General features: G+C 34.9%; 51 protein-coding genes, 2 long non-coding RNA genes and 2 other non-coding genes across 80 annotated transcripts; 25 read left to right on the top strand and 30 right to left on the bottom strand.

Moving 5' to 3' along the window:
* The first annotated feature begins 3,642 nt into the window (after nucleotides 1-3,642).
* On the top strand, nucleotides 3,643-12,646 carry LOC136419797 (uncharacterized). Of its 2 annotated transcripts, XM_066406341.1 has the most exons (8): nucleotides 3,643-3,785; nucleotides 9,043-9,262; nucleotides 9,374-11,075; nucleotides 11,134-11,384; nucleotides 11,443-11,722; nucleotides 11,781-12,065; nucleotides 12,120-12,268; nucleotides 12,326-12,646. In XM_066406341.1, the coding sequence occupies exons 1-8, from the start codon at nucleotides 3,765-3,767 to the stop codon at nucleotides 12,391-12,393; spliced, it is 2,976 nt and encodes a 991-aa protein (XP_066262438.1). In that variant the 5' UTR covers nucleotides 3,643-3,764; the 3' UTR covers nucleotides 12,394-12,646. The 2 variants fall into 2 exon arrangements, with proteins under 2 accessions (XP_066262438.1, XP_066262437.1); XM_066406340.1 differs by having other exon boundaries at nucleotides 9,043-11,075.
* A 1,129-nt stretch (nucleotides 12,647-13,775) lies between these two features.
* LOC136419808 (oxysterol-binding protein-related protein 9) lies at nucleotides 13,776-30,433 on the top strand. 3 transcript variants are annotated; one of them, XM_066406363.1, is made up of 15 exons: nucleotides 13,776-13,972; nucleotides 22,739-22,939; nucleotides 23,034-23,135; nucleotides 23,192-23,269; nucleotides 23,340-23,390; nucleotides 24,089-24,164; nucleotides 24,948-25,037; nucleotides 25,671-25,785; nucleotides 27,557-27,705; nucleotides 27,809-27,998; nucleotides 28,133-28,395; nucleotides 28,493-28,614; nucleotides 28,668-28,940; nucleotides 29,176-29,406; nucleotides 29,462-30,433. In XM_066406363.1, the coding sequence occupies exons 1-15, from the start codon at nucleotides 13,865-13,867 to the stop codon at nucleotides 29,546-29,548; spliced, it is 2,136 nt and encodes a 711-aa protein (XP_066262460.1). In that variant the 5' UTR covers nucleotides 13,776-13,864; the 3' UTR covers nucleotides 29,549-30,433. The 3 variants fall into 3 exon arrangements, with proteins under 3 accessions (XP_066262460.1, XP_066262459.1, XP_066262461.1); XM_066406362.1 differs by having other exon boundaries at nucleotides 27,554-27,705; XM_066406364.1 differs by lacking the exons at nucleotides 13,776-13,972; nucleotides 22,739-22,939; nucleotides 23,034-23,135; ... (3 more) ...; nucleotides 24,948-25,037; nucleotides 25,671-25,785 and adding an exon at nucleotides 26,868-27,175 and having other exon boundaries at nucleotides 27,554-27,705.
* LOC136419835 (very long chain fatty acid elongase AAEL008004-like) lies at nucleotides 18,174-19,257 on the bottom strand. Its single transcript, XM_066406403.1, has 4 exons — nucleotides 19,103-19,257; nucleotides 18,610-19,047; nucleotides 18,407-18,546; nucleotides 18,174-18,351 (listed from the first exon to the last, which is right to left on the bottom strand). The coding sequence occupies exons 1-4, from the start codon at nucleotides 19,149-19,151 to the stop codon at nucleotides 18,190-18,192; spliced, it is 789 nt and encodes a 262-aa protein (XP_066262500.1). The 5' UTR covers nucleotides 19,152-19,257; the 3' UTR covers nucleotides 18,174-18,189.
* A 748-nt stretch (nucleotides 30,434-31,181) lies between the features above and the next one.
* LOC136419834 (glutathione S-transferase 1-like) lies at nucleotides 31,182-32,604 on the top strand. Its single transcript, XM_066406402.1, has 4 exons — nucleotides 31,182-31,390; nucleotides 31,458-31,658; nucleotides 31,942-32,109; nucleotides 32,160-32,604. The coding sequence occupies exons 1-4, from the start codon at nucleotides 31,250-31,252 to the stop codon at nucleotides 32,313-32,315; spliced, it is 666 nt and encodes a 221-aa protein (XP_066262499.1). The 5' UTR covers nucleotides 31,182-31,249; the 3' UTR covers nucleotides 32,316-32,604.
* LOC136419810 (synaptic vesicle 2-related protein) lies at nucleotides 32,576-35,903 on the bottom strand. 4 transcript variants are annotated; one of them, XM_066406368.1, is made up of 11 exons: nucleotides 35,676-35,903; nucleotides 35,048-35,207; nucleotides 34,893-34,989; nucleotides 34,487-34,611; nucleotides 34,358-34,421; nucleotides 34,178-34,303; nucleotides 33,888-34,102; nucleotides 33,650-33,837; nucleotides 33,486-33,597; nucleotides 33,255-33,429; nucleotides 32,576-32,919 (listed from the first exon to the last, which is right to left on the bottom strand). In XM_066406368.1, exons 1-11 carry the CDS (start codon nucleotides 35,809-35,811, stop codon nucleotides 32,770-32,772), a joined length of 1,548 nt encoding a protein of 515 aa, XP_066262465.1. In that variant the 5' UTR covers nucleotides 35,812-35,903; the 3' UTR covers nucleotides 32,576-32,769. The 4 variants fall into 4 exon arrangements, with proteins under 4 accessions (XP_066262465.1, XP_066262464.1, XP_066262463.1 ...); XM_066406367.1 differs by having other exon boundaries at nucleotides 33,248-33,429; nucleotides 34,178-34,421; XM_066406366.1 differs by having other exon boundaries at nucleotides 34,178-34,421.
* Nucleotides 35,904-36,337: 434 nt separating this feature from the next.
* On the bottom strand, nucleotides 36,338-36,478 carry LOC136420226 (U4 spliceosomal RNA). The gene has a single exon (XR_010753164.1). It is a non-coding gene; the product is annotated as a U4 spliceosomal RNA (small nuclear RNA).
* Nucleotides 36,479-36,988: 510 nt separating this feature from the next.
* Nucleotides 36,989-38,992, bottom strand: Mocs2B (Molybdenum cofactor synthesis 2B). Its single transcript, XM_066406393.1, has 6 exons — nucleotides 38,745-38,992; nucleotides 38,497-38,672; nucleotides 37,695-37,890; nucleotides 37,460-37,539; nucleotides 37,184-37,404; nucleotides 36,989-37,128 (listed from the first exon to the last, which is right to left on the bottom strand). The coding sequence occupies exons 1-6, from the start codon at nucleotides 38,990-38,992 to the stop codon at nucleotides 37,018-37,020; spliced, it is 1,032 nt and encodes a 343-aa protein (XP_066262490.1). The 3' UTR covers nucleotides 36,989-37,017.
* A 13-nt stretch (nucleotides 38,993-39,005) lies between these two features.
* Mocs2A (Molybdenum cofactor synthesis 2A) lies at nucleotides 39,006-39,394 on the bottom strand. The gene has a single exon (XM_066406429.1). The coding sequence runs from the start codon at nucleotides 39,258-39,260 to the stop codon at nucleotides 39,006-39,008; it is 255 nt and encodes an 84-aa protein (XP_066262526.1). The 5' UTR covers nucleotides 39,261-39,394.
* A 546-nt stretch (nucleotides 39,395-39,940) lies between these two features.
* Wdr92 (WD repeat domain 92) lies at nucleotides 39,941-42,562 on the top strand. The gene is made up of 5 exons (XM_066406433.1): nucleotides 39,941-40,321; nucleotides 40,469-40,599; nucleotides 40,943-41,160; nucleotides 41,719-41,951; nucleotides 42,327-42,562. The coding sequence occupies exons 1-5, from the start codon at nucleotides 40,038-40,040 to the stop codon at nucleotides 42,532-42,534; spliced, it is 1,074 nt and encodes a 357-aa protein (XP_066262530.1). The 5' UTR covers nucleotides 39,941-40,037; the 3' UTR covers nucleotides 42,535-42,562.
* A 430-nt stretch (nucleotides 42,563-42,992) lies between these two features.
* Nucleotides 42,993-45,173, bottom strand: LOC136419831 (JNK1/MAPK8-associated membrane protein). Its single transcript, XM_066406397.1, has 5 exons — nucleotides 44,816-45,173; nucleotides 44,530-44,742; nucleotides 43,660-43,829; nucleotides 43,343-43,601; nucleotides 42,993-43,270 (listed from the first exon to the last, which is right to left on the bottom strand). Exons 1-5 carry the CDS (start codon nucleotides 45,037-45,039, stop codon nucleotides 43,240-43,242), a joined length of 897 nt encoding a protein of 298 aa, XP_066262494.1. The 5' UTR covers nucleotides 45,040-45,173; the 3' UTR covers nucleotides 42,993-43,239.
* Nucleotides 45,174-45,555: 382 nt separating this feature from the next.
* Nucleotides 45,556-66,098, top strand: wdb (widerborst). The gene is made up of 10 exons (XM_066406380.1): nucleotides 45,556-46,240; nucleotides 58,895-59,091; nucleotides 61,335-61,459; nucleotides 61,525-61,725; nucleotides 62,236-62,353; nucleotides 62,909-63,064; nucleotides 63,892-64,011; nucleotides 64,080-64,309; nucleotides 64,736-64,945; nucleotides 65,858-66,098. The coding sequence occupies exons 1-9, from the start codon at nucleotides 46,102-46,104 to the stop codon at nucleotides 64,905-64,907; spliced, it is 1,458 nt and encodes a 485-aa protein (XP_066262477.1). The 5' UTR covers nucleotides 45,556-46,101; the 3' UTR covers nucleotides 64,908-64,945; nucleotides 65,858-66,098.
* A 3,768-nt stretch (nucleotides 66,099-69,866) lies between these two features.
* Nucleotides 69,867-75,729, top strand: sav (salvador). The gene is made up of 9 exons (XM_066406382.1): nucleotides 69,867-70,068; nucleotides 70,428-70,653; nucleotides 71,277-71,430; nucleotides 72,448-72,578; nucleotides 72,633-72,778; nucleotides 72,841-73,021; nucleotides 74,263-74,456; nucleotides 74,835-74,967; nucleotides 75,415-75,729. Exons 1-9 carry the CDS (start codon nucleotides 69,978-69,980, stop codon nucleotides 75,473-75,475), a joined length of 1,317 nt encoding a protein of 438 aa, XP_066262479.1. The 5' UTR covers nucleotides 69,867-69,977; the 3' UTR covers nucleotides 75,476-75,729.
* Nucleotides 75,407-76,732, bottom strand: LOC136419858 (uncharacterized). The gene is made up of 3 exons (XR_010753133.1): nucleotides 76,514-76,732; nucleotides 76,222-76,459; nucleotides 75,407-76,140 (listed from the first exon to the last, which is right to left on the bottom strand). It is a non-coding gene; the product is annotated as an uncharacterized lncRNA (long non-coding RNA).
* A 320-nt stretch (nucleotides 76,733-77,052) lies between these two features.
* Nucleotides 77,053-91,153, top strand: TTLL5 (Tubulin tyrosine ligase-like 5). Of its 3 annotated transcripts, XM_066406351.1 has the most exons (15): nucleotides 77,053-77,173; nucleotides 77,350-77,499; nucleotides 84,258-84,426; nucleotides 84,748-84,865; nucleotides 86,014-86,256; nucleotides 86,450-86,614; nucleotides 86,940-87,051; nucleotides 87,274-87,473; nucleotides 87,530-87,762; nucleotides 87,816-88,032; nucleotides 88,230-88,436; nucleotides 88,545-88,701; nucleotides 88,900-89,050; nucleotides 89,256-89,422; nucleotides 89,555-91,153. In XM_066406351.1, the coding sequence occupies exons 2-15, from the start codon at nucleotides 77,378-77,380 to the stop codon at nucleotides 89,736-89,738; spliced, it is 2,445 nt and encodes an 814-aa protein (XP_066262448.1). In that variant the 5' UTR covers nucleotides 77,053-77,173; nucleotides 77,350-77,377; the 3' UTR covers nucleotides 89,739-91,153. The 3 variants fall into 3 exon arrangements, with proteins under 3 accessions (XP_066262448.1, XP_066262447.1, XP_066262449.1); XM_066406350.1 differs by lacking the exon at nucleotides 77,053-77,173 and having other exon boundaries at nucleotides 77,189-77,499; XM_066406352.1 differs by lacking the exons at nucleotides 77,053-77,173; nucleotides 77,350-77,499 and adding an exon at nucleotides 82,536-82,751.
* A 376-nt stretch (nucleotides 91,154-91,529) lies between these two features.
* On the bottom strand, nucleotides 91,530-97,905 carry LOC136419825 (L-asparaginase 1-like). The gene is made up of 10 exons (XM_066406391.1): nucleotides 97,750-97,905; nucleotides 97,565-97,647; nucleotides 94,752-94,860; nucleotides 93,776-93,887; nucleotides 93,588-93,713; nucleotides 93,320-93,530; nucleotides 93,081-93,190; nucleotides 92,793-92,981; nucleotides 92,323-92,433; nucleotides 91,530-92,191 (listed from the first exon to the last, which is right to left on the bottom strand). Coding segments are annotated over exons 1-10 (1,092 nt in total). The 5' UTR covers nucleotides 97,752-97,905; the 3' UTR covers nucleotides 91,530-92,152.
* Nucleotides 97,906-99,340: 1,435 nt separating this feature from the next.
* DCTN1-p150 (dynactin subunit 1) lies at nucleotides 99,341-105,654 on the top strand. Its single transcript, XM_066406339.1, has 11 exons — nucleotides 99,341-99,648; nucleotides 99,744-99,874; nucleotides 100,489-100,672; nucleotides 100,737-102,212; nucleotides 102,267-102,593; nucleotides 102,650-102,890; nucleotides 103,353-103,549; nucleotides 103,604-104,015; nucleotides 104,067-104,308; nucleotides 104,415-104,648; nucleotides 104,707-105,654. The coding sequence occupies exons 1-11, from the start codon at nucleotides 99,481-99,483 to the stop codon at nucleotides 104,842-104,844; spliced, it is 3,750 nt and encodes a 1,249-aa protein (XP_066262436.1). The 5' UTR covers nucleotides 99,341-99,480; the 3' UTR covers nucleotides 104,845-105,654.
* A 3,777-nt stretch (nucleotides 105,655-109,431) lies between these two features.
* LOC136419837 (uncharacterized) lies at nucleotides 109,432-112,565 on the bottom strand. Its single transcript, XM_066406408.1, has 4 exons — nucleotides 112,108-112,565; nucleotides 110,489-110,720; nucleotides 109,831-109,965; nucleotides 109,432-109,728 (listed from the first exon to the last, which is right to left on the bottom strand). The coding sequence occupies exons 1-4, from the start codon at nucleotides 112,282-112,284 to the stop codon at nucleotides 109,520-109,522; spliced, it is 753 nt and encodes a 250-aa protein (XP_066262505.1). The 5' UTR covers nucleotides 112,285-112,565; the 3' UTR covers nucleotides 109,432-109,519.
* Nucleotides 112,566-113,313: 748 nt separating this feature from the next.
* On the top strand, nucleotides 113,314-114,736 carry LOC136419836 (uncharacterized). 3 transcript variants are annotated; one of them, XM_066406406.1, is made up of 6 exons: nucleotides 113,452-113,545; nucleotides 113,609-113,781; nucleotides 113,850-114,014; nucleotides 114,067-114,215; nucleotides 114,272-114,458; nucleotides 114,515-114,735. In XM_066406406.1, exons 2-6 carry the CDS (start codon nucleotides 113,669-113,671, stop codon nucleotides 114,675-114,677), a joined length of 777 nt encoding a protein of 258 aa, XP_066262503.1. In that variant the 5' UTR covers nucleotides 113,452-113,545; nucleotides 113,609-113,668; the 3' UTR covers nucleotides 114,678-114,735. The 3 variants fall into 3 exon arrangements, with proteins under 3 accessions (XP_066262504.1, XP_066262502.1, XP_066262503.1); XM_066406407.1 differs by having other exon boundaries at nucleotides 113,314-113,781; nucleotides 113,859-114,014; nucleotides 114,515-114,736; XM_066406405.1 differs by having other exon boundaries at nucleotides 113,315-113,781.
* Nucleotides 114,737-115,090: 354 nt separating this feature from the next.
* Nucleotides 115,091-117,371, bottom strand: sro (SDR family oxidoreductase shroud). The gene is made up of 5 exons (XM_066406390.1): nucleotides 116,950-117,371; nucleotides 116,572-116,781; nucleotides 116,330-116,482; nucleotides 116,115-116,267; nucleotides 115,091-115,890 (listed from the first exon to the last, which is right to left on the bottom strand). Exons 1-5 carry the CDS (start codon nucleotides 117,194-117,196, stop codon nucleotides 115,505-115,507), a joined length of 1,149 nt encoding a protein of 382 aa, XP_066262487.1. The 5' UTR covers nucleotides 117,197-117,371; the 3' UTR covers nucleotides 115,091-115,504.
* Nucleotides 117,372-118,751: 1,380 nt separating this feature from the next.
* TRNAG-UCC (transfer RNA glycine (anticodon UCC)) lies at nucleotides 118,752-118,823 on the top strand. The gene has a single exon. It is a non-coding gene; the product is annotated as a tRNA-Gly (tRNA).
* A 112-nt stretch (nucleotides 118,824-118,935) lies between these two features.
* On the bottom strand, nucleotides 118,936-120,181 carry mRpL11 (mitochondrial ribosomal protein L11). Its single transcript, XM_066406422.1, has 4 exons — nucleotides 119,991-120,181; nucleotides 119,363-119,555; nucleotides 119,182-119,302; nucleotides 118,936-119,132 (listed from the first exon to the last, which is right to left on the bottom strand). Exons 1-4 carry the CDS (start codon nucleotides 120,123-120,125, stop codon nucleotides 118,994-118,996), a joined length of 588 nt encoding a protein of 195 aa, XP_066262519.1. The 5' UTR covers nucleotides 120,126-120,181; the 3' UTR covers nucleotides 118,936-118,993.
* Nucleotides 120,182-120,521: 340 nt separating this feature from the next.
* LOC136419799 (putative leucine-rich repeat-containing protein DDB_G0290503) lies at nucleotides 120,522-124,970 on the top strand. 3 transcript variants are annotated; one of them, XM_066406342.1, is made up of 14 exons: nucleotides 120,522-120,731; nucleotides 121,009-121,312; nucleotides 121,377-121,739; nucleotides 121,864-122,114; nucleotides 122,229-122,401; nucleotides 122,458-122,578; nucleotides 122,627-122,860; nucleotides 122,919-123,140; nucleotides 123,293-123,517; nucleotides 123,571-123,797; nucleotides 123,884-124,115; nucleotides 124,198-124,368; nucleotides 124,531-124,617; nucleotides 124,792-124,970. In XM_066406342.1, exons 1-14 carry the CDS (start codon nucleotides 120,618-120,620, stop codon nucleotides 124,870-124,872), a joined length of 2,805 nt encoding a protein of 934 aa, XP_066262439.1. In that variant the 5' UTR covers nucleotides 120,522-120,617; the 3' UTR covers nucleotides 124,873-124,970. The 3 variants fall into 3 exon arrangements, with proteins under 3 accessions (XP_066262439.1, XP_066262440.1, XP_066262441.1); XM_066406343.1 differs by having other exon boundaries at nucleotides 120,523-120,731; nucleotides 124,531-124,621; XM_066406344.1 differs by lacking the exon at nucleotides 120,522-120,731 and having other exon boundaries at nucleotides 121,028-121,316.
* A 106-nt stretch (nucleotides 124,971-125,076) lies between these two features.
* Nucleotides 125,077-129,782, bottom strand: LOC136419830 (uncharacterized). The gene is made up of 7 exons (XM_066406395.1): nucleotides 129,667-129,782; nucleotides 127,253-127,318; nucleotides 127,002-127,076; nucleotides 126,760-126,873; nucleotides 126,100-126,322; nucleotides 125,607-125,847; nucleotides 125,077-125,502 (listed from the first exon to the last, which is right to left on the bottom strand). The coding sequence occupies exons 1-7, from the start codon at nucleotides 129,765-129,767 to the stop codon at nucleotides 125,330-125,332; spliced, it is 993 nt and encodes a 330-aa protein (XP_066262492.1). The 5' UTR covers nucleotides 129,768-129,782; the 3' UTR covers nucleotides 125,077-125,329.
* An 873-nt stretch (nucleotides 129,783-130,655) lies between these two features.
* On the top strand, nucleotides 130,656-133,386 carry Mlc-c (Myosin light chain cytoplasmic). 2 transcript variants are annotated; one of them, XM_066406425.1, is made up of 5 exons: nucleotides 130,656-130,778; nucleotides 130,868-130,895; nucleotides 131,493-131,674; nucleotides 132,307-132,453; nucleotides 133,073-133,386. In XM_066406425.1, the coding sequence occupies exons 1-5, from the start codon at nucleotides 130,776-130,778 to the stop codon at nucleotides 133,154-133,156; spliced, it is 444 nt and encodes a 147-aa protein (XP_066262522.1). In that variant the 5' UTR covers nucleotides 130,656-130,775; the 3' UTR covers nucleotides 133,157-133,386. The 2 variants fall into 2 exon arrangements, with proteins under 2 accessions (XP_066262522.1, XP_066262521.1); XM_066406424.1 differs by lacking the exons at nucleotides 130,656-130,778; nucleotides 130,868-130,895 and adding an exon at nucleotides 131,214-131,359.
* A 1,251-nt stretch (nucleotides 133,387-134,637) lies between these two features.
* LOC136419840 (pupal cuticle protein-like) lies at nucleotides 134,638-136,652 on the bottom strand. 2 transcript variants are annotated; one of them, XM_066406412.1, is made up of 3 exons: nucleotides 136,502-136,652; nucleotides 135,471-135,786; nucleotides 134,638-134,917 (listed from the first exon to the last, which is right to left on the bottom strand). In XM_066406412.1, the coding sequence occupies exons 1-3, from the start codon at nucleotides 136,616-136,618 to the stop codon at nucleotides 134,799-134,801; spliced, it is 552 nt and encodes a 183-aa protein (XP_066262509.1). In that variant the 5' UTR covers nucleotides 136,619-136,652; the 3' UTR covers nucleotides 134,638-134,798. The 2 variants fall into 2 exon arrangements, with proteins under 2 accessions (XP_066262509.1, XP_066262508.1); XM_066406411.1 differs by having other exon boundaries at nucleotides 135,348-135,786; nucleotides 136,502-136,651.
* Nucleotides 136,653-137,903: 1,251 nt separating this feature from the next.
* Nucleotides 137,904-142,358, bottom strand: LOC136419829 (mediator of RNA polymerase II transcription subunit 15-like). Its single transcript, XM_066406394.1, has 4 exons — nucleotides 142,228-142,358; nucleotides 139,930-140,235; nucleotides 139,702-139,846; nucleotides 137,904-138,525 (listed from the first exon to the last, which is right to left on the bottom strand). The coding sequence occupies exons 1-4, from the start codon at nucleotides 142,240-142,242 to the stop codon at nucleotides 137,984-137,986; spliced, it is 1,008 nt and encodes a 335-aa protein (XP_066262491.1). The 5' UTR covers nucleotides 142,243-142,358; the 3' UTR covers nucleotides 137,904-137,983.
* Nucleotides 142,359-145,451: 3,093 nt separating this feature from the next.
* On the bottom strand, nucleotides 145,452-148,177 carry LOC136419844 (DAZ protein 1-like). 2 transcript variants are annotated; one of them, XM_066406419.1, is made up of 4 exons: nucleotides 147,879-148,174; nucleotides 146,064-146,312; nucleotides 145,814-146,006; nucleotides 145,452-145,751 (listed from the first exon to the last, which is right to left on the bottom strand). In XM_066406419.1, the coding sequence occupies exons 1-4, from the start codon at nucleotides 147,891-147,893 to the stop codon at nucleotides 145,594-145,596; spliced, it is 615 nt and encodes a 204-aa protein (XP_066262516.1). In that variant the 5' UTR covers nucleotides 147,894-148,174; the 3' UTR covers nucleotides 145,452-145,593. The 2 variants fall into 2 exon arrangements, with proteins under 2 accessions (XP_066262516.1, XP_066262513.1); XM_066406416.1 differs by having other exon boundaries at nucleotides 145,814-146,312; nucleotides 147,879-148,177.
* Nucleotides 148,178-151,284: 3,107 nt separating this feature from the next.
* On the top strand, nucleotides 151,285-152,251 carry LOC136419848 (odorant receptor 10-like). The gene is made up of 5 exons (XM_066406423.1): nucleotides 151,285-151,546; nucleotides 151,611-151,710; nucleotides 151,760-151,858; nucleotides 151,912-152,067; nucleotides 152,125-152,251. The coding sequence occupies exons 1-5, from the start codon at nucleotides 151,380-151,382 to the stop codon at nucleotides 152,167-152,169; spliced, it is 567 nt and encodes a 188-aa protein (XP_066262520.1). The 5' UTR covers nucleotides 151,285-151,379; the 3' UTR covers nucleotides 152,170-152,251.
* Nucleotides 152,252-157,068: 4,817 nt separating this feature from the next.
* Nucleotides 157,069-169,745, bottom strand: spab (space blanket). Its single transcript, XM_066406421.1, has 6 exons — nucleotides 169,569-169,745; nucleotides 161,230-161,371; nucleotides 160,954-161,080; nucleotides 159,637-159,760; nucleotides 159,404-159,521; nucleotides 157,069-158,445 (listed from the first exon to the last, which is right to left on the bottom strand). Exons 2-6 carry the CDS (start codon nucleotides 161,362-161,364, stop codon nucleotides 158,311-158,313), a joined length of 639 nt encoding a protein of 212 aa, XP_066262518.1. The 5' UTR covers nucleotides 161,365-161,371; nucleotides 169,569-169,745; the 3' UTR covers nucleotides 157,069-158,310.
* Nucleotides 169,746-171,641: 1,896 nt separating this feature from the next.
* On the bottom strand, nucleotides 171,642-193,196 carry flz (filzig). Of its 3 annotated transcripts, none has more exons than XM_066406493.1 (13): nucleotides 192,986-193,196; nucleotides 191,414-191,642; nucleotides 184,160-184,348; nucleotides 183,232-183,408; nucleotides 182,563-182,716; nucleotides 182,343-182,513; nucleotides 181,895-182,044; nucleotides 180,521-181,830; nucleotides 179,172-179,306; nucleotides 177,201-177,437; nucleotides 176,951-177,066; nucleotides 172,865-172,984; nucleotides 171,642-172,257 (listed from the first exon to the last, which is right to left on the bottom strand). In XM_066406493.1, the coding sequence occupies exons 2-13, from the start codon at nucleotides 191,520-191,522 to the stop codon at nucleotides 172,093-172,095; spliced, it is 3,033 nt and encodes a 1,010-aa protein (XP_066262590.1). In that variant the 5' UTR covers nucleotides 191,523-191,642; nucleotides 192,986-193,196; the 3' UTR covers nucleotides 171,642-172,092. The 3 variants fall into 3 exon arrangements, with proteins under 3 accessions (XP_066262590.1, XP_066262592.1, XP_066262591.1); XM_066406495.1 differs by having other exon boundaries at nucleotides 182,343-182,507; XM_066406494.1 differs by having other exon boundaries at nucleotides 193,024-193,196.
* Nucleotides 193,197-198,917: 5,721 nt separating this feature from the next.
* On the bottom strand, nucleotides 198,918-214,305 carry Np (Notopleural). Its single transcript, XM_066406432.1, has 10 exons — nucleotides 214,203-214,305; nucleotides 210,124-210,441; nucleotides 209,526-210,065; nucleotides 208,290-208,661; nucleotides 208,027-208,233; nucleotides 207,540-207,971; nucleotides 204,797-204,974; nucleotides 203,975-204,243; nucleotides 199,276-199,474; nucleotides 198,918-199,189 (listed from the first exon to the last, which is right to left on the bottom strand). Exons 1-10 carry the CDS (start codon nucleotides 214,303-214,305, stop codon nucleotides 199,072-199,074), a joined length of 2,736 nt encoding a protein of 911 aa, XP_066262529.1. The 3' UTR covers nucleotides 198,918-199,071.
* Nucleotides 214,306-220,590: 6,285 nt separating this feature from the next.
* LOC136419813 (serine proteinase stubble) lies at nucleotides 220,591-236,725 on the bottom strand. Of its 7 annotated transcripts, none has more exons than XM_066406374.1 (10): nucleotides 236,482-236,725; nucleotides 232,605-232,676; nucleotides 226,200-226,400; nucleotides 224,904-224,994; nucleotides 224,263-224,474; nucleotides 221,995-222,172; nucleotides 221,761-221,851; nucleotides 221,484-221,612; nucleotides 221,014-221,205; nucleotides 220,591-220,913 (listed from the first exon to the last, which is right to left on the bottom strand). In XM_066406374.1, the coding sequence occupies exons 1-10, from the start codon at nucleotides 236,501-236,503 to the stop codon at nucleotides 220,734-220,736; spliced, it is 1,368 nt and encodes a 455-aa protein (XP_066262471.1). In that variant the 5' UTR covers nucleotides 236,504-236,725; the 3' UTR covers nucleotides 220,591-220,733. The 7 variants fall into 7 exon arrangements, with proteins under 7 accessions (XP_066262471.1, XP_066262470.1, XP_066262468.1 ...); XM_066406373.1 differs by lacking the exon at nucleotides 236,482-236,725 and adding an exon at nucleotides 233,894-234,326; XM_066406371.1 differs by lacking the exons at nucleotides 232,605-232,676; nucleotides 236,482-236,725 and adding exons at nucleotides 228,558-228,772; nucleotides 228,846-229,031.
* A 707-nt stretch (nucleotides 236,726-237,432) lies between these two features.
* LOC136419795 (uncharacterized) lies at nucleotides 237,433-243,885 on the top strand. The gene is made up of 19 exons (XM_066406338.1): nucleotides 237,433-237,566; nucleotides 237,730-237,886; nucleotides 238,004-238,087; nucleotides 238,372-238,529; nucleotides 238,593-238,977; nucleotides 239,037-239,198; nucleotides 239,306-239,489; nucleotides 239,560-239,779; nucleotides 239,831-240,010; nucleotides 240,068-240,455; nucleotides 240,645-240,821; nucleotides 240,874-241,345; nucleotides 241,411-241,702; nucleotides 242,018-242,178; nucleotides 242,236-242,350; nucleotides 242,408-242,605; nucleotides 242,661-242,890; nucleotides 243,272-243,419; nucleotides 243,476-243,885. Exons 1-19 carry the CDS (start codon nucleotides 237,512-237,514, stop codon nucleotides 243,664-243,666), a joined length of 3,957 nt encoding a protein of 1,318 aa, XP_066262435.1. The 5' UTR covers nucleotides 237,433-237,511; the 3' UTR covers nucleotides 243,667-243,885.
* Nucleotides 243,886-244,432: 547 nt separating this feature from the next.
* Nucleotides 244,433-247,496, bottom strand: LOC136419819 (trypsin-7). The gene is made up of 8 exons (XM_066406383.1): nucleotides 247,091-247,496; nucleotides 246,588-246,797; nucleotides 246,297-246,531; nucleotides 245,408-245,601; nucleotides 245,208-245,344; nucleotides 244,910-245,156; nucleotides 244,707-244,850; nucleotides 244,433-244,638 (listed from the first exon to the last, which is right to left on the bottom strand). The coding sequence occupies exons 2-8, from the start codon at nucleotides 246,745-246,747 to the stop codon at nucleotides 244,511-244,513; spliced, it is 1,245 nt and encodes a 414-aa protein (XP_066262480.1). The 5' UTR covers nucleotides 246,748-246,797; nucleotides 247,091-247,496; the 3' UTR covers nucleotides 244,433-244,510.
* A 1,474-nt stretch (nucleotides 247,497-248,970) lies between these two features.
* Nucleotides 248,971-250,022, top strand: LOC136419842 (tetra-peptide repeat homeobox protein 1-like). Its single transcript, XM_066406413.1, has 2 exons — nucleotides 248,971-249,239; nucleotides 249,349-250,022. The coding sequence occupies exons 1-2, from the start codon at nucleotides 249,186-249,188 to the stop codon at nucleotides 249,985-249,987; spliced, it is 693 nt and encodes a 230-aa protein (XP_066262510.1). The 5' UTR covers nucleotides 248,971-249,185; the 3' UTR covers nucleotides 249,988-250,022.
* A 2,407-nt stretch (nucleotides 250,023-252,429) lies between these two features.
* On the top strand, nucleotides 252,430-276,234 carry LOC136419720 (uncharacterized). The gene is made up of 3 exons (XM_066406248.1): nucleotides 252,430-252,577; nucleotides 252,680-252,946; nucleotides 276,220-276,234. The coding sequence occupies exons 1-3, from the start codon at nucleotides 252,530-252,532 to the stop codon at nucleotides 276,232-276,234; spliced, it is 330 nt and encodes a 109-aa protein (XP_066262345.1). The 5' UTR covers nucleotides 252,430-252,529.
* Nucleotides 255,388-271,435, bottom strand: LOC136419801 (uncharacterized). Of its 2 annotated transcripts, XM_066406348.1 has the most exons (7): nucleotides 269,242-271,435; nucleotides 266,715-266,936; nucleotides 263,911-264,022; nucleotides 258,270-258,429; nucleotides 256,282-256,535; nucleotides 255,761-255,953; nucleotides 255,388-255,585 (listed from the first exon to the last, which is right to left on the bottom strand). In XM_066406348.1, the coding sequence occupies exons 1-7, from the start codon at nucleotides 271,037-271,039 to the stop codon at nucleotides 255,538-255,540; spliced, it is 2,787 nt and encodes a 928-aa protein (XP_066262445.1). In that variant the 5' UTR covers nucleotides 271,040-271,435; the 3' UTR covers nucleotides 255,388-255,537. The 2 variants fall into 2 exon arrangements, with proteins under 2 accessions (XP_066262445.1, XP_066262446.1); XM_066406349.1 differs by lacking the exon at nucleotides 266,715-266,936 and having other exon boundaries at nucleotides 269,242-271,434.
* A 3,591-nt stretch (nucleotides 276,235-279,825) lies between the features above and the next one.
* LOC136419804 (nephrin-like) lies at nucleotides 279,826-441,115 on the bottom strand. Its single transcript, XM_066406354.1, has 14 exons — nucleotides 440,770-441,115; nucleotides 404,028-404,538; nucleotides 336,945-337,072; nucleotides 334,635-334,735; nucleotides 333,927-334,134; nucleotides 304,572-304,714; nucleotides 303,357-303,495; nucleotides 291,495-291,587; nucleotides 291,164-291,337; nucleotides 289,222-289,525; nucleotides 286,748-286,894; nucleotides 286,304-286,506; nucleotides 283,304-283,442; nucleotides 279,826-280,185 (listed from the first exon to the last, which is right to left on the bottom strand). The coding sequence occupies exons 2-14, from the start codon at nucleotides 404,443-404,445 to the stop codon at nucleotides 280,010-280,012; spliced, it is 2,373 nt and encodes a 790-aa protein (XP_066262451.1). The 5' UTR covers nucleotides 404,446-404,538; nucleotides 440,770-441,115; the 3' UTR covers nucleotides 279,826-280,009.
* Nucleotides 307,556-310,352, top strand: LOC136419823 (venom acid phosphatase Acph-1-like). The gene is made up of 6 exons (XM_066406389.1): nucleotides 307,556-307,730; nucleotides 308,176-308,280; nucleotides 308,336-308,561; nucleotides 308,762-309,082; nucleotides 309,224-309,432; nucleotides 310,178-310,352. Exons 1-6 carry the CDS (start codon nucleotides 307,581-307,583, stop codon nucleotides 310,322-310,324), a joined length of 1,158 nt encoding a protein of 385 aa, XP_066262486.1. The 5' UTR covers nucleotides 307,556-307,580; the 3' UTR covers nucleotides 310,325-310,352.
* Nucleotides 311,362-312,929, top strand: LOC136419826 (shootin-1-like). The gene is made up of 3 exons (XM_066406392.1): nucleotides 311,362-312,038; nucleotides 312,116-312,299; nucleotides 312,352-312,929. Exons 1-3 carry the CDS (start codon nucleotides 311,659-311,661, stop codon nucleotides 312,820-312,822), a joined length of 1,035 nt encoding a protein of 344 aa, XP_066262489.1. The 5' UTR covers nucleotides 311,362-311,658; the 3' UTR covers nucleotides 312,823-312,929.
* On the top strand, nucleotides 324,502-328,310 carry LOC136419845 (mantle protein-like). The gene is made up of 3 exons (XM_066406420.1): nucleotides 324,502-324,610; nucleotides 327,341-327,476; nucleotides 327,534-328,310. Exons 1-3 carry the CDS (start codon nucleotides 324,596-324,598, stop codon nucleotides 328,025-328,027), a joined length of 645 nt encoding a protein of 214 aa, XP_066262517.1. The 5' UTR covers nucleotides 324,502-324,595; the 3' UTR covers nucleotides 328,028-328,310.
* On the top strand, nucleotides 343,126-357,576 carry LOC136419625 (uncharacterized). Its single transcript, XM_066406106.1, has 12 exons — nucleotides 343,126-343,340; nucleotides 344,078-344,315; nucleotides 350,363-350,655; nucleotides 350,808-351,157; nucleotides 351,212-351,472; nucleotides 351,804-351,965; nucleotides 354,087-354,273; nucleotides 354,409-354,646; nucleotides 355,544-355,839; nucleotides 355,997-356,346; nucleotides 356,568-356,834; nucleotides 357,410-357,576. The coding sequence occupies exons 1-12, from the start codon at nucleotides 343,159-343,161 to the stop codon at nucleotides 357,574-357,576; spliced, it is 2,991 nt and encodes a 996-aa protein (XP_066262203.1). The 5' UTR covers nucleotides 343,126-343,158.
* LOC136419832 (uncharacterized) lies at nucleotides 366,283-367,934 on the bottom strand. Its single transcript, XM_066406398.1, has 7 exons — nucleotides 367,834-367,934; nucleotides 367,671-367,777; nucleotides 367,490-367,616; nucleotides 367,241-367,432; nucleotides 366,944-367,049; nucleotides 366,662-366,799; nucleotides 366,283-366,430 (listed from the first exon to the last, which is right to left on the bottom strand). The coding sequence occupies exons 1-7, from the start codon at nucleotides 367,836-367,838 to the stop codon at nucleotides 366,299-366,301; spliced, it is 807 nt and encodes a 268-aa protein (XP_066262495.1). The 5' UTR covers nucleotides 367,839-367,934; the 3' UTR covers nucleotides 366,283-366,298.
* Nucleotides 441,116-442,865: 1,750 nt separating the features above from the next.
* LOC136419794 (dynein beta chain, ciliary-like) lies at nucleotides 442,866-460,653 on the bottom strand. The gene is made up of 20 exons (XM_066406337.1): nucleotides 460,513-460,653; nucleotides 458,722-460,060; nucleotides 458,372-458,671; nucleotides 457,959-458,321; nucleotides 457,264-457,631; nucleotides 456,953-457,141; nucleotides 456,648-456,857; nucleotides 455,992-456,564; nucleotides 455,551-455,583; nucleotides 454,372-455,353; nucleotides 453,617-454,004; nucleotides 453,267-453,444; nucleotides 452,715-452,879; nucleotides 446,607-452,655; nucleotides 445,817-446,169; nucleotides 445,585-445,732; nucleotides 444,003-444,217; nucleotides 443,621-443,940; nucleotides 443,317-443,556; nucleotides 442,866-443,114 (listed from the first exon to the last, which is right to left on the bottom strand). Exons 1-20 carry the CDS (start codon nucleotides 460,513-460,515, stop codon nucleotides 442,874-442,876), a joined length of 12,657 nt encoding a protein of 4,218 aa, XP_066262434.1. The 5' UTR covers nucleotides 460,516-460,653; the 3' UTR covers nucleotides 442,866-442,873.
* Nucleotides 460,654-460,741: 88 nt separating this feature from the next.
* On the bottom strand, nucleotides 460,742-461,857 carry LOC136419719 (dynein beta chain, ciliary-like). Its single transcript, XM_066406247.1, has 4 exons — nucleotides 461,717-461,857; nucleotides 461,280-461,621; nucleotides 460,886-461,188; nucleotides 460,742-460,822 (listed from the first exon to the last, which is right to left on the bottom strand). Exons 1-4 carry the CDS (start codon nucleotides 461,855-461,857, stop codon nucleotides 460,742-460,744), a joined length of 867 nt encoding a protein of 288 aa, XP_066262344.1.
* Nucleotides 461,858-462,490: 633 nt separating this feature from the next.
* LOC136419838 (uncharacterized) lies at nucleotides 462,491-464,915 on the bottom strand. Its single transcript, XM_066406409.1, has 4 exons — nucleotides 464,761-464,915; nucleotides 464,122-464,357; nucleotides 463,818-464,060; nucleotides 462,491-463,749 (listed from the first exon to the last, which is right to left on the bottom strand). The coding sequence occupies exons 1-4, from the start codon at nucleotides 464,795-464,797 to the stop codon at nucleotides 463,516-463,518; spliced, it is 750 nt and encodes a 249-aa protein (XP_066262506.1). The 5' UTR covers nucleotides 464,798-464,915; the 3' UTR covers nucleotides 462,491-463,515.
* An 11,351-nt stretch (nucleotides 464,916-476,266) lies between these two features.
* On the top strand, nucleotides 476,267-477,687 carry LOC136419857 (uncharacterized). The gene is made up of 2 exons (XR_010753132.1): nucleotides 476,267-476,364; nucleotides 477,307-477,687. It is a non-coding gene; the product is annotated as an uncharacterized lncRNA (long non-coding RNA).
* Nucleotides 477,688-478,668: 981 nt separating this feature from the next.
* Nucleotides 478,669-479,665, bottom strand: Srp14 (signal recognition particle 14). The gene is made up of 3 exons (XM_066406427.1): nucleotides 479,532-479,665; nucleotides 479,017-479,089; nucleotides 478,669-478,962 (listed from the first exon to the last, which is right to left on the bottom strand). The coding sequence occupies exons 1-3, from the start codon at nucleotides 479,553-479,555 to the stop codon at nucleotides 478,730-478,732; spliced, it is 330 nt and encodes a 109-aa protein (XP_066262524.1). The 5' UTR covers nucleotides 479,556-479,665; the 3' UTR covers nucleotides 478,669-478,729.
* A 52-nt stretch (nucleotides 479,666-479,717) lies between these two features.
* Nucleotides 479,718-480,926, top strand: LOC136419871 (death-associated protein 1). The gene is made up of 3 exons (XM_066406452.1): nucleotides 479,718-479,847; nucleotides 479,989-480,080; nucleotides 480,168-480,926. Exons 2-3 carry the CDS (start codon nucleotides 480,029-480,031, stop codon nucleotides 480,410-480,412), a joined length of 297 nt encoding a protein of 98 aa, XP_066262549.1. The 5' UTR covers nucleotides 479,718-479,847; nucleotides 479,989-480,028; the 3' UTR covers nucleotides 480,413-480,926.
* Nucleotides 480,927-481,593: 667 nt separating this feature from the next.
* PheRS-m (Phenylalanyl-tRNA synthetase, mitochondrial) lies at nucleotides 481,594-483,034 on the bottom strand. The gene has a single exon (XM_066406451.1). It carries the CDS (start codon nucleotides 482,931-482,933, stop codon nucleotides 481,653-481,655), a length of 1,281 nt encoding a protein of 426 aa, XP_066262548.1. The 5' UTR covers nucleotides 482,934-483,034; the 3' UTR covers nucleotides 481,594-481,652.
* Nucleotides 483,035-483,470: 436 nt separating this feature from the next.
* Nucleotides 483,471-484,770, bottom strand: Rrp46 (exosome complex component Rrp46). Its single transcript, XM_066406318.1, has 4 exons — nucleotides 484,602-484,770; nucleotides 484,292-484,402; nucleotides 484,096-484,217; nucleotides 483,471-483,798 (listed from the first exon to the last, which is right to left on the bottom strand). Exons 1-4 carry the CDS (start codon nucleotides 484,687-484,689, stop codon nucleotides 483,484-483,486), a joined length of 636 nt encoding a protein of 211 aa, XP_066262415.1. The 5' UTR covers nucleotides 484,690-484,770; the 3' UTR covers nucleotides 483,471-483,483.
* Nucleotides 484,771-484,991: 221 nt separating this feature from the next.
* Rpp21 (ribonuclease P protein subunit Rpp21) lies at nucleotides 484,992-486,210 on the top strand. Its single transcript, XM_066406518.1, has 3 exons — nucleotides 484,992-485,268; nucleotides 485,715-485,815; nucleotides 485,882-486,210. The coding sequence occupies exons 1-3, from the start codon at nucleotides 485,179-485,181 to the stop codon at nucleotides 486,147-486,149; spliced, it is 459 nt and encodes a 152-aa protein (XP_066262615.1). The 5' UTR covers nucleotides 484,992-485,178; the 3' UTR covers nucleotides 486,150-486,210.
* Psn (presenilin) lies at nucleotides 486,210-489,231 on the bottom strand. The gene is made up of 9 exons (XM_066406517.1): nucleotides 489,083-489,231; nucleotides 488,642-488,805; nucleotides 488,322-488,479; nucleotides 488,057-488,266; nucleotides 487,780-488,000; nucleotides 487,507-487,605; nucleotides 487,050-487,259; nucleotides 486,811-486,923; nucleotides 486,210-486,652 (listed from the first exon to the last, which is right to left on the bottom strand). The coding sequence occupies exons 2-9, from the start codon at nucleotides 488,774-488,776 to the stop codon at nucleotides 486,497-486,499; spliced, it is 1,302 nt and encodes a 433-aa protein (XP_066262614.1). The 5' UTR covers nucleotides 488,777-488,805; nucleotides 489,083-489,231; the 3' UTR covers nucleotides 486,210-486,496.
* An 801-nt stretch (nucleotides 489,232-490,032) lies between these two features.
* Nucleotides 490,033-492,917, top strand: LOC136419800 (uncharacterized). 2 transcript variants are annotated; one of them, XM_066406346.1, is made up of 2 exons: nucleotides 490,033-492,552; nucleotides 492,603-492,917. In XM_066406346.1, the coding sequence occupies exons 1-2, from the start codon at nucleotides 490,034-490,036 to the stop codon at nucleotides 492,886-492,888; spliced, it is 2,805 nt and encodes a 934-aa protein (XP_066262443.1). In that variant the 5' UTR covers nucleotide 490,033; the 3' UTR covers nucleotides 492,889-492,917. The 2 variants fall into 2 exon arrangements, with proteins under 2 accessions (XP_066262443.1, XP_066262444.1); XM_066406347.1 differs by having other exon boundaries at nucleotides 492,626-492,800.
* A 1,387-nt stretch (nucleotides 492,918-494,304) lies between these two features.
* On the top strand, nucleotides 494,305-499,344 carry KrT95D (phosphofurin acidic cluster sorting protein KrT95D). The gene is made up of 14 exons (XM_066406353.1): nucleotides 494,305-494,760; nucleotides 495,701-496,004; nucleotides 496,061-496,218; nucleotides 496,281-496,432; nucleotides 496,539-496,744; nucleotides 496,881-497,012; nucleotides 497,222-497,356; nucleotides 497,444-497,661; nucleotides 497,818-498,072; nucleotides 498,134-498,251; nucleotides 498,334-498,528; nucleotides 498,656-498,797; nucleotides 498,857-498,976; nucleotides 499,104-499,344. Exons 1-14 carry the CDS (start codon nucleotides 494,651-494,653, stop codon nucleotides 499,229-499,231), a joined length of 2,373 nt encoding a protein of 790 aa, XP_066262450.1. The 5' UTR covers nucleotides 494,305-494,650; the 3' UTR covers nucleotides 499,232-499,344.
* Nucleotides 499,345-499,568: the final 224 nt, after the last annotated feature.

Raw genomic sequence — 499,568 nt, 5'->3', positions numbered from 1 at the left:
TTATTGTTTTTGCTCTCCTTTCCAATCTTTCTAGTCTTCCTTGGTTAAAAATCCTTGGTCTCCCACTTTTTGAAACTTTTTTATTTTTTTATTTAGGCAAGTTATTCCATCTTCGCACTCAGCAATTGTAGGATTAATGCTTCTACGAGAGATATTTTGCGCCTCAAAAATTTTCACAATTTCGCTTTTAGGTAAACGTCCAACTAAATTATAAATGATTTTTCTTATTTCTAATTTATAAGACATTTTAATAGTAGTGACAAGATAAACTAACATGTCAAATTAAAGCCTAGATAACAATCTTTTGTTTCCAAGGCCTTCTTAATGTTTTGGCATTTTTTTGCATTTTAAACCCATTAAACTCTGTGCCAAAATCTTCGAAAAATACGTTATTTGCTACAAAGTTTTTTTCTTGTTTCAACTTGTTTAGATTACTTTTGCCTCTATAGTCCAGAAAAACTCGGAATATTATAGTTTCTTAAATATCAAGGTGAAATAAGCGTCTCAAGTAAACTAGCACTATTTCAAGCTCTTGTGCCATTTTCAGTTTCAACAAGTTTGCTTTTAGTGAAAATACAGTTTCCAGTTTCTCATTCTTGCGACAAAAAAATTGTGGCACCTAAACAAGTAGCACAAACTGGTGCCTTACAAGATGATGGACACAGTATTGGTTACATCGCAAATGTCTTAGGAATTCCTCGAAGTACCATATTAAATGCATTACATCGATTCCAGGAAACAGGAGATTTCACCAGAAGACCAAGATAAGGTAGGCCAAAACCTACAAGTTTAATTGAATATCAGAATGCATGTTACGTGATCGCACATTGTCAGCTCCAGCACTTGTCCAACGATTAATTAAGGTCCATGAAAACGCCGTTTCCGTTTATACAGTTCGTAAGCACTTAAATGAATCTGGAATAAATTCCAGAAGCCCCTCCACGGGACCTCTATTTACAGTAGGTCACCGGAAAAAAGTTTACAATTTGCTCACGAACATCTTCATTGGGGGGTTGAAGGATGGTCTGCAATACTTTTCGCTGATGAATCCAGATTCAACAGATACACATCTGACGCACGAAACAGAGCTTGGAGAAGAGCTGGCAAACGTTTTGCAGAATGTTGTTTTTCTCCTAGAATTCAATTCGTAATGATGTGGACAGGCATTTCCATAGAGGTACATAAAGAATTTGTCACAATTCGCGGTGATAATTTAAATGCTGAACGATATATTGAACAATGTTTGAAAGAACATATAGTGCCATTTGCGCTATTTGTCGGTGGAAATTTTTGTTTAATGTAAAATAATGCTGATCCACACACTGCAAGCACAACACAAGCGGATTTGGATGAAGTTGGTATTTCTTTATTACCGTGGCCCCTGAGGAATTCAAATTTGAATGCGATAGAACGTGCACTGGATGTTTTGGGCCGACGTAGTCCTCGTAATCATGCTGCCTTTCAATCCATAAATAACTTGGAACAAGCACTTCATAACGAATGGGAGCAAATTTCTCAAGAGGAATTTGCCGCGTTGATCCACAGCATGCCCAATTACATGGACGATGTAATTAGAGCTTGCGGGGGCAATACACATTACTAAACATATTTTTGTTCATTCAGAAAATGTTTACATGAAAAAAGGTTTTTTCTTTTATTAGCAGATATCTCGACTTCTTCCTTTTTTTGTAATGTTGTTTCTTTTTTTCACCTTTTCATGTTTTTCTTACTGTATGAAGAATTTTAACTTCCCAATATTTAATTTTATTAAATTTTCAACTAGCAACATTGTAAATATTTTTTAATGCTTGTTTTCTGGAAAAAACTTAAGCGTCCGGTTAATTTTGCACTCTAATATATAATATTTTTGTAAAATTACAAGACAAAACTAAAATTCTGATTCACGCAGAAGGTGTGATACCATATAGGTCAATTGGCGAAACTGAAAATTACGGAATGTCGAAAATGATGCAAACCACTTTTCTCTTGATGGTCGCCGGAGGGTCAAAAGAAGAAGAATGTTGTCGCGACAATGCTGCATGTACGAGAAAACAGATACTGTGTCTTTTGATCTGCCGATGACACACCTGTTCGGTTCATTTTAAGATTCAAATAAAACATCTTCCTTAAAATTCCATTTATTTCCTTCAAGCTTAATTGAAATTCCGACAAATTAAGAACCAACTTCAGTTTCCACGATTTCTTAACTCTTAATGATCTATGTAAGATATTACATACTTTTATTTCTGCCGATAAAACCTCTCAAGTACTCCCATATTATACTAAATATTGTACGTTCACAATACACTTGATGGTGATTGATTACATCAAAAAATTACAGAGAATTCATTTATGGTTGTATACTTAATTACACTCTTCTTCGCACCTTTATATGCACTCCGAATAAGGGAGTGCTATAAAATTATAAATTTTATTGAAATTCTAATAATAATTAGTGTTGTAACCTCCAGTGTAAAGCAATTCTACAATACGCTGATAACTAGGAGTATGTTACTGTGTTTGTACGACTTTTCAAGCAATTTCGACAAAAATATTAACTTTCTACTATAATGGATGCTAATGAGTTTTAAGTTCGGAGACACCTCATGTATGTTCAATAGAAAGAATTATGGAAGATGACGACTAGTAGGTCTAGTTAGTTTTATTTGAGTGTCTTAAAATATAGAAGTTCCTTTGTTGTTTCAAAGGTCATACTTCTGATTTCTCGAAAATTCCATATTTTCTTTGACATTCTGAAAATACTGAAAAACAAAATCTAGAAGGAAATACGAAATGATGCTATGAAGAAGAAGAATTAGTTTAAGCAAATTCTAACAGAAATTAAGTTGTATAGCAGGAAGGTCCAGCATTTTTGCGTATGAAAAACTGAGCTCAGAAGAAACATACTGAACCAAACTGAAACTTCACTTAAGATGAAGAAGCTCTTGATGTCGAAGGAGATTCCAACGCAGATAAGACCAAAAAGGAAATATTAATTAATGTTTGATGATGAATAAATCGTTACCAAGGAGAGGGTGCACAGTGACAACAGGATTGAAAAGAAGGTAAATAATCCTGATAATACTGTTACAAAATGCAGGAGAATCGAGGTTAACTATAGAAACATAATAACTTGCCAAAATGTAGAATTTAATCGCTTAGCAGGTGCCAATAATGGTATTTAAGACTGCATATAAATTTGAAATTACCTTCTGCTATCTTATATAAAATCCAGACGATTTTATTAAAGAGGAATTTCGCATAAATTCCTCTTTAATAAAATTACTTAATACTATTTATGCAATCAATTGCAACTTCAGAAATTCCAGACGTTTCTATCATCCATCACCGCCCATATGCGACAATAATCAATTGCCCATATTATACATATGAATAATGATAATACCTTCAAAAAAAAACAGCATTATACGTAATATGCATTTTAGATGGTAGATAAAGTAATTCCGCTTACCAACAAGCGCGAAACCGTCTTCGTTACTTGGCGAGGCCCCGGGCCAAAGCCACTTTCTACGAGGTCGCCCCTTTCTTCCCACATCGGACCCCCCTCGACCCACGAAGAACAAGAGATCGCCGGTCTCGGCCAGCTTCCTCAACAGTCGATAATCGCACTTCTTCAGCGATAATATTAATTTTTGAGGGTGTGCGCGATGGTACTACCTGGATTTTAGTGCAATATTTGTCGAACGGTTCTGTGCTTCTATTCCCCGAAGAAAAGAAAAATACGACAGTTTTAGTGCTTCAAAATGAGGATTATCGCATTTTGTGTAAGTTTACTGAATTTTATGTCCAAAATTAATTCATCTAAATTTAATTAAACTAGATCTTCAACAAAAACGGTCTTCACTCCATTTAGCGTGAAGACGCTAAAACCGCAAATCAAATATTTCGCATCGAGCAAAAATCAAATGTCACGGTTTTAAGCAAAATGAATAATTCGGTCATAATCTGTATTTTGTGGCTGAAAAGGAAAATCATGAGATGGAGCTGTTGGATATGCTAACGATGAACGTCATGACGTTTAAATAATGTATAATCAAACCAGCACTTTCTTTCAAGAGTGTCCTCGATATTGAGAGTCAATGGTACGGATAATATAATTTTAGGTGTATTTTGAGTTTTGAAAGACGCTAAAATTGTGTACTTTAGATTAGGACAATATTTTCCTTCTTAGTCAAGAAATGAAGGCTTTCAAAATGAGTGATTATCATTGAATTCATTGTCACAGATCTGATACGTTGTTTAGATTTAAAATTCTTTAGAAGATCCTCTTAAAATTAAAAAAAAAAAAATTTTGAAAAAACATTTTTATTTTTTCTTCGGTTTATTTGGCGAGGTGATTCAAATTAATTGACACTTCATCATTGCAATTTTTTTCCTTTCCTTCGTTCCTAAGGAACAAATAAGTAATATATTTCAAGGCAGTCTGTAACAACGGATTTTTTTAATATTTCTACCAAACTACAAGACTAAGTCTTAACATGGAATACATCATCGTAATCTGGAAAAAATATGAAAATCCAAGATAGCTCCCACAAGAAAAAAACACAATTTGTGGTGGTTGTCGAAAATCGAAACATCGGATTGAAAATGTAACATCGCTATGTTGTAGAAGAGGAAAAATTGTAACGATGAAATGTAAATTATTTTGACGTATCTCCCCAAATAATTTGAGAAAAAATAAAGACTTTTTTCAAAGTTTCATTTTTTTTAAATACTTTTCAAGATCACCAAAATTTTTCAAATTTGCAAACGGTCTTGAATTTGCTGTTAAACTGGTGATTTGTAGGACTAATGTGCAATTTCATATATGTATACATATGTATACTACATATGTAGCACGTGTAACTGAATTTTTAACAAACTTATTAAAATGATATGTATAAAATATCATACATAAAATTACATTATACATACCATTGACTCTCAATATTGAGGACACTCTTGAAAGAAAGTGCTCATTTGCTTATACATTATTTCAACATCACGATGACATCCGCTTGTAAGTGCTGAATAATGTCATCTTCTATTATTATCATCATCATAGGAAAAACATTATGGTTTTTCAAGCGTCAAACAACAATTATGGTTAAATAGATCATAATAATATACAGGATAAATTTAGTTTGTGGTGATGAGAAAATTCAGGTTCCTAATTTTGCTGCCAATGGATAAAATTAGTTTATTAAGACCTGTATACATAGGCATATGAGTCCCAAGTCAACGTACCAACATCGCCATTCGTCGTAAAAGCATTTCAGGTGATAATTTTACTTCAAAAAGCTCTCTTTTAGGGCTTTTATAAACGTATTCTCACTAATGTTAATTCTTTTAAGTCTGTGAATTTAGAATACTCTCATTCCCCTTTCAGAGGGGTTTTCTAATGAAGAAATAATAATAATTATTATTACTCAAATAATACACAAATACAGACATAACTCACGACAACATTGACGATTCTGTTTCTGCGTTGTCTCGAAAATGCATATAATATTGTTTTAAATCGTGAAGTATTTTAAGAGATATTTTTACCCTCTAAAAGGAACCCCAAAGAAAATAATGATTTTGATACTTATGATGAAGTAGCTCAATTCGATAAAATTGATCAATTTATAAACATTCCGTATTGATTTCATGGTTCAATTAAATAATATTATTTATTTATATATATATATATAAATTATTTTCCGTGTTTTAACTTATACAAAGCTCAGTTTGATAGATTTTCCCAAATTAGTTAGGCCGGACATTCTTTTCATGATTCTAAGTCAATTTACGACATCTAGTAGTTCTAGAACACTTAGACACAATTTTCGCTGTTTAGTTAATCGATTAATCTATATTTCTTCCGTAATACATCTTATCCCACTTTCAGAGATGGTTTGTAATGAAGAACTAAACTAACCAATTACACACCTTTAAAACGTACGAACTTGTGTTCAATAAGATGAGGAACAGCGATTAAAGCATCAATTCTTTTGTGGTCCATGACAAAGAAAAAGCCTGAATTTGAATTACAAACGTGTTGAAGCGCATATAGCATTCTAAAGGAACAAAATCACCTTATCTTATTTTATTTCTTCACTTGGAAGCCTGTATGAAAGTAAAGTTACATAACCGGCTGAAGAAGATTTAGAAGAAAAGCTTTTATTGCTTCAAGCTTTTGTACTCGTATATCGATGATACACAGGAATGATACATCTCTTCCGTATCATCGAGTTTTTAATTGTGTTTCAACATTCCCTTTCACTATATTGGTAAATATTACGCTCGTGTCTAATCTTAAAGTGACCAATTATTACACCGTTGTAACCTTGAAGTTTTGCAGAAATTTCCATTTTAATAAAATTCAATATCTAAAAACCCATGAGATTCAAATGTAACAATAAATTTGACCCCAAAATAAAGTGCAACTAGGTCAAGGATAGTATATGCTAATTCATTATCTAAGCTGATTCTATATAAGTGAAGTATGTGAAAGTTTCCTCATGAACAGGTATACAACGATCAATGGGTCATCATCAATTGATTCTTGTTTTATCGGTAATTATTTTATTGGCCAAAGCAACATCTGCTGCATTTAGGTTCGAATTTCAGACCACTTATCTAAATTGATGAGTATAGAGATACAAAAGGTTTGATTACGGCTTCATTAGCAGATCAAGTATATTTATATTCAAGGGAATGGTTGTAAATTAGGAGAACGGGAATTTGTTTGATTTAATTGAAATTTAAAATGTTCTCTCTCGATCTTCTTCAAGATACTCGACTGTTCTTGTAATTGCATGACTCCTCTCCATGTTTTTAATACATCCAAATTTCTAACAAAGCTTCAGTCTTCTCTTCAAGTCTCCATTCAGGTAAAAGCAACTGTGCATTTTTGTTCATAGTAGTAGACCACGTTACATTTTTCCAGGAGTTCTATTAGTATAATGAGGATTTTGCAATATCGGATTTCTATGGAAAAAGTTGCATTTATCCTGGAGTTGCTTTCTTCAAAACAAATGTCGTTTCAACAGATTCTAGAACGGTCTATATGCTCTGCCAACATCGCTGAAACTCTTGAGCAAGACCACCAGCAGCATGTCAGTTTCTCTGCTAATTGTCTCTTCCTTTTGACCATAAATAATTCAAGTGCTTACGTTAATATGGTTTTGGCTCCTTAGTTTACATAATATCCAGTTAACATACTTATTAGTTAACAGTCGATGGTGCGTGAAGATATAGTGCATAAATGTGACTAGACAAGGCGTGGGAACTTTTAAACCGAACGTCCTCTTGAGTGAATGTGAAATGCAACTTCCTTGCGGACGTGAAATTCTATTATAGGTCTAAGTACCCATTTCCCATTGTATTCGGTTACCATTAATAAACTTTTTAAATAGCAAGCTATTAAAAAAATCGATTACCTTGAGCTTCATCTCTTTCGATAATTGGATGATGAAAGAATGGGAAAATCCTATGATTTAATAGTAACAAATATTGATAATGAGAAAAGAATTGGCAGGAACAATCTGAAGGGACTGAAACAAAAAATTAAAGATTAAACATTTTGATCAAAAATATTCGATAGTAAAACTAAAAATAATTGAAAAAGCTCTAATTTTGCCTGTTTAAACTTACATTTACTACGTACCCTACATATGCTCATATCGAACTCAGACTCGAAAACAAACATTGACTGCTACGAAACACGTAACCATCCTTTTCTGATACACATTCTTAAAGAAAAACAAACACTCATATAATAAACAATTACAGCGGTGGGGGCAGGAGGCAGTGAGGACAAATATGACATTTTTAATGGTATAAACAGCAATTTTTCTTATCCAAATTCATACGTAAATATATTATATTTTAAGTATTATTCTTTCTACACATTCTTTATTTTCTTTTTTATTTCTAAGCAGAATCGAAACTGGTGCTACATTTTTCATTCTCTACTTTTAAAGATCGTTTTAGTGTACGACAACAATGACACATCAACCGGACTAACGTCTCTATAAACCCTGCGATATGACCACGATCTAGGCAACGAAGAAGAATCTTAATTGGCAGTTTTCAAAGCAATTAGATGCCATTAAAGCTGTAAAGAAAACATTCTAGTCTTGTGTTGGTACATGGAAATGGCTGGTATCAATTTAAGTGCAAAACACTTTGCTTTTTGTCTGTCTTTATTGCTAGAGAGCCAAAGAAACAGTTCCAACCCAATAGGAAAATAATTTCACATCGCCTTAATCGACCGGGTGTTATCTAGATCACCGTAGAAACTGCCGCTTTACACACGTCTACCCTATATTGTGAGTTAGTTGACAATTAATTGATTTCTTTGATTAGGAGCATCCGATACCTTTGCATCTTCATTAGAAAAAAATATGGGTCCGACGGAGAAATAATAATTCTTACCCATCTTTAAGAAGATGGTAGGTACAGGGTCATCCCGTATACAGGTCCGTGTCTAGAGCAAAACCATAGGGATATCGGTAACCATAAATAATATGAAGTTGATTAAATTGGAGCAAAGTTGCACAATTTGCAGTTCAAGAATACGCTGTTTTAAAATTTTTAAAATTTTGAAAAATAAAAATTTCACTTTTTCCAGGCTTTTCCATTTATAGGTCCTGAAATATAACCGATGAGTTGTCTTAACGAAACACCCTGTATATACAACCTAAAACGCCTAGAACTGTCTCATTTTGACTCATTGCGCGGATATAGAAAGAGGTTAACGGTGAAGCACATCGACGAAAAAGGTTCTTTGAAAATGAAAGTAACGAATTTCTTCTTCGTGACAAAACTGAGAAGCGACCGCAGTTGCTGAATGGCGTGCGAAGAATGTATTGGTAAATTCACTTGTTGAGGTCGCACATTTGCGGAACAACTTAGCGAAGACGAGTTATCTGGGCTTTTACTTTACTTACGTATGCAGCATCGACCCCATTTCGCTCATTATATTCACGTACAAGGAAATAGCCGGGGCGTGTCCGTCAACTGCGTAAAAACCGAATTCTTTAATCGTTTCAGACGACCTTTTGTTGCCTCGCAATTCTAGTCCAATCGGCCGAAGATCACCGGCCCAGCAAAAAGAAGAAAGAAAAGCGGCAACTAGATTATTCACTGGCCCAACCCTATCCCGCGGCTCTTAACTTCAGGTCGGAAAGGCGGCTACCCACTGGACCCCAGCACCTGCCCCACTACCCTCCACCACAGTACTATCCAGGCCCACCCCGCCCATATCGCAAAGGTAGACCGCATTATCTTCCTGCACCTCCTTATGCTGTTCAAATGGAGCCTCTAATCCACTATTCTCAGCGCGATCCTCTTTACGATACTAACACTTTGTCCCCTGATACAGATGCCAGCCAAGACTTAAGCAACAACCATGTGAGTGATCCCGTTGACCGAGGAGGAAGTGGAGACACCATCTACATACCCCATAAACCCTTAATCAAAGTGGTGGAGAAACCTGTTTATATTAAAGAACCTGAACCAATCATTGAGATAATCATTAAAGAGTCTAATATCACATTACCGGCGCCTCCACCTGAAGCTCCGATTCTTCAAAAGAAGAAGAAGGAGGAGGTGCAGGTGTTCTATGTTAAATACAAAAAAAATCCTCATGGGCATGGCAAAGATGCAGTTATCTATGACAAGCCAATTCCCGCTATTTCTCCAGTTGTTAAAGATGATCCTGAGCCGGAGGAACAATGGAATGAACCTCCACCATCAAACTATGGGTCTTACATCAGTGATGTTACAGAACCTCCAAAACCTAGCACCACTTTGAGGACTATTATTAAACCCGACTCTGAAGTCTACCACAGCCCTGGTAATAGCATTAAGGTGACTTTCGGGAAGGAGGGTTTTGATTATGGGAAGAGATCCAGTAAACCTGAAGATTATCCAGGACCTCCACGGCAAGAAGAACAAATTCCAAGAGCAAGACAATTATCTTCCTTCTCAGACGTTTACTTTAAAAGACCTGCAAATAACTACTTCCCATCCAGTAGTAATGAATATAGAACAGAAGTTAGAGCACCTCAGCCATATCGACCATTTAACAATTTTCCACCACAACCATCATCTAACCAATTTAACAGTCGACCCCCTAACAGAGATTATAACAGTAGGCCACCACCATCATTCTTCCCGCCTCCACAAAACCCAAAATACCCCTTCCAAAGTCCGCCATACACAAAGCCATCAAATTCACCACAACCCAGTCATTCTGGAAATTCTCAGTCATCGCGAACTTCTTTCCCAAGTTTCTCTCATTCAATCGCTCATCCGCCGCCACCACATTTTCAGTCACAATCTAAACCAAGCTTCGCCTCAGCACCTCCTCCACGATTCCAATCGCAACCTCAATTCCATGACATTTCTCCTCCTAATCAGCGCAAACCTGTACCCTATACACCATTTGAGAGCATCCGCCCTGCACCACCCAGCTTCTCGCAACCATTGCCACTTCATGAGCCGCAACAACCATTTAACCAACCTCGCCCCACTCAACCAACCACTCATCATCAAACCCCTGCACAATCACATCCAGGACAAATCCAATTTAGACCAGAGACTCGATTCAATATTCAACAATCTGGGCAACCACCAAGTTTCTCTGAGGTGAACAACCAGTTCAAGGCTGTTGATCAACATCAACATCAACTTGATCAACAAGTATTCCACGAGCCACCAAGTCAACCCATTCACCAACCCAATCAGTACCAGGAGCATCAAGACAATCTCAGAACAGCTCCGAAGGTGATTCCTGCAGGAGGTGAGCTGCTACAAAGCCTCCCCAGGTTTGAGCAACATTTGGTTGTGGATCCCACCACGGGGCAGAATTTACCTATTAATGAAGCTGGAAAGCAAAATTTCAACATTCCTGTGCAAATACCACAGCAACAGCAGAAGGAGTTCAGTAGGGCCAACAAACAAGTGAAGCAGGTGGCTCAGAATCCTCCCTCTCCTCCTCAGTATGTACAGGACTTCAATCAGTATACAAACTTGCTCAACAGACAGCAGTTGGATAGATTTACAAGGCCAAGTAGTGTTAGGTCAGTTTTTATAATATAAGGCACGCAGTGTTTCCATTAACTTATCATTATGTATTAGTACCTATTCCACGACGACTCAGCGTCCGATTACCACCACTGAGGAGCCTGAGAAGCCCTCAACCACAACTAAAGACCCAAAAATCCTGGAAGCTCAACTCCCAGATGAAGTTCCTGACGATTTACGCCAACAACTACTCTCTTCTGGAATATTAAATAACGCAGACATTTCGATCCTAGATTATGACAAAGTAGGGGACATCCCATTGTCAGCTTTGCCCCCAGAACAACTTGCCAACTTCTACGGAGCTGGTACATATATCCCCCTTTTTTTCAATTATACATTTACCCCAATGAAAAACGTTTTTAGGTGGGGCTCAACAAATTGCAGCGGCAGGCAGCGAGCCTCTTCCTCAAGTTGCAGCCTTAACTGCTAGAAGGGATGTGATTCCTAGTGCCCAGGACCAGGAAATGTCTGCAGAAGAGACGGAAATTAGTGAAGTTACTGTGAAGCCTAATGAAGGTGTAGAGATGAAGGTGGTGAAGTACAATCCTGAGACTGATAAGGGTCAGAAGGTGCAAGAAACATATATCAGCGATTCTGCGAAGCAGGTCGATCCTGTGGTGTTAAATGATAATTCCTACAATCGGTGGGTAGTAGTTTTCACATCTAAATAGTTTTTGCACTTATAGAACGTTTTTTTGCAGATATTTGCCTTTGAAGATCAATGGGACCCAATTCCCCATACCCGACGTCCCAGAGCTTAAAGGCAAACTCATCTCTAGCGTGGTGGTATTAGCCCCAATTACCTATGACTTCTCCTCCAACAGAAAAGCAAGAGAAGCAACTACTAGTGATGAAATCCAATTGATTCAGAATGAGCCTTTGAAAGAACTGCTGGCTAACCCCTCTGGAGAGAACTATAAGAAATTTCTGGAGAATGAGGGGAAGGCTAACGTTGCAAAGCAATCAGTAATTTTGCTTGTAGCTGGGTAGCAATTCCTTGATAAGATTTCGAGTTCGTTTATTTTATGTAGCCTTTTTAGAAGCAAGGAAAGCAGTGGACAAGACAAGGAAATTTACATGTATGACATAGCTTCAAAAACTGTGAGCAAACTTGATGGAGAACTGTCTTCTGCCTTTGTAGATGCAGCTGAGGCCAACTCATCGGATAGTGCAGCATCCCAAGAGAGTGGTAAGGAAAGTTCACTCGAAATTAAAAAATAATTATTAGGTATGAATTTTTTATAAGATAAAATTGAATCACAAAAGGAAGCCTCCAGCCAATCGTCAAGCCATCAAACTTCAAGGATTAGTTAGCTATTTTTCCCATAGATGGCGTTTGTATCTGTAAATTTCATTGAGGAAAATCATTATATTTGACTCAAGATTTATCTGAACTCTTGGTAAAACCATTTTAATGCCATTTTACCAGTAGATCTAGAGTAAAATATTATTAGCACCTATTTGGTTGTGTGGTGGGTATACGGGACGTATTTGCATTGTTTAGGCATGAAGAAATGGTGAAATTTTCTTCTCCTCTAGGGTGCTAAACTCCTCATTATCAAACTAGCTCATATACTCGTAAGTCTAAAGGTCATTTTTCGGGGGTAAATATTGTTCATTTATCCCTTAAGAACATAATTTATTACGGTGTCATATTCAAAAACATTTTGATACTGTAGGGTGACTGCTATTAATTCTTATGTAATATTTGTGTAAATATTGAAGTGTAATATTTTTATACAATAAACCGTAGACGAATATATGTATGTCATATATATGTCCATCTTTACCTTATAGCTTAAGCTGAAGCATTTAAACACACTCCCGAATTAGTACCTGTCTAGTCATTTTCAACCAACTCAACCTTTTTCTTCCCAAATCTCAAAAACTGACCATGTACAAAAGGTTCTGAGAGGAAACCTCATGCAATAGCCTGCAGACAGTACTTAATCATGGACTATATAATCATATCTGACTATAAGTATGTAATACATGGCCATTTATAATATATAGAGAATAGGTCAACAAAGTTTAGTTTCATTCATAACGTGCTAATGCAAAAATTATTATATGTAAAACACAACATGAAGACTCAGGGATAAAGTCACTTCAATTCAAAATTCAGTGACATTTTTATTATTATCTTGTAGGGTCTTATGGTCTGTAGTACTATAGCTCTCTTTTACTAGCCAAGTTATATCAACAAATGAAACAAGTATGGATTTTACCCAACTATGACTCACCTGACGGTGTCGCAAAAAACATACTGTATGTCTCATAAAGCGTTACTTAAGTGATTGCTGCTAGAAATTGTTGTTGCGACACCATCTAGAGTTTCATCTTTAATCGGTAATTCAAACGTTTGTTCGAGCTTCTTCACTTACCCGACTTTGTTAAAGAATTCATAAAAAACAATTTCGTTCGGATTACACCCGAGTAATTTATATATCAATGTTGAGCTTATTTAATCCTAGTCGCTTACTTTATTTCCATAAAACTATTATGAAATCGGCTTTAGCGCAGCTATTTAGTCCTAACCTCTTTATCTAGTCCTAAGCAACCAAACAATTCACATTCCTGGATTCTTTCTGTGATAATCTTTTTCCACAAGCGAAAAAGAGACAAAACGTGTTTCACGAAGTGAAAATTATAATGAAACTATTGACAAAGTCACATTGACGTTTTGGTTGTCGTTGTCATTCATTTTGCAAACAACAAAAACGAGAATTTGGATGTACCCAAAAAGTGTTTAATTTATTAGTTTTTAAATGGTTTCAATGGAAAAATGGCAGTGATGGAGGGTTCCCTGAGTAAATGGACGAATGTGATGAAAGGATGGCAGTACCGATGGTTCGTCCTGGATGATAACTCCGGACTTCTGTCATACTACACAGTAAGTAGTTGCCTCTGTTTGATATGTAATTAGCACTGCAAACAAGGGCGTTTAGTGTTGTATTTCTAATAAATTGGCCTATTTTTTCATCTCAGATTTAATGGTAAATAGTGAGAATTAATTTCAAGGCCCACAATGTTTGTTAGTTCTTACCTCTGTAAGGCTGCTTAAAACCAGACCAGACTCGATACTAATCATACACATTGCTAATTCTAAGCAGCTTTCTCCTTTTGATAAGTTCTTATCTCATTTAAAGGGCATACTATAAAAGAGGGATTTCCAGTTATTTTCCCAGACATATAAATATTCAATGCTTCTCTTGTCTCAAAAGTAATTGATTACTTGATGAAGTACCATAGTTTAGGTGACCATCTATGATTTAAATAAGCCTATAGATGAAGTGTGAGGGCTTCTGCTTGCTTTTTTTTATTTGTTTTAGTGTGACTTTCATATTCCTATAAATTCAAATATCAATTGTAGCTTTTATTTGGGTTGGTAATTTATTTTACAAATTTGTATCCAAAAGTCTCTTATTATGAAAGCAATAGAGATCACTATCTCTGAATGTTGATTTTCAGATTGATTCCCTTGTAAAATATAAATTTATAAGTAATTAAGGTTTTTTTAACTAATTAATTAATTGCTTTTTTTTAATATTTATGTATTGTATATTTACCTACTTAAGTAGGTAAGGTATCTTGGTAGGTGAAAACCTGATTATTTGTGGGAATATCTAGATTTGAATTTTTACTAAAACATTATTAGAGCACTTTTTTACATAAAATGCACTAACTGACAAAATATATCTATCATTGTGTCTTTATTTTAATCTATCTAAATAAATCTTTCTCATTAATATGTATATTTAGGTGTTGGTTTCATTATCATCTCAAAAACCAAAATCTTCCTCAAAATGTTTTAAATCTTTTCATTCACCTACATTGAGCCATTCTTTAACAAACATATGTCCAATTCTCTATATCCTACGTTTTGTATTATATAACTTGTACTATTTTTAATTAGCAGTCGGTAAAAAAATTTCAACTGATAGATCTGTCTCTCCCACTGTCACAGCCATAAACAACCGTTTTGTGTTTAAAGTTTAATTCAATGACCTTCATACTTGAATCTAATTTGTGAGAAACAAAACAATTAATTTCCTTATAAAATGTGTATTTTTGTACTAGTGTTTTTGTATAGATCTGTTTGGAACCTTGTGTAGTGTACCCTAAACTTAAATTACATGGTAATAATACATAGTGTGAACTTTTGTCAATACAAGAGAAGTGTTGAGTTTTACTTGAACTTTATTTTTTCTCAAATATTCGGGAAGGGATTGTTTTTATTAATACAGTACATGTGATAAATCCTTGGCCATTCCATGGCAAATTGGAGAGACACATTGCCGACGTATTTCCTGGTTACACCAAACCAAACCAACACTCATAACGTTTTTGAGAGATATTAAGCAAAGCAACACAAAAGATATTCTGCCAAAAAAATATTCATGAGCTCATCACAGTTGGGAAGTACCCATTCTTCCAATACTTCTGTTTTCTATTTAAAAAAAAAAACAGTTTACTATTAGTATGGTATATTTCTAATAAATATATAGTGGAAAAATTGATACTAACTAAATAAAATATTTATTTTCCACAAGAAATACGTCAAATTTGGAATTTTTATCTGTACAAGTGCTAAACATTTCCAGCAGTTGTACTTAAGTATCTACAAAAATGACTTTACAGTCGTTACGTTAAAAAATACGTAAATTTTTTAATTCATTTTTTGCTTAATTTTTTCCAGTTACTATGTAGTAATTATGATCATCTAGTTATTTTCTCCAGAAATAGGAGGACGCACACACGAATAATCGTAAAATTAACTTTTCATTCAAATAAAAATTTCGGCATCGGTTCAAAACTTTGCAAGTCATTCAATTAAGTTGACGCATGAAAATACAATTGCGCTTCTGACGTAAAGAACAAGAGACATAGAAATGTCGTTTTTATTTGTTTATACTCGGACTGTACACAAAATTGCGAATTTGTATGTATATAAAAAAACAACTAAGCGAAGGTACATGGCGTCTCATGTAAGCGAACCACTGGATTTTGTTACTTTGTGCTGTGATTTTATTAAATAGTATTTAACAACAGAATTTTATGTCCGAACTGGTATCACTTGCAACCTGAACTCTATAATAACCGAAATACGTCCCTGAAAATGTTTCATAAAACCTTGTATATTAAAACAAACTAAATTAGTGATGAAACAATCATGCCCTAAAATTTCACTTGGAATTCGCACCTAAGAATGTGCAATCAAATTTGATCTATCTATTACAGTTTTACCTCGGCCCCATAAATCCAACGAACCGCCTTGTATGTACAGTGTGTTCGGATTTGGAATGTTTTGATAAGAAAATCCCATTTCCCGGCTAGATAGGGAAAAACTAGCATACATGTCAAGAGTTCGATTTTTAAGAAAATATTAATGGCGGAAACCGCATTTCGATATCTTTAACCTACGTCGCTAGAGGATGTTTTTCAAATTTCGGCCATTTTCAAAATTCCTCATAACTTTTTTGTTTAGGACAATATTGCAGTAAAATAAACACATTCTTAAGGCACTTTTTCGATGTGACTCCAGTGACGCGCTTAGTTTTTTGCTACAGTGTACCGTTTTGTCAAAAACTGACGTAACTTTTTTATTTTAAATGAAAATCACACTATATACTAGAATTGTACTTTTTCTGTTTCGTTCAGACAGTCAAAACTAAGGTGGTCATAATAATAGGATCAGTGTATTAAAAGATCGCTATTTTTTTTATAAGTTTCATAATTCTCCGTTCAATAGGATAACAATTGAAACGTAGGCCTAATTAATATTTTCGAAGTATTTTGATGCATTTTAATAATTAATAAACAAACAGATGGGGCATGAAAATCACTGTTCTTTAGCTGAAAGAATTAAAATACGAACACTCAGAAGTGAAGGCAATTCCCTTCGTGAAATTTCTCGAAAAGTAGGAAAATTGAAAACCTTGGTAATAAATGCCCTAAAATGTGAAGAACGACAGAAAAATCGCAGTCGTAAAAGAAAAATAACGGTTCTAACTGATTGTTAAATAAAGCGATAATCCCAAAAAAATCCCTTTCTAACATCTAAATAATTTCAGATGAACCTTAAATTGAAAATAAGTTCTAGAATTATCCAAAGGCGGTTATAGAAAGTTCATTTACATAGTCAAGTAACTCCAAAGGTGCCGCTGCTATCAAAAACAAACAAATTAAAAAGAATATAATTTGCCAAGAATCATCTTCGCTTTGAAAACGAAGATGATAACATAAAAATGTGGAGAAATGTTTTTTGGACGAAACGAAAAAAAGGAATACCTTAAAATAATTAAAGATATTATGCTGCCACGCGCTTCGGAAGGAATGTCATTAATTTGGAAATAACAATAGGATAATGATTCGAAACATATGGCTAGGCGAATTAAACAATTTTTTTCACAATGAATTAATTCTGGTTACGCCATGGCCTCAAAATCGCCCGATCTGAACCCTATCGAAAATCTTTGGGTGCACCTTGTAGTTATCGTGAGGGGTCATCAAATAAAAAAAAAATTATGGTCCACACTTCAAAGAGAATGGGGATCAATTCCTATTGAGCTCAGCCAGCGCTTAATAAGATCAATGCCTAAAAGATTAAAAACAGTGATTGCCCAAAAAGGCGTTAAGCAATATTCGGTTGCTAGTTTCGTTACTTTTTTCTTTTTTTTTTTGATAATGTTTCAACGGTCCTATTTTTATGACCACATTTATTTTCTGTTCATTGTTTCTATTGAAGAGTTTTATTTATTGTTCAGTAAATTATCTTTTTGTAGATTGTTTTCTCTATTATTAAAGTGTTATAATTTTTTGTCTTTTTATTGATAGTAATAAAAAACTGAAATTTTTGGAGTGGTTTTATTTCTATGGCCACCACTGTACATCGCGTTGTACAGAAATATTATAGAAATTTAAGTTTTAATTTTATTTAACTTTCACATTTATTTGACTGCTTTAAATGGTCTGAAATATTTTAACCACAGTTCAGATCTTATTAGAAATAAAGATCTATAAATTTAACTAAAGAAAAAATCTAATTAATCACTCGATATTAAGTTAAAAAAGCTTTTTTCATACACTATCTTTCTCTTAATTATATTATTACGTTGCTTTTATTTTGCTATAACTAGCTTTATAAAAGTCATAAAACATTTTATATACTAATATAACATTTGGAATAAATCCAGCAATAAACCATCTTGGGCTCCGGCATCCTGGTTGTAGATTGAGTAAAGCATGGATTAGCATTATAGTGAATTGTATCTAAATTAAAATTTTCCTTACGCCTCAAAACTCCATTGAGTTCCATGTTTCTTACCATTTGCGCTATGGTTAACTTTGGCTTCCACGGAGTCAGCTTCTTTTGCCATTTTGGTCCCAAAGAGGATAAGAGGTAGTATGTGTACATTAAAATGTGAATAAAACAGTTTAGCATTAATGGGACTGAAGCGGTGGCACCTAAAACATCAGTATTTACCATTATATCGTTATTACTTGTCGTTTACATAATATGTTAATTACCTCCAACATATTTGCAAGCAATCCAAGACATCATGAATGTGGTTGAGTGGTGGTAAACATGTAGGGTAGTAATTTGGTTTGTCTTCTTGCGGAGATTGAAAAATATCGTCTCAATTAGCTCCGTCATTTTCAAAAAATAAACCCAGTGAAAGCATTTGAGTAGGGACAGAGATTCGGGTTTAGAAGAAAAGTTCATAGGCTCACAGCTGAAGCTATATAATCCCTGTATCCACCCAGTTTGTATCGCCCATTGCAGAATGTAGACACACATTATTATTTGATAAATATTATAAATCTTAATTATAGTGTTGAGTTTGTATGGTTTTCGGTTTTTCATGTAGACAGGCAGAATGCCATAGATTAGAGTGAAGTAAATGAGAACTATGTACACTGTAGGCCATGGGCTTGACATCAGCAACCAACCAGACACTCTCTTGTCTAGATTAAAGCATAAAAACTATATAATACAATAAAGAAATGTCACCATACGTACCTGCATTTTCCAACATTTGATCCATAGTAAGATTCGCTATTCCTAACATTTTGACGGTAAAACCGAAATACTTACAAAAACTGACTGAGTGAGCTGAAACCTAATTTGTTTTCATATCTAGGGCCAAAGGATTTAGAAAGTTGTCATAAGCAGTCACACACTACTAAATCAGTACAATATGTCGATTCTAATTTATTGAGGAGCAATATGTAAATATCTGTTGAACATTGGTATGCGTTGCATGAATTACACAAAAAATAGTATTAATATGCCGTATGATAATTCATAGTAAAGGGTTCAATTTGGGTTCACGTGTCTGTGGGTGAAACGTCATCAGAAGAGTAATGAATAAATAATGCTGTTTTGTTCAAGATTTTTGCATAAACGATAATCTTGAAAAATTGTCTTCATAGTTACAAATCGTCCTACTTAAAAAATCATAAGATAAAAAATAAAACGTTTTAAAGCCCGTTTTTTTTTTTCAAGACTTTAAGAGTTTAGTAATACTCAGAACACCGTTAAAGGGTCTTTTTATCTTCGTGTCTTTTAATGCATTCTTTAGTTCTTGTAAGTTCTGGCATATTTCTCTTGTGTCTTTTTCAATTTTCCAATAATTGTGCGGTATCTCTTTTCAATAGTTTTTTGTGTGTGAGATTCACCTCTTGCACAACTATATGTAGGCAACCAAGTGTTTTTCATGCTTATTGAATAAGAGATCGCACTTTAATTTTTATTATGTAAAATATATACTCTTTCTGTTATATTGTTTCTGTAATATTGTGCGTGACACGTTGTTCCTATAGAAAAATACATGAACCATCTACGTCAAACGTATAGAATTTAGATAATAATAATATATGAATTTCATTAAAAGTATTGGAAATAAACTTTTTTGTATCACAATTTGAATACAAATAATAGAAGTGTTTGAATGGAAAAATGCCTCATTCCATCACTAGAATTCTCACAAAGAAAGGTAATGCTTTTTTCCTAAACCTCACCTTGAAAAAACTTGTTCTACTTTGATCCATGTTTAGGTTCCTTTCATCGTATTGCCCTTTACCCACTATATTTTGAGCATAATTTCAAAACATGTTCGACAATAATTCAAGTATTATTATCTGTGTAAATAGGCATATGAGACCCAAATTGACATGGCAAAACTATAGAGCGTTATTTTTATTATGTTTTTGTTTAAAAATTAAAGCAATCACCCTTTTTTAGATACTTTAACTGACGTCATTCGAACGTGGCTCGTTCCTCGTTTTGTCTTTATTCATGTAAATTACTCGTTTTTTCCTTAATATTGTTTTATTATATATAGTAGGAATATAGTTCAATTCCAATAAATCTTAGCTGCAGTTAGAAAGACTATTGGTTATTTTTTGCACGAAAACAATGTGTCCAAGACTACCCATTCAGGGGGTCCGAATATATATATGTCGGAGATTTATTAGTTCTTAAGTTCTGCAAATCTAACATTAGAAGAGACAATAAGATAAAGGGCAGGCTGACAGCCTTCTTAAGAAAAAGCATTGTCGAGCGAGGTCACTAATACCACGATGCTCCTAAGTGGCCATGTGTACTAATTATTTGGGTGACACTAAACTATTGGTCCCTTTGTAATGGGGACTAGCAGGTATTTTCCCATGGTTCTGAAAGACTCACCAGAACTGGGAAAGTTAAGACAACAGGGAAAAACAAAGTTGATAGATTGAAAAGCAGAAGAACGGTCGTAGGGTAGTGAATTCGCTAGTCTGTCTTTTCATTCTTTGGCTATTAAAAAGATACCTTTCCTCAAACATGGAAAACGCATCAAACACTATTCCGACATACAGATGCGAGCAAAAAAATAGCGTCACTTACTTTTCGTTCATTTGTTTAATAATTAGGAAAAACTCAAGTAAGGTAAGGAAGTTTTGACGTTTGAATTAGCTCCAGGTAGGTTTCTAAGTATATCCATAGAAGTTTTCATCCTTATAAAAGCTTTGAGTAATTTATAAATTAAATATTTCGGTTGAACTGTTTTTTTTGCTGTAAAACACTCTTGAAGTTTGTAAAGTGAATTTTGTCGAAATTTTTGAAATTTTCTTAACATTTTTTTGGTAAGTACTCTACTATTCTTTGAACTAATATTCGGTACTTAATAGTGTAATTTTCTTAGTATCTATTATAAAAAATGGGTCGTGGCAAGCATTGTACGCCTTCATAAAGAAAGTTCATTCGAAAGTTGAAAAACGAAGGATATTCGTTAAAAGCAATTTCCAAAATTATTGGATGTTCTTTAAAAATGGTTCAAAATGCAATGAAGGACCTTCCGGAACAAGAAAATAGAGGAAGGCCGAGGAAAACCACCCCAAACGCAGATCGAATCATAATTAGTACATCGAAGCGGAATCCATTTATGAGTGCTCAAGGAATTCTTACAGAAATAAATTTGAATGTGAGCGTGTGGACAGTTCGCAAAAGGTTACGCGAACAAAATTTAGTTGCTAGAAGCCCGCGTTAAGTGCCCTTGTTAAAAAAAAATCATTTAAAAAACAGAATAAAATTTGCTCGAGATCACCTAAAATGGACTGGGAAAGAAGATCAGAAAAAATGGCGCAACATACTGTGGAGCCATGAAAGTAAAATTATGCTTTATTCTTCAGACCATTCTGGACTAGTTAGGAGGCCCCCAGGTACTGCCTACGACCCTAAGTACACGAAAAAGACAATTAAGCATGGAGGTGGAAACATTAAGATCTGGGGATGTTTTTCGTGGAATGGTGTTGGCCCCCTTGTGAAAATCGATGGGATTTTAACAAAAGAGTTATATTTGGGAATTATGGTGGACCACATGCTTCCGTATGCTGAGGACAATATGCCTATTCGATGGGTTTATCAACAGGACAACGATCCTAAGCATACAGCGAAGATTGTCAAAAACTGGTTCACCGAAAGTTCCATCAATGTTATGAGTTGACCCGCACAATCCCCAGATCTGAATCCAATCGAAAACCTTTGGCAATACCTTAAACAGCAGATTAAGGCCCGAAAACCGACAAATTTAAAAGATTTGTGGGCCATCACTCAAGAAGAATGGTATCGGATTCCTATAGAGTACTGTCAACGACTGATCGCCTCCATGCCTAATCGTTGTCAAGCAGTTTTAAATGCAAAAGGGCATACAATCAAATATTGAATGTACATTTTTATAAATACATTAAAAAAACGTAGAATTATTTATTGTAAATTTAATTATTTAAAGTATGAAGTAGAGAACCTTAATTTCCAAATAAAGCAGTTTTTGTGTTTTCTTCTAACTTTCCTTAATATTTTCTTTAATATACGACAGATCGACGTCAAATTACTTGTAGATAGTTCTTAAAAGTGTTCAAAGAACGTGTTGTATTTATAATTTCAATCATCTCAACTGGGAGAAAAATATTCTACTTGAAGCTGCAAGCGCATAGGTGACGCTATTTTTTTGCTCGCATCTGTATCTATACATATCTAGTCCATAGTTTGGCGAGTAATTTTATACATTATTGAATTGTTATTGAAATGTGCATGTAGAGAAAACTAAAAAATTTTCAAAAAATCCACTTTACTCTTCCGCCACGTTCTTTTTTTATACAGATGAATTTTTTCCAGTCAAAAGAGAAAATGATGCGCGGTGTCAGACGAGGCTGCGTCAGATTAAAAGGGGCGGTCATAGGCATTGACGACGAAGATGACAGTACCTTTACCATCACTGTAGACCACAAAACTTTCCACTTCCAAGCCAGGGATGCCGAGGAACGCCACAAATGGGTGCATGCTTTAGAGGACACCATTATTAGGCACGCTAGTAGGGTAAGTCAGTACCTACCTAATTTATATCACAGCCCAATAAATCAGTCTTCTTTTAGCCTCTGTTTTATCTAGACATATAACTTTCATATTTCAGACAAGATACGACACGTATCACGTGTCTCCGACCATAAAAGACTTTGATAATAAAGTTTCGGAGGCTGACGCGTATCTACAGCTTATGATTGAGGAAACTAAGGTAATGTCTTCGTTTCAGTGCCAAACTATATCCCCAATGGTAATTTTTTTTTACAGAAATTAGAAGATAGGATAGAAATTTTAACCGAGCCGGAAGAGAAGGTGAAGTGTCAGATTATTTTAGAGCATGCAAATGTGAGTGGTTTTCTTGCCAAAAAATTTAGTTAAAAGTAAATGAAGTATATTTTATATGTATATATTCTAGGTGATGCTGGATAACATAAAACATTCTATAGTGCTACTTCAAATAGCCAAGGTATGTACTTTTACTATTATATCTAAATTTCGATTTATTTGTGTTTTTCAGTATTTTAAAATTTGTCTCATAAATTGACAGGTTTTCCTCAAATTGTGTAAACAATTTTTTATGGGCGTTCACGTAGAAAAAACTATAAATACTATTTATTATGGTTAGTCACCATAACTATGGCTTTAGTATCGCCACAACAAATAAGTTTTATTATTTGCGGAAATGTGCTTTGTTTAAGTGAATTTTTATATATTCCTTGAAGAATAATGGTTTTATGGGGAATCTTCGAAATTTACTATAAATATTTTTACTTTTAGATATAGAGAGATGCCTATTAAAACTTGAAGAAATACTTTTTTGGGGTAATGTCAAAAGTTTTTTAATTTAATTTTGTTGAAATGATTCACTGGATAATAACTATTTTTCAAATCCAAAAAAGGGATCTATGTCACATAATACATGAAAATTATTAGACTGTAAAACTATATGAGGCTCAGTATTTATAGTAAATTCAGGCTTATAGGCACTTGCATCAATAAGCTTGACAAATGTTTATCCCATTTATTGATTTGTCATATAATTTTTGACAATAATTCGAAGTTGGAAATAAATTCAGCTGGAGTATAATTATTGAAACAATCTTAAAGTTACCCACCTGGCCCCTCTTTTCCAGTAAATATTATTATCGATGGATTTTTTTTCAGAACACAGCTCATCCGGTAAATGGAGTATACAATCCGAGACCTGGAACGTCCAGCAGCATAACATCCATTCATGATGGTAAGTTTGATTCAAAGGTATAGACTGAAGGGAGGTGGTAGACTACAATTCTGTTATATAAAATTTCGACAAGAAAAAGTTACTCTCACTGTTTGAAACATAAGAAATTTATAACGGATGATCATTAAAAAAACCTAAAATAGGCGTTAATATATTAGCGACATGTCTTCGATATATATTAATTGTTTAACTACAATATTATCGATATCAGATGTGTGATGGTAAGTAGTAAATGGCTTAATGAACACCCTGTGTGTACCGTCCCCCGTCTTTTTAAATAATCACCTTTTACAACATCCTAATTTATCTTATGCAGTATTAAAATCCCATTAAAAGAATATTCTATTTTTCCCCTTTAACTGCCAACATTTTCAGTTTATGTTGTTTTACCGCGTAATCCACACGAATTACATCAACGAAAACGTGCTTCTTTCTTTAAATTGCCTTTAATAAGGAGGTTAATTTTGTTATTGCTTTAATTAGCTTTTGTTTGGGTCCATACACACTATTCGCTGAGGGGCTACGTTAAAGCATATGTCAGCTTAAATAAAATTATTTATTAAAGTACATTTGTTGAACTCTTAAGGTCGCTCTGGCATGGTTTGTTATAGAAAATATTATTGGTTTTATCAGTATTTAGTGATTAAATCGAAGGAGTAATTTATTACAGTAATTGTTGGTAACTATAGGGTTATTGTCATTCAACAGGCTATGAGACATTAGCGTTGTTAAGAAGAGTAAGAGCTTTAAATTCCAGCTTCCTTTATAAAGTTTGATTTTTAGATGCGGTTCCAGTACAAGCAGTTATTCAACAGGGTATAGAACTTGGGTCGGAATGCATCGAAAATGGCCGAAGAGCTCTTAGAACATTGTGTGAGTTGATTTATGCTTTTTTTTTTCTATGTAAAACTATGTTCCGAAGTCTAATGTCGTAAATTAAATTAAATTCTAATATTAATATTCAAATAATTGTGGTCAACAATAAAGTAATCATAGTACAATAAAATGATCTTTAGTCTATTTAATCTGCCTCATTGAATGCAAATTTGAATGAAAGTGAAGTTTATCTCTTATTTAGTTCTAATAATTAATAGATAATATTACGTGAATAATGCAAATCCGACACAATTAAGTTGCTAAAAAATCAAAGGAAATAAAAGGAATTTTAAAAAACCTTGAAAAAGTAAGGTATTTTAATGTTTGAAATTCATATTCTGCTGTGGAAACTAGACTGGAGTTCCAGTTTAGCCTCAATCTATCCAAATAGGACTAGAATTGTCATAAATTGAAAAATGTTCTCCATTTTCTCTCTCACTGTTACTGTTATAACTATAAATGGTCAAAAATATTATGAAAATTCTGTACTTTTGTACTTAAATTAATGAATTCTCTATTAGAAATTACTCAAAATACATCATTTAACAATTTGCAAACGATATCATTTTAATCGTTATCGTGAGAAGTCTGTGATATCTTTCTAGAAAGGTTTCTCTCTTTCTTTTTTAGCTACGGCAACCGCCTTAGTAGTACCTGATATGTCATACTCAAGTTCGGAAGGAGAAGAAGACTTTTTCGACGCCAACGACGACCCATTTGCTGGGAGCCAAATACCTTCCCCCACGTAAGTCTTTCATTGTTTTAGTCACTTTCATTTAGAAAATTTTCTATTGTGAACTCCAGAAATGAATACGATTTCCAGTGGCCAAAATGCAAAGGAAAGAAAATCACCTTTCCAATTGTGTAAAATTATACAAAATGCTTTACAGGGCCCAAAGACGTCGAGAATTTAACCAAATAAACGGCTATTTCTAATCGATTGGTTTGGATCTTATATTAACTCTTGAAACCTTAGATGATTAAATTAAGAACCCCAGAAACGCAAATTAAAATAATAAAGAACCTTTGTATCTCGGAAACTTAACGAGTTATTAGAATTCTTTTTGCATCGACTTATAAATCGTTATGAGATGATAAATTTTATATATCTTTTGACCCATATTATTATATAGATCTAAGATGCATCGAAGATTAAAAATGGGTAAATGTCAAGAAGTAGGTAGCTCTAGCTGTATTTTACTCTTATGAAAAATCTCAAGCTCAATTTAAGCTATTTCTCACTGAAAATAGATCTTCTCTTTAATTAAGCCATTTTTTAGAAACTTTACTGTTACATACCAACTCAAGAAAGAGTAGAAAAAGCAAACATTCGCAAATTCCTTTGCATTCCAATATCCACATTGATCACGAATTAACAAATAGAATTAATTAGTCCGGACGGGAGATCCGCCCCTGACCTCTGACCGGGAGCAATGCGCCGTCACCCCCAGCTCTCCAGCAGGCGTCGCGACATAATGCGTCGCCCTAACCCCAAAAAAGCCAGGCATATGATTCGATAAATCGCTCAAGCACTAACGCACAGTGTCGATTGCAGAAGAAAACCCCGTAATTACTTTCAAGCATTGCGGGTAAAAGCGAAAACACTCACATCTAACTGTTATTTTAATCATATGCTATAATTGTTTTTTAGTGGTGGGGTTGAAAAGGACTTTTGTGGCACATTTGTGGGTGATATTAATATTTAACGTGAGATTTCATCTTATCAATATTCGTGAATTTAGCAGTTATTATCCACCATTTTGACCAGATTTTGACTACATTAACAGTGCTTTCGCAATTGTTCGTCGTAAAGTTATATTGAACTACGATAGTATCAGAATACTTAGAGTTATTACACCTCATGCATTATGTTACTAGACCACCACGATTATTGTTTCTAATTCCATCGCTAGAAAAATTAAATTTTAACAGAGATTCCAAAGCTTATATAACTTGTTTACTGCCCGGTAAACTCACACAAGCCTTCATCCGCCTATACAAACATTTGCAATAAAAAATTACTTTGGTCAATAATAGTGAGTTCAATCAATCTTCGTTAATGAAAGTGCTGTTATCCATGACGAAAGCAATATGATGCGCCTTTTGAATAGCAAGCTGACGTTTCGACGTCGAAGGTAATTGAGCTTTCAAATTTCCCTTCAGTTTGTTTATTTGAGATTGCCTGCAATTTTAATTTATTGATTTGCACTTACCTGACAATATTTCTACACTTAGACCTAAAATATTAATATACAGGTAAAATTGACAGGTGAATAATTTCATAATGTATGCATAACTTCATTTGCTTGGTAAATTCCTTGTAAATTTGTCTGTCTCAATAATTTGGGCTTTAACAACATTAGAAGTTCTCAAAATAATCCATTATTATTAGATGTATATTGATATATAGAATGTTGCCTTTCAAATAAAGTTTTGTTCCAAGAATTTTAACGTGAATAACCTATTGCATGATTCAGGTTGATTAATGCTTTCCCTGTCAATTTCTTTTACAGCAGTTTGCGCTCTTTCGATAATGAAGGTCAAACACAATTGTCCAAGCCTAATCCGCCCGCAATGGTCAATACAGCCCAAAGAACACCTTCCGTCCGGAAAGGCAGCGATAATTCGGCGAGGAGTGGAAATCAGGAAAATCTGGATTATGATGGTGAGAACTTTTCAGTTATGTTAAATCTTTGAATGTAATGCGGTTGGATTTTCAACTTTATATCTAAGGTTTGATTATTATATATTATTATCTTTTTCTAAAGCATTATATGAAGATGAGGACGAGCTTGATGTAGAAATGGAGAGCCATGGATCCGTCATTAGACACCTCCTTTCCCAAGTGAAAATTGGGATGGACCTAACTAAAGTAGTACTGCCGACGTTTATTTTAGAAAGGCGGTCTCTCTTGGAGATGTACGCAGATTATTTCGCACATCCGGATTTATTCACATGGTAAATAAGAGATATGATCATTTAGACCACATATTATTGAGGACCAGTAATAGACTGCTTTCTAAATGCTCCAAGCAAGTTGCACTTAGAATGCAAATTACATTTTCTGTCTTTCTATAAGTTTTTCGTTTTAGTGTCCCTGATTTGAAAGATCCAAGAGATCGAATGGTGCAGGTGGTGAAATGGTACTTATCATCCTATCATGCTGGCCGTAAAAGTTCCGTAGCCAAGAAACCGTACAACCCCATTTTGGGGGAAGTTTTTCGATGCCATTGGGACATTGCTGATGATAGTGTTGGTCTGAATGGAACCGAAACTGTTTCGGATGGTCCGGTACCCTGGTGCAAACGAAACCAACTGACCTTTGTTGCCGAACAAGTGTCGCATCACCCTCCTAGTAAGTGATCGTTGCTTACAGAAATATTTATTGTGAGCTCTACCTATTGTTTTGGCATATTTTCTATTGGTTTTTATTCTATCAATTTTTCTTTCAGTATCTGCATTTTATGCCGAATGCGTGAAAAAGCGGATAAGTTTCAATGCTCATGTATATACGAAGTCTAAGTTCCTCGGTCTTTCCGTTTGTGTCTACAATATAGGTCAAGGGATCGTTTCTGTATGTTAAATTTACTCCAACTTCCTTAATTTTTACCGCTAAAATCCCTTTAGGTGCTTGACTACAACGAAGAATACGTGGTAACATTTCCCAACGGGTACGGAAGGTCGATCCTGACGACGCCTTGGATCGAATTGGGCGGAACTGTGACTATACATTCCCCACAAACGGGTTATCATTGTGATATAGAGTTTCTTACGAAGCCTTTTTATGGAAACAAGAAACATAAGGTTACGGCTGATGTATATGGGCCTGACGAAAAAAAGCCGTTTCTGATTATAAGCGGTGAATGGAATGGTGTTATGGAAGCCAAATGGGTGGATAAGGTAAGGAAATAATTTTAATATTATCGAATGCAGAATTACCACAAACATGCATAATTACCGCATATTAGTATTAGGAATAATGGTGAGTTTCATACAAATCTGGTCCTAGGTTGACCTAAGATTCTTAATTAAAAAAAAAAGGAAAATATAAGAGTTCAAATTTGAATTTTCAATCATTCAAAGTTCGTTTTTCAACTTTTCAATTCAAAGCTTAGAAATTTCTCATCTATTTTAGGTTGAACCCGAACTATTTATTGACGTAAACGCGCTGAACATAGTGAAGAAACAAGTCAGACCTATCAGTCAACAAGATGACAACGAATCTAGAAAACTATGGAAGGAAGTAACTGCTGGATTAAGGTTTAACGAAATCGACAAAGCTACTAATGCCAAACAGACGTTGGAGCAAAAGCAGAGAGACGAGGCTAAGGAGAGGAAAGAGAGTGGAAAAGACTGGCAAACGAAAGTAAGTTCTCATAGCAAAAAATGCATGCTCATTCATTAAAAACAATTATTCGTAGCTGTTTAAAAAATGCGGAGAAGACCAATGGTTCTACATAAAGCCATTGAAACAGCGCATTACCGTGCATGCAACGAACGCCACGTGAAAACTTTAGTTTTAGAGATTTTCACACCTGACATCCCCCCAATTCGTCATGATTTAAATTTTCATGATCAATAAGTAAACTGTGATATAAGTCATGAAAATTTTATCTATTCCACTGAGGTAATAATCTAATTTAGAGGTTTTCTTTGCCGGAACACCACTGGACTTGGTGTTGTGAGAAAACTCTTCTCCAAGCATTCGTACTTCCCATATTTTTTATAATATTAAAGATACCTAATCGTGCTTTGGATAGATTACTAAGTGATCAATCTAATAATAATTATTAATGTAAGGTGTGTTAAAAGACACTGTAGAAGATTTATTGCCATATTATTAAATTATTTTAATATTGCAAATTAGACAGGTAAATATACAGGGTGCAATAGAATACCAGTTTACTTGCCTTGGCGTCACCAACCACTATTGAAAGATATGAGCCAGGTAATTTCAAGCAACAAAACTATTCTGTAGTAAGTAAACGAATATGTAGTTTTATTAAAAACATCATTTGTTTACTTACTACATCATTTTCCTTTACATGACATTCTAAGGCCTGTATTTATGGAACAAAGAATAATTTTGTCATCAATTAGACAAATAAATACTTATTAATCCTCCTGTATCTTACAGTTTATGCTAATAACTTGGGTTGTGGTTGAATTTCGGGAAGAGGACATTTGCAAACAAGAACTAATACTTATCCTACATTTTAAGCTGAACTTATAGTTTTTTTGTTATCTAACATTTTCTTTATTTGTATGTACTGTATATACACTTGATAGTATTAATAATGATTATTGTAATTACTGTTTTTTATGGGCATAAGCGCTGCCGGTCAGCATTTATACATATTTCCCTTGTTAATAAAACGTAAATTGTTTCATAATTTCCTCTATAGTTTCTTTTTAGTATTATCATTCGATTAAGAGAATTTAGTGTTTGCCGGATTTTAGTTATTGTAAAAACATGCCTGAAAGCTTCATCGTACAATCGGATATATTTAAATGTGACTTATTTCCCAGACAATGCCTTTAAATATATTATATTCACACATATCATTCATTGGTTTGTCTTATTTGTTAGATTTTTGACAAAATTATTTAGTTTTTGTACTTAAGATGAAGCTTAATAACTTGTTATAAACTGTTAAGAAATTGTGTAAATAAAATTGTCATGAATGTCAACGTTTTCAGAAACACCATGCACATACACTTATAATATACAAAATTGCTGTTACAATCGCAGTCGCAATATTAGAGCCGTATTAATGTTAACACTTAAACCATAACGCAGTGTTTTTTTTAAACCGTACATGTAATCAATGATAACATATTATTCAAAATTCAATCGCTGATTTTATCAGAAGTAAGCGAAGGTGGTTTCAAACTGTGATTAATAATATAATTGTAGTGGGCAAAATTCAATAGATTCTGCATGAGCATAAGCTGCATCTAAAATATCTTAAAAACCACCAGGCTGGAATTTTGATACCTTATACTACATATTTTTGAACTTAAATAAATAGTTTGGTGTATTTTTAGTTGCCTATATATCCTACATAATGTAGAGAAAGATGTATTGTCACTCCTTGTTTTTTCTTTCGTTTTTAACCTCAATTTGGAGATATTCGAATGCTTTGAACATAATTGCGGCTAATAGAAAACAGATTCTCGTCAGCAAAAGTCACAAAACAATAATAGGTATGGGGTTAACTCTATACCACTTCCCCCCTAGTGCTCCTTCCAGAGGAGCCTTGCTGGCGGCCAAAGCCCTGGGCCTTGACGTGGACGTGCAAATAGTGAATTTATTTAAAAAGGACCAACTCCAGGAGGACTTTCTTAAGGTACCCTAACTACAGTTCCCTTAATGAAACTCTAATACACATACTAATGCATAAATCATTGCTACAGATCAATCCACAACATACAGTACCTACACTCACTGATGGGGACTTTACGATTTGGGATAGTCACGCTATTGGGCCTTATTTGGCCACAGTCTATGGCAAAGACCAAAGTTTCTATCCCACTAATCCAAAGGAAAGAGCTGTTGTTGATCAGAGATTGTATTTTGATTGTGGAACTCTACATCCTCGAATTAGAGCAATTTTTGTAAGTATTTGACAGTTTCATTAGATATAGACAGCCTCTAACTGTTTCAAGGATAGCAATAGACACCCTGTATAACAAAGTCAACTCTCTCATAAAAGGTGGATTTGTGTTAGGACCCAAAAGAATCATTCTTGGCTCTAATTTTAAGAACCACTTATCTTCAAAATGCATTATAGTTCACTCAAATAAGTTGAAGCAACTTTGAAACATTGACATTATTTAAAAATGCTGAAAAACTTAAGACAAACCATCTTTTTTTGAGCAATTAATTCTTGTATTGTAGTACCCTATAATATATCTTGGGGAAGACCAAATCCTTGATGAGTTGAAACAGCCTTTAGAAGAAGCCTTAGGATTCTTAGATGTTTTCCTCGAAGGGAATAATTTTGTTGCAGGCGATAAATTAACAGTTGCAGATTGTTCCTTAGTGGCAACAGTGGCAAATCTTGTGGTAAGTTGTCGACTATAACATTGCTTTTATAGGCTAATGTTTTTTTCTAGGCTGTTGGTTGGAATATTAAGCCTTATGCCAACGTCAACAATTGGTTTGCCAGGTGTGCATTAACTATTCCTGGATATGTCGAAGTGAATCAGGCTGGTGCAGAAGAATATGGTAAAGTTGTCAAAAGTAAAATGGCGCCTGGCCAGCTGCATTAAAAAGAACAATATAAGTAAATTTTTAAAATGATTATAAAATATTTTCCATGTGGGAAGGCCAGAAGTAATAAGAAAATATGCATTTATTAAATAAATAAATAATTTTATTACCTACATTAGTCAATAAATTAATATAAATATAAAAAATGAGTGTTTCCCAGCACCAAATTATCACATTCCACATTTATTTTTCTTATACTAAATTATGTAAATGAATGGATATAAGCTACATTGATTAATGATCAAAACTATGTGCCTACTAAATAAAAAAATATAAATATTAAATAAATAGTGCTTTCTTAAAAGATAAAATTTAAAAATAGAAGACTTTGGCTTTGATCAACTTTCATTAATAACTAGTATGAATTTTGCAGATTTAAATTATTACACATTAAGTTATATCCGCAAAATTCTATGCGGAAGCATTACAACATTATCTCCCCTTACAAGTAGTTCACTTATTGGTCCTAGTTTGTTCCACAATATTTTCAGGTAACTCCTTCCCCGTGGTTTCGATAGGTAACAGTAAACAGGCAATGGCAGCCAAAAGAGCTGCTGCTGCGTATATTGAAGTAGCGAAAGATATCGACGTTTTTAATAGAACCTAGAAAGATGAAAATATGTCTTCAAAAATTAGCTATAAAACAAAAATATTCTCAAATCATAAAAATAGTCGTTATCAAATTTTCTAGTGAAAATGTACTAAAAACGACTAAAAAATATGTTTTATTTACAAGAACGAGCGGTAAAATGACTTTGTCACCTGCATATGCAAGCTAAAAGTAACACTTCACTGTACATATCTTACTGATAACTTAATTGATGGCAGTACATCAATTACTGACAAATCTCCGTTTAGCGTCGTTCGGTCAACTGCAATGAACGTGCAGTAAAACATTATGCACTTATTAGATGAGTTGTTTTTACTCAACTATTTACCTGCGCTACGTAGGGAGTAACCATAGCTCCCAATCTGGCCATGGCACTGCAAGATCCCACGCCCACTGATCTAAGTGATGTAGGATATACTTCAGGGGTATAAACATATGCAGCTTGAAATACTCCTGCTATAATGCCACGCGCCAAAAATAGCATTAGAGTTAATATTGCCCGCCTACAATGGAAACAACACATAAATACCAATTTTTAAATAAATGTTTGAATGCTTACTTTCCCGGGCAGATAACAAGAAAACTGCAACATATGGCGTAAGCAATAAATTGAACAGCCATCGTTTTCTTTCTCCCAAATCGCTCGATAATAGATATTGTTATAAAAATACCTTAAATTAAGGATCTTAAGAGAGTGACATCAACTATCAAAGAGTAATATACCAGGAAATTCAGCTAAAGTGGTCCATAATAAATCGATGTAATCTGTAGTTTGGAGCTGTCGGCAGTCAGCAGCGCAAGTATCCAAACTCTGTCCAGGTTTTACTCCTTCTCCGCACACAATTGACGAAGTTTCAAATAGCTCGGTGGTCATCAAAACCAGACCGTAATAACAAAAAGCGCACGAAGACCTAAAGTAATAAATTTAAAAAAATCTCAAAACTTAAAAAACGGTTCTAACCATATGAACCATAAAAGCAGAGACGTTAATCTCAGAGATGGTACCAATAAGTCTCTGAAACGGCCTCTGTGAGGAGAAGACAAGGTGACATCATCCACCACCAATCTCCCTAAAAGCATGGGTTTGCCATTATCTCTGGCAATTTTTTCCAGGGTTTCAAGGGCTTTGTCAGTCTGCCCGCTGGCAACATGATACCTAGCCGACTCTGGAAGCCACTAAATCAATTTTGTTTTTTACCAAAGTTGCACTTAAATCTGAGCATGATTCATGCAGGAACAATACAAACTTACTGGGCAAATTATGGCAAAAGCTAACAGCGGGCCCGTGGACAAAGCTAACAACCATTGCCAACCCAAAGTGGGCATTACGATTAACGCTAAGGCTACCTCAAAACAAGCCCCTAACGCCCAAAAACACTGCAAAATAACTATTCTATTTGACGTTGATTTGTTACATGAAAAACGACTTACGTCAAGGAGTACTACGCATTTTGCACGTTGCTTTGTGGGCAAAAATTCAGCGTACAGTGTAACACTAAAAACGACACTCTAGACATTCAGCAAAACAATCAAACTCTTGATTAAAAGTAAAATACTTACGATTGTGGTGTGCATCCAATGGCAAAGCCAACAAGACCTCTCAGTAGAAGCATCCACATGAAACTGGGAGCTATTGAACTTAGCAACCCATAATAAAATAATAATACTGCGCATAAGCTTAGTGCCTACAATAAAGAAATTTAATGGTAACAGAGGTTAATATCACTTCATATTTTAAAGTAGATACACTTTTTCTATTACTGCAAAAAAAAAACATTTACTTTAAAAACATGAAAATACTGTGTTATAAGTATTAGGTGAAAAGCATATTTTACATATGCATTTGAATGTGCAAAATACTATATGTTTTCATATGTGGCCTTTTCTCTAAAATCTGCTATTTTCAGACACTTTTGAGACAGTCATAGAAAATATTATTTTCATAGCAGTTTCAACAAAAACATACATGCTTTCTTCCATATCTATCGCTTAGATTACCCCAAAATGTTGAGGAAAGCATCATTCCAAGAAAGACTATAGTTGTTGTTAAAGCTTGTTGATACCTAAAAGAAATATGATTATTTGAAATAACATCATGATGGTTAAGTTATTCATTTTCACCTTGTAAGGTGCCAGCTGCAGTGTAATGCTGGTGAAAGTATGGATAAAATAGTCATTTCCATACTGTCTGCCATCCAACAAAGGCCAGTCCATAGTGAGAGTTTCACTTGAAACCAACCAAACCCCAAGGCATTGACTGCCTGAGTTACTGTGTATGTATCTACAAAAAATACAAAAGCAAATTATATAAAATTTGATAGGTGCTTTTAATTCCATCACTTATTGCAGATACAATGTGATTTCCAATCCAAGGGTGGGACCATATGGAGCCCTATTTTCTTAAAAAACATGTTTTAAACCAAAATTTTATCAAATTAAGAAACTCAATTCAGTCCTCTTTTCCAAGAATATTGAAGCATGTAGCAGATCGAAAACTATATTTAAGGTCATAAGAACAGGATTGAAAGCACATTAAGATTGAAATGACATATTAATCAGGCTGTTTTTATTAGGCCTATACTGGTCTTGTTTTAAATCACATGCTATCCTTCTCATTTTAAATCTTTGGAAAGTGAATTCTTTCATTAGTTTGAATAATCATACAGATTCTGTATGATTATTCAATCTGAGGGAATAATCCACTTTCCACTTCTATTTAATTCCAAATACTTTGTGTTTCCCTACTTACCATCAGGAACTACTGCAACTGAAGCCATTTCAATCTCCTGCGGGATTATGGCATCGGGATCTACAGGCTCATTTCTAGATTGAGTCGTAGTGTTCCCATCGATATCTTGATATCCTTTGGTCCGTTTCAATACCATTTTTCAATTTCGAAGTTAATAAACTTTAAAATTATTTGTTTACGTGGATTTGTGTGTAAACATAACCTAAATTGAACATTGAAGTTTGGTGACAGCTTGAGAGGATCTAAACAGCTATACTGGAATTTATAGATTGCACCAGGTATAGAGCTGATAAGAATATTAAAAGACAAGACTGTACAAATGTCTAAGAAAAACAAGCTATTCCTTATTAAAAGAAAAAAACATCAGGTTCAATCGAAAGGTTCGGTTTTGCGCGACCTTTGATGATCAACCGTTACTGACCATTGCCGAAACAATTTCAATTAGATAAGCAACTCAGCGTAAGATAGAATGGAAAAAACTTAGATTCTTGTTTCCCTTTCTATGAAAATCTTCAGGAAAAGGGACTTGTCCCCTTTGAAAAACCCAGAAGAAAAAGCAATTTAGAAATCAGAATTTACTGCATATGGCTATTGGGTCCGGTCTAGGTCGAAGGTTGGATGCGGTTGCCCAACCCAAAATTACAATTTAATTATATAAACAGCCTCAATGGAGGCTTACAAAAATTGCCTTAGCGCACGGTCTTTCACGTGCACATGGCGGGGTATTGGTTAAAGTTTTCAACTAGCAATAATCGCACCTCGGATTAACCTCATTGGTTACGATAATGCCACTGCGCAAAGCTAACGAGAAGGCCTGATAATATCCATAGTCAAGGCTTTTTATTTTAGAAGGGTAGTCAGAAGAAGTAAGTGGCGCCCTCTATGCCCGCTATTCTGAAATAATACACCTAACCGATTATGGATTAACGGTTTGTCATTTATTCTGAGAAACATTTATTTTAATACACTTTGTCCTTAATACACCTCCAAAAAAAAAATCTAAGAATTTCCAGTCTTCTGTAATCACAACTAAGTGCAATTAAATACATTACAATACACCTTTAATCTGCATACAGATTAAAAGCATTTTTTAAATTAGATTTCGTACTTGAACGTTCCAAAATTTATTAAATTTAGCTATAGGTAACACTACGTAAAATATTTCTAGAAGTGCATCCAGCATTCCATTAGAAAAAAAATCTGGGTGGCTCCATTTAAATCTTTAGAATTAACAGTTGAATTTCTTTAAACACAATGCAAGTGAACCGCAAAGCATACACAAATTAGAAATTTGTTTGTAAATTTTTATTAAATGCTATAAACTCCAAACTTATACCAAACTCTAGTTATTATTTAAACATTTCTTCTCCACTTCTGCAATAAGTTCGTCTAATTCTGATGGTAAAAATATTTTCTTTTTTAATGATTTATTGGACATCACAGATGATTTCTCCTACAAATCCAAGTTTGCACAATATTAAATATGTAGAACATTACTAATTACGCACCCAAAATTGTAAATATTCCGGTGACAAACTTTCCAGCAAGAGTAGACGATCTTCCAAGTGTTTAAGTCTTTGATAGATATTTTTTGGCACAGCGTTTCCTAAGCTTAACTGCGATTCCAATATGTGAACTCGCTCCTCAATGCCGTTAGGGGGTATATATTTTTTCATGTAGTTCCAGTCCTTTTGGTCTCGGTATTGATAACAATTTAACACCCTTTCAACTATAAAAAATTATAGCCACATCAAAACTTAACATTATCACCAATAATAATATACCTTGTAAATGACTTTTTGAGTCTTTCCTTTTCGGTACAGTGGCATCTATTCTTGCACAGCTATATTCAGGATCTTTTTGGCTAAAATATTAACTATGTTGGTCAAATTAAAAAAACACGTGTTTCAAAATCAAATCTCATATTGTACTTAATGTCTTCAAATATCATTTTTTATTTTGTGATTAATTATGCTCACAAAATAATATTAATAACAAAATAATGTATAATTGACTTACCATCTAAAGAATTCTCTATCATTATGAGCATTAATTTCAGCTCTTTTTCTTTCCATAAACTTCTCAATCCTGGTATCAAGTTCAGAATTTGAGGCTTTGATTTGTATTAAATGTGGAGGAATATAATCTGTTTGGACTTCTTGGACAATATCAAACTTGCATTTTTTCCTTCGTGGAGGATACACTTCATTATCAGCTAAAATAAAACTACCATTTAATGGAATAACCCCAGACAAAACTTTATTTTCTAAGAATGTAAAGGAATATATTGACAATCTCATAATATTTGTATAATATAAATCAACAATTACCCAAAATGGGTAGTGCTTTATGAACTATATCAGTTGATTATGGAAGAACTATAAATAAGAATAACCTGAAAATTTAGCAGAATATTAAAGTTGCTGGGGACAACAAGCTTAGAATATCTTTAAGACAGCAACACTATTATGCATGCAATAATATATGAGATGCCACTAGCATATTGTCTTCTTAAAAATATTTTACATATGTTGCCCCTGTAACTTTAATATTGGGCCAAATTTTCAGCTTTTATAGTTCTTTCATAATCAATTGATGCAGTTCCTAAAAGACCACTCTGTAGTGCATAACAAAATTATTTTATCACATTTCTGGTGCTAAACTTTATATAGATAAAGGAACATGTTTAGTATCATATAAGTTATATTCGATAGCTAGTCTTCAACTGATGCAAAAAAGGGGAGAAACTACCAACTTTCTACTTTGAGTATGATTAAGAAATGAGGTATTTAAAATTCTACATAATTATTTGACCACTGACATTCCTTATTTTCCTTCCAAGTTGCCTCATTATTGGAATACACCTCCTTCTTCCAAATAGGAACAGATTGTTTTAAGTGGTTTATGCAAAACTCAGTTGCTTTTAAGGCCTCCTCTCTATGAGGGGAAGAAACAGCAATCACAACACTGGCCTCTTTGGTAGGAACCTCACCCAATCTGAAAACAACAATAAAACAGAATTGATATTATAAGTGAATCATTTCTGTTGATTTTCAAGGTTTCTTTTACCTATGATATATAGCAATATTTTCTACTTCAGGCCACTCTTTTCTAATCTCAGTACAGATCCTTTCCATTGCTTTAATTCCCATTGATTCATATGCTTCATATTCGAGATTAACTACAGTTTTTCCTTCAAATTTGTCCCTAGTGGTTCCAATAAAAACTGATATAGCCCCACAAGAAGTTGAAGTGACTAAATCTGTAACATCCTGAATATTCAGTTTGTCAGTTTTAAAAGCTAAGAAGTTGCTCATGATGGCTGATGAATTATCCTCCACTGAGAGGGGGAATTATGGCAACCTCGTCACCTTCACTGAGGCTAAGATGGTCTTCAATATGGCACAGATCTTGATTCACTGAGATTAAAATGTTGCTTTTTATTTGCTGTAAAGAATATTGTTTTACGATGATCTCCAAAAGATTGTGACAGCTTAATGCATCCGGAAGAATTAAAGTATCTACACTTTTACCGGCCAATTCTCTAGCACGAGCAAATAGAAGTAGTTTTACTTTTACAACCATACTACTTCAAGGCTTGCAGTATGCAATAGTAATGCGAACTGTATCATACCTTTTGCTACTTATTTACTTATACATTGCGTAACTTATCAACTATTGAAAATTCAAAACAAATTGGGGTTTTTGTATTATTTTTTAATTTCAAAAACAAAAATAAATTCGAACTTAAAATAAATAAAGATAAAAGAAACCCAATGAAGGTAACTATAGTAACTTAAAAGATATGTTACGAACTTTGAAATGTGGCAATGCCGAGATTAGTGCATCAATGATATTGGCTTTTAAAGGCGTGCAATAAAATGATTTTACAGTATGGTAAAATGTAAAAAAGTACGAAGAACTAAAGGTAGGTGTTGGATTGTGCAATTTTCACCCTCGAACAATAAAATTAATATTCGTCTTGATTTCTCTGCTAATAATCTGAACCAATCTTCAAGAAAATGATCAAATAACATTAGTTCTCGAGCTCTTGCTGTTCCCCTTTCTGAATTCATTCCTATATAAATGGTTCAATCTATTAGCCGGTTGCATCTACCCGACAACTATGAATACTACTCTGGGCGCATTCATAATTGTGGGCGTCTAACTGCACCGAGAACGCAACGCTGGCAAGCTCCCAGTCTCCCCCATCTAACATAGAAATTATATTTGAAAGATCTCACGCTTTAACTTACTGCGTATAGATGTCCTCAGAAACAGCTTTCCGTTTCCGCTGTTTGGTCAATAGCGCACTTTTGCACTATAATAAGAAAAGATTTAAATTGCTCAGCTCTGAGGAAAATGGAGAATTTAGCGAAGCCCCAAATAATTTGTCACAATGAAAAATCATTAGATTATGCAATTCACGACGTGAAATGGATTCCTTGTTCGGCGAAATTTGTCTCCGTCGGTGGAAAATCCAATGGGGCTGGTATTGTGGAGATTTACTCTCTGTCTGCGGAAGGGGTGGACAAAATTGATGAATTCCACAAAAAGGACCACTTTAAATGCTGCACTTTCGAGGCATCTAGCTTGAGAACTAGGCACTTAGCCACAGGAGATTTCTTGGGACGATTGCAAGTTTGGCAAGTATTTATTTATAATTTTAAACCTTATGTTTAACAGAAGCACTAATATGCGGTTTCAATATAAATTCTTCCATTAAAACGCATGTTTAAAAATTAGCGATTTTTAGATATTACATATATAACTAATAGTTGTTGCTTTTACAGGGATTTAGAAGACACTTTAATGCCAGTTTATAAAACCACCGCGCATACAGCCGTTATAAATTCTATCGATGGGGTAGCCGGACAGAGTGTAAACTGTGGTGCCCCCGAATTGGTTACTGGATCTCGAGATGGTAGTACTTTATTTTGAGGCAAAATATATTAGTGCTCAGGCCAAGAAAAGCTGGAGAACGCGTGAAAGACCAATATTTTTTAAAGTCGCTCTTAGACGGGCCTGAGCTTGTTATTTTTCAATTCGGACCCTTCATTCCTTGGGGACCGTCATCAACTTACTTTTTTCTAATGGGTACCAGAATTTCAGATTACATTAATGGTTTAGTTTTGACTTTCCAAAATATTTATCCTCTATCAACATTATTAACCCAACTATTGAATATGTAGCTCTAATAATCATTCAAAAAAAAAGTGACTCATACTGCATGAAAGGTACTGACTATTGTATATAAATACTTTAAGGATGCGTGATGATTTGGGACGTTCGACAAAAAGACGTCCCCGTGGCAAAATTTACCCCCTTAGAAGGTCAAGCAGGCAGAGACTGTTGGTGCGTGGCATTCGGCGATTCTTATAATAACGCAGATAGAGTGGTCGCTGCCGGATATGATAATGGTGATGTCAAAATATTTGACTTGAAGACAATGAGCGTTAGATGGACAAAATGCTTAAAAAATGGGGTAAGACTTAAGATTCCCGATACATTACAAATACAAATCTATTTCAAAATATAATATATATGGTATTCCAAATTATTAAAAATCCTGGATCGCCATATAATGCATATTGGTTTTCTCTGTAAAAATAACGATAACAGGAATAAAATTTGACAAATGAAACGCTGGGTTCAGCAGAGCCAACAGTTGAGCAGCTATTATGATGTCTGCTGAATGACACCTCGCCTCACATAGGTTTAAATGGCCACTGACGTTAATTTTGCTTTGAATTCCAAATAGTTGCACTATTGTTACCACTGCTGAATGTAGTTAAATATCCAGCAAATTACAAATTTTATTTTCCCAAGAACTCTATTACATTACAGGATAAACTATGTATCAAGAACAGTTTTTAATTTTTTTGTACAATAAATAGTTTGCACGAAACATAACGTTCAAATAATTATCGATTTTCAAATATTTTACAGGCGTACCCATTCATTCTAACTCTTTTTTTATATTACATTAATATTTAAATTTTGAAATTCCGTATCAATTAATCTATTATAACATTCCGCCTAGGTCGTTAGTATACAATTTGACCGCAAAGACATTCCAATGAATAAGATGATGGTTACCACGTTGGAATCGAAACTATTTTGCTTTGATATGCGTACACAACATCCAAAAAAGGGATTTGCGCATCTTGTCGAAAATGCGCATGCATCAACAATTTGGCAGGTCAAACATTTGCCTCAAAACAGAGACATATTTATGACCACTGGCGGTAGCGGTTCGCTTTGTTTATGGAAATAGTAAGTGTCAAGTTAACAAAGATGTGGCAATGGTATTTTCCAGTAATGGAATTACGACGCATAAGCATGATCAAGTTATTAATTTAAAACTGATTCTACTATTTCCAATGCTTAAAATTAGTTACCAAATTAATAATTATTTAAATAAATAAATTTTGGAATGGCATATTGTTAATATGCATGTTTGACAAATCTATTACTGAAAATTGCTAATAAATTAACATTGGAAATTGGACAATGTATATATGTCTTCGTTTACGGAACTTTAACCAATGCTGCATCAATATTATGATATCATTAGTAATTTATCGCATTCATTTCTATCAAAATAAATGGAAAATTAATTTGCTTAACGTATCAATTATATGTCTGCAGCTCTTATCCATCTAAACGTGTTGAAAATGACTCAGACGACATTCCATATGGAGTTATGGGGGAATTACAGCAGTTGCAAAACAGTGTTCTTTCCGATCAACCTATATCTGCTTTTGATTGGTGCGGGAGTAAATTAGGCTTATCGGTGTGTTCCGCGTATGACCAAACTTTAAGGGTTTTAATTACTACTAAGTTAAATTTGTATTAACGTTAAATTAAACATTAAAAAGAGTAAAAAGATTTATTCGATTTCTTGTTTTCATCTTTGCATTTTTCTCCTTAACCACGTCGTAATTCACCTTTTGCCGTTTTGATGCAGTTTGGGTTCTCATATGTTCCTAGAAAGGTCAAACAATCTCTCTGGGGGAATCTAACTATTAACTCTGATGCTTTGAAAATTCAGGAATAATATACTTATTATGTGAAATTTTTAAATAAACGACGTTCTTAATAGTTGGTAATTCCTAACTGATATGATAGAAATCCATGATCAGTTTTCGCCACCCCTGACCTTAGGTGAAAAGTAATGATGATAAAAATAATAAAAATTTAATTGTAATATTTAGGTAAGTGAAAATGTCACTTACACAGATAAACACCAAACATATCTTAAACGATAAAATAATATACCTCATTAAATACTATACCGGAAATGCATTTTCATGCTAAATACATGTAGGAGATAAGTTTTCGGCGGTTATTTCAAAAGCAGCTGAAGGTGACTTATTTGCTTTTACTAGCGCGATCCGCTGCCTCTACTGTCAGTCCTATTTAAAAGTTCACACATCTTTAAAAGATCTCTAGCCCGTGACTGACATATTGGACTCCTGGGTTCCAGAGGCTGAGGATGTCGATAATAATCATAATAATTTACCAGGGTTGGATTCTCCCTACGTTTGAATCGGCTTTTGTGCTATAAATAAAACTTGTTGGGATCTGTAAACCTGAAAATTAAAAACCAACAAAATACACCAAAGAAATAATTAAAACTTAAATATTGTTAAACTAAAATTCACCTTGCGGTAAGGATGTAGAAAACAGCTGGAAGAGGAACCAAAATTAGCAATAAGCTGTGAACCAACGGATCGACCAGTTCCGTTAATGAAATGATTCCATATGCGTGAATGCACCAATGGCCTAACACAATCACTACATTTCTTGGCTGGGTTAAGGTTGAACGGATAAGTGCCGGTATTGTCTGTTCCATCCGTACTGCAAAATGAGCTGCACAAGATATAACTGAGACCACAACAATTAGATAGGGGAATGAGTAATCTGGAAAAATTAAAGGAAAATCAGATTTTACATATAGCACTGATGATGTAGTACTCACATATTAGTCCCCCTATAATGGCATGGATTAATACCAACACAGGGATAAAATACATGGCTGCATATATTGACATTTTGCCTTGCTTTGGTAGGAATTTCTTGCAAACCCATGGGCGAAGTAATAGCATAGTGCTCAAATTAAGAACATAAAATATGAAAACAAGAGTATACCTAAAAAAGAAAAGAAGGAACTTATATACATATATTCAAGGGACATTATTAAAGATTCACATTTAAAATATGACTATTTTTTGGATAACCAAGACTATCCAAAATATCCAATAAAAAAAACTGGCCACAAATATTTGCTTCCTCTAATTTCAGTGATTTTATATATTAAATCCCAATTCTAACCTGAACAGTCCAGCCGGTAGTTATACAATTGTTACCTGAATTAAGCCCAGTGAATAATTTTTGGAGAGAATAGCTTAGTGGAATAAGTCACTCAGAATGTGAACAATGAAATTTGATAGTGGTTTTAATGAAATGTAGACAAATAGAACCTGGGATTGGAGGCTCAAGATGGTGCACCAAGTTTCCTGTACTATATTTGGTAGATCAATTTCTAGAAGGAGCTCAATACTTTTGGTAAGACTAACACTCTTAGGAGCACTTCCTTAGTAATTAAAAATGACTATTAAATCAGTAGATGCAGGGCTGGAATGAAATGTTAGTTTAATTGCTATTTTACATCTGTGGGTCCTTCATAAAGCCCATTTATATAGACTTAAATTAAAAATTATTAATAAATATAATTTACAGAAATTTATACATTAGTATATAAAATGTATCAACAAATTTGCCTAATTCAAATTCTTATGTCTCATAATAGTGAAGCTGAAAACTTCTATTGAACTTCAAAAATACTTACAAGGGATATACTGCCTCCTGGGTACAATAGAGTTTGTCTTCATAATTTGGCCTAGGATTATGCAACAGTGTATACCAATCTGCCAATGACTGGCTATGACAGCTATGAACATTGAAAGTTCCAACTGGATTTACTGATAATAGAGCCAATAAACATGAAACAAAAACTTCAATTAAAGCTGTTATGTGCAATGTTAACACATTTTTGCTGAAACTAAAGTTAAGAATAATGGAAACAATTATTATTACTATTATCAAGTACATGCACGAAGGCAAACAACACGAACCTTTGTCTCATTGAAACCATATCAATGAAGAACCAATGTAAAACTAAAACAGTAAGGACAATAAAGCCTAGATATAGCCAGTCATATAATTTAGGGCTGTCTAAACAGGGTTCACATATAAAATTTGAGTCATTTCTTCTGAAACCTCTTGGACAGGATCCACAATCTGAAAAATTTCCATCTTCCAGAATGTTCCGTCCGCAATATAAACCAGGACAATACATTGCTAATGTGAGATTTTCGTTTTATTAGTGCTAAAATTTCTTAATTTTATTAGCTCCAAAAACAGTGTGAGAAAATATTAATAACGAAAATTTAAATTTTGTTTTCTTTCTCCTTATTAACTTCAAATATTAAATACTTAGATAAATTGGGTTATGTTGGTTGTCAATGTCAAATGTGTCAAATATTGACAATCGTTAGCTTTTTTCTGAAATATGATTGGTCTTAAGGAAAATACTGGTCTGTGATTGGTTGAGGAGCTGTCTGGGTTATCTGCCATTGGGCGTAATAAATACGTTTATTCAATTGATTTCTGGCGTCGTTATTATGTTTTAATATAGATTTGTTTCAATTTTTCCAAATACATAGAGCAAAAATTCCCGTAGATTTTACTAAAATATTCGCATACCAAATTTGAGCCAAGAAGAAGTAATTAAAAAAAAAAACAGAGAAGTTTCCGTACACTTTTGATTACCCACATCAATCCCCACCACTAAAATTCAGCCCAAGGCACTTCGGCTTACGGCATCGGTGTCACTCGGTGTGCAAAAATCAGTAAAAAATAGTTTTTGATATAGAATTTTACGTTTTTTAACATAATAAAGACGCGATTAATAACATTTAATGCGCGTACGATGCGTATCGATAAGAGGAAACTAGAAAACTTGAGCGGAAAAGTGCATTTTGCAAGGATTTAACCAGCTGATGGCGGGTGTACTTGCCAAGCGAGCTAGTGATCCGGATTGTGTTCGGCCTTCGATGAAGGTGTGATATTTTATTTTGAGGGAATAGCTGCCACAGAACCTGATTTGGACAAATTTCGCAATAGGACGTGTAAAAACTGAAAATAAACCGTGTCGAATAGGGCGTGCGACGGGAACACACCTCGTTTGTCATTGATATTCGCGACAATTCATTAACCCTCGGAGGACGGAAATTACAAATGGTCAGGCTGAAAAGTCCCGAAATTTGATGACCTGTTCGTTAGTGTTGAGATGCCGTTTACGACCCCGGTGTAATTTGTTTGTTAAGAGTTTTCCTGGTCTCGCCAGTCCCCAAATAGAATGTCTACCACGGCGTTTGTCGACCGGATCGATCCATTTGCCAAAAGGTCTTTAAAAAAGAAAAACAAGAAGTCGCAAGGCAGCTCTAGATATAGGAGCTCCCAGGATGTTGAATTGCAGCCTCTACCTTTCCTGAAAGGTAAGGATGGCCCCTAGCTTGCCCCTAGTTTATCTTTTAAGGCTCCACATGTCGTCATCTGTCAAAATCACGTCTAAGACACGTCCTGCTTAATCGTTATCAATATAATTTGAACCAGAGTTTACTTGCAATTTTCTTTAACCGTCAGTCCAATAATTTGACCTAGTTTATTTAAGTCAATTTAAGTCAGACAAACCCTTCAATGGAATTTTATATAAAAAGTATCCTAGTTTGATCAAAGTTGCCTAAAGCTATAGGAGATTTTGTCTCTCAAAGAGTGTAGGTAGATAGAAATGTAATACCGAGTGCAATAATACCCATGGCAATACCTTAGGCCAGTGACTAAAGAACAAATAACATAATTGAAGAGAAGATTTATTTTTTATGAGAAATAGTTTCTTGTACTCTCTGTAAATGTTTAAGCATAACATTTACAGACAGTAGAAGGAATATGAAGTATGTCTAAAATGAAAATTTTCAAGCACATCTGTTTTGCGGCCATTTGATCAATTTGATTATTATTTATATATTTTTTATTTTATTTTATTATATTGATTATTACAGATAAATAAAGAATAAAATTGAATATAGTGACAAAATAAAGCAGATAATTGAAGAAATTAGACAATGAAATTTGAATTTGAAATATAAGCTAAAGTTAACATATTAAATTTTTATATAAAACAATTGAATCAATATCCCATTTTAAATGTCTAAACTTTCATTGAAGTTTAGTATACTGACCCTGAGAATTTGGGATGATTTGCTTCCTTTAATAATAACACAATGTGATTAGTTTCTTTTACATTTAGTATCAACTTATGATCTCCCAGCTATGTTTTTTCTGTAATCAGTTCTTCCAAAGTTTTATCCTTTACTTCTTTCCAAATTTTATCTGTAATAATTATTGCCATGTCATCTGCATGGGAAACTATAGAGCCGCCATCAATTTAAACTTGTGTTAATTAATTTATATGTAAAATTTATAAAAAGTATTTTTCCCAACACATGTATGGTTCCCTAATAGCAAACCTCATTACAATTGTTGACGGCTCACACAATGTCAAATGCTTTTGCCAAATTCAAAAACTGCAATACATTTCTCATTAGTTTCTAATTTTTTTATGATATGATTTGCTAGTTGATAAAGTGCATTTGTGATACCACCAAGACAACCATACTGATTTTTAAAAAGTATGCCGTTTCTCTTAAGAAAGTCTAAAAGTGTATTTTTTATACATTTTTTAAATATTCCAACTAAATTGTGTATAATACTAATAGTGTTACAATAGAAGTATTAGAATAGTTGCAAAAATAGTGATATTTGACTTATCATCTCTGAAGGAGGATAAATATTGATATGCAGTATAGAGGGTGTTTAACTAACTAAAAAAAAGTTTCATTGTTCAGTCAGAATTCAAGTAATCTAACATTAATAAATTAAGTGAAACAATAATTCATAAAAAATGCTTTTGTCTCTGGAAATGGAAAGGTGACATGATGGAATAGGCCATAAATAAGTACAAGATTAGCTATCCAATGAGGACTGAGCAAAACGATAATTTTAGAGATTTCTCAATAATTTTTCATTAACCCCAGGAATTGGTATTAGATATGTGTGTTATTTGTCATATTGACAGAAAAGAAGAAAAGAAACAGCCTTTCTTTAATTGTGACAGTTTATCATTTTTGAAGAATAGCAAAAAGCTTAGCAATAAGTGAAAAAAGAAAATATTTGTTAAATATAATGAATTAAATTGTATGTTATTTTAAATAATGAAAGTAGTGTTATACAGAGCGTCCCAAAATATATGAACAATCTGAGCCAGAACTTAAATAAATCCCAAGCACCATTTCGCAGTTCTGTAAAGTTTGAGGAACAGTTAAAATAAGACGGTGTCCGTATGTTTATTTGTATTCTAGAAAATGTCTGATATTTACTATTTAGGTCACTAGTATGAAGCACAAACGTCAAGCACCACAATTATTAGTGGCGGGACTTAGTAAAAATTCATATCCAATGGTATTGCTAATAGGAAATTGGTTTTGCGTGTCAAATATTTCAAAAACGGCTGTAGGTATTTAAACATATTCTTTATTTTTAAAAAGAAGAAATGCGGGGATTTTTTTTACTTAAAAAAACTACCAGAGCCCAGGAACTCATTCAAAATAAACGGGGAGACCGGGAGCGACCCTAAACATACAGATATTAGAGCAGGTATTGGAAGTCTGTTTCTGAATAGGTTCAAAAAAGGATTTCGCCAATGGGAAATTGAAACGTAAACATGTAACCTCGGTGGCTACTTTTTGTAAATTTACGGAGCCGACATTTACTTCTATACTTGTGGGCAGTGGAGCTATGGGGAATGACAAAAATTCAGTCGCAGATACTAGGTGATGCTGAGAAGTTTTTACTCATATTTTCACTCTTCGGTTTGATGAGTTAAATGACAAGTGAAATTCTAAATACGATGTAACTGAAAAAAAAACGACCTAATTTTATCGTTAATTCGTATCGGATTCGCCCTTACACTTTTATTATGTCTGATATGAGAGAGTTTTATTAAATTTAGTAGCAGAAGCACATACCTACATGATTTCTGCAAACGGCATTACGCGAACGTGTCCATAATAATATGACGTAGAGCCTGAGGAGAAATGTTGATTGTGCCCTAGTTTTTACAAGGAGTATGAGTTCAAAGATCGAACCTATTCGTGAGATTTCGAGCATAGAGGAAAATGGGCGAAAACAGAATTTGAAAGTGAACACTCGAAAAAACGCTTCTTTTCAAAAGCCCATTGGACGGAGATGGTGACTTACGTCGATGCTCTCAATAACGATGAGAGTGATTGATGCGAGTCATTTGTACATTAATAATTCTATTCATATAGTTCAGTGAAACCGACGTCACTAGAATTGCTAGTATGTAAAAAGAACTGTAAATTTATTTGTTCCTTCCCTCATAAATTAGACGTACAAAATCCTGCTAAAAAGCTTTCGAAATATCTTCATCTTCGATTTTAAAATACTTAGGTATCAATGCAAATAGGAATATCTGAAAGAATAACATTTAAGATTAGAATTACTAAGGTATAATCTCTGATATAGTAATTAATACTGAGAAGTTTTAGCTAATAATTATGTGTTACATGTTACGCATCTATTTCTTTACGAGCACATTAATGCTGATTTTTAGTAAAAGACTGCAACAAGCTGTGGCGTCGATTAATCAAATTCAAAATCATTTAAGGAAAAGTTCAAAAAGCTTTCTCCAATTATACGTTCTCGTTTCCACACCCGTATTGAACTTCTATCCCGTCTGATGGGGGGATATTCCCACCGGGATTCGGGACGTCGGTAATTTAAGACTGGCCCAACAGATCACTGGAATTCTTTGGGGCCGAGGTTATTATTTTTTAAATTAAATATTTTGAACAATTTCACAATAAATTTCAAGTATTCGGAAAGAAATATTTTTGGAAAGTTATAAATAAAAAAATCCTTAAAACAGCTATTCCGATTGAAGAATAATTCTTGCAATTGGAAATATTCCCAAGTAGGTTGTTATACTTATTAGAATTGATTTGCTATTCCTTGTGTCTACGTAGTTTTATGGAAAGTTTACTAAGCCGCTATTGATTCATACGTGTCACATATACGAGATGAATGATGGAGCGATGAAACCCAACCCTTTAAACTTTTTCTCACCGATTAAACAAATACGGTGATATGAAGCTGAAGAGGTGACTTATGCAAAACCCTCGGATCGTTGCGAGGCAATCTCTGAGAGCTCATTCATTAGAAGCCAATTCGAAATTTAAAAAGGTCGAATGAAAAACAAGCAATATATGTGGATGACGCTTAGCTGCATTGATAGTAGGGCAAAAAAATCAATATTGTACCTACACGATACCTCGCAGGAAGCTACGACGTTTTCATAAGCTACCCTTGTATTCTATTGTCACAGGTCGCAGGCTCTGGTTTTGAATGAGAAATATGTATGGGCTGAATGATGATAGGCTTTGCCATTGAGTCTTTCATTATAATGCTGTGAAAGGTTAGTACACATTGGATATTTTCCAATAGAGTCATTAATATAAAAATACGAGGTTGGTGAATTAGGAAAGATGCGCATTTATTACCTAATAAGAATTGATTTTCAAATCAACAAGGTTGCAATACTTTCTTAAATATCGGTGAAAAATTGGAGATTTCCTTTCGTTTTTATGCTTACTTATACGTATGGTATTTCCTAACAGGTAAGCGCTCGCTGGAAACGTAAACTGCTATGCTGTCATTGATTTCCCTTCAAGTATATGATTCAGTCAGCAGGAATAAAAATATTTGTGTCTTTTAGCTTGCTACGGTTATAATATACGAGGTGTTCCAAAACCTCATGTACATAATTCAGGATGCGATTCCCCAGGTCATTATATAAAGAAAAGTTCGTTGAACTTTTTTTATTGTTCGTCATCGGCCGTTTTTCTCGGAAAATTTGAATTGCTTCTTCAATTTAAAAACTTATTAGGTCTTAGCATTTTCCTCTTATTTGCATTCCTTTGCAAACTGTCCGCCATAACATGATATTTATAGTACTTTTTTACCATCATTATAATATAAATGAAAAAGCCATTAATTGATTGGATGTCTCAAAAACTCTAGAAGCCAAGGGCAAAACATAAAAATTTCATTAACATCTTGTATCTTGGTGAGGAAGCGTTAGCAGGCAAGGCAGCGAGAAATAAACTTTTGAAACGATAGTTTTTCTTTCTTTTTTTTATTGTTTTTTGCTGTAAGTTTTAACACATTCATTTTTCTTTACTTATCGCCCTAAAATAGTAAGTAAAACTTCATAAGAGTATATAATTTCCTTACTCATTTATTTACCGTTCTAAAAGAATAAATAGATTATGTTGGCCTCACAACGCTCAAAACAAAGGGTACAAAATATTATTTAAGGGATTTTTTTTTAATCCAAATTTGGAGTTAACAGAACCGCGATGTTATACAAAAAAATTTTCAACGTTTTTGAAAAACTGCTAATCAATCTTACATTTGCGGACTCGAGGCACCTGTACGATTCTAATCCGATATTTTCTAGTTCAATCGGTTTGAATTTTATTAAAATAATTTCGAAGCTGATAATCTCCTGGATACTTTCCAACATTCCAGAGTCCAAGCGTTTTCAATTTACATAATATAAAATCCTGCAAGATTGCTTCGGTATTCTTTTCCAAGTCGTAATTGAAACAGTACAAGGGGTTACGTTCTTCAGCTCATAGAACTTTAATAGACTGGCAATATTACGTACATTCTTGTTTCGATTTTCTCGTGGCTTTCGTTTATATTTAGCTAGAATAAAAGTATGAACTTATAAATATAAGTCTCTGGAGATCCCGGGTCGAGCATTGCATAATTTACATCTCAATTAAATATGAATGAAGCCTTTTGAGGCCTGTGCCTCAAAATTTGATATATTATTAGAGTTCATGCAGCTTTGAGATGACCTTAATTATTTAATTATTGCCCAAGGCTGCAACCGAAAAGTCGGCGAACTCGGCGTTCATAACTTATCAATACTCGACCGCTTATTTATTGATCTACCTTCCTCTGTGGCGGCAGAAGCACTGGCTTAAATTCACTTTTGCTGGTAATTGAACAGTAACGAGGTTAGAAGAGTATGTGAAGCCCATCGACAAATAATAGTTGTTGTAACGAACGACTAAAAAAATCAACAAAAATGTCCCATTTTACTTGTGTTTTTTGAAGTTGCCATCAATGAAACGGCAGAAACCTCCAAAGAGTATGTTTCGCGACGTCAAATTTGTATACCTACTGCTGTCTATTTCTGCTTGTACTTAACAAACTTCGTAAAAATATTCGATCGACGTGGTCCCATGAGGTTGTGCCAAAGGTTTCACGCTTCCGTCTTCCCTCACAAAAACGCCAGTCTCAGCATATTTATCTAAAACTTATAAATGATATAATTGTTATTTTATGTTGAACGCCATAGCCCGAGCCGTGGGAACCGAGCATAAAATTATGAGAGTCATATAACTTGAATCTTGTCGTACCGACAATTTTGAGATTTCGAAGGTAATTTCTTTGGCTTCATTATTTTTTATTTCCGTCATTAATATCGACTCATTTGTATTTTTAACTTACGTTTAAGGGTAGTGGAAGGTATCGAATTACATACAAGTTCACTCGATCTTGGCATCCAAATTAGGTTAATAACCTGCATTATCATTAAATTAGTCTCTTCATTTAAACCGACGATTCGTACGTGCCTAACGTTAATTAGACGATAACAGTAGTTCCGAACTTAATATCTCGGTAATAATTCATAAAAGATCAGTCATTACTTGAATTCCGAAAAATGCTAATTTTCAACTTCTAAGCTACTATATAGAATTAATCAGTCATCTAACGGAACTGTACATAATTTTTCAACTGCTAATTGCTGTTATATGTGGGCTCCTTATGTGCGTTCTGTGAATTTTCAAGTCACTGTGGTTTATGTTAATTTGAATCACGATTAAAAATTATAGGTTAAGTAATGTACATAACTTGCCACCATGAGGTAATCATTAAGTATGGTTAGATAAGGTTACAATTATTATTACTACCACTAAATCCTTTTAAGTGTCATTTAAAATGCCGTAAAGTGTACAGTGCGATCATCAAAGTGTCCCTTCTTGATAAAAAATTATCTCATTTATAACTCTTTTACGCCTTTCAGGAATGGTTTTAGCGTCCCTTAATGTATCTGCATTGTGTATTAATTAAAATTTGAACACTAGAAAATCCAACTTTCCAACCAAGCTAGAGGCCATTCCCTGGCACGAAACCACTTAACATTAGCCCGGCAGCAGACCATTTCCTGGCGACTTTATTGGCCAATTAAATGACAGCTTGTCGAAATGCTCTTAACCGCTGAAAATCACTTTGTAATTAATAAGCCATCATTGTCTTTAGGGCGTGCAATCACATGCTAATGTGGAATATTGACCAATTTGGGACGGGCTCACGAAAACTTCTTTGCCTTATTTCGTTGTTTTAATAAAATCATTTCTTAAGCAGAAAATAAACATCGATATCGCAAAACCAGGAGGAGCACAGACTTTAAACAATAGACAAAGTTAATTTGAAACCCTTTCTCTGAGCCGCCAACTGATGACAAGTCCTTTAATAAAGCCTCGTTTAAAGCTCAAATTAATAGCCAGTGCCATATACACATTGTCCCAATTTCGTATTGGCTAATAAACAATTATGGGCAGCCAATTGATGGGTTACTCGGTATTAGCAACGATTTGTTAGGAGGGTTGAGATTTGTAAACAATCCCAATAATTAATTGGCTCTGGCTTAATTTACCGGATGGAGTACGACTTATTGCTCCGTACTGTGAACTTAATTATTATATCGTTTTGCAGTTACGTTTGTAAATGGATTTACCCCACGTGTTATCCTCATTTATAAGGTAAAGGATAAATTTTTAACATTGCAGGTAATTTCCCACCCAATATTTATTTTTGTCAGGTCTACACAATTGTCCTACCCATTGTTGCTTATTATAGGCGAATCCAAACCTGTGTTATTGTTATAGTTCAATAATTATTGAATCGTCCTTCATGATCAATATTAATCACTAATGATTTTGCGTGCGCGTTTATTGTAAAATCAATCAGTTAAGGACTCCCATCTGATCTGGATCTGAGCAACGTTCCCAGCAAATTGATAAACGAGCATTTTGGCATTGCATTATCGTAAATTAATAATTAAGTCTAACAGATTGAAATAATTAATTACACTCCCAGTGTACCGTTTTTTCTTTTTTTTCCAGAGAATTACTTAAGATTGATTTCCAGTGTTGGGGTTTTTTGTTGTAATTAACTAACTAAATTGATTATTGATTGTGAATTGAAATTTTATATGGAAATGATGTCTGTTTTGCTATTTAAGAGTAACTCTTGAAAATAGTCCGACTTGGAGGGAACTACTGCTTGCACGTTTTGATTTAGCAGAGCGCAGCAGCCCCAGTAGATGTTTACGGTCGGTTCTTTAGTGCGGGCGCTTAAGTGAGCTTAATTTACTACGAGCGATTTTAGTCCAGGCGTATTTCGTACGGAAATTTCATTAACATACTTAAAAATTACATATTCATGTTCGGTATATCATGCATAATATACAGAGCATGTATTTTAGAAAAATTAAGGATTATGTGTAAATATGTGAATTTATCTCTGATACATATATCTCTGATATATATATATATCTGTTGTATCAGTAAGAGGGGTGTGGATATGCCTTGGGAGCGAGGCTGGAGCATATGGCGCGTGACACTGGCACTGTAGTGTAGCACGCTTATGGAAGGGTTAATTTTTCTAAAATGTTTAACGGTTTGTTCTACATTTTTATTAAAAATGTTTTCCTAATAAACTAATCTAAAAACTTCAGTAACAAAATGCAAAAAAAAATGTGTCGTAGACATGTTATAAATAGTTGACAGCCCAAGTTTAAATTTTATATCTCTATCTCTGAGAGCTATGAAAAAAATTAAAAACTACTTCAACTTAATAGTAGTTATCTACTTATTGCCTCAAGTAGCCATTATTTAAATTCATATTTATGTTATTCTGGAATTTAATCAGGTGGTGTACATACACACTTACGATTAAAGCAATCAGCGCGTCTTGTAGAATAGGGTATTAGCAAACAATTTTTATTTTGATAGCGAAAGCAATTCAATATAATGCATTTCAAATTATCATTCACAAAAGTGAAATCCACCTTAAAAAACACACCCTATTGTAAACCAATTTCTATATTTATTTGCGAAATTATTTGTGAAACTAAGTTGCAGTAAAAAAAAACCTAAAAACTTGTGCAGGAAAAATTAGATTAAAAAAATTCCGTAGAAATCATACAAATCAAATGTAATGCAATGAAGTTTCAATAACAAATCTAAATCTTAAGAATTATGATCAGGACATATTATAAGAAGACTTATAAAGCGGAGTCGCACTAGGAGAAATCAATACGCTCAATAAAATATAAAGAACATCTCAAATTATTAAATGCTATAGGTACGTCTATCAATTCAGAATCAAACAGGTTATATAATCCAAATTAAAAAAATCCAGGACAGTATTTTAAGAAAATTATGTTAGCGGATAGAGGAAAATGATATGTTGGATTTTAAATCCAATAGTATATATCACAAACTTTGATATCACGTTGTAAACTGGCAAAAAATGGCGATGATAAAATGTCAATTATTTGGAAATAACTCTGTAGGTATCTGAATAAAGTCCCCAAAAATAAAAACATTTGACCAATATTTTTTATTTCTATTTTCTATTTAACTTCACATCTCTTTTAAATATAAATTACAGATATTTTTATACATATATTTAAAAAATGATCTGTGCTGGTGTAAAGAGATATATGTATGTATTAACACTTGAGTCATAAAACAAAATTACTGAATTTAAATATCCTAGTTGTAATACAAATGCAAAAAAAAAAGATGATCAAATCTATTAAAAATAGTAAAATGGCACACGGTGCGTCGCGACATTGCCACGGTTCAAATTTTGTGTAGAAATTAGGTTGGATCTGACTATTTGTGACAGATCATGTCAATGTGTCAATTAGCTAAGGCGATTTTCGCTAGCCGACAGTACGCGTTTGGTGTTCAAAATTGATGTATTTTACCCTTATTTAATATACAGGGTGTCCAGAAATAACGTTGAAATATTTTAGGAGATGATTTTAGAGGTTAAAATAATAAAAAAAATTCTTATAAACATACTCCAAAAATTGCTTCTTAAAGGGGTTAGAACCCTTTAAAGGAGGACCTCTGAATATTGTTTTTTCGCAATATTTTCTAAATGGTTTGTGCTAAAATTATGAAATTCAGTATACTTTAATAAGTTGAAATGGAAAAACTTTCTTTGCGTTAAAAATTACAGATTTTAGTCAGAGGCGTTACATACAGGGGATCTCTTACGTAAAACTTGCCTTAACTTTTTTGTTTGCAATAATTCTCTATTTTTGAAATCAAATTACTGATTCGCGAATATTTTTCAGTAAAAAAGGTCCTCTTATTTCATCTCGTTAGGATAGACCGTTTTCTAGAAAAATGGATTTTTATAAATCGATGCACGATTACAGGGACATCGAAATGCATCTTAATAAATATAGTAGGTGGAAGTCACTCTTAACTTTTGTCTTTGACGTTTGAATTGACATTTGTTATGAGTAATCATTACTAATATTTGTCTTGTAATTGTTGGTTAATAAAAAAATATTTCTATTACAAGGATGCCTACAACGTTTACTAAGATGCATTTCGATGTCTCTGTAATCGTGCATCGATTCATAAAAACCCATTTTTATGGAAAACGGTCTATCCTAACGAAATATAATAAGAGTGCCTTTTTTACTTAAAAATACTTGCGAATCAGTAATTTGATTTTAAAAATAAAGAATTATCACAAACAAAAACGTTAAGGCAAGTTTTACATAGGAAACCCTCTGTAGTGACGCCCCTGACTAAAATCTGCAATTATTAACGCAAAGAAAATTTTCCCATTTCCATTTATTGGATTTTCCATTATTTGGACATTATCCATATACCGAATTTTTCATAATTTTAGCACAAACCGTTTAGAAAATATTGCGAAAAAAACCATCTTCAGAGGTCCTCCTTTAAAGGGTTCTAGCCCCTTTAAGAAGCAATTTTTGGGGTATGTTTATAAGAAATTTTTATTATTTTAACCTGTAGAATCACCTCCTAAAATATTTCAACGTTATTTCCGGACATCCTGTATAATAACTCGTTAACGCAGAGTATTAGATAAATCTTTTAAATTTCGTTGATACTTTTGATATTGCACGTAACTAAGAAAATTACGTTACTCTAATTAACACCATGCTGAAAATTAGTCAAGCGTTACTTGCCGCCACTATGTCCCTTGTGTACTACGATTCAGATTGTGATAATTCAATTAGAAAAAAGAGAAAACAACGTATTTATTCTTTTTAAATAAACTAGGGAAAACATCTATCATCCATCGTAAGATAGATACCCAAATCACTACAATATAAACACAACAGGATTGATTTTTGTGATTAGATAGTACAAGTGTCAAGCATTAAGTTTGTATTTATGTCAGCCGCTAACGAGGCGCAACCGTTGTTTTCAATATGTCGCCATCAACTTTTTGTTTTGTGAAATTTTCACAGATGTCAATAGCTTTAATCCTTGAAAGTTCATGCCATTCAAATCAACGTTCAATGGTACGACTACCCCACTCGAAGTCCTGGTATCATTTGCACCCACGTGACGGTCCAGCAGCTTCATAAAAGTTCAAGACTATTTTTAGCATATCTATAGGTAGTAGATACGTCAGTTTTTGCACATACATTACATATTATGTAGATGCGTTGATTTGCGATTCGCACGTCATGATATTGTTTTCGTGTGGTCTTGACGTCAGATCCGTTCCTCAAAATTTTCATTAAAGGCCAGCAAAATAAGAGTTTTCCAAGTTGTTGTGATTACGACACTGTACTACATATACAAGGTGAGCGCTTCTGGAGCTCACCCATCTCACTTTTTTAGCTTGGCCCAACGACCTTCGATACGACGGACAAACGATTCGTACATGTTTATTTACTAGTCGTCATGACGTCTCAGAGCCACCTTCGGCAAAAATGTCGCAATGATCCAATATGTAGAGGCAATAAGCAAAACAAAAATGGATACCCTGTACATATTTTCTTAAGTGGCTTTTATTTCATTTACCATGTAACTGCTATCTGGGACTAAGAAAACAGAGATATTTGAGCCTCGAACGGGATCTCCAGCAGTGCAGTCTTTTAAACATCAAACATCTGTTAAATAGAAAAGTTAAAGATGTACCATACTTCTTTAGAATTTCTTTTTTGTCCAGCAGGGATATCGTCCTCGCATGCCACCTTGTGATGTAAGGAGGACAATCAAAAGCATTAACGGTTTGGACGAAATCGAATTAATGCGACCAGTTATCTGGAGTAATAATAATTACTGATAAGCTTCAATTTCAGTATATCAAACATAACCGTCGTTGGTCCCATTGTTTTATAGAATTATCTACCTATTGCTTTAATATTTTCTAATAGCTTATTAATCCTAGGAATATTCAATTTGTAAAGTGTGGACTGTATGGGTTATAAGTACAGATTCCCAAACTGCAACGTTCGTAAAGTTGCTTCCATCACCTATTTCAATGTAAGCTATGCAAACACCCAGCCGATCTAAAGCTGCGGGGTAGCTTTAGATAATTCAGATTAAGTAGGGCAGTAACCCCTTGGTAATCTTAGAATTTATAACATCCGTTCAGCACGGCTATTTATTTACCTTTGGAAATACTATAATTAATCCCATTATCGTACTTAGTTTGAATAGCGAGTAATACCATTTACAATTTTACGGTACTTATGAGAGACAGATTCTTTTCTGGCGTCCTCAAATCATTTATCCGACCACATACTCTATAATCTACAAGGATGAGGAGGTGTGCGTAAATGTTTCTCATAAAACGGCGAAGTTTTTTCAAATTAATTCGTTTTTAGCGTGGTTTTAGAAAGAAACTTTTATTTCCAGACGTTCCAGCGAGTGAACAAGAAGAACTGTTTATTCGCAAGCTGCGGCAATGTTGTGTGCCCTTCGATTTTATGGATCCGGTGGCCGACTTAAAGGGCAAAGAAGTGAAACGATGCTCCCTTAACGAGTTGGTCGATTACATAACGGCCGGACGAGGTGTCCTCACCGAACCGGTCTATCCCGAAATTATTAAAATGGTAAGAATTTCTTAATAAATTATTCAAGTAAGTAGGTTTAATCAGTTATATGAATCGTATCAAAATTGGTGCGGGCCATGGTGTTTAGGGACCTACATCAACTCTTTAATTTAATTTAAGTAAATAAAAATAGTGCCAAAAATCGCGAGAAAAGAACTGTCGACGCTGACAACATCTGAGAAACAATATTCTTCCATTTTTTTCGTCACGATTCCCGGCGTTGTTGCGTTGGATTTGGCAGGTGTTCCCGAATTCCCGGGCGATGATGCAGGTTCGGCGAGGATCTTAATTAGATTGTTCAATTAAATGCGAAAAAGCGCCGGCTTGCGTAAACGTCCAAAAATATGAATGAAAAGTTCAGTTTAATGATATTTTGTAAACAGCTCGGGCACAATGTCAGGCGATGACGACTTGCATGCTGTGCGAATCTTTACGTAGCAGTCAGGTCTTGGTTTAGTTTACAGACGAGGACAGTATTTATAAACACTTGGATACGTTTGTTAGAGATATTTAAGATCAAGATGCAAACTTTGTTTTTCTTTCTCGAATCTGTGTGTAAAATTTCGAAAAAAGCGTACAGATGGACGTTTCCCAAGATCTCCGTGGTTTTTCCCGGCGTTTCGTTTTTTCACAATAGCCATCAATTTTGGCATTTTCGCAACAAATCAACATATCGCATAATATGAAATGCATATAGCACAAATCACGTAACGTTTTATTCACGTCACAGGCTTCGTATCGGAACTGATGCCACATCTTTTCAAAATTAACATGTTGCAGGAATTAATTGAAATATGTTGTAGGAACATCAGTATTTAGTTTAAAACACCGAAAAGGACAAAAGTTTATGAAAATTAACACTTTCAGAATATCAGCTGACAAGTCAACCGGGAGACGTCAATAAATTAAAGGGCAATCGTGCAACAAAATAGTGTTGTGTTTAGACATTCAAACATTTCTTTATTCTTTTCTGTCATATTCAATTTATATGACTTTTCATTTTACGTAAGGCGACTTTCAATCGTTACATTTTGCGACGTGAATGAAAAGTCACTTGATTTGTACTATGGGTCCCTATGCTCTGCCGATTAGTAGGCCTCGTGAAGGCATAATGCTATATCTGTTTTACACAACAGCGACGTATTTAAGTTTCGAATTTGCAATTACCATTATTGTCTTGACGAGGCCTGCTACACCAGCCAAAGGTCCTGTGTATTTTTTTGTATAATTGCATTGAGTGCACATGATCACAGATTAGATTTTCTCATATACGCATGTAAATATTTCTAAATTAAGCGGTTAAGTGCGAAATCAATACAAATATATTCCCTATCACTATTTTTAGTACATTCAGTAGCCCGCAAGTTTATGACAAGTCTATTTTTATTTTCAGTAGAAAATATATGAATTTAAAAATAGAAACCGTCTTCGTCAGCTGGAATGTAGAAGTTTCTATATTAAAAATTAGCATTAAATCCATTAGCACGAATCTCGATTTGGACCATTTCCTTCCCATTTAGGTGCGTCGTTGACTAACTCTATAAGGATTTTCAAATTATTTAGTAGACACCAGGAATGTACAGGTGTTGTTTAATTCAGCTGAACGTATGAACCCATCTATTTTCCGTTGATTTATTTACAATGTAAACCGTGAATCACGATATTCGGCAAAATAGAAGCGCGGTTTTCTCCAATTCTATTTGTCAATCTGCCAACCCGAACTGACTTCACCATCGGCCGCCGTTTCCGTCTAGATAAATAGGCACTTTTGAGGTCTTAAGGGGTTTTCAGTCGCAGTTTGAGTGTTTTAAAGACGTACTATTTAAAAATGTTTTAAACAATGTGCGTTTCGTGCCAAATGTTAAAGACGGTAAAATTTTACCGTTAGAGGCAGGCACTTCTGATATAAGGGCCTTACGTAATTGCCGGGAGTGTTTTGATGCTAGATGCACTGTAGAGAGTTTTAATCGCATATCTGAGGTTCTAACAATTTCATTTTTCCCTACTGACCTTGCATTGATATGATGTATCTCATATGATATTTTGTTAGATATCTCATGTTTAGTTTGAGTGGCATTTGCACCACTGTTTTGGTGGGGACAAATTATTTATTATTTACATCTTGAGTTTTAGCTTAATTTTTCGGGGAATGGCCGTTAGCGTCTCTTTAGAGTTTAATATTTCTCAACAAATTTATTATTAGTAACATTGATAACTGGACTTATTTTTGGACTGATTTTCAGATATCGGCGAACCTATTTAGAACCCTGCCGCCCAGCGAAAACCCTGATTTCGATCCCGAAGAGGACGATCCAACATTAGAAGCCAGTTGGCCGCACCTTCAACTAGTATATGAATTTTTCTTAAGGTAACTGAACGAATGTCCCTTTTCCCCACATCACAAAACTAATTCAAACTTCTCCAACTGCACAGATTTCTGGAGAGCTCGGATTTCCAACCCACCATAGGCAAACGCGTTATCGATCAGAAGTTCGTCTTGCAGCTGTTGGAACTGTTTGATTCCGAAGACCCACGTGAACGCGACTTTCTCAAGACGGTCTTGCATCGTATTTACGGCAAATTTTTGGGATTGAGGGCGTTTATACGAAAACAAATTAACAACATATTTCTTAGGTGAGCTTTACTTGTTCATTTGATCTATCTTTTTGTAAAGTCGCGCCTTTTATCGCAATTTCAGTTAATTCATAGCATTTACTACGTGTATTTTTATTGTTCATTTGCATTGTCTGAAGTTTGATATGTACAGTTACTGGAGATGTACGAAATTAGAGTTTCAAAATAATGTCACGTTTTCCATTGAATAACTTTTGATTGGTAATTTTCCCTTGAGCTTAAAATTCGTATCATTTTCTTCGGTAGTAAATAAGTTTAGGTGCTTCATTAGCACTGAATTTTAATTCCGAAATTTATGTATTCACTACTATTAATGTTGCCCTGTCTGTGAATTAATTTAATGCAATGGGGTTATGGTTGTACTCCTATTACTACGCACTATGTTTACCAAACATGTAATAATTTGGGTATTTGGTTTTTCTTCGAAGTATCCTGTACTTGCAGTTCTTGCAATTATTATTCCGTCATCTTTTTCTTTCATCTTACACAGTGTATTCTTCTCTGTTGTAGGTTCGTGTATGAGACTGAACATTTTAATGGAGTGGGTGAACTTTTAGAAATTCTGGGATCTATTATAAACGGGTTCGCGTTACCGCTTAAGCAAGAACATAAACAGTTCCTGGTTAAGGTAGGTGTTACTTTAGTAATGTATCAAAGTAGGATTGGAATGTAAAGATTATCGCTTATGCTGTTGCTCAATTGCGTCGGATCTCCTTAGTATTAACCCCGTGTTTCTCAAAACGTACTTTGCCAAACGCTATCGACGAATTTGAACAAATGTTTAATCAATGAATCGTCCAAAATTATGCATTTATATCCTATCATCTCCAACCGTATATGTATGTGTGTAACGCCGTTTTCGTTACGCTTTTCTTAGGTGGAAAGTGTTGTTTGGAAAGATAAAAACGGTGAAACAATCTCATCCGTCTTTTATGCCCGCACTGGTCATAAAAAACGAATGTGCGTATTTTCATAGAAAAAAGTTAGGAAGGAGACGATAGAAATGAATATGAAGGAAGTAGAATAAATTGGAAAAAGAGAATTTTTAAAACGAGCTATCTGCAGAAGTATCAAATATGATGGGAGCGACAAATAAGCAATTGTTCAACAAGTTTTTTTATGCTATTTCGGAATAGTTAACTATTAAACATCGTTTTTATTTGATAATAAAAAACAATTTCAGGTGCTCATCCCCCTGCACAAGGTCAAGTGCCTGTCGTTGTACCACGCCCAGCTCGCCTACTGCGTTGTGCAGTTCCTCGAAAAAGACCCCACGTTAACGGAGCCCGTTGTACGGGGCCTGCTCAAGTACTGGCCCAAAACGTGCAGTCAGAAAGAGGTACCTAAATTGACTATTGCCTATTTAGAAAAAAAGTTGGTTGTTCTCAACCAGCTTGGAAAATCTCTAAAACCCACATATGATTTCTTTGTACCGGCATATTATTATTTGAAATGTTTACTTTCATGGCATTCTCATGTCATGAATGTGAGTAATAAAATGAATTAAACTTTAGTCTATATATAAAATGCAGTTCTTTGCAATTATAATAAGATAGTACATTCTGCACATAAAAGGTAAAAAGCCAACGCCAATAAAAGAGCGAAGTGACCGGGTCCTTATAGATTTTAATTTCATAGTTTACTCTCCGCAACAACAGTAAATAGAGGCAAAGCTCGGGAGACACCAAACAGCGGTGCTGACGCTTCCACAAGTATATATCCAAGAATAATAATGGTTCTGAATAAATTAGGAGTTTATACGGGAAAGGAACTTTTAAGAAATGAATTTTTGTTTGTTTTTTTCGCCTGATTAATATTGTCTTGCGTCTGTTCAGAGTTAATTTTTGTCTTCCTTGAGCAAAAAAAGGGTAAACGGAAAATTTTAAAGATAAATATATGCGATAGAAAGCCTTCAACAAAAATTCAAAGATCCTTCCACAACCATTTCGAAAATCGATGCGTTCCGTCTGAAACTATCCAAGAAAGTTTTTTACTATAAACATACTGTAAAGTGGCTTTGCCCAACGTAGTTGCGAGCGATCTCCGCTTTGCGTCACTCGGTCAGCAATTTCATAATCTAAGTATTTTTAAACTTGTGTTAGAAACCTTTCTATCCAATTTCTTTTATATGTAGTGAAATTTGTTTTTGACTATTGCAACTTTCAGGTGATGTTTTTGGGCGAAATTGAGGAAGTGTTAGATGTGATTGAACCGTCGCAGTTCACGCGCATTCAGGAACCTCTATTTAGGCAAATCGCTAAGTGCGTTTCGAGTCCACATTTCCAGGTAAGAATTATAACATTAAAAATTATCCTCAATACTGTAAAATTACTGCGTATTATTGTAATATTTAGGTAGCAGAGCGGGCTCTATATTTCTGGAACAATGAATACATCATGTCCTTAATGGAGGAGAATAATCACGTGATCATGCCGATCATGTTTCCGGCCCTATATCGGATTTCGAAGGAGCACTGGAACCAAACAATCGTCGCCTTGGTTTATAACGTGTTGAAAACTTTCATGGAAATGAATTCCAAATTGTTTGACGAACTCACTGTTAGCTATAAAGCAGAGCGACAAAAGTAAGTCACGACAATATACTCTTATCAATGGATCTTTTTTGTTGCACGCCATTAACAAGCCACCGTTAGTACTCATACGATGCAATTAATTGACATTTCGCTGTCACTGATCAATCATCTATTATTGCATTTTTATGTTGAATAAAATCACATTAGAAAATTTTAAAAACTCCAGGAAACGGATATTTACTTAAATTGATTTTGTGTTCTTCTGAACTGTTCTATGTTAATTGCAATGCAAATAACTTCATACACTCAGTACTGCCATGATAATTTTCATTTTCCATTTCATAATCATTCCAATTAGCCTATAGAAATGGCGCATCAATATTGGATACAGTAAAATTGACTGTACTTGATGAATATTAATCTGAAATGAATCGTACTTGCGTAAATGAATTAATGTTGAAAACGTTGTATCTGCAGAGAGAAAAAGCGGGAAAAAGACAGGGAAGAGCTGTGGAAGCGCTTGGCTGAACTTGAGCTAAACCACAACAAGAATTTACCGAATTCGACAGGTAGTTCGAACGCCACGCAGTCGATTCAGGGAGGGGGGGCGGCGCCCGCCATGCAGAATAACAATCCACTCAAGAAGTGATACGGTGCAAGGGTGACGACAGTGTAAGCTCCCATGGGGTAAGTCACCTAATTGATGACATGATCAGACTGGCAAGAGAATAAAGTAACTTATGTATCTTGACTATTTTAGACACGGCATACCTAACAACTAAAATCATGTCGAATGGTGAATTACAGGTATATCCAGGTGTCCGTTTTACGAGTCCTATCATTGGGATCTTGGTTACCTAAACCCCGCAGTGCGCAATTTTTCTTATTATGGTTTCAAAAAATTGTTTTTTTATTTATAAAAGTCGACATATGCGAAGGAATATATGAAAAAAAATCTTGTATCAGATGTGACACACGGCGAAATAATACTTCTCTCTGATACATCTTTGATAAAAATTCAATGTGTGACTGTCGCCTACTATCCCTTCCAATATTTACCTCAAAAATTTCATATTGGAAGATTTATTAAGCAGCGTCTTGCTTGAAAGGTCGTTTTATTGTTCCAGTCCGTTGTTTGTGGTTGATATGTTTTCTTCGCTTAACACTATGATTTTATTAATTTTTTATCTTGCCTAGTTTCATTATTTGAACAGCAGCAACAATGAGTGAATGACGGGAGTCCCAGAGTTTATAAGACCAGCTTTTGGTACACAATTCATAAGGTTCATTGTCGCGCGTCACAAAAATCTGTTGCAAAACGAAGAGCAAAGCAATGAGTGCTGCTACGCGTACTGATATGAGTTGCTTTATAAGAGTTATATTTTAATATACGCACAGCTTGAACTTGATGGACCAAATTTTTAATTTTAAGGTAATATTTAATTTTATACACAAAACTTTATACTTATTATATCTTGCCAGTCAGATCTGCATAGAAATTAGCTTTTTGATTAATAATATTATTTATTTGGAAAGGGACATATTTAAGGGATTTTGATTAAGAAAATGCACAGATCAATTTTTTTTTCTCTCCCATAGAAAATAAGACCTGTCAAGCCGCCATATTGGATAACATGTCATGTCAAATCCGCTCCTTGTAGACTCATCTCAAGTAACCATATAGTGTCAGTTAAAAAAAATTAAAAGACATTTAGTGTGCACCTAGAGATAAATAACCAATTTTGGACTGCGTACCGTGCCGTACCTAAACATAACCTAACTTCTATTTTACTTAATACGTTGTTGTAAAAAGATGAATATTAAATATTATTAAAACGTAGGACTAGTCTATTTTAGTGTCTACACACTTTTTTGTGTTGAAAAATCATGTTTAAAAAGTGTAATATATGGTTTTTTCAACAAATAGGCATTGGTTTTTTATTTGTTTTATTATTCATAGAGCTTTTGTTTGTAATGCATAACAGACAACATTGATGACATGATTTTTTAATAGCGGACGTGACGTAGTGGCGAATCGATAACAGAAATGGAACTTCTTAAAATCTGCTAGGTCGCCGAAATTAGAAAAACCTCGTGATGGCCAGCAATCACTGTACATTTTAAGGTTTTAGTGAGTGTACTATCTTCTACCTAAGAGTAGCTGTAAATGGACTAATGTGCTTTAGGAATCAATTACTCCTTTAAGTAAACTGTAAATAGTACATGGAAGATTTAAAGTTTATGTGTTGGATATTTGGATATGTTTAGGAACTCGCAATTTATTTTTGTTTGTCTGAACTACTCATCTGTTAAAGTCAACAGTAAAGACATTAATCAAAACCGTCCTTGATAGAACGACATGAAACAGAATTGGATCAGCAATCGAGTGAAGTAGACATTTTTGTATGTATTCAGTACAATATTTTTTTCTGTAAATACATGTGTTACCTTTGTTATCCTTCAAGTTCAATTATTAGCGATAGGTAAAACTTTTACATGCGCACTAAAAAGATTTACCGCTCGCATGTCAATAGTCATAATTTGTCATTATCCACGAAGGTTTCTGATCCTGACACTTTCCACTTTTATTCGCGTGAGGTGAAATTCCTACCGCGAACCTACAGTAAAGTCTTACTTTCAGCTCACAAAACGCTTTTACTACATATACACTGTCACACGCCACCTAAAATTTGTGTTGATGACGCAATATGAAGTGAGCTTTTTACTAAACAGAAAGACGGAGTCCTAAACATATCCTACTTATTCAGGTTGGTATGGACTTGTATTTCTTGGTGATAAGATTTTTTATTTGCGGGCCGGTTCCTCTCTCATATGCGATTAAGCGAAGTAGGGAACGAGAGTCCTGCCAAGCGGCTGTATAAAATGTAATCTTTCCACATGGTTTTATTTGGAAATAACTCCTTTCTGAATTGTGTTATATTTATTTACACACCCTGACCGTAAGGCAAGTTCTCTACATGCCCACATATTTATTTTTGTATTTTACGAAGCTTCATTATTAGTGGTAGCTAAGAAAGTAAAATTAAGTTTTAGTGCTATTTCAAGATTATTCATTCAAGCCAAAAATTTTAGATATTAGTTGTTGTCGGTAACGTTTTGTTTCAAACAAAAATCGAATTTTATTAATGATTTGTATAAGATATCGACTTTTCGACACTTTGAGAGAGATGCTGCGTTGCGTTAGATTTTGTGAAAGGATGACTTAATTCATTAAAAAATATCTTGGGCAATGCGATGTTGCCGGTTATATGGGAAAGTGGTAGAAACTCCGACAAATAAAATTGGACACATACCTACTTTTAGCGGTTTTGCGTGAAAACTACGTCTACCAGTACGCTTTTAAAACCGCGTTTATGTCTGATTATTTAGATTATTTGTTGAATTCCTAATAACCAACTCGGCCTATTATATATGTTTACGAAGAAATATGATGCGTAATGCAGCATCTGGGATCTCGAAGTACCTGACATTTTGGCGAATAAGTTTATTCGTACGATTTATTACGACTCATTATTTTGTATATTGAACAAACGAAAGTGTTTGTGTATTACTGTTTAAGTATAATTTGAGCCAGCATTTAGAATGGTAGTTGTTACAATAGTTGTAATTATTGTAAAAAAATTGTTTAAGTTTAAAATGTATAGGCAGTTTTGTTACATATAGAAGTCTTGAAAACCCGGTACTTTTCCTCATTAGCCCAGGTTGTAGAGTAAGCATTTCCGTCTTATTATTGTAAGTCTAATACATAAATTGTGTTGCGATAATTACCTTTAGATATGTCCAACTTGCGCATACTGTTTTATACGAAAAATAATGCAATTTATACGGCCATGTCCAAACCAGAGTGTGTATAGAATGCCACTTCACATCTGAATATTTAGGAGCACTGTCATGTTCACATTAGAAGCTTTGAGCTAAAGAAAAGAGTTACATATAATATATTATATCTCTTGTACTTTAGGTAGAGTAAGAAGAACCTAAATACATCCAAATATGAAGGGCGAGCTCAATCAGAATTAAACCGTTGTTTGTGAATATGTGTATTTATTTTTGAGCCAAAGACACAGCCAACAAAAACCATAATCTACTTTTTGGAATATTTATTTTGAGATTTAAATGATAAAATTAGATACATTTGCAAACGATTGAAAAATTTCCCCGCTAACATGTGAATAAGTTTAAGGCCATAATGACGTTTTATAAATGCGGAGAGGTATATTTGCCCTTATAATTATTATTACGGCATGTAACATAATACTAATATTAAATACCACTATGAAACTTGTAGATACACGTAAGTATATGATGAGAAAATATATTGTTAAAATTTCTATTGTTTTCTCGATAGTTAATATTGTCTTGTGTAGAGTGGAGAGTGGAGTATCGCAAAATGTTGCATTAGAGGCATGAAACTAATAAATTTTTTATCAATTAACTAATCAATACCTTTTTTACCTTCACTCCAATTGTTTCAATAATGTTTTCCAATATTTAGGAAATCGAGATTTTCATTTTAATTCATGAAAATACTCCGCTCTATTAGTAAAAACTGTGAACAAATTTTAATTACGTTAGAATTTATTTACATTATCGACTATTGCGGCTAAGTTAAGGCAAATCAATATGTTTATAAAATTTGATAATTTGTATAAGAGCTGATTACCTCGGTATTGGAGGGTTCATAGTATCTGCAGTTTGTCAATGGACGTACTGAAGTGCGTAAATAAATATTCTCATTTTGAATTGAAGGTTTTCATTTTTTCCCGCCCCTTATGATTTCCGCTTTCGCTCCCCGCTCAATTGCAATCACAAAACCATCTCACCCCAATTTTCAACTACCACTGTCTCAACCCATATGTGGGACCATCCTACCACTCGTCTCTTCATTCAGAGTAGCCCTCTTCCCGGCAAGATCCTAACCCTTACATTCAATCACAGTGGTTTCTTCCTCAGGCGAGTAAACTGTAGATTATGTGACAAAATGACTTACTTGGACGCACTTTTGTTTGTTAAACACATTTAATTTTAAACAATTTTTTCCGATATCGAAGATGAAATATGAATTGAAAATTTATTAATTATGTTAAAAACAAGTAACTGGTCCCGTCAATAAAAAGAAAAATACTGTAGAGACTCAAAATAAAAATGATTTTCGGAATAACAAATTATGAAAGAATCTGATCTGTGATCAATAGCAATCACTCTTGGTGATCTGTTTCTGATCGTACCCCAGAAATCGCAAGCGCAGCTGTTAAATGTCATTCTACACTGACAGATTGTCAATTGCCGTAAATGAACAATTTTCAAGGAATGTAAACAATTTATGTTTTGGAGAATTTAAGTTATAAAAACTGTAGTTTCTATGAATTGTGCGTACTCCGGCGATTTTTTACCATGTTGAATAGGAATGTATTATACTCACCTTCAACCCAACCGACTCTATCTATCTACCACAAATGCAGAAATAATTTTATGTGAATCATCCTAAGATTTGTGTAGATTGTTGGAGAAGCTTTGTTACAGTATCAGTTGCACCACTGAATAACTTTATTTTTGGTTCTTCTTTTCTGGAAACAAGATCTACAGTATTCCCTGGACACAAGACCTACTGATTTAAATTCTTGTTTTTCCAAGGCTTTTTCTTAGGAGAGCTTCCTTATGAGTTGAGCTTACTATTTAAGCCCTTTCAGGTCTTAGCATGCTCTCCAGGAAGAATAAAGACTTAAGGGCCATGAAGGAGGGTGTTATGGGAAGATATGTCAAAAAAGACACTCCACCTGAAATGCCAAGTAAGTCAAGTTCACTGTTAGCAAAATTCTTATTTAAGGCTGTTTGTTGTAATAATTAAAATATGTGCATTGTGTGTTTCCTCAGTATACCTTTCAGCGTCCCTAATAGTGCATAAATTTTAATAGCAAAAAGAAACTTTTTAGGGAATACAACTGTTTTTTTTTAATAAAAAAAAGATATCTAGTTTTGCTTACTGTATAAACCATTCTTTGACAAATGCTAATTTTATGCTTTTTAATTTTTCACAGTTTTATAGCAATAACTTTCATATCAAATATTGGCAGTCTGTTTCAAAATGAAGAAGACTGACTTCATTTATATTTCAATTGATTTTTCAACATTTCATGTATTTTTTTAGTTATAAACGTATGGTCATCTGAGCCAAAAAGACGCAGTTCTAATCAAAGCAGGTCTTCACTTCCCCCACAAGGCTCTTCAGCTTATAACACAAGTCAAAGTAATGCCAACACAGTTCAAACTGTCCAAAAATTTGGTAATCAAAAAGCCACCATTAGTGATGTGGGTTTGGGGGCCCATGAGGGTAAATATACTCCCAGTGCTTCAGTTCCTGATTTAGCTACACAGTAAGTTGTATCAAATTTAATTAATTACTTAATCTTTATTTGCCTGAAAAACGATAAAAGAAAAGGGCAGAGAAAGGTTTAGCTCTTTGTTTATGTAAAAGTGATTAAAAATATTTTTTTAGTACCTCATTTATATTTATGAATGTAATTTGATGGGAATAGGTAATTCCCAATTTCCAATAAAATTACTTATTTATCAAGATTACTGTCTAAATCAACAATAAAAGAAAATCTAGGAATATATATGTATAAATGTTTTTTTATCTGACAAGAGATCTTCAACAAAATGGCAAACAAATAGATATTACTATATTCCATGCATCTGCCTTACTCTATATATGTTTTCATTGAAGGCAGGTAAAATTTAAATTAAGCTGTTGATTAAACTTGGATATACAAGTACTTAAATGAGTTGTCCACTGGCCATATTGAATACTATCTCCATAACAAAAATGCCTGTATTATCTTAACTTATAATCAATCTATAGATGTAATACTCTGGGTAAATACCTAGTTATAATAATACCTGACTAAATATCTATAATATAATATCCCATGTTAAAATTGTTTGTAAACAAATTATTATTTTGATTATTTATAATTATTTAATTTATACATTTTAGCTTTGCCAATTTGTCCGTTGGTGTATCTCAGGAAGCAAGTGGAGGAATATTGCACCCAAATAATTTTAGCAATACAAATAACTTAAACTCTAGCCCAGCTCTTCATATTTACGCCAATCAGACGTTGCCCAATACATACCTTGATAATTCTGCTGTAAGTACATTTAGTTAAAATTGCTTTTTTATATATCTGGATATTAATTATTGTTCAAAAAAGATTGCCTCATTGATTTTTAACACAATATACTTCTATTAATTTAAATTTAAATAACTATATTACTTATTAAATATCTTTTAACGAATTTTGAGCAGTCCAGCAGCAAAATTGCTTTCAAATTACATTTTAATATGACTGGAAATTGATCAAATTTTCGCAGTCGTTTTCCAATATGTGCTAGCTTGTAATTATTACCACCTCCAACTAACATAGAACTTTCGAACACTTTCTGAATTTTGAGGAAAATATTTTCGATTTTTTCTACGGGTTGTTCTTCACAAGAATGTTGAATAATGTCGATAAGATCAGAAATATTTTTTGGAGACTTTTGATATTGAAAAGACTGAAAAGAATTAAAGTAACTGTAAATTGTACTAAGAGTATTTGCAGAATGGCTTTTCTTTCGTCGTCACTTAAGTTCTTCTTCATTGCTCGGGAACACTGAATTTCCATAGGCTAAGAGTATTTGAACCTCCAAAAACAAAAATCGCGGTTTATTTTTTCAAGTAGTCAAAAATTACGAATTTCAAATAGTAACACAAATACAATAAAATTACTGTAAACTGTTACTACTGTAATGTTTTATTAAAATTATGTTTTTGAGATTCTATTACACACAAATAAATGACATATTGTCAAGTTATACGCTTAATTTTGTAAAAAGTGTCAAATGGGACAATCATTTTAGAACAGAAAAAGTAATATATATTTTTCTTTTGTGTTTTTCCCATATGTTTAATAATTTACTTGATTTCTGTAAAACTTTGAACATGTTAATCTAAATATCTAATACTGCTTACTTTTAAGCCACAAAGTATTCAAAATCATTTTATTTCGATATTAAATAAATCGGACGGTAAATAACAGTTCCACAGGATTAGCCGTCCATACGCATTCATTGTATATGAATTCCTATCCACATACAAATTTGTGATGAAATGTTGTAATTTTTAGAATAACGCCAATTACGTTGAAATTGACCAGATTTACCCACTGACCTCAGAGCCAAATAATTTATACAAAGATTCTTACAATAGAGCGAGTTCTCCAATATATCAAAATACTCGGGACAGTAGCGTAGCAAGGTAAGTTTTAAATGACTTCATAAAATTTGTAACAAACTATAAATGCAATTTTAGAACTAGCCAGGATCATTCAATACCAATTTATAGCAATACTCAAGTAGATAGGTTTAATAGAAATCAATACTCCAGTACAATACCATTTGGAGAATCGCTAGCTCATCATTTGAGACCAAGTTCAGGGAGGACTGAGAATACTCAAGGTATTGACAGTATTTCTAATATTATATTCACAATAGACGTTAAAAATAGTCTTTTAATTTAGAACCATCAGAAGAACTGCCTTTACCTCCTGGTTGGTCAGTAGATTACACATTGAGAGGTAGGAAATACTATATTGATCATAATACAAAAACTACCCATTGGTCTCATCCTCTGGAGAGAGAAGGGCTTCCTACTGGATGGCAATGTATTCAAAGTCCAATATATGGAGCTTACTATGTCAAGTAAGTCATAATAGATATATAAATAGTGACTGAAAAGTGTCTCGCCTCATTTTGATTCATTTTCGCATTTATAGACTTATAGTGTAGTCAGTTAAATTGATGAACAATCATTAGTAAATTATATATCCGAAGATATACATACGCAGGGTGTCCAAGATAACGATGTCTAGCATGAGATCTAGTAAACGGTAATAGTTATGAACTTGGTTAAATGGGATAAAACTTGTGAATTCCAAGAGGTAGGTTCACGATGCCAAAAAATCTACAGAATTATTTTTGGTTCTTAAAAATTCGAGAAATCCTCAAATTTCCTTTTTACTTTTTTTCTAAGCGATGGCAAGATAAAAATTAAAACTAAGATCACTTTTACATGCCTGTTTTTATAAACTTTAACGTGATAGTTTTGATTTAATTCTATAACATTTCATTTGTTAAGAATGATTGTTAAAATTAATGTTTAGAACTCAAATATTTTATTTTATAAAATTTAATAAAAATGTAAATTTGGAAAGTTCTTGATATTATGGTGAAGATAATGTTACAGTGATAATAAACGGTAAGAAAAGGAATGTGGAGAAAAAGCCTTAGTCTCGCTTTGAGCAACAATGTTCAAAATTGAACTTTCACTCACTAAAGTCAACTACAATACTGATTTACCTCACGAATTTTTAAAACAAAAGAATACTCGATTATTCCAAGTACTGTTTTATTCCATATAACAACAATCTTGTTGATCATCGCGCTAACACTCGACTGAATCATCCAAGAAATGATATCGGTAAGATAACATCCAAAAGACTTTATAACCTGTCTTTTGTAAAGATACAGCTGACTGGTCTAAAAATCGATATAGGAAACGAAATTATATATATACAGTGTCTTCAATATAAAGATGTTCAATATAGAGATCTTGTAAATTGTAATAGATGATATTTGAATTTTAATATTTCTACATGTTGGAGATATGGAAAGTTAATTCGATAAATGAAATTAACCTTAGAAGGAAACAAAAAACAGAATCCCTCAACGCTTTCTTTAAACCTGAATATTTAATAATATAGTAAACCCCGGTCAAATTGAAACCAACTGGAATCAAGTCGAATAAGACGATACATACACAGCTCTATTTTTCTCAGCTAAAACTATAGTTTAAGTAGTTTCCAAAGTAGTCCAGTAAATAAGAATTGATACATAGTACCAATTTATTATAGTAAATATTAGACAATTATTTTCTTCCACAGCCATATTACGAGACAAGTGCAGTACGAACATCCATGTCTGGTTCCTTGTTATAACTATGGCGGCCTCGCTCCTCAAGCGTATCAGCGGTATCTACCAGTGAGGCCAACTCATTACCAACCTCATAGTGTTCTGGTACCAGCCAATCCGTATTTGATGGAAGAAATACCACACTGGTTAAATGTTTATTTCAAAAGTATGTACCTACTTAACACTTTTGTTAACAATTTACACAAAAAAATCGAACGACCAGGTTCATTTGCTCTGGAGATTAATGAGAATTGGAAATCGAGGTATTCTTTGTTATAATGGCAAGACTGAGTAAAATATTAATTTGTTGTTAAAATACCTTAATCCGATAAACTACTTTTTAAACTGCTATGTTTGTAATAAAATATATAATAAAATAAAAACCAAAAAATTTAAATCAGTTTGTGAGACCGGAAAGACGAAGGTGCTACTAGTTTTAATTATGCAAAATTTTCTGACAAACTATACATATTATTTTAAGTTATTGTAATGGGTAGTTTTAGTTTTTGTTTCTACGTTTCTGATTTAACTCTTTATTTTGCAGCTAGTACAGAAATAGACCATAAGCTCAGATGGGACATGTTTAGACTGTCAGAGCTGGAGTGCTACAATGCAATGTTAACAAGGCTGTACAAGCAAGAACTGCAGAACATAGTTATGAGATATGAAACCTACAGGTTAGTATATAACTAGGTATTTAATAAGTCCAGGTCAGAATTTTGTCAAAGTACAAAAACATAAATGACGACAATAAACCACGCAAACACAGAGATAAAAAGTAATTAAAAAGTAGTTTGGAATTTTAAGCATTTAGGCAGGGGAAGGTAATCACATTGTCCAAAAATTGGTAAGTTTTTTTATCCATTTATATCATAGGTTGCTTTCATTCATTCACATTTTAAAACAAATCTAATTTTTTGCCTAATTTCATCAAATATTTGCTATATTTTGTGGCGGTCTGTGTTTAATTTCATTGCTCATTTCATATTCATTGTACTTACTTCTGTGTAATTGTCAAAAATTCCAAACTCAAACTGTTTCTTGTCAAAAATATAACTTTGATTTACCATTCAAGTTTAACAAATTCAAGATAAATTAATTGAATAACATGTAAAATGTTTTAGAGCTGCTTTAATGGTGGAAATGGAAAAATTTAGAACAAACCAGACGAACCCTAGACTGTGATCTGAAGAAAAAACTTGTTCCTATAAATTCTATGAATTAAGTAGTGAGCTTACTAAGATTCTCTTAAGAGTCTTATGTATTAGACTACTACAATATATTTTGCCTATATCTATATGGACTATATAAAGTGCTATATTGTGATGATTGAGGAATATCATTTTATCATTTACTGTTTACAAGAAGAGAAGATCCAAATTTCCCAAAAAACAATGTTGTTTTTTTAGAATTTAACTTAGAACTTTTCATTAGTGTTTAATGTATATATATTAATGAACGAAATGGCATATTTATATGTGATAATATATTCTGAGTTTAATTGTCTTGTCTATGAAATAATGTGTATTAGTAGTATTTTAACATTTGTTCATTTAATATGTCTAATAATGGACTATTTTTATGATTCTATTGGAGTTGTGGTCTAAATAACGGCAATTGGGAGACTTTAATTTTTATCTCTTTAATTTGGAATCTACTTTGAATAGATGTGTTACAGGATATAGGCAAAAAGAGCTTACTTCTTGTTACCTTCAGGCATACCTATATTACAATATGTTTATCTATTTGTTATACTTCTGCTGGTGCAGAAACCTCTTCAATTGTAAAGCCTTTGTTCACACGTATTATTTTTGCATTAGTTAATCCTCTTTCTTGGATTACCTGTTCAGCTGTAATTGAAATATTTGCCATTAATAACGAATAGTAAAAACAACAGGATAGGAAAAAATCCTTATGTGTATATGCAGTACCTGGAGATAATTTAGCTCTTTCTTCGAGACTTAATTCCTTTTTTTTTGCACAACTCATTCCATATAAGCTAAATCCCACAGCATTCCAGGCTAAAAATGCATATACAATCGAAAATCTTGTATGCCATTTTTCTGCTACTCTTGCGGGCTTCGGTTTTGTTAAAATTCTTACGTTCCTATGCCACCATCTAAACAAAACCATTATGTAATTAATTTCTGAGAGGATTCCAACTAACACCTGCAAATATAGCTCTGAAGAGCAATGCGGATCTTATATCAATAGTAACTATACCTCACAGTTATTTATATCAATTAAAATATTTTATTATCCAACTTTTGAGAAATTGTTTGGGTTTTAAATTTTCTGCATATTCTATAAAGGTTGGAAGTTAGATTTATAGGTTAGATTAACAATATAGAGGAATTGGATGTAGTACTAGTATTTTTTTATAGATTGGTCCCGTTTTTTGCTACCATTAGCAACCCCATGGTCTATTTCAGTCAAAATCAAAATAAAATCTGATAAGGTTGAAGTCTCACATATGCAATGGTCAAAATATACCTTTTTTTTCAAAATGACGTCATAAGAGTACTGGTATATAACGGTCTTCTATTCATCAAAAAGTGAGATAAATTTTAATAAAATATCCGCGACTGTTTCACTTTTTTAAAGATACTAAGTAACGTACCGAGACTATTTGGCTAGGCCCTCGTTTTAAGGTAAATAAAATCATATTTTGATTATCGACATAATTTCATTTTGAACTAACTTAACTTGAATTAATCTTTGGTTACTTCACTTGTCGTTTGTCGAAATTTTTGATAGGTGGAGTTTGCAAATACAAATGTTTTGAATTCTTTATTAAAAAGCAAAAAATATTTTTTTCGCAAAAACCGGAACTTGCCAATAAAGTATGTTCAAATAAACTGTAAACTGCCTAACATTCAAAATGTGAGTACGTCTACAAATTCCTTATGATATTAAGATATCAGCATTAATTCAATAAGTTATCGTTCATGATTACACACAACTAAGTATAGTGAAATAACATACCATATTTGGATAAAACGAACAGTTTAAGGCAATCGTCTTTTTGAATGCGTTCAAGGGAAGGTTTATTCTTTTAGTTTTAGTGTAGAAATCGAGCAATTAACAATGGATAATTCAAGCTCAAGCATTGAAGAAATTGCAACTTTAAAATTCAATGGTTCAACAGAGTCTCTTAAATCAGAGGGAACTATCAACTCCAATGAAGATATTCAAGAAGAATTAGTTAGGTAAGTCCTCTTGAGTAGTAAGTGATGTATTTAGTATCCTGTCAAAAATTGGATGCTAAAGCCCAATCTTCGACTTAATAAATTTGTCTATGGAATATGTTGTCAAGTAAAATGTTAATATTGACCACCAATATCTAGGATTGGTAAGGAGATTTTGAAGTCAAAAAGGTTGCCTACCTAAACCTAGCTAATATTGGTTGTAGGGAGTACCTGAACAAGTACCTAACAAATATTGTGGGTGGGTTTATGGCTATGTATTTTGCTAAAAATACCCCCCTATTACAACTTATAGATTATTGTAATCCTTGAAACTTACTGAGTTTAGCCTTTTGTTTGAGTTTGATTCCTGTTCAGTTAACTTTATGAGATAAATTGTTTAGGTAAGGGAATAGTTAGAAATTTTTATTTATAATTTAATCATTGAGTACCAATGAATTTACAATGGAAATTTAAATTTGCAACTTGCACTCAGCAAATCGACAAAATACAGACAACTTGCCATCAATAAACATCCCATTATAGATTGTATCAGAAGAAATCATTATCTCAACTTCCTTGTTTCATCTTAATAATAATCGTTTGAACTGAAATCTACGTGTGAAAGTCAGTTGTTTTGGTTTTTATGTTCTTGATAAAGACGTTGAAGAAATATATTTAAAAAAATACAGGGGATGTCCTCCTACATGCATGAAATTAATTTGGTCCTATAGCTTTTTTCTGACTCTTCTGTTTACTTAAAGAAAGTCGAGCACGGGTCAAGTCTGGGGGGTCGGTTTAACTGCTCTCAAAATTAGTACCGAAGAAATTAATAAAGCTAAAGTATTTACTGTATTGAAGTTTTTATGGCTTTAGAGCTTACGCCATACACGCCGCCCTACATAACATCTGACTTATGCTCTAATTTGGTTTACTTAACTCAAGGTGTAAGAGTTTAAACAGATGTAAACGTATGTTTGAAACATAGCCAGATTTGTTTTAAATATGTTTTTCCACACTCTATTTAGTTTCCATATTGTATGAAATCGGCTCGCATAATATTCATCAATCACTCTCCTGACTCTGACAGTCCATTGGAAAGTTTACGCAACCAAAAGCAAATTAATCGCTTGTCATAATTTTTTCGCGGTAGGTAGCTCATTGCATTTTTAACACAGCCGTTATAACAAACTATACATAATTAGTTTTTACTGATGAAGATAATCCCGGTATAAGAATGTTGCCAGTCGTCTATGAAATATTATTAAGAACGCTTAATTAAAAAATTTTTACCAATAATGATTTTCTTATAGTGCAAACACGCAAAACTGTTGGTAAACACAGGATGTTGCTTGAAAATTGTTATGTGTGTATCATTTCACGGTGCTATAGAAACGTTAACACAAATTTATATTCAGAGGTGGTAGTGCTAAACCGATTTTGGACCATAACGATTAATCATTATTTGTAGTTTGTTGACCTTCCATTCAACTAGTATATAACAGTTAACTTTTCCTGCGTTATCTGCAAAATCCTATTGCTTCTATGTAATTTGATTTTTACTTAATATGTTATAGTCCAAGAGCATGTGATCAGTTATTGTAAACAGTAATACTGGAGAAAACAGCAGAAAACACATTAAACTTTCAATTCAGTAAAGCTTGTTGAGAAAAGTTAGGAACTAGTCAGCAAACTTTGGTAATTTTTTGCAAAATAGATGCTTATCTTTTTAATGATTGGCGCTTTTCCTAATTTCCAAACATTTATCTTGTTTAAACCCCAATTCACCTGAAGTCTCAAGAGCGTTAATATAATATAGTATTCGTGACTTTTCCCCATTATTGAATACATTTTGATCTTATAATTCAACGCAGGATGATGACATTGTGTGCTTTTTGTAATGATGTCTTTTTAGCTTTTAATAAATCGTGAGGTTTTGTTATTGACAATTCGTGACTGATACCCATACACATAAGTGCGTGATCGCTTGTTTATGCACTGGCAATCGAACAAATGGCATTTTTATGCAGAAATTCTGGTTTTCAGCAATCGACAAAACGACTTTCTAGTTTTTTATGCTTTCGTGCTTTCGTGCTCTGTGAAAACCAATGTTAAAGTTCTTTTCTGTATTTTGTCATTCAGTGAATTTTTTTCTACACTTTTGTTTCGATATTGACAAACGTTTTTTTCTACACTAAGTAGAACTTCGCTTTCTCAACGGTAGTAAAGTTTTTTTACCACAGAGAATGTCTGTTTTGCCAACAACCAATTTAGTTAGCTCATTATGAATATTAAATTTCCTGCAACAATTCCATATTTTTCAATAATTCTTTTTTCCATTTTTTCATGAATAAAATAAATTCGTTGTACATCGGTTACTCGTTGTCTCGTTTTAAAAGGTTTTAAAAATATAATGTTTACTGCGACTTTAGTGCCAATTAAATAAGAAGTTTAAAATTTCATTTCTTTTTTCCTCAACTTGTGCAAAAAGTAAAAATATTTTAATGGTACCTGCAAAATTTCTATTTCCTTTTTAGCATGTGCCACTTTTCCCACAAGCCTGCCAATTTTAATGATTCTTGTTAAACTTGTTCCAGTATATTTAATACTTAATCATATCTAACAATGCAGACTTGGCGTTACAAGTTAATTGGGTTTAACTGTATTGTTGTAAGGTTTTGTTAATATGAATTGGTCGCTATAGACTATGGGGGTTGTCTGTCCGACGTGAACAATTTACGGATTCATGCGAATTTCCTTATTTTAGTTGAAAATGAAATCAATGAAAATTCATGTAAAAATAAATTTCATTGATATACTTTAAATGTGGCGTTATCTATTTTATATTTAAGTGTTTGTGAACATGTGAATCTTGTTTGTCATATACATGATGACACGATATGATCATGATTACCCGCATACTAACGAATTCCCTAAAATATTCGGGGCACACATTCATAAAAAAGTTCTAAATTAGAAATTTACATAATTTTACGGTGAATGTTTATGTTTTAAATATATTCTTTAAATTTCGAAGTCATTGAGTTGTATCCGTAAGTTAACCATTTCACCCTACCACTCCTCAAATCCACTAGACACCCACATTACCCACACGCACTTGTGTGAAAAAAAATCAATCCATCATATGCGGTTTCATATCACTTTCAAAACGGGGACAGCCCGTATAGTATATCACATTTGGGCGCTCAACCGTGCGGTCTTGAGCCACTCCGCGAAATTTATTAAGTAATATACAGACAGGCTGCGTTAATATTCAGTATTCAGTCAAAGAGCATCACTTTTACTGAAAAGTCGCACAGGCGTTTGTCATAAGAAAGTAAAGTATTTTCCGGGTTTTCAGTGTTGTTTTGTTTGTTTGTTTTGTATACGGAGTGGTTGGTTTTGATTTTGTGTCATTTTGATGTGTAACTTAAAAAAAAAAGTATATTTTATGAAGAATTTATAAATTCTATTCTGTCATAATGTATTTTTTTAATTTGAGCCTTTAACGGCAGTTCAGAGATTTTTGGCTGATTTCGATGATCCCTTTCATTAAATTTGCTTCCCACTGATGAAGTAATAGTTTTTACCAAAAAATGTCTTTTCCTACGTTGTTCCCAACTTTTTAGGCTGTAGGATGCGCAAGAAAGTAGCTATTTTTTGTTATGGTGTAAAGATTATAAGAGAAAGGCAAATTGCTTTATAATTATATACATTTCATATCGGAGTAAATTATGGCCCAATTAGGCGATGTACTTTTAACTATACGTGTGATATTTTAATGAGACTCATCAGTATTGGTGGCGTGTCAATATTCAATCATATTCAATTTTATCAAGTCATAGTCAATATTAAAGATTGATAGGCATCATTTTAGAGTGTTTATTAATTGAACTGTAACAGATGAGAAAATTAATTACTAATGCATTGAGCACATAAAAAAACTTTAAAAAAATTGAATTATCTGTTTAAGCTGCTGAAAATCATGAAATAAAAAAAACCGCTCGAAAGCAAACATTTTAATGTGAATATCAGAAAGTCATATGAGATGCAAATGCGATTAATTGGGATAAAATTATGCATTAGTGACTAATATCAGTTTTGTTAAATGGGTATCGTTTTCATTAACAAATATATAAATACTTTTAAATTAGCATTGGAAGAAATCCACTCTAAGATGTTGGAAGTCGAACTTCAATACAAGAAATACCTCAATAATCTTTAAATCATATTACATATTCTAGTTTGGTCTCCCGTAGATTATCTCCCATTCCTTAAATTGATTACGAACATACTTACGAGCATGTTTGTAATTGTGTAATACTGCTAGTGAAATGAATATGTTCATTTTACTGATAAAAAAAGATACGGTTACGTTCTACTTTATCTGGTAGTAGCCTTTGGGACAATGTATTAAGATAAACGGAAATGTAATTGAATCAAAATTACACGTTACATAAGTCGAAGAGTTATGAGCTCACTTTCATTTTCATTGTGGCATTGTTTGGAATAATTATTTCAGTAATTAGTGGGAATACGACAGATTTTCTATTATTTGGGGCTATAAGCGCAGGATGATCAAAATTCGATGGAATTTACGGTCGTTTTTGAGAATCTGGAGGAGCCGAAAAACTAATAATACAACTAACTAGTACTAACTGATATACATGTGTATACTGTAGTTGCTTAAAAGTGATTGGTGCAAACGATCTTAAGTCCTTTAGCGCGAAAACGAAGCGTTCAACAATTCAATAAAATCGATCTGTTAATTTCCTCTAAGAAGGTTGTGGTGTTTTTTTGTCTCTATTTCTCTGGCTCGCCCGGTACTTAAAAAATTGTGCAATATCTTGTACAAAAAACTAAATAATCTAAAGCTGTCTTTATCACTGAAACAAACTACCCATCCGTATACATCCAAGCATTTATAGGTCAAGTAAAACCGTTAGATTAAAACGAGGCAAGTTTTGCCAGAGAACTTCGTTATCTAATTCAGCAGAAAAAAGAAGAGTGGACCGTCAGCAAGCTTTGTCAGTCCACCGTCAGTAAACTTTGTCAGTCGATTGCCGGCGTAGCTTCGTTTGGCTCGTAACGTTTCTCAGTGATTCACGGACTCAACATCGTTATGCAGCGGATGTTTTATGCTCAATTGCATTTAATTGGTGTTTTGGTGACGGTCTCTTAATAATTTTAACTCTCTAAAAATAAATTAATGAGGTTACGGAACTTGCAAATTTGAGAAACCATCAGCGGCTTGGATTTGATCATACAAAAATGAGGTGAGTTTGAGTTAGTTAAGCTCAAGTGCGTTTCGGACAAAATAGAAATAATAATGTTCTTGATAATTCATTTTGCATGGAAAATATTTTTCTCTATAAAAGAGGGCGTTTAAAATGTAAGTAATATATATATTTGGATTTTCCTATGAAACTAATAAATTATTACTGATGTTAACCAGATGGCATTTAACAGCCAGATGTGAACTTATTTATTGTTTAAAGATAGGAATTACAGTAAAATTATGAAAAATTTTCAAAGTGAAAAAAAGCTTAAATGAGCATATTTTTAGAATTTTACTTATACGAGTATGTATTCTTAGAGGATGATTGTAATCCGCATAGTTTTTCATGATTTGTTAAAAATTGGTCACTTTTTAAATCGTTTACTCTGACAAATTACGTGTAATTGTAGACGGATTATAGAAATTTAATGAATGGCTTATATTATGAGTTATATCATATTGTGATTACGGTTTATTCACATTAACGAAAATTAACCTGTGATACTTGAAAAAAACGGTTTAATTCCAGGTGATAACGCCGACTGCTTATCTCGATGGATGCCTATTCTCAATAACGTGATAATATGATATTTTAATGCGAAATTATTTTTTACTAACACGTTAAGCCTTTTTTTACAATTAGCAATGTAACCTAATTATTTGACGTTTGCACTAGTACATTGTTCTATTTCGAAAAGTAAAATGTCTGTATTCTACTAGTTTGGCCCGGACACCCTGTATATTAACATAGTTGCAAACCTCCGATTTACTTTTTATACTCTGTACAAATAGCAAAAAATGGCATTCACTTTACACTGAGTTCAACCCAAGTTTAACTGTTTGATATTTTTTGTGTTTTACTTTGACAATTGAGACACGGAAGTACTGTGACTAAAGGTAGCGAAAAAAAACTGGACCTGCTACTGCTACTAGCAAGTATGAGTCATATTATATTTTGCCAAAGAAATTGTTATCGGGAAACCAATTTGTTAATGGACATGGTGGTGAAAGTAAATATATTGTTTGTGACGTGTTTCGTTATACAGTGCGGCTCTAAATTTATTGTTTGGTGTTATGCGGTGTCTGATAGCGGCAAGATTTGACCTGGGTTTATTGCTTTCAATAAATTAAATCGAACTACATGATGCCATGGATATTGCTGATATACTCGTAAATAAATAGATTGGTTTCCAAGTTTTCAGTTTCATTCTCTCGTACGCTCATATAATAATTTTTCTACTCCCCTACATATTTACCCATAAGATGGAGGATTGTGGTGTATTGTACCATAATTTAAATTCGTTAATAAGATAAGGAAATCAGTTTTATTCTAGACGACCTATACTGCCGAATTACATGCAAGGTTTGGGTGTTAACGACGTTCTGCCCTGCAATCTGACTGGTAAAATGGGTTTTAAATTTAATGACATGCTTTCCATTTGGATTTCCATAATGGATTTGAAAGAAATCTTTAATTTTGTCTGAGATTAATATTTTTTTACAGTTCTCAAATACTGCCATACGAACCGAGCATACCATCCGACCAATGGCTACTCGGCGGGTCCCTGGGATCCAGAAATGCTATTTTAGTATTCAAGAGTTCGGCATTAGCTAATCCAACTACTGTATCCAAGCAAAATAAGCCTGGGCACAAGCTACATGTGACATATAAGGTATAATGCAGAGCGATCTTTGCCAGCAAAACTACAAAAGTCGACTAATTAATGAGTATTTTTTAAGTTGCTATTCTGAATTTCGTTAACTTAATGCATTTTTTCAAACAATAATATGGGCTTTGTTGTCACAAAATTGATATTACTTCTAGTAACAGTTGTTTGACCAGAACTTTTTATAGAATATGTTCAGGCAGTCACGCAAGCTCATCCAATACAATTTGGGGCCTTATTTTTGCAATCAATAATACCGTATCTGCATTCATAGGACACGGGTCAGTTTATTAGACCACAACTGAAGATATGTTCGATTTTTTACAGGTGCTACAAGCCGAAACGAAGTTGCTTTCTAAACTATTGGACTGCCACGGTATAGCGGAAGTGGCCTCGAATTCTACGGATTTCAATTTGTTATGGACAGGATCCCAGCCTAAACCGGGTGAGTAACAACGAGAGACACTATAGTATATAGATATCACAAAACACATGGTTTTATTCTTTTTCTATTGTATAGATAATAGACACTTGGTACCAAAGACTTGAAAGTGAAGGAGTATAATAGTTCCTAGAACTCTTTTTTCATTTCACCTTTTTCCATTGTCCTATTTATTCCAGAAAATAAACTTTGCTTTTTTGAACTCTACCCATCATTATTTTTCCATATACAAAGGCAATTAAAAAAGGATTCCATGATTCTTGCCAAAAAAACGGCTCCCAATTATGCCATGTCACTTTTGATGCGATAACAATTACATTAATAATAGCTGAAAATCCTCGTGAATTTTCTAAGCCGCGAATTTTCCGATCGACCGACCATGTCAATTTAATAAAGTTCCCCTTTAGAATTATGTACGCCAGCCAACTGTAAATAATAAATGGAGATTCAATTGATAAGGATGATGTCCTTGTTTTCATTTAGGAAAATCGATGTTTTGTTTATGAGTCAGTAAATATTCTAACAATAGAAATTAAGTTCTTATAATTAAATACACTCCCTGTTCATTACGCGTGATTTTCCATGGAAAATTTAGGAAATCATTTTCAAAAACAAATCCATAATAATTGCAAGTATTGATCACGGAGTACCATTTGACGTGGAATTACGTAACTTAAATAAGGATAATGATCTATTTTCCTGATTTTTCCCTTCTATATTGCTTGTTAAAAGAAATATGACACTCAGTTTGGTATTTTTATTTTTTCAATTAAAAAGGAATTGATGATTTTGATCATATATTAATTATATTCCTGGAAGAAGATTTGTTTATATTCTCAGTAAGTCGCCATTTCTTCAAGAAAGTGTTGTAATATTAATAGAATATTATAGTTTAATGGAATATTGCCTGATTATGTCATAAGTCACCAATTATTTCATCAAAATTTGATAATATTCTCAACTAAAACAAAGCTTCTATCCTTCCTTTTTGTACGTACAGAAAAATGCAAAATATAATATTGAATTCTATATGAATAGAATTTCGGCACTATTTTTTTTAGGGAATACCGTATTACTTACTCACCTTAACTTTTAACAACTATATTCTGCTCATTATTGAATTGTTGTCAATGGTGTCTTTTATTCTACAGGAACTCTGAGATCGTTGGCTCCCCATCAACGAGTTAACCATTTTCCACGATCTTATGAGCTGACTAGAAAAGATCGCTTATATAAGAATATCGAACGAATGCAACATCTCAAGGGCCTGAAGCATTTTGATTTCATTCCACAGACGTTTGTAATGCCCACCGAGTTCAAGGAGTTGTGTTCTGCTCATCATCGAGTGAAGGGGCCCTGGATTGTTAAACCAGTTGCTTCCAGTAGGGGACGAGGTGAGTCGAAATTTAAAATGAAAGTGTTTATAGAAACGAAAAATGCTTTGAATTCCATCCGTTTACTATTTTTCTTATTATTAAATTAAGTATGTAAGGTCAATTAATTATTATTTAGCTCATTTGAAAACAAAAAAGATCATATAGACATAGCTTCTAAGCTCAGACTATTGATAGATCCTCTTTTTCTCAGGTATTTTTATTGTGGAATCGCCAAGCCAGGTACCCTTGGAGGAACCAGTGGTGGTAGCCAAATACATTTCAAATCCCCTTTTGGTAGCTGGCCATAAATGTGATCTTAGACTTTACGTCGTTGTTACTAGTTTCGATCCTCTAATAATTTACATTTACGAAGAAGGTATGTATCAACGCCCTCTTCACATTTTAATAATTTCACAGCTCACGTAAGTTCTTATAAGAGCGTATTTCGTTATTTTTGAATATTTAACTATTATGCTTTTTTTGTAATTCAACTGGTTCAAGTATTACTGAAACCTGGAACAATGCAAAATTATTTTGACTAATATGATAATTACTATTATTTATTGCTCTTATAATAATGATAATTACTAAATAATAAAACAGTAGATCTTACTGCTACTCGACCTCACATAGTTATTATTAAATCACATCCGTATAGCTTGGTTGCTGGTTTAGCTGACATTTGGCTTTCTGTACTTTAGGTTTGGTTCGATTTGCTACTGTCAAGTACGATTCTAGTCATAAACAGCTGTGGAACCCCTGCATGCACCTGTGTAACTATAGTATTAACAAATATCATAGCGATTATGTTAAGTAAGTACTTCCAAACATAATTTCAATGAGTTTTATGTGCAATTTTTGCTTCTATTTTTCTATTATTGTTTCAGTATTGAAATATAGTAACAAAGAGGTACTTCTTCTCTTCTCGAGTTCAAACACATTGTCATAGAGCAAATTTTTGCTTTTGAACCTTTTTCTAAATTTTTTAAAATCATTTTTTTCTGGGTTTTAATGTGTTTAATTATTTAAACGCAGGTCAGACGATCCTAGTGCCGAGAATGTCGGACATAAGTGGACTTTAAGTGCTCTCTTACGGCACCTAAAATCAGAGGGAAAAGACACGGCGCTTTTAATGTCGCAAATCGAGGACGTGATAAGTAAGGCTGTTTTGGCTTCGGCCAGTTCGATCATTTGTGCGTGGAAAATGTTTGTACCTCATTCTAATAACTGTTTTGGTGAGAATTTCAAACACCTCTCAAAACCCAACATCCTTAATACTTCTGATTTTTAGAGTTGTACGGTTTTGATATATTGATTGATGAAAATTTAAAACCATGGTTGCTAGAAGTCAACTTGTCGCCTTCATTAAACTGTGATAGTCCTCTCGATGTGAGACTAAAGTCTGCAATGTTGGCAGATTTATTGACGCTGGTGGGGATTCCCGCTGTGGATCCAATTTTAAGGCCTACAAGTACTGTAAATTTGCCGAAAGGGAATCTCAATTTGAAAATGAAATTGAATAATGTGTGTGTTTGAATAATTATTGAGGTGATCAGGGACTAATAAATGTATTGCAGTGTCGAGGAGTTCATTCCGCAGACGGCTTGAGCAACACGTTTCCAAAAAAACAGCAGTCTTCGATTTCGACGAGACGAATTTCTTCGGCCTCTTTACAAGTCACCCCGGAAGAGACCAGAATTATTAAAAATGCCCAAGCGCAGTTTGAAAGGCGAGGTGGTTTCGTGCGCATTTTTCCAGCCGTTGATAGCTGGTCTAAATATTCCCAATACCTAGGTACCCTACATCTTACCTATTATAAATTAAAATTCGAAATACAAAGTGTTAAAAAGTAACAAATGTTCAAAACATCAAAATCATATTTAAATTTAAATTAATTAAGGCATTGAAACGACATGTTTAATGAGCCTCTTTAAATTTATCTTCTGAATATTCTATGAACCATTGTTATCATTTTCTATTTTTCTTTTTAGATCCGAATACGGGAATACCTATATCAGGAATAGTTGCAAGTTCCTACAATGTTTCTAATACGCATAACTACAACATACTCTTGTATACCACCTTATTCCCTGATATGCCTGTGACTATTGCAAACAGACTTAATGAAAAGCCCCAACAGAGAACTAAATTTACATCGCTGGATCGAAAGAGAGACTCGTCTTTGGACAGTCAAATAAGTATGTATTGACTTGCTTCGTGCGTTTAATATAAAAACATAAAATGTAGAATAAATTGCTTTTGGCTTGTTTTGACAGCAACTACAATATTATATTTGTTGTTTTAAGTTTTACCGCGAATGAACGGTAGACAAGACAGATATGAGAGAGCCTTAAGTCGTGGTCATAAGCAAGCTCTAATTCCAAACAAAGTTACGAAGGAATCTCAAAGTATTGAGTTGAGGCGAAAAGTTGTTGAGATGTTAAAATGTGGTAAAAAAATCACGTAAGTCATTTGTCCGTTTGAGTGACCGTTCGACATTCTAAATCTAAAAAAAATATATTTACAATTATTGAGATCCAAGAGCATGCATGCAGAATAGATTTGCTTCATATAGGAGAGTCAGAAAAGAGTTACAATTTGCATTACGTTGTACATGTTAAGAAAATATTTACACAGTGTTTGCAACGTGACATGTTTCAGTCAATGCGAAGCCAGAAAAACGTTCAGCCAATACTTAGTGTGTATTTTGAAGAAAATCGTCAGTGCGCCAGATCAGGACGATCACGTCGAAATTGTTTTGAAGTTTTTACAAAAGGCCTCGAACTATTTGAGAACTCCGTATAGTGTGAAAGTAAGTAATACTTTTAACTGCAAGTTCAGAGTAGGTAAAACGTATTTCTCTAACTCTTCTTTTACAACATGTTAATATAATTAAGTAAGAGCCGGTAATACGAAATTGTTGTTACTTTCTGTGAAATATACCAAAAAATGCCTGTTTAAATGAATTTGAAATGATTGCACATCGAAAATATATTTTTATTTGTTTAATTTTTTAGGCTCCAAGTACAAAATTAGAAACCAAAGACCGAGCAGCAATCGTTGCCAAACAACTAAATGACTTCCTGTATTTATACAACCGAGAAACTGATATGTTTGTCGACAAGTCTGATAAACCAAGCCAAGTACCCAAAGATTTGTACGGTGAATTTTTGGAACATGCCAGGTAAGTTAAGTTAGATACCTGTCATACCTTATGTGCAAAGCGCGAACAATCAAACTTTTGGTACAAGATAATTTCCACGGTAACGTTAAGAGTAATCTGTATGTAATTGTAAAAACAAATTTGTTTTTTAAGGGAATGCGACTTAGAAGAGGTTCTCATTTACCAAACTACTCAAACGGTGCCAAATTACACCTCATCCCCAGGTTTCCAAGGCATCTTAAAATGTATCCCTAACGTACCAAAGCAATACGGCATTTTACCGCCATACAGACCAAACAAAATGGCCAAAGGAGTCAAAGTTACCGACAGTTCCTGATTTCACAGGCAACATAATGACGCCTTGCTTATTGTTTTTAGTGAAGCTTCCCTCCCGCACTTTTCGGCTTAAAATTGCAGGATAAAGATGTTAATGTGAATTATTATGTTGACGTATTTCTGTCTATTGTTGAATGAGGTATTTGGTATTTTGAACAAGCATTCCCGCGTCTCTAAGCCAGAAATTCACTTCAAGTATTACACTGTTCCACGTATTAAATTTTTTACTTTCAGCTCAGGCTGAAATTACATTAAGTCTAACATGACAAAAACGAACAAAGTATTTTCACTGTACAAATTATTTTTTATGGATTATATTTTTGTACTTATTTTTCAGTAGAATAACACGCTTTCGTTGTTATCTGTTAAACGGTAACTTTTCCTGAACAGAGGCTTCGCAAGAGGTTGATTTATTGTGGTTTAATTTTAGGGGTAATTGAGCTGTGTTGTGTGCGGCTTACGAGATTTATGATTTATTGTGGCTCTTTTTCAAATTTCAAGCCTTTCTGTGATAATCGGTAGATTTTTAGGTGCGTTTTATTGGTGCTTTTGAAAAATATTACTGACCGCGATTTAATCTTCATCATAAAAAATAGATATTTTTCCTTAATCTTGACACATTAAAGGATGCTTTTTAAAACCCTTTGGCGTCCCATTTTGTAGCCGAAAGGAAATGGGACTGCATTTCATAATTTCGTCCATATCGCTCTTGGATAATTGCAGAAGCTTAGCTTTAATTGGTTTAATTTAAGAGCCAACTTTTTGTACTACAAAACATGAAGAAACAAAATCACTAATAGTCAGTAATAATTTTATAAGCGGAGATTATCATTTTTAGAAACTGTTTAAATCATTGTGATATTTTCATTGACCGTTTAATTAGGTGCCACTTCCATGATTTGTGTTTAGTTTTATGGCATAGCTCACTCCTAAACAGTCCATGATTTCTTTACTGTTTTGTTTGCTCAATAATTGTTACGTTTTGCTTTTTGTTTTATTTTTACTTCTTACACTCATGCGACGAGGTAAGTAATTATTAATTAATTTATTGTTTTGCATTCAAATGTATTTCTGTTGTTTCTATAACCATATAGCTGTAAGTTCACATGTTCAACGAGTGTCAGTGATTACAAATGTATGAAGTATTGTTGAAATATTGTGCTAATTAATATGGTAATAATATAAAGTTTATAATAGGTAAAAGCGGCCAAAGCACAAGCAATTTGAAGATAATGGAAAATTTGACAAAATCGTGAGTCACAGATACAGAGAAACATCAAGTAGTTGAAATGCAATTACTACTGAATATTTTGGAATACGAATTTCTGTATTTGTGAACTATTTTTATAGTACACCCCATTAGTACAATTTACACTTTGCATTATTGTGATATGTAAATAAAACGCTTAGAAGCTATACGCTATTTTGTATGAGCCTAGCTTAGGCGTTTTCACCACTTTTCACTATGCCGGCCATATTATAAAATAATTACTGTTCTTTACGTTAGAACTGCCATGTTGGCACATGCATGCCATCAAATGGGCCTAAGATTTGTAGTTTGTTTATAATACTACGATGAAAATCTTTATCTAAATTGTTCTTTAGTGAAAATACGAATCAATTTCGATTGAATGACCCATTTTATATCAGTTAACTTGGTGCAAATCTTTATTTTCTAAATTGGAGTCCAATTGCATTCGATATTTCATCACAAAAAAAATTTAATTTACGGATATTTTACGGGCAGCGAATCTATACGATGCATGGCACCTTCTTAAGGTTGCTGCACTATTTGAAGGTTGCTGCACTATTTATTTGAAGGTTTCTTTAGTACCTATGTTTTTCCGCGTTAGTTTGGTCAGCATATTAAATTGCTCCCATCTTGTATTCTGTGTATTTAAATAAAACTCAAATGCATTGTGCACACTTTCATATACATATATATTTACTTAACTGAGAATTGAGTAGATTTCAATTAACGTTCCAAGTTCCCCCCAGAATCTAAGTGTTTCTATTGCAACAAATTGGGAGTTTTTTAAGTATGTATTTGCTACTTTTATATCCTGTTAATCTATCTATCTTGGAATATACTTTTTTGCGTGGGAGTTGTGGCTTTGATTTTGTAATCCATGTTTAACTTAATAAATCTAAATAAATTACCAAATTTATTTTGCCAATTTCAAGCCGTTTAATTTGTAATAAGGCATTCCAAATTACAACACAGTTTGTATACTAAACTACGTATGATTTTCATATATGCTTCGTTAAAACTTCGAACTCCATACTAATGTTTGAGATGTTTCTACGCAAATTGAGAATGTTTTGAATTTTGCCATGTAACCCAGGTTCAGTTCGGTTTCAATTTCGTCTTGGGGCTATATTTAAGTGCAAGTCGAACCTGCATTTATAAGGGTTTTAAATTGTGACTTCACCACGAAGATTTGACTTCATCATCTAAAAACAAGGAAGTAAAAAAAGTTCAATACATAGTTATTATTAAGTAGTCGTTAGAGACGTTTCGCACATCGACTAATTGAAAGCCATCTAGACAAATAGCTGTGTTTCTGCATTATCTATTTACCTACCTCAACTTTTGTGTTGTAGTCTCCTGGTTGGCCCAGGACCCATATCATTTTAGTGAAAGCGGCCTCCCATGTCATATCATGCCCAGGAATTACACCAATTTTGTGAAGTTCCTATTGAGGGAACGCGGACGTTAAGCCATCAAATATTCGAATTAGCACTAACAATTTTGTTTACGAATTAAATTAAAGGCTGTTCAGATTTGATCTTTCGAAATTTAGTCTACAAGGTGTTTCAGTTTTTTGTAACATGACTTTAACAGCCGATATAACATTTAAAATTTTAAGTTTTAGTTTCTCTAATTTTTGAGATAATTCACTGAAATGACAAAATGTATGTCAACATATACAGCTGTAGACAGTACACACCCATTTGAATCAAGTTAATTGGTTATGCCAAATAGAATTATTCATGCGTAGTAACAAATTACTGTTAAAGCGTACCTATTTCAAGTCATTGAAATATTACTTACCATACCCGTTTCATATGCAGCATTGACTGCTCCTTTGAAACATTGTGTAACATTGACTATAAGTACTTCTTTATTTATGGCATTTTTCAGTACTTTCAATAATCCAGTTTGATTTTTTGAAGGAATATTTCCAGCTCCATAACTTTGTAGTATTAAGCCTTTCGTAGGAGGCATAAGAAATGATTCAAGCTAAAATTAAATGAGCCTGTAACGGATGAAGAGCGACAGTTGCACCACTGTTGACTATACTGAATGAGACTACTGTAGTGAGTAATGATTGGTTATTACCTGAAAACTTGTAATTGTTGGAAAAATTATTACTGTACCAACGTGTTTATTTAAATTTGCATTTACCCGAAAGTTGCCATTAGTCTGCTTCCGAATGTAATGTTGATATACTGAAAACGAATGAATTATAAAATTAAGCCTTATGGTCCTGTTAGGTGACTCAAATCGCATGTTCGATCTTAGTTATTATTATAGATAGAGATTTGAAATTATTCCGAAATCGTAAGTCCAATACTTACGATTTACATTAACTGAAGCATCAGCCAAGTTATGATAATTCGGCGAACCAAAAGCGTCCAGCATGTTGGAACATATTTTGGTTGTTCTGTTTCCTCGTAAGAGCTTGTTAGAAAAGAATACGCACACTTCAGGAATATCATAGCATCCAGCCAATATCAGGGAAGATAAGAAGTTACCCTTTGCGTCGTTTCTTGTTTCGAATATGGGGATCTGCGAGTTATTTTTTACATAGAACAAAATCCAAGATTTATGAAATACATATAGTACCTGTGATCCCGTGATTATAACTGGCTTCTGCAGATTATCCAGCATGTATGACAGAATAGATGCTGTGAAGGCTAATGTGTCGGTGCCGTGTAAGATTACGAATCCATCAAAATCGTAGTATTTTCTCTGTAAATGAATGTTTTTATTTTTATGAGTGATATATAAGTAAACGATCATCATCAAATTACTTCAATGTCTTTGGCAATTCTTGCCCATTCATTAACTGACATGTTGCTAGAATCCAATAAGGGATCGTATTCTTCAATTGTGTATACAATATTTGTATCGGAAAAATTAACCCTGAAAAATGTATCATGAATATGTTGAAAAAAAAATGAGTTTCACATACAGTGACTAGCAGAAAAAGAAAACCAGAAAGTACGCCCCATATGAGATTTTTTAAAATTTGAATTTCTCAGAAAATTTTATTCTTGGTAAAAGTTTGTGTATCCCTGCAAAGTTAAAACGTAGTTTGCAAAATTTATATATCTCATTTCATATGGGGCAGATTCAAAAACTATGAAAATGACTCGTGAGTAAAATATGTTTAATTTTAGAAAAAATATGCATTATGAAAAGTTGTTTAGAATTAAAAGATAAGCCCAACAATAAAATTCCAAGTTTCTATTCCATAAAACACTCTTTCAGAGTTAAAAAAATTCGGAACTAACAAATAATATTTGTATTTTTTAATCCTCTCAGAAACGAAAGGGCATATTAAATAAATTTGTTTTATTTTCTTTCCAGGGTAAATCATAAAAAAATCCGAAAAAGTGTTTTATGGAATAGAAACTTGAAACTTCATTGTTGGGCTTATCTTTTAATTCTAAACAACTTGTCATAATACGTCTTTCTTCTAAAATTAAAAATAAAGGTACTTTGCTCATGAGCCATTTTCGTAATTTTTGAATTTCCCCCATATGAAATGAGATATACAAATTTTGCAAACTGCATTTTGAGTTTACAGGAATGCACAAACTTTTACCAAGAATAAAATTTCCTGATGAATTCAAATTAAATAAAATCCCATATAGTGCGTACTTTCTGCAAGGCACTGTATATGCTGGTTTTGATGAATAACTCTACATTCATCAAACTGTCAAGGACTAAAAGTAAGCAGATAATTACATGATAAATGCTTACAATAAAATAAGTCACACTTACGATAAAATGAGCTCGTTATCATTTAAACATAGTTGTTCCCCCAACTTTGCATCATGCATTTCCGAATCTTTAATCTTATCAAGAAATGCATTAGGGATTGGGGTGTAAGCTGAAAAAGAAGACACAATGTTTAAGTTCCTGGTAACGAAAACGTACAAATTAATGAATAACAAACAATTTTTGGAAGAATTGATTATTTTCCCTGAGTTAAATTGTTTCCGGAAGCTTGGGTTTATTTTGAATGCAAAATTCGCAGTCTGTTCGAAATAAGACCTATAAGTTGCAAAGTATTCCATCAAAAAATTAGGTGGATAAGGAGTATCTCTTTGTTAAATACCCTGTATAATGCAGATAATACCTTTCAAACGTTTTCATTCCTGCACTTTTTTTCAAACACGTTTTCGTTGCGAATTTCAGTTTTTTTTATTTTTTTATTTCAGACTTTTTCGATTAAAGTTTGAAATTCACTTAGATGTGCTAAAGAAAAAAATATTATTTATTATTACTTAGCGAACTTTACTTGCACAGATTTGCCTACTTGCCTGTGTCCTTGTTTCTTTTCATGCCGATAGTGCCTCCAGAATGTATTACACACACTTTTTTCAGCCTCAGCATTTTTTTTCCAATGTTAAAAATATAAATTAGATTAGTTGAATTAAATGGACACTTGCTGTAACACTGTGATATGCATATCTGAGAAAAGTTTAATTTGCGCCTTTTATAATCGGGGAATTACATAGAAACGGTTTAACGCTTTCTCGGAACCAGACGTGGTGCTGTTCATCGCCATTCGCCAATCATTGTTGATACAAGTATAGTCAGCGGCAAAAGTGAGTATACAAAAATTGTACAATTTATCCCGTAGTAAAAAATTTTTAAAAAACCTTATTTAAAGTTATGAATACAGTAGAATGTTCGTTCTATTGTCTTCATAATTACCGTTTAAAAACATGTTTATATACAATTGGCAACAAGGTAGAGTTTGGGGAATCACAGGACTCCATAAAATACGATGCAAAAATAAGTACACAGTCTGCGTATTAGAGATCAATTAAAACTAAGTAGCATGCAGTGAAGAAGTAATTCGTACGATTTGTTAATTGTTTGGCTGTTGATACAATATCCAATAAGTAACAACATGGCAAAACGTAATGAAAATCATAAAAGGACTGAAATATCAGAAGATTTACGCAAACTGATTATAACCTTGCGGCAAGAGGGCAAGTCTTTTCGGGAAATTGGAAATATAGTGAAGAGACATTACAGAACTATAAAAAAAATTTGGGATAAGTATGAAGCTACGGGTAGTGTGCGCAATAAACCTCGTTCAGGACGTCCACGGAAATTAACACCTCTTGATATACGCGATATAACAAGGACGGTTAAAAAAAATCCTAAAATCAGTGCAGTGCAATTAGCCGCGGATATGTCAGAACAGAAGGGGACTTCTATAAATGTTAGTACTATTTGGCGAGCACTCAATTCGCAAGGTTTCCATGGTCGTATACCCCGTAAAAAACCAGCTATTAGTGCTAAAAATCGAACCCTCAGAGTGGCCTTTGCAAAAAAATACTTATCAGAACCACTAGAATTTGGGAACACGATTCTTTTTACAGATGAAAGTAAATTTGAGATATTTGGTCAAAAAAAGAGATCAAAAATATGGCGAACGAAAAATTCTGAGCTGGATCCCAAAAATCTCTTGAGCACCGTTAAACACGGGAGAGTTTCCGTAATGGTTTGGGGTGCAATGGCAGCCTCTGGAGTGGGGCAGTTGGTTTTTATTGACAAAATAATGGATAAAACAATATATATGAATATCCTAAAAGCCAATTTACGGCCCAATATTGTTAAATTAGGTTTACAGGGGTCATGGGTATTTCAACAAGATAATGACCCCAAGCACACTGCCCATGTGGTCAAGGAATGATTATTATACAACGTTCCAAAACAACTCCATACTCCACCCCAGTCCCCAGATCTCAATCCAATTGAGAATCTGTAGGAAATATTGGACAGGAAGGTGCGTTCTAAACAAATTACAAGCGCAACTTCTCTCAAAACTGCACTACTTGAAGTATTGGATACAATTTTGCCTACTGTTATACAAAATTTAATTAATTTTATGCCCAGACGATTAAGAGCTATCATCAAGGCCAATGGTGGACCAACAAAGTATTAATTTTTATCGTTAATGTTAACAAAATGCATTGGAACACGCCGACTTGTAATATTGTCTACTGACTTTTGCCTCTATTTTAAAGCTCTGTTATAAGGCAATCATCTATAAATCGATTTGTAATTCATTTGGATAATTACAATTATTACCATGTTTTTACGTAACCACATATTTATCTATATTTAATGTTTATAAAATCTTTTTCATTATTTAGTTTATCTTAAATATATTATTCTTTCAATTTCTATTGTGTGTACTCACTTATGCCGTTGATTGTATGTATACTATGGTAGGTACCATTAATAGCGACTTAAAAATGATTTTTTATGTGTGTCAACATTTAATTAATGAAGGAAAATATCACATACAAATATGATCTAGTCGCATTGAAATATTTGCAGGGCCAGGTCTTTTTAAATGGAACCCTCTCAATGTTATTCTTCCTTTTTCATTTTTTCACTTTCTACTAAACTTGCCTTGTAGAAAAGAAGGAAGGGACAAAAAACGTATTGAATTTTTCTTAATCGGACTGATGGTTTTGAATAGTTTTGAAAAATCTCAGAATTTAAATTAATTATGTTCAACGCAATATTTTCCTCCAGAAACAGCCTGCGTTTCAATTCTTGCCACTTACCACCTATATGGTTTTTCTGCATGCCTATGGTACCTCCGATGTACAACACATGGATCTTCTTGTAATAAATCATGATGACAGTCCTTCAAAAGCAATATAAACTAATAGAACCGTTTATGGATACAAGAACCATTTAACAGGAAATTTCAAGTATTCAAACTTTGCCTCCTTGTTTAACTACCTACATATCAATAACATCAAATTGGTGGTGGCGATACTAGTTTGAACTGCCTTCAGTCTTCAGTATTGTTAACTAATTTAAAATTAATTATTAACTTATTATGCCAAAAACGGATTGCTTCGTATCTTTCAGTCAATGCATGATATGAATATCAATCCAATTTAAATATAAGCATGAAATGGTGTTTTGAATTACGAATGTTATGAAACGGCTTTCGAAAGTGTGTTTAATGAACAATGAAGTTTTATTATGTTGCAATTTTATGTTGCATACGTAAAATAACTAATCTGTTGATAGCACATACATGGAGGGTTCTAAGGAAATAATAGTCCCCGCCAAATTTTTTCATGACGTTAAAAACCAAAAAAGATTAATTGTGAATGCATTTATATACAATGTAATATACAGGGTGTTCTGACAGTCTATGTCACCTTAGCCGTTTATGAAAAACTGGCTGTAGGACCGTTTTGAAAACTTGGGCAATTTAATAAGTGGTCTTGATTTATAGATGTTGTATATTTTCTTTCAGCAGTTAAAACTGTGTAATAAGATAATAATACTAGGTCAATCGAAGTCAAGGGTCTGACACTCTGGACATCATAAAGATTAATAAGTATCTCAAGGCAGTTTATACAGGGTGTAATCAAATTCGAGTCTACGTATGGAGATCCCAAAATGGTAAGAAATGCAAAGTCGGTTAAATGAAGACAAAGTTGCGTACTGCAATGCTCGACAATAATCCATTTGCTAATTTTTAAAAATCCGAATATTTTCGGAAATATCCGATGAAAACCAATAATTTGAATTTTCATTTTTGTCAAAAAACTCGAAAACCATTATACGGAGAAAGCTTATAATGAAACATTATTAGAGCACTTTTTGTCTGGCTTTTTACTGGTGTAATCGGTATTTTTACCCGAAAATTAGTTTTGGGGTATTATGGACTTTTTATCGGATATTTCTGAAGGTAATCAGATTTTTTTAAATTCGCAAATAAATTATTGTTGAGCGTCAAAATACGCAACTTTGCCTCCATTTAACCCACTTTGTATCTTTCACCGTTTCCCAAATCCCCATACATAGACTCGAATTTGTTACATCCTGTATAGAAGTAATAATGATAAGAACATCTTTTTTTAATTAAAAATAGAATTCTATAAACGATAGAAACAATAATAGTTAGCAATATTTATTATTCTGTGGAGAATACGCCTTATGGTATTGTCATTGCCATTGGAATAGCCCATTTATTTAATAAAATTAAATCTTGCCAAATTAATACAAACAAGGCATTCTTGACATCTGGTGAATATTCCAGAGATTTTCCTAGTTTTCGTTAGTCCAGATATTTCATTTATCAAATATAAAGTTATATGTCGTCGTTGATTATCAGTTAATTGTTAGGATACTTTTTTATTTTATTATTAACTTTAGTTGTTTCTGTAACTTCAATATTTAATAAAATCGATACCGAGACCAGCTTTACGGATCGTTGTATTCTGGGGCTAATGGAGTGGAGTGGTGCAGTATAAGACAACAGTTGTTTTTGACATGACCATCGCAACTAGCATTGACTGTAATGTCAACTCCACTGTTTGTGATTAATTTTTTTTTTAATCCTTGACCAAATTTTCAAATCAAAACTCGGATTTTAAACTTAACATGTAAAATTCTCGATTCAGTACGTAAAAAATAAAGACAAGATTTTTGTTTTACGTTAAATTATAACATATTGATGGCCGATTCAATAAAAGTTGGCCAAAGGGTCATCGTTAAGAAAGTTCATGGGGTTGTTGCTTTCATTGGGAAAACAAACTTCGCTCCTGGAAAGTGGATTGGGGTGATCCTTGATGAAGCCAAAGGGAAGAACGACGGTACCGTGCAAGAAGTTGAGTACTTCAAGGTAGGATCCCATTAGCAAGTTTAATTATTATAGTGTCTCACATTATCAAAGTATTTAAAATGGCAATCATATCACATCTCATGTATTCTTGAAAGTGTGACCCAAACCATGGAACATTTGTGAGGGAAAACCAAATTCAACCACTTGACGAAGATGGCAAACCTATACCTGTTGCAAAGTTCTCCGAAAGACCACCATCAAAGATTGCCATGTCTAGGACTTCCACGTGAGTATTCTTACAAATTTCAAATAATTGCATTAAATCAAGCATTAAACTGAAGTTGAATCTTAAGAAAATTAGTAGTAACTGCTTAACTAATCAAGACTATCAATCTGTTCGTTGCGGCTTAAAGTCCAGGACAAACAACTCAACCTGTTAAGTAAGAGTTTGATTTAGGATGAATTAATTTAGTCTTAATTCTATTTTTATTGCTACCTGAAGCACAATTGGAATGAAACCTCAACCTACCCCGTAAGTGTCCATTTCATTATAAAATTGAATTATATTATTATTTACTATCCATTTATTGGCATTTTTTTAAACCAAATTTTATTTCCCCACTTTTCTCACATCAATCTTAAGAGTCCGACATAGGACATCCAAAGGATTTACATCATTGTCAGCATCCAGGTAGTAAAGGAATGCAAAAAAATTCAAAACAAAAAGGCTTGTTGCATGTGTAAACAAATGTTTTGAAACCCTGTTGTGCATACATACCCAAGTATTAAGTAGTGGTATTCCAACATATCCAGTACCTAATTTAATGAAAGTATTAGCTTCTTTGTGTGTCCTATCTATTGCCTCTGCAGCATTTTTAACACTAAAATTGAATGCTTTAGCTCTAGAATGTCTCTGGCAAGCCAATCATTGGCTAGCAGTCGTCAATCTTTGGCTGGGAGCAGGCAGTCATTAGCTGGCAGTATAAGTCATTTGGCATCTCCAGCTGTAGAAAAGCCCCCTGAAGGCACAACCAGTGGGTCTGCCAATGAGCCACAGACACCTAAAAGGGCCTCATTTGTTGAAGTAACTCTAAATCTAATTTATAAAAGAAACAAAGAAGAAAGTTGCCAAAAAACACATTTTTCAGACTGGCTTTGTGGAAACTCTTAAGCCACAATTCACTCCTGGAGCCATGCTGGCTGCACCCACTCCTATAACGTCGGTGGAAGACAAATTAAATGTGCTGCAATTACAGCAGGAACTGGAGAATCGAAATGTTCAGCTAAAAGATCTGAATGAAAAAATTGAGACGTTGAAAATTAGGCGTCAGGAAGACAAGGAAAAGTTAAAAGATTATGACAAGCTCAAGATACAGTGGGAGCAGTTAATTGAATTTAAATCGAAAATTATGGAAGCGCAAAATAGTCTTCAAAAGGAACTGCAGCGCGCTAAACAGGAGGCCAAAGAGGCGGGGGAAGCCCGGGCAGCACATATCGAAGAAGTGGCGGATTTGTCTGAAGCCGTCGAAATGGCGACGCTGGACAAGGAAATGGCAGAAGAGAAGGCCGAAGTCTTGCAAGCTGAACTAGAGGCGTGTAAAGAAAAACTAGATGAAGTTACTTTGGATTTGCAAATATTAAAATCCGAAATGGAGGAAAGAGCTTTAGGAGCTTCAGGAGGAGATCAGCAAGGAATTTCTACGTTCGAAGTTAATCAGCTGCAGCAGCAAAATGCCAGGCTGAGAGAGACCTTAGTCAGGTTAAGAGATCTCTCTGCTCATGACAAACACGAATACCAAAAGCTCCTTAAGGACATTGACCAGAAGAAATCCGAAATTACCGAGCTAGGCAAAACAAAGGAGAAATTAAGTGCCAAAGTAGAAGCCATGGAACTGCAAATATCCGATCTACAAGAGCAGGTAGACGCCGCACTTGGAGCCGAAGAAATGGTGGTCATCCTAGGAGAGCAAAAACTAACCTTGGAAGAGAAAGTTGAGCAGTTGCAAGAAGAGGTATCCGAACTGGAGGCGCTTCAGGACATGAACGACCAATTGGTGGAGAGCAATGCAGAACTAGAGGCAGATTTACGTGAAGAGTTGGATATGTCAATGGCAGCCACCTGTGAAGCAGTCCGGCAAAGGGACGCCGCTCTGGAAACAATCGCTGACCGGGAGGCGACTATTAAAAACTTTAGGACTTTGGTACAGCAGTTGCAGGAACAGTCTCTGAATTTGCAACAGCAACTCGAAAAAGAAAGCAGCAAGCCGGTGAAATCGTTACCGGAAATCGTCGATTTCAAGAAAATGTTTATCGAAACCAAAGCTCACACCAAAGCAATCGATTTGGAGCTACGTCGGTTGGATGTGCAACAATTGCAGCAACACATCAAGTATCTGAGTGCTTACATGCCCGATTCCTTTATGAGCAGAGGCGGGGATCACGACGCTGTATTGGTGCTGTTACTTATTCCCAGGATGATCCTCAAGACAGAAATTCTTTTGGGGCAAATTAAGGATAAGTTTCCGGTACCGGAGAAAATCGACAGGGCTGCAGTCGTAAAAGGTCATCAAGTGGACCAATACTCTTTTAGATGCAGGATGAGCTATTACATTTATGCTTTGCAGGTTGTTAATGTCCTTTATCAAGAGTTCGGAGTAATTATTTTAGAGTTTATCTAGAGTGTGCTACGCCAGTATTATTATACGCTGCAGACATGCAAACCTGAGGCTCTCCTCAAAGTGGGCGGAACTTACCCGGAAATGGCCGCTCAAGAGAAAGCAGTCGATGGATTTGTGGAGATGGTTAAGCGTGACCAATTAGATGAAAACGCCTTCTTAGAGCCTTTGGAAAAGTGTTTTAATTACTTCAATACCTTGTACCCTGCTCTTTTAGGAGCGGAAGAAAAGCTCAATCAGAGCCAGCTGGTTTCTGACCACATCAAACTGTTGTCCAGCGCTGTGGATGGATTTAGCTGCGATGCCAGTGTGGTCAGGTGTCTTTCGCAAGTACAAAATATGCATTTTTTAAGTCCCAAGACATGGTTGAATTTGAGATTTTTCAGAGTGCTAACGTTGGAGATATTTGTCTATTAGCCCAACATATGATAACAACGGCAGAACATTTGCAGCAACTGTTAAAGCAGGCAAAAAGGCGCCTTCCTACGGATTCCAACATTACTAATTTGTGTTTAGGAAAAGATTTGTTGGAGAATCTCAGTCATTGCTTCCAACATGTCGGGAAGGTATCGAAGACTGTACATGAAGTAGCCAAGAATGCCACTCAAGTGCTAGCCACAAGTGGGGGTAAGGTCTATCATTAGAATTTAGAGAAATCTAGAGAACTAGAAAATTGGTGTATATTAATGAGATTTTCCTTGAAAGCAATTTTTAAAATTATATTTGCCATTATCAAACTGTGAATGCATTAATAATGTATTAACCTTAGAATAATGCCTGTCAGTTTTTCCTCCATATACGGTTTTTTCAGGTCATCTATAACCTGTTTGTATAAGTTTCATTGCAAGCATAATTCTATGCTAGTTTTCTCAGTAATTTTTCTTCACAATAATGTCAAGAACTCTTAAATTTGCATTTTGTTAACTTGTGATCAACTGTCCATATTTTTTTTCCAACGGGCATACAGTAGAGTTGCCGCACTTACATAACTAGCACTCAGCTTCGCATTTTTCACTCGATGTAAGATCAACAACCATTTATTGTAATAACTTTGCAAATTGGAAGATTTCGTTATTGTCAATTTTTTAGAAAACGAGAAAGGCCTCTCTGAAGATAAGCTCAAAGACATCGCCATGACAGCCTCAGACAGAGTTTATGAGCAGGACGACTTAGGCCCAGTGCAAAGTGTCAAACACTCCCTGTCACTTCTTGTAAATCAAATCACAAACCTATCGAAATCTCTTCAGGACAACGAATTGCAGTTCACTTCTAGCAAAGATGATAAAGTAAGACCAACCCTCTACCCTCTCAATAGGGCAACAGTAGTTTATATTTATTAGACGACTCCACCAATTCAACTAAGAGCCGAAAGCGTGAAAAGAGAACTAGAGCAAACCAAAACCTTGACCAGCAAGCTGGAAAACAAGGAATCCGATATCAAAGAACTGAAGAAGCTGCTTAAGGAGAAACAGGAGCAGCTCTCAGAAATGACCATTCGTAAAGAGTTGGCGGAGAAGAAATTAGGCAACGTTAACAAAGACTACGAGTTAACAATCGAAAAGCTGCAACGGAAACTCGAGGAGGCGCACAACAACTACAAGAAGAAGGAAAAGGAATTCGAGGAGACTTTGGATCATTTGCAAACAGATATCGACTCTCTGGAGAATGAGAAAGGCGAGATGAAGGAAAAGATGAAGTTACTGGCCCGGAAGGTGCAGATGGAGGCTTCCACTATATCGCGAAGCTTGTCGGGTAAACTTTCACCCAGATTGGCAGTGTCAGCGATTTAAAAATGAATTCTAGGTTCTTCATCCATGCAATCTCTGGGACCGACAATGCCAGCAGTTGTCCGCGATTCGCCAATGCTCTTGCAGGAGATTGACAATTTACGCAAATTGTTCCATCACGAGATGAACGAACGTATTAAGCTGCAGTCCCAGCACTTGAAGAAGCAACTGGATAGCATGACCCCTCTCCCATCGTTTAAGAATTCGCGAGATGAGGTCATCGAAGAGTTGTTTAAAGAGGGAGCGGCGTTGAAACAAGTGAGAGGTTCTTTTTTGTCTTTTGAGGACTTCTCTGTTTTATATTGATATTTAGTCAAAGCTCTCAATTACAGAAGTTGTGTTGTTGCAAAATGTTTATTTTCAGGAAATTCTAATGTATATGGCCAAACCGATTATTCCGTCTATGCGTAACGTGAAACCTGCCGACGTTCAAGAAGCCTGGGCACGACATTTCGCCCAAGATGCAGACAAAAAAGCGGCTTTCAAAATGCGGGCCGAGCAATTCCAGGCTAAAGTGGTCCAAGAAGTGGTAAAACGAAAGCACGGCGGCAGGATCCAAGCTGATTTCAATGTGTTCCCCACTAAGGAGATGGTCAAGGTATTGTGTAGAAAAAAGATGTTTTCAGATAGTTATAATTTTATGGCTGTATTCAAAGGCCATGAAGGAGACGGATCCAGTGGATGTTGGCTTTATTAAAATCCCTCTACACTTGAGCGACGAGGCAGTACCAAGGTTAGTAAATTTGGAGCTGGATTTCGTTAATTTGCAGAAAGTATTGACTGCGCTTCATTGAGTGTCCTCAGCCTCCGTAGGCTTAACTAAATTTTTATTTGAATAGAAAATTTATGTTCTGCAAGAAATAGTTTAAGTGTTGAATTTTTAACGTTTACGCAGAAGTGATACAATGAATACGATGTGAGTAATAAAGTTACAAAATGGAAATGTGCAAGGAGAGGTTTGAGTTTATTTCGTTGGTTGCAATTGATTATTATAAATAGATAGATAGATGGATAGAGAATTAAATCGAGTATAAATAGACATAAAATAAGGCAGTTGATTATATAAATTAAAAATGAAAAAGCAGCCGTACTTATGCATGTGCAGAACGTGATTTCATCGTTACTCTGTCCCAAAATAGGTGTACTGTTTATTAATTTATTCTACAATATGTCCCCGGATAGGGTTAACAAGAGGAGAAAGTATCTTATTGTTCATTTTATAAGAAAAATGTATTCTTCATGAAAGTTTTTGTTTGTTCAAAAAACGGTTGAATCAGTTCTTACCGTTTCAAATTTCCTTTTTGTTACAGAGAAATATCGAAAAATAGATCTATTTAGTTGAAAAATTTTATAAATTCCAAAAATCAATTTGTGTTTTCATAGCAACCATAATCAGAATTTTATTTATTGAATTTTTATTACAATAATTAAACAAAAAAGAGGAAACTACAATTAAATACTTCTGCGTACTGCTAAAAACTACAAACTTATACTAAATTCTTTATGTGATACTACTTCTCTTTATTCTAATTTATATTACCGTTTGCTTTATTGTTAATATGAGTGTTTGCATTATTAATATACGTATTGCTTTTCTATAAAAATGTTTTTTACTATTAAAATCGAGCCCTGTGGATGTCATGGACTATACATTATGAACATTTTTGGGTCAAATAATCGAAATTGTCCGATTCGAGTTTTGGCTCCAGCATATCAAAGCTGTATCGTACGCCTACTATGAAACCCAATGCCAGTGAAATCAGGGCTCTCGATTTTCACTTTTTTTTGTGTAAAATTGCTATGATCGCCACTGTCTTCGCGAAGTCAAAATCGGTCGGTATAATTTTTTAGATCTAAGGTATCTCATAAAAAAATGAAATAATATGCACTTAATTCAAAAATTTGGTCTTCGGCAAATCAGTGGCGTACACCACAATTTTGTCCTAAAAATAATTATTGAAAATTGAGTGCTCCGATTATGGCAAGATTGGGTTCCGCAGTAGGCGTACAACGCAGCTTTGATATGCCGCGATCACAACTCGAATCGGAGAATTTCGATTTTTGGGTCCAAAAAATATTATGGACTATATATCATGAAAATTTTTAGGCCGAAAAATCGAAATTATCTAATTCGAATTTTGACCGTGGCATATCAAAGTAATATCACACATCTACTGCGGAAACAAGTCTTGTTGAAATTGAGGCACCTCAAATTTCATTTAATTTTTTATGTGAAATTGTCATGTGCGCCACTGGCTTGTCGAAAACTAAAGTATGGTAAAAATTATAAAGGTTTGACACAAAAAATTTCAGTTACTCTGGTTTCAAAAATCGGAACATAAACGTTGTCGTTCAGCAATAGCCAAGTTAATTACTTTTTTCTAAAATTAATGCTCAAGAGTATGATATATTAGGAACAGCAGTGTTTCGGTTACTCGTGACAAAATTTACGAGTACAAAAGAAAAAAACTATTATGTGGGTAGTCCTCATTTGTATTGTGGGTTGCCTGAAACTTAATTTGATTCTATATATATATATATGCCATTATGCCAAATATCCTTCTGTAATTTCCTATCGTGCCATCTAGCGGTGAGTAGCCAAATCAAGTGCTGTACGAGAGAAAGAACTTTGTCCCCGTTTAGCAGCTAGTGCTGTGTGTAGTGTTTAGGTGGCGTCATCAGTCAAAGAAAACCGAAGTGACGTCACAAACGACGGCAAATTGATGAATTTTTCTGTACTTTTTTCCACCTCTAAGAACAGAGGCTCAATAATAAAAATAATTAATATTTTTTGAGATAATCAATAAGAAAAGCCACCCCGAGTACACTCTTAGAACCTTCGATGCCAAAGAATAGTGTGAGCAAGGCTTTTTCATTCGAACTTTTTCGTTGATTTCCGATGGCGGAAATGGAGATGAAAACATTCAATTAAAACTAAGATAATATATATGAAACTACTGAGCTAGTTTCTTGAAAAAAATTTTCACCTTGTGACACTAACCAAAAGGGCTGTGATCCTGGCTCGAAATACAATCTGGTTGCTCACGAGTAAATACCTAATTTATTTAAGATATTTCGTTTAGCTTCTTCCTAACCATAAATAGCCCATAAAATTCATATTTATATAGGTCCACTCGCGGCTAAATTTTTTAATAATTATACACTTTATTTAATCCCATCAGTTAATTAGAACACACACATCGTCTGGTAAAATGAAAGTTCGACTCCATAAGCTGTAAATCTATTCTGACTCAACCTGTTTTAGTTTCTATTGTTGGATTCCCGCCAAAGATTACTGAAAAATTTGCGGTTTTTGCGACAGACAACGTATTTATACTCCCGCATCTATTTATGAACATTTAATAGGACGTTCTAATTAGTAAAACTACGCACAGTGGAAGTCCAACTATTTTACTTGTATTTATTTACATTTTGAGAATTATAAAATCGAACACTCAATTCATTTGCATATACCAATCCATCAATTTGCCTTAATAAACAACTAAAATATTTTATTTCCACGATAAATTAAGCAAGATCAATTGAAAACTACGTCATAACACTCTACTTCGAGGAATATCGTCTGAAAATTACCATTTTCTGGGCATTAGTACATTTTGAAATTTAATATGTTTAATATTTGCGAGTATGACTCACATTGTATGAACAATCAACGTAGACAAAACCATTTTCTCGCCAGGTTTTCAGAATTTCCAGGTTTTCCAAGCGCGTGAATGAGCTTTGCTGAAATTCCTGTCAGTTGGATATCGCATTTTCCTCTGTTTAGAGCATTCGAACAACAGGTGCATAATTACCAAGTCTAAATATAGATTAAATTCAATTTTCTGGAATCTATAGTAAAAATACTTTATTTTTCTTTTAATTTGGATGTAAAATGACAGTGGTATTGTTGTTTCACAATGATGTGCTGTGATTTGATATTGTATTAAGTAGGTGAAAATGCAAAGAATTTTGAGTGTCGAAGCCAGTAGGAACGTAAATCAACCTAGTTCGGAATTTGTTACTAAACGATTTTGTTGGAGTTTCTTACTCACAGTGGCTTTTTTCGCTATTCTGGGAGGTGAGTACACTTGTATATAAAATATTTAATAATATTAAATTCAAAATGTATGAGTTTGTCTTCAGCCTAGTCAAGCCATTTTGTCTCCAAAACCCCGTATAATTATGTTGTGACGAAAGAAATAAAATTAACATTTGTTCCTAAACTCTTGATTAACGACTAATAACTAAAAAAATATTGAAGTAGGGAGAACCTATTAAACCATCCAATGCATCGCTGATACCATTAATATAATTCAATCAACGGAATTAAGTAACTCCTTTCTTACAGGTTTTCTCTTAGGGAAATTCATATCCGACCGAACGATAGATGACATGAAACGAGAAGTTAACGATATCTCTAGAAAAGTAGAAATTCTCAATAAAAATCTCCAAGCATCATTTCTCAACGGCCTCAATATGAGTGTTAGTCATGAGTATCCGTTCCTACAATGCAACTTTGTCCTGGTAGGAAGCAATAAGTCTGGACATCTAAGATCTGCCGTGTATTTGGAAAATTTAATTGAATGCTTTAATAATGGTTGATAAATGTCTTACCTCAAGGTTTTGTGATAAAATGCCTTTTAAAGGTTTCTAAAGAAAGCTCTGCGATAGTGTGATTTAGATTATTTGTTTTAAAGTAATTGTTATGTAAGTAGGAATTATGGTAAGTAGTTTATTGATTGAATGATGTAACATAAGTTGTTGTATCTGTCTGTGTATGTGGAACTTGACTAACTTTTATAGATAAATATAAAATGACTCAAAAGTATTCTCATATAGCATTAGTTCATATTTAGGTATCAAGTAGATGTCCGTAGTTTACATGTTAATCCTCGATTAGTGTGCATGCATTAACTATATAAGTTTATCATAATACATACATAGATATTTTAATAAACTTCTTTGGGTATACGTTCTCCACCATCTCATTAAGAATCTCTTGGGTTGTGGCATCTATACAGATAAGTTTTAAATTGACCTAGTTCTTACCTTATCTGCCTGTTACTATCTCTCCTTTCGATGGAAATACATAGTTCCACCAAAGTGCTAGAGTAATATAGAATAACGAAATTTCTTCAGGCAAGTAGTTTGTATGGTCCCTGAAACAATATTAGGTACTATGCTGACTGGAATAGGTATAAACAGGCATTAAAAAAATATATATATTTAGGTATTGTAGTCGTCATTTTCTTCCATAGTAATTTAAACTACTGGAAATGAATTAATTAAATTTTTAAAAATCTTTCACAAAAACATAATTAATCAATTTTCCTCCCACGTGACAAAATAATACAAGTAATCTAGAATGAAGAGTGAATAAGTAAAGCGAATAACAGATTTATACATATATATAAACACATTAAAATTAAGTGAATAACAAAAATATAGTTAACAAATCACAATATTTTACCCTATATTGAAGGTATCCAAGGAACGTTTAATGAAATAGTATACAGTTTCGTGATTAAGTCTGCATCTAGCATAAATGGCAGTACAATTTTTATCCTCAATACCATTTATAATTGCTTCTTTAAACAAAGGGTTTAATGCATATTCCTGGATCCACTTGCTATTAGCGAGACCGTCCAAGATTTTTTCGGAACTGGACCCTTTGCCTATGAATAAATAAGAAATTAAAAATACATTAAAAGCTCAAATCAATTAATTTAAAAAAATTAAAAATATGTATACCCCTATTTTATTTATTTATTAATTACCTCTAGTTACATTTTGTGTCGACTTTTTCACCATCCAACAAGCAAATCTCTGAGAACACGAAGTGAGGTCTATGTTATTTTCCAGTAATGATGTGTCGATTGCATTCAAATAATTCCATAATCGGGAGTCTTCACCTAAAAGCAGCATAAGAACACGAACAAAAATTAGCTTGCCATTAGGTTGAATTTATTTAATTTTGAATTAATCTTAGAAAAGTCTCAGAATCGAGAAGGAGAGAGTAGAAAACATATTTTGTTTCAAATTTATTCCCCTATCATTTTGGTACCTATAATGGTCTACTCACAATAAAGTGTAAGCGACGGGTATTTCGTATGCAAAATATTAACGTCGCCAATTTAGCAAGAACTGATGCTAATAACTCTCAGATTCATTTCACATAATACTATAAGAAGAAATTCACTGTCGTATAGACAATAATGAATTTTTTAAGAATGCCAAAGTATACGAAAGTCTGGTTTAGCAAAACAAATTCCAATTTGATGCTCGAGTTTGATGAAAAATACTATACAAAGAAATCCAAAAAAATTTCATAACATTGTTCAGGATTTTTAGCGATTGCGTTCAGATACAGTGGACTTACCTAACATTCGACTTACCAACAAAGGTGTGTCAAAAAATTTTTAAAATTTTACTTACTTTTCTGCGCCCCTATACGACCATACATAATATTCAAAGGATTCTCCGCCGGTACGAGCCCTTTTTTATTGAAGAACATCAGAATCACTGGGAGAGCTACAGCTGCCCCAAATATAATAACTCCGGCGAGTAATATTGCTCCTACATTGAAATTAACCAGAGAAGTCTTAGCCATGTCCATCGACCGTTTGATGGGCAGGGTGAGGAATGGTACATTGAAGTCTAAGTCGAGCTGGAAAAAATTATTACCTAAGTGAAGTTATGATTAACGTCTATTACCGTTCTTTTTTTCAGAAAGGAATAGTTAGCGGCACACCACAGGAGTTAGGGAGGTTAAAAGGGTATCCCACCCTCAAAACCAACAAGAAATTCGGCGACTTAATCTAATCTTTAGCAATCAATCGATATGAACATACCCTCACCGCTCCCTCATCATTGAAACTAATTAGCTTGTTCTGTTTCAAATTAAGAATTTCCCTGGAGACTCCATCAGGAATAGCACTATCATTACCTCTACCACACTTTCCTTTTACTACACGAACACACTGCATATTATCGATCATATTTGCCAAAATTAAAACTGATATTAAATTAAAGTTGTTTCTCATTTTCTCATAAATTTTCTTTGACCGAAAATTCGAACTAAACCAACTTTTCACTACGCATTTATTAACATTTGTGCTGCAATAATAGGGAGTCTTTAAAAGTAGATTAAGTGAGCAGTCTACCGACTCCGTCGGTAGATTTTAATACGTAACTATGTTACATAAAAGGCTGTAACTGTCTGCTTTTTTCTTTGTTTGTATTGAAAGGACTTCCATGGACCTCGAGTCGTAGTAAAAGCGTTGAAAAGTCTTAAACATTTCTCTGTAAATGGTTTTCTATCTTATACTAACTCACACCCTCTGTTAGGATTTATGGAGATAGGCATATGACACCCTAGTCGACGTTGTAACATTGCCATCCGTCATAGATCGTTTTTTGTTTATTGTATTTTTGTTTTTGCCCCCTTTCTTAGGTAGTTAGCTAAGAGCCCTCGTGTCGATAGCGGTTCGTTACTCGTTTTATTTCCTAATTCACATAAGCTACTCGTTTTTCTCGATATTGCTTTAACACGTATCGGCACCAAGAAACTTAGCTACAGTTAGAAAGGTTGTTAGCTATTTATGCGAGAGCTATTTAATGCCTCTGAGATTGCAACCTCAGGATAGTGCGAACGTCATTATCCAGTCCAGGTTGGTGTCCATTTTGTAAATTCTCTAATTCCGGTAAGGTCTTGGAAACACATCTGGTCACTTCGATCCGGAACCATACAATTTTTTGGTCTTTCTGTCCGGACCCACCGTTTACCCCTGAGCCAATTTTCTTCGCGTTTTAAATGCCGTAGCGACGTCGCCTTTTTTAACGAAGCGCATTTTTCCATTCGCACAAGAAATGGCAAATTTTGACTTTGGCACGCCACCGCTTCGGAACCCTTTGCCCGAGCGACCTTAAAAGGGGTGCGTTGCAAAGACCGAACATTCCTCCGTAAACAGCTTTGAACCCCAAAGGAACTTGCACCTCTCACGTTCGGAGAGCGACTAGGATACTATATTAGGTAATAAGTTTGACGTACATACCTGCAAATCTCCATCTGCATTGAAATTTATTAACCTAGAATGCCGAACACCGTAAGCCTTGGTTGAACCACTGTTTAAAGTTAAATAGGAACCCGTAATATTGCTGCAACATACTTCACTTGAAATTGCAATTATTAACAATGCACTATAATAACGATGATATTTCAACACACTCATAATTTTATGTTGAGTTAACGTCTGGACTTCCGTTTTAACACTTAGGACTATGTCGACACTTTATGCAAACATTCAGTGCAGATACATTACTTTTAAATAAGTATTAAGCCATTAAGACACTGATTAAAAGTAAATTAGTAACCTGCACGACAGTTCTGTAAAAAAATAGCGACTACCGACAATAGGTCCCATATTATCACAAATTAACGGAAACTACCTGCACACGAAAATGTCTCATTTTAGAGACTCGAGAAATGCTTTCGCTTTTGCGGAACAATTAGGTAATGGACAATGAAATTTCTCTTCTGTCTTAGAGACAATCTTACCTACGTAGTTATTAGGAGAAGGATGGTCGAAAACAGAATTACATTTCATACGGTAAAAGTTTTGACACTAATAGATGCTACTTTGACTTGCGTGTCGTAAAGTGCTACTTTCATCTCGTAAAGACGTGCGGTAAAGCCGCACACCCGTAGGAAATATATAAAATAGGAACCTACACCTTTAACAAAGCCATTAGTGCACTTATTCTTTACTCTTCGTTTTACAAACTTGAATTCGTACGCCAATGTGCGTCTTACGAAAATTATATATTAATGCACTAATATCACCCTGAATATGGTAAAGTTCAAATTAGTTTCATGTCTGATCTTGGTAAATCTTCGTCAACGATTTTTAAGATCTAACCTGAGGATAGAAGTGGAAATCAGTCCATGACCGTAACGACATAGAACAAAGAGGTGGAGTTCGAAATGAAACTTCGTAGAGATTTTAAGATATATTTAAAAATATTCGTATAAGTATTTAACACATTTATTATATTTGAATTTTCTACAAAAATTATAATTTTCAAAGTCTTCTCTTTCTATATCTTTACCTATCACTGAGATATCCTATGATGAAAACAAAATCTGCGTACTTATTTACATAATTGATATGTAGGTTCTACATGTTGAAGCTCTTTATCTAAAAAGATCCTAAGACAGTATAAACGTTTATGTATAACATCTGAAGTCGAATAATGGATTGACGGAAAATGGTTTTCAAAACTATCTACGTATTTCCTTTCAAGAAGTCTACAAAGAACAATATGTCATTAACCAAGAACGATTTTCTAAAAATTAAATAACGACAATTCCGATTACATCTTCATGTTTCTTTGTCATGAAACTTATTGAAGCTTGGGGTATATTGTTTTAAAGTTAATTATCAAATACAATATTCGAATGGTGGTTCCTGCGACTCATCATGTAATAATCGTGTAATGCATTGTTTGGGTGCAGCAACCTGTAAAAAATACCTCATATAAAACAATTTGTTATAGTTGCAAACTTTGTCAGTGATAAAATTACACTCCATAGTGTCATAGTGCCTCTAAAGAAAAATGTTTATTAGATTTTCATTAAATATGGGAATATACAATTTTCTATTATTACTTTTATTAGGGTTCCTTTCAAACGTTGCTGGATCTCCTAAAAAATACGATGCAGAAGATGCGTAAGTTGCTTCTTAGAAAACCTATATACCTGTTTATATCTACATACATATATTCTCATTGATTTCAGGGGTTTCAGCCCGAGTCACAGATATTACGAATCAGACTTGTCCTATCAAAAAGGATACAAAAATAAAACGTACATTCCCCAAAATCCTATAGCTGAGGGTAAAAAAGACATAGAACCGAAAGAATCCCGATTTGGAGCCATCTCTTACGGACCTTCCGGAAACGGGTAAGGAATTATTATCTTCAAACAATAGCTATGCAGATGATAATGATTGCAGCTATGGAAACGGTAATGGAATGACCTATGGGACAATGAAGCTAGACGTTGGAGGAATAGCCTTAGGTGCTCTGATCGGCTTAGGGGCAATACTGATTATTCCAAAAATTGCTCAAATATTTGCTGGAGGTCATGAAGGTTATGCTAGGGGTAGAATTAATTTTTTTTATTGTAAGCACATGATTTTTCCCCTTTACGTTTTCTAGGGTTAGAAGGGGAGATGTCTACAGTAACTAATTTGCTATCACGAATCGACAATTCTTTAGCAGCAAACGACATCGACAGTACATCTTGCACTCAAAGAATAATATGCAACGTTGTTAACGATGCAGTCAAAAATACTAAAGCTGGAGAAGCTACGAGTGTAGATGAATTCGTGTTAACTTTCACCAAGTAAAACTTCAGAAAACTTCGTCCTTTTTTAAATTCACGGTTTGTTCTTCATTCAGGAATTCGTTATTTTCATACGCGACTGGCGGGACAGCGATAAAAGAGGCCATTGATATCGGAAGATCACAAGATGCCGATAAATGTGCTAGCACTTATACAAAATGCCCTCTGAATAAGGATAATGTAATGAAGGTTGTGTCTAGTTTAATACCTGTTAATTAACATTTGCATGTGTTACTATAGTGTTTGTCGTTTAGAAACTAGCAAACAATTTATTTATTTAAATAAAACTAAATTCTCACGAACTTTATGTTTTTGTCTCTGGCAAATCCAACTGTCTTTTAAGATCAGCGACGAAGTGAAAAACAAATTTTTTTCCATGCTACACAGGGCTATAAGACGTTGATAACATTCGACCCTCCGTATTGTTAACTACGGTTATATCGGAACTAGGCACCCCCTTGTTGGCCCCATTAGAATAATCTAATTCTTTTGTGGGAACGTTCTACTAAATTAAAAAATGTTTCAACTAAGAGAACTCATTTATTTTCAATACACCATTTACACAACCAAACGTTAGTTGAAACTCGAGTAAAAAAGGTACCTTATAAAGCATAACAGATCTATTGTTCAGAATTTATACGACTAATTCATTAGTCCGGATAGTTCGACTAGAATAATCCCTGATCTCATTTCAGTTTAAAACAGAACCAAATAATTTATATAACTTCTACATCATAACGTAAGGAACTTGTATGTATTTTATTTTAAGACAATTTAATGCCACAATAAATATAGAACATTAATGATCTAATCATATTTATATAAATCATTCACCATCAATTGTTCATATAACTAACGCATATTCATTTAACGCTACATGCTTTACTTTTTAAAGGTAGAACAATGTAAAAAAAAGCATCGTAATACGCACATATATAAATATTACAGATCTTACAGATGAAACAGTATTAAAGTTTCAAAGCGACATGTCATTACTTCCCCACCTTCTTCAAAAAGTTTTATCCTCTAAAACCCCCGTCGCATCTTCAATCGCCACCCAAATCCTCAAAATCATCTTCGCTTAAATTATCGCTCTTATATTCGGGCATTAACATAAATTTGGTCACAAAATAATCCCGCAGTTGCACTGGACTGAATTTGAATAAAAAGTGATAAAATTTGTACCTCAAAGGTTCGTGCTTGTAGACTGTATCCGGGTATTTGTCCAGTAGGGTATTTTCGAAAACCTTGAATAATTTCTCGTCCTGAATTTTATGAGGTTCAGGAGGGGGTGTTATGAAAGACAGATATATGTTGTAACGTTTAAAATAGTCGCTGTAAAATTGGTGTTGCTCTTCAGTAAAATTCTCGTGCATCTCTTGAACGTTTTGTAACTGGCGCCCCATAATGTTACTCTCTGTCGTGAATGAACCTGGAATTAAAAAATTATCAGGAAGGAATTATATTTTACGACTTAAATTAAAGTAAAATGGAATTTTATTAAGTTTGAGAGGAAGGTGAAATTGGAGAACCAGCTGTTTACCCACCTGTGCTGGAGCTCATATAGACGGTAATACTTCTGAAACTTTAAACAATCACATACACAACAAATACATACATACATACATACAATCACAATAATCAATAAAGCCTTACCTGGAATAAAACTAATCACCTGAACACCATATTTAGCCATTTCGATTCTAAGCCCATCGGTCCATGAACTTAATGCTGCCTTTGTGGCTCCATATACAGTAATGCCTGGTAGATTTGCCAGGGCACAATGGCTGGACACAGTAATAATTCGACCTAGTTAAAATTCTCATTTGACTGCACTCAATATTGAGTAATAAAGCTAATTCAAAACAAACCTTTATGTTGCCTCAGTAAATAACAGAAGGCATTGGTAAATTTTAAAGTCCCAAGAAGATTCACGTCTATTTGGTGTTTTATGAGTTTTTCAGTTTGCCATTCGAATTCTCCAAAAACCATTACACCCGCATTATTAATTAAAGCGTGAAGACCTTTAAAAGGATAAAATAATTCAATAGAAGTCCATGTCCTTCAATTCTTAGGTTGTACATAAATAGTAATCTTAGATATTTTTACTTACAATAGCCAGCATTTTTACTAAAGTAATGTTCCATAGTTTGTACTGCATTCTGAATACTTGTGCTGTCAGTAATATCAAGTTGAATTTGGATAATATATCCTCCATATAACCTTTTGATTTCATTAGATCCCTTTGAATCTAAACTTAAAAAAGTTGCTATCACAGTAAAGCCACATTCAGCTGCATGTTGGGCCAGGGAAAAGCCAAGACCTACAAAACTTATTAATCTGACCAGGGTCATTCAGATATATTTAATATATTTAATTGGTCTGGAGAAATATTATGCAAAGAAAATAGTGATTAACAATACCTTAAGTATGAGTTTATTTTAATTGAAATATGAAACAAATTTAAGCATAAAATAAAGCTGATAATTACCTGAATCACATCCAGTGATAATAACAACTTTCTTCTTGTTTGCTACAATCTTCTGCTTCTCCCGAGTAAATACAAAGGCCAGACAAGCAGCAGTTATCCCAACAACTGAGAAACACTTTATGGTTTGGTGTGACTGAAACCCATGTCGGAGAAGCACTCCCATTCCCAACAAACCCGCTCCAAGGGCGGTGTAGAGCTCATTCATTATTTCGAAACAAGCTTTTGCAGACTTTGAGAGAGAACCCATTATGTATTAAAGTATTTCTATAGATTTAAATTTCTAATGGCTCCAATGTCTGTTTAACCGGATTTTGTCCTCTTGTATCGTCGAATGCATAACAAATTTGTTGTTTGAAATCTCAGTTAAATTTGAATAAAAACTGATGACGCCGAAAACTTCATGTAGGAATTATGAGGATCTTAAAATTTTAAGTTAAATTGCTGTTAAATTCGTGTGTTTTGATATAAAACGTTCATTTTAAAAAAAAGTAAAACGTTGTGGTTAGGGGTGGCGAACATGCGCATAGATCGATATTTTTGAAACATCGACGCGTCGAATGCTCAAAATGGAGCATTCAACTTTCTTTTGTTTTTTTTTTTGTGGAAGTCTTATTGTTTTATTCTAGGTAGAACTTCGTGCCTTCTACAACGAATTATAGTGGAATAAATGCGTTTATACACCCTTCATTTCAGTATTCACGCACCCTAAAGTATGATTATATGACAAACAAATCATGCAAATCATTTTGTACTAAAAGCAAGTATTATAAATTTGATAACTCAGTTCACGTTTGCTGTTAATTCTACACATTCAAGCCGTAACTTGAACATCTTTAAATTTATGACTTTTTTTTCAATTTCTTCCTTCTACAACCAAATTACAAAACAATATGTTCTAAGGTCATTAGGAAATACTATTTTATGTAACGCGTGCGAAAATCCGAGTCATTACTTAAAAGTACACATTTTCTGACCATGTTCATAATTGTGACATTGTCGTTCTTGTGACATTTATCATAATTACGAATTAAATGAAAACACGTAGAAAAAGGAGGCGATTTATTCCTTGCAAAATCATAGTAGTTCAAATTTCATGTTTAAAATTCTAAATTAAAAATATTCCACTCCATACAATTCGCAAGTTGTCCAACAAGATTTATTCTCAGATAATTTTGCTCCTTTATGTTGGAATGTCCGTGCAAGATAATAGAAACCCACGTCCCTTTAACCCAGATATAAAATATGCAAAAAGTTTGGTGTGTTATCAGTGCAATTCTTCGTATTCAGACCTCTATCCCGCTTGTGATATCACAGTGTTTAAGCACTCTAAACAAGAAGAAAAAATCGAAAAAATGTTTGAGTGTCCACCAAATAAAAACTCCTTTTGTTACTTGGAAATTACCCAAAATGGAAGCCAAAGATTTACCCAACGAGGCTGTATGTATCAGAAAAATACTCAGGGAATTAGACTGAGAGATGGTTGCGTGCACTTGAAAGATAACCGGACTTTATGCTTTTGTAAAACGCATTTGTGTAACGAAGGTGTTAATCGTATTTTTACAATTTTTTTTGCACTTGTAGTTTTTTTTAATATTTATATATCTGTAAAATAAATTTAATATTTTAAATGAACGCCCAATTCTGTTAAACAAACAATTATTAGAATAATAGCATAATTAATAAGTAATCAACACGCTTGTAGAAAATTAACACGCAACACTTCAAATAAATCTTTTTCACTTTCATTTGAATTATTCCAAAGGCTTTAAAGATCTGCGGACTATCTGAAGTAAACACCAAGTGCGATGGTGGTGTAATGGTCAGCATAGTTGCCTTCCAAGCAGTTGATCCGGGTTCGATTCCCGGCCATCGCAGAACTTTTTTAATCCAAATATTCCTTTTGGAAGGAATATCTGACGCCATTTATATTAAATGAAGGGAAATAAAGGAACACTCCGTACTTTTTGTCATTACAAACAAATCTGATTATCAAGCCTAATTATTTATTCAATTCTAGACTAAAACATTTAAACAAAAATATAAATCAACCTGCTCGTAATAATTTGGCTTCTTTTTTTTCTTGCAGTTCTTTTTTCTGTTGTTCCACTATGACTGCCCTCTCTTTTAGGAATTCTCCATATTCTGTGGCATCTAAATCTTTTACAACTTCAATGCCACATGACCTGGAAGTTAAACAAATATCCCAACTGCTTTATATACTGCATGAAATACCTTGCTATTCCTACTACCATATTGCATATACGTTCCAAAGAGTAAATTTGCAAAGGAGGATCGCTACTTTTGATTTTTGCTATTTCATACACATGTTTAAGCGTCACTTTACCCGCTATTTCTATAAATTAATTAGAATGTATGTTCTTAAGGTGTTTTGTGCTCATTATCCAAAGGTCACCATTTCCATGCATTGCAGCTCTTTGGATACCAGCAGCTTGCTTTAAAAAGTAAACTACAGGGGGCTGATGGATAACTAGATTAAAACTTCTATCTGGATTTACAGTCATTCTTGTAGGTAGAGGAATTCCTGTTTTTATTTCTTTGGTTTTCTCATTAAACTCCTTACAAAAAGCTGCTATGTTAACTCCTCGCTGTAAATAGTAACAGAATCCAGACATTAAATATCTAATAAAAAATTCTGTAGATGTAAGAAGGTACTCCAGGTAGGAAATAATGTAATAAATTGGATGTTTTACTTTTTTGTGGGCAATTTCATAGCAGAAAACACTTCTTTATTGATGTACTACTAGTGGTTTTTGATATACAGCTACCAACCATTCATACATGATTTGGTACAATCTTGCTCATTTTTCAAACTTCTATCTTCTTGTTATTAATTAGTACTTTGGAAGAGAACAGTATATTGTCCTCAAACTATCTACCCCTCACAAGTGACAATGCATGTTGAATTGATGAAAAAAGACAAACCATTCAAATGAAGGATTGTTCTATTTCAAGGAGGATGTCTGGTCATCTAATGTAGATAACTAAATAGCACACTTATGCATATAACACCTCTACGTTACCTGGCCAAGCATAGGTCCTAAAGGAGGTCCTGCTGCTGCAAGGCCAGCAGGTATGTTTGTTACCATTTTTCCATGAACTACTTTATCAGTAACCACCTTTTTCATGGATTTCAATCTTGCAGCGGCTTTAGACATTTTTTAATTTTATTGGCGATTTTTTATTTTCAGTTTTAGAATTTTAATTGAATTGTCTGTATTTTGAACAAGTATTATTTAAAAATTATACTAATTATAGATTTAAGGTTAGAAGTTAAGTTAAATGGCGGTAGGCGTTTTCCTCATTATTAGAAGTTCATTGAGCGAACCAACAAGTGCCGGTAGCTTTACAATACACATACTCTGAATACTCTATATTCGATGACGAAGAAAACATTTTAGATCTGACATGTATAATCAAACAATTGTTTGTTTACATTTAAATTTAATATTTTTCAATGTTTTTATGGTATTCCAAGCTCTTTTAATAAACATTAATTTACTAATACGACAGTAAGAGTGTTTATAATTAAAAATAAAAGCGTCAATATTTTGCTCACAATTTGTAGTGAGACATTAAATTACCTTCTGTAATGAGTAATATAAATTCATACAACAATTTAGATCAGCACACATATTTTAAGAGCGGCTATGAGCGATACTGATGATACCGACGACTTATTACTTATTCCCCCTGACTTCTTTCTGGTGCATTCAGAACCCGAACCTCCATATTATACTATTGTAGATAGTTTGATCAAACAGGTAAATTTATTAGTTAGTAATAGTAATAAGTATTTTATTCTTGCAACTGTTGGTAACCTCATATCAACTAGCTCAGTGGGAAGTTAAACATCCTAAAGTTTAAGATAACCCGAGTAAGGTCACAAGAGGATCAGCATATAAACTGTTTTTATTTTTGTATTGTAATTATTAAAACTCTAATTGGATGTCAATAATTCTTGATGCTTGTTTAAGTAAATAAATCTTTAAAGTTAACATAATCAATATCTCCTTTATAATGCTAATTCCCATGGTTTAGGTTTCAGACCTCCGTGATCGAATTGAAGGTATTGAATACATGTCAGATGTGAGTCTTAATAGTCTCATAAATCCCACAACAAAGCAACAATCATTGGATTTGGAAAAGAGCAATAAGATGTTTGATCTTAAGCCAATATCTCGGCGAAAGTACTATAGCAATGATGATTTATATCAACCATGGAGTACTCAGAGCACTCCACAGAAACCACATGAAAAGATTCAACTCAATTCATTACCAAATTCTCCCAGTACTCATATTGCTAAAAAGAGCATGGTCAAATTTAATACCCCTCAGAAATCTTGTAAGTGAAACAATCATTATTTAAGCCTTTAGTTTGGGGTGATTATTATAAATTTTTTTTCTAGTACCAAGTTTATTGTCAAAACGAAGCCCTACAGAAGAAACTGAAGTGCTTAATGAAATAGATACTTTTATATCAAATGTGAAAAGTATTCAAAGAAATCATGCAGTTAGAAATCTTGAAAGTGCATTTAGCAACTTGGAAAATAAACAAATTAGTTCAAAACCTAATAAAGACATAGGTAATACTGGTAAATTGTTACATGGTGAAAAGGATGTTAAAGAATCAGTTTCTGAACCAAATAAACAACTGGAAAAAATGTATAAAGAAAAACTAGAAAATAATGCGGTGCCAAGTGAAAGATTTTCTAAGGTAAATGCATGGCAATGTGGAGATAATATCGAGAGTGTTCCTGATTATGGTGCTGGTAAGTTTCTTTTTTTAAAAACTATGAAAAATTATGAAGCCTCAAATCACTCACTCAATTTATCTTAATTACAATTGATTTCATCACTTATGACACATCTAGAGTATTCAATATCTATTTTTAGGTATAAGAGATCTTTTATATAAACAAAAAAAAGTCAAAGACATTCCCATAAGACAAAGTCATGTACAGCCAATTTTCCAAGCATCATCTAGCACGACTACAAATATTAATTCAACTATTACAAGTTTTAATGAGTCTAGTCCTGGTAGTTCTGAGTCGACTCAATTAACAGCCTACAATCGCCTCAACAAGCAAGGTGGAATAAACAAATTCAGTCAAGAATTATTTCAGCGGAAGGTTGTACAGCCTGAGGTAAGTTTTCACGTTTTAAAAATGTTAAAGTCAAATGTTTTCATGGCAGTTCGCTTGCCAAGCCAGTTACTATTTACTCTTGTTACATTATTTGCCTATTTTTGCCATTTTTAGAATGACGAAAGACAAAACCTTGAAAGCACGGATTTTGCAAAGGTATGTGAGGAACGGAATGAATTATTGCAGAGCCCTCTACATGATAATGCCTTAGCTGCCTTAAATATGCATAAACAGCTGCTAGAAAATTCAAATCTTATTTCAAATGATGAGAAACTACAAAAGAAAAGGTACCGATGGCTATATTTTCAGCTGTCTCATTAATACGCTGTTTAAATCATTTTAGAAACATAAATACTTTAAGCGACAATTTGGCTCTTTTGAATCTTGCCGATATTTGGGGTACTGGACAGGTACCTGCAACCACATTAGCCCAAAAAGTTCAAGAAGAAAAACTTAGACGTCAGGTTGGTTTATGCCATAGAGAAAAATATTATAACAACATCTATTTTTAGCATTGTGAACATTTAATTCAAGAGCTGCAAAGCAAAAATCTGGAATTACAGCAAAAGCTGGCGGTTGCCATTCAAGTGGATCAAACGAAAAACCAATCGATAGAACAACTTGGAGCCACGCTAGAAATAACTTCCTTAAAATTAAAGAAATTGAATGAAGAGAAGACATTGTGGGAGATAGAAGTGGGAAGAATGCAAAATCAATTTTCAGTTGAAATTGAATCAGCTAATCAAGTAAGCCAGGTCATAAATATTTTCTACATTGTCTTTGCAATGCCGTTTTTCATTGCAGAAAATTGCATATTATGAAACGGAAGCCACAAAGTGCTTGAGTGTTACTCAAGAGAATAAGGAGAAAATGTCTCTTTTAGAGAAGCGTTGTATGGATTTACAATCAGAGCTTCAACAAAATGAAATGAAATTTAAGGAATTGCAAGCAAGTTATCAAAAGGAGTATGAGAAAAATAAAAAATTAGCTGATATAATTAGTCTGAAAGAAATTGAATTGAATGAAGTGAGTTTTTTTTATTTTAAATGTTTTTTTTGGTGAAAATAAACTAGGTTTTTGGCGTTTGAAAAATGAATAACACATATTTACGATTTGCTCCGAATCATTTGAATTAAAAATAAAAGTATTTATTTTACAATCTTTATTATTAATTTTAGAACAAAAATGTCTTAAACAATGCACGTGAGGAAGTAGCACAGAGCCGGAAAGCTATCGAAGTTTGTCAATCAGAATTTACTTTACTGAAGGACGAGTGTTCACTGCTGCAGTCAGAGCTGAGAGACAATAAAAACACAATTCTAAACTTAACGGAACAGAAAAAGAAATTGACCAATGAACTTACAATTTACAAGAGTAACGAACAAATTTACAAAACTAACGAGGTAATATTCTTGAACATATCAACCTGCAGTATGGAGTTGTAAATATCTTGTAGAAAACATTAAAAGAGGCGTTAGAACAATCCAAACATAAATTAGAAAATACGAAAGTAGAATTGCGTAACTTCTATCAAGGACAATTGGAACTTATAGTTGAAAACAAAAGGAAAGAAATGCAAAATCAGTTGGATCAAGAAAACCAGAATAATTTGGAAGAAATTAAGAGAAAAGAGTTGTCAATGGCTAAGACGGCTGCAAATCACATCAAAGAAATATCTGAAAAGTTTGTTTCTGGATAATATTCATCTTACAGCAATTTAATGCATGTTAGCAAAGCAATATGTTCTAATAGTTTTGGTTACCCTTTAGGTGCGCCTTAGAAACGAGGTTACTGGAACAAAAACATCAAGAAGAGATTAGACTTTACCAAGTGCAAATGTCGCAAAAAGACAAAGAACTCGAATATTTACAGAGTAAACTTGCGCATCTTCCAGAGAAGAGGGCGGAAATTGCCAAAAAACTGCAGAAGGTTATGGAGGATCAGTGGAACGAGGCTCTTAAAATGATTAGTGGCAGTTCTAGTCCACTCAGTAACGAACAGGTAAGAAATTAAGTTGAGCTACACAATGCCTCTAACTTATTCTCATTTTTATGTTATTTAAAATTTAATTTTATATTTCTAGAGTGCACCAACGACAATAACATTACCGTCAAAACAGTTCCCAATCTTAGCAAGCACTAATGAGCAATTAAAAAAAGAAAATACTCAAAATGTGGCCGAATATGATGAAACTCCTGTTTCAAGTCGAGTTACCAAACAGGGTGAAAGTGAAATTCAAAAATATATTAATATGGTAAGCATCAACCATATAACTAACACATGGATTGGTTCCAGACATGCTTTTAATATTTCAACGCCTACTTGAGGTTTATTTATAATAATCACCCTTTACTATATGTATATGGAAATTAGATATATTACTTGACTTATTTTCCATAACTTTTTTCCCTTTTAGTTATTGAATCGGCTACCAGGAAACCCAATTGAGGAAACTAAAGATAAACCCCACTATGGCCAACAAAGAGCATCATGGAATGTTCCTGTAAGTACGTATAATTTTATATTTCGTACATGTATTATTATGATTTCGCCGAGTCATAGTTTTAGGGCACTGTGCGAGGTCAAAATAGTATAGCAAAAAATATATATTAAATGAAGTCCTTTCAATACAATTTTTTGAATTTTTCTTTTGAGTTTGAGAAATGTTTATTTTTAGGATCTCGAAAGCCAAAATAGGTATGATGATGCAAGTGCCAGACCGTTGGATAGGAAAACCGGTAAACCTCCATGGAAATAATATGTGATGTAATGAGTATCAACTAATATTAGGGTCTAATATTTATATTAAATTATTTTTATACAAATAAGAGGCAAGCGACAATAAAACAATGACAAAACTCTTCTGCAGTGTTCTCTAATAAATAATAAAGTTTCGAGGGAAGCCATATATATATTCGAAAATAGGTATGTCATTTTTTCGAATCCGCGAAACTTATGACCCTTTGTAATCTACATTCAGGCTCTGTCACCGTTTTATTACTATTTATTTATTATGAAATAGAAATAGTGCAATGCAAATAAGCAAAGCTGTTGATTGCGCAAATCATTTCCTATCGGTAATCTTCAATATAGACTTCTCTCTTCTATTTCTCTTTTAATTAGGTGATTCAATGCGGCGAATTAAGAAACTATTTGAATATCTTGATGATTTGGTACGATAATTTTAACAGTAAAGATCAACCAATGATTTTAAGTTAATTTTTCTCTCCTTTGATTTTAGTAAGGTTTCGTTTCATTTCTTCAATCTTTTTATTCTGCAGGAAAACACTATTTTTCAGCTGGTATATTTCTCTGGATAATGCTATATCGCGTTCTGCAGCCCAAGTGATTTTTTTTCGTAATTTTCTAAATTCTCGGTCTTCATTATCTGAAAAAAAAAAAACTAGCTATTAGGAAATAGCCACGTGGTATAATTTTCCACATTCCATTTAACTTAATTTGGAGAAAAATCAATAGTCCACAATGACTTACGGCTTGAAAACGTTAGTTGCACCTGATTGGCGAAAGTAAAATTACAAAACGAAAGCAGTTGATCTTCGTTAGTGAAATCGTCAATGTTTTCGGACTCACTAACGATTCTATGTCGATCTTCGCCTCGTTTAGGTAGCATAAACTCGGCGGTGTTGAAAATATCTACGTTGGCTTTTGTAGTTTCAACATCACTGCTATCAGCACAGTCACTGTCGTAACTTCCGTCACTCTCACAAATTTCCTATAAAATAAAATATTAATAATTAACTGGAAAATTTCATTCAAGTCGCAGGCCGTATTTGTAGTTTACAGTAATCAAAATTGTTCCTGGTCCCATTCGTCAACTGTATTAATAAAAGAAGATACCTGATTTCATTACGCAATTATTTACTAAATGAAACTCGTTTAGTTACTGCTTTGAATTAAGAAAATTATCAGTTTATTACTGAATTTTTATTTTTGAATTCCTGTATCGTATTTTTATAATACTTACTTCCAGCTTCTTAGCGTCAACCGGCAAATCCCCACAATTATCTCTAATAATCTTAATTGTAGTTCTCAGTTTTAGGATTTTTGCATCTAGATATCGCCTCTTTCGTTGCAAAACGTTAACAGCCTTTTGGACACTCTGCCTTTTTGTAATCAACTCTTGGTAAATTCTTTTATTCTCCTCACTTTGAAAATCATTAACAGAAAAGTCTCCAGGGTATCTGGTTCTAAAAGAAAACAGAAATTTTCTTAAGTACGATTAACGCCGGCAGTTTTGTACAAGCATTGTACAAGGTAATAATTAATCGACACTGACGAACTTGACTGAGCGTATTTTAATTTTAACTGAAAAGTTCAATCATTAGCACATGAATATGAAATTGGACATAAAATGTTATTCTATGTAATGTTTATGTAATGAGGATTTATGAAGCGAATCAGTTTATCGCCAAGCAAATTTGCAGGCGGGTCTATAAATGGATAAATTGAATATTACGTACTTATTACATAAGTAACAATGAAATCCTTAGTAATGCCAGCAATTTATTTTACAGAGTGCCTAAAATGTTATTGCCTGCAAAATCATGTAATTAACAAATTTATAAAAAAACAACAATTAGTATACACAATTATAAATAATTTAAAATAAAAAACGTAAACTTACTGAATTGTTCTTTTACTTGGTTTGGGGACATGTGGAACTGAGGAAAATCTCACCTTTTTAGCCGGTTGAGTTGGCTTAATTTCACTGTTGTCTGCTGAATCAGTAGCAGAGCCGCTGAAAAGAAAAAGGATTCATTATATGTGAAGTAAAGTAAGCAGGATGGTCAAATTTGATTAATTTGAAGAAAAGTTGCCCTTTTAATTTGCTTATTAAGATTTATATTATTACTATGCAATACAAACCTTAGTGATTCCAAATCAACGGACTCCTGCTTAATGTATTCTTCAGCTTTGCTTGCCAAATCAGGCGTTGGCGTCCTTAAAAAAAAGTTTAGTCATTAATTACAATTGCACAACTCATTTAGAATATAAAATTAGGAGTGACCCTGTGTTTTTTCTGATCCAAATGGCGTGAATGCGTATTGCTCTAAAACTATTCACAATTATATATTTCTGACTTCTTTGTAGAATTTTGATTGAAATTTGTTGCTTACCTGTTTACATCACTTAGAGTGTAAGAATCAATTGGCTCAACTTTCATCATTTGAGTACTAGAATGGCTGAAACAAATAATACAGTAAATTGGGATTACTTTGCTGATATTGAGGATTTTTTCAAGTTATTATGTGTACCCTTATGGCTGTAGATTAATGGTAAAAAAATATTATATTTCTCATCAGTCTTATCTGCATGAAGTACAGTAGACACTCGATACCGTGAACAAAATAAAACAACGCACGTTCACGTTAGCGATTTATTTATGTAATCGGGGGTTAATCTAAATTGAGTGGAAAACAGATTATTGGGTGACAAAAAAGTCTGAAATTTTAGTTTGCTTCTTAGGATTTGTAATTTTTTGCACAAGGGGTGTTTCTCTTAGTCTTTTTAAAACTATGAAGTCTGTGAAGTTCACACCACTATATTCTGCCCACTGGATTGCAGTATTTAATGCAGTTATAGTGCTGTCCAGTGACACTTTACTTGACATTTCTTGAAAATTCTCGACTACATGAACTTCACATTCTTCTTGGTCGTTTTCACATTCTTTGTCAGCATCATTTCCAATACATCCAATATTCCAATACATCAGTTTCCTTGAATGTGGCCTACAAATATACATAAATTACATATGCAATAACAGATTTAAATTCTAAAGATAAATCTCTTACTTGTGGTGCTAGTGTATTTAGAAGATCACAGAATTTGGAGATTAAGCCTGCCTTATCATAGTCCCATCGACGTTTTAAAACAGAAAGAGGTAATTCATCTTGGTCATCCTCGGACATTTTAGTGTTCTCTAAAATATTTCTCCAACATTTTGCAATAATTTGTGAATCGAGTCGATTCCATGCAGCCGTTAAGTTGACAACAGCTTCCTTAATAGTCAAGTTTTTCAATGTATCAGTTATGTTCGAATTACTTGCTATAACATCGGCAAGAAGGCTATTCCTGTAATATAATTTTGTAAGCCTAATAACATTTTGATCCATAGGTTGGATAAGCGGCGTAACGTTAGGTGAAAGAAACATTGCTACTATCTGTCCATCTTCGCTCTTTAATTCTTCTTCGTTTGAATGAGATGGCGCGTTATCTAGCAGAAGTAAGGCTTTTATCGGGAGCCCTTTATTTGACAAAAAACGTGTAACCTGTAAAGGAATACGTAAATTTATGTTACGATTTCAAGAAAAATACACAACAAAATTTACCTGAGGTACAAAGGAATGATGGAACCATTTTTTAAAAATGTATGCAGTCATCCACGCTGTCTTGGAGTGTTCATAATCAAGAGGGCAAGTAAAGTTTTTAAATGACCTTGGATTGGCAGCCTTACTGATAACTAATGGTTTTACTTTGTCTTCCAGTAGCATTTGTGCAAACTAGTAATGTTATTCGTTGTTTTTTAGTCTTTCAATGTTTTGTCCGGTAGAAGTTTCCAGTATAAGCCCGTTTCGTTAGCATTATAAAGTTGATCTAATGTAATTCCAAGTTTCTGCATTTTATTTTTTAACTGCTTTTTGAAAGGGTCAATAAGTTCCGGTTGGGAAGAAAGTTTTTCCCCGGAAATTTTTAAAAACCGAATTCCAAATCTTTTTTTAAACCTCTGTAGCCATCCCTCACTAGCCGTAAATTCCTTATCACTTTCCTTTATTTCAGAATGTATGGATTTGGCTTTTTGCTTTATCATTTCTCCGCTTACAACAAAATTTTTATTTCGTTGATTTAGAAACCATTTGTATAGCTGTTTTTCTATTTGTGGTAATCCAGACCCTTTAAGTGTTTTTCTTTTACTTGATCCAACATATGTATCTGTTGTTACTCTTAAAATGGTTTCTTTTCTTTGCTTTATTTTGCAAATCGTAGATTTAGCTATAATGTATTTTCTGGATAAATTTGAAACACTTGCACCTTTACTTAGCTCCTGAATTACAAGAGATTTTTCATAGAGAGTTAAACACTTTGGTTTTTTTTAGCGACATTACATATAACAATACGTATTCACTAAACCTTTCGACAACCGTTCAAAAGCAACAGGTAAATGTTGCAATGCAAAATATGAAACTACAAAGTAAAACTGGGGAAATACCGGGCACGACCTGGGGTCGGGCAACCCCGTATTGAGCACGACTGCCAGGGAACCCCCAGAAGTAGTTCCCCCGGTAACGAAAATCATTTTTTCACGTTATACGGTGGTTAATGTGATAGAAAGATGATTCACGTTATCCGATGTTCACAGTATCGAGTGTTTACTGTATATTGTTTGAACCCAAGGTGGCGCCTACTATTGTTTGTTTGCATAGGACTTCTCCGTCAACATACATAGTTCTTACTAAAGACTTTAATTCGCATGATTCGCGAAGTTAAGAGCGCACTGTTAAGGCCTGTTTTGGCTATAGATATCTTTGCTTACCTTGCAGTATCAGAATTAACAGCTATGGACTCCATATCTGAATTCAAGGCGAAAGGTATCGAACCTGATTTGATTAAATCATTTTCACCATTTAGACACATTAGTTCTATATTCAAAATCGTTCTTGTAGAAACGATGAGAGTATATGTTAACTCTCTTAGGAATCAATTCCTAAGGATATAATCCATAGACTACGCTTCTCAACATCAACTGGGAGGCTGCAATAGATGCCAATTAATGGCAGATTGACACACTTCGTATTCCTAAATAGTATACAAGGTGTTTTCTAAACATGCGTCCCAAATTTAAGCGAATATCCCTTAAGGCGAATAAGGAAAAATCTTATAGATATTAACAGCTACACGAAATGCGTACTACAATAATTGTCGAGTAATTTGATATTATTTAAGAGAAAGTTAATTTTAAATAATTCTTCACGAAAGGGAGCGAAGCAGGGACGCTAAACTCCACTTATCGGGAAAGCTGATGAATCAGATCTATTGTCAACACAACCTTACAAAACGAAAAAGTTCAACTTACCGGTAAAAAAGTAGCTTTTATCCCTCTCCAGGATGGCTGCAAACCTTACAGACATATCAATATCTAACCACTGTAGACACATATTGAGTTTATTTGGAAATAATCGAAAATATCTATAAGACGAGGAGCCAATTCGAACAACCGCGATCCAGCGGACATGTAACGTGTAAAAAATAAATCCGACAACGTCGTACTCGACGCTATATAGGAACTACTTCAAAAAGCGATATTGCCACGTTGACTTTATGTACCGTTCGCAACTCAATGTATTCAATAAATTTAAGTAATAATATGGATTACTTATCGAAGTAATTTAATTTCATAATTCTTTGAAGTCACAAAAGAGAGGTGAATTGGAGATTGACTTGTTGGATGTTATATTATTGCTTCCTTAATTTTGCCCTTTTTCCTTCTAAAGCAGTTTTGCTGCTGCGTTTCTTGGCAACGATGATTGTCCAATGATTATGACAACTGACACTTTTAATGGCGTCGCACAGTTGGCTTGACAGTTTGACAGTTGCTTTCCCCTTTTTGTTGTTGGTTATCCGTCTTTAGGTGCAATCGTTGAAATGGTAAGAAATTCTTAAAAAACCAATTAATTTTAATTCATTTATGTCGAATGCACGTATAATTAATCGCCTCATACTTTCTCTTTGTACAGGCAAACTATACTGAAGATCAGATGGCCGGTAAGTGAGAATAACTAGGTTACATTGCCCCTCCTTTGTGACTCACACCAAACCACTTGAATGTTATATTTCTACTTCTACTTCTACATTCCTTTTAAGTATATGCAAAATTGTACCTTATTAGGAAATTAACACCTGAGGCGCATAATCTTTATGTTCAATTCAATTGATGAACGCACTTTTGCTAAGTCAAAACAAACTTTTAAGGAAATTTAAGAAGATATGTTCCTTCATGTAGGTTGATCTGTGACATACTGTTAAATTTCGCAAAGCTAGCAGAAATCTCAATTTATACCAAATATGGGCACGATTTCTTTACTGGTACTTGTATTAAGCGGTTGACACAGATGTTTTCTTGAAATATTTACTCTTGAGAGACAGTTATCAGTGAGACTTCATAAGAGCATCATCTAACATGTATCTTTATGAACCCCCTGCCAAGCTAAGCTTAACTTCAGTTGAAGGTTTCTATTATTTTTTTTAGTACCTAAGTACATAGTTCTGCTTATATTGTCTCATGCAGCAATGTATTTTGTTGAGTATTATATTTACTATCTTCTATTTATCATTAATTTTACATGGCTAATGAAATTTTAGAGTTCCAAGAAGCCTTCCAACTTTTTGATAATAGGGGAGATGGTAAGATTCATGTAGCACAAATTGGAGATGCACTTCGAGCACTTGGCCAGAACCCTACTGAATCTGATGTGAAAAAATATACCCATCAATACAAACCTGATGAAAGGGTTTCATTTGAGGTCTTCTTACCAATTTATCAGGTGAGAATTTGCAAAAAATTGTTTATATGCATATAAAGTCAATATGTAAGGCTAAATTATAGCCACAGTCTAAAGCATTACAGGTTATGAACATACAACATTGGTAAATGGATTGTCCAGATTTTGCAATTATTTAATCTAATTATTACAGGCAATATTCATGCAATTTGGCACCTTAATAGTGCATTTTTATACCTTATATTTAATGGCAATAGGTATATTATAATTATTAGAGGATTAATTAATACTTTTGGGATTTTATCCTTTTTCTTCAGAATTTGTAACTAGACAAAAATTTTTGTATTGATTTTTATCTGTGAAATTAAATGTGTATATTATTAAGACACTATACCCATTTTGAATTTTACATTGATATAATAACTTGCTGCTTATTAACACGACATTATATGATATATATTTAATGTGACTAATTGTATTTCCACCCTCACAAAACAGGTTTTGAAATGTATTTGTCATATTAGAATCTTTAGCAGTTCCAGAGTATGTAGTGATTGTGTGTGTGTATGTTTTTACTAATATGATTATTGTTAATAAAATTACCGACATAGATAGTACCTACGTAGATTCAGACTGATCCAAGGTAAATAGATTTCTTGATTTATCACTTTTAGCAAATTTCAAAAACTAGAAGCGCTGATACTGCCGATGACTTCATTGAAGGTCTCCGCCACTTTGATAAGGATGGAAATGGTTATATAAGTGCCGCTGAGCTACGACACTTGCTAACCACTTTGGGGGAGAAATTAACGGACGATGAGGTAATAATAAAAATCAGATATTTTTGCATTGTTTATTACCATGCTGCTGGCAACTGCCGGTATTTAATTATTAGTACCATTTGAGTTTGTCACGTCGCAAATGATTAAAAATATGAATTTTATATCTTCTAAAAACTCAAATTTGATTAATATCATTTATTCTAAACTCAATATTTCAATTTGAATGGATATCAATGTACATATTTCATTTAATCCTTTAATGTTCATGCGCTCAGGGAATTATATTTCAGATACATAAATCATAATTGTTCTATTTGGATTATAGGATTATTTTGGTAGCTTTTATATCAGAATATTTGGGTAGGCCATAAAAGGTTAATGCGATTTTAGGAAATGTAACTTTGTAACATTTAATTGGGAATAATTATACTTCGTGCGATTATTTACATATACTTATCATCTGCTAGTTATTAATTCATTTATTCATTTTCTATCGAAATGTGATAAGATTTATTGTTAGAGTATTCGTCCAATAGGAGACATTAAATCTGAAAATATCTTTGTTTTTATTGATTTCTTTTCCACTAAATAGCTTGCATGTCGGGTGATTTATTAAATATATAATATCGTATAACTTCAAATTGTAATTTTCTTTCAGGTCGGAGAATTGCTTCAAGGACAAGAAGATTCTCAGGGAAACGTGAACTATGAAGAATTTGTAAAATTGGTTATGTCTGGTTAATCATTGCACGAAGGTTGGCCGACTTGCCTATTTATTTATATAACATATTAATTTTAGTCAGCTATTGAAATGGGATCGATTCGGTTTGATTTTGCCTTAATGTAAGTTATTATTACTTATAGCATTTATGTTACGTTAATGTTTTACCGACATACTGGTATTGCCATTCCAATTTTATACCCTTAATTTATATACGAAAGGTTTCCTAATATAGGGATAGTTGGAAAATACTTGATTTCTTATTATGACTAAGATACTGTGCAGCGTGTTGAGCAGAATAGGAATTCGCCAGCATTCATTTTATTTCTGGATTAAAAATTGAACTAAAGTGCCTGTGACAGAGAATATGACACCACTTTTTTTGCATCTTGTTAAGCTCGACTTTTTCCAAAAGAAATGATCCGATTTTATTCAATCAAGGGAAAATCATTCTGTCATTTCTATTCGAAGATTAAAACTGTTGACATAAGTAACTACTTATTCTTGTTTTAGAAACAAATGCGAAGTAACCATAGTAGGAGTATAGTTTCTGCTTAATGAATTTTTATTGTACATTTTTAGATATGGGGCAAGTCACAAAACAGTCGTTTCAGTTTTTTTAGGTCTCTGATTTGTCGGCATTCTTATCAGACATCAACGTGTCCGAGTCGGTATTGTCTGTTCGTATTATTGTGATAATTCCCACAAACTCACAGCCAGATTTTAAATTAAAGTTAGCTCTGTTTATGAAACCATCATCGCCTTCTGCACGGATAAGTTATAAAATTGTATGAAAAATAAATTTTCTGATCTTCAATGGTTTTATTCGAACTTGACTTTACCTTATCATATTGTCAGTCGTTAGCCCTTCAGTAAAAGTAAAAAATACCAAATATAAAAAAATTATAGGCTCTAACAATCGAAAGATAAAGTTGTTGCAAATAACAATGAGGTCAGAACTGCATTACAGTTTATTTCCTCATGTATCATTTGAATTCATTTCCCATAAACTTTAGAACACGCAATACTGAAAATCAAATCAAGACCCCTCCCGCCTGAAATATGCAAAATAATGGAACTAAAAGGTGTTTCTTTGTTTTCCTGTGAGCTGTTTTGCATCCGCCTTATTGCGTAAAAGCCATACGAGTTCATGTTCAAAACACGTAAGGTCTAATTAAGCGCCTGTTTAGTATTCATATATTCCCGGTCTTAGCACTGACCACTGGTGACCACGGCCTTGGATGGCTATGTTTTCTTTTCGCCACACCTAAGAATATTAAATTTATGAGAAAATTTGATTGAACGTTTTCCGCGTTGCATATGCGGGTAACAATAGAGGAAACATGAAAGGGTAGAACTTGATTGAAAATATGTATAGTTACATTTTTCTTTTAAATAAATAGGTGTTTTATTAATAAAATGTTACATTCATACAAAATAATATGAAGTGATCACACGTCACACTAGTCCAAAATTTTTACTAATGAGAAATTTTGCCCTAGAAACGCCATAGCAATTTTTATTAAAATTGAGATTTTTCGTAAAAGCATAAGCAGGATGCAAAAAATAGTACTCTATCTATGCAAAATCCTGAAACTCCTAGAATTTATTTACATGTTGTCAGCTGGTGCTTTGTGCATTCATAACTAGCTCAGATACTAAGTTAACCGCAGAAAGGATAGTTGGGGCAGGATCCTGGATCGACTCCGGCAGGAATTTGGGCTCCGTGGGCAGGTACTCCAGCTGGTGGGCCTGGGTTCCATGAGGGAGCTGCTTGGGGAGCTGAAACAAATAGTTGTTTTATGAATAAAATGTCACTTTTCTGCCTGATGCATATACAGAGTGTCCCAATAGCAGTGTGTCAAAGTTGCACATAATTATATGTTATTCCAAGTTATCAATAAATCTCGACTCGCCATGTAAACTAGATGTTCTGGTGAGTAAGTAATCGGTAGTGATGATGGCAAATTTTTCTCCAATATTTTGTATATTTAAATACCTTTACATCAAATGCTACTCAGGGTAGGTCATTTAAGATTTTGATTGTTATGACGACGAGAATAATTTTGTGTTAAAATTAATTTTGGCATATGTTGGTGGGGGAAGAAGGTCCACATAACACACGTTCCCATGTAAAAATATATAGGTTGTTTGAAAACCCTATTATTTTCCACGTTTATGGAAAAATCACATTTTATCCTACTACACCCACCATTATTCCAATTTCTCCATCCTCCGGCATTCTCGTACCCTGGAGCCAAAGCCTCGGCAAGACCCTCACCATGATAATCTCCATCACCGGTATAACCGCCCTGGTCTAAAGCATTTTGATTACCAGGGTTCCATTGAGGAACTGGTTGTGGGTTCCAGTTGTTGTGTGGAGCATTCCATTGTTGCTGAGGTTGTTGGGTCCAGGCAGGGGCAGGCTGGTTCCATTGTTGCTGCGGTTGCGCCCAGTTGTTTTGTTGCGGGGCTCCCCATTGGTTTTGTACGGGGGAGGGGTGAGCTGCTACGGCGGGGTTGTCACAATTGGGGAAGTTGGGGCAGGCTTGGGGTGATACCCCTGCGGGGTAGAGGGAAGCTGGAAGACCGCCGGCCAAGGGGCCGTTGTAGACGGCCCAGGTGGATGAAAGGGACAGAGCTATACAAACCTAGAATTCAATTTGAATATTATACGTGTTTTTATTCTTTCTTCTAATGTTGCTTTTACGTATTTTCTCATAAAAAAATAATTTAATAATTAGTTATTTCTTCTTATTTTCATCTCTTTCATCTTTAAAAATATTCATTTTTACAATTAATTGTGGTTTAGCCACTTGTGCTTACTTGGCAGTTAGTTTTCAAATAATTTTTTGTTCTCATGTTAAAAATCTTATATTTTTGTTCAGTAAATCTGTTAATTAACAGGTTGTTATACAGAATGTTAATTTAATGGGTGTGTTAATAATTGTTATATTATTTTAAAAATTGGTTCGATTTTTGTGAATTTCATAAATTTGAAATTTTCTGCTTTTTGCAGTTGAAATTTTTTAGGTTTGAACGTTTTTACCGTTGTTTTTTTATGAAATTTGCAGGGATTGAAAATGTTTCCACCTTTTCTAAATTTCCTATGTTTTGGAACATTTCACATTAAAAAGCGAAAATAACGAACTTTTTTTTCAACAATTAAATTTGCATTAGCACTCCATAGATATCCAGCACAGATCCCACAATGAATACATGCAGATTCCTCAGCACAAAACACAACTCTTCAATTTTTTAACACCAATAGATCCATTTAGTATACAGCACTGTCCAAAAATCACTGCACCACTCGATTATTATAATTTTCAATCATATTAGACCTTTCGAGTCCACTTTACTTACCAGTTTTACGAACATGTTGCTAAATAGGTCGACAACAAGTGTTTCTTGGGTGGAAAATAGTTTATTTATATAGGAACCACACCCTGTAGAATTGTAACACGGTAATAGTGGTGACATTTTTATGCCTTTGCCATACCCACGTGCGTTTGTCATGCTCGACTTACCGATTAGGGGGGTTGGCAATGATATTGTATAGGTAGGTATAGGTATGTCTTTGGTTTTGTAGGTGTTCTCTACCGATGCATTTTTTAAATATAAATTAATATTTGCTATAATGTTCGCTTGAATATTATCTTGATTTAATTACATATTCAAAAATTTCAATAATTTATTTTGCTAATTGGACAGACGGCGTATACCTAGTAATTGCGTCATACAGCTTGCCCTTTTTTTATAATTTACAGTTTTGGTGTTCAGTTATTGAAGGGCAAGGCAAACGAGTTTGTAAAAAAATACTTGATCGCAAGTATTTTTATCTTTATATTAAAGTATCGACTTTTTAAAAAGCGCCGAGAGAGACTAATTTATGAAGAGAGACCAAAGGAGTAATTAAAAAAAAATAAAGTGACAAATTATCACTCTTTACAACTGTTAAAGGCTTTCAACTTAAAGACATGGACTTCGTAAAAAATATGAAAAATTAACAAAAAATAATAACAAAACATAAATTATTCATGTATGTCTCCTCCACCGCTTGAGGTTACTCATTCTGGAAGTAAGCTGATATCCTCAACTGCCGTTGATTACCACAGCAAAATTTGCCTTAAAAGCTTCCTCTATCGACCTTAAAAGTTTGTTTAAATATTTTTAATTTTCATTTCATTACAGATGAACCCTGGACAACCATTATGAATATTTGATATATTGTTGACCAATCCTAGATTTGGGTCAAAATTTATGACTGTACATCGCTTGGGGCAAGTGCAGCCACTCTTCTACGCCTATGAATAAATCAATCCAAGGAAAATAAAGCACAACCGCCTCACCTAATACAAGAATGCTTAAAAGGTTTTTTAACATTGCCTAGATCAGCTTTTTTGTCACTTAGAGACCGGATGAATAATTTAGTAGTACCAATGACGTGTGAAACCTTGGTTACAATCCGATAGACTTGAGCGGTTTTCCGTGAGAGTATTGCCCAGTCATGGTTTGACCGATAATGGACACTTATTCAGAATCCGTTGATAATTGTAAAGGCGTGGGTGAAGTAGCCATCTCAAATTTCTAAAAAAGGAATATTTCGGCGAAAAGTATATAAAGCGACGCACCGAAATAAGCAGTTTGCCTTGAGTAGGTGTATTGCTCTATAATCGTCTGATCAGCATTGAAGGATACATTGAGCATTATAGAGGTCAAGGACAATGATGAGTTAATTCCAAATTTCAGATTCCCAAATTTTTTTATTTAAAAATATATTATTACTAAATTCATTACAAAAACAATAAATATTCACAATATGCTTTAGAACTATCTATATTTAATTTAGGAGTGGCAGAAAGGATAGTTTGGGCACACATTAGCGTCTATCCCAGCAGGCAGCTGCACCGCAGCTACAGGCTCAGAACCAGCAGCAATGGCATTAGCTACAGGGCTGTAAGCTCTAGTTTCGTGTACTGGAGTTTCTGCTCTAACGTACTGAGGAGCAAACAGTGTAGACTGAGCACTTTGACCTCGTTGGTAGTACCGTCCAGCAGCGCTTCCTTGAGGGGCAGTTATGTACTGAGGAGTGGTGACATACTGAGAAGCAATTTGTCTGGCTTGGTACTGGACTCCAGCAGGTTGGACGGCATATTGTGAAGCAGCTCTTTGAGCAGGGTACTGTACCGCTCCTGCTGCTGGTTGGGAGGCATACTGAGCGGCAGCACGAGGGGCGCTGTATTGGACTGCTCCAGGTTGAGCCGAGTACTGTGAGGCGGCTTGTTGGGCCGGATACTGAACTGCCCCTGTTGCTGGTTGGGACGCATATTGGGGCTGTTGGGAGGCGTATTGGGCCCTCGGGGCAGAGGTATATTGGACTGCTGCGGCTGAGAATAGAAGACCAAGTATTATATGCGGGGTGTTTTCTATGGTTGATAGTTGAGGAAATACTGACCTCCGAAGATGGCTTGTAAATTTCTAAAAAACGGCATATTTCATTAATGTGTTATCATAACGGAACCAAATTTGGAATATGTTTTATTCTTATCAACATCTTTAATTGGTAGAGATGTGAAATCGATAGATGTTCTAAGGGTTGAATTAACGTAAAGTCTTAAAGAGTTCAGACTTTTTAAATCTGTAAAGTAACTAACAAATGGGCAATGCCATTTAATAGTATATTTAATTCTAAAACTTTTATTACCCTTGAAAATTTGTCGAAAGTCATTTTTGATAAAATCGCAGTTTTGTGGGATAGAATCAAATTAAATTTAAAGGATTTAGAGAGATTACTAGTCAAAAATGATGTGATTTTTGACTAGTAAGTTATTTGTAAGTTGTCGAAGTCATGTAAGTGACAGTGATTCTGCACGTGGCATTGCATCATTACATTACATTACGTTACATTACATTACATTTGACTAGTGATGCCTTTAAATTTGGTTTGGTTCTATTTCACAAAACTGCGATTTTATCAAAATAATAAAGTTTTCGACAAATTTTGAAGGAACATAAAAATTTTAGAATTAAATTTGCTGTTAAATGGTATTTTTTGTTTGTTAGTTGCTTCACAGATACAAAAATCTCAACTCTGTTAGACCTTACCTTACCCCTAATCCAACGTTTATTGAAAATCTATCGATTTCACATTTCTATCAATTAAAGTTTTTGATAAAAATAAAACATGTTCCAAAGTTGGTTGCATTGTGATGACGCATTACTGAAATATGTTGTTTTTTAGACACTTACAAGCCAAATTTGGAGGTCAATATCTTTTCAACTATCAACTATAAAAAAAATCAACAAATCGTTATATTTTGAAATCCTCTATACTCATCTGCTCTATGTCGGTTCCGTTACGATTCACCCTGCATAGGGTGTCCGTTTCTGGAACTCAACATGAGGAGCGCGGAACCATAAAAGATCATAGGTTGGCTAAATTAATCTTTACAAAACGAAAACATTTTTGCCGAAGGTGGTGACTGGAACCATGATTTCAATATTTAAAAGGAAGTTTTGATTATAGATTTGCATCACAGTTGTTAAAAGTACATTGCGCTAACCTGCTACTTGTGGAGCCAAAGCTTCATCTAGACCTTCTCCGTGGTAATCTCCGTCGCCGATGTATTCTCCACGATCTAGCTTTTGCTGGACTTCCGGAGAATATTGGCTTTCAGGCCTTGGCGGGGCTGACGGTGTATTTTCTGCCTGCAGACGATAATAAAGAATTTATTATACTTTCTCTAGAATCGTACAGAAAGTTCTTTTTTTTTTTGCTAAAAAGTTCTTACCAAATATCGTGGGTCGGACGCCTTAGCCACCGCCTGGAGAGTCACCAATGGATTGCTGCAATCTGGATAATTGGGACACGATGAGGCATCAACCCCAGCAGGATATTGAGCGGGTGACACCAGACCCTCTTGTTGTTGTTGTTGCTGGTGTTGCAGATGCTGTTGGTACTGGGGATTCTGGTATTGTGGCTGCCGTTGGTACTGCGGTTGCTGGTATTGAGCCTGCTGATACTGCACTTGCTGGGCCTGTTGGTACTGAGGTTGTTGGTATTGCGCCGCTGCTATTGCCAGTGAGCCCAGAAGAAGCTACAGCAAAGGAATAGTATAAGATGATATAAGAAGAATTAATAGATTTGGCGGATTATTCTCAGTAAATATATTGAATGTAACAACAAATGAACCACTCTGAACATCAGGCCATCAAACACTGGTATACCTAATATGTGAACTTGTTCTGTATCTACTTTGATATCATGTGATAGTTACTTTTTACAGGTGTTCACCAAAGAGAAATTAATGCCCATTTAGGTTTTTCCTTAATTAAAATATCTTCTTATCAGAATTAGATCAGGTTAAGACCGGTCGTTAACAAGACAGTTAATGACGCAACGACGTCGGAAGACTTTGGAATTGCTAGCGAAGCCGTAATCGCCCCGGCCGTTAAGCTGGGAATGGGGTTAATAACGTCTGCTCAACGAACAAAACTTTCAAATTCGAACATACCCGCATAAATTGATACCGTATTTGTAAATAATATAATTGTAGTGTAGTAAATATTTTTCGCTCTATATTTTATATGTTGCTCGTGACTTCCTAGCGGTTACGTCTATCATTACCTAATGCGCTTCGCGCTCGGTTGATTCTTAAGGATCTTTTACTTTCGTTTCACATACAGACAATACTGAACACCGTGAGACTGACGATGTTTACTACGACTCGGTATAATGGACTCGAATCACCTTTCATAATTCTGTTATTAACAAATGTTATGACTGCCGACTACTTTTGAATGAACCCAGATTGAATGCGATTTGAGATGCAGTTGTGCTTTAAAGGAGAGGAGTTACTAGTCATAGTGACTTTCAAGCCATTTGTCATGCCAACACGAAATTGGTTTTGAACGCTTAGTCGTTAAGAAAAGCTCATCCTCGGATGGTGAATTAAACATAGTTTTAATCATTTTTAATTTAAGACGTTCTTTTTAGTATTCGGAAAAAGAGCTAGTTCTACGTTCTAGACCAAAAACTGCGAGCAGAGCTGCAATAGTGATTTCTGTTCGACTTCAAATGCAAAAATAAACTGTCCAGTATTGAGTCCGGACGACACATTTTTTTTTTCAGTTACCGTAGGTCCCTGGGCGATTCTGCATCCTGGACTTGATCGTGGGGGTCTGATCTCTACCTTTGGAATGGCAAATTCGAAAAGCCATTAACCTGAACTAACTGATTTTTAACACGTTCGCTGCCAATAACGCCTCCGGGCGTGATCGGCATTCTTCTGCCGGTGCCGACCACGCCAAGCGGCTTGAAATGCGTTAAAATCGGCCTTCTTAAGTTGAACTGTATGGTTAAAAATGAATAAACGAGTAACTTTCGCGATACGCGAAATAAATAAAATGTGACCCTGAAGTAACAAAAATGAGGAAGTTTAGCAGTGTATTTGTCCCTAAGGGCTTTTGTTCAGAATTTTTGCTTCCAGAAAGTGCTTTATAAAGTTTTCAGTGGACGTGCGAGAAAATATGAAATAGATCGATGAAGAAAAATACTGATTTAAAAAAACTAACTACTCACAATTTGTTTTCTCAAAGTGGACAAAAATCTGATTTTAGGGTCCTCGTTATACCAAAGGGCACCTAAATTTTAATATAAAGTGAAACTTGCAAATTATCGATGCTTCATTTAGGGGCAAATTATAAGTGCACTGTTAACTTTAACATCAAGCTACTCCCATTAAGGGAAAATTAGTTGCAGCTAACGCTGACACTAGATTAATGATTTGGCCCTTAACGCTACAATTACTAACTTGAAATTCGTGTCACTTCACTCGCGCAGTACATCACTCAGAGTTGAATAGAATCAGAATAAATTACTGACAAGCCTAAAAGACCTTACCCAGACCTTAACCCAAGTATGCCGTAAATTGAAACCTCACTTCAGCATCACATCACATTTATCAAACACTAGAAGAACCGTCCTCGATGTAAACCTACCCACAAAGAGCGATCGCAAAATACATCTCTTACCTACTTCACGATTAGGTAGAACGTAACGTTACCGTTTTGTGCACTTTTCCACTTACCAATTTGTGAAACATGTTGCCGTGCTTTTGACCACTCGTTGGTGAAATGTAAATGATGTTTTAACCAAAAATCACAGGCCCATATATACACTTTCCACCCATGCCATGGTTCGCTCTCCCATTGAGACCGTGAACTTAAAGCTGATTCCACGTAATGAAGATATTTTTTGTGGTTCTCAATGGTATTAATTAGATCAGTATTATGTCCTTTTCCTTGTAATTTGTTTGTAACATAAGGTCTAGGTTTGTCTCATTTTGTAATAAATTATGGCTGTTGATAGAGGTCAAGAGGAAGTCGTATGGGGAAGGTCTAGCTAGAGATGTCATGTCTTTCTATCCATTAAATTAATGAATGATGCTAATTATTGAGAAATAGAGCTGGGTTCACATGATCAATAATTAAGTTAAAATAGTGAATGATTTTTGAATTTTGATTGCTGGTGGTGCTGCTCAACCCGTTAAAAAGCGTAATTATAAGACCTTATTCGCTGTAATCAATTAATATGAGGGAAATCAAACCTACTTCTGTATATGCATTAAGCATTAAGTAAATCAAACATTTCTGCTAATATCTATTGTCCAATACAGTAACTTCTAAATTTAGTATTCTAATCAATTTCGTGATTTTTAAATTGTTTTTTAATCACTTGATGAAGTCCTAATATGAAAGCCAGAAATTCCAGAGTGTGGGAGCTCTATTCAAGCATGGATTGGAAATTATTTAGAAGTCGCGCGAACCATAGTTTGTTATCGGAAAACTAGGAAGGAAGAAGGAATTGTGGATGGAGGGATCAACTGACTTCCAAGAAGAACGGAAGTTACCAGAGACCCTCGCGATAGCCAAATATCAACATGTACACGAACTTGGATCTGTAGACTTTTTTAGTCAATTTTAAAGTCGGTAACTAGTCAGACAACTTAATAATAATTTTATTAGATAATTTTTTTAAGAATTAATACAAAATATCGCGAGTAAGGTTTTATTAGACGAATCTATTCGTGGCAGAGCGAGTCCAATAAACCAGCATTACGTACGCACGTAAATTCACTAATAATATAATTTTTAAGTTAAAATTAAAATACTCCCTGTTAAATTTTGCTCCTTTACGGTTATGAAAATGTACTTCCAACTGAAAATTCATTCATACTTTGTAACCACACAACCATTGAAAATGGGTTACTAAACTGTAACCGTCAAAATACGACGAGTATTATTACGTAATTTCTTTCCAATAGGTAGGTAAACCTGAAACACTGTGGGTTCCACTTAGAATTTTTTTAAATTAGTCAATGTAACAAAGATAATAGCTCTTTTAGGGCCAAATTACATAAGGTGATGTTATTTTTAACATCAGGCTAGTTCTTATAGAAACAAAGAACCTCCATACTATCAAGACGCCATTTCAACGTTTTTTTTTCTGGAATGGGATCGGTCAGTTTCGGGGCTTCATAGATAAAAATGGATTCACATAAACGTTATATAAGAAAAAGTAGTTTGCGCTATAGTGCGGGAGGGCTCCTAGTTTGTTTGTATATGGTCCATAGTTGTGGGCCTTATAGTGTACGTAACTCGCAAGACAGTTTCTTAAAATACTCGCGTGATTGCCTCTCTCGCCTGCGGCTCGTGTGCAACGTTCCACGTTCATGCGTTAAGAGTTACTTTCTTCGCTTATTATGTAAATAACTATTAAAGCCCTTGAACCTTACTAAGCACTCCTCTATGTGAGGTATTTTCCCCATTGCGCATGCCTGCTACACGGTTATATCGCAATAGCATTTGGGACAGATAATCAACAGTTGATATTTTAATATAAAACTATCTGAATGTATGTTTTTTTTATTAGAACTGGGTAATTAGCTTCGCGAAAAATATGAGCATGACTGAGCCAAACAATGAGTAAAGTTTATTATTAGGAGATCCATAAAACATCCCTGATAATTTTTTATCCACTGAGCGTCATTTACCTTACAAAATGCCGATGTTATCATTTCGTGTGTAAATAATGAGACAGCTGTATAGCCAGTGGCATTCTAAAAAGTTCCAATTAAACTGCAAATTGTAGCAGATTTTATTCTTTTCTAATCTGAGAACTTGTGGAATTATATTATAAACCATAGTTCAATATAATATCACGATTTCGTAAGTCTTATAAATAAGGAAAAATAACATATTTCTTTCACTTCTTCCAATCAAGGCCAAAGAAAAAAATTAACTGATGGCTGTCTTATTGAACGTAAATTAAGTTGTAAGGATTTCGAATAAATCTGCTGAAATAAGACATTCCGATTCTGTTTCAGCATTCATGCTAATGAATTCTGTTAAGTAGTTAAATCGTAATCATTCTTGTTGATTTCTCACGTTAAGTGTCTTGATAATTTTAAATACTCCGTTTTCACAATATCAAAGACAATTATTTTGCAAGACAGGCCAGTTCCCAACTTTATTGTTTAGATTTTTAAGCAAGATTTAGACAGTATTATTCTGTAATAATTAAAGTACCCAACTAGGAGTGTTTTTAATTTGTTTAATATTACCAAAGTCGGTGTGAGTGCCACCATGACGGCTTTACTGTAATTGGAGGTCGTCTATGGATGGCTACCCCGTAGGGAAAAAATCTAATTAGTTTCCACACGTTAATAAAGGGTTAAACAAATCGATCCAAGTTTAGCGCAAATTCCTCTTAGGATAGATAGCAGGCATGTGCCTGTCGTGTCGGCCTATCGCTCATTGAGTTAAACGAGTTCTATTGCTCCTTGGAGTCAGACCTTTCACCGGAAATTTAACTTTAAGTTAATTAAACTTTAATAACTTCTCAAATGAGCATGAGAAACGGACATGCAAAGGGGAGAGAGAGGTTTCTATAGGGTGGCTCCAATAAGGGTGGAGATTTGAATTTTACGGGTAATTATTTGTGAAGGCACGAGCACTATCTCTCCTCCAAAGACAGCATCCCTAGTATCCTCTTCTCGGGAGGTTTTTTTTGTCTCGAAGAAAAATCTTTTAAAAGACACCCGGCTTGGTGTTTTGGCGACCGGGTAGTGTGGGATTTGTCAAGGCGCCTACCCACTAAAAAACCTCGGGATTTCCTTCCAACCTGCGACGACCCGGAACTCTCCCTGGGGATAATACTTCGGCATATTTTCCGGAAGTTTGGTAAGGAATCAAACACTCCGCTTATCACAAATACCATTTATATTTTTCTTGTATAAAATAACAATACACAACTAAAAAAAATACGATATAATACACATTACACGTTAAGGCACATTTTTACAAAAATTCTATCTACAAAAAAATGGAACTTTGGATAACAACATGTTGTCAGCTGGCAGTCTAAGTTTTCAAGTTAGTGGAGTCATCAGTTCTTATGCATGGCAGAAGGGATAGTTGGGACAGGCCTGAGCGTTGACTCCAGCTGGAATCTGAGCTGGTTGAGCGGATTGATAAGTCGGGGCTGCGTGATATTGCTGAGGTTGCTGATAAGCGGGAGCTGAGTTATACTGAACAGCAGCTTGAGGTTGAGCTAAATTAGAAGATCATTCTGATTGTTAAGATGAAAAACTCAGAGTAATTTTTTAAGCTTACCGGCGTATCCTGGAGCCAAAGCTTCGGCCAAACCTTCACCACGGTAGTCACCATCTCCAATGTATTCACCACGGTCCAATCTTTGTTGGACATCTGAAGAGTATTGGCTGTGGGAAGCAGGAGCGTATTGTTGAGAGTACACAGGGTTGTATTGAGACACTGGAGAAGGAGTGGCAGGAGCTGAGGTTTGGTACTGTAAAAACGCAATCGTGAAATTTTGAAAAATAATAATCTCCGAAAAATAACTTACTTGTTGGTACTGAACAGGTTGCTGATATTGGGGAGCGGGTTGTTGGTATTGGGTAGCAGCTTGAGCATATTGAGGAGCGGCATCTTGGCTTATGGCTACCAAGGGGTTGGTGCAGTCGGGGTAATTGGGGCATGACTGTGGATTTACACCAGCTGGGTAGAGTGAAGCTGGTTGACCTCCGGCCAAAGGTCCTTGGTAGGGTTGTTGGTGTTGAGCGAGGGCGCAGCCCGCGAAGCAAACAAAGACGGCCTGCAATAATGATTTTTGCTGACATTTAACTTTAGCTTTAAATGGAAAGATAGTTATTCTAAGAAACGGTGGTATTATTTGTTACGCAATGAAGAAGGAAATACGATCAATTTTCGTGTAATAACATATAGGTATAGCAATCGTACCTGTTTCAAGCAGATATGTAAGGATTACGTTTTAGATGATTGACGCTAGAATGATAAATTAGACGTTTCAATATTCGTAATAGATATTAGAGTGATGGATGAAATGATCGTAAAAAAGATTTAGTTCAGATTAGTTAGTGCAGCACGCTCACTACATTTAGTTTTCTTTTAAAAGAACACGAGAAGAGATATAACATAATTTCAGTATCATTTTTTAAAATTATGAAAAAAAAATTTATTTAACCTTTAATCGAGTTTTGCAGTTTTACGGTCTTTTCATTGGATTTACCAAAAGAAGCATTGAGATTTCATTTTTATTGTTTTCTTCACAGACCTTGTAAAATGTTCATGTCTCTCCATTGTCCTTCAGCATAAGAAACATAAATGTGTCGATTTGTAAAGTAAAAGCTATTAAGTTCTTGCGAACCGGAATATTGAACTTTTAACAGTCTACCTATCGCTTTGCATGATACAAAAAACGTCCTTGACTTTCATGCTTATTACACTCCGTTAGATAATTATGACCACATTGACCACTAAGAATGTGTATCATGAGCACAAGTCTAATGCATCTTGCTAGATTTAAAATTTCCATTTTTTTCTATCACTCTTGCGTTTGCCCATGCTGAGAAGATGAATTGGGGCCCTCTGGGTCTCATGTATCAGTTTCACGAATGCCGTTGGTTAAACGTTGGCGCATTAGCCCCACCATGGAAAATAATAGCAGATAATAATAATCAATCATAACAATAAATAATAATAATAAAATATAGAGTTCATAGTATACACTTCCAAAATAGAAATTCCTGTTAAATGATTAACAAATTCAAAGGAGCTGAGGGAGTGCCTCCTACGAGTATGCAGGGCGTTAATTAAGTACATGTACTTATTTCAAGGAATGAATCTTTAATTGATTTTATCACAAAAAGTTTCTATGAATGTAGATCTGTAACGTTTTTGTTTAAGAACTAGAGGGTGCTGAATTTTCATTTTTAATTTGTTTTTTTTTTAATATTTTCGGATAGAGATATAATAATGGGACAAATACCTTCTAGTTCTTGAACGAAGACGTTGCAGACGTTGCATTCATAGAAACTTTTTGCGATAAAATCGGTTAAAGATTCATGCCTTGAAATAAGTACATGTACTTAATTAACACACTATACTTGCACCAAAAATTCAATAAAAACTTTGGGATGTATCTGCGCCAAACTGGTTACACATATGGGACAATACGAGTACTGAGACAAAATTTTGTGACCCACGTTTTTTTCTTAAAAAATCTAGCAAAATCACATTTTCATTTTGATCACTGTCCCGTCACAAGACATGACTTACTATTCCTATCACTTCGCGCATTAACATGAAAAACCAACTTATCATATATCATATATCAAGGCACGGGTAGTTCAACACTTACCAGTTTTACAAACATATTGTTTCGGTTTTTGCTGACAAGATGCAAATGACTGCCTATCCAAAATTCTCGTTATTATTTATACCAGCACCACACCCCTGCTTCTTGCAACTAGCCCTGAACTTAGTCGAAATTCCACGTAAAAATTTCAGCCATTAAATTGGCTCTTATGCTGGTTTCATACCAAAATGGATCAGTGTACCTTGCCAACCTTCTCAAAGTTGGTTCAGGTTCCGCCGGCCACTTCTTTTATTGTTCTTGGGCATGTACCGGATACCGGCCGAATACGGCGGAATGAGTATGTTTATACTTATTTTTGCATGGTGAATTATGGTGTTAATTATTATGCCTCCGAAACTACCAAAAAAACCATAAGAAAAGGTCTCTTATTTGGGATAAAATCGATGTGTGAAAGGTCGCCTTTAAAATTGCAATTTTATTACATAAGTAGCCAGCAGCTGCATAATAATTTTTGAAGGTCCCGTAATGAAACGTTTTTAACCTCGTTTTGTTTTGAAGCCATAGCTCCTTGATGATAAAATAATTGTGTCCAAGTGGTTTTTGCCTTATCGAGATTTTTCGATCTTTATATCTTGTGCGTTTGCTAATACGAATATACAGGGTGACCGATTCTGTTGCACAATTCGAAGTTCAAGAATATGTCGTTAAATTTATTATATTACTTATTCTCAGTACAAAATCTTTGTTGCTGCCCACATATACAGGGCGTCTTTAACCGTGTGCGCATTAGAAGTATTTAGAGAACTGCGAAAGAAAATCACAATTTGGAATGCAGCCATTTAAGCCCAAAATCTATTGATTGAAAATATTTTCCAAATGGTGGCATTTTCGGAAGTATCTGAAATTGATACCAACTTTGTTATTTTAAATGGATTTACTATGTTTTTTAAATTCTTTTTATGATTCCATGTTGAATTCCAAGTCAACTTTATGTAACATACCGTTAACTTAAAATGTCAACGTTTGGAGATAAAAATTGTTTTATGTTAAAATTTGCAAGTTTTCTGTGAAAAAAATGTTATAATTGAACTAAAAAAGATAGAACAACAAAATTTTGTCAGTAAAAAGTCAAAACACTGCACTTCGTTGTTCTAAATTTCAATTTTAATAATCATCTACAGGGTGGTCTGCAAAATTAATTGAACTAGGCCAATACAAAAACACCGTCAGTTTCGTCAAATGGGACACTCCACATTTTATTACATGGGTTCAAAAGCCGTTTCATTCTATATCATTTTCCTATTCTTACATAAGATTTTTTTGATTGATTTGACTTTTAAATTTGAAAATAAAAAAATATATATTCAAAACATACCTGGTTGCTTGATGCTGTAATATCCTTAACTACATGCCAATATATTATTTTAATAATTGTTCAAAATGTCCACTATTTGTTTCCAAACATATTTCTATTCGTAAGTATATCTGGTCAAAACTCAAATAAGTCAAGAAAATTCTTATGTAAGAATAGAAAAATGTTACATAATTGAATGCAGAATGAAAGGGCCTTTTAACCCATGTAATAAAATATGGAGTGTCCTATTTGAAGAAACCGACGGTATTTTTGTGTTAGCCTAGTTCAGTTCATTTTGCAGATCACCCTGTAGATAATTATTAAAATTGAATTTGAGAACAACGAAGTGCAGTGTTTTGACTTTTTGCCGGTAAAATTTTGTTGTTCTAAATTTGTTAGTTCCACAATAACAAATTTTTATTAGACAGAAAATTTTTGTCAATTTTGACATAAAAAAAACTTTATCACTGCAAATTAACATTTCAGGTTAACAGTGTGTTACATAAAGTTGGTTTAAAATTAATAAAAAATATAGTCATTTCATTTAAAATAACAAAGCTGTTATCAATTCCCAACACTTCCGGAAGTGTTGCCATTTGGAAAATATTTTCAATCAATAGATTTTGGGCTCAAATGACTGCATACCAAAGTGTGATTTTCTAGCTTTCGCGAATTTCTAAATACGTCTAATAGGCACTCAGCTAAAGACACCCTGTATGCTCTTCACACGGTTCTCTAGGTAGCCTTCAGCGTTGAAGCTTCATACGTTTCTGATTAGTATACGAATTTAATTACCTCCATCCGGGAAATTCTCTACATGTCTGTCCGTTACAAGTTTCCAGCTGCAGGGGCTTTATAATCGTGATGCCCCTATGGGGCTATGTTATTTTGTTTACGCACAAAATTAATCTCGTGAGAAGGTATAATGTGACAGTTTCCGGGTTTTTTAGTCGTTATTGCTGTTTCGGGTTGATAATAAACACGTTCGTTTAAAACATCCTCCATTTTGTGTTAGATACGTTAATGGGATTCGCTAGTAGGATGCGAATATCCCCTAAAAAGGTCTATAAATAAAAAGATATCAATGTTTTACTTTATCTCATAAACCATGGATTACCCCCTTGATTCACGGATTAGGATGGAGACTAAGAACAAACACAGTCAGGTGTTGCATCTTCTAAGTAATCCTATGAATGAGATGCTAATTTTCAAGAACACTTTGTGCAAGTTTGAGTATAAATCCAAATGTCCACCGAATACCTCTCGATTCCAATGAAACTACCTTCTTTTAACTTCAGTTTTTCCATTGGCTCCATTAAGAATGTATGAAATCCCAAAAGAAAACTATCTGCCCCTTGAATAATTAACTAAATCACTTTACAAAATCCGAATTTTTCCCACCATTTTTCTTGGGGCTATTAGTATTAAACACCAAAGTAACTTCTAAACTATCCCTGGTTTTTTTCTCATTTGACCGAAGTTTCTCGCCACAAACCCAACTAAAAATGACCGAACAACTCGCTTTTGATTTCAAAAACCAACAACTAGTTAAATTGACGAGATTATTCATGATAGCTGCGGGTGTCTGGATTCTACCCGTCTCCAAAAGCCCCATTTTGCAGGCTTTATTCAACTTTTACTGCGTTTTCATGAGATGTGCCTACTCCACGTTTTTCATATTGCTCTTGGGCGAGACAATACGGTTGATTATCTTTCGCTATGAACTCCCAATCATCATTGCAAACGTCGGGATTTTGTTCAACGCCATCAAAATTGCCACGAAGATGATTATTTATGCCAGATACCACGTCATTGATTTGTTTAAGGAGATAATTGAGAAGGAGAAGTTGGTGTGGGAGTCTGGAAATGAAGAGATTATCGCCATGTATCGTAAGAAGATTACAGTTTGCAAGGCGTATGGGATTTCCATTGCCGTGTGCACGTTGTCCGCAATATCGTTTCTCGAATTATATGGTAAGAAACTCACACTTTCAGGACAAAATAAAATATAATCATCAACTTAAGGTGCTCACGAAATCCTTCAAATGGCCAGAGCGAATACAGGCAACGATACTATTGAGCCTCACTTCATGTACCAGACCCTAATCCCTTTAAATAAGTTGGATTCTATAAAAACCCTATTTGTGACCCAAGCTATATGGTCTTGGAGTGGTGGCACTAATAACGTAATGACCCAAGGGGTCTACATAACGTTGCTGGTATATACGTCAGCTCAATTGCACATTCTGCAGATTCGCCTCAGAAATTACGTTGAAGAAGGCTTCAGTGAGAGCGACATGCAGGAGAAAATTGCCATTCTTAAAGGGTATATAAAGGAACATCAGTACATTATTAAGTATGAAGTCTGCAGCAGTAGATAAATAATGGCGCTTTTTTAACCACCTTTTTTTCCAATACAGCTTTACTAAATTTGTGAATCGAAGTACTAAGTATATTCTCTTGATTGAGTATATTCTCAGCTCCATGGATATTGCCTCGGTTTCAGTGAATCTAATCAAGGTTTGAAATAGGTATTAGCATTTATAAATAAATGTAAATGGTACTTCAGATAGAGTCTTCAGAACTCCTGTGGTTGACATGCTTCCTGGCGCTTTTAGTTTTGCAGATATCCCTTATCGCTTGGATTTGTAATGAAATTAAAGTACAGGTAAGTAGGATGATACAATAGTGAAATATTTCGGTTTATGAATAAAAATACAGAGTGAAGCAATTGGAACTGCGTTATATCAAAGCAGGTGGTACCTCCTGAATAAAGAAGCACTAGTGCTCACTCAGGTTGTCATTGCTAAGACTCAGGAACCGTTAGTCTTGACTATAGGTCCTTTTGCTGCCATGACAAATCGCTCAGCTCTCATGGTATGTAATTTATCACAGTACTAAGTACAATAATATGCGTTTGACGAATCATTTAAGGTGTTCAAGGCTGCGTATTCCTATGTCAGCATTATGACCAAGTAGCATTTTGGCCTCAGGCACTACTGGATATAGACTATCATAATTTAGATGCATGATTTTCAATTCAATGTGATGGAGAATAAAGCACAATTCAATTTAGGTGTAATTGTTATTTTAATGTAGCAATCATTATCATTTCACTCTTTTCTTACAGCGCCCACAACTTTTGTATGTCAAAGTATCTCACTTAATTTTTGCTAAAAGCAATTCCAATATGAGTGATAAATTCCAATATGAGATTTTTAAAGTATTTTATTCGACAAATGAGTGAGCGATACTGATCCCGTTGGGTGCGCACGTCACGGATCCGTGATGTATTTGTTTTAGCCTCGGTGCGCATGACACGGATCCGTGCCATATTTGTATTTATTTTATAATATGACTTGCGCACTGCTCAAATGGGCGCATATGCAAGCTAAGGTATAGTTAATACATCCGAATGGATCTCTATATTAAAAAAAATATTGCATATAACGTGAACTGTAGGGTTAAAAATCCCATAGCTCACATTATAACTAAAATTACAGCTATAAATAAAAAAGGTGAAACCGTCGGAAAAGGTTGCAAAGTTTGTTTACAAATAAAAATTCGGAAAATGAGCTTATGTATATTTTTATGAAAAATTTCGTGGAAACTCAGGTCTTTGTAATATTTTTTTCCCTTAAAAATATTTTCATGATTGTTCTAGCTTTTTTGTATTTTCAGTAGTATATATTTTAATAAAATTAAGTTTTTTTTTAAATTTTGATATACCGGGCGTCCAGGCGAATCTTGGACATAGGAGATTAACGTGGGAAATTGATTTTTGTTTTTTTACGCCTGCACAGATGATCCAATTGAAAAACTTTTACATGGAGGTCGCAATACTCAAGACTGACCATCATTCCACAATTTTTTCAATATTCTAATTAGAGCCATTTTGGCCCAAAACGCCTTCAAATTTCAAAAATTTTAATATCCTGCGTAACCGTGAGTGAGATAAAAGATATATGTAGGTCATGTCTTCGTATTATCATCACAGGTTAATAAGAAACTTGTTTATTTACTGCGGAGATAACAAAGTAGATCACATAATAATTATCCTTAGGTTATCCATTAATTTTTCACTAAATTAACTCGTCAATAAGTTAAAAATTGCTTAAAAATTAGCAAAAAGAGAAAATTCATTTGACATGGGGTTTTTACGCTTATATTGTTGGTGGCTTTGTGTTTGTTTAATTCTGACCTTGACTCTGACTAATCGGGGTCTCGAACGGTTACGCAAGATATTAAAATTTTTGAAATTTGAAGGCGTTTTGGGCCAAAATGGCTCTAATTAGAATATTGAAAAAATTATGGAATGATATTCGGTCTTGAGTATTACGACTTCCATGTAAAAGTTTTTCAATTGGATCATCTGTGCAGGCGTAAAAAAACAAAAACCAATTTCCCACGTTAATCTCCTATGTCCAAGATTCGCCTGGACGCCCGGTATATCAAAACTAAAAAAAAAACTTAATTTTATTAAAATATATACTACTGAAAATACAAAAAAGCTAGAACAATCATGAAAATATTTTTAAGGGAAAAAAATATTACATCATTTTGAAATTAAGAGGTGTTTTCAGCCAGAACGGCTCTAATTCGAAGATTGAAAAAATTGCAGAATGCTGGCCGGTTATTCTCCCCAAAACTGATTCCACTTCTAGGGATTGGGTACTTTAATCCGGCAGCAGTGAAAGTATTAAGGATTAATTATCTGTGCTGATCTTGAACCTCCATCAAATACAAGGAAAAATAGAATATTTTTTTAATGCTATTCTAACTAGAAACACAGTCATTAATCAAATCAGTGGAAGCGAAGGAACTGTCGAGTTACATGCTTAAAGCGTGAAACTATATGTTATAATGTGGTTTGTTGATACCTGCACGTACAATTAAAAGCTTATTTAATTTTTCAATAATTAATTACCTTACCGAATAAGTATGTTCATTTATCTTAGTCTTCATGAAACCGCTTCATTAAAAATAAGAAATATTAGTTCATTATTCACTGTAGTCGGTAATTAACTCATTAAACACTCCTTAGTTATTATTATGTCACACAGTCCGAGTAGAATTTTGATTCCGCGTTAATTCTAAAAATCTTAAAAAATCATGAAAAAATGTTAGATAGGAATATGCGATAATATGTTTGGCATGTTATCCTGGTGGTAGGTTTCACGGAAGGTTAAGTGTGGGAAAAAGTGGCACAAATACCGATCCTGTAACGTAATATGCATTGTCTAAGGATTAACATTGCTCTCGCTAACAAAGTCAAATAAAACTCTATTTTCAGCTATCTAAATTACATCCACTTTCAAAGTAATACATATTATTTCTTATGGTGTGTAGGTCATTCGACCTTGAACATTACGGAAACTTCATACCGTGTAGGCATGAAAAATTCCATGCATACGAATCAAAGGAAATAGTTTATAGGGTGGAACTCTTATTATGTGTGTTCTCGTTTATTTTTATAGGAAACGCCAACCTTGTGGCACGGTTTTGTATTGCGTTAAATTTATGGTAGCGATTTTTTTAGCTCAGAGGAGTAAAATTTCACCCGCTTTGCTACAGCTGTTAATTAAGCTTGATGTAGTGGTTAATCTTGAGGAAAAGTGCAAGGTTGGGGAGCTAATTTATTCCGACGCGATTTCCATCATTACAAACACAAAAACAAAGACATTACACGCGAAAAGTATGCGATCATTTTATCAGGAATCCGTGGATGTTCGAATTCGCTCTAATCGCGCTGTATATTAAATATTCTTTTTGACCGGGGAACCCCGGGGCCGGCCCACGTGCACGTGGGTGCAAATTTATCGCAGTTCGTCGCATAAAATTGTAGGTGTAAAGGGTAAAAGTTGATGCTGAATGTTATTTCCGGGGCATTATTCTCCCGGTACGCCTGTTTCGATAAATCCGGGTTGATGTGCATATGCACCTCAGTAACTAATGTGGTAATATCCGCAACTATATGTGTAAAGGTTGGTGTCAATCCCCCGTGTTTAAATCGATGAAACCCGTGGGATAGGCCGCTGATCCGGGAAAAATGAAATCTAGGCAGGAAGCGAGTTATGCTGTCCCTCCATAAAAAGTCCTATAAATCGGTTTAGTTAGTGGAAGTTTTATCTATACAAAAAGTTAAAGACAATTAATAAAGTACACATGTATACATTAGAAAAAATAGGCATTCACTCTTTCACGTAGCCGAGAGCAGCTATTTCAAGGTGAAGCATTACACTTAAGTTTCTCAGGATATTTTTTCAAACATATTCCCCGATATCATTTACATATCATTGTTATTCTAGCTAGATTTATGTAATTGTAGAAATGTTCTGTTCTGATAACTTTTAACGGCATTCGCGCGCCACTCAATAAAAAAAGGAATATGAGTAAAATGCGTGATATATTGTGTGATGCAACATGCTTGCGCTGGTTCAATGCTTGGCGAAACTGCATAAATCACGTCTAGAACCATGCACCGAATTTGGTTATGTTAATGCCTACAACCAATTACAAAATTAGTGTAGTGCATGAAAAGGTTTTTGTTTTGAAGGTACAAGTTGTACTCTTGCTCTTTTGGCACATAAATCACAAAGCGGTAAGGAACAATGCCTGATTTACATTTTCTTGCCGATTGCAGTTGTCACTATTGAAAGGTATAAAACGGAAAGTTCATCCTGTGCAGTAAAATCGCCAACGCCCTTAATTGTTGGGTGGTACTGATTGCTAAAATGGGCGCGATCTAGATTAACTAAGTCATGGTCTCACAGCCTTGATATTTCAGCCCAGAATGCGACAACCCGAAGAGTTTTAGCGTCACTCTGTAGGTGTTTGATTAATGGATAAGTATGGAGGTATCAAGGATTCTTTGCATCTTTTCATTACGAAAATAATTACTTGATTTAATTGTTCGGCTAAGCTAAGAATGGCGGAAGAGCGACTTCCAAAGGCGCTCTTTGCAAAAACACGAAAAAAGTCTACTCTGAATTTTTGCCGAAGATGCCTTTGGCCATGACCACTGCGAGCAAATATTTGTGAATCGTTCTCGTGTTGAAATCGTGTGTGGTATTGAAAATGAAAAATACAGTAGCTCGAATCCAGGCCAGTGACGCGGGTAACAAATGAACTTTTTTGACGATATTTTAAAAACGTTGAAACGTTTGCTTAAAGATGGTAATATTAAAATCTTTCTAGTAGATAAAGATAATTCACAGTCACAATGGGCTGTGCTACCTATTAGCAAGGAATTTAGAAGATGAAGCGCAGCGTTAGCCTTCATTTCCTTTTTAGTGCCTCAGTTATGTATAGGAACACCTACCATTGGACCTCACCCATCATCATTACTAGCAAGAATACCAGATAGTGCAAGCCGCTATTTTCGTGACTAAGGAATGTTGGATGCCAAAATACGCTTACTAAACGTTAAAAAAACACTTATTAAATGTTGCTTCGTTAAATTCCACTTATAAGGTTAATAACTTCAGTAGCTGAAGATGATCGTGGTAGCCTCGTTTTTGCAGAAACTGTCTTGTGGTGAAATTTACTTATAAAAATCTGTCAAGGTATACATAAACGCTCAGTGCAAAATTTGTCAATGACGAGTTAATTAACTTTTTTTCGAGTAGAGATTACATGATTAGGGGCTTTCACTTTTGTGACTGAGCAAAGGATTTTTACAGTTTAAAAGGAGACGTAACTAGAATTACTTGTTAATTATCGTGAAACAGGAAACGGGGAGTATATCTCGAAGTGCACCTGTTTACCCAAGCAGCTTTACCAGCAGATCCATCGTACGGCGATGAGTAATCCATTTAGTCTTGTGATATCGAATATTGTCCGCAACTTGGGAGAAAAACTAGTTCATTAAAACAAACCTTGTGATACTATTTGCTGTAGACATTTATTTCAAATAACTGTTTACAATAATATAACATCAATAGATTGGATTACAGCTATAGTATAATTAACATTAATGATATGTATCATAGATATGTATTAATTTTTAATATCCTTTTTTTAGTACTTAATTTCTGAAAAAAGGACGTCAGTTTCCGACTATACATGCGCCCCATGGAAAAATACTCTTATCCCCAACAGAGAACTATTCCAAAATAGTTGGTATGTACTGGTAGTGTTTAGAGTTATGCCCTCATTTCTACTTACTTTAATAGGAAAGATCAAATATCAGGAAAGGTATAGGTACGCTGTTTGTTTAGCACATGGTTTCTGCCGGGTTTCATTGTGGAATGTTCTTTTGTAACAACTTTTCCCTTACGTAAGCGCATATTTTTGACATCACAGTAAGACGGTATATTTCCTCAAGTAAAAGTTTTAAACCGAGCCATACCCTGTGCCCAAAACACTCCAACTAAAAATAATTGATTCAAAGTTTTGATTCGCGTGACATGCCTGTATCGGCTTTTGGCTCACAGGGTACCCACTAAAGTATGTATATTATCATATAATTTGAACATTTAATAATTAAGCCTCAAGAAATATTCTATGTATATCTAAATATACGAGTACCTGCCCTATGTTAAACATTAATATCACTATCACTAAATACTACGATATGTAGATATGTTAAGTATGTCTTTGTGCCTGTAAGTCTAGGCCAGTAGGTACCTATATCTTACAGCTAAATTAATCACTAAGTAGTAGATAAGTTCAGTATAAGTGCCTCAGCCATATTAATGGGTCCTTACGTAATAATACAAGAGGGTTTAAAACATAGATTTCTTATTGTAATTAGTAATTTTAAAGAATATAGTTAATATTTGACCTAATTATGATAAGCGACTTACAGCCAACTCGTCTTGTGTCGTTAGCTATAAATCAATGTAAATATTCTATCCTCGCTAAAAAGTTCGTTTGCCCAAAAATATGTTGCAATATCAACACCGAGTACGGCTCTGGCAGCAGTTTATTATTACCCAGAGCCGCATTTGACAAAAAAAAATCACAACACATTTTTTGGCGTTTGCTCTTTGAACACCGAGAAGAAATTACATATATCGACCTCATTATTAGATAAACATGTAGATTAAAGGAAGTTGATCGTTTTAAGATTATCTCTTGACTAAACTATTGTTTTCTTTTAGATTTTTAATTAGTCGCTTAATGCATCATGGGCCTCTTGAACGCCAGTCCAGTGATCCGTTTTTCTCCTGCGGTGTGTTCGACAGTGTTTCTGATTTGGTCAGTTGCGACTGGTCCGATGCACACTAGAGGGTCCTTGAAGTAGGAGCAAACCTGAAAATTGTAAAAAAAATCATTAATTGAATTTAATAGAATTCAATTAAATACAATTTTATTTCACTTAATTTATAAATTCGTAGAATCAAATACGTTTCCATGTCACTGGTTCAAATAAGAAGAATTCTTAATTGGTTATTTTGCCACAGTTCGGTCCTTTACGCCTTTATTTATACTCATATTTTTCAGAACAGTTTAGATTTTCTGCAGACAGGAAAGTATTCAACGTTTTTTAGTGGGGAGTTAAAGCTTGAGTTGAGGATGGCTTAAACCTAATTTGTGCAATTGGACTTTAATCTTACATCAGCCATAAAATCGTTAAAATGTTGCGCAAACCGGAATGTTAATAGGTATTTTTAACGTCATTCAAAAAGCGGTTTAATTTCGAAATTTTACCATATAAAGAAAATTATAACCATAACTGCTTTTTGGTAAATTGGCCCTTTCCAAATATTATGGCTCAGTAAAAGACGGATTAAAGAGGATTTACTCCTACATTTTATGTGCTTATAAATACATGAAATTATTTTTCCTTTATCACGCGAAAAATGGCTCTATAAGTGAAACGTGGCCAAGAATATTTCGTATTAAAAACAATAAAATATGTATATTCAAAAACCTGTAGTTGCCATATTCTTCCGAATGGCTTTCTCGGTTTATAACGCTCTTTCTCTCCGATATTTCATTTTGCAGCATCCTAAACGATAACTGCTTTAGGCAATCGAATAAAAATATCCTGTAGGTTGTACTTGAATGTTACGACTATTAAATAAAGGTATCCGCTTTCCTCCTTAGAGAAATTCAAATATTTAATTTTCTTTTCTTTTTAATTTAATCTTCTTGAATGAACGTAACTCTAGAGTGTAATAAACTCTTAAAGTGAACGTTATTATTGGTTTAGATTAGTATAGAAGGAGTTGAAGTAGAATAGAGTATTAAAAATTGTTGTTCGTACCTTTCTTGGTACCTGTCGATGACGTCTTTGCAGCTGGCAGCACAACCCCCTCGAGATATCACATTCACTAGACATATGGCATGGTTCGGAATATTGCTTGTCCTGATGCACTGGTGGTCTGTTAAAAAAATAGAAAATTAATTTTTTACATCTGTTTACATCTCTAGAAATATGACTACGTCATTTTTAAGCCTTTTTTCGGCAAATGATATATACAAAATTTTAGTACGTACCTGCAAACTCGAGCATTAGGACCTGAATCCGACTCTGCGCATACTAGTCCGGATTCACAGTCAGAATCTCTTCTACAAAGTTCCCCTACTCGTCTTCCATATGCAAAGAGGCATGAACCAACCACTGTAACAACATAAATTATGCAGTTATAACATAAATAATTCAAAATGTTTCTATGGAAAAGAAACTGGAAAATATTTTTTTAAATCCGATGCAGTCACGCCAAGCCAATGATTTTATGTGTAATTTTATGGGGCATAACTTTCTCTTTTACCCATGAACTTTTCGAATAAATTTAGGAATTAACAGCGTTGTGCCAGACAATGAACTAGTGAAATTAAAAACTATGGAAGAAACTAACAATTAAAAAAATGAGTGGTGGTCATACCTATGGTTTTAATGTCAAAAACAATATTTTTTTAATCAAAATAATTAATTATTATTTTATTTTGGAGAGTCACGTACACCGCGGTTATGAGTTACTTATGACCCGCTTCTGGATTTGAACTCGACATTCGGATCATAATGAGGTACGTCACAACCTTGGTGCATAATATATTTATTATTATTGAACGGTCCTGTTGCAAAGCTGCCGGTAATTTCCATTGAAAAACTCCATCTAAACCGTTTTCACAGAAAATTACTGTAACGAGACACATTTTTCAGCTAAAACTCGAGGTTATATGAGAAAACCGTGGAAGCTTAAGATAAAAAATATGGCCCGTTCCAAATTCTAATTTTGTGTTAATAATTGACGATATTCTTAAGACGCACTAACAGGAAAATACACAAAATTGCGAGTTGCATACAATGAAACAGAGTTCAAATCTCTATTATGTATGATATACATACAGCAAGTTTTGTTTAGTTTTCCCCTTCCTCATTTGCAATTCAAATCCCACATTTCAAGTTAACTCTGCAGGTTAAATAGACGCCTTTTAAAGCTAGAACAGGGAAAATAAATTCTATTTGATACCTCGTGTTTGCGTTACCTCATTCCCACTTGAAAAGGGCTGAATGTAGAACTAAAAGCCGTAAATTAAACAGATGTATTTGTGTTTGTCTCATTTAGCGAGAGGCGTGAAAATGAATGTCAGCAATACCCTCCAATTTGTGGAATTGAGAGTCTGAATATTATTGTTTCCTGATGAAGCCACCAGTTACACAATTTTCCAGCCCATCGCGTAAATGCAGTTGCAGGGAGAAGAACCAAAAGCAGCATTAAAATTGATAAAAAAATACTTCAATTTGATAGCTAAGCTCAAACGGATTATTATTTTTTACTGAAGAAAAATATTGATGTGTGTGATTCTTACCTCCGTCGACATCGACACATACAGACCCAGGGCAACAATGTTCATTTGCAGTGCATCTCTTCCCATAACAGGGTTCATCATCGCCCTCGCTTACGTACTCTTCCAAAAAATTATCTTCTCCATCCCTCTGAAAATATTATACTGATTTATTTGCATACAATAATATAAATTGTCCATCAAAATCACAAAAAGTTGGTGACGTTAATGGTTATCAGTGAGGGCATTGTTTTGGAAAATTCGATTGAGGCGAATTGCATCTCCTAATGAGGTATTTACCATCATTCCGCCTCCATGTCCTCCGTATCCCATGTTGGCCAACATTTCGGGAGAAAATCTATTGAAGAGTCCTCCCCAAGCATTAACTCTATGTATGACTAAAAGTACTGCCAGTAATGCTGCTAGAGGTTTCATTATAAACCTGAAATTAAAGAAGACTCATATTAGTACCATAAGGGATAGCTCCTTCAGAACTGCGACCCCAATTCCACCAAAGAGCTCTGTAACCGCTATGGAAGAATGAATTGAAATCTGGGGCCATGCGAAAAGAAACGTCTGGCTGAGTTTCATTTCTAGTAGCGCATCTCTCAAAGGACAGTTTTCAACTTGAAAGAACTTTTCTTTTGTATTTTATTTGAAGGTAAATATTTTTTTATTTTCACCAATTTGACATTCAACTCACTTTGTATCTAAAGCAACCTGATAATATATATTTTGGTTTTGACCACTTGCTTGAAAAGTATTCAAAAAATTCAACAAGAAAGACAAGAAAAGTGAAAGATTTTTTTCTTTGTGAATGAAAAAAACCAAATATAGAACTAAATTATTTCGCCTACTGTCTTACCTAAAACTTATTCAGAAGGAAAAATTGACTTGAACACTCAACTTTTTATAAGCGTAATTTTCTTTTCAAATGGAAATAAGTCTACTTTCGAAGTGCAAAAAACGGTAATTTCTCCCACCCACTTTATCCCGTTTTTGCAAATTTTATCAAGAGAAACACTAGTGAGGTTCCTTCAATTCTTAGGACTCACAACTTCGTAAATGAAATTTTAACCGACGTATTGAATAACCGTAGTTATTTTTTAAATTAAAATTCATACAGAGATAAAACCAAAATATAAACATTTGAGTATTTTCATAGATATTTGAACAAGTTATGATACGATGCAACTGCTGCAATACTTTTTTTAATGCTCGGTTTAATTTGTAAAAATGGAAATCCGTTTTAAAGGAGATGAAAATTCCCATTTTGGGCCATATTTTGAATTAAACCGTAATTTCCTGGCAAAGCCAAGCTGCTTTCTAAAGTATTAAAATTATATTACTGCTAGCTTCCAGTTGGGCATTGTGCTAGACATCAGCCAACAAAACCTGGAAATTCAATTTAAATAGTTTTGTATAAATCTGGCGATGTGCATTGAATTTAAACAGTTTGTTGAAGTATGTAAAACGTTGAGGAATAAAAGGCAGCTCATTGGAAAAAGACATTGTGGAAATGGCTACATAAATTATTATTGTTGTAGGCACTAGTAAAAGGTATACGTCACTGCGGCGTATATAGCCGGCAATGATTATCCCAATAAATCCATATTTTGTGAATATTCTAAATGGATTTCGGTTACGACCGCACACTAAGTTCCGAAAATTCCATTAATTACTCTATGATAAAATAAACCATTCCCATAACTGCTGGTTTGCTTAATTGCCCACAACTGATGGCAAATGTCCATTTACAAAATTAAACTGGCCATTTTAATTAACTTTGGGGGAGTTATTTTTAATTAATTAACTAGCGTAATCAATGAGTTCATTGAATTTTTACCACAAGTTCGAAGTTCAGCAGATGTGCTTTGTACAAATTATTAACGGTTTATGTAGGGTAGTGAGGTCAGCAGCTATGTTTGTTCTGACGTCCGGTTGTACGCCTTCAGTTTAACCTCCACCTGAAGTTAAAGTCAAAATGGTGTTTGCAAAGAAGAGAACTAGAAGATAACCTTCTCATTTCCTGTGTGTTTATTCTCTGAACTGAAACTCCCCTGTTGTCCCCAAAAGTTCGCGATGATAATAATTGATGATGATATTTTCAAGTTCAGACCGCAAACCTTTGAAATCCTCGGAGAGCACTAAATTTTAATTTAAACACCGACTGAAAACTTTTTACCATTTGCAACCTATTTAACTTCGTTTTATCAATATGAGTTAAAGCGGCAGCAGAGTTGCCCTTAAACTTCTTTGGTAAATCACCCCAATTTATGGCAATTGCCCTCCTCAAATGAGATGAATCCCGGAGCGAGATGGATTGAGATGGAGTTTTAATTGTTGGTAAACATGGGGGAAATTTCGGGCTGGAATTATTTCAAACAAGCCACACGGGTTGCTTTTCGTTGAGAGTTTATGAAACCTTATTAACGATGGCATGTTTTTTCTCCCCCTGTCTTTTCAATAGGGATAGATATACAAGGGGTCGCAGAAGTCTTTGTTTGCTCATTTGCATCATTATTTCGGAAATCATGTAAATTGCTGAATTCACCTGTTAAAGTCCATGAATATGCTCAATTTGGATATACTTTCCAAAATAAGCCCCTGCAATCCCATTTCATGATATTATGGGCCATTGTACAAAGTGTATAAATCATCGATAGGCGCTTAGCGTCCGCAATATTTCAAATTCCACTTGATAAATAGATTTTCGCTTCGAAAATTGAGCTTAACAAAATATTTACTGCTGTGTTTCCAGTTGGTGATTGCCATTTGGGATGGGTAATTGGAATAGGCTTAATCGATTCCAATCGATTATGCTTATAATAACAGTATGCCCGATTTTATTATAAAGGGGGCTCCGATACTGTACAATAAAGTAGGTCCTAGTCGGATATCGCAGGTGATATACAGGGTTATTCATGTCATGTTACACAGAATATAACGGCCAAAATATTTAATGTTTTTAATTTTTTTTTGCGTTGTATAGAAATCAAATAGAGATACATTCTAAAATTATTTTCTTTTCATAGGGGCCTTGTAGATAAGTGGAAAATATCTAAGTTATGTTTTTTTAAATGAAACACCCAATATATTACTATCGTTCTAGATTTCTTGAGAAAAATAAATGTAAGCTTGATTATGGGTTACTTACTCTAAACCTTAAAGATTTTCAAAGAATTTAGATTTTGTAAAAATGTTGTGCAAATTTTAAAACTCCGCTTTAAAGAAAGTTTAAATAGGAGTAAGCCAAAATTCACACCAATCCTCAGGCATGAGGCATATTTCATGCTATAGTCATGAAAATTTAGATATCTTATACAGTGTATCCAAAAAATAAGTTGAAAAATGTATTTGCTTTGAAGAGTATTAATTTCCTTAATTCAAATGGAACACTATATTTGATTACTTGGAGTAATAGATAGAGGTGTTATCAATCGAAAACTATTATACTTTCCTATACCTAAATGTACAAGTTTTCTTCGAATATTAAAATTTAGAAAAAAGTAGAAAATCCTATTACTTTTTGTATTAGCTGCCATGGTTACATCTAAAATGCCAATATAAAAGGTCGTTCAAAGTAAATATATTCAACTTATTTTTTGGACACACTGAATAAAACATCTAAATTTTCATGACTATAGCATGAAATATGCCCGAGATTTGGTGTGAATTTCTGCTTATTTCAATTTAAACTTTTTTAAAGCAAAGTTTTTAATTTGCATTAAATTTTTACAAAATCTCCGTTATTTCAAAATCCTTAAGATTTAGGGTAGGAAAATCTTAATCAAACTTACATTTTTCTAAAGGAAACTAAAACGATACTAATAGATTGAGTGATTTGTTTAGAAAAATATAACTTTGATATTTTTCACTTATTTACAACCTCCCTTATAAAAGAAATAACTTTAGAATGTACCTCTATTTGAGTTTTATACAACGCAAAGAAAAATTCAAAATATTAAATACTTTGACCGCAATATTCCGTGTAGCATGACGTGATAATCCATGCACGTGAATGACCCTGTATATGTTTACTGTTGAGCTGACAGGTCAGATTCTCTATATAATAAATTACGGAACGTTTACGAAACGGGTATGGGATGGAAACGAAATGGATAGTAAAAATTAACGTTCTGGCACGTTTCGGCTTTTTTTTCCGTTGAAAATGGTCCTAACGGAGGGAGCTTTCCCAGATTTTTGTTTTAAATCCGAAAAATTGGGATATAAAATACTTTTTCCCTAACTCTTTACTGGCACTTACACAGGCTTTAAAATTTAACTTGAAATCCGTTAAAAACCACCTACGCCTCCAACTTTTCACAAACTTTTATCATTTACGTTATCACTAGAATAGTTTTCCGTCCTTGGGCAACCTGCAAATAAAACTTTTCCGAGGTAAAGTTGAATTAGCTTACATTTGCATTCTGCAAACGTTAATGCAAAATAACCGGGTTTGTCTTAAAATGTCGGGACGAAGTATTCAACTGTGTTATTTTTATTAGAATGGAAGGGTTCTTTGAATGGATTTAATTAAATTTAACGCAGCTAGGAAAATATGGAGTTTCAGAGAAAAACTCGTATTTTGTTAAAACAATAAATGAAAACTCAAAATAAATTAATTACTTTAAGTCGATCCCAATGTTGTTTTGCTACACACGAATATTATATGGTAATTTTTAATTAATTTGTTTAATTGTTATTTGCACAGTATGTCTGATAATTTCCTATAGCGCCGCTCACGCTTCGCTCAAGCAAAGCTCACCATTTAATACACTGAAAAGTCATCAGGGTGTGCACACTGAAGTGAGTGCCAAGCTTATTTTTATGTGAGATCTAGTTCTGAAACTGAATTTTTCCACATTCTTTTACTGCGGACGAATCAATGATGGTTTGAAATAACGGAAGTCTGTTGCTGAACATTAATGACAACCTGAAAAGAAAATAAGACGTCGTGAACATTAAAAGAACTTTCCACAATGAACATTATTTTCCTCGGAAATTCCATTTTAAGTCCTGCGAAAGGACAAAAACTTCTTAATTTTAAATTTAGTCCAGGTTTTCGCTATGAAAATGTATCCATTTACCTTGCTTTTCCCGGGTACAATAAGATGTTCACCCCCCGTTGAGATATTTTTGGAAACTCGGAAGAGAATCATTTATCAGGGATTGTTGTCATAACAGAAAGGAAATAATGATGCCTCCGTCTTGACACTTGATGAATCGACGAAACCGTCAGGGGAAGGAAAATGCGTTTACCCCAGGGAAATATGAGGTACTGCTTGTATTTTTTATCGAGGTTTCACTGGTTATTTGCAAATTATTAATAATGTTCCAGTCGAAATTAGATTTATAGTGTTAGGGGTTCATTTGCAACGTGATACTTTTTGTCATTTCAGGGGCATGGTTTAAGACCAAGCATCCCCCCTTGTCACATTTTCTTTTATTCTCATAAAAAATGGAGTAAACTTTTAGTTGACCAATCTAATGGGAATTCTTTTAACTTAATGAAAAGATGCTTTGCTTGTTAGCTCTTACCTAAGACCATAATGCACAATTAATCTTGGAACACGGAAAGTGAATAATGGAAAGCTGTTTCGTCAGACTGAATATGATGCTACAGCAGGGTAATTTAATTTTACAGAGAAAATTAATCTTCACTCTGAACATGAAATATGTATTTCGACTTGCATGCTGAGAGAGCTGACGCATTAGTATGTAAAGCTTGCATTGTATATGCACTAATCTTGTAGAGCGCAGTATGAAATGTAGTCAAATAACGTGTATCTGCCTAGGGTAAATAGCATGCTGTCCATTAGTGTCTTTATTGTGGTTGTTTGGAAAAGTGGTGAATCTTTATTAAGTTCCGCAAATCCCTTAAAATTTCATATACATTTTTTTCCGAAAAATAAGGAGGATACGCTATATTGCCACATTATTGTCTCACCCTGTATACAGAGTGTTCATTAAAAATATGGAAAACATTCAAAGGGTTATTACCTGAACTATTCTAAGAATATTTTGTCGTTTGATGATTTTTTAAAAGCCTCTTTGTTCCCAAAACACAGGATGAAAAACATTTTGAACAATAACACCATTTTATTACTAAATATTACATGTAAAGCTTCTTAATCTACAAGAACTGGTGAAAATGACTACTTTCAGCTAGGTTGTAAAAATCTAATCTTTTCTTCATCGATTGCCGAACTCTTTCAAAAACATTAGGGTCATTTCTTATTAAGTTACAGCTAGCAATGATCTGATTTTTCAAATCTTCCATATTTCACATCTTTCCACTGGAGTACTATAAACTAATGACTTTAGATGCCCCTATAGGAAATAATCCAGGAGGTTTAAGTCCGGAGATCGAGCAGGTCATAAGCGAGGTCCACCTTGACAACGATTCTTTTTACTAATAAAACGAATTTCTCAAAAAATGGAATGGTTGAGGTGGACCTCACAATGATTACTTCACTTCAGGTAGTCATTTTCAACAGTTCTTATAGATTGAAAAGCTTTACATATAGTATTTAGTAATGATATGTTGCTATTGTCGAATATTTTTCTCAACCTATTTCTTTAGAATAAAGAGGCTTTTCAAAAATCATCAAAGGATAAAATATTCTTAGAATAGTCCAGAGAATAACCCCCTGAATTTTACCGCATGTTAATGGACACCTTATACGTGTATATGTATAGAACGTCCCCTTCTTTATTGGCCTCTCGAGGCAAGTTGAAAAACACTACCGCTGACGTTCATGGGTCGAACTAAATTACCTGTCATCCACGGTACGAAGTGTATGGAGTACGGTAATTACGCTAGAAAGCTATTTATTCCATAATGGAAAATTCCTGGCAGAAATTAGAAGTTCAAGGTAATGCCATTGAATAAAAAATAAATAATAGAACATAAGTGTGCAAACTGGTAAAAAAAGACTTTTTCTCTGGCTAACAAAAAAGTGACCTTTTTCGATCACTACAAATTTGGTAGATTATGAGAATTAGGTATATTTAAAAGCAGTATAAGATTTATACAGGAAATAAGGGACTTTCAATAAAATGCAATTAAAAGGTATTTAAGAAAAAGCAAGTTGTTGATGGTTGATATTTTCATTTGAAAAGAGAATATCCAACATGTTTCTATTTCGTTCTTGTGGGATAAAACTTAAAGTCTTGCAGAGATGGGATGGTGCAGTTTTATCTAAAGAGGAGAGAAACGAATCAAATTTAACGAGGAGCACTTTGGAAAGCGGATGACAAAAGGGCGAATTTAACTTAATAGGCCTCAAAGTAAATGGGCGGATTTGTAAACGGTGTCGCATGTAAAATATTTTGTTAGAAAGGGGAAGTTCTGGAGAATCCCCTTTGATACATGGAAACCGTTTCGTAAGCGTGAAGGAATCATCTGCTTTGCCTTTTCCGGTCATTCTATGGGAATAAAGTAAAGTGTAATCAATAAAAACCGACTTCTAGTTGAAGTTGAAAATAGTACTGCAGGTCTGGGAGTAGTCAAAGTCTGCATTTGTTATAATTTGCGGAAATGAGTAACACTGAAATTGGAACTTGCATGCAATGGAACATCTCATGCAACCATCATAATTAAAGGAGTTTGTCTATGCATTTGTCTGTGATTGACTGGACAACTCCAAATACCAGTTTTGATCCCGTTAACTTTCATCAGTTCGGTTACTGTCCAATATATCACATACATCACGGAAAATGGCGAAGAACAGTTTTGGGTTCTGAACAGTAGTAAGAACCAGAAGCAGGGCCTTCTTTCGTTGGCTTGCTAACGCCTTTTTCAAATTTGTAGCACAATTCCCCATGGTTACATTTATTAGGTGCCGTCGCCTAAATCGGCAAAATTTAATTAGATTTCTAAATCCTCAATTTCCTGTTGATTAAATGAAATTTCATTCAGCTTTCAATTGGAATGGAGTGCAGATAAAATGTAAATGTTCGTAAGAATTGGATTTGAATTTGAAAGTATTGCTGGCACAGCGTTTTGATAATTAAACTCGTAGTCAATTCTTTCACAGACAGCGCAAAAATTGGAATTGAAAAAACTTCCATTTTTCATTCCTCTAAAGCAATATATCAAATATTACGTTTAAGGTTTCCACACAAATACGGGACTAGAAGGAAATCTTACTGTCTTGAGTGCTCTAGGGAAAGTTGGAATATCCACCTATGTAAATATTTAGTACTAAAAGTTAGAAATCGATAAACCTTGTTACGTTGTGTTTTTCATATCAATAAATTATTTTTCAATATTATAATGTACCTAAGATTTTTTTTATGTTTTCATTTAGAAATACTTTAATTTGCAAGCTTGATAATGAAATTGTAACCGAGCAACAAATTTTCCAATTTTTTTTTCTAATAGAAAATTTCAATAATTATTAAGAAAAAAAATCGCTCATAACACTTTCATAAGCAGAGAAAACATGTACAATAATTCATCAATTATTATTATGAAGACCAACGAAAATATCCAAATATCGATAAAATTCTTGGACGAAAATCGATTTTTTAATGGCCATAATCATCCAAGCGAGTGGAACTTCTACATGATACACATGTAAAATGTTTGGATAATTCAAATTTTCCAAAGCATGCAGTGGAAAACGACCTACCTCTACACAACACCTCCTTCTCTCAAGTAAAACCTCAACACGACTGAATGAAACCCGTAACAAAGGCCCGATGCTCTGTCTTTGTCACGCACAACACCACACCGCTTTTCTCAATTTTCCAGGGAAATACGGGAAACTCGTTTCAAGGCTTTCCAGTGCAGTTTTCACGCCGATCTATAAAACCTCCTTGTTATATGGTGAGCTTTCGGATTATGTCGGTTGCGTTCGGGGGTGGCGATGTCTACGTGGGCGATGGGGAGGTTTCATTCAGGGCATGAAGGTGCAAATAATGAAGGTAAAATCGGGGAGATGTTCAAAAATTGTTAATTTATTATGAAAATAATGTTCAGGGGAAGAAAAAACATTCGAGGTACTGAATAGCCTGCTGACAGAGTCGTGTGTCCCCTGCCAACTTAACGACGCCCAATATATCATAAATGGAACCATTATAAATAAAGTCGGGTGCTAGAAAAACAAAAATTCTAGTGTTCGGCCTTCATTGCCTTACTCAAGACTATCTTGCTTTTCTTTTCCATTAAAATGAACCTTATGAAGCTTTAGTGTGACTGGAAGCGCTGAAAGACCCTATCTATTCAGTTGATTCTCCGTCGTGCTCGATTTGGAAGTTTCCGTCGGTATTGGGCTTAGAACCTCTCACTCGGTATATGATGTATTAATAACGACCCAGTGCGTCTAGATGAATCATGTGTTTACGGATCTCTGATTACTTACCTTTATATACCAGTCTGACTTTCGGTTAAGATCCAAGCTTGAACTTTAACAAAGGACACGATTTCGTGTCTCTTTTAAAGATACATGGTTTTTACCATAATTCGCGTTTCCAAGTGACTCTCAGTTTTTCCCGAAATCCGAGAATTTGCGCCAATCAGTTGGACAGCATGCGGAGAGAGAGAAGAACGATGACGACTGAAAGAAAAAGAGAGTATGAAGGATTAGAAAAAGTAAGTACGTGCCTGGTGTTGTACATGAAACTGAATCATGCGATATTGAATTCAATGTTATAAAAGCGACACGAAAAAATGTAATAAATGCAAAATAAAGGCACGACCGTCTTGCCGAACATTGCGCTCTGAAAAATATAATATAACGCAACATGATTCTCATTTGTATTCCACAAATCCCACCCCAAGATACTTGCAAGGGCTTGTAGTTTTATCAAAACTCCTTTTTTTTGTTCCTTTGTTTCTCTTTATTTTTAAAGTAGTGGCAGCTACAGATGGATATATGTTATGCTAACGTCCACACATTTTGCTAGACGCTGAATAGAATATTCGGCATATTGATTATGTATTCGGGTATTATTTTTTTGTCGATAACAAATCAGCTCTCTATAAAGAGGCCACAACTGATTCGATTTGCTTTTTGATCAGACATCTCTCATTTTTGTCATTAGATCTCCTTATTTGATTGTTAGTTTTACTTTTTCAATTCAAAACCCTATACCCAACATAACTTATATGGGTGCCACGAATTCGTACCTAAATATGAGGATCTCGAAAACAGTAAGAAAGCAAAGCGTATGTTTGAATGTTGAATTATTAAAAATTGAACGCTTTCCTCACCCTTCACATATCAAAATAATAAAATTATTTTGGTGGTTTTTGTCGTCACGATACCCTTCGTTTTGCTCCAAATATTAAGCCATTAATTAGAATTCACACCGAGAATTGGTGTCGCAATTTAATATTAAAAGCAAAATCGTGGCGTGTCCCTTTATATCCAACGTGAAATTTCTAAATTCCCTAAAGTCTGGATAGAAACATGTATTATGCATGAGGAGAGCCCGATTTTTAGGAGGAAAGTTGCATTTAATGCTGGGTGTGTATTCTGAGTAAATGATCGCGGAATAAGTCCAGTCGAAATTTAATAATAATTTTATTATTATTATTCATTAAATTAGTCAACCATTTAATAAATAAATATAAATAAATAGTTCAATATAATACACTAATTACATAGAATTAATATTATTTTTTAATATAGATTCAAATATATTCCCTCAGCGAAAGCTGAGATCGGCAATATTTCTGAATCTTCCTTTGCAATGACTCTTTTTCCTCAAACATAAACTGATGAATTGTTCGAAGAAAGCCTTTAAAAAGGATATCTCAAATCTACAGTTATTTAGGAATTAGCTAAAGTATAATATTTCAGTCCCGTTTCGAATATATGAAAATGTCTCAAAATATTTTCCATGAATGCTAATGATGTATAGCTATTGGTTATCTTCAATTATTGGATGATCAATATGTTGCCTAATTGTCTTATTACCTGCAAGAGTTTTAATTGCAATATTTTGACTAGAACTCGTAGGCATAAGAAAGAAACTTAAAAATTTAATATATTATCGAAGCACGGTTTGAGAAAAGTCGATTAAAATTTTTGAGCCTGACAACATTTGGCATTCTCCATTCGCAAAAACGTTAATAATTTCTTTGTCCAACATTAAATTGGATGTCCGTTCGACGTTGTAAAAATTTGAATGACCTAAGGTACTATTGAATTATTCTATCCCTGTTATGCTCGTTATCCATGGCTTGTAGTACGTCGTCCTCATGTAAACTCCAGGCAAATAGGGTGCGGCACATTTGATTCCATGGGAAACTGTCCCGGCAAGTTCATATCTCCCATCGGGCCTTTGGACAACAAGTGGGCCACCAGAGTCTCCCTAGCAATAGATTATTCATTTATTTCACTAAACGACTAACAGAATTAGAAAACTGCCTTAAATTGTATTGTTACGGTGAGCGCAAACCCTGTACGGGACGACCCTGTATACAAATACTACAATACATTAATAGATGGGGTCGTAATTGTGTTTATTTGTTGGCTTTCCCTCTGCCAACATGTACACAAATCTATCGAACCCTACAGCGCAGCAATATAAATCCAGAGACTGTTGGCGTATAAATATTAATTTATTCTATACTTTGAAATGTTTTTGATAGTGACTCCGGCAACAGGTTTTAATGGAGGCCACAGCCCATGGGATGAATATCATATTAACATTAACCAACAACACCCTTAAGCTAATCGATAACGAAACAAATCCCTTGGGAAAACTTGGAAACACAAACTAACTGCGCTCATAAATTTGGGCAGAGAAACGAGATTACGCAATTAAGTAAAAGTCCAAAGGTGGCAGGCAAATTTTAGTAAAATTAACAAATTATCAAACTTGATAAGGGTTTGACAATGACCCTTTCAATCCCGAAATTCTACTGAGTCATCCCTTTTGTTAATATTATTCAGGACATCCGTACCCAATTGCTTACCTCACAGGCGTCTTTCTGACCATTTGCGTATCCTGCACATAAAAAGGACTCTAGAATAACTTTGGAATGCCCAGCGGTTCTGAACATGTCCTGGCACACGTGGTTTTCCATTATGGGAACCTAAGAGTGAACGAAATGAAAAAAATTAAAAATAAGAGTTGCATCTTAGAGTAGTATTGTTTCAGGAGTTTTTTGAATATACAGAATGTGATTGAATAAGTGCCCGATATTTCGCAGGGTGATTTTTTAAGTAGTTTTAAGATGGAAAGTTTTTATAAAAATGTGTCCTAGCTCGTGTAGTTTTCAAAATATGGGGTATCAAAATTGAAAAAATAAATTAGATATTCTTTGATATCTTTCGATCTCTTCCAGTTAATTTTACGAGATTTCGTATCCTGTTTTTTTTTGGGATGAGAAACTCCAATTTATCAACGATTTAATTGTATTTTCTAGAGGGCGTCACAAGTAACCATCGCAACACTTTTAATTTTTTGGTCCGATGCGTTCTCAAAAGAAAATTAATTAAAAAAATAGGCTGTGAAAAAGAGAAAAGTTGAAGTGAACTGATAAATTTAACCTATAAGTTTTAAGAAAATTATTGTAATTGTTCGATATTTTTTTATGACTTTAAACTTAAATTGTGACGAAGATGCTGCACTTTAAGAAAACCATTGTAATTATTTAGCTTCAAGAAATGAAAAATTTGACAAATTTAGAATTAGCGGATATACATTTTACATATGGGCTTGTTAAGGGGAATGTCTATGAAGCGAAACGATTTTATGAAGAACGATATCCGAATCGAACAATCTTCACCTCAAAAACATTTTCAAATTCAAAACAATTTCCACGTTTGTTTAAATGAAACAGGGGGCTTTTAAGAAATCTAGTCATCCTTCGGGAAAGTATCAAACAGTATGAACACTTGAGATTGAGGAAGCAGTTCTTAATCAAGTTCTTAATCAACGTTCGGAAGCAAACACCAGAAAAGCAGTGCAACACTGAATATTTTTCACTTTATGATACGGAAAATTCTCACTAACAATATGTTATACCCATACCATATTCAAAAAGTGCAAACACTTCTCTTTCGTTACTTCTCGCTGCATATTAATTTTTATCAAAAACTTATTCAAGATCCTTTATTTGGCACTGAAATTCTGTTTATCGATGAAACAATTTTTCCACGTAATGCTATACGCAACTTCCACATGAATCATTTGTGATCAGAAGAAAATTCAAATGCACCCGAAGAATCACATTTTCAAGAACAATTCTCCATAAACATTTGGGCTGGGATCCTTGCGGATTATTTGTTAGGTCCATTCTTTCTTTTTGCAAGTCTCAATGGCAAAAATTATTGTCGGTTTCTGGAAGATCTGCCGGTTTTGCTTAAAAGAGAAATGTGGTTCTTACATGATGGTGCACCGGCACAATTTAGCTTTTAGGTACGAGAATTTTTAAATCAAAATTTCAACAATCGATGGATCCGCCGGGGAGGACTCCAACCATAACCGCCTAGATCATCAGATCTTAAAAAATTTGATTTTTTTTTTGGGGACATCTAAAGACTTTAATGTATCAATTATCTATTTAAAATGAACAAAATCTCAGAAATAGAATAACAGACAACAATTTGATTCAAACAATTCGAATTACTCCTGGATTTTTTCAGAAAATTCGCAATTCAATAAAGAGATTGAATGTATGCATAGCGCAAAGAGAAGGATATTTTCAATATTTATTGTAATTTTTATTATTTACTTAACCTTATTTCGAAATATTCTAAATAATTATGAATGTCATCGCAACAAAATTTATATACTATTTTGACTAAAAACTACTAGTGTTTAATTTTTGAAGTGTTATTTCCTTGTTTCTGTGGATAAAAAGTGAAATAGTAAGTTGTGTGCACTTTTGTGTGTGTGTGTACTTTTTGATAATTAGTATCCATGATCATCTTTAGATGCGTTTTTTTCGGAAATCGTTGCTCCTAGCGATGGTAATAAGGTATACTTTTTTGAACAGACAAGGTAGAGAATAACATTTTTCTACTCGAAGGTGACAAACAGTGTGGCATAAAAAATGTACAGCTATTTAAAAGTGTCGTAATGGTTGTTTGTGGCGCCCTCTAGAAGATACAACTAAATCATTGATAAATTTGAATTTTTCATCCTAAAAAACCCCGGATAGGGAATTTCGTAAAATTAGCTGGAAGAGAGCAAAAGACATTAAAATATATGTGATGTATTTTTTCAACTTTGATACCTCATATCTTGAAAACTAAATGAGCTAAGATATGCAGATGCGAGCAAAAAAATAGCGTCACCTATGCGCTTGCAGCTTCAAGTAGAATATTTTTCTCCCAGTTGAGATGATTGAAATTATAAATACAACACGTTCTTTGAACACTTTTAAGAACTATCTACAAGTAATTTGACGTCGATCTGTCGTATATTAAAGAAAATATTAAGGAAAGTTAGAAGAAAACACAAAAACTGCTTTATTTGGAAATTAAGGTTCTCTACTTCATACTTTAAATAATTAAATTTACAATAAATAATTCTACTTTTTTTAATGTATTTATAAAAATGTACATTCAATATTTGATTGTATGCCCTTTTGCATTTAAAACTGCTTGACAACGATTAGGCATGGAGGCGATCAGTCGTTGACAGTACTCTATAGGAATCCGATACCATTCTTCTTGAGTGATGGCCCACAAATCTTTTAAATTTGTCGGTTTTCGGGCCTTAATCTGCTGTTTAAGGTATTGCCAAAGGTTTTCGATTGGATTCAGATCTGGGGATTGTGCGGGTCAACTCATAACATTGATGGAACTTTCGGTGAACCAGTTTTTGACAATCTTCGCTGTATGCTTAGGATCGTTGTCCTGTTGATAAACCCATCGAATAGGCATATTGTCCTCAGCATACGGAAGCATGTGGTCCACCATAATTCCCAAATATAACTCTTTTGTTAAAATCCCATCGATTTTCACAAGGGGGCCAACACCATTCCACGAAAAACATCCCCAGATCTTAATGTTTCCACCTCCATGCTTAATTGTCTTTTTCGTGTACTTAGGGTCGTAGGCAGTACCTGGGGGCCTCCTAACTAGTCCAGAATGGTCTGAAGAATAAAGCATAATTTTACTTTCATGGCTCCACAGTATGTTGCGCCATTTTTTCTGATCTTCTTTCCCAGTCCATTTTAGGTGATCTCGAGCAAATTTTATTCTGTTTTTTAAATGATTTTTTTTTAACAAGGGCACTTAACGCGGGCTTCTAGCAACTAAATTTTGTTCGCGTAACCTTTTGCGAACTGTCCACACGCTCACATTCAAATTTATTTCTGTAAGAATTCCTTGAGCACTCATAAATGGATTCCGCTTCGATGTACTAATTATGATTCGATCTGCGTTTGGGGTGGTTTTCCTCGGCCTTCCTCTATTTTCTTGTTCCGGAAGGTCCTTCATTGCATTTTGAACCATTTTTAAAGAACATCCAATAATTTTGGAAATTGCTTTTAACGAATATCCTTCGTTTTTCAACTTTCGAATGAACTTTCTTTATGAAGGCGTACAATGCTTGCCACGACCCATTTTTTATAATAGATACTAAGAAAATTACACTATTAAGTACCGAATATTAGTTCAAAGAATAGTAGAGTACTTACCAAAAAAATGTTAAGAAAATTTCAAAAATTTCGACAAAATTCACTTTACAAACTTCAAGAGTGTTTTACAGCAAAAAAACAGTTCAACCGAAATATTTAATTTATAAATTACTCAAAGCTTTTATAAGGATGAAAACTTCTATGGATATACTTAGAAACCTACCTGGAGCTAATTCAAACGTCAAAACTTCCTTACCTTACTTGAGTTTTTCCTAATTATTAAACAAATGAACGAAAAGTAAGTGACGCTATTTTTTTGCTCGCATCTGTATGTTTAAAGAACTTTTCATCTTAAAACTATTTAAAAAATCACCCTGTGAAATATCGGACGCTTATTCGATAATCGAACTCTGTATATTTCTAATTTCCTACTATTAAAAAGAACGGGCCTGAATCTGTATTACTAACCTGCACTTCCTGTAAAACTGATGGTACACCTCCTCCGTATTTCAATCTACCCCACCCAGTTACCGTAGCCATTCGCTTGGTGTAGTCAGAGTTATCGGGTGGCAGGCAAACTGGAACTAGAATTAATTCATTACATGAATGTAACAAAATATATACACATAACACTTTAATTATTTTAGAATCTGCAAAGCCGACGTGTCGAAGTTTCCACCTCGACACACTAAAATTGCAACTCCTCAATATCACTTACTTATGTGGGCGTCAAATTTCACTGGATTCTCTAATTCTAACAGTGCTAAATCATTTTCAAATGTGGCAGCGTCGTATTTCCGATGAACAATGACCCTCTTCACATTTCTGCTGATGGGTTTCCGGGATTCTAGATCGCCAGAAATGTCGTATTCTCCGAAAACTGCCACCAAGGAAGCAAGAAATCCAGGCTGGCAATGGGCGGCCGTTATGACGTATTTATCGCTGATGAGAACACCTAAAAGTTCAGGTTATTTAATTCAAGTTCGATTTGTTAAATAATATCATCGGACATACCAGGGGCAGATTTGGTATTCACGGGTGGCAGGGTTTTCGAGTCTTGTTATTTTATTAGTTTGACAAAACTAGATATCGACCAGAATTTTGCAATTACGAACCAATGTAGGATTTGACAGGCCTAAACAATCTCCCATTTTCCCAATCATAAGGCATGAACCAGCAACATAAAAAATCACACCTGAAGAAACCGAACAAATCCTATAACAGGTTAGTTCAGACCGAACGAAGCCGGACATTTGCTCAAGTATGATAATATTGACCTATTAGAGGTCTTAGGACAGAAATTTTATTATTTATATAAGTCAATACCTTATAATTTCCATTCCAACCATTCCTTAAGTGAAATTTCATTATTGGTCGAATACGGATCGGCACCTTATTAACTTTATTAATTCCCAGATTAGACATAGGAACATGTACTTAAATCTGTTATGAAATGAACATTTATAATTTTAACTAATTTCAATGACTTTGCGGGCAATATATCTTTAGAAAGACCGAGTACGCCCCAAAAACCATTCATATTTATTTGATATCATGTAATATGCCATTTCACATCTTAGATGGCATAAATCAAGACTACGAGCACCAGGGGAATATGCTGCTGGATTAGAGTTTCCCCCATTATTAATGGAAATACTTCCACAAGAAAATTTTGAGACGTTAGTTAGATGCTCAAAAAATGTAATACGTAGCATATATTTATACACTATATGTAGTATATACAGGGATTTTTAAATATCATGTACATACGAAAGGGTGTAATTTTTTAGCTCATTTCATGAGTAAAAGTTCATGTAAATATAGGTCCGCAAACGTCTCATTATCTATATATCTATAGGGTGTTTAAATTTAAAAAATAAATAGTGACTACCGTTGATGAGTGACGAAATCAAATATTAAATGCATTTGAAACGGTAAGGAATATGCCGGGGATATTTGAAAGAGTACGGGTATTAATGAGGAGAAGGGTAGACGCACGTGTAAAGATTTGGGGGGGGGGGGGTTATTTTTAACAGTTGCTCTAACGTTCTTTCTTTATTAACATTATTATTATTACTGTTTAGTTTATTATTTAGGGTTATCCCGGCTTTAATTTTTAACAGGTACAATAGTTTCAAATAAATTTTCAAAAATTCTTAAAAATGGAGGATTACCTATAATAAATAATTGCTAAATAATATATAATAATATATAAAATAAATTTTAATTTCATTCGGCGAATTACACAAAATCGGTTTCTATTTTTTTCCTCGATAACCGACACAGATACGAAAAAACTGCAAGAGACCAAAAGTTTCTAAACAAAATAAAAAAGTCATTTTGTATTTTAGAACCTACTAACGGTGCATGGCGAGAAAGTTCAGGAGAAGAAAAGGGGTTTGACCCCTGAAACGTTATTACCCTGTAGGTTATCAAAACTATTTGACATGCTCAATGACGTAAATCCTACAGTCCAAACTATGTTTCAATTTTAGCTAAATATTTAAAAAACTGCAGGAGCTATAAAGAACAAACTTATGAATTTCTGAACTTTGAACACCCTGTAAATAGGTAACGAAGCATTTGCGGACCTACGTTTATGTGAACTTTTAGTCATGAACTAAATATTTTCTTGCGGATTCACATGATATTTAGGAACATCCTGTATAATATATAGGATATTACATACCTCCACATTTGTTCTTTGTGAATAATCCTAGCCACGTCGATTCTCTGACTAAGACTTGCCACGGAAACTCTCCGAATACTGCTCCTCGTCCTCCGACAATTCTTCCTGTTTTTAAGAGGGGTCTCACTCCACACTCTGAAAGAAATTTTAAGGAAGTGTTCTAGGTACATATTAGTTGAATTATTAGGGAAATATTACCACTAAATTAGTAATATGCAGGGTGACGCAGATGGACCCATTTGACCCAGCACTGTTACCTTCTCCTTACTTCCACCTGCACCACCCTGTGTGATGTAAACTTTAAGTTTATTTTAATATAAGTTAGTTCGGGTTAGACACAGGTACCAACAGCTGAATCAAATTAAAAACAAGAACTCTACATTTGATTTTGTATGACCTCTTCATCTCATCATTATCAACCATTTACCTCCTTCGTAACTTAATATTAGTTCAAAGCCTGGCAAATGGAGTACCATAACAAGTCGTTGTAATTCCGCCTTGTTGGTTGTCTCAGGAAACAATCTATACCCTCGGAGATGAGTAGACCTGATGAGAATACTGATTTTGGAAGTATTAAAAGCCCCATCGAGAGTAGACAAGTCATTTGGTTAACAGGAATTCCATTGGGAGATCCCTCAGCAGTCAGGTCCATCTTGATTAAGACCGGCGTATCAACTTTTCTATACTTCAACTGCACGAGAAGCTTGTTCGTGTTTTATTACTTTATCCTTAAGTGGTTTCCTTATAATAGTTGGTGGGTTTTAATTATAAACTCCATCAAATTTTTCTTCTTCTTCATATTTTTCATAATTTCAGAAATTTTTGTTTCGAAAATGAATTCACGTTTCCGAAAATTCAAAATTTGCAAAATTTCCGTCCGGAATTTGGAAATGTGTGATTCTTCAGATCAAGAAGAGACACCACGCAATGTGCAATAGGCCTCAAATTTGGGAAGTTTCGACATTTTCATCCAGGAATTAAAACCCCCCAAATTGTTCTTATATCAGAATTGTTAAATTTACGTAAATAAGCAACAGGATACAGGGTGATCAGTTTTGTGAAATTAAAAAATTTGAATATTTTCGATTTAAAGAAAATATTTAATCGATATACATTGTCAGGCATTCCTCATTAACAAAATGAATACTTTAGTACATTACACAGAAACGAGGTGTGTCTAGGGCTTTTGTAAGCTATTGCTTAATAAATATGAACTAGATCTATATACCAGGAGAGTATAACAATACAACAATTTGGCACAAAATTACTTACCACATAGTACAAACAGGCACTTTAACAAGATGCACAAACTGAACTTATCTAAAACTTAGTACGAATTGAGTACTTACGGTCCCTATAATTCTGATGCAACTCTGACTCAGTTTCAATTTCGATAAAATTTTGAACTGTCGTCGGAGGTTTTCTGGTAGTCGTAGGCCTCTTCGTAGTAGTGAGACTAAGAGGAGGCCTCCTGGTGGTAGCTAGTCTTTTGGTGGTAGTCTTCACACTGGTGGGTTTCGTAACAGGTTTCCTTGTGGTGGAACCCTGCTTCTTCACCGGTTTCTTGGTCGTGACAATGCTAGAAGCTGTTGGGCTACCAGTAGCATTAATGTGCTTATTGTAGACTATATCCTTGAGGTCGTTGAACGGTTCTTGAAGTCCATAGATGATCTGGTTCACAAAGGATTCGACTTTGTCATTCATGGCGTCGTCTTCCACAAAGTTGGGGGTGGTTATGTCTTCCTCACTGTACACAGGTTGAGATATGTTTAAGTTGGGATTGCGGTCTGGGGGGAAATTGATTAAGTCACTTGCAGAAGTCACTACAATTGCTTCTGTGTCTTCATTCGCCGAAGGGGGCAAGGACGAAGAAATCGTGGGTTTAGGGGTGATAATGACTGTAGGCGAAGGAAAACTTTGGCTGCTGCTTGTCTGAGGTCTTTGAGTGCTATAAATGTTCTGAGTGACATGATTGTTAATTGTGACATGGTTTACTGGCTTCCTCTGAGGCAGTGAACTAAACTGCGAAGGCCTTGAAGTGGTGATACTCTGGTATTTGGAAGGAACTTCAGTAGAACTTGAAGAGGCAACCACAAATCCATCATCTTTTTCAACATTAACTGGTCCTAACACTATTAAAGTAGGCGCCGGACTTGGATATGGAGAATACTGACTGAGGGGTTGTGAGGTCACGGTGAAACTTGGGCCAGCAATTGTAGAACTTACACTGGAAGGTCTATAAGTGGAGCTGGTGGAATCTGAACCATACACGTGAGGGGTTGTATGAGAACCAGGAAAAGCTTCGGGAGAATTGGCAAAAGTGGAATGTGCCACAGTGGGTGGTCTTGCTGTTGAACTATGAGCGTATGTCCCATTGGGTGGTTTCCTGGTAGGGTCAAATGTTGGACTGTATACATAACTAGTAGAAGGTGGTTTTGGTCTTGGCGTGAAATTAGACGACGAGTTAGGTTTTTGGGTGGAGATAGAATATTTGCTAGGTTTATAAACGCTCTTTGTGGGCTTTTTAGTTTGGATCGGCCTTCGAGCTGTAGTTTTTCTGCGCGGAGGGACAGTTGTGCTAAAGATGTAAGAGGTAGATGGTGGTTTTTTTGTTGTCGGTGGCCTTTTTGTAGTTGGGGCACTTGAGCTGACAAAAGAGCTGAAAGTTACGAAATTAATTTTACTATGTGTAGTAAGTATAGTAATAAGTCAAATTTACTCACAAAGTAGATAAAGGTCCAGTAGTGGTTGATAGACTTAATAAGTTGAGGTTATCCAGGGTAACTTCTTCATTATGCTCTGTTTTGTTATATGCGTGGACTAGAGTTGGCACTAATATGTAATTTTCATCCGTGGGTTTTGGTGGTTTTGGTCTAAAACAAAAAGTAAATTTAAGAAAAGTACGTTGGCCTTACAGTTTTCAGGGAAAGCACGTTACTAGTTGATTCAACTTAGAGAAATTGCTAGTTTGCTGGACGCAAAACTGAGATAGACATATTTTAGTACTACCAACAGAGAGCGCAAAATAGTAAGTTTACGTGCCCGCTCAGCGCGCGGTTAAAATCTTTCTCGATCGCTTCGCATTAGCTTCTATAATAAACTATAATAGTAGTGCTAAACGATCATTTCTAATTTCAAGTTTACTGTTACTGTTACTGTAAATGAAACTACCTAAATATTGGTCTCTGTATGGAGGGAAGAGGGGTATAACCGACCGGTGCATTTGAAACAGAAATCTGCAAAATTGGAGGCAAATTCGTCTCCCCATACCGCAATGTTGTTTCTTCATGTCCATATGGAGTTGTCTTTTTTTCATATAGCGGCACCGTCGCCGAACTGGAACTGCGAAACTTCAATTAATATTTATTTCTAGAAACGTTCTGAACTTTACCTAAAGTAGCTAGAATTGATTTCGTTATCCTCAGTACCTACAAAAGTTTCAGGCTTCGAATGCGTAACTCCAGAAGCTGGCCATGGACCCAATACTGAGTCTATGTTAACCTTGTTATCGGTTCCCGTTGAAATAATGTTAGAGTTACTTCCACCTGAAAGAAATAAAAATTAGGAAGCTGTGCCAAACTAAATACGTATATTACAGAAGATTATTTAAATGTGTTCCTATAAAATTATCCTGTGTATTGAGAGTGGTAAGTACCACACTACTGCACTCCGTGTGTTAACGTAGTACTTACCACGCTTAAAGATAAAATACTATACGATCCACGTTACTTAGGTGTTTTTATAGCCCTCGTTAACACTTTACAGAACTGTTGGCAGTTTAGAGAGAAAACTATAAAAAGTTTCAAAGGATAAAAACGGAGACCTATGCACGTTGGCTCTTGTTTCAGCGAAAACGTGACCAAAATTCAAAGCTTGCGTTTAGATGTACAATCGAATATTTATTTCGTTCTAGCTGGCGATAAAACATAAAAACGAGGGCTGAGTTTTGAGACGAGAGAAGTTTTGTATTACTTCAGTAAATAGAAAAGACGTATTTAATGGCGCACCTTAACAGATTTTTCACGTTTTAACTCTACTCACATTTTCTTTGGCATCTTACCAGAAAAAGGTGGATTTTGTCCTAACAATGAAGCAGCTATCTGTGACACTCCGTGAGACGTTATATCATACATGGGCGTTGTCCTATGAGTGGTGGGGCTAAATTTTGAACTTAGCTTATTATCCAGTGCGGTTAATGCGGGAATCTCTTGTGTTAGAATTTCTCCAATCTCTTCATCTGAAAGAGATAATAAATAATAAAAAGTCTCTGTGTAAACCTGCACTGAGCAGGCTAATGGAAATCAGTTCTGCTATTGTCAGTGAAAGACATTGTATGTAGAATATTCTTCATAAAAGTTCATATAATCAGCCATAGAACACAAGGAGTTTATATAAACTTAACAGCAAAAGAACTGGCGTACTAGTTAATGTGGAAAAATATATATTGAAAATGTATTTATACCATTTTATTGTTGATAATTTATAAGATTAGTTTTTCATTTAAATTTAAGGTTTTCAGAAAATAATTCCAGTGTTTATTTCCTTTTTTTCCTAAAATAGCGATAATAATTTTTAGGCATTTTGCAGCAGTTTACTTCCAAATGTATTACAAGGCGATTTGATTTCTTTGGATAAACCTTCTTACTTTTTTTTGTTTATATGCATTAAAAAGATAGGAGAAATTTGTTTTGTTATTTTGTTAAAACGTTCACTTTTTTTAAATTTTATTAAATTTTTTATACGCACCTTAGATTTTTAATTTCGTATTATTTTTGAATCAAATATAAAAATTTTCCATTTCGCTGAAATAATTTAATTCTTCACAATAAATAGCTAAAAACAATTGTTGATAAGCCGGTTTTGTGATGCTAAGTTTATATATATAATAATTATATAAACAGTCTATAATTTCTATGACTCATATTGTTTGAGTCACCCTGTAGTTTCAAGCTACAGGATGAACACATCTTACCATAATCTTCCCTTACCTTTAGGCAATTGGCAGCACGCGCCAAAGAGAAACCCATCCATACATGCCCCAACAACCTGCCCATTTCTTTGGGAACACTCATGGTTGAACATGCAAATGTTAGGCCCTCCTGGAGGATTTGTTGGGGTTCTTGTGGCTTTGCAAAATTTCGGTGTTATCCTATAACCACCAAATAATTTTCTGGCCCCTGAAAAAATTTGTCTTTTGCTTGGAAGTCGACATTTAATACAACTGCAGAGAATGAAGAGGCATGTACATTTAAAGGTTTATATTAAACCAACGCTCACAAACAGATTAAATTACATGGATCTGCTTTCCTCTATGCCTTTCCATAACATTGGAAACTTCGTAGGGTACAAGAATGAAGACGGTAAAAATCGAAAAACTAGTGTCACATTGCAGCAAATAATATAAAAAGACATTTCTATTCGATGAAAGTATACTTGGACAAAAAGAACAAGAAGTTTTAGGACAGTTTCAAACTATTGCAGATTGAATTTCCTGAAGGGCGACGTAGTATTATTGATTGTTGACGCTTTCAGAATTTTATGAAATTACTTTAATCTAATGCGTTTTAGGTGTAACATAAGCACCTGAAGGTAACAAATGTTTATAGGAAAAGAACACTTGACTTTTGATTTTTTGTTATATACAGGGTGACTCGGTGGTGACAAAAAATTTTTACAGTTGGGCTTCAAATATCGGACGCATGAGATTCCGGCTTTATTTAATATTTGTTATGTGAACTCATGTTGGGGATGCCCACACAAATTTACCAGAGCATAACTGGTATTTAAAATAACACACTCTACTTTGAAGCTCTTTTTTCGTTCGTTTGATCTCCTTTCCTCGCACAATTTCATTTTTGTGTAGGCAAATTAGGTTTCGTTAATTTTCGCCGGCAATTTCGCTTTCTGTCCATGACGCGTTTTTATTTCCTTTGAAAACCACTCTGATGTGGTCTAAAAACCCGTTCTAATTTACATGACGGTGGATACAGTAATAGGGACGGTTTCTCTTTTAATTTCGAAGCACGTACTAAAAGATTTGTAAGGATAAAATGAGGATATGTTTTTTAGCTTTTAAGTGCAGTGCTTTTTTTAACGTTTGATGTAGAATATATGTAAAAGTACAAAAACACGAATTTTGAAATATTGATCTTTTTAATCTTTTCCTATCTAAATGAAGGATAAATCCGGAAAATTGAAACCCGTTACGAAAGGCGATAAGGCATTAGACAGCCATATTGCGACACGTTGGAAACACAATGGGGTGACCATTATTTCATATGTCTTGACCTTTTCCATTTTCACGACTTCCTCTTTGGAAAAACAAACGTAGCGTAAAACTTCAGGCGAAGTATTGTGGCATGTTTTGTATCTTCGATATTTTAGATTTGGGGAACGGACATTGAGGATTTTCGTGTGTGCCGGTTGAATTAATCGTACAACTTGGAAGTTGGAAGCACTGATGACCTGCCCTTGGTATAAAGCCCTAAAGGGTGGTCCAATACGCTGTACATCTGGCAACTTCCTTTATTCGCAAGTTTTGTACGTCGGTTTATTACAAAACCGCATGGAACAATTAACGCCGCAAGAACGTTGCAAAATAATTAAAATTTATTATCAAAGACCTTGTAAAGGAAACTTGGCGTGGACTGTGAATTACGTGTACTTTATGGTCCACATCATCGATTTGGCAGCTTGCGACTTCTTCCTGTGGAGTTACGTAAAGTCGAAGGTCTACGCTAACAACTCTAACAACCGAGGTGTTAAAACAACAGCTGAGCCCCTTTTCAATTCCGTCTTTTATCCTTCGTCGAAACAAATAATTAAGCGATTTTAAACTACTTTCGTTGTAGCATTGACTAGGCAATAATTAAGAAAAGAAAGAGCACGTCGGTAACCAAATTCAATCACGAAGATGTTCATGAATGAAGCTCATGAACTCATTAAACAAGAAAAAGCATAACCACGATCCGAGCCAAGCGAAATGCATTGACATTGCTACATGACCTTTGTCGGAGAAAGTTTGTCACTTGCGTCGAGTCATCGACATGACTTGGAGAGACGTTTGCCATTACTAACCTAAATTGATGAAATTGCGTCTCAAGTCGGCGTCCAACTTACTTCTTATTTTATTAAACATTCGTTTACATTGTGTGATATTTGGCTAATTTAACTCGGAAGATGCTCGTACATTTTCCGATAAATTTATTGTTCAGTAACTCAACACGCTTGATATAAATACCTAAACTACAAGATGTGAATTTTTAATAACAAAGAAGTTTTTAAACGTAGGATTTACATAAAATTACTATCCTAATCGAGATATTTCTACTACTATTAATGCGTACAAGCAAAATTCCCATTCAACTTAACAAAAAATTTAACAAACAAATTGAACAAAAATTTTTAAAAATACAAAAATAATGTACACAAGATGATAACCGTACTTTTTTAGTTTAGAGGCAGAAACTGAATTGGAAAGTTTTGTGCATTTTACTTAATGGACAACACTTGCCAATTTAATCAAAACTTTAATTAAATGGCGTATCAAAGTCAAGTAATCTCGTGTTCACAAAGAAACTGCCGCCTTGAAAAGCTCCAGAAGTAACGTTCGTTACTTAAGTGCAACTCTGCCCTTTTTTTCGCAGATGCAACTCCCAAGACCATGAGCTACTTTTAAAATATGTCCTCGTTACCCCTTTAATTCGCAAGCCCAGGATTTGTTCAGGCTTTCTCTCAAATAGGTTTTACGAACTGATAATGACCTTAAAGTAAGCTGTTTTCTCTGCAAAATAAATTTTCCCTCAGGAAAGAGAAATCTTGCCATCCCTGGAAGAGTTTTAAATGCGAATTTCGTAATGGAATTAATAATCATTAAACTTAAAATGTTATTGACAACGAAGGCTTACAGGTTTAGTTGTGAATGGAATTTCAGCAATTTCACATAATTCTGTAGTAAAATGAATTGCATGTCATCCTGGCGAAAGGTCAAAGAGGCGCCTTCTTGCCTCCTCATGAAAATTATGGCTTTTCTTAGAACTTCAAACCTTTATTCTGGTTTCTTGTTATTTGTTGCGATTTTCCTGTTGCAGCTCCAAGCAGAAACAGAAAGTTTTATTTGCAGGGAATATTTTTTATTGCCATGCTAAGCAGCGAAACTTTCCATTCATGTATTGCAACTGCAAACGTGCAGTTTCCTGACAAATTAAAACAGAATTTCCCTCCATTACATATCATCTTTTATGAATTATTTTAATTTAATCTTCTGATGATAAAACTATAAAAGATCTCGTTATAGCCTTAGATTCACATCAAATTATTAATTTAGTGAAAAACGCAAATTGCCTATAGAAAGCAATCCGAATTGTGTAGACCATGACTCAGCCCTGACTATTAACTTTACTGAAGATGGTCAACCAGGCCGTCATAAAAGTGACAATGGATTTAAAGCTTCTTGTGGGTTAGGAGGTTATATAAATTAGTGAGGCTGTTTGATTATGATAATTTTGTATAAGCTTTGCGGTTATTTAATTTTCTAAGTCTTTCACTTTAAAATTCCTGTAGAATGGATTCTTACTTATTTTAATGGCAGTGACACCTTCGATACGGAACGAATTACGAAATCGGTTAAATAAGGAAAAAGTTACAGTTTTTAATGTTTATGAAATACGCGATGCTGCTAAATTGCTTTTAGTTTCTGAGATATTAAGGAAAAATGAAAAGTTGAGGGCTGTGGAAGAGGCACGGAAGTGATTCTCATCGACATTATCGAATTTCCAAATCGAACTGTTGAGCTCTTAAGTTTGAAAAATCTCAGAAAAAAACACAAAACTGACCTAAATTCTTCATTAAACATTTTCTCTGTTCAAGATTAATTATCCACCGCATGCAGAAATCTTGACGATATTTTAGTGGGTTGTCAGCATGAAGACGTCGAATCTCAAAATATTAACAAACAACGTAATGAAATCAGTTCCTTTGAACGGATGAAAAGAGAAAGTTTCTGTGAAATATGACGGTTTATAATCCGAGCCCGCAAAAATGCGTTTTATTGTCACATACTCTGTTCCCATTTCTTCGCAAGTAACAGTTAGCCAATTTGAATAAATAATGTTCAGTATGATAATGCTTGAACGCATAGGTAATTTGATTCATGTATATATAGCGAGGTTTACTTATTGGATTGGAATCTCAGTATTAGTAGAGATTTGTGTTTCGACGACGGAAGCGATCAATCATCCTCGTTTCAAATGTATCTATAGAAAGCTATTGAAGACAATATCCGACCGTCTCAATCACATCATTCATTGGCAATCCAATTTAAATGGAAACGGTAAAAGAGCCTTTTGGGGTCTGAATATACGATGTAATTTCATTGTAGACGTGACCTTTTGTGTTTTTTTCAAACCACTTTGGGTCAAACTATAACAAAGCGGTTATTGAGCCATTTATCACTTTACAAGAGCGGCTTGAAGGGATAATTTCGTGGTATTAAATTTCAGGCGGTGCATTAACATACGAGTTTCATAAAATAGCACATTGGCGCACGAATCCGATAATGGACGAGCGCGACACGAGCCTCATGAACCAGAAAGAGCAGGATTTTTATAGTCAATTTTCAAAGATGACAAACTGTGGATAGTAATTAAGTACGATCGAATTAAAGATTGCTGCAAACCTCCGTGTGAAATTGTATTTTAAGAATTATCAGGAAACTGATAAATTCATAGTAACCAGTAACCTTAGTAAAATGTAATACGTTAAGGTGAAGTCAATGTCTGCACTCACAGGAAGACACTGCTAATTGATGACGTCGGAAATGAAATCGACGATAGATTCCGTTAGCTCGACTGAGCACTGAGGATTTACAAAGCAACGATTAAGAAAAAACGGAATTGTTTTGTTATTATCAACTATTCCACATTTACAAATAATTTATTATTAATGTATAAAGTCCATTCATCTTTGAAGCTGATTTAGACGGATGAAGGAGGCGACCCATGCTATACCTTGAAGTTTTCAACGCCCTGTATAATTTAAAAAATGTTACACGTACAAACATAATGTCTGACTTAACAGTAAACTGGTCAAAAATTGATGCTAATTAAAGGTTATTATATTTTAAAGTTGTTGTCTTAAAAACCTCAAGTTATGAATAGTTTTTGCGGAAGTGTGGAGGAGAAACCTTCACAGACAATCACGTAACACCGCATGTCCTTGAACCTGTGATACTTCAAGGGTTCGATAATCCCTCGAAAATAAAATGAGGATATTTCTGTCTTTGCCTGAAAAATTGTCGCTCATCGCCGCGAATGAAACCCCCTGGTGTTTCCGATCGTATCAGTATTCCTGATTCACCACCTAGCAAATGTAATATTTCAACAATGCAATATTGGTCATTCATTTTCAGGCTGAACTGGCGACCGTCAAATTACGGCGAGAATATCATTCATTTGGAAAATTTGATGTTTCAACAATGCAGCACGGGTATCTTATTGTTACGCTGAACCACTAGCTGGCGATTTACAGCAGTAATTTGCACTAGTGCAATTATCGCAATTATTTCCCTGATCGCCTCTAGCAAAGCTGTAACAAAGTGAAATATTTCAATCTTGTGACCGCATTCGAGGATATAATTCATGTAATTCTCTTCTTAAATTCGATTCGTGCAACGAAATGAATATATAATGTTTGACAATTTTGCACTCATGCAATTTTAACTTATAAATTACATGCAGAGTGCGCTGGCGCTCTTATTCGTGCAAACGTTTCAAAAATTATCGATAATTTTCGTTGCACTTCAACCTACTCGGAAGTAATTGCCCATCTGTTTGAACATTCTTTAAGCAATTTTACGCAAAATCTTTATGAAAATATGCGAGTGGACAGTCACTTCAAAACACTATTTTTTATTAGAAATTTTTGGGGACTATATGGTATCTTAGTACAGACGCACACGTTCGTGGAATAATTTAATCAAAAGGCAAACTGCAAAATATGGACTATGCGGTATTCGGACTAGTGCTGATTATAAATCAAAACTTAAAGGAAAAATTAGCAATTAATCTCTATTTATAGGCAATAAGCGCAACCGATCGTTAACAGAGGCCTTTATAGACACACATTTTAGTATAAAAAAGCCAAGACTAATCATGCGTGACAATGAATTTGTTCCGAAGGCTCATACCTAGAAATTGGAGCAGTGAATGATCGAAATTTCTACTTCGAAAGGAATTTGGTTTCATTCACTTTCTCTTTTCATGCTTTGTTTCCTATATACCAAAAAAATATTTGACATTTTTTAGATCTGTGCTTTTAGTTTCGAAATTTTTTAAATCGTACTAACAACCCCATTTCGGTCATGATGGTAGACTAGATGATTAGATTTGTATTAAAAAAATGAAAATATCTGAAAGGTCTATTAGCACGTTAGCCACAAAACTGTTAATAAAACCAAGTCAACTATATAGCCATTCCTAGCTTCATGACCATAAGCCGATACCTGTTACTGGCATATTTGTCGTTTCTAACTGTTCGGCTGTAATTACAGATACCTACACGCTGAAATCAATGGGTACTTTCAACTTTTAACTTTCCTAGATATAGATAAGCACTAGTACTCACAGTTTACTGCATCAGATTCTGAATTTCAGATTATTAAGCTTGTACTAGTAGCTTGCCAGTGGCGTCACTTAATCAGTAGCTATACAGGAAGCGAGACTAACCTTACAGACGCACATACTTTTTAAAAGAAGAAATAACCCAAACGACGTATCTATTGGTAATACTTCGTAAATAAATTTCCCGTTCGTTGCAGCCATTAAAGGGAAACAAAGTTATCATTAAACCCGCCAGTGGTTCTGCACTAAGTCGCATTCCTCGCAGATGTAGTATAAGTATACTAAATAGCTTATTGGTAGTATAAATGAGCCAACAGCTGTAAGAAAATTATAAGTAAATTTATTGTTCCTGTGTGCTAGGTACATGTTCATCTCATTACTGGATTACAGAACTAAAATTGTTATAAATTGCTGGTTCTTAAGTGGTGGTTTTACAATAAAATGCTTTTACCGATCCGCAAAAATTGCAAATACTCTAATGTTGGAACCGGTACCAGAAATTCCTTCTCCAAATTTTTATTTTGATAGTACCGCTGCAATATTGAAAATCAAACAAGGAAAGCAGATCCCATTACCAGGCACAAACTATTCGAGTACTGGTTTGGCAATTGAAGTACTACTTACCTCTGGTTCTGGTTAGTCCACTTCTTTCGCTAACATCCGCAAGTGTCACTTGGAACACGTTATAATATAGGAAGCATAATATAAAGTAGTGCCACGATTCGTTTTTCATAATGATTGATTGGTTCGTTGCACTACTGGATAAGAATAGAATAGCTATTATTCGCCCCCAGGGGTGAAGAATTCTATGAATAAGAATTTAGATTCTCCAGCCAGCTTGAGCAAGATTTACCTAAATGATGGAAAGTCCTCACTGATTGTACTAATTGTAAATTATACTATTTTTTCATTATTGGACAAAACGAGGGAGTCATTAAAAACGTTCTATGTATGATTTTTTTGCCTACATGATCTAGTATTACGAAGCTTTTGTATTTCTGAAATGCAATAATCCTGATTAAATTGTTTCTGTCCCCCAAATTTTGAAGTCTCTATTAAAAATCCATAAGAAGGAATATTCATAATTTACGGATTCGGAAAATATTTTCCCGTGCGCGAGATAGTTTTGCTTACGAAGCGAGGCCGGACATGGAAAGTCATATAAGCACGGAAAGATTCATTTCGGGCGTGTCATGAATGACACATTCCATTAGTTGACTTAAAGCGAAAAGCGAATTCAGTTACTTGCTCCAGAAGTTGATTTTTTATTCGTAAACAACGTTGTAAACGACGTGTGTTTGTTTTCAGAACAGCTAACAAACTAGGAAATTCTTAGCTTCAATGTCGTTGCATGAAGGTACGTGTTTTCACGTACATCTGCCAGAGAACATTTTCAATATAAAAGTGTAAAAAGCAAAAAATACAAAACATAGCCGCACAATGTTTCGACTGGAATTTAAATGCGCTGTGAATGTGGACGTTATTAACTTTTAATGTAAGTTTTAATTAGTTTGCTCAGTGAAATTTGAGTTTCCGAATTCTATTCCATGTTTATTACCATTAAGCCAATGAGCAACTGAGATAGTTTTTTACTAATTTCATCATCCTGTTTCAATTAAATTTTTTTTCCGAAAAGGTCGTTACCAAAGTAAAACCGCAAACTACCTAAAATGCTTATTAACTCTTACTGTGGGTGGGAAAAGGATCACACGGTCACTATCTCATATATCCTTAATGAATATACATGGGGTCAAGTTAACAATTGACATTTCTTGTAACTCTCAACTAGAAGGATAAATAATGATGTATGACGTATGGATGTTTCGCCATTTATCAAATTAGCAACTATAAATCTTGAAAATCCTGATTAGCAGTAGTAGCGTTTATTTGTCTAAAAGATGGAAATTGAGTTAATGGGTGATCAATAATTAGCAGGAAACGCTTTATTCCAGTTGAATAATTTACTAATCTTAATCAACGATACGAATGCCGGTACAGATCATCCACGGAAATTAAAAACAGAACCATTCTTTTAAGTGCCCTTTAGAGATCCCTCACAATATCACTTGCATTAATCATCAAATAAATCGACGTCTGGTAGTGCTTCTTCATTACCAAATATAAAACACTTTAATCTTCCATACAGAACACCTCCCTCCCTTTGCATTCCTGACCCAATTTGTAAAACAAACTCACACACTCTACTTCCTGAAACCAATTAGTACAATCAGTACCAATACCAATCACGTTTAAGGCAAGCTGCCCAAAAACACTGGGTCTTTTTAGCACCTTCTGGGCACCTCGATTACAAGCGGACGTAACTTGATCGATTTAAGATAGAAGAACCCTCCGAAGAAGTGTCGGTACCCAATGGGTTCGTGCCGGCGGTAGACTGAAGAATCTGTTTATGTATATGTTCTTGGTCAGCAGTACGCAAAAAGTAGGTCAGTGGGTTAGCTTAGCGGGTCTTCCGCGTCGTTGATGGTTTAAGTTGGTGGGCTGGTTACTGATACACCTGCTACACATGTCGACTGCGAATGTCGAGGTCGCTCGACTGGGGGTATTCTCATTCAATTTTTTCACAATGATTTTTCGCATGGTTGGGGATGAAAAAATGGTCAGTATTAATAAAAAGAATAATAAATTCTCGCAAAACATTAATATTATTACTAGTCCTTTGCTGGTAAACCAGAGATGTTGTTTATGGCTATAATAACGACGAGATAGTGGAACTATCACAAGGGATGCAGTCACAAATTTATGATTAAGTGTTTTTATTTTATTTTAATCTCCAACTTAAACCTGTATGGCACTTACCCACCTGGGTGGTCCTTAACGCGATTCTCCTGATCTCTCCAATCCTTAAGTCGTTATTGCGAATGAGCCATAATCGAGTCATCATTAACTTGTTATTCAACTATTTTAGAAACAAGGCGATAAAACGTTCTTCACAGTCATGCAACACTCCCAATAATGGTGTCTTTTAAAGCTAACTGTGGAAACATTTTTTAAACTCATCCATTTCCTTTCAGATGACTAAAGCTAACGGGAAATTTATAGGTGACAGAACTAACGTTAAGGCCACCTCCGAAAATATATGAATTTGTTTAAAATTAAAGACGAAAATTACAGGGAGATGTCGGCAAAGCACCGGGCTCGATAAAAGGGTAATTTCCACTCGTTTAAAATAACGACCAGCGACGGTTCCTGGTGGGAGGAAATGGAAAAACCGAGGTGTGCCTGGCTTTTCCCCTGCCTGAAGAAAATAAGATTTAGTCAAATCTTAGGGACCTCCAGTTTTGTAGTAACTACTTTATAACAAGGTACCTCCCCTCCCTTTTTCTCCGACTTGTAATTCCGACAGCACATTAATTTGCACACGCCTTGGGACTTGCGACCTCAAAACAGGCACTACGAAGTCCAGAACACCTATTTTAATTTCCAAAAAATTCTGATGCTGAATCTAATCTGATATCGCAAATAAAATCTACAATGAATCTTAATTAAAACCGGTATGACTCGCAAAAGTGCGCCAAACGAACAACGTAAACTCATCTAAAAATTCGCAGTTCCAATTAAAAAGTCGGAGGAACAACAGCAACAGGAAATCAAAGATTAAATTGTTGTCCTCAAAACTAACAAAAAGAGAACGGTATGGCATGTGAGGTGAGAATCAGCCGCACCGTCTTGCTTTCACTAATTTATGCGTCTCTACTGTTTATGGTCTTCATAAGCATGTACGGATTTTATTTGTTTAATTTTGCTTCCTTTCATTTCTGCCCGAGCGATGGCCATATGGGCTCTTTTACAAATCTCTTCTAATTATTTTCCAGTAACAGAGAAAATCTACCAACTCTACAAGGTCATCCTAAGTGCTAGAAGTGATCACGGGTCGTGCGAATGAATTCCAAAGCACGTGAACTCTTTATTGTTGCACGCTGATGTTCATAAAAGTAAAAGCCACGTTATCTCTTCTAGATAGATTTACTAGGATTTTAGGCTCAACAATTCGCTTGTTAGGCACCAAGATAATTAGCCAGGCATGGCAGTAGCACCGAAGATTTTTTAAATATTAATCGTGACATAATGACCCTAATTTTTGGGCCATTTGCTTTATGATGGCCAGAGTGTTAATGTATCAGGTTGAACACGAAAACTTTACAGTACAATTATAGCCGTTTATATGATGAGTAACTGTTCTTTGTAAAATAGTACCTTATCATTATTGGAATCAGATCGACAGACGGGATCATAATACACTGAGCAGCATCATTATTATACTGGACTTAATAAGCGCTCAATTAGCTTTGTATTAATCTGTGCAATTTAAATAACTAGTTGGTTGGGATTTGGACTAATTATCGTTATAATGGGAACAAATTGTAGTACCAACAATGTTTTCTAAGTGCTGGTGTTATTATTATCGTGTTCTCAAGGTATATGCAAAGTGGCGATGAGTAATGTTTGAAATCTCTCTGTAATTGATTAATGGAAATTATTTTTGGTATGATAAGTAAGGTGGTCGATGAGCATGAGAACGTATTTAGGAATTTTATCCGCTGGCGATGAAACTGTCCCATCTAAAATTTTTCTACCAAATTAATCACCCTTTTGTTCTAAAACTTGCACCCTAAAATTTTACGAGAATACAACCATAACCACCCAACTTTTTTATTATTTGCCCAGTTTTGTTGCCATGTTTGTTGCTTAAAAAAGCTTCAGGAAGCTCAAAAATTTAAATTTATTCAGGGCCACTTCTTTGCGCTTCCCTGCACTCAATTAAAAAAACTGAAACTGCTATTCTATGGATTGATATACGTAAAAGGTAAAAATACTGTTAAAATGATGATTCAATGTACAAGGAAAGAGCTGCAATGCAGCTACCTTTTCCCGTTATGTGCAGTTACGTATTTCCATTACAAAATTTCGAATTTTGCAACGGAACATCCTGCAGAGAACTCTTGTATCAAAAGGGCTTCAGATAATATTCGTTGGTTAATATTCAGTCAATTTATGATGAAACATAACTAACTCAAGAAATAGACCGGAATGGACTTTATCATGGAAACTTATCAGGATTTCCATGTATACTTTCAGAGATGCGGAATATGTTATTTTTCCCATACGATTGCAGTTGGGCGTGTAGGTGAGTCCGAAGTGAATGTTTACAGTTTATTGATAATTGCTTGATTTACACTTTTACACTATTGAGTTTTATTCAAAACATAAATTAAGATAATTACGCGTAATTAATGTTATTGTCTTCAGCGTGCAAACATATTGATTTGGTTTCTTCTGTAGAAATAAAAGCATCTTTATCGAAAAAGAAATTGAATAAAGGTTATCATAAAGCTGCTTAAATATTCGTTTTAACAAGAAATTTCGCATTCTGAATTACGTCTTTAGTGCATTATAAACTGGGTGCTCGCGCCGTGTGGGTAAGCTGCTTTCGTCAAAGTTTAAAGCAAATCTGTTAACGTATTTAAGTTTTTAGCTCCTATTTTAAGAATCAACATGTCTTTGGAGATCACTACAACATATGAATACTATGACACTGCTGACAACTTTACCTACTCAAAACAAGACGTAGCCTATTTTGGAGTGTTTGACTTCGTAAATAATTATGCGTTATCAGTCATACATTTGATCCTCTTGAGCATCTTGGTAGGTTGTACCGTAGCTATCATTGCAAGATTCAACATGCTTAAGAACAAAAGTGCCAAGTATGCGATATTGTATTTCTTTTTGTGCATGGATGGCTTAGCTTCGTGTGTGACTTTTTTTATATGTGTCCAGACATTTGAATTATCGTACACCATACTATATTATTTGGTGCTCTTATCTTTCATCTTCGGTTTTTTCAATGGATGTATCATTTTTGTGCTCCTTTTAGCAACCAAACTTCACGAGAAGTCGTATTTCAAGTACCTGGCAATAACTGTGTTTGTTTTCATTTTTGCACACATTCTGCCGATAATGTTAGCATTTTCTGATGATATTGACGTTATTAATAACGTAATCATTTCTAGTCCGGCAATGTTTTTTATAGCATGTATAATCACAGCAACATTAAATTGTTTCAAAAAGTTTAAGGGAAGTTACGCAGTAAAGATCTCAAATATTTTCTTTCTTATGTGGTTACCATGTATGGTTTTTTTGGTAGCCGCAGAAGTAATAACAAAAACCGATATGGCATTCGCCTCTCAGGTGATTGCCCTTTGCGTGATAGGGTTGCATTGTTCCCAAATTGTAGGATTAATATCACCCATAATTATCATGAACGTGTTTTTTAAAGCAGAGTTGAGGAAAGACGGCTATATCGAAAACCAGCAACAAAAACCAAAAGAGTTCATTTAAAAAATTGCATTTTCAATAGACGGAATTTTTCATTTTTTATGTTAAGAAATAGATTCATCATAATTATTGGCACATTAGTCAGTGTTTTGTAACGGATACTCCAACAATAAACAGACGTTGTAATGTAAACCGTATACCCGGAGAAAACAAAAATTTTAGATCTGCTTATAAAAAGATCATTGAAAAGGTAATTTTTAGCAGATTTTTTTAAATCAATAAATATATCATGTCATATTATAAATTGAAGTTAGTGTTAATTTAATGGTAGTAGTTAGTAGGCGCCTAGAAATTATATCTTTTTATGTTTGCAAATGCTTCATTACCAAGCTTATAGATTTCTGTCGATTACAAATTTGTCCTTTTTCACATCTTTCCCTATTTTTTTAAATATTATTGACTTTTTATGATGCACCATTGATTCGCTGTTTTCAACGAAATTATTTTTTAATTGCGTTATATTGCGATTCTGATAATGGTATGTACTCATTTGTTGTAGTTTCTCTTTAACTAGCTATTCTTTCTAAAAAAAAATCAACTTTCACTACCATATAAACCAGTAACATGGCGGACTTAAATCTTGCATATGTGTATGTTTAGCATTATTACTACAACATAAGCACATAATTATATTGAAGCAACCTCTGTATTTCATTGAGAAAATAAAAGCTTTTAATCCAAAGTTTTTCACTTTAACAATTATTATATAAACAGGGTGACTTGTAAGTGCGGACAGTACCCTATTGCTTTTGATATTCGAGTTAGAGAAAAAGTTAAATAAGACATGCCGACAAAAAGTAATTAATCTTAATGGAATACTTGGGCAACCTGTACACATACAGACATGCGCAGTAATGAATAATGAGTGCAAACATCAAAATATTTTTCGTAAACGTTTATTCTATCATGTCTTAAGTAGAGAAGTCTATTATTACTAACAAGTACGCATTAATTATAAAAATAAATAAATAGTAATAAATATATCAACAATAATATTAACAGAATTAGTTTAAGGAGGTGAATATTAATAGTTAATTAACGAACACGTCTTTCCAATGAAGTCGATTAATAACCCATTTTATTAACGTCTGACCGTGACGGACGTGTTAATAAAGGACGAGATTATTAATCGCTTATTAGTGTACGTGTTAATTGCAAAACCTTTTCGTTGACTGCATTTCGAAAAAACCCAAACAGTAATAAAACATTTAAACTCTGCATTTGAGTTTCCGTCAAAGATTGTTAGGTAAATATCGTGTGAAAAAAACGCTGCGATTGGTCAGACGCACACAGCAAACTTGACCTTAACCAACGCTTGATTTTGTGTAAGTTAAAGGAAGGTATTAATGATCAGTACACGGAAATTATTATAAAGGTATTGATGAAATTTACATTGTCCTGAGTATGCAGGTCGTTCTTAAATCAACATATATTAAAATCATAATAATAGAACTATAGATTGATTTGAGATGTTTCTAGAGGAATTTATGGGTTGTGATTTAAATTTGAAATTGAGCATGTTTTTTCTAACAGATTGTCATTTATTGTTTTGGAAATTTCCATTTTTCAATAATGTCAATAATGCAATCAATAATGCAGAGTTATCTTAGTTTCTAACTAATAATATTTACATACAGTTTCACTTAAGTTCAATCTTTACAATAGAGATTACAAGTAATAACAAAAAATAGGGACATTAAGTACAATAAGTACCTACTACCAGGGAACTTTTTCCGTCAAGTTCCATGTTTACTCTTTATCTCGGTAAAGGAGATCAGCTTTCATGTTAATAATTCTTCGCTATCAAGCTTTTTCGAGAAACCTCTGATCTAGTGATTTTCTCATTCGTTTTCTCAAACCATTAATTGAACTAATATCACGATGTAAAATTAAGTCTTTTCTGGTAAAGTTTAGAAACCACATGAATATTAGAATTGTAAAATTTGATTTATCCAGTCCCTAAATTCACTAATTCTAGTGTAAACTCCTGGCTGATTGGGTTCGGCACACCCAATTCCCCATGATATGATGCCCGACAAGAGGAACCTAAAGAACAACAAATAAGTTAAGTGTCTACTTAAGATAAAGTTTCCGATAAAATTTAATGAATTAAGAAAATCATTCGTAAATACCTTTTATCTTCCCTTTGAATGACCATAGGTCCTCCAGAATCTCCTTCGCAGGAATCAAATCCTCCTTTTCTCCATCCTGCACATATGAATATGTGAGGGATATGTTCGATGTACCCTGCTGACCTGTACATTGACTCGCATACAGTATTGTTGATCACTGGTACTGATACTTCCTGGAGGACACTGGGTAGAGGTCCATCTGAAAGATAAGTACCAAATAAATTAGTATATTAAATAAAGCGAATTGAAGAACACGTGGAAAAGAAATGATGCCGGATATTCACGAAAAGCACATGCATTGTAACTATATTGCTAAGTTACCATTTTCTTGAATTGTAACGTGATAAACTTCAAACGTCAAAATTTATTCTTTGATTGTTCACGAATAATACAAAACTTTATAAAATTAGCAGTATTTATACAATAATACAGTGTGTCCTTAGATAGATGTAACAAGAGAACAAATGAACCAACAATTTTTGAATGACGTTTGGGGGCTGAGTCGTGCTTTTTCTAAAACTATGGATTACAAAAAATGTGTTGATTCCGTGATTTATTGGGTATTTTATAAACTAATTTGTAAAAATCATCAGCAATAACGTTTCTTTATTTTTCAAGATACGAATAAAATCTATTATGAAAGTTATTTAGAATGCAATCTGCCATTTCTGTATTAAATTTCAGGAATATAAACGTATTATTTTCCGAAAAAACAAATTTTATTTTGAATCGTACAACAAACACCGCGTAAACATTATAATGAATAATAAATATCAAATTTAACACATCAGATTTATAAACAAACTAGTTAGCAATAGGTGTACCATTTTTTAATAATTATTTATTCCATATAACCACCACCCATACTGGCACATCTTTCGATTCTTCGTCTTAATTGCTTCGAATAAATATATAATTATTACAAAATGGTAAACCTATTGTTAATTGATTTATTTATAGATCCAATTTGTTAAATTTGATATTTATAATTTGTTGTAATGTTTACGCGGTATTGTATGATTCAAATAATTTTTTTCCAAAAATACTTTTACATAGGAATATAAAAGTATCACCTAATAAAAAAATCTAATAATCTAAATAATAAAAGTGCCATCAACGAAGATTGCATTCTAAACAACTCTTTTTAGTCGAATTGCTTCGTATCTTGAAAAATAGACACTTTATTGGTGATGATTTTTACAAAGGCCGTGTAAGGTTAAGGGGTCAATTCGGCCCCCACGGGCGATTGATCTGAAATTTTTACCAATTGTCCCTATCACTCAAAGGACTTACCACATAAAATTTCAACTTCCTAAGTCTCACCATTCAAGGGTAGGACGGGGTTGAGGGTGAAAATTTTAAAACGCCATATCTCGGGAACTATTCATCGTACAGCGTGGGGCAAAATGGTGCGTCCTTCAGTAACCACCTTCTTATTTTCATATACTTATAGATTTATCGGTTGATGCCAAAGGGCCGAAATCTCAAAAAAAAAAAAAAACTTAGGTGATTTTAGAGGAGTTCGCACTTTGGTACACTAACCATTTTTGCACACTGTGTAGAGGGCCTCTCGAAGTATCTACCCACGTTGAATCAGATTTGTACAAAATTCAGTATTTGAGATATAGCGATTCAAAGTATAGGTATACAGGGTTATTCACCCAACCCGTTCATTAGAAATTTACTAGGATCTAAAAGTGATACGAATTTGAAAATTTGGAGTTAAGTTAAGTTCGACATATATATTTTTTTTAAATATTTTCAACTTGCTGTCACTTCCGGTTTAACCGGAAATAGCTGTAACTTGCTTATTTCAAGTGGAACCCCAAGTATATTATTTTATTTTTAGATTCTACATAATATTTTAGGTACATTTTCTGTATGATGTTCTATACTTAGTTCTTACCGTTTTTGAGATATTTGACCTTGAATTAAAAACATGCCTCTGTAATGACCAATTTTAAAATTGCATATCTCTGTAGCTATTAAAGACATAATATCCATATTTTTCAGAATGCCAATACATAGTCTTAGGTTCACTCTTTCACTATTTACATGGCTTAGTATTTTACAGGGTGTCCAAAATTCAGCTCCTGACATTTACATTTTTGAAGTTGCAAAAGTCAGTTTTTTTTTAAATGGGACACCCTATAACTTTAAGCAGTACCAAGTAGAAAATATAATTCTCCATTGAACTGTATTAGGGTTACCTATACCTATTCCAAACCTTTTTCGAAATAATTAAGTTTATCTGAAATTAATAGTAGATATTCATTCTGGTAAATTTTTATTATTTGCGTAGTTGGCCGTGGAAAAAAATAATGACAGTTATTGTACGTTTTTGTTTTTCGGTAGCTGTTAGTAGCAAAATTAAAGTGAAACTTTGAATCAAAATGGAAGAATACACCAATGCTGATATTTTCAATTTTGATGCAAGAATACACAAACGCTGATATTCTCAATTCATGTTGTGTGTCATGTCATGTGATGATTCAAAGTTTCACTTTAATTTTGCTACTAACAGCTACCGAAAAACAAAAACGTACAATAACTGTCATTATTTTTTTCCACGGCCAACTACGCAAATAATAAAAATTTACCAGAATGAATATCTACTATTAATTTCAGATAAACTTAATTATTTCGAAAAAGGTTTGGAATAGGTATAGGTAACCCTAATACAGTTCAATGGAGAATTATATTTTCTACTTGGTACTGCTTAAAGTTATAGGGTGTCCCATTTAAAAAAAAACTGACTTTTGCAACTTCAAAAATGTAAATGTCAGGAGCTGAATTTTGGACACCCTGTAAAATACTAAGCCATGTAAATAGTGAAAGAGTGAACCTAAGACTATGTATTGGCATTCTGAAAAATATGGATATTATGTCTTTAATAGCTACAGAGATATGCAATTTTAAAATTGGTCATTACAGAGGCATGTTTTTAATTCAAGGTCAAATATCTCAAAAACGGTAAGAACTAAGTATAGAACATCATACAGAAAATGTACCTAAAATATTATGTAGAATCTAAAAATAAAATAATATACTTGGGGTTCCACTTGAAATAAGCAAGTTACAGCTATTTCCGGTTAAACCGGAAGTGACAGCAAGTTGAAAATATTTAAAAAAAATATATATGTCGAACTTAACTTAACTCCAAATTTTCAAATTCGTATCACTTTTAGATCCTAGTAAATTTCTAATGAACGGGTTGGGTGAATAACCCTGTATACCTATACTTTGAATCGCTATATCTCAAATACTGAATTTTGTACAAATCTGATTCAACGTGGGTAGATACTTCGAGAGGCCCTCTACACAGTGTGCAAAAATGGTTAGTGTACCAAAGTGCGAACTCCTCTAAAATCACCTAAGTTTTTTTTTTTTTTGAGATTTCGGCCCTTTGGCATCAACCGATAAATCTATAAGTATATGAAAATAAAAAGGTGGTTACTGAAGGACGCACCATTTTGCCCCACGCTGTACGATGAATAGTTCCCGAGATATGGCGTTTTAAAATTTTCACCCTCAACCCCGTCCTACCCTTGAATGGTGAGACTTAGGAAGTTGAAATTTTATGTGGTAAGTCCTTTGAGTGATAGGGACAATTGGTAAAAATTTCAGATCAATCGCCCGTGGGGGCCGAATTGACCCCTTAACCTTACACGGCCTTTGTTTATAAAATACCCTGTGTAACACAGAATCAACTCATTTTTTGTATACCATGGTTTTATCACAAGCAGAACTCAACTTTCAAACGTCATTTAAAAATTCAAAAATTTTTGGTCGATTTGTCCTCTTATTAGATTTATCCTGGGACTCACTATACATATATATTTTTAAAACTCCCGTCCTTAATCACTCTATTAATAACATTGCTTTCACACTGTCAAATTTAATCGATAAGTTTCCTAATAGGAATTGGTGAGTAAATGCAACTTTCGTAGCATTATGCAACTAAAGGTGAAATAAATTTAAAAGATGTCATTTTATCGCCGAGTCAACAAAGATGCACTTAAAGCTTTATCGGTCTATAGTTTAAGCAAATCCAAACGAACGCCCGTCAAGACGATGATATTTGCATGATCAGCACGTGCAGCACTTCCGATTCGCGGAATGGCCAACGAGACGTAAGGAAAAATGAAATTCATTTTGTCGACTATTATTTCATCTTTCTCAATCAGCATTTATTTTATCAACTTTCCCGATATTGAAAAAAAAATCTTCAAAAATTCACTCCTAAATGTTTGTCTGCTTACTTAATTAACACCTTGTGGAGATCGAGCTTAAAACTGGATAAAGCGAAGGTTAATGTTTCTGAGGGCAATTTAAAGACGATACAAACATTCTAATCCACTGAGAGTAACCGCCTAACGAGTTTGGAACGGGTGCGAGCAAGCTTTAAGCATTTACGTAATAATAATACTAGTCCTTAGCGCCATACGTGAGTGTGAGCTTAATATGTTCCTGCAGTAGCCTGTAGGCAAGTAAAATAATTTATAAAAATATAAGCAACTTTTCGATTAAATGTACCAAATTAACTGCTTTAATGCGAAGAGAAAAGAAAGCTTTCCTTGGTAAGGAAACTTGACCAAGAAGATAATATCCATGGAAACGGTAAAATAACTAGACAGTATTAATCAGTGGCGTGGCTTTAGTTGCCCTTAGCCGTTTCTCCAGGAATTAATTAACTTACCTTCGTACAATCGTCCCCAACCAGTGACGTGGGCTGTTCGGCCTACAAAATTTTCATCGCTTTTGGGTACGCATACTGGGATAATGTTGGGTTGGAATTGAACAGGCTCGTAAAATCTTAGAAGGGCTAAATCGTACTCAAAAGTTCTAGGGTCAAATTGAGGGTGTGACGCCACTATCTGGACACGTCTTTCTTCGTGGAGATACGGTTCACCTTCGGTTGACAAGTCGTGCTCACCAAGTCGAAGCAGTAGGTCACTTGGAGGAACACTAAAGGCAGAATAAATAAGTTCAGAAAGGTTAGTGATGAAGGGAATATGAGATAATTAAGTGTGAAATTCAGATAATATTCAGTGTAATACTGAAGTTGTTCCTATATGGTTTCAAAAGCTCCACACCAGAATTTTATCTCTATTACTACTAATTGCTGCATTGAACACATTTAAATCTAATCGCAATATATCGATGGATACATCCGCATGCGAATTTTAATGGCACTTTGGTACTAATAACGCACAAATTTATTGTCCTAAAATATTATGATTTATCTTTTCTACAATTTGCATTGAGGGACTCCTGTTCTTCCATTGTAATGTTGAAAACTTATTATCTGGAAAAATCTTAAACAATTTCATGCTAAAAGAGGTCGTTTTTCTTCATTTTAACATCAAGTTAATTTTTTAAAGTAGGCGGTTATTTGTGATGAATGAGAAATCAAAATTGGCCGAGTTTAAAATATTCCCCTTGCATCCTGATCACAACTTGATACCAGGACACATTTTCGGACCCGAAATTGCAATCCCACTTATAATGCAACACTTACTTGTCGACACAATGCGCAGCGGTGATGGCCCAGTTTTCATTCAATAATGCTGCTCCACATTTATGTAAGTAAGTCGAGGTCCTCCACTGCCTCAAAGAGATTTGCCAAGGCCATTTCCCAAAGCTGGATTTCTCTCCCCCAACAATTCTGGCTTCGGGCCACATACGACGTCCGCATACTGACAAGGGCGAAACATTACTTAAATTAGTTCCAAATTTTTGGGTAATATGTGAAAATATGCGTTTATTCTTCCTCTCATTTCACTGATATCAGAAGCTGGATATTTGTTTGGATTCGGAGATACTCAGAGTCTGGAAAAGGATAAATAAATAAAATGGGAGAGGAGAGAGGGTATTTATGATCGCAATGTATGTAAACACGTATTATGTGTTGACGGGGCATACATTAGCCGGCAAACATATCTTCGGCATGCTAGTCTTGTTAATGGAATTTGACCATTAATCTCAGCAATTTATTTCTCCCCAAGGAAGGTCAAATAAGATTTACTGAAGTTCATCCCGTTCCATTCAGGCCACGTGCCTGAGTGTGCCTTTCCGGTCCTGTGCTCTAATAAACCTTCTTTTTATTACGGGGATTAAATATTTTATGGACTTCCGGATTCCGATAACATTGTTACATTGGGTCCAGAATATGCCAGTATTTATATGTTGCCTAGTTGGCCTTAATACACATATTCCGTTGAAACTCTTCACGGGTCAAATCGATTAGATTTGCTGATTATTAATGTTATAATTAAGTATTTTTGGACATTGTCAATAGGAAGAGCATTGCTTTCAAACAGCTGTCGGCATGGTAATATTTCAAAAGACGACGGAATTTTCTAGAGTAGAATTTAGCCTGCAAATAAGAACCCATCACATCAATATAACTAAATTGAATCGAAATGTATACAAAAAGCCACTCCGAGTCGTAAACGGTAATTTCTCAAGCCATGATGGAAAGCAAACGCTAAACAATTATCTCTGCAATTTCCGACTGGTTAAATCACAGGTTAAAAGTTTTTATTATCCGCAGTAAATTTGAAATTACCTTAACTTTGAGTTTTATAATTTAGAACTATCTCAACTAAGGTATCTAATTTAAGTTGTTGAGCTATGAAACTAAGAAGACAATTAAATTTCTAATTGTTGTTCTTAATCATTATTATTAGAATAAAATAATGTAACAGCAATTGGTCAGAAGTGAGTTCGCCACGACCTTTATTCGAAAAAATAAAAAATAAAAACTTTTTTTTCACAACGTTTTTTTGACGTTTATTTAACATAATTGCCGTTCTGTCTGAGTTGCCAGATGCCGCGGGGGCTTTTTCGAAGAAAAAGGTTTGGGCTTTCTCGCGATATCCGTGTGAAGCTGACTTGATTAGGGGGGCTGAAGCAGCGGCGGAGGAAAGTTGAACAGGTAAATTTCGCTCGACAGAACAACGATACAGGTCGCAAATGGCCATTAATCACGACGAAACTCCGAGAATCGAGAAACATTGGATGGTTTAGAAGCCTCTTGCTGAATCCATGCTATCGTGTGAATATGAAAACAAATTGCAGGTAATGAAATATGCATTATGTCGCACATATCTAGCAATCGATATATCAATATTTCCAGAGATTTGAAACATATTTAGAGTGGAATTTAGCTGGAATCCAGGAATTTTGATCCGTTAGAAAATATCCAATAAAATAAAATTAAATGAATATCCATGATAAAACCCACGCTGAGGTATCATGTCATAAACGGAAATTTCTTGGGCCATGATGGACCGCCCACGCCAAACGATTATTATTTATTACAGAAATTTTCATCTGGCTAACTCGCAACTCGAGGGGGGTACTAAGTATTCATTATCCACAGTAAATTTAAAATTATCTCAACTTTCAACTTTAGCACTTAGAACTGTCCAAACAAAGGTATTCAATTTAAATTGTTCAGGTTAGTTCAGTTCTGGTTAGTTGTGGAGCTGAGAGAAAAATAACCGTTTTACTTCTCATTTGGAGCAAGAATTCCCACAGTTTATCGCTAAATACCGATAATAGTTAACGATCATATAAAGGAGAAGAATATTCTGTTTAAATAAAAGTGCTTTAAAAATAAGTTAATTATACTATAACTACTACGGGTGAAGTCTAATGGGCTTTAAAACCAACAAGGACAGGTGAAATGTAGATCGGACGACCGTGTAGCTCGTACTCTAGATTGACCAGACCTATGTCTTATTGTTGGTAATTTTTATTTCTTTTAGCTAAAGTAACGAGTTTAAATTACCTTGAATAAGGTTGAAGAACTACGTTTTTACAGGGTCTGACTTTAAGTGGATGTGCGAAATTATAGATGAGTTTTTTTATCAATAAACCATCAAAGCATTTGAGGTGCGACTAAAAATTTCGACTTGATCATCGAAGGCTTTTCGTTAACACAAAGACAAAGGCATTAAATGTTCATAATATCAGATAGAATAAAGTCTCTTAAATACAGTCCTGAATATTTGTTTTTTGTTAATTATTATTCTGAACCGTTAACTGTCCGAATGATGACGGATGGGCATGCGAGTTTGGGTATCGCTGTTGTTTTACTAATAGGTAGGTCCTTTTTCTTATTTTGGCTTTTGCAGACTTTAAAGAGGAGATTATTATTATTTCAAGCAATTATATCGTTTTTCTGCAATCTTTCATTATTATGTTATTCGGCACCTATGAAAAACTCAATAGCGGAGCTTTTTACAGATACTTACCATCAGTAAAATCGCTCATATTGATGGGCTTCCCTTCGCTCGTAATTTCAGTGCTAGTACCAAGACTGCTCGTTTCAATTGAAATTGTGGTTCCTGTGACTTCCGTGAACGTTACTGCAGTTGAACCCTCTGTTATGACTGACATTAAGGTGGTCCCATTAATTAGTTCTGCATCTGCCACACTACTTGAGGCAACGGGCGTCATCGTGGTACTCGCAATCGATAACGTAACTTGAGAGGCGGTAGCTGCTGAGGGCGAACCTTGAGATGGCAAGGTAACTAGAGGGATAATAGTTGAAAGAGGATCAATTGATACGGGGGTAGGTGATGAAGTAATGGAGGATGTAGTCTGATTAGTTTCAGATAGCGGGGTAATGGGAGTAACGCTTGGAAGTAATACCCAACCATCAGGAGTGGCTATAGGAACCCAGTCTGCAAGTTAAATTCCCTCTCATTAACCTATAAGAAATCTGGAAGTATTTGGCACCTTCAGTTGTATTTTCCACATATGTTTCGTTAACAAAAGCAGTATGGTTCTTGGTTTCATCAATGATCCAAGTTACTAGACCGTCAGCAGGTTTGGTAGTAGTTCTTGTACTTGAAGCTGGAGATTTAGTTGTCGTCCCACTCGTAGTGGGTTTGGGCGAGCTGGTATCCATAGCAGTAACGCTTGAGCTCCCAATGGAATTTGAACCTTTAAAGAGTAACCTCTTTAGAGAGGAAATTTAAAACTTTTGCACTAAATCATACCTGTGGAGGATATGATGACTGGTTTAGCACTGGTGCTAGTGGCATGGGCGATGCTGGGTTTAATTGTGCTTGAAGCAGGACTACTGGTATTAGCAACAGTCAACAGACCACTGCTTTCAATAACTTCGTTGGTAGCAGGATTAATAGCTCCACTTTCCAAAATTTGAGTTAGGTTTTTCTTTGGAATTGTTGCTTTATTTGGAGGAACAGGTGAAGGTAAAGTCGATGTGAGGTGTGATGCAGCGCTGGTGGTTGATAAAGTAGTTGATGCGCTTGGTTTGGGCGTTGTGGGTCGTTTTGTCAGGAAAACTGGTGGTTTTCTAGTTGGTGTTTTGGTAGTGGTGCTGCTGGGACTAATTGTAGAAGATTTAACTGAAAATAGAAATAGAGTTCACGGCCTTATTAAGCAGTAAAACGCAATATGAAATGTACGTTCATATATTACTATCAAAGCATGTTCGTTCCCTGCCAACAATATTGACTTTCATTATGCAAATGCCAATTCACGCTTAGGGCCACATCGACTAAATTATGGTTTGTCGCAATGCAAATAAGACCGCATCCAGAGGGAGAATGAATGCTTGATAAGAGTTTTTTTCTAAAAATAAATTATTTCACATACGTCTGCCAGCTGGGTATGTAAATTTTTGTGCTCGCTTCTTTTGTGATGAACTGAACCTAACGAGAAGGCTAAAAAATTTACATATATTTCATATTATGTAAAAATATTTATTACATTACTGTTCACATAGGGATACTGTGAATATAAAGTGCTGCAAGTCTCTGCGTCTATAATCCTTCACCAGCAAAAAAGCAATAATTGGCCTTCGATAAAAACCATTAAAAGGCAATAATCGTCTTAAGATCATACAGTATAAGCGATGAGAATTGATATGGTTGCGTCTGGCTCTCCATGAAAAATATTCAGCGATGTAAAGGTACACTATTAAAAGTAATGGATGGCTGATAATCCGGTATGGAATGACAGGAATCGATCACTGTGAGATGTGCTAATCAATCAGCGAGAAATATGTGATTTTTTCTTTTTAAATGGGTTTAAAAGATCGGAGGTATTTTAAATTAAACTCATATTTATTTTATTGGGATTTTGCTATGCTTAACAGCATCTCCGAACTGTGGTTAAAAATTAATTCTGAAAGGAAATTCATATTTTCATATCGAGCGAGTCAGAAGTAAAGTTTGGGTCACTTTCCGAATATTAAAAAATATTCTTACCAGTAGAGGCAGGTCGAGTAACTTTCCTCGTAGGGTGAGTGACTGCAGGTCTTCGAGTACTAACAGTCTTACTAGTGGTACTACTTATGGCAGGTCTTCTTGTGGTAGAACTAAGTTTTGGAGGTTTGCTAGGTTTCTGTGTAGGCTTACTGGCAACTCCCGGCTTAGGAGGTCTGGAACTAGGTCTCTGATATGGCTTTTGAGGTGCAGTTATTGCAGGCCTGGGTTTAGTGGTGGTACTAGGAGATTTGGTTGAGGTTCTCACTGGGACACTTGGATGTTTAGTCGTGGCTGGGCTTGGAGATTTGAATGTAGTAGTCTCCAGCAGGGCCCCGTCGATTATTTGAAATGTTTGCAGTTTTTGAGGTACTGTAGTAAGTTCTGAAGTAGTTGAAGAAATTGTGCCAGTAACTAAGGGGATTTTAACACCATAAGGTTTAGTTACTGGAGGAGGAGATGTTTTGAGAGTAGTTTTTGTTGTCGTTGGAGGACTTCCAGTGGTCGTCATGTTGGGCTTCTTGGTTTGTGCATAAGGTTTACCTGAGCCCTGTATCTGAAATAAAGACAAAATTATCACCAATTAAAACGAATAATCGACTTACCGTAGACGAAATTATCGTCGAGGAAATACTGGTAAAACTAGTTGGAGTGGTGCTAGACAAATTCGTTGTCGTATTGTGCAGTCTTTCAGGCGGTTCCCGACTATCCAGCACAATGTTGGACTCAATGTTATTTCCTAAGGTTTTGATTGGTTCAATATGGCAGCATGAACCAAAATAAAATCTGTCAATGCAAGTACCCAAATGGGTACCATTGGACTTCAGGCAGTCAATGGCGAACATGCAGACCCCACTGAGTGCTGGGTTTTTTCTCGATACGCAGGGAAGGTTCCGTATATTCCTGCCATTGGTTGAAGCTGAAACAGAAACGAGTGTGCTAAATGGAATTTTCCGCTAGCTAAGCAAAGAAGTACGGAATAACGTTAAATTACCATAAGTTCCGGTGCAAAGTTAATTATATTAGCCACGGAAACAAGCCATTAAACCTTTTTATAAGACATTCTCCTGTCTAACTGGACTATGGGACAGGAATTATTACACCGGACTTAGTGAAGAACTACCGTTAAGAATCATTACGCCGATATATTGAGCCTATTGAGAAATGTCGGTATTTTCGGAAATATAAATATTTAGAGCCCAATTAAGGTCGTTCATTAATAAATACATCTCCTTTCGTGAAGATTGTCTCACGTACAGTGTGCGTGATTTAGGCACAAATAATGGAAGCTTTGACTATTTTAACGACAATATATGAGCAATTCGATAATATAATCCTTAAAGACATTGTGATATTTTTGCTAGGGAAGTACCATAGTGATACGTATTACAGGCCTCGCCAGATGTGGTCAAGGCTCAGCGGGTCTTTTGTCTTATTCTCAAGATCTTGAATGTATATCTTTGAGTAAACCAGACCGTCCAGATACTCATGGGTACTAGGGACGACTCTTTAACGGAACTCGAATGTGACAGGAGACAAAGAGACAGTGAAAGTAGCAGCTGCCGGCCCTTTAGAAAGAGAATCAGCGGCTTTGTTGCCCTCTAAGCCTCTGTGACCTGAAGTCCATACCAGAGACAGTCGATTCTTTCCTCGATATGGTTCAACGTTTTTCGGAGATATCATAAATTTTGAATGGTCTCATCAGCACTATCTGTTCTTTCCATTATTTTTCTTTTTGAATTTTAAAAATTTGAAAGCTTCTTCCCATATTAAATTACCGCTAAAGCACGCCACTGAGAAGAATACGAGTAGGTATATTATGTAGGTATTATATAAAACGTAAAATATTTAAGTAGGTCAGGCTCGGCAGGTCCCGTTACCAAACACACTTAACGAGGATCCCGCATATCATCACGCTCATCGTTTAAAATCGAGTGTGACTTTCAAGAACGAGGTATTAATTTAGTACCACTGATTATACCACGAAAGGACTGAGCGCCTATTGTTGGTGGATCATTATGGGATGCTTGGGCCACTTGACCGGACTTTCATTTTCTTTATCTACAGAGCGGCCCAGAATAATTGGACCAGCAAATATCGTAAAATCTCGTAGATATAGAAGAACGGTTTAAATATTAGTGTCATAAGATAGGACCATAGGTTGAATATAATTTTGAACATATGAGGTGGCTCAAAAAGGGTCCACAGCTTCAAATTTTCAACAATATACAGAGTGTGAGTTTTAGTGAAACTCAAACGTTCAAAGTTCCTTAAATTCCATTCTTCACCGCCTTTTAAGCCTTGCCTCTTGAAAAATAGATAGGCAATAAAGCTGCAGATGCAGCCAATCCTTGACACTAATAGTAGTAGTGAGTTCAACATATATTTTATTTACAAATTTAGTTTAAATTCAGCCCGAAATTCAGTACCAGCTCTATGGCTTTTTGTTCAATTCATAATATATGCATCAGTTTGAATGAAACTTTATTACCAACACTTATGCCGTTTAAATTTGTAATGTGTTTACTGAATTTTAACGAACTTCCATTATGATTATTTATTACTCAGCAAAGGATATGCCATGAAAACATGGAACAAATTCAGTTTCCACCGAACCAAGGGTAAAGTGGCTTTACTGCTGACGCATTTTAATTAAAATCGTTCAACATGTAAAATGTCAACGGAATATTGTTTCCCTTCACAGGATCTTTCTCATAAGGATAGCTCCAAGAATTGCCACCCAGGTCGGCTGGCACAGGTCTCCTTAATGTTGCTCCTCCTAGTAGGGGTTGTAGCTGGTACCAGCAGGTGCGTGAAGTATCATTGCATGTCAGTACTCCGCAAATGAGATTAGTTATGAAAAAAGATAACTTGCCTAGAACGCGAATTAAAAACACAATTTCCTGTATGATGGGAATATTTTATCTGTGACATTCTCATTTCCTAAAGGTGATCAAAGCAAATCGATCTCGACTAACGGTACATTCATTCGGACAACGATCGATTTAGCGAAATGATTCATGTACGCTTGTTTCGGATAATAATGCTCTCATTAATAACTCGCGAACAATAAGCGCGAGAAATGGGACGGCTTTATCCACTAGCTTTATCAATAACTCGGGATCTTGACATTCACGAGTCAAAACAAAAAAAAATCCCACAGTAGCCGAATGGTTCCTGAATGGGGTCAGTTCGAGTGACGTCACACCGGTGCAAATTTGTCTTAAAGAATCGGGGTCAAACGTAAGTGTGCCATTGGACAAACAGGCGTTGGCGGTATTCCCAAGAATTTGTGTTGATTACCTTTTTGTTTTCGTCGTTTCTGCTCCTTCATTGAGACGCGGCAGAAAATCAAATTGTGAAGCCCCAGCAGAAAATTGATTTAGTTGCAGATTTTATAACAACGTCGTTAAAAATAAAGTCGTTAAAAATGAATAAAGGGCAAACGATGAAACGAGGTAAAATTGCTTGACGCTTTACCTTGGGAAAGTGACGCTTTTTTATAGGTAAAAAAGTGAAATTGATTAATTGTTTCTTCAGGCTTCACATAGCAGCAATTAGTTCACGTCATACTTTTAGTAATCTTGAACATGAACTCTTACACACTTGATCTTGATATCCTCTTTTGAGATGACCTTTGGGAGTTTTGTTGGGGAAAGGGCTGAACAGATTATGCGCGCCGTACGACGAAATTGAACTTTACATAACTTTATGAAAGTGGGAGTGCTGTAATTTTAATGTAGCGCACTTCTAGAGTTAGAGAGAACAGAAATTTAAGAAATGTAATTTTTTTAAAACTCGCCAGAAAATCTCGTAGTACACTCGTGTGATTAATGCCCTCGTCTGCGACTCGTGCGTCATACTTAAAGCTCAGTATGACTCCTATTGTTCCCTTATATCAAATTATCCAATAAACTCATGCAGATGTAATTCAAAGTGAAGGTCTAGGGCTAGAGGAGGATGTGGAGAAACTTTTCGTAAAATTGTACATAGAGAGAAAAATAATTTTATGAACAAATAAAGAACAAAAATTTTAAAAATCAAAATTTCTTCCCATTCTACCCCCAATAACTCTTTTATTTAGCACGTGAAAAGTCAAAGAAGAGACCTCTTATTCAGGACGTTTATCGGAATAACATCTTTTATGCATTACTTTGATCACTTAAATTCACTGCCTTAGACAAAGTCTTAAAGACAGCATTAAAGAAATTTGTATTATCTAAATGCCAGGGGGTCGTTTATTCAATTTGCTTTTAAAGGAAATTGAACCAATAACCTCTGCTAGATTGAGCAACTTGTTGAAGAAGAACAACGGCTTTAAAGTAATTGTTTCAAGTAAAATGTTGGGGAGTCCAGTTTTCAAGAGAACTTGTGGAATAAAGGAAAGTTCATGCCATAAATGTTTGGTAAGTAGTGAGATGGGAAAGTTTAGCTCAGCTTACAACGTATTTATATGAATTATCTTTGTTTTTATCCCTCATCTATATTTTATGTTTAAATCATCAGCCACTAAATAAAAGGCATCGCAGTTTCGTTATGAACTCATAGTGAAGCAAGTAGGTACGCACGCTTTTGGGGCCAGTACGTGTTTTAAGTAAGAATAAATAATAGACGTGTTATTCCCACTTTTTTGCCTTAAGTGTAATTTGGACGAAAGTGAATAGGAATGATTTAACTCACCTATGTTTGTTGTTATAAACGCAGGCTGCATGTTATAGACCGGCGAAGAACTAGATAAATCCAATATAAAGGTGACTAAAGTTATTAAAGTGGCTGGCAACATCTGAAAATAAAAAATATCTATATCTCGTGAGAGCGCGAACATAGCGTGTGATATACAGGGTGTATCGCAAAAAATAAGCCACCATTGCTGAGTGAACTGATTCGCTGTTACTTAATAATATTGCGTAATAGGTGGTCAGCTTCTCACACTCATATTTACATATATATCTCATTAAAGCAGGAGTCAGACATGGTTTATTGGTACCAGTATGATTATTGGCGCCAAAAAGCTCAAATACACTCATAAAAGTATTAGCGCCAGTCAGCTGGTGCCGACGATGACAGATATTCTTGAGTTGAGAAAGTAAATGTGGTACTGAAGTAAAACTTCAACTTACATCAGGTAATGCCCATCTTAAAACTGCGCTTAAGATACTGCGCAATTGATAAATAAATGACATTTTTATGACACAAAACACATTAAAATGTTCCTTTTACTGCCTAGGCTGTATATACCTTTTTTTTAGCTGTACCTACCTTACCCATTCACAGGACAACTAAGGCAACAAACGAAATTTATTACGCGAAAATGCTATGAACAGTAAATGACTTGTCTTAATAAATATTAAGGCAATAAAACATGTTGATACTTGCAAGTAATTTCTGCTGTGTTTCGTGACACGTTGTCAAATTGCAATGGCCATCGTTACTCGTTAAAGGAGCATTCATGGATGGATCCATCTGTATCACATTTCCTTTTCCCGGCTTGAAGTTGTTAGATTACAATAAAAGTGTGAAAAATATAATCACACTATAATAAATTGCAAATTACTGCCTTAGGTTCATGTCTAATAGGTGGCGATTCCAGTAACGCTGCGGAAGTAAATGTCCTACTTTTTCGCTATCCTAAATAACAGTGATTCGTTTCACAATGTAAAAAAGTAGCAAATTTGTGTTTTCGCCGAGTAAAACCTATAACTTTTTTTACATTCGTCTCGATTAAAATCCGTTTTCATTTAATTCTTGAACTTGATCGTATGTTTGAAATTTCTTACTGCATAGACTACAAAGAACTTTTACTGCCTAGGCAGTAAACGTTTTTATGTTTCAAATTTATAGCGATAGAAAAATTAGTGTCTAAGTAGTAAAAGCGTTACCTTACAGCTGGGGTATTAAAAGTAACACTTTACAGTCTAGTTTTATGAATAAACCGTTTAAAGGCTCTATATGTGGGCACGAGAAATGTTTGAGCACTATTTTATATAATATTATTTAATATTTAGTATTTAAATATCCAGGGTACCCCACGTTTATTCCGTTGCGTTGTTTTAGAAGTCCACCTACTCCTTACTGCCACTACTCTAAAGTTATGAAGGTTAATATACATTCTTAGGGAAAATCTTAGTAATAAGAAATGAGACTTTATGAGGAGACGCAACTGGTACTTAAGAACTCTGTGGCATTGGTCGAACCTGATATTTGAAATTTAATATTTTTAATGGGTGTTCAAACCACTATCGCTATATCGTATTTAATACCGCCTTTAAGCCGATTCCCCTGTTCACGTTACCCTGATATCAACATATCTGTCTGCATTAGCGTTTACTTTGACTTCTTATAATCTTCATAAAATCATCACCTATGGCCTTCATGGTTGCCTCGCTAAATAAGTCTCATCTCAGCCATGAAAAATTGCGATATTTTATTATGTCGAGCAGCTCTGGTTCAAATTGATACTCCCATTGTAATCTTATTCACGAACATATACCCATTAATTCCTTCTGCTGCAATTATTGTTCATCTTATTATCTATTCGACATCAAATCAATTTCCATCCTGCTCCACAGTCCAATAAAGAGGAACTAAGACTAAAGAGACACGACAAAACAACGCCATTATCTCAAGACGATCTTAACGGATGACTTAACATTCAATCACCTGTACCGTTGGGTACCGCAAGTACCGAAGAATTTGGGCACAACTTAATAATTCTTCACCGAAAAACCTGTTACCCAACTATTCGGAGGATTCGTTCGTGTATAATATGTAGGTCAATCGATTTTATAACTTCATCGTGTAGAGGTCAGCAAAGTCCTGAATACTTAAACGGTATGAAATGGTCTTATTTGGATTGCTTTGATGGGTGTGTGCGGAAAAGAGTAAAATCGTTTTATAATTTGACTGACTTATTGGTACAAGAGAGTAGGAAGAGACAAAATTGAATAATTTCCTGAAGACTTGAAAGAGAAGCGTGAGCGTGGGGACTTAGGGTGACGTGGAGTTCGGATATTGGATTGATCAGAAAATTCGCATTCCTGCATTCTTTACTACGATCTGTCTTTACTTGGCAGCAGAAATTATTAACTTGTAGTCCTGCGTTTTTTTATTAACAAAGGCAGAAGCTCGAAGCGGCTCGTTCATTGAAGCAGTAGGACGTCCGCAAGCAGGATACCTATTAGGACAAGGATGATATCGTATCAATTTCCGTTTAAAATATATCAAAATATTCTTGACTACTTAATAATTTTCCTTTGTGAATTTACTTAGCGCCTATGAGTTACAATTATTTTACAACTAAGTATTGGCGAATCTGTTCTGTTCGCAGCTGCACCAAGACTATGAATGAAACTGAAGAAGGGCCTTTTAAGTCAGTTTTTTCAAAAATGGCTTTCTGCGTGATAGATATGCGGAGACGGCAATTTTTGAGCTAATTTTAACAATATTTTGAGCTTTGGAGGAGGTAGAAGTCGTTACCGAGCTGCTTCTTGACCTCTTTAAGACCTTTGATTGCTTTTGTTACACTGACCTTACGAAATAGGAGCATTGCGTCATTATCGTTTTTTACGATCAAACTCGGTATGTAAAATTGAACTTTCATCGAAATGATAAAATTAAACATGGGTAAGTACACAGGTACTCTCTAGTAGGCTTGCAATTCCGTGTGGGAAGGAAAATTTGCTAATTACTGCAATTGAATATGCAATAACCCTCATAAAAGGTGTTCGAAAAGTAAAAATTGTTAGGATAGAAACTATATTTATGTAAATTGTTTTAGACCAATTGAAATTGGATGCAACAATGGTATATTGTTGATTTAGAGGTAAATATGACCTCTAAATTACCTAGTATTGTTGAAAAAGTGCTGATGACCATTGGCATGCTGTTGGTATGTCGCGAAGACAAAATCTGTATTGGTGAAACGGGATTTGTGTTTTCAGGTTAAATGATTCTCTTGTGAGTCATTTACAAAAACTCCAAAAAGCTTCTTATTCAAATCGTAAAAATTAATTGTGAGAAACCAATATCGCCCGGTATCTGTTCATCAAAGTGGTTTCGTCTGTTACAAATCCGACACCTACACGACTGGATAAGACTTTTACGAGTGAGTCATTATTTTCTTTTGTAGTAATCGGTACTGCTTTCTCCGATGACTTAAAACGTTATAAAATCGGTTTTGATGACCCAGAACTACTTGTCATCCTTATTCATCGGTGCTTACATCAGAAATTTTTAATGGGAAATGTACTAATACATTTGTGTCAAGTCCCTTACGAGGCCGCAATATTTATTGGACAGATTTTGAAATGTTCGGTCCATGCTGAATATGATGGAACGTGGGATCTGGACCGCAGAAGAACACAAGCATTTCTTTGGTTTGGCTTAACCAATCAATTTTGTTAAACAGATATTGAACACAAAACAAAAGTTTTACAGTTAACATTTCCATTAATATTCACGAATTCAGTTAAAAGTACTATTCATTTATGAATGCCAAACATCAACAATGAAATAATTCGCTTATAAAATAGAGGGCATGCTGCCGAAGCTGGGGTATCTCTTCTAACGCTAGTGACCCATAACACCACACGAGAGCAGGGACCAGAAACTTACCTCGACAGACTAGAATCACTAGTAAAATATATAAATAAATTAGACACTAAAAATTTACTAGTCTAAACAACCGTAAACTAATTTACATCCTTAAGTCCAGTTAACATTCAACGAACTCAGACGCAACTTCTTTCAAACTTCCCGCCGGATCATCGGTCAACATGTCGCGAATATACACGATCTTAAGGTCCACCAAAATTTCGGATGGTCGTAAACCTGCAGCCTTCTGAGGACTTCTTTGTCAAGGACTATGCGCACTAGTCCAGCAGAAGAGGAACAGTGCTGGAAATTATCTTCATGGGCTTCTAGGGGGGTCAACGGCTCTGCAGCCTTGTCGAAGTGCACCAGGTGAGGGGGGGAGTACCGTTAGGCCTTCTTCGAGTTCGCGATCCACTTGCGGCAATCGAGGTGCTAATGGGACGAAGACGACATCGACACCGGTGTTCCTTGTCTAGGAACCCACGGTATATCGGCGGTGCTACTGGGTACTGTCGCGTTGGAGATGAATGTCTTTTTGTTTACACATGGTACCCCTTATTTCGAGTGCGAGAGCTCGTTAAGGCCTGCGGTGACTAGTAGGTTTGAACACTATTTGACAGATCATTAAGAACCAGAATTGATGTTGGATCTGGTGCCAATTAGAATGTTTGATTAATCTGCTTTTTGCGATAGATTTTTGTTTATAATATAAATGTGATTATACACCTTGATTGATGAAGCTTGGGTTCCGGTAAGAAGTCAGAACAAACGCTCTAACGAAGAACTTGAAGAATGTTATCGGTTAATGAAAATCTGGAAACATATCAAAGCATCCCTAAACAACAGCTGAGTATGTTTTACGTAAACAAAGGCACTTACAATCCTTTTAAATTTAATATCGGTTAGGGACTCCGATCCGGTGATGATGAGTATCGAGGAACATTTTGCCAATGATGCACATGGATATGTATAGATGAATAGATGATGAAAAATAATGGACGCTTGTTTTTGTCACTTGTAACTCCTTTTTTGTCCAAATTGAGTACATTTGGCTTAATAATTATTGTGAATAGGACGGCCTTATAGAAATTAAAGTATAGGTGTCTTGTATAGTACAGTAAATTTAATTAGATTATTTTACACGGGATTTAATTAGGCTGGGGTGGTAGAAAACGTATTTAATCACTAAAATTATCAAGGTAAAAACAGTTCTGTACAATAGTATTATATTTTTACTTCCTAAGCTTTTTTGTATGCCCTCCGTTGAACGCTATATGAAGTTGTATGCTATTGCTGCTAATGAATTTTAAACTTCTAATATACAGAGCGTTCCTAAATATCATGTACACACGGAGGGGAGGTAATTCTTTAACTTATTTCAAGACTAAAAGTTCACATAAACATAAGTCCACAAACGCTTTGTTAACTATCAACAGGGTATTCAAATTTTGGAATTTTTTCGGCTTTTTCTATATAGCTCCTGCAGTTTTTGAGATATTTAGCTAAAATTTTGAATATAGTTTACGCTTTAGGACTTACATCATTGGGCATATCAAATGGTTGTAATAATCTGCAGGGTAATATTTTTTCAGGGGTCATCCCTCTTATTTCTGCCTGAACATTTTTGCGATGTGCTGATGATAGATTCTAAAATACTAAGTGACTTTTTTATTTTGTTTAAAAACTTTAGTTTCTTGCAATTTTTTCATGTCTGTATCGGTTATCAAGAAAAAATAAATAAAAAACGATTTTCTGTAATTCGCCAGATAAAATTAAAATTTATTTTATTTATTATTTAGCAATCATTTATTATAGATAATCCTCTATTTTTAAGAATTTTGAGAATTTATGTGAAACTACCTGTTAAAATTAAAACCGGAATGACCCTAAATAATAACCTAAACAGTAATAATAATAACATTAACAATGAAACTATATTACAGCAACTGTTGAAAGTAACTCCCTCCAACTCTTATACATACATCCACCCTTCTCATTGATACCCGTATTATTTTGAATACCCTCGGAAAATTTCTTACGGGTTCAAATGCATTTAATATTCGATTTCGGAACTCACTAACGGTATTCACTTTTTATCTTTTAACTTGGACACCCTGTAGATAAGTAACGAAGCATTTGCGGGCTATTTTTATATGAAGTTTTTGTCAAGAAATAAGGAAGAGATTTACCTCCTTCCGTATGTACGTGATATTTAGGAACAATCTGTACGTCTGGGCCATCGATAGTGAGAACTAATGTCTAAAGCTAAAACGTGTTTATGGTCTTTATCACATTGGCACGAAACAAAATGATTTTCAATAAGTTATTAAATACTTAACACTATCATAACAATGTAACAAAATAAATAAAAAAGTTAATTCAGTTTATGTTGAGAATTATATGATATTTATTATATTACTCAAAGAGTATTTTTTCCTGGTCCTCCTGTTCTATTTTGAGGTATGTTAGCAGGTGGATCGATAACTATGTGATAAAACTATTATGTCAGTATATGGTAATTGAAAATTGGTTCCTTGTGCACCTGATAAAACAACTTCCTTGTAGGAGGCGCTGCATAAAATGCGATGAATAAACTTATTGCAATAATCACATGGCTTATTATGGTTGCATCACTTTATCTATCCAGGGTACAAATTTCTGAATATTCGTATAGACTCCAGGTAAATGCTCCCGACCACATCCAATTCCCCAAGATACGAGTCCTATAAGAGTTTTCCTACCGTCGAGGGATAAGGTCAAAGGGCCGCCTGAATCGCCTTGGCAACTGTCCCTTCCACCCTAAAGATGAAATTTTTTTTTTTAATGGAAAAAAACTATGTGGGCCAACTTTACAAAAAATATAAAACAAGGGAATATTTATTGAAAAAATGATCCACACCTCTTTATACCCGGCACATAAAAAAACGTCATGGATGGTTTCCCTTCTCCCCGCAGCCCTGAACCATTTTTGACACCGGTCATTTGTGATGACTTCCACATCTACTTCTTGTAGAATAGAAGGAACAGTTGCCTGTCCATGACGAGTGCGTCCCCATCCAGCTACTGTAGCCATTCTTCCTGGTAATTTTATCTGGAAATTGGAAGAAAACTGATCAGCCCTTTTTGGTCTTATCGATTTGGTTGATCGTTGATGGAAATGTTTCAATGCGACGATAGAGAGACATAAATTCGTGGACGTATGGCAAGCGACATGGCACGCTCACCAAAGGTGATAGAAAACAATAAATCGGTAGTCGCCTTTAAGAAATTAATTTTTACTTTGTCTTGGGATAAATTTAGCGCTTCAATACACGACGCATTATCGATTTTTTTTACCTTATATGTGATATTTAATTGATATTAGCTTACCGTAGGAGATGGCAGGCACACCGGAATAATGTGCTGTCGAAATCTCACTTTCTTGTTTAACTTCACTAAAGCCACATCATTTTTGAAATCAGTCGGTGAATAAGCTGGATGAACTTCCTTTCTTTCGACCTAAAGCAAACATTAATATTAAAATTAAATTTTCTAGTGTCTGACTATTCATAATTCATATTTCAAATGTTACTTATTTCATGAAACTTTATCGAACTTCCTACTGTAATATCGTAAACAATAATATAAAAAAAATATTCAGTCTTACCGAGTATTCCTCAAAGGGATAAGTTTCAGTCGGATCCCGATCTTGGACATCCCACTCGCCAAGGCGTATTCTGATATTTCCGTTCGTTGTGCTGTAATAGACATTCAATTGAGAATAAAAAATTGGTCAATAATTTACATTCAAACTTGTTTCATTCTTCAAATTTCTTAAGTAATTTTTGACAATCAACCACGTTTAGAAGCAACTTTGCTTTCAAAACTTTATGTTACTTACGTAGCCACACAGTGTGCTGCAGTAATGATCCACCTTTCGTTTAATAAGGCACCACCACAAGCCAATTTCTTAGTCATGAACCCAGTTTTGATGAGGGCCACTTGCCATGGATGAGAAGCAAATCCAGTGGAGTGTCCACCTACTATCCGGTTGGATCTAGTTTGAAACTCTCCGCAACCTGAAAAAAAAATTCTGGATAGGAATTTGCTAGAACAGAATCGAGCCGAATGAAATCAAAAGAGGTGTGAATTGTGGAGCAAATGATTGTGCTTTTCAAGGTCAATTGTATGAATCAAGCAAGGCATTCTCAATTTAGAAGTGATCTTCAGATTTGTCCTGCCTTTACCTACCAAATTGACCTATAGGTGGTTTAAATTTTGCACAAAAGAATGTCGCATGATTTATAAACAGATGTATACTGCATGTTCAGTATTTTAGCGTATCACAAGCAGTGCGTGTTGTTTCTACATTCGAAGAGTACAGCAAACTATACAGATTGCGTTCGCCATATTATCAAGATACTGTTTGTGGATTAGCGATAAGAATATATATTCAATTTAGTAGTTTATAAGTTTTAGTATTATGGTATTAGAGTTAATAATACGATAACGATGGGCAAATTAACAAAGCCATTTAAAGATGAAACACTGTCACACGAGATTATTACTACCGCTCCTGCCAAAAGACGAAGTGTCGGGGAATCTCCTTTAAGTCTAGGCTGTGCCTCAGGAACGGGGAAGGAAAGGCAAGAGTAAAAAATAGGCAGTCGAGATATAGAAATTTAGAGATGCAGTCGAGTAATAGTAAATTCGTTAGTTTATCTTTCTATGTTTTGATAATATATTTACATTTCTTAACCATGAAGAATGTTCACAATCTTCTTCCGACATATGCTCTAGTTGATGGTTTAGTAGAATACGCGATTGTTTTCATTTATTATATTATCAAGAAAATTTGATTGCATTTCAATTGTGGAAAGCTATTTTTCTTCCAACGTTTATTCAAATCGCAATTTTATACGTCATTTTGAATTTCCTTAGTTTATCGCCATTCAGTGAAATATCTTCACATCAAAGTTCTTGGAAACTCTCTCAGAATCTGCACTAAATTTACTCGATCATACAGTTCACTGAACGTAATGAGTCTGATTTCCAATCAAAGCACTGATTACATGCATTGCTGCGAACTGGAAGTTTCTGTGCTTATGTTTATTTTGTAATCTCGGCTTAAAGGACTACCTTAATTTTATTGAAACGTCTTTTTCTTCGATTGCAAACTAATATTGAGAATATCTATATATGTATCGAATACTTCGTAAATAAGATATTCGAGGAAAATTTAGGTTTAGCTAACAGATAAATCTACGAAAGTAAATGAAGAGAGGGAAATGTGAACCTTTTATTACCAGTCACAACTCTTTATTTAGTGAAAAACCAGAAATGTTCCGCCATTTTATTAAGAAGATAAAAATGTGTCATAATGGCGCTTGCTTCATTGTATTAGGTCTATAATGAGTCAGTTTATGGCCATAAAACAGTATCATAAACAGCTCTTTTTAATCAAATAGAAGATAAATGATTATTATAACACATCCAGTGCCCATATTACCACTTTTCACACGTGTAGAAATATTTGGTTCGAAATACAGGTCTGTTTCGTTTCAGATTCCACTATACATTTTCTACTTCAAGAGAAGAAGTTTCCGTCAGGTGGAATACATTGACAAACATACATCAATTCAGAAAAAAATCTTTGTCTCAAATCTGAAAGTTACAAGTTTAGGCACAAGAAACACCTTAAGAGGTCAAGGTACCTACAATTACTAGTTGAAATTAGGTATGAATTCGATCTTAGACGTCCTAAGTTTACGTTTCCTCTACTACATACCAAAAATTATTTCAACCGAAATACGCAAGAATTTACTTCATTTTACATTCTGTGGGTGACTTTAAGTACCAATTTTCTATAAAATGTTCTATTACGTATTTATCGGGTAACCGAGGTTTGCATACAGAATTTTTCCGTTGCTGCAAAAGTTACTTATGAACAAATAAAAGGCATATTCTGGCTCTTCTAGCTACTTAAAGGTATCTTTACCACACTCACTAAAGAAAAAAATTTACATTTGATTCTCCAATTACAGTTCAACTAAAAACTAACAAAAATACTTAAAAGTATTAATTCGAAATGTCATTGTGCAGCCAACTACGTACGTGAAAAATAAGTGCTTGAAGTACAGTCACCCATCTAACTAAACAAAACAATTACCGATGTTCCCATATGGTTCAATATACCCCAATGTAGACATCTGGGTAGAATCATAATCTTCTTGATGGTTAAACCCTTCATTATGATGATGAGATACAGGCCTACTATAAACGTTCACTGGATAAATTAGACCATTGAGGTTCGGCTTAGGATGGCCCGGCCCTGGACTGTAGTCCGTTTCATGATGATGATGATGACCGACTAACGGTTTACTGTTTATGAAATACGTTGATTGTTAGTTTATTAGTGGTTATTGTTTGTTAAATTTTATATAATATTTGTAATATCGGGTCGGTCGATTTGCTTAACGAAGCTTACTTAAGTCGTCCATCGAATTTCAGGTTTTATTCATGGTTCATGAACGTATTGTAGTGTTTTCTGGTAACCATCAACTGCTATTTATGCATATACAAATGTACTATATATAAATAGTTGAAAAGCATAATTTATTAATTATTTGCTGCTTCGCACTGACAAATACCTGCAGTCGCACAAGAAAATTCGGCAAAAGGTGCAACATAGATCAACGGTCCGATCCAGTTTTCATCCCTTGTTATTACAATTTCTCTTTGTTCAAATTTGGTCACATATTATAAGATGCATTCAGTGATTTCTATTGCCAACTAATAAAATAAACTTACCTGTTGTGAAGGTTAGTAAATGCAGGCCTATCCACGTTGTTTAATTCTGGATGGTTTTCTTCGAAACTCTCTTCTTGAGGGTAGATACTAACTAGATGATAAACATCATGATCTTGGATGTTAAGTGATGGGTTAGAAAAATATAACAGTTAGCGTCATGATTGAAAAAGCTCAATTATTATGTATTACATCACGATAGCGTACAAAAGACTGGAAATGTAGGTAAAGGTTAAATTTTTTCGGTGATGAATGTTAGTCATTACTATACATTAGTTTATGTAGTTTGTATGTGCAAGGTTACCTGGCAGGGCTAGACAAGGCGGTTTTCATTTTTTACAGCAAAATTTAGATTTGCGACACTTTTTTGGACCACCCAGTGTTTATCAAATAATTTTCCTGAAATGCATTCCTAATTTCTAAAACTCGTAATTCTCGAGTTATCGTGGACGTTACAGAACCCAAAATAATTATGGAAGAAATCTCGAAAACTCGACTCAGTATGATGGAAATTGATCTTTCAAATTAGATGCAATCACCGTATACTTAATCAACCCACAGACTATGCATCAAGCAAAAGCAATCGCAATATGATATTCTCCTATTTACGTGCAAATAGATGCAGTTAACACATAGCTGCGTTTTACTCTTGATTTATAACGGAATACATTCCACTTGAGCGACTATGCTAACTTCATTATGCGAAGTCGTAATACTGCTCTAGGGACCTTAATAATGTAATTTATTATTAAATTACCGTGTGGGAGAATGTAGTATATGCCGCAAGGAGTTGCTCCACTTTTGCATCTCCCAGTTTTAGCTTCAATAGCATTTCGCTCTTAAATAAAGACAAACGCCGTTTTTGTCATGTAGAGTGAAAATAAAACGTTCATAAATCTTTGCAGATTTTATTTTTATTACCGCAGCCCGCTTACAGGGCCGTGCAGGAGTTATGTAAGGGAAACTATGTCCTTGGCCATATTTTCGTCCAGGGGGGATAATATTTCTAAAGAGGAGATAGAGGAGATTTAAGGCTCAAATGTTGTAATCTCAAAAGGCATTAGAATACTGATGGTTAATTTGAAATGCGTTACTCAACTGGTGCACCATGGCTCTTCACAACACTACAGACACACGCCAATATGATTATTGGCCATTGGAGTAAACCAGCTCAATTGAGCGTTACTTAATGTCATATAGGCTTAACTTGGTTCTTCAATAGACAACTTATTCTGAAGTATCGTCACTGCATATGCATAGGAATAACTTAAGACCATTTTCAACATCTATAAAACTTACTAGCATTATGTAGGACACCTACGTCAGAATGATGACTAGGTGTTGATCCCTGTGTTGTATCTGATGACTCTCTATCGACGCAGCATGCCCATATCATACCCCCTGAGCAAAGGTCTAGGGGTCTTCCTCCCCCTAGAACACAGGATATACTGAGTCCACATTCATATTTGACCCCTCGATAGCGGCATGACTGGGGAATCACTGAAAAGAAAAGAAAATTTGTTGAAATTATGATATTTTCAATCAGGACGAATAAGGACTAGTTTTTCAATGTTCAGATGGGGAGCGATAGCTGTCAGTTAACAACTAATTGTTAGATGAAGGGTTTTGGAACTTAAACTACAGCTTAAGCGCTAGTTCAAGCACAACTATTTGAAAGGCCTTCGTAGTTGACAAAGATACTTTAAGTGACGGTTTAGTCTTGACTGCGAATTACTTCATACGCAGTTTGGCAGGACATTGAAGAACCAGCAGTCGTAACATAAATGGCATTCAGGTAGATGTAATCTGAACTAAGAAAGTAACAGATTATACATATAGGGTAATTAAAAATGCCATTATGCCCGTGTTTATGTGACTAACTCATACAGAAGGTAGTTATTAAAAGGTAATTTATGAATATCAGAAATTTATGAAAATGCTGCAGTTGATTCCTAGCTTACTTAATAATTTTAGTTTTAGTTATTAGTTAATGCTGGTCGCAGCGCAGTTAACTACTCAAGCTAGAAGAATTATTACACTTGAATTCTGATGTAAAATACTAAATATTCTCTGTCGTTTTTCATATATTTCTGCATAAAATTTGCATATTTGGCGTCTTAAAGAAGAAAGTTTCGATGATAAATTAATCTACCTTTGAAGGTCGTCCGTTAGTTAAAAGGTATCTGATGAGCCGAACTTAAAGGCGATTTACTCAACAGGGTATCTGAGATAATTAGTATGAGTAAAGTCTCGAGTGGAATACCTAATTATCATATTACTGAATAATACATTTTGCCGTGCTTTTTTTTTCAATCAATGATTACCATTTTTCAAGTCATTTTTTGTTTCATAATTATACAGGGTGATTCCTTAACAATGGGGCAACCGAAAGCTGGAGATACCACACGTAAGATGGTGACGAGGGGAGAAAATATGCCTTCTCCGAAAGCTAATAATTTCGGATAAATACAGGGTGTCGAAAGTTAAAATGTTAATTCATTTTTTGCTATTATTCTAAAAATATCTAAGGAATACACTTGAAAATTTGTAAAGTTATGTTTTTTTTTCTATGACGGATACGATACGTTTTGCAATTTTCGCGTTGCTAATAAAGGGTTCCAATTATAGCCAATTTTACAGAATTTACAGTCAATAAGTTTTTATCTTGTATATTTAAGGTGAAATTTGATTAAAACCCTGAAAGAATAATCATATTTTGATTAATTATATATTCTTTTTTTATTTCGATATCTCGATTTATTTTCGAGAAAATCAGTTTTTTACTCGGCCGATGCATGCATATTTAGATACAGTTTTTTCAAAGCGTCGTAAAAACATTTTTACTTGGCCACCCAGAAATCCGGACTTTAATTCTCTCGATTTTCCTATTCGATCTCGAAAGAAAAATATCGTTTACAAAGAACCTATTGGTGCGAATGAAGAGTTGTGGGAAGTAATACAAATCACTGCCAATGAAATCAGAGGCAATCTCACTAAGTTATTCCAAACTCGGAATTCTCTTAGAAAACGCTGTGTAAAGCGAATCAATGTTAATGGTGGACACTTTCAACAATTACTTTAAATCATTTCTTTAATTTTTATGTGTTCTAGAAAATGAAAATACACTTGGTTTATTTCGCTTTTAATTTCTCGTATTATGAAATTTAAATATCGTGTTCTTTAAATAGATTTTTCTCGAAAACAGATCGAAATATAGAAATAAAACAAGAATACATAATTAATGGAAGAATGACTGCTCTTTTAGATTTTGAATCAAATTTCATATTAGACATATAGGGTAAAAAGTTATTAACTGTAAATTCTATAAAATTGATCATGAGTGGATCTTTTTATTAGCAACGCAGAAATTGCAAAACTTATGTATATTATTTGTGACTTAAAAAACACTTATAAAAACTTTATAATTTTACAAATTTTCAAGTGTCCAACCTAGACATTTTCAGAATAATGGCAAAAAAATGAATTAAAATTTTAACTTTCATCACCATGTATATATCCGAAATTATTAACTTTCGGACAAGGCATATTTTCTCCAATCATTATCATTTAACGTGCAGTATCTGCAGCGTTCGGTTGTCCATTGTTAATGAATCATCCAGTATATATTGTGGTAGGATAAAATTAAATAACACTCACTTCTCCCCAGCATTTCCATAAGGGAATCATGGCTTCCAGTGCTCACAGCACCCCTCTTTCCTAAACTATCCAACAACAACAGTTCCTGAGCTTGCTTCTCATTGGGTAACGTCCTGACGTTGCTTATCACAGTGGTTATAATCACTATCACTACAATCACAAAGTTTATATGCGATGTGACCCTGCAACTTTTGACGGATTTCCCCATAATTTTCCTAACAAGAAAAATTATTACGTTTAATAATTAGTCTCTGCTTTAAAATTCTCAATGCAAATTACAGATATTACCAGAAGAATTCGCAAGAATTTTGTATATCGGATCAACCCCCACTGATCACACCACCAACTACACTACGTCGCTCTCATCTGGATCACTAATAGCCGTCTGCTCCCCGACTGAAAATGAAACTACCGAAGAAGTTGAGGACTTTCCATCGAGAGTACCTTGACGGAAACGAAACCATATGAAGACGATTCGAGTGGCGTTTGTTATGGTTCGGTAAGTCGTCTGCGGTAAGTGAAAGCAGTGAATTTATTTTCTTGTCTTTAGTCCATGAGCTAATGTACAAAGCTACTTTTTCATTCACTTCTTAAGATATATGTATGGCTTTTTGTTTCGCAGATATACATGAAAAATAACATCGATCATTTTCCCATAACTCCTAGAATTCATCAAACGTTTAGTTCAAATTAGCGATGAGAGATAGACTAGAAAAAAATAAGTCTATACCACGAAACAATGATAACCTTGTAGATTTTAGGGATCAACTAAGAGAGTTCAAGCGGCAGTGGAATAACAAACAAACTTCATCTTATAAATCGTTTTCCTTTGCAATATTTGAGAATCCCCGTCAGTCTACTTAGTAAATATGACAAAAAAAAAACGGAACATAATGAATAATATAGCGTAAATTCCTGATGGAGAACCGGAGAAAAACGTTACATTTTTAATCTCGAATACCCCCAGGGTTTACATTGTCTAATCCCGGGATTTTCACAGCTAAAATAATGGCCGGGATCATTGAGATCGGGGCCTAAATTGTCCCGGTGCATGAATTGTTAAAACAGAGATCAGGAAAAATCGTGTAGTTTAACCGTGCACGTAACAAAAAAGAAAAAAAAACATTTTTATTGTACACATCCTAGAAAATCATCTGGTATTTCGAGCGGTACCGTTACCACACACATTTGACCACGTACTATAAGGAAATCTCACCATTGTACTGGAAATGGAGGGCAAGATAATGCATTGATCTAATTGACAATATATTGTCCGCAAACAGCCTGCTGGCTAATGCGATTGTAATTAGCAAGAAATGTTCGCTATACCTGCTTAATGACCCATAGAAGAATTATTACAAGTTAAAAACTCAATTCGTTAAGCGTTCCCCATAGCAGTAAAGCCATTAGATACCTGATAGAAGCATGGATGAATAGAAAACTCAGATATGTGATGATAAAATATTTGCCAGTCAAGTCGATGAATGAACGTCGTCAAAGGGAAGTATACGTAATTAGTTTATATATTTTGCTTCCAGTTACTATAGTGCAAAAATTTTCTGCTTGTCCCCAAAAAACTTAATCAAAAGGAAATCAAATTTAAACGGTTGCAAATTTCTCCTCAACTTTTTGGCGTAAACACAATGCAACTCTCTGTATTAATCCTTAATTAACAATATTACAAAAATCATTCGAAGCATTTAAAGCTGATAGTGAAAGCTTCTTAAATTACCACCAAATACTTACATTATGTTTGGATTTTCTACGGCGAAAGGCTTTCACTTTTACTTATGTTGCGATATTGTTTTGGCATTCCGAAATCATTAGTCGGTTAAGGAGATCCGTTTTGTTAACCACGGACATTTAATGTTTATCTGATAATTAAGAGCAACCTGAGAAGTCCGGTACGGAAAACCGAATATATCAATTCCTAGGCATTACAAGGACACCTTTCCAATCGATAGCTAGATTTTCCATCAAAATACAAAAGATAACATAGGAAAAAATTCTCGTAGGTACCATATTAAATTTTCATAATTTCCAGCTAATTTTTGCCTACTTTTCAGCAATTAATTAGCCGTCTCGCTTTAATGCGAATGATTTAAAAAAGAATGTTTCCGGGAAGTTTGCTATGGAGGCGAGCTAAAAGCCTCAGAACATTTAAAATTGTGTATATACCGCTTTAAACATTCTTATCTTGGACATTCTCCCTAAGAGTCCCGTTAATGTTAATTACTTTCATTATGCGATGCTGCTATTTACATTCAACATATCTCAAAATAGACGCGGTAACAACGGCCGCCGTCCGTTATGTAAGAACCGAAACGAACACAGAATACGACTAGCCGATTTTGCATCGAAAATGTTGTTAGGTTCCACTTCATCTTTATACTAAAATTAAGGATTTAACTAATTTTGTGTTAAAGGTATTCCCATTAATACACTCAGACAAAAATATTCAGTCAGTCAGGATTTTAATTTTTTTGTTTCCTTTGTTGTGTATTTTAACACTTTTTGTGTTTTTTATTATTAGATGCCTTGCATTTAAAAGTTTTATGCATAATTTAATTTATTTTGGACAGAATAATGATTAGAGATAGCTCTTATAGCTGAATAAGCAATAATGTTAGAAACTACAAGTATAACACAAACGTATCATAGTGTACTCTGTTATTTGTTGTTTTCAGAGTGATATTTCCAGTGATTTATTTCTTGTTTCTGTAGTTTCGGTGAATGAGATGCCACGCGCCTGAGCGAGTTAGTTTCTGTGAAAATTGTTACTTTAGCCAATGGAAGCAGCAGACAAAAAGATATTGCATATCCACCAATCGACTGTTCCTCGTATGGTAAAACATTATTATACATACAATGAGAACTGCTGGACAATACAAAAGGCGGCCTGAGCAAGGACGTAAAAGATGTCCAATGCCAAAAGGTGACCAATATTTGAGATTACAATGCTTGCGAAATCACTCACTTACCGCTCCGTATCTGAAAAATGAATTACTTATTATTAGACAAAATTAACGTAAGGATTAAAACAGTAATAAGAAGTCTAAAAGAGATCGGTTTAACTCCGAAACGTCTTGCTAAAGTTCCTAGGCTTATGCCATGTAACACGATCAGACGATTACAATTTGCAAGAGCCTCTGCTAATTAGAACGAAAATCAATGGGAAAAATCCTTTTCACAGATGGAACGAGAATACAATTATTAAAATCAGATGGACGTGGTTAAGTATACAGAAGATCTGGAGAACGGTTCTCAGAATGTAATCTTGTACAAAACATTAGCCTTGGTGGCAGTTTCATTATGCTTTGTGGAATTAGTTGGAAATATCGCACGGAGCTTGTTAAGGGAAATTTAAGAATGAATGCTGACTGGTACATACGCAACATCCTTGAAGAGTATGTTTCAGCTTATGTCGGCTTTATTGGATGCGATAACTTTGTGCTAATGCCTGATAATGTCCGCGTCCATGCCACAAGAATAGTGACCCTGTATCTTGAGGATGTCGGAATTGAGACGCTAGAGTGGACACCAATAAGCTCTCATGCTAATCCCATAGAATACCTATGGGCCATCCTGAAGCCACGTGTTCGAGTGCGAGATTCAGCTTCTAACTCAATTGCAGAATTAAGAATTACTGCACAGGGAGAATGAAATTGAATTCCGCAAGAAACTATTAAAAATCTTCTGCAGAGCATGCCTGGGAGCATTCAGACTATCGCTAGAGCTAGAGGAAGAAATACTAAATTGTTATTTTTTTTTTGTCTTACAATATTGTTATATTGTCGTTATTGCTACTCTTTCTAATTAAACGTTATAACCAAAATTAGGTTGTTTTATTAATTTTTCTACGAGTCCATTGTAAAGCTTTAGCTTGTAATTTATTTGATTAGAACATACGCAAAATACTCTAGTGCAAGGCATCTAGCCATAAAAAAAACGAAAAATGCCAAAGAAAACAAAAAAAATAAGTTAAAATAAAATATTAAATATTTTTATCTGTGAGTGTGTAAAAAATATTTAAAAGTTCTTACTTACATCCAATCTCATCGAAAAATCTCAGCTTTGGAGGGGCATAGTAGAGTTTTTTCTTTTTAGGTGGTTCTTCCCCTGAAAAAAAATTATTTAGTTTTTTTCAGAATTTTAAGGGTGATGTAACGAAAAATTTTAACGATACAATGTGGGCGTAAATAAGATACTTTGATGGTCGTACTCTTAGTTGGTTATAAATTACAGCTTCGCATTGATTTACAATTACCAAACACATATGCTATTAAGGGCCAAATTCTAAATGTCCAGCAACTTTAGCTGTACTCTCATTGCCATAAAAGCCTTGAGATGGACCCTGAGTATTGGTCAGATTCTTGATTTCCATAGAAATCAGCTTGATGCTAAAGTTAACCACCTCAAAACGTTTCCAAGTTTTATATTCGCCGACACAGTAGAATTAGACAAAAGGGCAGACATGGATTTTCTTATTAAAGAAATATCATGAGATTGTTTAAGGCTGACAAAAATGAGGCATATTCAGTAAGCTCACGGTAGATCTCGGACACGGAGGCCTCGAAAAAAGCAATCACCTTTAGGGTTTCAAAATATCTTCGAAACTAGGCCCCTCATTGATCGTACCGGCAAATAGCAAGTATTATAAAAGTGAAACCCATGCAATACCATACGTAATTACAATTTTTCAATACCTGCACTGCAAACCATAATGTTACGCACGTATTTGCGAATCTATTGTTTAAAAGCTGGATTTCATAAAAAAAAGTAAAAGCACCATATGAACGATATGGTTCTTAGACACAATGCGACAATTTTGCTACATCTTCGTTGTCTTCCATAAAGAATTCGCAATAGTTTTATGTCTTACAGGAAATTCTTATATGAATGTTTGCTTATTTTGGAGCGATTTGTATTGTTATGGGTTTGAGAAACATTTGAAACATTTCTGCGTTTTTCTTCCGCATTGCTAGGCAAACTGCTTCCTTGAAATTTTTGGAGATACGTTTTATTTAATATGTTTATTTTTTTTTAATTATATAATATTTAGGAAAAACGGAGCTCAAACGAGCCCTTCCTATTTTCGGTCTTAAAATTGTGGCGGTATTCCTGGTTGGAGTGTAATCTTCGGTATTTCTTGTAATTCTGCGACAGTTAATAGTATTACCATTCCGTGATAACGCGATGCTCAAAAGTCAAGCGGATCTCGCCAATCTTACATTTTCTTTAGAAAGCTGAGAATAGACGCCTAGCACAGCACCTATTAAGCATTTGCAAAGACCTCATTTCTCTTAATATCTCACATGTGCTTAGTCATTATTTACCTTTTATTTCGTTACTATCCGTTCCGGCAACATGTCGAACGTAATATCCAAGAACCATTAACACAAAACAAAGTATCACATTTTTGGTCATCGAAGTTTTCACCACAGCGCGCACTAAACGCATTTTTCCCCGTGCGAAAAGTATCTAGAGCGTAGAAAACTTTATGAAGATTTCACTTATTGTTTCTCATAATAGCAATATTCGCAATTGACTGTTTTTTGGTTGCTCTTGATGGTACTTAAGATGCAAAAAATCCTTGAAACTGAAGAACCAAATTGACGGTGCTTCTTTAGAGTTAACGACTCTCATCCGCGCGTTTCGGTAATTTGGCGATTACACACTAATTGGATGCAGACAGACACATCCCAGCGAATTTATAAGAAGGCTGAAGAGCCTGCAGATGGTGAAGCTCAAATTTGACTTTTCAGTAGCGTGGTTTGACCGAGAGTAAAATTTATCGAAAGAGAAATTTCCGTTCGAGTCTAAAAATTGACCAGTCAGTATCTTAATACCACTCGGTTCATTTGGTTTTTTAACATTTCTCTTTCACTTGACTGTTGCTACCTTTGTGTACTCAGTGTCGTACCATTATGTAGATCGTGTTTACATTATGAAAGCTAATGTTTTGCCGTTATTCTGGCGGTTGGTAAGAACTTTCGCGATGTTACACTAAAGTCGGACTTTTTTCAATTTTGCTGAAATGCTTTGAAAGTATTTATACAGTGTGATTCAAAAATATCGGCCTCTATTTCAGGAGCGTATTCTACACATTAATGTAAGATAAAAGTTTAAATAATTTTTTTCCAAATCGTTTTTCAAAAAAGTTCTGACTACTTAAAAATGAGGCAAAGGTGTTTTTTGGTCAACAGGAAGTCACGAAGTGTTGAAATTTGATAGGTAGCCATAAAATTGGATCTGGGATATTTTTAAGAAAAGAACATTTTTAAATAACCAGTGGCGTGACGTACATGTGCTTATTTTTTGCTAAAACTTTTTTGTAATATAAAATTTTGACACGAAAATGCCGTATTCATAAAAAGCAACCTTTTTTACGATAAAAAGGTACTTTTTCTCAAATTCGCTTAAATTTACCGTTTTCTAGAAAAATAGGTTTTAAAAAATCATGTCCAAAATTTTATATTACAAAAAAATTCTATTAAACAGTAAGCATGCGTACCCCCCAAAACGTCACGCCACTGATTATTTAAAAATTTTCTCTTTGTAAAAATATTCCAGATCCAATAATAGCAAATGTCGACACTTCGTGATTTCCCGTCCGCCAATTAGGGTCAAAAAACCATTTTAGCGGCCCCATTTTTAATTCGTCATAACTTTCCTAAGAAACTATTTAGAAAAAAAAGTACCCAAAATTTTATCTTATGTTAATGTGTAGAATACGTCTTTGAAGTAGCGGCTCGTGCTTTTGAACCACTCTGTATTGATTCAAGACTGCACGTGATGAAATGGGAAAAGGCAGCTTTGAGAATCAGCTGCCAGTTGCCTTTCATGTATCCATTCCGGAAAGTTTATGCAAGTTCTTACATGTAAACGTCTCCTGTAAACCATTAAAGTTATGATTAAAGATTTTAAGTTTCGATCAGATGGCATCAAGTTCTGTGCTAATTCCTATTCAAGCCATTATGAGGTGCCGCAGAGATGAAAGTCACGTTAAAATGAATAATTTCAATTTAGCAGAGTTTGGCCCGGTAGATGGAATGGCTTCATGTAGTTTGTAACATATCATATAATTTAATTATGCTAATAAAGGTTACACACGCAATCTCATGAAAGTTGAGGCGTGACGTGAATATAATCGTATTGTAATATATTGCAATAATCGAATACCTGACAATAAGAAATGCTTATTTATTTGCAATTGGATTATTAGGACAATTCCACGTGAATATTCATATGGAAAGTGAAATTGATGCCGGTTTTTAGGGTGTCGAAATTAAATATTTAGGAAATTCCAGCGTGAGGTAATGACCCACCAGTATTAGCTATTGCTAAACTCTTAATTTTCAGAATTTGGACTCAGTTACCCCGCTCAGTTGGATGTGGCCTTAATTTATTAATTAAAATTTAAAGTTAAAAAATAAATTATGCTCTCTAGGTTCAGACAGATTAACCGAAAAACTTTTACCAGAGTTCTACCTCGCGCCTCTGGTAAAGAACGATCTGTGTGTCATGCTATCTAAAATCATCCAAATTGAACAAAAAGATGCGTAAAGGAAGCAATTTAATCACCATATCCGGAGCACTTTTTCGTGCATACCGCCCAGAGGAGCGCAGTGCAAGTGCGGACAAGATTTATTCGTCTTTGGACCTACTGGGAAACGTGTTATCTTTGCCTCAATCCGGCTCCAATAGAGTAAGTAGTGAATTTGAAGTAACTGAGCATCAGCGAGATTTTATTTTTAAAGAAATTGCATTTCATTTTTTCTACTAGTAATATTAGAGACCAGCCGGAGCAGAAGTAGCCATTTCCTCCCTTGTTGCGTAAACAGTTGTGATGCATTGATGATGCGTTGGTAGAAAGACGCTTTTAGTCTGCAGGAACTAGAGACCTTGAGGAGGTAAAAATTACCCCCCGTTCCCCTAACTTGCATAAAAATCGGCTTTAAACGGTTGCTTTCTCGTACTGCTGACACTGCTATCCATTCTCGACGATGACTGAGACCTTTCTCGGAGAAAGTATGTCAATACTGTAACCTTAACCCGCCAGCAGCAGCGGTTGTTGACAAGTTCCATGGTCAAACAATTTACGAGTTAGTTGCTGATCTCAGGCGTTTAATAGTCCGTCATTTTTATTGCGTTTTGCTCAAAGGGAAATGATCTTGAATCTGAAGATAAAACTGATAGTTAAAAATGCCTGTTTGTTGATCTACACTGGACCTGGACCTGGGAGAGTAATAGCGGACTTAGAATAGCTGACAAAGAAAGGCAATATAAGGGCAGAGTAGAAAATGGCCCCATAAATTAGGCATTCTTAATAGTGTTAAGATAAACAAACGGATCTAGAGCTGTGTTGACAATAACGGGTCGAGAGAGATTGAGAGGGCGACTTTAGGGAGAGTGTGGAAGAGAGGTTTGGGCTGTAATGAAAAAGGAAAATATACTTTTATAGATAGAACTGGTTGGTTTTTTCTTCAGGTATCCCCACAGGGAGTTCACCTGGATTTCTGTAAATGTTCCATACAGACCCTTTAGACAACATGTTAAGAGGATGATTTAGAGGTGCTATACACAATCTATCTAGCTTCTTGTCCCTGTTTCTGCTTTATCACATTGCAATCTTCCTATATCTGGATGCTCTGTATAAGATTCGCCTTCAAATTGTATAAAATAATTGCTGTAAAACGAAGCGCCTCGTAAGGATTGCACATATCGTTTCAGTATCGGGTCAATTATTTGCACTGCGCAATCGCTTTGAGCGCTTAGAGGGCCTGAATGCGTCCATCGGCATTAACATGGCAAAATGTCGCGTAATCTGAATGTCGATGCACTTAAGCCATCCCTACCTCTATTTTAACCTCAAAATATTTCGGCAGTTAAAACTTCTATATAATTTAAAAGTTAAAATTATTTAAAGCCATTTTAAGAACGCAATTTTGAAGATGAGCTTCAAATCCAATACCAATAGTATTCCTCAGAACCGTATAGAGCTTGAAGGTAAGAATAAACATGCTTGCGGTATACGTTTAATTTGTTTTGAAAAGTTTTGTCGCCGCCGAGAAGTAAACGGTTGACGAATAATATCCTTATTTCCTACCATATTTGCACCCTTTCTTCTTTCAATACTTTGGGTATAAAAGGCATACCTATCTAAATTTAGCCCTGCTACATGATGAAGACCTGGATTATGAACCAGACTGGGTGGAGCATTTTGAAAAGAACGTTTCCGCTACTAATGTGCAGCTGCAAGACTCACCACAGCCTGAGCCAAGCGGTGTCCCTTTCACGGGATATTCTTCGTCCTCTAACGATATTAGGTAGGATGGGTTTTTTTAATTTGAAAACATTTCTTAAGAAAAAAGGAATCTTAAGAAAGTTATCATATTGCCTTGTAAGGTTTTTATACTTATGTTTTTCTTTTGTGAAATTACTAGCTCTTGCCAGCCAACGAGCAATACTAATATTGCTAATACAAATGATGAAGATAAATCATCAAGTTGGAGCATTGGCACCATGAGGTGAGAATGAAAATGTTGAACTATTTTTTATATTATGTATATTGCACGTAATAACCATGCCCATGCTTTAGTATATTATACAAACACGCATTGTTATATTGTATTAACACTCTGAATCAATCAACACCAAATTACACAATACTCTGCATATAATGGTAAATGAAGTTTTCACTGTTGATGAAGGATCTAATGACTTCTGTTAGAACTTAGTTAAAATTAATAGGATTAATGGGTCTGTAGGGTGTCAAGCAAAAAACTGGTACAATCAGAAATTATGGTTTTAGGAAAACATTTTACTCCAAAAATGTACACATGGATGTAGATTCACAACAAAGAGGCCATTATGTACCTTATATGACAGATTCTGAAAGGGTCTACCTGGATTCCTCTTCTGAAGAAGAGAATAATCCTTATTTTAGCGAAGTTAAGCCTCAAAAATACGGTAGTTTTATCATAATTCACTTCTGCAATGTCAATTTTTCAATCAAAACAAATCCAATTTTAGTTGAAGAAGTTGAGAGTAAAGATCAGTCTGTAGAATCTCCTAATAAGTCTCAACCCCTTTTTTCGTACCCTTCTGACTGTAATGGAGTTACCTCCAAAGTTAATATCATTGGTCAAATATCTTATGATCCAGTCAGTAAGTTGTGGAATTCACATTCAATAGAGAAGCCAGTGACAACAATCTCTAGTACAGTTCCAAAGAAAAAGTCCTTAAATTTTACCATTAAACTGATGGGTGATAGAAGGATTTGTTTAAGTTTAAAACAAAAAACAAGCAAAAGTCCATGGATTTTGAAGCAGAGGTGGAAGAATTTGAATGTTTTAAAGCTAGATGATCTAGTAGTAAAATACTGTCCGCCTAAACAGAGCTCTGACTCCGAAAGATGGTTTGTTTCTAATTTTGGGTTTCTGATTGCAAATTATCAGTCAACAATAGTGAATTTAGTGCCAATGAAGAATCCAGCAGTACCGGCTCTTTACTTAAATCACCGACAATATTATCTCCGACTGGAACTAAGAGATCTGTTATTGAAAGTACCACAAGTGTTTTGCAGGACATCACTGAACATGTTAAGGATAACATTGATATAATATCATTAACTGCTGGGTAAGCAAGGGTTTTATTTTTCTACCAGCATCGATTGATTCTGTTGACAACGTCTTGAAATATTCAACCAGGAAGGGATGTAGAACATTCATTTTGTTGCATTGCAGTAGCTCCATATGGGACGAGGATCAACAAGATGTGTCGAAGCAAGATATTTACGATACCAATAAGAAACCATTCAATGTTTCAAGTAGAGAAGACATCCGCATGTCAAGGGTTGCCCACTGGATAATGAAGAGTGATTCGGAATATAATAAACCTACAGTTTGTAGGAACATCGATGGTAGCAAAGTACATATCATTTTTGAAAAATTAAAATGTATCTAATCATCTAATGGATTGTGTTCGCGTATATTTTTAGGTTCCGTTCAACTTCAGAGGGCTATGTTATCACTGGTTCTTTTTTAACAGCTGCCGCAATATAAAATCTTGTAAACAGAGCCATATGTTGGACCATGTTATTAATAAAATTCGGAATTCGTCTAATCAGGTTCTCTTGGAGGCTTACAATTTCATTAAATTGTATCCCCGATCTTTCAAACTAATATACTTGTATTTCGCAGATATTTTCGCTTCCCAGGGTAAAGTTTGAGATGGAAAATTTTCCTTTCATTCTTAAGCTTTATTTACAGATGATAAAGAAAAACTAATCGATATTATAGAAACGATTTTGGATGATGAGAGTTCATCATTCAAAATCGAAGGGGTAAATGTGGTTCTCAGAGCGATGCAAAAAACCAATTTGTGTATATTCGAAGACGCCGTAGATTATATTCGGAATAAGGTTGATAGTACTAGATACCCTAAACTAGGTTGGGATGATTTCCAAAATTGTAGATGGACCAGTTAATATATTATATATGTTACAGGAGAGATATTAATAGAAATTATCATCTTCACTGATAATTTGCACCAGAATTGGCCGGTTTTGCGGAAATTATGCAATATCGGGGAAAAAATTCCTCCAAGATTGGCTCCAGTACTCCTGGAAAAGCTCGTTAATGAAGTGCCAGATCAACGCGTATGTCGAGAAATCTATCAGCACATTACCACCCATAAATGTATAGATTTGCCCTCGATTCCTATGCTCATACGTAACCCTTTTCTGAAGATGTGTACCTCTTCAGAGGAAAGGAGAAAGCCTTGGAATGACAAGGATTCAAGTATCAAGAATGTGGATGGTCCACCATTCCCATCACTTGATTTGTCATTACCACCTTTGATGTCTGGGTCCACAATTCAAAATACCAAAGAAACGTAAGTAAAATGTATACCACAAATTTTACGATTGCTATTGGCTAGTTTTGTAATGCCATTGTTAGTCTGAATAAGTAAAGATTACGTTATGTTTTGAATCTCGTGCCAGTTTGTGGATATAATGGTTACTATTGTTTAATGTTTTATATACTGAATTACTTTAGTCATTACAGGAATTTGTATTATTAGGATTCAGCGTTTAAATTTTTCTCCTCCGCCCCAGTTTGGAGTGGAATCCGATTTACAAGACTTCGCATCCTTATACTCTCAACAACCCCAATTTCACCAAGAAGACCGGCAATTTGTTTTCTCTAGAATTGAGACAAATACTTTCCGTGACAAGCGGAGCCAGACCAGCTACGTCAGGTTTGTAAATAAGCAAGAGTCACTTAATTGTAACTGCCTTGTATAAATTTAGTTCTGAAGAAGGCGAGAGATCGGTTTCAAATGTCCCTTTAAAAGACAGATATTTCCGTAATCCTGCTTTATCCACACAAAAACCCCAATATAATCACAATGGTCTCTATTATGATCCTGCCAACGATTATTGTCCAACTTCCAAACGTTTACAAGTTGCTTGGTGTGGTACAGAAACCTCTGAGGTTGACGGAATATTTTCGGAATTTGAAAGCTTAAAGAGAAATGGTGATCCTGATAAGTGGAATTTGCCGATTAATATGATTCGTGTCAACCACGAGGATTCTCGCTGTGGCACTTCCATGGATTTCACGCCATTAGAGTATCCGAAAGTATCTGCGCGTCAGGAAGATTTGTCAAAATTTAACAGTTTGCAGAGAGTTGGAGTGGATAATATTGAGGATGATGAAAGGAACACGCGGATGGAGTGTGCGGTAACCAGCAGTAACGATACTATGGAAAGAAAAGAAAAGGTATTTGAGTGTAGATTTGTTGGTAAGTTTCCTGTATTGACTGCCATTGTGTCGGGCTATTCCAGCCTCCTGAGCAGCCAGTTTTTGGTCAGGTTTACTTTGATCCGAACTACGAGCTCAATGTGAGCTTACATAATTTGTACCTAGAATGGATCGACAACGTAGACATAGACGAAGAGGACGTTCATCGCCTGAACGACTGCATAAAATACAGTAATGGCCCGATGTTTCTGGAGTTGCTCCAAAAGTACATTTCACCCACCACTGTGCAGAACTTCATTGCCATGTCGCTAGCTCATTTAAAGGGGACAAATCAGATGGTGGCGCGAACATACAAGAGATTACTGCAGAGTGTAGGTAAGTAGTAATTCAGTTATTCATTTCATTGGTCAGGGCTAAAGTTGGACAAAACCAGACGAGGCTTACCATTGCGATTTTGGAAAATTATGTCAATTACAGTGATGTAGTGAAAAGGGCGTCATTATTTGCTCGTTTTTCATTCTATTGTAATTATTATAATACTACCTTAATTGTAATAATATTAGTTTTAATTGTCGTTTATTTTCCGAAAAACAGCAAGGTAAGTTTCAAGTAAGTTTCCAAAACTATCCTTAAACTTCATTCTTTTTAGTGCATATCTCTCAAGATAATGTAAAATAATTCTCATTTCAGAAGAAACAATACCGTACTTTTACGGTAATACCAAAGTACGCGTTGTATTTGAAGTTATAACAATGAATTTGTTGTTCGAATTAGAACATAGAAACTTATTCGAGGACGTACGCGATATTTTGATGAAATTTTCGAATTGGGACAGCTTAATCACCTCAAGGGTAAATTACAATTCTAGAACTATCCCATTTAATTAAAGAGTCTTCATATGATTTTAGCTCTTCATAATGGACACCTACACGGGAATATCCATAGTAGGCAGATACCTGTTCATAGCAAAGTTATTGGTGCACACCAAACCAGAGTTGACCTATGAGATTTTAGTGTGCCGCAGTATATATTTCCTCTTATAGAGGAGGATAAGAATGGTCAGTTTATATTTTATTACAGATATGTGTTTCCTCGATGAATGTCACAAGTGGCCGTATCACCCCCATACTCCAATCCCAGAGATATTCAATTCCGACTTGATAACTCGGAATTTGGTCCTCGATAGGTTTCTCAAAGAGGCGTATTGTAAGAATCCGGTCGTTGTTATTCAACTGTACAAGGTGGCATTGACAAGAAAAGGGGGTATATGGAATTATGGTGAGATTTGATGGTTTTAAATACCTTATGGCGGAGACATAATCACAGTTTTTAGACGTTAAACCTTTTATAAATCCGATGCTGGAGCACCTGATACGGTCTAATCAAGTGGGGCATTTAAAGGTTTTCTTTAAAAATTTATATTTGTTCCTTGACTATATAGATCGGTTCGTTTTGAAAGCTTTCCTTGTCGTTGTGCATGATCATTTGAGTCTCCAGGATAAATTCAAGCTACTGGAAGCGTGTATGGCGAGAGACGTCTATATGAATCTATTCCAAGGTCAGGTAGGAATATTTTTTCAAGCTATAAAATGAATTGTTGTTGACCGAACCGAACGCGAAACTTTTTGTTGGTAACTTGCAAGATTAGCTAATATCACTTGATGGCTTAACTAATTTAAAGTCGTTATGGTTTGTACAGGGGTAAATCTAAATAAAACAATATAATCCTTTATTTAATGTTTAAAATTTGCTCACCTTGTGTATAAAATGAATTTTGAAAAATCAGATTGCCTCAATAAAAAAAAAGATCTGAGGGTTCTTTTTTAACTGTTGAAATGTTGTGGGATATTAAAAAAATATTATTTATTGTAAATTACCGAAGAAAAAGTTTTTTTGCCTACTATGATTATGTTGTGTTTCAAACTGTGACGCTGTTATCCGTAGGTGTTATCCCCCGTAATTGACATGAAAACAAATATGACTAATAACGAGATCATGTTAATAATATTGTATTATTTTAACATGCTGGACAAGACCCGTGGCCTGCCCTCTAGCCTCACGCATGGATTAAGGTTCCAGATAAAACTACCAGGTACATGATTTAAAATTCTTCAACTTAATTTGAAAACTGGTTATATATTATATAAGGTGACGTAAATTTCCCGCAAAAACGTTTTTCGTTGACAAGCAACATTCATCGCAGCCTTGTCGAAGTGAACGCGTACATAAAATGGGTTCTCATGGAAAAATGTGGCGTTTCCCCCTCGGGAAATTTCCCTAGCGTCGTCGAAGTAACCAAAGAAGAGCTCGTGAAGTACCTCATTAATGGTTCGCAATAGGGAGTGAAAGTTATTTTTGAAGGCTTTTCGAGCTGTGATGTACGTCAGAATTATATTTAGAATCTAAATGTTTATGTAAAAAAAGCGATTAGTGTTCTTTTTTGTTTGTTTTATCAGGAAGTTTTTGTGATTTTAGTATGTTTCTAGGAATTTAATTGTTATGTTTATTTAGATTTATGAATATTTGTTATTTTTTTATACAAGGTATTTTAATTTTAACCTATGTCTTTTCAAGGGTGGTAGAAAATCGCAAATTAAGACGACACGCAGGATGTTACATTTTTTTCAATACTTTTACAAATTACTGGACTAGAAGCGACATGAAAAAATGGAAGAAATAAGTTAGTTTCTCAGTGAATGTTAATAGATTATCAGGAAAAAGTTTGGAGCAGTAAAAGGTAGCGTGCAAAACAAACTAAAATTTCAAAGTTTTGAAACCTTGTATATTATATAATATACATTTTTCAAATTATATTTATTTACAACATCGTCTTGCGGTTGTCAACTATTCAGTATGTTTAATAATTTAGGAATAGAATATTTTTTCAGTTAAATTTTAGTATTATATTTTTAATTATTATGCTATTCTGATAAATACTACCTTTAGTTCAGTTGCAAATTGCAATTTAATTGTACTCATAATTTTTTAATTTTCTAGTGAATGTGTACGTGTACAATGGAGGTGTAATCTCATATAGCAGACTTTTTAAAAAGATTATTTTTTAGCCCTGTCTTTTGTATTTAAACGTTTGACCACCTAGAGATGACGATCACGTAAGAACCAGAGTTCTTATGAACCAAGAACGAAATATATAACTTAAGACGTAACATTAAAATAACTTGATCACAGTTTATTGTAAATTACTTTCTTAATCCAATTTACACTCATTGGCACTTTGTGATAGATTCCAGGTTGATGTGGTTCTCCGCATCCAAATCCGGCACTAGTAATTCCCACTAATGTCCACCTACCTGAAACAGTACTTATTGTTTGTCATCGAATCGTAAATTAATCTAGTTAGTAGTTATTAATTAACTACCATTTTCCAGTAGTATTAACGGTCCTCCAGAGTCTCCAAGGCAAGCATCGTGCTTGCCTAGTTTATGGCCGGCACATAACATTTCTGAATGTAATTCCACTAATATTTGTTTCCTTTTATGCCATGCCATACATTCTTTAAAATCTAAAAAATCTAACTCTGAGATCTAAAAATAAAAAATTCTAAGAACTTTAGTTCTCTACCTAAGATAGGAACTGTGACGCTCCTTAATACATTAGTACCCGTTTGTTTACTTAAAGGATCAGTTTTTCCCCATCCAGCTACTACAGCTTCTCGACCAGTCAGTAATAGAGAAGTGTCTGGCAAGCATATGGGAGATATATGAAAACTCCATCCAGTCTCAGTGATCAATTCCAAGAGCGCCAAATCGTATCTATCTGGCTGAGTGGCCTTATAGTGAAATTTTGGGTGAATTAAGCGCCTGTTTACCTAAAAAGACGTCAAAATTTAGAGAGAGGTGATGATAGATTTTTTTATTACTCTATGAAGCTCAGCTGGGGCCGGTTCTTTAACATCACCAGTATCCTCTATATCTAAGTCTCCCAAATACACCAAGAGATCGGTGATTTTGGCAGGCAGGATGCAATGGGCGGCTGTGGCCACGAATTTTCTTGATACTACAATTTACAGAGGAGAATAAGAAAAATTGAGTATAAAAATGAACATCTTGCATAACTTACCTAAAACACCTCCACATTGATAGGAAGTAATTTTGATATATGCCTGCCATGGAAACTGTCCAAAATCCGCTTGTGTTCCCCCAACGATCCGTTTTTGGAATACTCTATCGTTTGATAAGCCGCATGATTCTTCGATATTATCCAGAAAATCTGCTCTTCTTTGAAGTGATTGACTTATAACATTTTCTCTTGTCCTTAAAAAATTAAGAGAAGGGACGTAAGGTCAACTGTTTTTAGGCGAATCCGGAAGATTCAGAAATTGACTTTTTTGTAGTGAAACATGATATTTTCAAATACTCTTCAGACAATACTAAGACCCATTATTCCTTGCCTGGATGATGGAAGCATGAGAAGGACATAATTGAATAAATAGGATTGATTCATCATAATCAATCGTTAAAGAACGCTGCAGTGTGCATAGAACGACCTTTAGGAAGCATGTACGTATTTTTTGAGATAATTTGCGTTTGCCGAACTTTTTATACGCAGTGGTCACATGGTTAAATATAACAGTGAAATGTTTTTAAAACATATTTTTACATAAATTGTTTTTGTTTAATAAATAAATTGATGTTTTTTAAACAGGTGTAGCCATATAATAAACACATTGTAACATGTTTATAAATTTGTAAAACGTATTCCTAACATAAAAGTTATTTTGCCTTTAGGGAATAGGAAATTCTCATTTGGGTTTCACGTAAATTTGCCGAAGATCGAAGAAAAGAAGGTCTTATTTTAAGTATGAAATATACAGACTGAGATCTTTTATCGGTGCAGCTTAGGACGAGGACTCAGTAGTGGATAATATTTCAGATTAGTTCTGAATTCACGCTCAGCACGTAATGGCACAGACGCTCATTTCGACCATATTTCCATTGTGTATACTTACTGCACATCTCGCAAGGAAGGTTCATTTCCATTTTCCGCCAATTTCACATGTTTTTGAAAATAACTCTGATGAAAGTTAGTTGGAACACAGCAAGCCACTATCCACCTACTAGTGCCACATCCAGATCGACTGGAACCTCCAGCCCACCAACATGCCACTGATAATGTACAAGAGTGCGAACTCCCTTGTAGCTGACATTTCGATGGGTATCCTAACAGATTTGTTAATACTTTTCCTAAAAAATGAATTGTTTTAGTCTAGGGAGTGCTAACAACCTTTTGGGATATTTACCTGGAAAATCGTCGAAATTGCCATCGGAGAAGTGCTCAACATTCGACGAATGCTTTCGCTTCCAGAATTGTTCAACGTTGGAAAATTTCCATAAATTCCACGCTTGGGATGCCGGTCGTTGGAATGATATTATGAAACAGAACGCAATAAACACTCGCATTATTTAAAACGCATTTTTGGAAATTGTCCATCAGAAGCGGGGAGTATCTGCTGTGGATATAAAATTTGACGTATTTGAGCCAGTATTAATTAATTTCGTAGGTATATAAAATTTTAATTCATTCAAATTATACATATTATGCATATAATATTATACAGGGTGAAATTGTGGCATCCTGTATAGGTCTACCATTTCCATTTCCGAAGTCCAGACATTCGCCCCGATTATCTTGGACACTATTAAACAGCAAAACAGCTATGGATGCGTTACGTAGTCTTCGGTTACCTGTTTAGCTTGGGTAACATCTTTTTTTCATATGTGTTATTTCTTTCCTACTACTTACTTTTTTTGCGAGAAATCTCACTAATTCACTTGACACATATTTGCACGATACGTTAGTGCACTGAACAAGAGATGCCCCAACGAAATACAAATATTTGGGTTTCGGTGTTGTCTGCGGAACAACTGTAACAGTACTCTGTGAAAGATGGTCTGGGGTAACGGCTTCTTCTTCTTGAAGAAGTTTGTTCCACTTACATGAAGAACGCGGCCGGCTGTTTTGGTGTTACAGCGTATTTCTACAGGAAAGAATAAATGAAACATAAATCCACTGATGATGTCGCGCTTGTTAGATCAAAAATAAGAAGAGAAATTAGGTTAACGCTTGTAGGAGTCTTTACATGCTGAAGTGAAAAATAAGAGAAAACTGGATAGTTTTGTTACACTTTGAAACAATTAATCTGCTTAGGATTTTTTTTTGCTGATATTTAAGCGAAGGAAAAAAGTTTCTCGGGTATAGTGCGGTTTATTCAATTTAGAATTCAATTAGTTAGTTTTCAACATTATAGTCTGTTTCAAAATTGAACGGCACTCCTCAAAGACATCCACACTCGTAAAGATAATAATACCAACTTACGTACTTAAAGGTTTTCTCAGTCAGATTCTCTATTTCTAAGACACTTTCCAAGATATCACCGAAAAATTAACAAATTTTAGGTCTATTTTGATACCACAAAAGTCTAATTCTAAGATATTTGTTGGACATTTTCTATAGTCACTCATCAGAGTTACTGTTGATAACATCACGTTATCCATTAAAAGTATCCGTTTTTTCTTTGTTAGTGCCGATAACTTCAATGTTTTTACGAATTCTGATACTCTGAGCTTTTCTACATCAAAAAGATATTCTGCAAAAAAGTTTCTCTAACGGTTTTCAAGATATTTTTAATTAATCCTTATAAAATCCTTATAAAATTAATGACCTTCCATGGCCACGTTTGGCAAAACCGTCTAAATAGTCCAATGCGTAAAGACCATATACAAAATTTCATTTATGTAGGATCGCGTCCCTTGTAGATAGGTGTTACTGTTAAGTTGGATACATATTAGATAGTAGGAATTAACTGTAAGATTGTCATACCCCTGGAGTACGACTCTGGTGGGCATTAGTTGGGGCATGGGAACTTCCCATGCCATGCCTTGTCGGTGTTGGAAATCCCCGCAATAAACCGGGTCGGCATTGGAACTGCTTGTAATATACTTTGTCGGCATTTGAATTGCCCTTGATAAGTTTCGTTGGCCCTATAGTGGCAGTTCCAATTCCCAGCTTAAGACGTAACGGTTTGATGCGGCGGGTGGTGCAGACGGCACCCGAGCCAGGGTACGCCCATGGTTTATCATCATGGGTTTTAGTATTTAAGATTTTGCAGGGCATATACAAGCTCTCTTTTCTTCTGGGTTCTGTTGTCGTTGGTAACTCACAAGTCGCGTCCGCACTCGCTAAACTCACAAGTTACTTTATATTCTCTTTTGTTCACTTTACATTAATAAACGCATACTTATAGTCCTTTCCTATCTGTGATTTTATTATAAGATATAAACACCATTCTATATCTACAGTAGTATCAAAACCTGATACTACATTTATTTGCGAAATATAGCGGTTTATGTATGGGAACAACATATGCCGTTTTAAAGGAAACTTGGGTTTTACGATGTATCACAATTTGGATATTTCGAGGATGCAGGTCGAAAAAAAAGATCGAACTAAATCCATGATTATATAATTCTTAATTTCAACAGATACCTACGTGAATTGCTGAACTTGAACTCTAAACATCACATGCAATGCGAACTGATGCAAGTTTAACGAACTATTTAATAACAACGATAGCAATAACCAAATGGTGTTGGCAATGTGAGGAAATGCTGCTGACTGCCAAAACAAAGCAGATGCTTCAGTTGATGTTTAGTTATTTGGTTCAAAATGAAAATATTTTGATAAAAACAAGAAACTTCCTAGTTGGTTCTTGATTGGAAATCACGTACCTACGATTTTTATGGCGGATTTTTGATATGTAATTAGTTGGTATAAAAACTGCGAGTTTGTTTCTGGTGGTCACAGTTCAAATACTGATCAAAGAAAAAACATAAAAAAAATGGCGTCCAGATTCGCAATTGCTCTTGTCGGCCTCATTGCCGTTATCAGTCAGGTACGTAGTTTTTCATAAATAAATTTAAAATACGCCCACACCCATTGAGTGTGTTTGTTGTTAATTATGAATTTTAACGCTTTAAATTAATAAACCTCTTTTATTGCAGGCTAGCGCTGGGCCAGCGTGCGGCACATGTGGTCTCCCATTCGCTGCTCTCTCTGCTCTACGTGGATATGGAGGTGCATCTGCTCTCTCAGGATTCGGATCGGGATGTGGAGCTCCATCTCCATCCCCAAGATTCGTTGTCCCTTCCTCCATCACTTACAATGAGCCAAATCCTACCGTAAACCAAAAACACGACATCCACATTCCTCTGCCCCTTCCATCTAGAATCCCATTGGGCAACTACTGCACCTGCCAGAAATACGCCGTCAAGCCAACTCTGATCCCATGTGTTAAAAACGGAGCCCCCGCACCATTCGTTGCCCCTGCTCCAGCTCCAGGCCCATCTACCATTGTGTTTGGACCTCCTCAAGTTTCTGCTCCAGCCCCAGCGACTTGCGTGTCTGCTCCAGCTGGAACTACAACCACTTATGTGTCAGCTCCAGCTCCATCTCCAGTGACATACGTCTCTGCTCCAGCCCCAGCTTCAGTGACATACGTTTCTGCTCCAGTCCCAGCTGCAGGCACAGCTTCGGTTGTAAATGCCATTGGCTGCAACCCATTGGAGAACTTGGAAAATCTGTTGAACAGTTTGCCAGCCCCTCCAGCTCCAGTTTCCGTTCCAGCTCCCGCTTGCGCTTAAACTGCTGTGATTTAAGAAATAAAAACGTATTTTAACACCAACTTTGTGTTTTTTAAATAACCCATATATAACCATATGGACCAGGAGAACCAAGTTCTAAGTTTAACTATAAATAGTAAAATTTCGAGACACAGATCTTATCAAGGAACTTCCAGGGAAAAACTTTAGAAATATTTTTAGCATGACGATGTTGCCAGTAGTAGTCAAAACCAGTAAATCGCAAGATTTTTGAAAGACTACACCAGAATTTGAAGCAATTCATGGATACAGCCTGATAACGACTCAGCGCTATTCAGGTGACAGTCTGGTCACGGTCAGGTCAAATATCGAAACTCATTTTATATTGTTTGACTGTGACTTCATTATGGCCGGACAAAGAAAATGGAGCGTCTTAACTTTGCCTCTGAAATTAGGCATTTTGGAGAATATCGTCTTGACAGGTGAAAAGTTTCACTTTTTAGGGGCTGTAAAACGGAAACCATTCACATTAGACCTTTTGAAAGGCTTTGTCTGATGATTTTCACAGTTGTATGGTTTTTTAAAATTATTTTTAACATGAAAAATAATGAAAAAAATGACAAATTTTGGAAAAAATAATCACGTTAGGACGTCAATTTTTATTTCACTCCTTAGATGCAAATAACATTTTTTACGCCAGCAACCGCAAGCATTTAGGAGGTTAAAATATTGATTTTTTTTCTAGAGCTCTTCCAATTTCTGAGATATGTGGTTAAAATGTGTCGTGTGCATTTCTCATAAAAGTGCTCACCTTATCCGTAATCTGCAGGGTGATATTTATTGAGAGGTCAGAGACCACATATTCGATATGTCCACTTTATGTAGGATTGACCTATCTCAAATAGTATTAATATTCTTTATTTTGTTTATCAACATAACCGTATTACTTGAAACTATCATCGTTTAGAATTTTGCAAACATGATTTCATATTTACAAACACTAGGTTGATAATAAGCATACGATATCACACCTTCTGGTCGGATCTAATCCATCTATCGCCTGAAAAGCGTGAGCACTGCTTTAATTTATAAAAATTTCGTTAATTTCACACCAAAATCTTCTCAATATAGTTATCTAGGCACAAAAGCATTCGTTTTTATTGCGGTTTTTGATGTTTTGTAATTTTACACCGTAAAAAAAAATTATTTCTGCCCACAAAGAAAAAAACTTGCAGGGATTGTTTTTTTTTTCTCAACGTATGACACAAGACAGGCTATAAAATAACACCTTTATTGTCTAGACAGTAAAAGTGCCACTCTACAGCTCGTTTTGCGTCAATAAAAAGCCGGTTTTTTAGCAATAGGAGGAAAAATATTCCTTTTACCTACGCAACTTTTTAAATCAAAAGATTCATACCACGTTACAGAAAACATGGGCAAAATGATATCATTAGTATTGCTTTTTCTTTGCCCTAAAAAACTGGATGTAAAGGGTTGACAAAATTAGTGTAATGTTCGAATTTGTTCTGTTACTTTTCATCGCACATATAAGGCGACATGGCAATCGAATTATTAGGACACTGAAAAAGCATTTAATTTAAATTTTTTTAGTGTTTAATGAATTAAAAGATAAATTCCATAGTATATTTTTATTCTTAATTGCAAATTTATTTATGTAAATTCGACATATATAGTGCGACCGAAAAATTGAATAAAATTTTTTTGTTCGGTAACAAAATTTCTCAAATTTCTAAAAATTTAAGAAACTGCATATGAAATATTAAAAAATACGTATTTAAAACTTTAACATCATGTGTCTCAAAAATTAAAGGTTTTCTGTAAAAATACGGATTTTCCTAGCACAAATTCTTTTGGCATAAACTGCCTCATCCTTTATAAATTATATAAAATTATTTTAACCATAAAGCAACTCATTATTTCTCCAGAGTAAGTTTTTGAAATTTATTTATCCTGAATTAAAACTAAAAGGGCTTTAAATATTTTCAATAAAGAGAAAAGTTATATTGAATGAGGATAAATTTGAAAGGGGTATCGATTTATACCAATTTGACCCTTGCAAAAATACTTGATCTCATATCGCTCCATAGCTATGTAACTAGTTTAAGTGCGAGCTTTTATGTTTTTTTTATTTCCTTTTTTATTAAATTACAAAGCGTAACCTGAATTCAAAAATTTCATTTTTGGACTAGGTTGAGCCAGCTTAAACAATATTTTTTGAAGCAATTACAGTTGATTAACAAGACGAAAATGTATTCACCTCAATTTCGATCTTTTGAAAACTTTAAAAAGGCTTCCTTCCGCAGATTATATCTTTTTGCATTGACCTCAGCTTTAAATCACTAATAAACCTTTAAAAACAAATATTAAATTAGAAGGAAATTAACACAAATGCTTTGCGGTAGTAGAATTTTGCAAAATATCACGTCTCATATACAAACTTGTGACGTCGCAGACTCAACCAGCTGCTTCTTATCAACGAGATGATTTTTGGTATAAATTGGTTCCGACATGATCTCAGGGTACAGTTCAAATACTGACAAAATCAAAATAACATTTTTAAAAAATGGCTCTCAGATTCGCAGTTGCTTTCATCGCCCTAGTTGTGGCCCAAGTAAGTATTCCTTAACATCGTAAAAAATCTATATACCGTCAATTATCTTAAAAATCCCTTGCAAACTTAACACAATTATTAATGTTGAATATTATTTTTCAGGCTAATGCTGGATGTCTCTTCACCCCACCACCACCACCATGCCCAATCCCAGGACTTAACTTGAAGAGTGCTCTCTACAACGTGCCCACTTCTTACACATGCCCACCTATTAGGACCAAGCTCACCCAACACCCAGACATCAACATTCCTCTCGCCCTCCCTGAAGAAATCCCATTGGGCAACTACTGCTCGTGCCAGAAATACGGAATAACCCCATCTTTGGTATCTTGCACTCCTTCATCGGCTCCAGCTCCAGCTCCATCTACTGTATACGTCAGTGGTCCAGCTCATCCACATACTGTATACCTCAGCTCTCCAGCTCCATCATGCGCTGCTTCACCTTCAGCTCTCAGCCCATGCCTGCTCAACTCAATCTTGAGCCGTGTACCTGCCCCAGTAAAATCTTGCGGATGTGTTTAAAAAGCGCAACTGATGTAATCTGCCAATAAAAAATAATTGTTGGTGATATATGTTTATGTTTTATTGTTTACTGTTGTGATGAACTTGTAATTTCTGGTATGCAGTTGTTATGTGGTGGTGGGATCAATAGTATAAAGTGAAATGCAGCACCACTTGGCCATGGAGTAACTGTAATATTAAATATTGGTAGTGGATTTCCGACTTAAACTGATATTTATAAGGAAGATCGCGTTCAAAGAGAAGAGACTGCAGGCAAACGGGCATATCGTTGTTCCGGCTCGAAGTGACCAGAAATGTTGAATTTCGTCAACGTCAAAGGAATTCGAAAATTTATAAAATAACGCGATTAACTAACTATGAAATAAACAATCATGTTCGGAACACTCTGAATTCGCAGTCTCAGAGATACTGTTCCGTGCAAAAAATAGCCAACAACCTTTCTTCTAGCTCTGTAGCTAAAGTTTATTGGCATCGAATGATAGTATTGAGTTAAAATAGTATCGAGGAAAACTAGTGAATGACGAGACGATGCGAGCAACGTGCTGAGATGGAACTCTAAAAACAAGTGTTAAAACTTTGAATATACCAATATAGAAAAGTTGCATTTTTGGTCAGAATTTGAATGCTCCCCATCCAAAACAACGTAATAAATCGCTCAGATATGACCGCGATGGGAACTGCAAATTTCGCCAATCGGTCCGGTCACAGTCATACCGTAATATATTTAGTTCAATTAGAAAATATCATACGCTGACAACAAGAGTTAAAAACTCTTTCAAATGAGGTGTCACTCGACATATAGTGCCATTTGCGTTTCTAAAGTTGAATGCACCCCTGCGAAGGGGGTTATTTTTGGGGATCTGCATTTAACGCTAAATTTGTCCTTTTCGAAAACAAAATCGACGGTGTCGCGACAATTTCTAACGTTTTGATTGTAATTCAAAATAAGACGGATGCAAAGTTTTTAATGGCACACCCTCTAGGTATTAGCTTTAAATGTGTGTTTTAATTAGATTTGGTTCCGCAATAGACGTACAATATACCTTTGATATGCCGTGGTCAAAACTCGAATCGAACAACTTCGATTTTTGGGTTCAAAAAATATTATGAACTATTATGAACATTTTTGGGCCATAAAATCAATGTTGTCCGATTCCTGTTTTGACCGTGGCATATCAAAGCTGCGTCGTACACCTACCGCGGAACTCAATCACGTTGAAATCGAAGCACTCAATTTCCACAATTTTTTTAGCAAAATTTTCCTGTATGCTAGTGATTTTACGATTACAAGAGAAAAAAAAAAACCAGGTCCTAAATATTTCTCTGTAGTTCCCTGTCGCGCCAACTAGGAGTGAGTAGCCAAACCGAGTACTGTGCGAAAGAAAGAATCTATCCTTGTTTAGCATATAGTACTACAGATGATGTGTAGGTGGCATCACCAGGCAAGAAAAATATGGATTACGTCACAAACAACGGCATACTGATGCACTTTTTTTAGTCGAATTGTCCTTGCTTTATACGAATCTAATAATAGTAGTTACATATATGATTTCTTGGATTCATTGTTTTGCTTTTTCAGTGGCACACAAAACTAACTGAAATTAAGTGTAAAAAAATTTATATCAGATCTCGAAAATATTGAAAAGTCCCTCTAGTGATTAAAACACATTCTAGGTATTAATTTGTCATACAATTTTAAGTTGTAGAATCGCTTTATTTTTCCCTTAACTTACTCGATAATTACACTGATAAGATTTTAAATTAAACTGATCATTTTAACAAACCTAATCATCAATAACAGTTTTTCAATAAAACTTTGACGAGTGCCAACTTAGAAGTTTCAATTGGCTCTTATATGCACCTTTGTAATTTTCATGTTATTTTTTCCTAATCTGTACATTTCACAGTCAGTAGTGCTCTTGTTAAAACTAATTTAATAATTAAATGTCTTAAATTGTCTTACGATTATTCAGCAACAACTCTCCCGATTTTCTATTTCTACAATCTCACAGCAAATACAATTAAACCTGATGCAACAAACAATTATTATTATGTACAAAAATAAATAATAAAACTACAACTATCACTTTAATCTGTCCAAGATAAAGCCCTACGTTACCAACATTACTGCTTTGTTATATAAAGAAAATAATTAAAACATTCTACTATTTCAAGACTTGAAAAGTATATTAAGTTTTGTGTGTGATCGGTGGCTTTTATTAATTTAGCCGTATGAAATATTGCGGGTTTAAATGGTTTATTCTTGTAACTTTTATATCAATAATAATCCAAAACCCGATCAATTATAATCAAAAAAATATTACAGTACACAGGCAAACAAAGCAAACGATTTGCGACCATTAAATCTAAATTTGGTAATCTGGCATTGATTTCTTTTACTTCCATTTGCAGTACATAGATTTCAGTCACTATCTCTATTATCTGGATGCGACTGCTCTAGTGATCCAATCCACTGTATTTGCCACCTAAAAACAAACAAATTATTAATATATTATACTTAATTGCAAATAATGGCACTAAAGAAAGTGAATGTTTCAAAGTGATCTGAAAGTTAATACTTTTTGGGAGTTTAGACTGATCGCAATCTTTTCACTAAAATTGAATTTATTGATTATTATGAGTAAAGTTGTTCTGCCTTACCCGATGATAAATTCCAGGTTGCCCAGGCTGAGCACAGGAATACCCCGCGGAAACTATGCCTATCAGGTACCATCTTCCTGTTTTCTGAAGCATAAGCGGACCACCGGAATCGCCTTGACAACTGTCCCGACCTCCGTTTTTATAGCCAGCGCACAGCATCTCATCATAGATAGTAACTTGAATACCCTTAGATCTAAAAAAGGTATTGTCACCAGAAAATTGTAAATCGTAATGGTAGAAGTAGTAGATAGCCCTAAGTGTACCAAATTCGTGCAAAATCCTCAATATTATTCTTATCTCTAAATAGCTACAAGTCATCCAAGTTTGGAAAGAAAAAAAATAACCAAATACATGCGTTAATTTCATAATTTCTATGGAAATTACCCTCTTGATAAAGCCACCATCGACTTTGAGTTTTGTGCATTAGGAGAATAAAATGGAACTTAAACCCTAAGTCTCAACCCAAATTATGTGTTTAGACATCCAATCAGAGAGTAAATGTTTTATTCATTATTACGTACCTATGCCATCTCTCACATTGTCGGTTATCTATCACAGGAACTTTTACAGTTTGCAGTGTTTGAGGTCTTAGCCTAGACCCAGGACTCAGAGCACCCCAACCTGCGGCATGCCCAACATCTCCAAGAAAGTTTTCTCCTTTCGCTGGTAGGCAAATGGGGGTTACGTGTGGCAGATTGTGGGCTGCCCTATCTAGTCTTAGAACGGCCACGTCAAATCGATCAGCTTGCGGGGTGAATTTGAAGAATGGATGAACCTATTGAGAATGCACGGACTTCAGCATACATTTTTTTAGCCTTTTTGTACTTCAATTTACCGAAAATCCAAGAAGACGAACGGGTTGAAAATTGCACCGCGGAGCACCCTAACTACATATGTCGAGATAATGTTCAAATTTAATGGGCATTCAATTTTTTCTGAGCTCCACTTTAAAAATCTCACGATCTTGCTTCTGCAAGTCTTGATAATTTTTTAACAAATTGCGCAATCAGTCGAGATACTGTGAGCAAAATGGAATGAAGACTCGGTAGAGGCAATAACTATCTCAAATTGGGCACGTTCTTGCCGGTAAAACGTTCGCTCAAATGGCTATAAATGATGCACATTAATTTCAGTGAGCAGATTGTAACGAATTTATACTCGGTAGAAACATATTTCGTATCAAATTATATAATTTTGCTTTTCCTGTCCTCGTAATGGGTTTCAGGAAACACCTTTCCTAAAATAAAATATGTTTTACGTCCATTATCGAATTTACCCGTATAATTTCATAAATGAAACGGGACGGCTGATCTGCTGCTACAGAGCTAAATATAGTTAAATTCAAAAAAGTAAAATTTCATATACGATTATCTCAAAAACCACTGAAAGGACATATATCGGACATTCTCCATAGAAAATACTTACAATCACCTACAAAATCCAAGAACGTAATAATATTCTGCGTAATTCATTTGAATCGGCTATTCCATATACAGGGTGTCCCAAAATGAGGTTGCATAATTTTAGCAGCATATTCTATGACCTAAAATAAAAAAAGTTCATATAAACATAGATTCGCAAACGCTTCGTTTTCGAGAGAGAGGGTGTGAAAGTTTTAAGCAATTTGGAATATAGCTACACCTTGTGTCTCGAAGAGCTGGCGGATTTATGTTTATATGAATTTTTTGTCTTATTTTTAGTTGTATTCTGCTAGAATAATGCAATTTAATTTCCGGACACCTTGTATGACTCTGTAATTGTAAAGTTTATTTCGACGAGTCCCCAAATGTGAATATAGATAAAATCTGTTTTAAAGTGAAAGGTCAAGTTGAGGAAAGTTATATTAAACCACAATATGAAGCTCATGCCGTTGTTCCTATAAAATTATTTGGGCGGAATTATTGTAATGGCATTTAAATTAGCATATAACCACGTACAACTTCAAGCACTATTACTTATTTATAGACCACAACAGCGCCGACCGCTGCTGCGAATGCCACGATCAAGATCAAATACCATTCATGGTACGTTGACCATCAAACTTTTACCTTCGCAATAAACAACATCAGTCCCTGACCTTTCCATTTCTCGCAACAAGAAACCAAAATAAAAAACTAGTCCATGTTAATTTTCGTAAATTGGCAATCAAAATTGAAAGTGATGTTCAAGGTGGCGTCACATTGGGCAGGAATCACGACTACTTTCTTTCTCCTCATGTAACATTGCCTAAGGTTGTCCACCACTTTCTCCCGTATAATATGATTACCGAAGAAATCTGTATGGTAAAGGAAATCCACGAGGTGAAGTAACACCCGGTGTAATAATGGAAAACGTGATTGATTGTGCAAGAGATATTGATTTGGTTTTTTTTATGGGGGTTTAATGTTTATTGTGAGAGAATGTTCTGATTGAGCCGTACTTGAGCGATAAACAATTTAAAACGTCGTGAAATACTTACATTTCATAACTTAGTTTACAGTCGTATAAAATGTGTTTCAAACTTACAAACCTGTATACTGGAAACTCCGAAAGTGTAGGCAGGAAGTGGCTCCACTGCAGAGTTGATGACATAGTCTCCTAACGTTACATGGACTTGTCGTGGTGCTGCTCTGGCCACGCAATGTCCTGCAGTAACCACATGTCTTCGACTGATCAGTGAACCACCACACCTGAAACAAGATTCATTTCGTAACTAGTTATGAAACGAAACCAGGTATTTACTAGTAGGCTGCAGTTCTGCCGAATTCAACTTGAATAAATTCAAATTGCCACACTGTTGGGACATCCTGTACAATATGTCCAGATTCCACCTCTTCGTGAGAGCACCTCTTTCAATACATTTTTTACTTACACCAACCATAATTATGCTTTGCAAGTGAATAAACTCATTACAATTAGTCCAGTCTATACCTTCCACCAAGTTCAACCAATTAACGCTTCTAATATGGAACAAAGCATATCGAAGACGGTAGTCAGTTGTGTAAAGGATTATAAAATCCTAACGGTAACTGAAGTCAACAACATTCCGCAAATCGTTAATCTTTAAAACAAGCTGATGATCATTATTACATTACACAATGAGTGTATAAGTCTTATAACAGGCCTCAGGCCAGCTGGCCATCACTTTCACTCGGAGGTCATCGATCGAATATTGTTGGTATGTGTTGATTTTCTGAGGAGTGTTTGTTGATGGTAAATAACAAAATAGTCCTAAAGGAAATGTTTTTTTTTTAATACATTTTCGGACGTAATAGGGCAATGGAAATTGTCGACTTTTACACTATTTTTGAATCACCCTGTATAATATAAAAATGGACATTTATGTAATGAGTGGGGCTTTGCGGGATGAGAGAAGCGAGGTCCTTCAGGGTGTGATAAGAAATTGGAAAATAATACGACTTTGAAAGACAACATTCTTTGAAAAGCGTGTCTCGTATTTGATAAAAGTAGAAAAACTTTATTCTTCGGTTGAAAATTTTTTAGGTGTTAATATTTGAAAGTAATAAATTAGGCCTTAAAGTAGCTTTGACAAACACGTTAATGTTGTGCAGAGATAAACTCCTGTTTAGCATTTTTCATAGGATCTTTAGGTACAAATAATTTTTTAAAGGGGCATAAGTACAGAAACTTTTAAAGAATTTTGTTTATAACAATCGGAATTCGTTTTTAAGCAAATTTTTAAACACTTTTGGTACTAGTTCAGTTTCAGCATGGCTCGTGGAAAGCATTGGTCTGCAGTCACTCGACGTAAAATAATTAACGCCTATCAACAAGGTATTAAACAAGTTGATATTCCAAAAGTGTTTAACATTCATAAATCGGTTATTTCGAAAACAATTTCTAATTTTAAATCGTGAAATACATTAAAATCAATTAAAAAAAAGTGGTCGTCCTAGAAAAACAATGAGGCGAATTGATGCATTAATCAAAAAAATTGCTCAAAAATATCCACATAAATCTGCAAAACAAATTTTATGTGATATTGGCGAAGCCTAGCTAGACTACAAAACTGTGCAAAGAAGGTGGAGGGAAGCAGGATTGCTTAGTTTCAAAGTCGCATAAAACCATTTATGTCAAGAAAGAACCAGAAGGCCCGACTTGCTTTTGCCAATAAATATTTTCACTGGACCAGCAGTAATTGGAAAAGTTGGTGCTATTTTCAGATGAAAGCAAGTTTAGAATTTTTTATTCTGTCGGCGTATCATAGTTCCCCAAACCAAAGATTTAACACCAAGTATACCAAACCTATCATCAAACTTGGCGGTGGATCTTGCATGGTGTGGGGACGTTTCTCGGGATATGGTGTAGGAAGTCCATTACACATCATAGAGGGCAATATGCTGCCATATGATGAGGATTATTTACTACTTACGTGGATGTTTCAGCAGGATAATGATTCGAAACCCAACTTTTGAGTCATCCGAGACTGGTTCGCGATCGAAAAAATTACTGTTACGGATTTTCCTGCACAAAGTCCTGAACTTAATTCCATAGAAAATTTATGGGAGGAATTAGAACAGTGTATTCGTCAAACTATAATGCCATTCAAGGAAGAATTAATTCGGATAGTGCAAGAGTCTTGAGTATTCATCGGAAATGACATGATATTGAAATTATTAGAATCAATGTCAAAGCAATGCCGAGAAATTATAGCGAACAATGGATTTTCTACGTACTGTTAATTTAAGCTTAAAATTATCAACAATTTCGTCATTTATTTTGGAGCTTCTCTACTGTTGTCCCGACTTATTATTTATATTTAGAATATATTTTTTATTTTTGGTTTCAAATCAGTTTTTGCCTATCAAAAATGTTTCTTACATTTATACAGTATGAAAGTTTTGGATGAAACAGTCCATATAACTAAGATGCTGAACATATGCGGCCAAAATACTCGGACACGTCGATTTTTATTTTTTCTTGCGGTTTTTTTGATGGTAAATTCATGTATACAGGGTAGTCCAAAAATCAGGTACGACCACCAACTTTGTTTTTTCAAATGAAAATATCTATTTTTTATTTCATCTTCGAATTCTACGCAAAATTCTAAGTGTGTTTTACGTACCATGTCCATGTATGTGTATGTGTGTAATAATTTCTAGATTCAGTTTGGTTCAAAGAAATAAATTTAAAATTACTAAAGTTTCTCTACTTTTGTCTAATAGTCTAATTGTTATCAAACATGCAAGGTGTCCCTTCCGTACAGGCTCTACCAGGCAACCCCTGGTTTCTCTTTCGGACAGACATGTCGGAAAGACGGACCTTGTCCGACCGGGAGCGCAAATAGGAAGTAAGATCGTTTAGAACCGATGGCCACTCAAGCGTGTCCGGCTGACCAGGTCCGACATACAACTGTTGATTCTATCGCACCCCACCGACGTGTCTGTATGACAAAATAATCCACACTTTTTTTCATATTTCCTCCATAATTCCGCAATTGTCGCGTAAGAGTCATTTTGTTGCAAATTTTTTGTTTTATTTTTTGTTTGATTTATATTGTCATTTTAATCGATTAGAAGTAGTAACCTTAATATTGTTTCGCCTGAATGAATTGTTAACTTTCGAACATCAATGTCAATCATCAACTTATTGCGTGCCAGTGCAATGCAAATTGAATATTACAATAGAGGCCAACTTAATATTCTTCCTCGTTAATGGGAAGCCAGTAATGTTACATTAGGCGAGCGATCAGGGAAGCCGGAGTAATCTGAAATAGTATATAGGGTGTTTAAAAAAAAACGCTGCAATATTTAAGGGGGTGATTTCTCAGATTTTATGAAAAAAAGTTCTTATAAACATAGGTCTGGCAATGTATTGTTTCCAAGATACCAGATGTTAAAATTTAAAAAATCTTAAGAAATCGAATCATTGCTGGGTGTGACTCAATTAGAAACAACCCTGGTATTTTTGAGAGAGTTCGCCAGTCACAAGGAGAAGATTGGCTTCTTGTATCTGAGCTAGAGGGGGTCACTTTAAACAGTTTTTGTAATTTTTGATAAGGAAATGGTGATGGTGGTATCCTAAACGAAGCAAGATACGACGAAAATTAAAGAGACAAAAATTTTATATTTTTAGTTGCTTTATCTAAAAAAAAATAGACATTTAATTAAGGTGTCCCCCTTTGACATCACTGGACCTAATAATTTTAATCTAGTTAGGGCCAAATCAGCCCTCTATTACTACAAACAACGTTACCAAATTTTAAAAAAAATTCCAAAACCGTTATTTAAAAAAAATTATCATCCTGTATCTTGGAAACAATACATTTTCAGACCTATGTTTATGAGAACTTTTTTTTATAAAGTGATCTGAGAAATCATCCCTTTAAATATTGACACGTCTTTTTTAAACACCCTGTATATTATGATACCAGTTTAAGAAGGAACCCTAGTGGCGTTAAAACGATGCAAAAAGTACATAATTTTGCCACTGTTCGAACAGTACAGAAATGTTGCCATTCTGAAGATTAATGTCTATATTCATTTTTGCTTACTTTCCTCAATTATCTACTTTATTTTGTGGTAATTTATGTTCAATTTCATGGCCTATCTATCTATAATAATCAATTGCAACCAGCGAAATGACCGCAAAGCAGATTTGCATGCAAATTTTCATTTTGTAATTTTATTACTTAGTTCATATTAATTGTACCCACTTGTGCGTAAACGATAAAAACTCCAAATTTAAACCATTCCTTAATTAGCCAGTATTTTATAAGGTATACAAGGTGTCCCAAGTTTCATGACCAGGACTTCAGGGAAGGTTAGCAGAACTTTGAAAGGTACATTTTAAGGTGATACTATTGATCCAAAATTCGCAAGACCAGTAGATTTCGGATTAAGCCAGGTTAGGTTAAATCATCGCATTCCGATCTCAGCTAACAGGGTCAGAGTTTTGTACAGGCCATTTAGGGACCCCCTGTGCAGAATGGAATGGAAGAGGCATTTTTATGCATATATTTAATGATACCAATTACGCGAATTATAAAACCGAGACGAAATTCCTTATAAGTACGTGTAATTTCGGCAGGGCGAGAATTTGCTACATTATGAAATAGGTGCACGCCTGATGGAGTGAAATAAGCACATTAAGGATTCAAATCAGCCTTGTAATACTTAGGAATATTCGTATTATCATTATCCATGAGTCACTCTGGATTCATGATTTTTGGCGATTACATATAAATTGAGCAAGATTATGAAATTAATAATTAGGTTTCCGCCAAACCGTATGATTCATTGTCTTAACAAATACGTACGTAGGTGCAACGTACGCATACGTTCAACGTATATATGCGTATACGTGACCTACGCCGCAAGTTAAATTTTTAACGTTTATGTTGAGGAAAAAATATAATTCAAAGAAACGAAGAATGAGCACATAAAAGAGGTTCGTTACAACGTTCAGTTGTTATTCTTAACAGATCAATCAGGAGGTGCCAGGCATCAACAGCTACGATGATCGGGTCTGGGCCACATGAGCGTTAATATTTTTATTAAACGCAGTAGATCATCACGCTATGTATCATTTTTTCATCAAGGTACGTTTCACAATTTTCTTCCCATGAATGGTTCTCATGTGTGCAAAAGCAAACAAATTAATACTTAAAACATATTATGAAAACAAAATTTGTTCTAGAGGTCAAATACTCATACAATAGGCACAACCTCTGCATGACCATGAGGTATAACATAGACCCAGTTATTAAAGCAACAAAGGAACTAATTAATGGAAGAAAATACACTACCTAGTTGTTCTTTGGCAACTACAAAACATTGATGCCATCGCTTTGAACGCAATTTTAACCCGACGAATTGTTCAATATCCGCCCCTGTTACATCCATTTTCAACGACTCAGCAAATAGTCAATTATTGTTATTTTGTGTATTCAATTAGTGCACAAATTGAGTTCTGTTAATCCACAGGCAATTTTATTGCAGACATTCGTGGTGTATTGTTAAAAATTGCTTCAGAATCGGGTTTCTCTTATGCATTGTTTGCTTTTACCAAGTGTATGAAATTAGTTCAGGTTAGACCTCATGTGTGGCACCTTAATTCTTGGCATATACAGGGTGGCCCGAAATGGTCTGCAGCCATTTGCCGCCCTGTACATTAATACTTATGTACTTACAATTTAGTAAAAATTTTACCTTGAAGACCCTATTCTGATGTATGCCTGCCATGGGAAGGTACCAAATCCTGCCTCATCTCCTCCAACGATTCGTCTTTGCGCTTGCTGTTTTGTCGATGAGATTCCGCATCCTGAAACAAAGAATATAAAAATGTAAATAATGCAATATGTTGTTTTATAGCGGATTCTGTTTTTGGACGGTGAACGAAGGAATAATAAGTATTCGACCAACAGACGATTGACAACTGAGTGGTTTTTAAGGATCACATTAACAGAGTTGAGGCTAAAAATCGCCCTCTTCGATTTTTGAAACAAATGTAAAGTTTTCGTCTCGTGCATCCGTCATCCGACCATGCGATATGAGCTTCGCTTAGCCACATTTTACAATTGAGCGGATGACGGTTTCGGGCGAGAAGTCTGTTGTGTGCTGTTTTTTAATTAATCAAATTGAATATTTCAGCATTTTACATAATAACTGGAGGATTTTTCAGAAGCACAATTTCCTCAAAACAAGTTAGTTTAGTGCCACATGACTCCTCCTCAAAGACTGTGTATGAGACCAACACTAAAGAAGTGAGTATAACCAGATGGGCAGTAAGATGGATGGCACTAAGGCCGATGCTGGTGGAAGATTAAGGGCAATAAACACTTTTATACCAAGTATGCATTAGAAATAAAGACGTTCCACTTATAGAAGACGATAAATAATGGTTTAGCTCACAATTTCTAATTACAAAGAGTGGAAGGAAAACTATTAAAATTCTAGTGCATCGAATGACAAAACATGAAATTTATAACATGATCGTCAGCGTTCTCTCATTTACACTTTCTGATTGCAAATTATCCAATTCGTGAAGTTATTGTACATGATGCAAAAAATTTGAAAGTCAAGGTTGTTAAAAGTTGTCGGAAGGTTGTTGCACTGAACAATTCCCCGAGTTTTCTGTTCTGCACGCACCATTGGTAAATCTGCATTGCTACTTTCAAATAATTAGGCGTACTTAGTATTATATTGACATTCAAGGAAGAGAACTTGATCGAAAAAATCCAAAAATTGACGCCTATTTAACACCGACCTGGGCAGATATAAACTCGACCTTTTTACGATTTTTGGCTGCTTCTTCATCTCGCTTTCGGACATGCTAAAATTCTTCTTGTTAACCTTCACCGCTTATTAGCAAACGCAAACGCACTGCAAGATCGATAAATTGAGAGCGGCATCTTAAGTCGTTCAAGTGGATGTTAGACACTTAAAGCATATCAGGTACGCAAACGTACCTGACTATCGTAAGCACAGGAGAATCCTTGTTACGTTCGACTTTGAACGGTTGTGTAATAATTCATTACATTACGAGAATAGTAAGCAGCGTGTTGAGAGCGAGAGGAAAGTTTGCGATCGAGCCGCAGGCGAGGTCGGGATAAGAGCAGAAAAAGGTTTGAATCTTCATTACGTGCGTTTGTCTGTAATTGCTCATTTTCGGCTGTAGGTCGGCTATTTCATTATTTTTAAAAATTTTGCGTTTTGTGGATTTCAGTTTTAGAACCATAATTTGAGCCACACTTAAAAGGAGCAGAACTCTGCATTTTCTAATGTCTCATTTTCGAAGAGCAGCGAGATGTGCCAAAAGACTGCGTGGACAACTTAACTCAAACATCTCTCGTCAACAGGATGTTGGAAGGTGAACCAAAGTGCTGTAACAATGTCATTTCTGCGATGGTTGAGGAAAACGAGCACACGGAGCGTACCTCTTAAGAGAGACAAAAACCCCGGGCCTAGAAAAAAGAAAGAAACGTGCGATTGGAATGTGGCACATAATGGGGGTGCGAGGAAGGAATGGACGGCCAGCACCAACGTCTGCATTTGCCATTTGCGGAAAATTATCAAAGCAATTGACGGTCGAATGTCAAAGTCCTTCGACATCTCCTAAGGACAATTATGGGTCGTTGCAGGTTGCAGGAAAAGAAAAACTCAGGTTTTTAGTGAGTGGGCGCACCGGTGAATCCCGCACTATCCGGTCGCTACAATACCAGACCAGTTGTCTTTTGAAGATTTGCCTTAAGATAAAAAAACTCGAAATTAGCTTGTATAGTAGGCAGCCAAGTTCTTCCCAACCTTCCACCAACTGAAATAAATCCTCTCCCATGATTAGTAAGTTGGAAGCAATGCAATAGACGAGCATAAGTTAAGCGAAGCCTTAGGGCAGCCACAGACCACAGATTTTTGATCGGCCGACAGTTCTGTCGATTGCTTAATTGCAATAAAGACATACGTGCGTGCGCACGTTTGCCCGACTATTTAGTCTGTAGTTTGCACCACGAGCCTTCAATTTTTTAACAGAACATGTTCCAAGGAACCGGTTAATCTTAAACGAGCAGGTCAATTACTCTATTTAATAGAATAGCACTTCTCCTTTAAGTGTTGCACTGAGTATTTACAATATGTATTAAAATGCAATTTATATACAGGACAATTCGTGTGAACAATTCTCAATGGGGGCAAATTGTAACCTAATTTTGCAAGTTAACGTTAGTACTTTTGGAAGTTCAATTATTGTAGTATTTACATCATATTTAGAGTGTAAGTGTCAATTGCAGCCATCGTGTCTTTAAAACATTTACATTTTCCAAATCGTCAGCAATGATTCTATCAACCGATGTAAATTTTTCAAAAACAACTAATACGACAATTTTTGGTTGTCCACCGCGCCCCAACGCACCGTCAAAGCAAACAATCTTCAAAGAATTAAAACGATACACGTTTCAGGAGACCAAGTAACACAAAAGGGAGATCATGCCATTCCAATAAATAAAAAATTGACTTACGAACATCATCAACGATTGTGACATCCCTGCTCCTCGGCCCTTCTGGCGGAGCCTCGATGGTTCCTATTGCAGGACCTTGAGTTATGAGTCCAGCCTTCGCAACACCTCGATAACAGCAGGCCTTTAAAAGACCTTCGCATTGATTATCTATAAGGCCTCCTGATATCCAACAGGTTAGAAAGAACTCGCAGGTTGCCCCTTGGACGCAGATAGTGTTTCCGGCTATTTGAAGAATAACAGAGAAATGTTAAATTTACCGTGAAGCTTATTGATTTTTTTTTGTTTTTCTGCGTCACACTCCACGGGGTGTTCCAATGGACAAATTAATTATGAAGATTTCAATTGAGGAAATCTGAAAATTTGGCTAACATAGAAATCGAGCACAAAGCGGTTTTTTCTGATTGATCGGCAATTGAGCTTCTCGCCCTTAAGGGTTTATTAAATAGTTATTGTAATTTTTTTTTAACTTAATAATCTTCTGTTTAGATTAACATAAAAAAATGCTTGCTGGCGTCCTTGTTCTGATTCTCATCGCTCATAACACGCACTCATATTAGAATTATGTAGATTATGTTCCTATCCAATGTATGTAATTTTTACGCTTACAGGAATTACACCAGCTTGCTAAGCGAAGGCGAGGTAGGTCTGTGCTAAACGGCCTTTTTGAAATCCAGGGCTCATGTGAGTATTTTGGCAGTGATATCGTCCGCTCAAGGACCTAGAACCCAGTTTTTATCGAAAAACTGTTTAAACTTTAAGTTGAAACAACGTTAAATTTCGCCTTATGTATGTATGTACAAGCGGGACTTATTGGCGATACTCTTGCAATGGGAAAGTTGTACGACATTCCATGCTTTAATCAAAATATGTTCAGCAACGTAACACATAACTTTCTGTAGTGCGTAGGCGGTGCTAAAAATACATAGGTAACCGCAGTTCTTCGCAGTGGTACCGTTCCGGGTTCTTCATATTACTAAATTTACGAGCACTTATTCTTATTCAGAGTGAAAGTAAAGACTGTTTATGATGTCGACGTGCACGGAGGCTGTTTGAATTTCCTTCTGGTAATACTTTCAATCTTTAATTGCGCGATCTTGAAATTGCTTCTATTTATAATGATGACGCGATGCTCTTTTCGGTAATAACATTCTCTATAATGGTTTTTAAAAATTATATTGCTTTGATTTCGTTTTTGTAAAATTAATCGAATGAAATTCCTTGATGTTTTGTTTCTAGTTCCTTTGATAAACAAGAAAAGAATTTCTAAAAATGCAACCAATTTTTGTTATGTACCGATAGCCTCATAGTATTCCTCGAAAGATCAATAAAGGAAGGATTAGCACCTTGCAAGGAGAAAGGCCTCAGGGCCTCAGGATACATACTATGTACATACTACATATTCGATAATAACGTTTTTCAAACCAAAAGCAAGAAACCCATTTGGGCCTTTTCCCCTTCAACCCTTTCTCCCCTTAAACTGCAAAATTTACATTAGGGCCTCTAAATTGCGTATATTCTTGCAACAGCAAGTCAGCCCCTGCTTAATGACTACCTAATTGATATTAAGGGTCAAAGGGCTCTGATCCTTATTATCCTGTTAACACGTATTGTAATACCAACATCTTTATCACGGCTAACAAAACAGTTTTACAAAGGAGGAGTTTTACAAAGGAGGAAAGTGAGAGCACGTTTTTCTCTTGTGATAAGCAGCAGCAGGCAAAAATGCGAAGGTTGCTAGGTAAATCGTGCCGAAGGGCGAAGGGCTCATAAAACAAGTGTATTCGGGATAAGCATTGGCATTTGCTGCTTTGAATACCAGTTTTTTGGAAGATAATATGTGCTAATTGCATTTAATCTCGTGTATATCGCGCAAAAGTTTCACTTAAAAATCCCAATATTAAGTAATAAGTGGGTTTATCCACATACCTACATAACTAAATGATGTTTAAGCACGGATGTAACAGATCTTGGTCATTTGGTACCTATGTAACGACTAATCGGTATTCCCAAATATTGCAAAACTAACATATTAGATAACACATAAGGTTGCTAGAATTTACTGGGGGGTTAATTAGCATATACAGGATGTCCCATAAATGGTACATAACTGAATCACAGGGTTCTTATGTAAAAATATATAGATTTCTTGAGACATTCGAGATTTGAAGGGACCTTCAAAAATCAAAAACGCTTATATTCACATTGCTATCGAACTCCGAACCTTAGGTAGGTATTTTTCATCATTTCTACCTAGAACAATAAACTTTTATTTCCTAAGAAAGCTCCTTGTAACCCAATTAGTGAGATACCCATCTGGCAACAAAAAAGAGAAACATTTAATAAATCTCTTATTATGAATTCATGCGAATTTCCGACAATCACAGTCTTATTGTCCGAATGCAAATTCTACTAGACCTTGAGAAAGACACATTGTCTAGCAAATTCAATAATAATTCACAAATCACCAAATAGCTACCTACCTGGATTCATGCATTAATTTGTTCATTTAACCAATAAAACTACTTACCCCTATCTCGGTTATCCACTCCTTCCAAATCCTGCAAGTTATTATCTCCAGCTAACCAATCTGGCTCTTCTGCGGGGGCACTTCCTGAATTAACCGGATCGCGAAATTGCACAAGATCACTCGGGAAAATTACTCTCGGCCGTCTGGAAGATCCAGTCCAAACTGTCTGGAACCGAGCTGAAGGGTCAAAGTACGACTCTCTCGGTTGCTCACCTCTGACTGCTTGATAACCCGCAGAAGACGCAGCCTCGAAGGGTCCTAAAAGCCCTCTAAGTCTTCTAGGGTATCTGTAAGTGGACAATTCATTGAATCTAGCTCTGTTTTTGCCAGAGAAGCTACTTGAGTCATAGCCTTCTGCAGAGGCTCCACTTGGCTCGTAATCAGGTCTAAATCTCTCCACTGGGAAGGTTACTAGAGTTCTAGAAGAATCCTGGGGAAGAAATGGATAAAAGCCATCGTCATAGGCATATGATTTTCTGACGAGATATTTTGGTGCAGGATTCGCCACTGATGTTGTTGGATCTTTAACAACCTTTGACTCCTCGAACTTAAAGTCTGGAGGTAGAATTTCACCTATGTGTTCGTTGTCATCAGACTCAATTGAAGCGTCATCTCTTCTTGTTAATGATGGGTCCTTATTTTCATCGTTTTTGTATTGTCCTCCAAATGGCGACTTTGATCGTGCTTCATGTAAACTTCGCATGCGATCTTCGACAATTTGGTGTGCTCCATTGGATTCAAGTGGAAAAATATCAATTCCAACTGAAGGTTCTGTGGCCTCATAGGTTTGTTTACTACTACTTTCACTTGAATGGTTTTTTCGTTTATCTTTGACTTGAATTTCTGTGTTGGGGCTCATATTGTTTTCAATTTTTTTAATTAATTCTCTCTCCTCAGCTTTTCCTAGTAATTGTCTAATGGTGCCATAGTTCTGGCCTTCAGATGGTGGAGGGTTTAGCTCTTCAGTACTACTTGAAGCAGCACTGTCACCACGAAACGAATTTTCTTTCAAGGCCACCAGGGGAAGGTCTAAGTTTTCTTTCGCAGTATTCTCTTTTGTTTGAGCATTAACTCCGTTAACTGAAGGAAGTTTCAATTCACCTGCATTATTAAGAGAACCTTCAAACTTAAAATGGTTAACTTTGACACTTTTCTCTTTTTTAAGTCCGTCCACCTCATATTCCTCACTTGAGGCTACTGCTTTATTCTCGTAGGAACTATCAACATTCTCAATTGAATACTCGGAGTGTGGTAGTGATAGTCCATAGCCATTTCCGATGCCATTATTGGTATTATCTCCCTGAATACCTTCGTTGTGTTGATATTTTTCTCCACTATGGAGCAGCAAGTTTATTTCGTCTTTTGATAAAATCTTAAAATTTTCTACATAATCTTCCTTGGAAATTCTCCCCGACTGATCTGCTTCTTTGTAAGGTTGTTCTTTATGAATTATATTCTGGTACTGAGTCAAAAGCGGCCTCACAAAGTTATGCTCCAGAATTTTTTCGTCTGGAGTTTTGTCCGGTTTTTGCAAAAATCCATCCAGACCTGTGTAAATTCTTCTGGTGGATTCGTTTTTCTGGAAATTATCCCTTCGTATGTTTTGCAAAGTTGTGTATAGACTGTGCAAATGTTTATTAGTTTCTGCATTGTTAAGAGTGAAGGTTTCTACTCTAGGTGTAGATGTTGGCGAGAACTCCAGAAAGCTGTTCGTGGTTTTCTCATAGGGAGGATCTGCGGCTTGAATTAAAAATATTCCCAAAACTAGTGCTAGTAAGGATGACTGAATTTTGATCATTATGGAGAATTCCCATTTATTGCTGAACACCTCCTGGATATTTTCTAGAACGTCGGACCTTAGCGTCGATAATGAAAATCTAAAGTTTATGAAATATGCTTCACTCGAGAGTTTTAACCACTCATCTGGATCATCTCCTTTCCTATTCAGTTCTAGTTTTTGGCAATATACCTTGTGGACACTATCCAGAAACCAAAACTTGCGAACGCGTCACAACCGCACGAAACTGCGAAATCTGACGGAATTTCTTGTCAATGCTTCTTCTTCTTCTTCTTTAGAGAACCAAAAAAATAAAGAAGAACAATAACAATCGAGTAACGAGCAGCGGCGCGTTAAAGTTACCGACTTAAAGCCGACTGGACGGACTAGACCGTACGAAACGAAGAGAGTGACTTTCTCGTTCAGCAAGGTACCACCGCGAGGGTACGACCATGCAGACCACTTTCACTCTTGCTGCTTCTTTTGCATGACTGAATAAGCAATTGAATGTCAAAGGATAGGAAACGATAAGAAGTGATATTGTTGGTGTTTAAACTGCATGTCAAATAGGCTGAGGACACTTAAGTGTAGTGGTTTATGCAAGAGTTGTTGATTTACTATGCTGTGAAATGGGCATTTATAATAAATGGTGTAACAATGCGATTAATTTTATTTATTTTATTCTTCTTCTACACTCTGCTACCACCTTTGAAATGGGCTATAGTCCACGGTGCACGGCATATGCCGAGTTTTATATCAGTTTTACTAAATGTGTTTTTTATTATTTAATTTACTTACGGCTGTGTCTTTAAAAGAGAAATTAAAATGTTTTCCGAAGATAATAAGTAATGATTATCTAAACGAGTTAGCAGGACGCTAATGAGTTTTATAACCTTAGAGCCTAGAAATCGGCTTCTGATATTTATGCAAATAAATATTACGGATTCTATTTGCAATATTGCCACATTAGCAGTAGAAATTTACTTGCGGGAAAAATGTGATTAATCGTGATTTTTGGTTAGAAATCATAAAGTCGTTTCTGAGATATTTGGTATCGAAAGCTGATACTTAATCGAAGGATTCCTTCAAACGCTTCCTTAAGGTGCTTTTTTATTTTTTTAATATTGTCCTGTGCCTACATCTCATTGTAAATGTTCAAGGGCAGGGGCGTGCGAAAATTTAAAAAATACGCTTTTAACGGGGTTGTAAGAATACACCGGTTTAAACTTTCCCGCCTGATGTATCTATGCGTAAAAGAAACTAAATCATTTAGAAAATTGGTCTATTTAATTCAAACAAAATGAAAACGCTTAAACGCCGTTAAGGTGTAATCTTTTTATTCGAATCCGCTCCCAAAAGACGTCTAATTGTTTCCTCTAGAACAATGGCAAACTTGAGAACTACACGTCTTCATTGTTCCGTAGATAAATTTCTTTGTTAAGTACTTTAAATGTTCAGGAATATTGTTGGAAGTTTTCCACTAGAGTGGCGGAAAAGGCTCCACAACAAATTTTGGGGCTTCCCGAAAGGGCAACACATCTTCTAATCGCTTCTAGGAACACCAAGAGTTTTGGCGAGTGCAATAATAACGTTGTTTCCAAAATACATTTTAAAACGTTGACCTCAGTGGTAGAGAAACTATATTAAAAAAATACACAAATCCATTTTAAGCAAGCTATCGTTACTTTAATCATACATCACCACCCGCTTAATATTAAAACACACAGAAACTTCCCACCACTATTATCCTTAATCCCTAATTCCTCCTATTCCTAAATCGCTAACTATCCCTATCCCATACTATTATCCCTAAAACAGCAACACAACGGCATTACATTTAATTATAATATAGTGCATACACATACAATTCCCCCGGGTGGTTCGCAACACCCCGGACCACAATCACAGCATCCCCGCGGTCCGCAGACACCACAAGAACCGCAAGTCTCGCAGCAGCATTCATTTGGTGGTGGACCGGGTGGACCAGGTGGTGGAGGTGGCCCGCAAAGGCAGTGTAGAGCTGGCTCGGGGGTATGCCTGACTGTCATTTTCAACGCCCTCTTATCTGTTTTGCATAAATGGCGTAATAATAATGATTAATCGCGGTAGGCGGTGAAGCGGAAGCGTAGGGCGTTGATTAAGCCATTTACTATTTCCCGTCAAAGATGTGCCTGACAGTTAAATTGATCTCAGACATGCCTCTAATATTTCAGCGCCTACTTGGGCTTTTAAATTGTCACCCCTTGTTCGATCCATGATAAATTCACATGAATTTTGACACATCGGATTATTTGAAGGTGGCAGGAAAAATTAACAGTCGTAGTAGAACACGAAATTAACTCTACAACCGCAGGAAACTTGTATCAACCACATCATTAACACAATTAAGACACAAATAACTTACCACATTAATTTTTAATTATTATTCGGCGCGTTTTTTTGTTTGTGCTGCGGTTCTTGATTTCTATTCAGTGATCTCGTTCATGTGAGCGTCAAATTATTCTTATCTTCGGGACCTTCCGAGCAATATTGATGAACGAACACGTATCACCATATATCTTATCTCTTAATGATTTCTGGTTAAAGAATGTACGTGTATTCTATTGTTTGTTTAAACAAATTGTTCATCGGCGTGGTATGCATGAATATATTCGCAGATGTGTCGGCTTTCTGAAGCCGCCTAAAAAATCGAAAACGTTTGGTCAAGTACTTTTTCAACTACTGATTTCTAAGCTGAGGATGTAGGCCACCACCCTCACTACGTTCTTTTAAGTACACGCAAAACAAGGTTCTCGTTATTATCGTGGAAACCTGCATATTTTCCGTTGGAAATTATTCGTTGTCTACGCCGATGTATTTACTAAATTCATTCTACCATTAAACCCATCTTTTATGTAAGTCAAACTACGCCTCTTGCATGATCTACGCATTCGCTTTCTACTAATTTAAAAAATGTTTATGAGAACACGGCGGGTAAAACACATATTTATTTCTGTGTAACGGAACGTTAACACTAATTGTTAGTATTATCATTTTATAAATTTTTCAGCGTTGCTAAGTGACGCAATAACTTTAACAATGATCCTAATGGCAGGCACCATAGATTTCGGTTCAGTAAAAAATGTAAAATGGCAAAGTTACTTTCTTCCTAATGATGTAGGAAGAGTGCTGGTGAAGCACCATCCTCAATTTTCAGGAAGAAATAGTTTGAAACAAATGTTTTTATTTCGTACTTTTAAACTTCCTGGTTCATCCAATTGCTCGAAAAAAGAGGTAAAGTAAAAGAGGAGAAATACTGAAATGTCACTAGGTGGTACTTATAAGTTTAATAAATGAGCGAACAGATTGCCGGCAACAAAGACGCTAAGCGAATCATAATGAGCATGCAAAAAGCGCTATTTAAATCCAATCAAAAGGTCAGATATAAGTGTTAATGTAAAATGTTATCGCCGACGATGAGGCGCCTACATCCGAATTTTAAGAAAGTTTTACTTTCGTTCAATCAGGTTAATTTTGCTTTATTGCATGTGTGTCATCTGTTGCACATCCATCTTCTGTAAGCGGACACTCATTTCGTAACTTCTTTACGACTATTGAATATTGATTCAGAGTTGTCGCGTGGTATTTTGTTACTCTTCACTTCTGTTGTAATTGACGCTTTCTTCTTATTTAGGTATGCTAATGTGGAAACCGAAGAGACAAATGGAATTAATTTGGTTACATTATGAGGGAGCTGCGATGAAATAATTTAGCGCCAAGACTTTCAGTCTTGGCGTAAAAGGAAGAAGGCGAAAAATGAACATCATCTGGTATCTACAAGTCTTCACAGAGTATCTCGTCTGTGGGACAAAGCGAAGCTTTATATTATTCCCTTCGCTTTTTACGATAGGAATCATAATTAATATAAGACGTTAAATGCCTCATTATCACTTTCTAACGGGAGCAAGTCTTTCAAGCCCACACCAAGTGAATGTTCATTGTTCTCAGAATCTTGTTTTTCGATTTCGGATGAAGTAAAATTTCCCCTCGTAACAACAGCAGCCAATTTCGCAATCACCTTTTCAACAACGGTACCAATCAAAAGTGACAGTGAAACCCAAAACCGAACCAGTAATAAGAAATAACAGAGACTGGCAATTGGGATAACATCAAGGTAGACCCGCGACCTTGGGAATAACGTATTATATTATCATCAACGGAATAAATGACATGAAGTCGCCATGATGATTAAATTCTTCTAGGCCACACTTTCTCGAATACTTTCTTCTCTCTTCCTTGTAATATCATATACATATTAAATGTTGGTTCAATATACAAGTTTGAATGGTCTGCACCAATATTAAAACGGCACTTTCAGCTGGTAGCAGAGGAATTTTCACACGCCGACACAGGAGACCCTTTTACCTTTTTTTGTATTGGGGTTTTTTCATTGGCCTCGGCGGGTCTAGTCCGGATCTGCCTCTCATATATTTTAATTTCGTATTATATACAACATTCTGAGTGTCCTCTGGATTCCGGACACTTAATGTGCTGCTACCAACATTGTCTTTCGGGTCCCCACTGATCTTTTTGTCTTCAACTTTTATTTGTAGTATTAGTTCTAGATCACAACAATTTTCAAGCTAATTATTATCGCAATTGGTCTGTCGCCATATAATCGAGAACTCATTTGCGATGATGCATCCTCGGGGGGTTCTTCGAAAGTCACGTGGAGGGAAAAATTAAAGAGCGAAAGAGAAAGAAAAAAATTACTACGAAACATGATAAAGGATTAAAATGAAGGGGACCATCGCAAGAGGGAAAATCGCCTCTATATTATTAAGCGATAAAAAATCACGATTTGAATTAAGTAATGCTTTTTAATTAATAGAAGTCGTGTCTTCTGATAAACTGTTTATTAATGCCATTCTATTAATTTCTTATATTAAAATGTCTCGGTTATTAATTGCAGCCATTAACGGAGTCGTTATTTTACAATCTAGGTCTCTATTAGGACCTATGGAGAGAGGCATATGACGTTTAAGTCGAGGTAGCGACATTGTGATTCATCGTAGATTTTTTTGTTTATATTTTTATTTTTGCACTTTTTTTAGGAACTTAGCTAGTACTGCAGTTGATGGTTAAGTTTTGCATATAAAACTGAAACAGAACAGTAAATAGTTTTTAAAGACTTTGTTATTTTTCCAGTATTCTCCACGAAGATCAATGCTCCATAAACCATTTCTGGAAGCAGTTATTCCACTCGTTTGTTGGTACAGTGAAAATAGCGTTTTTGAAAGCGCTGACTGCTTCTCTTGCTGATTGGAATCTTTGACCATACAGTCCGTTCTTGATTTTCGGAAAAGTAAAGAAAGCGTTCGACCTCAGGTCGAGACTGTTTGGAGGATGGTTTAACAATTCGACATTTTGCTGCCTTAAAAATGTCATTGTCTTGCGATCTGTGTGCGAACTTGCATTGTCTATTTGGAGGATGATTCGTCGTTTGGAATTGGTTTTTGTAAGCTCAACGATGGCTTCTAGCAAACAAATGGTTGTACACCAATCGGCAGTAACAGTTCTTTGACCTTGCAGGAGAATTGTTGTTACATGGCTTGCTTTTGAGACAAATGTCGCGATAATATTTTTGGATGAATGGCGTTTGTAGGTGTTTCTTCATCTTGGAACATCCAAAGAGACGACTGGCGTTTATTTTCGAATTTATATGAATAAATTCATGATTCATCACCACTGACGATGCTGTAGATGTTTTTAGAGTTTCCTGAATTGAAGCGGTGCGGAATTTTTTGACATCAATTGACCATTGCATCTTCCTGTTCTTTCGTCATCAGATATAGTATCCAACAGGACATCAATTTTTTTACAGTCCATTTCTTCTTGTATTTTTTAGGGTCTTTGAAATCTCCAATGATGCCTCAATCTCGTGATATGTCACTTGTCAATCTTCCTTGATGCGCTTGCACACAGCAGGGACGTTTCCCTGGGTTACTGCTGTTTTTGGTGCACCTGCCCTTGGATCGTCGTTAAGACTCGTTTACCTACGTTTGAACTCTAAATACTAATGAGAAATTGCCGACTGATGTGACGCTTCATTGCCAAAAACAGAAACCAACTAAGCGAGGCATTCTTGTTGAGATCATTGTTTTCTAAAGTTGTCGATTGAAATTTTCTTCATTTAATTCCATTGTTCAAACAATTTGTCAACTTTGAAAATTCATTGAATGGGCTAACGAAAGTTTGAAGTTAATGTTGGATCCGAATGAAAGGGTCAAATATTTGGACGTGAGTGATCTGGGTTGAAGCACCTAAGAGTTCGTGATTTTTTTCCACTCACAGGACTCAAGCGTCTGATAATCCTTCCGATAGGTCCGCAAAGTGGCACAAAGATAATGAAGGACTAGTTAATCACGTTCGAATCACCCTCAGTTTGCAGCCTCAAAGACGCTGTTCCTTACAAAAACAACTAACAACCTTTTCTAACGATAACAAAAGTTTATTGATAACATGAATAATTGATGAGATGAACAATATTGAGCAACACGATTAAGATATAACAAAGCCGGTGACGAGCCACTATACGGTACAAGTGATCCAACTAAGTTTCTGTGACAAAATTTGGCCGAAATAACGTGAGCGATCAATGGAAAGATGTGAAAAAGAGTGAGTGCTTCCCGTTAGTTTCGCATCATCCTTAAGTACTGAACCTGAAGGTCAACACCCATAGATGCACGTCGGTGAGGAGGCCAATATCGGCTTTTAGGCTATCTATCACGTGAAAGCGTAGCACCTAGATGAATAGCCAATAGGTCCTTCATCGGGTCGCTACAGTTATGCTGGTTTAGCGGAACGTAAATTATACTTAAATTTTAGATGCGGTAAAAGAAATTGTTGAAAATCCCGTACATAAACCAACCCCCAACTGCGGATGATGGGTGCTAAACTCTAGGTATTCCAGGCATATTACCAAACAGATGGTGGTGTTCATGGGCGTAACATAAAGTCTAAACTTACGCTAAACAACTTAAAATGAATAAAATAGAATAAGACAGATATTAATAGTTAAGTTTTATTCATGATTTTTGACTAGAGTTGCCACCCATGTCTCTGTATGTAAAACATAAAAGACAGCTCTCGTATTATTATTCGGTACTAAGAAACCTTAAGCAAAATTGTTGGTTATTTGCAGTAGTGCTTCTGAGACTGCGAACTAAGGGTGGTGTGAACCTGGTCACTCAGTCCATAATTATCTTGGCGGCCGTTTTATTAATTCCCGAATTACGATCCTAGGAGAAGGACACACATCTACAATACATTTTGGCCCTACAACACACGTCAAAAAAAACACGCTTCTGGTCACTTTCAATTGGAAGCACATCACAGAACCTAACGGTCTGACATGGTTTTCTTCTCCTTTTCTGAAATTTGTCAGTTTATAATAAGGTAATAATAGGGTAAGTTCATGTTATAAAATCTAGTGATAGGTATAAAATATATAAACTGCTGATGTGTAATGCTTATCACCTTCACGTCTTAGATCCCTTGACGCTGTCCGCTTTATAATTTGAACTTTACATTAGAACCATAATGATGCACCTTATAATCGCTCGTTCTTATAGCTGTACTAATCTTAGATTAACTTACCCTTAACAACGGTCTCCTTATACAGCTAAGGATACTATAACTAGAAAATAGATTAAAAGGAAAAGAGACAAAGTTCACCCCTGGGCTGACTAACTAAAGGTCCTCTGTTCGCCGTTTTGTTTTGGACCTGTTCAAACCTTTAAACGCGTTAGCGCGCATTCCCTTTGATGTTCGGGACAAAACCGACAAGTGATTTTCAAGTCAATTTAGTTTTCAGAATTAAATTAAAGCTAAAAATGGGAAATTCGCTATCAAAACGCTGTGCATTAGATCCCCTAGTTCTAAAGGCCTTCGTTTTGGCCCATTTTGTGGAGAACGAATTCGAAAACGTTCGCTATCTTCCTAAGGAGGTAAAGTGTTGGAAAAAATAAATAGCAATAATGCTTCAGAACGATTTACTAAAAAACCACATTATTTGTCTATTTAACATCAAAGGCAGTAATGTCCTTTAATATAATTAGTATTCAAGAAAATTTAAGTATTATAGGATTAATAAGCAGCGAAAGGCGTTGTAGGAGCTGTTCGTTGCGGAAACTTCTCTAAAAGGAGCAAATTCATCTGACTTTTATGAATTTTCGAATCCGCTTTCGAATCCGATCGCTTAGAAACACCCACATCCATCGTTGGTCCCCTATGATTGCCGGCAGTTTTTCTCATTTACTGCTTGTAGTAACTCGTTGAGTAACGAAATAATGATATACGAACTCGTGAATATGATTATGCTTCCTATTGGGATGTTAATATTCTTTAATCGCTCTTATGTGGCATGCGATTGATGCAAGAAAATGCGATACCAGGAGTGTAATAGTCAAAATCGTTTCCAAAATAAGGTGGTAAAAATGAACGTGTTTTTTGGCAAGGCTTTTTTGTTCGGACTCCCACAGAATACCATAGGTACCCCAATGGTCGTTTATTTGTCAATATTTTAATACCATGTTAAATTTAGAAACTTGAGCTTGACAATTATGAGACAAGGCAGTTTACGGCCGAGCGAGCTTGCGAGGGAGTCCATAGTCACCTAGAACCTCACAACCTACTCGATGCATACAACATTTTTAATGCGCGATTCCATGTTGGGAACGAGCAGCGATCCCCCTGCTTTGCCTCTTTGATCTCTTCAGATTTTCTCCAAGTTCCAATGTTGATATTTGATCAAATAAAAAGTCGTACACAATTAATGACATTTCATTGACAAGAAATGATAACAGCTTAACAGTTTTTTGATACTTGATAATGATGCTTAAAAATATGAGATATTCACAAATATCACAGGTGGTATTGGTCCCGGTGCCGAGACATCTGATTGGGGTTCGATAAATTCGCCGGTGGTGCGTAGTCGTTGTACAGTTGGGGCTAGACGGAACTCTCCTTATGAGGAGTAGGAGTTTGAGTGGAGCAATTTCGGGACTGGAGAATTGGAGCCCACGTCACATGATACGGTTTTACTGGCATTTGAGTTGCTGAGTTTCGCTTGCTTTGAGGCCGTGCAGTGATGGTGTATGGAGGCAAAGATGAGTCGATCAAGCTTTCTGTAAAAATAGCCCATTAGTATTTCAGTTTTAAATAAATTTATCTCGTCCCTCCATTGATTAACAACGAAAATTCAACCTATCTGAAGGATTAAATTTTAGATCTTTTTAGAAATTTTAATTAAAAGCATCACCTATGACGTGCTGGTCAACGCTTGATGTGACGCCATCGTAAACCTTGCACTAATGCTATATCCCTAGATATTAAGCTTATTTGTCGTAGTATCTGTTTGCTTTTTCTCGTTTCCTTTTTCATCCACTTTGTTTCTCTTTTATAATTTACGGTAGGTAAGTTTTAAGCACCCCTGGGTGTTCAACTCTAGTTCTCCGAAGCGGGAAGTAAAGTGGAGAGTAAATTTTTAAGGAAACTGCAGTTAAATACTTTAACTTGCCACTTCGAAAGACAGAACTATAAATCACTGTGTGAAATTTTGCAAAAGAATTTCAGTTTCGCCCAGTATCATTTTAGTGCAACAATATTATTAATGTGCGCTTTTAAACTTCCTTTGAGGATTAACTGTGACAGGTCTTAAAAGATGAACCACGAAGAGATATTATCGTTACTAATTACTCTAAAACAGCACCAGAGGATGCAGGCTGATTCATGTCTTAATCAGGAAAATTTAACATTGGATAGAACTCGGAGAGCTTAGAAGAAATTCATATGGACTATTATGTTTTAAGGCTCCGTTATCGTTATACAGAGTAATATACTTAAAATTTTTATTCGGTGTGTTGTTTATAACTTCAGCGGTTTGTGAGATATTTCACTGAAAGTTTTAGTGTATGGGCAGCTTTACAATCTAGGCCGTTAGACTCGGAAAATTCCACAAGAAAATAATTTTTCTGACATCAGGCATCCTCTCAATTTTTTTACGTGTCTCCTTTATTATGATAAGAATGAAATCCGTTAGCGTCACACTAACTTCTCATTTTCATTATTATTATTAAATTTTGATAGACATCAAGAATGTTCTTCCAAAATTTCTTTCCCTAATCGTTTTCACAAGCGAAATTTGAAGACAAATTGGATCGGAGCAATTTTCAGTTGAATGAAGCGGACCGACAATTTATTATCTTACATTTTTTTAAAAAGATTTTTTATTATAGATCCGTAAGATAAAAAACAACATTTACACGATTTCGACTATAATATTATCCTATAATTCCGATTTGTTTATCGATTCCAGTTCCGAATAATAAGTAGGTACTTGCAAAGTCGGGTTTGATAAGCCAGCTCTATTAGGGTAATAGTTTTATTGCATGTTCTCCAATTCAGCGAATTGCGAATGGGGTATTGAATGTTTTATTGCTTAAGCAACTTGAGCCATTTGCCTTGGTAATTAAAATTCGCCACTCTACCAATTACTGAATAATGCTTAACTGTAGGCTTTGAAATAGACGACTCTTTAGATATCACTTACATTATGCAATCTATTAAAAATGCATTTTTTCCACAATGGCATCAAAAAATGCCAGCACTGGAATAGTTTTAGGTGAGATTAGATTCTTTAATATTGCTGTCGAAAGCAGGTAGGAGCTGTCTTTAAATTCGTAGAAACAACCCTCAACTTAGCCTAATTAGATACACAAAGAATTTGATGTTGTCAATATTTGGTAAAAACCGTATTTTTACATACAATTTATATTAAAGGGTTCATATAGGCACCATTCATATAGGCACCAGTTCATATAAGGCACCGTTATTATCCCATAGGACGTTTCAAAAATTAATAATTCCTATGTGAGTCTTCAGCGGTTTTTCAAATTACCGTTTTTTTTTCAAATTAAGAAGAAAATCCCTATTACAACGCGATTTAAATTCCCAAAAAAAGAGAAATCTTGAAGATTCTTTTGGAAATGTTTATAAATTTTTCCCATATAGAAAAAGATGAAAATTAATGCTTTTACGGTTAAACATTAGACGTGTCTAAAGTGCGCTGAAAGGCAATTAAGTTCCCTTTAAAACCATGTTTCTCGTTTTCACACCTAAACCGCTATATTTCGCAAATAAATGCAGTTTTTGTATAATTTTTACACATAGAAATATTTTGAGGTTTTTGCCGAAGGCACTTATGCAACACCACAATGGTGGAAAAAATTAAGTACTTATGCAAGTTTGTTCTAAAATTGTCCTTAAATGTATGGATAAGTACTTTGAGAATGAAAATAATGGAAAGCTTGCTGCGGATGAGCTTAAATGTAGAAAAGTTAGTGCCAAGTCCGCAAAAGGAATAGAGCGTTCAGGTGGAAATGAACGCTCTATTCCTTTTGCGGACTTGGCAGTAATTTTTCCTACATTGCGGGAATACCCTCCTCTCTCCCTCATCCCGAAAAAAAAGAGAAGAAGAAGAATGAACAATTCACCTCAGACGTATAGAACATATTTAGAACAAAACTGTTATTTATCAAGCAAGAAAATAACAAATCTTGAATTCACAAACAAAAAGCATATCGATTTTCTGCCCAGTGAATGTATCCTCAAAAACGCTATGGCTTCAATGGCAAATAGGTTTTAATATAATAACCGTAGCGAAAACGACCCAATTTATTCTGTAACCATCAAATAAAGAGCTAAGCGAATAGGGCATGGCAAGCCGAAAACCCATTCAATCACATACACACACCGCCTCACAAACCCAAACAAATCGCACTTTCTCCGATAAATTGGCCAGTGTCGGATAAATCCCATGCCTGGAAAATAAGTTTCTCAAGTTCATAGTAATCAGTCAATACGTGGGGACTTCTGAGCGCGACGAAATGTTTCCCAAGGGATTAGAAACTTTAGTCGCTTCATGGCATATCTTTCTTGAAAAAAATTCCAATTTCAAAATCTTCCCTACTAAAAATAACAGCAAAATTATCAGACGGGTTGCTTTCACGAATTCGTTCATGAGATTCATCAATTTTGTTGACTAATGTGTCCCCTGAGTAATTACTATATTGTGGCTTAGTATCTCGCAGTGTTCCATTTACGTCAGCACTCGGGAAGAAACGAAAAAAGGGTCATTTTCTTTTTTCTGCTATATAAATTTCTGCTATAACTTTGAACAATGACTACATAGCATGTCAATTACAGAAATTTTTAAAGATTTTTGTCTCAGTTATTACTACTTACCGTACGTGGGAGGTATTAAATCAGGGTTGTTGTCATCTTCTGTTACACTATCCGTCATTATAGGCAGAGGAAAAGAGTTACCCGCTATGGGATCTGGCTTCGGCCTGCCTACCGGAGGGTGTCGTACAGGAGTATCAACCTGAAAAGAAATACTCACCATTTTTGTTTGCCAATAATATTTTAAAAATTGACATGTGAATTTCCTTTCATTCTATATGTTTGGGATGAATGTTTTTTTTCTATTATGTCTGGCACACTACACTCAAATAGGGGTAGTAGGGACGGTGGAATTGCATGCTATTCTTTACTAAGAACTCGGACAAAAAATATTTGTCGTGTGTGTTTGTGTGCAATAAAACTTTTAAGTCAAAAGGGCATTTTCTATCACAGAGGGAACAATTTACTGAACGAGGGGAAGCCGAGATGAAAACGATGTTTTACGGTAAGGAAAAGTATAATGGATTTTTATTTCTTACATGATCAAATAAAAAAAAATTTACATCCTTCATTCACTCATTGTTAAATATACAAAAATACTTGTTACAGGTTGGTCTAATAGGATTACACACAGCTTGCACAGTTTCATAAAGAGCTCTTTATAATCGAATCGGACATAAAACAACTTTTGATTTCTAACCAACGAGCCGTAATTACATTTTCCGATTCAACCCAAATCGCCGCTCGGAGTATTTAAAACTATTTATTTGAGTAATTAAATCTATCGACGCCGTTGCCACTAGAAAAACTTCATCAGAGTTAGAACAAATAACTCGAAAGCACGTTTGTCGAAACCATTTTCCTTGCTATAACAAATATTTACTGTATACCACAACAAACATCCAAATAATATATCTTTCGCTTTTGTCCTCTCTTGATAAATAGCACACATTATTTACTCGCAGTAAAGGTTGTAGTTTATAGGGTTTAGAGGATTTATCAATCATATGAACACTTTATTTATGTATTAATGTCAACACTAAACTTCAATTGGTTGTAATTTTCTTTTTGGAGTTTAGATAAATAAAATCGTATCGAAGTGTAGATCAGTTATTTACGTCACAAGTCGAGTAGGTAGCTCGTTACAGTACAAGTTATTACGGACAAGGAGCCAAACTTGGGAAATATCAACGAATACTGTATAAATACCTTATGCACATGTATTTTATATTATTTTATTTCATGCTGCCTCCTAATTTCCAAAGTTTGTGTTATAGATGAAAATAAACAAGGTTTCTTGAAGATGTGGTGAACGCAAGATTTACCTATGTTATTCAGTCTAACGCAATTAGTTATTTATTGAAATAAGTTGTAGCGCACAAACTACAAGTTTTCCTGAGCTATGTTTCTGTTAGATTTACAAACACATATTGGCTTATTTTATATTTTCATTGTAGTCTTATTTTGTGCATATTCGAGGACACCATAAAATTTAATCGTGACAAATCCTGTTCAGATTTAATGAAACGAATCTCAATTGTCAAAACCCGTTTAGTCCCAGTGGAAACCACATTACAGGTTCATTAAAACATATTCAATGTCGATTGTCCATTAGCTCGTTAAAAATAATTACATTGCTCCCCTCGGTACCGAACTAACAAACAGACAAAGGATTACATTGGTTTCATATCAGTATTGAAAGATATGAGATAATATTGTAGAATTCATTTCCTTCATCAGTCTATTAAATAATTTTTTCAAAATATTTTTAAGTAAAAAAAATTTTTTTTAATATCAGAATTAGGAAGATGCATCCTGGATATGTTGTAGGTACTTTTATAACTTATATAATAATATTGTAATTTGATGTAAAGAACTCATCACTTACACCGCCCTTATATACCAAAAAATATATTTAAAAATCACATCACCTTTACAGGTGACTGGCTAATTTACATTAATCAGGTAAGACCAGCTCTATAAATTGTGATTCCTTGGGAAGGATGCCTGAGAAGAGTATAATTTTAAATTATCTCAGTTTAAACGTTTGATCGACTAATTCATTATTAGCTAAAGGAAAGCGAGGGAAAAAGGAAAATTGGCCCCGAAGGGATAATTTATTCGATGTCTTATAAATGGCTGGATGAAAGGTTCAAACTTGTTAATGATCTTAGAGTTAAAGATACCAGCTCAATATTTTTTTTCGGTTTAACACAGGTATCAACTAAAGTTAAGTGACGTTTCAATAAAATATGTAAGGCGACTCTATTTTCATGTGGGGATAAGGTGCTTTATTCGATGTGTATTTAGATTTAAAATACATACTCCAGTGATGTAGCAGAGGTTTAGCTGATTTATATTTATGATAGATGTCAGTGTACGCCACTGTATGTTATATTAAGAAATATACTAAATACCTCCAAATTCTATAGATCCCTGAAAGAATAATTAATTATGACGATTATTTCACGCCGAGTGAGTCAAGCTGTAAGCGATTATTCGTGGCGTAAGTTAAATATTTAATCTGAAGAATTTTTTACGCGAACTCCTTTAAGTCAACCTCAATTTCAGGACCCTAAACCTACACCCATCGTGTGTTTATCTTTTCAGGGTTAACAACAGCAATGGGGAGATACGAACGATGTCTGCCCTAAGTTTTGCCCAAACGTGGACTTGTAGTAAGTAATTTAACAATACATCCTTGTATTAAATGGCAATATGGTTCAAGTTTTAGGGATAAGCGGGGCTAATTAAATCATCACTGTTCGGTTTAGTTCCGTGTCCCAAATTCACTTTTAATTACAAAGCTTTATTACAATCGTTAGCCCAGATGTATGTATCTCATCATTTCTTAAGCGGTTATGATATCTCATATGAAAATGAAATGTATGGTGCATGAAACGAGACTTGCTCTACTGGTCCAAGCTAGTGGGTATGTCGCGTAGGGAGGTATCGGATGAAAAGTACGTGATACTCTTTTAGATGTAGTGTAAATCTCTTCTTTTGAGCTTATATTAGTTCGATAAAAAATTTAGGAAAGATAGATGTAAAACAGAAATTTACCTTGAACTTTCTGATAGCAAAAACGATAAGCCCCACAGCGGCTGCAACGATAAAAGTCGATCCTGCAGCTAGAAGAATATACAACCAAGGTCCTGACAGTGCCGTTTTCAAATTCTCCGTTGGTTCTGTTGATCTTCTAAGCTCCTTCAAGCCAGGTGCTGGTAAAGTGCGGAGAAACGTTGGTGCTGTGTACTTCGATGAACCTGCATTAAGATCCATGTTAGTAAAACTGAAACGACGATATACGTAAAGAGAATTAAATAAAATTTTCAAGTTCTTTTCTGTAAAATTACTTAACGGGACGAAAAACATTATTTGCCAATATAGGTTTATGGTAATTCTTATTGCTCTCATAAACCTGAACTAAAGTACAATCGATAGGCGATAAAAACTAACAGGAAAGTCGACATAGAAAACTTTCTACGAATATAAATTCTTACAAACCTTTGGAGTTGAATGAATAAATTGTACAATAATATTCTTGGGCGGGCTCCAAATTCGGTATGTAAAATTCGGGGCTACTGAGCGAGGATATGTTGGCAACGGAGAGCTCCCCGGAGAACAATACAAGCACGAATTTTTGCTTCAGACCTGAAAAATAAATTCTCTTTGTGACTATATACTATGTAGCAGTAAATCGGCTATATTTATGAGATTCTTAATACTTAAAGGCAGAATTCAGATTTGGATTTTTATAAAATTGATCTGAGTAACATGTACTAACTGGGACTAACCCGTAAAGGTCATCCAAGAAAAACATAGACAAAAATATATTACAAATTCCTCAAGTGAAATAAAAAGTGGAAAGTTCCAAATTCTATTTGTGCCACCGATTTATTTACACAATAAAAACTAAATTTCCGATTAAATGGCTTACAAAAAAAGTAATTAATCCCTATGCGCGTTTATTTTGTAAGCATTTTGGTATGTAAAATGATTTTTAATTTCAGTAAAGTTGAAAATCATAAGGCAAACCTAATTAAGACTCTTCTTTTACTCGAGCCAATGTCCATTAATCAAGGCAAAATGGTTTTTATCGCTTTTTATATTGCGAAACGTGACTTCATCAGCCTACCATAAATTTTGATATTTAATATTTATTAGAGAGTTGCCGGGGGTTATTTTTAGCGATCGTGAAAAATCGAAAGCGATGATAGGCATTTTAGGATTATTTTTCAATTTTTAGTTTGGTACTCTCAAAAAGAAGCACCTTAACTGTCCAATAATAAAAGTGAGATAGAATATAGTTTTCTCATCAAACGAATACAGCAAGTCTAATATAAGGTGAACCACTATGGGGATCTAGTAAACCAAATAGGAATATCACGGAAGTGTTTTCTTGGCATAAACAAACCTACAAATCATTTTAATTTTGTACGAAAGAACTGGTAGCCGAACTTCCTGACCTTTTTTATACAGCCCTGCACTGAACTATTGCGTGCGCATGTTACCAGCACATCTTCTGTGCGATTCACGGTGCGCTCTATCGCATCGTGAATCTGCGCTCTGTACAACAGCTGCGGTATTGCGCTTTTGGTACAAACATCAAGTGTCCAGCAATTTAAGGTCGACATTTGTTAGGGCAAACACTGATGTCTATCTACCTTTTGTATCTTCTTTTAATTATTCTTACAACTGTTACAGTTTTTGTCACATTTTGTTCTACATATCTTAGCTTTGTATACTTACCCCAAGTAAAGCTTCAAGAATTTCAATAAGTTTCATACTTATTCTATGTATGATTGATCAAATTAATACCTTCCTACATTAATTAAGATTTTCCACTGAGGCTCAATTCTAACAATCTTAATTGAATCGAGGGAGTTAATTTCTAAAAATATGCGTCTCCTATGTAAATTGGAACGGAACAGAGTATTCGCATATAAAATTCATCAGGTACAAGATGCCGTTCGCAGCTGCACAGTTATTGCCGCGGCTTCATGAACTTGAGGCTAATTTACATGACATAAAACCTTATCGAGGGCGTCTGCTTTGAGAAACTAATTTAGGTTCTAACTTTGGTATCCTTAAGATTTTTGCTATTGCACGTAAAGGTGCAATAACAATGGCTTTGAGGACATGAAATAAATTCGAATGGGTAAGTAAATTCGTAATAACGTGGGGTTTCGGTATCCGCAAGAGTGGATTGAGCGTTGCGATTTTTAGTTGTGGTATAAATTTAATTTGAATACCAATTTTAACACGAAATTAGGTATTTAGGAAAATTCTACGTGAAAATTTTCGCGGAATTTAGACATCCATAGTAGATATTTTTCAAAAAGACGTTTCACAAAAAATAAATTTTAATATCTACAAAAATAGTTAGAGCCTATACCAATTCAATAAATATTCTGTCAATTCCAGAACATAAACTGACAATAACAGGCTTATATTTCCTTTCAAATGGAAATTCTACTCAATTCAGGCGACTTACATTAACAATAATAGATTGGCCAAATCTCCATAATATGCAAAGCAAGTGAAGTTGTAAAGACGCCGCGCTACGCTGTAACAATTGCAGAGATAGCAATGTTGGGTTTTAGTCTATGAATTTTGCATAGATCTCTTTCATGTTAATTTACATAAATTTTCATGGAAGTTGCCAATTTTTATGAATAATTATATTAGCAATTCCGTTCTATGACATTTTCAAGTTTCTAATATGATAAAACGTTTTTGATATAGAAAAATCATAAACTGAACTCTTCGTCAATAGATTCAGATTGTAATAAAATTTTATATGCTTGGCAATAATAAAAGTTTATTGCATTTCGCATACGTCTGAAAGGCGCTAAAAATGTGTCGAGATGTTGATCTTCTCTATATCTTTTCACGAGATTTGAAGTGTTTGTCTAAGAAACCAACGCTACCGTTGACCGTGAATGATAAGTTCATCATTAACTTTCTTGAGCACTTACCTCCGTCAAATCCTTTTTGACACGTCACCACAACTGAATGATGGGTGACATTTGTCACCATGCAATTCTGAGGTGGATCCGGTTTGCCTGCGGGCACGATATGGTAGGTGCACGATATTCTTTGCCACCCAATTTCGTTTCTCCCCCAACATTGTAAAGTACCGTAATCAGCTGCTTCATGGGGAATGTACGTTAACACACTAGTACCATCTTCTTCTTTGGAATGTTTTGTCAAATCTCGGGAAATTCCAGGGGTACTATTGAAGCTCCATCGAAATTCTATGGCCGATGGCTCTGAATCCACCTGAAAGTATGCATACAATTTATGTTACGTCATTTCTTAACTCATTACTCAGACCTATTATTCAAGAATTTCTATCCCCTGGTAAAAATATTCGGTCAAGAACGTCCTTCAGGGTTTTTTAGTGATCAGCCGCTATTATATTTTTTTATTATACATTTCTAAGAAGACCTCGTATGCTATAAAATATTAAAAATTTAATGTTGAAATTTAGTTCAAAAACAAATTGAAAATGTCAAAGATTTAATCAATAAGTAAACTCCTCCACGAAGCATTTAAACAACCGTTAGGATGAAACTGGGCCATCAAAAATAATCAAAGTTAGCTCTAAGCGAGATGCTTTTAAAAGCCTTAGAATAATAGATTCGAATTTCACACTAGAAAGTTCTGCTCTTGATATAGATCTCGTAATTTCGCGAAGAACAAAAGGATTTTTACATTTCTGTGACAGTTAGCGATATTAAATTATTACTGGCATTATGGAGAACGGATTGTTCCGATCTTTGGATCGAAAACGCTTTATCTATTAAGGCATTAATGCTTATTTCAAATTTTAATATGTGGCGAAATGCATTTTTCCTACAATCGAATTTAACACGAAAAAATCTCACATTTTATTTCTGTTTTGCACGCAATTGTGCTCACTATTTGCCCTTCTTTTAGAGGATAACGCTCGGGTTAAAGCAGAATATATAAATAAAGCAACATGAATTATAAGCTCCGCGATAAATTACAAAAAATAAACCCTATGCAGACAGGAAGGATTATTATAGAGGGCTTATGTTCTTACGAAAATGTGCATCACAGATAATTTTAGTCAAAGAAATACAATTAGGCCAAGGTAAAGATTAAAAGGAATGCAAAAATGGGTAGATGATTCTATAAAATTTACTGAATTGTTTTACAAAAATTGAAGATATTAAATTAATTAAAGGAGTTAAAGAAATGAAAAAAAGGGACGGGAGGATTTATTAAAGTTGAAAAAGCAGAAGCCATATTAAAATGCAATAACAACGCTGACAACATAGTCGACTTCATTTTAGCTGTTTTTACAGAGATTTTCCAGAGGAGAATTAAACTGTAGATGAAAAATAAAGGACACGTGCTTCACAGTGCTGTAACGTTTGATTCGACAAATTATGGGCTTCCCTGCCTGTGGTACCAATTAACTTTTTCTGTATCAACTCTTATTTTCAGGTGGTATTATTTTAAGCAACAGATAGTAGTTGAATTTTTTGAAAATCGAATAGAAATCTGAATGTTCGTGCAACGTCAGCGCGTATTTTTTGGATCCCCGAATTCGCCACGAGACACGCCTTTTGCTGACTCGAAAACGGTCAATGATGGTCTTAAAATAGGAAGAATGTTACGCCGGGCAAAGTCGCTGTGTCTAAGAATTTCCTGAATCATAGAAGCTCGGGTTGAAATTAACGCATGTTTCTTTTTGTTAATTTTTTATTTAATAGTTTCTATACAATAATTTGCCCAATGCAGTCGGCGGAAAAGTGTTGTAACTAGCCCGTATATTAACGATCGATTAATTATCAAGAAGGTTTAACGCATTCACATAGCGAACATATTAGCTGAAATCAAACCGCCCTTAATATACTCGTTAAATAAGTGTTATTATCGTTCCTTTACCTTGCATTCAATATGAACAGGTTCGTCTTTAGCCGCGCCCACAATTTTTCTGGATGCGCCCTCTTTGCAAACAGGTTCAAATTTGACCCTCAGATGAAAAGCAGTACTGACGGAAGTCCCTTCTTCATTGGTAGCTTCGCAGGCGTAATGACCAGAACTACTCCTGCTTACACCCTAAATAAAAAATAGATGTGTAATTTTTTTAGATGAGATGTAACACTAAGATACATAACGGGCGAGCCATTTTCTTTGGCAACGACCTGTTTCTCAGAAAAGTGAATCCATAATCGAGATTGCAGAAGGTGTGTGAAAAGTTGAGAATGTTATTCACCTGTAAAACTAATGTTTGGTTGCTAACTATTACCCCAGCAGAAGCATTACTCAATAACCTATCTCCATCTCTTAGCCACCACACGCGATGTACCTGAAACGAGTAAATCTGGAATTAGATAAAATTTTGTATCATTTATTAATGAGATATATCATTTCAACCAACATGATCATTAGCAATTCCTTTTTTCAGAGATTTTTGCAAATAAGGTAGTTTTTCATCCTAATAATCCGATTTCATGCAAATTCTATATGTATAGAGTGTCGCGAATATATACAGGGTGTTTCAAAAGTACGGGCCACTACTTCAGGAGCGTATTCTATACATTAATATAAGATAAAAGTTAAAATACTTCTTTTTTCTAAATCGTTTCCTAAGAAAGTTGACGATTTAAAGATGGTCTTTTGCTATCCAAAAAATACCTTCTCTCAAACATATACAGGAATAGCGTTGGATACGTTTTCCACGGACGGAGGGAAAGAGGTGTCCCAAGATAAACATAATAAGAGGACAAATGGACCATATATATATGTGGGAGATTGATTAGTTCTTAAGTTTTGCAAATGTGACATTAGAAGAGACAATAAGATGAGGAGCAGGTCGACAGTGCCTTCTTAAGATAAAGCATCGTCGAGCGAGGTCACTAATACCGCAACGTTTCTAAGTGGCCATATGTGCAAATTATTTGGGTGACATTAAACTGTTGGTCCCTTTGTAATGGGAACTAGCAGGTACTTTTCCCACGGTCCTGAAGGACACACCAGAACTGGAAAAGTTAAGACAAAAGGGACAAAGAACAAGCAGTTAATAGATAGATGGGCAGAGGAGCGGTCGTGGGGTAGTGAATTCGCTAGTCTGTATTTTCATTCTTTTGCTATCCAAAAAATACTTTTTCTCAAACATGGAAAACGTGTCCAACGTTATTCCTATATATGTTGGGGATATAGGAATAGCGAGGATATGGGACACTTCTTTCTCTCCGTTCCCATTTCCTGAGAAAATTGTAATCGAAACTTTGGGCGGCATAGTTGACCTTTCCATTTTTACGCAATGTGAAAATAGGTGTCGACAGGCAATAATTAAGAATTCTCATAGAAACCGACCAAAATATACAGAGCAATTTCTGAATAATTTTTACTTGTTCAATGAGAAAATATCGTATATGTATTTTACGATATTTTATCTTCTATCCCGCCTGATTTGCGTCAGTCATTTATTTTTAATATGCTTTACTCGTATTATAACTTCGCAAGGCAGAATATCAATATCTGGGGAGATGTAACTGTATCATTCGATTCAAAATATTCAATCCAAATATGTCAGATAAATTGAATGCTTTATCTGAAAGTGTCTGGGAAAAATGTATTGATTTAAGTGCGTGTCCGACATTTTTAAATTGAAATTCGTAAATCTCTAAATAATAATAGATATGTAGAAAAAAAAACTTTAAGCGAGATTTCGTCACCCTTCTTTTGACGTGGAACCTGGGGGACTGTGGAAATTAAATAGAGGTTAAACATTTAAGCTAAATAGATTCATCTTTACGAAAGATGATATTTTACAGATCTAACTTTCAAGTTTTTCATGCAAATAACACCCAAATCCCCCGAGAGTTCTTTCCGAATATTGGTTATCTTTTACAAAACGTCTCCTGTAATTAGAACTTGTTTCGCTGGAAGGGTTGAAACTTCAGTTTCAGTATTAAAACTTCCACCGTACATCCTAAACTAACTTTCTCCCAACTGAAAACTCCCTTAACCAGTTTATTAATTCACAAACAAAGTTTCCTACAGATGATGCGTTAAAATTAAGTTATTCATGCCACAGGTTTGATAATAATCGGATTTAAAACCCATCCTATAGTATGTATACTTTGTACACATATTTACATAATGTACAATTTAATACGTCTTTCTTATGGTATTTTAATGCAGTTTCATGGGAGGGAACGCGTGTTTCGATAATTTTGGCAAGTGCGATACCTTCGACCTCAAAAGAACGGTCTGCTTTCAGTTGAACCGGAAGTTACTCCGTAAGGTTTTGTGTTCAAGTGGTTTTTTAACAGTTAAAAAAAAACACCTAAACCACGTTTGTAAGTAGGGCCCTGTTAGGTATTTTTGGCTATGGCTTGTGCGAAAAAAACAATATCCTGTTTACTTTTGCAAAATATAAAGCAGTAAATTAGGTTTTAAAAAGCCCTATGAACAGTTAACAAGTTGATACTTATTACAGGCTTAACCGTTCTATTTTATTTCTGCAAAAGTTCGGATGCAGAGATCGCTTTAGAAATTTCCCCAATTTGTCAGAAACTTTTCTTTGTTCAGTCTGCGCTAAATATCTCCAAGGCATGTAAAAAATAGCATAATTTGCCGGAGTTTCGTAATTTAACGGTAATGATAAGAGACGCTCACGACCTTCCATGTCCTAAGCGGCAAAAAGTTTTTTCCGAACTTCTGCGCCATTTGTCTGGAATTCAATGTTTAGAGTTCCGTAAAAGCAAAAGTAAAACTTTTTAAGACGTTGTGTCCTCTACGGGACGCTACAAATTCGCGGGAATGTACCGGAATTTTCTAGAACTTAAGAGATACAGTAACGGTTAAATTAAAGCACATGTGCAACTTAATGTTCATTTAGAATCAGCTGCTCAGAAGGAATAAATATTTTCTTTGTCGGCAATTAAAGTTTTTCCTATGAAAACGCGCCTACCCTGTATACACCGCGGTTGTGTAGTATTTATGATCTTCACGTTGTAGATCTCTTAGATTAGATATCGATTTAAACTTGGCGTTCGGGTCATATTGATGTATTTTATAATCCTGATGTATAATAGACTATTTTTATAGAAATTGTGACTCATTTTTTGGTTTTGTAATTTCCGGCAGTATTCTGCTTGTTTCCGATATGTTCTGGAGGGTACAGAAATAACTACAAACTTAAAATGCAGCAGAGAGATAAGCAGTCAGTTATATAATCATTTATACAAACATTTGTTTATTTAAACTTTGTTTCAGTCAAATATATGCTCCATTTAAATTTTGCAGCTTTCCTTGCACCTGTGTGGACACATGGCCTTAATCCTTAATTTCAGCCGCGGTTGTTTGCAAGTTGAGCGAAATGACTGAAACAACGGCTTATGTGGGGCATTATTACACCTTTAATTAACTACTGACCACACTCTGACAAAATTTATTGACTGCATTAGGAGAATTTCGAAATAAAATTATTAAAAGAAATTAAATATTTAAAATTTGGGAACTGAGGGCTGAGATTCTGACTTAGAATTGTTACTTTACGTTTACCCCTTATATACAAGGATAGTGCCAGAAGTACCCGACCTGACGTATAGATGGCGATTTTTTCGTTAACAATTTGCTTATATCACAGAGACCTAACCTTGAAAAGCCTCATTAAAATGTTTAAATTTTGAAGATGTTACGTTGATTTGTGTTTGTTTTAGAGCAGTTTTTAGTGAACGTTTTAGAAATTTTTCTGAACATGGAAAAATTAGTCATCAATACTTTAGTATCAATACTTAGGCTTTAGTTTATCCAACGTCAAAGTGGAGTTAGATTCTATTCTGGGGGAATCTAGTCCTTCATTAACAACTGTAAAATATTGCATAGCAGAGTTTAATCGCGGTCATACGAGCTGCCAAAACGAACTCCGCAGTGTTGGACCCAATGAGGGGACCACTACAGAAATTGTGATGAAAATTCGCAAAACTGTACTGAAAGATCGTCAGCTAAAATTGCGCGAGTTAGCAGACATGATAGCCATTTCAAAAAGTACTGTACGTCACATTTTGACCGAACAATTGGATAAGAGAAAGCTGTGCGTAAAATGGGTGCCGCCATTATTCACATTTGAATAAATACAGCGCCGTGATGATGTTTCCAGGGAGTATTTGGCAAAGTTTCGCAGCAATAAAGCCGAGTTTTTACGTCGATTCATAACCATGGATAAAACATAGGTCCATCATTTCACAATTGAGACGAAAGAACAGTCAAAACAATAGATCCGAAGGTTAGAATCGGTTCCAAAGAAGGCGAAAACTACTCCATTTGCATGAAAGGTGATAGCGTAAGTTTTTTGGGATGCACATCGGATAATTTATATTATGCTATCTCTCTAAAAGGAAAACATTAAACGGAGAATATTATACTAATTTATTGAAGCGTTTGAGCGAGGAAATTAGGAAAAAGAAATTATTGTTTCATCAAAACAACGCACGAGTCCACACTTCTGTCATCGCAACGGCCAAAATCAATAAACTGGGCTTTGAATTTTTCCTAATCCACCCTATTCGCCAGATTTAGCCCCCTCAAAGTATTTTCTATTTCCAAACTTGAAAAAATAGCCCGGTGAAAAGATATTTGCCAATAATGAAGAGGTGGAGTCTGAGGTTGATGCCTATTTTGAAATATTCGGAGCTTCTTACTATAAACAGGGTATATCTAGAGGTCATAGAGCATCGCTGGGAAAAGTGTGTCAAACTCAAAGAAGACCATGTTGAGAGATAACGTAATATTTTCCAAAATTTTTGTTTTAAAGTGTTGGGTCGGGTACTTTTGGAACTATCCTTGTAATTGAGGGCTCGACCAGTAAAAAATGATTTGGTATCAAATTTGTTATTGAACTCTCTTTGAGTCAACAAGACCTTGAAGCTTCGGTTCATTCTCCACATATATTCCAGCCACTTTTAAAAAATCTCAGGTGCTGATGTAGTTGTGTCAGTGACTTTTTGTTTAACACGAATTCTTCCGACCCTTGTTATCTTGCCATAACCTTCCCACTGGATAAAGACCTGTTAAGAAGTGAGGTATTTCAATGCTGCCGTAAGTTTTCAAAAGTTTGCCAAATTCCACGTAAGATTGTGCCAACTTGAATCGAGCAATTTGATCTTTAGCACACAGGGAAAATTCCATGGCAAACTTCTTTACAAAAAATAAGTAAATGGATAATAAACCTCAATGTATAAACCAATGGTGTAAACTTGCTGAACAACAGTCAAATGAAGTGTAGTACATGAAAAATTCATTATTTATCCAGGTCACAAAAGTGTAAGAAATAAAACGGTGTTTGTTGAAATATAGGAAAATGGTTGGGTAAAGTTTGAAAGTTTGCAGCTGAAATCTTCAGCCTTATTCCTGAAATCTCGAACAAATTCAACTTTCGACTTGATGCGGGCAACCTAGTTTACGAAATCTACTTATCTGGTTGAAACTAAATTGAAAATGTTAAATCTTCGGTGCCGCAAGTAGAACAAAAAAATCACAAACTTCGCACTGAAATCTGATATTTTTGACGGAAGATGGACTGATGTCTCCAAGGCGTAGAGTTGGCCTTCGAGTTCTTCCGACTTTAATATTAAGAATATTATTAAGTTATAATCGGAAGATTGGACGCTGATGTGTACAATTTTATTTTCGTATCTGGTAAAACACTTTAATGAACGTAAATGGCTGAGGGTGTTAATACTTTTTCTGCTTATCAATTATACTGCTACAATACTTCCCTTGTCACAACAGAAATTAATCTGCACAATGAATGAACACAGTGAACCTTAAATTACACAAGTTGCTAAAAATACTTCAGATTCAAAACTTTGCGTTGGATAATTAATTCCAAGCTTGAAGGCTTGAAAGGCGAACTGAGTTGGGCTACTCGAATTAAGGTTTTTCTTCTCCAGCCACGGAATTAGAACACGACTCCAGTGGAAAATTTACAGGGAACATTTTAACATTTTATAAGCTGAGAACTGAATTTAAAAGAAAATCAACTATCAACTCAGCGGCAAGTTAAGCTTCGATATTGTGCTTGCAACATAATTAATGTCAAAGGGCACATTTTATGCCGATGAGATACGCTAACCCGATGACTACGATACACGCTTTCCAGGAAGCCTTTAGAGCGGTAAATTATGTCTTTTACTGGCACATACAAAATACGTATGTACGTACATTAAAAATAGCTGCCACGAAAGATAAGCTACGCTACCATATCCAAATTTCAGGGCATGTTCTGTGTAAAAAAAAATCATACACTTTGTTGATGAGTTTAACAAGGCAATTCTGGTCTAAAGTCTAGAAAATCTCGCAGTTTGCTGAATGTACGTATGTGGGGTGACGACCTCTGCAACAGTCAAATATGATTTAATTTATATTTTTTTAAATTTATATTCATAATTTATTTACATTAATATATTTTTATTTTGTAAAATCTGAGTGAACTTTGAACAGAACTTAGTTCGAGTCTTGTATCTTTGTTTCTTGGGAACGATTTCCGATTCGTCTGAAAAACTATTTCTTAGATTGAAGTAAGAACGCTAAATCCGTAAAAGAACAACTTTCGAAAAAACATCCCCTTGTTTTCTTTCAATTTAGCAGTAAATATATTCAAAGATTTAGGGACAACACGAAAGCAAATCTTCTAGAAAAACAAACCCTTATGTGGCTGAAAACCTTTTTATTTAAATAAATCAAAAAAGGCGATATTTAAGACGATGCGCTGAATCCTCAGTTTTTTAATTTACTGTTCTTTCAGAAGGGATATGGGACATAAGAATGTGTTTATGTCCCGAGACAATTCTAAAATAAATAAGGCGGAATTTCCGAATGAGATTTACAAATCTGTAACAGGCGAGTTAGATAAGAGTTGATTCTTGTGTAGATAGAAGACCGACATTAATATAATACTAAATGTCTTGGAATAAATTGTTCAGGGTTCCGGAATTAATTGAGAATATATGATTTTTCTGGTGCCAGGCCCCCTTTCTTCAACCGAAACTTTTCCCATGGCACGCCAATGGCCGTTTATTTGCCAAAATATTTGAATTCCCTGTTCAATTTAGAAACTTTTTTTTATCTCTTGCGTCTTTTTTTTCGTATCTGTCACCACTTTTCGGTTATTTGCAGAAGTGTCTAGCAATGCAGATGATTTTCCCTTAAGAAGTCTTTATGCTTCGAGTGCTCCAATCTGGATTTCCAGATATATAATTAATAATCATATGTATAAAACACAATTTTTGTGTTCAAAGAATCGGTGTTTAGCGGATTGGCATAGGTAGCCTTCGCACTGCATAATAAGATTTTTTAAAAATACATTACACCCAAATCGAAAACCATGTTCAGAAATTACATAATATTTCCAGTTGCGCTTGTTTTTTGGAAAAATCGGACTACAAACCTTAAAAATCATTTTGGTATTAGTACGCAGCAGCTACATTCAGTCGGACGAATAAATAAATTTTGCAGCCCGTAAAAGTGTAATTATTCTCCTAAAGTAAAGAATTATGCCATTCGTTGAAAGCCGCCTGCAGTGATTTATCAGGCGATTCCTAGTTCTCTATTGGACAATGAACGGAATCACTGCAATTGCGATTTATCTTGTAGGTGAATGCTGGACCGCCGCTATAGAGGTTTCGATTTTATCAACTTGCCGAAATCAATTTCCTTTGTGAAGAGGTTTATAAGGTAAGAAAACATTTAGAGATTTCCACATAAATATTTATTACTAAATTATTTCAGGGAATTTTTTAGTTATTTTATGAAAAATACAGATGTTTACCCGTGGAGACAGTGTAGTATTTGCAAATATAAAGAATATCATCCTCTCAAAAGAATTGCGTCTGTCGCTTCATTCAGAACGCAACTTCTCCATCGGGAATGATGGCCTTCATTATATGCTCATCCAGCAATATGCTATTGCCCTGTACATACATATATTGAAGTATTTTAAAGGACTAAATTACCTAGTTTAGTTTCAGCACATTCAAATTCCAAACTGCAAATACTGCATTTTCATGTATTGACCTAAATATTTTGTACCACTGTTAGACCGAACCTTAAGGGAATGCTCCTCGCGGAATAAGAAAACGTTCGTATTTGTTTTTAGATTACTTTAATTCGATAAATCAAAACCAAGCCATCACCTGGATTCGGCAAATTCGATTTGGAACGGCTGCAGCATCCCGACGAGTATTAAAGTTGTCACGGTGCGGTTTTCTTATTTGCTGAGTCCCAATCTGGAGCATTCAGGATAATGGAAGTGATGGATGATTTAAAGTTAAAAATTCTAATTGTCCCTGTGATATTAGTAAATTAAAATGTTTAGAGGTCTATATAGAACCAAGGTATAATAAGCAACTACAGAGAAAAAAATAGCCATAGCCGTACGGTTATAGAGCTCATAACCAAACAGTTAGCAGGTGTGTTTATTTAGCCATAACTTCTCCTAATTAAAAAAGTGTGTATACCTACATCTAACAAACCTCAGGATTTATAAGCTGCAACGTACCGTCTCTCATTGAATTGGTCTCTTGATACCATCTCAATGCTTGTCGAGATTCGCCTAGGAAATCGAATTTGCCAAAAGCCAGAACTGGGATTTGATTTATTGGATTAGTTTGATTTCAAAACAAATAAGTTTCCGTTTGGGGTAGACGAGAGCGCAATTAAATTATTCCACTAAAACTCAATTAGTCGCAAATTATATTGTTATCGATCAGATAAGAGTAAGCAGGAGTACACGCGAACTTTATTAAATAACAAGTGACAAGTCGAAATGTGAATTGTATTTTAACGTGCTCTTTTGCCTTTCCTGCACAGTTTGTTTCGACACTTTGGAATTTTAGGACACTGTTAGAGAGTCTTATAACTTTAAAATGCCATTTCTATTGAATTTATTCTTTCAAAACATTGACGAAGGGAAGTGACGAATTATGTTTTGATTTCTTTTGCCTGCAGGCTTTTTACCGGTGACTTATGATTAATTTATTAAAAGGTTGGAGTATACATTTATAACGCTTTTTCACATAACATGAATTGTATGAAATTAAAATTATCATTTATGTAACACCCACGCTGAAAAGGTCTTAGAAAGTAATTAACTCCTGAATGAATTTTGCGTTAGCGTGAGTCAAATTATTGTTGTTCTCTTTTTTTCCTTTAAAGCTGAGAACTTCCTCAGAAGGATAGCAAACAAACAAAAAATTAACGAGTCCATCAATAATCCTTTAATTTTACGAGGGAATAGACATTTAAATTGGTTCAAACTTTTCCGCCTACAATACGCCAGCTTTTAAATAACATGCATCTCAAAGTTCAGAGAACTGTCAAGACCAGGCCCAAAATTTTGGCAGTATCAACATTTGATAATATATTTTCATTTACATGCAAACATATAAACTTGTACAAATTTGCTTTACACTTAAGCGCCTTTCCTCCTATTAACAGATAAGTAATACTACATAGGTATCACCAGTTCAAGTCGGAATATAGGAAATATGCAAGGGGGAGAAGGACCGCATAAGCTTTAATATGCCTCCGACAAAGATCGACGAAGTGGGTTGAGAGACTAGTGGCTGGAGTGGGCGGAGAAGTCCAGATCCAGTTGCCAGATCTCTCACCGTTTCAGAATCTTTACTAATACAAGTTTTAGCGGTGGATTAAATTAGTTTCGGATTTTTACTTATTTATAAATTATTGTACATTTCCTCATTATAACATAACTTAGTCACGTCGTTAATGAATATGATGATCTGAATTCGTTGATGTTTTATGATCTTTTAGTGGGCCCAAGACTGAGTCGCCAACACTGACTGTAGCCTCGAGACGAAATAGAATAATATCGAAAACGAAAAATTTCCATTGTAACGCGCAGAGTTATTGTATTTTCGTTTTTTCTTATTCATTTACTTTGATGCTTTTTGTTCTGATATTTTGTTCAAAATTTTTATCGCCTCAAAGGCAGCGAAATCGATACTAATCTAAGCATCAAAGTGGAGGCGCCGGCCGGACTGACTCCACCCACTTCGTTGTTGGTCTTCTCGAGGGCATTTAAACCTTGTGCGATCCTTCTCCCACTTGCACAATTCCTATGTCTCCACTTGAACTGGTGACACCTGTATATTGTACCTGTGATCAGGAGCAAACAAGTATGAAAATTGGTTAATTTGCTCTTGCTTTGATGCTTTTGAACGCTATTAACCACCATTGATGCTCTAAATTTTGCATCCATATAATGTACCGATTCTATACATATACGTCTCCTCCGGTTCCCGAGATCCCAATGTTGCAAGCACGAGATCGAGGCACATTTGACTACACATTTCAATAACCCAAATTTCTTAATTTTTTTAAAAGTATTTCGATTTGCGACTAGTTATTAACATGCCTTCTTTCGAACTAGATGAACAGTCACCATCTAAGATTGTTTCACCTCAAAAGTAATTAGCAACTTTAAGCCTCGTTCCCGATCGAAATAACTTTGTATGAATCCAGTCTGTTTATTCATTTCAGGTGAAAGAGCTATATACGTGACGGTTTAATCTACGAGTCCAATTAAATACGAAACTTTGGAGTTCTAATTGTCATTACGAAAATGTCAAGAAAGTTGACTAATTAATTTAAACTTCAATTGACTAATCAGGCGAAGAGTAATAGTTTGGCTTTTAACACTGCGAAGAAGACTTTCAGCAGTAAGATGTCGATACTGCCGGAGCTAAAATGGCGAACTAATATGTGAGCGAAAGTTTTTTGTGAAAAAAGATTGAACATTGAACAGACGAATTTAAACTTAATGAGTTTTGAATAGGAATATTTCGTTGGCCCTCCAACTATTAAGTAATTTGCATAAACATTTTTAGCAATTAAGTAAAATAGCATGTTATTCGTAAAGGGTATTCCCCAAATGAGCACCTCTAGTCCTATCCAGAAGAATCGGCAATAGAGATTGAATGTATGGGTTTTTTCCAGGCGTATCTTATAAGGTTCTTGGAGTGTCGGTCTTAGAAATATCTTAGGGAAAAACGATTTTATAAGTTCATATTTAAAAATTCATTCATTTATGTATTTCGGGGCACTAACCTGCTTTTTAAAAATCTAAAATGGTCATCTGATATGTCAATCGAAGGGGGTATGGCTTTTGAGGTGAATAGGAAAACTGGGTAACGAGGCGTCGCCATTGATACAATTTTAATATTCACTCCAAGTCAACATTCATTGAAAAATAAATTCTGTCCGGTAGCAACACATACGAAACACTTCACAATAGAACCAAATTCTGCTTTACCAGGAAAATTTAAAATCCACGCGAGACGTGTCTCACTGCACAATGGGCTTAAGGCAAAAGCTCCAATCAAAAGCGTATTTAGCGTGCGGTTCACAATGCCAGCTAAAGGAAATATGTTTTTATGGAATTTTCGTGTTTTTGTTACGCGTTTTGTATCTAACACGTACCTAATAAGAGTATATTATCGTACGAGGCTTTTGTGTTAGTCACTATTCCCTAAGAGAGATGTTAACGTCCCGAGCCGCAGGCTGGGGGCGTGTGCCTCACGAGGGAATAATGGAAATAAAAAACCAATATAATACGATAATTTGTCCCCGGTCATTGTCCCTTACTAATAATAAGACCGATGAACGTGCAAATATTATTAGACTTCGGCTGTGGAATTAGGCAAGGCGGCAGCTAACGTCGACACAGGTCTAAATTAATTGACCAGCGGGAATAAGCACTTACTTCATATCCCGCTGATTCCTCATTATTCCCTCTGGTGCTATATCTTTAACTTCAGGTAACGTGCTGAATATTCCTTCATTATAGCTTCGTATTTTTAGAAATATAATATATGCGATTGAATTGATAGATTACTTAATGAGTAAGGAACAATAACTGCATAAATTTACCCTTAGTAAATACGCTTTGTATAGCTTTCACCAAGTCAGCAATAGAACAATAGAACGTAAAAGGGTTCATTAACCTAAATCTCTCGAATCCCCTACGCTTCCTTTTGATGTTTAAAATTATGCTGTTCTAAATATTATTTCATTTTGTTTTGTTTTTGGTTTAATTTAGACTTACCCACGGATTGGCTATAAGATGGCATTCAAAATATACGTCTGCACCTTCATGAATGTTGCCTGCATCTAGGCCATGTCCGAGGGTCATATTCACTTGTGGAGTATACTGCACTTTTAACATCCAAGTTCTTTGAATCTCGCTGAAATTGTGATCCAAATTAGTCACAGAGCAATGAAAAACGGTTACAAATGAGTTTAAGTTTAAGACTAGGTCACCGTCAAGCGTACGATTACTTCAAAAGTTGGCAATGAATTTCGAAAATTTTGGAGAACGGTAATTTTTGAAAAATGCTTTTGTTTGGTGTTTTTTTTGGTATCCGATCTTTCGAGATTGACAGAATCAAAATTTGATTAACTTTATGATGAAATAACAGTAGGTCCTAGAAAAAGCATTGTTGTTAATTCGAAAGCAAGGTGTGTTCTTTCGTTCGTCAAAATCATCCCCTAACTACTCTAGTTCTTTTTTCGGATAAAAATACTAACGATGATCCCGCCCGACTTCTAATTTGGTGTTTAAGCTGTTTTAAGATAATTAATTTTTTAACGGGTTATGTTGAATCAAATCAGTTACACAACATTATAATGTGTACCTACCTGACTCTTAATTTGACGTATAAACTGTTTTGGGATAATTAGTCTTTTAATGAGACACATTAAATCAATTAAATCAATTACACAACCTTTTTATTTTCGTTTATTCGTTGCAAAAAGTGTATTAGATCGCTCTAAAATATGTCTTAAGTATGTATTTTTAAGCCTACGAAATTGAAAGGTCATTATTTTGAGCCAAAAATGATATTCAGGATGTATTTCTTATGAAAGTCGTGAGATTCTTGCATAAATAATAGGCCAAAACCATACGAAAAAAGTAATGGAGAGAAAACGTGCACCGCATGAATATATTCCATTTTTTCAGTGATTTCTTGATTCCCTCCAGCGGTTTTCACATCTTTCATGAAAATATTGGAGAACATATTATTTTCTATTATTCCTACACATTTCGGCGACTCTTCTCTACCTCAATTATCACTAACATTTTCACCAATGTCGATTTCATCGTCACTAGACGTTGATTCACCTACGGAATCATGGTCAGCCTAAATGTACATTTTATTAGATTTACTGTAAATATTTTCGTTACCCACACAATAATAAAGATAAAAAGAGGCAAAAAGGAGGATGGAATTAATTAAGAGATGCTCAATTAAGGTCTTACCTGAATGGAATGCGTTGATTCGATGCTTTGCAAGCTAATGTTAGCCCATGGTCACTGTCTTTAGGAATGTAGCTAAGGATACTAGTGGTTACATTTCCATCAGCACTAACCGTGAGAGAGCCTCCTTCTAATCTTCTCCCATCCTGTAACGAAATAAAGTATATTTGGTATGAAATGCACGGAATAATACAAAGTACAGGTCAGCCTAACCCAGCGCTTTCCTGATTTCTTTCATTTTCCGGCATATTTTGACGCATCCGACCTTTACTTCCACACTGCGTAACTAATTTGGCGCCAAAATTGTATTTATTAAGTCCGCTTAGGTGCCAGGACACTAGAGAAATAAAAAAACACACACACAGACACGTTATTTTCTTTTCTTTTTTTGATTTCCATGTCACCGTATTAGAAGTCAGTACACAGTTAATTCTAAGAAACACTAAATAAATAAGAATTGAAATTCTAACAGAGCATTTTAAATTGAGGCACAAATTTAAATTGTAAGAATATTCGATAGTTTTTGAAATCATTGTTGTAACACAACTTAAAACTACTTTTTGACACAACAGTAAAACTGCTTTTTCGTCTCTTCCGCCAGGAGCAATCAGGGTTTGAAGCTTGAAAATTTTAGAAACTCCTATAAACTCTAAACCATAGAATTCACAGCTCTAGGGAACGCAGCCAGAAAGTTTTTGCGTACTGGCAAAATGGATGTACTGGGGCATTTTGCAAAATATAATATTAAATTACGCTAGGAGATTTCATTTCAAAACTGATTAGAAATCCGCAGTTCAATTTTATTATTGCAAATTACTAGTTCGTGTTACAGGTTACTTTTAGTATTCAAACTCGATGCTCATATGTGAAGTTGGGTGGAGCAAAAATATTTTCTTGCCACATTAAATAAAAGGGCATAAATAAGGTAAAACAAACGCTCTATAACTTTTAAACTTAGGAAGCGAGGCTAGGCGTTGCGACAGCGACGGAATTTTTTTAAATATACTTTTTCCTTCTTAAAACTTCGAAGTTCGATAAATCCTGAACAAGTTTTATATAAAAAGTTTTTTGATATCTCGACAGGGTGTTCGAGTTTCAAGATTTAAAAAATTTTTCTTTTATTTATTTTTGTCAAGATTAAAATTAAATTGTGAAGAAAATCAAAATAATTTTTTAATTTTTTACTCAATAAAGATTACTGCTGAGCTAGGTAGCAATTAAAAACATATACTTCTATATCTTTACCTGTATTTACTAAGGTTTGCATATAATTTAGAAATAACAATTTAGCACATTAGAGTAAATTGATATCGCAATTACAGATACTATAAACTAGAAATACAATTATTGCTAAAAAATAAATAATTTAAAACTAAGGAAAAGATATAATCTCCTAAAAGTTAATGTATATTAACATAATTGCCATTTTTTTCGGTACTAATGGTAGGTAATTGAAAATAATTTTTCAACAGATAGGTAGAAATGGATAATAATTTTTATAGAATATTTTTCTATTAAAAACGATCGTTTACCATTAAGGTTAAATTATACTACGCACTTGCCAATTTATTACGAATTATCATGTAGAAAATTTACGATAAAGTGAAAATGGCACAAAACGATTGGTTATGAAGTGTTTTTTTTAAAGCGTAGGCAGCGAAAGTGATACTTCGTAATTTGATTTTTAAAAACGTTAGATATTTACACGAATAATTTTAAGAAACTTTTGATGTAAACGAAATAGAAATTACAAATAAATTGTTTTAAAGCGTACATTCCACAATCACGTGAAAACCCCGCAATCCCACATCATTAATCGTATCAAATTATTCCATAAAAATCAGATCGCTTACGATTAACTTTATGAAAATGTCATGTCCCGGAATGGTTAAATATTCCAGGAGCGGCTTCATTGGAAATTACAGAATTTTCTACACGAGGATTATTCATGCGTGCGCGATGATAACAGTAATGTGGCAGAAAATTTGATAATTATTGTAATAAATTTGGTAATTTTCACTGAAGCCTCTCCTGAAATATGTGGCCGTTCTGGGACTCTTATTTTGACTATTTATGGTGTTTTATTGTCACTTAGACTCCTGACAATAATAAATGAGATATTAAACTGGTTTTTGGAATTTAATGTTCACTATTAGAATAGTAATAAATAGGTTTATGTTTAATTGCCTCTCTATATCCCCACTGTGCTATGCTGTTTGTGTTTCTTCACAGGAAATTTTCAATGTTATATTGCAAGAAGTTGAGATCTTAAAAATGGCATTGAAATGCATGTTTTCCATATGTTAAATATAGGATGAAAATATTGGTTTATTCTATACTGGATGGAACAGATACCATCACCAAGTAGTACAGACAGGACTCTATTCATTATTTTTCCTTCGAATGTTAAATAAAACGTAAATTGATGAAAAAGTGCATAGTTTTCTTTAAGCATTTATTAAGCATTTATGATTAAAACTTTTTTGTTATTGTGATCTAATAAGTAAAGAATACTATTAAACTCTACCTATATATGGAACCTAATATGATATGAAGGGAAATTTAATTCTATTAACTTTGCCGATAAAATGAAAAACAATAAATAAATTGGAACGATTTATCGAAAATTTATAATCAGAATATAACCCACTTTTATAATCACTGTAATATACAGGTTGTTCGACGTTTTAAAGTTACGATTTCAAGAATGATTTTGAAAGCAGTGGTGGTTGTTTGTATATACATTTTCATAATTTCTGAATTACTGGATGAGAGTTTCCAAAAAATGTCGTTTTGAAGTTCAGAAGCGAAAATAAACAAAACCTCTATTTATAAGCACAGCTCACTTAAAAATGCTCTTTATATATATTATATAAAATCAGTGACACCCTGTATATGTATTCGCGACTAGTAAAGGTAGATAATGCATACCTCAAATATAATTATCTGAATCCTATATAAAGTAGCAAATTTTTGTATATATTTTAGTCCTAAGGTGATATTTAGTTGGAAATGGTAGGCTACGGGGTTCTGGTTTCTATCCTTCTTATTGTGGCCCTTTCCAATGAATACGTCCTTAAATCCAAATTTGAAAATTTTAGACGAAAATCTAAGGCGGATGTGAGTGATCCTGCAGAATCAACTCTTGTGCTATCTCATGTTGTAAGTTTTTAAATATCTTCAAAGTATACACATTTTATGTTTGTTTCTAACTAGGGCATTTTCAAAAATCCACCGGTTTTCGCACAAATTTATTTTTATATGAGAATCTAACGACGAGTATAACCTTGTTATTATTGACCAAGTTATGACTAATTAGGATTTATTATAAAAACTTTCACATGTTCGCAATTATTAGTTAAATCATAATTATAAGGTTGTTGTCACGGAGTCGAATATCCCCCACTGTCAGGGCACCGGGGTCACTTTAGGGGTCGAGATTGCTACTACAATTGTACTAAAGTTAGGATAGTTGAAATTGAATGAAAACATGTTCTTAAAGTGAAATGCCACATTTTCTAGCGTTTAAAAACATCGAATTCCCGATTGAAATCTAAATCACCCTGCTCTATTTTACGGCAGCTACTACAATTGCGTATCATTTTAGATGTTTAGACATGGAAATCGGACCCCCGAATTATCAGAATTATATCCTCTTGATCCCTACCTAAATTACTCGTATTATCCAGTCACACATGGACAATTGACAAAGGTAAATTAACATTGAATTACAAAAGTTGTCAAGGGATTTTATTGAACTCTGTTAGGCGGGGAAACGGAAGGAATATTCAATAGGAATAGCCCTTCGTGAAAGGTATGATACGTTCCTCGGACAGTATTATGTCCCTAACCTAGTCGACGCAAGAAGTACCGACAGAAATCGAACAAAAATGTCTTTGATGCTGGTACTGGCAAGCTTATTTCCTCCTCGGTGTTCTGAGGTATGGCAGCCAGGCTTAAATTGGCAACCTGTTCCTTATAATTACGTCCCAGGTAAATAAACTGTATTTTCCGCCTCATACCATAAAACTACTAATTATATAAAACTAAGTAAGGTCGCGCTGGTTCATCGCAGAACCAGTTCATGACCTTAATTATCTTTAAAATTTTAAATTCACGCCGAAATTGTTTCGCACTTATCCAGAGGTCCTATCCGGTGTTACTAATTTTCATATAATACAAAACTTTTTTAGAAATATATGATGATGTCCTTTATGGAATTTCCTGCCCTAATTACTTGAAATTATATGACGAGATCCAGAAGTCACCAGAAGTTCTCACCGAATATGAGGAGTACCGTGAAAACTTTACCTACATAGCAGAAAACACGGGGTTAAACGTTACTACAATTCAGGACGTGTATGATTTATACTTCGGTCTGTCAACAGAGGAGGAATATGGCTTTAAGCTACCAGAGTGGACAAAGAGCGTTTGGCCAGATATTATTAATGAAATTTCTTTTAAACAATACGACATTTATACTAAGACAACAGAGATGAAGCAGATGGCTGCCGGTAAGTTTAGGCTAAATTAGAGAATGGCCCAAAAAAGGCCACGTTTCATGCCCATCAACATTTTACATTTTTTACTTAACATTTTCAATTATCTTTTTATTATGCTTTATTTTTGGCTGTTTCTAAGTATTTCAATTTCAGGTTATTTTATTCAGAAAATCATTGACGACTCAGAGAGGAGAATAAACAATCTAAATAATTATACTAAGGTATACCTTTACTCAGGGCATGAAAATAACCTAGGGCAGCTCTTTGCCACTTTGGACTTGTTTGAATATCCACATATTCCTACCTATGGATCTTACGTCCTCTTTGAAGTACATTATATCAATGAAACCTATGGCTTTAAGGTAAAGACTGAAACTGTTAGAATTATTTAACCTCTATTTTTTAATTTAAAGTTCACTCAGACCTCGCTTAAGATAGTTTCCATTAATATTTTAGTTCAGTAAGATTAAAAGCCATTATAGTAAAATTTTCATTATTCAGCTTAAGGAATCTCAGATGATATTTCCTGAATCGTTTATTACCAAGTAATACCCTTGACAAATCTTTCTCTTAGTGAAGATGTGCTGTTAATTAGAGTCCGAAGAAAGATTTTTATAAAATAATATTGCTGACATTTCCATTTACTGATCCTGGAGTATAGCCAGTAAACTAGAGATGTGGAAAAATGAAGACAGACACGAGAAAATAATGATGTTTTGTACGTATTGTTGCTCAAAAATACTGTCGCATTTACCAGTTTAAGAAGAATTCGTGAAAAATTGTGGACGTTAATATCGGGGTCTCCATTGTGACTTATTTCTGTAATAAAGAGGAAGAAATAGTTGACCTCTGCCTTGAGGTATATCTAAACTTTTCACAAAAATAATAAGAACAGCTGGTTTTTAGGAGACGTATTAGCCGATTTTTACGAACAAAAAAGGCTCTGAGAGGCCGTTTCTCCTAGAAACGGCTATTTAAAAAGCTATCGTCGTTATACCAATTAAAATAATAGCTTCGAGAGACATCTCGGAAAAAGTCAACATTTCGGACTCAAAAATATAAAAAAACAACAATTTCTATACTTTCTGCGATAACTTATATTTTCAGATATACTACCAAAACTATGATACGTCATCTGCTACACCGAGGCTTCTGCAACTTCCTGCTTGCGAAGAATTTTGTCCATTAGACAAATTTAAATTGCTCGTTCAAGAATATTTACCACCAGATGGTTTATGCCAAAGTCAAGAATAGGCTATTGGCTGTATCTGCATAATTTTATAAGTTTCGTTGCTTGACAGTATTAAATAAATTAGTAATTTATTTTTAGTTATTGAATTATTACAGTGTACATAAAAAAAATTTAATAAAACAAGCAATATTTGCTCCTATAGATCCAAAATGAGTTTGAATAGCAGTAGAGTTATTCCGAACCATCTTTCGTCATTTGTGCGGTTCTAGTAAGTACTTACCAGGGTACAGAGTTCGTTTTTGGGAGCTGATACAATCCGTATGTGGAAAATTATAAGTTTAATGTATTTTTGAAGTTTGTATTTTTGTTTTGTAGAAAAAATTTGACACTGTAAAAAAAAAAAATAAACAATTCAAATAAACATTAAGCAACTTGATCGTGATTGATCTATCTATTACTTACGCAGTATAAATTAGTTTATAGTTTTTTTCGATTTACTCAAAAAGTATTAATTTTTGATCATGCGTATCATATTTCTTTTTTTTTTTTTACCGATCTAATAGTGCAAAAATAATTATAAGGTGCTATTTAAAAAAAATTAATTTCTTAAATTCAATAATTTTTTTCAAAAACTTTTTCAAATATTTTTCTTAACATTTTAATTGTTTATAAAAATTTGTTAATTTGTCAGTAATTTAAAATTCCATCAATTTATATCAAATAGTTTTGTAGATAATTGAGTTTTAGTAGAGCTTTAGAAATGTCAAAAGTCATAAAAATCAAAAACAGTTGAGAATTGATACTATTTTGTATTATGAAAATTATGTTTATTTTCGACAAAAAACCCATTTTGATTAAAAAAATTGTCATGTTTTATTAAAACAAAATGAAGTAAGGATCAGGTTCTGGTTTAACCGGAAATTATATCAGGTTGAAAATATTTTTATAATGTCAGGCTTTTTCACATAACAATAATACAAACTTCGAAAATACATTAAACTTGTAATTTTCCATATTCGGATTTTGTCAGCTCCCAAAGACATATTGTGTATACCTTACATTAGCACTTTTCTCCACATTCCATGAAACGCAAAATTCCCTTAAAAAGGTGTCGGTTTCTTAATTGTTGTCATACCATTCATTCTAATGTCATGAGTCATATTCCACTTTTCAAACCCATGTCAAACCCCTAATTTATGACACGAGAAATTTCGAATGGAGTTCAGATTCCCACCTTTCAACTCAAGAATCCTATCCCAATATCATTACGTCGTTCCATTTCTGATTTACATAGGCATTGCAGCTAGTTTTATAGCAGATTTGCGTAAGAACCGAACTAAGTAATATTTTAACTTATCAACTATGAAAACATTAATTATACACTATTTTTAGGGCGATGAAAAACGCTATACAATGGTACAAAGAGAACAGCCAACTAAAAAGAAAATCCCTGGACGAGGCCATTGGAGACTCCCCTAAAGATGCACATATTGAAAATCTGGACAAAACCATCGAATATCTCTGTAGTGAAGGGGCTGAGTTGCAAACTGAGCGGGATTCAGTGAACCAAAGCGAATTTCAAACTTTGGAATCGAGTTGCAAGTTGTCTGAGTTGTTGGAGGTAGCAGAAAGAAAGACTTTCGACTTAAAGAAAAATCTTGATGGTCTGCGCTCGCGAAATTCTCAGTTGTTAAAAGTATCTGAAATGATGAAGAAAGAACTGGAAAAGCTAATAGTGGTTAAGGCCGGGCAGAGAAACGAGATTTTGCAGTTACGGTAAAAGAATTTTATTTTAGTTGATATAAAACATAATAACTGGTAAAAAAATAATCTGTTATAAAACATTTGAACAGAAAACTGGCGAAAGAGCTAAAGAAAGAGAAAAGCATGCTTGCACACCAAAACAATTTGCTGCTGCAAGGCTTAAACATGGATAACGACACTAACGGTTTAAGGTTCCTGCAGGAAACCGAGAATTTGAAGAGAATCATTGAAGACCAACGAGAAAAGTATGAGGAGGGGCTCAAAAATCTGCAGGTAAGTTCTCCTAATTTCACTAACCTCCAAACAATTATCTCTCTCTTCATAGAAAAGACTAGAAGATAAAGAAAACGATTCTCGCGCTGAAATGTTAGAAGAACATCTAAAACTCTTACAAAAAGAATTACAAGAAGCTCTCGCACGCGCAGAAGCAGCTGAGCAAAGACTCAAAGCTCCTCCATTTCCCCCGCCGCCTCCACCATTAATTGCCACAAGAGAACCAGCAGTAGTGCCTCTTCGACGAAGACGAAGTCGAGCCACAGTGGAGGACCTCACTAAAATCAGAGTGCAAAAATTCACCTTTGAGAAAAAAGCAGCCCCAGGAGTAAACGACGATATTATTAATGCTATAAAAGAACGGAAGTTCACCTTGAAGAAGCTGAAAGGGGAGGGGATGGTGGATAGCAAAGAAAATGACATGGAGGCCCCAAAAGCGATCTCGGAATTGCGAAATATCTTGGGCAGCTTGAGGAGGGCGCCGAAGAAGAGGCAGAGTCAGTTTAGGGGTGATATGCAGTAACTGGTTTTATATACCAACTTATGTGTTTATTAAATATTGTTTTTGACACCTTTATTATTGTTTATAAGAATTTTTAACAAAAATAAAACTACTTATTTATGATTACGTACCTAACGATTTTTTTTCAGTCTAGACCTGACTAAAAATCTTTAGTTCTATCGCTCCTCTCAACCTTATTTTTTAGACGATTAAAACAAAAATTTAGATTCGAATTGAGAAACCCTTTGGTCATCTAACGTCAAAAAAACGATTTTCTTAAAGCACTTCTCAAGTTACACATCTTTGAATCTTTCCCATATAAAAACATTGAAGATACTCTTAGGATTGACGTTTAACTCCATCGATTGGCGCAGACTTATTACTCATCCATTTGAATATGTAATCTCTATCAGGAGAAATTCTGAGCAATCTAGAACCGAAAGAAGAATTGTTTTAGCGGTGTATTTTAGAAATTATAAATTTTTCAATTTCGATGTCGGACGGAAAGGTTGAACATGCTTTGAGTATGCGGGTCTGACTCAATCGTCTGACATATCCATATCAAATATCCGATTGCAACAAAAATTATGGCTGAAATTGAGGAAAATGTAGGTCATTTAGCGCCGAGAGATCAATTACATTAAATAATGTATTTTACGAGTGATGAATTTGTGAAAGTCTCCATTACTAAAATATTCAAGATACTTCGAGGATGGATGTTCAGCTCCATCAATTGACATAGTTGTATCAGTTATCCTTTGTAGCGTCGAAAGAATAACTGTTTTAAACGGTATATTGTAAAAATGATGAACTTTTGAAATTTTCCGTTCAAGAAACCCTGAATATTCCTCGAGTTCTTTGACCTAAAGAAATAAAGTGTTCTCTCCATATTCGGTTCTGTTGATTTTAGCATCCGAAAGTTAAACTAGCTCCATTTTATTCCAATATTACTGCGGTAAGTGAATTTTCTTTCCAATTTGCAGTTGTTTAAATCCAATTTGAACGTGAATTCGATAACAAGAATGTGAGGCATTCGCTATAGAACAGATTGGATATCGCCTGTATTTAAAATTGTCTTGGGCTTTGAGTTTATTGTGAGGTAAATTTCGCAGTTCAACAAAGTAATTGAAAGGGATTGTTGCGATAAAAGAGAACTTTTGCGAAAAAATTGTTACATATTTTTTATTAGGGTGGTCTATTTACAAATAATATACTATAGGTACCATGTTACACGTTTTTTGACCGCCCTGTACAATAGTATGCAGGAATGTAGCTATTATTGCAGCCCTCAAACCTCATCGCTAGTACGAATGCACGATATGCGCCTATGGGACACGGAAACGGTTACGCAATTTACGTTGATTTTGCATGTATTTTCGCGGTGAAGTTTTATAGAATTTAATTTCGAAGTTGCTGGATCCGTCCCGATTTTTAAACAAAATTTGCATGCAGAGCTTGAATTTCAAATTATTCACAAAACTTTTCTTTTCAAGTGGCACTGTCTCTTATATTTAAGGGCTTCATTTAAATTTAATTTATCTGAAGCTTCAGATTTCCAATTTTAAATTAAACTGGTTTGCAGTTTGCGTGAAATATTTACACTTCAACGAAATTAAGTAGGTAGATAAATTGAACGCGCCTATAATTAATAATATATAAATTAATCAGGGCTTACATAAGATATTAATGAGTGGCGTTTTTTTTCTGGGACACATTTGTTAGCTCTCGGATATACAAATTTTAGTAATTTTTTTAATGGGGAAATTGCACGCCTCTACATACGAGTGCAGTTAAAAAAATAATTGGAATGTTCCATGAAAGGGTGTCGATAGTTTCTAATAAAAACAGTCTCATTTAGAAAAGCCACGCGACGGGCTAAAAAAAATTCTTTCTTTGAAAAAAATTTTCTTGAGCTCGCATCTCGGAAAGCGGACATTCCCGCACGCAGATCCAGGTTGCAGAAACAGCAGTTTTCCTTACTACCGCTATAATACTTGTCCGCACTAGTGCAGAATAATACGTTGAAGTGTAGCTGTTACATATCGTGCGTGTGGGTACGCTATATAATCATATCTTAGTGAACGGCATTTTATACGCCATATATCATCTCCCATTCACTACTGACTTTCAACGCAGCTCATGCACTACAATAATCCATTGTTCCGACGTGAATGACCACTTGGGAATTCGGAAATCATTTAATTAGTTTTCTTAATACGTGCAGACTAGGCAGCCAAAAAGAGCTTTGAAACTGATCGAAAGTAGTTGGGGAATTCCACTCAGATTATGTACGCACCGCTTATTAATTCGATTCCTGGTCAACGGAAAAAGTGACCGTAATACGATCATGAGAATATATCAATTTTAAACATTTTGTTGATAAATAATTATGCTTTCAAATCTTCGACGTTATTCGGACCGTTTCACTATTATATCAGCTCCATTTCATCTGTACCGGATAATAAAGAAACGTCTGGCCAAGCGATTATTGCTTAACAAATAATAGAACAAAAATAAAAAGAAACAAAAAATGAAAAAGCGATAAATAAAAAATATCAAAACAATGTTTTTATACAGAGTGATTCATTAATAATGGGACAGTCGAAAGCTGGAGATATTACAAGTCAAATGGTGACAATTAGAGAAAATATTCCTTATTCGAAAGTTGATAGTTTCAGATATACAGGGTATTCAAATTTAAAATTTCATTTCATTTATTTGCCATTATTCTGAAAATATCCAGGTTAGATACTTAAAAATTTATAAAATTATGTTTTTTTAGGTGACGATTAAAATACATTTTGCAATTTCCGCATTGCTAATAGAGGGTGCCACTTGCTGACAATTTTAGAGAATTTACAGCTTTTTACCTTTTACACAACTTATTACTCTGTATATCTAACGTGAAATTTGGTTCATAATTTGAAAGAACAATCATTTTTCCATTAATTGCGTAGTCTTGTTTCATTTCAGTATCTCGATCCGTTTTCGAGAAAAATGTATGTAACGAACACTATATTTAAGTTTGATAATGCGAGAAATTAAAAGCGAAAGAAACCAAGTATATTTTCATTTTCTAGAAAACATAAAACAAACTACCAATTTTGAAGTGTCTAACTTAGATATTTTCAGAACAATGGGGAAAAAATGAATTAAAATTTTAAGATTCAACACCCTGTATATATTCCGAAACTATCAACTTTCGAATAAGATATATTTTTTCCAATCGTCGCCATTTGACGTGTAGTATCTCCATCTTTCGGTTGTCCCATTGTTAATCAATCACCCTGTAAAATTTTTTCGCAAAAACTTTCAAAAGTTTTTATAATACTAACTTAAATTCTGTCTGATTATTTCAGCATATTGTAGGGCTAATTTATCGCTATGTTGAGTCTTTTCAGACAACGATGTTTTCTTATACAAAACTTCGTGCTGATAAAATTTGTATTCCACCACATGCTTTATGAAAAAAAGGTATACTTTGCAAAAGTTTCCACGATTTTTCCTTTTTCGGATATTTGGAATTAAAATTACAAGGACGACTTGGTTAGAATTATAATTGCGAAACGTAAATTCCTTATTACCAAGTAAAAGTAGGCACCTGCTGATACAGGACAATAAAGCAAGTCCCTACTCTAATTATCGGAGGCAAGGTTGACTACAAATGAACGTTTCCATTTTAACTCGAAATATCTAAAGAAGGGAGACTTCTACGAGGTGTAGTTTATTGGCATATAGAAAGTGTGAAAATGTCAGAACTAAACTTACATGCCAATTTAGTTATTTCATCTATTCTTCCGCTACGCTATTCGTGAGAAACTCGCGTGTACGAACTACCACATTTTCCGTAATTTCTAATACCTTTTCTCCTCATCTAAACATAAGTCTTTTCTCCGATTGACAAAAACAGTTACCTTTTATTGACTCAAAATAAACCTTACGTATCGTATTGGCTTTACATGGACATCGTGAAAATACATTTCTCTTTCGAATGAGCCCCTGAGGCGTCTCGGAGCCCGGACAGAACGGAAATTATAGCTAAGAATTGAGAAAAGGACGTGTGAATTTTTAGTTAATTTTTCTATAAAAGGCCAAGCAACGTTCACTTGTAAATCACTATATTTTACGTTTGGTTATCAAGTCCAGTGAGTCACAACTGAGCCACGAAAAAAATTCACAGTATATAGACTTCAATTCTAATTTTAGGATTTTCTAGAATTAATGTAGAATCCGCAAAATATCTCGAGCAGTTTTGCTTAGCCATCAATCATTGACACCCCCATGCAACTTCTTAGCTGACTGGTCTCGTCTCGTCACAGTGGAGTTTGCGTTCGCTGCAATAATTTGCGCTCACCGCAACAATCTGCAATCACCGTAACAATACTTACGATCAACATTCGCAGGCGGTTAGATTAAATACTTGTCAGAGTCTTGTCGTTCTGGATCAACTTCGACTTGAATCTGTGCTAGCTAGAAGATACCGAAGAAGACACCTAAGAGCAATCAATCTCAATTTCATGATTTAATATCATTTGTGTGCATTTCTTCTGTATTACCTTTTTTTAGTCTTTTAAAAATTTTGAGTTTAAAGTGTTTTTCACAACTTTAAAGTGAAACGGACATAAGGTCGTAGCAAACAGCATTCATAGAATAGCCCCCATTACATCGCCATTGCTATTCTACTGCTATCGATATCTAGAAACGTGCCCTGCATATCATAAGTTATTTTAAGAATTGACTTCAGAGATTATTTTTTAAATTTTTCCGGACAGATAAATTACCAAGAAAGCTTTCTGAGATTGACATCCAAATACTTTTCCCCACAAGAAAGTCGTCGTGTCGGTGCCGATGGGTTAATTGGAGATCCATATCGTTGTCTGGTCATAAACCCTGTCGCGCAATTTATCTTAACGTTCTTTATGCAATATAAGAATTTTTGGCACGTTTCCTCATAGTCTCATAGGCTTTATCATTTGTGAAAAATAAAACGCTAGCCTCAATTTACGAAATTCCTTTTCTAACCACGTAGGTTCACTAGCATATCCCATTTCCATTGCGATCGATATATTTATGGCTATAGTATATGTTCAATTATTTAGAATAATGGTAGGATTCCCAGCAATTATGTTAAACGCCTAGAGTTCTATTTTATGCCATGAAAATTTCGGTTGGAGCTTGTAGCGGTTTAAATACCAAGTTCCAGGTTTCATTCTAGGGTAAACCACACTTGATTTAATTGATTTCACATAGCCATTTTACACCAAAGTTATATTGCCTTCCTTGTAAAGCTATCGCAATCTGCTACGTACACTAGTGGGTTTTTATCGATAACCACATACCTTCACATACTTATTGATTTTACGCTAAACTTATCAATGATCAGTATTTATGGTCTTATATTTTGGTCTATGTTTTTTGTCTATGTAAGTGTCCTATGGCAGCTTGCGGGCGTTTTTGACCCTCAAAAATTCGTATATTCTTCTAATGCGGTACCTACTGGTCTTGTCGATGATACTTAGCATTAAATCTGTTTTTCAAATTTTGTTGATAGAGCTTGACATGGTTAATTAATATTTGGTGGAGCTCGCATTTATTCTGAGCTATTATTTGTAATCGAATTTTAAGCGAAGCTCAACAGTGAAATTATGATGATTAATACATAATCTTGAGGAAAATTCGGATATGTTAAACAGACTTCTTGCGTTCATAAAACATTTTAAAAATTTCAAATAAGACCCAGGGAGAATAATTCAAAAGCAACTCATTTAGATAAATTTAATTTCGTGAATATTAATTTAGTAAATCGAGTATGTTAATCCTGCAAAAAATTCCTTTTTTGCTAATCTTAAATGACAATTTAACCACAACAGTTTAACCTGTCTAAGGAACTGACCGTCCTGAAAGAGCCACGTCAGGGCAAGTCTGGAATACGACGAAATAGTATAAATAGCGATTTTTCCATGTTGTTTCATTCCAGCCCATCGAAAGTTTTGCCTTAGTAATAACTTTTTTTCCAAATGTGGTTGTATGGCCAGTAAGATCGTCTGTATTGATCCTCTTCTTCACCAACTGCCGTTATTCCTGGAGAGCGTCTTTAAAAACTTTCTGATAGGATTAATTTCATACCTCGTTTCGTAACAAGAACAAAAGTATTTCACAAAAATGTCTAATTAAAATCCTACATTCACTTTTAACGCCTTTAGAATGTGTAAAAAATGAATTAAGTTAAGAAGGCTTGAGTGGGCTGTTTTAATTTTCTTTGTTGCATGACTTTGGCCAAACAATTTGGGCGTGGGCTGCAGTAAAAGCATCTTCCCTCTTTTCACATTTTACTTGTCAATTTTAGGAATTTATTATATTGACAATTATAAGATATGGGACACCACAGTGCTTTATAAAAAATGTATCTTCGAAGAGCGGACGAAAAGTATGATACAGCAATTTACTAAGCCTAGAAAAAGTCGCTGAGTCACACATAGTCTGTATTATTTGCCTGCGCTTCCGATACTTTCTTTTTTTTTCGAGTACCCGAGTACTTTCCGCTTATACTGGACGCGTTAGAAAATCTAAGCCGCAATAAAAGTTTTCAAATTTATAACTGTAAATCATGGGAATTGTGCTGAAAAAGCTTTCGTGCGAAAGAGAATTTTAGGACAGGAATAAATGCAACGAGTGATATTTGGTAAGAGGCGTTGTATATTAAAGTAATATCATACGCAGAAACCTAAAAAAATCACTAACTTATTTTTGCACCCAAGAGGCTGAAGACGACACAATAAATTAAAATTTTGCGGCCGTCATTTACCAAAACTAGATTATTGAATTATCTGAAACTTTTGTATGTGTCTTTTGTTCTCAAATTAAAAGGATCTTGTATTTCGGACAGAATTCGGAAACAAATAATGACGATAGGAGTCTCTTTGTACTTTGATCATGTTCTACGTAAAAAGTCATCTACCCTTATAACGTTTCATCCCCAACTCTGAAAGAGCTTTGAGCTTTGTTGAAGAACTACACGACAAAACTTAAAATGCCGAGTCTCACCTTAGTTAATATTTCTTGGAAACTAGTAACAGATATTAAATGATTATTTTCTCGTCTTAATTTTCGTTACCATTTATTCATTACATATTTATTTCATCAGGGCATATTTTGAAAAGAAGACACGGTGAATTGTCTTTGCGCTCAGACATGTAAAAGTACCCTGAAATCTAGCAACAATTTATTTCCTTGATTTAGTGACTTAATTAAACCTCAACTGGTTCGACGCCGTGACTAAGATAGATTATCTATATGCTTCTAAGGTTATATCCTAGAAATTTGTATAATAAATTACCACTTAAAATGATCATTCACTAAGGGGAAGTCGAGTTTGATAGATGTAATGCTGTAGATGCGAGTAACAGCTGAACATATTTAAGATTAATTTAACTTTTTTATAAATCAACGTTTTTGACAAGTTGCTGTCGAGAAAACCTGTGTTTGATTCAGAAAAGCGATGGCGAGGATAATTCCTTCAACAGAACAAATATCAGATATATTGTCTTAATCATGTAAATCAAAAATTGGGAGACCACGTTTAGCCTCCCAATAAAAAAATTCCTTTCTGTAACACCCTGTATGGAAGTTCCTCTGACCTTCGTGCATATTTTAGTGAAATTCATGTATGCAATGCAGACAATCTTTCTTATTTCATAACAAAGGCTTGCCGTTGTCGAGCTTAGCTTTCTCCAACTTTTTCTATATGTATCTAAAACTTCCCTCGAAGCTTTTGGATTCTAAACAGGCTGTTAAATTTCCGGGATTTTCCAATTCCGTTTTCCGATACGATAGCATTGAAGTCGCCAACAAACCAATAAAATATCCGAAAGATATTATGAACTTAAGGTTTCCATTACTTTCGTTGCCTTTCTTTCATTTCTATAGTTGGCATATGTATGCTGTGAATATCTTTTTTTATAGAAATGAAAAGTTCGAGATCTAGGTAATAATACAAGCGTTTCAGCATAATAAAAAGTAGAAAACAGTTTTTTTGGAAATAAAGATGCGTCTAAAAAGGATTATGGCACAGTTTGTAAACAGTGGAAGGACACAACTAGGTCATCATTCGATGTGAAACCTTCAACATGATGGAATGTTAGGAAATAAGAATATCGTGTTCAGAAAGAGGACATCCGGATTATCTGAATTTTTCCCTACTAAAAACGTTTCTGTCCAAAACCGTATATTCGGTTTTATTGTGACAATTCTTTCACGAAACTGGAAAGAAATCTTCATCTATCGGTCTAGATATATGGCGCGAGTTTATGAAAAATGCATGTGTCGGTACGATTTATTTTATGGTACCTATTTTGTCCATGAGACACAAGATTAAGCTGTAAGAGACTTTAGAAACTTCGAATTTGTTGACGCATTTGAATTTTTTTCCCCATCAATAGAAGTTTTAAGTGGGAGTTCAAATTTACGCAATTAGAAACTTTTTCTTACTTTAAACTTTCTGACTTTAAAATTTAGAAAATAAATATTTCCCATTTTCTCTTCTACTTGTACAAGTCATTTGAGTCTCTGGTTTCAAAATCAGTTGATTCTATTTCTATGAATATGAGAAAAATAACATTCCCTAAATCACGTTTTACATATATATTCGCTTCGAAAATAACAAAAATCTTCCAAATATTCCAAAATTAGAAGTTAATAAAATAAAATAAAATTTCTTGTTCTTTTATAAGAAGTCCCTTATATTCCACGAACCGAAAAATACCGGCACTTTTATCGTCTGCTTTGGGTTGCAAACTTAAATTTCATTACCTTTCTATATTGCTCTTTACAGCTTCTCTGGCGGATTCAAATACATTTTATTAGGCTGCGGAGGAATTTGTACGACGGTAAACGAATTTCTGACTAGTCCTCAAGAAGCTTTCTGAACGCTTTACGTTTGAAAGGTGCTGTTTATGTCCGTAATATTTTTAGTTAAGTCAAAACTCGCAGTTTTCTTTTTGAATACATTTTTACGAAGGCATTTACTCACGGGGTCTGTTTTCCTTAGGTGATTTAAAAAAATCATTTCTGGATAGTAGAGAAATAGTATTAGATGATTTTCAACAGGAGGGTAGTTCACTTGTCCTTTGTCGATATTTGTAAAAACAGGGCTTTTCTCCGGATCTTATAAAAGTAAATAGAGGCTATCCGGGAATAACGAGCATATATTTCGAAAGGCGATTTCTTACGTCAAAAAAAGGGAAAAAGTGCCTATGAACATAGGTCTGGAAACGCTTATTTGCGGACCCGCTGAACCACAAGCTGTTTTGGAAAATTTTAATGAAGTCAACTTTTTTATACTTACTTAAGAATTATACGATTTGAGCTCTCTAGATCTCTCTACTAATGACGACATAAAAACTGTTTTTTTTTTTAGATGTCCAAGGTGTTGTACCGAATGCCCAATATCTTTTAAGAGACCCATCTTATCCTAAATATCAAAAAAGACACCCTAACTTCAATTTAGCTTGTCAGGTTTACCACATAACTTCCTATTATTGCATTTTTCTGTTTCCCTAGGGCACCAAAATGGTATTACTAATAAAACTGACGGGTTTACGATGGTAAAGGATAATAGCAAGATGTAAAAAGTAAATTCTCTATTTTATAGATATAAGGGTTTGTACTTCTGGAATTTGGTTATTGAATTGTTTTCATTTAAATCATTTTGTACTCTGTAATATTATTTTGTCTTGTTTTTATCACCGAACCAGGAGGCATGCTTGTATTTCGTCGAGGAACAGATCATTATAATATAGGTTCTGCTTAAAAACCTTTTGAACAAAATTCAGCAACACCCTGAATACGGTGCTTTGTGGATGCAGTAATGTGCATTTTGGTATTTTCAATTTTAAGAGCTCCACTGCGTTTTTGGTGTTGCCGTTGGAATGATACTGCCAAAAATAACGATTCAAACGCACTCTTCATTATTAGTATCTGCATTTCATTAGGAGTTCGGAAAATGTAATTTTTCCATGGATTTACGCGTTTATTTTCAATACAGTTAACTGACTGGGAAAAACGAATTTCCGGAGTGCTTTAATGAAAAGATAATTTTAGACGCCTTTATGAAACTCTTAGCTATAGACAGATAAAGAAGGTACTTATATTCCTAAGGAAGATGTATTGTTTCTAATTAATTTGCAATCACTGGATGAATATTGATATTTATTTAACAAACATTAATTAACAAAGTGCTCGCACAAATTACTTCGTTCACCTAATTACTAAACTGAAAACCTTATCATGGCTGTACGTAATTGTTATTTCATTTTGCCTCCAATTTAGAGTTCTCCATATTGCTTGTACTGGCCTCAGTTACATTATGTAGCAGTCCTTATGTATGAAATGATAACCAAACAAAACAAAATTAAATTTCCAGAGTGCTTCATACTATGAAAGTGATGCAACTTTTGTAGTTTTAATACCATTACTGTTGCAAATCCTTATTAAATTTAATTTTGAAGTTTCTGTTAAAGTGGTGTACACAACATTTGCCGCAAGACAATTTAATTTCGTGACGAGTTTTGTAGCTGTATGTCCGCTAAGGTAGTGTGTGTGTAACATACATTTAATGCCAGAAACTTAACATTCGGCATATCGTTATTTACTGTTTCGTTTATGTGCCGATTGTGTGCAAAGAAATTAGACAGTAAACCAAAGATATGCAAGGCGTGAAAAGACGGTTAACTTTACATGCACGATGAACTGACCCGAATGACCTGAAACTCATGAAGTAACGCGTTTGCATGCGGGAACATGCCACAAAGTAAAGCAACATCGCATTTGGTTCACAGGTTTTGGATGCTCAAAGTCGCTGTTCTATTTGTGACCGGGCAACAATTTGCCACGCAACATGAAAAGTGCGCTGCAAAATGCTTAATTGTTCCATTTAAGAAAAATAACAAATTATCCAATCTTGACTTCATTCATACACAATACACGGGGGATTACTTTAAAAGGAAAAAAAGCTTCATGGCTTCGCCAGTTTTCGAACCACCTATTGTTTATTAAAATCTGGGACCATCCATATATCTCCCTGTATATTTCTGAACGCTGACAATCAATAGAATTTCGTTTTATGTGAAAATAGATCAACACTCGTTCGTTTCCCCTGCAGCAGCGCGAATTTACTTTGAAATGTCATAAAGTGATAAGTAGTCAAGCGAATAGGCAGGCGGCTCAAGATGCAACTCATATGTTGGAAAATAGATATTTATTGCCTCAGTCGTATATGAATGATTTCTTATGTGAGGCGAATGGAACTTTAAACATTAAGAGCGGGGTGTAATGAGTTAAATCCATGCGAGCCTCATAACACGTGATTAATAAATTCATAAATCGTCAATGATCCCTAATCATGGTCATTTGACATATCTAAATGCTTGAATTATTACCATAAATTACTGACTTTTCCTCAGTTAAATTTATCACAATTATCACGGATTTGCATGTTGCATGACGAGATAGCGCAATCTGATGGGCTCCAATTTGCTAATTGAGATGAACGGACTTTTTTCAGCAATAATTGTACATACCAGTTACTTCATCGAGCAAATAAACATATTTCTTGAGACGTGCCGTTCGATGCACGATATCCATCTAATCTTCCGAATAGGAAACCGGAATATGAAAGAAAAGAAGAAAGAAAGCCTTTCACAAGCTAGTCACGCCTTACTAATTCCGATACTATAAGAAGCTGCAAAATTACAATCACATCATCAGTTTTGGTTTGGCTTTTCAACGTATACAGAAAATGAACCGATTCACTGTAAGTGTGTTTTGTGAGGTTTATTTCCTTGAAATAGACAGTTTTTGATAGTGATATTCGTATGTATGGGCTGCAACGTCGATCGGGGCTGGGGTGAATCACGATGTGCTTAGTAATTTACGGGAATTAATTTTTTGTGAATTTGTTGGTGAGATGGTTATTAAGCAGTTGCGAAAATGTTTTTTCGACGTTTGTTATTCACCTGGTTGAAAATCGTTGCGTGTTCTCTTCACATAAAGATTTGCACGCCCCAAAATTACCGTATAAAATATGTTGCTGTTAATCGATCTTTAGCTTAATAGTTCTTGCCTATTCTATTCACATAAAGTGTTGGTAATGAGGGCGATTTGCACGCTCCAAAATTACCGCATAAAATACTTTGCTGTTGATGCCTTAATAGTTTTTTGGCAGGAGTGCATTCTACATGGCGATTTTTAGGGCCCGCCCACCTAGGCTGATATTTATGAAAGTGCTTAATCGTAAAATAATTCCTTTCACCTTTCAAAAACACGATAAAATTGAAAAAGGGGATAAACGAGTTGAAAGACACTGCCGTCAAAAGTATTTAAAATTTCTTGCGGGACGCGAAACCAAGTTTGAAGGGAGTAAATTTCACATAAAACAACTGATTTCTTTGGTAATAATTTGTTATTTTTGATCTTTAGTTTGTTAAAAAATCGCCGGATTCCTGGCTTGTTTACGGAAAATAAATTCCAGAACTTTATATGAAGTTATTCCAGCTTTTTGAACTGCAAACTTCAGTCTTTTCACCAACGAAAGAATTAAGAGTTACATGGTGGAGATTCTAAGTTTGTTCATCCGGATATTTGAAATATTCTCGAATTTTGACTTTTTTGTGAGATGAAAGAATTTAAAGCGACTTACCGAGGCAGTTTCCATACGAATCGCGAAAACTTGCACCTCGTTACTCGAAATTTCCAGGTGTAAGTCTGTTTAAGAAATTTAGTGACGATAGAAACTGAGACTGAAAAAGAGATCTTCAACATTTGCACGGAACGAAACGAACAATTAATTTGTTTAATTTTTGTTTCTCAGTGAAAATTTGAATTACTAAAGAATCTAATTTAGACGAACTCCGGGAGACGCTGCAAAACTGGCACAAAGTTTATTATCTATTCTGGCTTCAAAAATTTTGCTAGATTCCAGTGAGCACTACGAAAAAATTAACTTCATAATTAAACTCAAACAAAATTGCCACTTGAAATTATTTGCACAAAGTAAACCGGAAGGTCCTCCTGTTCAAAAGCAGTGCCATCCCGAGCAAATTGGAAAGACGTGAAAGAGAATAGCAAAATACCGCATAACAGTTTACGTTATGTAAAACAGTTTTCTCAAGAAACATTTTACAATATTGCCTCTCGTTTCATGTTGCCGGTATGTTTTTGTCAAGTACGCTATTAGGATTTTCCACAATTCAAATATCTTTTATTTTCCGGGCGCTTTGACGTCAAGTTTTGATATGGACTCTGTATTAACCTCTTTAACCTCTTGGACCGAAAAAAGCTCTTCGGGGACACATTATTCATGCAATAGATGGATACGCGCTCCTTTCTCATTTTGAGCAAAGTCCATTTAGCAGTATTTTAAATCGTATATCGCATCATGTCGTCTCAATCGATATAATCTTGGTCTTTACAAAAATTCCCAAATCCTAAATATTTCTTATTTCGTTTGGTCTCACAAAAATGCTCAGAAAAACTAAAATTGCTGTTATCGAAGTAAGAGCACATTGTCATGCGAAAAAGATGTTTCCAAATGCGAACACATTAAGGGATTGTAAACAAATATCTATATTTCTAATCTTAATTAAAATAATTGTATAGAGATTGTAAATAGGAGTATCCATTAGCCCTCATAATGCCATTATTAGGGTTTCAAATCCAATAGATTTATCCTCAAATTCTAAACCGTTTTCATGATAATTAGAATTAATTTGCTATATCTCTATGTCAAATATTTGACATTTATCTATTCGCTGGGTTTACACATTTCAATCAAATTAGATTCAAATCAAAAATTACGTCGAGGCTTAAAATAACCATGCACGCGCCCTTTTTGATAGCAATTTATCACAAAATGTTAAAACGGCCGTTGATCGTTTAATTTTTGATTAGCCGATCATTAAATGGATGGATTTTTTTCGGGATAATCTGTTATGAATTAATCGCAAGCTTACTAAGCTCAGTGGCATTTAGCAAGGTCATTAACATGCCATTAACTTCTTTAGCAGTTGATGGTGTGGGAAAGTAAAGAATCAAGGAAACAAACAAGAAATGGAGATAATTAACTTTGGGAATGTACCTTTAAGTCATCCGTTCTCTGATCAAAACTTTCTCCGAATATAAGATGATTTCAACAGTTACATGGGGGAAAGGCGGCGAGCGTAACGATCTAATTATGGCTTTGAAAACATCGCGTATTCATTCATATTAAAATTAATTTGCTCTCATTCGTTGTGTTTTTCCCGATGAAAGTAAAAGTAACCACTAGATCGAGGTAAAAGTAACTGAAAGCATACTCATTATTTAATGTATTCACAATCTTAACCTACCGTTCATTTCCTAATAAAAATATCCTCACGAACTTACTAAACCCGATTACACGAGCAAAACTTAACCTAAGCTTTACTTATTCAGATTCGCTGTGCCACTAGCTGAAATTTAATCGCAAAAATTTTAGGCAATAAAATGAATCTATATTTGATTTTAGTGTTCAGTCGTCCTGTATGTCCTAGCATTTGGAAGCGCCCATGGATCACTCCTAGAAGACCATGGTGGCAACGATTTGTCTGGACATGAAGGCGGTGGCGATGGCGGGTATGGAGGATATTCAGGAGGAGACGGTGGTAAGAGATTTAATAAGATAAAAAGTACTAACTAATGTTGATTATTTCATCTGCTAGGTTATGGTGTAGAGTCAGGTGGAGATGACGGTGGACACGGTTGGCAACCTCTCGGTATCCACGGCCAGGACGGAGGCGCCGAAGGCTTCGATCACCAGCCCCAAGTTCAGATTGAACACCAGCACATCCCAACAAAAGAAATCGTAAAAGAAGAGCACTACCCAGTCCCAGTTATTAAGAAAATCAGCTATCCCGTTCCACATCCAGTTGGAGTTCCACACCCACAAGTAATAAAAGTTGGCGTTCCCCAACCATACGGCGTTCAAGTACCTGTTCCTCAACCAATTGCTGTCCCAATCTACAAGCTGGTACCGCAGGAAATTGAAAAGAGGGTTCCCATTACTGTTGAGAAGCTGGTGCCCGTATATATCCCTAAACCAGTCAAAATTGAGGTTGAAAAGCATCACGTAGAGTATATCAAGAAACCTTATCCAGTACATGTGCCAGTGTACAAGCACGTCTTCCAACATGGAGGCGGTGGTCATGGTCACTAAAGACCTGTTTTAATTCCCAGACTGACTTGCTCGAAAGTAATTTGTTATCCTGTGTCATAGGTTACTTGAATGATTGTTCTAGGTGATGCTTCTTAGTTTAGTAGATATATTATTAAGTGTTATCTGTTCTTTATAATTCTCTTTTTCATTACGTCATGTCTCACTCATCAACAAATGGTGTATCAGTCTTGTGTCTTTGTGATGTAATTTGTAAATACGTTGTTGCTAGGTTTTTAAGTCTTTTTTACTGCGTTTAAGGAAATATACATGATATTTTGTTAAATCACCTATTTGTTAGTCCCGACACTTTGCGCCTAACTAAAATATCATATTGCGGGCGAATTTACCTGAAAGTACTACAATATCGTTTTTGAGAGATCCAAAACTTCCATGGGATCCGACCATTCTAATAAATTTCTCCACCTTCCGTCATGAAATTTTTCTATATGAATTTACGTTCTGCTGTAATAATGATTTCGTGTTACTTTAAGTGAAAATTATTAAATCTTAACACATCGTAAACTACAGCGTCAGCTGTGGTTATTTTAATACCAGAAGCTCAATGTCCCGAAAAGTTTTATAAATCGCTCGATATGAGCCTAAATTTAATATTCGACCCTAATTTTCCAGTACTAGAATTCGCCAAAGACCCAAAGTGCGGACCTTGAGTGCTTAAAAGGTCTGATAACGGCAAAGGAGTGATTTATTATAATTCGTTCTTCCGGGACTTTTTTACACGACAATTTCAAACCGCGGAAATTAAAAAGCTTCATATCGTATTTTATTTAGTTCCAGTATGATTTAGTAATTGCTTTCACTAATTTCTAAGCAAATTTGCTCTACGGCCATTCCACCGGTCACCAATTTTATGTCCAAAAATTGTTCTGTTAATAGATAGACACCCTATATAAAGAACCATAAATTTATCTCATTTTTGGGAAAAAATTTAAAAGTGGGGTGCGGCATCAAAGCAGATCGAGGCAAGAAAAGGAATTTGGAATGTGGTATTGAAATTATCGCAAAAAGAGGGCGGAGTTGCGAAGTCGGATTTTCTTTATAGTCAATAGAAACGGAGATAGATTAAGCGCACGAGTTTATGGCTCTCTGTGCTACATACAGGGTGGGATACTTTTAACGAGATTTTTAGTGGATGGTAAACGCTTTACCACTCGTTGTGTTTTTAATGAGTCCCTCTAGAAGCCACAGCAGAACGTTAATTTTTTGTTCGCCACCTCACAATCGGTTTAACATAAACTCTTCTCAATAATTTATGATGAGCGGTTTCCGATACAGCTGTCATCCCTTATTATCCGGACACTCAGGACATTAACAAGTGTTCCCTTCCTTTATAATCCATTATAAGAACATCATTAGGGAAATCTATGCTCGCTTTAGCTGGCGCTTGGAATAGAAATGTCCCCTAATATCGAATAGATAGATAACTAATTGTCTAGAAATTGAAGGTCTCAGTCCTGGCAAATGAAATTAAAACAAACCATTAATCGCCATTCTAAGATTTACACGATAAATTCAAAGAGGGAGCAGCTTCCGAGAAAACTAAGTGGCATCTAAGATAATTGCACCAAATCGAGTTGAATCAGAGGATGTCGCTGAAACTTGGAGAAGTCCAAACTAAATGAAATGCAGCGAAGCAAGTTAGAGGTCTGATGGGACTGCGCTGTCTTGTTAAATTTGATCGATTGAGATGTAGCTAACTTGCTGACGTTTATTTTAGCTTCAAATTCGCTATAAACGTAATTGCTGTTAGTCAACACAAACCCGTCAAACGAACAAAAGGACTATGCACACATCAAATATGAATATCATGTTTCCTGTTAGTAGATAGAAAACGCACCCAAGTTCCAGGGGCATCTAGTTAAGATAACAGGCGTACAGGAAACAAGAAAATCGACGAAATATGGACGTAGTCCTTTCCAAATTATTAAGCTTGAACGATTCTTATATGATAAACGGTCCGATGAGTACGACCACGCCTGATAATTTGCCAAGGACTACGTCCATGTTTTTGTCGATTTTCTTGTTTCCTGCACGCTTGTTTTCATCTTAAATAAAGCCCCCTAAGTCCCTGTTCACAAACCAGTCTAGTTTAAATGCATTTCAGATTTCCCACCATTTATCTTTCTGCAATGATTTACAGTTAAAGCCAAAATTAAATTTACACATCAAATTAGTATTATCGTTTTAAATTAGCACACTGCTGAGTTAAAGGCAAATACCATTAAACCTCGATCAATGAAGGATTTCTGGAACAAGAGATAAAATGTATAATTAAATTCTCATTAATATCCCAAGAGTACACCAATAAAGCTCTTTAAAAGTTTCCGGGTAATCGAAGTTTCAGATTATATTACTAATATGTTGTTCAATTCTTGAGAAATTCTTAGTCATTTGTTGCAGCTGGAACCGCGTTAAAAATTTAGTCTGTAAGGAAATTAAGAGAACTTACTGAAAAGATGCCACGATAAATCATCACAATATCCCGCTTCTCAAATCCCATGAAGTGGATGCATACTAATAAAATACGTGAACTAACAGCTGTATTTCCAGGATGATTTAAAAACCTCTGTTCGAGGACCGAATTTTTCGTAGTACGCCCCTGGAATGTAAGCCCGTGGTCGGAATAAACATAGAGGTTTCGCAGCCATCGTACATCCGAATACCTTTCATTGTATGGTTGAAAAAAATTGCTCCAGTAGACAGGCCCGTATTGAAGCGTTTTCGATGATCTACCTTGCAAGATGTAATAAAAACGGAAATTCCTAGTTCGCAATTATTTTTACCTTGCCTTTCAATGTCGTTAGTTTATTGAACCGTTTTCTTTAAGAACTGGCTTTTAGGAGAATTAAATCTTACTTTAGTATCGAGGAAGAGTGTCGTTTAAATTTACGATACGTCCTGAGTAATCAGTTTGCTGAAGGTGCCGACTCGAAATCCTTTATATGGTAAGAAATTTAATCAATTTTTAGTGATTCTAATATGACTGGAATGGGGTGCAGTAGGTAATAAATAATGCGAGTCTACTAAAAGCTATTCTATTTGAAGTTGTGGCCACTAGTGCTATAAATATCCCCCATAAAATGGAATTCTAGTAGGGCATAAATCGAAATAACATTCAAGGCACTGCATTACGAAAGTATCCGTATAAATCTGCCAACGCATGTGATTGCTCTTTGTGGGGCGTACGTGGAGGTTCTATAGAAAATATATTCCAATTCACCTGATGGGTAGTATTTTGCTTTTATATTCTTTACTGCACCTCGTGCCATACACTTTTAATTTTCATTCCTCTACCACATTGCCGAGAGCGTTCGCTTTAAAATATCAGCTTAACACTTTTGTGATAAAACCCATTCGATCGGATTTACAATCTTATGGAGGCAAAATGCCCTTCCTTACTTGTTGGGTCCTATTCGACACCCGCGTTTATATTAAATTCCGGAATATAAATTAAATTCGGCACCGTTATATTCCCCAACTGAGGATTTCCGAACACATGTGCTGCTAGTGCAATTTCAAATTAAATTTCTTTATGTTTGTGCTCGTTTTTGAGAAAATTGTCAGGCAACGGAAACAGTCCAAGTGCAATTTTAGCTCTTTTGTCGGGTGATCCCCGAAGTATATTACGGAGGAAGGAAAGCGGACACTCAATTGTCTATAAAAGCTGCTTCCCAATTCGATAAATCCGAGGTTTTAAACTCAAAGTTTTATCTGTATTAATCCCGACATGTACGGCAATGTTCGCTCGAATTGTTAACGACCTATAAGGCAAATCCGGTAATTTTGAGAAAAAAGATATCGATAATGTTGCCAAAGGTCCTTCGTACCGATTAATCTAAATAGAATTTAGACATTGTCATCCAGCCGAAATTATAGTACCAAATTCTGGTAGGAAAATCAATGCGAATTAACAAGCGCTCGCTCTAATGGGCAATCAAACAACAAAAACGTCCAAACCAAAATGGTATTTGCTTGCCCATTTAAAAGGGAAGCGATATGGACTGTTCAAAAATGAAAATCTAATAATAAAATGGCTCTACAATGAAAAATCTTTAACAGTGTTCCAAATTAGAGCAATATCATGTGGACTTCAAACACGATAAGGGTGGCGAATTTTTGAAAAAGTTGTGCAATGAGGTGCAAAACTTGACTGAAACGGACTAAAATCTTGAAGGTTGGAGCGTAGTTCTATTATATTTCTAATAAAATACTATATTGGGTTTTCACGCCCATACCTGTTATGTCCCGAACATGCGACGACTCGAGAAGCAATAATAATAAGTAACCAGATGTGGGACACAAATTATGAGATCTGAAATAATGTACCTAATTTGCGTGAATAATATTTCAGGGCCCCGAAATAAAGCCTTCTACTGGCCATTCATTAATTTTCAGTAATTAATGTTCAAAGTTTCAAGCAGATTTAATGAAGAGTTTTCGAGCCCGCAGACTTTAATTTGAGTTTACATCTAGTCTGCGTTAAATTATTCAAACTTCAGACAAACCGTCCAATAGAATAAGTTAATTTGAAACAGGAAACACTTACAATTTACGGTTTTCTAGTTGTATTTATATATTTTTGATACGCATGCATCAGAACTGACCATTGTAGCACACTGCAGCGTTAATAAAGCGGTCTTTATGATGCGGTATAATATAATATTGTGTTGATAAATAAAAAGTTAATTGTTTAACTTTTGTTAAATTTCTTTGAACTGTAATTTCCTATCATAAGAGATTCTTTGTAACCCATACATCATGCAATGCAGGGTTCAGTTTTTCTCCGCAAATTACTTGAAGAGTTTCGCAGAACCACAAAGGATAATATATTATTTGATCCTCTAATTCTAAAGGGCATAAAACAATTAAAAAGCGTATTGATCTTAACCGTTTTGTAACAAAATAAATAAAAGTTCGAGAACGCAAAAAATGTTTACTGTATTCCTAACAACTGTTCTTTCTCGTGCTCCTTTTTATCTCGTTAGTTTACTGCACAACAATACAGAAAAGATATTGTTTTGGAGAATACTGCTTTGTTGTAAAAGTAAAATCATTTATTAGTCTATGAAAGTCCTGTTTAGTTTAAGAAAAAGATTAAGCGAAATATTTTAAGGTGGTGGCAGGCAACTTAGAACATTGTTCTATCTCAAAATTACATGTGCCCCCTATAGTAAATTGAGAAAAATATTGGATTTTGACAGGACCCCCATTTTCAATCAAAAGTTCTTTCAAAACGTCTTCTCAACTGTGAGTTTTTGCGGAACGCCAGAATGACTCTTAAGAATATTGGGATCTCCTTTCTCAAATATTCTCTACCTACCCAAGCTTCCAAATTTCCTTTTAGAAGAGACACTTTCCTAAAAGGTCACTACAATTCCAATTGCTACTAGGAAACGAGACCTTGCGACCAGTCGAGAGATTAAGGACGTATTCGAGTATTGAGCCACGTAAACGTTCTATAATAAAAGTTTCTCACATTAAAACTATACATTTTTCGTCTATTTCTGAAAATATCTTAACGTATTTGAACAATGCAAAGCAATCACAAACTCCAATTTCAACGGCATTCGAATGTCAATATGTCTTGCAAATATTACTCGTAAACTCTATTTCGTAAAGCTGCAATAACAGTCAATGATTTATTTTTGTACGAATGCAAACATGTCGCAAAGCTACATCTTATTCTCACAAGATATTTCTCTAAATAATTTAACATATTTTTTTGCAAGACCGTGACAACACGCAAAACCCAGCTTAGCCTGCGATACTTTCTAAGTTTATATTTATGGTATGGGTTGGATTTATCAAAAATTGACAACGTAAAGAAATTTGAAAAATTCATTTAGTAAAACAGAATAATCAAAAAAGCTTTAAATCGTACCTTCCACCACGTAATCGTAGCAGGTGGTCTAGATCCTTTGGTCTCACAGGTGATGTTATACTTCTTTCCAGCACTCAGTTGTGGGTTGTTTCCTATTAGCGTGACCTCTAGCGGTCTCAGGTACATATCTATGGCGATCCGCACGACCAATGGTGGTTGACGTTTGCTGTTGTTTGCTTCACAACTGTACGTTGCCAGCAAATGGGATCTGGAATTTATTGAGTATACATCGCGTTTTAATTCATTTTAAATTTCTGATTGGCTAAGGGAGATGTGTCCGAAATAAGGAAAGGACAATGGACATGATTGCGCTTAGTGTCATCATTTTCCACAGGAAGTGTTATTAATAAAATTGAGAATTGTCACCTTCAATAGATGCTTTAAAAGACTCTCCCAATGAATTAAAAAAAGTTATTTAAATAACGAATTTAAAAAAAAAGACAACAGGAGTTTTTGTCTCTCAAGGGGAATTGCAGTAATCTCAATGGTATTGCAGTAATCAATCGACGTGTCTCAGTGGTTCCAAGAAACTCGATTCATTCTAAATGTTTTAAAAATAGACCTTAATTAATCACAACGCTATAATAAATGAACTAATCAAAACTTTACCCCATGATTGATTGTTGCCGTTGATTTCATTCAGTTAGAATTACCGATTCCTAAAGTATTTCCAAATATAATTAAATATATACTCTATTATTTACCTACCTGGTTAATTTTTCTATCCTAAGAACACTTTGAGATTTGGCACGATCTGGGAAGTATTGAGTTTCATCAGTTAACATAGTGTTATTACTCCACCAAGAAACCTGGAAGTAAAACTGGTGCTTAACATCAATGCTACTGAAAAGAGTAGAAAGGAGTGCTGCAGGAAGGTACTGACTATACTTTCTTGTAGTACAGTTTTATAAAAGTGTTCCCAATCCACGATAATTGGTCATAGGCAGCTGTTAAGCAGAAACAACTCAGAAATATGTATTTCTGTGCCTTAGCACTTTGCCATCCTGTAACTCTATTATTTAGCTTGTTCCAGCCCACCAGGAAACTACCTCGATTCAAGAATCCTTCCAGGCAAGTGCATTGCGCATGTCGAATTCAAATCTGCAATATGAGCTGCCCAGAAGAATTTTCGGACAGTTAGGGGATGATGAACGACTAATCGGAACAAATCTGTTATCATACAGAAACACCCGTTTTCCTCAAACTAAAATCATACCATAATTTCTAACGTAACTTTATCTCTTACATAAAAAATCTTAACTGAACATCGCTTCAAATATTCGGGTCAATTAATTAAATATTTACGTCAGAGTTCCGTGTTTTAAGCTCAGTCGTGCTTATAAAAATGCAAATGATCGTTTACAGTACGGACGTGAAAATGTTCCCTATGCATGCTACTCGCATTAAATCCACCACCAAAAGGTTAACACGAACACTTCCCTTAAGACGTGTTGATTTAATTTACTCTGATGATCGTTAAATTTAAGGGTCTAATACCCCGGCTGGTGCATCGACCCGAAGACTAAATTGATTTTTTTTGTCAGATTTGCTAGTTGTACCAAATAGTTTTGTAACGATTATACAGGGCGTTTGGTAGACGGTTTGACAAATTTTTTTGGGTAACAGGGGAAATAATTTGGCACATATTTAACTTAATTTACCTCTACACAAAACCTAACGGTTTTTGAGATATGATTTTTTGTGTTTTTTTACAAATTTGGCAAAATTTAAACTTTAAACTTTAATAAATTTATTTTTAATAGATCAGTTCGAACTAAATCTATTCTATAACGTGAATGTATGTTTCTTCTCAATCAGCTATCAAAATTAAAGCTCGGACATAATAAGCACGAAAAAAGAAATAGTAAGTTAGAAGAAAATTAAGAAATGATAGTTTTAATTATTAGAAATAAAATTTTATTTAAACCAAGATTCGTATAGATATTCAAATGCGGCAGAAACTTATTTATTTTTGTGTCCTATCTAATGGTATATCACATGTCACATAAAGTTTATGAAACCTAATAAATTGAGTGTGATTTAAGAAAATTGACAATAAAAATTATATATAATACTTTTTAACATTCATTAGAAATTTTGTTCTGATTGAACTCTACCATTTTGTATACAACTTCTGCACCCTCTTCGAATTTCGACAGTAGTTACTTGAAGCCGCATTGATAAATTTTGCATTTCAAACATTGAGAGAAGAAATACGTCTTCGAGTTACTACCGTCGAAATTCAAAGAAGGTGTAGAACTTTTATACGCAACGTTGGAACTCAATTTGAACAAAATCTTTAATAAAAGTTAAAAAATTATTTCTTGATTTTTATTGGCCTTTTCCTTAAACGACGCCGAATTTATTAGGTTTCGTAAACTTTATGTGACATGTGATATACTATTAGATAGGAACTAAGTTTCTGCCACATTTAAAAATCTGGACGAATCTTGGTTGGAATAAAATTTTATTTCTAATAATTAAAACTCTATAATTTCTTTATTTCCTTCTAACTTACTATTTCTTTTTGTTTGTGTGTTTATTTTGTTCGAACTTTAATTTTAATGGCTTATTTAGAAGAGGCATACATTCACGTTACAGAATAAATTTAGTTCGAGTTGATAGCTCTATTAAAATTAAAGTTATTAAAGCCTGCATTTCCAATTTTTTTCAAATTTTTGAAAAAACAAAAAAATTACATCTTGAAAATCGTGAGGTTTTATTGTATAGAGGTAAATTAGGTTCAACCTGTTCCAAATGTCTTCCCCACCCAAAAAATGTTGTCAAACCGTCTACTAAACATCCTGCATATTTGTAAATTTTCTTGTGGGATAGCATGAGTGCTTGACTTAGCATTCTGCAAATTCTTCTGACATAGCTTTGTGTTCGGGAAATTCTTTTATTACACGTGCCATTGCTGCAATATTGCTAATAAATCACTGTTGCTATGGATTAACATTCAAGCATTGTCAATCATATTCTCTAGTATTTCACATTTAATTAAGTAGAAAAACTTACCCTAGCTAGAGGTTTTCCACCTGTCGCTGTACAGGAAAGTGTTAGACTCGCTCCCTCCGCATATGCTTCTGTCACATCTTTTTTCACGGGACCTAAGTTGTCACTCACTTGGACATTCGTCGGTGGTTCTGAAACAAATTTAAAATTACCTGACAGGAATAGAAAGAAAAATGATAGACGAGGTAGACAAATTCCGGGATAACGTAAAATAATAGTGGCATTGTTCGACATGATTATTGCTCTCAAGAGAAATAATACTGAAATATTTATTCGCCATTTCTATTCCTGTTTAAAAAGGAAGATTTACAGGCTTCATCGATTTTGTTGGAGTTTAAAGTGCCTTACGGTGGAATATATACAAGGTGATTCACTCAGCTCGTTCAACAAAGCTGATGATGGTTGCCGATAGTTGAGAAATAATCTAAAATTCAAAATTGTATTAATTAGGGACGTTTAATTATTTTATTTTGGATTAATAAATTATGTCATCACTTCAATGTGAGTGAATTTTACAAAGATACAGTAAAAGGTATTCTAACGACTGAGACCTCTCATTTGATAGAATCACCATAGTTATATCTTAGTACGTGACTTTGTTAAGATGGGGGTAAATAATGATTCAATATCTGGCAAACTGCCCGCAAAAGTCTTGTTTTTGGAGAGAGGGAGTGGGAGTTACATATTTCCTAATGGCTACTCGAACTAAGGACCCTGTCAGTCACCTTAACACATACTCCCAAGCACTCGTAGCCCTGGAACCGATTTAAAAATAACTCGACAGGAACAAAAACATGATAGATGAGTTGACTGGATTTTTCGATAAAAGTTAATTAATCGGGGCATTGTACGGAATCGAGTCATTGCGTCCCATTACATATTCAAAGGAGTCATTTATTATCTGGCTATCGTGTTATTATGCATGCAACTTTAACAATTCACGTTAAAAATGAGGAAGGAAGGCACAAAACACATTAATCAAGTTGAACTAACCCCTTGTAAAACTTTTATCACGTTTTAACGGAAAAGAAGTTTAACTGGAAAAAGACCTTGTATAATTTGCAACTAGGGCAAATGTTTGCCAAGGTGCTCCTTCTGGAACATCCTTTTGAAATATCTACATAAAACGAACCTGATCATCTGAGTAATTTTCATCAGCAATTTATTACACCAGTTATAATTTAGTGATTCAGTGCAATTTGCCATTTTTCTTCATAAAGGTTTCGAAATTATGGCACCTACCTAATTTCAGCACCCAGCTAACTTAAACCAACTTCCATTAAAAAATAGCTATTTGTTCATTTAGAAGGCAAAGAAATACATTATCGTTGGATGAGAAAAAGTAGACACGAGATGCGGGTATTGCTCGAAACTTTGTGCTCCCCTTAACCACAACGGCATTAATTAAATAATATGCCAAAAGTGAACTATTTACGTTCGTTGCCAACCCTAAGAAAGCAGCAAAAATCAAGGTAAAACTCTATGACCGCGTTCCAAGCGAAAAAGTAAAATTCACCGTAAAATCAGCATTTTGCCCTTTCGTTTGGAAGCATAAAAGTGTATTTTACGCTTGATTGTGGAGAAAAGACCATTTCCCTTGAGTATATTGGTGGCAAAAATGTAGCAAAATTTCGTCTTACCATGTACCAGAGAACAAATATATCACGCACCAAATACGCACAAGATGATCTTTTTTTCTTATTTCTTTTCAAAGGGAGAAATACGTGTTTTTACTGATAACAGAGTAACAAAGCTCGAAAATTTTTCAACGATGACGTGAGAGATTGAGTTCTGTCGGGAATAAGAGTGTTACCATGCATATACATATAGTGAAATAAATCAATTCGTAAACAAGAAACAGCATTAAAAAGGGGGAAACACGCACCTTGTAGGGAAGATACCACATCATCATTAACAAGGATTGATGACGCTAGTTGAATTTTACTGCTCAAATCTGACAAGGTAAGTCAGGTAAACCGTTTTGGATCATAAAACCTTAATTTTACATCGATCTCTAAACACGCTTCTCATCCGAAAATGCATTGTTTTGGATGTACAGGGTTTGAAAGTTAAAATTTTAACTCTTTGTTTTGGCAATTATCATGAAAACATCTAGGCGAGAAAAATATCAGAAGAGAACGCTCTTTACGACTAATTTCACCGACATTTACACTTAAAAATTTTTTGCACTGTATAACTAATATGAACTTCTATACAAAATCTGAAAAAGCAATTTTTCCATTAATCATATAGTCTTGTTTTATTTTTGTATCTCGATACGATTTCGAGAGAAATCGATTCAACGAACACTATGTTTTGATAATGCAACGCGGAAATTGCATCACGTATCTTATTCGCTACCTAAAAAAACATAGCTTCACATATTTTAAGTTCATAACATACAGATTCTCAGGATAAAGGCAAAGCAAAAAACATCTTTAAAGTTTAACTTTCACCACCGTTTTTATTTGACATCAAAGAGAAACGTCTAACTACATCAAATCTGGTAAATTTGCTGGCCAATTAATCGTACTGCAGTTTGCAACATTGCTCAATACTGCTGACCTGAGCGTTGTTTCACTCGCAAAGCACATCATTCTAAATACAAATATTCCTCTCGCTTGCCGAGCTCATGATCCCCTGATATGCATCCCGTGTAACATTTTAATTCATTCGAATTATTGACTCAAAGATATTAGTTTCTAGGTCCTTATTAACCCACAGCAATCAAATTATTCTTGTAATGGGTTGTGAAATAACATTCCGGGCGACACAATATTCTTAGGGGTGATATTGGTTGTTGCTGCGCTGTAGGCGATATTAACACTGTTTGATTGCCCTTAATTACTCGCCGCTAGCTCGAATTCAATTTTAGCTCCACATTGTTGCATAGACCTAAATTGAAAGTCTACTCTAATTTGTAGCCGTTAATATGTCAGCCCGTCCATCGGTGTGATTTATTGACGACAGCTATCTATCCAACGATTCAGTTAATATATCAATATATCAAGACGACAAAATATTATGTTTTGTATTCCAAAATGTTGTAAATACATATGTTGATACTAATAATTAGTCTAATTACCGTAACTTTCGGCCGTGGAATGGTAAATAATTAACAAAATATGTTAAATATACAAGAATTAAGTAGCTGAGCTTTCCAGAACGCGCTTCAGCATCGAATTAAAAGCGTTTATGCATGAGTTACGTAACTTCAAAACCCACAATTTTTTTGAATAATTCACACTTACCCAATACGTCCCGAAAGGTAAAATGCGCATTTGGAATTGTTTGCGATTCACTTTTAAGGCAGACGCATTCCAGGATCAACAATAAAATGATGCTTAAAGGTAGTAATAACAAAATGGCATTAGAAACTTTCGACCCGGTGATAAGAGTCACGAAAATAACCTCCAAATAGCCCACTTGGACTGTTTTTCTGAGGAATTAAGGAATCGGGAATTCTTTGGTTCACAACATCATGGAGTTGATGATCACATGTCACATCAAACAACGCTCTATGTCAGGCGATTCTAGATAAATAAGACAAGCAAATATCTTATTTCAAAATCGAGAAAATCTACAAAAAAATGTTCAAATAAAGTTTTTTTTTTAAGGGCTCAACTTTTTATGCTATCAATTCTTTTCCCCAAGGTCACCTTCACCTCTCTTTTGGAGTTAACTTCGTTTTTTCAAATGGAACACACAATTTTTTTTTGAGATTCTAATTCTGTGTTGACAGTAAAAATGTTTTTACTTGAAACATTTTTTGCTAAAAATGATAAAATTCATAATAATACTAAACACAAAATAAGGTCTTATCTAGGCAGCGCTATAACTTTCATTTCATAAAATTTTTGTTAAAACAGACAAATCCAATTGAAAATAGTTTACTATGGATTTTTGTACTTGTGTGTACTTGGGCACAAAGAAGACTCCACGCAATTTTTTTTTCATATGCGCTATTTTCGGATGAATCAAGCTTTATGAACCACGGTCAAGTGAATAACCACAAAATGCATTATTAGTCGATTGAGAACCCGCATTGATTGCGTGAAGTAGAAAGACAGCGACTTTGAATGTTTGGTGTGCTATTTTAGGTAAACATCTTATTGGACCATACTTCATTGATGGAAAGCTCAATGCAGAAAATTATAGGAATTTTTTGCTAGAAAATTTGTCACATCTTCCTGAAAAAGTTAATTTAGAGCGAAGGTTGACAATATGATTTCAACATGATGGCTGCCCTGCTCATTACGCCAAAAATGTCAGAGACGTTCTAAATGAACATTTTCCATAAAGTTGGATTGGGCGTGATAGTGTTGACTGACCAGCCCGATCACCTGATTTGAGTTCACCAGATTTTTTTTCGTGGGTTCATTTGAAACATATCATTTATGACCGACTGCTACCTACCGCCGAAGACATGAAAATCCGGATCAGAAAAGCTTGTCAAAATGAATTATTAGAAAATACCACACGATTATTTCAAAGCAGAAATGTCAAGTGCCTTGAATAACAGGGTTATCATTTCGAACGTTTGTTAGACTGATTTTTTTTATAATAAAATAAAATTTACTACATAACAAATAGTATTGTTCAAAAACCTTAACAAAGTTTAATAAAACGTTTATTCTGCATTTAGTATTATTACGAATTTTATCACTTTTAGCAAAAAATGTTTCAAGTAAAAAACATTTTTACTGTCAACAAAGAATTCGAATCTCCAAAAAAAGTTTACTCCAAAAGACAGGTGAAGGCGACCTTGGGGAAAACAATTAGCAACATAAAAAGTTGAACCCTCGAAAATAAGAAAGAGTTTATTTGAACATTTTTTTTTATAGATCTTCTCGATTTTAAGATATTTGCTTCTCTCATTTAACTAGAATCACTCGGTATGTAAGTATTCGTCACAAAAAAAAGCAGATGAAATACAAAAGGAACGATTTTCTTCTCAGATATGCTTTTGAAATGAATTATTGTTAATTGTGGCTATTAGCATTTGACTGAAAAAAATTTACGTATCTATAGAATTGTAGACATCGTCTGCATAAATGCCCAAATTGCAACGCGAAAGTATCCTTTTTCTATATCCATAGATACCCTACGAAATAAATCCAAGTTTTACCAACTTTGATATAAATTGGGAATTTTAAACGGGAATGCCTTCTATTTAAAAACTTTTAACAACATCTGCTCCTTCTTCCCAGCATGAAAGTTGAATATTCCTCTACCGACACCTGTAAAACTAAGTTGCCATAACGAACTATCAAACAACTTGAAAAGTTTTATTAAAAACCCGATTTTATACTTGCAAATAATCCGAGGGCTGGAAACAATGGCGAAGTAAAAACCTTTATTTTGAATATTAACTCGCAACTGGGACTCAACATAAATGAATGTAATATGATATCAACGAAATAAGGTGTTAGTGCGCATTTGTTTTCATTTATCTCAATTTTCCAAAATAAAAGAATTATTTCGCAACAGTTAGTTTACAGAGACGTTTTCATTTAACACAATATAGTAATGCCAATAGGAGGGTTCACAGCTACGTGAGCACACATTCCAGAAATTAATAAAATCGTCTTTCCTCGGGTTGATTAAGATAAATCTGCGTCATTTGGACATCACGCTAATTGTCCAATTAAAGAGTGATCAAAGTTGGAAAAGAAACCGAAAGAATCCACAGAAAAAACTTTCATCAGTTTGCCAAGGAGTTCTTTGGATTTACGTATAAACATATATGTCTGTGCCTGTTTATAATTTCACTATTAGTTAATCAATTACGTCTCAGATACAAGGATAAATAAAAATATAGCACATTTGCACTTTTAAGGGTGTATTTTTCTAATAAAAATTTCAACGCCCTGCATTTCAGAAACCGTTAAAGCCTTAGCGAAAATGCTTACATTCTTCGATGCTCTACTGCTCCCTGAGGTTTCCGCCAGGGAAACCCAACCACTCTGATACATTCATAGGAATCGGTAGGTTAGAATGTTATAGAGGCTCTAACCTTTTAACTAGCGCTTAAAATTGTTTTTAGCACACGAAAATTTTGAGCGTCGGTGTACATTGATTTAATTTATCTCTTGTTTTTTGACCTTCAAACTTGTCTCATCATCGCTTGTTACTACGTATTTTATTCGTTATAAAGACAATTACTGGCATTAAATTTTAAGTCATTCATTGTTGGACATCCGACTAGTGCTTAACAATGTTCTGGATCGTATTTTTAGCAGTCAGCTTAATTTTATTCTTCTCATGGACTCGACTGAAATATTCCTATTGGGAAAAACGCGGTATAGTAGGTCCAAAGCCAATACCACTATTAGGAAACATTGGAAAACACATACTAGGGAGATGCACTTTGGGCCAAGCCATCCACGAAAGTTACAAGTAAGACATTACTTACAAATTTTAGTAAATTGCTGTATATTGAGTTATATTAGGAATAAAATTCCGTTTTCATCGAGTTAATCGACAGAATCAAATCAGGAAAAGTATTTAATATGCAGAATGTAAGAAATTCCGAGCTGTTCCTTGAGGAGCGTATTCTCCGCGTCAACTGAAGACAAATGTTGAAAACAAATAATAATAAATACTTCGAAGTTCACGTAACTTTGGGAAATCATTTACGTGAACAACAATTTAGGTCCTCTACAGAGGTTTCGGTAAAACTTCTGTTAGGACATGTGCCTTGTTAAACCCAAGTTAACGTCGCAATCGCTCTATCTTCGGAATACCGCTTTTTCTTGTTTGTTAATAAGGGAACAGTCATTTAAGTACTTAGGCAGTACGACTTGTCTTTTAAAATGGCAAGTCGTGTGCTTTGCTTAGTCATTGCTCATTTTTATCGATATAGTTTAGTAGGTTAATTATCAATTTATACCAATAAATCTTGTCTATAACAAGGAAGTTGCTGGTTATTTTTGCACGAAACAGCGCCTCTGAGACTGCAAAATTAGGGTGCTTTCAACATGATCATTCAGTCCATAACTTTCTTGGTGACCACTTTGCGGAGTTACCTCACTTTGGATCTATGAGGAAGATCGTACACACTTCTGGTGTCTTAATCCGGATCAATACGTTCATCAACCGCAATTTCATCAACTATATAATAATAATATTTTCAGAAAATATGATGGATACCCGTTTGTGGGCCTATTTAGATCGACACGACCCGTCTTGTTGGTGCGAGATCCAGAGTTTGTATCCAAAATATTAGTGAAGAATTTTAAGTCATTCAGACATAATGAGTTGAATATGCCGGAAGATTCCAAATCACTCTTTGCACAAAATCCCTTTATACAGCGAGATGAAAAATGGAAGAAAACCAGGCAAATGATCACTCCTGGAATGACTAGCGGAAAGGTAAATTTGGTAGTTTTTGTCGATTACTTCATATTTGCCTGTCAATATTCCTAATTAATAAAATAAGTATTATGCGAAATATGCAACAAATCGCACATTTATTCAGAGATGTTCCTCTCAATAAGTTTAACGCATTTTGTCAATAGTCAAAAATCAAATTTAGGAAATATTGATATATTTGATATACACTCACTTTCACATGAAATGCACCACCCAGTAATAATAATAATTAAGTCTTGTAATTTTGGCAAAATAATGCTTCATAATAGAATATCAAATGATCAGACTTTCAGTTAAAAGATACAACATTTCATAATGAAAAAATTAATAATGAGTGACATCGCCTCGTACGGCAATGCAAGCACGTACTCTTCGCGGTATGCTTTGTAACAAATGATCAATATCTTCCTGGGGTATTTCATTCCATGCTACCTCAAGATGATGTCATAGGTCATCCACATTGTTTGGAGGCCTCGGTAAATTTCGAAGACGACGACTCATATCGCAAAGATATTCGATGGGCGATAGGTCCGGTGACCGTGCAGGCCAAGGCAGTATTTCCAATTATGCTTCTTCCAGGTATCTTCGAGTAATGTTCGCACTATGTGGTCTTGCATTATCCTGTTGGAAAATGCCTGTTGAGGGTTACTTCAGTGGGTGAGAAAAAGAAAAAAGGGAGCACCTGATTACAACACGATATATTACGGACTAACTGTTTAAAAAGAACACACATCCAAAGGAACACTAAAAACGCTGACCTCGCATATACGTTTGGCGGGCCGCCTTATCAATATTATTGCTTTTAGGCAAATTAAGGTTTTCTTTCTTCAATACTCTCCCTAAAACTTAACTAGAATAAAGCAATAAACAACACAACACTAAGATAGAATTTTTTCGAAACTTGTTAAGCCTAATTTACCTTTTAGAAAATTAAATCTTGGTCTTGCTAAGGCCTTTGTAAACAAATCAGCGATTTGCATTTCCGACGAAATGTACTCTATTTTTATTGTACTTTTAGCATAAAGATCTCTTATAAAATGACACCTAATATCTATATGTTTAGTACGTTCGTGAAACTCAGGGTTTTTGGCTAACTTTATCGCACTCATATTATCCATGTACAAAGTGTTTTCCTGTTTTGCCTCGCTAATTTCACTTAGCAATCGTAACATCCACAACATATCTTTGGCCGCACTAGCCGCGCTCACATATTCCGCTTCCGTAGTAGATTGAGCAACACATTGCTGTTTTTTTACTACGCCATGTCACCGCTGCACCACTATAGAGGCACAATGAACCTGTAGTAGATTTTCTGGTCTCGACATCTCCTGCGAAATCTGCGTCGCTGTAGGTCATGAAGTCTCCAGTATTGGAATAAAGCAATCCAACATCTTCTGTTCCTTTTATATATCGGAGGATCCTTTTAACAAGTTGACAATGCGCTTTCGTCGGTTTATCTAGTGCTCTGGAGGCAAGACCAATTGCAAACGCAATGTCAGGTCTAGTCACTACTTGTAAATACATTAGATTTCCCACAATTTCTCTATATGGAAAATTGTCTTCTTTTTCAGGAGATTTAGTTGCTTTCCATCCAGTTTCTATGGGAGTTGATACAGCGTTTGCTTCCAGCATTCCAAAACGATGTAAAATTTTCTGAACATAACCAGCTTGATTGATAAAAATTGAACCATCCATTAATTGATGTATCTCAATTCCCAAATAATTGTTTACCTCTCTTGTAATTTTTGCTTCAAACCTGGAAGTTAATTGACTGAGAAGTTGATTGGCTTCTTCTTGGCTATTTGTTGCAATTAGGCCGTCATCGACGTATAGAAGTAGTAGCAGTTTATTTTCATTACTTTCTTTGAAAAATAAACATGAATCCGCACTACTCTCCCTTAAGCCACAGTGTATGAGGAAATCTTTAAATGACCGATTCCAACATCTAGGGGCTTGTTTTAGTCCATATAGGCCTTTGTTCAATTTACACACTCTTTCTGTCCCATCTTCAAACCCTTCAGGCTGCTGCATGTAAATTTCTTCTTCCAATCTGCCGTAAAGAAAAGCTGATTTAACGTCAAATTGACTTAAATTTAATTTTTCACGTGCTGCTACACTTAACACTGTTCTGATAGTATCAAAACGTGCCACTGGACTGAAAGTTTCTGAGTAGTCGATATCTTTTTCTTGAAAATACCCTTTTATGACCAAGCGAGCTTTATAACGATCAGCACCTGTTCCATCTGAATTGTGCTTAGTTCGATAGACCCAACGATTTCCTATAACTTTCTTATCTTCTGGTGCATCAACCAGTAGCCACGTATTATTTTTCTGTAAAGAGCACATCTCTTCCTCCATCGCTTTTATCCAGTTTTGTGAGTTCTCTGAAGAAACTGCTTCTCTGAAATTTGTTGGTTCAAATTCAGCAAACATAGCTACAGGAATTCCGAAGTAATCAGGTCTTTTTAGCATGCTTCTGTCACGTAATTTTGGCAAAACTTTTGGTACCTCCTCTTTGGTCTCTTCTAAATCCTTGTTTTCAACGTCTTGTTTGTGATCTTCAATTTCAAACGTGGTAGGTGAGAGAGTTTCTTCTTTAAAGACAACATCGTGGCTTAGCACTACATCATAGAGCTCTGGTACCCACACACGATATCCTTTGACACCTTCGAGATAACCCACAAGATATCCTTTAAGGGCTTTCTTGTCCAGTTTACGACGCTTTTGTTTCGGCACGTGGACAAAGCATTCAGTGCCAAACACTTTGAGGTCGTCAAATCTTGGCTTTTTGTTAAACCAAAGTTCATATGGTGTTTTTCGGTCTAATCTTGTAGGTCCTGTCCTGTTAATTACATATACGGCCATATTAACGGCTTCTGCCCATAGATATTGAGGAATTTTAGTATTGGAGTATAACATTGAGCGAGCTGCCTCCATTATGGTGCGATTGTCTCTTTCAGAGCTTCCATTCTGTTCAGGGGTATAAGGAGCAGTGATCGAATGTTTTATTCCTCTGTTACCCAGAAAAACGGATATTTCTTTACTGGCGTATTCTTTTCCTCCGTCCGAACGTAACTCAACAATGTCTTTTCCGAATCTTGTCTTTACTTCATTGCAGAATAATTTTAGTTTATGTTCTACTTCTGATTTTTCACGTAGAAAATAAACAGTACGATACTTGCTATGATCATCTTTAAATAAAACATAATATCGTTTTTGTCCAGGAGATTGCACACTCATAGGTCCACAAACGTCAGAGTAGATAAGCTCTCTTGCATTATTTGAAATATCTTCCCTTCTGCTAAAACGCTCCCGATGTTGTTTGCCATAAGCACAAGCATCACAAAAAAGGTTGTCATTGGTAAATGCAATGTCAGAGTTCCTAAGAAAGCATTTCACATATTTTTTGTTTTGGTGACATAGGCGTTCATGCCAGAGTTGCAATGTATTGCTCATAGTCGCCGCACAAACGATTTTCGGCAAGATCACACGTAATTTAATTCGATAAAGATTATCGGCCTCGACTCCAACAGCGATAACTTTATTATTTCTAGTAAAGAAACACTGTGAACCGTTATTTTTCAAAATAAAGTCAATACCTTTCTTAGCTGCTGTTTTAACCGAGAATAAGTTCTTAGCCATATCTGGTATGAATAACACGTCATACAATGTTGCCGTTATCCACTCTTTGCCGTCAAAAGATTCTACATCTATGTTACCTTGACCTAGTGCTAGTACTTGGTCACCATTTCCAATGTAAACTGCTACTGGATCCGGGAATTCCTTGTACTCATAAAACCACTCACGCTTATTTGAAATATGATTTGAAGCACCTGAGTCTATCAACCAATAATTGTCACTGTTCTCATTAACAATAGTATTCCCAACAAAAGCTTGTCTTTTCGATTGATCACCTTGTTTTGACGAACAGTCTTTTATTAAGTGTTCTTTTGACCCGCACGAGAAACAACCTTTGCAGTCTTTCCGCTCATGATTCACTTTCCGACACAAGGAACAGCGCGACACGTTAGAGTCCTCTTTCTGTTTCTGAAAAAACTTTTTCTTCTTGAGAAAATTACCTTTTAGGTTTACTTTAGATAACAGGGCGACTGTGGATTCCTCCTCTTCCTCCCGCTGTTTTTCCAAACGTAATTCTTCAGTTAATAAACGAGTTGTTAAGGTCTCAATGGTCTTTTTAGAAGCTTGAGTTGAATCCCAGGCACTATGAAAATAGTTAAACTTGGACGGCAAGGTTGATAGAATTCTTGTGATCAACATGGACTCAGGAATGTCGCCTCCCAGCTTTTTCATTTTGCTGGCCAGTTGCTCCAGCTTTGACACATGGTGTGCAACATTACCATTGGGGTCCCACTTGAACTCGAAGAACTTCTTTTGCACTAGGGATAAACTTTCATCTGATTTTAAGTCGTACACGCTGTGCAATTTCTTCCACATTTCTTCTCCTGTGGCACAATTCATCAGCAGTTGTAACGGTTTGGATTCCACAGTTGTGACGAACAGTTTTCTTGCCATCCTGTCACCTTTGATCCATTTTTTAAATTTCTTTTCATAGTCCAGTTCATTTTCTTCAGGCCTTCTTTCAGTACCATTGCAGATGTCTAACGCATCTTCACTGTCTAATATCGTTTGTATAACAAACTGCCACTGTTGCCAGTTTTCGGAATCACGTAGTTTTTCGATTCTAGGCTTGTCGATCTCCATTTTTTTTTTTATGGCAGATAATACACTAATTTTGTAATTAGTCGTATAATTGCGAACAAAAGCTCAAACCGACACTTCTCACTACAACACTCGCGACTTACTCTCACTCGCACACTGGGCCCATAACCTGTTGAGGGTTACTTCAGTGGGTGAGAAAAAGAAAAAAGGGAGCACCTGATTACAACACGATATATTACGGACTAACTGTTTAAAAAGAACACACATCCAAAGGAACACTAAAAACGCTGACCTCGCATATACGTTTGGCGGGCCGCCTTATCAATATTATTGCTTTTAGGCAAATTAAGGTTTTCTTTCTTCAATAATGCCATTTGGTAAAGTTTGCATGAAAGGTACTAATACTGGCCTCAGAACATTGTCAATGTAGCAACGTGCGTTTAGGGTGCCTGGAACGAATACAAGAGAAGATCTTCGGCCAACACATATCGCACCCCAGACCATAACACTAGGTGTTAAAGCTGTGTGGCGCCTTTCAGAAAATTGCAAATTTCTTCTTTCACTTCGGTATCGTCTTACTCTTCTACGACCATCATTGATCCATAAACAAAATCGCGACTCGTCACTGAAGACGATATTGTTCCACTCATGATTCCAATCAATTCGTTCTTGACACCAGGCCAATTTGGAAGCTTGATGTTGGGCGGTTAGTGGCAGTCGTAGATTTGGGCGGTATGAATGCAGGCCAAAAGACGAAATTCTTCTGTAAACTGTTGCCATCGACACCCGACGATTTAGAGCTCCCATCCAATCTACTGCAACAAACATTGTTGTTTGAAATCAATCACCAATGGCCATCCGTCTAAGAAGTCGATCTTCACGTGCGTTGCTGCTATGGGGAGGACGTTCAGCTGGACGATGTCGCTGAACCCTTTCTTCAGACCACGAAGACCATATTCTCGCAATCGTGATGTGGTTCCGATTCATTCTTCGGGCAATCTCACGAAAAGAAAGTCCACCCTCCTTCATGCCGATAATTCGCCCTCTATCAAAATCCGAAACGTGGGAAAAATTTCGACGCTGTCTCACTGGGGGCATTTTGAGATGTCTTGTTCACAGTTCAACAACAAAATAAACTGATATTTCCATGTAAATATTATTTTATTTATTTACAATTGAATAAAAAATCTAATAGGTCGATGACAAAAAAACCACTAGCATTCTTTCTTTTTTACTGAAAGTCTGATCATTTGATACTCTATTATGAAGCATTATGTTGCCAAAATTACAAGACTTAATTATTATTATTACTGGGTGGTGCATTTCATGTGAAAGTGAGTGTATTTGCAATTTTTTATTATTCTTAGATGAAAAACATGTATGTTATTCTTAAAGTCATCAGTCAGAATTTTGTCAAGTATATTGAAAATTACCCAAGAGCAACGACAGACGGCATCGAAACAAGAGCGTTGACTAAAAGGTTGACATTGGATAATGTGGCTAAGTCGGCATTCGGAATTGATGGAAAAGCTTTTGAAAGTTATGAAGATATATCGGAGTTTAATAAGTTGGCAAATTACTTTTTAAGTCCAGGGATAATGACATCCTTAGTTTTTGTGGCTTTACAAATTTTTCCGAATATAACAACACTGACCGAAAGGTACTACGAATGCGATTAAAACAGCATCACTACAGCACCGTTTCAACTCAGAACTAAGTGCAAATGTGATGTAGCGGTGCTCTTCTTACAGTGTTCGACTCGAGTATGACTGTATATTAATTTGATCATCCTCTTATTCATATTTATTTTAGGCTTTTTTCGAACAAGGCAGAAGTCCAGTTGCAATCAATCTTGTCCGATATCATGAATTATCGAAAAAAAAACAATATTAAAGGTAATGATTATTTGCAATTTTTGATGGACCAAGGCGAGCAATACAACTGGAGTGACCACATAATCACCAGCCACGCTAGCACCCTCTTCATTGATGGTTATGAAACATCTTCTTTGGTCCTTTCATATATGCTGCTCAGTCTCGCTCAGAACCCGGAATATCAACAAAAAATTAGAGATGAGATTAAGAAAAGCGAGGACGAAAATCAGGGCGAACTCACATACGAAGCACTCCACGAGTTACCTTGGCTGAATGCTTGCTTATATGGTCCGAATTTTTCAATTTTCTTAAATGTTTTCTAGAAAATTTAAATTATTGCAGAATCTCTTAGATATACACCACCAGTAGATTTCATGACAAAGCTTTGCACAGAATCGTTTGAATACACACCAACAAATTCTTCGTACAAGAATATGAAAGTTACATTATTTCCTGGAGATACAGTTATTCTGCCTTATGCGTTTTTAATGAAAGACGATAAATACTTTGAAAATGCTGACAAATTTATGCCGGAACGGATGTTTACTAATACCGACAAATCAATTTTCTTTCCATTTGGTGACGGTCCTAGAACTTGTATTGGTAAGTTGTTTTTCAATACAAACTGATTTAGCTTTTCAGATTACATCCAAAATCGGTTTTAATTGATTGATTTTTCAAATACGAAGGATAAAAATACTTGTTTTGATATCTATGGACATGTTTGATATTTTTAAAATAATTCACAAACGAAATTTACGAATTGGAAATATTGTAAGTCCTTTCTTTTTGATAAACATCAGAATGTGTAAAAGAGAGGGAACAAAAAAAAATTTTGATTGATAAAAAAAAAAGTAACTAAAACATAAATATGATTTTAAAAATGGCACTCGAATTTAATTTCAGGAAAAAACGATCATTTATTATGTTTTAGGTCAGCGATTGGGAATTATGCAAGTGAAACTAGGTGCGGCTAGTGTGATCAAAAACTTTGAACTTTCTATTAGTCCTAAATTACAGCAACCTATTAAATGTTACCCATACCACTTTATCAACGAAGTAAAGGGAGGAATTTGGATTAGATACAAAAAGATTACAAATTAAATTTCTATATCATATATTATTTACAGATAACTGAATTTTGAATAAACTTCTACAATTGTGTTATTTCTTATATATTGACTTCTGGACTTATTTGAAAAAACCTCAAAAAATTTACTCTTCCAGAGCATGCCGTGAATATACACGATTTGTATTTTATAGGGATCTTGGATGTCGTTTGTGCAATGCAAATAAATTTAAAACCGCAAAATAAAATTTGCCACAACTAAACACTCTCGTAATGTTAATGGGGAAAAGAAAAAAATTCCATGACCATGGAAAAAAGACAATTGTTTTCTCAGTGACAGAAATGGTTATTTTGATGACTCGCTGAACACCATGCCATTTTATTTCCCCTTTTTTTAAAAATAAATTCCAATTTTTCTCCTGTGTGTTTTTGGCAGGTATTTGGGCCCAATGAAAACCACAAGGCTGTATGCATTATCGTTGGTAGACTCTTTTAATGTAGATGATGTGGCACCCATCTGTGGAAATTTATTGCAGTATACAATACGAATAGGTTTTACTTAAACCATCGGTGTCAGTTTTAGTTTGTACACAATTGATGTTTTTTTGTGTACACCATTTCATAACAGTCACGTTTTCTCTTGTTGTTTTCAGTTTTTGGAACGCTGGTCCTCTGAAAATCGAATATATGTTGATGTCGATTTGCATGTTTTGTTAAATAAAGCAGTCGGATTATTTTCATTGTATTTGGGCTTGTTAATTGTTTTTTACGTATTGACTGGTTTGGACAATGTAAACTCCATTGAAGTATCTACCCATATTTCTCCTCTATTTTTTTGTCCCAGATATCCTCCAATTATTTTATTTTTTTATCTAAACTAGTTACAATAAACAGTCCATTATGAGCAGTTTTTTCAGGTCAGTTAAGGTAAGTCCATAACTTTTTTATTATCAGGAATGTCGAAATAAATGAAATAACAAAACGTTTTAACCATGTTTGAAACTATGGTTCTCAAACGTGATTTTAAATGCGATTTTATGCGTTTTTACTGAAATTTTTAACATTGTTTTCATAGTAACCACACATGCATCAAGCATCATCAAGACAGTTATATGAATGCTGCAACATGCTAATAGTCGATTAGGATACATGTGCAATAAATGGTATATTACACATCAAGATTGTAAAGCCCATTATGATCCGAATGTCAAGCGTGAATCCCAACCCTAAAAAGTGAGGAACATATATTTCATAGTACGATTGTTCCTTCTATCTTTAACTATATTTTAAAATTATAAATACTCTACCCAAATTAAACATAGTAGATTAATGCTGAAACACAAAAAACCAACACATTTCGAATAACAACATCAATGGTGACGTGATATTTATTTCCATGGTAACCATAAATAAAAGAGCAACGAGGTGATTACGACATGGTAGCCGATTAGCTCTCTAGGTAAATAATGAGCCATATGCGAGCCATTATTAATGTGTTATTCAACTGTTTTTAGAAAAAAAGTGTGAAAACGATCTTTACACGATAGTCATTCAACACTCCTAATAATCGTGTCTTTTTAAGCTTTGTAGGGAAAAAAATTATTAACGTAACAAAAGCCCAAACCATATTTTCGGTCGCGTGACATGCGATATTTTTGTACGACCGACTTTAGCTGATTCTTTGTTCATGTTTTATATTTCATATTTGATTTAACAAATCGATATCATAAACATTTTTCTACAGTAACAAAGAAAAAGCAGACATTTTTCAAAGTTTCACAGTAGATATTACTTCGCAGAGATCGGAATCCCTTAGGTCAACTTTAGTCTTGACTGGAAAAACTTTACTTTAAGATAGACAAATTGCACAGAGAGTGCATACTTTTCCGCACTTCGAGCTATTTCAAATTATGTTAAATTAAATAATACGATCGATCAAGTACATAAATGTTTAAAGAAAATCTTATCCAATTGTTTAGGTTATCATTACGGTTACAGCAATCAAGTACAAATAATAAACAGACACAAAATTATTTAGGTATGAAAGATCAAGTGCTATCTTCAGCTTCGCATATTTCTGTAGATATTCGTAAACTTTGTTGTTCGCATAATTTGATTTCTGCTTTTCTTAGTTGTGATCTCTATAACTATTCGTCATGATTTCTGTTTTATTAGCAACTTGCATCGTGTTAATTTTGCTATGCCACAAAATCCGATCTTATTATTGGGCCAATAGAAATATACCGGGTCCAAAACCGTGGCCGATAGTTGGTAACATTCCTGAGCACATATTCGGGAGGAAAACATTGGGACAAGTTTTAGCGGAGATTTACAGGTAAATGTAAACAAGTTACACATCAACCGATATGAGGTAGATTATATCCAATAACATATGTCTCGAGTTGCATACATGTGTGTAACCATACAAAGAAGCATTTCCTACCACTACCATTAAATTTTCATATTTCAGAAAATACGAGGGATATCCGTTTGTAGGAATATTCCGTGCAATTACTCCTTGCCTGCTAGTCAGAGATCCTGATTTTGTGAATAACATTTTAGTGAAAGACCACAAGTCGTTTTACAATAACGACTTCTTCATAGATAAGAAAAATGATCCCCTTTTTGGGCAAAACCCTTTTGTTCTCAGGAATCAAGAATGGAAAGACACCAGGCAAATGCTTACTCCTGGATTTACAAGTGGAAAGGTATTTTTCAACTCGAATGATAGTCTAATCACCCATATCTGTTAAATACGGGAAAACCTAATATAACGGATTTATTTCGTTTGATTGCTCTTTATAACGTGACCAAGCAAAATCTAAAATACAGGCAACTTTAACGACATGTTATAAAAATACATTGTTGTAATAGTAAGTATGGTTAAGAGTTTGTTAACTGAGTAAGGGTAAAGGGGTAAAAAAGAGCAATCAATCCTACAATGGAATACAAAATAAATATAATGAAAGAGGCCTTTACAGCAGAGTTTATTACTCATGAGGTGCTTGAGTGCTACCAAAATGTTTCCATATTTGTCGTCGTCCGTCAAATATGTTTTTCCAATTAGATTGTGCGGAGAACAATTCATGAGAACCAATCGCATACTTCCCATATTCATAAGGTCCAGGGTTTACAACTTGAAGGTCATTCGTACGTTTGATGAACCAATTCTTTGGCCTCCTCGGTTACCCGATATAACACCTCTCGATTTTCAGGCGACATCAAATAAATGTTCTATTACTTTCAGTTCATCCTTTAATCTCAATTTAAATGCATTTATTTGACGTTAACTAAGGATATTACTTGCAGATTTAGATATTTAAATCAAGTATTAACCTTTTTCTGTGCACGTAATATACTTGAAACATGACCGTCCATTAAGTCAACATGAGTGTTCCATCATAGCGGTGAATTTCTGTTTAACTTTGCATATCATTTAGATTTTTTAAATTTCGTGAGATGAATTAGATTAAATAACGGAAAGCGAATAGTAGACTTCTCACAACAAGTCCTTTGATAAAAACTAAATCACTTACATTCACGCAAATTTTTTTAGTGTTTATAATTGCTTGAAAATGAATGTTAACTTCAGAATTTCTTTTTAGATGAAAAATCTATTCCCTGCAGTGTGGGACGTCAGCAAGGCAATGATAAACTTTATAGAAAGTCATCCAAATGCCATAACGGACGGTATTGAAACAAAGGATTTATCCAAGCGATTTACGTTGGATAACGTGGCTCGGGTGGCATTTGGATTTCAGTGCAACTCATTCGAAGATTATAGGCGAGAATCTGAATTTATGACTCTCGCAAATCGTGTGTTGACGCCTGGTTCACTCAATGCAATATTGCAACAATTAAATGCCATAATGCCATTTTTGGGACAACTCTTATCTGTCAAGTAAGTATTTTAAGATACTAAGAGTGATTCGCCCAAAGTTACTTTATATAAAAGTTGCTTATTTTCATTAAAAAAAAAAACAAAAAATGAATTCTAATGGGTTTAAATTGGGACTTCATGGGGGCCACATGGAGCTATTTATATGTGTACATTGTAGGTTGGTTCCCAAAGACGTCGAAAAAGAACTCTCAAGTATTGTATCGCGTATTGCCAAGCATAGAAAAGAAAACCTGGAGCAACATAATGACTACTTCCAGTTTATTCTTCAACTTGCAAAGGAAAAACATTTAACTAACACCGAAGTAGCTGCACATGGAGTTACATTTTTCTTTGATGGATACGAAAGTTCTGCGGTGGTTTTAACGTTTTTGTTGTTAAACCTGGCAACGCATCCAAAATACCAAGAGAAAATCAGGCAAGAAATAAAGACTGTGGAACAAGAAAATGAGGGCGGCATCACTTACGAAACACTTTCAGAATTAAAATGGACGGACGCTTGCGTCTACGGTAAGTTGAAAAATATCATATTAAAAAAAACTTCAAGAACTTCCGGCTATGATGAGGAGGAGGAGGAAACTTAATATGTGGCTTAATCAGTAAGATGAAAGTATCCAATACTCGTTTAACCTCTTTGATTTCTCGTAATCCTTTAGGGATCATTTAACTCAATGCTACTACCTTCTAAAGAATCTTCTATGTTGTTAATGTTAATGTATTGCTTGTTTCAGAATCGCTAAGATATACTCCGTTCATGGATATTTTCGTGAAAATGTGCACTCAGACATACGAGTATACTCCAGATAACCCGGAATTTAAGAAAATTTCGGTAAAATTATATCCAGGTGATAGGGTCATTATACCACATAGTATGCTTATGAAGGATGAGAAATATTTCAAAAACCCAGACGAGTTTATCCCAGAAAGGATGATGGAAAGAGATCAAATAAGCAAATCAATTTTCTTTCCCTTTGGGAATGGGCCACGAGCATGCATAGGTTGGTATTTAAACTAGGAATTACTATCGTAGCGAATTTAAGGCTGAGTTACTCAATCATGATTAAGCCCGTTTATCTTAACAAGTTCTTCTTAGGAGAGACCTACATGATTGAACAACTGGCCTTCATTATGTTATATGACTATCACTGTAGCGTAATTTATATCGGTTCTTCCAACAGAGGAGTAAACCAACTCCGGATAATCAAATATGTTTTTCTTACAAAATATTATTCTTGAACCTCTATAATTGTGCTGCAAATGGAGTTTATTTACGATGGTGCACCTTCGCATTTCAGCATGAATATTCGGAAATTTTTAATCTAACAGTTTCCAAATCATTGAATAAGTCTTGGAAATAATGGCCTTCAACTTTGGCCACCGCGACTACCAGATTCATATAAATGTGACTTTTCTCTGGGGGACTCTAAAAGAATTTGTATATTCGAGCCCCGATAGTGGCCGGGACATTTTGGTCATATTTTTAACGCTACGGAATTGGTTTGTTTCACTATTGGGACGAATCAGAATCATTACTCACTGTCCTTATCCTAGTTTTGCCACGGTTTTATTTCAGGCCAAAGGTTTGGATTAATGCAGGTCAAGTTAGGGGTAGCGCAAATTATAAAACATTTTGATATATCGCTCAGCCCGAAAACGAAACATCCACACAAATTGGTACCTTTCCATTTTCTCAATGCTATTCAAGGAGGAACTTGGCTTAGATATAAGAAAGTGGATTAGGCGATAATGGGTGAACTTTTTGAGGCGAAATAGGCCATTTTTTTTTTGTTAAAATGTATCCTTTTCAACCTCAAGTAAGTTTTTGCATTTCAGCAACACTGTAAAAATAAAATGTAACAATGATCGTTTTTTGGTAAGAAAAAAACGTTGTTTGGCATCTCCCTTAACGATGCACATTACATGCAGGCTGGAATTTAATTAAACTTTTGCGATATTCTATTTTCCAAATGTTGATTTTGAAAGTGTAAAATAAATTGATTAATTGAAAATGTTTTTTTTTTAATTTTAATATTTTATTTTAATGCCAAAATGTTCTTTATTGCATGCAGAGAAAACCATCTGCATTCCTTGGTAAGCTGACATTTTTTATAAGTTGAAATGACGTATATGTGTTTTTCCATCAAATAAAATATCTTGGTTCATCATTCAAAATAGACCGAGTTCCTATGTAAATAATAGACTGCGATAGCAACAGACGAGCGAAGTAATATTTTTATCGGAAAGCCGAATGTATCAGCAAAGCTGCGTCATAAGTTGGTGCAATACTGCCTAACAGGCCTTGGTGATGTAATTTTCTTTGACTTCACGACCATAGATTGGTACCCATTACATCCACTTCTTCAAGATAATTGAGAAAAATTTTCTTTTCAGTTTAATGTTGCCATTTGCTCATTTTCATAAAATTCAGTTGAGATTAGTTCAGGTTCAACACAACTGCTTAAAACTTTTCTCGTTTAATCGCCCTTTACGCTTCCATTCCGTTTTCGTTATTCCCATTTTATTCGTTACCGTGTCCCAATATATCCACCACCAATTTGGGACCACTGTATGGCTTTGGTTTCATTATAAACTTTCCCTCGGAAAACTTATTTTAATTTTCCTCTTCCGGAATAATCTTAGGTTTCTCACCTAAAATGGAGAATGGCAGATTTGAACAAATGTATTTAGAACTAAAAACATAATAAGATGATAAAAGATATAAAAGCAAGAAGGATAATAAGACAGAGGGTTATCTAGCGCACTTGTGGCCCTCGCTCGTGTTTCTTAATGGGTATTTAGCATTGCACAAAAGCGGGTTCAATCAACATAATTGTGTAATACATTTTATGGATTATTAAGCGTAGGTAGTTATGGAGCACTCAAATCCTCATTCTTTCAGGTTTCTAGGGACACCTGCACAATAACTACTTTAAAACCCACAACTCCAATTTGAAAATGTCCGCAATAAAAGTTTTGAACTAAGTTACCAGAATGGAGATACATAAAGTTACATCCAGGAACATACCTGCTTGTGGCCAAAAGCATCTAAATTGTCGTTCATAAATTTATGCATCATTCGAAACTGGAAATTGGACATGAGAAAAATTTTTGTTCAAGAAATTGCATTTTCCATTCTAATTAGGAAATTTGAACGTGGAGGTTGATAGCACAGGCAGGGAAATTAGTGAGAATTGGACCGCGTTTGAAATGCAAATATTTCGCACTCATGGCCGATTGTATAACATTGGTTTAAGCTCCGCGCGTTCAACCGCAGATTTTCACAATAACCAATGGAATAACGGTCAAATCTAAAGCTCAAACTTCAGTTCGAGTTTAAAACTTTGAACTACAACTGGGCCTTAGATCCGCCTCTTCGGGCAGAAATCATCGTAAAGAGAACATCTCGACCTCTGTCTCGATAGAGTAAACATGACAAACTCCGTTAATCAGAAACAGTTACAAATGATATTAGTTTCCCATTATTCAATATAATTTTGCCTGGCCGCAAGTCTAAGTCAGGATTTCAGGAGCGGCCTTAAACGCTGACCCACATTTCCTTCACATGCCTCCCTCCCAGCTTTAGACTTATTCCACCCTCAATGATACATATAAGTGATGGGGGCTAGAGTTGCTTGTTTCATTTCCACAGGATGTCAAATTACCTCAATTAAGCCTTAATTGTAAATATCTGGAAAACGGCTAGAAGCTGGTTATCGATCAACTAGCTCGGAACAGAAATTTTAAATGAATTTGTCGTCCACAGAAACACCCCTATTGTCAATCTACAGAATAAAAAAGATAACAATCAATTACTTTACCCGATAGCAGGCTATACCCATTTGTGCCAATGTTTCTAGGGCACCCTGTATATTACCGTATTACAAGCAATTCCAAGTTAAACTTTATCGTGGAACTTCTCGATATTGCTTTGTTTGGGCCGGCAACGGAATTATATCGGTCGAAAACAACCTATTTTGCTGCTCTCATTTCAAGTAAAAACATATTCTCAGGTATGTTCGGGAAATTTCTTTTATGTTCACTTCAGCTTGGTGTTGATTGCTTTAGGCATTCCTCTGTAAAATTCGCTTACCTATTAATACCGCACACTTGGACCAGAAGCCGCGAAATGCTTTATCCCGCCCTGCATATCTATTACTCTTTGTGCTGTGCCACCTCTTGCCCAGAAAAGAGTGAATTCAGAGAAGAGACGTAATATGATTAAATTAAGAAATTGTTCCAGATCTGAGTTCCAGAAGAACAGGGAATGAATGAATAAATTCATATTCTCATTAAGCTGGAATAAGCTGCTAGAATTACACCAACTTTAAAATAAAATGTTTTCCAGAGAGGGGGATAATTAAGGCTTAGTGGAAAGCTGCTTGCGACAAATTGTGTTTCAAACAATACCCCGTCCTCTATGGGCTAACCTACTTTGAAGGTATTAAATAAGTTGTGGAAGCTTTAAAAAGGGCCTGCCATTCCCGACAAGATAAAGCGAATTCTTTGAAATTCAATTTAATTCCCGCTTATCCCCAGTTGAAGTCAAATGCTTCTCTCCTGATCGATCCGGTTATGCTGTGTATGTGTGTGATTTTTTTAACTCAAAATATGGAATTTTACGTGATCAATTTTTGAATATAGCACTAATTCATAAACTAAAAACATTACCTCAAAATATTTCCTTTCATTTCGGCCACATTTTATGCGTGTATGAGATAGTTTATGGATGATAAAATAAACAAATCCGGTGGCCAAATATCAATAATTTTGTGTTCATTTAAATTATTTTAAAAACATATTACCATTTTATAGAAAGCTGTATTTTATATGGTTTTTCCCCGTCCTGCCTATGTGGGCATGTCCCAGTTAATCACACAAAAACGATTAGTGATTTCTTTACCGTTATAGTTAAAACGCTTTAATAATGTTATCCCGCATTTGGACGCACTGATATTTACAGATTGTAGATGTTATGGCGTATTCAATATCTACGATAAAAAGAGAAGTGGAGGCCGCAGTTTCAGCCCGTAACATCCCTCATCATATCACCCCCATGATGCTAGCATTACATTTTAAACGGCGTCCTTGTTTGCGCAACTTGTGAAATGAAATTTAAAGTTATGTACATTTTTAATCATACTGTACCACATTTGGTAATTTGGTATCTCCTAATCTGGACACGTTATTTCATAAAGCAGTTACAAACGTTAGCAATAATGTTTGTTTACAGCTAACAGTTGTCTCAAAAATTTTACATGACATCGTTATTAAACTATTCTTTACACCTGCCGCTTCTACTTTACGCGATATTCTTTATGTATAAAATGAACGTTCTGAATTTTTGTCCAGACTACAGTATGCAAACCTCATCTCTAGGAAAAAATTATTCGATGAGGAAAGAAATCGGGTTTTGATCAACGCAGGCCTGTCAAATACTAAAAAATTTAAAAGGACTATTAGGTAATACAAAGACGATGTAAACCTCTAAAAGCCAAATTTCTCCGGTAATCCCCGATTTATGGCATGTCGCGCTGAGTAGTTGAAGCGGAACATACCGCTTTGTGACGTCACTTCTGCGAGAGCGACATATTTCAAAGGCCACCGACAGCGAACTGTAAACACAAGAACGTGACACTTTAAGCTAAAGACATAAATATCGGCCGATGAAAGTACTGGGAACATCTAAATTCATGAAATATTGGTCAAAATGAGGAATTGGAAAATTCCTCAAATGATATTAATTTATTATAGGATTCCTTTGCTGCAATGTAATCTCGTTAGGGCTGAAGTGTAACGGCCTAACTGTTGTGGCTGTTATTACTGGGGAAATTTGTTGCCTTATTTTGCAAATTGCTCTGCAGGCATAAGAAGTTCTCGATGAAGCAATCGTTAGGTGGACATAAATTTTGCAGAAATATGCTGGTTGAAATTTTTATTTGTCGGTAACGAGCACTATTTAGCTCGGTACAAATTTAAATATCTTCTACGAGCCCCATTATCTCTCTCCTTACTGTAATCACTGAACCAGCATACAAAAGAACTCCGCAAAAATCCGAACTTCCAAGCGATGCATTCTTTGTGATAAATTGCAACGCATTTATCTTTCCGCAAAAGTGGTAAAGACATTTATCTGCGGCTGGTTTACGTCGAGTGTTTCCTCAAATATAACTCAGGGCGTAAAAATAAAACGTTTAGGCCTCCCGTAGCACAATTCTTGTTCGGCAGTATCGTATGTAGCTAAAATATCATTTCCAATAACGTACAATCAGGCAGGTAAATTTGATATTGCTCGTACAATAGAACTAAAAATCGCAATTTTCGTTATGAGGTACTGATCGCTTTCGATTGGAAAAGGCCTCTGGTTCCACCTTCCTGAGAGCACCCTGTCTTTCGGTTGGGGATATGGTAGGTATCCGGACTCTTTGATACCAAACTACGCGTTCTTCGACGGAACCTCTTCAGGAAGATCCGGCTCTCAAATCTGGCAGGCAATTTTTTTTCTCGTCATATGATAACGTAGCTTAAACGCCCCTTCAAACCGTTCGAATCCCTCTCTTTTCGAGGGATGTTATCTCCACCTTCACACCGAATTTGCCAGGCAAGTGTATTACAATATGTGGCACAACGTAAATAGTCGGTTAGTAATAAGTGAATCTAGATACTTGCCTGGATATATTGAAGTATAGAGGATTTTCCCACAGCGACTCCGAGTTGAAATTAGAAGAATGAGGCGAAGAAGGTATGAAAAGAAAAAAAATTGCCGATACAGCAAATTTCACACGAGGGAAAAACCTCAATTCCACATATTATTCACGTTCTCCCCATCAGCAAACAAGTTAGCCTAAATGTTTGTTAATGTGGCCTAAGTATCCGAAAGGACTGTTCATACCACTATAAGCCCAATCAAAACTTATTGGCAAATTGAACCGTGACATTGGAAATCGGATTTCACCCATTTAAATAACAATAGAATTTAGCCCTTTTCGAAACTCACGATTCAATTAGATGGGATCAGAAATAAATTCGGAATTTCGTAATAAATTCGTGAATATAATTTCACCCTTCGCTAAGGCCCATTAGATTAGGGAATTTACAAGGACGAAGAATATAGGATTTATGTAAAATGATTAATGTACAATTAATTATGATGACTCTGTACTTAATTACTAAAACTCCAGTAATCTGATGGTTGATTCCCCCCCCCATACAGTTTAATTTTTTACGAATTAATTGAACTTGAAAAAGAACGAGAGATAAAGCCGTAATGGACCTTAATCTTCCCAGATTTTTCCTACGACAATTTGCATTTATCTTCATTATTCCTGGCTATAGGGCGGCCCCGTGTGCATTGAGTCATGCTGTTTACATTCGAAGATTTGGTCGACAGGCTGCAAAAAGTGCACGGCAGATGGCGCTGATAGGATATTTTCCCGCAGGCCCAACATACATCAACCTGCATTTGATTGACACGAGATGAACTGAACTGACGAGATCTAATGGAATCGAAACCGGTCTTCGGGATGCTCGAGTTAGTTAAATGCAAAGCTGGAATGAGGGATTAAGTTGTAATAGACCTTAATCTTCTCAGATTTTTCCTATGGCTATTTGAATTCATCATCATCTAGGTTTGCTCTATTTGTACGAAATATCACAAAATTCCTTTTCTTGTTAGCTATAAGTGTGTTTTGAGAAGATCGTCCATTCGGCATCAAAATCAGAGTCCCGACAAAGCTTATTCCATTAGATCTTCGATATTAGGGAATCGGTGTGCAATATCTTTGGAACACTGGAACTGCTGTTATATTCTGATTAAGTATAATTGCAGTTTTCCGAAGAGTCGTTTCGTTTCGTTTGAATTTAATAGTGGCTCTAAATTTGCCAAAGAGTCGATTACTTCCTGTATCTCTTTATCGCGGGCGCTCGACCAAGTGATTTATCGCTTGCTTTTAATATATCGAATATTCGGATATGTTTGTCCATACTTGTAGAAAAATTGTAGTAAACTTCCAGCCACAGGGCCTTTAGCTCCACTACCGCACAAAAGTAAGGGAACGGTTAATTAAATGAAACTAAAAAGCCATGTGTATTTCCTCCTAAATTTGAAATTCTAATTAAAATTAAAAAAACCATTTCCATTGGTACCTGTTGTCAATTAATTTTTTAAATAATTTATTTGGTGAAATGTAGCTAAATGGTATGCGGCATAAATAAAGCAACTTTTATGAAAATAAGGTTTTATTTATCTCAACAATTGCGAAAACAACAGGAAAAGTACATCCTGATTGGAAGTGATTTCATAATTAATAGATCCGGAATTGATGAAATTATATTTTCGATCACAGAACTCGGCATATTAATCCACATCTGGGTTACCTTATCATTGAGAGGCTATTTGCTTAGTAACCTTGTGGTACGAGTTCTAGACGTTTTATCTCTTCCCATACGTAGTCGATGGGATTCACGTCCGGTGATTGCACCGGTCATGGCAGAACCTGAATATTATGCTCGTGAAATCACTCCTAAACAAGGCAAGCTGAGCATTTCGAACCATTATCCTTTTGAAATACAAATCATAAAGACCACCTGTCAACATAGCATCTTGAAGTATAAATAGACTCTAAGCAGGATAGCTGCTCATAGCTGATCAATCGACGTTAATATATCTGTAATTTTTATATATTGTTTATTTCAAAATGTTTGGCACAGAATGCTAATAAACACGATTTTGTGCTAATAGAACGAGTCGCCAATATTTGCAAATATAAGGTCCTCTTTTCTTTGTAAAAAGGTAATTTTCGCAAATTAAGGTTGCACTCATTCTAGACCCTCGAGAAGCAAACTAGTTAATCAAATTTCAATATTGATAGTGCGGGTGAAATGTAGTTCAAGTAGCAGAGTTTAAAAAAGGGAAAAGTTTAAAATTTAAAATCCTATTTAAGAAAGTTGCCTGCTTTCATTATTCCAGTAAGTACCATTAAAAATTATAATAGGAATTCCGACAAAATTTTTTGGGACTATGGTTTATTGAGGTTTTATGACTCTCGACCCATAGTTGTGCTGCTAAACATTTTGAAATAGACATTAGCACATGATGCGTAGTAGAAATGCGCCCTCTAAAAATTTAATCTAAGGGGCACGAGCGGTCCTCGTTCTCTTAGAACTTTCCTTGTTCCTCTTAATGGCAATGACCTTTGGTCTATTGGTCTTTGGCACTCTATCGCTTATAGCTGTCTTATAAAATTATTAATGAAAATATTGTATATAACAATTTGCGAAGTAGTAAAAATGAAATTACGAAAATATACAATTATGTTAATTAATAAATAATCACTCCCCTAATATTGCAATGAACATTTATTGTGAAAACAAAACCAATCTACACAAAATGTTAAATTAAGCGGTTAGCCCAGTAGCGCTCCAGGCCATAGGGTCGATACAGCGGCCTTCACTTTTGGAGCAGTAGACCATTTATTGCAGCGAAACTTTTAAATGGGTAAACTTTTATTACTAAAACCCCGAATTAGTATGCACATCTTGAACACCATTCTAATCGCTTTTCTATTGGAAGATGGCTCGTCGATTAGGATGGTGTCACTAATTTTGCAGTGCTCGTTCCTTTAGTATTCTGATTTTGTTCGCTTTGATTTTACAGTCCCCAAAGCTGTTTGGAATAGTTAAAGCTTATATTAGCTTCGATAATACCCTATCGACAAGAATAATAAAACCTCTCGTAGTCCTAGTGTGCAATAGTACCACTCCAATTAATTGATAGCTTATTACGTGCATCTTACTTTTCGAAAAACTAATCCAATTTCATGGCGGAATGCCTGATATTTCACTTGGTTCAATCTGAGTACAATCAAAAACTCCTTGTAGATTCTTCTGTGGTCATAGAAATAACTACGGAGATGTGAAAAGTAATCTGGGCGCACGTAGAACTAATCCACGGACATGTTGAGATAAACTACTGGCACACGAAAAATCATTTTCAGCACACAAAGAATAACTCACGGTCATGTGAAAAATAAACTACAGGTACGTAGAAATAAACTATCGTAACGTGAAAAGTTATCCGGGTGCACGTAAAAAATAAATTACAGACCGTGAAAAATTATTTGGGAGTACGTAAAAATAAATTGGAGAAACATAACATACTTATACGCAGATAAAAATGCACTGATAACAAATCGGTAGGTACTTCAAGCTCGACTACTGATCTCAAATATGCAGTTACATTTTCAAAGCCCAAGAAATGAACTTTTAATTGAGTGCACGTAACGTTCGACTCGCCTGGAAAAATCCTTCGATGACCTGTAGTAAAAGGGATAACCTGGGTTTAGACGGCGTCTGAATCGGTCATGCTTCCACGTACCCCATGAGTATCTCCATTATAAACAGATGATTCTTTTGCTGAATATATTAAAACTCAAAAACGTGTTATTTGTTTTTATATTTATGTTTATTATAATGCCTCAAAATCTTTCATTCGTGGCTTTTCTAAAAAGGTTCTCAAAGTATCCGTATCCTCTGTTAATAAACCAAGAAGTTGTATAAAATTTGGCATTTTGTTTGTATGTAATATATTGTCGATTATCTGAAATAAATATCGTTAATATAATGTCAAACCAGTTTATCAGCCATTTCAACAAAATTGGAAATAGCAATTTTATGCATGCTTCATTTTAAGAGTTTTTAAGTGCACGCTTGTACCACCTTTCAAGGTTAAAATATGGTGCTAAAATCGGGGCCATTTTTTATTATACCATATTATTATTATACCTTGTATAATAATGAATAAAACGAAAATTAAAAGCACCATAATTACCTGTTGTATTGCTGGATCGAAGAAATCTAATATCTCTCTAGATATGATTCTTACTGCGTCTGGAGTAATATCCTGTATAACTTTGTTTAATAATTGTCCTAGTTCGTCATCGCCGCCCATAAAATTTACAAATGTGTTCTAAAAATTTTAATTAACTAGAAGTAACTTCCAATCAAATCATAATTAATATAATTCAAATCGCTTTGAGTTCAGAACCGTTAAGTCATGCGGAATAACTACTGAGCGCTCCATCATTGTGAATGCACCTATTGACTTACTGACCGTGCAATCAACCAGGTAAAAGTTAATTTCAAGAGGAATGCACAAACTCGATCTATTGATTCGTAGACCACTGGTGACGGCAACTGAGAAATCCAACATTTCCAATCTGAAAAACAGTGCAGTGTAATATCTGCAAGCTGGAAGTTGCCGAGAGGGAACAGAAAAAATAGAATTAAAGATCAAAAAAGTAAATCTAGTCGTGGAAATAATCGAATATCCGTCATTGGAGAGCCAATGTCACTCGCTTTAATCGATAACAGTTTTTTATGTTTTTTAAGGCATTGAATAGAAACTCACTCAAAGGGTCCATTTCCAAAAATATCGAACAACCGATTCTTGCCGACATAGCCATATATATCATACGATCCATTAATGTAGATAAACGGAAGCGTCAAGTTAAATATTTCAAACCCACCTGGAACTAGAGTGAAATATTGTATACCTGGATGGCCTATGGAGACCAAACCGTCTGTAAAGTTTCCTGCTATGCTAAAATAAATGAAAAATATAACAAATATATTTATTGAAAAGAAGTAAAAGACAAACGTCAAAGCAGCATGATGCCAATTGATATGATAATCAGTATACGGGAAGTCAGTCCATGTGTCAAGCTCTGATTTGAGTGTCTGTCTAAGTTCAGTAGCTGCTCTCTGGAGAAATGGTTCCACTTGCTCTGTCGTTTTAACATTTTAATACCTTGAATCATTAATGAGAGCACAAAACTTACCAGATGAAACGTCTGTATTGTTATGAAGGGAAAATTGAGTTCTTTCAAAGCAAATTTGCACTCCTGCATTCACAATACCGAACAATAGAATGGTTGGAAATATAGCCCTTAAATAGGATTGTCAATGCTCGGTTTTTTGGTTACAAGACAATTTTGTCCTCACCTCATATTCGTTTTGATCCAATAATTATGGTATAATGATGTCTACTATGAGTTAAAAAAAAAAAAAAGCAATATGCGATTTTATTTTACCAGTGATACATGATTATCTTACGATAAAAATATTTCATAAGTATTCATATCATTCATATCATTCATATCATAAGTATTTTCAATGCAAAATCAACTTCAATTTATAATATATGTAAGTAATAAAATAGACTGTGCTATAGGAGGAATAGGCTAAAACTCGCGAGGGAAAATACAGGGTGAGTTTTTTAAGTGTGTCACGTAAATATCTCTGAAGTTATGAGTTTTAGAAAAAAAAGTTTCAAATAAAAAAAGGATTATATGAAAGGGGAAAACTTTTGGCATCATCACTGTTTCGATTCAAGGTCATCTTCAGGCTCTAATCAAGGTCAACTTTGTTTTTTCAAATGGAAACCCTACATTTTTTTGACAGATTCTAATTTGTTGTTCAAAACAAACATGTTTTTACTTGAAACATTTTTTTATTGATTTGATAGTTTTGGCACAAATTGACATTTTTAAAGAATTTTGTTCTAACGAAAATGCTTGTATCAATACATTCAAGAGAAGAAATTTAAAAAAAAACATAATTTTTAAACAATTCAATCAAATAAGTGTTCAAAATGGTGTCCTTCTACTTCAATGCATTTAGCGATCCTCATTTTGAATGACTGTTGGATATTCCAATATGTCGCTGGTCGAATAAAGAAAGAATAAAAAAACGTAATAAATAGATGTTTTATCAATTTGTAAACAAGTAGAACCCACAGTCCTACTCGCTTACAGTTTTAATTCAGTTTTAGAATAATAAATATTGTAAAATGGAAGTGCAATTTTCAAAAGACGAAAAAATTGAAATTATTTTTGCTTATGACGAATCAGGTAGAAGTCCTACTGCAACAGTGCAGCGTTATGCCGAGCGTTTCCCACAAAACGTACTTCCGTCACGGACTTTTGTCAATAAAATTGTGAGTTTATTTCGAGCAACAGGAAGTGTCGAAATACAAAAAAGAGCACGCTCAAAGACTGTCGTTGAAAATGAAGAAAATCAAATTGATATTTTAGCTGCCATTGCACTTGATCCTCTTGTAAGTACTCGCCAGCTGGCTGAAGAGTCTGGTATTTCACAAAGTAGTGTTTGTAAAATTTTAAAAAATCATAAGTTTCATCCTTACCACTTCTCTCTTCATCAAGAACTACATGGTGACGATTTTCAAAACCGAGTTACCTTTTGTTGTTACCTTGGGCTCAAAGAAAAATCAGACAAAATGATGATTTTTTCTCGAATGTGTTGTTTTCGGACGAGTCTGGATTCACAAACCATGGGCAAGTTAACAGACACAACATGCATCACTGGGCTATTAAAAATCCCTATTGGTTGTGAGAGGTGGAAAACCAGAGTCCATGGACTGTAAATGTTTGGTGTGGCATTGTAGGAGAACATTTAATTGGCCCTTTTTTTATCGATGGAAATCTTAATGCTGCAAAGTATCTCGATTTTTTAGCACATGACTTGCCAATACTTCTGGAAGAAGTAAATCTAAATCGACGAATGACCATGTGGTATCAACATGATGGGTGCCCAGCTCATTATGCAACAGTTGTTGTGGGAAAAATTGGATGAAATGTTTCCTCAAAAGTGGATTGGTCGTGGTGGTTATGTTAACTGGCCAGCACGTTCACCAGACTTAACATCTCCAGATTTCTTTCTTTGGAGGTACTTAAAAGAAATTGTCTACGTTGAAGTGCCAACAACTGCTGAAAACATGAAAGAAAGAATAAGAGTAGCTTGCCGTAAAATACCACCAGAAACATATTGGAATATCCAACAGTCATTCAAAATGAGGATCGCTAAATGCATTGAAGTAGAAGGACATCATTTTGAACACTTATTTGATTGAATTGTTTAAAAATTAAGTTTTTTTTTAATTTCTTCTCTTGAATGTATCGATACAAGCATTTTCGTTGGAACAAAATTCTTTAAAAATGTTAATTTGTGCCAAAACTATCAAATAAATAAAAAAATGTTTCAAGTAAAAATATGTTTGTTTTGAACAACAAATCAGAATCTGTCAAAAAAATGTGGGGTTTCCGTTTGAAAAAACAAAGTTGACCTTGATTAGAGCCTGAAGATAACCTTGAATCGAAACAGTGATGATGTCAAAAGTTTTCCCCTTCCATATAATCCTTTTTTTATTTGAAACTTTTTTTCTAAAACCCATAACTTCAGAGATATTTACGTGACACACTTAAAAAAACTCACCCTGTATATGCCACGTTCACCAGTCCATGGTTCTCACTTTCAGCTCAGCACATAAAGTAGGTTTTCAATTAAGTTAATTCCGCTCTACTGTAACACTGTTTTTTTCAAACATCTGATTTTAATCTTAGCCATTGGCTTTTAATATGTTATTCCCCGGTTCTTCTTCCAATCAGCCGTAAAGAAAACTAGTTTTAATGAATTGGCCTGAACTTTGTCCATATATCCCACATCAATTTGATTTCGGGTATTTATTGGAGATGCTCGTATAAGGCAAATAATTGCCGATTTCTTAGACGATTAACTGTGAATTATTGTTAGGTTTCCCCATCGATATGTATTTAAAAGAGAAATATTTCTGGGGTGGGTTGATAACGTACCTTGTAATAAATCAAGAATAACAACCAAAAAAAAAGATTTTTTTAAAATTAATTGCAAAGCCGTCTGTCTGTATAAATGTGACTAAAGTACACGCAATACACACATTTTGCCTTTGCACGACAGAAAAGGTGAGTTTCTGAAAAAACATAGCAGAGCAAGGCATATAAGTGAGGGGTTCCATTAGCGACTGGAGTAATTACCGTAAAACATAAATCTTACCATATTCGCCACGTAATAACCAAATAACATCAATTAATTTATATATGCACGAAGCACATAAAACTGAGTACCTTTATATCTATTTTTGGTGAGAGCAGGCAATAACGTGGATTAATTTCTCTATAAAATAACCCTTTTTGATCTAGTTAGAATCTAGTAGTTAACTTTATTGCACTACTTTTATTTTCACTGAGACTATAAATTTTGTGTTTTATTCGACATTATAGTTCAATAAAAGACACAGATTTCACTATTAAAGCGTATGATCAATTAATTTCAGGGTGCTCACTAAAAAAATCCAGAAGCTTACTGTCACAGGAATTAACATTGAACTTTCCTTAAACACCTAACATAATTATACTGCGTGACAAAGAAAAGTAAACACTCATTAAAGATCATTTTATTTTGATAATTTTTTTTGTACGTGTTCAGTACCACATACTTATTCAATGATTACATTTTCAGCAAGATCAGAGGAAGAACTTCATTTTTTTTTTCAATAGTGTGTTGAGCATCCACGGTTCCTTATACATTCATTGATACGCCTGGGCTCGGATCTAATAAGATTGTCAATGTCTTCTTGAGGTATCTCATTCCAGGCAATCTGAACTTCATGAGTAAGGGCTGCTAAAGTCTGTGGAGGGTGCTGTAAATTCAACAGTCTGCGGCCAATCATGTCCCAGACATGATCAATAGGAGACAGATCCGGCGATCGAGGTGGCCAGGGTAAACGGTTGATTTGATGTTGATCCATGAACGTTATTGTTTGCCTAGCAACATGACGTCTAATATTGTCTTGCTGGAAAATAGCGTTCGGGATAGTTCGAAAATATGGAATCGCATATGGCTTACATACACTTCTTGGATATAGCGTTGGGCAGTCATGTTGCCTCTAATGAAAACTAGGGGTGACCTGCTACCATATGCGATAGCACCCCATACCATAACGCCTACAGTACGGTGGACATGACGCTCTCTGTCAAATTGTGGATCTCGCCTTTCACCCCGTCGCCTTCTCACCCTTGCCCGACCATCGTTCATCCCCAGACAGAAGCGGGATTCATCACTAAAGATCACCTGAGTCCATTCTTGGTCCCACTGAATTCTCTCTCTACACCATTGTAAGCGGTTAGATCGATGTTCGCGAGTGAGAGGCAGCTTCCAATGTGGACGATAGGACAAAAGGCCAAAACTTCGTATTCGGCGATATACTGTACGCATACCAACCCTATTCCCGTGTTCTTCAAACCACTGATTTGCAATAGCTCGACTGCTGCTAAATCGGTCTCTAAGAGCCAAAAGTCGCAATCGACGATCTTCGCGCTCTGTGGTTCCTCTGAGTCGCCCAGTGCCTCTGGCTCTGTGCCCACGGCCTTCCTGAGTCCACGTCTGGTAACACCGCACTATGGTTCCTAAGGGTCTGTTAGTTCTTCTAGACACTTTTCTGACCGACAGACCTGCTTTGCGCAATCCAACAATCCGCCCCCTCTCAAAGTCACTAAGCTAACGGATCTGTTCAATTCTACGCACTCTAGGCATAATGAGTAAAAATTATGACCGATTGCAACACACTTCACAAAAGTTGCGATGCAAATGTGAACAAAAATGTTTAAACAAAATTTTATTTTTTTAAGGAACGACCTATGGAAACTAAAAAAAAAATTAACAGATAAACTTGAAATTTTGATAATTTCTTTCTTTTTTTAAGATGTCAACATGCAAAAAATTATCAAAATAAAACGGTTTTTAATGGGTGTTTACCTTTCTTTGTCACGTAGTATATTTAGAACTGAAACTAGAAAACTAAAAGTAGTCACATAAGGAATTCAGGAGAAGTCGCAGTCGGGAGGCGACGATGAAGGAAGTCACGGACCTTTCCACAAGATGGTGGAAGGAAAGATCAATGGAATCAATTGCTCTTATTTCCAACTAAACCATCAAAATCATGATTCCCTAAGTACTTCCTAAGGCCTCACTAAATGACGCAGTATTACATGGCGCACGCGCATCTAAGCCAGGCTTGTGCACTGCAAGTCATTCGGGGATTTTGTCAGAACACTACAAAGAAACCACAGAAGGTGGCGTTGATAGTATATTTTCCTACAGGCCCAACATGCTTGCTGTTGATATTGCCGCTTTCTGCGTTTGGTCGACTGGAGATGAACTGAACTGACGAGAACTAATAGGATCGAAACCCGTTTTCGGGGTACTCAAGTTAATGAAACGCAGAGCTGGAATGAGTCGTAATTAGACCCTTAATCTTCTCAGATGGTGATTTGAAAGATGGGCGATGCCTCCACAATTTCAGATTGCAAATAGTCCCAGCAAAATTTATTGGTTGGTTGGTCAATACTCATTTCTGCTGTGCAGCTCAATGCTTTTATTGAGTTTAATTTTCACTTGGTTGTTAATACTGAGAATTAAACGAAGTTAATTTCTGACAGTGTTCAGTTGAGATTTCCTATGTAGAAGGGATTAATTACCAATTTGCTGTTTTTCCAGCCGCTTCTATACGCTTCGCATAGCGGTGCATAAGAAGCTTGTTTAATATAGATGTAAAGCAAACCACGACTGCTACGTAAAAAAATTATATTCATTCGCTTGTTTTCCTTTCCCAGATGAATTTTCTTTTTGTGAGCATACGCATATAATTTTAAGTTGTTTACATGGCTAAAACAGAATAATTTAAATGCAAAATATTCTTTCAAAGTCATGGTTTTTATGCCTCGACCTCTCATATTTCATCGTGTCGCATATTCATTTTGGAAATCTGAGCTTTATTTCCGTCATTTTTCGCCCTGTTAGACTCGGAGAGTGCGGTTTAATATTTGTCGGATATAACGAGTAGATAAATTATGCAATAACTTTGGGTTTGATTTAGGACCCTGAAATATGTATATCGCTATGGAAATTATAAAATAAAATGTCTGCTGTGGGTATAGGTAAATTTACTCATAACGTATGGACGAGAAATGTTTGTTTTACATGGTAACGAACGATTAAGTCAAAAGTTTATGAGAGAGAGTTATGAGACGGTTAAGGAATTCCCCATGGCAAGAACAGAAAAGTCCTAATAATAACGCAAACTTTGTGCTGAATCATACAAAGAAAGGTGGTACCAACAATTTTCATTTCATTCAGTGGCAAGCGGAATTTTTTATAGGACAGACGTGTCTCTGCTTTCAGAAATTAACTCAACCTTTGTGAAGGCATGGAGTGAATGGTGTAAATGTATACCAGCAGGATTTTGAAGTGCCGAAACTCTTCGGACACGCTGAAATACTCCACTCATAAAGACAGAACTTTGCCTTCATTTAACCGACTTTGAATCTCTAATAGTTTTCGAGATGTTGAGACTCAAATGCGGTGTATCAAATTCCAGTTAACGCATAATCCTCTGTAAATTAAAATAAAATCTGTGTTCGACATTGCGGCAAATATCGTCCAAATAATATTTCGAAAAATCTCATTAACAAATGAATTTACGTTATATGAATACACACGCACATTTCTTGCCCGTTCTATGAACAAAATTTATTATTTGGTAATTCCAGCAGTTGATTTAGGGCGCAATAAACACATTCAAAGGGCGAGCAAATTAGTGTAGGAAAGCTCACCTAAATCGAATTCGGAATTTAATTACGGAGACTTAATTTCTTTTAGTCTCTACAAATTATAATTTGCGAGGTAAAATGAAGCTGTAAATATTATCTTCTAATTTGTTTCATAAAATATATACAGGGTGTCGTAAAACAAGTGCACAATAGTTTTACATTAGATATCAAAATATGTAGTATGTTTTACGAAATTATATTCAAATTTCTGAGAGTTAAAATTTCACCCACATATAATAAAATTACCATTAAATTAAAATTTACAAAGGCAAAATACTTGAAATGCTCGCCATATTGTTCAAGGCATGCATGTAATCAGCGAATAAAATTATTTTCCACGTGGCTTATTGCTTTATTTGTAATTTCAGTTAGAGCTCCATAAATGCGAACAATAACGTCATTCCCGCTTTTGGGTAGGACTAGCTAAACCATATTTTTCAGGCACCCCCAGACCCAAAAATCTATTGGGTTTATATCTGGTGACCTAGGAGGCCAAGAAGTTTTTGTTGGGAAATTTATTGACATATCATCGATTTAATATCATCCGAACGTTTCGAAAGCACTGAGCAAAGTGACCCTTTATTTTGCCGGTACACAAAACTTTGACCCAAATATTTACATTACATACACTTACAATAGCATCATACTCCTATTTTTATCTCCATCACAACTGCTCCGCTTTATAAACTGACAGGTAATTTTTTAAAAGTATCTTATTAAATATTGGCACTCAATTAACGAAAAATTCCATATCAAACAAAGTGCTTTCTAAATTTTGCATTAAACAATAAATTATTAAAATTACTCCATAATGTAGTCCTCGTTAATTAAGTTTTCCTGATCACTTTAATGGAATTTTGTTGAAGTGAAGATTTGGCGAATCAGAGGGGTACAGGTCTGATTCGGCCACGGATAATTCCAAATTGATTGATCTAATTAAATCTCACGCGTCGAAAACGCGTTTTAGGAAAAAGTTGATTCAATATTAATTGAGTGTGTATTACCTGAATATGAAAATTTTAATAGAGTAAAATCTCTAAAAGAATTTTACTTTTATTGATGACTTTTCGGAATATTTTTCTCTTCATTTTTACGTGATCGCAATTTTTATGTTAAAACCTGAACCACCCTGAATAATCCTCGTTACTATCGGGTGAACCATATAGGGAAAACCTAATTATTGAGCTCGGCGCTTTCCAAAGATTTTTTACAAACTGTATGATCGATAGCCTTGTTCTGTATAAAACTAAATTATTGTGAGCAAAAAATCAAATTCTCTCTCTAGAGAGCGAGATGTTAAACCGATTACCAATAATGAACTGTTGATGAATTTTTTTTGGTATTTCCTTTTTATCTGAATTGAAAAAAACCAATCGTACTACTATTTTCGGCACACAATGTTAGCACAAATTCAATGAAGTTCGATAAATTTATTGAAGAATTCATATTCATATTTCAGTTAATTGAACATCGCAAAAAATTTTGAAGTCACAAAATTGATCTTGATCGCGTTACGATCCTACAGAATCTGCTTAACCTTATGAATCGCACTACAATGGCACCCATAAGGAAAAAAAATCTTGGAATCGCATTTATAAAACTTTTATTGAAAATCTGGACCTTCTTTATTGCTTCAAAATCACCTTTCCGGACCTCACCGGTATTTTTCAACTAAATTCTATTTCTGTCTAAAAGTTCGAGGTCTATCGCCTGATGTTTTTTCGTCGACTATCACATGATTTACCCTGTATGTTGGCATAAAAACAATTGACCGCTACATAAAAAGCTTTATACTTTGCCGAATTCCAAAATATTTAGATTAACCCTGTAACCTTATTGAGATTCGACTAACTTAATCTAGCAAAATTTCCAGTTTCCACGCCAACACACATCCATTTCAAGGCCTTTTTGTCCAAAACCTCTGTATCCGGTCTGACACAGTGGGGTTTTTAGATTACCCTCTGGCAACATCGAAAACCACTGACTGACTAAAAGGGGTGAATTCGCGCTAATTCAGTTACTTTACTACAGATATCCTATTTGCATGGGGTTACCCAAAACCAATAATGTTCTGAAATAACTTGAAAGCAAAATCCGATCAATATTGGATGGATTTAGGATATGATGTCCCGGGGACAATTGAAATTGATGAGCACGCAAATTAACGAATACATTTCTTAAATAATATACTTATATGTTTTCTATGATTGTTAGTATTTACTTTCGTGAAATCAGTGGGCATACCAAAAAATCTTCTACTGGAGGACTTCGCTCTCGTAAGTTGGTTGCCTTTTTAATATGGTATTTTAGGCAAAATTACTCGTTATAATGTTAAAAAATAGACACTCTATCTGCATTTTATCCCTATCAGAAAACCAATTATTTTACTCATCCACCCAATTTTTACAAACTATCAACTATGCCAAAATCATCAATCATCAACTTACTGACACGTCATCGTTTATGAATTATTATTTCTTGTGTTTCGCTTCACTTTCTCGTATTAAACTATTAATGTAGCCCAGAATACTTGTACTCTGGAATATCTTTTCGAGTCGAAGGTTTATTGTACAGGGTGTTCCGAAAAAGGAGGCCATTCTGCATATTGCAAAATCTGTGGGCATAAAGAAAGCTAAAAGCATATCTATATCCTTAAAATAATAATTTTGATACATTCACTTAATATTAACTACGGAAACGACTGTTTGCTGCTATCCAAAGGGAAAAACTTTTACGGGGCCAGGACCCTTTTTACCATACCACATTTTTTCATAGTACATCAAAGGCTATTTAATCTGCAGGGAAATGTACTTTATAGTCCACACGAATGGTCGAATTTAAACATACTTTAAATACAAAGCCTCCCTTAATTCAATTTAAACCAGTACTGTTGTGAAATTGAAAACAGCTTCAAGAGAAATATCTGAATAGCTCAGGAACATTCTTGCCGCTATTAAAGATGCTTATTCTATTTTTCAAGACAGATGGTGGAGACATGGGTAAGTTGCTATCGTGTTAGAATCACAAATCGTCTAGTTTACATCCTGAACAGGTCTCTCTACTTGAATATATTGGAAAAACGCACATAATTTTCCTCTTATGTTACGGGCCTTGCACCCACTATAAACTGCTCGCAAAAATAGGCGGAACGATATATTTTTTAGTCATTTCTGAGGGCCCATATACGGGGGAGGGGGCTCGGATACCCATAAATTTGCATGGCATTATTCTTCACCCTTTTTAGCTTTTTTTCAAAATGAGTGATCGTCAATGATTTTCGAAGAAACGGCCTTTCAGAATATTTTTTGTCCATGAAAATCGGGCAAGGCGTTTCCTAAACATTTCCCAAATAGGCATTCTTAAAAATGACTGAAAAAAGTGCTGTTTCGAGTATTTTCCCGAGCAGTTTATTTCACACTTTTTACGTCAGCTTAGCACAGTGACACTTCTGTTATATGGGATTCAATTAACTGCCGGTTCTTCAGTGTCATGCTAAACTACATGCGAAGTAACTTGTAAGCAAGGCTAAACATCAGTCTAAACGTCTTTGTCAATAACAGAGGTGTTTAATATATCTTTCCTTACTTCATCTGTTGGTCAAGTGTAACTGCAGTTTGAAAAACGCTTCATCTCTCAGTTAGTCGTTAACTGGCAGCTGTGGCTTCCTAACTGGAAATTGATGAACTGGTTTTAAGCCTAGGAAAACCAGAGGATATTCCATGGCATTGAACGCTTGTTTCTGTTAAAACGCGATTTATCTGGTTCTATATTACATGAGATATTACATCACTGTAGAGTGCAGGAATGAAATATTCAAGTATCCCATATTTTAACTTTAAGCGTGCATGCCAATACAGGAGGATTGATTTAAATGCAGTGCTAAAAGCAACATTAAAACTACAAAACATCCAACACTTAGTCTTCCTGGAAATAGCATCCAGTGAGATAGGCGGTCGTCTGGAACATGATTTTCTACAGTGTCGTTGTATAAATCTTTGGATGGTCCAGCAAGTTTACAATCGCGATATATAATGGTGGTGCAGTAATGAATTTTCTCCTAAACGTAGGTTTAAACTTTACGGTTAATGGATTATCTTTGTACGAGTTGTAGTGTTTTTACTAAGGGTGATTTATGACACTTTGTTGAAGACATATTGTCAGATAATTTAAGAATTATTTAACTAAAAATTTTCTTTTTACTAGTGGTGTAGTTCTTACCAATTGGCCAGAGAGTGGACATCTATTAGTCAAGTTTCTTCCACGTTTTATAATTAAAAAAGTTGGGTTTTTTACGAAAGTGCAATTTCCTAAAACGATGCAGCAGCATTTTCACAGTGACGCTTAAAGGACGTTGGAAGGCAATTAAAAACAAAGAAAACTAGTAGGAACTTTAATATATGTCATTTGCATTCAAGTCTTCCATTAGAGTAGAATTTTCTTGAATAATGATTTTCCCAGATTAAAACGACTAAACCTACTTAACTTATTTGTCCATGACGGGAATTGTTATATCATATTACGATTTATAAATTGAGCTTCAGTAACAAACTGCTCATGACAGTTTATCTCTTTTCTCAGTATTTTTTCAAACATACAGGAAGGTTCCCACCTAACGATCCAAAATTCATTCAGATATTCTTTCGAATCGGAATAAAAATTTAAAATGTTCGAAAATTAAATGGAATGAACATTCTCCTATGGGCTAGCACGCAACATAAAAGAGTTCCCTTATTGGAAAAGTAGCCGCCTCACTTATTTCGTTTCGTAAAAAACTGGTTCCAGGCCGAAAAAGGTCCATTGATGTCACGCGATTGCCTACGTCAATAAAGTCTGAAATGCTCTTTTTGTACAAGTACAATTTGTTTATATAGTATATAGAGCGTGCAGAAATTAGAGACGAATTTTAAGATGCGATAAAACATAAGTCTTAATGAAAATTGAATTCATTTCTTTACAAGCACATCAAGTAACATCTCCCTTTCAATTATGAAAAGTTACATCTGCCATATGACCACCCAAAGACGCGCGGTATTGATTGATGCGTTCATTGAAATTCGTGATGAAGCGTTCACAAACATCTGGCGGGATGCTGTTAATAACCCTTTCAATCTCAGGCTTCAATTGGGGTATTGTTTGTGGTTTGTTGACATAAACTTTTGATTTAATAAATCCCCACAAAAAGAAGTCGCATGGCACAAAATCGCATGACCCGACAGGCCATTCTTGATTACCACGCAAAGAGACGACTTTTTGAGGAAATTTTTCATTCAGCAGAGCGATCGTTTCGTGGGATGTGTAACAGGTTGCACCGTCTTGCTGAAACCAAAGATCGTCGTTTTCCATACATTTCCAAACTGGAGAAAACTAGTCATTAAGCATGTTTCTGTAGCGATCACCATTTACAGTGACAGCAGCTCCTTCGTTATCTTCAAAGAGGAACGGCCCGATCACTCCTCTTGTCCAGAACCCACACCACACAATCGTGCGTAGTGAATGCATCTCATGTTCCATACTCATTCTCGGAGTCTCGTTGCCCCAAATTCTGGAATTCTCTTTATTAAGATATCCACGGAGGTGGAGGTGCCCCTCATCTGAAAAAATTATTTTTTTTGTGTGAAGTTCTCGTGTTCTGCTTGTGGAACCAAGTCCTGTTGAGCAAATCGACATCTCTTTCCATGATCAGCTTCAACTTTCGTGTTAGTCAAATCTTGTGGGTATGCATTTTCACATTTTTCAAAAGGATTTCATGCAGTGAAGATGGTGACAAATTTTTGTTGATATCTTGTTGAATTGTTGAGTTCTTCAGCGAACCGATTATCCGGGGCTTGCGGTCAAGCTGTCACGCATGACAGCAATGTCTTCTTCGGTCCGAGCAGAGCGTGGCCATCCTGGTTTTTTGATGTTTGTAATAGAACCTGCGATATCAAATTTTCGGATCAATTTACGAACCGATAATTCGTTTGGAACAACATTACGTCCGAGTCGCGTGCGCAATTCACGAACGGTTGCCGTAGAACTTTCATTGTTTTTGTAATAACTTTTTATCACTTGAATGCATTGCTCAATTGTCATCTGCTACATGACAATAAACGCTATCAGTCTAGTTATCAGAGTGATAACAGATAACGAAAATGATAAAACCACGGCAACCGTCAACAATGTAATGATGCAATTTTTCATATTTAAATGGGAGATATTATTTGATATGTTTGAGAAAAAAATTCTATTTTCATTAAAACTAATGTTTTATTACATTTTGAAATTCATCCTTTTCCGACGTCCTATACCTACCTACCTTTAAAATCTCTAAAACGGAGAAATAACAATAAATTTAGCCTCCGTTAATACATTAGTCCAAAATATCGTCCTAATTTACGAGTTAAACCATAAATTTTAATAACTTGTTTTCGTTAGAGAGAAGTTTTATATATTAATTTAGTTCGTTACATTTCGTCCATATTAAGCCATTAATTTCATGTTTATGTAGTGCACGTAACCAAACTAAAATTTATGTACGTTATTATTGAAATCGGAGCAATTATTTCTTATACAAGTTAATTTAAATGTATAGCATGAATTAATATTATAATTCGTAATTCAGAATTACAGCTTTTGTGTTGAAGAAGATGCCGCACGTGTGCGGTAATTGTTATTTACCTAACGAGTGCGGACTATAATAGTTTCCACACTGTGGCACGTGTTAGATATGCTGGTTTTCCTACGAGCACGTGTCCATTAGCTTTATTTCCTATTATAACTCCCCCTAAATATCATGACGCGGTAAAAGATATTACGCGCACAAAATGGTGAGAAACGTTTTTACCTCACGCAAAATAAGAGCACATGAGCTATATTATTCCCGGTTGTCCGAATAATTTCCTTGTAACTTATTAATGCACTATGAGGGTTCTGTTAGGAAATACAACGAAAAAGACAAACATTAGAAAAAAGTGCTTCACTACTGCATTTATTTAAAAAAACCGTTAAAGGAATTGATGATTTTTCCCTTTTTTTCTCCTCATTATTGCCTTGACTTACAAATGTATAAACGATTGAACTGATGAAGTCTGTATAAATTAAATCAAAATACAATTTTAAAAAATGAAAGAAAAACTACAGATTAACAATAAATTTCCCCTCGCTGTGCTCCGTACAATTAAATAACCTCAGATCGAAACAGTGGAAAGCACACTGAGGGAAATTTACAGTATAATTTACAATAAGCTTCGAACTTTTCCCACACTTTTCCCTTGATTTAGATCATAATACTTTTTTATATACAGAGACAATATTTTTTTATACCCATCAGCCTATCGATATATCCGTAATCGCCTCAAGGCAGACAAAATCTAATTTATTTGCGACAATATAAAAGGCTGGACCGTTACTTTCATGGAGATCTAAATCGCTCCCTAAAGAAAGTTTTTTTTGTCTGAGAGATTTTATATTTAGAGATAAATTGCTAAACGTAAATTAGGTAAATTTTGTGTTTTTGTATTTGTTATCGCACGTCTACCTTAGCTATGTTTAAATGCACACATTTACATGGTGATTCGATCTTCGTGTAGCTACAAATTTCTCAATTATTAATGTGTTAAATATATCCCCTTTAAATTATAAACTCTTTTTAAATCATCGCGGAAAGAAAAAAATTCTTACTGAGCAGTTGACCGTACAGCAGGCGTTATCAAAACGTTTATATTTCATTCACTTTTATCAATGCGCACGCTATTAAACGAGAACATACTGACTTTTACAATGGACATGTAGGTATTTAAAAAATACGGCAAAAACCTCTAAGATTTATCAGCCAGATTATTTACGTATATTTCTACAGTTAAAGACTCTGAATTGTAGTCTGCAAACGTATTTATTTCCCCGTGCACGCTTACAAATAAGATGCCATCTAACCAGGAGCAGGTGGAATTGAAGTTATATATCAGACGACAGCAACATTCAGCGTGAAACTGTTTGTTGTTGTTTTCTCTCCGACAGCTTTTTTCGTCTGAAAATCATTTATTTCGGAAATATAATCGCGTGTTTCTTAGCGGTCACTCACACCAACAACGAAAGTAAAGAATAATTTTTAATTGCAGCGAACTGGCAAAGAGCTCTAAGTCAAGCGTTTTGTCCAGGGAGGACGCAAAGTGTGGAAAAATTTAGAAAATCTAAAAATAAATATTTCCAGATATATTAAAAAGTATAATAATATAGATGTGGAATCCGTTAGTCAGATCGCTTTAACTCTTCTGTATACAGTGTTCCTAAATATGAGAAACATACGAAAGATGACAGTTCTTTAGCTTATTAATTAGAATTAATTTAAAAGTTAGATTAAAAGTTTATATAAACATAGGTCCGCAAACGCTTCGTTAGCGATTTACAAGGTGTTGAAGTTTCAACATTTTTTTAGTTTTTTCATTAATTTAAATTCGCCATTGTTACGAAAGTATTTAAAGGGCTTACTTGGTTAATTTAAAAGAGTATTTAAAACACTTTTACACTTTACAGTTTACAATTTAAATCTTTTTTTTATAAACATATGCATACGGAAGTTCCTATTTCAAATGCAAACTAATAAATCAATAAGAACAAGATAATAATAAACAAGATAACGGTCGCAGATGTGAGAAAAGTACAAGAGACAAAAAAATTTATAAACAAAATATGATATTCATTTTATATTTTAGAATCCACCAGAGACCTAACACAAAAAAATGAAGGGGGAGAAAAGGGGTATGACCCCTGAAAAAAAATCTTCCTATAGAATGTCACAACTATTGCTATATCCAATAACGTTAGTCCCACGGGGTAACCTATATTCCAAATTTGAGTTTAATCTCTCAAAAACTGCAGGAAATATAATGAAAAACTAAAAAAATGTTAAAACTTCAACACCCTGTAGATCAGTAACGAAGCGTTTGCGGCACTATGTCTACATGAACTTTTAATCATGAATTAAGCTAAAGAATTGCCCTCTTTCGTATGTACCTCATATTTAGGAACACCCTGTATATGTAAATAACTTCCCTTTTTCCAACAAGGTCGAGGCACGATCGAGAAATCGCTAAGTTGTACATAGTGATAGCACTAGAATTGTTAATTAAAGGTTTAGTGGAACTTTAGTTAACTCTGTTAGTTCTAAGGTGAAAAGAGATGTGAGGGGGTTGCTGTACCTCTATAGGATACTCACGTATGTCTCAATCTTGTTATAAGTATTCTCGTCAATTAAAAGGATTTTGCGATCATTATCTTCGTGCAATATTGATAATTGGTGATTGATGTCTAACCACCCTTTATCGACACTGGTGAGAAAGTACAGTCGTGCTTTGTCAGCATTCGTGAAGAAGTACCGACCAAGTGCTATCAGTACCGCTGTAATATCGCAGATGGTGTCATAAATTGATAATTGCTCTCTAGCCAGGATGAGACGCTATTTTATTACCCTTATATTTAGTATTTAAGAGCGCCCCGAAGCTAAAAGGACTTCTTTCTTTCAAGTGGCTCATCTGTACCTATTACCCGCGGAGCAGAAATCAAAATAGTGTATCCATCATTATATCAAAACCCTAGGCAACGATATAAGAACCTACATAAATATATCCCTCTCACAGTTTTCGATATCGATTTTGAAACGCCTTGTACATTGTGAATATATTTGGGCCCATACTTTTTGGGACCCATAGTGTATCGAAATTCAATTTCAGAAGTTTAAATAAATACTGCCGGTTTTAAAGGAGATTTTTTTATAAACCGAACTAAAGATATTTAACAATAATTGATCGTTCGTCCCGTCATCGTGGGGTTGACGTATACAGTGCTAAAAGAAAATATATTAAAATACAAAACGGCAAATAAAGAATAGAAAGCCTATGACATAAGCGGTCTTGTCGAAAAAAAAATGGTGGACTTCTTGGAAATGAGAAAGACCTAAGCCTGACTGATGAGTTATAAACGGCCTGGAGCTTGTCGCCGGAGACCTCTCAGGATCTTCTTTGATGAATTTGACTTCTAAAAAAGCGCTGCTGAAAAGAAACTTTGGTGTTTACGCTCGCGCCGTATTTTAATTAATTTCAAAGGTCATAATTTACACTTAAATAAGTTAATGAAAGCCATTTATTTACGTCTTTCGTGGGCATATTTTGCATTAGGTTCATACATTTTTATATTTAAATATGTATATGCTTTTAGCGTTAAAATATCAAATGGCAAATCAATGTAATGCAGTAAATAAAATAAACCACTATACACGTGGTGGCCCGAAAAAATGTCTTCGTTTTTTCGTCAATGACCCGCCAGGAACATCTCAAAAATTAAGCATAACAGCGATCTATAGGTTTTTTTTACTTTTCATTTCATAGATCAAATAAAAGGAAATAATGTACGGATATTTCTTAATTCGCATCCAAATATTTCTTACCAACTCTATCAGACCTCGGCATTAAGCACGTAGCAAAGGTATCGTTCCACAGCCTGCAGCGACTCACGTCTGTTAAAGGAGCAGTGCGAGTTTTTGCATGACAGCAAATGCTTTTCAATTGCAACTATTAGCCGGAACTCCGGTCAACAGCCGTTTCGTTGCAATCGCACGCAAGTATTTGGTTTTACAGTAATTATTTGTATTTTTATATTTAGGTTTATTTGTTTGTTCAGGTATTTATGTGTTTGGAATTTATTTTCTTGTGATAAGGCTTGTATAAGAATATGTTTTTTTTTAGTTGTATTTAAATGACCTCCCAGTAACAAGTATGGTTAGCCGTCACTGGCAGTAAACATAGAGAATTATATGTTTTATGTAATGGCAAGTACCATAGTAAAATATCCTCAGCTTTTTTATTACCATTGGATAAGCGAAATAAATAAATATATAGGGATATCTGTTTGTTCGGGTTTATTTAATAAATGTTAATTTTAACACCTATTCCTGGCCAGTCTTTAAATTTTAATGGAAACAAAAACCGCATCCTACCAATTTACGGAACGTTAAAAATGTACGTTATTGCTCACAGAATTGCACCTTACGCCTATTATATTATTTAGGTCCACCTCTTCGGCTTTAACGTTTAATCTTTTATCTCTGGTGCATAAGGGAAATGATCGAATAATGAAATAAATGACAGTTGCCACCACCATGTACTTTTAAGAGGAGTGTGGTGTAAAAACCCAGAATGCTGTAAAATTAACTTTGTTATTTTCAACCAGCTGTGCTATTAGATTCGATTTCCCAGAGGTGTAATTGCAAATATGAGGGGTAGCATTTCGGACTAACGTTGTTTTTGGTTCTTACACTTTATATACTAAAGCGAACAATAGATACTAATAGCACTTGTGTAATGAAATTTAGATGCGCCACTTGCTCGAAATAATCATTCAACTTACTTGATATCCAGGTCCAGGATCAATCCTGGGAGCAAGGTCGAATTGTAAAATTTAACAACACCCCTGCCTGAGCAACACGTCACTCAGAACCACCCCCCAATAAAACGTGATATTATGTATAACGATTACCTCCTGTAAAATAATAGCTTCAAGTCAGGAAACTACTCCTATATACTCTTAACAGAACAAGTTTAGTGCTTTTGTGTTAAAATTGCTACATCATTAATATAAATCGAAAACGTCATGACAAAATGTTGGTTGTTATTTCACTCTATTGTTAGAGAAACATCCTCTGCCACAAAAACTTGTTACATTAACGATCAAACGTCGAACATTTTTTATTAGAGACTCAATATTGGACCCTCAGCGATTAATTAAAATGACACCGTTGAAATGGGGCCCCATTGATAGCGGGGTGCTCTGACGTGTCATTGGAGGGAAATATTAAGGGTTGTAGTTCCCCAAGCGCCAATTTATCATGCTCTAAGGCCTGGGGGTTTTGTAGTCGGAATATTGCTGTATGAGTTATGTGTAAAGAATATCATTAATAATCAGAATAATTCTCTTTGTTAAAACTTCTAATAGTGGCGGTAAATTTTATCCAAATTCCCATTTGGTAAAAATAACCGATAATTAATTAGTAGACGCATCGAGCACTTGTAATTTTGTCTAAACTCACATTTTTGCTCCACTTCACTTCCTACAGGGGGCTCCAATCCCTGAAATACCTCTCTACAATTTATCCATGAGATCTGCAGGGAAAGAAGGATAAGACTTCTGACAGAGTAATATTTGCATATCAGAAAGCCTCTACTTCTTGCTATAGGACGCAATATAAATAATTTGCGAAAAATATCCGTATCGACCAAATTCACGCCTCAAAATCGGACCCAGAGGGCTGGGTCCCCTTTCGCACCTGGGCGGCCCGAGCCCACTAGCCATATATGAACTTCTGAGGGTTCTTTGTCAGATCTTGACTTTGTCGGGCTTTGGTTCCAATTTATATTAGTGGTAGTACTAAAAACAACTTTGAAAATATTATTTTTGTATTTCTACATTAAAATCACAGGTTTTCCGTACTGAAATCAGTAATGAAATGAACCTCCTTTCGATACGGTTTATTAAAGTTTGCTCTTTGCTGTTTGATGTTAGCGGGTCATACCGTCAAATAAAATATCATAAATATCTTCCTTAAAGTTCGACGAAACTGACAACATTGGTGTGATTGAACTGTGAAAAGGTGCATGACCCTTTCATAGTTCAATCAAGATGTGAAGTGTTTGTTCAGATGATTGGACATGTCTGTAAGGAAAGTGTTGATAACATTTATGCAAGATCTCATGAGTGTTCGAACACAAGACAAAGACGACGTTGAGAAAGCCGGTGACAGGTGTTTCTGCTTATTGGTTTAATTAGGCACATGTGTACACACATGGTGGAACATATTATGCATACATCTGAAGACGTGCGCAACACTTTTACAGCATAAATATGAAAATCCTGCCCAAGCAGAGAAAATATCCTGAGTTCCAAAAACAATGGCTCACTCCATTTTTTTTAAATCAAATTCAAAGCTTTATAACTTTTATAACAGTTATTCGAATTCAATAATTTTTTCGACGCTTTATAGCCTAGCCCGTTGGCTATTAATGTAAATGGAAGAAACGGATATTGTTTCTTTGTTCATGAAAAGTAATGGAAAAATTTAGGTTAATATTCTACATCATTTTTTTAATCATTCTGTGCATAAATTCAGCATTTGTGTTAAAAACCCTTAAACGTTGTTGGAAAGTGCCCTTTTTAGCAAACATATTGCTTTTCAATTTATTGTTTTACCTTTAAAATTGTCGAAATTACAACATTTTTATTGGAATCTTGCATTTGGCAAAGAATCCAATTCAAATCAATTTATTGTAAATAAAAAAGGCAGTAGTTTAATTAACATGTTTACTGAAAAATCGTGTTGTAAATAAGGCAAAATCACCAAATTAAATAAACTCAGTAGCGGGTATTGCCACCTCTAGCAACTTTTAGAAATTCTAATGTTTTTGGCATACTGGAAATTAAATTTAGTTCGACTTGGTGTGGTATGATGTTCCACTCTTCAATTAATGCACCACGCATTTCTTCTATAGTTGTTGGAGCCCTATCGCGGGAACGCACACACCCTGCGCCCTAATTCATCCCACAGATGTTCAATTGGGTTCATATCTGGACTTCGCGCAGGCCATTGGAATGTGTTGATACTAGTAGTTTCTATAAAGTTTCGAATGATTCCTGCTACATTTATATATAAGCATTTTTTATTTAAATTGCAAAACTACTTTTTGTGACAATGACGATATCAGCACAATGTATATCAAACGTCAAATATGAATGCCATTGTTTTTTCACAGCCTATTTGTATTCAGTGCTGTATTTATAAGAGTGGATTCTTTGCTAAATGCATGGTTCCAGTGAAAATGCTGTGATTTAGAGAATTTTAAAGGTAAAATAATGAATTGAAAAAAATGTTTGCTAAAAAGGGCTCTTTCCAACAACGTTTAAAGATTTTTAACACAAGTGCTGTTTTCATGCACAAAGTGATCTAAAAAAATCAGAAAAAACATTAACCTAAATTTTTTCATTAATTTCCATGAAAAAAGAAACAAAATCCCTTTCTTTCATTTACAATAATGGTCAACCGGCTAGGCTAGAAAGCGCTGAAAAATTTATTGAATTCGAATAACTGGTATAAAAGTCATAAAGTTTCGAATTTGACAAAAAAAAAACAGGTGAGCCACTTTTTTTTGGAACTCAGTGTAGTATAAGATTCATGTTGCGCATTATCGCTTGAACCGATTGTGAGCCGCTTTATGAAACTCGTACCTTAATGTGCTATTATGGAATATCCTGTGCTCTGTTGTCCGAGATTACCGATTATAGTTCGCTCCAACAGCAAACCTAAATCAGCAATAACTCATAAGTTTTTCTGGCATTTCCGAAAGCCAAACGGCAGTTGCCCGTATTCCAGAAATATAAATGATGGCTAATTTCACAGGGTAATACGAATACGACAAATAGTAACAAAAAATGAAGGATGATTTACCGTTCGATTAAATGGTCATTAATCAACGCGTCCAAATTTCGCACCCGAAAGGTAGAACAAATTAGAAAATGACAGTAAATGTTGCTATGGCGAATTGATTGCCTATCTGATATCACTAAGGTAATTAATTTCACAATGATAATTTAAAATGTGGCGCAAAATTGAAAAGCCATACGTTACGTCATGATTGGAGTCATGGTTATCTGCAATAATTACTATGCGACCAAATGTTTTATCGGATAATTTATAGTGCAGTTGGACAATTTAACACCAATGCACTGTTTATTTTCGTTAAGTGTTTCTAAATGCGATTGGGCTATAGATACCGAAGTCAATTTTAGCGTAAATCAGTTTAATTTTGACAACAAAATTCCCCGTCAAGCGAACGTTCCTAAATTATGTAGTCTGTAACGATTACATTCCAACATAGGACAAATTTAAACATTCAATTGAGAACATTATTTCATGTTAAAATTATATAATTATGCACTTGCGAATATTAAAATGAAAGCCGATTTAATTAACGTAACTAGAGGAAGAAAATTTGCCGCTGGTTTAGAGGTTTCTTTGTTAATCGTTATATACAGGATGTCCTAGAAATAAGAGCCGTGAGTGCAGAGTCAAAAGAAATTTGTCAACACTAATACCGCCTCGCAAAGGTTCTTTGCCGAGATAATTAATGGCATCATTAATTAAAGTGTGACACAAAAGCTCCCGCACTTTTTTAAAAGTATTTCAGCAATACCAAAATACTGTATAAACTAACAAATTCACACAATTAACGAACAATGACGTCTATTAAATCAATATGAATAATATTGAAGACTAAAAGGTGGTGCATATGCCGGCCCCAAGTTCAAAATGGCAATTAATTATTTTTTAATATAATATAATATTTCATATTTCTTTATGTTTATCGTCAGTCAGTGTTTCAATATTTTTTCATATTTCTGAGCAAGAAAGGATCCAGGATCTTTTATATTAGTTTAGGGCCAATCTGCCTGACCCAATTAGTTGCTGTTAATAAATAACGTAGGCGCAAATTTTAATTGCACGGGTTTCAATATTAAAACTGAAGGGAAATTTGTTTTAAAGGGCTTGCATGTTTCATACAGTTTACTACCTCCAATTTTCCGTTTACAATGAAAATTAAAATTTTAATGATGTGCAGTAACATTTCATCCCATTCCGTTTTGTACTGTCCATTTATAAATTATTCAAATAGAATTGTGTCGATCAGATACGGATCATTGTAATTCAATAAAAATATGTTTGTTTTCAATTATATTTAAACCAAACAGCCACTTCGTTGAGAGCTAAATGGAGTCCACTTGATGTTGACTTGATGTTTTAACACGTTCGAATTCTATATAAATACCAAAATTCATTCAAAAAGCAGGTAGAATAAACGGCTGTTAACTTCTATTTCTATTTCCGATTACTATTAACTTATACATTAACACAGCAGCCAGTTGATAGATACCAGAAAACAGCTTCCGCTATCGTTCCTAATCGTTGATCCGATCCTAATCCGTTCCTAATCGTCGTTCCGATGTTTATACAGTCACGTACAAACATCGGAAAAATGGAAACCGATCCTTCTTCACTTCTTTGGATAAAATGTGTCAAAATTGTCAAAGTTGTCAAATAGCATTAACTGGAGCAGCTTTTTGGGGGTCTTGATAAATTCTCCATGTAGGATCACAGTTGACTGCTGGGATATTCTTGTAGATAAGTGTTACTTTTACGTATGATATATGTTAGATAATAAGTATTATGTTTAAGATTGATATATCCCTGAGGTACGACCCTGGTAGGCATTAGTTGGAGCTTGGGAGTTTTCTACACTATGCCTTGTCGGCATTTGAATTGCCCGTGATAGATTCCATTGGCCCTATAGTTGCAGTTCCAATTCTCAGCTAAGACGTCAAGGTTTAATACGGCAGATGGTGCAGATGGCACCCTAACCAGGCTACGCCCATGGTTTATCACCACGGGTTGTAGTATTTTAAGATTTGCAGGGCATGTACAACCTTTCTTTTCTTCTGGGTTCGATTGTCGTTGGCAACTCAGAAGTCGCGTCCGCGCTCGCAAATTCATAAGTTACTTTGTCCTCCTCTTTGTTCACTTTATATTAATAAACGCATATTTATAATCCTTTTTCTGACCTGTGATTTCATTATAAGATATCGATAAGATATAATAGTATCAAGCCCGATACTACATTCATTATTTTAGAGTTTGGAACGTCCTCAAGTCCATAATCGCAGTGCTCATTAATGTTTTTCGGTCGTATTATGATAAGAAGTTGTGTGTAGTAAAGTTGTTTTACTTTTCATCTATCTCTTTTGCAAACTGGGAAAAAGTCACGCATGTCAAGAGAATAACAACTTCAATTTTTAAACGAAATTCGTTCTGACTTTAAAACCATTAAGGCGCATATGGACATTCTGCTCAGTACTACCTGACGGAGACCTATTTAATACGTGGACGTTCGAAAATGCGCGTTATTAAATTGAAAAGATAATAAAACAATTTAATTCGAAAAGAATAAGTAATTTCCTAGAAATGAAGATTTTTAAATTTATACAGAGCAAACTTACTAAGTTTTATAAAACAGTAATTTATAACTGTAACTTCATATTAAATTGCCACCACCGTATATTAAATCATGACTTGTACCATCCTTAGAGAGAAATCCGGCTGAAGTTGGCTTGAATTGGCTTAATGCCAAATTTGTCTTGAAATGCAGAGCCTGCGGAACAAAGTAACACTGCAGTGATTTTTATATTTAAACAAACCAAGTCCCTATGGTTTTAATCATAATCCACCCGTGGGACGATTTAGACAGGTCCTAAATCCGAAAGTAAACTCGGAGTCACCTAACAAACTCCCTAAACCTAACAAACTGATCCGTAAATTGATTAGAAAAATCTACATATGTAGTTTGCAGCTAATGTTTGTGAGTGTCGAACATTCGATTACAAAATTTCACATTTAGAACATCTAAACGTAAAATCTATAACGTGTTATACCGGAAAACACTCCGTCAATATAGAACCAAAACGAGCATCCGATTTCCCAGCGACACAGTACGATTTCGCAGTTGAGCACCATTCCAAAAGCTTTTAACCCATGTCCGCAATAATACGGTCCGATTATATCAGGAATTTAATGTGTGTCATTGTGAAAATTTGAAAGCGAACACCCATCGAATCAAATGTTTTAGCGGGCAATTTCTAGCATAATGTTACCCGTCATTTGAACTCCCAAAAGGGAGTTTGAAACAGCTAAACGGAGTGAGTTTAATGGAGTTCTTTGTTTATGTAGTGTGCAGTCGTTACGTGGACAACATAACTAAACTTGTTACAACCACGATACGTTTTAATTAGATTATTCCTCGGCTATTCTTCGACTTATTGGAAAATGCAGCCAACTAAATGGTTATCTGACATAAATGTTCTCCTCGCATACCCTATGCAGCACACTGATTAATCCGGAGGAAAATGGGTTTTCCTCGAAATGTTCCAGATTTCCTTCATAAGGTTTTGATGCACCCCCGAAAATTATGTGATTTTGAAACGGCATATTCTTGAACTCCAAATTGAGCCCGAATTTAATAGACCCCGTGTCTTTTACGGTCACCGAAAAAACTGCTGAGTTAACTGTCCAGTGACGTGTAATTTACAACAACTTAATTAGGGCTATGATCAACAGAATTTTACATAAAATATGCGATAACAAAATTCTGCGAGGCGATAAACTTCCAGTATGACTTTAGGCCAAGTTAATAAATCGCTGCTTTAACACTTAGTAATATGAATCATGATCTGAATTGCAAATACCGAGTAACAGAGTTTTCTATCCCTAGTAAATTGGAGGAATCTGCATATTTTAATAAATAACCACTTGAATATGCGACACTCTGGCTTTGACAGATTAAAGAATGATATAATCGGATTACATTCACTCGGTGCTTCCAGCTAAGTAACAGGAAGAAGAGACGAATTGGGCATATACCGAGAGCTGCATGAAAAACAGTCAAAGCAGTAGAAATGCCATTTTTCACCCGAACTCAAAATTCAGCAACAAAACTGAAATCATCTGGTATGCTCTGGGGTTTGGAAATAAAGAGTACCGTATGGATCAGTTTAATAAGTGCCATTGTAATAAATCTTGGAATAGCAAATTCAGGAACAACTCACGAATACACTGTTAAATAATGCACCTCATTTAGGTTTGCAAAAGTGAAGAACTTGGTTAGCGAAGTACACCTCAACGCAACCATTCAATCAAGAGAGAGTTTCCGAGTTATGCAAGGTTGTTAAGTGCTAAAATTGAGGGCTAACACACAGAGGCGTTGTACGACTAAGAAGCAATTATCGGCTAATCTATTATCTACAGGGTGTTCCCTAACTAGGTGTAGAAAATTTAAGGGCGTAATCTTGAACGCATTTCAAGTGGAAAATGTCTAATAAACAAATATCCGCAAACGCTTCATTTTTAAAATACAGGGTGTTAAAATAGACAAAAAAAAGTTTTCTCTGAATATTTATAATATAGCTCAAATTGGATTTTCTACCGATATAAAAAATAATATAAATGTTATTTTATAATACATATATTATTTTTTACTGACATTTAAAGTGGCGGCTAGTTTATAATCAGTGCATAGTTTACTTATAGATATATTATAAGTAATGGTGGTCATTTTCAAGAGTTCTTATAATATTCAATTAAGTTTTTTTCTTGATTTTGAAATAAATAAACCTTGCACTAATCAATTATTAATAAAGTGTTCATGCAATTTTTTTCTGTTCTGTTTGGAACAAGGAACGTAAAAATCGGTCTTAACTAATGGCAAACGCAGCGTCGTACATTTCGCGTGTAAATAGTATAATAAAGATATCCCAAGCGTACGTCACTGTCGCATGGAAAACATCCGAGTACATGTAAATATGAGGCTCTTTGCTACACATTCGCATGCTAAAATTCAAAAATCCAGTTTGAGCTGTATTGGAAATATTCAAGGAAAACCTTTTTTTTGTATTTTTAAACACCCTGTATTTTACGAAGCATTTGCGGACATTCGTTTATTAGACGTTTTCCACTTCAACGGATTACGCCCTTAAATTTTATGCAGTTAAGAAACACCCCGTATATCTTTAAAGCGAAACACTGGGATGCATAACAAGATTGGTCTTCTATTGATGTGTTGCAGGTGTACCGGTTTAACGAGACGGGGATGTACTTTATCTCTAATTCTTGCAAAGAAAACAGGTGAAAATTTTCCTATACAGAGAAACCCTTTCTTAAGGATAAATAGTACAAGACCCAGCTACACGTATTATCAATAAATGGCGATGCACATTGGCGTAATATAAGGGTGCTTTACACCACGTCTAACAACATCTAATAAAAATCTTAAAAACAGTCCCATTTTTGAACCACCTCGATTGAGTCTTCTTTCGTCCTTCAATGACTCAAACGCCATAAGCTTCGTTACACGACAATAAATTATCGCTTCAAATCCTATTATTATTAGTAAAACAATCACGGTTTTCCATCGATTGTATTCCCTACCTTGTGATCTCACTAATAACATCGAGAATAAATAAAATCGTCTCGAATCATCTAGTTCTCGACAGACGTGCCAGTTCTGATGCTGTAAAATCAGCAGGATTTCTTGAAACTCTCTAGAGATGGACTTTAAATTACAAGGGTTAAGAGCTCTATGTTCTATATTTAAATAGAAGTAACGACATCGTTCTGAAAAATCTATTAAAGTGTCCTTAAAACGGCGTCCAGTTTAGAAATCATTTTTGACGTTTTTCCTCTTTGTACGTTGAAAAATGTTTCAAGGAAAATACCTCCTTTGTGAATATTTGATTTTGACTAAAAGAATGCTACATAAAATGCTTTTCTACCTTTTCACATGCATGCTCTCAAAGAACGAAATACTTAAAAATTAACTGGTATTTACAGGAAAACGAACGGATCTTTAATCGATGCTAACCACATGACCCTGCAGATCGCCTCTAGGTTAGTGGATTGCCCAGAACAAAAACGTATTCGACCTTCTATAAGCCTTATAAAAGACTATGACCGAAATGTAAATACAAGGTATCCCAGAATAACACGGACTAAGGGGAGCCACTAATTCCTAAGGTGAAAATAGGCTGCTTAAAAACCACATTGGCATAACTAACTGAAACATGATTCAAGTGAAGAAGAGCTAGAATCCGGATTTCGCACTTAACCCAGAAGGTGCTAGATTAAAAATATTATTCATTTCGTTTACGAAAAATTAAAACATATATGCGAACGTAAGCCGAATATTACTCTACACCCTCCCTGTAACAGAAACTCAGCTGTAACAAAAAGCTGAGCAACAGGCGCTATGATTTTGGGAGCTGTTGCCAGGTAGCTTCGCCTGATTCGCGGATTATATTTTATGCTTTCCGGCTTAAATACTCCGGCTTTGTCAGAAGCGCCAACACAAAAGGTTATCCTGATCAGTATATTGCTTCCAGTTGAGAAGATGAATGGCCTATTTAATCTATTTATATCGTTATAATTATTTACCACAAGGTGCTTTTCATAGCGATAGCAAGTTTTTCATGCACCAATGCTTGTTTAGTATTGGTAGGCGTCGAGAAAAATTCAAGAAAAATGCGTGCATTTTTTCCACATTTGCTCTTCGCTGTGACGATTTCCATATCGAATAGAGGGGTAAATAGCAGAAATGCGTTAACATAGCAATATAAATGTAAATTGACGGTTTCAATATTCTTCGCAGTTGTTTAGAACGAGATTAAATTATAAGTAAAGAGCAAAAAAACAAAGCAGAAGGCACTAGTCTTCTAAAACGCCCTCGGATGCAAATTTATTTTTTAAAGCCCAATTACTGACCCCAAATTTTTGGGCAACCATGATAATAGCCAACAAACAATGGTTTTGAGCAGTGTATGGCGAGTTGAAGTGAAATCGCGGCTATCAACAATGGGTCGAGTGTTATCGACGAATCGACTATTTATCGAAAAACTGCAAAAAGTTCCCCCCATGTTTTCATGTTTTCACATTTCATGTGCGAATTTTAGGAGCTTTGACTCTCAAGAAACAGTCTTCCCCGGAATTAATTTGATATTACCTTTATTGAAGATGCTTCAATATCCTCGATAAAAAGCGAATAAAAAGCAAAGCAGATTATCATTCGGATATGAAAAAAAGTTCACCCGTTAACCACTTTATTCTAACTTTCTCATCTCCAAGTTTATTGCCAATCTAGCTTAAAAACTGTCTGGAGAAGACTTCGTAATGCGAACTTGTTTGAGGGAAAATTAAAAAAGTTTCTGGCGTGCTGCTGGGTCATAGGTGGTTCGGCTTTAAATACTGCAGTTAAATTTTCAGCAGCGAGACGAATACAAATTGCAACAATAGAATGGCTTACAAAAGTGTGAACTTTTTAATTAAAACTGTTGAAATAATTAAGCGACGAAGTATTCTGAAATAAAAATGAACTCTTCAGATAACAAAACTTTCGATTCTCAAACTCTGAAATGCACATATTTGTTGGCTTCCGCACTGCAATCAAATGTTAATTTTTCCTATGCGTAAATAATAACGAACATGTTTTGTTTGAATATGTAATAGCTTTTACGTTATGTTCAAACAGACTGCAGCATAGATATAAAATCAACTTCTGGGTACTCGATACGAATGGAGCACCAAAATTATAAACGTGCAGTGCCAAATAAATGATTGCTTTAATTATTTCGAATATTGGAATTTTCTGGATTTCGACACTACTCATAACCAGGATTCGTTTCAGGCATGCAATTGACGTGTTGTTTCGAGTATTGTTAAATGCCAGTTATTAATAAGGCATTCAATAAATCACAAAACAGGGTGGTTTCCAGATCACTCGATTGCCAAGGATGGAGGTAAGCACTTTCCTCCTTCATCTCTAGATCTGAATACGTGTGATTTTTGCGGAGGCACATGGAGGAAAAACTCCTTCAATTAAATGAGTTACAATATAGCTATTCTTAGAGAAGTCCTGAACATAAATTAAATCACTCTGGATCTAGTTTTGGGATAACGAAATAATCCCTGGTATTGCAATTTACAATTACATAAAAGTTGTCCAACTAGCCTTGCCGAAGGGAATAAATAAAAAAATTAATTATAGTTCACTTCGTTAATGCAAATGTTTATCTAGAGCAAACTAACAGCATTTAATTCCACACATTTTGTCGTAAATAGTGCGCTGAACATAATTCAAGATTCTCCTCATTTCCCCGACCGTATTTGTATGGAATATTTATTCTTTATATACCTCAGCCTCATTAAAATCTGCACTTAGCGTGAGCTCGTAAGAACTTCATTATAATATCCCGGTCCTGCTTAGTAATTTTTATTCATTTCTCCTTATGAGACCGACAATTATATTTTTCTAAATCGCAACGGCTTTAGCTACTTTGCCATCCTGCTTTAGTTATATTTATTCTGTGACTGTGACTGCGACTGATCTATATCCAGAAATGAAAACTCTTAATTTCAAAAACGAAAAGCTTGGTGAACGACATATATTAATCACGTAATAAGCATATAGTAAGCTGCGATTGGTTAGACACATTTGTCAAAAATCGAAATCGTGCGTTAAAGAGAAGTAATGTAATAATGGTGATCATTAATGAATGATTTTGCACATATCATATTGGAACTCCATGATAAAAGACAGATAGGCAGAAGCAGTTCTTTCTTTGCAATCATTGAAATGGTAGAAAGGTATGCTTTACGTTTCACTGTAGAAATAATAAATTCCAATTCCTCGAATATCATTTTTTAAAATTAAATTTTCGGGAACCCGCATCTCAACGATCAAGTCGAGCTTTAGTGAATTTAATTTAATCAAATTTCTTAAAGCGCGTTCCATTTAAGAAAACATTTATTTTCAACAAGAAATTGATTTTCGCAGCCCTAAGACAATGCTTCATCGTCCTTTAGGCCACTCATCCCGTTTATCATTCCTCCTTGTAATTTGCTTATTTGCGATAAATTCAATTTGCAGTAAAAAGGGAATCACAGGCTTAATTAGTGCATAAATTCACAAATATTGGCAGAATGAGGTTTGGGATACATAATTACTTTTGATTGAATTATTGATTTTCAATTTGCAATTTTTATTTTATCTTGGTTTTTGAGGTCGTATTTTCCAAAGGGACTTTTTGACCTATTGAATCTTAATATTGAATGTTTAGTGATGAAAAAATTCCGTGAATTACCTCCGCCAAACTACTTGTTTTTTATATGCTGGTTTTTCCGCTTTTCCACTATACCTCATTAAGAATCTGACCCTCTTCTCGTTTAAGCACCTGCTTCTTAGAGATAAGGTAATATAATTGTAAGTCAAGAATTTAACACAATTAGACACAACATAAATGCGGTAGAAGTCGAGCTCAGTTCCAACATTAATTCATTTTATTACGTTAATTCCTGAGACATTTAATAACCGAAGACTAAGATATGTGACCATCTGCAATCCCTGCCCTACAACGCATACATACATACATATGTATAAGAGATGCACCTATGCCTGAAATCGCCTAATAAGATATGCAGCACAGAGGGAAAATCTCTTTTTCTATAGTGCCGCATTGAGGCATTACTTGTATCGAACTTCTAATGAAATTTCAAAGGAAGATCAAAGGAAAAATTAAGGTCAGTAATTCATGATCCTGGGGTTAATTTGATGCAGCACTGAGGACAATTATTAATCCTTAACGTTCAGTCTCGCAGATCGACCCGATCAAAGCTCCATTATTTATTTTTTTTTTTTTAATGGAGCGCATTCGTGGACTTTTCCACTTGGTTATTTATTCAATTTTTTCCACCTTGTGTCAATAATTATCAGTGTTGCAACAGTTGGTTGGAAAGAAAGTTAACTGCCAATTTATTTACGATTACGGTCTGTGGATCCGACTTTATTATTCCTGTCACGAAACTATTCATGAAGTAGGTAAATAGGAATAATATTCAGGTATTTGAAAGCGGCACCAATTTTAAACAAGAACCATCAAGATCTGAATTTATTAGAGGAAATTAAAAGTGTCTGGTAGAGAACGCTATTTTCTCGTCAACATGCTACATACATATGTCGATACCGGTACGATCCCGAAAATTGACCAATCGAATTGCAAGCCCAACGAAATTGACACCAAATTGGAATTTTTACACGGAAAAATTCACAACTGAACAGTTTTTCAGAACCATAAAAGCTAACGAAGCATTTGATATGTTTGTTTTGCTTACACAAAACGTTACGTTTCACGGCTTACGGTAACGAAACTATACATCCACCTTTATGCTTACTAACGTCTCGATTATTTTCCAAACTGCGGGCAAAATGGAGTTTGTGTAAGAATGAGGTTTACCGATTTAATTGGGTGTTAAAACTTCACAGCCTAGAAAGCTTCCAAGTTGCGGACTATGTAACAAACATTTTAGTCAAGTCGAAGCCTCATAAGTATGCACGCAAAGTTAAAGCTTCACTACCTAAATATGTAAGTTCCCAAGGCAAAGTTTCAACAGGATTTGCCTAAGACCGCTAGAAGTTGGTAGTAGCCATATTTGAGTAATTAAAATTAAAGCACTAAAACGATGTTCTAGAAGATTAGTAGTAACACTCCAAATATTAGAATCTGTCAGTACCTTTTAAGAATTAGAGCAATTTATGGACTGCTGAAAATTTCATGGATTCTCCAACCTAACATCGTGCAGCCGATAAATTTCGTGACTAATTTTGTGAAAATAGCATAGGATGATACACTCAGACAAGAAGAGACTAATTTCAACCGTTGTCGTTCCCTCCCCAGTTGCGTTTTAGGGTTAAATAGCTTCGCTAGTTGACTTATTCATGTAGGGCTTACTCATGTTGACCTGTCCGAGTGGTACTAAAAGTACCGCTGTGAATGCCCAACCAAAATGTCCAGCAATGTACATACATTAAAAAAAGTTTTGCACCACCAGTAAATTGTAGGAATAGGGCGTTGATATTGGTATTAGCGTTAGGGACAGCAAGTATAAGTTCAAGTACAAATTGCGTAATGAAAAAGACAGAATTTATCAAAATACAAAAAAAAAACTATTTTTAATTTTTTTGCATTAATTTTATTAATACCATCAACATACCACCTCTTGCAGGTCGACAAGCTCTTACCCAACGAGACATACTATCGATTAAGTCATTGAAGCGTTGCTGCTCAATATTTTCCCATTCCTCAATTGCAGCCTGTTGAGGCTCCTCAAAGTTTTGCGGCTGGTGTCTACGGCGTCGCACAGCCTCCTTCAGATGCTTCCAAGCATGTTCAATTGGATTCACGTCGAGCCATAATGCTGATCACTCCAATCATTCAATTTCAACTTCTTGGATGTACTCATTGACCATTCGAGGACTATGAGGCCGAGAGTTATCGTCTTGCATGACAAATTCATTACTAAAATTTTGATGGAAGGACTCAACAATAGGTCTCAGGATAGTGTCCAGATATAGTCGTCATTGTGCCGTGAATTGGGATGAGCTGCGTCCTGTTTTCGTAGATGATACCAACTCAGAACATTACAGAGCCGCTCCCTTGCTGCACATGAGGAATAGCATTTCAAAGACGTTCAGCATTTTCAGATTCTCTTCATATACGTTGGCAATGGTTATCAGGCATTAAACAGATTCGCACCTCATCCATAAAAATACACAATGCCAGCATTTCATATCCCACATCTCATGTGCTCTTGCCCAGGCATATCGTGCTGTACGGTGACGTGCCATTAACACGCTCACTGCCGACGGTATATTTACTGTATTGCTATACGATTTTTCAAATTTTGGTCCCGGAGACCATTTTTGACATAATGTTATAAACATTATAACTATCTAAAATCTAGTAAAATTTTGAAAAATAACATTTTACAACCTCAGGATAATCAAATTCGTAACTCGATCTTATGGACTGAGTTGGCCTGAGCGACAACTTGTCTCTCGGTTTATTGGACCGAGTATTCAAACTTAAAACGCTACTCTCGGTCTTATAGACTAAGATGGTAATGAACGTGTTAAAGCTGGTCCTCGTCACATACATCTTGCACCTAAGTGACTATTGTGAAGGCGGTTACGAAAAGTCTGAGTTGATGTAATCGTTCTAGTTCTAGGAACGATCTGCGAAGAACCGTTACATTTTGGAATCAGCTTCTGAGCACCAAAACACGTAGGTATCGGTGTTCAATAAATTATGTGACACAAAAACAACCTTCCAACGACGATTTCTCACTTATCCACTTAACTAATAGCGGTTCCAGGTTCTTGCAACATCGCTGTGGTTTCTGCCCACTTCACGTGCAACTTCTCTTACAGATAGTCCTATCTGACGTAAAGTAACGATACGAGTGCGGTCAAAAGTTGAAATTGGATTTCGTGGCATTTTTAACAAATTTTCTGTTCGTTAGATATGATGTATAACTGTGCAACTGTGCAGAATAAAAATGAACATTTAACTAAAGTTATCAATACTTTAAAATGTTTTTATTGGGTGCTAGTTTTTATCGGATTAGAATGTTTTCTTGTTTTTTGCTTTTACAGACTGTATTTGTGATCTTCAACACCATTTTAACTTAGACGTCTTCTATTACAAAAAAATTATAGTGATTCAAAACTCTCTTTGATGTATATACATTTCTCCATCTCATGTTGGCAGTTATCATTATTGTTCTCAGAGGGTCTGCTATACTAGCATAGGGAAAAGGATCTCTGTTATCACTTATGTATGTCCCACTCATTGAATTCCATATTACTTTGAAATAAGCAAACGTGCCTACTTAAGTTAGTTCTCACTTTCAGAGGAAAAACGGATATTTCCCATAAAAGTTGAGCCAGCAAAGCAGTGAGTTTCGGTTTGCGGCTGCAAAAGTTTTAGATAGAAATGCATGAACTTTTCTCTGGATGGTTCAAGGAATATGCTTATACAGGAGACGTATTAGGGATCTATTTTGAAAACCTATTTAGCCGAAAAAGCTTTACTTACCTTGCACTGCCTTTTAGAAGCTCTAAGGTATGCTATTTTACGCTTAAATCTAAAAAAATATATTTGCGGGGACATCACTGCTGGAACGAAGTTCATTATTGCGCAATGTTAGGGCTGGGATTTAGGATGGCTACTCATTTGTATTAAGGCCCTCTTAAATTGAGAATTTTACGCAATTAACACTTTTAAGAAACTTTCTCAATCTCTGTTTTCATATAGTTGCCAAGAACAATATCGTTGCATTTCCATGTGGAAGGACTGGTAAGAAATGGCAAATTTTCTACCAGTTCTTGAAAAATGTCCTCCAAAGCTCTTGTAATTTACTAATAAAATTCGTATGATGAACCATTTTATGAAGAAAGCTAATTTCAAAAAGTCTTTTCGAAAGACCTTTCCTTTCTTAAAATCCGTCATCCATCACCGGGACGTACATTTTTGCTGTGGAATCGGACTTTCCTTGCACTTTCAAATTATTAAGACTTTTGAAATATAATTTAGTTGAATGGGTTTACTTAATTATATTCTTGATATGTTTACTTTATTAGTAATAAATGCATTTTATAATCATATTTTCAATCTATCTGGAAAGTAAACGGGATGGTACGATTATTATTTGATTTTCAAATAGATAGGGCATTTTAGTAGGAAAAAGAATGAATATGGTCCTAAACTAGCGGCCTAAAAGTTTCCAAGACCCTGTATATACAATCTGTGGATTACTCATTTCACCTCTATAAAGCTCAAAAATTCGATTTTTTTTCATACGGATTAATCGCTTGGTCAGTAAATCATGTGTCAGCCAGTGCAGTTCATTAAATTTTAATAGCACCTACTACCCATTAAAATGTTTTTATGAACCTTCATTCAGGGCAATGTTGAATGTAAATCACACACTAAATATTTTGTAATCCTAATTTCTAATATTGATTCAAACAATAGTTTTCTTGTCACGCGATATCATAATTACATAATGAGACACGCATGGAGAACGAGGCACATTTAACGAAGTCTTCGAAACATTTAGGTCAACTAACAGGCCACACATGGTTAATGAACATAAATCTGTTTAGACCCTTGGGATTTCAGTAGATCTGTGCGGTTTAGGGAGCAAAGTACGCACTTTAATATGACCCCTATTATTATTACAGTCATTAAGTTGTTACGCAATCTGTCTTGTTAGGTCTTAAGGATTTAAGGCCTTTCGCACCAGTTTGTGATTACCCTAAATTGAAATTGGGTAGAGAATCTTAAACAGGAATCCACGAGTACTTCCAGGGTCATTTCAAAAACGAACTTGTTTCATCCAGAACTATGTTGAAAAAAGTTTTTTATCAGAACTATTACAAGTCAATTCCCCTTAATCCACACATACACTGTTTCCTCTTTTTCCACAGAGTTGGTGCCGGGGCTAGCAATGATTTTCTGGTGGTTCCTCTAGGCTATTTTCGTGGCAAGCTAAGCGACTACTCTACATTACAAAATACGCAATAGTTTAAATCAAAAGTGCGTTTTAACGGGTTTTAACGGGCGTTAAAACCGCGTGGTGTTGACTCCTGGCATTAAAAGCGCTCGGATGACGGAGTCCTTGAGAACCCTTGGGAAGAATCCATCTTGACCTATTTAAAATCAACGATCGTGTGCGCTAAACCCCAGCTGGAGCAAAACGGCATTCACATTCCAAACTTACCTCTTCAGGGACATTCGAGATTTGCAATTTGACCTGTGAACCTTTAAAATTAAATCTAGAATAATCCTTCTTGGTAACATTTTCAAGTTGTTGTATGGTAATTTTGACCATCAAAAAACCAAAACCAGATGACCACGTAAAAAACGAAATAAAACGGTCGAAAATAAAATTCCTTTCATCTCTAAATTTAAAATAAATCAATGAGCTACGCTTCAAAGCTTATTTGAATCGGTGGAGGCAATTTCGAAATATTTAACGTTAAAATGTACCATGGAATTAGCACTATCGATCTCGAAATGATAAACAAATTAGGCTGAGTGATATTTTTCTCGATCGGTTTATTTACCGTACGTAATGAAAAGCGAAACTGAAGGAGCTTTTGAAGGAGTGCGTTCGCTTTAATGAAGCATCAATATACTTACGCAGTTAATTAATAGCGGTGGTCCATCATTACCAGAACTTACCTATTAACGTTAAGTTGACATGTGTTATCTTCGTCGGTGACCGTTGAAAGTCTGATCTGCACAGAAACAATCCCTCATCCGACTTTTTAACATTATTTATTGCTAACAATGCTTGATTTTCGACCACCCGCAAAGAATATCGATGCGCTAAATCCGGACTTGGATCATCATTAATATTCGATCCCTGCACTTCGTATTTGTAAATGGGCGGCGGCCCATCGGAACCACGATGCTCGGCACCACGGTACCACAGTATGTTCTTTATTTTATCACTGGGTTCAGTGGCGGAGAGGCTGCACGGTAGGATGGCCGTACTTCCTTCACTAGCTTCTGCGAATTCAGTAGCTAGTTCCGCGACGGAGCAGGTAACGAGTAGCACTAACACGATAACCAGAAACCCGGCACTGGACATCTTCATACTACATGACCGGAAAACTTCTAATCCGAATACGGGATGCCTATGGTGGTGCTGAAGTGGAACTTTATGTGCAATCTTAAGTTCAAAAGGTATCTGAAAATAGAAGAAATCATTACTGATTAAAATTAAGGTGGTTAAAATTGAGTAGCTGCAAAAAGATCTGCAGGATTATTTTTGGATTTTCAGTTTCAGCAGTTGTGGATTCATTCTATTACATTTCGTTTGTTAAGCCTAAGATCCTCCCGTTAGCTTTATCGGCTAACTATTCGTTCCTACAAGATGGCGAACTCGCAAATAATGTAAGAGAGATGAAGATTGATAGGCCCCAATCGGAACATCCTTGGCCAGTCTGTTCTCCAGACATGACCTCCTTAGATGTTTTTCTTTAAAAAAAAGTTGACAATCATTTTAGCCACAAGACGGACATGGAAGTTAGAATCGTCGTAGACATCAACGTAGTACGATGTATTTGAGACATAAACGCCCTTTATTGCTATTAAGAGAAAGGAAGTTAGAATTCCGGATTTTCGCCATTTGAACGTTAAGATTAACGATTGAACGATGACGGTTATTTTTGTGTATTTTTCCACAACAACCGTCTGAATCGAAACAAATCATTAGTGTTTGACGCTGCTACCTACGTCATTGGCGTGTTTGTGAAAAGTTGCTCTACTTTTTTTCGCACCTCTATTGGTGTTATTTCTCTATGAGTATCCCCTATGGATATTATTCTCAAAAATAAAAAAAGAGTGAATAATCCGCCCCAGACATACACAACATATTTAATGCTTTTTTTTCGGCACGACTAAAATTAACTAATACAAAAAACAATTCCTCAGGAGTTTTTGCGCAGACAACACACTTTTAACTATTATTAATTGTTATGCAGAAAGCACTTTCTGATCGGAATTAACAAGGGCTGGCCCGGGAAAAAAAGACCGAAAGCGGCTTGACGTGCGATTAAATGAGGTCTAGCGGTTTTACAAGAGCCGAGATTCATTAAGCCATAGGGATTTTCCCCAATAAATACGCCTTCTGAGAGAACATTTTTAAAAATCACTTTATCTTGGGATTTATATTTGAGGAAGGCAATGTTGTTTCATGGTCATGACCTTGTATTGCTTAAAGTAAAACACTCTTGAAGGTTTTCATTCGGTTTTTGACCATTTTGATTTCTTCTAATTGTTTACACGCTTCGAATGAGGACGTCTAACGTGCATTAAACAAATTTAGGTGGCAAAAAGCAACACCGATTGCTGGTAAAAATGTTTGTAATAATTACAAAATGAGAAGATATTCCCTTCCTATTCCCAGAAAACATACATGAAAATGCTGTTACTTCAATTGGAGCTTTGCTCCATAAGAAGAAGTCGGATGGCACCGTAGTAACAAGAAAAAGATATATTATTTAGATGAGACCTGGATTAATGAGGCCACGTTGTTTGATACAGTGTGGAACGGCACCACTGTGACAACATCCAGGAAAGCTTTTGTTGGATGCTTATCCACAACTGAAAAATCCTTCAGGAAACGGAAATTTACTGTGTAGCGGCGACCTCAGAACTGTTGGTTCACATTAAAATTACATATAATTTTTGGCAACTTCTTGTGAGATTTTGATTGAATTTCAATCGATCATTAAGTGACTGTTTTTGAAAAGATATCAGTTTGTGCCCCTAATATCTCTATCTTCAGTCTACAAAATTTTCCACCAGTCCATCGTCGTAGACCACGTCCTCAGCTACAATGTATGATATATACTGGAATCGAATATTGCTGATGAAAATCAAATATTGAAATATCTAAATCCATACATGGAGTTTCGCTCACTCTCATATTGACTTAACATTCATGTTCCAGGTATAGTCCATCGATATGCTGCTAAGCTTATCTGTAGCAACCCTATTTGGGTAACATTTGTGCTCCATTATAGGGGTTTTGCTTTCTGCTTTAATACTTTAATCTACATCATTCTTGTACTGTTCAGCCATGATTAAGGGAAAAAACTAGTTGTAGTTTGGTGTTGTGTGAAAATGTGACAACAGCGAAATAGCGGAAATAGTTATTTCTCTAACAAGTGCGGAAAGCGATACTTTACCGCACGCTGATTACAATTTGACCGAAAGACGCTTAGCGGTGTTCGGTTAGCTATTGTTCGGCAAACCTATTCAGTGACAATGATGAGAACGAGAACCGTCAACAGCAAAGCCAAATATACTAATACATTGTTCACTCTTCACTATTTAATCGTTTAAACTTACATACCACGTTGAAAGGAATGGAGTTATCTTTATCCATAGCCACAACCACCGACTTCAAACAAACGCGACACAACAATCGTCACAGAATGACTGCCCCTTAACTTCCAATACTGCAATTATTTCCGAGGGTTGTTCTCCCTAAGAAGAATTATACTCGCCCGAGCAAATAATATATGAAGGAAAAGTTACGATCCTCTTGGGGGGAGGGTGGGATTTACCTCCCCCAAAAAATAAATTATTCATTTGTGGAACTATTTATCAGCTAGACGCGTGTTGGATTAAGCGAAGGGTGACCTTTTTTTTTATTGCATAATGTGTTGGGTTTTCGAGTAATACAGCTATTTGAAATTAACAGGAGGCGTGTAACAACCTGTGTCTTCTTTCATTATGCATGCATCATAATCGACAATTATAGCCTGCTACTGCGTGCATAAAACGGTCTTTATTATGCTTGAATGGTTACTACCCCTTAAAACGCCCTTTTAACTGTGTATAACAATTTAGCTTTGGTTACTTTATTGAGAATTCAAATGGTTTTATTTAAGAAGCTGTAAGCGACCACAGCAAGAAACCGAAATAATTATTTAACTAACAAGTGCTGGAAAATGATCCTTTACCTCGCGCTGATTGCAGTTGACCGAACGACGCGAAGCGGAGTTATTATTTGGCCAACGTGTTGAAGCAGGGTAGAAAACCTGTTGAATCTGAAAAATCGCGACTTTCAAAACTAAGATCCCAAGCCTTATCCTCAAATAGAGAAAACTCATAGAAACACTGCTCTTAGATTAAATTAAGGTACTTAGTTTGGACTTCTTTCTTTCGGAAGTGGCGAATTCCAAAGGTTAAAATTAATGGGGTTTATTAGAGGAAAACAATGTGATAAAGCCGGGATTAAACGAAAAGCGCCCATTGCAGGCGGAACTCAACTATGCCGGTAGCTTGACGAGCAGGAAGAAAAATTTCGAAATGAATTATCGAACCTTCTATCAGTATTCAAAACTTAGACATCCATTCCCCAATTCAAATTAATTCACAAGTTCTACGCACGTCCATCTCATTTTTTAACCAACTAAAAATAAATTAATTTAAAAAGTTCCTGGAAGCGTGAAGACACTTCGAGCATATTTTGAAAAGTAGGACGTGAAAATCTCTACATTTTAAACTTTTCGATCATTAGTTATCTTATTCTTTAATTTATTATTATTGTGCAAACTAATCGAGTGCCAAAGGCAGTTTTGCGTATCGTCTCCGCATGCAATTATACAGGGTGTTACAAATTAGTAGGCCAATCCGCTAACCACAGATTCTTTGAGCGAAAATAAGTCGACTTTCCTTATGCGACTTTTTTCTTTGGCGTTTTATACTCTCTATACAGAGTGTTAAAGTTATTAAAAAATTTATTTATTTGGTTAATAACTTCGGTACTTCTTATCGTATTTTAATGAAATTTTGTAGTTATGCACATTTCAAGGAGGCGTTCTTTTCCTATAATTTAGGTAAACAAAAATTAAACCGGAAAAGGGAAATTGGGGGTTACGGACACGTCCCCCCCCCCCAAACTTTTTTTTGCGCGCGCCAATGGTGAACGTGTTTAGTTTTTTAAACTAAATATTCTTTTATTTTAATTTTTTCATTCTTGTAAAATTTTGATTTACCGCTTACTTTAGAAGATATTCCAGCACATTGTCTCTCAATACATGGTACCCATTTTTCACTTATGTATATCGGGAACTTGTGGATTATTTATTCCGGTACAAAATGTACGTTGCGTCACTATTGAAAAATCGAGTAGATATCTGTGATGATGCGTCAGGTTACCAAGGCAACGATTAGCTTTTATTTATTAAACATTATTGAGAGTAACTTTTAATCTTTCTTAAAAATAAATTTATAGAAGGCGCAGAACAATTTAAGTTGAAACCACAAATTTTTCAAAATATTCGTATCTCAGTAATAAAAAGAGCTCGGATGTGTATTGAAGAAGAGGGCAATTATATTGAACATTTAATTTAGATTCCTTCAATCCGTTTAATTGTAGTATTATTATTTATTTTTAACTTTTCAAAATCGTTGTCCGTTTGTTGAAATTTCTCAATTTACATAAAATTGAATAAAATCTAGCAGAAATACTTAGGAAAAGGTCTGTTTTACTTATAACATTTAAGATAAGTATGTGACAATATATCGTGTATTTAAAGATACGTTTCCGATATACTAAACGAAAAATAGTTACGATGTATTGAAAGGCAATATGCTGGAATATCTTCTAAAGTAAGCGGTAAATCAAAATTTTACAACAATGAAAAAATTAAGATAAAAGAATATTTAGTTTAAAAAACTAAACACGTTCACCATTGGCGCGCGCAAAAAAAAGTTTGGGGGGGGGGACGTGTCCGTAGCCCCCAATTTCCCTTTTCCGATTTAATTTTTTTTTACCTAAATTATAGGAAAAGAACGTCTCCTTGAAATGTGCATAACTACAAAATTTCATTAAAATACGATAAGAAGTACCGAAGTTATTAACCAAATAAATAAATTTTTTAATAACTTTAACACTCTGTATAGAGAGTATAAAACGCCAAAGAAAAAAGTCGCATAAGGAAAGTCGACTTATTTTCGCTCAAAGAATCTGTGGTTAGCGGATTGGCCTACTAATTTGTAACACCCTGTATTTAGGTATTTTTACCGAAAATGGCCGTGGGAGGACAGCACGAGAGTAAACAAATAATAATTGTGAATCACCTGCGTGTCGCGTCCAATGTCCTTTGGGCAAGCTAAAAAATTGACCACACTGAAATTTTCGCGTTGAAGACGAAAAATACAGAGACTCGAATTCAGGCCAGTGCCACAGTTGACAAATTAAGTTTTATGACGATGTTGTAAAACGCGCTCGATTCTTCGCGCGAGGAAAACAATATTACAATCCTTTCAATACATAAAGGTGCATAATGGACTCTATTACGTATTCAACACGTCAATTAATATGTTGATCTATATTCAGGATGATCTGAGTTCGATTTGCTCTAATTCCAGGGGACCTTGATCGGTGTAGAGCATGGAAAACACTTTATTTTTCCAGTTTGAGTTATTTGTCACCTTTTGCGCATTTTTCCCCTTTAAAATTTAACCATGAAAGGTGTTTAAAGTAAATAACGATTTTTCGTTGAAGGCCGAAATAGATTGTTCCTAGATTAGAAATCCACTCGCAAAAGCCCTTGAACGAATAACTTAATTTGATTCTCGGCCCTATATTCTAGTGTTACCTTTAGACCAGTAATTACCTCGAAGCAATTTTAAAGATTAGCTCCCACACCGCAATAACCGCATTAAACCATTACAATGTAAGTACCTTTAACCCACCCAATTTGCTTTCCAGTGATAAATTACCATTTCAGCCACATCATTGAACCAAATTTTCATTGCTCGCCATTACAAGGCCTATGTTTGGTGATAGGCATCTATAATGAAAATTCATAATTTCATTTCAAGAACACGTTGTAACGACACTTCTACATGATTTATCTTAATATCTGAATAACTCCACATGCCTCTGGATGACCTGACCCCCATTAATACTGGAAATGACAAACATATTATGAAAAGTTTCATTACGCTAGAGGTAGGTATCCTGCATTCCTCGTCTGCCAACGCTCTGTGGATAGATATTTCAAGCCTTGTTTATTAGAATTCATGAGTTGGCTGAAAATTACTTCAAACACGGAACAACCCTAATTGGGATTTATATTCGTGAAGTTATAAAGTATACTGAAATAATATACTCAGTTAATTTGACGAATATCTGGTAATTATGTGACATGAAGTTGGCCCGAGGGTAAATAGAGACGATTTGACAATAGCTTAAGGTCCTGTTGCACAAGGGAAGATTAAGCCATGCTCGGCTTACGCTTTAGCTCATATAAGCCCCCCCATAAAGCATGTATTACTGTCAAATCAACCTTATTCGTGACAGCAACAATGTTCTCGTTGGGAGGACTCAAGTAATATGTAACCGCCTTTATTCGGTGAGTTGCAGTCAAATTGCTAGAACAATGTTCTAATTACTTACTCGCGGAAGAGAAAGAGAAACAACAACAACAAAAATTGAAATCTAATTAAACTCATTAATGATCTTTTGTTCCTATGTATGTTCCGACCTTTAAACGTAGTATTTAGAAGGTCTCTCAACTCTCTCGAAAATGTCCACTTCTATTGCATTGTATTTCACTGTTATGCCATAGCTAACTCAATTTAACTTTGTGTAAGCTCAATTGTTCGAAACGACCTTTCACAGAGCGAATCTCGAGCAAACATTCGAAATAACCTGTAAATGTATGAAGAACCTGCATACATAGATGGACTATTATTTCAGTTTTCGAGTTGGCGAAATTTTATTATTTTTTTATTTAAATTAGAATGTCAGAGCCCTAGAGGTAAATTTAGCATACGCTCTTGTGATGTCTGAGCACGGGAATTGCTGCCGCTTTCAATCTACGAGTGAACCTTAAATCTTGAGAACGCAACAATCTCTTGATCAGCGGGGCTTTGATGTGTTTTTAATGTCAACCTTCTCCTACGAAATATTTGAATTCATTGATATCAATCAAATTACATCCACCGTCAGTACGTTCTAAACTCCTTTTTCTGTGAATAATCCAGCTAAATGCTGAAATATTTAACGACCTCCAACGATTCGAGTTTCATAGATAATTACTCCCAAAATGCATTGCTGTGCAGTCAATGTTTCCACGAATTCGCGAACTTTAAACTAAAATTGCAGTGCCCAAAATTAGCTACCATTACTAGCAGAATGGCAACTTTTAATTCCCAATCAAAGTGTCTAACAACAAAAATAAACTGTAGCGCAAAACAAACGGGACAAATTAATTCTTGAATGATTTTGAGAGAAAGGCCGTTTTGAATATGTACGTAATAAAGGGTTTCTAACTTTCATTGTGGTTTAGTAGTAGTTAGTAGTAATTATGCTGGACCGATGATATCCTAATTACTCTGTAACTTGCACGAGTGAAATAATTATTGAATTATTATAAAACAATTAATACAATAAAGTTTTGACAAATTCGCATTTATTGAAACTGAAAAAAGCAGTTGTATTTTCATGCTTTTTTGGTGCAAATTTTCTGTGAACTATCGATAATTTTCAACGCCCTTGTTATATTACCTAATGCGATAATTTTTGGTTTATGTTATAGTTGAAATAGGTAGTGCCCGTGCGCATGCCCGGAACTTTTACAACACTCGTGTGTATTGTGGTCACAACACCGAATGTTTTAGTCATCTGGAAACATGAAAACAGATATTGCAAAGCAGTCTCCTATTCTAGACGAACGCGATATAAATAAAAGATTATGCAGCAAGTTTCTTTCTTATCTTGGCAAAGATCACAGTAAGCATTTCGATTCCGCGTTATCAGTGCCAACCTATAAACATCGTTGTTGCTTTCCGTTAAGCTGGAAAACGTGAATGGAAAATTTATTTCAGGAAGATTACAAACTCGAAAGTTGGAATGGTTTAAACTCGAAATTGATGTATATTCAGGGTCTGGCTAAATGTGTTGGTAAGCAGAGAAGGCTTTGGAGTTTTTGCCATTAATGTATAGGGTTGTTATAATGAAGCGTTGAGCCACAACACCGCATTTGTTACGATTGGGAATACATTCGATTTAGTTCACTAAAGTTCTTAAATTAGCTTTAAAACAGCGTTAGGAAAAGTTATTTAGGTTCAGCATCAACGGAAGTCTGCCTAAAAATGAGGACTAATGACACGAAACCAACTCGTCAAATAACAAAAATATTCCTGAGGGGTCCCTACTCTTTAATCTCGTTTTACATAGATTCTTGCCCAATTTTTTGCTCAATAAATTGAAACATTTTTGGACGTATTACTGGCAATGAAATTTTTAGCACAATTTGCAGCGTAATGCAGCGAATCTGACGCATTTCAAAAATTCCTCAACTGCGAGAAATTGTATAATCTAAAACGAGCTTTAGAGATCAGACTAGCAAATCTACATCAGCGGCTGAGAAATTTGCATTATAGCAGGCATTTTCCAAATATAACATAATAAAGTGACTCAATGGATCGGAGGAAGAAATTTAGCTGGCAAAGTGGTAGGTGTGCCACTTTAGCTGCTTTTATCGATGAGTAAGCTCAGATGTTGAATGGCAGTCGAGGATAAATGAAATTTCTTCCCTGTGCCCACTTGTTTGGAGTCGAAAAGCTCTCTTAAGCCTGAAGAAAATCCATAAGTCTTACTTTGTAACATTTGTAAAGTCCTACCTCCCCAAAACAACCACCGACAAGTAACAAGGCTTTGAAACTATGCCCGGTTAACATACAGAGGGAGCATTGTTCACGTGTTGCATAAACTATGAGTTCTTAAAAGCTCTGGTATATTTAGTAGAGCGCATAATGCACAAACCTTGTCGGCATTTACACCTCCAGGTCAAGTCAGGTTTTGTAATAGCTATTTGGGGAAATCTCCACACTTAGAGTCTTGAATAAGGGCGCCTCTATAAAGCAAGTCTGAGCCACACGGCCGACAAGAGAGCTTTATAAGCAAGATGAGCCATTAGGAATTTGGAAACGGTGCCATTCGAGTGTTTCGGGAATCATTGAGCAAACGGGTGGCTCTTCTCAATTAAAACTATCTGGGAATAACGTTTGCCCGTTGCTACGGGCTCGGACGACCCTTGTTGACGTTTCGATGACCTGGCACCATCCACAGAATCTTAAAAAATGTAAGGAACAAGCGAAAATTAACGACCAATGTGCGGATTCCTCAGCAATAAAAAAATAATAAATTTCACACAGAACGTATTATTACGAATCGAATTTAGTACTCCAATTTTGAGTAACCTAGAGCCTATTGGAATATCACTTACACTCTAATGATAACGGATTTTACAGGCCTATGCCAAACAGACTGTTACGCAATAAATGCCATACTGATGGTCCCATTAAAAGCGTCTGTTATGCAAAATTTTACTTTCCGTTGATCCTATTGTTTCATGAAATGCATGCTATTGTAATGATCGAAATTATTATAACATTCGCTTAAATGCAAACACATTATCGATATTACAATAATATTACTAACCATGTACTTCCATAAATCAGTTTATCCAATTACAGCGTTGAAAGGAACATTGAATACGTATCTTCCAAATACACTGCTGGGCCTGGCAATATAATCAACGTGAACAAAAATAGAATACATAATTAATTTCTTGCTTTACTTACCACCTAGCTATTTACTTCTGCTAGATTTAATTATGTAAAAGCCGTGAAGAATATGTTAATACAAATTGCAACACGTCGACTTTCGGCTTGTTCAGGTTTTATAATTCTTCTTGAATATATCTGCTGACGAAAAGTTGCCAACTCCCAGTAAATCCTTATATTATACAATTTTATTTTTAAGGGAAATAATTTTTCCGCTGCTTCTCAGCACTCCATAATATTTCATTCTAACCATGTTTAACTTTCTCCCTAAAAAATTATTATTTATACAAAGTACGTACTTATACACAAAACGCTTTGCCGAGAAGACGAAAGCCAATTTGGCAAATGGGAGAAAGATAACGGTGCAAATATTTCCCAAGAAAAATGTTATGAACACAGCCAGTGTGTGGGGCTACGTCCTATTACATATATTTTAAGTATTAAAGCGAGTCTGACAAATTTCCTTAAAAGCCTACCAGAAACTCCCTTTATATTTTTGCTTACGGCAATGTATTTTTCTAACTTGTTTAAGTAATGTGTATATTAGTAAGCTAAACTACCTTCCAGCAATACGATGTATTTTATCAACTGGTTAGCGACCCGATTAAAAATGAAACAAGGCAACAATAGAGCACATAATAGACCAACAAACGGTCCTAGATAGGCAATTATGAACCGAGGAGACGAATACAAGAGCATGAGAACTTGCAGCTTTTCTGGTAGCGGATTGACAGATTGCAATCCTAAGCTGAAATTTTGACGATTTTGAAAAGTGCACGTAATCTCCTCCTACTAATTCCCCCACCTCAAGTTGGAATAGGAATACCATTTTGCAGCCACCATGAACAAGGTTGATCTAGAACCGGTGATTAAAGTGCCTACTGATTTTTAAAAATTACAATCTAGGGATACTTAGAAATAAACTGGGGGCACGTGAAAACCCGACTGTTTGTTGCGTGTAGTTAATTTCTTTTTTTTTACGGGCGCAAATCGCATCGCTCAACAGAAGCTTGATTGATAATTTTGTTAGCGTAAGCCGTAAAGCGTAACTTTGAGACGTAAAAAATAAACATACCCTTAATGTCGTTAGCGTTTATACTCCACGTACGTCTACAATTTGCGATATACTCGGAATCTTAATCATGCGTTATAAATCCAGCTCTAAGTTGCTCGCATGATTGCAACGATTATGACAATAATGTGAAATTCAGGTCTTAACACATTAAACCAAATACGTAATACAATAACAGGTAAGGCACATCTAATATCTAAGCCGTACATTACCCTCTCGAATAATGTTGGACGTATTAACACAGGGATTAGAGAGTACAATTTCCTGGAAGGATATGTATCAACTCAATGAAAGGCAAATCCCGTATTAAACTGTCACAACAGTAAGCAGAAACGCATTTATCTCTAACAACGAGGCTGCAATTCTCTGGAGATAATTGCTTTAAACAATATATCCTGGGATAATTAATAGCATATTTAAGCGAACATAGCATACGAATATTTTCTTCATACTGTGTTGAAAACTATTCGAGCATCAATATTAATTCATATCAACCTTATTTTAATTAGAATAGTGTCAGATAGTTTCCACATTTTTTAAAGAGGGGTAGTGAGTAAGCTGCAAAATAACGCAACATACAGCGAAAAACGAGAAAACGTGTGTTTAGCACTTTCTCTTGGGCTTATTAACCAAATGCAAAACGGCAATGTTGTACTCAATTTTCGTTCTGTCTGGATTGCAAAATACCGCGGGGGCTCATTCGGAAGAGAAATTTCGTTTCGGTCATGGAACTCTACAGGTCGCAAATATCGACTAATCGCGGTTAATTTCGGAGGATCGAGAGACCTCGGGAATGTACAGAAGTCTATTGCTGGGCGTTCAAGTCGGCGGAACAGGGAAATTGTCAGAAGCTCACAAAACTTTCGAAATTTTTGCGCTCGCACGGCTCGCTTCTGGTAGGAAAACTCCATTATTTAGAACGCTTGAACTGTTTTGATGAAAATTGCGAAAATCTGATAGTTGGGTAAATGGCGGAAATTTGACTTTCAGGCCACATTGAGACTTTTCTATTACAGATACCACATTACGTCCGGCTTCATGAAAGTGTTTCGAGTGACTCTATCGATTATATATCACATTTCCTTTAAAAACTTAGAAATTACTTTAACTTCAAGTCGAACGTGAAAAGTCGCAAAGGTTACTATCTGCTTAATTTTAAGAGTTCGGGAGGGCTAGTTTTATAGCTCCAGAAGTATTCGGATTTCATCATATCGCTATATATCACTGTCGTTACATTTACATGCTTTGACTTTCTTACGCTACACTGCTCTGGTCCCCTTCATCGTATCGATTTCACACGGACATCATGAGAAAGCCGAAACATTTCTCTTTCGAAACGAGTCCTTGCGGTATTTCTCAACGTAGCCTGAGCGGAAGATAAAAAAAATATATAAATTTTAAACACTTTCACGATGAGCAAGGGGGATGACTATACCAGCCGACAAACTAACTATGTTGACGGTTAATGACAAGGATTACCGGAGGTTTTGGTTTGAAGAAAATTTTTAAGTCCTGTGACATCTTCGTTATTAATTAATAGGATGTAATTACTGAATCTTTCCATCCATACATCCATTCTTCCGTCCGCCTTTTATTCCGCATTCCCAGCATACAGGACCTCACGTCCTATATGCCATTATTTTTCAAAGTGCAAATCTCCTTTATAAGTAACCCTGGGGGCCTAGCAATCAGGTGCTTTATTTCTCCGCAACCGTTTCCTGTAAACAAAACAAAGCAACTTTAAAAAAGGTCCCACCATCCAGATAATCCATTAAATTCATTAAATGATAATCGGATATACCTCATCGCCGGGTGGTCGGTTTGAGCAGAAAACAATGGAACTTAATTGAATTTTCTTTTTCACTTTTAGGGAGTTCTATTTGCTGCTTATCGAAAAATCGTTCTTTCTTGGAATGAAATTCCATGTGGAGTGTGTAACTTAAATAGCTTTCCGGAGGGGCAGTCTGCAGCGAGAAAAGCTTAGAAAGTAATTATCTCTCCAGCTATGGCGGCGCTAAAGTAAAAGCGAATTCCAGCTTTTAAAGTTGCGGTTTTAGAAACCTATAGAATTTCTGGGAATCTGAGCTTAACGAGAGGGAAAGCTAAATTTCGTACAATAGACTGACTTCTATCAGAGTTAAAAATCATTTCCGCCTTTATGTAGAGAGGAAATGCAACTCGTTGGCGAAGTTTATAGGTCTTCAGGTGCGTAAACGATTTGACTGACTGACTCGTACTCCCTTAACTTCTTAATTATTTTTATTTTATAACTAATTTTGCGAAAATCGGTTTAATAATTAATTCTTCAATCACTTAATTTGTCACGCCTTATCGATATTAAATAGTCCATATAATCCTTTGTGTCAAATCAGTGTAATGGGGCGGGAGACAGGCGTATCATTACAATCGAATTAGGACCGTCAAAGAGATTCAATGCTACTATAACAATTAAGCTGTTAACAGTAAATTTACTGTACCTAAATAACTAGGATATACATGTACGAGTCGAAAACGCAAATCCGAACTTCCGCAATTACACTCTCCAATTAGTCTCCCCATGAACGCCTCATTATTAAATACCCAGATTTAAATCATATCATGAGGAGGGGAATTTATTTGCTTAATAATAATTATGTCGTGTATAATCACCTGTGTGAGATGTTCGATTAAATCGACAATAGGATGTAATTACAAAGGTCTGTTTAGATAATGCAATGAAAACATGGATAGCCTCAGTAATTGCAAGCAACCACGACGTGAATTCATAAACCGTAAAAAATACTAGCTCTGACTGTTTTCATACTTCATAAGCGGACTATAAAAGGGCACTTTAATTTGAATTGTATTGTTTAAAATCAACTGCATATGAGTTTATTTCCATTTAAAAAACGCAAACCGACTGAATTTCTGTTTATTGTGCTATGTTGGCAACTTCGTTGCCATAGAAGAGGTGAAACAATAAACAAATTCATATTATAGGCATTTGCATAATAAATTTGATTGATTACGTCAATTGAACGGAAATATTCATTTCGTTATTCGTAACTGTTTGAAGAAAATTTAGGAACTAAGTTCTGGGTATATGAATAGGATAAAGGCGTACACTGCACATTATTTACATATACCATATATGCCACAAAAAGTTGGGCGTTTTGTCTGATTACGATGATGTACGACATGTTAAGGTTCAGTCGTACATACATGCCTTGACAAAGAAATGTAAATCATAATTGGGAAAGTTATGTAGTTGTAAATATAGAAATAAATGCAAGCCCGTTTCAAATATCAAAAACAAGTTTGTTTTCTTCCAGCATCGTAAATTCCCATTACAAGTCATGTTGTTCAGTATTTACTCAGTCTGAGAGACGCACCTCAGAACTTGTACGATGATATATGACATGTTAAGATTTAGTCTTGCGGTTCGATGAGAATATCGAAAATCCTGTTGCGGTTTTATTGCCACTGAAACGCCTTACTTTATTACATTATAACAATGTCACCAACCTCCACTAAATAATTAATATGTGCAATATATATCGTTCTAACTGCATTTCGATTTAATTTTAAACATGAGCGGTAATATAGTACCCTTATTGAAGTTACTCGTAATAATTCCCCGATATTTTATTTTTATTACCTCGTACAATGTGAGCCGAACATGTATAAATCCCTGCATTCCATGTATGTTTTATGAATATGTGACATATTTTATTAAAACTTCATTTCATTTTATGATGCTTATATCCCGAGTTTATATTTATAAAAACACACCGAAATAATGATATCCATTCGGGCAATTTTTTCCTCATTTTACATGAGTGCTAATTTTGAGAGCAAATCGCACAATTCGCGATTGTATACGGTTGCTAAACGTCGGTATAGATAAAAATCTGTACGCGGAGCTTATTAATGCGCTCTGACTTAAGCAATTACTTTCTAACTCAATAAACCCCCATGTTTCGTAGGTACAACCCACGACCCCCGTCGTTATAAATCATAAGTGCTCAGGCCTTTATAATAATTTACCCGAAAGTAGCAGAATGGAAATTTTACCTCGATCTTAACGGTGCGTAGGGCTGGTTCCCTAATTCACCCTTGCCACCTTTTAATGTACAGGAATTAATAAAACGTCGTTGCCTGCTTCAGTGCTTTCATTGGCCCGAAAGTCTTGATTTTTGAGTAATTTTTGCAAGCAGTTTCCATGTTGTCGAAGCGCTGGGTGGATTTTAAAATGATGGGAAAATATATAGAGGGTCTCAAAAAAGTATGACATTCCTAATTGCATATCAAGTTAGAGCTTCAAAAAACAGCGCCTTCAAATTTATAATATCGATCAATTATTTAATATCCAATTTGCATATCGCCGCACAAAAAGCCTTGAATCACCCTCGATGCGGTAATATGTAATAATATGAGACTGATTAAACATAAATTACAAGTCTTCACATGACACTAAAACGTTGATGAAGGTCGAAAGAGAAATACTCCACTGTTACTAATTCGATTTGAAGTTCATGATGGGTAAAATTAGTTGGGGTAAAAAGACCCACATTTTCCAGATATTATCACGAATACTACGTCCGGTAATTTTGGGGTAATGCCACTTATAATTCTCTGCCTCGGATTTGGCATACTCGGTTAAAATGAGGTTCAATAAAAATCTTATCATCATTAACCTGCGAAATGTAATTTGTCTAGCTACACGAAGACGTTTTAAGCTAATCCCAGTTCGTGGAATACGGCTTAGTCAAAATGAACTTATTTGATTTAGAACAGTACTGTTATTAGCGCTTTTAACAAGCGCTGCTACGGATAATTTTTTTTATTCAATTCAAGCACGAAATTTATTAAATAATTGAGCACTTAAAATTCTGACGTTACATTATCTTTCTCGGCTTAAAACATAACATGTATCGATCCTCACGGCAACATAAACAAAGAACACTCAAGGTGCTTAATTCGAAAAGCGTGAGTGAAATGGAGAATCAGCACAAGTGAATTATTTACAGTCGACATGAAACCCATTTGCTTTGTAGAATTTTCTCTTTGTCATGGATTCTAAATAAACATACATCTACTCGCCTATTAAATTCTTGCGACATTGAAGTTTCACAGATTTATCTCTGTTTTCAGTTATCCCTATTTCCCATAAGTTAACTGGTTTTAGGATTCAATATGCTCAGTCAGCCGGTAAGTTCATAGAACATAAATATTCAGATGTTGGAATGGTCCTTTTTACTCGCGGTCCCTACCTTCAACCAAATAACAAAGTCCCAACTCCCATCAAATATGAAGCTAAAAAGGTGTTTTAGTTTCCATTATTTGTTGTAAGGCAACTCATGTATTGATTTGGAAAAGGACTCACTCAACCATAAGGATTTTTAAAGTACTGAGTATAATTCAAAGAAGAGGACTTCAAAGACTACTCGAAATCGACCATTTCCAAAAATGGTCTGACAAAGAATCCCTTTAGTGGTTTCAATAATTCAGTAAACCCATTAGATTCGCAATATAGACATTGGATTTCTGATGTTTCAGTTGCGATTTAATTGATTAACTTTTAAATTGAATGAGGATAACTTTGCCAATATGTAGTTATTAATGTTTTACATGCATCCAAACATGCAGTGAAATTTACCTTTGAAGTTACAATGTATATTTGAAAACTGCCTACATTTAGTTTTAAAATGCATACTTCGATGCATTTTGCCTATGAAGTAAACCAGCGGTAATCCTACTCGTGAAATTTTAATTTTTGTTTAAGCCTAATTAAACTGTAATGAAAATTTAAAATTTAAGTAAAATGAAGATTTATTATCTAGGAGATATTCAAGTTAAATTAAATGGATAGAAAAACTTAGACATTTTTGGACACACTTTGGAAATCACTTTCTGGAGGTGTGTAAGTGTGCCTGTTTAATCAGTGTCCTTTCCGTAACTAAATTTTAATAATAAACTGAATGAATAACTGAAATGAATATGGCAAAATGAAGCTAACATTAGTCGTATATATGAATAAATTTACGTATTTGAAACGCGGTGCAGCTTGGAAGTGTATACGTATATATCTTGGCAAAGAAATGTAAATCATAATCGGGAAAGTTATGCGGTTGTAAATATAGAGGTAAATGCAAGTCCGTTTCAAATATCAAAAACAAATTTGTTTGCCTCCAGCGTCGTAAACTCCCATTACAAGCCGTGTTATTCAGTATTTACTCAGTACGAAAGAGAGACGCACCTTAGAAGTTGTTGGTGACGAAGTTTTCTGTTATGTAACCAGATCTCTATGTCCTTCGCTTTATTTTTCAAGCCGTTTGAATCCACTAAATTAATGCAACCATTAAACAATGGAAATTATATAATCACATGGTACATTACGTATAATGCATTGTGCCCCATCAGAATACATGCGGCCACATATTGCTTTGATAGTAAAATAACGACTTAAAGGCTTCAGCAACTCAAAATTTTGCTACCCATTGACAAATTGAACAACATATTTGCATAAACAGTTCTGCTTCTGAATCATCCATTGGCGGAGGGTTCTGTAGGTCATTTGCCTGAATCAAATAGTTCAATAAATCGTAATGCAGCGATATTAAGCGCGAAATGCGAGAAAATTGGGTAATAAATTAGATTTAGCTGCCCATGGAAAAATCGGGAAACTTGCAGATATCGTTAAGGTTTGATGATCGTGAAGATTTGATGAAAGACTTGAAAACATTGCAGAAGCTTAAATGGTTTAGGTACAGGAAACGTAATCATCGACATTCCATAAACGAGTGGCTCTCAAGTCGGCAGAGATGCCTCTCTTAATGAGCTGCCTCTTGTTTGAATTGAAAATTCAATGAGAGTTGAATGAGAATGGTGTTTGAATTGGAAAAATTTACATAATCAATTACATCTCAATATTCAAAAATATCTTGGTGTCATAATCAGTGGGATTAAATCGTCGTAGAGAGGTAAAAATAAACTTCGTCACAAAGATTTCGCACAGCATTGTCTGAAACTACCTCGGCTTTTTACAATTTTATAAGGACCATACTTAAAAAGTTGCTTTCTATTTTGGGTTCAACCTTTATGACGGTTATAAACCTGAAAGTGTCAATCTATTTGTGCCATTCGTTCGAAGAACTGGGATAGATGCATTCGGCATTCTTCGGCGTGCCCTGACTTGCACCATGCATTTTCTTTTATAGCTAATTTCCTATTCATTTATTATTGATTTAGACTGCAAAAGGTTGAGGTTTTAATAATTTAGTTTTAATCGTTCTGTGTTGAACCTTCAATTTACATATTCAGAGTGAAATATAATTGGAGCATTTAATTACTCACCAGAAGGGCAATAATCCTCATCATCCCTTAAATATCCTTCCCACATGTAATTAGCATTGTCTCCCATCAGATGGATCTATATTTCTTCTCTAATGTAATTGAAAGTGCCATGGATATAAAGTAAATAATAAAATTACCAAATTGAAATTTGCAAGCAAATTTGCTTTGCGGCCGTTCCAATGGCTGCAATTGATTATTACATATAGATAGATAATGAATTTTCTATCTATTCAGGAATATTCTTGAATTACAGAAATGGATTTTCGATTAATAATACACGATAATTTTTCTAAAACCATGCATCAAAGAACGATAATTACATTATTAAACTATTTAATAATTATTAATATCGGCAGCCATACTCGCACACGCCGAATTTCGACAGTGCATGATATTATTATAGGCAGCCAATTATACTCAAAATCGAAAAACAGGACAATATTCAATTCCATTGCTCAATAATTACCCGACACACAGAGATAGGATATTAAACATTCAGTTCTTGTCATCTTTCATTCTACTTCATGCCACGGTTCAGTCAATGTCACCGTGTTTGAATTTTTGAAATAGGTTACTCGCATACTTCTAGCAATACTCCCATGAATAGCGGGCTGCGTTCAGGCCTTAATGTCAAACTTTGATCTCTAGAGACGAAAGTTAATGTTATGGGATATTTTCCCTCTAGGGACGAAAATGATGTTTTTAGTTAGGATAAAGTACGATGAAAGTTGTCTGTTTTTACGTGGTCATAGAAAAGTTTAATTTTTAAGAGCGATTTTTAATGTTATATAAATGTAGTATCGGGTCTTGATACTACTGTAGATATAGGATGGTGTTTATATCTTATAATGAAATCACAGATAGGAAAAGACTATAAGTATGCGTTTATATTAATCTAAAGTGAACAAAAGAGAGTATAAAGTAACTTGTGAGTTTAGCGAGCGCAGACGCGACTTCTGAGTTACCAACGACAACCGAATCCAGAAGAAGAGAGCTTGTACATGCCCTGCAAAATCTTAAATACTAAAACCCATGGTGATAAACCATGGGCGTACCCTGGCTAGGGTGCCATCTACACCACCCGCCGCATCAAACCGTTACGTCTTAAGCTGGGAATTGGAACTGCCACTATAGGGCCAACGAAATTTATCAAGGGCAATTCAAATGCCGACAAAGTATATTACAGGCAGTTACAATGCCGACCCGGTTTATTGGGGGGATTTCCAACACCGACACGGCATGGCATGGGAAGTTCCCATGCCCCAACTAATGCCCATCAGGGTCGTACCCCAGGGGTATGACAATCTTAAAGTTAATTCCTACTATCTAACATGTATCCAGCTTAAAAGTAACGCCTATCTACAAGGGACGCGATCCTACATAAATCATTCTCCACCTCTCCACGGATCTCCCTCTGGGAGATACCGATGGGATCGACCGCTCTCAAGTTGTCTAGCAGGACCATCTCCAGTACTCTCGCAAATCGAGGATAAAGAAGACCGTCCAAGGGTCTTCCCACACTGCTCACCGGGAGGTAGCAGTGCGCTCCACCTTCAGTTCCTCACATCTTATTAGTTATTTTAAAATTTAAAGAAAAGAAAAAATAAGGCCTCGTATGTCGAAAATTGGATGTTCTACCGTGTGTGGATTTCATAAATCTGTGGTAGAGTTTCGTGCAGATCATTTTGAGATACCGCGAACACACGGCTCTAAATAAAGAGCGGAAACAAAAATAGAGAAAGATCTTAAGGAATTATAGTGCGCGAAATTATCATTGCAATGCGTTAGGCAAAACTGAAAATCATTTGTGTACATGCTACTTTTTAGAAATAAAGTAGTTGTTCATATGCTCATGTTATGGAACGTATGTTGAAAGTAAAGTCTATTTAAATTTAAATAGGACTATAATACTTCCGTATAACATGGAAGAGAATAATATTTATGGATTATAATGCGCTAGAAGGCAAAGAGAAAAAGCATTATCTGGCTTGGTAAACAAAAGACACAAAAACGCCGGGAAAAGGGGTATGGCTTGCCGGATTATAAAACGTGACTTTACAAGTTGTCTTTAGGGATTTAATTACAAAAAGCTGACAGGACACGCCGTTTAAATATTAAGTTTTTGTTTATTGTGTTTTAAGATGCAACGAGGTAATTTGCATTTTGAAGCGACGTTCATAATAACGTGCCTTACGGGGGATATGTATCTCGGGCTAAAGAAATACTAACTTTAATAGTGCCAGAAATCCGTTAATTAATGTGAACACGGTGAATTAAATTAGTTGCATAAATAGGGTTTATAGGGGACGTATTAGTTTACAGGTCTCGCTAATAGCGTTAAATAGCGTTGTCTACGTGCTAAGAAACTTATTTACGCCTCAAAGTCCTCTAATGGCCTAGCAAGAGTCTTCTTGCACGCTCGGCACTATTGCATGCCTATCTCACTAATTATGATACGCATTAATCATACTAATTAGGCTTTTGCTGAGTAAGAGGTCTATTTACGCAAATAAGAGAAGTGCTTTGGCTTCACAGGGACAGGTTTGGAGGATGTCAATTGTCTAATACAAGTTCCGAAACTAATTAGCTTAACTATAAGTTGATACCTACATTGCAGATATTAACGACTTGACTTTAAAGGATGTCCCTTTTTGGAGCTCAACGATGAGGATCTCAGCGACCATGAAAGGTAGGAGGTCGATTGTCGAAAAAATGCAAAATTTTGGAATACACTTCACAACTACAATACGTTTCCTATTGTATAAAGCGGTAATGTGATATTTGAAATCCGACGTTTCAATTCTCGACAACCATAATGGACTATGGTTTTTCTAATGAGCGCCATCTTGGATTTTTACATTTTTGAATTGAGCTTTTTTAAACTATCTAATCTCGCAATATCATTCGTTAACCATTCTAGCAATTGTTCTCTCATATTCGTTGCGCTAGCCTGCCATGCTGACCTGAGGTACTAAATTTAGAGTTAAAACCAAAGTTCCATTTTCAGGACATTAAGTGGAAAATTTTGTGGAAATAACGAAAATGAGAATAAATAATCTCTTTAAAATTGCGATAATGTGACTACGGAAACATCTGGATATCACCAGGCATTCTGCGGACTCGTATGTTATCTAATATTAGTCCCAAGGTGCAAGAGAAACATATTTAAAACACCAGGGAATGTTTATAGTGTAACTGAGTATAAATTTGATATTTTAATGGCCGTTTGCTCCAAAGGGATTATTCCAATTCGTAATATCGCTACTAGACGATTTCTAGGAAATACAGGAATTTCGCTACATTATCTCTAATTAAAATGGACCAAATCCATGCAAACCGGTAGGAAATATTAAATTCTGTTATCCAATATTACGATTCAGCTTGCGCAAATTGCCAAACTGTCTCAGAAAAAAAGAAGCGGAAATTCCTGAGCGAGCTACGTGAATGGCGTGGTAAAACTTCCACCTAAAATTCTTGTCAGTTAAATAACAAGAACAATTTGGAATATTGCTGTGTTCATCAAATTTTGCAGTCAAGTAACGAGAACATGAATATTCTAGTAATTTTCCTACAAATTCTTTACGATACTGATGCCCTTGGGAAATATTTGTAGTGCAAAGTTAGTATGTCACGTTTCATACCAACGTGAAGTAAAATTTTAGATGAAACGAAGTGGAAAGACCTGTCCAGCTTAGCATAAATAACGACCGGAGAACGTTCGCTTAGGTCTGAATTTGTATTTAAGGGATGTTGTTTCTGTGTAATCTAAGGCTCAAAGTCTCCAGCGAAACTAATTTATTACTTATTGCAAACGACATATGTATGCATGACCCTGGACAGGTTATATCTGGAAATATTTACATATCCCGTTATTTTTACCGTATTGTTACTCTTTTAACAGCATACAGGGTCTTCTCCTTATCATTAGACAACTCTAATGTTTTTATCGGAAGAGACTTGTGAAAATGTCAAAATGGCTTTTACATTCTTCTCTTTGACATCTATCAAATTTTTACCAACTTTTTGGCATGTGTAATTTGAAATTCCGTTCTGTCTTCGGAAACTAAACCCATTCGTAAGGCACGGATGTGAAAGCCATTTGCCATATTTCAAACCGTTTGGAAGTTACAACTGTCGAAAGTGCAAAAACTGCCATATTTCATATGTCGATTTTTCGAACATATGTTTCTGGAACTCAACCATGAGGATCTCGGCTCATTAACATTAGTGGCTATAGATTTATAAATGAGGTCTTTTATAGTTCCCCATAGATAACAATCTAATGGGGAAAAATCTGGTGAACGTGCCGGCCACCGTATGTTTTCATTGTTCGAAATGACTGTACCGGGGAATATTTTAACTGTACAACTAACTTAATATTAACACTTGGTTATATCCCTATGAAGGAATAGAAAATAATAACCTAAATCTAATCTAATAACTTAGCTTGACCAAATAATCGCAATTTATGGGCGTAACATTAAATACTGTAACACTCCGATATATGTAAAGTTCGTCGCGGTGCAGAATTTCAATTTTCCTTCAATTTCTTCCATCAGTTGAACATGCAGCAATACGCGTGAATAAAAAATAATTGCAGAATCGCACCATAACTGTCAAGGTCGATGTTTTATTCGTTTTCCAAACACCCCAAACAGATGCGGAACCTCTAACAACTCCAACTAAAGCGGAAATGGCTATTTGGCTGCTACCTTGCTCTCGTCGACGATAACTTCCCGGTTTAAAGATAAATGTGGCTGTTTTGTTTCAATATATTAAAGCCAATGGTTGGCTTTGTTCCTCTGTAAACTTGAAACTATTGCCAGATCTCATTGGTTTCTGGGGTTTCACGGGACGCTTACCAAAGTAAGCAGTCAGATATAAATTGCAAACTTCCGAAAACGAACGCATGGAAAGTCTTTTTCTCAGTGAGAATTAGATCGTTTCGACAAAGGCCGTCTATATCATAAATCTCTAGGGTGCTTTATTATTTTTTATTATATAAAATACATGTTCTTTCTTTGATTTTACGCCTCTTTGATAATGGTTGCTTGGTAACGACGCAAATATCGTTCCATTCAATTCTGTAACCATCATCAAAGGCATGCTGGCATAAGATACATATTTGGCCTACGAAATTCTCTACTTTGTGTTATGTATTCTTCACAAATTCATAGATGACCGTTTGTTTTTGTCTTTAATTAATTTTGTTTATACATAGGCCTAGATTTAGCATCATAATCGAATACCCTTAAGAGTATGTAATTAACGTCAATCCTTTTTAAAATTAATTTCTATTTATGTTTACATTTAGTCTAGACTGAGATTACACACCTTTATTCCAAAGTCAGCTAGCCTAAGAAAATGATTAATTATACTTTTGTTTATGTTAGTTTATGTTTAAATTCAAGCAGATTTCTCTAGGAAATCAGTCAGTCTGGTTTTAGACTCAAAGACGGTCACATTTTAGACTCACGCGTTTAGTCTCGAATATAAATCCGCTCGTGATTAAGGAGATGTAATATTCACACTAAACTAACATACATGTTAGCTTCTCACAAAAGTATGATAGTTTTGCTCGTGTTTTCTCGATAGTTAAATTTCTCGTAATCGTTGTATTATGGAGTTCTCGCTATCAATAAACCTTAATAAGTATTGAAGGTTGTTGATTAATTTGTGCAAAACAGTTCTCTAAGACTGTAAACTCAGAGTCTGGACGTAAAATATCCAGTTCAAAATCATCTTGCCGGCCACTTTGTGGTAGCAACACATCTCCATTATCGGGAAAAATCAAACATTTGGTCCCTGAACCAAATCACACATTTGGTACCTCTACCATCAAATTACCTTTGGTCCTTCCGTCGAAGCAATCAGTATTCTTTAATTTTCTTTTTTTAAAGATCTACAGGTTTAGCCAACATAAAATTCCTCATATTCGGAAAGAGTTTTATGTATGACTTTGTAATGTGTTTTACAAAAATGCGTCACACGGGAGCGACGTTTTTTATGAAGAAGGTTTTGAAAACAAAACAATAACGCTTCGGTTCTCAGTATTAATGGCGTCTCCGAGTTGTCTCTCGTTTCGCTTGCGAAAAATATCAAATTTCAAGTGAAAACATGTAAAATTTTTTTTTAAGTTTGAACAGAGTTGACGGTTAATTATATAATAAACGTAATGAGCGTTTATACGAGATTGTGCACAGTTGAAAACAGATAAAAATCGCATTTTAAAAATGCGATTTTATTCCACAATACAAGGAACATCATGACGTTTACGTTCAGGGCCTCGACTACTGAGAAGAAAAAAATCATCGGCAGATGCGAGAATTGAAATTTCTCTTCACCATCATATCTAATCTCTCCTTTATATACGTATACAGCGTGACCGATAAAGTCGGCATCATATGGGAAATTCTTTTACTTATGAATTTGGGCAAATTTTGACTTTGCCTTCGGGTTGTGCTGCAGAAATGATGAGAAATGACATACAAATCGAAAAACAAATGATTTTTGTCAAATTGCAATTTTTTTTCAAAAACATTCAAAATCTACCATTATTTCTCAAAATTTTGAAAAATCATAAAAGAGAAAGTTTCTCAGTTTTTTATTTTCTACCCATATACCAATTTTCAAGTTTTTTGGATAACTTTCATTAAGAAAAAAAATTGTCCTGCATTACCGAAGTATTTAAATCGGTTGGCAACCTTGTAAAAATAATTACAGTATATCAAAGTAATTGTCTGAATGAGTATTTATTAGTTAAAGTTGTAATAAATTTATTTTTGGTGAGGTGTATTTTCTCCACAAATGAACACAATTTCAACTTTTTCTTGAAGAGATAGCATATATAGAGATTGCTCACGATAATTGGACAACTTATAACTTGATAATTTACCGACATGGAAAAATGGCTTCCCCGTGATGAAAAGAAACATTCCTAACATAAAATCGTTGAAAAACAAAATTTAGCAAAAACTACAATTAGTGACATTATCCAACGTTATAATAATGAAGATCGTATTTCTTCCCTAAAACAAACTGTACGTTCACATGCCTTAAACGAACGAGAAAAAAGGTTTATTATAAACCAAGTTAAGAAAAATCTCAAAATGAGTGCCCGTAAACTGCAAGTAAATTTAGAACAATAAACGAGTAAAAAAGTATCTGCTGAAACTATTCGATGCTGCATACGGAGAAATGGATATAATGGGGGTATAGCTAAAAAAAACTCTGGCTCAACAACAAAAATAAGAACTTCAGACTCACGTTTGCTTCTGAATTTATTTTAAAGGAAGATAGCTTTTGGAACAACGTCAAATGATGTGGCGAAAGCCAAACAAGGAGCTAAAATCAGAAAACTTACGCGCTACTGTAAAACACGGCGACGGTTCAATAATGGTATGGGGTTGTAGTTTGTTTTAGGGAGTTGGTAAATTGGTTTTCATTGAAGGTATCATAGATAAAACAATTTACTTAAACATTTTAAAAACTAATTTAATAAAAAGTGCAAGTGACATGGGCATAAGGAGGACTTTTAAATTTTATCAGGCCAATGATCTAAAGCACACTGTTAAAATTGTGCAAGAATGGATGTTGTACAATTGTCCAAAAGTCGTTAAAACTCCTGCCCAATCCCCAGATCTTAATCCTATTGAAAACGTATGGCATTATTTAAACATAAAGATAAGACAACACGATATTTCAAACAAAAATGAATTAAAACGAATTTTACTTAAAGAGTGGGAAAAAAATTGATATAAAATTTATAAAAAATCTTATATCATCCATGCTTAGACGTTTGCAATGTGTGATAGATCAGAAACAAGAAGTATTAGTTACTTTTTTGATGTGATAAAGGTGGGATCCGTTTGTCAGACCGCTTAGTTGTATTATATAAAGTTTGTAAATATTATTCTGTAAGTTAGGATTAAGGAATGGGGCACGAGAGCGATTTACCCTTAAGGTACGCCCATGGTTGGTATTACCCGGTACCCTGGGTTTTTTCCACGACGCTCTGTTGGTATGGAAAGTACAATGCTGGTTCCCTTTGGCGAGGTTTTCGCCAAGGGCTGGGTGCTAGATGTGGACGCAGCGGCTCCATGCGGAAGGCTGCCCCGATGCCTTTAAGTATTGTCTAGACGTGGTACGCCCATGGTTTACAACCATGGATGTTAATACTTAAGGCTAGGGAAAAAGCGGCTCTTTCTCTTTTTCCTGGCTTCCTGGTGGACTGAAGACTCAGGGGTCGTGCCCGCGGTTTTTTACTAAGTTTGATCTAATATATTCGTACCGTTAAGTTAACGCGGCTATCATTGAAAAGTCCCTCACTATTCCTAACACACAATTGCCGAAGCTCCGATTCACAAACCCCTAGACAACGAAGAAAAACCTACATAAATAGCTTTAAGACTGAATGTCCGAATATTTTTGTGATGTCCAAAATGTATAGCTTGTTGTATTCTTATTAAATATTCTAAATTGTTGAAATAATTTGTTAACATTTTTACGTTATTGTTAATAATATATCATTACAAAGACTATTATGAAAAAAAATTCATTATCTATTGTTGTTAATACGGTATAGACCAATACGCTATGCTTATACATAAGTGTCCGAATATTTTTCTGATCCACAGTAATTAATGATTAAAATTTCGGTATTTTTGGAATACCTGCAAGACCACAAATAATTTTGTACATCTATTTGCATAATGAAACTACTGCCTAAAATCCGCAACTTTTCTCTCATTTTACTAAATCTGGAAACATCGCATGTTACTTTACATGACGTATCGTTGCTAACAGCGATCAATTTTACCTTTACAAAAGGCAGGTTGTAAATTTGTTGTATGTTTTCGTACTGATATCACTTCGTGAACGATTCATTCGAATGTTAGCGCGGCGATGAACAAGATGTTCGTAATGCACGCTGCACTAATAATCGGGATAATCGGGTTTTTTCTTCTTCTAAAGGCTCGTAAGGTACGCCGTTAGAGTATCCATGGCTTAATGAGTGAAAGTGAGTATCGATAACTGCCGTTTTGTGAGTACAAGTGGATGTTGCCGACTTAATTTTGACTCATGCTTTTGGTGTTCGGTGATGACTTCTAATTGTTGTTTCTTGTGGTTTACAGTTAAATATTGTCAGGTCAACGAGAACGAATTAGAATTCTATTTGATTAGAATTAATTAGAATTCTAGTTGAAAGTCAAAATTATTTCCTAACTTTGGCTCTTCTGGAAAGTACTTAGGACCATCTTTGGGCGTGGCACATGAATGATATCAAAACTTGAGTTCTTTCAAAGATTTTTCGAACTTTTTTCACGAATGAATATTGCATTTTTTTTGTTTCAGGTCTCGACTATGTACGCTTTTGCTTTAAATTGAAATTAATTCAAAACTCCAAACGTTTCGAAAATTTTAAGTATTATTTTTCAAGAATGAACATAAATTTTTTTATGTTTCAAGTCTCCACTATGTATACCTTTACTTCAAATCGAAATGCATGCGAAACTCTAAGTGTTTCGAAGATTTTAAATATTATTTTTCAGGAATAAATATTAATTGTTGTGTGTTTCAGATTAAAACTATGTATGCCTTTGCTTCAAAGCGAAATTAATTCGAATCTCCAAGCATTAACAAGATTATAAGCATTTTTTTTGAAGAATTTTTTATTGAATTTTGTTTGTGTTTCAGGTTTCAACTGTGAAGACCTCTACTTCGAGTCGAAATTAATATGAAACAGGAAGTGTTTCGAAAATAAAAAATTTTATTTTCAGGAATTAATATTGATTTTTTTTGTGTTTTAGGTTTCCACTGTGCACGTTTCACCTTCAAGTCGGAATTAATTTGAAACTATTAACTGTTTTGAAGATGTTCTTTCAGGAATTAATATTGTTTTTTTTTTCAGGAACGAACATTAATTTTTTTCGTGTTTCAGGTCTCAACTAAATACGCCTTTGCTTCAAATTGAAATTAATTCGAAACTCCAACTGTTTAGAATATTTTAAATATCTTTTTTCAGGAATTTTTTTATTGATCATTGTTTGTGTTTCAGATTTTAACTGTAAACGCCTCTGCTTCGAGTCGAAATTAATTCGAAATAGAAAGTGTTTCGAAGATAAAAAATTTTATTTTCAGGAACGAACATTAATTTCTTTCGTGTTTCAGGTCTGAACTAAGTACGCCTTTGTTTTAAATCTAAATTAATTCAAAACTCTAAGTGTTTCGAAGATTAAATATTTTTTTCTGAGAATTAATATTGATCTATGTATTTGTGTTGCAGATTTCAACTATGTACGCATATACTCCAAATCGAAATTAATTTTAAACTGGAACTCTTCTGAAAATTAAAATAATTTTTTCAGGAAATAATGTTGAATTTTTGTTGGAAATAAATATCGATTTTTGTTTGTGTTTCAGGTCAAAATTGTGTACGCCTCTGCTTCGTCTCGAAATTAATTTATAATAAAACATTTAATTCATCTCGCCAATAACACACATATGTATAACGTAAATTCCTACTTCTACTATGGTGTTAAAAAGATCTAATTTATTATCATAAAATGAAAGTTTTTACAAGCCTTAATCACCCAGAATTGTGTAAAATTGGAACGGACGACGATTTTTCAAATTGGCTGAATGAATGTCTGATGTCCTATAACGCCTCGACAGCACATTAGTCATATAGCGAAAGACGTCCTACCTACTTCGAGTCGCCTGTAGATTAAATATTTATTTGATTGATGATATACTATGGTCACTTAAATATTTTCGCACTTGAATTCGCACTGGAATTTCCGTTATCTGTGCTTCGGTGTGAAATTTCGATTGTTCATCAAATTCATTGATGAACTTAGTTTCGATAACATTCAAAAGTTAAAACGTGTTTGTGTTAGTTATTCCCACACGTCAATTATTTATTATTAGCCCTGGGTCGTTAATAACTATTTTAAAATAACTCTCAAAAAAATATTGTGAAATGTGTGTCAGAACTTGAACAGACACTCTAATTTCCCACATTCTAACGATAATTTTATCATTTCATTAAAAGAGTAAACATTGTGGTTGACATCAATGTGGTGCTAGATTCGCGTCTTGCCACGATCAAACAGGCTTTACTACTTGAGAAGAGTCATAAAATGGTTTTTATTTCCTAAGCTATACCACCATTATTCTTTATAGTCTAATATAAAAAGGATGAGAGTTTCCCACGGAGCACAAGTGAACATATAAAAATTGGGATTTTCAAGAATTCTAAATTGGAATATAAAAGGTATTTTTATGACGAATTTTCCGGTTTAGATTAACATTTCCATAGCCTTTTGAGGAAAGAATATGACCAAGGATGCAATTACAGCTATTCAGTGATATGCCCTTAAAAAAATTATAGGAGTACCCCCATTCTTGTAAATACATTAAAAAGTCTGCTCTTGAAAACTTATTATGAAGGCCTAATTCGATTTTTTTACGATTAAGCTTAAAAGGAAAAAAATTGAAGAAACCTAAAAGGAACTTAAAACTGTACAGAATTTTAGCTTTATAATTCTAAATCGCTTAACTATAAAGTTTTAACTATTCAAATTTGCATTTACCTACTGAAATCACGAATTCCCTTTTATCTGATAAACTCGTGCTCCTCTTCTTTTGATATCATTAAATATTCTTATTACAGAGTTGCATAGTTTGACCTTTGCTCCCAGTGTCACGCTTTAATAATTTCTCTAGGTTTTCTCGCCAGTTTATAATTGCATATTAAATTATCTGCATATCCGAATACTCCCGCTGTTTCTAGTGTTTCTAGCGAAATATTACTTGCCATTGTGTAAACCAACCTAAATAGAAAGCATACTTTTCAGCTTTATTTGAATTACTCTCTTTAGAGTTAGTGCACTATACGACCCGGACATCCATGGCATCTTTGTAAGTGCGTTCATCATTGTCATCTCCAAAACTTTGAGTTACAAAGCCGAGTGAGTTATTAAACACTTGTTTTCTGTGGATTTAAAAGGGCGGCAAAAATTTCATTTTTGGTCGGAAATTTATGCTATAACGTGTGGGAAATTAATGAACAAATATGTTCGTCTTATTTGATTTGCTCAACGGCTTAATTTAAAGGATGGACGAGAAAACAGTTCTGATATTTTTCAGATTTCAGGGATTAAACGACCGATGAAGACTGAGTAAAATGAAGTAAGAAACGGTTAATTTAATATTTAGATTAATATTCATAGTGTGCATGACGTATACCGATTTTCAAAAGTTTTCTAGTTAGGGACACACCAGAAATCCTTCACTTTTTCTCTTGATGTTCTAATTTGTAAGCAGTATGAGTTTGTTCAGGTTAGTTCAAGTTAATTTATGCAGAGAGGGCCAAAAGTCCCGCATAAATTCATTAAAATTGCAAAGATATTTTTTAATGGAAAATACTGAAATACGTCGAAACTTTCTTTAGAGTTATGCATTTTTGTATATAACACACACGTATACAGGATCTCCCATCTAGTAAATCAATGTATTTCATTTTTTATTTCATATTTCATCATTGGATCATTCCGTATTAGAAAAAATCCAATAAACTCAACAGTTATCGAAAAATTTAGGACTAAATATCATAAAGAACCATCATAAAATTCGTATAAATTCATTTATTTGCCTAAAAGGTTTGAATGTTGTACTTGTCCGCATTGGCATTTTGTCAAAACAACTATTATGTATTTGCGTTCACTGCACAATACGATAATTAAATAAAATGCCCATTGTCTGAAGTTTAGTTAGCATTTTTTTCTTTGATATACATAGGATTTCATGATACAACGTGAAAAAGCACACCTTCAAATTAGATCACCCCTTGAATTACCATTATACGTATAGATAATAGTTATTTTTACAAGGAGGAAAATGCTACTTTTTTTACTCCTACAAATAATTTAAAACCCAACGCGAAGCGGAAGGTATCAGCATTCGAGGTTCTGTTTTATGAAAAACGAGCAAGTTTACTCGTTTATATGTAGGATGCGTAGGGAAGAAAATACTTTCGCTCCCTAAGGAGGGAAATATTTTCCTCTCAGCAACAAAAGTGCCATTTTCCCTCCTCAAATCAGAGAGGAGAGTTTTACATTACGTCATAATAAACTGTATCACACTAATCATCTTCAATGTAAATAGAGAGACGCTTATGACCACGATGACAGCACACAGAGACGACAAACTTAAATAAATTGAATCGAAACACTAACGTTTATCTCCGTCCAGGAAAATGTTCATCCAACAGGAAGGAAATGAAAGGTGTTCGTGGCTCAAAATTAATATTTCCGCTTCCGCCATATTAAAATGTAAGCGGCGGAATAAATTTTGCACTTCAACTTTCATCATTTGGCTTTCAGCTTATTTGATCTGCGCCTATTATGGTGCCTAGGAAAGGTGATATGAGGTTCTATTTATACCAACACATGTGCTGTTTAATAGAGCTGTTATCAGGTTGTTAGTCACGAGGTTTCAAGAATGATTTCAGTTGTAAGCGTTTGTGTCTAAAAGGGCAGAACATGACCTCTCGTTCTTCCGCATATCCATAAAGTGGACAAATTGTTTCAGGCCTATCTTGTGCTGCTTTAATTTATTTTTTCTTATTATTGTCTTCAATTCAATTCGTGTGCTGTGTATTTGCAAAAACGGTTGTTTGTTAAATAATAATTCAAAAAATACAAATCCAGTATTCTTTACTTCCTCGAAATTCATCATTATAGCATTCTTCTCTATTGTGTAAGTTAATATGTTATTGATCCTTCAACAAAAATAACTTCTATTCATGCCCTCTGTGCCTTAGATGTGGATAGTGAATAAAAGAAGGCTTATTATTTTATTGACATTGAATACACAAGGACAAGAATAGATTATTTTTGCAGCAGTTGCATGCTTTAATTAGAAAAAAGCACGACTTAAAATTCAGTTATAACGCGATAATATTAATAACGGTGTGTACGTTCTCCATGAAATAAATAAAGGCCCTTTGCAACGTTGCACAAAATTTGCCGTTGTGATCGTTAAGGTAGGAGTCAGCTATTAAAATAAAAATATTACTTGTAAAACGGGAATGTGAGTGGCCGTTTTATACTGAAAGCAGTTGCTCATAACAAATTTTCAACATTTACCAGTCCGTTTCCTACCAAAATGGGTTCAAATCGTAAGGGCTACAATCATTTTTTTATTCTACTGGTATGTCTTCACGACACGTGCTAACTGGAACTACCCTGAATTAACCTTCCTGCCATGGGACGGATTGCGAAACTTTTCGAAATTGATTATTTTTCATAGAAATTAAACTTCGCCTGAAGTTCCATTAACTCGATTTAACAGCGAATAATAAAGCAACTACCATTGTTTTATCTTGACAAGATAGACTACGATAACATCAACTTATTCCACGAGGGTTTCGGCCTTTAACGCGGAACAAAATTTCATTATTTATGTATAACCTGTTGTACCTGCACAACCGAAGCACAAAGGGACATCTGAACAATATTTTATAGTCAACGAATAGGTGGTGAAACGTGGGTACAAATTTATTTTTGATGGAGAAAGTACAAGGTATTGAAATAGACAGTTTATAGCCATCGCCCAAATTCACCCATCAGAAAAAAATACCCTTAGAAGAATGTCGTCGATGCGAATATGGAGCAAAATAGTAATGAAAAATAGTTACAAACACCAATACCAAATCGAAATTCGAAAATAAAATTAAGCTCCTTTCTGCCGTTTAACGGAAGATAACGTAACAAAGTTGGGATTTGGCTTTATTCGTGAAGTTAGATCTTTAGTAATTTTCACATATTTTGTGCCGACGGAAAGAGGTTAAGAGGTTGCCTCAGAGAGGTTAAATTCCGCTATCAAAAGCCTTTCGTATGTGATGTCTGACATAAATAGAATCCGCGACAAAATTTTATTCATCCATTAGCATTCATCATGCATTCGCTCTAGCTTTCGAAGGGAGAAAATGGGAAACAGGTTAGGATAAAGGGAATCCCATTTTGAGAATACAGATAAAGAGCAAAGCTTCTCTGTTTTGACTATTCAGTTAAAGTTGTCAAGGACTTAGGGGGGGTCACGAGTGCATATCCTGCTTTCCCTTTTCAGATAGGGCTCCATTGATCTTATTTATTTAGTTTGGGCATTTGGAGGGACTTATGGGGGACGACGAGTGGTTATCCTATGTGGCATTTTTATGAGACAGATTGCGGGCTTTAGTATAGGGCTCCATTGTTATTTAGAAGTCAGGGGATCTTACTTGATGGGCAGGATTCAGTAGGGCTACCTGAGTTTATCCTATGGGGTCCATTTTAAGTCTAGAAATTCAATTTCGAGAAGAGTTATTGTTACATAGACCTTAACTGTCTTCGGAGATTACTCATAAGTTGTATGTTATATTTATTACAAGCAAGGTCATAACAGTTAACTATCTCTTTTAGTTAATTATCTCTTCAGGTCGTATGAATTGGTTCATACGAACTAAAAGTGAAAAGAGGGAAAATTGCAACGATAAAGTTACATCTTTTAGACGAAAGGTAGCCAAAAGAACCACATAGATCTGGATGGCTGAGGCTCTCCTTTCGGACCCACACGGTTTGAGTTTCTCTTTCAGACCTGGATAGCCAAGGTCCCACTGTCGAACCTGGACGACCGGGGTCCTCTTTGAAATCTCTGAAATTTGCTATTGAGACAAATACGATACACAAAGATAAAAATATTCATCATATTATTTTATGTATCTATTACTAACAGCGATTTTCTATCGTTTAAGCGATAACTGGATGAGCCATAATATCAGCATTATCCCTAACTGGCATTTTGCCGATAAGGCAAACTCAAGCGCTTATCGTATTCCTGCATACATTACAGTGGGGACAATATATTCGTTTATCTAGAATTGTTAACTATTTAAATTAAACATGCTGAAGTAGGAACTTTTCTATTGAATATTTTTCTAATATTTACATATGGAAGCTTGAGGTTGATTTATATATTTGATAATAAATACATCCATCATTAGATCATGCCTCCGACCTGAAGGGTTCTTCCATTAGAATGAAAAATCGGCCCGTACGTTTACTAAAACAGCAGGAAATCAGACGAGTAAATCCCCAAGGAAAATCTTTTTTTGATTTGCACAAAGATATTGAATTGAAAAGCCATCATTATGATCCGGCTCTTTTACATTCGGAATAAATTATATCGTACTTATAACGCAGTGAATGCAAATTCACCTTTCATCCGATGATCATGCGAGGGATCGGCTTTTGTGTCATTTATATTCCGCTCCTCTCGAGAAGCTTTTCCCATTTTTATTGGGTCAGTTGTAAACAATGGACCCCATTGTACGTCCTATCAAAATGATGAGTCGGATTAGCATATCAGGAGGCGTAATCTCAAATTGTTTTCTTTTTCAAATTCAGAAAGGATAATAAATTTATTATCTTGGGAGACAAAATTGGGCCAGAAAGATGCGGTAGCCTATAAATATTCATATGTTAGGATTATGAGTGAATGGAGTATTTTTGTCAGAAATCTATCATGCTTCTATAGATATAGATTAATTATACCATAAAATATTCTATTCTGTTATGAACATATGGAGTAGTTTTTACGTTATTTCTTAATCACCTTTTTCAGTTATGATAGATCTGTGATTTAGCTTCTGAACTTTTAATTTATTATTTGACACGAAACCAATCTGAAGCTTTTAACGTAGCATTTCCAACTCGTGAAGTAAGTAGTCTCAATGTCTTAGAAATATCTTGGCCCTAATCAGTTTAATACTTGCATGGAAATTTTAATAGACCCAATTCCACGAAAAGATTGCTTCAGGTTAGTTCTGGTTAGGTAGTTATTTAAATTAGATTATATTCTTAGCATTTCAACATGTAACACACAGAAATTCTATCTGTGATTTGGGCTGGTCGTCTCAAATATAATTTAGAGAGCTAACTCCAAAAATGGGAGATCAAGCACTTCGGGCGAAACGATTAAATTATGTATGATAAATTTAACAAAAGGAACGAACCCTTTGTAGGCTTATAGGGCAGTATAAGAGAGCATCCTGCATAAAAGATTCTGTTGCGGCATAAGGAAAACATCAAACTTCGTCCAAACGAGGCAGTGTCGTTAAATAAAAAACGAGGGACGTGTTATGTGCATAGGAAGAGGCTAAAATAAAGCTACGACTTGGAGAAGAGTCTTAGAGAAATTTTACCACCGATTTTTCAAACACCATTACGTCGGAAAGACTTTTACAGAATTTATAGTTCTCCTCAAAAAGCTTATGCCAACATATTAAATCTATTAAAGTTTGATGTTATTGGCACTCTCTCCGGGTCATATTGGATCTTATGATCTTCCTGAATTATGTTTTTGAAATTCTTTTTAACGGATACTCACTCCCTGCTTTCGTTTAACGAAGAAGTAACTTAACGAAAGAAAGAGCAATTGTCCGAATTTATAAAAGGCCTAAGGCTATTAAAGATCCTTCAGAAAATAATGTGATACGTGTAACGGTTTTAGTGGGCTTTACTGAGTCGAGATACCCAAAGGTAGTTTTACTATACAATAGTTTTATGAGGTTACTACAAGGTGTTCAATCAATTTCTAATTTAAAGGTTGATTAACGCGCACGGATAAAAAAATCCAAGACCTCATTTAAAAAAACCTCCATAATTCATAGGTCCGTTTGAACTTTTCAAGTCCTAAAGCGCATTCTTCTTCAATGACCGAAACCCTAGGTCATCGTATTTATCACGACATATACTCGTATAAGTCAGTTCAGATTAGTTTTAGTAGTAGGTAAGTGAAACCTCAAGTACGCGAAAGTATACTTGTACAAGTAACTGCTGATTAAGAAGAGTATTTGCTGCAGAACATCAATTTTCTTCACGGTAACAATTCCAGCAGTTTTGTATAAAATCAGTAATTTAGAACTGTTTTTTTTTAACAGATGATTAGACATACAGGGTGTTCTTTAACTTGAGTCATAGGGATTTTAGTGCAATACATTTCGCTATGCTCCTTTCAAATTAGCCCTAGCTAAAATTACCTAACAGATCATTATTTATGAAGGTGATTCAAGTGGTGTTTTTCAGCTAAAATTACCCATTGGGTTGAGTCAGACTTCTAATAAAACTTCTTGATGAGCAATAGAAAAGGAAACGGGGATTCCTCCTCGGTCAAAGTCTGTATTTTTAATGTCCGTTCCTGTTTCAATCCCATAAATAATGTCAGCTACAAAACACCTAAACCGCCTTCATAACTAATAACTATATGTGTTAGGTAATTTCGCCGTTAGCTCACTTGGAAAAGAAATTCATTGCATTGAAATCCCTATAGTTCAGGGGTTAGACAAAACACCCGACGTAAGTTTGCCCTTACCTTATAATACAGTACAGGCCTATCATTTATCCTAAAGGGTGATTAATTAAGAATTAGTGAAGATCAACATTGGTTCTGAAATCATGTCGTGAACTCCGAGCGAATATGTACAATAAAGGCGTAACACTTCACCTTCACTAAAAGTAAAAGAAAAATCACTAGTTATCTAGTTAAGTGAGTAAAATACTGACTAATCAGGAGCCAGTTATGCGACAAGGACGAATTTGTACCGGTTGTCAATACGTTTATTCACGCCTTGCAGGTTCCGGCAACGAGATGAAACGCGTGAATTGTCGCGTTTTGGCGTAACGACGAATTCATCCCTAAACGCAACATAGCGACTGCTACGTTGGCTCCACCCGGATTGCGAGCCCTCGTTCACCGGAGTAATCCGGGCAATCTCGAAAACAGCCGAATACTTCTTGCACCGGAGCCCAGGAAACAACGGCCGTGAAATTGGCTGATGGAACTGGAGGTCGTAGGAGCTATAGAATTCTACCGGTTGAATATTGTCGTGTTTTCGTAAAGTACACGACAAGTAACGAGGGTAATGTAAAGGAGGTTCTCTTTTGGCTTTTGGAATGTCAAAACTATAATTTCTGGTTAAGCCGAAATGCGTTGAGTTTACTTTATGAGAGGAGGTTGAATTATTGCCTAAAACGTCTGAAATTCAAATAGAAAAGTTAGGGAGCGTAATCTCCCTTGCGTGAATTGAAAGTCGCTTGCCAAACTGGTGTATGAACGATTTTTCACACCACTTTGTTGCACTAGTAAGGTCGTGAAGTACGTCGTTATGACCGATCAGTAAAAAATTACAATCAAGTTAGCTAAATTAAGAATAAATTGAGTCAGAAACACAAAAACACAACGTGTCCTAAATCATAGCATCGACGATGGCATGGCAATAATCTTCATTAGGTCGCTAGATAAATAATAAGTCATACACGTGTATCGTTGATTATTAACTTGTTAATCAACAACTGTTACGTGAAAACGTATTTCATAGTCATTGAACACATGCAATAATAATGTTGTTTAAAACTAGTAGTGGAAAACAATACATTATACACCCACGTTGTGAGGTACATAATTGTGTCCCGAATGTCGAGATGTAATCAAGCAAAGTTAAGAATTTTTTATTGGTCTTGTAACGTTAAAAGCTATTTCGATATCTAGCTGGACATGCAAGACAAAGCGATTGTCTCAAGATGCAGAATTCTAAAACACGTAATGTATCTTCTATCTACGAGACTAACATGACTTTTTGTTACTATCAACGTTCCTTTCACGAAAATCGAGCGCCGTATTGAGAAAACAGTTTTCTCTAACTGAATTGAGCACTGAGTTCCACATTTACAACGATAAGTGGACACTTTGTGCTTCGCTACGTTGCTAACAAGCTCATATTTAAATTTGCAATGCATACAGATCTTTAGAAAAAAGCGCATCTACATTCTCCATCTTCAGGCCTGTCGAAAAGAATTCCACTTTGTCTACTCAGCTCCCCTTGTTAATTCGTTTCAAAATTCGGTCGATATTATTTCTTCTTTACATATATTACATGTAGAGGGCGTTGAATAATAGGCGCTGAGCCATATAATCAAATGTATTATATCGTTATTGCAAGTGAAAACACAGAAACGGAATCCAATTTGAGCTTGGAAATGAAACGTAAAAATTATAATTTATTGCAATAAAAATATTGGATTGTAAGTTTTCATGCAAACTCATTTTTCAATGACTTTTTTTAATGATTTTTTTATTTGAAAAAAAAAAAATTTTGTTTTAAATATTCCATTTTAGTATTAAAAATCGAAAAATGTATGTAAACCAGCTGTTGTGAAAAATAACTGTGAGGTTGTTAGCACCGTTCTAAAGCTAGATCAGATAACAAACGCTTAAATGCATTTGTCTCATTAGTATAGGATTACTCCCCAGGCGTGAATGCAAGTATCCATTACCTTCACGTATTTTCATCGTATTTTTCATCGCCCACTGACTTGCCTTGATTCATCTCAGTTTCTCCTCAACAATAACTTAACAATAATATATTGTGTAACTTGGACAAATACGTAATCTAAAAACATTAATTTTAATTAAAATTTTAAACTTGTAATAATATAGCGACTCCAGCCAGTGTCCACTTCAGTGCTTTGTCTTTAGTTTTCAGATTAAATGTCCATACAAATGTTGGACCTCGCATTCTTGTTTTGTAAACGGGACAATCATACATATTTCGCAAATCCTGCTTATCTTGTGTAATGGCTTTTATGAAAATTACGGGCACCACTGGGAAGAGCTCTTTTAGTTTGGAATCCGCAATGCTATTCAATTGGGTATCCCATCTGAAATGAAAACAGGTAATTAAAAGTAAAAATGATTTTAGTATTAGAACATTTATCAGGCTCCAACTGAACATGTAACCTAACTAAGAATTTATTAGAAAAAACTCCATATATGTAAGAACCTACAATTTTTAGTTTTTATCTGGAGGATTTGTTGATCTACAGAAATGCAAAATCAAATATCTTAGTTGATTCTTCGCACCTTGCTCCTTCCATGAATAATCCATGGATATACGAACCCTCCCTAGGGGCAGAATTAAAATCCTCTTTTTGCTTCTTTGTTACATCCGTCATCAGACACATTTTATCCAATGGCCACTCATTCTTCCTGGCTGTTTGTTGCATGATTGCAGTAAGGAATGACTGAGGATTAAAGAACCCTCCTAGCCATACCGTAGCTGGCATGGAAAAATCGGTTGTCCAACCTTCTAATTCTTTTATCCTTAACATAAAAAACCGTCTATATTCAGTAAAAGACACGTTAATATAAAAGAAATGGTCCGTACCTAAGAGTAAGATCACCAACCCATTGCCCAAGTGGTAATAGACTGGGATAGGCCTTTACGGACCAAGAATCCGGAACTGCATCCATGAAGAGCGATTCTTGCAGCATTTCCATATCGGAGGTAATGGTCAACTCTCCCTTTAAACCTAGATCGAGTTCTTTTAGTGAACGCCTCATATTTCTCGTGAGATTATTCATCCTTTCGCATTCTTGAAATGCCACAATAATATATGGGGTTCTCTCTTCAACTTTTGTCATCATTTCTTGAACGGAAAATTCTTCGGGCAGCTTATCATAAATTTCTTCCAAGGTACTCCTTACCTAAACGGACGTGAAACAACGTTTAATCTGAATGATGATAAAACTTCATGCTTTAATTATACTTTCTCTTCTTTGGACATTCCTGCGCCTGCAGTGGCACTTGAATCCCGGGGTTGCATCTCAAAAATTGTTCGAAACATATTTTCAGAAGTACTTGCCAGAAAACCTATTTCTGCGTTTGGGTGTAAACCGTACAAGTAGGGACTTTCTGTTGGAAGTCTGTCGTCAATATATCGGTGATATCCGACATAGTCAGTATTAGGTGGTGCAGGAAATCCTGCAAGGGCTCTTTATGATGCAGTTTTACGGCTATAAACTCATTCATTATCGTTATTATCGTATTAACAGAACTGACGAATTTAAATTTTTTATCAGTTGGTTACGGTATATCTACATAGATAACGAGCTAACGAAGACACACAGGATGTCTCAGTTTGTTTCGGACAAATTGATATGGGAGATAAAACTCATTATTTTAAGCAAAAAACTTCATATGAACATGGGTCCAATCTCGATCGGTAGCGAAATTACAAGGTGTTAAAATTTAAGAAAAAAATAAGTTTTTATTTTATTGTGCTGAACCTATCATATATAGACCCTTCAAATTTTATATGCATAATGCATAATAGGTGCTGCTTAAAACGAGAGTAAATTTCCTCCAGTTACTATACAGGGTATTGTATTTTCCGAGGTCTTGGTGCATAAAATCCTTTAAAAAAATGTGCTCGTACTCCACTGATGAATTTTTATATATTTTTATATATTTTTTAACTTCTCCAATCTATTACCTAAGTTTTGACTCTCTTAGTTTTTGATCGAATTCTGTTCCATTTTCTCATAAAATAATTAATTTATAAATTCAGTTAAATCTACTAACGTCAAGAAGCTCATACTATTTTGACATTTCATATTAATTTAACTATCAAAATAATGTTTTTTCACATTACCTTTGAAAACATTTGATTCCTTTTAACTTTATTCTTTAAAATTTAAATTCTCTGTATTATTCTTTTTTTATGAAAAAGCAATTACAAAGATATAGAAAAAATAATAAATTTGTATTCAATTATGTTAAATATTATATTTAAACATTTGTGGTGAAGAAACATTATTTTGATAGTTAAACTAATATGAAATGTCAAAATAGTATGAATTTCTTGACGTCTGTAGATTTGACTGAATTTATAAATTAATTATTTTATGAGGAAATGGAACAGAATTCGACCAAAAACGCAGAAGGTCAAAATTTAGGTAATAGATGGGAGAAGTTAAAAAATATATAAAAATTCATCAGTGGCGTATTAGCAAATTTTTTTAAAGGATTTTATGCATCAAGACCTCGGAAAATGCAATACCCTGTATAGTAATTGGAAGAAATTTACACTCGTTTTAAGCAGCACTTATTACTTAATATGTACATAAAATTTGAAGGGTCTATCTGTACTAGGTCCGGCACAATAAAATAAAAACCTATTTTTTTCTTAAATTTTAACTCCCTGTAACTCCGCTAACTATCGAGAGCGGACCCATGTTCATATGAACTTTTTTATTTAAAATAATGAAATTTATCTCCCATATCAATTTATCCGAAACAAACCAGGACACCCTGTATAAGCTAGAGAACTGGTTTTCGGCATGTCTTACCTGGGGCAAGGAGTAACTCTCCTTCTATCAACTCTTGTTGCATATAATTCAATAAATAACTTCTGCACAATCTCCTATCCCAGTCGTCGGTGATATGCCCCCCATACATTATCTCTCCAAAAAGGTACCGTAGATCTTCCCAAGGAACCTAGCAAGAATCGCATTAGAAACTATGGCACATAATTTCCTATTAATTGACACACAGAAAGTTTTGGAGAAAAATAGAAATTACCTTGTTATTGCTTTCCAAATAATTGTAGAGAACGCTAACGCTGATCGTCAAATCGCCAACATTAAACGGATAATTTCTGTTCCATCCTTGGGGACCAAATTTCCGTCGTTCAGCCACAACTGCATGAAAATAGCAAAGAGAGAATAGAATTGCTTTAAATTCAGCTTCCTTGGAGCACATTTCCAGAGTTTCCTGATTAAAATTGTCCAGTGCCTTGTGCAAATTAGCAAACATGCCTGTCGGTGGCTCGTTTGTGATTTTAATGGAAGACTCTAATATCCCCTGCGGGATAACACAGGAATGAGGATCGGATGATGGTTCGGCACTTAGGTATAACCTGTAGTTCGCGTGACCTAAATAAAATTACAATAAATATATTGTTACTTCTCCTAATGAACAAACAAGCGACGTTCATGTTGTTTATGTTTTCATTGGAAAGGGAACATGCGATACAATAGGGTCGCAATTTATATCTTCAATGTAGGAAGCAGTAGGATTTCCATTACGACTAATATAAACAAAAGTGTCGAGTTTCGGTTTTGGGAGGTCCAAGACCTTAACACATTTCCCAATCAAGTTACGACTAAAAGTTATATTTGCATATCTTAGATACATAGTAATTTTAAAATGGATCAGAAAAAAGCTCCCACGAGTGCAGCAAAGTGAAGCACACATCAACATCAGTAAAGGTAATCGCAGTACAAAAAACTGCAGAACACCACTACAGAATATTTTGAGATATTCTTCAATTATTAATTATGATCTGCGTATCGCTTTTTTGATCATTTACCTCTTTCTGAACATTGTTCCATCTTCTTCTCCAGTGTTGCCAGCCACTTCACTACTAAATGAATATTCTGGAGGATCACCCACTGTCCTTTATCAGCGGCAAGATCCATTGCATTTTCAGCTACAATTTCTTGACCTTGACCCAATGAAACGCTATGGAAATTTCCGGCGTCGAATGTAAAGCCCAATTTTTTCCCCATCATTTCCACCTCTTTGAGAGGGTCAACTCCCGGAGATAGTATGAAAAATACTGGAGTTTGTGAACTGGTCTCTTCATAAGATTTTTCGAAGGTCACAGTTCTTGCAGTTACATATTTTGTCCCTAATTTTTCTTCGATGAAAAGTCCAACGGCGTAAGTCATTCTGTCGGGCCTCAAGCAGCGCATGATGCAAAGTCTTTGTAAAGTTGTCTTGTTTTTCCATTCTCCTGGAAACTTTTCTTTCTCAGGGCATTCGCTTTCGACGAACTTTCTCCATCTCTTTGCTGATCCTTCCAAGTCCTTGTCAAGGCCTTTAAACTCATCCATTAGTGACAAAGCCTTTATGCCACCCCAGGAAATGTTATTTAAGAAATCAACCGGTGAATTCAAGTTAGCGATGATTGGAAACCTGAGTAGGAAATTTAGTTCTTCAGGATTGATTTCACCTAGTTGAATATGTATTTGGAACGTCATTTGTGCCATGAAAATTAGTTTGTCGCATTCGAAGAGGCCTCTGGATGTGTACATAAAAACGGAAAAAGAGATGCTATCAAGCAAACTGACTACTCTATCTTTTAGTTTTTCTGCTGGTTCCGCTCGCTTAAGGGAATCCCTGAATACCACGCTGAAAGCTTTCAGGGAGAATTGATAGATCATGTTTATTCGGAACAAATCGTTTAGAATGAAATACAAGAGAGAAGCTCTGGCAGCGCATGGACGATACTGTTCTCTGGCCTCATCTATTTTAACAGAAGTTACTTTGGCCTCTTCAACTTTTATCGCAATTTCGTTCGCGGTCTTCTTGGTGGTCTCTAAATTCAGCACTAATTCAACATCACCCAAGATATTTCCCTTGGCTGAAGATAACCGATAAAGCAAATTGTCTTCGCAAGTTTTAAGGGTGATTTTGAAGTCATTTTGCTGCTTAGTTAACGAAGACTTCAATTCTTCCAGATCCGGGCGCTCGCATTTAACAACTTCGGCCAAAAGCTGCTCTTCTAGACCATCGCGAGTGACTGTAAAATTAATTAGAGTCGTTTGTGCTTGAATTTCTGGCTTATAATGAGGATTGGCTAATTTAGTATGCAAAATTAGTCGGAAATTTGGATGAAAGTCTATTTCCTTATCGCCAATTTTTATAGCTGTTCCCTTTTTAACTAGAACTCGCCCTAGAACGGGGTCTAGAACAGCATCTAAATGTTCACCAATGTTCTCTATCAGTACGATAGTGCCATGGGAGATGCATTCTTCAATCACGTCAAGGTAAGTTCTCTGAGTAGTTCTTACTACCTTTAGGGTATCACCATATTTAGTTTTGATCCATTTGACCCCCTGAAGCTGTGGGTCAATCATCAAAGGCCACCGGGTTGAATTAGTGAGAATACTGGCATTTTCTGCAGACATTCTGTCTGTTGGAAGTCCTTCATTGTTCCATTGAGCTATTTTGGCGTCATCTGTAAGTAGGCTCATGGGATCTAAGTCTGGAGTCATGGGAATGGGAACTTCCAATTTTTGGAAAAAAGGCCGCCAATGTTTCTCCAATATATCTGTCCTGTATTTTTTCGTGAAGCATCCTAAGTAGGACAGAAACGCTGTCACGAGCAATATGTCTCCAGGAACAGTAATAATAGAAGCGTTGTAGTCTTTAATTAGTTGTCTCCATCTGATATTTTCTGAGGCCAAGCCATTAATGAGTCTATTCGCTAGGCCGATCATTTGGGTGGTAGTATCTGCCTCTGCCTGACATTTTAATTTTGCATTCGTTGCCTCCTCAAACTCAGCCCTCAAAACTCCTAATTGTTTTTCTAACTGCTCTAGTTTCAGTTTTAAATCAGACAACCTGCTCCTAGCATCAGAAAGCTCTTTATTCGCTTGAGCCAATGCCTTTCTTTTAGGCTCCACAACCACAAAAACTTCATAAAACTTAAGTATATTTGTTACCCAGGCGCATAACCCAGCTGCTGCGGCAGACTTGCTTATAATTTTCTCGGGACTGAATTCTGGATCTTTCAGATATTCCATAGTTGCTTTTACTATCTCTGGCTGTATATTTTCTTTATCGTAATTTATTAAGTCATACAAAAATTGATCTACTTTATTCATCATTGTCTTGCACTCCTTCCAGCTGCGGTCTTTCGGAATTTTGCCCTTTTTGGAAAATAATACGAGAACAGCTGCACATACGCTCACCACAGCTTCTGGAGGGCTACCAAAGGACTTGAGTTCTGTTAGATTGTTCTTGTTTAGCGTATTTAAAGCTTGCTGGGCTGCAACTAGGGCAGGTTCAGCTTTCGCCAAATCCTCTGCGCAAACTTTTGCTTTGACTGACACGTCCTCTTCAATAACACGCACCTTTGCTTCTTCTTCACTAGCAGTCGCTTGCTCTTTTGCAACTTTTTCATTTTCAACCGAAAGCACCTCAATTAAAGCAGTAGCAGCCTCGTTTTTCACGTTTAGCTCTACTTCCTGTACAGCCAGTACGTCTTTTAATCCATCTACTTCTTCTGACGTTGATGCTAATTTAGTTAACCCATTCTGTAGCCTAGTTATCTGATTATGAATATCGGCTGTTTTTTCAGTTAAGAGTTTCCGGTACAAATCAATTTGTTCCAGAAATGACTTTGGAGTTGTGTAATTGTAGCGTTTCTCATTTAAAAAATAAATATCTGAAAATGTGTTCACAACGCCATGGGCGTGAGACATAAATAACGATACTGAGTTAACCAGATTTTCTGGGAGAACTTCAATTTGAGCAAGAAATTTTCTGGATACTGACTGCAGAGCTTCAATGGGCCAGTCATGGAACCAATCTATTGAAGAACAATTAACCAGAGCTGGAAACTTTCGAGCCCTCACTCTCAATGTGGAGCCCACTGGCGAAAAGCAAAGAACAATTTTCAAAAGCCTTCGGACGCGGTCTATAAAGAATTTCCAGCAATTCTCTCTTGTATCTTGAAGACCCATTCCCTTAACTTCACCCCTCATGGCACTTATCACATTTTCAACATCCTCATCTGATAAAAGTTCGCTGATTTCACCTGAGGCTAGAACGTCGTTGATTAACACTAGATAAGACTCGTCTGGCACTTGGGCATCCGTCATTAGGAACACCATGCCGACGCTTTTAAGACCGGCTTTTATATAAAGACCTGCGATGTCTGTTTTCATGTCACCCATGGCGTAACCTTTCTTGAGCTGAATTTGGAACACTTCAAATGAAGATATGAAAGCAGCTAGTCGAGTGAGGGATTGCTTTCCAAAACCACCTACACCTACCAGCAAAGCGTTTCCTCTGGGAGCTTCTAGAATTCTATTTATTCTGCAGATGTGAAACATCGCGTCCTCAAACAAGACCAAATTCATGGCGGCGACCAATTCGTTATACCCGCTGAGGGCTTCGTGAAGAAGACGACTTAGACGGTCGAAATCGGTTATTGGAAAGTATTTTGGATCACCGATTCCTTCAGCAAAGTGACAAAATATCAGAGGCTTCTCAAACACAGCATTCTCATCAAGTTCTTCGAAACCTTTTTTCACAGTTTCAATTATAAGTTTGTTAAAGGTGTCCATATCCCGCCGCTCAACTAATTTGTCCCCATATACTCTGTTTGCTTCGTGCATCCAGAGTCTAATAAACGTTGATTGATTAGGAATTGCTGCTCCATGGGCAAATAGCATTCCCTGGAACACATTTGACAAGTCACGAAGTGTAAAAATGTAGTGAAATTTTATGGCTGTAGGCAAAAACGTTTGACCGATTTTGATGTGAAGAGAGTAGGCTGCTTGAACCACGAGAGAGCAGAGCTTCTGAACTGCCGTGCTGAACTTATTTTGTGTATTTGATAAATGCTGTGATAGAATTGAATTGTAAATATGGAGGCAATTCTCCTCCGAAGGAAAACTTACAGCAAAGACGCAAAAATGTCTTTGAAGCCGAGGATCGATGGTGAATGAACCAGCAGTAGGGTTCATTGCCGAGACGAATTGAACGTTGTGAATTTCCTTTAATGATAATTTTTGGCGATCATACCAATGTTGATAATCCATATATTGCTTTAAAAGTGTATGAGGCTGCACCGTGAAATACCTGTCTACTTCAGGCATGTTCATGTCGTCAATAAAGTAGATCATGGTTTTGTTTCCAGACGGTCCGTAGACCTTTCCAGCCTTCTTTTCAAGCGGCTTTTCCAGAATTTTCTGAAGCATTTCAGAGGTAGTATAGAAGTTAAATGGAACATTTGTTACTGCATATGCATCTGTTAAGGAATTAAGTTTCTCTCGTATTATTACAGACTTGCCACTACCCGCTGGCCCGACTAACATAACAGGCACCTTTTTGCTCATTAGCAAATCCAAGAAAAATCGAATTCTACTGGTCTCAGTAGTGCTCACAAGATTAGCTTGCAGAGGAATATCCATGTCCAATTCAAAATCGGGAACTAGTTTGTTCCATGGAACAAATCTTTTGCTTTCCTCCTCAATATAATATTGAAAGACATTACCTCCAACAGGAAATTTCACGGTTTTAAATTCATTGGTGAACCATTTGCTGAATTCGTTGCGCCAGTCAATGATTTGGTCTTGAAACAAAGCGGAGCCAAATGACCAGACCACGGAAAATACGAAGTATATCTCATACCACTCTTTGGGGCAATCAGGTGGGACATTCCGTGGGGTTAAAAAGCAATCGAGCAGGTTGACCAGCATGGTCAAGTGGGCAATATCGGATATAGGCGTTATCTTCTTGACTTTTCTGCGAACAGCTTCCAAACAAGGAGGAACATACTTGTCGAACAAAATCATCAAATTGGCTTTCTCACTTTGGATAGTGCGTGTATCAATCCACGATGCAATGAAAGGATTCCAGCCAAGATCAGCTGGATTAATATATAAAATGCCGGCTCTGGATACAGTTGCAGGTGTTGCTGTTCGCAAATTAGCAATTTCAAATAAGAGCCTCATACAGCGAGTCAGTGCAATGCGCTCATTACTGGCCAATGTAAGCACTTTATTGTCGTCCATTAAAGTGTTCAGGGACTCGATCCACATGGGATCTATATCTCCGTCCAGAACAATCCACTTCGGACCGTCCCCGCTTAAGTTCGCCTGATCTCTCATAATAACCGAAAACAAGCCATCCTTCCATTCTCTTGTGGATGGGTTTATAACACCGAATAATTCGTCATTAGTTACTGCTTTAGGATTCAGATCATTGTACAGAGGTTTAAGCTTTTGGTTGGCATAAGTGCGATTAAGACATTTCCAAACCATTGACTTTCCTGTTCCGGCAAAACCGATTATAAACACTGAGTGCCTCACGGCGAAAAGCTCTTCCAATTGTACAACTTTTAGAATGAACCCTTCTTCAGGTTGAAGCTTCATTTCAACGGCAGTTTTCTTAATCATTTTTTCAAAGTCAAGATTGCGCTTTCTGGGAACGTCTAAGGCTGGAAACAAATCTCCGATGAGTCCCATAAAAACAGGCATATCGTCAGTCACAATTTTCGGAATGTTGAAATCTCGTAGGGCTCTCATAAGCACTTGATCTTCGGGGCGTTGTTTGTCACCTCTTTTCAATGAACCAGCTACCACTAAGACCGATTTTATAGCCCTTAGGCCCCAATCGTAATGGTCTTGTTTACTGAGAAGCTCTCTGCACAATGTGTAGAGGGTTATGAATTTTCTTGCCAAGAGTCTGGCTTCTTGGAAGCCTTCAGCTACCAACATAATTTCGCAAATTAGGGCAAAATCCGGTACTACCATAGCACAAGGCCGAAAGAGGGCTTTCAGGTTTTCAGGTAATTCGGTTCGGCCGGCATAACCTGGATTCATTGTTATAAAAAGTCCCACCTAAAATGAACGTAAAATAAATCCCTTTTAATACGGTACACTTAATTCAAAAACAGTACCGTAGGAATTAATCCGATATCTTGGCCAAGAAAAAAAAATCTTTTCTTGTTATCTTTGATAGCGTCTTGAATTAACTTAACTTGCACAGCAACTACTGAGAGGACTTCTACAGATATTCGGTTGAATTCGTCGAAACATCCCCAACAACCGGTTTGAGCTAATCCCTAGAATAGAAAAGAAAAACAATAGATATTTACATCACAAGTCTAGTAGGTGACTTGTTACCGTACGAGTTTTTTACGGACGAGGTAAAGTCAAAAAGAACACAAGAATTGTAACGTCACCTAATCGACGTGTATTGTATGTATATTATTTAATTTTATACTATCTCCTAAATTACAATGGATTTGTGAAATATTTCATAATATAAATAGCGAATGTATATCATTGCGCGTTTTGTGCTTGTTGGCACTCATCATGAATCTCAGGTTTATTAAGGTTTTTTGAACTTACTAAATTTGAAATATTTCCCCCAAGTGATCGTCGAGAAAAACAGTATAGGTGAGTGCTAATAGTTGATGTACTGTTACTATTTTATACTATGATCAAACCTTATAAATATTTCCTATAGATTTGTAGTCCATCTGCTCCGAACAGTTGAACACATAGACCATCATTCCTAAAGATTTTCCCAGGTCTTTTGTTGTTTCTGTTTTTCCCGTTCCTGCAGGTCCGGCTGGAGCTCCCCCCATTATCAAATGTAGACTTTGTGTAAGAGTTATGTAGCACCTACACAAGGGATTAAATAATTTGGTAAGAATAACGTTTAACGAAGCACAAAAATATGGTTTTTTTTAAATTTCTGAGTCTTTTATGACCTTATTACTTGTTAGTTATTTCTTATATATTTTTTTATTATATTTTATTTTATTATATATTATATGTACGTAACGATGCTGACCTATCAGTTAGTGGGGTAATCACAAGCCGAGGAGTATTTCCCAAATACTCGTAAGCATATCTAAACTGGGCATCACATATATTTACAAAACAATCTTTTTCTTTCTCATCCCATCTGTGACGTATCTGACTCTGCCACTGGAACGCCTGGGAATTTTCTACTTTTATTAGAATCATTTTAGCAACGACGTCACGGGAATGCACGTCAATTGTACAGATTGTCATTATTTTCTGTCTTTCTCCGGCAGTTAAATCGCCAAGCAATAGATTGATGAGCGCTATCAATTGATTTATTTGTTTCCTTTGGTAATCTTTAAGTGCATTTTCGTAGCCTTCTTCAAGTCTTGCGAATGCCATATTCACTTCAGTGGTCCACCAGATTTGAGTACCTGAAAAATAGTCGTCTCGTAAGCAATTTTAAAACTTTTTAAATCGCTTTTTCTATAATTGCCGTAACCAATCGCGTCAAGACGTCAGAAATTATAATTTAAAAATTCGCGGCCTTCATCACTCCGATATCCTTCCAAAAACGGGTTCTAGAATTTATTTAACGCATACGTTTACAATAGTTGTCAACATAAACAGCAAATAGTCGCAGTGGTCATAATTGTCACACAACTTTACGTTAGAAGTGACAACCAACGGGCAGTTTCTAAGGTTTACTTATTTTCGTTAATGCTCCGTAGTTCTGGATAGCACAAATTAGCTTGACTTACAAAGATATATCCTATTATGCATATTACATAAATAGTATACCACAAAGAGCAGGCTGAGCAGGGTAATCGTATATCCAGGATTCTCGTGGCTTTTCATCATACGTAAATACCGCGTCGCCAAATAACTGATGAAGTGTATCCCTCATAACGTCAATGACCCGGTTCAACCACATTTCCACCTTTCCACTGCAATCACATACGTAAGAAAACTTCACATGTTCTTCATTTTCCTTGGAAATCATTGCTTGCGCCTTTTTTGAATTTTTTCCTCCTTCTTGGATGAATACTAATTTCGCCAAGGAATCGAACAATTTCGTCAAATGTCGCACAATCAAATCTGGTTGATTGCCATTAGAAAGAATGTCTAGCAAATCTGCAGATGAAACAAAATAGAAACGTGGAAAAACTAGACGTTTGGTTTCCAAGTAATCGTTGAGAGCTTTCTCACATAGGGTCAGATCTTGCAAAATTGATTCCAGCTTTTCATAGAGGCCGAGCGTATTTGTAGCTTCTACAATGTTTAGAGTCCCCTGCATATCGCTCAATACTTCCTTAAAATCTCTGTCGATTTTGTCAAATCGTTTTGAATCCTCAGGCAGCTGATTTCTTATATCTTCAGAACCAATGAAAATGCTTTCCAAATACATCCACTTCCTCTGCACTTCAAAATAGACTTGTATTACTTGATCAGCGTTTCCCAACTTCTTTTGCCAGTCAGAAACTTCTTCAAGAAAGAAATCTATGAATTTTGATGTCATCATGTTTTGTAAGGCTACTTGGTTTTCTTCCAGGGTCTCTACTGTCTCTTCGCTTATGGTTAATATTCTCAATTTTGATCGTTCATGAGCTTCGGCGCCAAATGTCATTACGTTCCAAGTGGCGTTAAGTTCTTTCAGCACCTTTTCCATGGCCATTTCCTTCACGGCCTTGTCGACAATATTTTTCACTTCATCTTCAAATTCGTGGAGGTTCAAGGCGAGTAGATCACTTAAGGTTGTATCGTCGTTCATTACAAACTTAACCTATTAAAAAGAGATAATTTTTAGAGAAAATATTTTTATTACAGCAAATACACATTTTTGAGTCTGCACTTGGAGAATATGCGTTGTATGATATCATGTTAGATAATTTTCTTTGCTTCTGCAGGTGAGGTATGTTTATGTAGATGATTAGTGTTTGTTGAGCCGTCTTAAGTGTTCGTGATTGTTGATGTACTCACTGTGTATATCAACGTTGATAGTACGTGTCCCACCTACGGTGAAACAGAAAAAAAGAAATTTTTATTAAAAAAATTTTGTTTTACAATTTACTTTTAAAAAAATTTCCGGATTTCAAAAAGACTGAAAAACCAACTTCATTTTACGCAATTAAACTCGACAACTCATTTGGACTTCATAAAATCTCAGTGAGTAAATTCATTACAAAAATTTACTACTGAATGCATAACTTTAATACTTATGTACCTATTTTAATTTAGTTTTATGATTTGCTTTATGTTTGACTGCAGAGTTTCTATGAAATTAATTTAACTTTATAAAAATCTATTTAATTTATACATCTGTGATAACATCGTCAATTTAAACAAATGGCAGTTGCATTACTCTTTGCTGTTAAATAAGAGTTTTGGTACCCACTGTGCATATACAAGAACATTAATTACCTTTGTTGCCTGCATTAACTGAATCCAATGCCTGTCTCTAATAGCAGGATTTTGCAATTCCGTCACAGCCCTCAACGATGTCAACATATTCTTTATCGTGGCATCCAGCTGAATGTAAGTATCCCAACCCTTAATTTCCTTATCCATTTGTCTTATCTCTTTCCCATACTTCTTACATTCCATTTCCATATTATCAACATCAATCTTTTTCCACGGGGTCAACTTCCATTCGTCAATGCAGGATCTGACGACATTTATGAAATCCCAGAGCTGTTTAACTTGTTTTAGCTCCTTGCGGGTCGTCTTCATTGCTTTAAATTCGGGTAAGGTAAGCTCAAATAAATTGGCCTGTTCTTGCAGTTTATCCCTTTCTATCTCCAGTTCGAAGCATTCAGAATTGGTTTTATCTAACAACGAATATACGTTTGGGCAGTCCCAATTGAAGAATCGCAGGTTTTTGAATAGATCTCTATACATATTCTGTCGGATTTCAAACAAGTTAATGTGACGCTTAATGGCATTAACTTGCAAAGCTTGTAAGGGTGCCACGGCCTGTTTGGTGGTTGCAGCTACCTTAAAAAATGTATTTAACCGATTAATCCTTGTAGGAGGAAATTATTGTATATTGGATGAATTTATACTGCAATACGAAGTACCTTTTTGCAGTGGGCCCACCTATCGGGAATTTCTTGCAACTGCACAAAAACTTCCTCAGGGAATTCGACATTATAATTGTCCTTAAGTAATTCCATAATTTGTTTTAAGGGCTCAAACATCCTATCAGTCTCAAGTTGACGCTCTTTTACTTTAAACAAGTAACCCATCACTTTCAGCAAGCCATCATAATCATCTTCTGTTAGTGGGACCTAAATGTACCCATAAATAATCATGTATATTTATTGTGTCTCTTTAGCAAAAGTGGTGGTAACAAGAAATTTTCTGATGAAAATTTTCTATTTACCTGCATGGCAGCAACTGCCTCTTTAATAAAGTTGTCCAGGTCATTCAAACTGTCTACAACTCTATTATAAAGATGTTGCTTAAATAGATTTCCCCATTTGCACACAGCATTTAGTATTGCTTGACGGAGAGGGCGGACGTCCACCCTTAACCAGGGAGCCAACAACTTCTCAGGAGATATTTTCTCTACCTTAAACCAACCAAATTACTATTGAAAATCTAAAGATGTATAACATCCTCTCCATCCACCCAATTAAAGCCTTCTATTCTATATACCATGATACTGGTATATATCCCCACTCAAGAACAAACCTTTTTATACAAATCTTCGTAATAATCAATTTGATCTTTGAATTGCTGAATTGTAGGTGGTGTCTGTTTAATCGCATCTTCCCCTTCTTCATTCATTCTATACAGTTCGTCAACACTTAAAATGCGACCGTACAACAGGAACTGGCGCAAAAACTCCTGTCTATCCTCTTCCCACAATATGTAGTATTCATCGAATTCCTTTTCAAAAGTCTCAGCAGTTTCTATTCCTATCAAAACCTTCGAAAAAATTTCGTTTTTCTGATGTAATAAATCATTATCTTCCTTCACAACATCATAATAAGATTCAAATATTTCGGGATCTGCGTGTTTCATGTAGTTTGCCATTGAGTATACGTCTTCCAACAAACCTGAAATATTCGACGAATAATCTAAAGACTAAAATCAAATAGATATTCTGATTATTTTTTACAGGACCATGTGTTCTTTAGGCTCGATTGTATAAGTGTGGCATAAGCTAAACTCACCTTCAGCTTTAGCTCACGTTGGCTTTCCCATAAAAAATTTATGACCGTCAAATTAACTTAATTTGTGGCAAAAAAGTTGTTCTTATAGGAGGGAATTGAAGCTTAAGCTTAATATAACCGAAGGTTTACTTATACAATCGGACCTTAGCAGTACAAAAAGTAAATTCGACTAGAATTTAAAACTTTTCCGAAGGAACCGTTGATTCTTACCTTTCATGAAGGTCATAAAATTTACTGGTTCGTCCAAAATTATGGAAGGAATGAACACTATGTTTGGTTCGTGAAGCTCCATGACAAGTTCGAGTAAAGCACTGGCTGTTGCGTCTAACATTTCGTTTAGCAAACCAACTTGATTAATCATGACAGCATTTAGTATTAATTCCATTATTTTGACATCAAGGCTCTTTAGGTAAGGTATCCACATTGCCCACTTTTCAGCTTTCTTTTTTTCGTCCTTTCGAATAGCTCCTTCTTCTTTCGTCATTTCTTCCTCAGTTTTTTCCTTCGATTCTTTCTTCTCCTCTTCTTTTCCTTTTTTACTATTTTTAGTCTCGACAGATTCCTCTTCAATGGCTTGAGTCAAATGAGTTTAGTTGCATTGCAACAATACTTCCTAAACTTACCCGATGGCGGTGGTTCTTCAAATTCCATTGGTTCGTTAAACAGTAACTCATAATTTTCTTTTACAATTCTTCTCAATTCTGCTGACGAAGCACTAACTTGATCTTGCCTTTTCTGTAATCTTTCAGTTCGATCTTCCAAATACAAAACATTCTCCTTTTTACCATCTTTCCTCTCAAACAACAACTGTTGCGCCCATAAATTTATCCCAGTTATAAGATTGCTTATGTTTATCTGTGATTTTTTCACTCGATCTGTTAATTCCTTCACAGTTTCAAGAATGTAGCTTATTAATTCGGGATCTATAGTATATACAACATTATTGCCAAGTCAAGATGTTAAAAATACTTACTATTGGTATCCCAAGTATGAACATCTGTTACTTGTAGAAATAGTTTATCAAGAGTTGCTACCTCATGTTGTATTAAATTGAATTCTACATTGGAAGTCTTGTTCCTTAAATAATTGTACCACTCTACAATCAGGTTAAATTTGATAATAGTCTGATGCAATTCCTCAGCTTTGTCAAACAGGGCCATTGCTTCAAGGGGTAGATTCTCAATATTCATGTTCTTGAGATATTTCATTTCTCGCAATATAGCTTGCAGCTCCTCATCAAAGTTGAGTTGCAGTAATCCATCGCAGTCCCGTAGAAGTTGAAACTTCTTCATGCTTGTGTGGATTTGTTCGGGAAGTTTGGTAAACCATTCTTCCAAAAGCTGATTTTGGTCATTGATTAGTATTTCTTTCATTTCACCTAGTTTTCGGAACACAAATTCAGGATTTTCATCCGTTAATATTTCATCTTGAATTAGTTTAAATTCTTCTCCAGGCTTTGAAACGCGAATGTATAAACGTTGAATCCAGAGAATTCTTCCTGCCAAAGGTGGGTAATTTTTATCTATCGGCGCTCCTTCCTTTTGTGATATGTTGTAGAGTTCTTTCACAGTATCGAGCTCTTCATCAAACATTTTGGTTATTTCTGGGTATTTAACTTTTACGAGTTCACTAATGTACGGTCTGGAGAACATGTTCCCTGCTATGTTTAAATACTTGAACATAGTTTCCAAATTGTGGCAGTCATCAAACGCCTGGATAAATATTGCAGCTAATCTTTTGTCATAATCCGCGCATACTTTCTCGAAGTTTTCGTAATCCTTCACCAATGAATTGTCCTCAGTATCAAGAACCCCATACTGAATGTTTTGAAATAAACCGTAATATTTGTTAAACTCTTCGAAAATTTCCAAGCATTTTGCCGACAAATAGCGACCCTTAATACCACCGATTTCAACTTTCTCTAGGCGAGAAAAATCTATAAATGTTTGTAAAATGGATTTCACAAGATCAAGCCGTTCCAGAAAATCATACAACCGTTGAAATACATTTCGTCTATGGAAGGTCCAAGATTTTCTGATAGGAGTTTCATCTGTGCTATACGAGGGAGAATAGTACGAATCTAAATTTGTTTTAACGTACTCAAACGCTTCTTCGAATGAATTCAATATTTTAATAGTAGCTTGAATTTTTTCGTACATGTCGTCGGGTTCTCCTTGAAATATGCTGTTTGAATCCAGAGCTCTTTCAGCTGAATCGATTAATAAATTAGCGATCATTTTAAAGAGTATAACGATACGATCAGTACGGGCGTAGTATTGGGAATTCGCCCATATAAGTCCAACAACATGAACCTGAAATGTTGGAGAATTTCAGACAAATGTTGGTTAAAGGCTTTTATGGTCGGTTAAAATGCCATTGGAGACATTTTCTGAGCGCATTATGCGTGAACTAATGAAATGGCTCCTTTGCGTTTCGACGTCGAGAGGCATGGAAGGTTTACTCATTCGTTACCTCTCGTCTTTCAGAATGTTTACCGCTGCTATAGATCAAAACTTCAAAGAGCAATTTTATTAAATCACAGCTTTTACGCCCGAAAATATTTCCAATTGTAAAGTGTTAGGTGCGTGTCCTTTATAAAAAAAAATCGTGACCTTCAAGAAAAATGGCTTCATTTCAACTAGCTTACTTTGATTTCGATTTTGACCATAAAATTTAATTATACAGAATTTACTCCAAGTTAAAATTTTTTCACTGTACACATATATATGAAAACCACGTATGTGGATGTCTTTAGGGATCTTACCATTGGTTTAATAAAAGGTTCAGTTTCCAAAAACTCGTTTTCATCAAACTTTGAAAAATGGGGAATAAAGACTTTTAAATACTTCAAAATGTCTCGTGTCTCCACTAAAGCTGCAACTATATCCTTAAACAGGGTCTTATATGCCTTTGCGTAAGTGCTATTTGTTAGTTGTAAGTATTCACTCATTTTCTGAAAAAGAGTACCTAACTCTTATCAGTATCAAAAAATATTACTTCCACCCACCACAGTGTGTCATTCCACCTCTTAGTATGGGAGTTCCTCCCTTACTAGGAGTTCCTCTTAGATACCCCTTGTTAGGGTTCAATTATTGCTGTTAAACTTATTTGACACAACAGTTACAGAAGAATCTTACCTTAACTCTCGCATCACACAATTGATCATAAATTGACTCCATATTTTTTGTCCTGGCATTCCAAAAATCAATCTCGTTCATGGGTACCGGATGAGCACCATTTGCGAAACATAACTGAGACGTTTGTTTCAGAATTTCCCCACAAATAGCTGACCACTTTATTACGGCATTTTCGATGGTCGTTTTCAAAGACAAATTTATCTCTTCGCCATTGGAATCTATAAAATCTTGCACCGTTTTAAATATTGTCGAAATGCCTTGAGGCATGGGAAGAATCACTTGGCTTTTCATAGCTCCCTTAATCTACAAATTTGCAAGTGAACTACGTATTTATGATATGAAACGGATATGTATGGATATGTGAAACGGATATGTACGGACACAGATATATTACCTGGTCAATAGTATTCTTAAAAGCACGGACATGGGTTACTACATCTTGGGAAACTACTTTGGGCCATCCCACTTGGTTAGCAGAGTTAGACATAAGAGGCAGAAAGACGCCTTCAACTAATACTGATAAATCCTCGATGGGATGACCTGACACGTCTCCAAATGTGAGCACTGAACGGAAGTTTTCCATTGTTATCGCTTCTGACTTTTTTCGTATAAAGTACGTATATTTTTGTTTTATTTGTAGATTAAATGACGTAAATGGTGTAAGTAGGCCAGTGGAAGGTAACGTCAATAGGAGCATTTTCTGAGTGGGATCCTCAAAGAACTTTAAAATCAGTTTCTAGAATATGAACAAAGCCAAGAGGATTATTACACAGGGAAAATCTATCTTTGATCTGCGCAACAACTTATTCCTTGTACTTTTTAATTACTCACCCGGTACTCATCAGTACCGATCATTTTATTCCATTTGTCCTGCTTCATTTTATATGACTTTGTCAGGTAACTGAGCAGAAACTCGAGCCGCACATCCTCAGCATCATCTTGTTTATCGTCTTTCTTTTTGTCGTCGGTCATGGCACGAAATCGGGCACTATTTATATTTTAGCCAGTTAAAGCTATCAACACAAAATGCAATAAACCAATAACGACTGATAGTAGTCGTTAATTTGCTAGGCAACCCTATTGAGCATACAGGTCGATAATTTACTTCTGCAAGTGTGAAATTCGGCGGAACTACGGCGGAGGTGTTTCGCTCCATGTTATTATACAGTGAAGGGCGGTTATTAATGTGCCACGACTTAGAGGACTTGGAGGTGAAATATTGAGGAAGTTTAAACGGCACAAATATACAAGGTGTTCCAGAAACAATGGTGCAAATGAATATTGAGCACTAGAAAAAAACTCACACCTCTAACTGTTTTCGAGATATTTTCATTTAAGTTTTTTGGGGTGCTACCAAGAATTTGTAAATTCAATAAATTAATATAGTTGTTCGTTATTTTAGAAACTAACTACAGTTAATTATATGTAATTTTCGATTATTTCCGCCTGTCCTCTATTCAAACAGAAATTTCTTCTAGCTCAAGCAGATTTCTGTCCATGGCGCTGAAGAAAAACTATCAGGGCGCCCAGGAACTAAAATAAACTCATCAATCTTGTATTCTAATTTAATATTTATTTCATACAGTCTAATCGAATGTTTTATTCTAGAACTAAACAAGATTCTCGTCATGATTCAGTTGTCTTGAACTTAGACCCATTATCATTTTAAATGTTCAGTAACATATTAAAAATTACATCAAATTTGCTTTCGTAATGAATAATTATGTAAATAATAAAGTAATTTCTTTAATTAAAATACGTTTAGATTCTGATACTATCATGGTACTACCAGTATGGAAAAAATATTGTGCATGCCGGCCTAAATCTTTGCCAACGCCCAACAGCAAATATTGTGCATGATTGCAACTCAAAAACAAAATAAAGTTATTAAGAAAAGTTATATTACGAAAGCATTATACAGGGTATCCCAAAATGAGGCGGTCGACGCTTAACTACACATTCCCCAGTCAAAAATGTATCGGTTTATAATGATTTACTGATATACGAAATTTTTTCCTTCTGGAGATACAGTCTCTCAGTCTCATTTTTTTAAAAGTTTTGCAGGTAAGTCAAAAACGACCATATAGATTGCAACAAAATTTGGTGTATACTCTTTCTGCTTCTTGGGACACATTCGACGGGGGTTATTATTGTAAACCATCAGGAGTAGTGGTCAATTGCTAGAAGATCGAATGTTAAATACACCAGAACTTTTTTATTAGCTCATGAAGACGGTTGTTTTTTTATGAAATTCCCGGTCTGTTACGCAAATAAAAGAAACCAATCATCTTCATGAGCAAGTAAAAAAATTCTAGTATATTTAACATTCAATCTTCTAGCAATTGATCACTACCCCTGATGGTTTAGAATAATAACCCCCGTCGAATATGTCCCGAGAAGCAGAAAGATTACCTATACACCAAATTTAGTTGTAATCCATAAAGCTGTTTTAAACCCATCTGCAAAACTTTAAAAAAAGTGAGACTTTGCTGGGTTGTATCTCCAGAAAGAGATAATTTCATATATAAATACATATCAACATGAATTGATATATTTTTGACCAAGTAATATGTGGTTAAGCGCTGACCTCCTCATTCTGGGAGACCCTGTATAGCTCATTACGTAAATAGCTATTTCAATTGTTTGCATTCACACGTTATTCCTTCGGTTTCGTTACCCAGAATGCTTCTATATGATTTGCCTTTATAGAACAATTCATCATAAGTAATTAATTGCTGCACTTCGAAATTGAGTTTTCTTCCAATGCTTTGGGACTTGAATGTAGTAAAGAGAGATGTAACAACTTGGGGTCTGGGTTCTAGGGGTAGCTCGTTTTCGTCCAGTGAAGTTTTCACGTTTTCACCCTAAACAAATGCAATACATAGCTCTGAAATAATATTACTAAATACACAGTGCGTTAAACTGTACTGACCTTAAACAGTAATGTTGCCAATTCGACTGTGACGGTTGCCAATTGGTATCCTATTCCTTTTTTTGAATATTCCGGTAATACTCCTAAGAATACCAGTTCCAACAAGCAGTCAACGTTATAAGGAGTGAACGGGTCCATATTATCTTCCAATTGGGCCAACAATTCGAACAGAGCTTTCAACTCATCGTGTTTCGTATTTCTAGAGTATTGATCAAGTATTTGCTTGGATTTAACATTTTTATCCTGAAAATTAAAGATACGCAGGTTACAGTTGATGCTTGCCAAATTTTAACTTATTACTGGCCTGGATTTTATTTAATGCCACTCCAACGATTTTTCCTGTTTGACTATCTACAGCCACAACGGACACCCCATGTCGGGCAATGTCAATCAACATGGCGTCACATTCTTTTATAGCATCTGGTACATTGGCCAAACCAATCGCTTTACATACATTCTCGTAAGGGAAAAAACCGTTCCGAAGCACTGCAATGGCGTCTTGTAGGCGATCGGCTGTTAAGGATTTGTATTCGATGGTTCCTAGGGAAAATAGTAATGAAAATGTTTACTGCAACTGCTATGGAAAAGTAATTTTAGTTTTGATCTACCACAACGTGGGAAAAATGAAAAAGGAATAGATCTATTTGCTCCAAGAAACCAGTTATCTGAATGAGCAAGTTTTTTCCGGTTTCGGAGTATTTAAACGTTTTGCGTTTAAACACAAAAATGCCATTTTCTAGTCTGCGTTGTGCCATTCGTCAATTTTTCGCCCTATTCCTTTTTTTTGTCAATCGAAGAAAAATAAATCAGTCGATATTATTCGAAGACGAAATTATGTGAAGGTCAAATTGTTGCTTGTCCAATTTAAACAACAAAAACTATTAATACTCCTTAAAATCCGTTATTAATAATTTTATATCAAAGTGATGATTATATTACTTACCGTCATTGCTTTTTGCCCAGACTGTATTTTGCACCATTCTGAAGATAATCTTATGAGAATCTGATTGAATAAAACTTGGTGTTTAATAGTTAACAAGGCGCGGGCCGCGACTTATACTGTTTTTATAGGATTTATTATCTAAACAGTTTCCAATAAATACATAACATTGGAATTGAAAAAACAGTATGCAATCAAAAACCACTAATAATAGCAAGAGAATTGATGGATACACGCACATGCCACGAATGTGATTTGTTTACTTTGAGTACTATAGGTGCTCTTTGTGTATTAAATCTGTGATTCTAAACCAGAGACCAATAATTCAATGTTGGAATCACTGCCGCCTTTTATTGTCCTTTATATGTGTAAAAGTACTTCGTGAATATACATTATTCGACTATTTACATGCACACGTGAATAGGGCGAGTTTGCTTGCCAGATGCTTAGGACAGGGATGTCAGTAACTAGCAAAGAAATAAAGGCGGTTAAAAGAGGAAACATTTGCTCTTTTAGGTGAGTAATTTGAAATTCACTTTTTTTAAGTTCTAGAACTCGTTTTGTCGAATTTTTTTTATCAATATAGCTGTGGTGTTACCTTATTAATAGGCTTTCGGCCAGATGTGGCACACTCGATTAAACTTGGTGACAATTTTATTTCTTATTTGAAAAGATCTTTTTCCAAGCTTTACAACTATAGTTATTTTTAAAAGAACGAACCAGTAGTATTTTTTTTGTCGATTTAAGGTCAAAATGAGGCAGAGTGTCATTCGTATCGATTTATTATGCTTATGGTTTACAATATACCATGCACAACCAACATGCAAATTATTATTATTATTATTATCCAAAGGTCTCCATATGGAAAATCGACTTTGGATCAAGTGTAGGCACACGTTTACATAATATACACGTGTTTCATAAACTTGTTAACTAAGGAGATGTATGGATACCGTCAAAATCTCTCAGTCCATATTTACATTGGTCTATTTTTTTCCTACAGAATAAATGTAGCTCGCCAATGTATACCAGAGTTTTCCCATCTAAACAAATGTATTATTTACTTCCTACTCTTTATCATTTTATCTATAAAATATTTATATATTTTATCTACTACTTAAAACTGTAAATTATTACATGGCATGGATACATGATATTAGTGCTAGCGGTTTTGCCAATTGTAAACTAGTGTACATGGTTTTCAAATAATGGAGGATGTCAGCTATATCTGGAAAACTAATTATTGTGAAGTCTTGAGAAAAAATATTAAGACTAAATCGACCATGAGAAATTTTCTGAAAAATATTTTTAAGTTTGTAATTATATCACTAGGGGATGTTTTTTACATGACTAATCAATAATATGCCATATTTAATAAAATGTATCAAGAAAACGTATATTTTAAATATAAAATATACGTTTTTGAAACAATTTACCACAATTTTTGTAGGAAAAGTTTTTTTGAATTTTTGAAACTAAACGTTGGGGGAATCTTCTAATATCATGTCAAAAAATGCAGTTTTCTTGTCATTAGCTAAACACAAAATTATCCTATAATACTTCGTTAGAAAGGTCATTTTGCAGGGTATGACGTAGCGATGATGTCATTTCATGTTAGTCCCACATAAAAACCGCTAGTTGGCGTTATTTGAAAAATATGGTAATTTTTAAGTTATTTCGGAAAACTTAAGTGGAAAAGTATAATTTTTGTTGCACTATTCGAAAGAGCATCAAATTTTGCTTAGTCTAATCAAAACCCGGTGTAAATATCTTTACGTAGTAATAAATTATAGCAGTTTGAAAAAAGGATTTTCTTACGCAGTAAGTAAACCAGCTGCACTTATGAATTAAGTAGGCTGTTATTTAAATACCATTTAAATCAATGCTAATAACTTCAAATAACAACTAAGATTAAAAGAAGAACATTCAAATTAAAAAAATTATTAATTATTTTTAAGATGCTTAAACTGTTTCTCATAATTTTCAATGCACAATTGAAGTCGGTCCTGTATGGAAAAAACTGCAGTTTAGATTTCTCCCAAAGTAATTGATGCTATAGCATTTCGGATCTTATTTTTCATGCCTTCTTTTGTAGTCGGTCTACTTGGAATAACTAGATCTTTTAATCTACCCCATAAATAAAAATCCAAACACGTAAGATCTGGCGACTTCGCAGGCCGTGAAAATAAACTACCATTTCTCAGAAAATGTAAGCTCTGAATGGAAATTCTTTCATAATACGAGTAAAATACACTGGGCAACCATGGTGTTTGAAGGTTTACATTTTGTTAATAAAAGTAGTTACTTCAAGTCAACTGAGTAAATGTTGGAAATATTCACCTCGAACCTCCATACAACAAAAAAGATTTTGTTCAAACCATCGTCGAACATTTTGAAGTATGTGTGGAGTAGCTTGATTACATTCCTTAATAATCCGCTGGCGGTGTAAAACGCAATCTCTATTTTTGCGTTAGAATCCATTTAAAGTTAAGTAAAATTGTCGTCAATTGTGTTGGGAAAATATCCAACATCTTCACCTAATAATAAATTTCTTTCTTTGCCAACGTAAACCCTTCTAAATCACCCTTAAGGGCAGTGTTTACATTATCCAAATGCATACACATTCCACACTCTTCCCACGCTCATAACTCTTCTCACCCATCATTTTTCTCACATCTTCATGGCACCGTATTGATAAGCAATCCTTATTCCCTTGCACTAATAATTCACACTAATTGGTATGACTATGAGGTGGTAAAAATATATATGGATAATATAAGGTTCATATTCGGTGGGAAAATTAAGTTTTTGAGACGGTCTCACACAGTCTCATATAGTTTCTCACACAACACGCGCCTCTTCAACACCTCTCCAACTCTCTTTATATACTCCTACAGCCTTAGTAGGATCTCAATACTGTTCTCAATTAAAACATAACATTTGCCCTGTTCCAAAAAACTCCCGATCGTCAAAGGTTCTTGATAATCGGTGGTCGCTTGTGATTCTCTAGTTTACCCTAATTTTACACTTTGTTATGACTTTTGTCACCTGTGCAGTAGTGTTGGGCATTTAGTTAAATAAAAATAAGTGTTTTGTTATCAAGTGTGTTTGTTCTGCATTGGTTCAGCGCCAAATAAGATATGGTCCTTCGAACAAAAATAAGATCTAAACAAAAGAGATACAGTTCACCTCGGCACTGCCAATCAACTGTGCCCCCCTTGTGTCTGGGGTGAGACAGCAAGCAAAACGCAAACTTGCCCCGTTCAAATTGTTAAGTACATTTTTATTGTACGTGTGTAAAGATCACTGTTTTCTACTGCTTTTTCTACTGCGTAATTTAAGTTTGAATATTTTTTGTTTCTGTAGTAAAGTGAAATAGATAAAATAATTTAACGCAAATAACTCAATTTACGCATCTTTGAGAAGCCGCCATCTTGGTTGTGTTGACAGCAGAGACTTGAAACTCGAGGGTTATAAAGTACATTCAATTACCTTCAAAATGAGGTGTCACTCGACCCCCATTTCCATTTAAAATTTTGGAAATGAACACCCTCCCGCTTAAAAGGGTTGCAGATAGGGAAGTATAAATTAGCCTAAAATGATTCCCCTTTAAAAATAAGTTTTAAGTGTCCGAACGTTTTTTTCATAGATTCTCTTAGTTTTTCAGAACTGCTCGTGTTTCATTTTCAAACGGCCACCCTGTATACTAATCCAATAGAAATCCCAATGGCTTGGGATATGGTCCTAAAACTAATATGGCAACTAATTGCTATACAGGCCAACACATTTATTATGTTTTTCTCGTTGTGACCTCTTCCTTGGCGTCGGTGCGCTTAGGATTTAATACCATGGTATCGTAAGCGAAAAGTCAGATATTTAAATGTTTTAACATTGTAACTCCTTCTTTCTAGATTCTTTGACGGGTATATTCTTGCCACCACTGTTGAACTTTTTAAACATTCAAAATAAACGGCAAACGTATCGAAACCTTCCTAGTTTAAAATTGGATTTTTTTTATCGCGATAAGATCAAAAATGTTCATCAAAAGCTATGTTGATAAAATAATTTTATCGATAAAAATTACGTTAATTTAAATGCCTATTCATTTGTTTTAAATTTGTGACGTAGACGGGCATAAATATGCTCAAGGCCTACTTGATTCATAAGCGAAAGTGGTTTATTTTATGCCTAAAAAGTCACTTTTTCAAATTGCCAAATTTATTACTACGTAAAGATATTTGCACCGGATTTTGATTAGGCTGCAAAATTTGACGCTCTTTCGAACGGTGCAACAAAAATTATACTTTTCTATTTACGTTTTCCGAAATAACTTGAAAGTTATACCCTGCAAAAAGGACTTTCTAACGAAGTATCATAGTATAATTTTGTGTTTAGCAAATATCGAGAAAACTGCATTTTTTGAACTGACATTTAAAGGTTCTCCCACGCTTTAGTTTCAAAAATTCAAAAAAAATTCCTATAAAAGTTGTGGCAAATTGTCTCAAAAATTTATATTTCATATTTAAAATATACGTTTTCCGGATAAATTTTACTAAAAATCGCATTTTATTGATTAGTCATATAAAAAACGTCCCATAGCGGTATAATTACAAACTTGAAAATATTTTTCGGCGATTTCGCATGACCGATTTAGTCATATATTTTTCTCAAGACTTCGCAATAAGCAGTTTCCCAGATATAGCCTACGACTTCCCTTATTTGAACACCCTGTTCAATCGTTCTTGGTAGATGCGTCATCGCTTGAGTAACATATCGAAATTCATCAATATTTATTGACTCAAAATATGTTGTTGGCGTGCCATAATAACAATCTCTTTTTTTTTGTTCTGTTTGATAATAACGCCCCGCACATTCACCCTTTGCTAATGGTTCGGACAAAACCTCGTTAACGTTTCAGTGACGAATTGGTTACATCGTTTTTAGAATATAGGAAAAATTATTGCAAAAACGAAAAAAAATAAAAGAATTGAAGTATATGAATTGGAAAACAAATAGTAATAATACATCACTTGAAACATCACTTACCTCAAATCGGCCTTTGCTCATGTGAGGAAGTCATTTAGTCACTGCATGAATTATGTCAAAAAACTCACATATCACTACAAACTCATATGAGTCTTGAACGATTAATACAGCGATTTTTAGAATGTTTAGAGCCCTCAGTAAAGGGTGAATGTTATTCTCGGTTAGTTTTAACTGAGAATGGTGTGCGATTCCACCCCTACTGGTGTCTGTGGTGTTATTTCCAAAGAAAATAAAAGAAAAAATGGGCAATGCACCTCAAACATATAACCACATGCTCAAAATCTAGGAATATTCTAGTATTTGCCAATAAATAATATTTTACTTGAATCAAGCCTTGAACTTACTTGTGACACTTATTTTTATCTCAATTTGTCAAATGCCACACTAAGGAATCTGCATAAAAACGATTTAAAGGTATGCAGAAAATAAATTGTAGTAGGAGGAATTATTAAAAACTTCAAAAAAACATACAAATTTAAAATTTAATATGGAATGTGTCCTCCCCATGTATTTATGGTGGTCCTATAACGCCTTTCCATACTCAGGACCACGTTATCCAAGGATATTAATTCTTGCTGATTAATATCTTTACGAGCCTATTAGAGAGCTATTGGGAAGTTTTACATATATAGATTGTGCCTCCTCTATAGCTGTGAGCTTCTTATGTGTGTTGAATTCGACTTCGTGTAACAAATGCTCTCCAAACACCTATTCTTCGAAAATTTGAACTAATTACTAAACAAAATGCTTCTCCACTGATCCGGTTCCCATACCACATATTCTTGAGCTCATACTAGTCGAGCGGCGCAATTCCCACAGTTTAGAGTTCAACATCTCCAAGATCTTCTGGAGACTAAATTATCTTCTTTCAATCTCCTGTGGATGGTATGTCTTGAAACAACTATATTATGCATCCTGTGTAAATAATTAATTAACTGGGCTACAGTCACAATGCCATTTCTTCGAGCTTTTAATTGGACATAATGATCCATATGAGAAGTTGTCACCGTTGGCCGACCCAAATGTCTCTCTCGTGAGCTGCCAGTCTCTCGATAACGAGTCCAGAGGCGAGAGATAACGCTCTGAATGGTTCTTGTGGGATCGACAACAATAATTTGCAATAGCCCAGCTTCAAGCATTCCTACAGTAACATTTCATTTTCACTTAAATGTCGTTTAGACATCTTTAAAATAATGATAACTAAAACGATGAATCGGCACCTAACAAAACAACTTCAGTACAATAATTTCATATACCAAACTTAATGTTGTTTTTCCACATATTGCAAAAAAATTTAATGCAAAACTGTTTAGAAATACCTCCCATTTGTATCTTTACATTAATAAACATTGTAGATATCACGATACACTGCATACATAACTATAAAGAAAATAGAGAAAATTTTATTAATAAAAATCTTTAATATCCTTAGATTTTGAGCATGTGTGTATGTAGAACATATTTACTAATATCCTTACCGATTTTAATGCAGCTAAATTGCTGTTTATGAATGATGGAATTGGTAAAATCAATTTCCCTAGAGAAATGTTCAGGTGAATGGTCTTATAAATCTTCATATTTTCGCTATTCCACGTATACCAATTCAGATTATAAAATGCTTCTGATAAGTCGTAAACCTAAAAAGTGAATGAATATGTGGATGGTACCTAATCACGTGAACGTGGTTTGTAAGAAATTTATGTCGAAATTATTTCAGTTAAACATTCTAGTCCAGTTCATGTTACATTTTCAGAAAGAACATTTTCGATCTAGAAAAATTACAAAAGAATTTAGATGTAAAATGTAAAGTAGAACCAACGAAAGTGGCATTTAGTATTTTGTTATACTAAAAGAAGAGACATAATTGCATTGCGGCTTTCATTCATAATTCTATAGGGAAGGATACGTGATGATGGATGTAGAGAAAAGGCTGCACAATAAAAATACATGTGTTGCTGGCACTGACATCTGATGACAGAAATTTTACGAGAACGAAAACACCCGAGTACCTCCGAAAATCCCTCGTTAAAATCTCTCCGGTTTAGTGACAATTTTAGTCAATTTTGACCAATGAAAGTATTTTACTTCTCTATGCGTTTGTTAGATAATTCCATTTTATACGTTAAAAGTGTCAATAGTCACATTCATTTACGTCACATACATTACAGTACATGCAGTTAATTATTCAAGGCCCTCTCCATGCAAGAGGACAACCAAGACGAATCTTGGTCCTGTTTTGCTCATCACTATGTCACAAATTACGTGCTGTACTTTAGAATCTTTCAGGACACCCTGTATATAGAAGCCGTTGGACATTTTCAGAAAACTTCAATTCTTAGTATGTTACTGCTGAATTAATGTGTTCGTAACACTTACACTATCATGCAAGAGCTGGAATTCATAGCATATTGACACCAGACACATAAAATAAACGAATGTGCACAGAACAGCAACGCCCAGCCCTGTGACAAACTGCAAAAAAGGACATTTGGTTAGACAGTAAAGAACCAATAGTCTTTTTTATTTAAAAACAAATAGAAAATTTTTTAGTATTTCATTCAGAATTATTAAATCAAACTTTAACAAAAGCTATGAAGCTGAACAATGGACAATGATCCATGATTCTATGTTAACATGATTTAATTCCAATTTAAAATTACGCATTTTTATATAGAAGTTGATAACATGACTTATCAAGTTATGACTTGCAATTGTAATAGCTGCATGGTGTAGCTTCAAAAAATACTACTATTTCGTAAACAGACATCGGCAAAGATATTGGCTTTCCTTATAAGTATTATAGTCCGCATCGTAAATTTTATCAATTAGTACCTAAATTAAACTACAAAATATCTGAGAGCTATAAAAACCATCTCTAAAAATCTAATCCTGTTTCATACTTACAAAAAACACTGCACAAACAGTAAACGTGGATATAAAGAGAGTCCCAATTATGAACAATAGAGTAAGTACTTCTCCATTTTCTGTTATGAAATGTAGGTACCTAAAAGTACATTAATATTTAATACATTCATCTCTGTCGCTATTGAACATGCCGGGTGTACTTTTAAACACTTGCCACCCCCCAGATTTCTAGAAGTGTAAAGTAAAGTGAAAAATATTGAGACTCAGCGACCTTACAATAGCAAAGGTAGCAATCCTTTCGTTTATTTAAATAGGGAACATAGATGAAAAGACCGATCATTTTAAAGGTCTTCAAATTTTCAAAATGAGCGTAACAAAATTTTATTTCTTTTTACTTAAATTTTTTCACAATTCTTAATTTTTGGAGATATTCGGAATGCATTCCATTATTATCCATGTGATGATACAAAGAGTCTTTAAGCTCTCTTAGCGCTTCTTCAAACATCTGTTGTGAAATGTTACAACAAGCTTCTACAATTCTTCGACATAATACTCGAAGATCTTATAGAGAAGTCGCGTAAACCACGCTTTTAAGGTATATCCAAAAAAAGAAGTTAAGAGGTGTAAAGTCGGGAGATCTAGCTGGCTACTCGATGGTATTTCTTCTACCCGCAAATTTTTACAAATACACCCGGTATAATACAGAAAGTTATTATAAACTATTATATTATAAATTATTATAAATTATTATATAATATTATTATTATAAATTATTATAAACAGAAAGTTGTGTTATATTTCACTCGACAATGAGAAAAAGTCGAATCACAATGTAAATGAAACATGCCGATTTCTAAACCATTTTCAAGAACCTGAAATACATATGAGAAGCTTCCGCAGTATACCAGGTATGTCTGAAAGGTTGTTTACTCATGTGTGAGTTAGATATTTTTGCATATGTGCCAGCTAAGCGGTAAGTTACTTACCCAATAATCCTTCCATGCCTTTTCAAACAGAACACTAAAAACCTTTTAACTTTTTCATTATAATCCTTGCTAAGAAATTTATTTTTCAAATAGACATTATCCAGGTTCAGAAAGCTGAACTTGTCTATGAGCATGTAGATCTGAATTTTGAAATACAGTAACAAGTAAAAAATATACCAGAACGCTACGATCATGGGAAAACATGCTAATGATATTATTGGGATGAAACAATAATGGATATAATTTGAATACTCTAAAATATGACTGTTGACAATTATTAAAGAAAATTACCAATGTGCATCCATACTTGGAAAATTATTAATGATAAATGGAGAAAATGCAGCGTAGTGTTCGTGGTCCTTCGAAAAGACATATGCATTAAGACCAGTACATATTAAGGCAATTAAGAGTTGAGTACAATATGTCCATCTAACCCTCCTATGGTCACTCCATATAATTGTTTGGGTTTTGTCGGATGCCATGTTTACGCTCCAATATATGGTATGTTTGAAGCGTTTGATATGAGGACTAAATACCTTGTAACATTTTATGTAAACAGCTAGTGCAATCATTATCTACAACGAATAAAAGCCAATAAGACTCAATTTCATAGACACGGGTTAACCTTGGCCCGTATTAATTTGAGCAGCTCTTCGCAAATTAACTCTCGGATTAGAATCGACATAGAGAGAGACAAATTTCACTATTTTTTTTTGTAAACATTCTAAAAAGTCAATAGAATTTTGTATAGTAAAAAAACACCTTTCCCAAAACAAAGGTGAACTCTTAACTCTCAAAATCAGTCCAGAGGTTAACATGCAAACTTAACGCTTCCTTATAAAATCGAGCCTATAGCCTAGTTATAATGGAACATTTGAGTGTTACTATGCGAATTTTGGCTGTACACCTGGTATTGAAGTGGTAAGAAACTTCGCAACCATGTGCACCTATATATTAACTTTCTGTTTACTTCTAGTCCTAAAGACTTAAAAGATCTCACAATTGAAACCGTAACCAAAGTGTCCAGTTCCACAGACATACCGACAAACGTATCCTGAGTATAATGCCAAAATGCAGTTACGGTATCCGACATAGCCTGGAAAGCATGATTGCTGCCACAGACGTTCAATAGTACGTGATACCTTTCCTAAACCTGGACAGTCGCTTTTACCAAAGATACTCACATATACAGTCGCTAAGTAGACTGGCGAATATTGCACGAAATATTTAACATTGAAATTAACCAAGAACAGATAAGTTTGCAAAAAAAACATCGCAAGTGACATCATAAATACGCAATTGAATAATGCGTTCATTGCAGCATAACGTGGTAAATTTATACAAAAGGCAAACCACGGATAGATCTCACCTGAAAATATAAGAAGAAATGTGACAAAATATAACGAAACGGGTCGCCATTTATCATCACCTACCCTCATTCAAATATTCTTCTGTGTTCATTTGGTCACTTATCTCTAACGTCGATGTAAAATGCTTCTTCATGATCTGCGAAATAAATTATTATGATAAAGTTTCTTGTTTAAATGTGTTGAAGTCAACTATTGCTGCATAATTAATGTTGATGAAACTACTTATATTAATTGAATACTTAAAGCATAATTTTTTTTAAGGATTGGAGCTATTAAGGATTTGTTTTCTGGTAAATTAATATTACTATTCAACAAACAGCTGCAATTAACAAAAACCAATATTAATATAGTAATGGGAGACAGACATCTTGGGGAACTTTCTTATGTCTTTACCGCGGGCTACGGGTTGCCATTACTGGTCACATCCTGTCCTTTAGCCTAAATACTACACTTTCATAGTAATTATGAGATTATTTATAACGTTCTTATTTTCTTTATTGTAACAATTGTAGTTAAATATAAAATAATTACAAACTGATTATCTTGCCGCAAGATGTATTTTAATTAAGACTTCAAACGCGTAGTCAAACTTCATTCCAGCGACACGCAATGCCCTCAGAAACTCATATTGATCAGTCTTCTCGGAATAACTAACGCGCTTTTCCTGTTTTTCTCATACTAATTTATCACTTTTCTATGGCAAACAATTAATGGTAGATGTACAGGGTGTAACATATTATCATGGAGATATTTCAGGGAATGATATACCCTGCAAAATAACAAAAATATGCTAATAGACCCATGGTCGAAAACGTACCACTCTTTGCCTCATAGATCAACGGACTCTCTCAAATATTTCAGGAATATCGCGAATGATGACTTTAAAAAAATGATGATTTTAAGAGATTTGATTAAACGTTGCAAAACTTTACCATACTGTATATCGAAAATAGTGCGTTTTTGACCATGGATATATTAACATATTTTTATTATTTTGCAGAGTATTATCGTCTACTGAAATATCTCCATGATGATATGTTACACCCTGTATTTATGGAGACGTTTCCATTATAACAATGAAATATGTTTAATTTAAGAGTGTAATATTTTATCAGAATCATTTAATAAAAGCATCGAATGTAATTGAGAATTTTTATGGAAGGGCACTAATTGATCGTCCTACAACATTACCGGCATTACATAAAGGATGGTTTATTGCTCAGTAACACCTTTCCGCTTTATTAAAATCAGTTCATTTTTCTGAGAAACTTTGCAGGTGTTGGACGGGCTGATAGTGAACCTAGATTAACCTGAAAATAGTAATTATTAATTCGATATGGGTAAGTTCTGCATACAGTGTGTTCATTTGCAAATTTGCCACCCCAAATATCATAAAAACGCAAATACATATGAAAATATTGAGTAAAGTGGTCTTCCAAGTTGCGATGAGGAACACTATTGATATCTGCGTAAACCTAACAATCACCCTTTGCCACCCCGTTACCCTCACTTGAAAATTGTAGATAGCACCCCCCACCGAGTCGCACTTCCTTTTTTAATTAAATTTTAAATTAAAGGTAATTAAGAGTACAAAATATCGATGCATTAAGAAATTCAATTTGCCAAAGCGTTTTCGACAAATCATACGTATTTCCATTTTTACAATATTTGGGGTGATAAATTTTCAAATGAACATACTGTATAATATTATTTTATGCGCTATTGAAATAACCATTTTCTTTAAAAGTCAAAACGAACAAACAGGGTGGAGCAATAACGTGACAAAGTAAGCATTTTGTTTATTTCACATATCGAATCCAGAAACGATAATTTAAAAATTTTTGAAAATCCTCGATAAAAATACAAATTTAACTGCTAAACAATAAACTTATTGTCTGCTTCCAAGTACCTATCTACGTTTTCGAAAAATAACGCAAGCCCTACAGAATTAAGTGCCCAGCAACTTTCGAGACACTAGCCTAGGAATTTAGAACGGCAGTTAACTTGTTACTATTAGATACGCCACAAATTAATATCTCAAAGAGTCTCAAGGTGCAATTCAGAAGTCAAAATACTAATCCTATCTACCACTTCTCATTGTTTGACTCCTTTGATTTTAGTTCTAAATAATTCTTAATTATGGTACCCTGCGTTATTCCCAAACAAAATAATTATGAAAAAGGTGGGACGTTTAGCTAAACCCAATGAACACTCACATTTTCTAATTTTATAAAATCCCTTTACGAATTGGGAAAATTGGAATAACACAAAATGTTTGTCAGTTTTCAGAAGTTATCCTTACTTAACCATGGTGGTTCTACTCACGTTCTTGGTAAACAAGAGTATTCCTACACCATACCTGGACCCCATCAATGAATGTATACTCATATGTGCTGAGTGTTTCCAGGACGAATTACTGGTGGACTGCGCGAATGACTGTATAGTCTTTGCTGGTGATGTACGACAGAAGTTGAAAAATCACTGTCCGTTCTTTGATGCCAAGGAACCCAGTGTAATTCATGTCATTTAACTTGAAATATGTTAATTTTTTGTTTATCCATAAATATAAATATTGAAGACCTATGCTTATGAAACAGACAGATATAAATATTATTACGTCAGGGACATATTGTAAATAATGATAGCAAAAAACCTAACCTGAACCAAGTGATGTTTTCTCTCCTTTCTTGCAACTTTAATTTACGCCAAAATTGAACAGCCACTGAACACTTTACAGTCACCATGTTGTTCAGGACATTCAGTTATAATACCCAATTTGGGCCTTTAACCACATACAGTATATCCTAAATTATTGAAAAAGCTTTAAGCATTTTATGAGAAGATTATTGCAAATTCACACGAAATGTAGGAACAGAGCATACAGATGATGTTCGGATTTAATATGTGAAGTGGAGCCATTTGTAATTTCACTTAATTACCGTTTAACTTTAATTTATTTAATTGATACCTTTGCTTTGAGAGCATCTACATGGTCAACTCGATTTTAAGCGCTACAGCATCAAAGGTGAATTCATCATACAACTTTTACTTTTAGGCGTAAAGGTAGAATTTTATATAGGTGTACTGGCAAATAGTGTTATATTTAAAGGCTGCTTTTAAAAAAGTTTATTTTCTTGTTGCTTCAAGCTTCAAACATTCGTGATTAACCATAAATTTTATTTATCGTTCTAGAACCGTAAATAAAGCCCTATTAGAGAACCTGATTTACTTTCTAGGACCATCAATATGATCACCACAATATACGCATTTCCTTTAAAACAATAGCGACAATTTCTTAAATAACTATCGAACTAATCAATAACCGCATGTATAAACCTTCCCTTACGCATGATGTTCTGATTTAATAACCTAAACGCTTGTTTGTAAAATTATTGTACAATCAGAAAGTTAAAGAAACAGTAATATATACAAGATGTGCAAAAACGTTATTCAAAAAATTCCACTTCCAAAAATAGGAGAAAATCCTAAATATAAGTCCTGAAATGAATCTTATAAACTATAGGAGCTTTAAGTAAAGATTGAGAGCCATTTATGAACTGATATCATAACTTTCCCTTTAAAATTTCCCAATTTCACCCACCTTGTACATATACATGGATGGGCTAAGATTTGAAAGTTCAATCACTATCAAAAATGTATTATCACCAAAAATTATGTTGTGTGTATGAGAATTTATAAATTTAATCAAGATTCCACTTTCGTTTTGGTTTTTGGTTTCTTCAACTTCTTCAGTCCATCTAAGTTTCCTTTTAACAGACTGCTATAAGCAACTTGGAATTTATTAACGTCTTTCTGGTGTACGACAGTGGCGAGTTTCTTTGATCTGAACTTGGCTCGTATCAAACACAAATGTTCAGTTACTTCTGGTAGAGGTGGTTTTCCTTCCCTAGGGGAGCCTGGGCGGTCGATTCCGTCATCTAAAGCAAAGAATACTACTTAACCAGGATTTGAATGGCTACAATAAGACTTACATCTCTTAAAAGTCATTGTAACGGATCCATCCAATCTCGCTTTCTGGAACATCTTTGATAACTCTGACAAAAACTGAAAAACAAATAGAATTACTATTAGTCTATTACATTATACATTTTCTGTGGTTTGTGAAGAAATCTTGGAAACTATCAGAGTTAAAAAGTGGCTTAAATAGAAAAAAAGTTATGGTTTAAATGAGTTTTTCCTTTTTTCTCTAAAGTTACAATGGTCGTTTTCAAAGTTAAATTTAAGGGTTTTATTTCCACACCAACTAGTCAGACAAATTACTACTCTACTGCTGACTTCAAAATTCAGTATTTCAACCGTGACCCTGCAAAACTGAGGAATACTTTTTCTTTTAGCATTCATGGACATAACAACGTGCTCCACATGGTTATTACTTGTATGTGTGTTACATGTTATGAGTTTTCCATCTGGTTTTCAACAAATTAGAAAACCATCTGTTCAACACCCCAGGAGGTAGTTTTAAAAAAAACATTAACTTGTTACTTACAGCATCACTCTCTAGTAGCACCATTTTCTTTAAATCAACAGGATGCAGGGTACTAGAAACACTGACTTTTTTCTCACAAATTACATTAAAAAAATTAGATCAGCAATCGATGCCTCTCCACTTTTTCACTTCCGCACCACTATAAAATACGTCTATAAAAATTGTCAATTATGACATTTGACATCGACAGATATTCAAAGAAGGGTATGTGACGTGTTTTTGTTTATATTTTTATTGAATTTCAAGTGTACACGCAAACAATTTACATTTTAATTTTAAATCAATTACGCACTGAATTGTGTTTTCTCAACATATGGTATGCTTAATAAATTCATGATAATTTATTTATAACAATGTAATAGTCCTACTTAGAAAAATATATTATAATCTTTTTAGCAATATTTTTAATAATAAATCAAAGATAATTATCTGTTTAATACATACGATCCTTTTACAGATAATAAGGATATCAACTACTTATTTGAGAAAAAGCAGAAATGCCTAATTCAAAAGAAGAATGTGTGTTAAAAGCAGGGCATCCACCCGCAGGTAAATTAAAAAAATAAATTAACAAAGCAATATGTATCTTATATATAATTACATGAACCAATTACTGACAGTTCCTTATTTTTTCAGTAAAAGCAGGCGGCATGAGGATTACTCAGCACAAAACACGTAGAGATTCAAGTGGAATATCTGAAGATACAACAGGACTGACTGTTTCTGGAAGCCCACCAAAAGCTATTACAGTTTCTGGGGCTGTAGTCAAAGGCCACTCTGACTTTCCACCAGAAGCAGTGCAAAGTTTCCATAAAGAAAAACCTCCAGTGGCCCATGTGAACAAAGGAACTAGTCATATAATTCAACAACCTAAGAAGTAGATATTTTGGACTTGTTGCTAAGTCCAGAATCAGGTGTATTTGGTTGGCTGGTTTTTGGTATGGTTTGCCTTCATTTAGCTTAATATACTTACCATGGGGGGCTTCAAGTAAGTTTTCTCCATCAGTTGGTTTCTGAAGCCCCCATCTGAACTGTTATTTGAAATTGAACGAATTCTAATTCAAATAACAAATCAAAATTTGTTTAAAGTATTTAAATTACAATTGGACAAGAGGTAAAAATATATTAAAAAAATTTGATGTTGTAAGTATTTGGTAAGCAAACAGCCAGGCAAAATATCTGATGGTTTGTTGAAAAATTATTATTACATATTATGCATTTAATACCATTTAAGGGGATATTCAATATTTGCAATTTTTACAATACTTAATTCTTTAATGAAGTATAAGGGTTTTTAATAATATGTAGATATATTAACGTGTATCATATATCTTTACATTATTGTTTTTATGGTGCTTGGTTTTTTAGTAAAAATACAATATAAAATCAGCCAAATGGTTCTACTATTTATAAAATAATCTTTACAAAACTGCTTAGACACACTATTCATTTTATAAAGGTGCCCTATTCCATCCAGTTTTGGCTCTTTTTTTGCAATCCTCTCTTGATAATGCTCTTAAATGCGCTGCGTCCACAATATTCCTGAAAAAATATATTTATTCTGAGCATGAATTTGTTGTGGTCAATCTTTTGTCTCGTTGCCCCCATGAATAACTATTCCTACGTACCGAAATTCATCATAATTTTTCGATGTAACTACTGCCCTCAATTTTGCATCATTTCTAATCCAGTACATTTGATCTTTTTTGATGACGGATTGCAGGTTTGCAAACAGGCTGTCTAGTTCAGTAGTATGTCCCCTTGAAGCCATTGAAGAAAATATGAAACTGAACGACTGGACAATATAATAATTCACAATGATTACAGAATGTTGGTTTGTTTAATCAATATAGATTTATTTTGATGTTTCCATGCCTACCTAATGTCTAAGTAGGTAATTACTGAGCATAAAGGCATTCAAAAAAGATGAGAGTTGCATACTAATGCATTGAAACTATTCTTTGTGGCTCTTCATCCTTGGAAGATTGCAGACAATATATGTTTATAATACTACTCCACTGCAGAAATGTTTTACCACATCCTCACCAAAAATAAAACTCAATTTCAAAATAAGTAAAACCTATTTAATCACAACAGCATTAATTTTCATAATTCAACATTTCATCGAATAATTACACCAAGCTTCAAAGAGGCAACTTTCTCAATTTTCTTATGTATGATATTCACCTCATCTTGGGACAAAGTTTTCTCCATATGCCGATAAGTAATTCTATAACAATGGCTGACTTTCTTTGTTTTTGGATGAGTGAAATTATCAACTAATTGAACTTGCTCAATTAAATCCCCACCTTCAGTTCTCACTAAATCATAAAAGTCATTACTGGAAAAATCTACATTCTCTGGCAACCAAAAACTCAAATCATTTATGCACTGAGGATAAAGTGAAACTGGTTTATATGTAATATTTTGGTTTACGTCTTCAACAGTGAATTGGTTTACAAATCCTGAGTCATTAGACCAAAACAACCTTATGTCAGGAATCTTATATAAACACATTGCAATTCGTTCAAGACCAACTCCAAAAGCCCATCCAATTTGATTGATGAGCCCTGAATTCATTAGAATTGGTTGTCTCATAATGCCACAACCCAATAACTCGAGCCATTCATCATTATAAAATATTTCAAGTTCCCAGGAAGGTTGTGTAAATGGGAAATAAGTGTCCACCCAACGGAACTTTACTTCATCAAACAAATGCCTTGCTAGTCCTTCCAAAGTATTTTTTAACTCATGTTCCATCAGCTTTGCAGCCTCTAAGGTATGGCAAGCTTGCTTTTCTTGACCTCCAAAACTATCTGTGTTATTTCCCAATTCAAATAGCTGTAGATTAGTGTCATTGGGGAATAATTCATCTCTAGTGCAAAGCCTTACTGCATCTAATTGATGGAAAACGGGGTAGTGAGTCTTGTCAATTTCATCCCGCCGATAAACATCTCCAATCATTATGAAATTATTTAAGCCTGTCAGAAGCAACTCAGACTGGTGTGCAGTCATATGTGCTCGAAGCAGATATTCTCTATTAATGTAATAACAATCACTTTTACATCTGGAAGGATGCTCTTTTGGTATTAAAAGACTGTTGAAATTCTGGTTAACACTGACTATTGGTGACAAGTTATTGTATACTGAAAATATGGGATTTCCTCTAGAATTAGTGAACGACTTATAAAAGTAATTATTAATCCGCTGTTGCACAAGGTTTATAGGATGGCACTTCTTCAAATGTAAGTTTCTGCCAACATGGGATGCTATCCGATCAGTTATGTTTGTGTAATCGTCTCTATGATAGGAGTTATTTAACATTTTAATATCTTTCAGCACGGTCTTAGGAACAGAGGAGAATCTTCGAAAAATGGTGTGCACGCATTTTTGGCATACCATTTTTGTAGTAGTTCAGTAATAAATATTTTAAATTAAAATAATCAAGTGATGACAAAAAATTCCATTTATAGGTTAGGTTCAGTTGCGGCGATGGACGTACGTAGCGCAATGACCTTTAAGATATCAATATGGCATTGTTTTTGACAGTCCGTCCACCATTTTTGGCAAATTAAGCACCAATCACATTAAAGATGAAATTCAGATTTTTTCCCAATGAAATTTTTTAACTGATCAACATCAATTTCATTTTTCTCTCACATTAATTCAAAAATCGATATCAAGGTACGTTGTGATATCGATAAGTTTAACCAAATATTGCAATCGATGTCGACTAATTGGATTAAAAGAAGAAAATGAAAGTAATTTTTTTTATTTTTAATACAGTAGAAAACCAATTCCGAACCGTTAAAAACACGCTTCAACAATAACAATTATTGAAGTAGATCTTTTACGAGGGAATTCGAGGATCGTTTAGATATGAGGGTAATCTGATGAAGTAACGGCAGGAAATAGTACTAAACTTAACAAACGAAATAAAAATTTCCATATTCTATTTATCAACGGTCAACAGAGACATCTTAATAAATTGAAATACACCTTTGCTTTGTTCCCTGCACAAAGAGAGTGCTTCTTTAAATTGTTCAGAGGTAAAACTCCCTTCCGTATGTGAGGCAACGATTTTTCCATTAGTATTGTTAAATACGAAAACAAACGTCGCTTTTAAATCATTTCTGGTTATCGGCGAGGAAAAAGTAAATTCTTCGGCATTATTTAGATATACTGATACTGCTCCAAATATGAATTTCATATCAATACCAGAATCGAGGCAAGCCATACATGTCGCATTTATAGCACATGACACCAACTGAAATAGAGAAATACACATAATGGGCATGAAAAAGTTGAGTTTTTCCAAAGATAGAATAATAGAAAAAGCTTATTAATCCGTCGATGTAAAGAAATTATACCTATTTTTATAAGTATACCTACAGCTTTTCATTAGCACTTCTGTGGGCTACTTCCACGACCTGTTATTAGGTTATCTATTGATTTTATGGGCATGCTATAAAAACATAATGTGAAGTCAATTTGCTACAGTGCTGTATACATGTTTTGGAAAAATAGATTGAAATTGCATATTTAATAAAATTTTCGTAATTACCTGTCCTCGATCCTGCATTTCCTGTATATTTAGTATAACTGCAGCTCTAGGATATAATACTGCTGCTATGGCAGTTTCACAGATATTTTTTATCACAGATTCCCTGTATCTGTCTTGTACCCCTAAAAGGCAGCGCATTCACTCTGTTGATGTCCCCACTCAAAGCTAATTTCTATCATCTGTTATAAAGAATTACCCGATTCAGCTTTTGGCCGGTAACAACATTCAATACTGGCTTTGTCTATTAACATTTTTTTCATTTTAACTTCAACTGGTCCATGAACTGATGCAATAACTGCAGATTCACCTAAAATGATAGTAACACATACATTTTTCACACCAAAGACTAGAAGATTCTGGTACTTAAAGCAGGTGAATATATGAAAAAAAATATAAATCAAATGACAGCATAAAAAATAGTTCCAGGTGGGCTTTTTGACTGAACAGGCCAATTTGACTTGTTGGGGCTCTCAGATTTTATTATTTACGTGACTAATTGTACTTACCTTCAACAAAAAAAGCTGATCCATCCGATCTAGAAAGTAAACCAAGTTTACATTTCAGGGAGGGTATATTCAGGAGATCTACGTCCATATTGCGATTGTACAAGGAAAAAGGGTAAAGCTTAATATACTATTAAATAAACTCCAAACTTTTGCTACAACTTGTCTAATTCGTAAACGAATATTTACTGAATGGGACAACATAAACCCACGAGCAAATCATAACAGTTATGGCACTGGCAAGTGTGGGGGGGGGGGGGGGATTATTTAATAAACACGTGACAAAAATCAGCTGAACCTTGATCATGCGCTATTAGCTAATTGTGTATTGTGTTGGTGGTGGTTGATGTTTATAAACAGAATATGACAAATAAGATGTGCTGAAGTTACTATCACAGAGATTGTTTCTTTTCCTGTAATAATCATTACAGAATCGGCTACACGCAAACTATTTAATTAAAATTGAATTGCAAATAAAAAAATTGTCATAGCCATGTAGAAGCATAGCAAAATATTCTCATGAACTCCCTTTTCTTACTTACCTACCAAGGTATACTAAGAAATCTTTATTTATTAAATTATGTCCATCCACAATAGCACCAATCCAATGGATCTTCCTAAGAAATGTGCCGGTAAAGAGAGTCTTCAGAGGGTTAATTATTTATTGCAGGTAAGTTTATAATCAGGGTACAAAGGGTATTAACAGGATGTCTTTTTTGGGTAGTCCAACAGATCAAAGTATTTATTTACTTTTATATTGGCAAACAATGTTTGCGTCATTACCAAGGAATCCGTACCAAAGAAACACAAAATTAAAAGCTGTTTATAATTTATTTAATAAAAATTTATGTGCGTGCCCCCTTTGGCAAAGCACACTTTTCTTGAACAAGACGAAACGTTAACGAGGGTTTTCGTCCAAGCCCTTCATACAGGGTGAACGTTACTCTCAGTTACTTTTAAAAAGTTGCCCTCTTCTAAACTATTCCTTACTTATTTTGATCCAGTTTGGGCAACTACTTGAATCTAATACTTTTATATAGAATACCTACCGCACTATATTCTAAATTATTTTTCATATCTCATGACAAATATCATCTAATTATTTCACATTTTTAGTTAGCTAATCAACTGTCAATGGAAAATCCATCGAGCTATATAGCATCTTTGCAGTACACCAATTTAGCAGTCAGTATTTCAAAAAAAGCTGTTCAAAGATTGTAAGTGATGAAACTGAGTTTAGTTTAGTATTCATAAAATTACATAAATTGTATTTTTATTTTTAGGGACACGGACATTAAGAGGGAATTATGTAAAAGATGTAGATCGATTCTTATAGCAGGGGTCACTTGTAAAATTAGAATCAAGAAAAAGAAAATCATTAAACGTTGTTTGAAGTGCACTCAAGCAAAAGTATTTAATACGAAAATGAAGGACTTTCGTCCTTGGAACCAGAAAGACGAGAGTGTAATTCAGTTGCTGGATTACACACCCAAAGAATCAACACCTACAAGTAGTAATAAACCATTTATGAGTGATAAAAAACATAACTAATGTATTTTGTTGTTAATAATAAATGAATAAAAGTCCTCATTTTCTTAAAGCTTAATATGATCTACATGTGTTACTGATCAATTGACAAACAATATATTAAAGAGACAACTTTTACATAATTAAATCTCTGATTCTGGGAAAATACATTCCCTACTTATGAATAAAAACAATTTTTGTCAAATTTAGCGAAATTCGATCTGTTCTTGACAAAATGATAAATACTCACATTTGCAAGTAGGTTACTATAAATTAATAGAAATATAATTAGTTCACTTATCAAACAAAAAATTGGAAATTTGTTTAGAATCATTTCATTTTATAAAAATTAAAGTCCAAAAATAAAAAATTTAAATAAATACTTGTTCACTTGATAAACTATCCGCAAACGGACTGACGATTTCTTTGGTAGCGAAATAAAATATTAAACCAAATGTTATTGAAATAGGCAATGCGGGCAGAGCTTTCTTGAATATTGCCAACAGAAGTAACGTCAGGCACAAACCCTAAAAAATAAAAACAGTACGTTTTAGTAATTAGCAAACACAAAATAAAATTATTGAATTAAATTCAATTTTACTTTCTTGCAATTATATGATCATGTTTGAATAGTTTTTCACAAAATTTTCTCAAAATCATACATATCTTACATTGATTTACTTACTATTAAAATTGCTACAAAACAAGCAAGAGTAGTATTCCAATCTCCATAGGAAGATGCTTTCCCCACGAGTACACTGTAAAATATAAAATCCCCAAGTCCGAGTTTTACTCCTCCTGTAAAAAAAATATATTGTACAGGTATTCCGGTTTTTTGTGTTTTGAAACATATTAAAATCGTCAAAACTGTTTTGCAGGTTGTAGTACTTAATCAACTCCATATGACAAATTTGAACCACTTACTTTCCTCCTCTTCGTGGTGGCTGGGTTGTTCGTGAATCTGGGTTCGTACTTGACCACTTGGTGCACCGTGAACTTCAAGTTGCCTCTGTGTTGCTCGATTGGCATGACCATCCACCCATTCTTGTGTAAATCCGTGAGACTCGTCTGTACTATTTGAGCGAGAAGTTCTCTCCCCAGTGGCCATAAGCGTGTAGGGATACATGAATGTCGCTAAAAAAATATTGTTAACATTGAGATGTGAACAGACACTTTTTGAAATGTCAAACTCAAATTTTGGCACATAAAATACGTGTTACATCCTAAAAATTACAGCGAGATTTGTAGAATAGTTTTAAATGTTTAAAGGTTGTTGCCTTTTCTGGTGGCAAATCTCCTTTTACATACTTAGGGTGGACCATAATATACCTCAGATCTCCCTGAAGGGCTGCATTTGATTTACCCAATACTATATACTTACAAGAATAAATCAGAGCAGGAAATATCTGTTCATTTCGTTCTTGAGCCGTCTCAACTAGAATTCGAAGAGGTCCTCTAGGAGAAAGAACAGCAATTAAATCTGAAATAGAATGTATTTTTATATGCACATTAATAATTCTTAAAAAATCGATAGAGTCTTGTCTACACAGATTATCACAGAGACAAACTTTGGCTGAAACTTACAATAATGTTTTTGATGCACCCTCATTCTCATTAAATAATTTCAAATGCAAGATATAGAAGTTCATATTACCCCAAATTGATATGACAGCCAACACAGCCCAAGTAGTCCATTCTGGTAAGTATTTTATAAATACAAGGGCCATCAATGCCGCGACAAATATTAAATAGGCCTGTTGTAAAAGAAGAGGACCTTGCCAGTGAATACAAATCATACCCATCACTCCAAAATTCCACATTATCATTAATGCAGTTGGGTAATCCATTGGAATGTTGTAAGATCTCAAAACTTCCCTAAAATTAAGGAAATGTAATTTAGATCAAAGAGATGTCAGATATTTTACACATACTCTAAGTATAAGTAGCTGAAGATTGACAGCAACATCAAAGAGGAAACTATAAGCCATCCATGAATGGTTTTATAACATCGATACTTATATAATACTATTAGTAGAATAGTCATTCCAACAATAACAGCCATTAAAATAAGAGAATTGGCTATAGCATTCCATGCTTTAGTGCTTGTATCTGGGCTTTCTTCATGGAATGGTGTATATAAACTGAAATACATATTAATTAATTTTCATAAATATCAGTTTATAGTTATTTACTTACAAATACATATCCTTAATTGAATAAAAGTTTACAGATCTAATAGTGGCTACTACAACCACCATACAAAGTGATACTGGGGCAAACAGTTTAATAACATGTGTTGCACCATATTTCAGTTCCTCCTCTTCCTCGCTGGATTGTTGTAACATTTCTGGCCCCTACAAATAGTGAATAACTAATTACAATAAATCAGATTTTAACATGAGATGGCATAAAGATTGCCACTGAATCTTTAATACTGACTTATTTCACATGTAGATTTAGCAAATAAGTCTGTTATGTCACTATAACAATAGGAGGATTGAAAACTAAACAAATACCTGGCTTGAATTAGAGGCAGAGCCTCCCTGCAAGGTTTCGTCTCCATTTCCTTCAGGCCTAGCATTTCTCTTCTTTGGTGCTTGCCAAACATCTAAAGATGAGTTTGGGATGTCTGTGGCCACATGTCCATCCATCAGTTTCAGAAACTGAAGCTTTGTTCTAGCTATTATATATATATAGGTATATAAACAATACAGTTTCACCAACGATTAAGGAAGAGTTAAAGTTTTAATGGGATTTTTTAGTTGTTTGTTTGTGGTCACTAGAAACTGAAATTAGTTAATGATAAAGAGAACTTAATGTAGATTAATAACTCAAATCCCTATCTAAATGTTTACTGCAAAAACGTCTTAAATTTTCTTATCTCTTAGATAAAACAAAATACAAAATCAAAACGAAAATGTTTAATTAGATATTTAATAAAAATTTTGAAATATTACCACTAACAAAAATTCCTGCAGACTGAAGTGCGATGAAAATTCTAGATTGTAGTTTGCCTCTGCTTTGATAATACACTGATTAATGAATTGATGATGATTGATATCGATGATTCAGAAATCGTAATTTGTATATTTTGATCAGGATCTAGATCTGTCTAAAACTTTCTCTAAACTTCAAATTCATTCGTGAACTTTGGACTATCATTAGAGTTGGTTCTCTGTTATAGGACTGATCGATTGATTCGATATTGATATGTTGGTGATCACCTCAGCAGCAGTAGAAAAATATCGCTCCCTGCTCATCTCTAAACTGGGAATAAGCTCTTAACGTCAAACGTCAAATGTCATTTTACATATATTTGAATGGTTAAATAAAACAAAAATCATATGAAATGGGGAAACCGTTGAACGATTCCAGTTTGAAAAATTTTACAATTTTTCAAAACAGTTTAAAATAAAATTAACAGTATATTCTTTTAGTTTAATGCTTAGTTCAATAAAATAAGAAAATCTTCTTAGTGCTAGTACTGTGGCTTGGAAGTAAAACTTCTAATAGTAAGTAAATAAGTTTAATTTGAAGTGGCTGTGGCTGAAAATTGCAGTGGATAAAGGTGTCCCAGGTTTTATGATTAAGGCTGCAGAAATGGTTAAAAAGGCGCCTCTTAAGGTTCATATACGTTATAGATCCTGATTTTCTCAATTTTTAATTTACATTGCAATCAAGAGAAAATACTTTATATTTTCTTCAATTTCTGAAATATTGAAGCATCCAAAATCAAATTTCATTCACCTACTGAGTTTGTTTGATGCAAAAATGCCGATTTTTACCGTTGAAATTTCTGACATTTTAAATATTACAATGAAATTGTTGTAAAGAAGTAACAATGCTATGAAACCATTCAAATTGAAATTTATAATACAAAAGTCATATTTATTTGTAGTCTCCTGCATATGTTGGAAATGGATAACCAAACGCAACAAGATGATCAAGTTGCACCGGAACGAAGAATCCGCTACAATCTTCGGTCCTCCCTAAAAAGAACATCAAGGGTTGCACCCAATATGGATTGCAGTGATGAAAGTCTAAACATAACTACAGCAGTACCGACTAGAAGAGTGAGTTTTGCAGCTAGCAGCACTGTGAAGCCATTTGTCAATGACGATGAAAACAATACTATATGGGACAACACATATGAAGAAGCAATTAACCATACTGACTCTAGTGCCTTGCTGTCTGGTTCTCAGAATAAAAATATTAACAAAACAACAATCAACTCCACGGATATGTCTCTGACATGTCGAAATTTCGAAGTGAATATTTTAGAATTGGGCAATAATCATATTCAAGAAAATGAAAAGGTCTTTACATCAGTTATGGAATCGACCCTTTCCAATCAAGAAAATATTCTGGTTCATAAAAGAACGCGAAAATCTAAGAAAGAAGAAAAACCATTAAGAACTCAAACCCAGGTTCATGAATCATCTGATATGGAAATTGAATGCCTGGACCAGCCTATGCAAATTACTTTTGAAAATACTGCTCAACCAATTGATACTACTTTATATCAAGAAACTGACATGACTTTGACTTGCAAATTTGAGCATTCAGTTGCAGTTGGCAAACTAGATTGTCAGAAAGTGCCTGTGGAGTCTTTAGCAAAAGTCATTTCAAATCAATGGAACACTTCACTAGATATGGAATTCACATGCCAATTTCCAGCACAGGACACTAGTTTAGAAAGCAAAGTATTTGAAGATTTGGTAGTTACAAGTTCCAGTAAGGGGAAATCAATGGAAGTCGATATTGTTTGTAATGATCCACAAACTGTACCTCTAAATGAAGGTGGTAAATTGCGCGGCTTGATCTCTCCCAATTATTCTGAACCGTTTAAAATAGAACCAAGAACAGACGAAATAATTCAATCCCAGAAAGGGTTATGTAAATATTTTACAAAATCTTTAGATGAGAAATCACAACATATTACAACCGACTTTAAAACTGGTACCCATTTATTGAAAAATGAATATTCCGAGGGACCAAAGAGGGAGCTTGGAGATATCCAATGTAGCATTTATTTGAAAAATGAGGAGTCAGTTAATGCTAATGAAGGAGGCGGCCAAGATTTCATTACCATCAAAACTGAGAGTTTCAGTAATTCATTGAAAACAGAAGTGATTGAAGATTACGAGAAGTACGAAAAGAGCCCAGAATGTATGCTTTCCCCGACGAAAAGTTTCAGTTGTTTGAATAATGAAAAATTGAACAGAGATGGTTCTATTCATATTTATACTGGAGTTAACAATATCCATCAGCCGCTGGCACTTAAGAGCCAGAGTCAAGATTCCGGACTGATCACAAGGCCTGAAATTCATGCTAAGTCCATACCAACCGCGAAGAAAAGTGAGGAGTATTCTGCAGTAGTCGAGATCGGAAATATCCCGATTGCTATTGATAATCGTAGCACCGATACCTCTGGAGGCGTTCCGCAGAATGATCATCATACCTCAGACGGAGATAAGAAATGGGCGGAATTGACTCAAAACATCAAATTTGAAAATCTTGACGATGAGGAGTGTAGAGTTGTTGATATTACTACCAGCTTTAGACAAACTGATATGGATGCAATACCATCAAAAGTAATATATACCGAGCCCATGCAGGGTATCTCAACGGTCTCTTCGATGCTCCATTTCTCTCAAGCGTTTTCTTCAGTTAACAACAACAGTGCGTCTAGTGTGGATAATACGCAAGAGCTCCTCGAAGCGCAAGCTGGTTTAAGCATGGACAACACTAAACATGGAACGAACCGTCACAGCTTAGATCTGATTAACCGAATGTTGGGTACCATTGATATTGGACAATACGAGCCCCATGTGGTAGACTATACGGAGGAGCAAGAAATTATTAAGGAGAGCAAGGAACTTATTGAACGTGTACGACGGTATAAAGATAACTTTCGGTCGCCTAAAAAGCGCTGTTCCATTCTGAGTGAGAGCGTTCGTCGACTGTCTCTAGCTAGTTCCCATGCTAATAATTCTGCGGATTGTCTGATGTTTTCTGTGGAATATGATACACCTCCCGTTGAAGCTCCGATAAGCTTACAACAGCAAATACAGGAAAAGTTTAACAATACCAAAAAAATTTTCCTGGCCTTAGAGACATTGGAACCACATTATGTGGTGTTCCGTACTTTTTCTAGACTTATAAAGGTTGTAGTCAGTCTCCATGAAGACGACAATAGAGTAGTGGAAATACACACCGAATCAATGCTCCATAAAGTTGAATCAAGGGACCATTTTTATAACCTGGTTGAATTTCTCATAAAATGTGTCCTACAAAAGATGGAGATGTCTAGTTTGAAGTTGTCCTTAGGTCCTTATTTCGACGTACTTTCATTGCTGGATCATGTATATATGATTTTGGATAAGGCTTCCAATTTTTGTGACGACTTCGTGCTTCAGCTTCAAAGGTAACAACATGAATTTCTATAGAATTGCAGCATTATAAGTGCAATTTTAGGTCATATTTTTCCTTAAGCATAGACGACACCCATACGTTTTCCTTCCACCTTTTCTGTGAAGAGTCGTTGATATGGTGGACTATTCGGTTTCGATTGTCTTCCATTGAAAATTTGGAGCAAGGCTCGTTAAAAGCTACATCCAAGTGGGGCAATGTTAACGAAGAGCATCTGGAAACAATTATGAGAGACACTGAACCTGGTGTGGATTGTATTGCACGGTTTATATCTGAAGTCCAAGCTTATTTCAAGAGAACCACCGTCTTGCGTCGAGAGGTACGAATATAATGTAGCTATTATTCACGTTTTATCTTGTATGTTTTGGATTACTTTGAAATATACTGCCTTATTTGTAACCGAACGATCGGCCACAACAGGCGATAACACTTGATAGCAAGGAAAAAGAGAAACCTCTGCATTTATAGGTGCCCCTCTTTATTACTATTTAGATTTGTTTAATGTTACGAAGATTCATATTTTTTGCTGCTAAAGACTTTCTATGTATTATTTTCAGTTACTTGTTAAATAAAGATTTTTCTTTGCAGATACTGCATATTTGTATCTGAATCGCCAGGAAATAGAGAGACGCTTTTACGAGAGAAACGCCTTAAAGTTACACTGTATACTTTGAGGAAAAGTTTCTGTTCATAAAGTAGTTTTACTCTGGGTTGTGAGCTGTGATATCAAAGGACCAGCACACAAGAGTACTTTTGGAAACAATTTATTTGCACCCAACAACTAAGACAAACAGTAACAAATAAACGGAAAATGAGTAGACTTAAATGTGTGTTGCAAGTGAAGAGAGCGGATTGTCTCCTCTAGTTACCTTTGCTTCTCCAGACGACACAAAGAACTAATTTTTCACTTTATGTATAGCCACAGCATTTGCTAAATCTGATGTGTAAGAAGGTGAAATCTTTACATAACCTTTCGGTATGTTCAGTGAAATAGTAGAAAAGAAATGTTTACGACTACCCCAAATTGGCGTCCATAATTAATCCTATTGATACAATTTAATGGGGCAAATGTAAACACCACGAATTTCCATAAAATCTAGTAAACCATTAGATTAAAGACAAAGATGCAGCTTTACTGGTTTATTAATCTTTCCATGATCCAATGCCATTTTCCTACTCCCAATTCTTTAACAAATATCAAACTTGATAGACTATACTACGCTTTAGCTTCTGGGAAAGATTTTTTGGTATTAAACATCAAGAATAGCATTTGGGCTGCTTTTAGATTAAATATTGCCGCTTATTAATTAACATCTATACATTTCTAAAAAACTTCCTGCGTTTAACAGGTCTTAACGGAAATATAATCGGGCGTCTCCGCCATTCGTCGTTAAAATGGCTTCTAAAATTGCTAGTTGGGTGCATCACTATTACTGATTGTTGATTGTGTGCGAAAATTCGAATTAAATCCTGTAACATTATACACATTTGCAATTACCCCTATTTACATACTGTAGCCCAATTGAATCCAATAATAAAATAATTAAACTAATTGGCTGTCGGCGACTTCACCCCTCCGTGGGGCGTTGTCGACGGTTTACGACGTAGGCGTCGTTTCGGAATGCGGCTGGAACTTGCACTTCAGATGTTCCAGTGCCCTTGCGGTTACGTAACATGTTTAATTGTAAAATTTGTTTTCTATTGTTGAAACGGCTAAACATTTCACTTTGTCGATCGAGCTGATGGAAAATACAAGTCGATTATTTTTGTAGTTGTTCGACTGACGTTCGAGTTCGTGAATTACGATTGATATTTGACATTTCAAAATACGATTGATGACTAACGATGAGTTCGATTCGACAGTTCGATTATGTACATTTTATTTGTTTAAAGAAGTTAAAAATTTGTCATTTTCGCAATAATTAACATAATTTCCTTTGTATTATTAGTACCTCTGGGTTTTCATACTTCCTGGTCTGGCCAAAAATGTAAAAATGTTGTTTGTTTACGTTCATAATCCTAATATTCTCCTGCAGGTGATTTTGTAGATGTTTTAATTCCAGTACAAAGGTGATAGATACTGGAATAGGAAAATGAGTGAAAAACCAATCAAAACATTAACCGGGGCAGGTGCCTCCGTTCCAAATAAAATGAGGCTTTATGCTACATGGGTGGACAGAACCCCTTCTAACTGTATTCCAAGGCAAGTAGCATTGTTGTTTGTGTATAAGTTAGGTGATAACATATAAGTAGGTGCATTTTACTGCGTTCTTAGTGAAGTATACATTATAAATACCTCAAAATCTAGTAAACAATTAGGTAAAAGTCAAGGGTAGAGCTTTGCTTATTTACTTGTTTATTTATCGAGTCTCAAAAAAAGCATGAGTCCTGTTTTAGGTACTAAACTAACTTGGTAATGTCAACACAATAGAAGTAATAGGATTAAATAAGAAGATTTAATATATGGGCTGATATTGAGGAAAGTCAAACATTGTAACAACTTCAGAATAAAAGGGTTTATAAATTGAGCCCTTCCTTTAATTCTTTATTGCCTGGGGAAGCACACTTTATCAACTATTCTCTTATTTTTCCCACTTTGCAATTAGTTCCGCTTTCAGTAAATGACTGAAACTCTCAGTTTTGATTGCCCTCATCATCACATTAAACACAAGGATTTATCATTGTTTTTACCCTCCTTTATAGCTATTCAACATCAAACGGTATAATTAATTGAATAGAAACTCAAATCAATTAGTTGTAAGGAAATCATTACAAAAGTGAGAAAATTAATTACCTACGGTCAAGGATTTTAATTTTGTTGTAGCTTGGGTGGAGCAAAAGGGTTAAAGAATGCAGTATTAATCTGTACCAAATTTTATGATTTAAGTGGAATGTGTTAATCTAACTAAAGAAGAAAAAACTTATTTCAATTTAAAGCACATTATAAATCGACATTTTAAAGCTTTTTTAATATGTAACATACATGGTTCATAAGGTCCTAAGCGCACTTACCATTGCCAATTCATTGCTTTACTCTTTGTTTTATAAACTTTAATTCCTGTGATAATGTTTTGCCCCATGAAACTTTTACTTAACATACTAGGCAAACTTGGACTTAAATTCAAATAATCATTTTATTTCAGACTTTGCACCTTGACACTCACAAGACTCCAAATTCTCAGACCTTTAGGATCTGACATTACTAGCATCTCCATTGCTGTTAAGATGCATTCAAGCAAACGCACATTAAGATCTAACGAACTATCTATCCCTCCTAATGGTTTATTAGATATTCCATTAGATGTTACTTTCTGTCTACAATATCCTCACTTTCTTAAGAGAGAAGGCAATAAGCTCCATATTTTACTCCAGAGACGAAAACGGTACAAAAATCGAACTATTCTCGGTTTTAAGACTTTAGCTGAGGGTGTAATTCGTATGGATCAAGTATGTTAGATATCAGTATTTGCAGTGATGATTATAGTTAAGATTGTACGTTTTAGGTATTACAAAAACCTTTAGATTTGGAACTAGAATTGAGCAATGAAGGAGGTGGAAAAGATAAAGTTATAGGGCCATGTGCTCGTCTATATATCGTTCAAGTAAGTTCGACTCCAGTGGATCAGCAAGATCAGAAGGCTGATCGGGAACATGATTTCAGGTTAGGGGTTAAGTAGAGCTTGCAAATGTGTTATAAAAATTAGATTATTTACTTAATTTTAGTGATGAAGAAGATGAGATTTCTTCTTTAGAAGAAGAAGCTGGAGACTTGTCAGACTGTGAACCAATTCGGACAAAACTTCCTCATACACGGCATAATCTGAAACAGAGATTTGTGTCATTGCTCAGGCGGTTCCGTGTTCCTGATTCTGAAGGTACTTTTTATTGTTTTTATTCTTGTGTTAAAACGTCTAATGATAGATTAGATTTATGTTAAAATAACTATTGCAATTTAGTAGGGTTTTCTTTGATTTGTTTCAGGTGGAAGAGCTGGAGATCTCGATAATCCTAGTGATATTCAAGCTTTATTTCATGAATTGGAGTCATTAAGCTGTGATGAAGATTCTGGTGCTGAACAAGATACCATGTCCATATCCAGTACACCAAAGCCAAGTTTGCGTCCATTTTTTAGCAGTAGTAAAAGTTTACTTGACTCAACTAACATCCCCTATATTGAAGCAGATAAGGTTAGTATGAATGCATAGGATTTAGTATTCCTCTAAAAATGCTTATAGCCTTTTTTAATTTTTACCAAATTTACTATTTTAAAATAAGAACATTAGATAGCACATTTTCTGTCAAAAATATATTACTGTTTTATAGGTAGGTGATGAAAAAGCAGCATCGGGCAGTGACGGCAATGCCGATGCTTGTGCTACGGATCCAGAGGCCCAAAGTGATCCGCAAACAGGATCTCCTCCCAGAGATCAATCTGGGAACGCAAAGAAGTCATTCGTAAGTCTTTTGTTGTGCTTTGTGTAATTTGTTTTTTGTATTTGTGTGTACATTTATGTAAGAAAATGACAAACGAGGGGCAATTCAATTAAAAGAATTTAACATATAAAAACTATTCGATCAATGACCTTTGTTTTCTAATTGATTGTACTTACTTATTTATAACGTTCTTTTTAAGTTATATATGTATATTTAATTTTCGAATGTAGGTAGACAACGAACTATGCAATGTTGTACAAGAACTAAATGAAAAGAAGTCCAAATTATTTAGGACTTCAGCTTCGTTGGCGAAAAAAAAGAACTCTCTTTGCGTCAGTGTTGAAGCACCCGCTCAAGAAGTGATGGTAAATATTTCCTTTTTTTTAATAAATAAATATTCTTCGAGTTTTTTTACTCCCTTAATTGTATTATACCTAATCACGGTGTTCCAGGTACGGAAAGGCTTCCTAGACCAAATCTCAAGGTTACTACCTCCTGAAGAAAACACCCTTCCTGAATGCGTGTCACTGATCTCTGGTCCTGAAAATATCGCCTCATCCATCTCAAATCGACTATCCTCTCATCACAGTACCTTCAGAATATTTCAACCCACATCCGGAGTTGAAGTTAAAGCGGTTCTTACTGCTCTCTTCACCAAAATTCACAAATAGTAAGTTACTGTTGTGTATACTCCCTAGATAAATCAATAATGATAAGTGATTATAAAAACTGACCGCAGTAAAACTGTGGAAATGTAACTTCATGTTTGCGATGACTATTATTTCTGTTTAAAATATTTTCATCACATTTGTTGTTTTTTTTTTAGCTGTAACAGTTGTGTCAAACCATCGAACCCTTTGAAAATTTTACTTATTGGTGGAGATATGTTAATCGGCTGGTTCGTCCGCCCTTTTGTGGAGATTTTGTCGAGTAAGCCGTCCGAATGGTTAACATATACTAGGGTATATATCGTATCTTTGGGTGCCTGTGGTATCAGTAAACATCTGGCCACACTTGATGCCGTGTATATGGCTTTGTTTACCACTGAGGTTGAACCGAAAATAGAGGAACTTTCCCAGAAGTATGTTATACGTTATTTAATACTATATATTTATTTTCTGATTGGTACACTATTTTTTTAGAATAATTCGGTACATCTCTGTGCCAGCTTGTGCTGCCCCATTAGCTCATCTGCCAATTGCCGAGGCCATGCTCACGTGTTATGACGAGACTAGTCAATTATTCATTCCGTTTATTCACGTAGGTATACTGCTTTTAAACAACTTAAATATTTCGGTTTTAAGGGGTTAACCACGACATCTAAACGGGTTTATATATTCAGGAAGTTAGAGTTGGTCCTGCAGAGAGTACTCTCTCAGCATCAGTCGACATGGATGACATTTGTTCTAGTCCGCCAGCCCCATCGATCACACCACCTTCATCTCCCAATGTTCAAATTCGGGATTCGCCCTGGGAACCGCTCGAATTGCAGATCGACTACTGGCAAATGCCAAAATTGAATGAAAATATTATAAAGGTAATAGAAGTTAATAATTGATTTTATAATAATTTTTTGAATAGTTACAATAGCTTCTAAGTAAGTCATCAGTTGAAGTTGATAATGTTTACACTGAAACATATCTCAACCATGGTTGTATTTACAGACTGAAAAAGAAAAGGATAAAGCCAAACAAGATGGTAAAACTTCTTTGAAAGGAATATTTCGAGGACTGCAAGCTTCACCCACTAGCACCTCTGGTCTCTGTGTAAACATGCACATGACCAACAAGGAGAAGAAACAAAAAAGTAAACACGTAGCACCTCTTTGAATACATTAGAACTAGGGGAGATTTATTTTTTTGCAGTTATGAGATTAGGTAAAAAGAAGGAAAAGGAAAAAGAGACTGAACCTCGAAGCCAAAATGTGGAAGGTGTATCAAGACTAATATGCTCCGCTCGCGCTTCACACACCACACCATTGCGTGGTAAGTAAAACTATGTATCTAAATCGTTTGATGTGTTTCCATTAAATTGCATTAATTTCTAAATTTAATGTAACCCATAGGGTCATCCGAGAAGTTCAATTTAAAATTTTGTTTTAAATTATTTTAGTATACATTGACGGAGTTGAATTTAATGGAGTCAAATTCTTCCAATTGAGTTCTACCTGGCAAACCCACGTAAAGAATCTTACCGTTTCTCTTGTGGGTGTCCCTTTAGCCAGTACAGAAATGAACTGACGTCATAATGATTATTGCGCAACGTAGGCGAAAATGTTAACTCTTTTAAAGGTATTGTTTAAGTTGATACACTCTACTGTAATTATTGTGAACTTATTAAAAAGAAAAGGTAATTTTAATTTGATGGAAAAGGAGGTTATGTCTCAACTTGCTTCGTTTTTAAGAAACAGGGTGTCAAAGTTTTAAAATTTTTTTTTGTTAATTAAGCCTTATCACCGATTCTAATTAAACTTGCTGTTTTGTTGGCAAGAACAAAGCGCTTCTTTTTTTGTTATTTGGTTTAAAATGATCTTTAACATTCAAAGGGTTTACAGTTTTCAGGCTTGTGTTAACATTT

The sequence above is a fragment of the Euwallacea similis genome, chromosome 3 (genome assembly GCF_039881205.1).
Source record: "Euwallacea similis isolate ESF13 chromosome 3, ESF131.1, whole genome shotgun sequence".
Lineage (NCBI taxonomy): Eukaryota > Metazoa > Arthropoda > Insecta > Coleoptera > Curculionidae > Euwallacea > Euwallacea similis.
The sequence above is the reverse complement of the archived record's forward strand: the minus strand, read 5'-3'. Positions and strand labels throughout refer to the sequence as shown.

Bases quoted from the DNA above. Each gene is read 5' to 3' on its own strand.
- LOC136419797 (XM_066406340.1), top strand. From the start codon at position 3,765: ATGAGGATTATCGCATTTTGT. The intron at 3,786-9,042 runs GTAAGTTTACTG...TAATCGTTTCAG, and splicing joins TGAGGATTATCGCATTTTGT to ACGACCTTTTGTTGCCTCGC. The intron at 11,076-11,133 runs GTCAGTTTTTAT...ATTATGTATTAG, and splicing joins ACAAGGCCAAGTAGTGTTAG to TACCTATTCCACGACGACTC.
- LOC136419808 (XM_066406362.1), top strand. From the start codon at position 13,865: ATGGCAGTGATGGAGGGTTCCCTGAGTAAATGGACGAATGTGATGAAA. The intron at 25,786-27,553 runs GTAAGTCTTTCA...TTTCTTTTACAG, and splicing joins AGCCAAATACCTTCCCCCAC to CAGTTTGCGCTCTTTCGATA. The intron at 27,706-27,808 runs GTGAGAACTTTT...CTTTTTCTAAAG, and splicing joins GGAAAATCTGGATTATGATG to CATTATATGAAGATGAGGAC.
- LOC136419835 (XM_066406403.1), bottom strand. From the start codon at position 19,151: ATGTTAGGAATAGCGAATCTTACTATGGATCAAATGTTGGAAAATGCA. The intron at 19,048-19,102 runs GTACGTATGGTG...GCTTTAATCTAG, and splicing joins TCAAATGTTGGAAAATGCAG to ACAAGAGAGTGTCTGGTTGG. The intron at 18,547-18,609 runs GTAATTAACATA...CTGATGTTTTAG, and splicing joins TGCTTGCAAATATGTTGGAG to GTGCCACCGCTTCAGTCCCA.
- LOC136419834 (XM_066406402.1), top strand. From the start codon at position 31,250: ATGGGGTTAACTCTATACCACTTCCCCCCTAGTGCTCCTTCCAGAGGA. The intron at 31,391-31,457 runs GTACCCTAACTA...TCATTGCTACAG, and splicing joins TCCAGGAGGACTTTCTTAAG to ATCAATCCACAACATACAGT. The intron at 32,110-32,159 runs GTAAGTTGTCGA...GTTTTTTTCTAG, and splicing joins CAACAGTGGCAAATCTTGTG to GCTGTTGGTTGGAATATTAA.
- LOC136419810 (XM_066406366.1), bottom strand. From the start codon at position 35,811: ATGGTATTGAAACGGACCAAAGGATATCAAGATATCGATGGGAACACT. The intron at 34,422-34,486 runs GTAAGTATTTTA...TGTCGTTTTTAG, and splicing joins ATTGGATGCACACCACAATC to TGTTACACTGTACGCTGAAT. The intron at 33,430-33,485 runs GTAAGCATTCAA...TTTCCATTGTAG, and splicing joins CTTGTTATCTGCCCGGGAAA to GCGGGCAATATTAACTCTAA.
- Mocs2B (XM_066406393.1), bottom strand. From the start codon at position 38,992: ATGAGCAACTTCTTAGCTTTTAAAACTGACAAACTGAATATTCAGGAT. The intron at 38,673-38,744 runs GTAAAAGAAACC...TGTTGTTTTCAG, and splicing joins AATATTGCTATATATCATAG to ATTGGGTGAGGTTCCTACCA. The intron at 37,891-38,496 runs GTCAGTGGTCAA...GTTTTATTTTAG, and splicing joins TTGGAAGGAAAATAAGGAAT to CTGATAATGAAGTGTATCCT.
- Mocs2A (XM_066406429.1), bottom strand. From the start codon at position 39,260: ATGGTTGTAAAAGTAAAACTACTTCTATTTGCTCGTGCTAGAGAATTG.
- Wdr92 (XM_066406433.1), top strand. From the start codon at position 40,038: ATGGAGAATTTAGCGAAGCCCCAAATAATTTGTCACAATGAAAAATCA. The intron at 40,600-40,942 runs GTAGTACTTTAT...AAATACTTTAAG, and splicing joins GGTTACTGGATCTCGAGATG to GATGCGTGATGATTTGGGAC. The intron at 41,952-42,326 runs GTAAGTGTCAAG...ATATGTCTGCAG, and splicing joins TCGCTTTGTTTATGGAAATA to CTCTTATCCATCTAAACGTG.
- LOC136419831 (XM_066406397.1), bottom strand. From the start codon at position 45,039: ATGTATTGTCCTGGTTTATATTGCGGACGGAACATTCTGGAAGATGGA. The intron at 44,743-44,815 runs GTTCGTGTTGTT...TCTTAACTTTAG, and splicing joins ATGGTTTCAATGAGACAAAG to TTTCAGCAAAAATGTGTTAA. The intron at 43,271-43,342 runs GTGAATTTTAGT...TTTAATTTTCAG, and splicing joins TTCTACATCCTTACCGCAAG to GTTTACAGATCCCAACAAGT.
- wdb (XM_066406380.1), top strand. From the start codon at position 46,102: ATGTCTACCACGGCGTTTGTCGACCGGATCGATCCATTTGCCAAAAGG. The intron at 63,065-63,891 runs GTACCTAAATTG...TGCAACTTTCAG, and splicing joins AAACGTGCAGTCAGAAAGAG to GTGATGTTTTTGGGCGAAAT. The intron at 64,012-64,079 runs GTAAGAATTATA...TGTAATATTTAG, and splicing joins TTTCGAGTCCACATTTCCAG to GTAGCAGAGCGGGCTCTATA.
- sav (XM_066406382.1), top strand. From the start codon at position 69,978: ATGCTCTCCAGGAAGAATAAAGACTTAAGGGCCATGAAGGAGGGTGTT. The intron at 70,654-71,276 runs GTAAGTTGTATC...TATACATTTTAG, and splicing joins GTTCCTGATTTAGCTACACA to CTTTGCCAATTTGTCCGTTG. The intron at 72,579-72,632 runs GTAAGTTTTAAA...ATGCAATTTTAG, and splicing joins CGGGACAGTAGCGTAGCAAG to AACTAGCCAGGATCATTCAA.
- TTLL5 (XM_066406351.1), top strand. From the start codon at position 77,378: ATGGATAATTCAAGCTCAAGCATTGAAGAAATTGCAACTTTAAAATTC. The intron at 87,474-87,529 runs GTGAGAATTTCA...TCTGATTTTTAG, and splicing joins TCATTCTAATAACTGTTTTG to AGTTGTACGGTTTTGATATA. The intron at 89,051-89,255 runs GTAAGTAATACT...TTAATTTTTTAG, and splicing joins GAACTCCGTATAGTGTGAAA to GCTCCAAGTACAAAATTAGA.
- LOC136419825 (XM_066406391.1), bottom strand. The intron at 94,861-97,564 runs GTAAGTGGCAAG...CTTCTTTTTCAG, and splicing joins GCAGAAAAACCATATAGGTG to CTTACACCCCAATCCCTAAT. The intron at 93,888-94,751 runs GTAAGTGTGACT...TACATTTTTCAG, and splicing joins GATAACGAGCTCATTTTATC to GGTTAATTTTTCCGATACAA.
- DCTN1-p150 (XM_066406339.1), top strand. From the start codon at position 99,481: ATGGCCGATTCAATAAAAGTTGGCCAAAGGGTCATCGTTAAGAAAGTT. The intron at 100,673-100,736 runs GTAACTCTAAAT...CACATTTTTCAG, and splicing joins AAAGGGCCTCATTTGTTGAA to ACTGGCTTTGTGGAAACTCT. The intron at 104,309-104,414 runs GTGAGAGGTTCT...GTTTATTTTCAG, and splicing joins AGGGAGCGGCGTTGAAACAA to GAAATTCTAATGTATATGGC.
- LOC136419837 (XM_066406408.1), bottom strand. From the start codon at position 112,284: ATGAGTGTGTTGAAATATCATCGTTATTATAGTGCATTGTTAATAATT. The intron at 110,721-112,107 runs GTATGTACGTCA...AATTTTTTCCAG, and splicing joins ATGCAGATGGAGATTTGCAG to CTCGACTTAGACTTCAATGT. The intron at 109,966-110,488 runs GTAAGTAAAATT...TGCTGCTTTTAG, and splicing joins TCGTATAGGGGCGCAGAAAA to GTGAAGACTCCCGATTATGG.
- LOC136419836 (XM_066406405.1), top strand. From the start codon at position 113,669: ATGTTTATTAGATTTTCATTAAATATGGGAATATACAATTTTCTATTA. The intron at 114,015-114,066 runs GTAAGGAATTAT...TAATGATTGCAG, and splicing joins TACGGACCTTCCGGAAACGG to CTATGGAAACGGTAATGGAA. The intron at 114,459-114,514 runs GTAAAACTTCAG...TTCTTCATTCAG, and splicing joins TTCGTGTTAACTTTCACCAA to GAATTCGTTATTTTCATACG.
- sro (XM_066406390.1), bottom strand. From the start codon at position 117,196: ATGGGTTCTCTCTCAAAGTCTGCAAAAGCTTGTTTCGAAATAATGAAT. The intron at 116,483-116,571 runs GTAAGTAAAAAT...ATCCTTTTAAAG, and splicing joins TAGTAAAAATGCTGGCTATT to GTCTTCACGCTTTAATTAAT. The intron at 116,268-116,329 runs GTTTGTTTTGAA...AATTTTAACTAG, and splicing joins TTTACTGAGGCAACATAAAG to GTCGAATTATTACTGTGTCC.
- mRpL11 (XM_066406422.1), bottom strand. From the start codon at position 120,125: ATGTCTAAAGCCGCTGCAAGATTGAAATCCATGAAAAAGGTGGTTACT. The intron at 119,556-119,990 runs GTAACGTAGAGG...TACTATTTACAG, and splicing joins TAGGACCTATGCTTGGCCAG to CGAGGAGTTAACATAGCAGC. The intron at 119,303-119,362 runs GTGACCTTTGGA...ATTAATTTATAG, and splicing joins AGCTGCAATGCATGGAAATG to AAATAGCGGGTAAAGTGACG.
- LOC136419799 (XM_066406342.1), top strand. From the start codon at position 120,618: ATGAGCGATACTGATGATACCGACGACTTATTACTTATTCCCCCTGAC. The intron at 123,518-123,570 runs GTAATATTCTTG...AATATCTTGTAG, and splicing joins AAATTTACAAAACTAACGAG to AAAACATTAAAAGAGGCGTT. The intron at 124,369-124,530 runs GTAAGCATCAAC...TTTCCCTTTTAG, and splicing joins TTCAAAAATATATTAATATG to TTATTGAATCGGCTACCAGG.
- LOC136419830 (XM_066406395.1), bottom strand. From the start codon at position 129,767: ATGTGTCTAAATGGTGAAAATGATTTAATCAAATCAGGTTCGATACCT. The intron at 127,319-129,666 runs GTAAGCAAAGAT...TATTTGTTTCAG, and splicing joins GTTAATTCTGATACTGCAAG to CCATTCTAGTACTCAAATGA. The intron at 125,503-125,606 runs GTAAGTCATTGT...TTTTTTTTTCAG, and splicing joins GCAACTAACGTTTTCAAGCC to ATAATGAAGACCGAGAATTT.
- Mlc-c (XM_066406424.1), top strand. From the start codon at position 131,311: ATGTATCTTTATGAACCCCCTGCCAAGCTAAGCTTAACTTCAGTTGAA. The intron at 131,360-131,492 runs GTTTCTATTATT...ATGAAATTTTAG, and splicing joins AAGCTTAACTTCAGTTGAAG to AGTTCCAAGAAGCCTTCCAA. The intron at 132,454-133,072 runs GTAATAATAAAA...ATTTTCTTTCAG, and splicing joins AGAAATTAACGGACGATGAG to GTCGGAGAATTGCTTCAAGG.
- LOC136419840 (XM_066406411.1), bottom strand. From the start codon at position 136,618: ATGTCACCACTATTACCGTGTTACAATTCTACAGGGTGTGGTTCCTAT. The intron at 135,787-136,501 runs GTAAGTAAAGTG...ATTGAATTCTAG, and splicing joins GCAACATGTTCGTAAAACTG to GTTTGTATAGCTCTGTCCCT. The intron at 134,918-135,347 runs GTGGGTGTAGTA...TATTTGTTTCAG, and splicing joins ATGGAGAAATTGGAATAATG to CTCCCCAAGCAGCTCCCTCA.
- LOC136419829 (XM_066406394.1), bottom strand. The intron at 139,847-139,929 runs GTAAGAACTTTT...TATCGTCTGCAG, and splicing joins CGTCCGACCCACGATATTTG to GCAGAAAATACACCGTCAGC. The intron at 138,526-139,701 runs GTTAGCGCAATG...TTCTATTCTCAG, and splicing joins TTTGGCTCCACAAGTAGCAG to CCGCAGCAGTCCAATATACC.
- LOC136419844 (XM_066406416.1), bottom strand. The intron at 145,752-145,813 runs GTAAGCTTAAAA...CTTCTAATTTAG, and splicing joins TTTGGCTCCAGGATACGCCG to CTCAACCTCAAGCTGCTGTT.
- LOC136419848 (XM_066406423.1), top strand. From the start codon at position 151,380: ATGACCCAAGGGGTCTACATAACGTTGCTGGTATATACGTCAGCTCAA. The intron at 151,547-151,610 runs GTATGAAGTCTG...TTTCCAATACAG, and splicing joins GAACATCAGTACATTATTAA to CTTTACTAAATTTGTGAATC. The intron at 151,711-151,759 runs GTTTGAAATAGG...ATGGTACTTCAG, and splicing joins TTTCAGTGAATCTAATCAAG to ATAGAGTCTTCAGAACTCCT.
- spab (XM_066406421.1), bottom strand. From the start codon at position 161,364: ATGAAACCTCTAGCAGCATTACTGGCAGTACTTTTAGTCATACATAGA. The intron at 161,081-161,229 runs GTAAATACCTCA...TAATATTTTCAG, and splicing joins GACATGGAGGCGGAATGATG to AGGGATGGAGAAGATAATTT. The intron at 159,522-159,636 runs GTACGTACTAAA...TTTTTTTAACAG, and splicing joins CCTAATGCTCGAGTTTGCAG to ACCACCAGTGCATCAGGACA.
- flz (XM_066406493.1), bottom strand. From the start codon at position 191,522: ATGAAAAACGAATCGTGGCACTACTTTATATTATGCTTCCTATATTAT. The intron at 184,349-191,413 runs GTAAGTAGTACT...AAATTTTTTCAG, and splicing joins TGGACTAACCAGAACCAGAG to GGGCCAGAAAATTATTTGGT. The intron at 177,438-179,171 runs GTATGTAATATC...CTGAACTTTTAG, and splicing joins CACAAAGAACAAATGTGGAG to GTGTTCTCATCAGCGATAAA.
- Np (XM_066406432.1), bottom strand. From the start codon at position 214,305: ATGTTGCCAGCCACTTTAATAACTTTAGTCACCTTTATATTGGATTTA. The intron at 204,975-207,539 runs GTAAGTATCTGT...CGCCCTTGTCAG, and splicing joins TATGAGCGATTTTACTGATG to TATGCGGACGTCGTATGTGG. The intron at 199,475-203,974 runs GTAAGTTAATTA...CTTATCTTTCAG, and splicing joins TTGGGGACGATTGTACGAAG to ATGGACCTCTACCCAGTGTC.
- LOC136419813 (XM_066406371.1), bottom strand. From the start codon at position 228,765: ATGGGGAAATCCGTCAAAAGTTGCAGGGTCACATCGCATATAAACTTT. The intron at 221,852-221,994 runs GTAAGTAACATA...TGTCTATTACAG, and splicing joins GCAGCACACTGTGTGGCTAC to CACAACGAACGGAAATATCA. The intron at 221,206-221,483 runs GTAAGCTAATAT...TCCAATTTCCAG, and splicing joins TGTGCCTGCCATCTCCTACG to ATAAAATTACCAGGAAGAAT.
- LOC136419795 (XM_066406338.1), top strand. From the start codon at position 237,512: ATGAGCTTCAAATCCAATACCAATAGTATTCCTCAGAACCGTATAGAG. The intron at 239,490-239,559 runs GTACATATCATT...GTATATTTTTAG, and splicing joins GGAACATCGATGGTAGCAAA to GTTCCGTTCAACTTCAGAGG. The intron at 240,456-240,644 runs GTAAGTAAAATG...TTGTATTATTAG, and splicing joins ATTCAAAATACCAAAGAAAC to GATTCAGCGTTTAAATTTTT.
- LOC136419819 (XM_066406383.1), bottom strand. From the start codon at position 246,747: ATGCGAGTGTTTATTGCGTTCTGTTTCATAATATCATTCCAACGACCG. The intron at 246,532-246,587 runs GTAAATATCCCA...TTCATTTTTTAG, and splicing joins CAATTTCGACGATTTTCCAG to GAAAAGTATTAACAAATCTG. The intron at 245,602-246,296 runs GTAAGTATACAC...TAATTTTTTAAG, and splicing joins CCTTCCTTGCGAGATGTGCA to GACAAGAGAAAATGTTATAA.
- LOC136419842 (XM_066406413.1), top strand. From the start codon at position 249,186: ATGGCGTCCAGATTCGCAATTGCTCTTGTCGGCCTCATTGCCGTTATC. The intron at 249,240-249,348 runs GTACGTAGTTTT...CTTTTATTGCAG, and splicing joins TCATTGCCGTTATCAGTCAG to GCTAGCGCTGGGCCAGCGTG.
- LOC136419720 (XM_066406248.1), top strand. From the start codon at position 252,530: ATGGCTCTCAGATTCGCAGTTGCTTTCATCGCCCTAGTTGTGGCCCAA. The intron at 252,578-252,679 runs GTAAGTATTCCT...ATTATTTTTCAG, and splicing joins TCGCCCTAGTTGTGGCCCAA to GCTAATGCTGGATGTCTCTT.
- LOC136419801 (XM_066406348.1), bottom strand. From the start codon at position 271,039: ATGATCAAAATTCAGTCATCCTTACTAGCACTAGTTTTGGGAATATTT. The intron at 266,937-269,241 runs GTAAGTAGTTTT...TTCTTCAAATAG, and splicing joins AGTGGATAACCGAGATAGGG to CCGGAAACACTATCTGCGTC. The intron at 256,536-258,269 runs GTTTGTAAGTTT...CATTCTCAATAG, and splicing joins TCGGAGTTTCCAGTATACAG to GTTCATCCATTCTTCAAATT.
- LOC136419823 (XM_066406389.1), top strand. From the start codon at position 307,581: ATGGTAGGCTACGGGGTTCTGGTTTCTATCCTTCTTATTGTGGCCCTT. The intron at 307,731-308,175 runs GTAAGTTTTTAA...GTATCATTTTAG, and splicing joins CTCTTGTGCTATCTCATGTT to ATGTTTAGACATGGAAATCG. The intron at 308,281-308,335 runs GTAAATTAACAT...GAACTCTGTTAG, and splicing joins CACATGGACAATTGACAAAG to GCGGGGAAACGGAAGGAATA.
- LOC136419826 (XM_066406392.1), top strand. From the start codon at position 311,659: ATGAAAAACGCTATACAATGGTACAAAGAGAACAGCCAACTAAAAAGA. The intron at 312,039-312,115 runs GTAAAAGAATTT...ACATTTGAACAG, and splicing joins AACGAGATTTTGCAGTTACG to AAAACTGGCGAAAGAGCTAA. The intron at 312,300-312,351 runs GTAAGTTCTCCT...CTCTCTTCATAG, and splicing joins AGGGGCTCAAAAATCTGCAG to AAAAGACTAGAAGATAAAGA.
- LOC136419845 (XM_066406420.1), top strand. The intron at 327,477-327,533 runs GTAAGAGATTTA...TTCATCTGCTAG, and splicing joins ATATTCAGGAGGAGACGGTG to GTTATGGTGTAGAGTCAGGT.
- LOC136419625 (XM_066406106.1), top strand. From the start codon at position 343,159: ATGTTCTGGATCGTATTTTTAGCAGTCAGCTTAATTTTATTCTTCTCA. The intron at 343,341-344,077 runs GTAAGACATTAC...TAATATTTTCAG, and splicing joins GCCATCCACGAAAGTTACAA to AAAATATGATGGATACCCGT. The intron at 351,158-351,211 runs GTCCGAATTTTT...AAATTATTGCAG, and splicing joins GCTGAATGCTTGCTTATATG to AATCTCTTAGATATACACCA.
- LOC136419832 (XM_066406398.1), bottom strand. The intron at 367,433-367,489 runs GTTTGTCTTTTA...CATTTATTTTAG, and splicing joins TGGCATCATGCTGCTTTGAC to CATAGCAGGAAACTTTACAG. The intron at 366,431-366,661 runs GTAATTATGGTG...TATTTATTTCAG, and splicing joins TCGATCCAGCAATACAACAG to ATAATCGACAATATATTACA.
- LOC136419804 (XM_066406354.1), bottom strand. From the start codon at position 404,445: ATGAAGATGTCCAGTGCCGGGTTTCTGGTTATCGTGTTAGTGCTACTC. The intron at 304,715-333,926 runs GTACGATTTAAA...ATTTCGTTACAG, and splicing joins CTACGATTACGTGGTGGAAG to GATGGGAGAAGATTAGAAGG. The intron at 291,338-291,494 runs GTGAATAACATT...TTTTTTATTTAG, and splicing joins ACCAAACATTAGTTTTACAG to GGTGTAAGCAGGAGTAGTTC.
- LOC136419794 (XM_066406337.1), bottom strand. The intron at 452,880-453,266 runs GTTTGATCATAG...TTTCTATTCTAG, and splicing joins CTATAGGAAATATTTATAAG to GGATTAGCTCAAACCGGTTG. The intron at 446,170-446,606 runs GTAAATGATCAA...AATTTTATTTAG, and splicing joins GGAACAATGTTCAGAAAGAG to GTCACGCGAACTACAGGTTA.
- LOC136419719 (XM_066406247.1), bottom strand. From the start codon at position 461,857: ATGACCGACGACAAAAAGAAAGACGATAAACAAGATGATGCTGAGGAT. The intron at 461,622-461,716 runs GTGAGTAATTAA...TTCATATTCTAG, and splicing joins TCGGTACTGATGAGTACCGG to AAACTGATTTTAAAGTTCTT. The intron at 461,189-461,279 runs GTAATATATCTG...GCAAATTTGTAG, and splicing joins TTAAGAATACTATTGACCAG to ATTAAGGGAGCTATGAAAAG.
- LOC136419838 (XM_066406409.1), bottom strand. From the start codon at position 464,797: ATGGTGCAAAATACAGTCTGGGCAAAAAGCAATGACG. The intron at 464,061-464,121 runs GCCAGTAATAAG...TTTAATTTTCAG, and splicing joins TGGCATTAAATAAAATCCAG to GATAAAAATGTTAAATCCAA. The intron at 463,750-463,817 runs GTCAGTACAGTT...GCATTTGTTTAG, and splicing joins TGGCAACATTACTGTTTAAG to GGTGAAAACGTGAAAACTTC.
- Srp14 (XM_066406427.1), bottom strand. From the start codon at position 479,555: ATGGTGCTACTAGAGAGTGATGCT. The intron at 479,090-479,531 runs GTAAGTAACAAG...TTTGTTTTTCAG, and splicing joins TGCTACTAGAGAGTGATGCT to TTTTTGTCAGAGTTATCAAA. The intron at 478,963-479,016 runs GTAAGTCTTATT...TCTTTGCTTTAG, and splicing joins TACAATGACTTTTAAGAGAT to ATGACGGAATCGACCGCCCA.
- LOC136419871 (XM_066406452.1), top strand. From the start codon at position 480,029: ATGCCTAATTCAAAAGAAGAATGTGTGTTAAAAGCAGGGCATCCACCC. The intron at 480,081-480,167 runs GTAAATTAAAAA...TTATTTTTTCAG, and splicing joins AGCAGGGCATCCACCCGCAG to TAAAAGCAGGCGGCATGAGG.
- PheRS-m (XM_066406451.1), bottom strand. From the start codon at position 482,933: ATGGTATGCCAAAAATGCGTGCACACCATTTTTCGAAGATTCTCCTCT.
- Rrp46 (XM_066406318.1), bottom strand. From the start codon at position 484,689: ATGGACGTAGATCTCCTGAATATACCCTCCCTGAAATGTAAACTTGGT. The intron at 484,403-484,601 runs GTAAGTACAATT...CTATCATTTTAG, and splicing joins ATCAGCTTTTTTTGTTGAAG to GTGAATCTGCAGTTATTGCA. The intron at 483,799-484,095 runs GTAATTACGAAA...TCTCTATTTCAG, and splicing joins AAATGCAGGATCGAGGACAG to TTGGTGTCATGTGCTATAAA.
- Rpp21 (XM_066406518.1), top strand. From the start codon at position 485,179: ATGTCCATCCACAATAGCACCAATCCAATGGATCTTCCTAAGAAATGT. The intron at 485,269-485,714 runs GTAAGTTTATAA...TCACATTTTTAG, and splicing joins GGGTTAATTATTTATTGCAG to TTAGCTAATCAACTGTCAAT. The intron at 485,816-485,881 runs GTAAGTGATGAA...TTTTATTTTTAG, and splicing joins AAAAAAGCTGTTCAAAGATT to GGACACGGACATTAAGAGGG.
- Psn (XM_066406517.1), bottom strand. From the start codon at position 488,776: ATGGATGGACATGTGGCCACAGACATCCCAAACTCATCTTTAGATGTT. The intron at 488,480-488,641 runs GTATTTGTTTAG...CACTATTTGTAG, and splicing joins CTGCCTCTAATTCAAGCCAG to GGGCCAGAAATGTTACAACA. The intron at 487,606-487,779 runs GTAATATGAACT...ATTCTATTTCAG, and splicing joins GGCTGTCATATCAATTTGGG to ATTTAATTGCTGTTCTTTCT.
- LOC136419800 (XM_066406346.1), top strand. From the start codon at position 490,034: ATGTTGGAAATGGATAACCAAACGCAACAAGATGATCAAGTTGCACCG. The intron at 492,553-492,602 runs GTAACAACATGA...GTGCAATTTTAG, and splicing joins TTCGTGCTTCAGCTTCAAAG to GTCATATTTTTCCTTAAGCA.
- KrT95D (XM_066406353.1), top strand. From the start codon at position 494,651: ATGAGTGAAAAACCAATCAAAACATTAACCGGGGCAGGTGCCTCCGTT. The intron at 494,761-495,700 runs GCAAGTAGCATT...ATTTTATTTCAG, and splicing joins CCTTCTAACTGTATTCCAAG to ACTTTGCACCTTGACACTCA. The intron at 498,529-498,655 runs GTAATAGAAGTT...TTGTATTTACAG, and splicing joins TGAATGAAAATATTATAAAG to ACTGAAAAAGAAAAGGATAA.